The sequence below is a fragment of the Delphinus delphis genome, chromosome 2 (assembly GCF_949987515.2).
Source record: "Delphinus delphis chromosome 2, mDelDel1.2, whole genome shotgun sequence".
NCBI lineage: Eukaryota > Metazoa > Chordata > Mammalia > Artiodactyla > Delphinidae > Delphinus > Delphinus delphis.
This window is the reverse complement of record NC_082684.1, coordinates 143032006-143587061: the sequence shown is the minus strand read 5'-3', so window position 1 is coordinate 143587061 and position 555056 is coordinate 143032006. Positions and strand designations below refer to the sequence as shown.

Below are 555056 nucleotides of genomic sequence, written 5' to 3'. Positions count from 1 at the left end.
GCCTGTACAAGTGAGTAACTTTAGGCACTATTATTAATCATCAAAGCATAAGCATTTATGGAATAAAACTATTCTATAAATTCCATGAATAGATTATGACACACAACGCTGGCATTTCCTAGTTTTAAAGTTGATGAGGTCTGTGTCACTTTAGGTTGCTTTTCTCATTAACTAATTAGAGCAAAAAGAGAAAAACTGGATATTATAAAATAATACGCGCCAGTTAGGTAGTTTTTTTTATGGTTTATAATGCACTTTGACATGCAATAATCCCTTAATTTTTCTGCATTCTCTGAGGTAAATCTCTGCAAGCCTTAGAGAGATTAAATGGCTTGTCCGTGTTCACATAGCTGGTATGTGGCCGAACTGGTGCTCTTAGTTGCCCCTCACCAGCTCCTTAGTTGTGGCATGTGAACTCTTAGTTGCAGCATGCATGTGGGATCTAGTTCCCTGGCCAGGGATGGAACCCAGGCCCCCTGCATTAGGAGCAGAGTCTCCCAAACCCACCTCTGTCTCTATTACAAGTTGATTCATAGTCATAGAATATTAGAACTCAAAGGATCTTTAGAAATCTTCTGGCTCATTCCTCTCTCTCTCTCTCTCTCTCTTTTTCTCTCTCTTTAATAGATGAAGATTTTAAGATTTTTACCTAGGGACCCCACAATTAATTACTGACCAAATTGGCACTAAACCTCAGTTCTCATGCCAGTGTCTTTTCCACCCTGCTCCCACCTTCTGTGGACACTTGTAAAGAGGGGTTATATTAACCCAAAGCTAATGTTATATGTAAAATGAATGAGTTTTTGTCTTTAAAAAAAATCTTATAATGGAGTTATCTTACAATGGAGACCTGTACCTTCTGATCTGATGTACCGGAGGATACATCACCTGCCAAATTGCCAAGAATGTTTAACCTAAATCTCATCATGAGAAAACAATCAGACAAATCTGATTGTAGGACCTTGCACAAAATAACTGCTCTGGGGACTTCCCTGGTGGTGCAGTGGTTAAGACTCTGTGCTCCCAATGCAGGGGGCCCGGGTTCCATCCCTGGCCAGGGAACTAGATCCCACATGCATGCCACAACTAAGAGTTCACATGCCACAACTAAGGAGCTGGTGAGGGGCAACTAAGATCTGGTGCCACCAAATAAATAAATAAAAGTAATACCTAAAACAACAACAGCAACAACAAAAAACCTGCTCTGGACTCTTAAACAAAGCAGTGCAGGTGTCTGTTGGTATCAGTGCAGGATTGGTTCCAGCAACCCCTCAGATACCAAAATCTGCAGATGCTCAAGTCCCTTACATAAAACAGTGTAGCATTTGCATATTACCTATGTACGTCCTCCTGCATATTTAAAATCATCTCTAGATTACTTATAATACCGAATACAATGTAAATGCTATGTAAATAATTGTAAACACGATGCAAGCGCTATGTAAACAGTCACCAGTACGTGGCAAATTCAAGTTTTGCTTTTTGGAAATTTCTGGAATTGGGGGGAATATTTTTGATCCACAGTTGGTTGAATCCATGGATGGTTGAATGCATGGCTATGGAGGTTCCAACTATATCATGAAAGTAAAAGTAGTAGAGCAGTTCTACAATACAGATACATGATAACTAAGCTTTATGTGTGAATGTTGTTTGGAACCTGCATCAAAGAATGAAAAAGCGGCTTAAATGGACAATTGGGAAATTTGAGGCAATTGGGAAATGTGGCTTTGTATTAGATTGTGTTATGGTACCAATGTTAAATATCTGGAGTGTTATAGCATGGTTATGTAGAATGTCCTAGTTCTTAGGGGATATTTGCTGAGGTTCTTGAAGTGAAGTGTCATTCTGTCTGCAATATACTTTCAAATGGGAAAGAAAGGCAGAGAGCCCAACATGAGAAAGAGAAAGAGATGTGGCAATAAGTTAAAATAAAATAAGTGTGGCAAGATGTTAATAATTGGGGAGACAAATGTGACAAAATTAGGCAAAATTAACAATTAGGAAATCTAGATGAAAGACATAAGGTTGTTCACTGTATACAGTTTAAATTTTTTATAGGTTTGAAGTTATTCAAATTAAGTTGGGGGAAAATCCACACATAAATCTAATTTTTTGTAATAGAGAAAAAATAAAATGGACACACTATATTTTTTCACTTTTAATGTGTAGGATATTTAATTTTGTCATTTAACCTATGATTCTTGTTTTTTTGAATTATCTAAATAATCCACCTTTAAATGAATTTTTTTTGTACACTATTTTTTTCCTGTTTTCATCTTTTAGTGAAATATATTTAGGTGAAGAAACATGATGCACTTATTTCTACATCAAGAACACTCCTAGAAAATTGACAACTTTAAAAAAAAAATTATTGGAGTATAGTTGATTTACAATGTTGTGTTAGTTTCAGGTGTACAGCAAAGTGAATCTGTTATACATATACATGTATCCACTGATAACATATTTTATGTATAAAGCCTCTTGCCATTTACTGAGTACTTCTGCGCTCATTATTTTATTGTTTTTCAAATGTTAACATCAACTTTATTCATGTTCATCCAAAACAAGAAAGGTTCAAAATGACTTTCAAAATAGGAAAGTATGCAACCAATCTGTGCTACAACCACATGATGAGATACTATTTAATAATAACAAAAAATAACTTTCAAGCCACCTAAGACACAGAGTAAAGAAGCCACTCTGAATAAGTTTTCATATTATATGATCTGATTTATATTACATTCTGAAAAGGACAAAATTATACAGACGTTAAAAAGATCAGGGTTGACAGGGTTCCATGGGGGTCCAGGGTGCTGAATAGGTGGTGAATATATGATAACTTTTTTTTTAACATCTTTATTGGTATTGGAGTATAATTGCTTTACAATGTTGTCTTAGTTTCTGGTGTATGACGAAGTGAATCAGCTATACGTATATATATATCCCCATATACCCTCCCTCTTGCGTCTCCCTCCCACCCTCCCTATCCCACCCCTGTAGGTGGTCACAAAGCACTGAGCTGATCTCCCTGTGCTATGCAGCTGCTTCCCACTAGCTAGCTGTTTTACATTTGGTAGTGTATATATGTCAATGCTGCTCTCTCACTTCGTCCCAGCTTACCCTTCCCCCTCCCCACATCCTCAAGTCCATTCTCTGCATCTGCATCTTTATTCCTGTCCTCACCCTAGGTTCATCAGAACCTTTTTTTTTTTTTACATTCCATATATCCATATATATGTGTAAGCATACGGTATTTGTTTTTTTCTTTCTGACTTACTTCACTCTGTATGACAGACTCTAGGTCCATCCACCTCACTACAAATAATTCAGTTTCATTTCTTTTCATGGCTGAGTAATATTCCATTGTATATATGTGCCACATCTTCTTTATCCATTCATCTGTTGATGGACACTTAGGTTGCTTCCATGTCCTGGCTATTGTAAACAGAGCTGCAATGAACATTGTGGTACATGACTCCTTTTGAATTATGGTTTTCTCAGCATATATGCCCAGTAGTGGGATTGCTGAGTCATATGGTAGTTCTATCTTTAGTTTTTTAAGGAACCACCATACCATTCTCCATAGTGGCTGTATCAATTTACATTCCCACCAACAGTGCAAGAGGGTTCCCTTTTCTCCACACCCTCTCCAGCATTTATTGTTTGTAGATTTTTTGATGATGACTATTCTGACTGGTGTGAGATGATACCTCATTGTAGTTTTGATTTGCATTTCTCTAATGATTAGTGATGTTGAGCATCCTTTCATGTGTTTGTTGGCCATCTGTATATCTTCTTTGGAGAAATGTCTATTTAGGTCTTCTGCCCATATTTGGATTGGGTTGTTTGTTTTTTTGATATTGAGCTGCATGAGCTGCCCTTTGTCAGTTGCTTCATTTGCAAATATTTTCTCCCATTCTGAGGGCTGTCTTTTCGTCTTCTTTATGGTTTCCTTGCTGTGCAAAAGCTTTTAAGTTTCATTAGGTCCCATTTGTTTATTTTTGTTTTTATTTCCGTTTCTCTAGGAGGTGGGCCAAAAAGGATCTTGCTGTGATTGATGTCATACAGTGCTCTGCCTGTTTTCCTCTAAGAGTTTTATACTGTCTGGCCTTACATTTAGGTCTTTAATCCATTTGGAGTTTATTTTTGTGTATGGTGTTAGGGAGTGTTCTAATTTCATTCTTTTACATGTAGCTGTCCAGTTTTCCCAGCATCACTTATTGAAGAGGCTGTCTTTTCTCCATTGTATATTCTTGCCTCATTTATCAAAGATAAGGTGACCATATGTGCATGGGTTTATCTCTGGGCTTTCTATCCTGTTCCATTGATCTATATTTCTGTTTTTGTGCCAGTACCATACTGTCTTGATTACTGTAGCTTTGTAATATAGTCTGAAGTCTCAGGGCCTGATTCCTCCAGCTCCTTTTTTCATTCTCAAGATTGATTTGGCTGTTCAAGGTCTTTTGTGTTTCCATACAAATCATGAAATTTTTTGTTCTAGCTCTGTGAAAAATGCCATTGGTAGTTTGATAGAGACTGCATTGAATCTGTAGATTGCTTTGGGTAGTATAGTCATTTTCACAATGTTGATTCTTCCAATCCAAGAACATGGTATATCTCTCCATCTGTTTGTATCGTCTTTAATTTCTTTCATCAGTGTCTTATAGTTTTCTGCATACAGGCCTTTTTTTGCCTTAGGTAGGTTTATTCCTAGGTATTTTATTCTTTTTGTTGCAATGGTAAATGGGAGTGTTTCCTTAATTTTTCTTTCAGATTTTTCATCATTAGTGTATAGGGATGCAAGAGATTTCTGTGCATTAATTCTGTATCCTGCTACTTTACCAAATTCATCAATTACCTCTAGTAGTTCTCTAGTAGCACCTTTAGTATTTTCTATGTATAGTATCATGTCATCTGCAAACAGTGACAGCTTTACTTCTTCTTTTCCAATTTGGATTCCTTTTATTTCTTTTTCTTCTCTGATGGCTGTGGCTAAAACTTCCAAAACTATGTTGAATAATAGTGGTGAGAGTGGGCAACCTTGTCTTGTTCCTGACCTTAGAGAAAATGGCTTGAGTTTTTCACCACTGAGAACGATGTTGGCTGTGAGTTTGTCATATATGGCCTTTATTATGTTGAAGTAAGTTCCCTCTAGGCTTACATTCTGGAAAGTTTTTATCATAAATGGGTGTTGAATTTTGTTGAAATCTTTTTCTGCATCTATTGAGATGATCATATGGTTTTTATCCTTGAATTTGTTAATATGGTGTATCACATTGATTGATTTGCGTATATTGAAGAATCCTTGCATTCCTGGGATAAACCCACTTGATCGTGGTTTATGATCCTTAATGTGCTGTTGGATTCTATTTGCTAGTATTTGTTGAGGATTTTTGCATCTATGTTCATCAGTGATATTGGCCTGTAGTTTTCTCTGTTTGTGACATCTTTGTCTGGTTTTGGTATCAGGGTGATGGTGGCCTTGTAGAATGAGTTTGGGGGGGAGTGTTCCTCCCTCTGCTATATTTTGGAAGAGTTTGAGAAGTATAGGTGTTAGCTCTTCTCTAAAAGTTTGATAGAGTTTGCCTGTGAAGCCATTTGATCCTGGGCTTTTGTTTGTTGGAAGATTTTTTTTTTTTTTTTTTGTGGTACGCAGGCCTCTCACTGCTATGGCCTCTCCCACGGCAGAGCACAGGCTCTGGACACGCAGGCTCAGCGGCCATGGCTCACGGGCCCAGCCATTCCGTGGCATGTGGGATCTTCCCGGACCGGGGCACGAACCCGTGTCCCCTGCATCAGCAGGTGGACTCTCAACCACTGTGCCAGCAGGGAAGCCCCTGTGTTTCCTTATTTATTTTCATTTTGGATGATCTGTCCATTGGTAAAGTGGGGTGTTAAAGTCACCTACAATTACTGTGTTACTGTTGATTTCCCCTTTTATGGCTGTTAGCATTTGCCTTATGTATTGAGGTGCTCCTATGTTGGGTGCATAAATATTTACAACTGTTATATCTTCTTCTTGGATTGATCCCTGATCGTTATGTAGTGTCCTTCTTTGTCTCTTGTAATAGTCTTTATTTTAAAGTCTGTCTTGTCTGATATGAGAATTGCTACTCCAGCTTTCTTTTGATTGCCATTTGCATGGAATATCTTTTTCCATCCCCTCACTTTCAGTCTGTATGTGTCCCTAGGTCTGAATTGGGTCTCTTTTTTTTTTTTTTTTTTTTGCGGTACGCGGGCCTCTCACTGTTGTGGCCTCTCCTGTTGTGGAGCACAGGCTCCGGACGCACAGGCTCAGCGGCCATGGCTCACGGGCCCAGCCACTCCGCAGCACGTGCGATCTTCCTGGACTGGGGCACCCACCTGTGTCCCCTGCATTGGCAGGCGGACTCTCAACCACTGTGCTACCAGGGAAGCCCTGAATTGGGTCTTTTGTAGACAGCATATATATGGGTCTTATTTTTGCATCCATTCAGCCAGTCTATGTCTTTGGGTTGGAGCATTTAATCCATTTACATTTAAGGTAATTATCAATATGTATGTTCCTATTACCATATTCTTAATTGTTTTGGGTTTGTTTTTGTAGGTCTTTTCCTTCTCTTGTGTTTCTTGCCTAGAAAAGTTCCTTTAGCGTTCGTTGTAAATCTCGTGTGGTGGTGCTGAATTCTCTTAGCTTTTGCTTGTCTGTAAAGGTTTTAATTTCTCCGTCAAATCTGAATGAGATCCTTGTTGGGTAGAGTAATGTTGGTTGTAGGTTTTTCCCTTTCATCACTTTAACTATGTCCTGCCACTCTCTTCTGGCTTGCAGAGTTTCTGCTGAAAGATCAGCTGTTAACCTTATGGGGATTCTCTTGTATGTTATTTGTTGCTTTTCCCTTGCTGCTTTTAATATGTTTTCTTTGTATTTAATTTTTGATAGTTTGATTAATATATGTCTTGGTGTGTTTCTCCTTGGATTTATCCTGTTTGGGGCTTGCTGTGCTTCCTGGACTTGACTGACTATTTCCTTTCCCATGTTAGAGGAGTTTTCAACTCTAATCTCTTCAAATATTTTCTCAGACCCTTTCTTTTTCTCTTCTTCTTCTGGGACCCCTATAATTCGAATGTTGGTGCATTTAATGTTGTCCCAGAGGTCTCGGAGACTGTCCTCTATTCTTTTCACTCTTTTTTCTTTATTCTGCTCTGTGGTAGTTATTTCCACTATTTTATCTTCCAGGTCACTTATCTGTTCTTCTGCCTCAGTTTTTCTGCTATTGTTTCCTTCTAGAGAATTTTTAATTTCATTTATTGTTGTTGTCCATCACTGTTTGTTTGCTCTTTAGTTCTTCTAAGTCCTTGTTAAACATTTCTTGTATTTTCTCCATTCTATTTCCAAGATTTTGGATCATCTCTACTATCATTACTATGGATTCTTTTTCAGGTAGACTGCCTATTTCCTCTCCATTTGTTTGGTCTGGTGGGTTTTTACGTTGCTGCTTCATCTGCTGCATATTTCTGTGTCTTCTCATTTTGTTTAACTTACTGTGTTTGGGGTCTCCTTTTCACAGGCTGCAGGTTCATAGTTCCCATTGTTTTTGGTGTCTGCCCCCAATAGGTGAGGTTGGTTCAGTGTCTTGTGTAGGCTTCCTGGTGGAGGGGACTGGTGCCTGTGTTCTGGTGGATGGGACTGGATCTTGTCTTTCTGGTGGGCAGGGCCACCTCCGGTAGTGTGTTTTGGGGTGACTGTGAACTCAGAATGATTTTAGGCAGCCTCTCTGCTAATGGGTAGGGTTGTGTTCCTGTCTTGCTAGTTATTTGCCATGGGACGTCCAGCACTGGAGCTTGCTGGCCCTTGGGTGAAGCTGGGTCTTAGCGTGAGACAGCGTGAGACGGCGTGAGACGGCGATCTCTGGGAGAGCTCTCGCTGATTGATATTATGTGGGCCTGGGAGGTCTCTGTTGGTCCAATGTCCTAAACTCGGCTCTCCCACTTCAGAGGCTCAGTCCTGACACCAGGCCGGGGCACCAAGACCTTGGGGTCCTGGTTCCAACATGACTTGGAAAGCGGGTCCCCAGCTCATTTTCCTGGAAGGTCCCAATATTGAGTATTTAGTGTATTCACATCCCACTCAAAGGATCTCCATTTTCTCTGAGTTTGTGCTGGGATTTCTCCCCAGAAACATCCTTGAATCTCCCTGCTCAGCGCTCAGCTGGCTGAGGAAGCTTCTTACCCACAACGGTTGGTCCCAAGCCTCTGCAGTCGCTCCCTTAGACACGGAACTCATTATGTTAATTTGTTTTTTTATAAAAGCTCATCATTAAACAAATATCTATGGAATATTTACTACCTGCCAGGCATGCCAAGCTCTAGGAAGAAAATGATTACCTCATCTATATTGTTCACCATTTTGTGGGCTCCTAACACAGTGTAGAAACTCAATAAATACTGATTGCTTGAAGGAAAACAGACTGGCCTGCACTTGTGAGGCAAACTAAGACACAATCAATCTTAAAAGCACATGTAAAATTGCAAATGTAGCTAGGGGAATGAAGGAGAAATACACAGTGCTCTGAGAACCAATAATAGAAACATTTAACCCTTATAGGGATAGATAGAATGATCCTTATTTTAGGAAAGAGAAACCTGAGGTTCAAAAATGTCAATAAGTAGTCCAAGATCATAGAGTTAGTAAATGGAAGATCTAGGAGGATTCGAAACCTACTGCATTTTTAAAAATGTAACATCTTGTTTTCCATCAAAGTTTATTTGCATTCCCCAAAAGAGCTTTCTTCCTTTGTCCTAAAGCTAGGTCCCAATTTATACCATTCACTCCATTTTTCTGGAGACACCTTAGTCTCTTCTTACCATCTTCATGCCCAACATCTTTGTTCTTTACTCTTACTTTCAGGTAGGCTTTGAAATCTTTTATATCTTGAAATACCCTTGCTTGACCTCCATATTTACTGTTGGCAATAGTTCCATTATTGTATCCTTCTCCTAATGGAAAAGTGTATAGCTTCTGGTAATGACAGAGGAAGTAAATTAGATACGTGCTCCCTCTGAAGATAACAGAATGCTTGACCAAATACATAGTTCAAATCTTCTATGTACTTACTGATTTTCTTTCTGCTTGTTATATTGTTTACCGAGAGAGGTGGGTTAAAAATTTCCCACCAAGAATGTGGATTTGTTGATTTTCTTTGTAGAACTGTCAAATGTTAATTTATATATTTTAAGGCTTTGTTATTAGGTGCATACAAAAGTACAGTTGTTATATCTTCGTCATTATTAAATGAGCCTTTCATCTTTAGTGGGTTTTTCTCCCTTTAATACTATACCAGCTTTCTCTTGGTGAGTGTTTACAAAGTTTTGCCTTCAGCCTTTTTTGTGTGTTCCTTAAATGTGCTTTTCTAACTAGCATATGATTGGTTTTGGTTTTGTTTTTGTTTTAATCGAGGCTGATAATCATCTCTTTTACCTGAAATATTTAAAGCATTAACATTTAATGTAATTACTCTGAGATTTGGATGTTTGTCAGGGTTCTCCAGAGAAATACAACCAATAGGATATATATAGATAGAGACAGAGACAGAGATAGACATAGACATAGACATAGACATAAACATAGACATAGACATAGACATATATAGACTTGGCTCATATCGTTATGGAGGTTGAGAAGTCCCAAGATCTGCTATCTACAATCTGGACATGCATCTTCATGTCTGTTTTCAAAAAACGTATCCTACTTGGCCTTTGTTGGACTTCTTAAATCTATAGATCAAGAAGATTTCCTGATTTTACACCCAGGAAAACCATTGGCATAATTCCAATCCAAGTCCAAACACCTGAGAACCACTGGAGCCAGTGGTGTAAATCCAGGTCCACATGCAGGAGAAGACTGATGTCCCTGCTCAAACAGGCAGGCTTGATATGAGGGTTAGCCCTTAGATTTGTCTCTCCTCAAAGATAATATTAGGAGAATATTATTATGACCTTGGATTAGGAAAAAAAATATTTATAATGACACAAAAAGCACTAACTGCAAAGGAAAAGATTGATATATTTGACTACATTAAAATTAAGAATTTTGCTCATCAGAAGATACAATTGGGACTTCCCTGGTGACACAGTGGTTAAGAATCTACCTGCCAATTCAGGAGACACGGGTTCGAGCCCTGGTCTGGGAAGATCCCACAGGGCAAATAAGCCCATGTGCCACTACTGAGCCTATGCTCCGCAGCCCAGGAACCACAACTACTGAGCCTGCGTGCGACAACTACTGAAGCCCACGTGCTTAGAGCCTGTGCTCTGAAACAAGAGAAGTCACTGCGATGAGAAGCCCGCACACTGCAACAACCCCACTCGCCACACTAGAGAAAGCCCACGTGCAGCAACGAAGACCCAACACAACCATAAATAAATAAATAAATTTATTTATTCATTTAAAAAAACAGAAGATACAGTTAAGAGAGTTACAAAAATAATAGAGTTCCCATATACACTTCATCCAGTTTCTCTAGATGGTTACATCTTATGTAACTATACCACAATATCAGAATCAGGAAATTGATATTGGTACAATGCATGTGTATAATTCTACGCCATTTTGTCATACACAGGTTCATGTAACCACCACTACAATCAAGATGCAGAACTATTCCATTGCCACAAACATCTCCCTAGGGCTGCTACTTTAGTAGGACACCCACTCCTCTCCCCCACCCCCATCAAACCTAATCCCTGGCAACCACTTATCTATTCTTCATTTCTATAATTTATTTGAAGAATGTTACAGAAATAGAATCATTGAAATGGTCTTTTTTTTCTATACAGCATAAGTCCCTTGAGATCTAAGGTGTTGCATATATCAATAGTTTGTTCCTTTATTCTTTTATATTATTTAGATTTATTTTATTTAGTATTCCATTGTATGGAGGTACCACAGTTTGTTTACTCACTCATTTATTGAAAAAAAACCTTTTGGCCTTTAACTATCACAAATAAGCTGCTTTCTACGCTTATGTAAAGATTTGTGTGTAGATTCCAGTCATTTTCCTGGGACAGATGCCCAGGAGTGTGAATGCTGTGTCAAAAATGAAAAGTTAATATCCCTAATTTAAAAAGAGCATCAAAAACTAGAGGAGGAAAAGGTATGTGGTAAGTATGTTTCATTTTTTAATAAACTGTCACACTTTTCTGGTGTGGCTGTACCATTTCATATTCCCACTAGCAATTTGAGACAGCCAGCTCTTCCACATTCTTGCCAGTATTTGGTATTGTCACTTAAAAAATGTTAGCTGTTTTAATAGGTAGTAGTAATGTCTCATCAGAATTGGGGGTTTTTAATAACCAAAGTGAATCCATTTCTAACACCAGGATGAATTCCAAATGGATTAGATATTTATTTTTTATATAAATATATTTATTTATTTATTTTATTTTTGGATGCGTTGTGTCTTCATTGCTGTGAATGGGCTTTCTCTAATTGTGGCAAGTGGGGACTACTCTTCATTGCAGTGTGCGGGCTTCTCATTGCAGTGGTTTCTCTTGTTGTGGAGCACTGGCTCTAGGCGCACGGGCTCGGTAGTTGTGGCACGCAGGGTCTAGAGCGCAGGCTCAGTAGTTGTGGTGCATGGGCTTAGTTGCTCTGAGGCATGTGGGATCTTCCCGGACCAGGGATCGAACCCATGTCCCCTGCACTGGCAGGCAGGTTCTTAACCACTGCGCCACCAGGGAAGTCCCTGGATTAGATATTTAAATATGAGATGAAATCACACTAGTCCTGGAAGCGAGTGTTGGTGAATTCCCAGTTGCTGGCAACCACTGACCTAACTTCTGTCACATTGGTTTCCCTTTTCCAACTTGTCCTATGAATGGAATCATATACTATGAAACCTTTTAGTTTTGGCTTATTTTACATAGCTTAATGCTGTTGAGCTCCATCTGTGTTCTTGCATGTACTTCCTTCTGTTTAATGGCTGAGCAGGATTCCATTATGTGGTTGTACCATAATTTGTTTATCCATGCACCAATTGATGGGAATTTGAGTTGTTTTGAATATTATGAATAAAGCTGCTGCTATAAACATTCACACACAGGTATTTGTATAGACATATGTTTTCATTTTCCTTGAGTAGGTACCTAGAAATAGGTAATATGGTGATTGTATATTTAACTTCTGGAGAAACCACCAAACTGTTTTCCAGATATGCCATTTTCCATCCCCACCAGCAATATCTGAGGGTTTCAGTTGCTCTAAATTCTTATAAGCACTTAATATGCTCAGTTTTTTTAAATTTTAACCATTCTAGTAGATATGTAGTGTCATTTTATTGTCATTTTAATTTGCATTTCTCTAATGCCTAATAATTTTGCATACATTTTCATGTGCTTATTTGCCATCTGTATATATGGTGAAGTGTCTGTTCAAATCTTTTGCTCATTTTAAAAATTGGGTTCATTGGGACTTCCCTGGTTGTCCAGTAGTTAAGACTCCGTGTTTCCAATGCAAGGGGCTCGGGTTTGATCCCTGGCTGGGGAACTAAGATCCTGCGTGTGGAGCGGCCAAACAAATATAAAAATAAATAAATAAAATTAATAAAAATTGGGTTCATTGTCTTATTTTTTATTATGGTTTAAAGTTTTTTTAATAGTATGCATATAAGTCCTCTTTTATTTTTTTTTAATAATTTATTTATTTTTGGCTGTTTCGGGTCTTGCAGCACACGGGATCTTCATTGTGGCACGCGAGATCTTTTGTTGTGGCACGCAGGCTCTTCATCGCAGCGCACGGGCTTCTCTCTAGTTGCAACGCTTGGGCTCTGTAGTTTGAGGCATGCGGGCTCTCTAGCTGCAGCACGCGGGCTTAGTTGTCCCGCACCATGTGGGATCTTAGTTCCCAGATGAGGGATCGAACCAGAGTCCTGCATTGCAAGGTGGATTCTTTACCACTGGACTACCAGGGAAGTCCCATATAAGTCTTCTTTTATTTATTTATTTATTCATTCATTCATTCATTCATTCATTTAGGCTGCGTTGGGTCTTTGTTGCTGTGCATGGGCTTTCTCTAGTTGTGGCGAGCGGGGGCTACTGTTGGTTGCGGTGCCCAGGCTTCTCATTTCAGTGGCTTCTCTTGTTGCGGAGCACGGGCTCTAGGCCTGCGGGCTCAGTAGTTGTGGCTCATGGGCTTAGTTGCTCCGCGACATGTGAAATCTTCCCAGACCAGGGGTTGAACCCATGTCCCCTACATTGGCGGGCAGATTCTTTTTTTTTTTTTTAAGAAGATGTTGGGGCTAGGAGTTTATTAATTAATTAATTTATTTTTGCTGTGTTGGGTCTTCGTTTCTGTGCGAGGGCTTTCTCTAGTTGTGGCAAGCGGGGGCCACTCTTCATCGCAGTGCGTGGGCCTCTCACTATCGCGGCCTCTCTTGTTGCGGAGCACAGGCTCCAGACGTGCAGGCTCAGTAGTTGTGGCTCACGGGCCTAGTTGCTCCGCGGCATGTGGGATCCTCCCAGACCAGGGCTCGAACCCGTGTCCCCTGCATTAGCAGGCAGATTCTCAACCACTGCGCCACCAGGGAAGCCCCGGCAGGCAGATTCTTAACCACTGCGCCAGCAGGTAAGTCCCTAAGTCCTCTTTTAGATATATGACTTTCAGATATTTCCTCTTGTTCTCTAGCTTCTACCATAGTTTTATTAGGAGTATTTTCAAAGAACAGGACTTTTAAACTTTTAGGAAGTCCAGTCTGTCATTATTTTCATGATTAATGCTTTTACATCTTATCTAAAAAATAGTTGCCTAACCAAAGGACACAAAGATTTTACCTGATGTTTTCTTCTGAAAGTACTATAGTTTTAACTCTTAAGCTTCTGATCCATTGTGAGTTAATTTTTTTATATGGTGTGAGATAACAATCAAAGTTCATTTTATTACATTAATTGCCCCATTGAATTACCTTGGCAACATTATGGAAAATCAACTGAACATATATGTTTTGAACTATTACTGAACTCTCTTTGTGTTCCATTGAGCTGTGTATCTATCCTTACAGGATTGCCACATTGTCTTGATTATTGTTACCTTATAATAATAAGGTCCTTTACATCCAAACTGATCTATAGGTTTAACCCAGTTCCAACTAAAATCCCATACATTTTTGGTAGAAATTGGAAAACTGATTCTCAAAGTTATATGGAAATGTAAAGGACCTTGAAGAGCAAAACAATTTTCAAAAAGGGAACAAATTTGGGAACTCACACTATCTAATTTTAAGACTTATTATAATAATTTCTTAAAGAGCTATGGGAGGATCTCACTGTGGTATAGGTCTCCTCAGCTCCTTTCTCTTCATGAAACTCACCATGATAATCATTACAGGCATGTTTACTGTCACACGGTGTCCCTTTAATAATATTTCTTTCAGGTCTCAATGTAAGGAAAATTTCTTCTTCTGAGGCATATTACCTTATTGATACCTGTGAATCTTGTAACGGACTGCATTTTCCTATTGCTTTTGGCTGAAAGGAATCTAAAGCTAGGTTTGTGGCTCTTATCTGGAATTTGTCCAGGATTCTCCACTATGTATTTCTGCATAATTACCTCTGGCTAAATTTTCCTATCCTCATTTATTTTTCATTGTTTATCTAAAGTCTCATTCTATTTAGGTTTCTACCCTGATGTTACTTGTGTTCACGTTAAGCTCTTGAAAATACTATTAGAGAATAGGATTGGGAATGTTTAAACACGTAAGTAAATATAATAAAATATGGCTCATTTAAAGTAGCACTTATAGCAAGGCATTAGTGAGTATTTCACATTTTAAAAGTCATAGTTTCAAAATTTTAGATTGCATTTCTAAGTTCATTATCTCATTGTTAAGACAGGTTTTGTTGCATAAACCAAAGGTGAAGCAGTGGAAAATATGCTTCCTCCAACAACAAAAATATTTTTACTGTGAAGCATCTTGTCCCTGTGTACTGCTTCACACTTCATATTGGCCATGGGCAAGTAATTTAAACTGTCTTAGCTATAATTGTCTCATTTAAAATGTGAATAAAGCTGACTTCACTTAACGATTAGTTCAAGGCAATAGTACCTCTTAGATGAAAAAACCAGAATCAATTATTGCTACTAACTAAATTGATGTGGGATATTGGAAAGCTACTTGATCTCTCTAGGGTTTATTTTTCTCTAGTGGAAAATAGGATGACTCAACTAGATGATCCTTAAGACCCTTTACGACTCTTAATTGAATTATTCAACAAACATTCATACAAACGTGAGTAAAACAAAGGACTTAGACTTTAGAAGGTCACAGTAGAGTTAGAGATTATGGAAAATGACTTATACTCTCTGATTCTCTTTCCGTAAATCTGGCATGACAGCAAATGAAAAGTATTCAATCTCACTAGGGATCATGGAAATATAAACTAAAACTTTGGTGATAATGCCTAGCTGGAAGATTTAGAAATTGAATGAAATAATATACATATTACTGGAATACATATGTTATTTATATGGACTGGAATCACTGACATATAGATGCAGATCCAATTCTGTATATGTTGGGTTTGGGTGTTCCTGTGGGACACTCAAGTGGAGATGTAGAATAGGCAGTTGAATATATTATATCTGATGCTCAGAAGAAATATGTGGACAAAGATATAAAATTTTGAAATATCAGCTTATACATTGAAGTAGCATATAAAATTACTTAGGGAGAGAGTGACATACAGTGAGAACTAAACGGAAACCCCAGAGACTAAAACTTGAAGGCAGGTTACTTGGCTTTAAATTATGGTAAACTAAATAAATTTTACCTACCTTCTCACTGAATGTAACTTAAAAAGATAGATAAGCTATAAAGTCTTCTTAAAACTCATTAAAAAGGGAACTTCCCTGGTGGCAAAGTGTTTAAGACTCTGTGCTCCCAATGCAGGGGGCCTGGGTTTGATCCCTGGTCAGGGAACTAGATCCAACATACATGCCACAACTAAGAGTCCACGAGCCATGACTAAAGAGCCCGCCTGCTGCAACTAAGACCCAGCACAACCAAATAAAAAAGTAAATTAAAAAAAAATCATGAAACATTTAATATTATAGCAAATAATTACAAGGCAAGATATGGGAGAGGTTAGGGGTCCAAAGACATAAGCCATTTAGGAGCACTTTTTTTTTTTTTTTTAGAATCTAGGGGTAGGACAGGAATAAAGATGCAGACATAGAGAATGGACTTGAGGACACGGGGAGGGGGAAGGGTAAGCTGGGACGAAGTGAGAGATTGGCATGGACTTATATATACTACCAAATGTAAAATAGATAGCTAGTGGGAAGCAGCCACATAGCACAAGGGAGATCAGCTCAGTGCTTTGTGACCACCTAGAGGGGTGGGATAGGGAGGGTGGGAGGGAGACACAAGAGGGAGGAGATATGGGGATATATGTATATGTATAGCTGATTCACTTTGTCATACAGCAGAAAGTAACACAACATTGTAAAGCAATTATACTCCAATAAAGATGTTAAAAAATAAAATAAAATAGATAACTAGTGGGAAGCAGCTGCATAGCACAGGGAGATCAGCTCGGTGCTTTGTGACCACCTAGAGGGGTGGGATAGGGAGGGTGGGAGGGAGAAGTAAGAGGGAGGAGATATGGGGATATATGTATATGTATAGCTGATTCACTTTGCTATAAAGCAGAAACTAACACACCATTGTAAAGCAATTATACTCCAATAAAGATGTTTTAAAAAAATTGAAGTATAGTTGACACATCACATTACATTAGTTTCAGGAGCACTTTGGTCCTAGGTATGTACACCAATCCTAAGAAGGCAGATGAAAGACTAAGCTGCACTTATGGAAGCCTTGCTGGGCTGAAGGAATGAGGACTGGTAGATGGAGTTCACCAACTTTGTGCTAGGGCCATGACACGTCTATACTCTGGGGGAAAGGATATGGATTGCTGTCTCCCTTCACGTCATGTGGTGATGCAGCAAACCACACCTTGGTCTGGCACTGCTGACCACCTTGAGCATCTGGCCGATACATGCAAAACCCCTTTGTATGGGAACAGATCTAGGATGATGTCTGTAATAAAATTTCAAGCCCAGGATTCTGAATATAATTAAAGATAAAGAGGCACACAAAGAGACAAAAGATGCCATGAATTAGAACCAGCAGGAAAAACAAATAGCGGAAAAAGATTTACAGGGACTCTGGAAATTGGAATTATGAGGTGCAGATAAAAACAAAGCAAAACTAAACTAAACTAAAAAATCAAAACAAAATAAAACAAAACTATGATTATTGCATTCAAGGGATAAAATCAAACTTGAAAATTTTAGCAGGGAGCTGTAAACTATAAAAAAGTGACATAACAGATGTAGGGGGGAGAATGAAATCCAGAAGTGAAAATTTAATACCAAATTTTAAAAATTTTGATTAGTGGGTTAGTCACAGGTGAAGAGCAAATTAGGTGACTCAAATAAATTTCAGAAGAAACTATGCAGAATGAAGCAAGGAGAAATTAAAAAATAGGTAATACAGTATAAAGGGAGAGAGGTATATATCAGATACAGTGAGGAGACCTAACGTGTTCAACTGAAGTCCCAGAAGAAAAAGAGAAAGAATGGATCTGAGGCAATATTTTGAAGAGATGATCATTAATAATCTGATTCAAGAATCCCTACAAAGCCCAATAAAAATAAATCCTTAACTAAACACATAAAAATAAAACTTCAGCACATCAAGACGAGATAAAGGACTTCCCTGGTGGTGCAGTGGTTAAGAATCCGCCTGCCAATGCAGGGGACACGGGTTTGATCCCTGGTTCGGGAAGATTCCCACATGCCACGGAGCCACTAATCCCGTGCACCACAACTACTGAGCCTGCGCTCTAGGTCCCGCGAGCCACAACTACTGAGCCTGCGTGCTCCAGCTACTAAAGCCCACACGCCTAGAGCCCGTGCTCTGCTACAAGAGAAGCCACAGCAACTAGAGAAAGCCCATGCACTGCAACAAAGAGTAGCCCCTGCTCACCGAAACTAGAGAAAACCTGTGCGCAGCAGCAAAGTCCCAACGCAGCCAAAGGAAAAAAAGAAAAAAAAGAGAGATAAAAATCTTAAAACAGCCACACAAAAAAAAGATGTTAAGTTCGAACAAGCTACAGTTAAACCCAACACTGACATCTCAATGACAAGAGCTTCAGAAGGCAGTGAAATGTTACCTCTAAGGTGCTGTAAGAAAACAACTACCCCTCTAGATATAATTCAATAAAGAGGGTAAAATTAATACATTTTTGAGAAAAATAAGAGATATTGCCAACAGGAGATAAGCTTTAAAGAATATTCTGTAAGTGGTTCATCATGCAGAAAGAAAATCATCTTGCATGAAAGATCAGATGCAGAAATTGATAGAGACCAAAGAAAATGATAATTATGAGAATAAATCTAAATCACATTGACTGTGAAAGTAGGGGGTGTGAAGAAATAACAGTGTGGCATTTAAATGATATAGAATTACAATACTACATGACAAAAATATCACAAGTGATGTGTGTGCATGTTGGGGGTGTATGTGGTAAATGCTGTTACACCGTTTAGATTCTTCCCCAGGAGGATAATAAAGGTAACAATATTAGGTTTTTAAAAAATTTTATTTATTTATTTATTTATTTATTTTTGGCTGCATTGGGTCTTCGTTGCTGAACACAGGCTTTCTTTAGTTTTGGCGAGCGGGGGGCTACTCTTCGTTGTGGTGTGCGGGCTTCTCATTGCGGTGGCTTCTCTTGTTGCGGAGCATGGGCTCTAGGTGCGTGGGCTTCAGTAGTTGTGGCACGTGGGCTCAGTAGTTGTGGCTTGCGGGGTTAGTTGCTCTGCAGCACGTGGGATCTGCCTGGACCAGGGATTGAAACCGTGTCCCCTGCATTGGCAGGTGGATTCTTAACCACTGCACCACGAGGGAAGTCCCACAGTATTAGGTTTTATTAAGTAAATACGGTTTAGTTAAGGAATTTCTAAAGTAATCACTAAGAGAGTAAAACAGTGTGACCACAAAGAGATGCCACTTTACACCCACTAGGATGACTATAATAAAAAAGACAGACAATAACAAGTGTTGGCCAGGATATGGAGATACTGGAACCCTCATATTTTGCTAATAGGAATATAAAACTGTGCATCCACTATGGAAAATAGTTTGAGGAAAATGGTTCCTCAAAAAGCTAAGTGTGACGGTGTGACCCAACATTTCCACTCATAGAAATCATACACACCAAAAAGAATAGAAAACAGGGACTCAGACAGAGACTTGTACATGAGTGCTCATAACAGCATTATTCACAGTAGCCAAAAGGTAGAAACAACCTGAGTGTCACTCGAGAGATGAATGAATAAACAATTTTAGAACTTCAGAAATCTTCTTCAGTTTGGGAACTTTCTTATTACTTCTTTCATAATTTCTTCTCTCCATATTCTTTGTTCTCCCTTTCTGGAACTTCTACTGGATATTTTACCTCTAGGATTGGTCCTCTATAACTCTTACCTTTTCTCTCATATTCCTTTCCTTTTTTGTCTTACATCCTGGAATATTTTCTTGCTCTTGTCTTTCAAACTTTCTATTGAAGTTTAATTTCAGAAATCATCATTTTAATTTCCAAGCATTCTTTCTTGCTTTTTTCCTAGTATCCTTTTTCTGTTATAAGGATGCAGTGTCACTTTTTAAAAATTTCTGAGGATATTAGTGGGGTTAAAATATTTTCCCCTTCCCTATGTTAAATTATCTTTACTCTCTGCCGTTTCTTTTAATGTTAGGTTGGTCCCTTTCACATTACAAGTTTTCCTCAAATACCTGGCATATCTTGGTTTTCAATAAATATTTTAAAATTATGTAGTATAAAAACTAAATGTTTTAAAATTATGTAGTATAAGAACTAAATGTGTAAAAGGATGATGTCTACTGCCAGGCAGGTGTTGGCAGGTGGGACCTATTAGTATTCCAATTGAAGTATTGAGTGTGGGCTGTCACACCAGCCGTTCTAGATCTCAACTAGTTCAATCTGTTTGTTTTCTTTTCTTCTCCTTCTTCTTTTTTGTTTTTCCAGAACTCCCTGCCCTTGTTTTTAGCCTAGAACTTCAAATCCTAGATGCTATACATTCTTTATGTGGTGAAGAGAGGCGTGGAGAGGTTTGACCATGACACATACAGACTTACAATTAATCTTTTTAATTTCTAAATATTTTTCCTTGGCCTTCCTTGTCTTTGGCCTGAGTCTTTAGCCTCTGGTGTATTCTGCAAAGCGTATCAGCTTCCTAATTGGTACAGCCCCTCTGGTAGTATTTCATGGTGTAGCTTCTTCACTCTGCCTCAGCAGTCACCTGTTCTGTATCTCATTTCAGATATTTGGTGGAATAACTTGCTTGCTTATGACACGCTCCCACTCTCTTGTTGTTTTGGGTTTGTACCATTTTGATTCCTTTGTCATTTGTCGGGTGATGTCGGGCACGATAAGCACACATGACCAGTCTGCTATTCTTCTACTAGAAGGAAATACTTAGTTGAATAATTTTTCAGAGGGTATTTTCTGTATGAAGATTCTCTAAAATGTACAGCTTTGATGCTAGAACTTCAGATGTTCTGAAAATGAACTTAATGTTGAGGTGTTTAAACAATTTTGATTCAGTAGGTGGCACTCTTTCCTAGTTTAACTCAATCCTAAATTAGTGTTTGAAGGGTTCAGGGTAGAAACATTTTATTTATCCTTATAATCCAAATAAATACATTTTCAGAGTTTGGTTATCATCAACTTTGACCAATTTATATTTTCACAACTTAAAATTTTTGAGTTAAATTTCAAAGTAAACATCTAAAACTAAAATCTCCAATCTTTCCAGATTTCTGAAACAGTAGTGTTAATAGTGACTTATGCTCTATCAAAAGTTAAAAATAATTAAAATCTTATCAGAAGTCCTGAGTACTAATGGCATTCAGATTTAAGTTGTTAAATATTTTTAAAATTTCCTCTTATTACTTAGAGAGTTTCATTTCATTCTCTTTTCTTCTATATCCTTCCTTTTGAATATTCCCCGAGTATATCAGTATTTTAAATGTACTGATATAGTTGTACAATCTATAAACTAAACAAAACACAATCTCTGTTTACAATTCTGTAATCCAAAATCATTGTCAAGATACATGTTAAGCAATTAAATAAATACTAATATAGTTTAGGGAAACATTTAGTGCTTTTGGAAAACTTTACATAATCTATAAATAACAAGCTAGTACATAGAAACATCTTAACTTCCTGTTCTGAATTTGCAAATAATTTACCAGTCTGTAAATCACGCTTGAAACTGTAATATTCACAGCATTCACATAAATCTTATTAGGTCTGAAGCAAATCATGAAATGTTAGAGCTTTATGGGACTTTGGAGAGTATAAGACTAACTTTTTAATGATCTTAAACTTTTAAAGTTTTGTTTACTGCTTACAGAAGTGAACCCTTTAGAAATTATGGTTTTTAAAAACATTGCAGGGGGGCTTCCCTGGTGGCACAGTGGTTCAGAGTCCGCCTGCCGATGCAGGGGACGCGGGTTCGTGTCCCGGTCCGGGAAGATCCCACATGCCGTGGAGCAGCTGGGCCCGTGAGCCATGGCCGCTGAGCCTGCGCGTCCGGAGCCTGTGCTCCGCAACGGGAGAGGCCACAACAGTGAGAGGCCCGCGTACCGCAAAAAAAAAAAAAAAAAAAAAAAAAAAAAAACATTGCAGGGGACTTCCCTGGTGGTGCAGTGGTAAAGAATCCACCTTCCAGTGCAGGGGACCCGGGCTTGATCCCTGGTCAGGGAACTAGGATCCCACATACCACGGGGCAACTAAGCCCGTGCACCACAAGTACGGAGCCTGAGTGCCTCAACTAGAGAGCCCGTGTGCTGCAAACTACAGGCCCCACACGCTCTGGAGCCCATGCGCCACAACTGCAGAAGAGAAAACTGCATGCCACAACTAGAGAGAAGCCCTCACGCCGAAAGGAAAGATCCCGCGTGCCTCAGCAAAGATCCCGCGTGCCACAACTAAGACCCGATGCAGCCAAAAATAAAAATATAAATAAATCAATAAATAATAAACAAAAAATTTTTTAAAAAATTGCAAAAACATTCTAAAAAGATTAAAACAACTTATTGTAAAAGTTAATTGGTAAGCCTGTGACCAATTTTGACAAAGTGTATGAAAATACTAGTAATTAACAGACTAAACTATTCTTAAAACAGTTGTCAATCAATCTGGAAACCTCAGTGTGATGCTAGGCTTACATAACCATAGGTGAATGGTGGCTTTCTCTTTTATTTTTCTACAGTTTTATTTTAAAAATATACTTTCACAGGACCACGTGGCCTCAAGCATGCCCAGAATTTGGCCAGATAGCCAGAAATATTTCAGGATACTGGAAGTTTCAAATGCTTGTCTACCAAATTCCAGGCAGACTGTGTGTCTCCTTGTTAGTCCATAATTTTTGTTTTTCAAAAACTGAGCCACACGGATAGTATTAGTGCTTGACAATTCAAATATACCTTGAAGGTTATATTCCAAAGACAATCAGAGAAACTTTAAAAAGTGATATATATTCATGAAAGTTATCCTATCTTTTGATGTTATCATTCCACCAAAGAGCTCCTCAATTTTTCAAAATGATTTCATTGACTTCAAAGCAGTTTAGCAGTAGGAAATAAGTGCTGTGCCTAACGACTCCTCACTTTCTGCTTCTGTTTTTCTCTGTCACTCTCTGTACGTATAATAAAGATTGTAATCTTCAAGCTAAACACAGTCTCTGTTTGCAATCTTATAGTCTGAAATCAAATTATATATATAAAATTTTAATGAGGACCTGCCTTGCCTCAACTAAATCAGCAGTGTTGTGGAATCTATAAAATTTTCCTTTTAGTTTCAAGTTCCAGTGAGACCTTGGTACATCAATAAGAAAGTAAAATGTTGTGAATCACTAAGTGTTCTGACCAGTGCACTTCCTAGATCCTTTTAATTCTTCCCCAAACTTTTCATCTGAGGAAATATTTTAGTAAATATTTTCAACAAGTTCCCCAAATCCCTTCATTGCATCAAATCCCCAATCTTTGTTTCATTTTCTTCCAGAGCTCACAAAGCTGACCACATACGCATACTCTCACTTGCAAACATTATAGAGTTATAGTATTTATGCAATGGTTGGTGGGCATACAAGTCTTTCCCTATGACTTCAATAATTTGTAGAAAATTTCCTTTTTTCCCATTTATTGCAGGTGATCCATTAATACAGCTCAGTATTTCCATGTTTAGAACAAGCTCCTTAAATTCTTGTCTCCCAGATAGTTAGGCACTACTGGCCCACGTGTGCAGACTAATTTGGTAAACATTACTTTGCTGCAGTTCCCAGCAGGCAGAATTTGGTTTGGACTATATGTTGAATACCCCTGATCTTTTCACAGTAAGTAAAATTAATTTTTGGAAGAGTTCAAGTGATTTGATTAAGACTAAGAATTTCTGTTTTCTTAGTGCAGAATTAAGACTAGAACCCCAATCTTTTTTTTTAATTTTTAAATTTTTTTTTATATAGCAGGTTATTAGTTATCCATTTTTTACATACTAGTTTTTGTTGAAGTATAGTTGATTTGCAATGTTGTGTGTTAATTTCTGCTGTACAGAAAAGTGATTCAGTTTTTTATATATATATATATACACACATACATACACACACACACTCTTTTTCATATTCTTTTCCTTTATGGTTTATCACAGGATATTGATTGACTATAGTTCCCTGTGCTATACAGTAGGACCTTGTTATTTATCCATTCCATGTATAATAGTTTGCATCTGCTAATCCCAAACCCCCAATCCATCCCTCCGCCAACCCCGCACCCCCTTGGCAACCACAAGTCTGTAGAACCCCAATCTTCTTATTCAGTAAGTTCAGTAAATATTTTTGAGTGATATTTTTCTACTAAAGAGAGAAGGACATTATATATATATTTTTTTGATCTTAGTTTTTGGAACAGACAGGTATGTATATAAATAATTATAATGCTTCTAACAGAAGTATATACAAAGATTGAAGAGAGTACAAAAGTCAGAGTAATTATTAGGTCTTTTGTGGGAGTGGGAGGAGAGAGGTATGGAAATGCTTCAAGGAGGAGGGCTTTGAGGAATGGATGAGCGTTTGCTAAGCAGATGAAACAGGGGTTGGGGGGGAGGGCGAGGGTATTTGCACAGAAGGAATAGCAGGTGCAAAGCCAGGAAGATCTTGGAACAGTATACGTTTTCTAGAGAATGCAAGGAGTTTGAGAAGTCGGCTGAAGTCTAAGTGGGGGCAAGGAGTAGGATTGTAGAAAGAGGTGGTGTGAGATGGCTCTGGAGAATCTCGATTTTGAAGAGCTTTATTTGCCAAGCTAAGGATTTTGGATTTTATCCTGAAGGTGATGGAGGATCACTGAAGAATTTTAACTTAGTGTCTCAGTTTCTGCCATACTCTGGTAGTGGTTGAAGGTGGATTTGGTAGTGGTAGGGTGATGCTCGTAGAGTAGAAACATAGAAATCAGGAAACTATTGCGTGTAATTCAGATGAGAGATATCTCCCACCCCTATAATCTGCTATTATTCCCCTAAATACAACCCGTGGCACCTGTCCTTTCAGTCTCACCCCTTTTCTGCTCTGGGCTTCCTGGCTTTGATTTGTTGCCCATCTACTGTCTGCCCTGCCATCATGTTAGTAACTATTCTGATTTTTTTAAACCTACCTCTTCTCATTACTCTCCACCAAGCCATTTCCAAACCTGATGTCTTAGTAGATGGCCTTACCTCACATTTTACAGAGATATCAAGGCCATTCAATGAGCAAGCCTGAGTTTGTTTGCCCCCTGAAGCTAACAAACTTAATTCATTTATACAATCACTTCCTCCTTCTCCCCACCTGCTTCAGTGAAAGGACTAGCCCTTCTCCTATCTAACACTAATTCTTCCATCTGACCTTTGAATCCCATTTCCTCTGCTTCCATTGAGCATTTCTTTATTCCCATGATCATTCACCTCTCTTTCTCAGCGGGCTCTGTTCCCGTCAATATACCAATAGGATTCAAGTCTCTGCCTTTTAAAAATTCCATATCCTGCTTGATATGTGTCTTTCTTTTTCCATTTACTACCAATTTCATGACAAAGTACTGATCCTTGTGTAACTACACTGTTCCGTCCTCTCTAAACCAGGACTTAGTTGGAATATTGTTGGCATTTTGAGTCGGATAATTCTTTGCTGGGGGCGCTGTCCTGTGTAGGATATTTAGCAACAGCCCTTGCTTCAAGCTGCTAGATGCCAGTAACATCTACCTAGTTGTAATAACCAGAAATATCTCCAGACACTGTCAGATAACCCCTGGGGGTCAAAATCAACCCCAGTTGAGAACCTGTGTTCTAAAATGTAGACCAGTTGCCGAAACTGCTCCTACTCACAGATCTCCATACTGCCAAACATACCCTTCATTACTCACTTCATTATTGAAAACTTTTTTCTCACTGGTCCTGTTCGTTACCTGTTTCTCCCTTTGTTCTGGCCCATCCATATCCTTCTGGGACTCCTTTTCATTCTTCAACTCTTAAAATACCAGACTTCCCCAGGTATCTGTCTCCTCTCATTTACGCTCTGTGTGACCTCATCAAAACCATTGTTTTGGCTATCACATATAAGTTAATGAGTCCAAATCTCTGTCTTCAGCCCAGACCTCTCTCCTAAGCTTCAGACACATATGTTGAACAGCTTAACTGGAATCTCCACTTTGGATAAATGTTAGATATCTCAAACTCGACTTGCCCCCCAAAGAAGTAATACTTTCCTTTCTCTCAACCTCCTCCCTTATCCCATGCAATTGAAAGTCCCAAACCCTCAAAGTTGGGTTTTTCAAGCCTGTGTCTCTTTCCTGGATGGTGCCACCACCCAACCACTTACCATAAATCTGGAAGCCTCTGAGATTCTCCTCCTTCACCTCCTATAACCACTTAGTTATTCAATCTTTTTATCTTCTGTATCTGTCCCTTGCTTCTTACTCCCATTTCTACTACCCTCATCACTTTTTACCTGCAATTCCAACTGGTCTTTGCCCCTCTTCTCTTGCCCTTCTCCAATCTATCCTCTACTCTGCTTATATAATGGTGTCTCTAACAGTCAAATCTGATTTTTATTCCTCTGATTGATTTCCTTTAATAGCTTCTCATAGTTTTAAATATAAAATAGTTCAAATTCCTTATCCTAGCAAAAACCTTACTTAATATATTTCTATCTACTTTGCTTCCCTCATCCTTGCGCAGGCTCAGCGGCCATGGCTCACGGGCCCAGCCGCTCCGTGGCATGTGGGATCTTTCCGGACCGGGGCACGAACCCGTGTCCCCTGCATCAGCAGGCAGACTCTCAACCACTGCGCCACCAGGGAAGCTCTTCCCTCATCTTTTGATAGTTTCCTTGCATGACACATTCAGTCAATCCTAGTAAAGAATTTGTTTCATGCTGTTTCAACTAGAGGATTCTGTAGCTTAGCATGTGCTGATCTTTCTGCCTGCAATGCCCTCTCTATTTGCTTTATTTAACTGTCTTCATTCATGTTGCAAAATTTAAACATTAAATTTTGGTTTAATGTTTGACTACAGTGATTCATCTTCTCTTGGTTTGACTACAGTGTTTCATCTTCGTGTTCTCAGAACATGAGTGTATCGTCCTTTACTTTCCACATTACAGTGTAAATTGTGGGTTTGCTTTCTGGGTCTTGTAAAATATTTCAAGTAAAGCAGTGGTTATGTACCTAGTACTCACAATGTGCAGCACAATGTCTAGCACATAGTAAGTACTTGATAAATGAATAGTTCTAAATATACTAAAGACCTGGACTGGTGCAGAGTACAGAGAGGAATGGGTCGATTTTCAATATATGAGATATTTCACTGGCAGAATTGGAAGGACTTATTGACTAATTAGAGGTAGGGTGTGAGGAAGAGTTATCACAGATGACCATTATGTTCCTAGTTAGATAACTTGGTCCTATTGATTGAGACAGGGAAGACTGAGATGGATGGGGTTTAAACACCGTATATGTACATTCATTTATTTATTTTGGACACGATATGTTAGAAATGCCTGTGCCACATTAAAGTGGAAATGACATATACAGTAAACAGCCATATGTGTCTAGATCCCAGTCAATGCTGTCCAACAGAAGTATAATGTGAGTTGCAAATGTAATTTAAAATTTTCTGGTAGCCATATTTTAAAAAGTAAAAGAAATAGGTTAATTTAATTTTAATAGTATATTTTACTTAACCTTGGATTTGTTGACTGCACTATTAACATTTTGTGCCAGAGAATTCTTTGTTGTGTAGGGCTATCCTGTGAATTGTAGGATGTTTAGAGCATCCCTGGCCTCTTGTTAGTAGTTGCCAATAGCTCCCTCCTCACACAAGTTGTGACAACCAAAAATGTCTCCAGATATTGTTAAATGTCTCGGGGGGAGGAGACGGTACCAAATCACCCCTGTTTGAGAACCATCGATTCAACCCAATATAGCCAAATTATTATTTCAACATGTAATCAATATTAAAAGTTATTGAGATTTTAATAATTTTTTGTGTTGTATCTTTGAAATTGGATGTATAGATTTCACAGCACTTCTCAGTTTGTACTAGCCACATTTCAAGTGCTCAACAGCTACATGTGGCTAGTGTCTACCTTTTTGAAGAGCATAGGTCAAGAGCCTTAGAGAAATGGTTCGGTCTGGAAATACATGGCTTTATGAAGTCATAAGTTGATAACAGTTAAAACCATGGCAGTAGATAAGATAGTTGAGGAAGAATTTTTTATTTAGGTGAGAAAATAGGAGGATTGAGGAAAAATCCTAGTCCAGTGCTCTTCTGGTCTCCCCACACAATCTGCTACCCTTTCTTGTTTATTATCATTATCATTTTAAAATATTTTCTTCACTGAACAATATGGAGAACATGAACGAACAAAGGAAAGGGTATTGAGAAAGACAAGCTGATGACAAAGGGAGGGAATTAATGTTTATTGAACACTTAATTGGTAAGTAATGCTTGAAGCGTTATGTGAACTGTCTTAATTTCACAAGAACCCTTTGAGAGAAATGATGTTACCTCAGTTTATAGAGGAGGAAACTGAGGTTTTAAATATGCTTTCATTTTAACTAAAATGCTTTTTATTTTTAAATATGCTTTTATTTTAGTTTTTTAAATATGCTTTTATTTTATTTTTAAATATGCTTTTATTTTATTTTTTTAAATTGAGGTATAATTGATATTTTCTTTCTTTTCTTTTCTCCCTCTCTCTCTCCCTTCCTCCTTCTCTCCTATCCTTCCTTTCTGGAAACAGATTTACAAAGGTCTAATCAATTAGACACCTAGCTGTTAATTGGCATCACTGGGATTTTTTTTTTAATTTTTAGAATTCTTTTTCAAATTCTTTTCCCATTTAGATTACAGAATATTGAGCAAAGTTCCCTGTGCTATACAGTAGGTCTTTGTTGGTTATCTATTTTACACATAGCAGTGTGTACATGTCAATCCCAAACTCCCAGTCTATTCCCCACTCCCACCCCCCCACCCCCGCTTAACCATAAATTCATTCTCTAAGTCTGGCATCACTGAGATTTGAAAGGAAGTTTGACTGATTCCAAAGCCTACATCCTTTTCCCCTATATCCTCCTAATGCACGTAATGAAGCATTTGTTATCTACTGAGTTTTATAAAATAAGTAAGAAGGCGTATGTGATTGTACAGTTAGTTCCCAGGATACCTATCACCACTTTTGATCTGATTTCGGAAGCAAATTCACCTTAACGGCGAGGTACCATGATCTCCATGTCATTGGCAAGTATGATTTCAGTATCGTTTGCTGCGAAAGACACTAAACCACGATGTTTTTGTCTGTTACCTTAAGTACTGTCAATAATTCTGTGGTTAGTTGTAACTTTTAGTTATGAAAAAAATCAGCCAAGACGTACTCAGCATTTTGTTTAAATACTGACCGCATTTCACCAAGGAAAGTAAAATAAAGAGCTTTATGACGTCGTTCGGTTTCTCCAACAGACTGATCAAGCGAGTTCGAAGGGGAAGGTTCGGGGAACAGGGGGCGGCACGGTGAGAAACGAGAATCTGAGCAAGCGCAGAAACAAACAGATGTTAATGGAGGCGAGAAGGCTACTGCGCTCTCACTTTGCGAACTGTCGTAAAGGCCCCAGTGTCGTGCTCGCTCGGTAGAGGAGGGATTGGTTAGGCGGCGGCGGCCGGAGAGCAGCGGCAGTGGCGGCGACGGTGGCGAGGTGATCGGTCTGCGCAGCATAGAAACGCTCGCAGCTTCGGGAAAGGAGTTCCCGTGGGACCAAATTAGGCATTCTGAACCCAAGCCGGGTCAGCTGGGCCGATCCAGGCGCTGCCGCTCGTACAGTTTTGGTGGCGGTGACAGACGCTGCTCTTGACTGTAGGGGCCTATTAGGCCAACATCCGAGGCGCGGATCACTGACTCTCGACGCATCCTCTTCCCCCCTTACATCTCCTGTCTTCCTTCCTGGGCCAGTGATTCCCGGAGCCTGGGAAGAGGGTTGCTAATGATTAAGGTGAGGAGGGCGGGGGGGGGGGAGGGGATCGATTGGAGGCCGCGCGTGCGCGCAACGGGGGAGGGGCCGGGCTGGAGGGGAGAAAGAGGAAGGGCTGCGGCCGCGGAAGGCTGGGGTCGGCGACCGGCCGGTTATTGCTGGCTGCGTAGTGACTTAGGGTCTGGGTCTCCGCAGAAGATTTAATTGTGTTTGAGCAAAGCATTTGTCTACAGACACACCCACCCCCCTCAGTAAGGGGCTGTGGGTGAAGGGATTTCTTTCCCTTTTTCGACTCTCTCTAGAGTCTTAGGATGGGGGCTGAGGACTGAGGCGTGGGAGTGCGATTTGACAATGGAGTGATGAAGGTAACCCGCACCCGGGGTGTTGGAGGGCGCTAAGTCAGCCCTGACGGTTAGGGAGTTGCCTTCTTCTGTGATCAAGGAAACGTAGACCGCAGAACAGCTGAGATACAGACCCGTCAGATTTTTGTATAGAGTTGGCTGGTTGGTCATTAAAAAAGAAGCTTGATATTTTTGTTACTGTTTTTAGAGAATTTATCAGAGTCAGTAACAATGTTGTAGTTGGAAATATTTGTTCTATGCTGCAGAAATAGAGGTTTGTCTGTCACCATAGTTCTTACATAGGTTATAGTAGATCTTTACAGATAAGTTCTTAACGCACGTCTAAGTTTTAACGTTTAAAAAATGCCAGGAAGTATAGGGTATCCATTTAATTTGTTCATGTTTGTAGTGTGGGGTGATTCCATTGTATTGCATGCTTTCCTGTTTCTTGGTTTATGTGCAGTATGAATTTAGAACTCGCTGGGGTGGTAAAATGCCAGCTGACATAGACTTCATTTTATAGTTCATAAAGCTTTTTGAACCTGACTTAATCCAAACTTTATTTCATTTGGTGTTTTATGTTTAATTTTCTTGTTTTAGGGACCTCTTCAACCAAAAAGAACAGACTGGGGAAAAGATAAGCTAAGGTTCCATTTCCTTTCCCATTTTTGTTTTTTGTGTCATTGCTTTCAAATGTTAGTATGTGATTAAGGTATTACATAGAAGTTTTATAATACTGGTTTTACTTGGTTTTATTAGGGTGAAAAATCTACATTTTGATATTTCATTACTATATGTTTTTTAGTAAAAATTTTCATGTCAATGTGAACCAGGTTATTTTTTCATACAAAACAGTAGTGTTTGGTCGTGTTTGTGAGACAAAACAAGTAGGGTGAGAAAGAAACCCTTTCACTCTGAAAAGAATCTTAAATTGTTTTTTTTTTAAGCCTTGAATTATTTTACTTTTGTCCATTTCTTGTCATTTAACCTTGGACAAATGACATCTCTCTCCTGTGCATTTGTTTGCCTCTACAATTCAGAGGAGTATTCTAAGAACTGGTGAGGGTATTTATGAATTGGTCTGAACAATATTGTAGGGAAACTAGGAAGATTAGAGTTTCTCCTTGTACATCAGGGAAGCTGTATCTTGTGTGTATGGATCCTTCTGTCACTTTTTCCCTTTTGTTTGGTGTCTCTTGGTCACTTGCATATTAATTCTTTCACTAGAGTTGGTTTTTGACAAAAGATATAGTAAAAATAATTTCATTTTGGTGAAAAATGCATTGCAGTGGAGGTTATACCGTGACAAATTTCACTTCAGTACTCTATTTCTACAGATAATTGAAAAATAGCTATACTGATCTTTAAGATAAGAGATCAGCAATTTACTCATCTAAAGCAAAGGAATAGTCAGCAGATACTCCTAAATAGTTATTTTCACTTTAAAATTTAAAATGTGGAATAAAAACCTCATTGAATCAAACCAATTAAATTTTTTAGATGCTTCTTGTATTATTTTGTCAAAGAGGGGTTTCTGTAACATGCTTTACTTAGAGCGTAATTATATGTGCCCTTGTTTTGACATTTCCCCTGGTGGCTAGGATTTCAATAGGAAAAAAAAAAAGTGACAGTACTAAAAATGATGGTAAAGTATGTTATAACTTGACATTAACATTCTATGGGTGACATTATTATACATAAAGAGTGTAGGGCTAGAGACAGGAGATCTGGATTTTAAATCTAGCTTTGCTTGCTATTCATTAGATCTGTGACTTTGTGGATGATTATCCATCCGGGGCTTCAGATCTCTCTCAACTGTTAAATGAGAAGTGTGGGATAGGTAACTCTAGTTTTCTCTAGGTCCCAATTTTAATGGTTTGCATTTTTAGTTAGGTGTTTTTGGTATTAATCGTATTCATCATGATCCAGTCCCCAGAAAGAAATGCTATACTGAGAGTATTAATTCCTTCATGGTATGTATATATTAGAGACAGGGGGAAAAAAAGAAACAACAAATGATTGAGCCATGTTTGTTGTTCTAGATAATGCTTCTGTCCCATTGTACATATTACTCATGATTAGCTCTCATATGATACTAAAAAATGAAACTTTTACTCCTGGTAATGCTCTTTAAATCATCCTGGGTAATTTGCTTTCAGAAACCCATAATCATTGTTGAGTGAATTTCCAGAAATGCATTTGAATGCCTTACATCTCTGTTCTTTCTTTGCTGCATCCCATAGTGTTTTGGTAACAGCTGGCCCAAGTTTCTGCAGGTACTCAGTTTATTACCATGGCGTGAGCAGTGAGTGAGCTACAAATGTTTAAAAACAAATACTAAACTGAGCTTACATTTTAGATAGAGGTACTGCATTACTATTTAATCATTCTGCAAGTATTTATTGATTGTCTCATGTTCTTGGCATTATTCTTGGCCTTCAGTGAAGAAGGCACTGTGCCTTCATGCAGTGGATACTTTATTAGGGGAAACAATAAACAGAATAGCTTTATGTAGTGGTAAGTGCCATGAAGAAAATAGGGGCATGTAATGGAGAATGAATGAAAGTGGGGCTCTACTGTGCATTGAGAGGTTAGAAAGGGCCTCTTTTTAGAGGTAATACTTGATTTGCGATCAGTGATTAAAAAGAGTCAGCCATAGTGGCAATCTGGAGGAAGAGTGCTGCAGACAAAGCAAACGGTAAATACATTAGATTGGGTTTGATTCTGGAGAATCTACAATTGTGAATTAATTGTTTGGTTTGTCTGTTAGTGTTTTTCATAATTACTGATAGACAATTGTAAAAGGAAGGTTAAAAATATTTATGTGTAGTAACCAAATGTAATGTGTTGACATTGTTTAAATCCTGACTCAAACCAACTGTAGAAAGTAATTTTTGAAGCACTTTGGAGGAAATTTGAATGTGGATAGGTATTAGATGATTTCAAGGAATTATTGTTAGTTTTGTGAGGGATGCTAATGGCATTATGTTTATGTAAGAAAATGCCCATTTTTAGAGATGGAGACTGAAGAATGAGGAAGAGAAATTTGTTTGGTATTCGTTTAAAAATACTTCCGAGCAAAGAAAGGATGGGAGAGATGAGTTAGATGAAGCAAGTGTGGAATAATCCTGATAATTGTTGTGTTGGAGTGATAGGTATATGTGTAGTAATAATATTGTTCTCCTTTTGTGAGGTTTGAAAATGTTCTTACTTTAAAGTGCATTTAAAATAATTTATACCCTATTTAGATGTCTTCTCCTTTTTTTTCTCTTCCTCCCAGTTTTGATAAAATGTAGACTTTTGTTCCTCTTTCTAAACATTCATCATTTAGTCAACAAATATGAGTACTGTATTTCAGGCACTGTGTCAGTGCTTGAGTTAAAACAAAGAGCAGGACCTTAAGGCCTGCCTATCAGGAGCTTATGGTTTGCTGGATGAAGAGAGAGACCCTCAGTGTGGACTGTGTTAACATGAAATCATAGATTTCTGTGTTTTCCTGAGGGTACACAGGATCAGCATCTTAGTGTTTATGTGGTTACTAAACAAATATTTTTCTTGGGACATCCCTGGCGGTCCAGTGGTTAAGACTCTGTGCTCCCAATGCAGGGGGCACAGGTTCAATCCCTGGTTGGGGACCTGAGATCCTGCATGCTGCATGGTGTGGCCAAAGAAAAATTGTTTTTTTCTTTTTCTAGAGAATTGAGAGTTTAGGAAGTTCTGTATGCAGCTGTGTGCCAGTCTGAGTCACTGTTGTATTCATTTCCCTTATTCATATGTTCTATAGGGCATCGGAATAAATCACCTTTTTACTTTACCACCTTTTGACATCCCAGTTTGCCTTTATTTAAATTTTTTATTTTGAAATAATTTCAAACCTAAAGTTTAAAAAATGGTACTGAGAACTCTTCAATATCCTCTAGTCAGATTTGCCAGTTTTTAAAATTTTGTTGTATTTGCTTTAATGCTCTCTTCTGAGTCACTTCAAAGTAAATTGAATGTATTATGCCCAAGTCTCTAAATATTCACTGTGTATTGTATTCTTTTGCATTATCACAGTACAGTTACCAGATTCAGGAAATCTAACATTGATAATACTATATTATCTAATCTATCTAATCTATAGCCCCTATTCCAGGTTTGTCAGTTTGTCCCAGTAATAGCATTTGTTCCTTTGTAGCATTTTCCCCATAGGATCCAGGCCAGGATTGCAAATTGCATTTAGTTGTCATATCTCTTCAGTCTCCTTTCATCTGGAACAGTATCTTAGCCTTTCTCTTTCATTGTATTGACATTTTTGAAGAATACAGGCTATATATTTCATAGAGTATTCTCAATTTGGATTTGTCTGATGTTTCCTCGTAATTAGATTCAGGTTATGCATCCCCAGCGGGGGATTTTGTATCTTTCTCAGGGTATGATATTGAAGTACCTGTTATCGGTCTGCCCCTCATTGGTGATGTTAATTTTTAGTTACCTGGTCACGGTGTTGTCTGGTTTCTTCACAGGAACGTATAATTATTTTTCCCCTCTCACCTAATAAGCAGTCTGTGGGGATAACTTTGAGATAGAGCATATATCCTGCTTCTAATCAGATCTGTATTTTCATCAAATTTCCCTCCTGGATTTAACATCCATTGATGATTCTTGCCTGTGCTGATGTTTATATTGATGGTTGCAAAATGGTTATTTTCTGACTCCGTTTCTTTATGTCAATAGGCGTTCTGTTTTAGGGCAGAAGCATCCTTTTATCTATCTGTTATCAATATGGACTTATGTACTTCCTGTCTTACTCAATGGGTTATACTCCATTATTGCCTTTATTTATTTTGATGCTCAGATTGTCCCAGGTTTGTCCAGTGGGAGCCTTTCTACCCTGGATTCTGTGTCTTTTTGACATACTCTCATAATTTTTTTGGAGTATTTCCTCTCTTTTTGCACATCTCAGTCCTGGAATCAGCCATTCTCCAAGGAGCCCTGGGTCCTTACAGTGGGGAATCCAATTTGCTTTTGAGTTATCTATTTATATATAGAAATAATCTCTTCTTTTCTGGATCAGGACATCTTTTGAGAAACTAAATTTAAATTAGACTTTGATAATGGGTTTGTATTTCTCTGAAGATTTTGTTTATGAAGTAATTACATAAGATTTAGCAATTATATTTACCGTAAAGCAATTATTTTATTCTTTTCTTTTTCAAATACATAAGTTCTAATTTGATCTTAATCGTGATCAAATGAAATAGAAGAAGAAAAAGGGTTATTTTATTTTATGTTACCTTGTGTGTGTGTCTGTGTATGTATATGTGTGTGGGAAGGGTTTAACCACTTAACTGTTAAAAAATGACTTAAGTTTTATATACTTAACTGTTGTTTTTTTTATATTTTTTTTTTATTTTTGGCTGCATTGGGTCTTCATTGTTGCCCGCGGGCTTTCTCTAGTTGCGGCGAACGGGGGGCTACTGTTCGTTGCGGTGCACGGGTTTCTCTCTGCGGTGGCTTCTCTTTGTTTTAGAGCACGGGCTCCAGGCGCACAGGCTCTAGGTGCGCGGGCTTCAGTACTTGTGGCACTTGGGCTCCGTAGTTGTGGCTTGCAGGCTCTAGAGTGCAGGCTCAGTAGTTGTGGCTTGTGGGCTCTAGAGCACAGGCTCAGTAGTTGTGGCGCACGGGCTTAGTTGCTCCGCAAGTAAGTCCTCCTGGACCAGGGCTCAAACCTGTGTCCCCTGCATTGGCAGGCGATTCTTAACCAGTGCGCCACCAGGGAAGTCCCTACTTAACTGTTTTTAACTGAGTCATCAGACATTTTGGTTTGAGGAAATTGTTGCTTTTTAACTAGCTTTTTAAATGAAAATGTTTTTATTGTAATATAGAATGATATTTCATATAAGAGTGGGAACTCAAAGGCACATTATTCCAGGCAGTTACTGTTACATCTTGGTATGTTTCACAGCCATTGTCTCACCTTTGCATCGGTATTTGCTTTATTTGTCTTTTAAACTTAACTTTTAAGTATTTTTCCTGGCAGTATTTTGAATGATTTTTATTTTTGAACCAATTAACGTCTGTACATGGTTTAAAAATTAGTTCCAAATGGCTTATAGTGAAAAAAACAGCAGTCCCCTCTGCAACCCCTCCTAATCTCCTAGTTCCACTTCCTAAGTGGGAACACTTTCAGCTCTTAAAATTTTTTTTTCTTTTGGTATTTACCTTCATATTTCTAAATAATATGCTTATATATCTACTTAGCCACTTTAGATGTCAGTTTACATTTTTTGTTTTTTAAATAATTATTTAATTTTTAAGATAAAATACATATCAATACAAAGGATACTAAATTCACAGGGTACAAAGGGCATACAGGGAAAGATAAGTCTTCTTGCCATCCCTGTCTTCCCACCACCCAGTTCTTTTCCCCGGAGACATATTCCCTCTTCTTAGTTTATATGTATCTCCAGAGCAGTGGTTCTCTGTGGTCTGTGGAGTCTTGAGGGGGGTCTTCAAATGTTTCAAGTTATCTGTTGGTTTGAAACTATTTCATAATAATACTAACTTCTTCTTTGTTACTTAACTATGTTGACATTTGCACTGATGGTGCAAACACAGTGGTGGGTAAAACTACTGGCCCTGCAGTGCATATCAAGACAGTGGCAAAAATTGTACTAATAGTCATATTCTTCATCACTGTACATTAATGGTTGGGGAAAAAAACCTGGTTTCATTTAAGAATATCCTCCATGAAGCAGTAAAGCTTGTTAATTTTATTAATCTTGATCCTTGAGTACATGTTTTTTTAATATTTCATGTGACAAAATGAAAAGAATGTTATACGACACTTCTGCTGCATACCGAAGTATGATGCTTGTCTTGAAGAAAAATATTTGTGTGATTGAGTTGCGAGCCCAACTAGCAAACTAGTTGCTTTTTTCATGGAACACTATTTTTACTTGAAAGAATGACAAACTGTAGTTATTTAAACTTGGGTATTTGTACATATTTTCTCAAAAATAAATGAAGTGAGCCTGTCACTTCAGGGAAAACAACCAACAGAATTTATTGCCAGGATAAAATTAAGGCTTTCAAGCAGAAATTAGAATTTTGGAAAACATATCTGCCACTGTGATCTTGGCAACATCTCAGGACCTTGCTGATGAAATTGTTGGTGATATTAACAAATGTGATTTTTTTTTTAATTTGCTGTGTTATAATGAAATGTGTCATTGTTTGGAAGATGTGCATAACTCGGTGGACCAACTTTTTTCAAAAGATCAATGCATGATATTAACAGAATCATGCTGTGGGTATAAGGGCCTACTTAAGTGCAAGATAGATCAATAGATTTTTTTTTTTTGATCAATAGATTTTAAATGAAATGGTCTGGAAAGTTTCATTGATATGGTTTCAGAGTCCACCTTGCAACTAACCTTTACAGAATTACGCTTGTTAAGTTTTGGCTTAATATCAAAGAAGAATAATATCCACACTTATCTGAAAAGGTTATTAAAAATATTCCTTCTTTTATCAACCACATATTGGTGTGAAGCTGGATTTTCATTTTAGATTGACTACAGGAGCAAATATAAGAAATCGGGTTTCTCTATTAAAGAAATTTGCAAAAATGTACAGCAGTGCCACTCTTACTAATTTTTTTGGAAAAAATACATTCATAAATGTTACTTATTAGCATGGAGTGGATTTACCTTTGCTGATTTTAAATAAAAAATTTTAAAGCATTTACCAGCTTTCCTCTATAATATTATTACCAGTACATACAACCCACATAATAAAAGCCCTTTGAGTTCCTCAATTATTTTTTAAGAGTGAAAAGGGGTTCACAAGTCAAAAAGTTTAAAAACTGATGCTACAGCTGGTTAATCCAGAGGGTTAAGCAGTTTTAAGCATTACTTTTTGACTGCTTATGGAAAAGGAGTTCACACTTCTCTCTTTACCGTTTCTCCCAATATAGTTGTATCACAATTTTAGATTATTTTATTTTGTTTTGTTTTTCAAAAACATACTTCATATTTACTCTTTTATTATATAAATATCAGTTTAACCTTTTACTGTAAGAATATAAATGTTTTAAGAGAGGCTTTGTTATTCTTTATACCGATTCACAGTCAATTAATTGATAAAGGTCTCTGGGTTTCTTTAACTCCATGGTCTCGTATGTTGCATATTTTAAATAACAATTCAGCATATATTTACTGAATGCCAACTATGTGTTCAACACAGTAGTGATGAAAATCAAGTCTTGGCCTTAGTGGGAAAACAAGTAAATTTTACAGATGGTGATTATGGAAATAACTGGGCTGGGAAAAGAAGATGGGGGTAGGGTTAGCTTTTTAAGTATAAGGTGGTCAGGGATGGTCTCAAGGATAAGGAAAGATTTAAGCACAGACCCAAATGAAGCAGGTAGGAGAGCCTTATGGATATCCTGGGGACAAGCATTCCGAGCAGATTAAATAGCAATAGTATGCTTGGCCGGCAGAGGAATCAGCCAAGAAGCTGTTGCGGCTGGAGTGGAGTGGAGGAGAAAATGGTGGTGTCTTAGGACAAAGGTAGAAAGGGTTTATGTCCTTCATTTTTACGAAATGTTCTTTGTAGCTTTGATAACTACTTAGTCATTTTTTCCTCTGTTCTCTTTTTGGAATTGTTTGTGAAGTCAGATGATTGGATTTTGTTGCTGTTTTGTACTTGCTGTTAGTTCCTCTGTGTGTGTGTGTGTGTGTGCCCGTGCACATAGTTTTTAAAAAATGTTGGGCTTCCCTGGTGGCGCAGTGGTTGAGAGTCCGCCTGCCGATGCAGGGGACACGGGTTCGTGCCCCGGTCCGGGAAGATCCCACATGCCGCGGAGCGGCTGGGCCCGTGAACCATGGCCGCTGAGCTTGCGCGTCCGGAGCCTGTGCTCCGCAACGGGAGACGCCACAACAGTGAGAGGCCCGCGTACCGCAAACAAAACAAAACAAAACAAAAACAAAAAAATGCTTATTGTATGCCATCTCCTTTTCTTCCCACTCCCCTTCTTTCTGTTCTTTGTACGTGTTAGGCCTGTTCCTGCTACATGGTCTTTCCTTACTGTTTCCGCCTGCTAGGAATGGTGTTCTTCCAGAACTGCGTGGCTTGGTTGATTGGTGGCTGGTTCCTTCTCATGATTCGTGTCTTTAGTTTCTTAGCGAAGAGACTGTTGATGGTTAACCTTTACCATTTGTTTTATTTCCTTAAGAGCACATATTTCTAAAATTATCTTGATTGTTTGTCTACTCGTGTCTTGTTTGTCCTCATTTGCATGCAGTTTCCATGAGAGACTTTCTGCGTTCTGTTCACTGCTGATCCCAGTATCTAGAATGGTGCCCAGCTTGTAATGGGCTCTCAATAAATATTTATTGAATGACCACAATACATAAATAAATGGTAGCTAATGTATTATCAGTGATATTGTATCTTCTAAAATGTTAATAAACTACTGTAAAATTCATTTCTGTTACCTGGGTGTTGTTTCCAGATCCTGATCTGATTTCAGATGCTTGGGATAGAAAAAGTTTGGATAACCTGACTTGTAATTATCCTGCTAGAACTGAATAGATCTTTTCTGAAACCTTCTTCCTATACTTGCATTTATCCATTTTATTCCAGTGTGAGTGAATATTTTTCCTCATAGATGGCAGTTCTGGGTAGCAGTTCTAATACCTCGACTTACTTTTCAGTCATCTTCCTTTATCTTGAACAAGTTTCAGTTTAAAAGATTTTCTTCTTTTCTCTCCTATCATCTTCACTAACCCTCAGTTGCCTCTTTTTCAGTTGCCACTTTCTTCCCCAACAAGAAGAAGTCACAGTTTATGTATACTGAAACCAAAGTTCTGAAGATTACCCAAAAAGTATATGAGTAAATGTTTGTAGGCTAGACATGTATAGGAATCCACATTAAGGTTAGGATTACTATATTTATCTAGAATATGAAATTCTTGGAACAGGGTAGCATCTTAACTATCTTTTAAATTATTACCTTGAGCAGTGTCTGGTATCAAAAAACTAAAATAGGTTTATTGAGTAAAGTAGCTGACATTAGTATACTGGATAATAAATCCTTGGTTTCCCCAAACCAGTACCCTGGGATTGTTTAATAGCTTGCTGTTTTTGCTTTTTGCCACAAAGATTTTCACTTGCTGTCTGAATACACAGGTTCAAGGAAGACAAAAATGTCATTTGGTCCAAATAACCTTGGAAATCCCTAAAGTTGCCCATAAAATATATAGATATACAGTCTCTGAAAGTCCAACACATCCTATTTTTCCTTCAGTGTTGGAACAAATCACGTTTCATTGTTAAACACTAGATGAAGTTGTAGGCTATGTTTGTGATCCATGTTATGGGAAAAATAAATGGCTCTAAACATTAGAATCTGACAGCACAGCAAGATACTCATATCATGAGAGGCACATGGGAAGTAAGGCCAACTAGAAAGTAGTAAAATATTACCTTTTTGTGTTCATTTTGGGCATTCACTCATTGAGCAGAATAGCAGGCATAATCTACATGGTTTAAATTATTTTTTTTTCTTCATATAGTTGAATTTATATTAGTGTGCTCTCTATCCAGAGGTGTTCCCCTATCCAGTTTTCAGCCTTTACCTTCAGTCATTAAAGTGTCAGTAACTCTTCCTGGTTTTTCTCTTATGACTCTTTTTCTCATTCTTTAGAACATACTATTAATTAATATTCCCCAGGTTACATATTTTGACCTAGATCACGTACGTAGAGCAAAACCAACTTTTATCTAAGTACACTTGGACTTCATTCAGGGAGAAATTGTTCCCTTGGACACTTGTGCTCAGCATATTAGATCTTACATTCTCAAAGTAGCTGCCATCTTTTCTAATCTAGTTTTCTGTTTTATTTTGTTACCCCAACCTTTACTTTGGGGCTTTAACAACTCAGGGTTTTGGTCTGATCTGCAAGAGGAATTTGAGGTTCTCTTGAATAAGACTAACTTGAGGTGGGTGTACCTACAGAACTGAAGGCCTGCCAAAAACAAAAAAAAAAGGAAAAATTCATGGGGGCAGATTGTGGACTTTTTTGCCAAGATGATTTCTAAAAGCTAGTTGACTATTTAGCTTTAAAAACAGTAATAAAAGCCAGTATGTGCATACATTATTTTGCTTAAAAATTTATAACAACCTTTTGAGGTAAATATTTCCATTTTTCAGATGAGGAAATTTAGGCACAGGATGGTTAGTAACTTGATGAAGACTCACAGCAATGATGGAGTTGAAGGGATTTAAAGTTCATTAGGTTTTGAGTCACATGAGAAAGGAATTCCAAAATTCAGGGGCTTAATCTGAATTTCTGTAATACCTTTAATGAAAACAGTAAGCTGTTTTCTTATCTCCACTGGGCATGGCCTTTGTCAAAAGAGAGGGAAGGATGGTGATATTTTATTTGGATGGTGTGATTAAGAGGGACTTAATTTTTCTGTGCTTTTTCTCTGTATTCTAGATTTTCTGTAGTGAAGATTTTAAAAATCTATTGAAGTATAATTTATAAAAGGCACACATTTTACTGTACAGTTGAGTGAGTTTTGGCAAATATATACATCCATGTAACCAACACCCCAATCAGAACATAAAACATTCCATCACCCTAGAAAGTTCTTTCTTGCTCCTTTGCAATAAGTCATCCGTATCTCCTGTCCCGGGCAACCACTGATCTGATTTTTGACATCGTGGATTAGTTTTGTTTGTTGTAGAACCTTATATACATACAAATCATGTAATATTACTGTTTTGTGTCTGGCTTCTTCTGCTCATCAAATATTTTCTGTCTAGCATTTTTTTGTGAAAATTTGCAAACATATAAAAGTTGAAAGAATTGTACAGCAAGCACCCATTTCCCTATCACCTAGATTCTACAGTTACCAATTTGCTTTTTTGCCTTATCACATATCATTCCATCTATCCATTCCTCTAACCATTCATCAGCCAAGTTTATTGGTGTGTGTGGTGTTTTGTTTGTTTGGTTTTGTATTGCAAATTGTTGCAGACATCAGTGCATTTTACCCCTAAACAAATTCAGCTTCCATGTCATTAACTAGAGTTGGATACTTGTTTACAGTTCTTTGTTTTTGAAGTAAAATTACATACAGTGAAATGCACAAATCTTAAGTGTACCATTTAAGTTTTGCCAGATGTATACATTTGTGTAACCCAAATCCTTATGAAGAGGTAGAACATCACCATCACCTTGGAAAAGTTCCCTCATGTGCCTCCTGTTCAATTGTTTCCCCCTATCCTTTGTAGAACACAACCACTGTTTTGACTTTTTTTCATCTTAGACTAAATTTGCCTGATCTAGAACTTCATATAAATGGAATCAGTATAGATAGATGTTTCATATCTGATTTCCTTCCCTTAGCAGGATGTTTTTGAGAGTCATCTGTAATGTTACTTGTATCAGTAGTTCCTTCTTTGCTGTTGTTCTTGTTACTGTTTGGTATCCCATTGTACCTATATATCATAATTTGTTTATCTTTTCACTTGTTGGAGATTTGTTTTTCCCAGTTTTGGGTTCTTATGAGTAAAGCTTTGAACATTCACATACAAATCTTTTTGTATACCTGTATTTTCCAACCTAGGTGTGGAATTACTGGATCATAGGTTAGATGAATGTGTGACTGTACTAGCAGCTCCTAAGAGTTGTATGTGGAGTTCCAGTTGTGCCACATCCTTAACATTTGGTGGTTTTGGTCTTTTTAGTCTTTTAGCCTTTTATTGGGTATACAGTTGTATCTCACTGTGGTTTTAGTTTGCATTTCCCTGATAACTGAAAATATTGAGCATTTTTTCATGTACTTACTGGCCATTTGTATATGTTTAGAAAAATGTTAAAAATTATTTGCCTGTTTTTTGGGAGGTTGTCTTATTAAGATGTGAGAGTTTTACATATATTCTGGATTCAGATTGGGTGTGTATTTGTATATACATGTAAATTATATATATGTATATAATTTTCTCTGTTCTATGCTTGCTATCTTGCCTTTTTGTTTTCTTAATGGTATCTCTGAAGAATAGAAGGCTTTTATTTTTATAAAGTCTAGTTTATCAGTTAAAAAAAAATGTTTAGTCCTTTTTGTTTTCTATGAAATCTTTGCCCATGGTGTGATCACATAAATTTTCTGTTCATTTCTTTTTGAAGTTTTAGCTTTTGGGTTTAAGTCTGTGATCTGTTTCGAGTTACGTTTTGTATCTGGTGTAAGGTAGGGGTTGAGATTTTTCCCAGACAGCTCACTAGTTGTTCTACCACCATTTGTTGAAAAGACTTACTCCTTCCCTATTATCTTGGCACTGTTGTTGAAAATCATTTGATGATATGTGTGAGGCTATTTCTGGACTTTCCAGTCTATCTGTATGCCAATAGCACCCTGTTTTGTTACAGTTGGGCTTTAATGTAATCTTGCTATTTGTTTTCTATTTGTCCCATTTATTCTCTGTTCCTTTTTCCCCCCTTCTCTTGTCCCCTTTAGTCTTGAGTTTTTTTTAGTTTTTGTGTTTTGTTTTCTTGCATTACATTTTACTTCCACTATGGGCTTATTAGCTATACCTACTTGTTTTATTTTTTATCTTTGATGGTCTCTTTGGGTTTACACTATGCATATTTAACTTTTCACAGTCTGCCTTCAAGGAATAATAGACTATTTCATGTATAATGTAAGAAACAACAGTCTATTCTTTGCTCCCCTTCTGTGCTTTGTGTTATTATTGTCATACATTTTACTTTTACATGTTAGTAGTTTGGGGAGGATTTCTTTGTTCAAATTTTGGGGTGGTGGCTAGAGATCAATCCTTGTGAAGGTGAGTGTCTTTATGAGGAAGATGCTGGTAGAACTCACTTTTTTCCATTCCACTTTCACAGAAGTGACCAGATGGTGATGATTTATGAAAATGTCTTTTAAATTTGATAAATTCAGACCAGAAAACTTAGATATTTGAGGCTAAAAAAAAGATGGTTATATCATATATTCTTTTTGTAGAACTAGACCAAAATTAGAACTTGGAGCATTTGTAACTGAATATCTCTGAATATTACCCAGTTATTGACTTTAGGCAAATTATTCAGTGAAAAACATTAAAAAATTCCTCCCCTATGTTTTTAATCTGAATATAAGGTAAATTTAGTTGTTCTTTATATTAATTAAAGTTTTTGTTTTTAAATGACTTTGCTCATCTCATTCTAAGCTTTTATTTTCAGGTCTTGATTTTGTCATTCAGTTTATATGTAATCCTTTTTCAGCTTTGTGTCACTTGAGACTATGGTGAACATTCCATTTATGCCCTCATGTGAAATCATGGCTAAAAACAGATTTTGGAATGCACGTTGTAGGCTAATTTTTAATTATACAGCTCATTTTATGTTGCTGATTATTTGTATATTCCAGACAAGTTTTGGGATTGCTCTTTATTCTGTTTTAACTTCTAAGTGTATTGTAGCTTACAATTCTTCTCTACCTATTGGAAGGTAGTGAAGTTGAGACTGTGCTGCCTGATTAGAGTGGTAGGGAGCGAGCTTAGTGTTAAGGGTGGAAATGAAGGGAGAACATAGGGCTTTAGTTGTTGTGAAGTAGATTCCTCCATCTCATACTAAATTAAAACAAATTCTGGGGGAAATCTTGGAATTCTGTGGACCTTAGTCTATTCTTTCATATGCTGAAAAGTATCCCAAGAAGTTATCTTACTTTCTCCTTTTCTTCTTAACAGTAAGTTCTAGACAATTAGTTGTTTGAAGTGGAATGGCATATTTGAAGATTATATGTTGTCTCTCAGAAGATCATATGTTGTCTTTCAGATCACTGGTTTTTAAAATTTTGTAGGTGTACTTCATCATTAAATATGTGGTTCATTTAGAGAACGTCTGCCATGGAAATAGGGTAATCAAGTCTCGTTTCTTCCCATTTCACTATTTTTCCTTTTATTCTTCCTGGAAAACCTTCCTTGGTACAGCTTCCCCTTCAGAATTGAATTAAGTTCTACTCTGGTTTGTTTCAGTGCATACCTCTTTCATGATACTGTATTTTAACTATCTACTGATAGGTTTCTCTACCTGCTGGTCTGTAACTTCTTAAGGACAGGTCTGCGTCTTATTCATCTTTGTACTTGCAATATTTGGGACAGTCTAGCACTTAGGAAGTATTCATTGCATGGTATATTTGTTTGCTAGGGCTTCCATAACAAAATACCACATGCTGGGTGACTTAAACAACAAAAATCTATTTCATCACAGTTCTGGAGACAAGAGTCCAAGAACAAGTTGTGGGCAGGTTTGGTTTCTCCTGAGGCCTCTCTCCTTGGTTTGCAGATGGCCGCCTTCCTGTTGTATACTCACATGGTCTTTTCTCTGTGTCTCTCTGAGTGTCCAGATTTCCTCTTTTTATAAAGGACACCAGTCAGATTGGATTAGGGCCCACTCATATGACCTCATTTAACCTTAATTATTGCTTTGAAGGCCCTATATATAGTCACATTCTGAGGTACTGGGGGCTAAGGTTTCAACATATGAATTTTGAGGGGACACAATTCAGTCCATAGCACATGAATTTTTTGATTTGGCATACATTCCAGCTGAAGGGGATTTGTTATGGTCCAACACCAAACCAAGGTTGTCAAGGTTGGGACCAAAGATTTCCTAGTTTGTATAAGAACAAATGGCTTAATTCTAGTGTTTTGTCTTAATGTAGTTGTCGTACATGTTTAATGATTAAGACACTGTAGCCTTTAGTGCTTGGAAGTACTACTACTACTAAGTTTTCTTTCCTTCACTGTTTATATCACAAAAAAGTGATAAAACACACTCACACATGCATTCGGGCACATGAATGCTTTGTGTACATATTGGCTGTTAATGCATCTTTGCTGAACATTTTAACCCAAGAAATAAATTTTTTAAATTGAAGTACAGTTCATTTACAATGCTGTGTTAATTTCTGCTGTATGGTGAAGTGATTCAGTTGTACATATATATACATTCTTTTTTTAATTCTTTTCCATTATGGTTTGTCACAGGATATTGAATATAATTCCCTATGCTGTACAGTAGGACCTTGTCGTTTATCCATTCTATATATAATAGCTTACATCTGCTAACCCCAAACTCCCACTGCATCCCGACCCCACCCCCACCCCTTGGCTACCACAAGTCAGTTCTCTATGCCTGTGAATCTGTTTCTGTTTCGTAGATACGTTCATTTGTTTCATATTTTAGATTCCACATGTAAGTGATATCATATGGTGTTTGTCTTTCTCTTTCTGACTTACTTCACTTAGTATGATAATCTCTAGTTCTATCCATGTTGCTGCAAATGGCATGATTTCATTTTTTTAATGACTGAGTGGTATTCCATTGCATATATGTACCACATCTTCTTTATCCATTCATCTATCGATGGATATTTAGGTTGTTTCCATGCCTTGGCAATTGTGAATAGTGCTTCTATGAACATAGGGGTACATATATCTTTTGAATTATAGTTTTGTCCAGATATTTGTGGGCAGACTTCAGTAGTTGTGGCAGGTGGGCTTCAGTAGTTGTGGCTCACGGGCTCTAGAGCGCAGGCTCAGTAGTTGTGGCACACGGGCTTAGTTGCTTCGCGGCATGTGGGATCTTCCCAGACCAGGGATTGAACCCGTGTTCCCTGAATTGGCAGGTGGATTCTTAACCACTGCGCCACCAGGGAAGCCCCAGCATTTGTTAGTTGTAGACTTTTTAATGATAGCCAGTGTGAGGTGGTACCTCACTGTAATTTTGATTTGCATTTCTGCAATAATTAGTGATGTTGAGCCCAAGAAATACATTTTTATTTGCCAAATTCCCAGTGGTAGTTTGGAAAGGTGACATCATTCAATAATTTCTCTGTAGAAATTCCATGAATTATACATAATTTCCCAGTGTATACAGATACATGCCTTGCTATCCCAGTGGAGCTACCAGATAGTATTAGGTCCTTTCTTTTCCCTTGGTAGTTCCAGCCTTAGAGTCCCACTCCCTCCTCCCTTAGTAGTTCAGTGTAAGATTTTGGGGGATATTGTTGGCAGTAGTGAGGTAATGGTGAGATTGGAGAGCAGGGTAAGCTCCATTGTCTCTCATTTGTCTCCTCCCTTTCCTAGGAATGGGGGAAATTTGCAAATAATACCCTAGTGCCCCCCTTCCCCTTAAAAAAAAGTTTCTATTTTACAGTTTTTCGTTTACAGAAAAGTTGCAAAGGTAGTACACAGAATTCCCATAAATCTGTCACCGTTTCTCCTATTGTTAACATCTTAGCTATTGTACATCTATCATAACTAAGAAACCAACATTAGTACATTACTTGATTGTAGTCTCCTGTGCTCTCACAGTTTTTCTTTCCTTGTTTGTCATGACTTTAACAGTTTTGAGGAGTGCTTATCAGGTGTTTTGTAGAATGTCCCTCAGTTTGGGTTTGTCTAATATTTTTCTCATTGGTTTCACTCGGGTTGTGGATTCCGGGAAGAATACCACAGAGGTGAAGTGCCCTTGTTAGCATCATGACTTATGATTGATGATATTAATCCTTGATCACCTGGTCAATGTAGGGTTTGCCAGCTTTCGCCACAGTAAAGTTCCTGTCCTTTCCTGTTAGTCTTTTTTTTTTTTTTTTGGAAGCAAGTCATTAAAGGGGGACAAATTGTTCAAAGTTCCACCTTCTGGAAGGGATGTATCTACAATAATCAATTGGAATTCTTCTGTCTTTTCACTCCCACTTATTTATTTAATCATTTGTTTATATCAGTGTGGACTAAATGGGTATTTATTTCATACTTTGAGTTTGAATTCAGTACTGTTATTTATTTTGTTGCCACAACTGTTCTAGCTTTGGCCATTAGGAGCTCTTGCAGGTTGGCTCCAGTGTCCCTTTGACATGCCCCTGTTCTTTTGTGTTTTGTGTCCTTTACTTTTTGGTACTGTAAGATGCTTCAGGCTCATCTGTTTTTCTTGCCACAGTTCTAGTATCAGCCATTCCTCCAAGGAGCCCTGATTCCTTTTGTTGAAGAATGATATTAAAAATCAGGATCTGGGTGCTGGGTCCTAGTTCCCTTTTCTTGACTCAATTCCTGTGCACAGTGTGGAAAGTCTGAATATTTGGATGAATGGTAGAGTGGTTATAGCATCACACATTTGTATCATAGTACTTGATAGTATCTGTGTTTGTTGACTTTGTCTTCTGCTGTGGAGTCCTAAAAGCAGATTTTTAAAAGTACTTCTAAGTGTTTAAAAAAAGAAAAGTTAAAGTCAGAAAGCTTTAAGGAATGTATGCTTGTTTTAGGGCAGGCAAATGGGGAAGAGTCATTAGGTTCTTCTGTTTTATTCTGAATTTCAGAAGAGATGAACTCTCTTTGGATGCAGAAAGGAAGGGTGTCATCAGGAAACCTTCCATGGACAAAGAAGTGTGTTTGAGAACTTCTGCTAACAGGAATTCCAGGCTTCCTTGAGCCTGTTCCTCTCCATTATTATCATCATCATTATTGCTGTCATCATCAATAATATTATTTTGCCATAACTGCTGTTATTCCAGCCTTACCTTTCTTTTCCATAATGCTGAAATTTTTTGTTTTTAAACATACAAGTCATTTACAAATGATTTGTAGACTGTCAGGGCAGGTAAAAGATTAGGGAGGTTGGAGCCTCTTTCCAATTGCTTTTGCTGGAGTTTGGTTGCAAGTAATGGAAATTGGAGCTTTTAATCTATTACTGCCTTGAAACTTTACTAAGTATTTTAGAAAATGAATGGATCTGGATCAAGGAAAGAGTTTGTTGTTGAATTCTCTTGGAAAACCTGATTTGAAATAGCAACTGTAGCTCTAAGAAAAGGTTTTAGTCAAAGAATAGCAGAGTTCATCTTTGTCATAACAGTCGAAGAAAGAGCCAGTGATATTCACAAGGTTTTCTGAACTTAATTTCTAATTTTTTAAAAATTCTATAGTTCAGCCTTTGTCCTCCTACTTATATTTAGCAATTTAGATCTGACACCCGCTAGGGACCAGAGTTTTTAAATAACAAATCTGAATCTCTCTCCTTTTTTTTTTTTTCCTATTTGGTTATTTCACTTTATAAATTTCTCAAAAAAAAAAAGAATAAAAGTAAGTAAAACATTATAGGTAGAATTCACATATGTTTTCCTTCTTGTCAGTTTGAGTAAACTTTGCATATTAGGAATATAGTTTCATATTTTGCAGGTATTTTGTATATTTTATTCTTTTACCATTTTTGTGAATTTATATGCGTTTTTTTGTACCATCGACATTGTCATCTTATTTGTACATTTTCAATAAAAATTGAGATAATATTGTTAGTCACAATTGATGTGTTACCATGTTAACCCATGGTAAGCAACTAAAAATTTTTAACCATATTATTATAAATATGTCTAAAACATGCTGTATGCTTGTTTATTTTACTGAGAACAGTCTGTCCCCTGGATGGCTCAGAATCATGATTCTGAACATCAGCTTTTATTCTTTGCTTATTACAGTGTTGCCCTCAGAATCTGTTTACATAAATAATGTTATTTAATCTAGGCAAACTGCTGACTTTTTAGTCATTGGGACAAGTGGCTTAGTTCTTCTATCTTTTAATTATTAGGTGCTGCCACCAGTATTCCATCTGTTATACCTGTAATCAGACAACTAAGCTTATTACTATTAAATATAAAATAATAGTCTCTGAGTATTGAATTGCATGTGGCCTTTCTGACAATTATTTTGAACCTTCGTAGAATCATTTTCCTTTAGGCTCTGTTCCCAAGAGTTGAAGTTGTTGGAAATCTGACTTCCAGATAAATGGAGTATTTATTACTGCCTTACAGAAAGAGAAAAGGGGAGTTATTTCAACAACATGATAAAACCTGAAGAGTATTTTATGCAAGGGAATTATAAGTTACTTAATTATGAAAGATACCATATTTTAACATGAGTATGTTTTTGGGTGGGAGTACGAAGGTTTTTTTTTGTTTCTTGTTTTTTTCATTTAGGGGGTATAAAGTTTAAGGCCAAGTGTGGTACCAGGAAGAAACAGCATTCATTCCAAAATGGCATAATTCTGTAGTGTTCTGCAGTTTGTGGTTCTAGCTCACTTGTTGAGCAGTGCTCTGAAAAAATGTAGACAGCTTCAGGGTCATATTTTGGTGTTTTGGCTCAAGTTTGGTTGATTCTGGGGATGCAGCCCTTGATTTGGTAAACAAGTTCTCCTTCCTTCACACCACCCTCCAACCCTAAAACCACCTTTTGCCCCCACTGCTGCAAAGCCTTCTCCCTGGTCTCTCTGCTTTCTCTCCAGCCTCTTGCTGTTAGCGCCACCTTCAATCTAAACTGTGTTAAGTAGAAACATTATCCCTCACTTTTTGATGATTTGACTCTAGCTTAGTCTCTCCCACTAAAAAACAAAACCAAAAAAACCCCCACACCCCAAACATCAGAGTACTTTGATACTGTCATTCTTTGCCATGTCTCAGCATTGTTTGAAATGAAGGATTTTCTCTGCCTGCCATCACCTTCTGCATACTTCATGGTTTGACTTAGATGTCACCTTCTATATGAATCCTTTACCAGAGACACCACATGCTTTCTCCTTTGTGTTCTATAGAGAGTGCTTTTATTTATATCATTATTCATAGCATTCTGTATTTTGGGTCTTTTATGTTCTTTTTGTCGTACTAAATTATGAACTTCTTGAAAGATAAGGCCCTATATCTTATTTATATCTCTGCCCACAGATCCACAAAGCCCTCATAGGTAGTGATTCTTGTGTGTCCAGTTTAAGTTGGTTATTGCATTTGCCTTTGACATAGGCTTGTAGTTATTCCAGAACTAATTGAATAACTAGGCATATACTGTATCAGTCAGAAATTTTCATCTTGACTTTTTCAGCCCACCATCATTTGGTTCCACCCTACCTATTTCAAATAGTCTTTCCTGCTTCTCACAAGGATGTGCTCACTGCTTCGTTGAGGTTGTGACTCTTTGTGACTTCAAAGAGTCTTGCATAAGCCACGATTTTTATTTTTGTATTTTTGATTTGATTTCTCCTTACTACTTTAGCATCATTCAACATATGTGACTGTTTATTCGTAAGTAAAAGACCAAATCACTTAAAATTATTAACAAAAATTAGTTCATAATGTTAAATGTACTCTGGTAAAGATGTCAGATCTTATTTAGCAGTATGGTTTAATTCTACATTTAGCTCTTGCAGATTATTAAATTTTGATAAGAAATTAGGCAAGTTAAAGCAGATATCTTTCCACATATAAAATAAAAATATTGTCTTTATGTTGGCCTCTATCACTTTAAAAAAGAAAGAACTCTCAATTCACTTCAAATTTGTGAATTTGAAGCTTTTTGAAAGTTGGCAGATTGATCATTTGAAAAACTATCAAGAACAAAAGATTGTGGAGGTTTGTTTTCCTTGAACATTTTTTTGAGTTTTTATGGGCACTTTTCACTTAACTATAATAATTATTGTACTTTCATTGGTAAAGATTATTTGATGATAGATTATTACTTTCTAAGCATGAAAATTTCTTCATACAGATAAGTTCAGAAACAACGTGCCTAGGTAGACTAGTATCAGTAACTAAAAAGCATAATCAGCTCTCAAATTTGACAACTTCATTCAGATTTGCTAACAATTAGATGCTATCAGTTTCTGCCCTATTCTCTCATTAAGCTGTCCAGGACTGGTGGTCATTTCTGGTCACTAAGGAGGAATTTTATGCTTAGCCAAGGTTCTCATAAAAATCATACTATCATATATTTGATTTATATAGTAATCTGCTACTAACAAAGTTGTGTCCTAGTCCAGAGGAAAAATAAAATATATTCAGTTATTTTTTTTTTACTCCTTTAACAACTTCTTGTACTTTGATTTCAGAAGTGGCAAATGATCATTTTATAAAAAATTCAAACCATGCAGAAATTTGTAACACTAAAGATAAATGCTCCTAACCCAGTGCTCTAAGTCTCCACCTTACAGTTTCAGTCCCAAACTAAGTATATATTTTTCTGTATTTTCCCCATGCATTATAACACTTATTTGCAACCTGCTTTAAAAAAATTATCAGTTTGTACAGAGCCTACCTCATTTTTTTTTTTTTTTTTGCGGTACGCGGGCCTCTCACTGTTGTGGCCTCTCCCGTTGCGGAGCACAGGCTCCGGACGCGCAGGCTCAGCGGCCATGGCTCACAGGCCTAGCTGTTCTGCGGCATGTGGGATCTTCCTGGACCGGGGCACGAAGCCGTGTCCCCTGCATCAACCACTGCGCCACCAGGGAAGCCCGCCTACCTCATTTTTAAAGGCTGCATAGCAGCTTATTTTATGCATATACCCTGAATTTTTAATTGAAGTATAGTTTATTTACCATATTTTATTGGTTTCAGGTGTATTGGTTTCATAGTGGTTCAATATTTTTATAGGTTATACTGCAGGTAAAGTTATTATAAAATAATGGCCATATTTCCCTGTGTTGTACAATATATCCTTGTAGCTTGTTTATTTTATATGTAGTAGTTTGTGCCTCTTAATCCCCTACTCCTATCTTGCCCCCCTTCCTTCATTCTCCCCACTGGTAACCAGTAGTTTGTTCTCTATATCTGTGAGTCTATTTCTGTTTTATTATATTCATTCATTTGTTTTATTTTTTAGATTCCACATATAAGTGATAACAAGATGTACCTAATTTTATCTTTGTTATAAAAATTAATGCTTGATTTTAAAAAAGGAAAAAAAAAGTTTGAATTCAAATTTTCCCTTTCACTTCTACCCTCCTCAGTTATACATATAACTGTATAGTTGTTATTTTTAATTAAATGTTGAAATGTTTCAAAATTATTTGAAATTTTCAGTGAACAAAATGATGAGAAACTGAATGTAAACAGTATGAATTTTTTTTATTTTTATTTATTTTTTTTTAACAGTATGAATTTGAATTAATCTTTACATATATGTCTTTAGACTATTAAAAAATATATGATGTTTTTAAAGGCCCAAGATGTCTATGGTGATGGTATTTATGTTTTATATTTTAAAAATTTGTATATTCTAATTTGTAACAGAGCCAATTTGGAGTGTTTGCTCATTCAGAAATGAAGTGTCTCCCCACTTACGAGGATTGTGTTGTACAGTTTTGTAGTTTTTCGGATATAAGCCTTTTTTGGTTGATTCTTTCATATTTTCATGATAGAATATATTTTATATAATAATTAGCAATATCTTTATATTTCATGTTGTAATATAAATTCCAAAGTCCAGGCCAGAAATGTTAGCTATTTGTGCATTGTACCCTATAATTTGTAATACTGCCTTACTAACTAGTTGAAACTGACTGCCAGATACTCTTCAGGCTTGCCAGGATAGATACACCCTTCATTTTGCTACTGGCCATGATAATAACACAATCATGACTAGAGCAGTAGACTCTCTATAATATATTGAACTCCACCCAGTTTGTACTCATAGGAGACCTAAATAGATGCTAGCTGTGTTTTTCTTTGATGACTAATACTTAGGGATTTTAGAGTACTTTAAACAAGACGAACAAGAAAATCATTAAGTTCATTGAGTAATAGAAACCTATTATTAGACAGATATTTAATTTCTCTTTTTCCAAAAGTATAATGTCTAGTATTAGAAATGGGGCAGCTGAAACATCCAGCTCCCCAAACTAATCCTCCATAGTAAAGGAGAGTCTAGAATTATTTGCTTTCATACGTTTTGTGCGAAAGAATCTTAGGCCTTTATTTCTGTACTTTAAGGTTCTGCAGGAACAGTCGAGTTTATGCCCTTCTTTGACTCTGAGGACTTCATTTATTTCTAGGTATAAGGGAAGGCCTTAAACATTGTATGCCTTATATGTGTAACTGTAGAAAAGGAATTAGTAACAGCCATTGTGCCAGGCACTCTGATAGGTACTCTCATTTAACTGTTAAAGCACTTTTACGAGGTAGATACTGTTATTGTCCCAATTTTATAGAGGGGAAACAGTGTTAGTTTAAGTAATATGCCCTAGGTTACACAGATAGTCAGGGGTAGAGACTTGAACCCAGATTTTTTTAGTACACAAATGAATAACACTTACCTTTGCTTGACTATTTACTCCTTTTTGTCAGTGATCCCACTTAAATGTGGATAATCACCTTCCCTTTCACTCGGTATCCTTTGAGTGTTTTTTTTTCCGTAATATTTTCCCAAAGTCCTTAGATTCACTATAGCTTTTTTGATTATTATTGTACTGTCTTTATTTTCTAGCTTCCTAGAATATTTTGGAGATAGAAGATTTCTTTTTTTGAAGTCTTCCTCTTGGTGGTTTGGTTAATCAGCTAGTTCTCTACTCTAAGTCATTTGAGGTCAAGTTTGTACTGGGATGGTGGGGCACAAAAATTCTACATTCACAGAGTAAGCCTTCGATGAAATAATCAACCCATGGGAACTCTAAATGTAAACTGGGTGCTTTCTGTGCTTCTTTGTTCCTTTTTACCCTTTCAGGGGAGATAGTGATCCTGGGCAGACCTCTCATAAGGCAACTTCAAGAGTCTGATAGTTCTAAACTCCATTGTACTGTACCTTCATTCCTTTTAATACCATGAGTAATAATGTCCAGAGCAACATGGAATGGAGGCTGGATATCCCATGTCCACTTCCTCTCAAGTCATTGTCTCTATGGATATCTGTTTAGGTTAAGGAGTAGAGTAAACATCTCTGGATTTAGGTCTCAATCCTTTCACTCTCCATATGAATCCTTCTTAGTTCACTAACTTTGAAATGCAACCTTAAGACTGGCCTGTGACTCTAGCAAATAATAGGATACTCCCTTTTATATCAACACGGAGCCCTCCAGTGAGACTCCCTGTCCTTCCCTTTCTCTACTCAGAGGGTTTCAAGATTTTACTTGGAAAAGTAAGGAGAAATTCTGAGCTGCTTAACATAAAACTATGAACTACAGTATGCTAGAGGACTATAGATAACAGAATTTTTGAAGGTGAAGAGAATTGGAATGCTAGTTTCCCTTGTTTTATAGTTGAAGAAAATTTCCCATTAATTTTTGCATAATTGACAGGATAGTAGTTGTTTCTTATAGGTCCTGTGTGTCTCTTGTTAAATTTGATACTAGGTATCAAATCTTTTCACCTCTATAGTGAGTGGTATATTTTTGTTATTCTGTAATATTTTCTAACTAGCTACTGTTTATTTAAAGGAAAGTCATTGATTTTGGAGTATTATTTTGGTAAACATACATGTACCTGTCCTGTCTTACTGTTTCCAGTGGTTTTCCTGTTCTCATCTGTTAATGTCATTTGCAAATAATGATAAAAAAATCACTTCCTTTTTAAAATTTATGTCCATTCTCTTGTTTGAATGACTTGACTAGTCTTTCCAGAACAGTGTTATATAATGATGAAAACCATTTTTTCTTCTTGATTTTAGTGAGAATTCCTATAGTGTTTCACCATTAACTATCAGTTGTTTTTCTTTTTTCTTTTTTTTCCCCCTGAGTTGTGCAGGGCAAATAAAACATGTGTATGACTGAATCCAGCCAATTCTCTGGTTTGAAGATTTATTTATTTATTAAAAATTTATTATTTATTTATTTATTTGGCTGTGCTGGGCCTTAGTTGCAGCATGTGGGCTCCTTAGTTGCAGCATGCAGGGTCTTTAGTTGCAGCATGTGAGATCTTTTAGTTGCAGCATGCGGGATCTAGTTCCCTCACCAGGGATTGAACCTGGGCCCCCTGCGTTGGGAGTGCGGGGTCTTAACCACTGGACTGCCAGGGAAGTCCCTGAAGATTTATTTTTTAACCTTGGACCTTGATGCCCTCAGAGACATTAAAAGTGGTCTCTGCAGACTTTCTGGAAGATGCAACCAGTATTTAATACTGTTTAACACTATTTAATACTTACTATACATTGAGAAGCAGCAATGTAGATCAGGTTTGCCAATTTTATAGAGAAGAAAAATCTCTTATTTCCCTACTGTTCCCTTTTGAGATCAGTTTCTCTACTTTAAGGGCTTATTGGACTCCCAAATATAAGATAAATGTCTTCTGTCGTTCTAGAGCTTCTGTAACTGAAAATTGGGCCATGGTAAATGTTCAAGAAGTCTTAGACATAATTACTACATAATTTTGTTATTACTATTATTCTCATTCTTCATATTCTCCTCTTTCCTATCTAAGTGATTGGTATCATCATATTCTTAGTTACCCAAGCAAAAAATACAGCAGTCATTTTTTACTTTTATCCATGCATTCTTTTACTGATTAATCCAATTTAAAAATATTCATTGAGTGCCTACTATGTGCCAGTCACCTGTTTGGTTTTTTTTAACATCTTTATTGGAGTATAATTGCTTTACAATGTTGTGTTAGTTTCTGCTATATAACAAAGTGAATCAGCTGTACGTATACATATGTTCCCATATCTCTTCCCTCTTGCGTCTCCCTCCCACCCTCCCTATCCCACCCCTCTAGGTGGTCACAAAGCACTGAGGTGATCTCCCTGTGTTATGCAGCTGCTTCCCAGTCACCTGTTTTAATTAGTACAAGTCAGGCAGTGAATAGGACAGACAAGGTTTCTGCTTTCTTTGAACTTCCATTCTAGTCAGGGAACTTGTACAATGTACAGTAAATAATGATATAATTTCATTTAATTGGCAAGTCAATTACTTTACAGAAATCAGGATGTGATATAGAGTGGTGGGGAAAAGAGATTGGTTCTTTTGGATTTTTTTTTTTTTTTTTTTCCGGTACGCGGGCCTCTCACTGCTGTGGCCTCTCCCGTTGCGGAGCACAGGCTCCGGACGCACAGGCCCAGCGGCCATGGCTCACGGGCCCAGCCTCTCCGCGGCATGTGGGATCCTCCCGGACCAGGGCACGAACCTGTGTCCCCTGCATCGGCAGGCGGACTCTCAACCACTGCGCCACCAGGGAAGCCCGAGATTGGTTCTTTAAATGAAGTGTGTGTTAGTCCAGGTCCTTTGAGAAACAGATACCACAACAGGATTAAATGTGTAGGGATTTTTGTGTGTGTGTGGTGGTAAATTACACATAATATAAAATTTACTATTTTAACCATTTTTAAGTATATGGTTTGGCATTAAATACATTCACATTGCTGTACAACCATCATCACCATCCATGTGCAGAACTTTTTTGTACTCTCCAACCGAAACTCTACCCATGTAACACTAACTCCCCTTACCCCTCCCCCTAGTCCCTGGCAACCACCGTTCTACTTTCTGTCTTTATGAATTTGACTACTCTATGTACCTTATATAAGTGGACTCATACTATTTGACCTTTTGTGACTGGCTTATTTCACTTAATGTCCTCAAGTTCCGTTCATGTTGTAGCATGTGTCAGAATTTCCTTTTTTTTTAAACTTTTTGTTTTTAGAGCAGTTTTAGGTTTACAGCAAAATTGAAAGGAAGGTTTAGAGATTCCTCTTATACTTTCTGCCCCCACGTATGCATAGCCTTCCCCATTATCAATATGTCATCAAAAGATACTTTTCTTTTTTTTAACCAAGGATGAACCTAAATTGACCCATCGTAATCACTCAAAGGTTCATGGTTTACCTTAGGGTTCACTCTTGGTGTTGTACCTTCTGTGGGTTTAGACAAATGTATAATGGCATATAGTCATCATCATAATATCGGAGTATTTTCACTGCCCGAAAAATCCTCTGTGGTCTACCTATTCATTGTTCCCCCTCCCCCAGCCCCTGCCCTGCAACCACTGATCTGCAACCACTGATTTTCTCCATAGTTTTACCTTTTCCAGAATGTTAAATAGTTGAAATCATACACAATGTAGCCTTTTCAGGTTGGCTTCTTTCACTTAATAATAATGCATTTAAGGTACTTCCATGTCTTTTCATCACTTGATAACTTCTTTCTTTTTAGCACTGAATAATATTCAGTTGTCTGGATAAACCACAGTTTATCCATTAACCTCCTGAAGGACATCTTGGTTCCAAGTTTTGCCAATTATGAATAAAGCTGCTGTAAACATATGTGTGCAGGTTTTTCTGTGGATTCCTTCCTAAATTTCTAAAGCTGAATATTCCGTTGTATGTGTACCACGTTTTGTTTATCCATTCATCTGTCATTGGACACGTAGGATGCTTCCACCTTTTGGCTGTTGTGAATAATGCTGCTATGAACGTGTGTGCGGAAATATCTGTTCAAGTCCCTGCTTTCTTTTAGGTATATACCAGAAATGGAATTGCTAGATCCTACACTAATTCTGTGTTAATTGTTTTAGGAATTGCCATACCCTTTTCCAGAGCTACTGCACCATTTTATGTTCCCACCATTGTAAGGGTTCCAGTTTTTGTGCATCCTTACTGACACTTGCTATTTTGGGTTTTTTTGATGATAGCCTTCCTAATGGGTGAAGTGTGTCTCATATTTTTGACTTACACTTCCGTAATGGTTAGTGAACTCATTGAGCATATTTTCATGTGCTTATCGGCACATGTGCTTATTTCACGTGCTTATTGTATATCTTCTTTGGAAAAATGACTGTTCAAGTCCTTAGTTAATTTTTAATTGGGTCATTTGTTTTTTGTTGTTGTTGAGTTCCAGGAGTTCTTTATATATTCTTCATACCAATCCCTTATCTGATGTATGATTTACAAACATTTTCTCCTATTCTGTAGATTGCCTTTTCACTCTGTTGGTACTGTTCTTTCTTACTAATGGAATTTTCATTATTCGGAATATGTAAAGTATACTGTCTATATTATCTAGCTATAAGTAGTGGTTTTTATAAAGTATAAATATAAATATATAATAGGAAAGTATTCTGTCAGGCAATTGATTTAATATTCTTAAACTGGCACAAAGTAAAATAAATATCAGTGAAAGAGAAAAGGTTTAAAACATGCCTGTGGCACAAGTATTAATTTTTTCCATGTAATTATATGAAAGAAGATAAACAGCAAACATATTTCTAGTTCATTTTCTGAAAACCTCTAAAACTTTTGTAGAAGATTCAAAATTATCTTATACATTTCTTTTAAAATCTTGTTCCTTTAGAGTTCTGTAAAATTAATTATTTAAAAAATTCAAAATTTAAACTATTGTGTAAATCATAAAAAAGTATATTTACCTTTGGTAGTGAAGGTTCATACTAATAATAGTGACTGTTTCTAAACTGTATTACAGTTTAGAAGTACAGTTCCTGAAAGTTGTATTGGTAATCTTAATGGGTTTTTACCGCCCTTATTAAGCTTATACCCTCATATAAGCTTAATTTATAATGTAAATTGCCAAATCCTAACCCTAATTTTTAGTTCTGAAAGTTAGCCTTTCTAGCTGTCGTGCTTTTTTTTTTTTTTTTTTTTTTTTTTTTGCCGTATGCGGGCCTCTCACTGCTGTGGCCTCTCCCATTGCGGAGCACAGGCTCCGGACGCGCAGGCTCAGCGGCCATGGCTCACGGGCCCAGCCGCTCCGCGGCATATGGGATCTTCCCGGACCGGGGCACGAACCCGTGTCCCCTGCATCGGCAGGCGGACTCTCAACCACTGCGCCACCAGCGAAGCCCGCTGTTGTGCTTTTTTTCATGCAAGATTTACTAGTTGTGTATCCTAAACTATTGTCTGTCAGGAGTAAATGGTATGCTGCTGTTATAGCAATAAAATGATTGGATCAAACCAGTACGAAGAGGGACTAGTGTTATGGTTTTCAGTATTGAAACACTGTATAATATCAAACCATTCATAATGTGGCCAAGGAGATAGCTATATCTAGTGCAAACTTGCCTCCTTTGTAAATTAGGTCAGCCAGTAATTTTTACAGAAATAAAAGACTAAGGCTTCCCTGGTGGCGCAGTGGTTGAGTCTGCCTGCCGATGCAGGGGACGTGGGTTCGTGCCCGGGTCCGGGAGGATCCCACATGCAGCAGAGTGGCTTGGGCCCGTGAGCCATGGCCGCTGGGCCTGCGCGTCCGGAGCCTGTGCTCCGCAACGGGAGAGGCCACAGTAGTGAGAAGCCCGCGTACCGCAAAAAAAAAAAAAAAGTAAATAAATAAAATAAAAAAAAAAAAAGAAAGAAAAGACTACATCATGATTTTATCAAATAGCAAATAGTTCAGAACATTCTTTATTGATCCTTTGTGTTAATCTTGTTGCTTTTTTAGTTAAAAAAATATAGTATTGGTATTTATTTCTTTACATGACCTTGCTTCTCTTCTTTTTCTTAGTTCAAGATAGAGCATACATTTGTACTCCCTTGGTGGGAACATCTCAGGTTATAAGGGATGTTAATATTGCATCTAAGGACTGCATGACAATGCAGAGAACAGTTACTGGTATACAAATGCACATACCACACACCACATTATACACCACCATTCTCCCTTTTTCCCTCCCTGCCTTGAATGGGGCAGACAGAATTTACCAAAAACCAGAGCAGAGTTAACCATAAAGAGTTCATTATTTTGGCTTTGGGGCATAAACTGATGGAAAAGAAATTGAGTTCAGTAAATTATGCTATGAATCACTTCTTTGTAAATTCACTTATATATTCCTGGTCTCATAATTTATCTGTTCTTTTGGCAAGTTTTTATTGCCTCTCAGGATCTCCATTACCAAGGCCCAGAGGGTGACTTAGTAATTAAGGATGAGGAGTGTAAGACACTTTTTTTCTGCAGCATATGAAGACTGTTTCCTCAGAGATCCAACTCAGCACAGCTCCTGGGAGACATGACTTCTAGAAGAACCCCAGATTTTTTCAAATGACATATTTTTGATGTGAATCAAAAGAGGGGTTCATAATTATCTGATGCCCAGATAATTATGATACTTTACGTCTTGACTTTTTGGCAACAGCTTTATCGAGATATAATTCACATACCATACAAGTCTCTCTTTAAGTGTACTGAACTCAGTGGTTTTCGTAATATTCACTGAGTTGAACAACCATCAAAGGAATCTTAAAATATGTGGGTTTTTTGACCTTTTTTTAACTTAGCATAGTGTTTTTGAGGTTCGTTTCATGTTGTAACATGAATCAGTACTTCATTTCTTTTGATTACTGAGTATTAATCCATTTTGTGGATTTATTTTTTCATCAGTTGATGGACATTTATGTTGTTTACACTTTTTGGCTCTTACTAGTGGCTCTAATGGTGTTATGAATATTTGTGTATAAATTTTTGCATGGATGTATGTTTTTATTTCTCTTGGGTGTATACCTTGGAGTGGAGTGCTGGATCATATGATAACTCTGTGTTTAATCTTTTGAGGAACTGCCAAACTACTTTCCCAAAGTGTATACACCATTTTACATTCCCACCAGCAATGTATGAGGGTTCCATTTTCTTTACTTCCTTGCCAGCACTTGCTGTTATCTGTATTTTTTATTAAAGCTATCCTAGTGGGACCAGCTTAAATCTTGAATCACATATACCTGTGCCTTATCGTTGTGGCCTGTTTTTTCTTGCATTTAATTATGGTGATCCTTGTGTGACTGGCCACCTCTTACAGTTTCTCATTGCTCTACCCACGTGTTCACCCATCTTTTTGTTCCTCCTTTACTGTGGATCCAGACAGGGCTTGATGACTGATCTTGGATACACCACCACCTGCCCTTGAAGAAGATAGAGGTTTTGATAGCTTCGTATAGAAATAGGTTGTTTCATTTTTTAATTACTGTCATCTGTTCATCTATTTGATAATAGTTATATACTAAAATATATACCTGTGAAGTTGTTTATTCCTGTAACTGTCATTTGTGGAGAAGAAAAAACTTGCTACTAAATATCTATCTTTTTTTCCTCTCTTTTTCGGAAGTGGTTTACAAAGTGCACGTTAAGTACAAAACTATGGTGTTAGAAGTTAAGTTAATGGTTACAACTCTTGGTGGGTGGAGTGACTGGAAGGGGATTTCTGGAGTGCTGGTTATCTTATGTTTCTTGATCTTGGAGCTAGTTACATAGATGTGTGAGAATTCACCGAGCTATAGACTTAGAGTACATGTGTCTTTGTTATACACTTCAATAAAAACTTAAGTTTAAATTGTTAACATTGTTTAAATCATTTTTAGCACTAGTAAAGGTTTTCATTTGTCATATTAACTACCTTTTAAATAAGTATATTCCATTTTGAGTCATTATATTTACTACCTTAAATTATCACCATTCTTATATGTACATTGAGTTGATGTAGATGCTATAATTTCAAGTCCCCTTGTTCAGCTGCTCATAATTTCAGAGATTTAATGATTTAGATTCTTAGATTAGCTGTAGAAAGTTTGATTTTATGCTCTGCTGTGTTGCTTTAACTGAATGATCTTCAGCAGTTCAGTTTTGGCTCTGGTCATTCGGTATGTATCTAAAACTTTATGAAATGCCGTAGTTGTGCCTACTGTCTATTGGTGAGTTCAGGTTCTCGTTAGAGACTAGAGTGCTATGAAGGAAAGAACCATGAAAGAGAAGCTATATTTATATTAGTTCGTTGTTTATAGTAATATATCTAACATAGTAACCATATAGATGTACAGAAAGTATTTGATGTAATTATCACTTTAAAATGTGATACCAGGAGAAAACCAGTGTTGATTAATCAAAGCCTTTTGAATTCTAATCCTTTTATCTATTTTTACTATAATAGGTTTTAGAGAAATTGTTTGATTTTGACAGATATGTTATGCTGCTGAAGTTAGGAAGATACACAGTAAGATCAGTTTTTTGGTTAATAGAAGTTTTGAAGTAGGCTTATGTTCTGTAATCTTTATTTCTAAAAATTGGGTTTAGGGGTAAGAGGTATCAGAGAAAATTGACTCGTTACAGCCATTTTATATTCTGATGAGGAAAAGGCAATTCTGCCCTATTACAGGGATATTTTCAGTGGAATCTGAGAACTGTTTAAACAGTATAATAAAACACATTAACCATCTTTTTAATATCTTATTGTGTCTTCTAGGCCTTCCTTAAAGTTTCCCATGTCTCAATGGACTCCTGAATATAACAAGCTCTATACCTTAAAAGTGGATATGAAGAGTGAGATTCCTTCTGATGCACCAAAGACACAGGAGAGTCTGAAAGGGATCCTCTTGCATCCAGAGCCCATTGGGGCAGCCAGAAGTTTTCCTGCAGGAGTTGAGATGATTAATAGTAAAGTGGGGAATGAATTCTCACATTTGTGTGATGATTCTCAAAAACAAGAGAAGGACATGAATGGTAACCAACAAGAGCAAGAAAAAAGTGTTGTTGTGAGGAAAAAACGCAAAAGCCAGCAGGCTGGCCCTTCATACATGCAAAATTGTGCTAAAGAGAACCAGGGAATATTAGGATTGAGACAACACCTAGAAACACCAAGTGATGAAGATAACGATTCCTCTTTTAGTGATTGTCTTTCTTCTCCTTCATCTAGTCTACATTTTGGAGACTCTGATACTGTGACTTCAGATGAGGATAAAGAAGTCTCTGTAAGACATTCCCAGGCAATTTTGAGTGCTAAAAGTAGAACTCATAGTGCACGGTCCCATAAGTGGCCTCGGACTGAGACAGAATCTGTTTCAGGATTGTTAATGAAAAGACCCTGTTTTCATAGCAGTTCATTAAGGAGACTTCCATGCAGAAAGAGATTCGTGAAAAATAATTCCTCCCAGAGGACACAGAAACAAAAAGAGAGGATATTAATGCAGAGGAAAAAACGAGAAGTATTAGCCCGAAGAAAATATGCATTGCTCCCCAGTTCTAGTAGTTCTAGTGAGAATGACCTCAGCAGTGAATCCTCTTCCAGCTCATCAACTGAAGGAGAAGATTTGTTTGTTTCTACCAGTGAAAACCACCAAAACAATCCAACTGTTCCCTCAGGTAAAAATTTTGTTTCTTAAGTTTCAGAATAGCATGGAAGCCATTGCATTGTGTTTGTGCTTATTTTCTTCTACATTTTAGTGATTTCATTGTATTTAGAAGGAATATGAGGCTCTATTAACTTTAATTTTTAAGCCATATAGATAAATTACCAACTGTAGTATTAAACCATGACCCCAATTCTAAGATACAAATTTTAAAAATTTCTAAAATTTTAAATAGAAAATTAAAAAATTTTCTATTTTTCTGGCAAAAATAAAGCAAGAGGTTTTATTGGGGTTTTTTTTTGGAAAAAGTTTTTATTTTATACATAATCAGATTATATTTTGTGAGTTGTTGATTTATGGTACAGTTTTTTTTCCCATAGTGCTTCCTTATTACGTTTAGCTTTTATGAGTGCCTTTTCAGATAGCTATGTGATAGATTTCTTTCACATTCAACTACAGTAAGAACAATTCTAGTCACTAAAAAAAGACGCTTATTTTTCCTTTAAGTACTCTATTCTTCCTGTTTACTCTTCCTTTATCATGTTCTTTATAACGGAAAAATAATTTCAAGCATTTGAGAGGTAGCTTTTATTCTAATACTGGAACACAAACTTTTAGTCCTGAGGGTGCTCAGTAGAGCCTATGATTAATCAGTTAAAAATGAATCGATAGATGACTAGCTTGAGTGCGCCCCTCACCACAGTAAATGTTATATTTAACTAGAATAAGTTCATGTACAGTCTCTGAAGTGTATAAATGTTATATTTAACTAGAATAAGTTCATGTACAGTCTCTGAAGTGTATGTTCCATATAAACCATTTTTACAGTTTGTTGTAATTTAAGGTAATTTGATGAAGTGAGCATTGAGTGAAGTCTGAACTGAGGTAAAAGATTAATTTCTTGTGAAAGTGTAAGGAAAGTGGGGTTGGGAGAGCTTTTTAAACGGCTAAGATAATGGTTTCCAATTACTGACACAGCGCTTTCCTAGTCTTTGCCTGATGTCCTGCCTGTTGAGGACAAAGCCTACTTACTAGTCTCCTGTGCAGATATGCCATTTCTCCCTCTTCTCTCCTTCTATATGGGTCCCTTCCTTTTCCAAGGCACCCTTTCCTCTTCCACGTTTATTTTTCTATTCTTGCCAGAACCCTGAAATCAGCAACTTTGTTCTTAATTTTAGTCTTAGCTATGGTTAGTTCATTTTTTTATAACCTACCCAAGTATTTGTTTTAAAAAGAGTTAATTGAGATCACCTGCAGCTGAAAGGCGGTTACAGCAACCATTCCCTGAGAAAGAGGGAGGTGAGAATAGGCATTGTCTTGCTTAATGTCACATTTCACATTTTTCTCAGGTAATTAGAATGTGAAGACTCCAGTTTTGGGAGTAGGAGCAGCAGAGTCCAATTTCTGCTTGAAATTAATGAGGCAGGATGGTTGGTGATGTAAAGCAGAAGTTCTAAGGACCTGGTATTTGTAGGAAGCATGAGAATAGAGTAAATGTAGGCCAGAATCTTTGTTTTTATCTAGGAAGAAAGGAGTTCATATATCCTCAAGTAGTCAAGATAAATGCGAACTCTGTAATTCATTTTAAAATCTTGTTTAGTACTAATTGTAGCACGTGGGTTTTTTAACTGTCTCTCTTGGAAGAATTACATTATTTTCAGACATTATCCATGTTTGTCTCTGAAACACAAATCCAAAAGTTGAAGCCAAGTACTCCTGATGTTTTCTGGTTCCTAGATCAGTGTTTTAAACTAGATTTTTTTTTTTTTAAACATCTTTATTGGAGTATAGTTGCTTTACAAGGGTGTGTTAGTTTCTGCTTTATAACAAAGTGAATCAGCTATACATATACATATATCCCCATATATCCTCCCTCTTGCGTCTCCCTCCCACCCTCCCTATAAACTAGTTTTTAATAATAAAACATTTAAAAAATATTTTAAAAAACCACACACACAAAAATAAAAGTCAGATGTCTTAAAAGTAAGTTACTAATTTATTTGCATATATAAAATGTTGAATAAATGTCAATTTAGAAATATTGCTTATTGGTACCCAGATTTTCTGATAACAGTTTTATTCACACAGGCACCTTAGACTTTGGTGACTTGGTAATTGCTAGAACCACTTTTTAAGTCATTAGACGGTTTTTGTTTTGTTTTGTTTTGTTTCGTTTTTGCCGTACGCGGGCCTTTCACTGCTGTGGCCTCTCCTGTTGCGGAGCACAGGCTCCGGACGCGCAGGCTCAGCGGCCATGGCTTACGGGCCCAGCCGCTCCGCGGCATGTGGGATCTTCCCGGAGCGGCGCACGAACCCGTGTCCCCTGCATCGTCAAGCGGACCCTCAACCGCTGTGCCACCAGGGAAGCCCATCTCTCACTTTTTTTTTTAGTGGAGAATTCAGAACAATTTCTGACATCATACCATTTAACTTGTTTTATATACTACATATTTCCTGCAAACTGGTGGATCTAAAAGCTTGCTTAGATTTAGCAACTCTTCCTTGGTGGTGCTGTGTACTTTCTGTTGCATCGCATGTTAAAATTGATTAGAGGTTTCAGATGGTGTCATCCTGATCCTTCCAGTATAAAGTTCCCCATCAACATTTCATGTAATACTTTCAGCAGCTTTGATGATCTTGCCTAGATCCATTATTTCATTAGGGGTTGCAAAATGCTGTCTTTCTATCATTCTGTTACATTTATTAACGGAGGTTATTTCATAAGGAAGAATTCTCCCTGCATCAGCTAATTGTTTACTCTGAAATGAAGGTGATACAGTAAATGTAAGATGAATGCTTGAGTCTTTACCTTCATTTACCACTTTTCAGAATAAACTTTAGCAATATTCAGAGAGGTTTTTCATTTTCAATTATCATTTTGAACTCATGAATTTTAGCATAGTTGATGTGTTGCAGTCTTTTTATTCTTTTTGATGTTCAGATACTTTCATCTTTGGCCAGTGGGAGCATCTTCAAGTTGGTTTGTGTCCTTTTTGTTTGTTTGTTTTTTTAAAATTTTATTTATTTTTGGCTGTGTTGGGTCTTCGTTGCTGCATGCGTGCTTTCTCTAGTTGCGGCGAGCGGGGGCTACTCTTCGTTGCTGTGCGTGGACTTCTCATTGTGGTGGCTTCTCTTGTTACGGAGCATGGACTCTAGGTGCGCGGGCTTCAGTAGTTGCAGCACGTGGGCTCAGTAGCTGTGGCTCGCAGGCTCTAGAACGCAGGCTCAGTAGTTGTGGCACATGGGCTCAGTTGCTTCACAGCATGTGGGATCTTCCCAGAACAGGGCTCGAACCCGTGTCCCCTGCATTGGCAGGCGGGTTCTTAACCACTGCATCACAAGGGAAGTCCCTGGTTTGTGTCCTTTTGATGCCACTCCAGTAGTCTTTGATAACTTCATTACTCTCTGATGTAACAAGATAGTCCAGATTCATCCTTTACATTTCCTGTTCCAAACCTGGAACCAGTCATTCCAAGCACTCCTGATTTCCTTTTATTCAGAAGTGATAGTTAGAAGCTATCCACTGGGAACGAAAGTGCTCATTGTTCTACTGGGTTATCATTGCTTTTTGTCTTTCTTAATGGACAGAGTTCGGAATGTAAAGATTTTAGAAAGATAAATCGTTAATTCATATGACTATTTCCATTGAAAATTTAAGATTAGGGTTTTTATGTAAGCTTCTGTTTTATTTTTGGATCTCTTTACTATCACATTGAAAATCTGGATTCTTAACACTATTAATCACTTTTTTATTCTATACAAACTATAAATACGTAGACATAAGTGAACACTCATAAAGGAATGTAAATGAAAATCTCTACAATTATTATTAACAGTAATTCTATTGAATATAATAAAAGATTTTTCTGTGTGGTTCCTTTTTTGCCCTTGGCTGGTTTTCTGTGTGGTTATGCCACCAATTTAATATGCATTTAGGATCATTTGTGGTTGTTGCAAAGGATTTTGTTTTGTTTTTTAAGAGATTTGTAAAAATTGTTTAGTTTTGCTTTTTAATTATGTGAAATATTTACCTGGTTCCAAAGTCAAAACTTTTAAACAAGATATATTCATTGAGGTCTAGTTTTCTACCTCTGCCCTCTCTTCCTATCTTTTTCTCCCTAATAGATAATCATTTTTCACTAGTTTCTGTTTTAGTTTGTTGTTCCATTTTTTTTCTCCTCAAAAATATTAGGGCTTCCCTGGTGGCACAGTGATTAAGAATCCGCCTGCCAGTGCAGGGGACATGGGTTCAAGCCCTGGTCTGGGAAGATCCCACATGCTGCGGAGCAACTTAGCCCGTGCGCCACAACTACTGAGCCTGCGTGCCACAACTACTGAGCCTGTGTGCCACAACTACTGAGCCTGTGTGCCACAATTACTGAAACCCGCGCACCAAGAGCCGAGCTCTGCAACAAGTGAAGCCACTGCAATGAGAAGCACATGCACCATAACGAAGAGTAGCGCCCGCTCGCCGCAACTAGAGAAAGCCCGCGCGTAGCAACAAAGACCCAACACAGACAAAAGTAAAATAAATAAAATATATTTATTTAAAAAAACTATCAAATATATGTGTGTGTGTGTGTATATATATATATATATATATATATATACACATATGCACACACATACATACATCCTCCCCTTATCTTACTCAAAATATAGCTCTTTCTTTCACTTAACGATGTATACAGTCGTTAGAGTATAGAGATATAATAGAGGAATAAAAGTTTATATATGATGAGATATAAAGGGTATATAGGCTTTCATCCCTCTATTCATTCTTTTTCACTCCTCTTTTATTTTTTCCACAGGTCCACAGTACTCCATTGTATAGTTATACCCTAATTTGTTCTAGTCCCCTATCGATGAACAGTTTGCAGACTTTTACTATTATGAATAGCATTGCAGTGAATAACTTTTTGTATATGTCATTTAATAGTTTTTGCCATTGTGTCTTTGGGATAGAATTATAGGAGGGAATTGTTGAGTCAAAGATAAAAGAGTATGTTATTTTAAAAATATGGCCAGATTTCTCTGAGAGGATCGTAACCATTTTGGGTCCATCAGCAGTGTGTGAAAGTGCCTATTTTCCCAAAGCCTTTCCAGCAGAATTAGTTGTCAGATTTTAATTTTTGGCCCATCTGAGAGGCAAGAAATAGTATGTCAGTACATTTTTAATTTGTATTTTTTATGACTAATGTTTGTGTGTCTTTTCATGTATTTAAAGGTCATTTGCATTTCTTGTGATCAATCTATTCATTTCATTTGCCTGTTTTTCTGTCAGAATGTTGGTCTTCATTCTTGCATTCATTTTTAGAAGTTTTTTTTATATATTAGAGGTATACATCCTATATAACACATTTTCCTCAAATTGGTCATTAGTTTTGTTTTTTGTTTTTTTTTTTTTTTGCTGTACGCGGGCCTCTCACGGTTGTGGCCTCTCCCGTTGCAAAGCACAGGCTCCGGACGCGCAGGCTTAGCGGCCATGGCTCACGGGCCCAGCCGCTCCGCGGCATGTGGGATCTTCCCGGACCGGGGCACGAACCCGTGTCCCCTGCATCGGCAGGCGGACTCTTAACCACTGCGCCACCAGGGAAGCCCGGTCATTAGTTTTTTGACTCTGCAATACTTCTTTACCTTGCCAAAATTTTTTTGAATTAGTCACATTTATTGACCTTTACTGTTTCTGGGTTTTTGAATCATAATTAGGAAAGTTTTTCCCACTCCAAGTTTAAAAGGAAACTAACCCATTTCCCCGCTAGCCCTTGTATTGTTTACCTTTTTTTTTTTAAACGTATAAAGCACAGATCTATTTGATGTTTGTCCTCATGTACAGTGTGAAGAATGGATCCTTTTTGTCTCATGTGGCTATCCAGTTATCCCAAACAAATCATTAAAAACTTTCCTATTGACTTGAGTTGCCACCCTTGTCATATGTTAAATTTCCATAAGTATTTGGATCTATTTATGGAGCTTTCATACTGTTCCATTAGTTGGTCTGCCTGTCCACTCACTGGAAGCACACTGTTTTAATTATAGACTCTTTCATGTTTTCCTGGTTATTCTTGCCTGTTTATTCTTCCAAGTGAACTTATAATCAACTTTTTATCTGAGGATGGTGCTAGTGGGGAGACACATGATGATATTTTTATTGGGATTGTATTTGTAGGCTAAATTAGGGTGATCTGACATCTTTGGGATTTTGGGTATTCCTCTTCCAGCGTATGGAATGTCTTTTCATTTACTGAAATCTAGTTTTGTATCTTTTTTTTAAAAATAAATTTATTTTATTTATTTATTTATTTTTGGCTGTCTTGGGTCTTCATTGCTGTGCACGGGCTTTCTCTAGTTGCAGCGAACGGGGGCCACTCTTCGTTGCAGTGTGTGGGCTTCTCATTGCAGTGGCTTCTCTTGTGGAGCATGGGCTCTAGGCGCACAGGCTTCAGTAGTTGTGGCACGTGGGCTCAGTAGTTGTGGCTCATGGGCTCTACAGCACAGGCTCAGTAGTTGTGGCGCACGGGCTTAGTTGCTCCACGGCATGTGGGATCTTCCCGGACCAGGGATTGAACCCGTGTCCTCTGCATTGGCAGGCGGATTCTCAACCACTGTGCCACCAGGGAAGCCCCCTAGTTTTGTATCTTGCAGGGAATGTTTTACAGGTGGGTTTTTTTTGGTTTTTTTTTTAACAGCTTCATTGAGGTATAATTTACCTACCATAAAATTCATCCATTTTAAGTTTACAATTCAGTGATTTTTAGTAAATTCAGAGCTGTGCAGCCATTACTGCAGTACAGTTTCAGAACATTTCCATTAATCCCCAAAGATCCTGGATCCCTGTTTGTTTATAGTTAATCCCTGTCCTGCCCTCACTTCCGCATACAGCCTCTAATCTGTTGCTGTCTGTATAGACTCGCTTTTTCTGGACATTTCATATAAATGAAATCATACAATATGTGGTCTTTTGTGTCTGGCTTCTTTCACTTAGCATAGTGTTTTTGAGGTTCATCCATGTCGTAGCAGATATCAGTACTTAGTTTCATTTCATTTCATTTCATTTTAATTTAATTCTATTCTGTTCTACTTATTTTATTATTTAGTTCCTTTATAGTATTCCATTGTATGGATTTGTTTACCATTAGTCAGGTGATAGACATTTAATTGTTTTTAGTATTTGACCATTGTGAATAATGCTGTTATGAACCTTTGCGTACAGATTCTTTGTATATGTATATGTTTTCGTTTCTGTTGGATAGATACCCAACAGAAGAGTCCCAAAGAAGAGTCAAAGCTGTTAAAACTTCAGTAACTTTTGTGACTGCAAAAGACAGGCGCAGTAGCGTAACAGGAAGATTTGATAGTAATTAGCACCAACTTGTTGAGTAGTTACGGCGTGGTGATATACTTCATGTAAAGAGCCTGAGTTTAGAATTGAAATTAGGTGTTAATTCCAAGTGTTGCTCACGTTTGCTTGACAAGTCGTTTAAACTTTCTAAGTTTCAGTTTCTTCATGGAGCTAGACATGCAGAATATTATACATGGGACAAAGTATGTGCTCACATATTGCAAGCTATTCTTGTTATTGGCATCATACCAGACTTAAGGCACAGGGGGACCAGAATAATCAGTGATTTTGGGGGGTTCTTGAAGACCTCTGTCAGAGAAACCATTGTTTTTGTTACCATTGTTACACTACCCAGGTTATTACATTTTATTTTTCTCATGATGTATTAATACATTATTGACAGGGGGATTTTTGCCGAAACTACATCTCCAGTCAAAAATATGTTAAAAAGTACAAGCAAAATAAGTACAAGCAAAATAAGTAATCTTAAAAGAAATAGCTAAATCACCTGCGGTCCCATCACTCTTAGCTGCACTCAAGTCTCTCATCCTTTAATATTTCTACATGCAAATGACATGAAAATGAAATTGGCCCAATAAGTGACCTATTGTCTTGATTTTTTAAAAGCTGTATTAAGGTTAACTTCATAATTTTAGGAATATTTCCTTTAAATTGTGTTTTAAATAATAGTCATTCTAAAGATGCCCAAATCTTGCCTAATTGTGATTATTATTTAGTTACATAATTTTTATGTATTATGTTCAAGTTATGCTTATAAAGATTCTTTTTAGAAAAATGTTGAAGCAATAAGAGTAACAGTGCCTAAATGAGTTATTTATATAACTTTTAGTTATACAATCTCTGTGTTCATAAAAAATTATATAAATTGAATTTTAATGCATTAGCAAAGCTAGCTTTGTATCATTTGTCATTGGAACTTCAAAATGTTACATTTATATTTGACTTTGCATAACTGTGTAAAAGGTGTTTAATAATGTTAGGTGATTTTTTTTTTTAACAGACTTGTAAAGAAATTTCATGTATACATATATGGAGAAAAATCACTAATAAAGCTGATATATAGATGTAGCTTTTCTCCAGGTAAAGTGGTAATGTCCAGTTGGTGGGTTAAAATAAGAGAGGTTTTTTTTTAAAAAAAAAATCCACGGTCTTTTATTTTTATATATAATGCTTTTAGTTTTAAATATATGATTGCCTGTGTATGCTTACCTTAAGCTGCATCGTGTATGTGATTACGAAGAATTAGAAATGTAATTTGGAAATTGAATCGATAATATTATTTTAAATAGCCACTGAGTGCTGCTATTTTGTTTTTCTCTGCCTATATTTATGCTGTTAAAAATACATTTGACCTGAACATGTGTATGTGTGTAATCTTTAGAACTTAGAAACTACTTTAAAAAATTTGCACATAATTTTTAAATCTTAATTTTTTTCTATTTAATGGATAGAGCAATTTGTAAGTATTCCAAAATAGAAATATTACGGAATTTTTTTTTTTTTTTTTTTTTTTTTTTTTTTTTTTTTGCGGTACGCGGGCCTTTCACTGTTGTGACCTCTCCCGTTGCGGAGCACAGGCTCCGGACGCGCAGGCTCAGCGGCCATGGCTTACGGGCCCAGCCGCTCCGCGGCACGTGGGATCCTCCCGGATCAGGGCACGAACCCGTGTCTCCTGCACCGGCAGGCGGACCCTCAACCACTGCGCCACCAGGGAAGCCCTGGAATATTTTTAAAATAACTATTTCTCTAATCAGATCATCTTTTATTGCCTCTGTGATTTACCAGTGCCTTCCTTGTTATCCTCTTTGGAGTATCAGAGAGCATGTTATAGATCTTTGTCATGGGCTTGTAACCTCCTCCAGATAGTGGCCAACTTTTGAAGTAGTGCAGATATTTGATGATGTAGAGGTATATTAGAGATGAAATTCCAGGTTGTCTAGGAATGGTGCCTCGGGTGAAGGAATGTAGACTGCGTAAATTCCACAGTGAGAAGAAAGTTGAGCCATTTGTTGTCATTGTGCTAAGCAAGAGTTCTGTAAGAGTTGGATAAAAATGAATATATGGTATCAATGGAATGCCACCGTACTAGTAGAAAATGTAATGAAGAAAGGGAGCATGTTTACAAGAGCAGCAAAGAGAATAAAGAGTGTAAGAATAATCTCAATAGGAGTATATTTAGCTTCTTTGAAGAAAATTATGTAGCTTTATAGAGAGTTACAATTATAATCAAACCAAACCCTCACTTTTTCTACAGGTTTATAAATATGATATTGGACAGATATGTTCTTGGATGAAAGTATGTATATTATAGAGATATCAGGGCTTTGTTAGTGATGCTTAATGCCAATCCAGTCCAAATCTCAAGAATTTTTCTCTCCCCTTGATTTTATAATCCTGAAGAATAATTAGAAAAACCTGAATCTACTAAGTATCAAAATAGAATTATTCCAGTCTTTTCAACAAATAGTGTTGGGACAGTTATGGATCTACATGCTAAAAAGGTGAATTTAGACCTTTTATATCATGTCAGACACAGAAATCAACCAAATGGATCACAGACTTAAATGTAAGAGCTAAATTATATAACTTCTAGAAGAAACATACAAATTCTTAGTCACCTTTGGTTATGCAGAGATTTCTTTAAAAGCTCACCAAAAACATGATCCATTAAAGAAATAGCTGATTTGGGCTTCATCAAAATGAAAGACTTTTATGTTTCATAAGACACCATTAAGAAAATGAAAAGAATATATACTACTATATATACTACTATACATGCAGTAGAACAGCTATAATAAAAAAGAGATGGTAACAGTTAGTGGCGAAGATGTAGAGAAAATGGAGCCCCATTTTCCTGGTGGGAATGTAAAACTGAACAGTCACTTAGGAAAACAATTTGGCACTTCATTAAAATGCTAAACATAAATTTACCATAGTATTTAGAAATTACATTCCTAAGTATTTACCGAAGAAAAATGAAACATGTATGCCTGAAGTACATGTATTTATTTGTAATAGCCAAAAGTGAGAAAAATTCAGATGTCCATCAACAGAAGAATGGATGAACAAACTGTGATGTATTCATATTATAGGATACTGCCCAGCAGTAAAAAAGAATGAACTATTGATACACACAACATGAATGAATCGCAAAATAAGTACACTCAGTGAAATAAGCCAGATATGAAAGGATATGTAATGTATTACTCCATTTATATTGAACTCTTGAAAATACAGATCAGTCCATAATGACAGAAAGCATGTTAGTTGTTGTAGGGATGTAGGGATGGGGTTAGAGGGACAATGATTGACTGAAATAGGGCATGTGGGATCTTTTTAGGGTGTTGGAAGTGTTCTAAAACTGGATTGAGATGATGTCTGTGCTCCATAAACACACTAAAATCAGTGAAATGTACACTTAAAGTGGGTGAAATTTTAAGCTCTCAATATTCTTATTATGGGAAAATTCTTCTCGCAAGATATTACTTGTAAACTGTTGTCTGATCTTTACATTGACAGGTGATAGCAATGAAGAGAGAAGAATGTTTAAAAAAAGACATTTTAGCTCTAGATTTGTGGAAAATATAGCAAGAGAAGAAATGGAGCATAACTTTTCTTTTTTGTTGTTGTTTAACCATCTTGACCATTTTAAAGTATGCAGTTCAGTAGTTTTAAGAATATTCACGTTGTTGTGAAACAGATCTCCAGAACTTTTTCTTCTTGCAATCTGAAACTCCATACGCATTAAACAACTCCCTTTTCCTTCCGCCTCACAGCTCTGGTAACCACCATTCCACTTTCTCTAGGACTTTGACTACTTTAGATGCCTCACATAAGTGAAATCATACAGTGTTATTTTGTGACTGGGTTATTTCACTGAGCAGGGCCAGATTCTATTTATAATCTTATCTAATGCCATAAGTAACAATTCTAGGTGATGTAAATATTAAGGAAACACATTGCACCAAATATAGTATGTACCATCTTCTAGATGAGTGAGCACTTTCCGAACTTGGAATACTTTAGAAAAGAACACGTACAAAAAAATTACAGATTTTGTAGCACAAAACTGAAAAGCTACTGTGTTTTTCTTAAAAGAATACCATATTACATAAATTAAAAAACCTTGAAGAAAACTTACAGAGAGTGTGGTGTCTTCATTTTAGATATCAAAGGGTTGATATCTTATAGAATGTGAATATCTTACATAAGATCTTAAATCAGTACTTTTAGATATTACAGTATTAATATCTTTATATAAGATTATACAAATTCTTCTGGAAACTACTAAAAGTTTGTAAAGAACAAACAAAAATCATAAGAGGAAACAAATGTGCAAATTAAGAGAGTAAGTACTGTTTTCACTTTGCATAGTGAGCTCTGGTTTTAAAAACTTTGATTTGACAGATGAATTTTACTTTTGTAATGAATTTCAGTCTTCAAAGTCAAAATAAAAATTTTGTCTTTAAGTTAGCTGACAGGCATATGCTCTTTATTTTTTTAATTGAAGTATAGTTGATTTACAACGTTGTGTTAATTTCTGCAAAGTGATTCAGTTATATATATATATATATATACACATTCTTTTTTTGTATTCAGTTAAACATATATATACAAAGTGATTCAGTTATACATATATATATATATATATATATATATATATACATCCTTTTTTTTATTTTTTGTATTCTCTTCCATTGTGGTTTATCATAGGATACTGAATATGGTTCCTTGTGCTGTATAGTAGGACCTTGTTGTTTATCCCATATGCCCTTTAAATGTTTTTTCTTTTTGTTTCCAGGAAATATTGATGAAGATGTTGTGGTGATAGAAGCTTCCTCCACTCCCCAGATCACTGCCAATGAAGAAATTAATGTTACCTCAACTGACAGTGAAGTGGAGATAGTAACAGTTGGGGAAAGCTATCGGTAAGATTTTAATTCCTGGTTGTATATTTGAAGTTTTAGATGTAAATGTTTAGACCCATTTGTGCTGCAGATATTTGCATTTTTTTACTTTTTTTTTCTTTACCTAGTTTTAGTGTGTGTATACCAACCAGATTAGTGGTTGTCAAACCAGACTGTGTTAGACTCATCTGGGAAGATGATAAAATATATATTGTTGCCTGGATCATAGCCCAGACCAGCTGAACCAGAATCTTAGGAATCAGTATTTTTTTAAGCACCCCAAGTATACAGTGAGTGTTGAGTCATTGCTCTAGATAAACATCAGTTTTACTTGGTGTTTTATAAAATTGAATTTGTTTTATGATTCAGAAAGTTCACAAACTCCTCTGAAATTTAGATGTGAATAGTACATAAGTATTGGGAATGATATTGGCATCTCATTAATACCAGTGATGTTTATGCTATTATGGTAGGACAACTTAGTATAAAACATAGTTTTTGGATTTTTTTGTCCTTCACTCAGTAATTTTATATAAGCCCTGTAGTAAAAAATGAATGATATATCCTCATTTGTTTTGATAAATAACTGGAAATGACATTGCCCTTTTGAGAATCACTTTGACAGAAAAAAAAAAAGAGAGAGAGAGACCCTAACACAATTCATTTTGTGCTTTAGATGATTACAAATACTGGTAAAGGAAGCAGTGAAGTACTCCTCTCTTTCGTCTGATACACCAAACTGTGGATGAATCTTAATTTTTGTGTTGGAATGAATTTAGAAATGCATTTGCTTATTGTATTTTAATTTGTTATTGATTTAAGAAAAAAGCATTCTTATTTTGGAAGCATGTTACAATCATACCTAGAATGTGCTTCTTTACTTGCCACTTTCCCATTGGAGTACTACTTCTAATGGCATGGAAGAGAGCACTCTATAATATATCCCTGTTTAAGTTTTAAATGATTTTCCCAGACTCTGAGGAAAATTGATACTCCACAGTACGTGCCACAGTTATTCTGTGACTGTCCATAGTGGTTGGTACAACGCTGACTCAGTTTTTATGAGCTATAACAATTGTTGAAACTAAGGACCTGTTTTTTCGTGGAACTGGAGAGCTTTCTTTTCATGTAGACGCTTAAATGTTCAAGCAGATGCGTTTACATAGTGATAGTGCTCTTGAAAAAGACACACAGTGCTCATTAGCCATATTTATTTTCCTTATGGTTACCTAGAATATTAACTTTGTCACTTTAGCTGGCTCTTGGCCCTTCCTGTTCAAGAGAGAATGTATCTGTGTTTCAGATCCCTTTGTGTCAAGATTTGACAGTTGCCACTAATTATAGGGGCGACTAAGGCCTCTGTGAAACTGTTCCTCATACATCAAGTTTTTAGCTGGTACTTTACTCAGCATTATATTTGGAGTTAGGACATCCTGTGAAGTTTTCACAGAAGTGCTGCATAGTGGACGTGGAAGTTTCTGCAGCTGTTAACAGCTTCTAAGAAATAATAGACTACTCAGTCTCTCATCAAATACTCTTGGTTTCTCAAGAATTTTAAATGGTGATCATTCTTATCTAAAACCATTTCAGCTTGAAATATTTGTTTACCTTCATGCCTTAATCTATACAATTCTTGCTGGAATACACGGTCTTTTTTTTAAAACTCTGTCTCAGGATTTAACCTCTGTACTCCTGTTACTTGAAAACTTAATTTTAGAATTTGAACTTCTTTCTAAACTTTTAGGCTCTGTAATTGCTGAGGCCATTGTCAGCTCAGTTTGAACTTCGGAGTTCTCTTCTGAGTGGTCAAGCTTATACGATGACTGCATGTTAGTGCATCTGGCTCACTCTTTCCATACATAGTGACAATAAGCTTATAGGCAGTTTTACATTCAGTCTGGGCAGGAGAAAAAACCAACTTAGTAAGCCCCATCTTTCTAAAACATATTTATCTTTTTCTCCTTGAAGCCTGAGGACTGCATATTCTACATACTATCCCTCTGTACCCTTAGTCCAGATCATTACAGTGAATCCTTTAAGAATTTTTTAAAATAAAATATATGCTGTAAGTAATTTAGTACAATACACATAATTAAAAGATGATAAAAGCATTCGGTGTTGAGGGTTTGTGATTATATGCCTTTAAAGCCTAAAACAGCTCAAACGATGATGTTTCTTATAGTAAACTAGCTACAACTATCCGTACCTCTCCTGATGGCAAGAACTCTCTCCGGTGCTTTGAATCTCTTTTAGACAGTCCCAGAAACTTAGCTTGGTTTGGGACTCCCAAAGCCATGCTTTGCAGATCCAATCTAAACTAAACATAGAAGATCATGTGAATGTTAAATGTTTAGGGTGTTGATATTTTTGTTATTATACCTATGGTGAATAATTTTAGGTATTAACATAAAATGTAAATAATTGATTATAACCCAGGTGAATATTCAAAGTAAACATAGAAAAGGGAGCAGCATTCTTGAAACAGAATCCTGTATTTTACACCAGTGATTGGTCTAACATATCATTTTTCATTTTCTGAGGTCAGTTGATTGGTGAACATTTGTTGAACATTTAATTCAGCAGATGTTTATTGAGTGCTAGACATTATGCTAGTCAGAATTTTAAATTCTATTATGATTATTCCTCTGGAGAATTCTTTTTATTTTAATTTATTTAATTTATTTATTTTTGGCTGCGTTGGGTCTTCATTGCTGTACACGGGCTTTCTCTAGTTGCGGCGAGCGGGGGCTACTCTTCATTGCGGTGCGCAGGCTTCTCATTGCGGTGGCTTCTCTTGTTGCGGGCTTCAGTAGTTGTGGTGCATGGGCTTCAGTAGTTGTGGCGCACGGGCTTAGTTGCTCTTCGGCATGTGGGATCTTCCCAGACCAGGGCTTGAACCCTTGTCCCCTGCATTGGCAGGCAGATACTTAACCACTGCGCCACCAGGGAAGCCCCTCTGGAGAATTCTTGAATGAAGAATTTCACAACTTAGTTTGTAAGAAAGGCTTATGATTTCTTAGGTAACTAAAAATTTTGTTATTTAAGGTCTCGTTCAACCCTTGGACACAATAGATCTCACTGGAGCCAAGGTTCAAGTTCTCATACAAGTCGGCCACAGGAGCCACGGAACCGCAGTAGGATTTCTACTGTTATACAGCCCTTGAGGCAGAATGCGGCAGAAGTTGTGGACCTTACTGTTGATGAAGATGGTAAGTTGGAGTACTAGCAGTGTAGAATTATGAATAAGATTTGCTAAAATGAAGTATCTTTTTTTTTTTTTTTAAAATGAAGTATCTTAATATGCTAGAAACTTCTATTGCTGCTTAATGGTAATATATATTAAATTACAGGGAAGTTGCCAGGTATCCTAATGTTATTTTTCAATTAATATAATAACCTCAGTTTGTAAGTTGTGTCTAAAAATTCTCTCTGATTATTACTTCATTGCTTGGTAGTTATTTTCTTAGAAAAAAATTATTTTTACAAGAGGTAGTTTGATCTATCCTCAGACTTATGTGTTATTGATACTTTCATTTATAATATTGTTATCATACTTTAACTTTGCTATGAAAAATAGAAACAGCACTTTAAAAATACAGAACAGGAAAGCAATATAACTGAGTTTAAATGGTTAATACTGGTTATTTGAAATGTTCAGTTTTCTTTTAAAAGTTGTGTTATCCTTCAGTGTAATAATATGGTTACCTTATGTGCTGCTCAGCTTTAGTGTTTTGTTTTGGCTTACAGCTGCACCCAAGTAACTGAGGAAATAAAGGTAGAGTTGGAAAACAGAGGTTAGGGAAAGTGGTAGCAAGTATGAATATATGAAGACATATGTGAATTTTCCCTCATAGTGACAATGGTCTTCAGATAGTAATAGTTACATCTTAAAAGGAAATGGTCAATCATAATTTCCTTAAGGAGACAGTAAGCCATATATGAATTTGTTAATTTTGGCAGTTAGCTATAAATTGGAAAAGATACATTAGCTAGGTAGGAAGAGTTAGGGGCCTTGTGCAATCAGCTCTCATATCGGCTGTTTGCAGTTTGGATGATCATAACTTTCAGAGTAGCAGTACTTTAGAATTAAGATGTTTATTAAGGGCTAATTTATTCCCATTGTCTACATTTCATTTAACAATGTCTTGGTTTTTATTTTTTTTATGATTTTTTTTTTTGCGGTATGCGGGCCTCTCACTGTTGTGGCCTCTCCCGTTGCGGAGCACAGGCTCCGGACGCGCAGGCTCAGCGGCCATGGCTCACGGGCCCAGCCGCTCCGCGGCATGTGGGATCTTCCCAGACCAGGGCACGAACCCGCGTCCCCTGCATCGGCAGACGGACTCTCAACCACTGTGCCACCAGGGAAGCCCTCAGTTTTTATTTTGAAGCACCATAAATTATCTGTAAGGCAGTGGTTAATACAATAGGGATTAATTAAAGATTACTCAATTAAATATTAATGGCTCTTTTGGAAACTTTTTGTGTGTTGTCCCATGTGACACCTGCCATCCAGTAAAGTAACAAAAGGTGACAGAGTAGCCTTTTAACCCACTAGAATTTAGTTCAAACAGAATACTTTTACTTTTAGGTTAAAAGTATTCCAGTGATCAGCAGATGCCCCCTTCTCCCTACTGGTTTCTTTTAGTGGAAGGCTTCTATCTTATTAAAAATAAATTCAAAACTTAAGTTTATCAGTTAGACCAGTGGTTCTTACCTACTGGCCATTTTGTGCCCCTAGAGACATTTGGCAATATCTACAGACACTTTTGGTTCTCACAGTTGGGGGAGAGTGCTATTAACATCTAATGGGTAGAGGCTGGGGTTGCTGCTAAACATCCTACAGTGCAAAGGACAGTCCACCCCGACCCCCCTCCGCCTCCAACAAAGAATTATTCAGCCACTGTCAATACCAATAAGACTGAGAAACTGAGATAAACTATTTGCAAATCAACAGAGGTTCCTCCCTCCCCCTTTTACGTTTAGGCAAATATATTTCTTTAAGCATCTGAAGTACAGGGTCCCATATAGACTAACAGGTACTATTTGTGTTTCAGGAATCAGCGGACCTCACTTCATTGTATAGAATAGTTGTCCTCTCATTGTATATCACATTTAAAGAGTGATATAATTCAGGTCTAATTATTGTGACTATGCTTTGCACAGATTTATTCCCATTATTCTTAATTTTTAAACAATCATTTAACAATTAGGGTCTAAAGTATAACTCATTCATAAGTTAAGGTCTGCCTGAAATTTCTTTTAATTTCTACTATAAAAACTTTAATTTTTATTAGGAAGTACTGATGAATATTAATATTGGCAAAAAATTTGGGGGAAAAACATACAAAAAGGCATGTAAGAAATTAAAATGGTTATTAAAAATCATAGCTAATGTTTATTGAATGACTACTGCTTGTAAAGCATCATATAAAGTGCTTTATATGTGTGATCTCTGTTCATCCTAACAACAGTTCTATGAAGAAAATTCTGTACTTTCCTAGTTCTACAGGTGGGGAAATAGAGAGTGGTTAAGTAATTTATCCTAGATCATACTGTCAGTGATGAAATCAGAATTGCTATCCAAGCTGTGTGACTCTAGAATCCATAATGTAACCAGAAAGTACAATTTGTATACTGTTCTAACAGCCTGTGACAATGTGTATGGACATAGCAGAGGGACTTTTACTTTGCCTCTTTTCTTTGTGATCAGAAAACTTACATGGTCATTACCCAAAAAAACTATATTAGTCCTTTGAATTATTAGAATATACATATATGTGTTGGGTTTTTAAAAATGCAATAACATGTCATTTTAATGTTGCAGTTTAACTTTATGAAAACTTTTTTTAACTGTATATTGTACTTATTAGAGGATTCATATTTTGTTTTAATAATTATCATAAAAATGTTAGCTTTTATTAAAATATAACCCATTACCTAATTTGCTTTGAAATGCTAATAAACATTTTCTATATTGTAGAACCTACTGTAGTACCAACCACTTCCACGAGAATGGAATCACAAACCACAAGCGCTTCCATTAACAATTCAAATCCATCTACCTCTGAGCAGCCCTCTGATACTGCTTCAGCTGTCACTAGTAGCCAACCCTCCGCAGTGTCAGAGACTTCACCTATGCTTGCAAGCAATAGTATGAGTGGTACTTCTACAGGAGGTATGTAAAAAAAGAAAAAGAAAAGACAAGAAGAGCGGGGAGGGGACTCTTTGTTAGAAAAAGGATTGTTGTTTTTAAGATTTTAGCTGTGTTAGCAAGAGTGTATTCTTAGAATAAGCATCATATGTGAACAAAGTGGTCTTTATTAGAATTAGACTACGACTTCATATTTGAGTCTGTGTGCTATGTTACTGGAGTGTTATAGCTCAACTGAAAGAGATGGGGGAGAATTGAATGGCTGACACCAAAAATACAAGCAACAAAAGAAAAACATAAATAAACAGGACTTGATCAAATTTAAAATTTTTGTACATCAAAGGAAATTATAAGAAAGTGAAAAGATAGCCTACAGAATGGGAGAAAAATATTTAAAAATCATATATTGGATAAGGGTCTAGTATCCAGAATATATAAAGAACTTGCACAACTCAACAATAAAAAGAAAAGCAGCCCAGTTTTAAAATGGGCAAAGAATTTACATAGGCATTTTTCCAAAGAAGAAGGTCATTTGTACAAATGACCAAGAAGCACATGAAAACGTTATTAGGGAAAAGCAAATCAAAACCAGAATGAAATTCCACTTTACTCTCACCAGGATATCTATAATTAAACAAAACAAAAACAAAGAACAGGAAATCAGAAGATAAGCAGGGTTAACAAGGATATAGAGAAATTGGAACCTTTATTTATTTTTCTTTTTATAAATTTATTTATTTTATTTATTGTTGGCTGCGTTGGGTCTTCATTGCTGCAGGCGGGCTTTCTCTAGTTGCGGCAAGCAGGGGCTACTCTTCGTTGCTGTGCACGGGCTTCTCAGTGCGGTAGCTTCTCTCATTGCAGAGCACGGGCTCTAGGTACGCGGGCTTCAGTAGTTGTGGCACGTGTCAGTAGTTGTGGCTTGCGGGCTCTAGAGCGCAGGCTCAGTAGTTGTGGTGCACGGGCTCATTTGCTCTGCAGCATGTGGGATCTTCCTGGACCAGGGCTCAAACCCATGTCCCCCGCACTGGCAGGTGGATTCTTAACCGCTGAGCCACCAGGGAAGCCCCTGGAACCTTTATTAATATCTGGTGGGAATGTAAAATGGTGCAGCCACTGTAGAAAACACTTTGACAGTTCCTCAAAAAGTGAAACATAGAGTTAGCAGCATATGGCCCACAAGTCCACTCCTAGATCCGTATCCAAAAGAATTGAAAATAGGAATGGGAGTTTTAAAAATTTTGATGATGTCATTTTCCCAATATTTTGTGTTGTTGTTTATTCTTTTGGTGTCACATCTAAGAAACCATTGCTTAACCAAAGTTCTCAAAGATTTACTCCTCTGTTTTCTTTTAAGAGTTTTATAGTTTTAACTCTTATCTCAGATTAACTGGGTCTTAAAGTAGTCTTTTTTCCGCTCTTTGGCACAGAGATAGGAACTTGCTGTTTAGTAACAGAGACATCATAGACCCTATAGCTTGTAGATTGACTATATCACCAATAATATCACCATTAATAACAAAACCACCATATATTTTCTATCTTTTTTTGGCTTTTAATAATATATTTAATTCCTATAATATCCCTGTAACTTACCTTGAGCAGATTGGAAAACTGCTTGTGTCTGGTTTAGATCTCCCTTCCCTGGAAACTTGAGGCAAAGGAGACTTGAGGCAAACTTGAGGAAACAAGGAGATTTCTCAGGGGTGTCTTTGAAAAAAAAAAATGTAGGCAGAAGTGAAACGGGCTTTTATTTCGTTTATTGAGTGCACTGTCTTTCCTGGTAGCTTTATGTACCCTATGCTTATCTAGATGTTATGTGAAACAGTCCCAACTTTATTTCAAGACAGTCTCAAAGCTTTTATTTATGTACTTATTTTTTAACACGCTTGTTTAGTTAGGATTCACATTTAATCTATTAGGTAGTAACTTCACTGCCTGAATGGCCTTCTCATGATATTATTCTATCTTTTAATGACCACCCTTGGGATAGACTTGCTCATGTTGTATTTCTCTAGACTAGGAGAACCTTGTTCCAGGCCAGATTGTTCCTCTATATGAATCTGATAGAAGCACATACAGATATTCAGATTACATTAGGGGCGTTCAATTCTGCTGGCTTTATTTCCTTCCAAGACTGTAGAACATCATTCACCTGTTTTCTTCACATCCTGTCATTACTTTGCACCTTCTTGTATATTTCCAACCTTGAATCACTTGAGCCATGTAGCTTCTCTCTTATCCAGGTTCCTAAATGGGACTGGTAAAAATCATAGAACCATGCAGATTGATGCCTCATCAATTTATGGTATCTAATCTTGGGCTTTTGGTAATAAGTTGTCATAGTGTGATAAATCCCAATCGGTTCTCTTTCCTTCCCCTCAGTGTCTATTCCAAAATTCTCTTATTCTTCTTAAGACTCTGATTTCTGGGGGTAGGGGGGATAAAAAAAATAAATGAAGGTTCTCAAGCATGAATACTTGTAACTTCCAGTCCCTTTAATAAAAACTTTTGTGTATTTATACCTATCCATATCTCCTAACTCCTGGTCTCTTAACTCCTTCTTATAGTTTCCAGTCTCTTTATCTATGCTCCACCTCCTGTCCTTTCTTGTGTCCTTGACCTTGCTTTATCAGTTATCTTCCCTGTGTCTTCAGCATCTTTGTTGGTTCCATCCCCTTCATACACGCACGTGTACATTTGTGTTAAGTCTATGTATACCTAAGTGGATCTTCTTCACCTTAAACTCCTTCATTTAACTTTAACTCTGACTCCTTTCAGAACAAACAAACATGATGTTTAAAAATCTGGCAGTAATTTTCTTCTCATCTTATTTTCTTCCAGGACTCTATTTTCATCCCTTCTTTCACTCGTCCATCTCATAACTGTAGGTGTTTTCACCTACCACCAGTATGCCGATGACTCACCGTATTGCTTCCAGAACACTCTCCTTGTTTTAAACTTTCATATCCAACCGCCTCTCCTCTGGACCATTCTGCAGTCACCTCAAACTCAACATGCCCCAATCAGCTTATCATCTGTCTGACTTCTCAATGTTCTTAGCTTTATGCGTATATGCTATCTTATATATTCATTTATTCAGCAAGTATTTATTGATTGCATACTATGTATCAGGCACTGTTCTAGACACCGGGAACACAACATAAACAGAGCTAACAATTGTAGTGGATAATAATAGCTAACATCTGTTGAACTCATAATATTGGTCAATAATTTATTTATATTAACTCTGATTTTTGTAATAACCTATGAGGCAGATTCTATTATTATTTTCATTTTACAGGTAAAGTAACTTGTCTAAGGTTATATGATAGTGGAGCAAGAATTCAAACCTACAAAGTCTGACTTGGATCTTGTAATCTTCCTTTATGCCAGGATTTCTCAACCTTGGCACTATTGTCTTTGGGCTGGACAGTTCTTGTGTGTGTGGGGGGGCGGGGGCTTGTCCTGTGCATTGCAGGATATTAGCAGCATTATTATTATATTTTTAGTTAATCTTTATTAGAGTATAGATGCTTTAATGTTGTGTTAGTTTCTGCTGTACAGCAAAGTGAACCAGCTATATGTACACATATATCCCCTCTTTCTTGGATTTCCTTCCCATTTAGGTCACCACAGAGCATTGAGTAGAATTCCCTGTGCTGTACAGTAGGTTCTCATTAGTTAACTCTTTTATACATAGTAGTGTATATATGTCAATCCCAATCTCCCAATTCATCCCACCCCCCTTCCCCCCCACCCCGGCCCGCGTAGCCATAGCAGCATTCTTGGCTTCTCCCTACTAATAACCAGTAGCACTACTTCCCCTCCAGCTGTGACACCAAAAGTATCCCCAGGTGTTGCCAGATATTCCCTGGGGGGCAGTGTTGCTCTATACTGTACCTAGAACCTAGTGCTTCTGTTATAATACTGGTTGATTTCTGTTTTAAATTTTCTCCGTACTTGATGATGAGCTCCTTGAGGACCAAAGATCAAGTCTTTCTCTTTTTCAGCACTAAGCTGCAACCATGCAGGCATGCCTCTTTTCCCTGTGCGGTTAGCTTAAATTTAGCAAGTGCTTATTGAACCACCTACATTGTGCAGGCATGTTTCTAGTTCTAGAGATAAAACAACAAAGGCAGACAATATCCATTCGTTATTTTAAAGGCCAGGACTTTCATTTTTCAGTATCTTTGTAGATCCTTAACCATGTCATTATTATGTATAAGACTTGCCAAATAAATGAATAAATGCATGAGTACATCTCAGTAATCCTCCTAGAATTACAATAAAAGTATTTTAACCAGCTTGGTGTCACTGGGCTGTGGAGTTAATTCTTCTGGTGTAGATTTTCGATTATCTATTTTTAGTGGCCACTCAGCGGCCTAATTTTAATAAAAAAGGCAGTGTTTTATTTACTCAATCAGATGTCTTTGTATTTCACCTCTACTCTGTGGCAATTTTCTTTGGTCAGTAACTCTTGAACAAGAGGAGATTCAGTTGTCTTTACTTTGGATTGCTACCTTGTTTGAGCAACAAAGAGCTTCTGAACTGTAGGAAAATAGACATTAATTTAATTGGAAGCCAAAACTGTACCATAAGAAGTAGAGCTATAAGGTCAGTCCTCTTTTAGGGGCCATACTGTTAATCATATAACCCCTTAAATATGTGTTCAGCCTTAAGGATATTAAAGTCATTGTGCTTCCTCTTCACTCACTCTGAGTTTTGTATGTGAAATAATTGAAGACCAAGAGGGCAGATCGTTTCCAAACAGGTTAAGTGTCATATCTGTTACTTCAGTCATGGCCCTAGCGGTCCCTAGATCTCTTGCTCTGGTTACAGACTCATCTCCTGAGTCTTAGAGTTACACATAATCCTCAAATAATTGGGTTTGTAAAATTAACGTGTCATAGTTGGCAGGAATCATGAAGGTCATTTAGTCCATCCACTGAATGGATTTAGTGTCCCAAAGGTTTTCGATTTTCTTTTCTGAAGTAACACACAATAAATGACATTTACTTGTGTAACACTTTGACGTGGGGGCTGAGATATAACCCTGAAAATGTTGTAGGAAGTAAAGTTCCTATAATAATGATATTGTTGTAAATCTTACAGCCTTTGGGAAATAGCTACTTAATGTTTGATTCAACATAGCGAAGATAGGCTGCTGATCATGGTCAGTTCCAGGTATGCCAGTTGTGACTCTGTCCAGGTTACTCAAGAAATTTGGAATGCAAATGAATGAAAGTGATTTAATTATAGAACTGACTTTGAATCTGCTGTCACTTATGTTTTAAAAGTGAACAGCTTTTTGACTTTCACTGTTTTTTGATACAAATTATTTGTAATATTTAACCTCTCAACTGATGATAACAAGGTAGTACTAATTCCAGGAGGCTATTAGAGATTAGTAAGAATTTGTAATTTTTTTCCATCCAAGTTTACAGACTCCTGAATTCTAGTTCTGAGGTTAAGAACCTTTACAAAAGGGTTCAGGAAATTAGCCCAAGTAGGCCAGAGTAGGAACTTGGGGTGGGGGGAACCAATATACATAGATTTAGAATAGAGATACTGCCTAACAGGGTTTAGATCACAGACTTTGCCCATAAGAGAATCAGCAAAAGCAGGATAGGACATGAATGGGAGGGCAGACCCAGGAGAATTACAGGGAGGTGTACTGCAGTCAGACCCATCAGTCAGAGCCTGAAGCATCCCTACCCAGATTCATTTATGTGAGTCTATAAATTCCCTTTATTGTTTAAGCCAGTTTCGGTTGGATTTTTGTATTATTTGTAAAGAACCAGAAGATTCCTAATTTTGGTACATTGGCCCAGAAGAGAATAGCTGTGTACTGTGAGCCAAATAGGAGCAGGGTATCCCTGGTATTGGTTACTTTAGAAAAAAGGCTAGAACAGTGGTACTCCAGAATCCTAAGGATTCTGAAGAGATGCCTCATGAGTCACGTGGGGGTGGGGGAAGGGAAGGACAGGGATTTGGGTTTTCCACTCTTCTAATTTTTATTTTTAAGTAAAAAAATTTATCTCCATTTTTATCTGTTTTATCTAATTTCCACATAACATGTAGTTTGAGGAAGGGGTGCTTTTTTTTAGAGGAGTTTGAAACACTAGGATAAACCTTCTGGGGACACTTTCTGCTGTTCTTTTGGCATGGAAGAACATACCTTCAAAATAACTCTGGGCATGTGACAGGGCATAATCAGGACTCAGATATTTCATACCTAGAGGATTATTATCTTTTCTAACAACAACCATGCAAGGCAATTATTGCTACATTTAATAGGTGAGAAAGGGGTTAAATAACTTTCCTAAGGTCACATTGCTCCAGATTAGACAGGCTCAGGATTAGAACTCAGGCCCATCTGACTCCATGTTTTTTCCCACTGTTCCACCTTGAGTCACTAGATCATTATAAGAGACCTTTAATTTTCAACATAGTAGAGTCTTATTTATGTTCTATTGGGTCTGAGTTTAGAGACCAGAAGAAGGGAAAAGACATTGGAAGTTAGTGAGACTTAGCCAGATATGCTCTGAGTTGGGTGGTTATGTCTTTTTTTTTTAAAAAATAAATAAATTTATTTATTTATTTATTTATTTTTGGCTGTGTTGGGTCTTCATTGCTGCGCGTGGGCTTTCTCGAGTTGCAGCGAGCGGGGGCTACTCTTCGTTGCGGTGCGCGGGCTTCTCAGTGCGGTGGCTTCTCTTGTTGCGGAGCATGGGCTCTAAGCACCCGGGCTTCAGTAGTTGTGGCATGCGGGCTCAGTAGTTGTGGCTCGCGGGCTCTAGAGCGCAGGCTCAGTAGTTGTGGCTCACGGGATTAGTTGCTCCGCGGCGTGTGGGATCTTCCCGGACCAGGGCTCAAACCCGTGTCCCCTGCATTGGCAGACAGATTCTCAACCACTGTGCCACCAGGGAAGCCCGTGTAGTTATGTCTTAAGAGGATAAGATTTTAAGAAGTACATAGTAGTCTTCATTATATAGGAATGATTTACAGTATTGGAGGCTCATGGAGCTCAGGAGAACCTTAGCTTTGTTGCATATAATGGAAAGACTCCTATGTTATTTTAGAGTTTTTAAAATACAATTTAGGGCTTCCCTGGTGGCACAGTGGTTGAGAGTCCGCCTGCCGATGCAGGGGACACGGGTTCGTGCCCCGGTCCGGGAAGATCCCACATGCCGCGGAGCAGCTGGGCCCGTGAGCCATGGCCGCTGAGCCTGCACGTCCAGAGCCTGTGCTCCGCAATGGGGGAGGCCACAACAGTGAGAGGCCCGCATACTGCAAAAAAAAAGAACAAAAAAAACCCTAATAATTTATAATGACCTAGGAAAAGGTGATCTATTGCCATATTTAAACATCATGGTAAATATAAGCCTCCTAAAGCTTGCCTGAAAATCCCAGTGAAGATCACTGCCTGAAATTACAGGATATGCGTGTTAAGAATGTGACTGTATCACATTGTTATTTACAGATATTTGAATTCAGTAATCACTTCTTAATTATTTACTTATTTATACACATTTATACACATATATGAAGTATACACTTTCTTTTACACAATGATATTTGATCATTTGGTTCTATGCATTTTTTCGTTTCAAGATGACTCAAGGAGAACTGCACCTAGTGCTATAACGGAAACTGGCCCTCCTGCGATGCCAAGGTTACCTTCCTGCTGTCCCCAGCACTCGCCATGTGGAGGGTCGTCTCAGAGTCACCATGCGTTAGGACATCCACATGCAAGTTGCTTTCAGCAGCATGGCCACCATTTTCAGCATCATCACCACCACCATCATACTCCCCACCCAGCTGTCCCAGTGTCTCCCTCCTTTGGTGATCCTACTTGCCCTGTGGAAAGACCTCCACAAGTACAGGCACCTTGTGGAGCAAATAGTAGTTCTGGTACCAGCTACCATGACCAGGTATGTGGAATTTGATGAGTTCATCTTGAGTTTTTAAAATTGTGGTTCCTTCAGGAGAAAAAAACAAACCCTAATGATAAATTTTATATGCTAAATAAGTCATTCTTGTTGCCCCTGCAAGAGTGGCCTAATTTAATGATGTGTGATTTTTTTAAATTAAGTATTTAAGATTTTCTCATGTAAATTATTGCAACTAATTGAGGGGGCCAGGGATGTAGAAAATTGGATGTGATACTAATTTTTATTCTGGAATGTTTTTAGGTGTTTTTAGTTAAATGTAGGTGGATCTAAACTTTTGGGATTTTATTTCAAACAAAGTGTTGAAACTGCAGTGTCAACCTAATTCATGAGAAATTCGGGAATTCTCCCAATTTTTTCCTCCTCTACCCTACCTCCTATTCTGGAGCCTGCCTATAATCTCCACTCATCTAGAAATAAACAGCCGTCTCAGATGCAGACCTGTGACATAGTTTCTCAGGAGCAGATGAGGTTTTTAGTTTGTGGGAAATTGAAATGTCAGCAAAAATTATAAGAAATTTTTTGCTAATTAAGTAAATTAGTTGATGTTATTAGTGAGTGCTTGATACGTCAAATAATATTAAATTAATATTGGTGGCCACATGGAGTAAATAAAGTGAGGTGTTATGTGCTATTTTAACTTTTGCTCCATTGTCTCTGTGTATAATCGTGACATAAACCTTGGTGGTGCATGCTTTAAAAATCAAAACATGTAATTTAAAACTGTAAGTGACACGTGCTAAAAAATGTGCCAGAAAAAAGTCAAAAAGAAATTCAGAGCAGCTCCTTTACTGTACCCTCTGACCTTTCCTAAAGTACTTGCTTCATCTTTTAAATTTTCGCTGGTTATCTCTTCTGGTTCTGACAAATTAAAAGTAATTAAGAAAGTGGGGTGTTCCCTTAAGAAGAAAAAACTAGCTGCTGATACCAAAAGGAAATTTGAAAGGGTTTAGTAAGAAATATTATTAAAGAGATTTTAGATGATGTTTTGGTTCTGATAACAGTTCTAAGTATTAACATCTATGGATTGTCTAGACCTGTTCTACCTCTTGGGAATGAGGAAGCAACCTGAGTGAGTTAATTAGAGGAAGAATCTCTTTTGTGTAAAATATAGATGTAACCTACTCACCTATATCTAAGTAGAGGTATTTGGACTGTACACAAAGCTTGAGAAGAATCAGCAGGATCAGGCATTCAGTGGTTATAATGGGTATGAAGGTAAACAAAGAATGAGGTTTTGGAAATATGAACGCTTTGAGATTGATGTAGCTATTTGTAGGACTCTGAAATTAGCCACATGCTCATGAGGTAGCCTCGTATAGTCTCTGTTTGAGATCTGTGTGGACACAGCAAGAAGTTGAGGAGAGGCAGACTGATCTGAGGGTTTATAATTGTGTGGATGTCTTATGATTGAGTGTCAGACTGTAGATAGGCAGAGAAAGATTGGGGAGGATTAGGCTTGACGAGAGGAGTTGCAGTAATCACTTGACTCTGTACTACTCCTTTTGATGTAGCTTTCTCTTTTGAGAGAATAGTTTACTTAGTGCTATGCACTAGTTACGAGCTGTGTAAAGTAATATTTGCCATTTCTGTGCCATTTTGCTTACCCTCCCTTTTCCTTCTATAATAATAATTGAATGAACTGTTGGAATTGTGAGGAAGAGGGTTCTCTGTGTTGATTTTTCCCCTTTTCTTTTTATTCTCTACTTTTAACTTTACCCTCGGTTCCTTCTAGGAGGACCTTCACCCTACTTAACTCACTCTCTGGGAGTGTTCTTAATCACTGACTGGAGAAGAAGATAGGAAATTTGCTCACCTTCATAGTATGTTGATATTCCAGTCCATTTGCCAAATTTTAGCCTAAATAGGAAAATACGGAAAGGATTTGAACCATAAGTAATAATTCACAGTCTTAAAATATTACTCTTAAACTTTATTTATTCAAATTGGGAGCATATATTGTATTTGCCAACTTAAAAGAAAGAGCCCAGACGTTTACTTAATTGATTGTAGACACATAATATAGAAGAGGAAAGTAGCTCTTTCTTTTCACCTTCCTACAGCTTCTCCTGTACCATCCTCCTCCTTCCCTTTTAGTATCCAGAGTTTCTCATGTTTCTGTTATCCTCTGAGCTGGGAGGCCATTGAAAGTACAAAGACAACTCTGTCTCTAAAAAAATAATAATAATAAAATAAAATAAATTTTTAAAAAGTACAAAGACCACTATGGTTCCTCACTGGACTGGGTGACCTGGGCCTCTAATAAATGCATTACCCTAGCTTTCCTCACCTCTAGCCCCTCAGCTTTCAGTATTGAACAATTCCTGCATGTGATTCCATATATAACATCTTTATTTCCTTTAATCATATTTTAAAAATTACAGCTGTACTGAACACTAAGCAAAGACTTGTATTTAAAATACTTAAGAATATAAAGAAGCAATTCTGTTTCTGTAATCTGCTCTAGAGTAGAAGGTAAAGTGTTTTACTAAGCACTTTTCAAAGTGCTCAGGGGAAAAAACTTAATTACTTTTGAGTAGAGATGGAATCTAGACTCTTTGATTTTCCAACTTGGTAAATGGGCCTTCCCTAAAATTATATTCCTAATAAAAGTAATCATGGTTTTAATCTTTTTTTTTTTTTTTAAGAGAAAAAAGTTATGAGGAAAAGCTAGCTAATGGTTTAGCTTGAATAATCTTAGGCCCTTTGTTATCTTGGATAATGTTTGCACTATTAAGAGTTTCAGTTGAATGCTTGCTGTGTACAGTTTAAAAACGGAACAAATTTTTACCTGGAGCCTTAAATGTTTTCAGTGGTATGATTATATGTTTTGTAAAGGAGTCCTAAATTACCAATCAGAATTTTGGGGTAAAGGAGGATATGGAAGTATGATTTAAAACTTTCTTTCTCTCTTAAAATCTAGATAATGGAAGAGAAACAGATCTTAAAATAATATATTAATTAACTTTTGTTCATCTTACAGCATGATCTCATGCTTGATTATTTAAAATTGATTATAGATTTTAAGTGTATAAGCACTACAATTTTTACAGTCCAAGATGCACACAGTATCTTCTTGGTGCTCAGTAGGTCTTCACACTCAAAATTTTTAGCAGTTTTAAATTCATAGATTCTATTTTTCTAGATTGCATTAGGAGTACTTTTATAATATAACATGAAACAATGTTTTGACCAAATTTTAGAAAGATAAAACATAGTTCCTCTTTATACAGCAGGCATTGCCAGTAGACCTGAGCAGCAGTGGTATCAGAAGTCATGGAAGTGGTGGTTTTCATGGAGCATCTGCCTTTGACCCCTGCTGTCCTGTTTCCTCTTCCCGAGCTGCAATCTTTGGCCACCAGGCTGCTGCTGCTGCCGCCCCGAGCCAGCCATTATCAGTAGATGGTTACGGATCCAGCGTGGTTGCACAGCCCCAGCCCCAGCCCCCTCCACAAGCCTCGCTGTCATCTTGCCGACATTACATGCCGCCTCCTTGTAAGTATGAATTTAACAGGCAAAGAGCTTAGAGGCACATAGATGAAGCATCGTCCTCTCCTCATGAAATAACCTTTCAGTAATACTAGTTTATAAATTTTTAGTACCTCCTTGGCCTACGAGTGGAGTGTATTTTTCCTATTTCATTTACCTCACGTACCCAAAACAGTCTTCTAAGGCAAAAAGGGCAGATGTTGTTGTAAAAGGTCTGGGAAAATAATAAAAAGTATATTTTGTCTGTTTGACATACTAACATTTACGTTTTAATTAATATCTATGAACTCGTACATTGAATGGCACCTTAGATTCCTATAAAAGGAAATTTTAAGGAATTAGATTTATCCTTTAGGAGTAAAAGGAAATTTGTAAGTTTAGTAGTCATTTCTACACATAGGAAAGTAAACTTTGATTAATAATTCTGAAGCTTAACTGAGGCACAAGAGAAAATTCCTTGACAGAAAGCTTTGCCAGTTGCAGAAAGGTTTCTGTACTCATTTGATGCAAGCAATTAAAATAGAATCAGACATGGCTTTTCTAAAGAAATTGAAATCTATGAGATACCATAAGAAATGAGAAATACCGTTAGGCTGTGTAACATATATTTATTGCTCTGTTAAATCATAGGTTAATAATCAGATGGAAGCTAATTAAGTACTTTGATTTAAAAGAAACACTGAAAATTCATGCCAGGGGTAAACCAGAAAGTTGGCAAGGAAATTTGCTTTTGTTTTGATTACATACAAGGGATAATTTTCAATTATATATCTTCTTAGATCTCTTCTTCCAGTCCTATAATTTTTAAAATCTGGGTCCTGCAGACACAGCTGGAGTCAACCCAGAATTTGTACAATGAAATCTGGTGATATATCGCTTTTCAAGAATGCAACTTCAAAGTATAAGGTAGAAAAAAGGTTTTGAAACGAGTTAGTTTTTGCAAAGCATTGACCAGTGGGCAAATTCTGTGTGTGAACACTGGTATGATATACAGGCTGTTCTGTAATACTTGCTGATATTCATCTTTAATTGATTATCTTTTATTGAGAACTCAAAATGTGTGGTTTTCTCCCCCTCCCCTTTAAAAATAATATACTGAAGCAATTTATAAGTGTATCCATTCATCTTTCATGTCCTAGTAAAAAATGTTTTAGACTTAAACTGGTTTTACTTTTATCATAAAAGTAACTGGTGTACATCCTAAGAAATTCAAACTGCAGAATGATATAAAACGAGAAGTTAAAAGCCCTCTCCTTTCTTCCCACTAATGCTAATATACCTCAGAGGTACCAACTGTTTATAGTTTATTATAAAACGTTTTGGAAATTTTCTTTCTCCACACATTATTATGACATATCTCTCCTTTTTTAAAAAAATGGGATTATATCAAACATAGTATTTGCCTCTTGCTTTTTCATTTGTGGTTTTTTTAAAATTCAACAATACGTCTTAGATTTTTTTTCATATTAGAATATAAAAATCTAGCTCATTTTTTTAATACCTCATAATATTCCATTGTATATTAAATTAGTCCTCTGTTGATGGACACTTAAATTGTTTGTAGTTTGTTAGTCTATCTGTAGGGTAACTTCCTGGGAGTGAGATTGCTGGGTTAAAGTGACATGCTGAACTTTAAAGAAGCAAGATCAAGAACGTTTTTTGTTTGTTTGTTTTTAGTGGCAAGAACACATAAAATAGAGAAGAAGGGAAATGGTCTGTGGGAAGGCAGAATATGTCACCTTTATACAGTTTTGTTTAGATAAACAGTGTATTATAATGATGGCTGAATTTTTCACCACACACAAAAACTGGCAACTATGTGAGGTGATGGATATGTTAATTAAACATCGTGGTAATCATTTCATGTGGTATACATGTGTCAAATTATATTATACACTTTGAATATATTGTTGTATTTGTTAATTATACATCAGTAAGGTTGAAAAAAATAAAATGAAGAGTTAAATAAACTGATTCATTCCAAAACAAGACTTTAAAATTCTGTTATATTTGTGAATATTCTTTCTTGTATAATGATTATAGAAGTAGAAAACCTTGACATGAAACTGGGAAAAATGCTCTAAATTTGAGGAAGGATAGTTAACAATGATAAAACTTAGTGACTTCCTTTTTGATGACCAAGGAGTACTGAGCTTTATGACTTCTTAGCGTAAAGCATTGATTTGAAAATATAACTTTTAGAAAATCAGTTTAAAAATATGTCACCACTTACATTGAGCTTAGTGAAAGTTTCCTTTAAATATTGTGACTATTTAGTGACTATTTCCTTTAAATAACAATACATACTAGCAAGGTTTCCTTTGAAGTATGGCTGAATGAGTGCATGGTTACCTAACTTTCACCACTGATGCATGAATCAAAGCAATTAAAAATTGAAGGCAGCCTTTCTGTAATGAAACTAGAGAATTGCTGTAGCTTCACACCAGGCTACCAAGAAAAATCTTACAAATAAAATGAAATTAGAGCTAAAATCCACAGAGGAGACATACTTATTTTTAGACCTCAAACAGATGCATATCCCTCAGAGTAAGAGAGATATGTATTCCTCTGAGGGACCTTTCAACAGTCACTCTGCAACATAAAGATTCAGGATGAAGAAATGGGCGAAACCATCTTTATAAAGGCTGATTTCCGTGGCAAGTTCCTGGCAAATATACCCCCTTCTTCTTAATGTAGTACTGGAAAAGTGGCATGGGGCAGGAGGAGAAGTGCACTAATGGAAGTATATGTTTGCAGTTGTGCCTAGGACTCGCAAGTTGCTTTCCTCTTTCTAGTGCTCTATAACCAGTAAATGACAAAGGAAAACAAGATTTATGTATTTATAAGTATATAATTTATACATTTGATTATACAAAAGCAAAATACTTGAGTATGGATGGCAGAGTAAAATTGACAGGAGACAATTTGGAAAAATGTTTATACTACCTTTTTATGACAAAGCTTGCATGTATACAAGGAATACTTATAAATCAACAAGAAAAAGGTGAATAATAGGCTAAGAATATGAATAGATAATTCTGGGAAGAAATGTAAGTGGTAAATAAATACATAATTTTTTTCTGGTTAGCATTTAAAAAATTTAGTGATAGTGTAATTAGGCAGGAGCTGTCGTGTACTGCTGATGGTAATTAATTATGTAAACTTTGGGAAGGGTGTTATGTCAACCAGTATCTGAATTTAAATTATTCTCTCAGACTCAGAACTGCTTATAGGAATTTATGCTACAGAAACTCTCTGTGAGCAGTGTGTGTGTGTGTGTGTGTGTGTGTGTGCGCGCGTGCACATGCGTGCGTGTACACACGCGTGTACGTGCATGTACGAAAGAGCACAAGGGGAATCATACAGATGTTTATTGCAGCTTTGGATTACTTCCAGTTTTTATCAGTGGTGATTTCTTCAATAAATTTTGGTGCATTCCTATAGTGGAATGCTGTGAAGCTGTGAATGAAGTAAAGCTATATATATTGACATGAGAAGATACCTATGATTACTCAAAGAAGAAAGCAAGATGCCAAACAGGACTAAGCAGACTCAAGCATCGATAAAGTATTCATAAAAATTAAATATGTGCTAATATGTCTGTAAAATATAATAGGAATGTATTATGCCAATATATGCTCAACTGTATGGTGCCTGTGCTTTTCTTACAGATGCTTCTTTGACAAGACCACTTCATCATCAAACCTCTGCCTGCCCCCACTCTCACGGAAACCCTCCTCCTCAGACTCAGCCTCCGCCTCAAGTGGATTATGTTATTCCTCATCCTGTACATGCTTTCCATTCTCAAATATCTTCTCATGCAACATCTCACCCCGTGGCACCTCCACCTCCAACGCATTTAGCCAGTACTGCTGCACCAGTCCCTCAGCATCTTCCTCCCACACACCAGCCAATTTCACACCATATTCCAGCCACAGCACCTACAGCACAGAGACTGCATCCTCATGAAGTGATGCAGAGGATGGAAGTTCAAAGAAGGAGAATGATGCAGCATCCAACGTATGTTTTATGTTTTTAAAAAAATAATCACACTTTATTCTTTTGCCTTCTATTTCCATTGGTCTTTAAACCTGTAAGGTCTTTAGAAGTGATGTAGCTATCCTCAATTAATAGTGATGTGACTTAATCCTCCGTTCACTGGGAAATTAATTCTTTACTAACCAGAATGTTCCTCCATCTCATCCTGAGTTGTAGGTGCTGACAAAAAACAATCTATATCAGGTTATTTAGTAAAATCAAAGCCCTTTCAGGATATAACCCAAGGTCATTTATTTTTGCAAGCTGATCTTTGTTTCTTCAGTAGTCCATACTAAAGATTAATGTTAAAATTGGTGATCCTGAGTAACAAGATGTAAAGTTATTAAAGATTGAATTTGATTTATTTTATGTTACCAACCAGAGGGAAGAAGGGTGTTAGTAGAAGTTTTCAACAGCTGACATTGAAAAACTAGTCTTATTAACTTAGTTTATTTATAAATTTAAATATTAAGATATCCCCCCCCAAAAAAAAGATATTCCCCAAACATTATGAAAAGACTATAATTGAACTTTTTGTTTTCTTTTGAAAATTCAGGATCTGATATTCTAATTTAGGGCAGCGTACTTTGTTGGTCTTATTCTGCCTGCCTGTTTTGGTAAATAAAGGTTTGCAGGAAAACAGCTACACTTGTTCATCTGTGTATTGTCTGTAGCTTCTTTCACACTACAGAAACTAAATTGAATAGTTGCAACAGAGACCATGTAGCCTATAGAGCGAACAGTATTAACTATTTGGCCCTTCCAGAATGTTTGCAAAACTCTTGATCTAATCAATAATCTGGCACTTGTGTAACTTCTTTCTTTAGTTATATAATTTAAGGTTATATTCAGAATCTCTGGCTGTTTCTGCCATTCTAATATAGTGACCCTTTATATAGAAAGTTGCCAATTTCATATTCATATCTTCCAGTATCTAGAAAATTAAGATTAAACATGCAAAATCTGTAAATGTGTTCGAAACTAATAGTAAGAATTAGACTATAAAAAATGAATCCCTGGAGCTGTTTTTTCTTAAGTGCCATTTGTTTAGAACTTTATGACTATTTGCATTTGTAAATTTGACAGACTTTAGACTGGAAAGAGAAAATATAATTAGCTGGGATGACAAAGTGTGAATGGAGGTAATGTCAGTTCCCTGGATGGGTTGACATGTGTGTTTGAAAAAAATGCACAAGGTTAAAATTTTTTTCTTAGAAGTTTTATCCATTAAAATGGATGAATATTATTACAGTATAAAGGTGAAGCAAAATAAAATAGTTTCCATTTTTCTGCTTTATATGTTTATATAAAATAACTTCTTTGTGCCTGTAGCATATGCTGGAATATTAATTTTAAAAAGTTTATTTAGTTCCTATTATTCTATTTAAAATACTTGCTGTAAAGCAGGTATGCAAGATAATGTTAAAACTGCCTTTTTCCTTGGGTGATATTCAGATTGGAGGCATTGTAATAAATGAGCAGTGAGAATTTGTGGGATTATGGTTTCTTGATTTATTATTAATCATTAAATTATTTTATATTACATTTTTATAACTTATAGAATTAATTTCAAGACTAATCTGTAGATGTTTGTAATAGTAATACTATATTATTTTTTCTACACTAAGAAATAACCAATTATTCAATTATTTCCAGTGGTCTTTTTGTGTTCTGTGTTTCCAGGCGGGCACATGAACGCCCCCCACCCCATCCACATAGGATGCATCCAAACTATGGTCATGGGCATCATATTCATGTGCCTCAGACTATGTCCTCACATCCTCGACAGGCTCCAGAGAGATCTGCCTGGTCAGTATCTTGTTTATTTCAAAGCTATGCTCAGTTTCTTGTGGTGGAAACCTGGAAGAGATACTTTGTAGTGGAATGCCTAGAGAAGGGTAGTGTGGAGAAACTGAATTCCAGCTTATCTGTGAAGCACTGCCTCTGGGTGAGTCCTAAGAGACCTGGAGAGGAAAGAGTAGCAGCTTGAGTTCTGGGGCAGGGAGTGTGTCAAACAGGAGTAGAGCTTTTTGTTGTTGTTGTTTTTCAGGGATCTAGCGTCAAAAGTTAACTCCCTAAACTTTTCATAAGTTCTTTATCCACCGCCCCCCACCTTTGTACTCACATTTGCTGTACCACCCTTAACCCCTGCTGTTGACAGGGGAAATCCAGCCAGCATCCTCTAGGCTTGTGTTCTTTCCTAGAGAAATGGAAGCAGATTTGCATTAATTTTCTTTCTGGATCTGTTATCTGTGGGCAGTCATTGAGATCTTGATCCACAATGACTTTTGAGACAAAACATAAAATGAAAATAAATAAAAGAAGATTTGGCATTTACCAAATTTTACTCTTTCTAAAATTTTGTTTACCCTTGCTTTATAAGGTAATTGTCCTTGATGCCAACAATCCAGAGGCACTATCCAACAAATGGAAGACCTGGGAGCACATTCATATAAACCAAAAAAGCAACCTCTATTCTATATGCTCCTCAAGAAGAATCAGACTTTTAGATTGGAAGGAACCTTAGGGGCCATTCATTGTATTCCCTTCCTTTGTGAGATGTGAAGCTGAATGCAAGTGCTTCGCTCCTCACGCTCACAAAATTGGATCTTTGAATGTTAATTCCTAAAGTGAATTTGAAATTATTAGTTATATCCTTTGGGCTAAATTATCTTTTTTTCTCAGCTAAGTAAGATAAGAATCTTCAGATTACTTTAAAAAATGTAAACATCATCCCCCATTTCTGTTGATAATAAAGACACTGTAAAGATGTCTAAAATTTAAACTGTTCTCCTCTTTTGTCAGGGAACTGGGAATTGAAGCTGGAGTGACTGCAGCTACTTATACACCTGGAGCATTGCATCCTCACTTGGCCCATTACCATGCACCACCTCGACTTCATCACTTGCAATTAGGAGCTCTTCCTTTAATGGTAAAATAGGAACCTTTCAAAATTCTGACATAGTTGCCTTCGAAAACTGTTCTTCCTTTTCTAAATTAAATATTTTATTGGAAATATTTTTAATGTATTAGTTGTTAATAGGTGTTTCAGTAGAAGTTGAGAATTATTATTAGATTGAAACTGTGCTATAAGAAGGTATTAGATATATTAAAATATGTGTTTGTATTTGCATTGTAAAATATATTCTTCTTAATGTAAAAAATGACAAATTTTTTTCTTTTTATGTGAAGATGACAATCTTGATCTACTCTCCCTAGGACATGGGCTTTATTTTGTTGTAAGTGGTAATGGGTCTGTTCTAATGCATTCATACTTTATTTTCTGATCAGCAGGACTGTATTAATTCTCTGTATCTGATTTGAACAGATTCAGATTTTGTTGATCCATTTTGAGTTCTAAAGAACAAATTTCGCAAAAATTGAGTTTGCTCTTCACATAATACATATTGTGTGGTACAGAGAAGTGAGTAGTTTTGTCTTGTAGGGGTAGAGGCACTGCAGAGAAGGTTGCCAAGACACTTTATTATACATGCAACTTCTAAGCAGGCTTTGGAAGAATTGAGAATGGTACTCTTACAGTGGCTACAGCATGTAAAGAGCTTTCAAATAGCATAAGCACAAGGAAATCCAAGTAAGTTGGTATTTCTAGATCTTAGGGGTGAGGGTCATTCAGCAATGAAGTATCTGCCCTGCTAAGAAACTAGGACTCAGGAACCATTGAAAGGGGAATGTCTTGATCATATTTATGTTGTTAGAGTGATTTAATCAGATTGTAGTTAAATAGACCCCCTCTTTAGTTGTCTGTAAAATAGATTTCATGGTAGGAGAAGGATACTGGTTAGGACATTATAGTAGAAGAGATAAAAGTTGGTGAATGCCTGAACAAGGACAGTGGGAGTTGACATAAAAATGATGGGATACATTTGAGTAATATTTAGGATGACTTCCAGATTTCTAGCTTTGGTTATTAGGTATATGGTGTTGCCATTCACTAAGTTGGAGAATATTAGATGAGGGTTTAGGGAAGGGGTTATTAGGTGAGTTAGGTTTTGGACATACTGAATCTGAGATAATATGTGTATCAAGGTGGGATGTCCAGTAGGAAGTTAGGTTTATGGTCTGGATCTCCAAACAATAAACTGGTATCTGAGTTAAAGATGGGTTGTGATCTGTCAGTGTACAATATATATGTGTCACATATCTGTCATATTACATGAATCCATGGAAGAGGATTAGATTTCCAGGAAAATCTAATCTAATTTGTCAGACTGACAAGAGATTGACAAAAACCTTGGAGAATAATAATACTATATTTAAATGATAATACTGTACTTCAAACAAAGAATTCCAAGAATTGGCTAGAGAAGTTGAGGATAAATAAAGTTAGAATTATGTCAAAATAATATGGTCAGTAGCGTTTCATCACAAAAAAGTAAAGTTTGAAAAATGTTGAATGCATTTGGCATGGGAGTGGTTATTGGCGGCTTTTGTCAGAGTGATTTCAGTAGTGGTGAGGGATGGAGATGGGGTGCCTCTTAGATTACAGTAAGGAAGGTTAAAAAATGTGGAGACTGTGAATATAAACTACTTGCTTTATAAACTTGGCTGTGAAGGGAAAGTGGGAAATAGGGTTGGCATTTGTTCCAGGTTTAGAGAGGTAATTTAGGTTTGGAGAAACTTGAAGGTAATTTTAGGTTTAGGACAGAACAACATTAGCATTAGGGAGGGCTTGTTTGAAGATGTCGCGGAAAAGGGGTGGGTAGCAGCTAATTAAGGATGACCCAGGGTCGGGGAATAGGAGAAGAGGGGAGCAGGTGATAGAGCTGACCTTTGAGTAGGAGAAAGAGGAAGTTTACCCCTAAAAGCTAGAGAAAGGAGGCTAGGGAGGGTTACAGGAGACGTGCAGCTTTAAGTAGTTTGGAAGGCAGGAGTTCGTTTCTGATTTTTTTCATTTTCCTTGGAGATGTGTAGGAAGTTAGATTATCTGCTTAAAGCTGGATACTATTGATCTTGATTATGAGGAAAATTGCAGATATTTAAATACTAGGCTATTTTAAGGGTAAAAGTTATTGCTTATTTTAAATTCTTTTCCATGTGTGAATTGTCTTTTAAAGCTGTAAAACCTGCTAGAAGTATGTTACGATTCAGCAGAAGCTGATTAAAAAATAATTTTGGAGATTTATTTATAAAAATGGAAGGTTGGTGCTCTGTCTCAGAATCTCCGTTTCCTAACACTACGGTCAACTCTTGTTATTCATGGTAGTTATGTTGTGTAGATTTGCTGTGAACGCTGACTAAGGAGATGTTGAACTATTGGGGTGGCCAAAAAGTTCGTTTGGGTTTTTCCATACAATGTTACAGAAAACCCCGAACGAACTTTTTGGCTAACCCAATATTATTCCTAAGGGTAAATACAGCCCTAGGTTATTGCAAGCTTCTAGTCACAACAACCAGTCAATGCATTATGTTGCTTTAATGTGTTTTTCTGTTTAGAGACACCTTATTTGACATATACTGTTGATTCATTAACATTGATCTCATGGCCAGCAACACCATAACTCATGCCTGAATGAAGCTTATCTACACATATTTTCTGCATAAAGCACATCACAACCTTTTTGCACTAGGAACACTAGCCAACAATTAAGCATTTTGTTTGGGAGCCATTTTAAACAAAAAAATGATCTATAAATAGCACAAAAATGTGAAAAACATTGCACTAAGTAGATTGCAAAAAAGACACTTGTTTCCAGTGTAAGAGCTGAAACAACTTGGCAGGGTCTTCTTCCTCTAGGCTGGGAACACGTATTGGGCAAGTCAAATTTTTTGCTGCTCTGTGCAGGTCCATGAATGACTGTGAGAGCATGACTATTGATTCTGGAGTTACAAATAAATTCTCTCAAGTAGGTGAGTTCACAACAAAGACATCCATGAATAATAAGGATTGACCATGCCTAACAAAAAAATTAGAAAACACTGTTAAAAGTTTCACTAACAGAGCCAAACCAAAAAAAGGAGCCAAGGGTACCTTTGACTATTTGGGAGTTAGAGGAAGGGGAGTAAAACTTTTATGTTGAAGTTAAGTTTTATGCATTTCTGTTTCTTAATACTGTTCAATAAAGCTCTCTGAAATTGATCAGATCTTATAAAATTTTAGCCTTTATACGTTTAGGCTACTAAGAACATCGTTCTTAGGTTTGAGTATTCTTTGTGCAAAATAAATCAAGTAGAAGAGAATTGTTGTCTCGTGGAACTGCTGTTCCCTTTTTTTTTCCTTCTGATGACGGTTTGAGTTATTATAAAAGAGATCATTTTTGAAGAGGAACCTGTTAACAGAATGCTTTTTTGGAGCTATAAATACTTATTGAAGTTGATTTTTGTGAGAAGCTGGATGGAGAGAATTGAGTGTCTGAATTATTCAATGGTAGCAGCAGAACTTGAGCCTATTCTTAATTGATTTAGCCTATCTCTTCTACTAAAATAGGTTCCTGACATGGCAGGCTATCCTCACATTCGTTACATTTCATCAGGCTTGGATGGAACATCATTCAGAGGTCCTTTCAGGGGCAATTTTGAGGTATGTAATAAAATTAATGAAGATATTTGCCACAGTATCCGTAATGCAGAGAGAGAATATATGTAATATTAATATTTACAACTGTATAGGATTGCTGCAGTGGCTGGGGATCAGAAAGCAGTAAAATACCTGAATTTCTGATATTGCTTCTAGGGATTATTATAGAAAAGTTTATAAGTGATATTAATTTTAGTGTCAGAAATTACCCAAGTATTTGAAGAAGAGTAAATGAAAATATCTAATACAGAAGAATGTAAAAATTTATTGAATTAATATAAATATCAGATAAAGAACCATACTATTAAATGTGGGAGAAAAACCTTAATGCTTTTTTTCAAAAACAAATGCAGTAGACTTACGTGCTTTATTGAACCCATGTGATGTTTGTAATACATTAGAATTGAGCAGTAACATTTTCTATATAAATCTACCTTTTGCAATATATCTTGGAAATCAGTACTATCATTTTTTGGACCAATTCATTGTTTTCGATAGCTCTTATATTGTACTGTGTGGATGAATATAATTTAACCATTCTCCTAGAAAATCATTTAGGTTTTTCTAATATTTTCCTACTACAATCGATGCCTAATGCTTTTTGACTAAGCTTAATTTTTAGAGAAGCATTGCTGTAGAAAAATAAACCTAAGTAATTCAGTTTTTTGGTAAATATCTTCTTGTTTGAGTTTTCAGGAAGAACAAGTCATTTGAATATGATGTAAAGTTTTTTGGTTTTTTAAAAAATTTATTTATTTTTGGCTGCATTGGGTCTTTGTTGCGGCGCGTGGGGGCTACTCTTCGTTGCGGAGCATGGGCTGTAGGGCACACAGGCTTCAGTAGTTGCGGCACACGGGCTTAGTTCCTCTGCGGCATGTGGGATCTTCCTGGACCAGGGCTCGAACCCCTGTCCCCTGCATTGGCAGGCGGATTCTTAACCACTGCACCACCAGGGAAGTCCCTGATGTAAAGTTTTGTTTCTTCATGTCAGTTTGGAAGTTGGAGTCTTTGGGACTTAGAACTATTGTTTGACCTGTTTCCCTATTTTACTACAATGATTTCATCTTCTACATGCATGCACACATGCTTACTGATGTACATAGTACCATGCGGTAATATGCTGCCCTAGTCTGCAAGGATGACTTTGCCATACCACTTCAGTTGGCTGAGAAAAGAATTATAAACAGTCATTTGCCTTACTGTATATATGGCTTTTTGAATACTCTATTTACATTGCAGGTTTATAAATATGGAACTTCATTGCTTTTACAGTATTGACAGTGCTGTTCAAGGAATAATCATCCTGACTTTTAATACTAGTTATTCTTCACCTTCAGGAACTTATTCATTTGGAAGAAAGACTAGGAAATGTCAATCGTGGAGCATCCCAGGGGACAATTGAAAGATGTACATATCCACATAAATACAAAAAAGTAAGAATTTATTTTATGAAACATCTACATTATTATTGAAATGCATAACATTTAATATTATGGACTTCCTTTGAGTTTGTGGAGTCTAGCAACTACATTTTTTTTTTTTTTTTTTTTTTGTGGTACGCGGGCCTCTCACTGTTGTGGCCTCTCCCGTTGCGGAGCACAGGCTCCGGACGCACAGGCTCAGCGGCCATGGCTCACGGGCCCAGCCGCTCCGCGGCATGTGGGATCCTCCCGGACCGGGGCATGAACCCACATCCCCTGCATCGGCAGGCGGACTGTCAACCACTGCGCCACCAGGGAAGCCCTACATTTTTTATTATTAAAACAATACATGCATGTAGTTAAAAAATTGAAAGTATAAAAATATATACTCTGAAGTCTGTTACCCTACTGATCCTAGTTTTCCTTCCCAGAAGAAAAATCATGCTTAAACATTTCTTAGGTATTCTTCCACATATTTTTAATAATATGCATATGTATATATTTTTCTTTCACTTTTAAAAATAAAGGGGATAATATACACACATTTTTGCACATTTTCTTTTCATTCTGTATCAGCACCTACAGATGATCCATATTCTTTTTAATCACTTATACAGAATTCCATCATACAGTAGTACCATAATTTAACTAGTCAGTTATTTTGATGGACATTTAATTGACCTACATTTCTTATATTCTACCCTTATATTCCTTATGTAGTATTACATCTAGAAGTTATGGACTAGGCATGTTAAATAAATTGCTTTCAACAGACAACAGTGTTCTATGCTATAGAGACTAATAAAGTGTGAAATTTCTGTTCATTGTATTGTTCATCCTTTTTCTAAGAGTATTAATGAGGTATTACCATTAAAGTCCTTTCAACTGTTTAAGCTAAATACTATAATTAGCATTAATTTTTTGAATGTTACTTGAAATGTTCATTAGCCAAATAAAGTTTATTTGGCTGTGCTCATGATAGGACAAAAATAGTATATAGTATTCTAATTGTGGATTAAAAATGATAAATTTCAAGCTAATGAATTTCTATTACTTTTAATTTTGCTTTTGATGCTGGTTATTTAAGGGTCTTACAAGAACACTTAGTTGATAATAGTCACTTAATTCATCCTTTAATTCATGACAGTTTTGCCTGGGAAATAAGTTGTGGGTGAATGTGTGGTTTTGTTTTGTTTTGTTTTTCAAATAAACACAGACTTTACTCAGTTGTTCAATAATGTCATCTCTACTAATAAGGTAACAACTGATTGGTTCTCACAGAGGAAACTGCACTGCAAACAAGATGGGGAAGAAGGGACTGAGGAAGACACAGAGGAAAAATGTACTATCTGTTTGTCTATTTTAGAGGAAGGTGAAGATGTGAGGTAACTAGACACTAATTATCTAAAATCCATTGTCAAAACTGTACAAGATTTCATTTGAAAGTAGACCAGAACCCAAATAAAGATTACTCCTGGCATACCCTGTTACCAGTCTCTGACATGTAGAATTGCCTTCTTATAGTGAGTGAAATAAAAAAGATTAAAGTCTCTGTATTAACAGCAAAGGGGTGTGGATGGGAAATATACTACCTGTTTTGGGGCCACACCAAGACTTGGCCAGGGAAATTTTGTGGTCAAAAATGTCTTCTTTAAATCTTGCAGGAAGGAGAATTTGAGAGGTGAGAGGCTTTGGAGGCCAAGACAGATATACTAATGTATTCTCCAGAGCTTTAAGAGGGGGATCCAGATTAGCTCCATGCAGTTTGTTTTACAGCATCTTTTATAAAGTAATCTTGTTCTAAAATTTCCTCTCAGTTTGTAGACTGTTTTCTTCTTGCAACTTTGTGATTTAGGAAATGTTATTATGCTAAATATTAATTTTAGACTTCTCTTTTTATAATCTCTTAAGTTAATTGTTTTGTTCCTAGTCTGGTTTTTTCTAATGTAACATAATCCCATATGAAACAAGTTCTATAACATATATAAAAACTGTATAGTAGTTTTGTTGCCCTAGTTTATAAGGAAAACTTTATCGTATTTCTTCAGTTGGCTAAGAGAGAGAAAAATTGTTATAAAAAGTTGTCTACTATACCACATATAAGGTTATTTGAACACTGTATTTCCAGTGAAGATTTATAAATATGGATGATAATTGTTTTTACAATATTGACAATACTGTGCAAGGAATAATTGGAACACCTCTTTTTAGCTATTTTTACAAAATATTAGGAAGTCTGAAATGTATGACAACTCTTAACGGGGGTGGAAGTTGAAATGGACACTTAAGTCAGTAACTTGTATCCTACTGTTACACTTAGATTTAACGTTACCCTGTTATTGCACGGAAGCTTTCTTTATTTCTCAATTTCCAATTGGTAGTGTAGTGTACTAAAGTAAACGTCTCTTTTTAACCTAATTTTAAAAGAGTAGCGTAGAATTAAGTGGATATAACATGAAAACAATATTATTAACCTTTAATCAATCAGGTACTTAAATTTAATATGTAAAGATCCTGTAGACAGAAAATAATATTGCATATTAAGACATTCCTTAATCAGTATGATATGGCTGCTGTATATTTACAACATAATTTCTAAGGCTTTTGAGAGAGAATTAAATGAGATTTTTTTGAAAGTGCTTCACAAATACAATGATTTGATATTTAAAAATGTACTTACAGTATTATGTTACAGGAAACATATTGCCAACTCCAGTGCATTGGCAGCTCATGTAGAGAAGCAAAGCTGGAATAATTGCTAATGTAATTGTTGTTCTTAAAATTCCTGAGATTTTACGTAATTTGATTCCATACCTGTGACAGTTAATTATCTTGGTCATTTATACATTATATTGCCCAGAGTATTAACTTAATGTAGGTGTAACTCTTGAGTACGGAGGGGTGGGTTTTTTTTTGTTTTTTTAACACAAGAGAAAAATGTTTAGTAACTTCAGAACATTACTGAATTATTACATGTATCATTTGTTTAAAAATAAATGCCACTACACTTGTCATAAAATTAATTTTTGCTTTTTGTTTTGTTTGCCTATAATAGACGCCTTCCCTGTATGCACCTTTTCCACCAAGTGTGTGTTGACCAGTGGTTGATTACCAATAAGAAGTGCCCCATATGCAGAGTGGACATTGAGGCCCAGCTGCCAAGTGAAAGTTGACACCATGTTTCAGAACTCTTACCCTCCCTCTCATTCCCACCCTCCTGGTACTGCAGTCTACCAAAGATGGCATGACTTACCTGCGCAGATTTGGAAGCCGTGAACTTAGAGTGCTGGCTCTGCTATATGGTACAACTAATGCTAGACCTACAGTTTATGTATACAGTTGATTTTGATGTATTTATAAAAGCTTTTTTTTTTCTAGATTTGACATTTTTCCTGTATCATTTTACTGTATTTTTGCATGGTTCCCTGTATTGCATTTCTTTGCACATATTATGGGCTTGTGACCCTAAACTTGCAGGCAAGATTAGCTGCTTTAGTAAGTAGAATTTCGTGGTCTTTTTGTTTTTTACATAGTACCAGGTCTTGAGAATTACGAATTTTTTTTATCCATTACTAACGTTTAATTTAATCAATCATGTACTTTAGTTTAATGTATAAAGATCCTCTAGAAAATGATAATATTGTGTATTAAGACATTCCTTAATTAGGACAAAATGGCTGCTGTATATTTACAATATGGAGTTCTGAATTAAATACCATTCTTGATACTGGGAACAGAATACAAACCATTTTCAATCAGATGCAGATGGTATTCACATCACCAGAGTGATCAATAGAAATTTTCTTGGTGTATCCTTTTCCTTTCAGCACAATGCAGATAGAGTTGAATATTGATATCATACATTTAGACTGCTGTTCTGATTGTATTTATCTTTTTCCTACATTGTTTAGAACTTTATTTCCCAGATTCAATTTTTGCTGCTGTGAAACAGCTCTGATGAACACTAAATAGTAATTTCAATTAGCTGGATTGTACATACTTGCAGATTTAACAAAATTTTAGGGAAATTGGAGAAGACATGTAGAATTTTGTTCAGTCTTCTGCTAAGCACGTATATTAAAGATATCTGCTTACATTGATTTTTGTAAACACATTTAGTCAGGATTTAGAATTGCAGTCATCGGCAGGTATCTGTGCATTCATAGAACTTCTAAAGGTCCCAGGATCACTTTTAGAGGGATTTTTATTAGTTTAAAGATAAATAAAGTCAGCTGAATCTACATGTCTCTTGTTTTATTTCTCTTTAAACTTGAAAACAGTAAATCTGCAGATACTGTGAGGCACAAATTAATACTGTCAACCTACTGTTGCTCTGGTTTTAGACTCCCACTTCATACATTACCAAGAGTCGATCACTGATTTAAAAATTTTAATTTCTATAGTTAAGATTTACTGCATAATATAGAATATTAAAGTTAAGTTAATGTACTAACATTTCTCCTTTGGAGAAAGTTTTAATCCACTTAAGGATGTGTATTATCAAGATACTTTCATATACAGGATAGCCTAATTTTATTTGTCTAAATATGCTTAATATGCCCCAGATTGCAAATGCATCAGTCAGTAACATCACTGTCTGTATGTGGAAGACATGTTCCCATGGGTCATATGTGAAGATGTCGATAAGCTTGCATTAAGCCACCTGCTTTGTAAGTGGATTGATTAATAAATAACTTATATTTCTATTGTCTTTGTGTTTCATAATTCATTTTTATAAAACTGTTTACACTGAACATCTTGGAATTCAAAACAGTGATCTCGCTCAAGTTGACATTTGCATAATTTGATGTTTGTATTCATTCAGTTATGGCTACTTGCCCTTGTTTTGTATTAGTAAATGTTACACCGTAGTGATTGGCAGTATCAGCATGCTTCAACATAGTATGTGTAGAGATGGAGGATGGACTATGGTTTATAAGTTTGGATATAAAATAATATATTTAAAAAGAATACTAGGGACTTCCCTGGTGGTACAGTGGTTAAGAATCAGCCTGCCAGTGCAGGGGACACGGGTTCGACCCCTGGTCCGGGAAGATCCCACATGCCGACGGGCAACTAAGCCCATGCGCCACAACTACTGAGTCTGCGCTCTAGAGCCCACAAGCCACAATTACTGAGCCCGCGTGCTGCAATTACTGAAGCCCGTGCGCCTAGAGCTCGTGCTCCACAACAAAAGAAGCCACCTCAATGAGAAGCCCACGCACCGCAATGAAGACCCAATGCAGCCCCCCCAAAAAATTATAATAATAATTTAAAAATTAAAAAAAAAGAATACTAGATGATTAAGCTGCAGTTGTAGAAGGGTTGTGGGAGGAGTGGCAAGACAGAATGAGAGAGAGAAAAAGAGAGAGAGAGACTTTGTTTGCCATCTTACTAGGGACAAGAGCTAGTAGCCCGTCTTCAGGTAGCCTGTGATGGATGTAGGACTTTACCACTGGAAAACCCAGGGTCTGTGCCAAGGGTTAAGATGGGGAGAATTCTATACGATGGAGGCCGCCTTCATGCTCCCCAAAACACAAATACAGATAGATTTCTCTCTTTTTTAAATATTATATCAGATTTAGATGCACAACTACCTATTGACCTGTTTAATGATTGCTACTGATTTTTTTAAAATCTAAAGTATCATTACTTTAAAATTTATTTTATGCAAGTATTTGTAGCATATACCTGAATTGTTAATGCAGGAGCTTCTTAAGCTACTGCAATTAATTACAGAAAAATGTGATTAGTAATGAACCAAGTGAGAAAGAAAATAATTTTTAGTATTTTAACTTTCTGTGCCTTGTTTTGGTGTCTTCCATATCCTGCTACATCTTATGTCAAAACGAAAATTTCAGTGATAGCTATCCAAATACTTTAAAAACTCTTTTGTCAGCAAATCCTTATGTTCATCGTTGTTAATATGCAAGTGATAAACTGATATTTGAAACATTTTTTTTAATCTGGTGACTTTGTTTAAGCTGCTAGCACATTTCATCATTTGAACCGTAACTATTTGACAGAAAACTAGCTCTGTTTTAAAAATGCTATTTGTAATACAAATTAAAATGTAAACGCTGTAGACATTTTATGATTAGTTTTTCATAATTAGTTTTTCATAAATGGGAATAGCTTAATTTTGTAGAAAATGCATCCTGAATTTTTTTTTAACATCTTTATTGGAGTATAATTGCCTTACAATGGTGTGTTAGTTTCTGCTTTATAACAAAGTGAATCAGTTATACATATACATATGTCCCCATATCTCTGATTTTTTAAAATTTTTATTTTATATTGGAGTATAGTTGATTTACAATGTTGTTAGTTTCAGGTATACAGCAGAGTGATTCGGTTATACATAGACATGGATCTATTCTTTTTCAAATTCTTTTCCCATTTTGGTTATTACTGCATCCTGATTTTTAAAAAATTAATTAGTTTATTTTTGGCTGTATTGGGTCTTCGTTGCTACGCGCGTGGGCTTTCTTTAGTTGCGGTGAGCGGGGGCTACTCTTCGCTGCGGTGTGCGGGCTTCTCATTGCGGTGGCTTCTCTTGTTGCAGAACGTGAGCTCTAGGCGCGTGGGCTTCAGAAGTTGTGGCACTCAGGCTTCAGTAGTTGTGGCTCGCGGGCTCTAGAGTGCAGGCTTAGTTGTGGCGCACGGGCTTAGCTGCTCCGCGGCATGTGGGACCTTCCCGGACCAGGGTTCGAACGCGTGTCCCCTGCACTGGCACCCCTGCATTGGCAGGAGGGTTCTTAACCACTGTGCCACCGGGGAAGTCCTGCATCCTGATTTCTAATTTAACTTCCAAAACCTCTGGCAACAGTAAATTTTCTTGCTTATTCAAGACTTGACATGTCACAATATTGGATATAGCAATATTGAAATATTTTCTCTCAGTTATAGATTTCACTCATTTCCTTGAATTAAGGGTTATGTCCAAAACAGCTATTTCTTTCTAAGAATATTTTCTTTCTCTCTCCTCTGTATTCTATACAGATTCACAGGCCACACAGTTGATCTTTTGGAGTTTTGAAAAGAATATAGTCTGGTGTCAGACAGACTTGGGCTTAGAATTGTTTACCTCTAAAAAACTTAAGCTTTCTGAGCTTCATCTTTCTTATCTGTAACAGAAATAGTTTGTTATTAGAATTAAATGAGATGAGTGTGAAGAGCTTTGCATATAGCACATACTTAAGAAGATACGTTCTCCCAGTGCTTGCTCATCCCACCCCACCGCCCAAATACCCTTGCCCTTGCTGACAAATGGTAGCATAGCAAGATGCTGAACCATAGATCAGTGTTTGCTGTAATCTTTACTCTTACCCAGTCCAAGCAACGGATTACTAGATAAGAATGAACAATCCTCTTCAGCCCTTCAAATTTTTCTTCTACCAGAGGGATGAAAGATTCCCAGCACATGTTCCTTTGCTTTGAAGACACATCAGGCACAGTTACCCGTAAAAACTGTCCAATGCTGTGTTTTAGGCAGCTGCTGCCAATAGATCAGACGTGGCACAGGATATGAAACCATTTGCCTCTCTGAGCTAAAATAAAATATTACGGAGAGATTAACAGCTAGAATTTCTCCATCTCTCCTAATTTTCCTTCCCATCAAATTGTGTTATGCAGGGATCTGGTGCCCGTTAAGGATTAATTAAGCACACTGCTGAGCTGCCTTTGTTATTGTATTAGCTGCTTCTAGGCTTATTCTTAGAGAGACCAAGAGTGTGTGGAAGGTGTAGGTTGCCAGGAGAAGCTTTTGATTGGCCCAGAGAAATTGCATGTCTCCTTTAATCCTTTATCATCGCTACCGAGAATGGTTAGATTCACTAAATACTAATTTTCATTGTGTGCTACGCTGAGTCAGTTTTGCTTTAGGTGGTGATATACAGTATGTGTGCAGGGCCGGGGGTGGGGAGCTTTGGAGAGTAAACTTCTACAGATTGTTATTGATATGTTGTGTTACAGAAAGGAAGAGTTTGGCTTCTGCCATTGCCTGTGTAGCTGGTAGCACAGCTCAAGATACTCAGATTTCCAATCTGGCCCATAATATGGGATGCTCCAAACTTGTTATCCTAAGGATTCTGTTTTTTAGATTCTCAAGAAGAGTTTTCGACAAGGGAATTGGAAGAGATATGGTAAGTCTTCCAGCTTGGCTTTAAAAAGGAATGGATATCTTTATTGAACTGCTATCTAGACTACCGTACTGTTAGTATTTGCTCAGAGAATAAGCTGTGGTGTACCTGGGTTCCTAGAACTTTGTTGTTAGCCACACACACCCCAAACCCCAAAGGTTTGTATTACCTATTGTTTGGTGACCCTAAAACTTAGTGGCTTAGACATCAAACATCTTAGTTTCTGTGGGTCAGGAATTTGGGAGCAGCTTAGCTTGGTGCTTCTGGCTTAGGGAGTCTCATGAAGTTACAGTCAAGGTGATAGCTGGGGCTGCAGTCATCTCTCGTCATTACTGGGTCTGGAAGATGTGTTTCCAAGATGGCTCACTCACATGGCTGTTGATAGGAGACTTCAGTTCCTTATTGGCTGTTGGCCAAGAGACCCCACTTCCTTGTTATGTGGGACTCAGATGTCTTCACAACAGGGTAGCTGGCTTCCCCAGAGCAAATGACCACAGAGAGAGAGCAAGTAGGAAGCCACAGTGATATTTTTCATCTAGTCACAGAAGGTATACTCTCATTCTTGCCACATTGTATTCATTAGAAACAAGTCACTAAATATAGCCTATATTCAAGAGGAGTTGATTGGGTTCCAACATTTGAAGAAAGGTATAGCAAGAATTTGTGTACACATTTTAAAAACACCACAGTTAGTAACTGTCTTATCCCCTATGTCGAGACCCAGTCTCTAGACATCTTGGACTTCTGTGGCCAAAGATTCTATCAGACTGGTTTCAGTCCTTCCCAGGGCTCTCCATTACATCTGATCCATGGTTCAGCACTAAATCAACTGTGCCCTCAGGAGGTAACCAAATGCCAAAATATCTGGAAATGGCTCAGGCATTCAAGTTGCCCGTGTGAAAAATTTTCCAAGAATAATTTTTTTTTTTTTTTGGCTGTGCCACACAGCATGTGGGATCTTAGCTCCCCAACCAGGGTTCGAACCCATGGCCCCCTGCATTGGAAGCACAGAGTCTTAACCACTGGACCACAAAGGAAGTCCCAGAATAATGTTTTTGAGGTTCACAGTTTACAAATAATTATAAATCCTAGCTACTGTGCTATGTTTTCCTAAGCCATGACACCATAGGAAACAGTAAGATACAAGACTTGCAGCAGGGATATCCCTGGTGGTGCAGTGGTTAAGAATCCGCCTGCCAATGCAGGGGACATGGGTTCAATCCCTGGTCCGGGAAGATCCCACGTGCTGCGGAGCAACTAAGCCTGTGAGCCACAACTACTGAGCCCATGTGCTGCAACTACTGAAGCCCACGTGCCTAGAGCCCATGCTGCACAACAAGAGAAACCACCACAGTGAGAAGCCCGCGCACCACAGCGAAGAGTAACCCCCCTCGCCACAACTAGAGAAAGCCTGCATGCAGCAACGAAGACCTGATAACAGCAAAAAAACAAAACAAAACAGACTTCCAGCAAACAAAAAAACCTTATTTGGTGCAAGGATTGAGAATACTCCCAGGTAAGTATATCTGTTACCTATTATGTAACAAACCACACCAAATCTTAGTGACTTAGACACAATATGTATTTGGTCATCACTGTACAATATGGGCAGGGCTGGGCAGGAACTGCTCATATCTCAGTGTGGTGTGACCACTGGGTTCTTCATGTGACTGTATTGAGTTGGGAGCTCTACTGGCATGGAATGCCAGTGTGGCCTCCCTTAGATGTCTGATGCTTTAGCTGGGATGGCTGGGACAGCTGAAGACTCACTGGGCATCTCTCTCTCTTTTTTTTTTTTTTTAATTAATTTATTTTTGGCTGTGTTGGGTTTTCGTTGCTGCGTGCAGGCTTTCTCTAGTTGTGGCGAGGGGGGCTACTCTTCATTGCGGTGCGCGGGCTTCTCATTGCAGTGGCTTTTCTTGTTGTGGAGCATGGGCCCTAGGCACGCGGGCTTCAGTAGTTGTGGCACGTGGGCTCAGTAGTTGTGGCTCACGGGCTTAGTTGCTCCGTGGCATGTGGGATCTTCCCGTACCAGGGCTCGAACCTGTGTCCCCTGCATTGGCAGGCAGATTCTTAACCATGGCACCACCAGGAAAGTCCCTGGGCTTTTCTCTTGATGTGGTTTCTCTAGTGAGGGAGAGCTAGACTTCTTTACATGGTGACTCAGAGCTCTAAGAAAGAAGAAACTGCCAGGCTTCCTAAGACCTAGGCCTGGAACTGGCACAGTGTCATTTTTGCCATATTCTGTGAGTCAAAGCAAGACTAGCCCAGATTCAAGGGGAGGGGAAAAAGACTATACCTATTAATAGAAGTAGCAGCAGCAAAAAAAAAATTGTGACCATCTTTAATTAATCACCGTAAGGTAAAACAAGTGCCATTGCTGTGTTATAATTCCTAGTACAAACTTCCTGAACACATTTTTCCCCCCAAGCCAAAGTTTAGCATATGGAGAAGTCATGTGTGCAAATGGTTTGTTTTCTCAAGTGTAATCATCAGAGGAGGAATCAGTGGTGGAGGAACTTTGACTTCCCCACACTGATGTTTGAGAAAAAGAAACTTATGTGATGGAGATATTTTTGTTCCTTTGACTGCCATATCTTTGTGTAATTTAGAAATTCTTTCTGCAGTGTTCTTTTTTTTTCTTAACTTTTTTTAAAATTTAATTTATTTTTTGGCCGTGTTGGGTCTCCATTGCTGCGTGCGGGCTTTCTCTAGTTGTGGCTAGCAGGGGCTACTCTTCGTTCCAATGCGTGGGCTTCTCATTGCAGTGACTTCTCTTGTTGCGGAGCATGGGCCCTAGGCATGCGGGCTTCAGTAGTTGTGGCTCGTGGGCTCTAGAGCTCAGGCTCAGTAGTTGTGGTACACAGGCTTAGTTGCTCCACGGCATGTGGGATCTTCCCAGACCAGGGCTCGAACCTGTGTCCCCTGCATTCGCAGGCAGATTCTTAACCACTGCACCACCAGGGAAGTCCTGCAGTGTCCTTGATAGATGGTTATTGTGAAAGTTAATTTAATGTGTCGATTTGACTGCACCATTGAGTGCCCAGACGTTTGGTGAAACATTATTCTGGGTCTATTTCGGGGGGTGTTTTCTAGATGAGATCAAGATTTGAATCTGTAGTCTGTGTAAAGCAATCTCCTTAATGTAGGTGGGCCTCATCCAATCAGTTGAAGGCCTGAATAGAACGAAAAGACTCTCTTCTCCTCCTCCCACACCCCATGAGTAAGGGAGAATTTCTCCTCTTCACTGCTTTCAAGTTGGGACATTGTTTTTCCCTCTGAGTGTCTCTGCACTCAGACTGAGACATGGGCTCTTCCTGGGTTGCTAGCCTACCAGCCTTGGACTGGAACTACACCCTTGGCTCTTCTGAGTCTCCAGCTTGCAGACTGGAGATTGTAGGACTTGTTAGCTTCCACAATTGTGTGGGCCAATTCCCTATGTATCTGTCTATCTCTGAAGAACCCTGACTAATCCAATTATGCCCATGGTTATATTCTTCCAGGGATGATGAGGTCACAACTTACTGAAGAAGTACATTTCTTTTGTAAACAGTTAAAATCATTAATTCTTAAAAAAAAATAATTCTGTTCCTTTGGTAGATGTTCCTATAAGTCATAGGGTCCTATTCTGTATTTTGGAGCAATGTAAAAATAAGTCTGGTTTCTTGCTATATGCTAGCTCTTCAGATACTATAGGACAGCCATCTTGATTTATTTGTGTCTTCTCAAAGTGGAATATCCTTAGAACCCTTTTGTTTAGACTGGATCTTAAGCCTCTTACCTATTCTTGTCACCATTTTCTGGATATTTCTAGTTTATAAACATTCCTCAAAATATGATACCTGTAAGTAATCATCACTCTGGCTGTGGCCTGAGCATTAAAAAGTATGGCATTAACCTGAACTCACTCATGCTAATGAGTTAGGTCTTGGAATGGTGGTATTTTCCAAGGGTGCACACGTTTCCTAAAGGAAAGGTGTGGAAATGGAAAGAATAAGAACAAATTGAAAAAGGAATACAAACTGAAGGGAAATGAGACACAGTCTGCACCCTACCGTCTGCGTGAGAGTGGGATTGGCTGTCATGTCCCGGTAGGCCTGCACACCCCACAGGCACAGTTTAGCCCAGAATGGGGGCAGTTACTGAAAAGCCAGCTTGATACGCCAGTTGGGACATTCTCTGCATTCTGTAGCTCCTCAAGTTTCCACCAAAGCTGATTAGGATATGATACAAAAATTAAGAGTGTCTTACAATGTTTATCTGGTATAACAGAGAACAGGAAATGCATGAATAATCCAACAGCATAATATTAAAACTCTTGAGTCCATGGTCTATTATCCTCAACAGAACTTTTACTTTTTTACTCACTTTCTAAGGATGAGTAAATTATATTGTTATCCTTTCATGGACCTTATATTTTAAGCACCACGAGGGCAGGGACCTAGTTTTTAATGCCCTCTTGCTTATACAAGGCATTTAGTAGATTAAAAGAACAAAACAAAAACCAAAAATAACTTGAATAATCTGCAAGCTTGAGGTCCAGATTTTAGAGACTCATTTTGAGTGGAGGCTCATGAAGGTACTAGAAAGGTCTTTCTTTCTACCTCTGTGGGTCTCCCTGCTACTGAGCAGACTTACAGGCCCTAGACTGGGACATACCCATGCACCCTGCCCAGCCAGCAACAGATAACCAGGTTACCTTCATGGGATAGATAACGGTTACATATTGGTCAAGGTGAAAGTAGTAGGTCAAGATGGATGCAAGCAAGGCAGAGAAAGAAGTCTTTCTTTTTGTAAGAAAAGTGACCTGCCCCTACCCCCAAAGAAATTAGCATTGAAAGTTACTTATTTGGGGTAACATTTGAAAGAAAATTTTAACCTAACCACTCAAAACTTTTAAGTTACCTTGCAGTTTTTTCCCCTTGTCATCCATATTTAGTCATTTATCAAGGTTCTGTCATTTCTCCAGTAATTCCTCTCATACCTGTTTCCATTTTTTTGTTCTCTACACTCATCCAAGTCAGATTTTTGTTACGTCTCACCTGGGAAAACTTTTTCCATAGTCCATTCTTCGTGCTGCCTCCAGGGGTCAGCTTTCTAAAACAAAGTTCTAACCAAGTCATTATCCTTAAAAACGTTCCGTGATTCCTCATTTTCGGGATCTTTTTCAGCTTTATCTTTAACATTCCTATAATCCAGATGCCTCAGACTGCTTTGTTTTTCCACAGATTTATTCTCATTGTTTCTACTTGAATGCCTTTGCCATCTCTGCTTGCCAAAATCTAACCCTTCCTTTAAAAGCTCAAATGTCCACTTCCTAGTAAGCCTTCCTTCACCTATCCCTATTTTGAATTAATCATATTATTTGTGCTCAATATTTTATAGGTTCTGCCTCTTAAAATACTTTTGTTCCTATTTGTCTCTCCTTCCTCGTTTTGAACTTGAGGGCATGGCTTGCACTTTATCCTTCTCTCTGTTCCCTGCAGTGCCTTGCAAACACTGACATTTTAATTTTAATATGGCAAATTTATCTTCTAGGTAGTTAAGAGAGAAAAGAAATCAGGAAGAGGCAGGCAGTTAGGGTAGGGGACAGAAATGGGATAAGAGCAACTGAGGGAGAGAACATGGTAGTAATTAGGAAGATAGCTGGGTTCTGATAAAAATCAGCTGGTGAAAATCGTAATTTGTTTATTGTCTCATTCACAATTAATGATATATAAATTAAATTGGGCCCTTTATGCTTCCACTGTGATCTGGAACAACAGCTGCTGAAAGTCACCAAGAACAGAAATAGAAAAGCATTCTTCAAGGATATAGAAACCATGACCATGAGCTGAGCTTTTGGACTTTTATGATAATCTAGTACATAACCCACATAAATCCTAATAAAAATTCAACAATAACTAAGCACTTTATTTGTTCTAGGCACAGAACCAACACCCCTGCCCTCCTGTAGCTTATAATCTAGCATGTTTGATCAAATGAAGCAGCTCCCTGGGTTGAGCTTGAGATGGTCCCAGTGCCTGTTTATGGCACTTCTAGGAGAGCTGTGAGGTTTCCAGCTCTGACCTGACCCAGGACAGTTTTTGCCTCCTGAAGTTCTTGAGTTCTGCATCAACAGTGGCTATCTGACTGTGAAATTTCCCACTGGGGGAAGGTCCTGGAAGTCTGAGGGAAAGAATCCCAGGAACAGGAGAAAAAGGTGGGTAGCTGAATAAGAAATTAGAAGTGAGGAAGGTCTGACAAACAGCAGTCAAATCTCTGGTGATTCAGAAAGATAGTCCTGACCGCCAAGAGTGTAAGACTCTACCCCAGACTGAGGAATCTTGGTGTCAGAAAAGAAGAGTTCCCGTTTGGCACTCCAGGACCTAAACATTTGTGTAGGAATCTCAGAATCTGTCTCTCTGACTTTCTGTCTCAGACGTCCTTTCGTGGGGTTGGAAGACACTAGGCAACACCTACCTTGAAGTCCAATAACTCCTGCCAAACCAAGCCACTCACCTTGTCTCCAGTCATGCTGGTCGAATATTGGTCTGTGCTTTTGCTTGGGGTGCTCTCTATGCCCACAATATTCTCCCTTCACTCCATATCCGCCCCATATGCATACCTTTTTGAAGCAGTACTTGACCAAGAAATGAGAATAAAGTGTATTGATCATGTAGAATTTTACCATAATGTAAAGGGCCATTGGCCTTCAGGAAATTTATCCTTGGTTAATTTTCTATTTGATTCCCTTTGATGACTGTTTCACACTTTTCCCACTCTTTCTGCCAAATGTAGAGAGGACAATGGTAAATACGGTGGAAAGAGCACAGGCTTTGCAATCAGACTTGAGTACCAACTCTAGCTCTGAAACCTATGAGGACTGTGATTGCAGCCAAGACATAGAACTGTTCTGAGCCTTAGTTTCTTCATCTGTTAGATTGAGATAACACATGACATGTTAATTAGACTCATTGTGGTGATCATTTTGCAATATATACAATGTTAAATAATTAGGTTGTACACCTGAAACTAATATGTATCAATTATACCTCAATTTAAAAAATGACCCCAGGGCTTCCCTGGTGGTGCAGTGGTTGAGAGTCCGCCTGCCGATGCAGGGGTCGCGGGTTCGTGCCCCGGTCCAGGAAGATCCCACATGCTGCGGAGCGGCTAGGCCCGTGAGCCATGGCTGCTGAGCCTGCGCGTCCGGAGCCTGTGCTCCACAATGGGAGAGGCCACAACGGTGAGAGGCCTGCATACCGCAAAAAAAAAAAAAAAAAAAGACCCAGAAAAACTGGGATAATACTATCAATAAAGATTATGAGGACTCTATGAGAAAGTTTATTTAAATTAGAATATAGGAAGAGTGATCAATAAATGTTACCTAAGACAGGAGGGAACAAGAAATAAAAATATAGAAGGACTACAATGCATTGAACAAGAGATTGAATCAAAAAGTTTATTTGTAACGTTCTAGGTTAGTTGCAGTGAGGGATAAACCATAAGAAATAGTACTTCTATTTTAAATGAAAACATAATATGTCTAATATGGATTAAATTTCAGGTTTAACCATGTCAAATCAGTTAATAAGAGCACTTTACCATTCTTAACATTTCTGTTTACAAAGACCTGAGAGGTGGTAAGGATTGTTTTATAGTTGTAGCTTTTGATAACACCACCAATATTATAACAATAAAGCAAAAATATAATTATACTCACAACCCCAGTGCACAAAACATCTATTGGGTTGGCCAAAAGGTTCGGTTTTTTCTGTAAGATGGCTGTAGTAGCACTTAGTTGTCTTTAACTTCATTCATAATAATTTTGTTAGATTGTATGTGACATCTATCATATCCACGTGCATTTGAAAAAAGACATCAAATTTGGTGTATTTTTGTGTAGCCATTTTAATATTGAAGACGGAAGAAAAAAAGCAACATTTTCAGCATATTATGCTTTATTATTTCAAGAAAGTTAAAAATGCAACCGAAATGCAAAAAAAGATTTGTGTAGTGTATGGAGAAGTGCTGTGACTGATCGAACGTGTCAAAAGTGGTTTGCGGGGCTGAGCCCGGCGCGCCGCGCTTGAGCGGCCGTTCCTCCGCCAACGAGTGGCGAGGGCGCGGGGAGCGCGGACTCCGGGCGTGCCGGCCATGGCTCCCTGGGCGGGGGCCGAACTCTTGGCGCTGAATCCGCTGCGTGCCGTGTGGCTTACGCTGGCCGCGGCCTTCCTGCTGACCCTACTGCTGCAGTTCGTGCCGTCTGGCCTGCTTCCGGGCTGCACGCTCTTCCAGGACCTGATCTGCTATGGAAAAACCAAGGAAGGGGGGCCGTCGCGACCGGCCGCCTGTCGGGCCTTTGATGTCCCCAAGAGGTATTTTTCTCACTTCTATATCATCTCAGTGCTGTGGAATGGCTTCCTGCTTTGGAGCCTTACTCAGTCTCTGTTTGTGGGAGCACCTTTTCCAAACTGGCTTCATCATTTACTCAGAATTCCTGGGGCTGCGCAATTCCGAGGGGTTGAGCTCGTGCTGTCTGCGTTCTTAGTACTAGTGTTTCTGTGGCTACACAGCCTATGAAGACTCTTCGAGTGCTTCTATGTCAGTGTCTTCTCCAATGCCGTGATTCACGTCGTGCAGTACTGTTTTGGACTTGTCTGCTATGTCCTTGTCGGCCTAACTGTGTTGAGCCAAGTGCCAATGGACGGCAGGAATGTCTATGTGATAGGGAAAAATCTCTTGATGCAAGCTCGGCGGTTCCATATCCTCGGAATGATGATGTTCATCTGGTCGTCTGTCCATCAGTATAAGTGTCATGTCATTCTCGGCAATCTCAGGAAAAATAAAGCAGGAGTGGTCATTCACTGTAACCACCGAATCCCTTTTGGAGACTGGTTTGAATACGTTTCTTCCCCTAACTACTTGGCAGAGCTGATGATCTACATTTCCACGGCTGTCACCTTTGGTTTCCACAACTTAACTTGGTGGCTTGTGGTAACATATGTCTTCTTCAACCAGGCCCTGTCTGCTTTCCTCAGCCACAAATTCTACAAAAGCAAATTCGTCTCCTACCCGAAGCACAGGAAAGCTTTCCTACCATTTCTGTTTTAAGATAATCTCAGTTATGAGGAATGCACACCAGGTGACAGTTCCAATTCCCAAGGACAACGAAGTCTAGAGACCAAAGTGCAATTTCTGTAGAACTGTTTAAAACTCTCTGGTCCATTTCTGTTACCAGAGGTCTTCAGTGCATGAGCAAAGCAATACCACTCAAGAAAATGAGTCTTGGGACTTCCTTGGCAGTCCAATGGTTAAGGCTCCACACTTCCACTGCAGGGGGCATGGGTTCGATCCCTGGTTGGGGAACTAAGATCTCACTTGCTGCTCAGCGTGGCAAAATAAATAAAATTTTTTTAAACAATGGAAGAAATTGAGTCTTCAGGGAAGAAATACTTCTGGCAGACCTGGGAGTGCTATGTCTGCTTTCTAAGATGCTTTATAAAAGCAACCAAATGCTAAAAAGTAGATGAGACTTTTCCAAGCTGCTTCAGAAACAGACTAATCAAGAATATACAAACAGCTTCAAACAAACACACACACAGTGGAAGAGATAAGGTCATCTGTGGCTTTGTTTTTGCTACAGACAAATTAACTAGACTACACAGTAAGCAATATAGAAGATGCTCAGTAACTGCTTGTTGCAGATCAGTCAAAGCTGAATAGCCTTTGAAAATAACAACAATGTATAATTTCACACCAATGGATTCTGGGAAAAGTGAGTTGATTGAAGTTAGCTTATACTTATTACCACAAAGATTTCCAGCTATGTAACCATCAATAGTCATTTCCCCCTCAAATCATAGCCTAACAAAGTTTGAAACCTTATTTTATTTAATATTTTTTTGACATCCCTTTCTAGGGAGTACCTTAAAAGTGTAAGCATCTGAAATAAAATATTTTTATATTTATGCATAAAAAAAGTGGTTTGCGAAGTTTGGTGCTGGAGATTTCTTGCTGGATTATGCTCTTTGGTCGGGTAGACCAGTTGAAGTCAATAGCAATCAAATCGAGACATTAATTGAGAACAATCAACGTTATACCATGTGGGAGATAGCAGACATACTCAAAATATACAAATCAAGCGTTGAAAATCATTTGCATATGTTCATCGATTTGATGTTTGGGTTAAGGGAAAAAAACCTTCTTGACCGCATTTCCACATGTGATTCTCTACTTAAATGTAATGAAAATGTTCCGTTTTTAAAACAAAATGTGACGGGTGATGAGAAGTGGATACCGTACAGGGACTTCCCTGGTGGCGCAGTGGTTAAGAATCCACCTGCCAATGCAGGGGACACGGGTTCGGGCCCTGATCTGGGAAGATCCCACATGCTGCGGAGCAACTAAGCCCGTGAGCCACAACTACTGAGCCCACGTGCCGCAACTACTGAAGCCCACGCACCTAGAGCCTGAGCTCTGCAACATGAGAAGCCACCGCAATGAGGAGCCTGTGCACCGCAACGAAGAGTAGCTCCCACTCGCCACAACTAGAGAAAGCCCACGTGCAGCAACGAAGACCAAACGCAGCCATAAATAAATAAATAAATTAATTAATTAAAAAAAAAAGTGGATACCGTACAATAATGTGGAATGGAAGAGATCATGGGCAAGTGAAATGAACCACCACCAACCACACCAAAGGCCGGTGTTCATCCAAAGAAGGTGATGGTGTGTATATGGTCAGATTGGAAGGGAGTCCTCTATCATGAGCTCCTTCCAGAAAACCAAACGATTAATTCCAACAAGTACTGCTTCCAGTTAGACCAATCGAAAGCAGCACTCGATGAAAAGCATCCAGAATTAGTCAACAGAAAACGCAGAATCTTCCATCAGGATAATGCAAGACTGCATGTTTCTTTGATGACCAGGCAAAAACTGTTAACAGATTGGCTGGGAAGTTCTGATTCATCCACTGTATTCACCAGAATTGCACCTTCAGATTTCCATTTATTTTGGTCTTTACAATATTCTCTTAATGGAAAAAATTTCAACTGCCTGGAAGACTGTAAAAGGCACCTGGAACAGTTCTTTGCTCAAAAAGATAACACGTTTTGGGAAGATGGAATTACGAAGTTGCCTGAAAAATGGCAGAAGATAGTGGAACAAAGGGGTGAATACGTTGTTCAATAAAGTTCTAGGTGAAAATGAAAAAAGTGTCTTTTATTTTTACTTAAAAACCAGGCACTTTTTGGCCAACCCAATACTTTCCCTTCCCAATACTTCTTCACTGAATATCTAATTTTTAGTTATAGGACAATGGATACACTAACATCTTCCCATGCCACGTAGTAGCTGCAATTATTTGTTTTACTAAAGAGCAGGTTTAGAAATGTTAGATCAAGGGAAGGAATTTAATTCAGATCACTTCATTTAAGGGTCATTAGTACCCCAGTAACAGAGAGAGAAACCATTTTTTAGAGTAGAGCAGGATGGGAAAACTTGCTCAAATTGTTAGATGGAGCCTATCATCAGAAGTCATTTCACTACCTTTACTGTGGGCCTTGGACCCTTTCCTTTCCTCTCTCCTTTCCCATTCCTCTCACTTTGTCTTTCCTCTTTTCTGGTCTTAACGCGAGCCTCTCACCCTGCTGCCCAAGGCTGGATCACACTTGTCTTTCTCATTTTAAAATCTTTTGCTCATCATAAGATAATTTATTCGACGAATATTTATTGAGCCCGATCACAACCCACACGAAACAATGTGCTAGGTGCCGGCAACACAATGGAGAGCTTACATGAATCACGAGTCACACAAATTGCATTTATCATTTTTTTCCCCCTCTCCTAGGAATCTTAGCTTCTGAATAAACACCACAATTTCCATTCCTTAAGCACACGTTTGAGTCTCAACCACCTAACACAGTGCAGCCCTAAACCAACCAGAGGCGCCTGTTCCCCAACCCAGGCAGGCCAACCCTACCTAAACTCGAACGCGAAATTTCCGGAAGAGAAATAATGGTCAGAAATGGCATTTCCAGGGTGTTCCTTAGTACCAACTTCCGCCCACCCAGTACAAACGTAGACATCCGTAATCCGTAGACATCCGTTGACATCCTCGTCAAAATTCAGACAAGGCGTCCTACGTCTGCTTTCCCAACGAGGTATTTCATTTTTGTTTATTTTAGGGCCGAGATTTTTAAAAAGACAGTAGGCAGGAAAAATACCGGTTGTTATGACAACCAAACGGGTCTGGATAATTCAGCCAATCAGCCTACGGGAATGTCTCCTACTTAGCCAATGGGAAGAGGGCGCCGTACGTAGGGCCGCCCAATGGGGGCGCGAGCGGCGCGGTATTTGAATCCTGGAACTCGGCGACTTCACGAAGATTCCCAGCGGTGCGGGCTCGGAGGGCAGTCCTAACGGCGCCGGGGAAGCTAGTGCTCTCTGTTTCCAGTCCGCGTCCCTCCCTGGGCCGGGCTGCCACTCTTGCCTGTCCCGTCCCTCATGGCGCTGCTCCGACGCCCGACGGTGAGTGGGCCGGCGACCCCCAGCGCAGGCCTGGGCCCCGGCCGCGCAGCGCCCTCGGCCGCCTCGCTTCTCTCTCTCCTCTGCTCCGAGCTTCTTCGTCCCAACCTGCGCCGCTTTCCCCTTCTTGCGGGCGGCCCGGGCCCTGCGGCCTGTCCTATCCGCTCCGGCCGGCTTCTCCCCGCCTCGCTTCCGCTCCTCCGGGTCCCGGCTCCTGGCCTGGCCGTCCCTGCGCTGGGGTGGGGGAAGTGTGGGAAAGCGCCTCGGGGGTGGCAGTTGTCAAGTGAGCCCCCGGAGCACTGGGCCTAGGACGCGGCGAGCGATCCCCGAGGGCGCTTTGTTGTTAGAGAGTTACAGCTTCTTGAGGTTTCCTTCCTCTCTTCTCAAACTCCTTGCCAGCTAAGGGATCCGTGGTGAGGGTAGGGAGATGGACTGAAGAAATTCCGCAGCCTGTGAAGTGTTCTAATGTTTGATCAAGCAACAGCTGTGGTTGTTTTTCAGGTGTTTTCACTTCTCTTTTATTAGTTTCCTATTTATTTCTGCACACGAAGTGTTACAAGGCTAAGTTCACTAATGTATGCGTTTGTCCCTTTAAAAAAGTAATTTCTTTACTCAAGTGCAATAGAGATTTTGCATATAATTTGGAGCAATATGGCAGACTGAGAGAAGGGTCCAAATTCATTTATTTCGTCTTTGCAAAAAACAAAGTGTTAATGGTATTTTGGATTTTTTTCTGTGGGTTTGAATTGTACCTGGATCTACTTTTTTCTTTGCTGAAAAATAGAGGGCACTGACACACCTGAGCTCCATTCTCCTGGCTGTAGGGTTGTTAAAAGCTGGGGATTTCCCCTTCCAGATGGCTTAATTTAGATTACCAGGCTTCAACCCATAAGAATTGAACTTTGAAACACTTTTTAAACATCTCAGGAACTGCTGGAAAAATTGAACAGTGTGACTTTTGAGAATCCTAATAATAATAAGTTGATTACACTCGGTATTTAATTGTAACCCTTTTATGAATCTGAGTCAAATTGATAAGTAATTTTTGTCTAATCTATCTCATCGGGTGCTTTCATAGTCAAATTCTGTCTATTCAGGTAAGGCTTGAGTTTTTCCCTGCCCCTCTGTCTATCCTGGTAGGTCCATTCAAACCCCCTGTTGGGAAATTTTTTAAGATTAAGACCTCCCCCCCCCCCAATTTTCAGGGATAGTACATGCTGTTTTTTTTCTCATGAAATGTTTATCACATATAATCAAATAAACTTTTTTGTGTGAATTGTTTTTACTAACAAGTTTTGTTTCTAAGGACATTCTGTCTAAAGCAGGTTAAGGTCAACTAACAATTTTTTTTTTTTCCGTATGTGGGCCTCTCACTGCCGTGGCCTCTCCCATTGCGGAGCACAGGTTCCAGACGCGCAGGCTCAGCGGCCATGGCTCACGGGCCCAGCCGCTCCGCGGGATGTGGGATCTTCCTGGACCCGGGCACGAACCCGTGTCCCCTGCATTGGCAGGCGGACTCTCAACCACTGCGCCACCAGGGAAGCCCAACTAACAATTTTTATTTCATACAATTCAAACTTTCAATTTGAGATAAAACTATTTTACCCACGAAAACTATTTTCTTTCTAAATATTCCTAATAAAATAGAGAGTACATGCTATGGCACCCTCATGGCTAAAAAGCTGTATCTCTAAAGATCTTGTCTACCTGAGTACTTCTTATTTCTAGCATGGCATAAGAATCAAAGCTAGTTTAGGTTTTAAACATCTGGTTTTTAAACAGCTTTTTTTTTTTTTTAAAGCAGAAACCACACTTTAAAAAAAATTTTTTTTATTTAGTTTATTTATTTATTTTCGGCTGCGTTGGGTCTTCATTGCTGTGCGTGGCATTTCTCTAGTTGTGCCGAGCGGGGGCTACTCTTCATTGCGGTGCGCAGGCTTCTCGTTGCGGTGGCTTCTCTTGTTGTGGAGCACGGGCTCTAGGCGCGCAGGCTTCAGTAGTTGTGCTCCGTGGGCTCTAGAGCGCAGGCTCGGTAGTTGTGGCGCATGGGCTTAGTTGCTCCGCGGCATGTGGGATCTTCCCGGACCAGGGCTCGGACCCGTGTCCCCTGCATTGGCAGGCGGATTCTTAACCACTGTGCCACCTGGGAAGCCCAAAACAGCTTTTTAGTATTGTGTCTTAATTGCACTTGTTACTCTTCTCTGTCAAGGAAATTTTTTAAATAGATGCCATTAATATCCAGGGATCTCTGACAAATGATGTGGGTACCATATGAGAAATGATCACTTATCTGTGAAGCTCTTAGTGGGATTTTTTAAAAATAGATAAGGTGGAGTGATTTGCCTAATTTAGAGTGATGTTATAAATCACAAATAGCATTTTTAGACTTCCTAAAATGTACCTTTTCCCTCTCGCAGATAGATCTCAGCATATTCACCTTTCCTGAATCAATTCTGACACTAGCAAAGTATTGTAAATGATCTCAACTCTTCAGTAATTTTTTTCCTTTTTTTTTTTAGGTGTCCACTGATTTGGAGAATACTGACACGGGAGTTAATTCTAAACCTAAAAGCCATGTGACTATCAGGCGGGCAGTTTTAGAAGAAATTGGAAATCGAGTTACAATCAGAGCCACACAAGTAACTAAGGTAACAACTGTGAGAACTGTACCTGCACACCCTAGGCTGATTCTGTAGAGCACTGAGGGGCAACACTGGCCCTCTTGCCCTATTCACATTTCTTTTCCCTTTTAGAAAGCTCAGAACACTAAAGTACCTGTTCCACCCACCAAAACAACAAATGTCAACAAGCACCTGAAACCTACTGCTTCTGTGAAACCAGTGCAGATGGAAGTGTTGGCTCCAAAGGTAGGAAGTTCTGAATTTACAAACATACTTAACGAAGTAGGCTGTTTGGGGCTAGGATATAAGGGTACCTTTACTGTCAGTGCAACTTTTTTTTTTTTTTTTTTTTTTTTTTTTTGCGGTACGCGGGCCTCTCACTGTTGTGGTCTCTCCCGTTGCGGAGCACAGGCTCCGGACGCGCAGGCTCAGCGGCCATGGCTCCCGGGCCCAGCGGCTCCGCGGCATGTGGGATCTTCCTGGATTGGGGCATGAACCCGTGTCCCCTGCATCGGCAGGCGGACTCTCAACCACTGCGCCACCAGGGAAGCCCCTCAGTGCAACTTTTGAAGAACAGTGATAGCTAGAGCTCTACTTTAAAACAACAGTGTAGAAAATGAACATACACATCTTTTCAGTGATGGTACCTTAATATAATATTATGACCTTGAATAACAAAGTTAACTACCTTAATACCCAAATAAATTTAGTGATCTCAGAGGAAAATTTGGTAGGTTTTATTAAAATAACTCACTATAAGAATGAACTTGTCCATGAAGATGGTGGAAGCTTACAATTCTGAGACCTTCACTCATGGAAGAACAAAGTAATGCCAAACTTCTGTGTTGATAGATTGTAGTCTCCGTGACTGGGTAGCTCAACTGAAGTTAGAATGCTAATGGACCCACTGGCCTGTTCATCTTCCACCATGTTCTAGTTCATGCATGCTCTCATTCATAGATTACACACATTCATATAATTACAATGAAGCAAGCACTGTTGTAGGTGCTGAGAATACAACAATGACCACTTCACACTTTCTAGCTCAAAATATTTATATATTATTGTATGTTTGAAATTAAAAACATTGAATATGTTTGAGAAACAGGTGAGTACTTACTATACACATCCAATTGTGTTAAGGCTGATAAAGAGACATCTTGCCTTGAGGAGACTTATCCAGAAGGGGCATCTGTACCCGAAAATTAGATATATAATCCGAGGGCATGCTGCTAGGTGCCCATGGGCAATGGATGACTGAATGCAGGGTGCATCTAAAGGAGGGAGAGAATCTTGAGGGATGGAGTGGTCTGGGGAAACTTCCTGGAGTAAGTGGGATTTTTAAGGATAGGAAGAAGCTGATAGGAAGGGGCACCTTTTGGGGGAACAAAGCAGCAATAGGAATCAAGGCACCAAAAAGGGAATAGGCCTATAAATTATGTCCTTTGGGGCAAAGAGTCAGCAAGTCTAAATTGGGTCAGATGGTTTGTGTGAGGAAACAGGAAAAAAGTTGGGAAGAAGGTTGCAGCTGGATTTGAAGGCCTTGGAATTTGGATTTTATCCCATTAGGCAGTGAGGAACCTGTGGAATGTTTTGAGGAGGAGAGACCTGATGTAAGCAGTGCAGGGTGGCCATGGAAGGGACGTTAATTAGGTGGTACTGCAGTTTTCTAAGCAAGGGCTGATGGATGTCTTGAACGAGCCCATATCTCCCCTAAGTGGACATCCACATACCAGTATCTATACGGGTGCTAAGAAACAACCTCAAATGTGTTGGGATGTACCAGAACTCCTTTCAGACACATCATCCTGTATTCAGAAGGAATTCTTTGGCTATGTTGCTTGGAGTGGAGGAGTGAGAAGCTTAAGCACTTGAGTATTTAAGGAACCATTTATGGAATAAATTAATAAAATATAGGAAATTCAGGAGATTGAGGTAGCTTTGGGGAAGGTGTCTCATTTGGATTTAGACTTGTTGAGGTAACAGAGAGACAGCCAATGGGAAATGCATTTGGAAATGGGCCAGCAATATCTGAAGGAGAGGGCTCCAGCCATTCACAGGTATTTGCAGAAGCTTATTATCATGCAATTTTTGGAGAAAACTTTTTTGCTGACTCATGAGGCTTTGGCAGACTGAGTAGTTTGAAGGAAGGAAGAAGGCTTTTTACTAGCCTCTTGTTTGGTGGGTACTGGGGAAACAAGGTGAGTGAACCACTGACTGTCCCCAGGAAGCTCCCAGTCAAGTCGAGAATGTCAGAGTGAAAGCATGCACTATAATACCCTGTAGCAGAGGTAGATGCAAGCTTAGGAGATGTACTGGGGAGTGGCAGCTAGAAATTCTGATGAGGTTTTAGATTTACAGATTTGATTGAAACACTAAATTTGGTGATAGTCATTATTCAACTATAAGAATCTTTTATGGGCTAACTTTCCCTAAAACAAAAACTATATATAAAAGAAAACGAGCACAATTATTCATATTTAAAAAAAAATAGGGTGCCTTTTATTTTTAATTACACAAGAAACATGCATAAATAAGCAAGACAATACAGAAATAGAGTACATAGAATAAAGGGTCAGTTCATTTTAACTATTCTCCCTACCCCCAAAATTCCACTCCACTGCATTCCCTAAAGCCAATCATGGTAACTGATTTTGCCTTTCCACAACTGAGTATGCTTTTGTACACACGTGTACACAGTCATTGCTATAAATCATGAACTGTCTGTTTGGAATCAACAGTTTTTCTTGGAGTCCTTCCTCATTGCACTTAACTGACATTGTTTATCTATTATAAATTTAGTAAATAAAGGAATTTTGTGTTTTACCAAAACTTGTGTAAATACCTATATATTTGCATATTCATATTAATCCGTTCTCTTAACAGACCCGACTCATTAAATGTTGGTGCTAGGAGAACTTTAGTAGCCTTTACTCACAGTCTACCCATCCTTTACCAAAGAGCAGGTTCTCAAGTTCAGCAAAATCTGACAGCTTTATTGTTTTTATTACTACTTTTCAGTTGTCTCTGACAATCCACAGGGCTCATTCATTAATCTAATTTGAAGGTTTTTGTTCTAGAACCACTTTTGTAGTGGGTAACTAGCTGATGCATTTTTTTACCTTTGCATGCAGCAGACTCTGGACAGGATTGCACAGTTGGCCCACAGGGCTTAGACTATAATCTGTACAGGAAAGCGGGATCTTAGAAAGGATTTCAGAATAATTAGATTATGTTGGAGTCCAAAAGGAATGCTTTCAATAAGTTCTAAATTAAGGCCCAGAGCAATTATTCTTGTCTCATCCTGGTGGCCTTGGATATGGCTAAACTCAGATATACTTCTGCGTAGACACAGGTAAACATTTCAAGCTGCTAAGGCAGTCTGAAGCACATGAAGATAACCTCTGCCTTCTTAGGCTTTCTGGTACTGATTGCCCTCCCTGGGGATAGTGATGATGCTTATTCTTAAAAAAGGTAAGCTTAAACTGAAGCTACATGGGCTTATTAAAATGCACATCTGATTCTAATTACTCTTGCTCAGTTTCTTCAGTGGGGTCACTTACATTCAAATAAAATCTAAACTCCTTAGCTAAGTTTTGCTCACCTTCCCAGCCCATTTCTGTCACCTCACGCACTACCTTCTGCCGTCCCAAATCAACATGCAGTTCCCAGACTTGCCTTTTTTTTAAAGATGTCACTTTTTTTTGTTGTTGTTGTTGGGGATAGGAGTTTATTAATTAATTAATTTATTTTTGCTGTGTTGGGTCTTCGTTTCTGTGCAAGGGCTTTCTCTAGTTGTGGCAAGTGGGGCCCACTTCATCGCAGTGCGCGGGTCTCACTATCACGGCCTCTCTTGTTGCAGAGCACAGGCTCCAGACGCGCAGGCTCAGTAGTTGTGGCCCACGGGCCCAGTTGCTCCGCGGCATGTGGGATCTTCCCAGACCAGGGCTCGAACCTGTGTCCCCTGCATTGGCAGGCAGATTGTCAACCACTGCGCCACCAGGGAAGCCCCCAGACTTGCCTTTATTTCTTGGCTTCCCCTGGGATTTTGTGCTTGTGTACCTTTGCCTACTCATTTTCCTTGAGGTCCTATCGTCTCTGGTAACCTCACTACGTTTCTCCCTGGTACCCCAGGTAGCTCTTCTTATTCCTTCTAACAGTTCTTAAATTCTTGAGTAGATGAGGTATACCTGTATACCTCTTGCTCACCTAGCCCTTCCTCAGTTTAAGACCTTTGGTTTAAGAGGGAAGGGCATGTTTTGAATTGCTACCTATCTATCTATCTATCTATCTATATATAGTTACTGTTTTCTTCTTCTCTAAGACTGGAAACTATAATCATTGAGCTTTAATGTAAATTAAAATTGTTTATTATACTGCCTTCTCTTTCCTTCTGTATTTTATTACTTTAATACATATTCTTATAGCCTTGCAGTCCTAGGCTATACTTTGAGAAGTACCTCTTATTCTTTAAAAAAGTAATTGTTTATGCTTCATTACTAAATGCTTGTTTAAACTTCATAAAATTTTAATTTGTGTGATTTTTATAAATAATCACCCAGTCAGCATAAGAAAATAAAGTACTGGGTGTATACTTGCTCAGTCTTTGCTTCCTCCTTCTGTTTTATTCATAGGCTGGAATGTGCTTTCCTGCTTTTGTGTTGCCAATTTCTCAATTTAGAATAAATTGGTTCATGAGAAGAAAACATTACACTTGCACAAGAGGCTACTGCTAAAGTGAACTATCAGCTCTAGGAATCTCTGAACCCAGGTGTCTAACTTTCTTTCACTCAGTAAATATTTGCCGTGTCAGGGATGACATAGGTATTTGAGATACCTTAGTGGACAAAATCAGTTTGAATAAATGTAAGGTTATAAAGCTTACATTCTGGTAGAGGTAGACAGAAAATAATACACATCATATATAAATAAACTCTATAGTATATTAGGAGGTTATCGATTCTTTGGGGAAAAACACAGTAAAAGAGATGAAACATATGTGTGGGGGGAATAGAAGGCAGATGGTAATTTTAAATAGGACAGACCTAATTGAGAAGATAACACTTAAGCAAAACTTGAAGAAGGTGAGGAAATAATCCATGTGGATACAGGGACAAGAGGCTTCTGGGAAGAGGGAGACTGCTTGAGGTGAGGGAGACCTGCCCAGGAGGCTGGAGAGAAGCAAACCCGGGCCCCCTGCACTGGGAGCGTGGAGTCTTAACCACTGTGCCACCAGGGAAGTCCCCTAGAGTGTTTTTTTTAACATTTTTATTGGAGTATAATTGCTTTACAATGGTGTGTTAGTTTCTGCTTTATAACAAAGTGAATTAGTTATACATATATCCCCATATCTCCTCCCTCTTGCATCTCCCTCCCTCCCACCCCCTAGAGTGGTTTTAAACAGGGGAGTATATCTCCAAAAACTTCATCCCCTACATCTTGAATTATTCACCTCTTACTCTGAAATGTATTTGTTTTGGCTTTATCATTTATAAAAATGCATATGATACTTTTAAACCAGTTGGCCCTGCTTGTATTTGTGATCAAGGCTACTCCCAAGGTAGTGATACATACACTTTCATTTGTGGGTGTAGGGTCCCTCTCCCACACCTGTGGATATCTCCATGAAGGAAGAGAACCTCTGCCAAGCTTTCTCTGATGCCTTGCTCTGCAAAATTGAGGATATTGATACTGAAGACTGGGAGAACCCTCAGCTCTGCAGCGACTATGTTAAGGATATCTATCAGTATCTAAGGCAGCTTGAGGTGAGTGGGCCTTTGTGTTTTGGTTGTACAGCAGTGTGGAATTTACCACATAGCTGGGAAGGAAATGAGGTCAGCTTTTTTTCTTAACTTATTTTTTTTTAATTTATTTTATTTAATTAATTAATTTATTTTTGGCTGCATTGGGCCTGCTGTGCACGGGCTTTCTCTAGTTGCAGCAAGCGGGGGCTACTCTTCGTTGCAGTGCGCGGGCTTCTCATTGCAGTGGCTTCTCTTGTTGCAGAGCATGGGCTCTAGGTGTGTGGGCTTCAGTAGTTGTGGCACGCGGGCTCAGTAGTTGTGGCTCGCGGGCTCTAGAGCACAGGCTCAGTAGTTGTGGCTCACGGGCTTAGTTGCTTCGCGGCATGTGGGATCTTCCTGGACCAGGGCTCAAACCTGTGTCCCATGCACTGGGAGGTGGATTCTTAGCCACTGCGCCGCCAGGGAGGTCCCTAAAACTTATTTTTCATTGAAGTATAGTTGAATTACAATGTTGTGTTAATTACTGCTGTATAGCAAAGTGACTCAGTTATAGATATATGTATTCTTTTTGATACTCTTTTACATTATGGTTTATCACAGGATATTGAATATAGTTCCTTGTGCTACAGTAGGACCTTGTTGTTTATCGAGGTCTGCTTTTTAAACTTTTAACTCCACCTACAGGTTCTACAATCCATAAATCCACATTTTTTAGATGGAAGAGAGATAAACGGACGCATGCGTGCCATCCTGGTGGATTGGCTGGTGCAAGTCCACTCCAAGTTTAGGCTGCTGCAGGAAACTCTGTACATGTGCGTCGCCATCATGGACCGATTTTTACAGGTAAGGGACTTCGTGCAGCTCAGTGAACTTTGCATTTATGCACTGCCAAGGTGTGGTGCCTCTGAAGAAAAAACCAAAAGCCAATTAGATGCCAAAGAACTTCAAGTGCTAGAAAAGGAAGTAGTCCAAGTGTGTCAAACCTCTGGTGATGCTGACCAATGCTGGGCATTTCTGTTAGGTCAGCCTGCTGAAAAGTGCTCAGGGGAGATGCTGCCTTGCCGCAATCATTCATCGGAGGAGATAAACCATCAGATGGTCTGAAAGTCCATCTGAAGCCTGTGGTGCCTTTGGAGGCTGGTTCTCCAGGCCCACTTGCACAGTTTCCATAGTTCAGTACTCTTTGGTGTTAAGCTTCCTCATCTGAAAAATGAGAGTTTGGCTAGAGGACTTAACAGTTTCCAGCCGGCTGTGGCATTGAATCGGTGTAGAAGAGGCAGGAGGCAGACTTTTTACAAGGGGTTGGAGGTATGTGTGGGGAGTGTACTCAGTGTGAGGTCTAAAGTAAAGAGGGAGGTAAGAAATTAAGCCGAGAAGTGTAGTGATCATCAAAATATTTCTCAACTGGTAATGTAAGAACACTGAGCAGTTAGAAGAAATGCCAGACATTAACCACTGGTGCGTTGTCTACCAAATGGGTAGCCCTTCAGATAAGGCTTTATGTATTTAAAGTCAACATTTATAATACAGGTGTAGGTCAAGCCCAAACCATACAGTAATAATTGTGTTGATAAGACTGACCCTGAGATACTGCAAAATGCTAAGTAATCAGAGTCATTAGTTTTTTGTTTTGTTTTGTTTTGTCTTTGTGGTACGCGGGCCTCTCACTACTGTGGCCTCTCCCGTTGCGGAGCACAGGCTCCGGATGCGCAGGCTCAGCAGCCGTGGCTCACGGGCCCAGCCGCTCCGCGGCATGTGGGATGTTCCCGGACCGGGGCACGAACCCGTGTCCCCTGCATCGGCAGGCGAACTCTCAACCACCGTGCCACCAGGGAAGCCCGAGTCAGTGGTTTTTATTATACAATCCTCACTGGATACGAAAGCACTGTTATATTTTTGGTAGATTTTCAATATTGAGAGTTGAAGCAAAAAAACACAAATTCCTAGTTTAAAAAGAAAAGAAAGTTAAGGGAAACACTTATCCTCTAGGCTGAGATTTTCTCTGACCCTGAAGCATCTTTGGAAGGTTCTTCAGGCTGAATAATGAGTGTACTTTTAGTGAGGATTAAGGAGACACTTAAGGTACTTCCTCAGCCCTAGTCATCCATTAAATTCCTGCTTTTTTGCTTGGCCTCATCCTGATTCAGACCATGCTGAGTGCCATATTGGGGCTTCCCCAGACACTCAAGCCAGGATGATGGGGGTGGAGCAGTGCCTGGGAGCTTGGTTGTCAGTCAGCAATTGACTGATCTTGGGCTGATGTCTGCATCTTTTCTCAGTCCATCTATTTCTAAGTGGGGTAAAAAATATGTACTTCCTAGGTTTTTTGTGAGGATTCGATGAGATGATTGTTTGAATCTTAGCACTGTGCCTGGCACATAGCAAGCACTCCATGATAGACGGCACCTGCGAGCCATGGTGGTGCCTGTGATCAACACTCAGCTTCCTGTGCCCTTAAGAGGGGTGTGAGCAGAGACAACGTGCTCTTCTTCAGGACTTGGTTTCCTCTTACTTTCTTCCACCCAGAGCCCCCATCCTCTTGTTAGTTAAGACTTTTGACACACTCTTCTTCAATTAGGTTCAGCCAGTCTCTCGTAAGAAGCTTCAACTGGTTGGGATTACAGCTCTGCTCTTGGCTTCCAAGTATGAGGAGATGTTTTCTCCAAATATTGAAGACTTCGTTTACATCACAGACAATGCTTACACCAGTTCTCAGATTCGAGAAATGGAAACTCTAATTTTGAAGGAACTGAAATTTGAGTTGGGTCGACCTTTACCACTACATTTCTTAAGGCGGGCATCAAAAGCCGGAGAGGTAAGTGCCTCCAATTCCATAGGAGACTTTATTTTGCTGTTTGTTGTCTCATCCCAGAAACACTGACCCAATTAAAGGAAAACTCATGAATTTATAGGGTGCATCTTTTAGATAAGTCCTAACACTTATCAGTTCTTTTATTTTTAATTTTTTATTAAAGTAGAGTTACAGTGTTGTGTTAAATACTGCTGTACAGCAAAGTGACTTTTTTTTTTGAGCCCTATTTCTTTTTTTTAATTATTTTTAAAAATTGAAGTGTAGTTGATTTACAGTGTATTAGTTTCTGGTGTACAGCAAAGTGACTCAGTTATACATACATATATACATTCTTCTTCATATTCTTTTCCATGATGATTTATTACAGGATATTGAATATAGTTCCCTGTGCTATACAGTAGGACCTTGTTGTTTATCATTCTACATGTAATAATTTGCATCTGCTAGTCTCAAACTCCCAATACTTCCCTCCCCCCTCCCCCTCCCCCTTGGCAACCACAAGTCTCTACTCTATGTCTGTGAGTCTGTTTCTGTTTTATAGATAAGTTCATTTGTGTCACGTTTTAGATTCCACATGTAAGTGGTATCATATGTTTGTCTTTCTGACTTACTTTGCTTAGTATGATAATATCTAGGTCCATCCATGTAGCTGCAAATTGCATTATTTCATTCTTTTTTATGGCCGAGTAATATTCCATTGTATATATGTACCACATCTTCTTTATCCATTCATCTGTTGATGGACATTTAGGTTGTTTCCATGTCTTGGTAATTGTAAATAGTTGAGCTCTATTTCTTAAGGGAAGAGAGTTAAGGGGCTGAACATTGACATATGAATTCGTTTCTGAGGGCTGCCATAACACAGTACCCCAAACTGGGTGGCTTACAATAGAAATATATTGTTTCTCAGTTCTGGAGGCTAAAATCTGAAATCAAGGTCTTGGCAGTGCTGGTTCCTTTTGAGGGCTGTGAAAGAAGGATCTGTTCTAGGCCCTGGGCCTTTTCACATGGTCTTCTCCTCATGTGTCTCTTTCTCTTCACGTGGCATTTTTTTTTTTTTTTTTTTTACATCTTAATTGGAGCATAATTGCTTTACAATGGTGTGTTAGTTTCTGCTTTATAACAAAGTGAATCAGTTATACATATACATATGTTCCCATATCTCTAGATGCAAGAGGGAAGAGATATGGGAACTTATCAGTTCTTAAAAGACTTCATGTTCTGTGTTTGTAACATACTGTGGAATAGAGCAGTGCCTGGGAAGGAAAAGTGAGTGAAGTGGATTTGAGTTCCTAGATCTTTGTTTTTTAGAGTTTCTAGATCTTCACCCAGAATTTTGCAAGAGAGTCATAACAGCCATGCTTCTTACCATCTGTTCTTTCATAGGTTGATGTTGAACAGCACACTTTAGCCAAATACTTGATGGAACTGACTCTCACTGACTACGACATGGTGCATTATCACCCTTCTAAGGTGGCAGCAGCCGCTTCCTGCCTGTCCCAGAAGGTTCTAGGCCATGGAAAATGGGTAAGTGTTGAATTTAAGAAGAAATTAATTAGCTGTATTTTAGGGACTCTAGACACAAAAGGCGTTAGCATTTGTCACACACTATCCTTGAAGCAGTTGCTAAAAGGCCACAGGCTTAAAAGAGCTGCTTGGAATGATGCAGGCGTAACCTAGGTGACAACACCATGGTACGCAAACATATTACAGAGTCGTAAAGAATGAGGAAGGCCACTAAGAACTGATACGCTAAGATTTCTGGGATATTTTGTTAAGTGAAACAAGCAAGTTGTCAAGCACATAAGACAAAACAGGGCCAAGGCCTGACCTGGTTTACCCGGTAAAGATGAAATGAGCCACTTTGAGGTTCATAAAATTAGCCAGGGATGTCACCTGCCTGGGTTCTTGTTTCACACACCAAAAAGGATAACAGTGAAACAAAAGGGGCCACTGGCTGCAGTGCGAGTCAGAGGATCGCTTCTGTGGATGGGCCCATTCTGCACTGCCACTAAGCAGTTTTAGAGTCTGTATCTGTAGCCCACAAGCAGCAGAGCAAACACCCCAGCAGAGCCCAGGAGGTGATAAGGAGTGGTCTCATTACAGCCTCCTACCCAGAAGAGATAGGGAAGTGAGTGGGAGACGGCTTGGAGGCGGCCCCCTCGCCTGCTACCCCATCATGTTCCAGGAGGATCACAAAGCACTTTGCCAGGACAGATCAATGTGGTTCAGGCCTTTGTCTGCATGGCCTATGTGGTGGATATGTGTAAGAATGCCAGGGCATCGTGGTGGACCTTTTCCTCTACACAGTATGTAGAGTTTACATTTTATGTAAGAAAGAATGGGAGTAAGAGAGAGAGGATATGTATCTGTGCTTATGTATTTGCTAATTTTTCAAAAAATACAAGAAGAATAGACCAGAAACTAATGAAGATGGATACCTCAGGGTAGGTATCAGGGTAGAAGGTTGAGGATAGGAGCAGAACTTCTGGTTGTAATTTTTTATTAACTTGTATACAGTGTAATGTAACTTTGACTTTTGAACAATATGAATGTTCTATGCAAACCCGAAACTGGAATTAAGCAAAAACAATGTCACTATATATTCAAAGTGGTAACAGATCAGAGGGAAGAATTAATTCCCGTAACTATTGAACACAGCACTCCGACTGTGCATTTTTAGTGGGATGTGAAATTAAAACAAAGGACCAAAAAAGGTAACATACTTAAAGTTTACTTAAGAGGTTTACTAGTCTGTTTCTAGGTTAATAGTGGTCTGTTATTATAATCCTGGAACTATTTTTATTGTAGGATAAAGCAAAGATTCGTGTATTAAGGACTAAAATTTTCACTGTAAGAAGATAAAATATTGTTAACAATTAAAAACAAAGGAAAACCCTATAATAGTCAGTCTGTTTTAGAAAGATCAATAAATTCATAATGAAAGGCCCAGAAACAATGACAACCCAGTAGCAATGAAGATACCTAGTGCTCACATCTTGCATACTCAGTGCCATGACATACTCGGAACTAGGGCTCCTTCAAGAAATAGCTGATTTCAGGGCTGTGGCAGGGGAAGTACAAGATGAGCCTAGATCAGTTTGTAACAGGTAGCAAGCAAATTCTCAGAGATCAATGGGGTCACATCAAAAGGACATAGAAACTGGCTTGAAAGGGCTCCTTCTGACTAAAGTTGAGCATTAAAAAGAATTGTGACAGTAATAGATTATAATGCATTAAAAAATGCATGAGCCCATAATGATAAGAAAGGAAGGTAGGGAGGGAGGGACTTAAAAAAAAATCAGTAGAATGCCAGCTAATTAAAGTAGAAACAGTGGTAGAGATAGAAATCCACTATTTTTAAACCCCTAGTGTAACAATTGATTCAAGCAAGGATCGTCAATTGATGCTTATAGCATTAAGTAAAATAACTTGGGCAAACAAGATTCACATTGTTCTCAAAATATCACCCCACAGATGTGTAGTATTTTTTGTGGTACGCGGGCCTCTCACTGTTGGTGGCCTCTCCCGTTGCGGAGCACAGGCTCCGGACGCGCAGGCTCAGCGGCCATGGCTCACGGGCCCATTCGCTCCGCGGCATCCTCCCGGACCGGGGCACGAACCCACGTCCCCTTGCATCGGCAGGCGGACCTTCAACCACTGTGCCACCAGGGAAGCCCGATGTGTAGTATTTCTGAAGAAAAACTGTATCTTTGTGATGGAGACGTCTGGCGGTTACTACCTTGACCCAGTGATTGAGCTTGGTATCACCAGTGGTGAGACTACCTGACTTTACCTGCCTTCTGGTGGAAGTAGGCAGAATAGGAAGTATGCATTATCGCCTAAATAGAATTCATGTCCAAAATGTTGGACATGAATCCAGTCATCATGAAACACAGACAAATCCAGAATGAGACGTTCTCAAAGTAACTGACCTGGATCCTTCAAAAAAATCAATGTCATTTAAAGCCAAGAAAATGGGAGTTTTAAAGACTAAAGACAACAACAACCAAATGTACTGTCTGTACCTTGATTGGACCCTGGATGTAAAAAGAAAAATCTATAAAAGATATTTTTGCAACAATTGCAGAAATTTGAATATTGACTATATATTAGATGATATTATGGAACTGTTGATGTTTCTTATGTGATAAAGGTATTGTAGCTAGGGAGGAAAATACTTTTTAGGAGATGCTTTAGGAGAAACATTTAGAAGTGATGTGTCATGGCGTCTGCAACTCACTTTCAAATGGTCCAGATGTTTGATGGCTTCAAAAATCTCACACAACTTTTGCTGAACCATTTGAAAGCGAGTTGCAGACACCATGAGTGAGAGAGAAAAAGAGAAAGAGGAGAGAAAAAGTGGCAAAATATTAAGAACTGATGAATCTGCACAAAGAATATACAGATGTTCATTATCTTATTCTTTCAGTTTTTCTATAGATTTGAAAATTTTTGATATAAAAATTGAAGGCAAAAAGGCCACTGGTAACATCTATGGCACATGCTCTTGGTACCAATGGCTTATTTTCGCCAAATTACTCTAAGAGGTGCTTCCTTGGCCCTAAACCTATTAACTATAGGCCTCCCTGTTTCCTGGCAATTGATTTCAAAATACCAGTGGTTGTGCATTACATCAGGATTCACTCCTGCTTAGTTCTTTTTTCCTTTAAACTGTTTTAGGATTAAGGTTATATCGTGGTTTATTTTCCCAATTATATTATGCATTTGAAAGGGGTGTGTTTTAGCTTTTAGAATTTTATCACAAATCTGAAATAAAGTCAGGTTACATATCTTCATACAAAGTAAGTCATGTTGTCAATCAACAGCTGTCCTTTTGCTTGAATTTTGGTCTCTGGGAGGCTGGGCCACGAGGCTGGGTGTAGATGCTTCTCTGAGTGCTCTGTGTTCTCTAGTGCTTAACTACACAGGGCCCGACAGGAGAGTGCTGCTGGGAGGTCTTCGTTCTTCTGGGTTTGGTAGCTTAGATTGCTGCTTACGGGCCAGTTTATTTCTTAATCCTGAACCCCTTTCCCTGACCGACAATACAGATGTCTGTGCTCTCGAGCTCCCTACCAGCCACTGCCAGGCAGGGCTTTAACGAGGGGACTGAGATGTGCTAGACCCCGATCTCTGTAAACCCTTTGTTGGGTTTGTTTATACTCTGCCTCACTTTCCTTCCCCTTTCAGTGTGGTGACAGAGGCAAGCATGAAAGCTTTGTTACTTGAAGTACCCTACTTACATATACAACCTTCTTTAAAACATCATTATTTGGGACCCTCTCCATTTGATTTAGCTGAGAGCTATGTAACGTCTTAATTTAGTCCTGCTCCGAGCCAGAGTCATCCTGCATTTACTGGCTGCTTTGCTGGTACCATGGTAGTGGTTGGGGCTGAGACTGACTTTCCAGCAGGTAAGAATATTTTTTATAGCTTTTACGTAAGTAATGTCAGCATGTGTAAGATGTGCTCTCCTAAAGAAGTGGAGGCTTTATCTTGCTTCTTCTGTTTGCGTTGTGTTCCAGAACTTAAAGCAGCAGTATTACACTGGATACACAGAGAACGAAGTATTGGAAGTCATGCAGCACATGGCCAAAAATGTAGTGAAAGTAAATGAAAAGTTAACGAAATTCATCGTAAGTACTCTTTCCTAAGCTGTTCAAAGCGCTGGATTATGGGTTTGGGGTATGAGAGGATGTATGTGTGTTTGCATTTTCATGTAAATATTTTGGCATGTGTGAGAGTCTGTTTTAGCACAAACTCTTTATATTTTTCTAGTACAGCTGGGGATGGAGCATACGCACAAATCCCAAGAACTGACTTTCTTTAAAATAAGGTAGACAGGCTCGCTATGTCCAGGCCCAAGCAGCTGTTCAATGTATTATCCATGCTTGACCCGGCATCCTGGGTAGGGTGCACAGCAAGCAGGGAAGGCTGGCCGGCATGCAGGAGTCCAGCTTAAGTGGCCCTGTGGAAGGCTTGGGTGTTCGGGTGACATCATTCAGGGCCTTTGTCCAGCACCTTTTAGGACAATGACTGAGAGGCACCTGAACAGCCAGCATGGTGAAGCAGTCCATTCAGGAAGCATCCTGGCAGCTTGGAGTCTGTCTCTGTGTGGCCGACCTGAGAGGAGAAACCAGAGGAGAGGGTGTGCTGTCCTGTGCTTGTGTGAGGCCAAATATCAGAGCTCACCACGGGTCTGACAGAGAGCAAGGCATTTGTACCAAGTGTCCTCACGGCCTGATTTGCTTCCTTACTTGTAGTTTCAGCATTATTTAGCACACCGTGGAAGTGTCATGTTTTCAGTCCTGAGAGTATCATCTGGGATCTAAGCACTAGTTGCCACTCACTTTTATGGCCAGTTACTGCTCCCAGTGCTGGCAAATCCGTTATGTCCTGATGGCACTTAGGTATGATAAACACAGCTCCCACCTCCCACCCCTCTGGGAGCTCATGAGAGAAAGCCTGCTCTTTGGACCTTGAAACCATCACCTGTGCTACCAGCTGGGTTTTATCCACCACTAGGCATGGCAGGAAATTGTCAAGCACAACACATCATGCCCTAGAGCACTTGCTGGCTTCAGTGATTTGGCATCATCATACCCTTTGAAGACTGTGGGTCTGGCCCTTTGATACTTGTAAATTAGACTAGGAATAAGGTGTGAGTTTGGGGGTGGCGGGGCGGTGGTGCTCCTGATGTGTGCTTAATCACAGATGACTTCTGCAGGCCATCAAGAATAAGTATGCCAGCAGCAAACTCCTGAAGATCAGCACGACTCCCCAGCTGAACTCAAAAACCATCCAAGAGCTTGCCTCACCTCTGCTGGGACGGTCCTAGGCTGCCGAGGCCCTCAGGGAAGAGTGCTTCGTCTGTGCACTTTGTCTTGCTGATTTGGAACTCCTGACTTTATATATAGTCCTCTGGTCTATTTCATGAAACCTTTTCTCAGACTGATTTTCTAAATGTATATTGAGGAAAAATAAAGCTGTTGATTTTCTTAAGGTATCCTATGTGTGTGTATTTGGGTATTCTATACTGAAGAAATCAATAGAAGCTTGTTTGACTGATTTCTTTTTGAGCTATTATGATTGTAATATGTAAATTATTGCCCTGATGGCTTGGGGAAAGACCTTACCATTCTCGGAGAAAACTACAACTTGGCTTCAGTGAACGCTCACCCATTCCTAAAGATTGGTTCATTATATAAAATTTAAAATGGGAGGATAACCATGACATTCCCTTTCTAGAACCTGCATTAACTATTTTCTAATTCCTATACAGGAACACCTGGCCCACAAGGTTGATGGCTTCCAGAAGTAACCCTCATAATGTGTTTCACTCCAAGGCATGGTTGAGACCAGGAATAGCAGTGCTAAGGGGCCACAGCTGGAAAAAGGAAGCAGGCCTGTGACATCCTGTTAAAGGTGAAACTTGGAATGCTTTTTCCTGTTGTTCTAAGTACGTTATGGTTTATTTTATTTTTTGAATTTTATTTATTTTTTTATACAGCAGGTTCTTATTAGTTATCCATTTAATACATATTAGTGTATATATGTCAATCCCAATTCATCACACCAACATTATGGTTTATTTTAATTTTTTTGGTGGGCATTAGAAAACTGTTAAATGTAATCAAAGAGGGAATGCATTCTCAGTCTCCAACCACTAACCTAAAAAAAAAAAACCACACAAAAAAACCATGAAATAAATGAGTCTCTTAGAGCAACGACTGCCCAAACTACTAGTTCAACAAGAAGTTAACTGGTTTTTTGAGGGAAAGGAGTTAGTCAGATACATTTGGGAAACGCTGCAAACTCATGTAAGATTTATAAAGGCTGAGCAGCTTTGCAGTAAACTCATTTAATGCAGTGTTTCCCCAACCTAGAGTGTGGTAAAAGCTGCCTTCTACGCGACTGAGGTCCCCAGGTGCCTGGCTCTGTGACTCGGCTGTGGCGTGTGACTGCCCCATCCCGGGAGGAGAGCCTGGCTCCAGTGAGGCCTGGGCAGGCCAGGGCTGCCTGACTAGTAAAACTTTTAAGTTTCGAGCATGGAGAGGAACTGGGTGTCTTTATATGTTAAATCCTAGTATAAAGTCTTATAAATATCCCTTGTTGAGTTAGTGAAGCTTGTTCCCATGGCAGCCTTAGACCAACTTAGTCACAAGTGTGAATGGTAACGAAGTGAGAGCATGAGAGGGAGCTTTCCTGGCTCTGAAAAGCAGTTATTTCCCAGGGACGCTTGAGCTCCAACTTCTCATCAAGAAAGGATGGGTTTTGCAGGCATATTCCAAAGACATTTTATAGCTTCTTTATTACATGTTTTGCTTAGTTAAATATGAAATACCCTGACTCAGGAAATTCATACTTCCAGGATGTCATTAATAAAAAAGACCTTTAAGATACTTATCTGCCAAGCAGGCACCTAAACTAATGTGTTATAAATGTGAAATAAGTTGTGAAAGTAGAAATCATAGTATCATAAAAACACTGAAATTAGAAAATGAGACGACGTAACCCCAGTATTTGAAGAGCACCAACTCTAAAGCTGGGTTGCTTGGGTTTAAGTCTACTTAGCAGCTGTGTGACCTCTGTGCTTGTTTCTATGTCTGTAAAATGGGGCTAAGAGCGTCTGCCTCAGAGTGTTGTACTCAAGTATGTTAAGCACAGTATCTGGAGGTGCTTGAATGCTAGTGGCTATTGTTTTAAGGAGGTTGATGGTCTTGGGAAGAGATGGACTCTGGGCATTCAAAGATGCATCAGAATTCTTTTTTGTTTTTTTAAATTTTATTGAAGTATGGTTGATTTACAATGTTGTGTTAATTTCTGCTGTACGGCAAAGTGATTCAGTTATACATATATACATTCTTTTTTTAATATTCTTTTCCATTATGGTTTATAAGATACTGAATATAGTTCTTTGTGCTATACAGTAGGACCTTGTTTATCTATCCATTCCATATATAATAGCTTACATCTGCTTAATCCCAACCTCACTCCATCCCTCCCCCAACCCCCTCCCCCTTGGCAACCACAAGTCTGTTCTCTATGTCTGTGAGTCTGTTTCTGTTTCATAGATAGGTTCATTTGTGTCATATTTTAGATTCCACATATAAGTGATATCATATGGTATTTGTCTTTCTGACTTCACTTAGTATGATAATCTCTAGTTGCATCCATGTTGCTGCAAATGGCAGTATTTCGTTCTTTTTTATGGCCGAGTAGTATTCCATTGTATATATGTACCACATCTTCTTTAACATCTGTCTGTGAACATTTAGGTTGTTTCCACAGTGCTGCTATGAACATACGGGTGCATGTATCTTTTTGAACTATGGTTTTCTCTGGATATATGCATAGGAGTGGGATTGTTGGATCATATGGCAACTCTAGTTTTCTAAGGAACCTCCATACTGTTTTCCATAGTGGCTGCACCAATTTACATTCCCACCAACAGTGTAGAAGGGTTCCCTTTTCTCCATACCCTCTCCAGCATTTGTTATTTGTAGAGTTTTTAATGATGGCCATTCTGACTGGTGTGAGGTGGTACTTCATTATAGTTTTGATTTGCATTTCTCTAATAACTAGCAGTGTTGAGCATCTTTTCATGTGCCTGTTGGCCATCTGTATATCTTCTTTGGAGGAATGTCTATTAAGGTCTGCCCATTTTTTGATTGGGCTGTTATTTTGTTGAGTTGTATGAGGTGTTTGTATATTTTGGAAATTAAGCCCTGTTGGTCACATCATTTACAAATATTCTGTAGGTTGTCTTTTTTTTTTTTTTTAATGGTTTCTTTTGCTGTGCAAAAGCTCGTAAGTTTGATTAGGTCCCATTTGTTTATTTTTGCTTTTATTTCTATTGCCTTGGGAGACTGACCTAAGAAAACACTGGTACGATTTATGTCAGAGAATGTTTTGCCTATGTTCTCTTCTAGGAGTTTTACGGTGTCATGTCTTATGTTTAAGTCTTTAAGCCACTTTGAGTTTATTTTTATATATGGTGAGAGGGTGTGTTATAACTTCATTGATTTGCATGTGGCTGTCCAACTTTCCCAACACCACTTGCTGAAGAGACTGTCTTTTTCCCATTGTCTATTCTTGCCTCCTTTGTCGAAGATTAATTGACCGTGTGGGTTTATTTCTGGGCTCTCTATTCTGTTCCATTGATCCTTATATCTGTTTTTGTGCCAATCCATGCTGTTTTGATTACTGTAGCTTTGTAGTATTTTCTGAAGTGTTAGACATAGCTCTGGCCCATCAAAAGAGTTTACCAATTTATAGCTATTGAGTCATATTTGTGCGGTTTTTCTTCTGTTTTTAGGTTTTTGCTCTTTGAGAGAAAGATATTGGAAGTTTAAAGGTTGACAATTAGACTGTCAAACTCCTTAATATTTGTTGAGTTGAAGAAAAGATTAAAAACATGGGCCTTTGGGTCAATCAGGGTTCAAATGGTGGCTGGTCTGGTTGACAGCTGTGTGACCTTGGGTGAGGTAGTGAACCGTCCTGCACCTTCTCATTTGCAAAGTGGAGATTTTAGACTAGAACAGGCTGGTTAGCAGCATAGGTCCCGTACAGTAGACAGGAAAGGGATCAAGATGAGCTGGGAGGAGTAAAAGTGAGTTCCTAAATTCAGAAGGAACTGTGAAGATCAGCCAGGCGTCAGGAGACAAAACGAGGGAAAGGGGACAACAACGCAGAGTGGCTCCTATTCTTTTGTCTACAGAGGTGAGGGGTTCAGTGAAATTGTTAGGCTCTCCACCAGAGATGCACCATGCATGCTCTGCTCCTGAACCCAGACTCTATCCCCACTTGCCAATGAAACTGCCCAGAAAACCACCTGTCCTAGAGGCAGGGCCAGCCCAGGTCTGCCCAGCTCCACTCAGGTCTGGGGGAGTTGTGGAGTCACAAGTGAGAGGATTTGGATTGTGCACATGCCCTGCTCTGCAGCGAGCTGTTGGAGACTCTGAGTTCTGTGGCTGCACAGCCATGTTGTCTCTCATTTGTTCTTGTGAGCATCTCTGCCTGGAAGGAGCCATGGCTGAGAGGGAGCTCTCAGCCCTGGGCAACCTGCTCTGTGCAGTGACTGTCTCCAGCAAGAGGCTCCCAACCCCCCTTGCATCTGAGGCCATGTGACTAGGTTCTGGCCAGCAGAATATGAGTGGACATGGTGTGTGCGCTTTGGAGGGAACATCCTTTAAAAAGGAAACTGCACTCCTCACCCTTTTCTGCCTTCCTAAGGTGGACTTGGTAATAATGGTGACGGGTCATGTGTGATCAGGTGGGTGTGGGTGGTCTGCACCCCCACTCGTGGGGGAGCAAGCTCATAGGGAAAGCTCAGCTTTGCCCTCTCCATGGGTGAGTCTCGCTTGCCTGAGCACTGTGGAGAGATGGCCCTTCACATAACGTTTTCAGAAAACCAGGCGCTCGGGCTTCCCTAGTGGCGCAGTGGTTAAGAATCCGCCTGCCAATGCAGAGAACACGGGTTCGAGCCCTGGTCGGGGAAGATCCCACATGCCGTGGAGCAACTAAGCCTGTGAGCCACAACTACTGAGCCTGTGTGTCACAACTACTGAAGCCCGCATGCCTAGACCCTGTGCTCCGCAACAAGAGAAGCCACTGCAATGAGAAGCCTGCGCACCGCAACCAAGAGTAGCCTCTACTTGCTGCAACTAGAGAAAGCCTGCATGCAGCAACAAAGACCCAACGCAGCCAAAAGTAAAAAACCGCCCAAAAACCAGGTGCTCTCCCTGCATGCAGCATCCTCCATTTATTAGCACTTACCCCCTCTGTGGTCCTTAAAATGTGGCCAGTTTTAAGAAGTCCATGAGGTCAAAACCCTTTTCATGATAATACTAGCATGTTATTTGCTTTTTTTTTTTTTTTGCGGTACGCGGGCCTCTACTGTTGTGGCCTCTCCCACTGCGGAGCCCAGGCTCTGGATGCGCAGGCTCAGCAGCCATGGCCCACGGCCCCAGCCGCTCCGCAGCATGTGGGATCTTCCCAGACCGGGGCACGAACCCGTGTCCCCTGCATCGGCAGGTAGACTCTCAACCACTGCGCCACCAGGGAAGCCCTGTTATTTGCTTTTTTCATTCTTCATTGTCAGTAGTTGACGGTGGAATCTTCCCGAGGCAATATGACATGTGATAAGAATGTGTGTGTTCGTTGGTGTTTTGAAATTTTCTCAGTTGAATTTCTAATATGGTAAATACTGATAGCTATAACCCACAAAAGCAGAATTCTTGGAGGTCTTCAATAATATGGAAGAGTGTAAAGGGTTTGGGAACTGCTGGTCCAGCAAGTTTGAACACCTCTGGCCTAGGGTCCAAGTTCAAGCCTGCTCATGTGGTTCTTGGTTACTTTATTATTTACTTATGTATTGCTCCAAATTAGGTTTTTTTTTAATTTTTATTTTTTTATACAGCAGGCTCTTATTAGTTATCTATTTTATACATGTTAGTGTATACATGTCAATCCCAATCTCCTAATTCATCCGACCACCACCCCCACCCCCACCTGCATTCCCCCCATGGTGTCCATACATTTGTTCTCTACATCTGTGTCTCTATTTCTGCCCTGCAAACTGGTTCATCTGTACCATTTTTCTAGATTCCACATATATGCGTTAATATACGATATTTGTTTTTCTCTTTCTGACTTACTTCACTGGTATGACAGTCTCTAGGTCCATCCACATCTCTACAAATGACCCAATTTCGTTCCTTTTTATGGCTGAGTAATATTCCATTGTATATATGTACCACATATTCTTTATCCATTCATCTGACAATGGGCATTTAGGTTGCTTCCATGACCTGGCTATTGTAAATAGTGCTGCAATGAACATTGGGGTGCATGTGTCTTTTTGAATTATGGTTTTCTCTGGGTATATGCCCACTAGTGGGATTGCTGGGTCATATGATAATTCCATTTTTAGTTTTTTAAGGAACCTCCATACTGTTCTCCATAGTGGCTGTATCAATTTACATTCCCACCAACAGTGCAAGAGGGTTCCCTTTTCTCCACACCCTCTCCAGCATTTGTTGTTTGTAGATTTTCTGATGATGCCCATTCTAACTGGTGTGAGGTGATACCTCATTGTACTTTTGATTTGCATTTGTCTAATAATTAGTGATGTTGAGCAGCTTTTCATGTGCTTCTTGGCCATCTGTATGTCTTCTTTGGAGAAATGTCTATTTAGGTCTTCTGCCATTTTTGGATTGGGTTGTTTGTTTTTTTAATATTGAACTGCATGAGCTGTTTATACATTTTGGAGATTAATCCTTTGTCCGTTGATTCGTTTGCAAATATTTTCTCCCATTCTGAGGGTTGTTTGTCTTGTTTGTAGTTTTGTCTTGTTTGTAGTTTGTCTTGTTTGTAGTTTCCTTAGCTCTTAAGTCTCATTAGGTCCCATTTGTTTATTTTTATTTCCATTACTCTAGGAGGTGGATCAAAAAAGATCTTGCTGTGGTTTGTGTCAAAGAGTGTTCTTCCTGTGTTTTCCTCTAAGAGTTTTATAGTGTCTGGTCTTACATTTAGGTCTCTAATCCATTTTGAGTTTATTTTTGTGTATGGTGTTAGGGAGTGTTCTAATTTTATTCTTTTACAGTAGCTGTCCAGTTTTCCCAGCACCACTTATTGAAGAGACTGTCTTTTCTCCATTGTATATCCTTGCCTCCTTCGTCATAGATTAGTTGACCATAGGTGCGTGGGTTTATCTCTGGGCTTTCTATACTGTTCCATTGATCTATATTTCTGTTTTTGTGCCTGCACCATATTGTCTTGATTACTGTAGCTTTGCAGTATAGTCTGAAGTCAGGGAGTCTGATTCCTCCAGCTCTGTTTTTTTCCCTCAAAACTGCTTTGGCTATTTGGGGTCTTTTGTGTCTCCACACAAATTTTAAGATTTTTTGTTCTAGTTCTGTAAAAAAAAAAAAAAAAAAAAAAAAAATGCCATTGCTAATTTGATAGGGATTGCATTGAATCTGTAGATTGCTTTGGGTAGTATAGTCATTTTCACAATATTGAGTCTTCCAGTCTAAGAACATGATATATCTCTCCATCTGTTTGTATCATCTTTAGTTTCTTTCATCAGCATCTTATAGTTTTCTGCATACAGGTCTTTTGTCTCCCTAGGTAGATTTATTCCTAGGTATTTTATTCTTTTTGTTGCAGTGGTAAATGGGAGTGTTTCCTTAATTTCTCTTTCAGATTTTTCATCATTAGTGTATAGGACTTCAAGAGATTTCTGTGCATTAATTTCGTATCTTACAACTTTACCAGATTCATTGATTAGCTCTAGTAGTTTTCTGGTGGCATCTTTACGATTCTCTATGTATAGTATCATGTCATCTGCAAAGAGTGACAGCTTTACTTTTTCTTTTCCGATTTGGATTCCTTTTCTTTCTTTTTCTTCTCTGATTGCCGTGGCTAGGACTTCCAAAACTATGTTGAATAAAAGTGGTGAGAGTGGACATCCTTGTCTTGTTCCTGATCTTAGAGGAAATGCTTTGTTTTTCACCATTGAGAATGTTTGCTGTGGGTTTCTCATATATGGCCTTTATTATGTTGAGGTAGGTTCCCTCTATGCCTACTGTCTGCAGAATTTTTATCATAAATGGGTATTGAATTTTGTGAAAAGCTTTTTCTGCATCTATTGAGATGATCATATGGTTTTTATCCTTCAATCTGCTAATACGGTGTATCACATTGATTGATTTGCATATATTGAAGAATCATTGCATGCCTGGGATAAATCCCACTTGATCATGGTCTGTAATCTTTTTAATGTGTTGTTGGATTGTTTGCTAGTATTTTGTTGAGGATTTTTGCATCTATATTCATCAGTGATATTGGTCTGTAATTTTCTTTTTTTTTTTTTTTTTTTTGGTACGCGGGCCTCTCACTGTTGTGGCCTCTCCCGCCGCGGAGCACAGGCTCCGGATGCGCAAGCTCAGCAGCCATGGCTCACGGGCCCAGCTACTCCACGGCACGTGGGATCTTCCAGGACTGGGGCACGAACCTGTGTACCGTGCATCGGCAGGCAGACTCCCAACCACTGTGCCACCAGGGAAGCCCCTGTAATTTTCCTTTTTGTAGTATCTTTTTCTGGTTTTGGTATCAGGGTGATGGTGACCTCATAGAATGAGTTTGAGAGTGTTCCTTCCTCTGCAATTTTTTGTAAGAGTTTGAGAAGGATGGGTGTTAGCTCTTCTCTAAATGTTTGATAGAATTCACCTGTGAAGCCGTCTTGTCCTGGGCTTTTGTTTGTTGGAAGATTTTTAATCACAGTTTCAATCTCATTACTTGTGATTTGTCTGTTCATATTTTCTATTTCTTCCTGGTTCAGTCTTGGAAGGTTATACCTTTCTAAGAAATTGTCCATTTCTTCCAGGTTGTCCATTTTATTGGCATAGAGTTGCCTGTAGCAGTCTCTTAGGATGCTTTGTGTTTGTGGAGTGTCTGTTGTAACTTCTTTTTCATTTCTAATTTTATTGATTTGAGTCCTCTCCCTCTTTTTCTTGATGAGTCTGGCTAATGGTTTATCAATTTTGTTTATCTTCTCAAAGAACCAGCTTTTAGTTTTATTGATCTTTGCTATTGTGTTCTTTGTTTCTATTTCATTTATTTCTGCTCTGCTCTTTATGATTTCTTTCCTTCTTTTAACTTTGGGGTTTGTTCTTCTTTCTCTAGTTCCTTTAGGTGTAATGTTAGATTGTTTATTTGAGATATTTCTCGTTTCTTGAGGTAGACTTGTATTGCTATAAACTTCACATAAGTTTTGGATTGTCGTGTTTTCATTGTCAGCTGTCTCTAGGTATTTTTTAATTTCCTCTTTGTTTTCTTCAGTGATCTCTTGCTTATTTAGTAACATATTGTTTAGCCTCCATGTGTTTGTGTTTTTTACGTTCTTCTCCCTGTATTTCATTTCTCATTTCGTAGTGTTGTGGTCAGAAAAGATGCTTGATATGATTTCAGTTTTCTTAAATTTACTGAGGCTTGATTTGTGACCCAAGATGTGATCTATCCTGGAGAATGTTCCGTGCGCACTTGAGAAGAAAATGTAATCTGCTGTTTTCTGATGGAATATCCTATAAATATCAATTAAATCTATCTGGTCTATTGTGTCACTTAAAGCTTGTGTTTCCTTATTTTCTGTTTGGATGATTTGTCCATTGGTGTGAGTTGTAAAAGTCCCCCCCTATTACTGTGTTACTGTCGATTTCCTCTTTTATAGCTGTTAGCAGTTGCCTTATATATTGAGGTGGTCCTATGTTGGGTGCATATATATTAATAATTGTTTTATCTTGGATTGATCCCTTGATCATTTTGTAGTGTCCTTCCTTGTCTCTTGTAACATTCTTTAAAGTCTATTTTATCTGATATGAGTATTGCTACTCCAGCTTTCTTTTTATTTCCATTTGCATGGAATATCTTTTTCCATCCCCTCACTTTCAGTCTGTATGTGTCCCTAGGTCTGAAGTAGGTTTCTTGTAGACAGCATATATATGGGTCTTGTTTTTGTATCGATTGAGCAAGCCTGTGTCTTTTCGTTGGAGCATTTAATCCATTCACGTTTAAGGCAGTTATCGATATGTATGTTCCCATGACCATTTTCTTAATTGTTTTGGGTTTGTTTTTGTAAGTCCTTTTTTCTCTGTGTTTCCCAGTTAGAGAAGTTCCTTTAGCATTTGTTGTAGAGCTGGTTTGCTGGTGCTGAATTCTCTTAGCTTTTGCTTGTCTGTAAAGCTTTTGATTTCTGCATCGAATCTGAATGAGATCCTTGCTGGGTAGAGTAACCTTGGTTGTAGGTTCTTCCCTTTCTTCACTTTAAGTACATCATGCCACTCCCTTCTGGCTTGTAGAGTTTCTGCTGAGAAATCAGCTGTTAGCCTTATGGGAGTTCCCTTATATGTTATTTGTCGTTTTCCCCTTGCTGCTTTCAACGATTTTTCTTTGTCTTTAATTTTTGCCAATTTGATTACTATGTTTGCCAATTTGATTACTATGTTTCTCCTTGCGTTTATCCTGTATGGGACTCTCTGGGGACTCTCTGAGCTTCCTGGACTTGGGTGGCTATTTCCTTTCCCATGTTAGGGAAGTTTTTGACAATCTCTTCAAATATTTTCTCGAGTCCTTTCTCTCTCTCTTCTCCTTCCGGGGCCCCTGTAATGCGAATGTTGTTGCATTTAATGTTGTCCCAGAGGTCTCTTAGGCTGTCTTCATTTCTTTTCATTCTTTTTTGTTTACTCTGTTCCACGGCAGTGAATTCCACCATTCTGTCTTCCAGCCCACTTATCCGTTCTTCTGCCTCAGTTATTCTGCTATTGATTCCTTCTAGTGTAGTTTTCATTTCAGTTATTGTATTGTTCATCTCTGTTTGTTTGTTCTTTAATTCTTCTAGGTCTTTGTTAAACATTTCTTGCATCTTCTTGATCTTTGCCTCCATTCTTTTCCCGAGGTCCTGGATCATTTTCACTATCATTATTCTGAATTCTTTTTCTGGTAGGTTGCCTATCTCCATTTCATTTAGTTGTTTTTCTGGGGTTTTATCTTGTTCCTTCATCTGGTACATAGCCCTCTGCCTTTTCATCTTCTCTGTGTTTCTGTGAATGTGGTTTTTGTTCCACAGGCTGCTAGCGTTGTAGGGTCTCCTGCAGAGGCGGGGGGTGGCTGTGTCTCATCGTGAGGACAAGGACACTGGCAGCAGAAGTTCTGGGAAGTACTCCTTGGCGTGAGCCCTCCCAGTGTCTGCCATTAGCCCCACCAAAGAGCCCAGGTAGGCTGCAGTGTTGGGTCGCCTCAGGCCAAACAACCAACTCTTGGTTACTTCTTTAAACCGTCAGTTGAAGGAATCTGTCACATTTTTACAATGCAGTTTCTACTGCTATACATGTGTGTTGTGTGCATACACATGCCCCTTCTCCTAAACAGGATGGCAAGTTCTAGAAGGCTGGGATGGCCCTTGATCCTCTTTATGTTGCCCCTGGTTAAGTGATTCCTGAACTAATTTCTTGTCTGTTTAACTGATCAGTGAACAAAATGGCAGGCATGGCTGGATCCAGAAATGAGAGGAAACCAATGTTTAAGTCTTCTTCACCTATACACATCAATTCAGTCACCTATTCGGGCAACATCTGTTAAGCACTTACTTGAGCACGGCCCTGGGTGAGCCACGTGGGAGCTGGGACAGGGGCTCATGGTAACGCAGGAATGTGGTTTGGGCGGTCCTGCCCGTGAGAAAGCAGCCTGCACCTTGAGTCTGCTCAAGGGGAGTCCATGATGCTCCTCAGCTGAATTCTGGTTCTGTCTCCTTCCTCCAACTCTCAGTGAGCCCAGGAATGTGAAATTGAAAGTCCCTTGTAAAATATAGAGACTGTTAGTGTCCACAGAATTACCTTTCCATATGTCATCACATTATGGCTTTAGTTTCCTCTCTGTTAGGTGGTCACCAAATGGAACTGAAATGTACTTTAAACTATGTTTATTGTTAGCAAGTGAAGTTTGCTCTCTGTAGTTGAAGTAAAACAGAATTATTTACTTTGCCCCAAATTCAGATGTATTTTCCCCCTAATATGTAATCCCTGATAATTTTTTTCCTATGGACTTGGGGATCCTGAAATGGCAAGAGGTGTGTGCGGTCAAATCCTACTTTCCCAGGAGCTTAAGAATGGCTGAGGGCAACTGGGAGGAGAGGTTAAGAAGTGATGGTACCCCTATGACCATTTCCTTATTGATGGATATGACAGTGTTTCCAACTTTTCACTACTACTGCAGTAAACACTGCCTTGGTGTGCTAGGGCTGCCTTAATTAAGTACTGCAGACTGGGTGGCTTACCAGCAGAAATTTACTGCCTTGCCATTGCAGAGGGTGGAAGTCCAACATGCAGGTGTTGGCAGGAACGGTTTCCTCTGAGGGCTTTGAGGATCTGTTCCAAGCCCCCTCCCTTGGCTTGCAGGTGGCTGACTCTTCACCTCGTCTTCTTCTCTGTGTGTTGATTGATCTGTGTCCAAATCTCTTTTTATCAGGATACCAGTTGTACTGGATTAGGGCCCTCACTAATGACCCCATTTTAACTTGATTACCTCTGTAAAGACCCTATGTCCAAGTAAGGTGCTAGGGGTTAGGACTTCAACATACCTTCTCTTGTGGCAGGGGACACAATCCAAGCCAGACAGACGTCATGAAAGAACAAGGTGGTTCACTGATTCCTTTATTTATTTAGGAGGTAGGGGGAGGAGACACAGGGTTGGGGGCCAGCAGGGGAAAATTACCTACAGGAGAGGGTTGGGAAGGGTTTGCAGGGATTGAGCTAGAAAGCAGTAACACTGATTCTATAGTTGAAAAGGAGTAGTGCACAACTGTAAGTACCTGGTGTGAGTTTTGTAATAAATCCTATCTTATGAATAAGTACAGTGGAATACTACTTAGTACATTCATACATGTTTCTATCATCTTGAGATTTTTTATATATACAGTATATGATCTGTTTTTATAAATGTACAGCTCGAAAAAAGAGATCCTTCTTGTAATAGGTACAGCATTAAACACAAAAACCAACATGGGCCAGCCACATTCCAACTGAAGACCCAGAGAAAGCCTGGCCGGCAGCCCAGCCTCAGCCCCTGCAGCCCAGCAACGTGTAAACCAGCACCCACTGCACCTGCGGGCCCTTGACATTTGCACGGGAAGTGCCTGCTCACGCCAAGCCCCACCTGCAGAGAGTGGGTCTTCCCTGAGGGAAGGTGGCCGAGGAATGTGTACATCAGGTAATGAAAAGAGGGATAAAAGAAATGTGCTCTTCAACTAAAGGCACTTGTCAGTGGCTGCGTACAGCCATTCCCTGGGCCTGGTGAGTGAGCAGGTGCTATTTTGTTAGAGTCAGCAAGGTCTGAGTGGACCTCACCTGTCCTCTCACCAGGTTTAAATAGAATAAATAAATCTGAGTGGGTGCTTGGTTTGCCCTCTGGGGTTCCTGTGAATAGGCTACCTTTTAGGATCATTTATGGAGTGACACTCCCTGTCCCCAGCCCAGCTTTTGGAAGTCCTCCATGGGCAAGATGCCAGAATAGCTCCAGGCCTTGCAGAAGCAATTGCTCGCTATGGATCAGAAGGAGAGCCCCCAAATGTCCCCTCCCCTGTCTGTGCCTGAAGTTCCTTCATCCTGTGCATCAGAGTCTGTGCGCCTCAGATCTTGGTCACGTAGTTGTTGGGGAACAGGCCCTGCTTGCCTCGTAGCCGCCCGGTCCACCAGCCAGAAGGATCTGCAGGGACACAGATGGTGGAGGTGACAGTGAGCAAGGCTTTCTGCCCAGGCCAGATGCACTCTGCTCGTGTGGGTGCATCCCACGGGCAAAGGGGATGTTCTTTCCCTTCTTAATTTTAATGAAAATTAGACATGCAGATGTGCCACTCAGGCCCCGTTCCAGAAGAAGCCGCTGCCCAGATGTGAGGTTTTGCTGCCAGTCTCCAGCTCTCGGCCCTGTGGGATCTGCCCTGCCTTTGAGACATTGCTTCTCTTGGGGCCTAAGCCTTCCAGCCTCCCCTGCGAGCAGTCCCAGCTCTGGAGCAGCTGCTGGCCCAGCAGACTGTGAGGTCACCTTGTGGTAAGATGGCTCTAACCCTGCTTCCCCCCTTTTCTTTCACAGTGGCTATTCCCCCACTGCATCTTTCACACTCCTCACTCCACCTCACAGCCTTTCTGGAAGAAGTGATCTGCAACACTTCACCGTAATTACTTCCCAGCTTAATCCCAGTCCCTTCAGCAGTAATTTGGTATGTATTTTTCTGTGATTATAAACACACACATTCATTTTAAACAGGCCATTCTATACCTTACTATTCTGCATTTTGCTTTTCAGTACTCAATATATCTTTCCATGACTCATTTTTTAAACAGCTGCACTGCATACCAAATTTTATATAACATTCCCTTATTGATGGACATTTGTTCCCCAATTTTTCATTGTTCATGCAAAAAATGTCTTTATGCCCACATGCAAGTAGTTCTATAGGATAGACTCTTGGATCAAAGAATATGCACCTTCTAGTATCCTTTGTAAGAAAATCTAATTTATTTTTTGTAATAGGTAATACTTTCATGTGTACTTGCAAAAGTACAAAAGGATAAACAGTGAAAACAGCTACCCAGATCCCTTCTTTGAGGGCAAGCAGTATTACCTATTTCTTGCACTTTCTTCCAGAGATATTTCATGTCTATAAAGGCATTTATTCAAACAAACAAACAAAAAAACCTCTTTTGTATACAAGTGATAGCATCCTACATGTTCTGTACTTTTTAAACCTTAATAATACATACTACAGATCATTTCATATCTGTATATAAAGAGCTTCTGTATTCTATAGCTGCTTATATGCCACTGTTCATACCATTTGCCTATTTTTCTATTGGTTGCTGGTCTCTTATCTTGTTGATTAGGAGTTCTTTATATACTAGTGAATCTGTCACATGAGTTACAAATACCCCTCTTCCAATTTTAATTAAATTTTTATGACGTTTTAATATTTGAGCAGTTGAATCAGATGATGATTTTACAGCTTCTTAGTTTTCTATCACTTTTAGAAATCCTTTCCCACACCGACAGTATTAAAAAAGAAAACTCTTCGATACTTACTTCTAGGACTTTTATGTTTCTTTTATGCATGTAAGTATTAATTTATTTGGGACTTATCTTGGGGGAAGGGGTTAATATATAAATCCAAAGTAATCATTTTGATATGGGAATTTTACAATTTTGATAAATACTGTTAAATTTCCTTCCCCAAAGTCTATTCCAGCAGTAGTGAAAGGAGGTACCTATTTCCCTGACTAACCAAAGATATTACACTCTACACTTTATTTGCAATGACAAAATCCAGAAAGTTCTGAAAATTAAGTTTTCTGTAACTCATTTCATGGGAAAACTTGACCTGAACTGACATGGGCTTGTTTATGATGTCTCTTTCCACTGCATGCTTAGGTTCCACAGCAGAAATACTGAGGCTGATCTAAGCTGTTTCCCTGGGACCCGCAAGGGGTGTTACATACTATAAAAAAGCTCCCATCTCTGATTTCTGAAACTCAGTTAGCTCGAAGGATTTGGATTAGGGAATGTGAACTCTCACTTTTTTTTTTTTTTGGCCTCATCTTGCAGCTTGCAGGATCTTAGTTCCCAGACCAGGGATTGAACCTGGGGCCCGGGCAGTGAAAGCGCTGACTCCTAACCACTGGACCGCCAGGGAAGTCCCTCTCATATTTTAATCTTTGCTGATATCACAGGTGAAATGCTTTGCTTTGCACTTCCCTGATGGTTAAGGAGGCTCTGCTGTGCACTGATTGCCTCAATAGCCTTTGTCCACTTTGGGGCTGGGTTATTTGTATTATTTACATAGAAGAGCTATTTATATATGTAAAACATTTTTGCCTAGTCTGTTTTCCATAATTTAACTTTGCTCCCAGTGCTATTCACCATATAGGTTTTAATTTAGCCTTTTTTTTTTTTTTGCGGTACGTGGGCCTCTCGCTGTTGTGGTCTCTCCCATTGCGGAGCACAGGCTCCGGACGCGCAGGCTCAGCGGCCATGGCTCACGGGCCCAGCCGCTCCACGGCATGTGGGATCTTCCCGGACCGGGGCATGAACCTGTGTCCCCTGCATCAGCAGGTGGACTCTCAACCACTGCGCCACCAGGGAAGCCCAATTTAGCCTTTTTATGAGGTTAAATCCCGTATGGTTTTTGAGTTTGACATCTTCCATAGGAAGATTTTTCTCACCCAAAGATTAATATTCTAGGTTTCCTTCTAAGACTTTTGTAATTTAATTATATAGTTTTAGATCTTTAATTTATCTGATATTTATTTTGTTTATGAGGCAGAGATCAAACTTTATTTTCCTTTCAAAATGGAAAGTAATTGTCTATCCTTTCCCCTGATTTCAAATGCCACATTTATCATCTATTAAATACCTATGCAAACAAGGGTCTGCTTCTGAATGCTATTCTATCCTTTGTATCTATGTCAATTCCTGCACTCACACCACACTGTTTAAATTACAGCAATAATTTATAGCATGTTTTGATAACTTTTAGGACTCTACATTTTACACAAATATATGTTTTAATTATATCCAGTACGTTATTTCTAGAAAATTTTGAAAATATTGAGAAGTGAAAAGAAAGTAATACTTAAAGTTCAACACTTAAGGAGACCACTTTAACATTTTCTATTTTTAAAAATGTCTTTTTAGAAAACATTTTTCTATTCCATGTGTTTTATATTTTTACAAAAATGAGACTAGTCCACAGTCGCTAACCTTTTTCCTTTTCTCCATGAAGATTTTTCCATTTCAATAATGTATATACTTTTGCATCATTATCTTTAACATAAAAATTTTTGCATCAAAGTTCACTGAAGGGATATAGCAAAGCTTATTAAACTAATCCCCATCACTGGATATTAGGTCACTTCCCATATTTTTGCTGAACAAAGCTGGTGATAAAAATCCTGTTTGTATTACTAAGAGTTTATTTCAATACTTTTTTTATTCCAACTTTTGAAGGATACTAAATGACTTAAAATATTAACACCTGTAGAAAACCAGATGGCTAAAGGAGATAAAAAGAGCACCCAGAGAACATTTAGAAGGAGGTTGGTCTGGGGACCTGGAATTCTCCTGGGAGTGAGCCCAGGTGATTCCTAGAACTGCCCTTGGCTACCTCTTCCCGAAAGCTAGCCCTGCCATGGACCACTGTCCACTCAGGTTGTCCTTGCTCTGCTCATACACCTTGGATGGCTCTACTCTCTCCTGACAACTTGTCTTGAGCCTGACACCCAGGGCCTCTAGGACCAGGCCACTCTGGCTTCATCTCATCCCCCATGACATCTCCTCAGGGGTTCTGCACCTGGGTTGAGTGTCGGCTCATTTTCCTAAAAGGACCCACTCTTTCTGGCCTCCATGGCTCCTCTCTCCGTCAGTCTTCCCATCCCTCACCGCAAATGCCATGTCATTCATGGGGCTTTTTCTAACATCCTAAATTAAGAGTCATCTTTGTTTTTTAATGCTTCCATAAGGAATAATGTTTGCTTATATGTATATTATATTCTAACTTATCTTTACCAAATTAATAAAGTATTCAGCCAAGCCCACAGACCACTTTTATAATAGATGTTACAAGTTGTCTCCCTAGCTTCCATTCCATCTACCTTCATTAGGAGGAAGCCATGAAATCTGGGTGGGAGAGGCCTAACTCCCGTTACCTCGGGCAGTCCCTGCCAGGTCTAACCCACTTGGGGTACAGCCTTTGCCTTGCTACAGAGATTGATTCAGGGATGGGCACATGACCAGTTTGGTCCAATCTGAGGGATAGCTGGGACTTTTGTCCAATGGCTAAGAGAAGTTTCAGAGGTAAAGCGGATTTCAGAGATGGTTTGATCTGTTGGCCTGGAACTGATGCAGCCTTTTTGCTACCATGAGGAAAAACAGCCTGAGGAGGGAACAGATACAAAGAAGAGGGCAGAGCTGAAAGAAGTGTTTTTTAAAAATGAAGCTGGAGTCTTGATCAGCCTGAAACCTGACCTACCTCTGCAAGTTTCAGTGAGAGGAGCCCATAAATTCCTTTCACATTTATACTAGATTTTATAGAAATATAACCATATGCTTTTTGGAGGCTGTCCCAGCCAGCCATGCACTTACCTTCTTTGATAATATCGATAATGTCATTGGCATTGAAGCTGAGTTCGTCTGTGTCCTGAGCATCATAGGCATACAGAGCCTTGCACTGTGGCACCTGAGGCTTGGGCTTGGGCTGGGGCTTGGGTCTGCCCCCTGCTGGGGGAGGCCGGCTGGTTGTTTGTCTCCGGACCCTGTGGAAAGAGTGGAGGCAGGTGAGAAGGGACCCAACAGGAGGCAGCAGCACCACATGGTAGTTTGGAGCATGGGGCCAGCACTGGCCAGCTCAAGTTCAAGTCCAGCCCTATCCTTAGATGGACATGTCACTTCCTAAACTTTCCCGGAGAGTAAAGCACCCTCCCTGACAAGGTCATTGCAAAAGCATGTAGCTAGCTCTTCATAAACATTAGCCTCTGTTGCTGTGTCCCCAGCATAGAAGGAAATGTGAAAAAGACACATATTCCTACCAAAGTTTATAAAACATATTTATACATCTAAATGATAATAAATAGTCATGTACCTATCCCCCTCCCTCAACTGTGGAAACAGAACTTTACCATAGAAGCCTGCAGGTGCCTCTCCTCAACTGAAATCCCTCCCAGAATGAACCCCTAGCTTGCATTTTGTATTAATAATTCTGCTTTGCTTTGTAGTTTTACCACGCACATAAGTATCCCTAAACGATACTTCTAGTTTGTCTGTTTTTTAACTATATGAAATGAATCACATGCTACTATCACTTGCTCCATTTTTTTTTTCCAGCCACACTGCGTGGCTCTTGGGATCTTAGTTCCCTGACTAGGGATTGAACCCGGGCCACGACACTGAAAGCACTGAGTCCTAACCACTGGACTGCCAGGGAATCCCCCTCACTCACTCCATTTTTGAGATGAACACTGTTGATGCATGTAGTTTGATTCATTCATTCTCATTGCTTTATACTTACTATTCCATTGCATGAATAGGTCACAATTTACTTATCCATTCCATTGTTGATGACCATTTGGGATGATTCCAATTTCATTACACAAAAATGCTGCTATGAATGTTCTTGTGCAAAAGTTTATCCAAAGTAATTTCTCAACATCAGCACTATGGACACTTTGGGCGGATAGATAATCCTTTGCTGCGGAGGCTGTCCTGTGCACTGTAGGGTGTTAAGCAACATCCCTCGCCTTTACCCCTGGGATGCCAGTAGCACCTCCTCTCCCTGGTCATGATCATCAAAAATATCTCCAACTTGAGACCCTAATCCAGGTCTTCTAGCTTTAAATGTATTCTTTCTACAACCTGTGTAACCTCCAGTCACCATTCATACATACATTGTCTCAAAGGCATGTAACTCTAGGTTGGTCCTAGTTACTGAGATCTTTAAACATATCTGGAACAACCATTTATTAAATATGTTCATGAAAAGCATTTAGAGAATGCATTTAGGAAATAGAAATATAGCAAACAGTCCCCCTCCCCCTTAGCTTAAGGACTAACCAAAGTGAAGCCTACATTCGTTCGCTTACGAAAGAAACTTAAGATTTCTTCTAAGAGGGCCTGGGCTGAGCTCAACGTTGTGGGGCTGGCTGTTAGGTCTGGCTGGGCCTGTTAACACCTGTGGGAGGAGGGAGGAAAAGGGAGGGTATTTCCTGGGGCTTGAGCTCTGGAAGGAAAAAACACACCCAGTTTTGAGCTGTGCTCTGAAGAGGCCAGAGCCTCACTGTCCTTGCTGAGCTCCTGTGACAGCAGATGCTGCTGATGAGCAAGTCGGATCACGAGGGGGTTGGCTGGGGGTGAGGGGTTACTGGCTGCTAGCTGTCCCCAGCAGGGGTGGGGGGTTCCCTGAGTAGGAGGGAGCAAACCCCAAGGTAACTCAGGCTCCACTCTTCTCAGATCAACCCCGCCCCCACCTTCCCACCCCCACCAGACGCTTTCTTTCATCGAAGAGGAAAGGCATTGTATAGTTCATTAGCATGACATCATTTCCTTCCTAGTCTATTGGAAATCCCCATTCCCTGCTTGGGAAGTGCTTGCTTCTCTGAAAGCTGGCTGGACAAGCAGGTTTTTAATTAAGCAACCTATATATTAGGGATGTGTCAGCATTTGGTTAATAAGAGCCATTAGCCTGGATACCAGAAGTCATCTATTTCCCAGTAACAAGGAATGGAGGAGGGGCTGGGGCTGTGGCGTGTGCATTAGAACACCCTGGGAGGGAGGAAGCCTCCACTCTGGCAGTTCCAGGGAACAGGGTTGGGAGGGTACGTGCACATATGCACACGTGTGTGTGCAGGCTTACGTGTGTGCACACACATACACTCACCAAATATTCACAGATGAAGAGTTGGCCTCTCTTATGTCCAGGGGAGAATACAGGTTGATGGGGTGTCTGGAGCCCAAGAGTGTTGGGACTTAGGTGCATTCTTCGGGCAGGGGGGCCTCTTAGCATGGAGGCAAAGCTGGATGACCCTCTGAAAACAAGGGCCATCCTGCCTGCAGCCTTCCCGGGAGTCTCCCCGCTCGCTCCTCTGCCCATCTGCCTCCATCTTTGATGGAGGTCACCCAGTTCCTCCCCCTTCATGTCTTTCCTGCCTTCCTTTCGAGGAAAGGAAGCAACGAAAGCAACTAAAGTTGCTTCCTTTCGAGGCTCCCTGAACATCACCCCAGCTCAGCATTTATTAGTTTACCTCACCCTCCACTGAAAATCCTTCTAACAGCTTCTCTCTGCTCTTGGCCTACAAAGTCCCTGTCAGGTGTGGCAGTGCTGGCTCCCAGCCTCCCATCCTGCTGCAGGCCACACTGGCATCTTCCTACCTGTCTTCATGGAAGTCTGACCCCTGGTTGGGGTTAGGACCCCGTCCACATACTCCTAGCCTACATCATATTTGCTGGTGACAAACATACTTTCCCCCTAAGATCAGGAACAAAACACAGGTGTTAGCTCACCACTTCTGTTCAATACCCACTGGAAGCTCTAGCCAGAGCCATTAGTCAAGGAAAATAAAAGTCATACAGATTAGAAGTAAAAATACCTCTATTTGCAGATGAGATGATCTTGCACATAGAAAATCCTAAGGAATACACTTTAAAAAAAAAACTATTAGAATAAAAAGATTCAGCAAGATTACAGAACACAAGATCAATATATAAAAATTATCTGGCGACTTCCCTGGTGGCACGGTGGTTAAGAATCCTCCTGCCAATGCAGGGTACACGGGTTCAATCCCTGGTCCGAGAAGATCCCACATGCTGAGGAGAAACTAAGCCTGTGCGCCACAACTACTGAGCCCACACGCCACAACTACTGAAGTCCACGTGCTCTAGGGCCTGCATGCCACAACTACTGAGCCTGTGTGCTGCAACTACTGAAGCCTGCGCGCCTAGAGCCCATGCTCCGCAACAAGGAGAAGCCAGTGCAATGAGAAGCCCGCGCACCACAACCAAGAGTAGCCTCCACTCGCTCCAACTAGAGAAAGCCCATGTGCAGCAACGAAGACCCAACACAGCCAAAATATAAATGATAAAAAAAAACAGCTCTATTTCTAATGCACTAGCAATGAACAATTCAGAAATGCAATTGAGAAAACAATTTCATTTACGATACACAAAGAATATAATACTTAGGAGTAAAGTTAACAAAAGAAGGATGATCCTATTTATATGAAATGTCCGGAAAAGGCTTATCTATACTGACAGAAAGTAGATTAGTGGTTGCCTAGGGCTGGGGGATGGGGGAATGACTGCTAAGGGGAAGAAGGGTTCTTTTTGGGATAACGAAAATCTTCCTAAGTTAGATTATGATGATGGTTGCACAACTCTGTGACTATACTAAAAGCTGTCGAATTGTACTTTTTTTTGGCCGTGCCGCCAGGCACGTGGGATCTTAGTTCCCCAACACGAGATCGAACTCGTGCCCCCTGCAGTGGAAGTGCAGGGCCTTAACCACTGGACCGCGAGGGAAGTCCCTCTTGAACCGTATTGTAATTTGAATGGGTTGATTTTATGGTATGTAAATTATATCTCAAAAAAGCTGCTTTAAAAAAAAGAAAGTAAATCGCATGGGCCTCTTTGGGCTCTGAAGTGCACTCCTGATACCCAGAGTGAGCTCAGCCAGCCTGTACGCAAGCAGCTGCTGAGTGTCCCACCCAGGATACGGGACATAGTGGAGGAGAGGATGGAGGTGAGGGGACCATTTAAACACCTGTGTGAACACAGCCGCTTCACGGTCTTTGATCCTAAGGCATCAGAGCCTACTTCCTCAGTAAAACCAATCAAAGTAAAACCTCAGGGATTACTGGGGGATTTGGGTTCCCATGTACAGTAAACTCTTGGCAACAGCTGGCTTGATTGTCCCTGGACAACTGCTACCATGCAGTGTAAAGTCATCTGGTCATTTATCCCTTGGCTGAATGGAGCTCAGAGCACTCCACAGTTGGGAGAGGGGAGATTCCAGGTAGCTTCGAGATGGGGCGTTGTTTGCTGGGGAGCAGAGTGTGGACTGGGGGACTGTGTTTGATGGGGAATGGACGTGGAGGTGGAGAACAGCTCTGCATTTTGCATCAGGAAAGGGGCTGCTTAGGCAATCCCGAGGTAACCACTGTCTGGCTTTTTCCTTTTTAAATGTCCTCTGTAACCAGGAAAGGGTACAACTGCTCCAGTAGGGCAGCACCTTCGCAAAGTGAGCCAGTTACAGCAAAGCCCTCCTTCTCACTGGTCACTCCTGCCTCATTCTCACATCCAAGCATGTCCTCTCTTCTTGTGAGTGTTGACAGAGGGGGCGTGGTCTGGGAACCCCTGCCTGGAGCTCTGCGCAAGGTACCGTGCTGGGCATTTTCAGATGTTGCCTCATTTAATCTCACAACAATTCCCACGAAATGACTGACCTAGGTTCCTGGAATTTCTTGCTGGCTTCATCAGGGGATGGCACGATGCATACGCAGCAGGCTCCCAGAGCTCCAGCCACACTGACCTTTCTGGCCCCATGGTCTGGCCATGCTCCCCACCCCCTGACCACCGCTGCTAACTCCTGCTCAGCCTTTGGGTCTTGTTTCACCCCGGGCAGCATCCTCTGGTAGCCTGCACCTGCTAAGAGCAGGGGATCAATGCAGTGGGACAGGGGCCTGTACCAGCTGACTCCCTGGCAGGGCAGTAGATTCCATGCGGGTGGCTGTTCTCACCACTGTAGACCCTGGACCTGGCGCCAGGCCCAGGAAGACTGTGTGGCCTCAATCTGCATGTTCTGAGGGAGTAGCAGAAGGGACAGTGGCTTAAGAGTCAGAGTCAGTGCACTGGGTTTGAGGCCCAGTTCTGACACCGGCTGGCATGTGACTTGGGGCCATCACTTCACCTGTTTAGGGATCAGTGTCTTCACGGGGTAAAAAGAGGGAATTCCGGCAACGGCCCAGGCCCTTCTTCTAATTCTAAGAAGGCTTTACAGAGTGCTCGCAACAAGATCCCTACGGTCAGGTGTACCATGGGACACAGGAAGCCTGCCCCGATGGGGCGATCACTCTCTCCATTCACCATACTGTGGATCTGGAAAGCACCACAGGAATCGGTCTGCGAGAACAGCCATTTTCCCAGCTCTGTTCGACAGACTCAGCCTTCCTTCAACCCAGACAATCCCCTTCCACCACTAGGTGGCGATCCTGTGCAGTCAATAATGAGGAGAGAGGATGGCTTTCTACCACCAGCTGCCAGAAATTATCAAGGTCGTTTAGGTGCTGGTTGACTCCACTTACAGCCATGAAAAAGGGATTGAGATTTTCTTACACAGCAAACAAGATCCCCGTGCCCAGGGAGCAGGAACTGGCTCAGCCCAGCCTGTGAGAGAGGGTTGTTACGCTTTCAGGAGTTTTGTGGTCAGTTGTTAAACAGAGTCATTATTAAAGATGAAATTGAACACATTTAACTGAATAAATTATATTAAAAGCAAAGGCAACAAATACTCATAATCTGACCCTACCTAATTATCTTACCACATTTTACATCTCTCCATGCTCTTGAAGTTATGAACATCTGCTGCCTACCTGTGGTGGGAACACAGTAGGACAGTGGGAGACTGTACATCTCCCCCCAGCTCTGGGACCAGGGGTAGTCACCCTGGTAGCTTGAAATCAGCCACAGTGAGCAGAAACTGACAAATGTTACAGCTCTCGCCTTTTCATCCCCAGAGAGCTAGCCGTTCACAGCACACCACTTGCTGTCCCTCCACCACCCTCATGATAACTCACTTTCACTCATCTAAAAGTGCTTTGCCTAGATTTATTTTGTAATGGATATGCAGGATTTAGATCATTTTGGTAGTGCTTACATTTTATGATATTTGTATTCCAAATAAACCTCACAAGATTGAAAACTGTTATAAAAGCAACTATTTCATTGGGATAATGGGGGCAGGAGTAAGAATTTCAGACTCACAAAGACAAAGTTATTTTTCCTACTGCCACTGGTATACAGTTATAAAACTCTGCATCACAGAGCAAATCCAGCTGTTTCATTATATGTAACTCTGGCACAGTGTAATTTAGTTTTCCTGTTACTATGTGACCCGTCGTTTTCAGGGTAATCTGTACAGTTGGCCCTTCACATCCATGGGTTCTGCATCCCAGATACAGATTTAACCAACTGAGATTGGAAAATATTCAGAAAAAGAATTCCAGAAAGCTCTAAAAAGCAAAAGTAGAATTTGCTGGGCAGGGCAACTGTTTACCTAACATTTACATTGTATTCAGTATTATAAGTAACCTAGAGATGATTTATAGTACACAGGAGGATGTGCATAGGTTATATGCAAATACTATGCCATATTATATAAGGGACTTGAGCATGAACGGATTTTTCTATCTGGCGTGTGTGTGTGTGTGTGTGAACCAATCCCCCGTGGATACCAAGGGACTGTACACATTTACCACTTTATTGTGTCTATTCTTCATTAAGAAGAGAAACGCATGAAGAAGCTCGGCTACAGCACCTTGCTTTTACAGCAGGTCTTTTTCTGAGTAGGGAATTAAACATCTAATGGCAGTCACATTATAACCCACACCACAAAGTTTCCTGAGTAGTCAAGCACATTATACCCAGTTTGCTTTGTGAAAACCTGCACTGCTAGAAAAGCCCCGTTTTAGTGCCTGGGAAGACCAAGTGGTGCCTTCGCCCTGAGACATCGGGATGCCGACCGACCTCTGAGCCCTCGTGGACAGCTGCCTAGTCTCTCAAGAGGCCAGAAGCCCACAAGAACACAAAACGCCAAGTGACATCAATGACAACGAAGCGCTGTAAAGTCAGGTATTGTTCATTCGCTCTGTTCCTGGGATGTAGGTTGTTATAGTGATTGGAGCAAACGAGGTTTAACTAGAAAAAGACTGTGGAATAGTAAAGCAGGAGAAGGAGTTTTGGACTTTATTTAGTTATTGAAATGCAGCTAGTGTCTGTTGCAATATTACCTCTCAGCTCTCTGTTCTGCTGTTGCTCTGAGCCCACAGAGAGCAGGCATGGCTATTAGATGTGTGTGTGTCAGGGAAGCGGGACGGGGAGAGGGTGTCTCCCTGACTCGTCCCCTTGTCTTGGCTTCGCTAGGCTGCCCATTCCCCCCCGCCCCCCCATTAAAGCCAGCAATGCCTGAAGCTTAGCCCCTCATGGCGTCTAGAGCTCTATGCAGGCCAGAGGTTTGAGCTCTTGAGGGTAAAGCCACTGGGCCAGGGGACACCCACTTCTCAATCCTGGTAGAATATTAATATTTCCCTGCAAGACCAAACCACATGACTAACAGTCATAAAATAAATATAAATAAACTTTCAAGTTGCATTGTGCTTCATAGTTTACAAAGCCCTTATTTAACCTTCCTGACACCCCGATTGGGTTTTACATTTCTGATTATTCGCTCTATTATACAGTATAGGTGAGGAAACCAAGGTGTAGGAGGATTAAGTGACATACACGAGGGTGTCAGCTGGTAATTAGTGAAACAATCCATGTGGCCGGCACGTGGCACACAGCAGGCACATGGTTCAGTAAATATTCAATGCATGAATCAATGAAGGAAGGAACAAATGACCCGGGACTCATACCCAGTCCTTGCAAGTGTGAATCTGTGCTCTCTGCACATGGCCAGGCCACCTTCTCCACCTTCTGTGAACTTCTCTGCAGTCTCCACACCTCTGGGACACCCGGGTATGCCTCATCTATGACAGGGTGAGCTGGGATTAAGCTTTCAAATATCATGTCTTTGTTCTGCAGATGTGAAATTTATGTCTTGAAATTCCAAGAAGGAAAATAATGGCATTTTATTTCACTGGCTCTTTAAAATGTGCTGTGTTCCAAAAGGTTGAATCTATAAACATGACTGGAAATTTGGGAACGGATGCCAGGAATTCCTAAGCTTCGTGTCTGCCTGGGCCAGGGCATGGCTGCTGCTCCTGCAGATTATGGGTTAAGAAATATTGCTGTTGGACACTTGTTGGAAATTTTAAGCTCCTTGAAAAATATGGCTCCATTAGGAGAATCCTGTCAAGAGACACACAGGCAGCATTTAAATTTTTCTATCGATCCTTCTTTTGTGGCATGGCCAGAAGCCCTACCGCTGAGCACTTTCAATATTTTTCTGTTTCTCCAACTTCTAGTTGGATTAATCTCTGGAGTACCTTGAAATTTCCTGAAGTTGTCCTCCCATGAAATGGACCACAGGATTAAAAAGGCCAACAGAAAAAAACATTTCCAGTCTGGGTTTTAATGCCTCCAGTAATGAACTGGAGGCAGACTATGTACATCTCAGTCATAGGAGGGAAAATATAAAGCACACTTGATTGGCAAATCAAGTGTTGCTGTGAAGCCAGAGCAAAGGCTGATGAGTGAACTATTTATACGGATTCTTGCTTTACCTGTTCTCTTTCCCTGAGACTCAGGAAGATCGTGAACCTGAATCAGACTGTTCAAAAGGTATGTTAAGGGACTACAAGATTATGATTCCTTCTACGTCTTAGTTTTCCTGGTCAATGGTAATAATGATGATGACAACAAACATGGCATGGCAAGGGAAAAGAATCCAGCTGGGGTGGTAATTAATTTAGTGAAGGCTTCATGTTCTCTCCAAAAGCAAACACAAAAAACCCAAAAAGCATAAAACCCAAACCGACTGAACCCGAAATAAACTGACAAAGACGTTCCTGAATTAACTTGAGGTGCTAATTACACCATTTGATTTTATCCACATTGCACGATCCAAAAGAGATGACTGCTTATGCTAAATATGTCTGTAAAGAAAAGTGCACTGAGGGTGGGAGAGGGAAAGATGAACCCAGGAGTTGAAAGTCCAAGGAGACTTGGTGGTAATCTCCCTTTTATAGGTTGGTAAATTCAAGGGCACTGTTTGGGACTGTAATGTAAACAGGAACTTCCGTCTCTGTGGAAAGGTACAAGCTCGGGACCCCAAAGGTCCCTGTTTGCTCCAGCAACGTCCCACGGAATAAATGCAATTCATGTTTTCTTGGCAAAGAAGAACCGTTGAATGTAGGTAACCACGAGGCCCCTGAAATGCTCGTCTAAAGTCTCTGGCCACATTAGAAATTATTTTAACTTTGACTTTATGTGTTTTAGAAAATAAATACAAAGAAAAAGCTCAGCCTTTTGATCAGAGTATGATTTCTTAAGGAATATCTGCATCACAGCAGATTTAAGTGTACAAAGAGGAGGCTGGCTGGGATTCTTGTAGCTACAGGACTCAGTGTGCCTCATACGAGTTTTACACACAAGTTTTACATACAGAAAGATCATACTGCCTAGTAGACGGTTCTGAAGGTTCCCTCTCCTTCCAGCCCCACAGCCACTGCCAAAATAGCATCACGTATGCCTGATCTTTAGGCCTAAAGGTGGCAAAGGGTGTGATAAGACTTAAATAGGGAACAGCGCAGCTGAGGGCTGGAAGGGAGCAGCCTCGGGTAAGACACAATGTTCCTAAATTGCCTGCCTTTTGGCTGACAGATGCTCCCAGCTGGCTGGTGTGCAAGTCTGTAACTTGCAAAGCAGGCTGGAAAGATGGTTTTGCTTGCCAAAACCAAAGCAAGTAGGAAGCTAGCAGACAGAGCTAAGAGATTTGGTGCATTTTGCTGACTGGTTTTAATCCCCTGCCTAGTTCGGGAAATCAGACTGGGCCCAGGAAGTCTTGTCTGATTATTTTAGTTTCTTCCGTCCATTTGAATAGTATAGGCCTGGGTTAGGGAGTAAGGCTCCAGTTGCCTCAACAGCACCCTTCCAATTCACCTTCCTACAAAACTTCCCTGGTTTCATCAAAATGACTTGACAAGTGGTTTTCAAAATGTGCTCCCCGGGTCAGCAGCACCACCATCCTTTCAGAACTTGGTAGAAATGTAAATTCTTGGCCCCTACCCTGGTCCTATCGAATCAGAAATACTGGAAGTGGGCCAGGAGGTTCTCCAGGTGATTCTGGTGTACATTAAAGTAGGAGAACTTCCTCTTTAGACCAAGCCAATCAGGTAAACCATGATCATTAAAACTGGTGGGACAGAGCTACTTATGCAAGAGTTGGGGGAGCACAGAGGGGATCTAATAGAAAGTGGCAGCCACTCTACTGATGCCATTTGTATAAAACCAAGGTGCTTTCCTCTCTGTAGCCCAAAGGAGGTAAGACTTGCTAGGGGAAAAGGAACACCAGGAAAGAACCTGGTGACGTCCGGAAAAGTTCCTAAGAGCTCTGCGGTCTTTGAGAAGGCCTGGAAGTGAATGGGTGGCTGCCCACCCAGAGGAAGGAGCTGTTGCCTCTCACCCGGCACTGCCCTATTTTGTACACAAGTCTCCTGATCACACTTGAAAGTTCTTCATTCTATAGATACGGTGAGAATAGAAAACGGAGGTGGGCAGGAGGGAGGGGAAGAGTGGGCTGCAGTAACCCCACGATCGGGTTAGGCAGAGAGAACTACTGAGAATCATGCAGAGTCGGAAGATTCCTCAAAAGTCACGAGCTCATCCACCACGAGATAACAATTGCTTCATCACCACCATCATCGTCATCGAGCTACAGCTGACTGAGTAGCCTCCTACATGCCTGGAACCATGGTAGGTGTCTTATGCAGATTTTCTCTAGTCGTCCCCCCACCCCCAGCAACCCTGCAAGCTTGGTGGCATTACCTCAGTGTACAGATAAACAAAATGAAACTCAAAGAGGGTTAGGAGCAGGTCCAATATTAGACAGGTAACAGGGGCTGAAACAGGATTCTCATCCTTATCTGGTATGTGACACCATCGCTCTATAATACTCCAGCCTGGTGATTTCCATCCAGCCCGTCCCTGAATACTTCCAGGGACAAGGTGCTCCTTACATCCTAGGGTAGTTCATCTTTGGGCTACTGGAATGTTCTTTTGTTTACTGGTGCCAAAATCTACCCCCCAGCAGAGTTCACTCACTTGTCTTGCAGTTGGCCCTAGTGATATGCCTGGTGACTCCACAGGACCCAGCAAACCCACTTCCTACACTGATAACTCTGAATATCTACACAGAGTTCCAGGAATCTTTACTTCCTTCAACTAAAAAGCCTTGGTTTCTTTTCTTCCCCTCTTCATTTTCTGTTATAGAAAGGCAGAGAGGGTCTCATTTTAAAGCCCTGAAGATTTGTCCTCATAACCAAACATCTGCATCTATAGAATGCTGGGATGGTATTCTTTATGTATCTAATGACTCTTTGAGCTGTTGTGTTTACGCAACTTCAGGCACAGATATAAATCGAAACCCCCATTATTCCTCAACCATCCCAGAGAGCAAAAAAGGTCACAGAGCGATCAGATCTCAGGGTGGAAGGGGACCCCTCTTGTGATGTTTCCGAGATAAGGCCTCTCTGGGGAATGAAGTGTGTGGGATCAACTTGCCTGTACTTTTAGAAAATGGCAACCGAGGGCTTCACAGCCTTGGGGCTGGATGACAACACACGTGGGTGGAAAACCAACCTTGAGAATCATGCGTGGATGGCCCCCCAAATCCTTGAGCCTTGGTGTGGCTGGTGGAGATGGAGGTCGTGAGTTTCACCCATGGGAGGTGGGGCTCTTACCCTGCAGCACCCTGGTCTGGGACCTTGAGGAAATCCAAGCTCTCCGGCGTCTGTGACACTCGGTCTGAGCCAACGGACTGTTGTCGCGGTAAGGGTGGGCGAGCCATAGAAGGGCACAGGCTCCTCTGAGTGGACCTCTGGTTTCCAGCAGCGTGGGGATGCAGCACAAACTGGTTTTTAACGACTCCATTCTGATGGTAGCCTAGAAAGTGGGAAAGAGGAGAAAACAAAGCAGAAAATTTCTGATCCTATGCTAAAGGCTCTCCAAATTGTTTTCCACCCGTTAGCCAAGAGTGAGTTACTTAGCTTTGCCAGGCCTCAGTTTCCCCTTCTGAAATAAGGGAGGGCATGACTTCTCATATTTTGCGAGGCATAGAGCCCAAGACATTGTACACTGCCCGGCCAGTGCCTGCAACATAGCAGACGCTCATGCGTGCTTGTTGATCCTGACTTTAGAACCACCAAAAATGTTCCGGGGTTTCGAAGCCAACGGTCAAAGAAAGGTAAGCCTGCAGCTAGTTGGGAGGCACATTCTTGGGTCTAAAAAAAATGATGACGTTGTGATTCAGGAGGGCTGGCAGCCAGCTGTTTAAACAGCTGGACATCCATTTTCAAGGGGTCAGTCTGGGGTGTCCTCTGCAGGAGCTGTGGGAGGTGAAGGGAGCACCCCACACAGGCAGGGGAGATGTGGCCGTTGGTTGGATTAATCTGGAGAGAGCAAGCTGTCTTAGCCAAACTGTTCCTGGTCAAGATCGCATTATCTGGTAAATAACAGACTGGTGCTGGGCTCCAAACCGTGCGCCCTGGCTGAAAGCGGCACTGTCATTCCCAGCTATGTATGAAGAAGCCCTTATCTCTTCTCTCACTGACAGATTTGGGGAAGAGTGAAGGGGAACAAGGCTCCCCAAGGCACGCTTTTGGTAAAGCCACCGTAAAGCAAACCTCTTCCATGCGAATTAAGAGAAGAACTCTTTGGTACCAGTGGGATGACCCTTAGTTTATAAGGCAACTCGGGGTTCAGGTTTGGCTCTGCCTCTGATAGCTGTGTTGACCTTGAGCGAGATACTTGACCTTTCAGAGTGTCAATTTCTTCATGAAAGAGACAAGGAGCTTGCGGAGACCCCACATGCTGCCAAGGTTGCCAAGGACAGCAGAAGGGCATCCAGAGTGGGACGTGTTCCAGGGCCATGATACTCAAAAGGGGTCCCATAGATGGACTGCTCCGTGCCACTCGTGACCCACCCACCATCAATAAGCTCAGAAATTAAGAGCAAGCATTTAGAAACGTTCACAGCAGTTTCACAGACATATCTCATGTCTGTTGAATCTAGTAAGAAATTTTGGCTTACATTTTGAATGCTTTTAAAATTCCACTCTTCTAGTAACTTTTATTATATCTTACAAAAGAATAGTTCGTGATGGATTAAAAATTAAGTTAAAAACCCCCCCAAAACCCAAAACAAAACAAAACGAAACCCCAAGCCCTTGATCCTTCATCATAGATAGTATGAGAAGTACTGATGTAAGGGATTGGGGTCCAATCGCCTCCTTTTATTGATGAAGGAACTGTCACACACAGAGGTTGGGAGCTGTGCTCAAGGTCAGGTATTTGGTCTGAGCCGACTGTGGCCAACACAGCTGAGGCAAATGAGCTTTCCAGGTGGTCTGGCCAGGATTTTGCACGGGCGGCTGGCGCATAAGTAGTAACAAAACACTACACTGGTTCTCTTAGGTTCTTTTGTGCTTGGATTTTCTTCAAGGATAAAGGCAGAGGGGAGGAAAGACAGCTGGGCCAGGCAGGATGGGGACTCCAAAAGAGATGAGAATTAGTTTCTCACTGATAGGCATGGTTGTCCATACTTCAGCACGCCAACTGTGAGACTCCAGAGCAGGAGACAAAAGAAATGCTTTTTACTGCTTATTTTGGACACTGCTACAAATTAGTTTCCTTGTCTGGGATGATCTGAGTCAAGTGTGGTCCCAAGATGACCCTTTTCAGACCTACAATCCTAAACTTATTAACATCAAACACTCTGGGGACAGTTCCTCATGAACTGAATCGTGAGTGATGGAAAAACATTTTGTGAGTTTTGAGAGTACTCTTCCAATACTAAACAGATTCTTTGAAGGGCAAAACCTCTTACATGTATTTGGGTTTGGATTTTGACTTGCATGCTCTATTTTTATCATTTAAAAAAATGAGAAAAATGAAACATACGATCTAAACATTTTTCTGAATCCATTTTGTATTCTCCCAGATATTACTTTATTTCTTGGAGCAGTTCTCGTAGATTCTATCTGATTAAGAATAGACTTTCTATTTATTCACTCAGCTGTTAACTAGTTGCAAAGTATTGTCATGGTATTGGGCTGGAGGTGAGTAGTGGTGGGGTTAGACCTTGCAAACTCCAATTTCCATAGAGGCAGTGTCCTACACCTTAAAAGCTGACGACATTCTGGTCGTCATGGACAAGGAGCTCCATTTCCTCTTACTGATGTACAAAGCCTTTCCTAAGGGAGGTAACACTGCCAGGTAAGGAAATGCAAACCGCTGACTCAGCCACCGTGCACTCTCAGGAGCTCATCCATGCCTCCCCTGGATTTTGGGGTCACAGGTAGGGCCACTGTGTTGGGAGGAGTACCTCTGGCAATGAAATGGCTCACGGCTGGCTAATATGTGGGCACTTACTGGCTAATGCGTTTCTTCCTCAAGGTATTTTACACATCTGGGTCTAGTCTATGGCCCATGCTTGGCTTACCTGGTGGCGGAGGGGCAGCTCTCATTGGGTAGTTGGCATTGTGAGTCCCGCTGGAATAACCTCTGCTTTGAACGGTGTTCCTTCGGGTAGGACCTGAAATAAACCAGCAAGACAAAGTTAAGATCGGCGGCTACTGGCTGGTTTTATGGCTCCCGATGGTCTTCTGCTTATGGAGAACTTTTGAGAAGTTTGGAACGCAGGTCTCCGTCGGATCTGCAGGAGGCTGGTTGCAGTGGAGACGGCTGTTTGAGGGAAGAATTGTCCTCGCAGCTATTGGATGGGAGGGGCTGGAGGACATGTGATGGAGGGAGGGATTTGAAATGTCAGAGCCAGTAGCTTTACAAAGAGGTGTTATTAATAAGCTTACAAAGGGGTTTCTATTGTTGTAGACTTTGCAAAGGGACAGAGGAGACGTCTGAATGTTCGCACTCATGCTCTGACCACAGCACCGCAGAAGCCGAGGCTGTCTGCTGCACATCGTGGTCACTGACGTGAAGGACACCGCAGCTCCAGCACCTCTGCTTTAGTCCAGAGCCTTTCTCGCCAGAGTTTGCGTTCTACAGTCTTCTAAGTAAACACAGAGACCCTGAAGGGTAGAAGCAGACTGATACCCTGGACACAGACGTGCAAGTGTTAGAAAACAAGCAGGGCCAAATGGAGCTTCATGTGGGCCGGAATTAGGGCTGGGGCGGCCGGGCCACTGGGGGCCAGACGAGATCTCTGCAGAGACTATGTGTTGGAAAGGAACACAGTAAACAAGGTCTCGAGTGGGACATGAAGGAGCTTCAGGACATGAAGCTGATTAAACCAGCGGGAAGAGGGGTGCAGAGGGAATTCCTAGTAAAGAGAAGAGCAGGAAGTGATAAGGCATGACAGCATAACGCAGAGGAGCTGGGTCTCAGGTCCTGGGACAAGGGGAGGAGGCCAGGTTAGGGTGTCCCCCTTCCTGCCCCCTTTTCCCCATGAAGATATAATAAAACACCGTATTAGACAACGTTTCACTTTGAGGCCTGCTGAGAGCGTTGCTCATACACATCTTGCTGGTTATCTGCAGCTCTCCTTTGCCGTGCTCTGTGCCCTGGGTTCTGAGCCCAATGGAGTGCTAGGCCTCTGCATTCCAGTTGGGTTTGGTCAGTGGGAGGCACCGGCAGGAGACTGGGGTGCCAGAGGAGAGAGCGGCTGGCGTATCTCTTCCTTTTTTTCCCCAGATTGAAGTAGAGTTGATTTATGGTTTCTGGTGTACAGCAAAGTGACTCTGATATACATACATTCTTTTTCAGATTCTTTTCTGGGATCTCCTCTACCTACATCCTTAGAGTAACAGTGGGATCCTGCTGTTCTCTGCCCGAGTCCCAACTTTGTTCCCTTAGCCCTGCCAACACCCCTGCAAAGAGTCCTTTTATGTAAAAGTCTCTTAAAAAAATCCCACCTAAATGTGCTGTCTTCTGGAAATACCAACTGATACACAGATATATACCAACCTTTTCTGAGTGGCTATTTCTCTGTACTGTATTAGTGAGTTACATAGTACGTGCCAATGTGCGCCTTGTAGACAGATGTCATAAAGGCCTATTTTATACCTGTCATACTCTTTTTTTTTTTTTTTTTGGCCGTGTGGCTTGCGGGATCTTACTTCCCCAACCAGGGATCAAACCCAGGCCCCGGCAGTGAAAGCACCAAGTCCTAACCACTGGACCACCAGGGAATTCCCGACCTGGCATACTCTTCATCGACCGTACACATGGGCTGCATTCTGTAAAGATATCTACATTATATGAGTACATAGCATATGTAATTACTCTAAATTATAAATATAAATTATATATAATTTATATAATATAAATTATATTTTAATATAAATATATTTTACTCTGCCTTATAAATATAATTTTATAAATATCATAAATAGAAAAAGAATCAAAGGCCAGTAAAGAAGTCAGACTGTGCTGTGAGTTACTGCATGTATGTCTTCTACTGAAGCAATTGACAGCAAAGGAGGGCGGTATTAAATGTGATGCACAGTAACAGAGCAAAACCGTGTAGGGAGCTGGTAAATATGGTCAGTTTCTTTCAAATTGACAGAAAAGGGCTTCCCTGGTGGTGCAGAGGTTAAGAATCTGCCTGCCAATGCAGGGGACACGGGTTCGAGCCCTGGTCTGGGAAGATCCCACATGCCACGGAGCAACTAAGCCTGTGCGCCACAACTACTGAGCCCGCATGCCACAACTACTGAAGCCCACGCGCCTAGACCCTGTGCTCCGCAACAAGAGAAGCCACCACAATGAGAAGCCCGCGCACCGCAACAAAGAGTAGCCCCCACTCGCCGCAATTAGAGAAAAACCCTGCGTGCAGCAACGAAGACCCAATGCAGCCAAAAATAAATAAATAAATTTATTTAAAAAATAAATAAAATTGACAGAAAGGATGAGGTTTGTATTGTCGACAAGATCGGACTGGAAATGGCTGGGAAATGTAAAGCCAGCAAACTGATTTGTTTTAAACGCAATTCATGCTGTAATGCCAGGAATACTACACATAACTACAAAATCATTCAGAAAGGTTTAACCTGCCCATTTGCCTTGATGTTGGTTTAGTCTGAAATGTTTCAATCTGAAGCAAACCCCAGCCACAGGAAGCAGTCAAAGTACTGGTTCTTTGCCCTGCAGATCTGGGCAGTGTTATGAGCATTTGGTAGGAAAAGAGTTTGGCTCAGGGAAAGATGAGGGAGGGCCAGGCGGGAAGCCCAGAAGCCTAGCAGTGGTCCCGCCTGTGGGGCCCATGAACACTTACGGGAGTTCCTGGGCAGCCCGGGTCCGATGCTGACCTGCAGCACTTTGTTGCTGGGCTTGAGGATGGCCAGGTCACCGAAGCCTTGGTGGAATTGCACTTGCCGGGAGCCCCCTGCACTCCAGGGACCCCAGTTCTCCTTTTTCAACTTGATTTCAAGCCTGCGACAAGCATATTTGTTGGAATTAACAAGTCGGGATGGAGCAGTGAGAAAGTGCGGCTCATAGACCCCAGCATGGCGTTGTGCTGCTGGGCAAACGTGCTATAGAAACAAGGCAAGCCTGGATCATCGGAACAGGCACCGGGCCCGGCGGCCAGGCATGACAGTCCGTGGGTTTCCTCGACAGAGGCAGAGCATTCGGGGTCCAGCCCCTGGGAGACACCAGTTGGTGAGGGAGGTACCCCAGTACAGGCGCTTTGTCACTCTGTCAAGTGGATACAGGTGGGACTGCCCCGGGAACAGAAAGAAAGGCCAGTCACCAGGCCACACCCGCTGCGGTATGTCACTGTGTTTCTCTCTGATTGCCCAGGTCTGTGTTTGTGGAGGACCGAGAGATGCCAGACACAGAGAGCTCACATCTTTGCACAGAATGTGGCTGCTAGTTAAGTTCTATTCCTCCACCCTCACCCCTACCCCAGGGAGGAAAACGACAACATTTCCCTTCCCAAATAAAAGGGAAATTGACTCACAACTGCAGAACTCCTCGGCCAGTTTTCATTTTCCACATTGCCTATATGCCTACATAATGCAATTTCATAGTTTGCTTTTTTTTTACCTTATATTTTTTCATGTTGTAAGACAGAAAGATCATAATTGCAAGTAGCCGACTATTCTATCGAGTGGCTTGGCTATATTCTTCCTTTTTTTGAGTTATTCCCTTATCACAAATTCCCAGACAAAAATAATTGCCCCCTGTACTCATGGCCAAATTGTTCTTTGGAAAAGCTGTAATGAATTCATTCTGTTTCCAGTATCTGTTTCACTGTAACCACAGCAGCATGAGTTATGGAAAGGTCCCCTCCTTACGGGATTAAGGCTTTACTTTGGCCTCTTCCTTGTGAGTAGGAAGACTGGAGGATATCCCCATTTTATAGATGGGGAAATTATGAAGGAAGAAAAAGCCAAATAACTCACTCAGCAAACGTGAGATTAGAAGTTCAACACTCCGCCAGTGTCTGGTCCACGAGACAATGTTATTAAAGCAAATGAAGGTGAGAGCCCAGACACAAGACACCAGCCATCCACAGCCCCCGAGTCTCCAAATGCCCCAGCAACACGCTGTATTACGCATTGATCTTGGGAACTTAAGTTCCACTCCAATCACTTTCTTCTGCTTCAGCCTTACACTACTTCTGCCTGCTCTGCTAAATAAAATATTCTTTTATTGGTGATATATAAAATCTGCCTTTTCCTGGCCTCACGTTGGTGACCTTTGTTCAGAGGATAAGAGACACCATGCAATGAAGTCCTTATCTCACAGAAATGCAAAAGTGACGTTTTCAAAGCCTGTGGCAACCATCCAGACTGTCTTCTGCAGGCCCTAAGTGTCCACGGGGGAAGCCAAGACACCCAGGGCTCCTCAGAGGCACCCAAGCCAGTCAGACCCCATCCCCCCACCCCATAGGCCTCCCCTCCTCTCAGCCTGGACCTCAACAGTGAGATCAAGGCCCCAGATCCCAACTTACGTGTTGCTAAATTTCAGAGGTAGTTGCTTCTGGGTTTTTTCCTCATAACGCTTTGCTAAGAGGCTCAAGAACTCAGTTTTAAAGACGGATTCAAGCAAACTGTCATATTCTTGCTCATGAAGAATAAAAAGGTCATCCTGCATAGTACTGCAAAGAGATTGGAAAGACTTAATGAAAGTTGTAGTTTTGTTTATTCCATGAATTTTTCCACTCCTTTTTTTTTTTTTTTTTTCTTTTTTTGCGGTACGCGGGCCTCTCACTGTTGTGGCCTCTCCCGTGCGGAGCACAGGCTCCGGACGCGCAGGCTCAGCGGCCATGGCTCATGGGCCCAGCCGCTCCACGGCACGCGGGATCTTCCCGGACCAGGGCAGGAACCCGTGTCCCCTGCATCGGCAGGCGGACTCTCAACCACTGCGCCACCAGGGAAGCCCCTCCACTCCTTTTTTAATCCTGTAAAATAGCACTAAATTTCCACTGTCTTTCTCTCTGTAATAACTGAAAATCTTTAAAACAGAATGACGTGCAAAAATAAAGTCACTAAAATCTGCTTTTAAAAGAAGTTTATAGCCCACCAAAAGCATAAGTGAAATATTCTCTCACATGACTTTTAAAATCAGGAATTTAAGGACAATTTGTCTGTATATGTAAAAAAAAAGTTTGTTTTCAAACATCCCTACATCACAACCATGCTACCTGCACTAGGATTTGTCGTGATGAAGACCCTGACAACCAGTGGTTTAATCTCTGTCACTCAAGAGCATGTGTAAAAGCAATTCAGGGCCAACATAACAGTTCTACAGTGCCTGGGAGCCAGGCGTCTACTCCTCCTCTTTACAGGTACGACCAGGAAGTTGTACAAGTCATTTCTGCTCACACCCCATTGGCCAGCACTGTGTCACTTGGTTACACCTAGGTGAAGGGAGCCTGGGAAATGTAGTCTCTGGGTGGGCTGCCAGCTATTCACATGGAAAGGAGAGAATGGGCATTACAGGACAGCTCACAATCTCCACTATACCTCCTTGTTCACAAACTTTTCCAAACTTGGAATTGGAATCTTTTCTTAAAAGTGTGAGAATAATATACCTCAGAAGGTGTGGCCACAAAGCTCCTATCATCTGCCTGTTTCTAGGCAGATGAAAAGTCTGGAATTGTCTTAATCACTTCAGTGACAGCAATTCAAAACTCCAAAAGGCACTTCTGTAAAAGTTGCTCACAACAGCTCTGCCAAGTCATTTGAAATTAAAGAAATAAAGTCCCAGCATCTAAGAAGGTCTATACCTTCTAAGCATCTAAGAAGGTTTAGACCATCTAAAGCAGAGGTCTAAGAAGACCTCTGCTTTAGGAAGGAGGGTGTACAACGGGGAAGAGGCAGAAAAGAAGCACCACTTTTCGGTGTGTGCGGTGGAGTGAAACTCCCATTTCAGCTGCCTGACTCATGTCTGGGCATGTCTGTTTGCCTGGCTGTACTTTAGGCGGTAGAGTGATTATTCAACAGGGTTATTAAATGAGTCCAACACAGGAAACCTTGAGTAGTTTAATGTGCTCAGATGTATTAGAAGTTTCATGATCATAAAGAAATAAAGCAAGCAGGGCAAAACATCAAGGTCAATTATCAGTGTGAGTCTGGAAATGAGAAGAGGCTGTTTGGATACTTTGACTTCAACCATCAGATTCAAAAACCCCTCCCTTTGGTGACCTGAGTCAGAGAGTTAGGAAATCATCTTTGCCCAGGCCAGAGTTTCAACTCATTCCCCTCTCCTCAGCCCAGGTTCCCAGATCTGAAAACAAAGCTTTTACATTTGTTTTTTTTTCTAAAAACTCAGACTTATGTTTGGACTTCACCCCCGTCTTATTCATATGCTCAACCTGCAATTCCTTACAGACGACTGGCATAGTAGGCCTTGTTGAAAGATGCTTTCCTAGTCCCTGGTTTGGCTGACTACTCGTTCTTTCTCCTCTCGCCTTTGTGGCTCACTGTTGTACTGCTGACAACACGAGAAAATCTTATTTCACTCCCTTAACCAAGATCTTCTTCACAAAAATATTAGTTACAAAACGCTGGGTAAACTCTTTTTTTTTTTAAAGCTGAAAAGGCAGTTTCAGGTAGGACAGCCCCTGCCTTTATTTCAGCCTTTTAAAAAAATGTTTCCTGCTTATGAAATAGATGCTCCTTTTAGTAAACTGAAAACTACAAAGGTTAAAAAAAAAGAAGAAAATAAACCTTATCCGGAATTCTACCATCCAGAGACACCAGTGGCACCAGCCGGGGATCCTACATTAATCTCTCTGAGGAAGTGCAGATATACGTGGTGTCAGGCCTCCTGGGAGAAGCTTCACCCAACCCCAGGGGAAAGGCTCACTGCCATCTTTTGTGTCCCAGGAGTATCCCGGATAACAGTCTCTCAACACTTGTAAGCTGTGTGCCCCGTGTTTACTCAGGGCCCTGCTCCTCCTTCCAGGACGGGATGGAGCTCCTTAAGGCAGGGACTGTGTCTCGTTCACCTTCAGATCCAGAGCTGAACACAAGGTAGGTGATCAGTCCAAAAACAGAGAAATTCCAGGTTTCCAAAAGCTCAAAAGCCACAGCAAGGCAAGATTTCAGGAATGCGTCAGGTCAGCTGAACAAGAAGTGAAGCAGCCTGTTCTTCTCGCCAGAGGTTTAGGGCAATCAGGCGATGAAACAGTCTAGGCAAGAATGTCATGCCCAGGGCAGCTGAAGCCTCTGTCTAAAGCCCCCTCTTCCAGGCTGATTTCCCCAGTATGTACAAGTACTGGAAAATCTACCGAACCAGACAGGCAGCCCCACAGCTCTCGGTCTTAGGTCTCTGGGGGTCAGCTGTCAGGACGAGGCGGATTAGAGGCTTCAGAGAGAACCCCACATAGGAGATTTTATAATTCCAATCTCATCACGTACAACAGGAAGGCAAAGAACATGGGCTATTGAAGTTTGTGGCCACCCTGCCAGCAAATTGAGTTTTTCAAGTAAGAGCAAGGCCAGGTCAGTATACGGTTCTTGGATAAGAAGCAGCTCTTGAAGGATCCTTCAAAAATGCATTCTGGGCCTTCTGTCAGCAGAATCCCCAAAGCCTTGGAAATCCGATGTCTCACCTGCATATCAGTGGGTCACCTCCTGATCGTCTCACCACGTCTTCAACCGAGGCAGAAATGCAGGTGTCAGTGTTTTGGTCTAACTTTTGTTTAGATAAGGATTTTCCTGGCCCTTTGAGTAACTGGAGTCTTTGTAGCTCTCTGAGCCATTGGGTCTAATCTATTTTTTTTCTTGTAGGTTAAAAAAACATTTTTCTTAAAATTTCAATTATAATTCAACTAGATATATTACCATTTATAAGAAGATAAAGACTTCTTGGGCTTTCCTGGTGGCACACTGGTTGGGAGTCCGCCTGCCAATGCACGGGACAAGGGTGCAAGCCCTGGTCCAGGAAGATCCCACATGCCGCGGAGCAACCAAACCTGTGCGCCACAACTACTGAGCCCGTGCGCCTAGAGCCTACGCTCCGCAACGAGAAGCCACTGCAATGAAAAGCCCACACACCGCAACAAAGAGTAGCCCCTGCTCTCCTCAACTACAGAAAGTCTGCATGCAGCAATGAAGGCCCAATGCAGCCAAAAAAAAAAAAAAAACACCAAAAAATCAAAAAGGTAAAGACTTCTAAAACTATGATGTCTATTGAAGGATTAGGAAAAACTTTTTATTATGAAAAATTTCAAATATCTAAAAAAGCAGAATGAACTTCCACATGTCAGGTTTCAACAATGATCAAGCCACAGACAATCAAATCTATCTACAGTCTCATTCCCCCCACTTCCACACACCAGCTAGGTTACTGTAGAGCAGAGTATAAATATTATTTTATCCTTAAATATTTCAGTCTGTATCTCTAAAAGATAAAGCTTCCTTAAATAAAAATAACCACAATACCATTATCACACATAAAGAAATGAACAATAAATCCTTCATATCAAATAGTTAGATATGTTCATAGTTCCCCAAATTGTCCTGTAAGTTTTTTTGTATGGTTGGTTTGTTTGAATAGGGAGCTGTGAGCCAATTTGGCTTTACCAGTAGTTGTAAGAGTTAGGGACGGGCTGAAAGATGAAGCTTGTAGGACACTTTGATAGTCTGAACTAGAAGAATCCATTAGGTGGTCATTCCAGCCAACAGTCAAGAAGTAAGCCTCCTAAAGTGTTCAAAACACATTACAACTTTCTTCCCGAAGAGATAGACAACTGTTAAAATTTTTCTCTATGCCAATACTGAAATACATTGAGAACACACACACACACACACACACACACACACACGTTCTCCTGGTACCACAATCCATTTCTACTCTGGATTCCATTTCACTACTCAATCCATTTCACACTCCACAACCCCATGTGGTTGCATTCCTAACTTGGTTTAGATGACTAGCCTAACCCAACGGCTGAAGGAAATGGGGGAACGGTATTAATCTTCGCAAGCTGGGGCTTAGTAACTATAACATGCAGATATAACAAGTTTAAATGACACAGGCTCTTTTTTTCCCCTAGATCCAGAACAAATTTCAGGCTAAGTACCTCATTTTATTCCATCCTCTAACAAGGAAAGGCCACAAGGAAGCAAATGTCCAGGATACTAAAGAGAAATGCAGAAATACTAAAGAAATAATAGTATTTCTCTTTAGAAATACTAAAGAAGCAGAAAAAGAATCTGATTTTACTATGAGACACTGTATCCCCAGAGGCTAAGAGAGGAGGAAAAAAAAAAAAAAAAAAAAAAGACAGAAGGAACAAACTTGAGTGTGAATATCCCAAACCTTGATAAGCCTCAAAGACTTGATCAATAAGATATTAGGTGTCAAAGTGCTCGATACCAATGTAGGCCTATGATGATCAGGCACTCCTTGATGGTATGAAGGCTGCAGACAGACGTGGGCAATAATAATAGAAAGAACAACGATCATTCTCAGAGTAATCAGCACATGTGCCCCAAAGCTGTGACTCCTGGGCTTATAGCCACGGCTACGGCCAAGTGTGCACAGCACGTTTCAGCTCACCCAGCTTAGCCCAGGTATAGCTGGTCCCCATGCAAGAAAAAAAGAGAAGCTTCCAGTTGGGTTCCTTGGACCAGCAAAGGCAGCCTCAGGGCCCAGCTAGCCAGGAGACTGTGGCCAGCAGGTCGTGGCCCATGAGCTGAATTCTCAGAAAGACCCTCACCCGAGGGACACAGACAAGATTCTCAGAAAAACCCGACAGTGCCTAGGGCATTTCTGTGAAATCCATGGCACTGAGACCCACCTGAGGTGGGGCTGCAAAAGGCTGCTGATGGACTCACCTGCTTAGTTCTACCACATTCTGAACTGAAGGGTTTACTCTTAACCTCACTGCACTGCCTAGCCCTTTATCAGGAAAATTGGGAACAGATAGAATCAGAAACCACAGTGACACAGGCCAGAATGGACACAACTTAAAATCTGCTTTGGATTATCACACTGGAGCCAGGATTTCTCACCTGGTAAATCAGACGCCTGAGCACACAAAACCCCTGCTTTTTCCTAAGAGCAGCAGTTCTGTCTTCTGTGTGGGATAAGTGTTCCAAATTCCAGGAAGACATGTTTGCAAGTAACCAGAACACCTCTGCTTTGAATGCAATGGCAGCCCGGGGCTTGCCCTGAGAGAGGCAGTGGTATCCTCAGGAGGGCCAGGGACGTGACTCAAGGAGGAAGCTACTGGGCTCAAAGGGGCCTTTCTTTCTCTTTTCTTAGCCTTCTGTGGACGGAGAGGATTTCCTCTCATCAGAGGGAACTTAGTCTGGGAGTTAGCAGGGGACTTAGGGACGTCTCAGCATGCATAGAAGCCCCTCTGCCAAAAGAAAGCCACAGTGCTGACAGGAAGAGCAAGGGCCCCTACCTGTGAACCTGGAGTTAAAGGGAGCATTTGGCAATGACTCCAGGGCTACAGATTATGGAGACCAATTTGTACCCCCCACCCCGGGTATTAATAGGCATAAAGGGCTCCAAGGAGTCCAAAGAAACTTCCCACCTAGGACAGTCAGAGGTCACAGCAAACGAAAACGCAGTACTGATGACCTAATGTCCACCTGTGCTTGGGCCTCTCCTGGTGAAACGGGTTAGGTCTTCAACAGGGGCGAGGTGGGCTTGGGGGCAGGGCTCGGAACACTGGCCCTACTTCGATAACAGCAATTGTGCTGGTTGTTTCCCATACTACATTTATTTCTCAAATTTTATGGGAACAAAGGATCTGGGTATCCCTTGATCAGAGGAGCAGATCAGAAGGCAAATTTTCTCGTCATCTTGGGACTCCCTGAGAGCCATGAAGATGAGCTCTTCTTTGGGAAGAAGAGGAAACTGGGTTCGCTTCATCATGATTTTTACAACTGGGGAGCCTGACTGGGCCTTTCTCTAGGCTGTGTTTGGAACAGCGGTTGGTGATGTTGAGGAGGGACAGGGCTCCCCTGCCCCCAGCGCTGGCCACTCACCTGAGGGACACAGACAAGATCCTCTCCATCTCGATTCTCCGCTTCAGCACCTCCTTCACAAGGCCTTTGTCTGGACCCTGCTTGACCTTTTCTCGTCCAATTAAGTACAAGCATTTTGGAGTAAGAAGCAAGTCTCGCTTTACGCTCTGTAAGGAGAGGTGTTTGAAAAAGTGTCAGAGTGACAATAGTCCACACAAAGGGCATTTGTGACCAGGTGAAGGGACGCTGCTTTAGGTAGTGAACTTTCACTACCATCGGATGGCCATTCCATTTATCATCTAAGTCCCTCGAGAGCAAGAGGGGACACTGTTCACGATTCTTAGGTTGACATATGTAAAACTGCTGATACCTGACTCTCTTTGACTTACAAAAATGGCAGACCATCAGGTAACACCTAAGGTATCAGGGCTAACAAACACATAGGACCACCCTACCAATGATCTGCTACAGAATGTTTCTCTCTCAGGGATCCGTGCATATATAAATTTTGTGAGCCCATGAAATGTTTACTTTTTAAAATTGATAAATTTTCATTTCAATGACAATCCTTAAAAATCTAATATAAACATACTGTATTACACTCAAACACTACTTAGAGACGTAAGCACTCATGTTTGCATTCACATCTGCCACCAGAGCAGCTGGTACCATACTTGGGTTGTAAGGAATGATTGGGTTTTGGCAAAACAACATCATCCTTCTTGTGAAATTAATATTGTTGTTTTTTTTTTTTCCCTGACCAAAAAAACAAACAAGAACCAACACACATAACAAGCTCTTAATGGGCCCATAAGCTATTGTGGCTTCATATTTCACTATTAGGGTCAAGATTTTATCAGGCAAAAGAAAATGTCTATGGAAAGAGGTAAAAAAAAAAAAAAAAAAATCAGCTGGCCCCCAGTGGCTCTGTGAAAGCCCTGCATAGTCATTTGCTCAGGGAAAATGGGAAAGAACACTTCACTTTATATTCTGAATCTCTGGATCCAATGAGCCTACTCCTATCAATTTATTCTAAAAGCATCAGAAGACAAATGCACAAAGACATGTGAAAGGATGCTCACTGCATCCTTTTATTTACCATGGTTTAAAAAAAAAAAAAAGCCCACTGAGAACAGATTAATGAGAAACTGGTTAAAAATATAGTGAAGTGGGCTTCCCTGGTGGCGCAGTGGTTGAGAGTCCGCCTGCTGATGCAGGGGACATGGGTTCGTGCCCCGGTCCGGGAAGATCCCACATGCCGCGGAGCGGCTGGGCCCGTGAGCCACGGCCGCTGAGCCTGCGCGTCTGCAGCCTGTGCTCCGCAACGGGAGAGGCCACAACAGTGAGAGGCCCGCGTACCGCAAAACAACAACAACAACAACAAAAAAAAATAGTGAAGCAACTGTTGAATGGGATACTATGCAGCTTAACAAAATAATTTATATTGACACATCTATTAATATGGAAAGTTCTCCGTGGCATATTTTAAGAGCAAAACAACCTAGGACATAAACCAGCATGTAAGGTAGATCTCATTTTTGTAAAACTAAATATACAAATGTATGCCTGCAAAAAAAGTTCTAACGGATACACACAAAATGTTAACAGTGATTGTTTCTGGGTACAGGTGGCTACTTTTCTTTTGGCTTATCTGCATTTTCTAAATTTGTCTACGATGAGCATGTTGTTTTGGTAATCAGAAAAGCAAAATTACGAGTTATTTTTAAAACTAAGGAATCTGTTTGGTGACTCTCAGAGGTGGGCAGTCAGTGTGTACCTTGAACCTCCTGTCATACTTGGTCACCGTGTCTGCAAAATCAATCTTCTCTCTCTTGCCCACAAACTGCTGGAGTTCCGGGTGCTCTTCCATCCCTATGTAGTCCCCGATGAAGTTCCTGTTAATACTGTTTCTCCTCCTCTCCTTCTTGTTCAACAGGAGGTCAGAGGCTGCAATTCCCAAAAGGGCAGAGAAGGGGGAAGGATCAGTCCCCGAGAAGGAGGAAAATGCTCAGTGTGGAAAGACACAGAGGAACTCGAAACGAATGCAAGGTTTTAACACACGACATTATATGCAAAGTAAAATGAACTTGTAATTCGTCTAAGTTCAAAAGTATTCTTAGATTTGGTAAATTCATGAAACAAAATGACTACAGTACCCTCTTCTCTCATTTGGACATATTTCTTCCGGGCCACAAATTTCCTCCACGATTTCTGTATCACTCGAGCATACCCATCGTACTTTCGCTCTCTCATTTCTTCTAGAAGAAAGAGCTGTGAATATAGAGAAGACCGATGTGAGCCAATTCACAGGACCTGAACATCACTTTTTTGGGTATTTCAGGGACACTCCGTTTGGCCGAGGACATAATGGGGAGCAACTTCTCAGACTCATAAACAAAGGTGAAAAAATGTGTTTATGATCATTATAGCTTTTATATATACATAGTGTTTTAATATAATATATATTATAATACTATAATATATTCTCTTAACAAAAAACATAGTGGAAAATAGCTGGATCTGAGTGTATTCACTTGCACCTTAATGACGGTGTCTGCCCTGCCTTGTTCATAACCTCTGTGAGACTCAAATGAGTGATTCAGCACTTGTCTACTTATTTCCCACCTCGATCCAAAGAGGATATTAAGTGGCTTGATCAAATGAGCTCGTGGAGGCAGTTGTCTAGTGCTGCCTATAGCCTCTTACTAGAATTTTCCAGCTTTTGCAAGAGCAGAGGCTGTGCTGCAGTGGAAAGAGGGCTGCCCTCCTCTTGGGTCCACGGAAGTATAGACTTCCTGCCTCACAGAAATCTCCAACGAGTCACTGGGGCAGGGATAGCAACTAGTGACTGGAGCTGGACTTAAGATGTGTTAGCTAGGACTTAGATTCACCAAGAGGGGCTGGAGACTGTTTCAGTGAAGGGCTCATATCAGACACTGGCAGGTGTTGAGACTCAGGCCACCTTAACGATGAATACTGATTTCCGCACCCCACTCAACAAAGCTCTGGAATAATGAAGATGACAGCAAGCAGCTGTAATGAACCGAGTGCCCACTACAGGTCAGGAATCATTCTAGATGCTTTACACACATTCTTTCATTCAACCACTCAACAACTACATGAAACACATATTTGTGTTATCTCCATTTTACAGATGAGAACACTGGAACTAAGATTGGGTGGGGCTGGAAAGTGAACCAAGGTCTCTGGACGTACAAGTCTTTCTCTGTAAACCTGCATCTAATCAACTCGTAAAATGGTGGGAAACTCTCATTCACCTAGAAAGTGGTTTACATGACTCTCTAGGAACAAAAATAAAACGGACCAATAAAAACCCAAAGTAATGATGATGAATGTCATTGTTAAAATGTTCCAGAAATAAACAAGTGAACTTGGTTTGAAGGCAGCTGGGCTTGATTTGTTGTCTCTTGTTTGTCTGGGTCTGTACCCTGGAGCCACATCGATCTCCCCCTGACATTCAGCTTCTCCTTCTCACATCCCCAGCTGTGTCAAAACCACATCTCAAACTCCAAATACCAAGAGAGGGGCACTTCATTCCACAGCCATCAGTGCCATATACAATATGCACAAGGAACATAGTTACAAAACAAAAGACTTTTAACAACTGGACAGAATGTTTAAAATCTGAGCCCCGCCGTCGGTCGCCTGGAAGATTATCTGTTGGTGTTTCTTATCTTGTGTGTTGGGTTGCTGGGTAAGTCTTGTTTTCTTCTTCTTTCCCAGAACTATTTTGGGAGTGTCATAGAAAATACACTTGTGACTCAGAAAGGATGAAGACGCAACCAGTTCCCAGCTTCCTATAGACTAGTTCAAAGATTATCTGGTTTTTAGGTTCTTTCCGAAAGCCATACGGGTTAGAAATCAGGGAGGTTCAAGAAGAAAAAGAGAGAGAGGGAGAGACAGAGAGGAAAAAAAAAAAGCAAAAATCATGGACACATGTAACAAATAAACTAAACCAAACCAAACCCTCTGGTGCCCGATGTCTAATGTGGGTTCTTAAAAGCAAATGGGTTACTTTGTAAATTCAGCACATTTACTATAAAAATCAAGGCGAGATCACAGGGTAGATTTTTTTTTTTTTTTTTTTTTTTGCGGTATGTGGGCCTCTCACTGTTGTGGCCTCCCCCATCGCGGAGCACAGGCTCCGGACGCGCAGGCTCAGCGGCCATGGCTCACGGGCCCAGCCGCTCCGCGGCATGTGGGATCTTCCCGGACCGGGGCACGAACCCATGCCCCCTGCATCGGCAGGCAGACTCTCAACCACTGCGCCACCACGGAAGCCCCACAGGGTAGATTTTTAAAAACCATTTTTCTGTTTTTGGCCTCACCATGCGGCAGGCAGGATCTCAGTTCCCCAACTAGGGATCGAACCCGTGCCCCCTGCAGTGGAAGTGTGGAGTCTTCACCATTGGACTGCCAGGGAAGTCCCTAAAAACCAATTTTTGTAAAAGTATTTGCAATGTCAGGGCTAGATGTGGATGGATGAGTGATGGCGGTGGGGAGAGAGTAGTGATGATGGGATTTGTGTGCGTGTGTAAAAAGATGGGGGAGAGGACAGGCAAGCGATGGTAAAAAGCAATTGGGAGGAAGACACGGAGAAGAAAAACCAAAAATAAATCTTGATTTCTGAAGTAAAATCTCAAAGCTCAACTGAATCAGAAAAAGAAGTGTGAAAAATATTGAGGCTGTTTTTGTGAAAATTTAGCAAGTCAAAAAAGTAAAAGTGGGTATAAAACAACAGAAGAGTTCTCCATTGTACCAGTAAATCACTCCATCCTGTTTTAGAAAGAACAGGAACTGTTCTGTGGGTTGCTTAATGGTGTATGACACAACATTTTCATTTTATAATTGGAAATGAAATTACTGTGAAGCTACAAATAACTCAGAGTGGAAAATGCTACCACAAACTTTTCATAAATGGGTTCTATCGATGTGTGCCACTTATTTATTTAACACCCTTTCCGGTTCATAAAGCCATTCAGTCACAACCATTAGCATTTTTGATCTAGGGCTGATCCTGTGAGGCAGGCAGAACATCAATCAGCCATGGGGCCCGTTGTAAAGGAGAAAACTCGCTGCGAGACCAGAATTTGCCTAGAGTCAAGTGTTTCCATTATGACCAACGCTGCAAGTTCTCATGGTATTTCCCCTTGATATGGTGACTAATTTCGCCAAATTCACCAAAGACTCCTGAAACGGAGTCTTGTGATTATTACAGGAACCTCAAGAAATGGTGATGCCCAGCCTCGGTTAGTTCCAGCAGTTTATCCAACTTAAAAAGGAGTATCTGGGCTTCCCTGGTGGCGCAGCGGTTGACAGTCCGCCTGCCGATGCAGGGGACACAGGTTCGTGCCCCGGTCCGGGAGGATCCCACATGCCGCGGAGCGGCTGGGCCCGTGAGCCATGGCCGCTGAGCCTGCGCAACCGGAGCCTGTGCTCCGCAACGGGAGAGGCCGCAGCAGTGAGAGGTCCGCGTACCGAAAAGCATCTTGATTAGTTGCTAATAAAACTCTTTAAAAAAAAAAGGAGTATCTCTGGGACTTCCCTGGTGGTCCACTGGTGAGGACTCCATGCTTCCACCGCAGGGGGCACGGGTTTCACCCCTGGTCGGGGAACTAATAACCCGCATGCCACCCAATGCAGCCCCCCCAAAAAAAGTGTCTTCATTCCACAGCCCCAGAGCTATGGGGCAGAAGAACTGAGGGGCTGGGTTGGGTTCCTGTTCAAACTGAGAACTTCCTGTGGACGGACATTCATCAGGCTCAGAGTGACCACACCCTCATCAGGAAGATTAAGAAGTTCCACTAAATTAATCTGTGGAGGTCTGGTAAGTTTGCAAATTGTTAAACTTGTAGGTTTGAATTCCTTACTGGTAAATATCCCTGTCCTTTAAGCCCAGAGATTTCTCCTTCTACCTATTGGTCCCCTGAAAGTCCTTTCCTGGCTTCCTCATGGTCTTCAAAATACAGTTCTGGGAATTGTCCCTCCGAGGCTCTTCCCCCTTTAAGGAGGAAGCCTGGGCCTGTGTGACACAACCTGCTTGGTGTCACCCAGGTGAGGACGTAGGTTCACCCAAGCCTCCTTTGTGGGCAAAGAAGGACCTATTAGCTTAGGCACTACGGGACACTAAAAAGAACTACTGGGCTCTTCCTATGAGCCGCTTTCCTCATAAGGCTCTGACTGCACAAAAGCACACAAAACACTCCCTGACCTTAAGGTGATGACGTCTAGAGTGGGAGAGAGACTTTAAGTAAGAAAAGAAAACAGCTTTGTAACCATGCTGAGGGCTCTGGGGTGTGGAGAGTGGCCTATGCTTAGACTGGGAGCAGTGGAAAGCCTTCTCTGAAGAGCCCACATTTAAGGCATGAACAGCAGGATGAGGAAAAGAAGCCAGCCAGCCACGGGGAGGGGGCCGACAGGGGCTGCGGGGAGAGGGGTGGCCCTGAGGAAACTCACAGACTCGGGGGCTTTGACGAACACTTTGCTCTTCCCGAGCTGGAACTGGTCACTGTCCATGTTGACGGACTGCAGCAAGTGGAGGACACCTTGTTTCTCGTCCCCTCTCCACGAAGGCCAGGTGGCTTTGGTCAGAATGGCGTACCTGTAAGGACGATGAGGGAGAGGAAGATCAGACTCAGCCTGGACCACCCCCCAAAGGCACTCGGTGCTGGTAGGGTCCTGGCCATCCCCTCACCTCCCTTCCAGGGCTCAGGGATGGACCTCGACAACTGCAAAAATCCACTGGGTCCGGACTGCCCATTTCAGAGCTGCCTCCTAACTCCTTCCTTATCTGACCATTTCCACGCCAAGGCCCTGGAGAAAATCTGCTTTTCCTTTCTACCACTGTCTAAAAATAGCATTCCTGAAGGTCACCAATGACACTTTTCCAGCGAAATCAAACGGTCTTTTCTCGATACCAATTTCCCCTGATTTCTCAGGAGTACTTAACAGTCAATGTGAAGAGTTTTACAAAGCTTCCCGTAAGCAGCTGTTATGATTACGGTGATCAACTTTCATCTTTGGAGCTCTCCGCATCTCGAGTCAGGAGGCCCTGGTGACCGGGTCCTTGGCTATTCTCCAATCTCATCTCCCTACCGTCCTCTGGCTCACCACATTCCTGGGAGGATGGCCTCTCCTTCATGCACATTCAACAGTTTCCCTCCTCAGAGCCTTCACCCAGGCGGTTCCCTCTACCAGGTGTGCTGTTCTCCAAACTCCTCAGGTGGCCGGCTCCCACTCAGGGGGTGCTCCCCTTCAGTGACACTTCAAGAGAGGCCTTTGGGGTAGACCCAGGCGAAAATTGTCCCCCTGCTATTCTCTCTCATCGAAAATAATATTTTTCCTTAAGAGCAGGTATCATAATTCATAATGACAGTCATGTTTGCACCTATTTGGTTAATTTATGCCACCCCCATGGGGACAAGAGCTCTGTAAATGGGTGCTCACCCTGCACATCTGGCACCTCACACCATGCCAGGAACACGGCAGTAAGAACTAACATGAAGGGCTCCAACGCTATAGGGCGCGTTCTGCATCAGGTGCTCTTCTTGGTGTGTTAGATCCTTGATCTCATTCTATTCCTACAGCAACCTCATCCAGTTGGTCTTTCCATTTTGCAAAGCAGGAAACACAGGCAACTAGAGACCCACTCAAGGCTACTTAGCTAGTAGGTGTCACAGCTGGGATGTGAACCCCAAGCTGTTTCTTTCATGACGGCACTACATACAAGGCATGGATTGGTATACAGGGAAATATTCCCTTTGAAGATGATACAGTCTACTACCCATGTCTATGTTAGAAACATCATAATTACGTAAGAAGCTAATCTAATGGAGGAGACAGAAGCACATTACAAAACGTCAAATACGGAAGGTACCAAAGACTTGAGGTGGAAGGAAGGGAAAGAAGGATGGAGGGAGGGAGGGAGGAAGAAGGGGAAATCAGAGGAGAGTGTGGGTGAGAAATTGGAGGGCGTGGCCTATGGGCAGACACATCTCGAACACAGGCAATGAATGGGCCCCAGGCCTCTGAAGAAGCCAGCATCCTCCTTTGTTCCCAGAAGCTACTAAGAGCTCCTAGACTGACTTATGGCATCCAAGGGAGAAGGGAGGCGTGACAAGAAGAGTGGCTCTGCCTTCAGGGTCCAGGGCTCCCTAAGAGGACAGAGTCAGTGCTCATCACACCCTTAGGTCTAGCTGGCTGGGACTAAGGTGATTCTAGGGACCCTCTCTGGTCCTCCGAAATATCCACATCTTGCCTGATAACACAAATTTCCTGGAGAAGCAAATCCTTTTATTCACTAATTAGCGATAAAAAGCTTAAAAATGAAAATGCCTGGCTGAAGCCACACATTAGCAGGAATACATTTCACATGTGGCATAATGAAGTCAGTTATACAAATTGAGTCACATAAAAATGACCGATAGCAGGGTTGCCATTGGGGGGGACGTGGTGAAGAGGTAGGAATGTACTGGCAATATAAATGGATGAGGGAGAAAGTTCATGCAGGGTATGGGTGAGAAAGAAAAGACCAGACTCCCAAGGTGACAAGTTTCTAAGAGTACAAGTTTGCCTGGCTTGATCTAATCAAATCAAAATTATAAACCAAAAGTATGCTTATTGTGCAACCTCAAATAGGTAGCTCTTTGCAATTCACATTTTCCCCCCTATGAAAATAATGCTGTATTCCTCAGTTGTTTTTTTGGGTTTTTTTCTTTTTTCTTTTTTTAATAGTAAGGAACTTGTTTTGAAGAGACTTTTTCTTCTTCCTTTTCCTGACAAGGCCGCTGAGAGTTTGGGTCTGGGTAAGACATGGGAATTGCCTGGCATTTCCAGAGCGCTTTGACAATGGACCACTTGTGGTAGTCCCCCTGGCTTTCAGGAAGCTTGATGGTATCCTCCTTACTTCCTATTGTACTTCACTGGAGAGACCAGGGCATAATTCTAGTACAATGTTCTCCCACTATGTAAGTACACCCAGTTCACTCGTCTTTCTCCAGGATATACTGGTGGGAATGGGTTGCACGAGGCAATGGTGCACTGCCTAATAGGTTGCCTGTGGTAATTCTGGAGAGATGAGGATAATAGCTTATACTCCCTTCATCAAGTATTTTCAGTTTAAGACCAAAATTTCATCTCAAGACCTTTGCACTGGCTGTTCTCTCTGCCTAGAACTCCCTTTCCTGCCCCTAGCCTGGAAGGCTCCTTGTAAGCCTTCTTACAGATGACCAATCCAATGGTTCCTTCTCAGACAAAACGCAGCCCAGCAGACCTCTAGCTGCCGGCACTTGGATTTAAGGATGTTTCTGACCCCCAAGGACACTAAAATCCTGGCAGCCAGCAGGACACTCGCTACACTCCATACCTGAGATAATAAAGGTATAGGATGTTTTAATTACTCACAGGGGATCACAGGATGAGACAGTGACTGGTAGATTCTGGACAAATCCTGTTACATCCCCAGACTCATACACCTTATGGAAAACAGCACTGTCTCTGGAAAAATATTCCTTGCCCACTGACAGATATATGGCCTTGTAGCCATTTTTGAGTGGGAGGCTAAACGTGTACTTTTTATCGAGAAACAAATTTTCCTTCCAAACTTCATTTTTATTATCCTCCCACAGTACTCTCAAATCAAAAGAAATAAGACAACATCAAAAGAGCCTCCTTTTTATAAGACAGGGCTGCCTGTTTGTCTCTTCTGAAGGGAAAAGCCCACAGCAGGAGAGCTAAGAAGGGAGGCATCCAAGGACAAAATCATTTCAGTGAAAGTCTCTCAACACAAAGGGCATAACAGATATGCAATAAGTGCTTACTCTGTGTAAGACACAGAAGAAAGTACCACCCGTGGAGCCATGCAGCTAGCCTGGCACTTGAGAGAGGTCCATATATTATAACCAGGTCATTTCACAGCTCATTTAAGGAGCTGCAGCAAACAAGTAACACAGCCCGCTCAGGGCACCCTGACATTCCTGCCGGGAGAGGAAAGCGTGGACTTCCCGCTCCCCCCAGTGCAGTAGAGCTCACAGTAATGCTTAAGGAAGTCAGGTTTGTCGGTTTGTTTTTCAATAATATGGAAGGAAGGAGGTCTTTCAGAACTGGTTTCTCAAAAACAAACAAAACAAGGTCAGATTAAAAAAAAATCTGATGAGTTTTCAATAGTAATGCCAATTAGAGAGAATCTGCAAATATCGCATAAAGAATTTTTAAGTACAGAAAAAATACTGAAGGAGGATAAAACTATAAACATTTTGGACTTGTTGAGGGCAGGCCTTTCTAAATTAGGGCGAGATGGAGGAAATACTTTTATTTCACTATTTTCTGAATTTAGTTTTTTTTCCTCTTAATTAAAAAGGGGTATTTTCAAAGAAATGTAGTTTTACAAAAATTTTAATGATTATCTAAGCCATGGTTCTCAACTAGCTTTGCCCCCCGGGGGACATTAGGCAATGTCTGGATACAGTTTTGGGTGTCACAACTCGGGGAAGATGGGGATGGGGGTGGGATAAGGGGTTGGCACTACTGGCATCTAGCAGGTAGAGGCCAAGGAGGTTGCTAAGCATCCTGCAGGGTACAGGACGGCTGTCACGATGAGGACTCATCCGGCCCAAAATATCAATAGCTGAGGTTGAGAAATCCTGTTCTAAACTAGTGTCACCCATCTGCTTAAAGAAGAGCAGAGTCTTTGATAATTAACATTTCAGTTGTTTGTCGGCAAATGGATGCGAGCGTTCCAAATTTACTTTCTCACTTTCCTAAAGACATCTTTTCCTATTGCTCTGCTTACGCTAGAGGTGTAGTGGGCCCTTTAATTCAGAGAGCTGTGTCAGTGAATTTTATTCCTAGTCTAATCAGCCTCCAAAATTATCAGCAATCTTGAATGTGTGAGGACAGAATCAGTGAAGCTTTATTGTATGGAAGGACCCACGCTTTTGCTAAGCCTCTTCTGACCTTCCACACGTGATGACCCACACTGATGAGCAGCAGGTCAGCCATCCCAATCGCATGGCAGAAGAAACAACATCCCCAAAGGGAAAGCTACTTCATTAGAAGTACTGGATTTCAAAGACAGCAATTAAGCTCTTCTCCATCCTACAACCTCTTCGTTACATACAATTTGAATTAAATAAAAATTTCTTACATCCTGGTCCTGTACCATATACCAGGAAGACATAATTATTTTCTGATGAAAATACTAAATATGGCTTCCTTCTTTCATAAAGGAAATTAAATAGATGTAGAAAATCAGTGTAACTTCACTAATTTAGAGTCATTAGAGAAGTTCGAATCCTAATATTTTAAGGACATTAAATTTTATCCTTTTTAAAAGCAATGCAAAATAAGAACAATTTAGTACAGATCCCGCCAAATGCACTTTAATGGAAATATAAAAATCAGTTTAACTTTATATTTGGACTGTACAAAAAATCTGAGGTTAAATACTTTAAGCTTGTAAACATTTTCCTAAAATTGTCTTCATACTATTAATTTGCTCAGTCAACTTAAATCTCTGTCCATCCCCATGTCACAATTACCATGAACTTCTGAACTGATCTGTCACTCTAAACAGACAGAATACTTGTGGCTACTGATTTACTTACAATAAATAATGCTAAAAAGAACTGTATTACAACTTAACACTAAAAAGACAAATAATTTAAAAATGACCAAAGGGGATGTAAAATGGTACAGCCACTCTGTAAAACAATCTAGCAGTCCGTCAGAAAGGTTAAGCATAGTTACCATTTGACCCAGCAATTCCATTTTCAGTTATGCCCCGAAGAGAAATAAAAACAAATGTCCACATAAAAACATGTACGTGAACACTGGTAGCAGCATTATTCGTCATTCAAGAGAGCCAAAAGGTGATGTCCATCAGCTGATGGATGAACTAAGAAGAATGTGGTATATTGGAACATTGGCGCAAGGGAAAATTATTTGGCAACGAGGAGGAATAAAGTGCAGGTACATGCTACAGGATGATCCTTGAAAACATTATGTGAAGTAAAAGAAGCCAGAAACAAAAGACACATATTACATGATTCTATTTATAAGTCATGCTCAGAATAGGCAGAGAAAGAAGGGTCTGCTTAGGGCCAGGGGTGAGGGCCGAAGAGGGGGCTGATGACTCGGGAAGGGAGATTTTTCTTTTTGAAAATGTTCTGAAATTAATCGTGGTGATGAATGCACAACTCTGTAAATATATTAAAAGCCAATGAATTGTATACTTTAAATGGGTGAATTGTATGCTATGTGAATTATAGCTCAATAAACTTGTTTAAAACAAAAAAAGGGTCCAGAGTCACCCGTTCATTACCTCTGTAGGAATTTCTGGAAGACGCGCCGATAGGCATAGCCAGCTCTCCTCACTCGAATGTTCTCTTTTAGGCCCAGATACTCTACTTGATGCTTTACCCTGTAAAGGAGAGAATGGAGCCAGGACATTACTGGATAATCGTTTCACTCTGTTCTCCCACCCACCGTTCCCCCCAGACTCCCAATTCCACACTGCAGGGAAGCATATTAAAAAAAGATTATAATTTATAGTGTTCAGAGTCTAAGCTGGCCCTCAGGGTGTGTAATATTAATACGTATCTGGTTAACTGAAAGGGTAGAAATCTGATTCAAGAAAATAATTTTCCTTTCTCCCATCCTCCAAATCCCAAACTCACCACCAGCCTTTTCTCTACTAAGGAAAATATACATGAGGTTGCCAGTAAGAGATATCTGCTCATTTTAAGTATTTTTCACAAATACTGGCTTCACCCCAAGCTTTGAGGCAGGGAATGCATCACCCATTGATTCCTTTCCCGTGAATCACATGGAAAACAATGTGCCTCATGTGAAAACATTGTTTCATTCATTATAACTTCCATCACTAGGAAACCTTCTTATACAAATTTTTGTCAACAAGACAACTAGTTCAACATATTCTGTTATGTTGAAAATGTCATGCTTGGGACTTCCCTCGTGGTGCAGTGGTTAAGAATCCGCCTGCCAATGCAGGGGACACGGGTTCGAGCCCTGGTCCGGGAGGATCCCACATGCTGCGGAGCAACTAAGCCCATGTGCCACAATTACTCAAGCCCTTGCGCCTAGAGCCTGTGCTCCGCAATAAGAGAAGCCACCACAGTGAGAAGCCCATGCACCGCAACGAAGAGTAGCTCCCACTCACTGCAACTAGAGAAAGCCTGTGCACAGCAACGAAGATCCAATGCAGCCAAAAATAAACAAACAAATAAATAAATGTCCTGCTTTTTGCATATTCTTGGAGTGCTGTCAACTCCTCAGTAAACATCAACCAGGCTGGAAATGCCCGCTGTTTCCCTGGGTATACCATCTCCTTCCCTCAGTAGGAGCCCTCTTTCAAGACTGTCCTCAGAAGGTCATGGCCTGAGAACTCTACTAGGACAGTTATTTAGAATCCAGGGCAGGCAACTTTGCCAAAGCCAAACAAAGACATATTTTCAACAGGAAAAGAAAAATAAACTACACGCCATAAACTTGTGGAATGAGTAACCCTGTCCACCAAGAACTTCAATTGACCCTGTGATCCCTGACAACGAAGCACACTGCCCTTTCATGGACCCCGACATTCCACGCTCACGGATGAAGTGAGACCATCTGTCACACAGTAAACTTGAACCGAGATGAGGGGGCAGATCCCAGGAAGCCATCCTACTAGAAATACAAATCAACACTTGACCAAGGAATACCTTAGACTTTGTAAAACCAGTTTACATGAGCTTATATTAGGAAGTTCCTCACTGCAATTCAAATAAGGGGTGTAATTTAAAAAAAAAAAAAAAGGGAAAACACTCTGGGGGAAATTCTATGAAAATTTACTGAATAAAATGTAGCACTTTCTTCATTTCTCCAGCTTCTGATACTCCAGTGAATCAGTTTGGATTTTATGAGAAGGTAGCATCAGGGCTGAGGAACTTCCAACCAGTAGCTACTGCAAGATTTCCACATTAGAGTGACAATCAACAGAGCTGGATGCGTGGAGCAGGGGAGAGTGTGCCAGGGAGGTTTTGCATTTGGAGGGCAAGCGAGATGTTTTCATTCACAATTATGTTTGCTGGGATGGGAAGCTGGAGAGAGTTTGAAGTAGGGGGAAGGGAAGCGGGAAAAAGTTTGAAGTAGGGGGAAGGGTGGGCTAAAGCACCCCTTAGCAATACCTCTGCTTCCTAGACTCTTGTAATTTATTATTATTTTTTTAATAAATTTATTTATTTATTTTTGGCTGCACTGGGTCTTCGTTGCTGCATGCGGGCTTTCTCTAGTTGCAGTGAGCGGGGGCTACTCTTCATTGTGGTGCACGGGCTTCTCATTGCGGTGGCTTCTCTTGCTGTGGAGCATGGGCTCTAGGCGTGCAGGCTCAGTAGTTGTGGCGCACGGGCTTAGTTGCTCCGCGGCATGTGGGATCTTCCCGGACCAGGGCTCGAACCCGTGTCCCCTCCATTAGCAGGCGGATTCTTAACCACTGTGCCACCAGGGAAGCCCTCGTAATTTATTTCTGACGTTGCCTGTGACACCACCCTTCCACTCTGTGGGTAAAACGAAAAAGAGTCCAGAGTCACCATGCACGAGATGTGAGTGTGGCGTGTGAGGGGGTGAGTGTAGGAGTGACGTAGAGACAGCCGGAGGCAACAGATGTGGGAGAGTTCATTCTGTCAGACTGAAGGAGTCCCACTCTGGATTGACCCTCTAATTTAAAGAGGAAGGAACTGAGGACTCAGGAGATTAAGCGTTTCACTCAAACTAGTTAGTGATAGGCCAGCATCAAGATACAGTTCTTCCAAATCCTAGTCTAGCCCTTTGCTCTAGATCAGCTGTTCTCCAACTATGGGGCCCAGACCATCATCACCAGCATCACTTGGAGGCCCAGAAGCTGACTCAGGAACTCTGGGAATGGGACCCAGCGATAAGCCTTCCAGGGGATACTCTGACATTCAAGTTTGAGAACTAGTGTTGTAAGGTAAGAAGCCCCAGACATTTTCTGTCTGTTATCCTCTTGATATCAAAAGAGAAAGTGAGTGACACAGTTCAAAAAAGCAGAGGGCAATTTAAGCACATCCAGGGGAATGACCATGAAGGGGAAGTGTCGGATTCCACATCCAGCTCCTTCAGAGGGAATGGCTGGAGGAGCTGAGCGATGAGCCTGCCGAAGAGAAGATCCCAGGGAAACATGGTGACTGCCTTGAACTAGGAGAAAAGCGGTCACACGGGAAAGTCCCAAGAATGATTCTTATGGCCGATTAGAGGTGACAGTAAAACCGATTTAGAGAAGGACTGGAGAGCTTGCTAATGGCAAGAGGCAACCCAGTGTGAACTGGTGACTTAGGAGTGGGCTGATCAGAGTCTGAACATCATCAATGGATAATATTGTAAGAGGAATCTCAGACTCCCTTAAATGGAAACATTTGAGCAGTTCAATAGACAAGATGCCTTAGAAACACACATCTACTGATGAGACTAGTCAGAATATTGTGGAATGACCAAATGGAAGGCTGCTGCATCCCAACAGCACCTTAACCTGAGAAAAAAAGACTCAGGCTGCACCATAAGGTGTGAAGATGCAAAGAAGGACGTGCAGACAGCAAATGCTTGAGCTTGGGCATTTTCCTTCCTGTTTGTCTTTTCCTCCCCGTAAAGGATCAAGCATTGTCTGCCTGCCGTGGGTGAGAAAGGATCTTGCTGGTAGAATGGGAAGTGGACCCATCCATGTCTCTCAGAAGAGGTAATGGGCAGTTAGGAATTTTTTTTAAAAACAAATTTATTTATTTTTCTAGTCATTTATTTTTGGCTGTGTTGGGTCTTCCCTGCTGCACGCGGGCTTTCTCTAGTTGCAGCGAGCGGGGGCTACTCTTTGTTGCGGTGCGCGGGCTTCTCTTGTTGCTGAGCACGGCTCTAGGCACACTGGCTTCAGTAGTTGTGGCACGTGGGCTCATTAGTTGTGTCTTGCGGGCTCTAGAGCACACGCTCAGTAGTTGTGGCGCACAGGCTTAGTTGCTCCACAGCTTCACGGACCAGGATCTTCATGGACCAGGGATCGAACCCGTGTCCCCTGCATTGGCAGGTGGATTCTTTTTTTTTTTTTTTTTTTGTGGCACGCGGGCCTCTCACTGTTGTGGCCTCTCCCGTTGCGGACCACAGGCTCCGGACGCGCAGGCTCAGCGGCCATGGCTCACGGGCCCAGCCGCTCCGCGGCATGTGGGATCTTCCCGGACCGGGGCACGAACCCGTGTCCCCTGCACCAGCAGGTGGACTCTCAACCACTGCGCCACCAGGGAAGCCCCCGACAGATTGTTTTTAACCAGCTCTTTGGAACTTCACTTCAACCCTGAGCTAAGCATTCCAGGCCACATCCTGCGTGTGCTGATGAGCTGAGTGCATTAAAAATGTCTACACAGAGCCTCAAACTAATTTGAAAACCATCCTGACTCTGCTGTATTAAGGTTTGCTTTCTTTTTTCCATCTGTCCCCAGACTAGCCAAGATCAACATAAATCGCTAATTCTGAACTGAAGGGCACTGCTAACATTTCAGGAAAAAACAAGGAGGGGAAAAATATATCTACATAGGCTTCTTCCTGAAAAAGTTAAGACACAGAACACATTGGAAGGCAATTGAAACTGCTCCTGCCTCGGGCATAGGAGGGTCCAGCTTGAGCAGAGGGGAAAACGGGGTGGGACCATGCAGGTTGGCCTTGACCTCCTGTCTATGTCTTCACCATACCTGCTTTCCTCCCAGTCCTTGGGCTTCTTGGTTTCATTGGGTTTGATGCAGCGAATGTAGTGAGGTGTACATTTCATCAGGGTGCTCACAAGGTCATTGGCTTGTTTCTAGAAAGGAAGAGTAACATCATTTAGAAACATGGAACTTGCCCTAAAGCAGACCAACTTTCAAAGGAGACCTGTGTGCAGATGTACAGCTAGAAATTCATCCTCATGACAGTTTGTTCACTAGGCTTAACTCGGGCCTACTACACTTTCTTAAAGCTCTACTCACTGTTATGGTGATTTGAACACTCTCAAGTGGGTTTGAAATTAGATTTTTGAAAACGATGAGGTATTTTTAGTATAGTTAATAAAATAAGACAAAAAAACCCCACCCCCAAACCCAGTAAATCCTCCCATATAATTCTTTTTAGGAGAAACAGGGAAGCATGCCAACTGTTAACAAATTTAGTTAATTTTATATTGACTGACGGCCTTTGCAAATACATTTTTCTCATAAACTCTGAGGGGAAGGGAGGTGCACAAACGTATTTGCAAGGATAGATCATCAAAATCCCCTGTACTCTTTTCAGGCAATCTAACCAATGAAGAATCACCTTATTAACATGATGGAAATTCACAATTAAAAAGTGGGAGATACATAAAAATCTCAGAATTCATAAATCTTTTATAGGGCATTTCATTCACCTTCCTCCTCAGCATGTCCTTTTCCAAACCTGCTGACTCACAGCCCTTTCAGTGTGGCAGGAAACGTACTCTTGCACGAACTAAAATATTCAATGTAAAATCAGCTCTTACTACCTGTGCATCGGGTACCCACGATGGAACTGGGTTCAAGAAGAAAAAGCCACATAAATAAAGCTGAACTTGCTTATGAGGTATTTCAAATCATGAGTGCCACAAATGTTGTTTGAAGAAACAGGAGCAGAGCCCACATCAGCACTCCCAGCACCACACAGCTGAGCATACCCTATGGATCCAATCATGGGGCACACATGCAACCTCTCATTCTAAGCAAATCAGCACAAAGAGAGAAAACCTCTAAAAGAAAATAGAGGAAAGGGATCTCCAAAGCCAGAAAACCATTACAAAGTCAGCAGAAGGGATCTGCCTGCAGTAGTCAACCCTCTCTCAATTAGGACTTTTCTGTTTTCATGGGTTTGGGAAATCTGAAACCCTTGAGAAAAACTCTTGGGTATATTCAAAGCAAAAGTTCTCTGTTTAGATGTGCAGAATATGGCATTCTTTGCAATGCTTGGAAGTCAGGGCAAAGGTGCCGAGGTTGTATGATCAAAGCAAAGCTCTACGATAAAAATGTAAATTGACTCTCGTCTTCCTTGTTGATGAGAGAGAGATTGTACTTGAGAACAAATTTAATGATCTTTGCAACACGTAAGATGAAGCTGGGGAGGGACTGGTTATAATAAAGCTTTACTTTTTAAGTTCCCAAACTCTTAATTTTTATTTTTAATTTTTACGTATAACTTAGCAGACTCTTTAGTCCTAAGCATTTAGGAGCATACCTTTTCAACTTAGCATAAGAAAACACAGGGGGCAAGTTCGACTTAAGTTTATATGACACTTGACATACTTCTTTCTATTGAGCTATTCAATAGCTCAAAATAGTAACGGCTAACAAGTACTGAATATGCTTCATGGGCTAGACACATGGATTTTCTTATTTATGCCTCAGAATTTTAAGAGGTAGCTTCTTACAATTATCATTCCCATTTTTTAGATGAGAAAACAGGGCCTTAAACAAATAAAGTATTACTCAAGATGATATAACTAGTAAGCAGAAGTAAGGCTAGAACCCAAGTCTGTGAGCTACCAAGTTTTTTTCTTAACCACAATGCCATCCTCCTCCTTAAGGAAGATATGGGATAATTTAGTGTGATAACAAAAGGAATTAACTGGGTGAGTTAGGATTAGAGAGAAGCCTTTAGGTTTTGGAATAATCATTTTGAGCAAACAGGAATATATCTCAAAATTATCCTGTATTTAGCTATGGGTCAACTTTAAATGCCCCCTGAAGTGGTTGGGAAGCAGCAGGTTGGATTTACTCTGGCTCCAGACAAGAAGAGGCCATGAGTTAGAACAGAAAGCTACCAAAGGCACTTGCCCTACAAGGGCAGAGGCTTGCCTACAGAGGCTTGTCTACTTGCCTACAGTAGCAGGCATTAAAATATGCAGACAGGGGCTTCCCTGGTGGCGCAGTGGTTGAGAGTCCGCCTGCCGATGCAGGGGACACGGGCTTGTGCCCCGGTCCGGGAAGATCCCGTGTGCCACGGAGCGGCTGGGCCCATGAGCCATGGCCGCTGAGCCTGCGCATCCGGAGCCTGTGCTCCCCAACGGGAGAGGACACAACAGTGAGAGGCCCGCGTACCGCAAAAAAAAAAAAAAGAAAAAAAAAAAGTGCAGACAGGACAGTGAGAAAGGCTTAGGGTGACAGCTCCCCATTCTACCCTCCACATAGATTGTTAGCAAGCCTGAATTGGGATCCTGGCTCTGCTCTTTGCGAGCTATGTTGCAAATCACTAACTTTCTTTGGGCCCCAGTTTCCCCATCTGTAAACTAAGTAGATTGAACTAGAAGACCTCTAATTTAATCTGAAGGGTGGAATAGATGTTCAATGTCTACGAGTCCAGTTACCTCACGGCACTCGCGTCTCTCATCATATCTGCTCCTGTAGAGGCCCAGTCTCACTTAGATACAGCTGTAGCCCCGTCCACTTTGCCAGCTCTGAGCTCCATTCCCTCAATCGTTGGCTCTAATTTCAAAACCGGTCCCTTTTAGCCACAACAATGTAGAATTTAGGAAAGCCTCAAAAATGACATGTTATTAAGGAAAGAATACTCTTATTTAAAAACAAAGATAGTGGGAGTTCTCACCAAGCAAATATTCTATTAATTAAATCCTACAGAACAGTTTTAAATTTTAAGGAATTAGAATACAATAAGATTCCCAACACTAAAACTACCTTGAACATAAATTTAATTTTTCTTCCAAGGAACTCAGGATCCCTTTAAACGTTTAACCTCAGGGATATCATTAAGATGATACTTAGTTACTATATATAAAATAACCAACAAGGTCCTACTGTATAGCACAGGAAACTATACTCAATATCTTGTAATCACCTATAATGGAAAAGAACTTAAAAAAGAATACATACATATATATGTATAACTGAATCATTTTGTTGGACACCTGAAACACATTGTAAGTCAACCATACTTCAATAAAAATTAAAAAAGAAAAAGATGATACTTAGCATCTGCAAAACATTGTAGACATGAAAGGTGTAAGAGATTGGGCCACGGCTATACATCTCTAAGAGGTGACTCGGGAGACATAAAACAGGGAGAATCTCATTCCTACATGGAGGCAGAGTGTCAGACAGGCAGAGGTCACACAGCTCACCAAGAGGATACCACTGGTGAGAATATGCACAGTACGGTCTCCCTAGATGAGCTGGCTGACTTCAGGCTGACCTCCCCAGACCATAGCAGTCCTGAACATTTTGAGTACACCCGGAAGGTGGCTATTTTGAGCATAATACTAGACGAGAATATGAAGGGGTCAAGTCTTCCAAGGAGGAGAAAAATGCTCCTAACACCACCCTGCTTTTTATAGGGAATAAGTTGGACTGAGAATCCAGACCACTTGAACGTGAGTCACTGCAGCCTTGAGGATCTGGGCCCCTTGGATCTGAATGTGACAGTCTTGTGACTAGATTTTCCAGCCTGGAGCTAATCCTGATCCAGGACCTAGAAGTTAAAGCTTGAGTCAGAGCTCCGTGCAGATGTCAATTATCTGGGGCCTCGTGAGAACCGCATCTCCTCCCTGCCGTCAACTCTCTGCCCCAGTGAACTCAATCCAGACACTGTCCCAGGACTACTGTAGGTCTCAAGTTCCTTGAACATGACTGTCCTTAACCCCAGAGGACTCTACCCTCCAACTCAAAACCCTACCCTCTAGCGTGCGCCTGACTTCCTGCACAAAACCTGAAGCTCCTCCGGATGGAAGCGTCTCGTGGCTGTGATGTTCCCTTTATTTCACGCAGGGCTTATGCCCTCAGAGGCTGGGAAGACAGGCTTCCATAGGTGCAGCACTCGGAGAAGAAAACGCTCGTGAACAAAACAGGCAGCAGCAACTGTGGTGTTCACGGGGCCGGGGTTATCGGAGGGCACTGTGAGAAGGACATGTAGGATCTGGACACACAGAGCCACACAGGGGGATGGACAGTCAGAACAAGCACATCAAGTGTCCACTGAGAATTAGGCAGAGATGAAGAAGCGTGGCAGAGAGGGAGGGGACAGATGGAGTATATGGAACAGGAAAGCATACACGGTTTGGGCTTATTATGTTTCAGGCAGTGTGTGCCTTAGAGGGACGATGGAAATTAATCACCACAGTACCCCCCTGAGATAGGTACTGAAATCTCTAAGGCAAAAGAGGCACTGAGAGTTTAGGTAACTTGCTGGCGATCACATGGTGAGGGATTTGAACACAGGTGACGAGCCCCAGAGCCCTACGTACTCTTAATCACTCAATGATTCCATTGATTATAAAGACAGGGTGGTATTTAATTGGTATGATTCTTTAAAAAACTGTATTTAATATACACTCTACTATATATAAAATAGATAATCAACAAGGACCTACTGTATAGCACAGGGAACTCTACTCAGTACTCTGTAATAACCTACACAGGAAAAGAAACTGAAAAAGAATGGATATGTGTATATGTATAACTGAATCACTTTGCTGTACACCTGAAACGAACTCAACATTATAAATCAACTATAATATAAAATAAAAATTAAAAAAATATAATAAAAATATAAAATAAGAAACTGTTTTTAACTGGTATAATTAAATAAGAAAACGTTTAGTGACTGTTTTTCAAAAAATTACATGATGGAGTGTGTTTGACACAACCTCTAAATTCAGAGAGTAATCAGGGACAACCGATTTCACCACACAGTGCCTCCGATAATTCAATGCACTCTCCATGAGAGGCTCTCAAGAAACACTAAGAATTCCTCTGACTTTGAGACACTGTGAAGCCCAGATGCCTGTAATTCACAGAAAGGAGGGCCCACAAGACCCAGGGCGGAAGGTGCATGAATTCCCCATATAAGACCCAGTAGAATTTCAGGTTCGTAAAGTTCCGTAATTGGCAAGTTCTGGGGTCTGGTCTGGAAAAGCATCATCAAAATCCAAAATGTGGCTCTTGATCATAAAATCTCTCTGACAGTTTAATGTGAATTCTCCTAGATTCAGTATAAAGCCACTTCCTCTTAGAAAGTAACTGATTATCATCTGCTGACTATTAAGCTATGAGGTACTTTAATACCCATTTGGGGTTTCAGTACAGCCAAGTCCAATTCACCTGCATCCTGTAACCCGTTCTCAAGCAGCAACGTTACTTCTGGCCATCGTCTGTAACGAATCTGTGACATCTCCCTGACCGCATCCCGGCCCGGGGGTGTAGTTCCTGACGCCTAGAAAACCCTACCTCTTAATAGGCATCCATAAATTTCCCTATTAAAATAGAACAAACCTTTATTTTGCTTCCAGCAGTAGTTGGGCGTCCTTTCTTGTCAGCCTGCAGATTTTCCGGAAATAAAGACTTTATAAAAGGTCTGGAAAAGGAGAAAGAGAATGCATTAGCAATCAGTAAGTACCTTGGGGGCTGGAAAGCCTGCTTCCATAGAGAATGGAGACAGTCGTCCAGAAGCACAGAACCTTGGATACAGAATGGCCATCTGACTCAAGCCATCAAGCTGTGACCCGGGAGAAAAAAAGCAGTGGACACAAGAAACGTAGAGAGAGAATTCTAAGACAGAAGCATCTTGGAGTCTAGACCTGAAAACTAAAATTTTAAACTCTGCCTTTCAAATTTCCCCACCCACTAGAACTGAGATACACCTTGGCAACAGGACACAACAGAGGGGGGTCAGTGTGGGTTTTCTGAGTTAAGTAAGATAGACCAGAATGCAGGGATTTCTATGAATTGTCCAGATCCAATGCAGATTCTGCTTCGCTCCAAAGCAGGGTTTCTCAGTCTCGGTGCTACTGATATTTGGGATTGGATAATTCTGTGCTGGGGCCTGGGGCTGCTTTACACACTCTAGGATGTTTCACAGATCAGTGGCCTCTGCCCACAAGATGTCAATAGGGCACTGTATCCACCCTCCCTTCCCTCAAGCAAAAAACCTAGACAAAATGTGTTTTGAGTATGAACAATTTTAAGTGCAGCTAATCCACTAATGCTTTGCCTGCTGAATATGCAACTTCATTAGTAGTTGTAACTGAGCTACAGCTGTTGACAGGCCTGCCTCAAAAGGCACAGGGCAGGGACAATGTCTTAGTCACCTTAGTGTCCCTGGTGTCTGGAACAGAGCCTAGTACACTGTAGGTGCTCAATAAATATTTGCGGATTGAATGAATGAATGAATGAATGATGTGATCCATGTAAATTAGGAATCTGCCACTCAAAGGAAATTCCCCCTAAATGACTTATTGGGCATCACGGATTTTCTAGGAAGTCTCCACAGCATTCTACTTTCATAACCTCACCAGACACAATTATAGATTTTTTACAGCACATGTGTTTACCAAACAACAGACCATGTCTACATGACAGGAGTTTTACATGGAAGTGTCAATAGCTCTTGAATTTTGCAGTAATTTTAATAATTAAAAAAACCTCTGAAAGCATGCCTGCACCTGATTTTCATAAACTCCAAAAGCCAGGACTTGTGGCTTACCTGACTTTTTAAGAGCAAATAGATTTTACGTTTTGAGAGAAGAATCTCCGAAGTGAGGGGTGTGAGTGCCACGAAAGTGCAGGCCTGGGGAGATGAGGGCCAGGGAGGAGTGGAGGCTGGAGGGAGGGGAAGAGGGTTAAATGGAGCAGAACTTCGAACCACGGACCAAAAAGGAAACTCAGTTTTGCCTTCATTGAAGTCAGGCCTTTTCTAGAAAATTATCAGGCTTGCAGCTGTTGATCAAAGAAGTTAACCTTGATATCATGATAGTTGAAGTAACAGAGACTAAAATGGCAACTATTACTTGGAGACAGCTCTAAAACTTGTAAAATCTGGAAGACTGTGCAATATTGTACTTGCCAGGCATGGACAGGCCTGATCATGTAAATGACATCTCACATCACTACCCAGGACCACGGGGGACCTTTGCACGGAAGAGGCAAGGAAAGGACATGGCAAAGCTGGCCCTGGGAGCTCCAGCAGCTTGCAAGGCGGATGCCCCCACTGCGCTATGCTTTTAGCTTAGTCAGGGTCTTGGGGGTTAAAATGGATCTCTGAGTGCCCCTCCCTGAGTTCTTGAGCCATTTCCCAAGGGCTTCAGCAATTCAGGTTAACTTCGGTTTAGCTAAGCTATTAGCATTTTCAAAAACAGAGGGAGAATTCTTGGGATGATGTCCCGAGGGCAAAGTGTCACAGAGCCAGACTGTCTCACTCTTAGACAGTCAGGCACAGCCATCCCAACCCAACTCCAGAACGGGCACTTCTCCCTGATAAAACCATTGAAAATGATGAAACTGGGGGCCCTGAAGGGCATGCAGACAGCACTTAGCATGTGGGGTGGGAAGTATCAGGGGTACAAGGGAGAGACTAAGACCGGGGGGGAAAAAGCTGTTTTGAGAAGCTGAATTGTCTAATGATAACCCAGACCCAACAGCACAAGGAAACGTAACGCCGACCATTCGAATGTCACACGTTTGTTCTAATATTGAAAATCTGGTCAAACCTCTATCCCGTGTCGGATAAGGCAAACACACTTACAGCTCACTGCTCTGCATAAGCTCGATCAGATCCATAAACAGCACGTCACGGTTCCGCTCACAAAAGCCATCCATGTCATAGGATACCTGGCCAAGAATGGAAAGATATCGAATTTTACCCTTTAAGTATTTCATTGAACAAAACGTCCAAGCTGGCATGGCTGTCCTCCAGAGAGTGTGTGTATTTCCAGATATAACAATTGGGCTTTCATCCCGATCTGTCACATTAAGGCTGTGCGTGTTTTAACTTGTTAGATGACTTCAGCTGGTGATGGCCTGGAGATGCTGACGGATGGTCTCTGGCTGCTTACACGATCCAAACGATACATGACCAGGACCCCAGCTCTCATGATTACATAGCCCTTCTTCAATGGGTCTATAGGGGTATGTAAATAATACACTTAATTCTTCCTCTAAATTTTAGGTAAGATGGAGTAATATAAAACACTCTGTGCTCACTAACGGACTGCAGTGGGCCATGTCATCTGAGGCTTTGCGATCTCTCCTACAAATGGTGTCAGAGTTAGATCAGTTTAGTTGAAGTCTCATGCTCAAGGACCCTCCTTAGTTAATAAGAGACTTATTGGGATGAAGGGTGAGACCAATGAATTTCCACAGTACTAGGAAGTCCCCAGATATCATGACATCAATTTACTTATCTGTGTATCACCAGTACCCACACAAAGCTTGGTACCCAGTAGCACCCAGTAATCACGCATTTTATGAGAACCCCAAAGGGAGCCTCTGGTCCTTATGTATACTCCCAGGGAGGATGGGCAAGTAAAAAATGCAAGCTTGTGATTGCATGAGAGGTGAGAAAAAATCTCATTCCTTCAGCAGTTAATATGTAGGTTGGGGCTTCCCTGGTGGCGCAGTGGTTGAGAGTCTGCCTGCTAATGCAGGGGACACGGGTTCGAGCCCTGGTCTGGGAGAATCCCGCATGCCGCAGAGCAACTAAGCCCATGAGTCATAACTACTGAGCCTGCGCTCTGCAACAAGACAGGCCGCAATAGTGAGAGACCCGCGCACCGCGATGAAGAGTGGCCCCCGCTTGCCACAACTAGAGAAAGTCCTCGCACAGAAACGAAGACCCAACACAGCAAAAATAAATAAATAAATAAACTCCTACCCCCAACATCTTTAAAAAAAAAAAAAAAATATATATATATATATATATATATAGGTTGATTCATGGTTATGTTATATTAAGGGTGATTCATGCTAAAAAATAACACAGTGGTGTATACGCACTATCTTTTGTTTGTCTCTCCAAATATTTCATGGGTCCCATGTTGTTGAATGAATGAATGATGGATGAATAAAACACACTGAGGCACATAAAACTCTATGGACATTGCTTTCAGTCGCCTCGTGAGAAAATAGATTACAGACCCAAAGGCTTAATACAGATAGACATTGAAAAGGATGGCTTCCCCTTTCCTGCTGAAGCCCTGCTCCCTGGCCATACCTTCCCAGCGTAATGGTGAATAATGAAGCCTTGGTTCCAGCTGTTGAAGTGCTCATGGTTCCCAATCTGCATCTGAAGTTTCTGGAGCAGCGTCTGATCCGCTCCCTCACCCACCGCGTGCATCGTGGCACATACATCATCCAGGATGCTCATGATCCCAGGGGGGTTCTGATGGGACCAAGAGAGCAAAGTCCCAACTCAGTGACTGTTTTAAAATATATACTGTTTATCAGGTCTTTCCTTAAGCAAGGAAACCGCTCCCTAGATTTAAGATACCATCTTGAAAGTCAATCTTTCCCTTTGAGGGAGAATGCTATTAATACTCCCAAATGGGAGTCACCACTTAGATCTAACGATGGGGGAAAGTCCATTTTCAAAAAAAAAAGAGAATAGTTTAACTCCCTGAAGTTTTATTCAAAGCCATAAACAGAAAGATCATTATCTGCTCACTCCTATTTGTACTAGGTTGATTTTTTAAACCCGAAAGATAAAAACATTTTCCTTGGACCCTAATTCATTTCTTAATGTTCGCTTTCAGCCTGTTACCCATATAGACATGGTTAATACAGCTACACACTGGACACATTCTATCATGTATTACTTTTTCTGCATAGCACTAGTTTATAAATAATCCTGCTGTTTTACACAGTCTTTATACTTATGATTTTGATGGCTATATTTCCCTACTCTTCTATGCTATCGTTTATTTAAGGACTGAGTTCTCTATGGATGTTTTCACTGTTTCCAGTTGGGACTTTTATTAAAAAAACAGAACACAACAGTACTGTACAGATCTCTCTCTATACCCTTTTATTTCCTTTTGAATCATTTCTAGGGCTAAAGTCCTAGAAGTTGTATAAATGGTCTAGGAGGCAGGGTCAAGTTTATATCTCTTCATATGCTATGCCATCAACATAAGCCATAACCGTCTTCTCTTAAGATTCAGTAACAACCTCCGTTCGTAAATTGGCAATGTACTCATACACATGTGCATATTAACTACAAGAGTAAAACTCTATTTTCACACATATACCCATAAGCAAAATAAACGTAATCGCTACAACTCTCTGCAAATCAGAGCCGTCACTTTGCTTATTCTAATACAATGACAGAGAGAACAAAAACTCACGTAGTGTAAACCTGTAAGCCGTGAAGAGACACACCAGACCGATACTTACAACTTTGTTCTCGATGAGGTCACACACGATTTTGTTATTAAAGTAATCGATGGGTGTCCATCTGATGCCTTCTTGAACATATTCTTCCTGTAGAACAGAAAGTGGGAATTCACAGTATTACCCAGCGGAGACCAGCTGGAGCTCTGCACATGATGGATACCACAGGCACAGGAATCATGAGGAAAGAAAAACCTGAATGCCCTTCAATAAAAACTTGCAATCTTAATTTTTTCTAAGAGGAAGAGGAAAGGGGCATTTCATAGCTTGGTCATTTTTATGTTTGGTTGGAACCATATGGAATTGATCCCATACAACTGTTTTTGACTTTAAAATGGCTTAACCTGTAGGTCCAGTTATAGAACAATCTTTTTGAACTCAACATGGAACAGAAGTACAGATTAGCATCTAGGTACTTAAAGGGAAGGCCCCTCATTGGCCCCTCATTCAGGTCTCATTACACTTGATGAACACCATCACACTCTCCTGGTTTTCCTCCTTCCTCAGCAGTCTGGCTTTGTTAGCTTCCTTTGCTGGCTCTTTCTTTTTATCCAGATCCTTATACTGATGGAGACTTTCAGGGCTCAATCTCCCAGCCTTGTTTCCTCCACTCTCGTTCTCTAGGTAATTCCAATCAACTCCCTGGCTTAAAATAACACCTATAGCCTAATGACACCTGAATTCATTTCTCTAGTCTAGACTTCCCCACTGAGTTCCAGATTCATATATTGATGTATTTCATATACTGGAATTTCCACCCAGAGGTATAACAGGCCTCTCAAACCTACCAGGTTCTGGCCCTCCATCCCTCCACTGTCTCCAACCAACTGCTCTCATCTTACCCTTCAGTAAACAGTCTCCCCATTGGCCCTGTTATTCAAGCTACAGAGGTAGGAATCATCCCTGACTCCTTTTCCCTTTGGTAATTATACTGAGCGACTCAGGCTGACTCACTCTCCAAAACATATGCCAGCTCTGACCACGTCACCACGGAACCACCTCTACTGCTGCCATCACTGTCTACTCACCCCCTTTCTTGCCCAGTCTCAGGCAGGAGGCTCCTAACCGGTTTTGAAACTTCCACTCCTGTTTGCCCTCCCCCTGCCCCACCCTACCTGTAGGTCTATAGAGCCAGAGCCACCTGGTCAAAAACAAACACAAATCAGCTCGCGTCACTCTCTAGTCAAAATTCTCCAATGGCCTCCCATCGTACTACTCTAAAATCTGCCACCCCCTACAAAGTTCCTCTGTGATCTAGCCTCCGCCTTCTTCTCCCACCTCAGTCCCTACCATGTCCTCCCTTAGGGTTTTGCTCTAGCTACACTGATGGGCTGGAAGAATCCCAGGGCAGAGGTTTCTGTGAAAACCATTGGTCACTGGGGTTCCTAAGCAGAGGCACGAACACGTCCACGAATAAACATTCCTCAAACAGCCCTTGATATGTGTAATGGGTTGAATGTGTCCCCCAAGATTTTGTGTCCACCTAGAACCTCAAAATGTGAGGAAATAGGATGTCTGTAGGTATAATTAGCTAGGAATCTCGTAAATAAAATTATCGTAGATTTAGGGTGATCCCTAAAGCCAATGACTGGCGCCTTTATAAGAGAAAAGAATGAGATTTGGATGCAGACAGAAGGTCATGTGAAGACACAGGCAGAGACTGAAGTTATGCTGCCACAAGACAAGGAATGCCAGGAGCCACCACAAGCTAGAAAAGGCAAGGAAGGATTTTCTCCTAGAGCCCTTGGAACGAGTGTTACCCTAGTGACAGTCTGATTTTGAATTCTGGCCTCCTGACCTGGGAGAGAAAAAAATTTTATTGTTTTAAGCAATCCAGTTTGTGGTACCTTATTACAGCGACCCAAGAAATCGACCAACAGTAGGTACCAGGATAAAAGGGAACCTGCCCTGGACTTTCAGAAGGTAGTATAAGCAACACAAGTTACCTCAAGTCCAAATTTAAATACCAGCTTTGTTAAAGACACATTTATTTTTATGTTAGGTTGGGAGCAGAGCAAATCTGAGAAAACCAAGTTTTCCTTTGGAACACAGTATATGCCACAGACAGCTGGGGTTGGAATAGGCTTCCATTTCTACTTGGTCAATGAGTCAGAGAGTAGTAAAAACAGCCAGTCCTAAGTCCAACTTCACAGCATCATTTACTTAAAGAAGAAAGAAAAGGTAGCAGATGGTGTTTATACTTCAGACTAAAATGTCACAGTGGCATATGGTATTTCTGCCTGACTCTATTAAGTACATTTCCTAATACAAGACTAAAATCTGAATCTATTACCAAAAGAGAGAAATCTATACCCTTTAAAACAAAACAAATTAGAAATAGAACAAGATGAAGGAAGGGGGACTGCTCACCTGTTCTGCCTTTAATGTGAGTTCAATAAAAATCTGCTGTAATTTTTCATTAACAAAATTGATACAAAACTGTTCAAAGCCATTTTTCTGGGAAAAAAAAAGGAAAATGTTACTTTCATGTAATTGTTTCTGCAAAATCATTTTAAAGTCATTTGTTGAGTGATTTAGTGAAAAGCTTAACAGAAATGTTGGCGGCATCAGTAGAAAGCAGCATAGTTTATATTTAGGAGAAACTAATTTGGTAAAAGTACATGAAGAACTCAGAGGCAAAAATGAGCCATGATGGTTTTTCTTCCATGGCCTAGAATTATTTCTTTCAAGCCAGGTAAAAAGTATCTCCTTTCGTAGTCTCCAACTACTCAAACTGGTCTTACCTGAAATATTTCAAAGCCATAGATGTCTAGGACACCAATGTTGTATTCCTCGTGGTCCTTCTCCATCGCTTTGTTGATGGACTAGAAGAAAGTAACCAGCATGGTAAGTAATTCCTTTTACATTCATATTAGAAATGGGCATGCATGGGGGGAAGGGAAGTAGCTACCCCCGGTTACTAGAAATAGAGGACGACAAAAAGACAGGTGAATTGCCCCTTAAAAAAAGGTCTCAGTGCAATGTCAAGTACTTTGGGAAACCACCAGAATCTAATAAAAACTAGTCTGGTAGGAAAAAAAAGTTTGCTTAATGATGAAAACCACTCATTTCTGGCAGAGCTAGTTTCTCTCAAGAAGTCTTAAGATTTAGAAGAAAATATCATCTTGGGTGATTGAAGTCAAACCTATTTCACAAAAAGAACCAATATTGCAAGATTTGTAAATATTATTTCCATTGACCCCGTTCAGTACAGGCATACTTCAGAGATACTGCAGGTTTGCCTCCAGACCACTGCAATAAAGCAAATGTCACAAAAAAGTGAGTCACAGCATATCCCTGGGTTTCCCAGTGCATATAAAAATTATGTTTACACTATACTGCAGTCTATTAAGTGTGCAATAGCATTACATCTAAAAAAAAGTACATACTTTCATCGAAAAGTACTTTATTGCTAAAAAATGCTATCTTCTGAGCCTTTAGCAAGTCACAGTAGTAACATCAAAGATCACAGAACACCATCACAAATATAATAATGAAAAAGTTTGAAATATTGCGAGAGTTACCAAAACGTGACACAGAGACACGAAATGTTGTAGGAAAAATGGTACCGGCAGACTTGTTCAACAGAGTTGCCACAAACCTTCAATTTGTAAAAAAACACAGTATCTGCAAAGCGCAATAAAATGAGGGATGCCCTGCAGTCAATTAATGATCACCTAGCATAATACGGCAGGAATGTCAAGAAGACAGTCTCTATTCTCAGAGGCAACTATGGACAGTAATACCATAAATTAGTATTAAAGGGAAGGTAATCAAAGCAGCTTACACATATTCAACAATCACCTGTGCCAGGCTTCGCCAAGGGCTTCTCAAGTGCTGTTTCATTTAATTCTCACTACAATTCTCTTAACAACAGTGATAACATCATAAAGCATAAGATCACACTGGACAAGAGGAAGGGTCTGGAATTAAATTTAAGTAGTATGATGACTATATCTGTGTTCTTGACCACTGTGAGGAGAGACGTGTAATCAATGGAACAGACAATGATAGGAGGGTAGGTGGAGGTGAGAGGGGGTTGGTGAGGACTGCAGGGGAGGGAGGAATGTAGGAGGAAAATTCCTGGGGGTGGTGAACAACCGGATGAATTTTTAAGTACCAGAGGTGTTTTCCAGGTGAAGAAGAGGACACTCATCTTTTATGAGTCAATGGGTAATGATACACAGCACTTAGCTCAGTGCCTGGCAAACAGTCAGGGCTTAGTAAATGTCAGCTCCAATTAGTATCGCTTATCTATCTCATTATACCACACAAAAAATCAAGGGAGGACAGAAAGGAAATAAGGTGGCAAGGCCAGCACCGGAAGGTGCACTGAACAGAGACAAGAGCTGTGGGTTCTAATCCCAGTTCGGCACTACCCTCTTGCTGAATGGCCTTGGGTGAAACCACCAACACTCAGGGCTAAGATTCCCTTCTCAGTAAAAATGAGGGGCCTGGACAAGGTAAAAGAATGACTAATGTTTCGTTATGACCCTGACCTTCCCAAGCAATCTTACCCTTAAAATAACCACAAGTAGTACACAGAATAATTACCCTATCCTGCCCCGACTTACTCAGACCTAAACACACCAAGCATACTTTAAGCCTTATAGATGTTGCTGCCTGGACTCAAACACAGACTTTTTGGATCTAATGGCCAGGCTGCTGTCCCTTGACTAGGGTCCCCCTGGGGTCCTTTCTGGCTTGAATATATAAAAGGCAGAGGAATGAAATAGCTGGAGCACTGCCGAATTACCTGGGCTCAATTCCTAGGTTTATCACTTAATAGTGGTGTGCCCTTGGGGAAGTTCCTTAACCTCTCTGTGCCTGTTAGCTTATCCGTAAGATAGAGAGAATAATACCTAAGTCACAGGGTTGTTGTAAAAAGTAAGTTATTTTTTTCTAAACTACTTAGAACAGGATCTGCCACATACTAAGTGCTATATAAGTGCTTGCTATTATTATTCTACCATTTAGAAGCTACAGTGATTAACAGACTGCCACTGGCAGTTCCACACTGCTGAGAGACTAATTTTCACAATCTATAAGTGGTACACATGTATAAATATGTATTTATATGAATATGTATAGATAATATCTATACGGTCATGCCATCATTTAAAAAATATATGGCAGTTTAAAAAATATATCCAAAAAGTCTCTGATACTCTTCCCCCCCCCCAAAAGTGGACCCTAATTCCCCTCTCCTTAACTGTGGACTGTACTTAGTCACTTGCTTCTAATGAACAGAAGATGGCACAGTGGCAATATCTGAGGACATTAAAAGCTTCGTGGCTTCCTCCTTGCTCTCTCTTAGACTATTCACTCTGGGGGAAACCAACTATCATGTTGGGAGGATACTCTAGCAGCCCAGAAAAGAGGCTCACGTAGCAAGGAACTGAGGCATCTTGCCCACAGCCATATGAGTGCACCATCTTGCAACCAGGTTCTCCACCCTTAGTCAAGCCTTGTAGTTTTTTCTTTTTATGGCTGCATTGGGTCTTCGTTGCTGTGCATGGGCTTTCTCTAGTTGCGGCGAGCAGAAGCTACTCTTCACCGCGGTGTGCGGGCTTCTCATTGTGGTGGCTTCTCTTCTCTAGAGCACGGGTTCTAGGCAAGTGGGCTTCAGTAGTGGCTTGCGGGCTCTAGAGCGCAGGCTCAGTAGTTGTGGCGAATGGGCTTAGTGGCTCTGTGGCATATGGGATCTTCCCGGACCAGGAATCAAACCCGTGTCCCCTGCATCGGCAGGCGGACTCTCAACCACTGCGCCACCAGGGAAGTCCAAGCCTTGTAGTTCTAATCAGCATCTTGACTGCACTCTCATCCTTGAATCAGAACCACCAAACTAAGTCACTTCCAAATACCTGACCCACAGAAACTATGAAAGAATACATGCTTACTGTTTTAAGCCCCTAAGTTTGGGGTGAATTTGTAACATAGCAGTAGATGACAAGTACAACATTCTAAACCTTTAGACTCAAGGATTCATGACCATGGGTCTCCTCTTTTTCTGGCCTGTAGTCCTGGCTTTACTAAATATTTTGTCCACAAGAGGCTGTTACCATATTAGGAGTCTTGCTGGACAATGCTAGAAGTAGAAGTGGAAAAGTAAAAAATGATCCCAGGGTGAGGATAAAAAGTGGAGGAGCAAAGTAACGGTTATAAGGAATGAGACAAAACACGGAAACAAAGCTCTGAGAAGTTTCACTCTTTACGTGATGCTAAAATACGAAGCATCAACAATGCCGAGCTGTGTTTACTTACATCTACCAAGAAATCGAAGACCCTGGAGTGCAGGGCCTTGGCGAGCGCGTCCCTGGTGTAACACGCCTGCTCCACGTTGAGGGTCACGTGGATTGACTCCGACTTGCCTCCCCACTTGCTGTCCATCTGCCGGCTCGTTAGCTTTTCTTTCAATCGGTCCTGGTTGATCCCCAGGAGATAGGCAGGAAAAGCCAAAACTATACAAAACAAAATAAAACATGACTGTCTTTCAGAATTTTAACAAGGCATCTCACAAATACATGGATGGCCCCCAAGAACTTTCACTTAATGAACACTGCTTATCAGCATTCCCACACACATCCATCCACTTCGTTTTTCCCAATTGTTCTATTACATGAGTCAATTCCTATGATGACTGAGACTTCCAATAATACAAATCAGGATCCAAGAAGGGTGGCAAACCAATCCCCCCTATTGAGATCACTGCCACATGCCTAAAATGGACATCTTTCCAAGCTTGCAGCAAGACAGCCCGGAAGGAACTAAATCAAGAAACATTTCCTTGGCTCCATAAAATTGTTTTGCTTCCTTTTTGGTGCAGTGTTTTCATAGCATCATCATTCCCAAACAGCTTGAAGCACCTGACACCATCAAGCTCAGAAAGATAGCAAATCACATGGTTATTGAGTGCTCACCATGTGTAGGGTTACTAAAGAGAGAGGACAGGATATAAAGTATTTAAGAAATCTTAAAGACAATCTAGATGAGGCAAAGGTAGTTTAGCAAATAAAGAAGCCTACAGAAAGCTGAGTATGTGGCACAGACAGACAATAAAGTCCTGGAGGAATTTAGAACAGGAAGATATTACTGTTTGCCGGGATGGTCAAGGAAGATGTGGGATTTGGGGGGTGGCGGCTCAAAGGATGAACAGGACTTGTACAGATGCAGAGGAAGAAAGAAGAGGGAGACAGGGGAGTGGAATGTGCAAAGGCAAGGAGGCAAGAATGTGGGAGACACAGCTGAGGTGTGTAGCACTAGCTGGAGATGAAAGTCAAGGGAGGTGATTAAAAGATTAGGATGGGGCTTCCCTGGTGGCGCAATGGTTGAGAGTCCGCCTGCCGATGCAGGGAACACGGGTTCGTGTCCCGGTCCGGGAGGATCCCACATGCCGCGGAGCGGCTGGGCCCATGAGCCATGGCCGCTGAGCCTGCACGTCCGGAGCCTGTGCTCCGCAACGGGAGAGGCCACAACAGTGAGAGGCCCGTGTACCGCAAAAAAAAAAAAAAAAAAAGATTAGGATGAATTCCAATGGTGGAGGGCCTGAATGGTAGGGGATATTTGGGTAGGAGTCAAAGGAGGCCTGGATGACTTCTAGAGAGGGGTGTTACCTGATTTCCCTGGGGTGGTGTACAGAGTGATGGAGGGGATCGGTGGTATTCATATCTCAGAACACCCATCCAATCCTAAGGACATGTAGTTGGCATAGTTTGCGGTCAGTTCGAATTGAAAAGGTGAGGTTCTCATGGGTCAGCAAATTGTTTCAGGTCAAGAAACTCACCAAGAGGGGGGCTAGTGATATAAACAGATTTTTCTTGACTTTTGGTCAAAATACTCTAATGTGAATAAATGACAAGAATGACATTCCTGCACATGAAAGAATGCTCAGATTTTTTTCCCAGTATGAATGGAAGATGTTCATGGACACAAATCAAAATTTTGAACTTGGATATGAGTTTTCTTTTTCTGCATAAAGCTGTACCAAAATTCTCTGATAAAGGGATTTTATTTATGAAAGACCTTATGATAATGCTCAAAAATCATAAGGCTCCCAATAAAGGATAATCTGTTTGAATTTCACAGACGGTGTTTGAATGTAACAGGCTGACATTTCTCAGTATATACCTTCCAATGAGATTACGTCAGTGAATGCATTCTGAAAAAGTGTAATGCCAGAACAAGGTATTTATTAACTATAGGACTCTTCCACAGAAACACTGACAAGTAGAGGACTTCCTTTTTCAAAGGGCCTGTGAACAAAGTTAAATGCACTCATTTGCCAATGGCCATTTTTTTCACTTTAGTTTTACTGTTGACACATATGTTTAGGAATCTGGATGTGTCCTCTAACGAAAGAAAATCACCTTGCACAGAACGAGGACAGAAGACGCCCATAAATCACACTGGACATACGCAGCTCTGCAGCGAAACTCAAGAGACATTGATCAAAGTGTCTGACATCGAGGAGGCCTTCATTAAGGGGAAACTATAATGTTGGTTATTATCACTCTCACCAGGCAGATAGCATGTAGATTAAATATGGGCTTCTCCCAAGCCCCCAATCATGCTAAAGTAGGCATATGGTTAAAACGGTTGGTAGAAAAGTTTATGCTATTACCTTTATGACCACAGCTAAAGAAATAAAGCAATACAGACTAAGTTCTTGGGTCCTTGAGACAAAACAGACAGGGCTAACAAGGAAACATGATACTCCTTCCATGCCTCCTACCTCTTCTACAGAAAAGAAGACGGCACAAGTGAAGGATCACAGGCACTTGAAAAACAAGGCATGGAGTCTGGCCAAGAATCAGAGCCACAGGCTTAGGGAAACAGCTAAGAAGTCTAGAGAGGAAATCTAGTACCTGCTTTCCAAAAAATCCATGCCATGTCTTTCAGGTACTAGCTTTTATGTCCTCTTGTCTTCTTCAGTGACTGCCCTGGTGCTGAAATTATAGGGCTACTCATATTGACTTCCTTCGGGCTGTGAATTTCCACAAGAGTGTGTGCTAGGGTGGCTGGATAGGAGCGGCAGTATGGAAGGTCGGAGGCTGGGGGAGTGGCGTCAGGAGGAGGGCAAGGAGAAGGCGCTGATTAATTAAAAATGCTGATGTAACTCTGGTAGAGTTAAAGAGTTAAGCAAAACATAAAAGAACCTGCTAGAAAGTAATGTTTTAGCACATTTTGATAATGAGGATAGATTTCTATTACTGCACTCAAGTGTAAAGCAAAGTTGGATTTAATTTTTCCATTTAAGTATAGGGACGTATAGGGAAGATAGAGAAACCGAAAAGATGTAGCAAAGCAAAAGTCCCTGTTACAAATATAAAAGAAACGGCAAGGGGCTTCCCTGGTGGCGCAGTGGTTGAGAGTCCGCCTGCCGATGCAGAGGACACGGGTTCGTGCCCCGGTCCGGTAAGATCCTACATGCCACAGAGCAGCTGGGCCCGTGAGCCATGGCCGCTGAGCCTGCGCGCCCGGAGCCTGTGCTCCGCAATGGGAGAGGCCACAACAGTGAGAGGCCCGCGCACCACAAAGAAAAAAAAAAAAAAAGAAACAGCAAGGTAAATGTGGTGTATCAGTCTTGGGTGTTGAGGTTCTGTGCTTTCTAACCCGTTAATAACGGGTCAATTTATTTATAGCACTGTCAATTTATTCCCGTGGTTATTTAAGTAGTATTTTTATTTCCTTCAACCAAGTTCTTAGGTTAATTTGTATTTAATATCTTGCTTCAGTAGGCCAGCTGTGATGGGAGTCTTAGCAATTTTTTCTACCATACAAGAGCTAAGGAAAGTCTGCTTTCTTCCTTTATAAAAACATAGGCTAGCCCTTCCCTCTATAAATCTATTCCGTATATAAACTCGAATATGAGAAAGACGACACAAACCAGGTTATTCATTTTAAGTAATTAGAAGTGCAAAAGATGTGAAACCATCTTTATGTCAATCGACAGATGATTGGTTCAATACATTGCAGTATAGCCCAGCAACAGAATGCTAATGCAGCTATAAGAAGGATGACGCTTCTTAATGAATTGATACAGAATAAGCTCCAATATATAATGTGAAGTGAAAAAGCAACTGTAGAACGTGTTATACGCTCCCATTAACATACAAGAGTGGGGAAAAAAGAACAGACATGAGTAGTTTCTCAGGAACACAATATTCCCTTGAAAGGAGTACAAGAGATTGGAAACAGTGTTTCTCTCGGGGGAGGGAACTAAGTCGACTAGCAAAGGGGTAGATGTGATAACTCTGATCGTGTACCCCCTGAACCGTGTTAAGGTATTACCAACTGAAAGAAAACAAAATGATTGGGAGGAGGCCACTTTTCTTTGTTAGACCTCTTTGGCTTCAAGCATAGTCTTTTCTGATCTCCGTCCCTGCACCACTTCCTATCAGGGGATTTCATAGTCAGTTGCCAATCCTGGGCTTTACCCAGTTGGCTGAGGAGGCTACTTCCTCTGGACACTCATGTGCAACGAACCACTTCGTGGCTCAAGCACCCAGGGAAATGCTTGCTGTGTCAGAGTCATGACATTTTTCTCCAGCCTACAGAGGCAGTAAAGGATGGCACGAACCAAGAAGGCAAGAGAATTCCAGTCTATGTCCACAGAAAACTACCCAGAAATTGGAGAGATCCATGTTGAAAGGCAAGTGTTCATCACCCTCCTGGACACATACATGCATTTGTTAAATGGGAAGGATAAGGTACATGAAGTCTAGAAACACAGTTATTATTATTATTAGGTTGTGTTTCTAGACCCTATGGACACCCTGTGTATTTATTGTTTTCCACCCCACTCCCTTCCCTGGTAAACATAATTCACGTTTCTCTTTATCAGACAGACATCAAAAGTTGGCAGAACTTCCCTCTTTTTTCACCAAAGAAAACAAAAATATAAAAAAGAACCTTATTTGGAATGGAAAGAGCCTTACTGCACTGTCAGCAATGAGTAGGATACTATTTATTACCAGGCATCTAAATTTACCATCTTTGAAGAATGCTGAGAAAGGAAGAAACGTCTCCCTGGGTGGTTAAAGGATGTGTGGGTTCTGAGAGCAGCCTGGAAAGCCAACTGATGCCTACGAGGCTAAAGTCACATGCCACGGCGGCTGTGGCACAGCGAAGCACACAGAACGAGTAACGTGCCTCTTTTGCACCTCATTTCTTCTCAAAGAGTAAAAGTGATCATTCAGGTCTTCAGGCTCTGACTGCTACAGAGAGGACATTAAAGGCCGTCACCAGCAATACCAACACAACAGTCAGGGTCCATTTTTTTTTTTTCCTGTTTTCAGAAGCCCGGTCTAATGCAACCCATGGGGCAACTTATACACATGAGTTTTTCTTATTTATATATAGCCTGTGATGCTCTTTAGAACCTTTAGGTGAGTATCAACCCTAAAGAGCAGTTACAGAAAAGATTTTTAGTAGGAGACAAATCTTACTAATCTTCATTGAAGTATCACTTTATTTTTAAACCTATATGTGAGGTTCTGCCAGACTTCCCCAAAGTTAATCATAAACTGAAACAATCTCATCAATGGTCCATAGTGTGAGTGTACAGAAGAGGCACAGACTCCCGTGAGGCCGTTAAGCTCTGCCACAGCAGGACACCTACGGGTTCTCAGCCTCTCTCACCAAAAAACCCAGAGCAAAGGAAAGTGGTGTGTAACTTCTGATCGGAACTAAGCAACTGCGTCCCCTCATTTGGCAACTGGGTGCCCACACCACTCACACTCTTCACTCTCCACGGCCGCGTAGTTGCCAACTTCCTTGAAGCTGATGTTTCCCAGGTGGAGAATTCCCGCCACTATCTGCAGCACCAGCGTCTGCTCCTCCGCGAAGATCCCAATCACGTTCATCGCGTGCTGGAAAAGAAGAGAGAAGCGATCCAGACAAGTGTGTCCCCAGCTATAGAAGCACATCAGAAAGACGCCAAACCGCGTGTGCAGTTACACTTGGCTTAGTCTGCGATGGCAGCAGGAAGCCCCTGACATTTTCACTGACCAACTCCCCCTCACACATTCAAGTCTCAACATGGTGCTGGAAAGGCAGTTCCGTCCTTACACAGAGAACGTGTAATCCTCCAGGAATAAGGGCGAGAGAGCTCTGGAGGAAACACACTCAGATGGAGCGGCAGCTGCACGGTCAACAAGTCTGTTTTCGTCCCTTAGTTTTCTCCTTGTTGCCACTCCTCTCCCTCCAAGGGCACCAGTGCCCCTTTTCCAGCCACTCTCAATACTCATAGATCTTCCTCTTCACTGGCAGGGCTGAGAATAAATTGTACTTGCAAAAGGATCGTGATGAAAAAATCTCCAGGAAGATCAAATAAAAGCATCATTAGAAAAGCCTTGTTTCTGAGGTCCATTAAATTCAATAAAAGGAGCTGAGATGCCTGAGTCTTAGATACCAATATCCTAAGAGAACTGTACTCTAGGACCAATGCAGGCCTATTTGCATTTTTTTCTCCCAGCTCCTCTGAGACCGTGTGGCCCCTCGATGCCATCTTCCTCCCTGGCACCCGGGACACACGAGCACAAAGGTCAGCTTCCCCTCAACTGTACCTCCAACTGCCAGTTCTCCCACTTGGTTCTGGATCTGGGCTGAGGGATGAGGCAGGCTGGTACCCGACTCAAAGGGCAGTGGTGATGCAGTTCTTTGAGGCTAAATGGGTCAACAGCCCACCTTCAGAAAGTTCTAGATTGACTTAGTAAGTCGTTTCCCCAAGGATGTGAACCCTCAATAATCTACCTGGATTTATACCTTATACCATAAAACACATAAATTGTGAAAAGAATGGAGTAGAGGCTCTCCTTCTGACCTATAAATACAGAGGGGAAGAGAAAGCGGGTGGAGAAGAGACTGAAGGTGTTCTAAGATTTCTAAACCTGATTAAGGTCATAAGAGCAGTTTTTGCTTTGCCTTTGTAAGGAAACAGTTCAACAACTGTATAAGCTGTTGGCAAACAGGTATGGTAAATGCATTACCCACAATAGTTTTTATCTGTTAATCAGAGCACCTGCAGCAGGTAATGATGAATTTTTTTTTTTTTTTACCCATTTAAAATCATTAAGTAGTCCTCCAGCAACTGGGCACATGGCTATTTAAGGGTGTTTACAAGTGTGTTTCAGAAAATAGAGTGCTTCCAGCAGCATGAGGTGGGAATATCGGGCTGTTCTTTGCTTTGCTAACCTCCCCTGCCCTTTCTGCCATAGGCAATGCCCGGTCTGAAGAGCTGCCCCGCGCCAGCACTTACCAGAGTTTCCTGAAACTCCTTCCTGTCGTCAATGCCATCCACCGTGAAGGACCCCGAGAGGCTCAGGTAGTAATAATAATCCATGGTGGTGATGCCCAGGCCGTGCTTCTGCTCTGCGGAGGCGCCCTCGATGAGCTGGAGCAAGAGAAAGTGGCGTGTGCGTGGAGTGGCCCAGAAAGCAACCGAATGTACCGCACGGTTCCTGTCACCACCAGCCCCGGAGCCCAGGCGATGAGACTTTCTATCCCTGCTTCCCAAACGGATGGGTGGTCCGGTCGCAAAAATGTGGAGGGGCTTCAGCATATCTGCTCTCTGTGTAGTAGCCCCAAATCATCTTTGCAAATTCTAATTCTTAACTCTGATTAGACCTGCAAGAGCTGAGAATTTTCCCTTGTCCGATAACGGGAACTGCACGGTCACACTGGTGAGATCCCTTGGAAAAGTGGAAAGCAAGCCAGATTACAATGACTTTGTTCCTGCTCAACTTGCACATGGCTTTTTAAAGTGCAGCTGGACCCTCCCTGCTTCTCACTGCAGGGTGCATATTCAAGAACAGCCTCAGGTCCCCCATGCTGGTGCCCTGTCCCTTGGCTTTCTGGTCTATCTCTGGTATTTGCCTTAGCTGTGAGCAAGACCCTTTTAGGTGTGCTGGAAAACGTTCAACTACCCATTCTTGAGCTGGGGGTGGGGACTACAGCTGTGGTTTGCTGACTTTCATGGTGTGAATCCTCCTACCATGACCAAACTACCAACAAATGTCCCTGAAGGGAGAGATGCGAACAGCCCATGCAAGCCAGTGCCAGCCACCACTGGCTCCCAGGTGGCAGGAGTTAGCCCCCATCCACACTCCTCCATCCTGGTCAAGTTCCTCATGTCATCCCGGCTCCACACCCTTAAAATAGGGAACCTCATCTCCATGACCGAGAAGCTCTAGGTCATTTGACGACATCAGGTTCCCTGAGCTTTTTCCCCTAAATCCTCAAAATCTTTTTGCACCACTCTCTTTCCTTTCTTCCTTCTGGCTGTTTTTTTCTTTTTTGGGGGGGCGGGGGTGGGGGTGGGGGTGGGCGGGGTGTCTAAGGAAGAACTTCCCCCACCTCTTTCTCAGTCTCCTCCCCATAGTATGTAGCTCCCTGAATCTTCAAACACCCCTTTCTTTAATTCTCTGCCATCTACAAACACATGCTGAGCTTTGCCTCCTCTAGAAGCTTTTCCTTGCCCCTCTCCCTGAGATCCTTCAAGCTACAGAACCTACCTCCTCATCTGGCTTCTTTCTTGCCATCGCCATTCTGATGAAATAACCCTCATGGCTACTTTCCAGTGGCTGAGGCCACCAGGCCTTTCTTGATTCCCAGGCCCTTGCCCCATCCTTCCCCGCAAAGCTCTGAACATGGGATCCTGGCCCACACTCCCCTCCACCGAGCTCCCTCTGGCTTTGGTGACACTGCACAATCTTGACTTTCATCCTCTGACTACTTCCCTGGTTCCTCAATGCCTCCTCATCCTCTAGGTGGTCCCCAGGTCCCCAAGTCCTATATGGGCATGGTTTTCTCTCCACACTCACTCCCACAGGAGTCTCCCCTATTTCACAGCTTCGACTTTTACTTCTATGTCAGAATCTGGAACTCTGTCTTCTCCTGATCTCATCACATCCCCAGTCACTAACCTGGGGATTTCCAACCTGTAGGAAGAGGAATCTGGAGGGGCGTGGGGCTGCCATTTATTAAAAGGTGTCTGGGAAATAATTATGAACTTCTGTCTGGTGCTCAATAAATAATACAGTATGTGTGTAACGCATGAAATTACTTTTCAAACATCTGTACATGTTGCTTTGACTGATTTAATTAAAAACATTACTGAATTAACAGAAGCATTTGGTCATTTATGTACGCTTTCAACCAACAGATGCCAACCAGAAGAATTATTTGCCATCACCTAACATGTCTATGTAATTGAAAAGACTGAATGTGAGCTACCAACACAGCTTAACTGCCTTCCAATCCAATGAGCTTCGAATTATAACAAAAAATAAATTAAAAAACCACTGCAGGCCAACTCTTCAAAGAAAATCTAACGTGGATCCCGATATATGAAGTATTAATACATAAATCCATACATTAAAAAATTGTGTATGGGGGGGCTTCCCTGGTGGCGCAGTGGTTGAGAGTCCACCTGCCGATGCAGGGGACACGGGTTCGTGCCTCGGTCCAGGAAGATCCCACATGCTGCGGAGTGGCTGGGCCCGTGAGCCATGGCCGCTGAGCCTGCGCGTCCGGAGCCTGTGCTCCGCAACGGGAGAGGCCACAGCAGTGAGAGGCCCGTGTACCGCAAAAAAAAAAAAAAAAAAAAAAATTGTGTATGGTATCATTAAATTTTTTAAATACTTAAAAACATTTTAAAAATAGTCAAGGCAAATGACTGCTGAAGCCTGGAACACAAGTTCAAAGCAGCCGGCGTACTGTTCTAGCACCAAATTCTCCATGGCTTCTGAGAGTCTTAGCCAAAACTTTTTGACCTGGCATGAAAGAGCCCAAGTCTATTTCAAGCCTTTTGTCCAACAGTTCACCTTTTGGAGACCTCTGCCCTTGCAGACCAGCTGGGGCCTGATTCATACATTAGCCTACTCCTCCCCCGTCCCCCCTCTCCCTCCCACCCCTGCTTTGTTCAGGCCACCTGACTTGCCTGAGTCAATGTCCCCTTGATGCTATCCTGTGCCTCCTTAACGGCTCTCCTTACCATCCCAGCCAAGTCTCCTCTTGTGAATTCCTATTTGGCAAAGAATAAAACATTCCTACTTTTGTTCTGAAGTGTGCCGACACTTTCCTGATTATTTCACTCTAGGGAAATTTTTGTCTTCTCATCCCAACTAGAACTTATTGTCCTTGCAGGTAAGGGCATTCTCACAATTCTTTTGCACACGGACATACACAACCTACGGCAATAAAGACTCCTGGGCCTGCCAGACTAGACTGTCTAAACCTGAGGACTGAGAGAAGAAAATTTTAAATGTGGAGAAGGAATAAGGAAGTAGGCAAGAAATAATATAAAGGAAAACCTGGTAAAATATGTGAAAATTCCGCTCTCCGGGGTTCCTCATCACCACCCTAGATTTTTCCAGAAGGAAGTTGGAGATCTTTCCACCATCTGGTTCCCCACCGGGACTGAACTGGATTTCAAAGTATTTTCCCTGCAAGAAAATTAGGGATTTCCTTCAATGGTTGGTGAACAAAAACATGATGTTCCACACAGGCTTTGGATATAGCATATAATTCAAGGAAATTCATTAATGAAAGATATGTGCTGAATTACTCCCAGTTCTGGTCTAGACTTCCTCACCATTTCCTATCAGACAATACCCCATGCCTTTGTCCAATCACACAATCCTGTATTGAGAGAGAGAATCTATCATTCTAACCTGACTAAATAAGGATACGCTCACTATATCCCTTCCCATTTTCCCCCAGTAGGTGCTTGCCTGCTAAACCGGAAGCTGTGAAGAATAGGACAGAAAGTCACATGGTCCCCTTGATCTAACAAGAGTGAACTCTATCTGCCTCTTTCAGAGGAAGCAAATTTTCCCTTGGGCAGACTTACTTTAACGGCTTTGAGCAAAAGCAATCCCCTTTTACCTCTGGAGCATCTAATATGCTTACGTAAAATAAAAACACTTGGTTATAAGTCCTTTCCAGCTAGTTATGGGTGTGGGGCTTTTTGCTACTGTTGTTAATACTTCCTTTTAAATTACTGCTAATAGGGAACAAAAGAGAAAGAACCCTGGAGAGTAGCTGAAAAAGGTGTCCAGATTGTTAAGTAAATGATTTTTTTTCCCCCACTACAATCTAGTTTCTCTCCAGTCCTCAGAAAGGTCCAAGAGGGCAAGTATAAATGAAGAAAAAGATGAAAATGTGGGTTTTAGGGAGTGGTGTGGCCTAGGGTCAGACTGGAGAGCATGCCCAGCCTAACTGCATTCACATTTAATATTTTTAAAACGTGTATGCTGATGAAACCCCCCCATCTCAGGGCTGAAGCCTGCCAAGCAGCAAGTCTCCACCTAGAACCATAAACTCACTAAGGAGAAGAAAAGCCTGCTGCGTGTTTTTCCTGCTGCCGACAGCACCTAGTACCTGCTGTGTTCCTGCTAAGGTATTCGCCAATTCCAGGTATCAAAAAGGCTACAAAGGAAAGCCACCATCTAACTGTCTATCTGTTTTACTCTGCTGACTCCTTCCTCTCCCAAAAATAAACCCCAAAATAAACATCCAGAAGCACCACAAACCGCAGCTATCCCGAATTACGGTGGTTCACGAGAAAAGTCTGCTAACAAGACCCCTCTGCTTCCTACCGTGGCCGTCCTTCGCCATCTTTCCCTTTGGCCACGTTCTGAAGGGAATAATTCAGTGCCCATCTGTGTACAACCCTACCACCCCACTGCCATTCCCCGTCAACCTGGGGATGGAAATGAAACAAAACAGGACATCAAATCCAGGAAGGGCAGATGTGGTAAACGGCAAACTCTCAAGTCCTTCTGGAAATGGTTCACAACCTTGGCTACATGTTAGAAAGACCTGCGGAGCCTTTAAGAAATGCTGCCCTAGGGGAACTTCCCTGGTGGCGCAGCGGATAAGACTCTGCACTCCCAAAGCAGGGGGCCCGGGTCCGATCCTTGGTCAGGGAACTAGATCCCACATGCATGCCACAACTAAGAGTTCACATGCTGCAACTACGAGTTCGCATGCTACAACTAAGGAGCCCACGTACTGCAACTAAGGAGCCAGCAAGCCATGACTAAGGAGCCTGCCTGCTGCAACTAAGACCCAGCGCAACCAAATAAATAAATATTAAAATTAACTTAAATTTTAAAAAAGAAAGAAAGGAAAAGAAGTGCTTCCTGATGCCACCCCAGACAAGTAAGTCAGTCGCTAGGGACTGGCACCCAGACAGGAGTAGCTGTAAAAAGCCTGGGTGTTTTTTATATGTGGCCAAGTTTGAGAATCACTGTTCTAATGTAACAGAAATGCTTATACACAACTCAAAATTGTAATATAAAAGGCAAAATCCCTTAGGAGAGAGCAAAAAGTTTAGTTTTGTTGTAAAGCAGCCTGGGGGAAAGAGGAAACTGTATAAAGAAGGATATGATATTTCCATTACTAAATGAAAAGAAACCTCAACTCTTGGTAATGTTCTATTTCTTAAGTTAGGTACTGGGTACCCCAATGTTCATTGTATTATTTTAAAATAGTATTTGAAATATTTCATAATGTAGTTCTTAAAACTTGGAAAGATTTATAAGTGGAAATAGATGAATTTTTATAATTCACACTACATATCCATTTTAAGTGAAATTACCCATAATCCCACCCCGATGCCACTTCTACCTCCTACTAATCACTGTAATAGGATATTCAAACGTGGATTTGCAGACACCTTAATTATGCTTTATATAAATGTGCATCTTAAAATAAATAGGACCATATTATAGATATTGTTTTGTAACCTTTTAAAAAAGATTTAACATTATGGATCTCTTTTAAAATAAATCATTATTAACAGGAAACGTGGATATTATACCCTAAAAGTATTGTTGGGTCAAAGACAATGAGTCTTTTAAACTTTGATAAGAATTGCCAAATCGCTCTCCTGGGAGGTGTCAGTCTTCAACCAATAGCGTCTTTTCTCCTTAATGTTTCATGATCTGAGAGACAGAAAATGATATATGGTTTTAATTTACATTTCTCTTATGATTAATGAGAACATCTTTTGATGCCCCACCAGACTCCACTACGTGTGTGCACGTGTGCACGAGAGAGAGAACTGCCTTTCCGTACAGTTCTCCCATCTTTCCATCAGGGTTGTACGAAATTCTGTAATCAGGAAAATAATAAATGCTGGGTATTTTTGTTTTGCTTTACAAAAACTGACTGCTGTAGCCTCCTTGTCCAAGGATAAAAAATAATTTATATTGGAAATATCAAGGAAAATATTGATACGGTTATCCTCCTGCTCTCTAAGGAAGGCAAAAGAAGGGGGATGGGTAGCTAGAGAGTTCAATTTGGTCAAGTCCATCTTTCCAAGGCAGATTGAGATGGACAACTGGCATTGAGCAGAAACATGAGAGATGAACAGATGAGTAGTTTGCAAAATATTAAACAGCGAGGAAAGCGAGGATAATTCTGACAGATAAAACTCACCAGGGAGCTCAACAATTACTGCATGAGAACTGAGCAAGAATTCTCTTGGAAAGGGAAGCTTCCTTCCAAAACAGAAGGGTAAAAAAGAAACCGTTTTTCTCCAAAATTCTCACTTATTTATTTTAAAATGGTCCAGAATCCACCTCACAGATGGCTCCCTAAATGCTTTACTGCCAGACATAATCTATGGTTGAGATAAGATACAAAATCTACATAAATCAGAGCTACCGAGCACACATTCATTTCTTTGTAAATGTGGCTTTTTGTCAAGGGGCGTATATTCACATTCGTCCTTGCCAGCCTTCTAATTTACCCCCTCGGGAGACACTCAGAAAAACGTCTCAATAGGCATGCAGGCATTCGCCTGATATTTTCATTCCCTTGGGTAAGTGGGCCAGTTAGGAGGAATCTGTAGGCTAAGTCCAGTCACTTTTAGATGTCACTATGTCCCATGAACATGCAAAAAACGCACACACAAAGCCAAGAGGGGTGGGGTAAGCGGCCGGCTCCCTCTGGCTGACAGGGAGGAGGAAGTTTCCTTCCAGGGTGCCGGATCAAAGTGCTTCCTTCAGGGTCCACAGACCAAGTTCTATGAAGCAAAGCAAGGCGACAAGACCTGGGATCTAGTCTCCTCAGTTCTTTGTCAGGCAAAGAAGGCTTTTTCTCCAGGGCCCAAAGCAATCTCCTCCAAGACCAAAGCGGACACTTCCATTTTCCTTAGGAAGGCACTTCAAATTGAGAACTGGTTTCAAAAATTATCCATCCCCAAGGCCCCAAAATAACTTGAGTCAAAGGGCAAATTGAAGCCTGGCAGCTCGCCGCTAGAGAAAATGAGGAAAAGATTGAAAAGGCGGCCTCCTGATGATCTGTGAAAACCCCCTATTTCCTCGGGACCACAGGACTTAAATCAGGAATGTCAACATCATCAATCAGGTGACATTCTCTATCACAGGAAAGAAACTCACAAATCGGCTGGAGTTGTTGTTCCGGACCGTCTTGGCATTCCCGAAGGCCTCCAGCAGCGGGTTGGACTGTAGGATGATGTCCTTGACGTGCTGTCACAGCAAAAAGACCACAGGTTAGGAAGATGCGAACACCTACTCCACGATGTAAAGCCAGACTTTCCGAAGGACCTGGTTTCTGAATGCGGTGAAGGTGAGAGGCCTCAAATCCAGGTCCCTGGGATTTCTGGAGGATTTACTCTTTCCTCTTGACAGAACTAACCCTGTTTTTGTGGTCATGCCTTCCAGCTCCCTTGTCTTGACGCAGGATTCTGTGGGGCCAGGGTGCCACCGTAAATCAGGATCTGCAAACGTTCCCAGACTGGGTTTCCAGATCGGATGCTGCACCTTCATCCCGTGCTCCCTGTGTACGGGGCACCAAGGCAGGACGGGGCATCTCCTTCGGTTCTGACTGGAGGCTTTACTGTCATTACTCCTGTTCTACTCAACTTCTCTCCCCCCCTACTGCATCCCGCACTCCCTCTCTTCACTGCAAGTGAGAGGCACCTTGAGGGAAATGAAACAGTTTCTCCTCCCCAAACAAAGCTGCGGACACAGTCTTAAGCTTCCCGAACTTTCATGTGTGTGAATCACCTGGGAATCTCATTACAATGCAGATGCCGATTCAGTAGGTCTGAGGTGGGGCCCGAGAGTCTGCATTTCGAACCAGCTCCCCGGTGCTGCGGGTTTTGCCAGTTCTTTCCCACTTGAGCAACAAGGGCCGACACTGGATTGTGTGGAACAATTCCTGGCCTACTGGAGGGGAAGAATTTGGTTTTCATACACCCCAATTTGATGTCAGACTGAAAAGTACAGAACACCCCATGGGCAAAGACAGCTCAACAGATAGGAGTTGATGTTGGAGAGGATTTTGAACAAGTGAGTCATTCCTTGTACTTCTAATTATTCACATGCTATGGTTAAACATGTTCCAGAAATAACAAGTCTCTGGCTTGTGCTCTTTAGCTACTGACTAATTTCAAGCCAAGAGCTCTGTATCCTTGTCCTCATAGGAAAACAGGAAGAGAAAAATCAACATGAAACGTCTGCAGTCTGGCCACTAGGTCATCGCCTGCAGCAAACAGGACTAGATGAAGGCACTAACTACTAACTATGTAACAGCCAAAGTGCTCCTCTGCCACCGCCTGGACATTGAGAAGAGGACTGAGAACTGGAATTCCATCAACCAGGCACACGTCGTTAGCAATGGAAGGAAGAGTAAATCATGGATGGTCCCACCATGAAGTTGGTTTCAAAGCTTAGAAAGATACTTCTAAGCATCCTTCTCCTTTAAAAACTCATGGATTTATACAAAATTTGCTTTTCTTTGAAAAATTAATTTTGACTTTGTGGGTCTTCATTAATCTTTCATACTTGTTGTCTGATGGCCAGGCCTGCCTACACCATTTATCAACACTCAACTTCTTGTAGGGACAGAACAAAAGAAAGACCCTTCCTTATCTCTTTCCTTCTTTAATTATTGTCTTTGTAACTGGGAATCTTTATGCATGTATCCATCCATCCCTCCATCAACTATCAAGATGTCCAACAGAATTCTGTGGCATGTGGTAAGCATATAGGGGGAAAAGAGAAAGAGTGAATTAAAGGAGCAGCCCATACACAAAAGAGCATCCTGGATTCCTGGCTCCATGTCCATCTTCTACGGATAGGGCATGGACTTCTACGGATAGGTGGACTGTACCATATCAACCTAAGTCCTAGGGCTGTACCCACTGTCCAACATGGAAGCTGCTGAGCCCATGCAACATGGCCAGTCCCAACCGAGATGTGCTGTAAGTGTAGAACACACACTGGATTCCAAAGATTTAGGACACAAAGGAATGTAAGATAGCTCATTAATTGATTAGTAATTAGATGCTGAAATAATATGGGGATATATTGGGTTAAATAAAATATATTTTAAAAGTGAATTTCATATGCTTTTACTTTTTTTTTACTGTAACTATTCAATTTTAAATTATGCATGTGACATGCACCATCTTTCTACTGGATGGTGCTGCTCTAGCTCTTCCTTTCATTTGGTAGAGGAGGCCACTCTAAGGCCCTTTTACTCTGTGTAAGGAATACTGGCCTCCGCCTTAAGCTTTCTGATCCCCCAGGACAGGATGGAGCACTATTGATTTAGCAGACAGAGCCATAATAAACAATTTCGATGTGTCTTTTTTTTTTTTTTTTTTGCGGTACGCGGGCCTCCCACCGCCGCGGCCTCTCCCGCTGCGGAGCACAGGCTCCAGACGCGCAGGCTCCGCGGCACGTGGGATCCCCCCGGACCGGGGCACGAACCCGTGTCCCCCGCATCGGCAGGCGGACTCCCAACCACTGCGCCAGCAGGGAAGCCCTCGATGTGTCTTTAGTCTACAGCTGACTACGGCAATAACATCACATTAAATGATTCTAACTAAAAACTTAATCTTTTGGGTGAAATCTACCTTGCATCATGATTTCTAATAATAATAATAATAAAAGTTCCCAGCAGTCTGTGCCAGTGATGAGCACTGTGAGTTTGGGCAGCCCCCTGTGGACCTTAGCCCCCATAGCCATCCTCCACTACTCTCTGGGGGTGGGGGTGGGGGGCTTCACCAGTCCTGCTGATGCTGATTCCTCTACCACAACGAGCAAAACTCAAGACAGAAAAGGCTGCATCTACTGCTTTCTTCATGCTGTCCTCTTGAACCTGCCCCTTCTCTGCCCATACTATAATCCCCCCCTTTTCTTTCTCCCTCTCCTGTGTCCTCGTTCTCTGGGTTTCCCCCCTTTCCTAATGTTTCCTGCTAATGCTCTAATCCTTCCTCCTTCCTTTCCTTTCTCCATTTTAAAATCTTTGTAAATTTTTTGAATTGGAGATTTATTCACATCGTTCAGAAAATGAAAGGTTCGCAGCCACTCTCACTTTCTAAGACAGACCGCATTCTGCCTATGGAATGTATTCTCTCTCTAAATAAATCCATCTCTTACCTATCAAAAAAATAAAGTAACATAAAAAATAAAAGGTTTGCGAGGTTCTACATGGACAGATGCCCCTCCCCCAGTCTCCCAGTTTCCTCCCCGGAGAAATCACTATTATCAATTTCTTATGTATCGCTCTAGAGCTATGCTATACACATGCAAACAAATGTAAATATTATAAATATATGTTCTCCTTTTTCTCAAGTGGTAGCACATTATAGGCAATGTTCTGAACTTCGCTTTTTGCAATTCATGATATAGCTTGAAGATCAGTCCCCATCAGTACCTGAAGCTTCATTTTTTATGGCTGTCTAATATTCTAGTCTATTATGAACCATAAATTATTTCCCCATAAATTATATCACCAACTGATGAGCATCTGCCTCCAGTCTTCTCCATCATCAGAAAATGTCACATCAAAGATCTTTACACATGTTATCATTTTGTATACATTTCAGGACACCTAAAGGTTAAATTCTCCCAAGCAGAATTGATGAGTCAAAGGGTGTATGCTTATAGATTTGAAAAATATTGCCGAAATGCCCTCCACAGCAGTGTACTAGTTCATGTTCCTACCAGTAATGTGTTAGAGAGTCTACGCCCCTATGTTTTTACCAGCAGTGTTTAAAATACTACAAAATTGTTGCCATTTTGACAGTTAAGAAATAGTTTTTCAATGTAATTTTAATTTGCATTTCTCTTATTATCACGGGGGTGCGCATATGTTCATGTTTTAAGAGTCATTTATATTTCCTTTTCTATGAGATGGCTCTCGTGCCCTTTGTCTGTTTTACTTCTGGATTTGTGACCTTTTCATCGATTGTATATAATACTCATTACATATTAGGCATCTCCAGCCCATAACATGCTGTTTCTCTGCATATTTCAAGTTTCTTGGTTATAAAACCAACGTCTTCCCTGTGGAAGAAAAATTCTTTTTTAAACAGCAAATGGAGCCTCTTACTTTCACACAGCGCAAAGTCTCACAATGGGCCCTAGCACCAGCTCACCTGGACTTTGGGGCCTCCTCCAGACACCCTGGAGATGTAGCTCATGATGTATTTGGCAGCCACGGTCTTTCCAGCACCACTTTCACCACTAAGGAAAGAAAGACAAAAATACCCACCTGTGAAGTGGCTCATGACCAGCTCCCTTTCCTCTGAAAAGACCCCCTCAAAACAAAACCCAAAACAAAAGGAAACAGGCAGAAAGGAATTCAGTAAAAAATGCACAATACTGGTTGAGAAAGTTAAATCACAGCAGGATCAGGTTACCTCCCTGACTTGTATGATCACTATTAACATGGTGTGTGGGCCAGTGTTCTGATAACCATCACTGTGTACGGGACAGACAATTCAGCATTCTAAATGCCCAATAATAGGAGGAAGCATGAACAGGAACATTACGGAACATCAGAAGGACAGACTAGACAGATTACAACTGACAGGAAGATTGTAAACACTGCGGGAGAAAAGCACACGAAGTAGTGTTATGTGAAATAGATCAGATTCAGATTATATGTAAAACAGGGTTAAAAAACTGTAAAGAAAAAAAAGCACATAAGAAAAATATTAGCAGAGGTTTTGGTAAAGGAAAAGATACTGTGGGAGACTTCTTTCAGTTCATTATTTTCCAAACTTTTAGTAATCACATGTCTCTTCTCTCATTAAAAAAAAGAAAAAGTAGGCACTCTCTGGTTTCAAACCAGCCTTGAACTGATGCAAGCAACTTTATTTTAGAAGTTCTAAAATTAAATGATGAGGTAATATTAATCACATCCTGCATAACAAAGACTACTTCCGTTTGGTGGCCTTACTGCATAGGGAAAGCCTTTTGTTAAAATACCGTATAGTCAGATCTTCAAAATTCCCGTTTCTTCCCCCAAAATCCCCTTGAACTGATGGCGACCTCAATTCAAAACATGCTTAAGTCAGTCAGATTTCTCATCTCTCCATTGGTAGCCTTTGTACTTCCATGATAGAATTAGATGAAAGGAATCCATTATCATGAAAAATCATGGTGAAATTTAACATGAAAAATTCAGGCTGCTGTGAGTTCCTAAGACACTATTTTTGTTTGCTATCGGTGATCAAGAATTTTGGGGTACAGAGCAAATATTCTGTGAACACCCAACCTAATGAACTGTTACCAATTGCTTAGGTACTCAAGAAAAGAGCAAACACTTGCTTAGGGTCCAACCAAGCCAGGTGGCCCCCATCCCCAAAAGGAAACTGAAATAAATTTGGAAATAATTTGCTCTTTCGAAACAAAACAAAACGAGGATTAGAGTCACCACCATAGCAAAAGTCAGAACTCTGTTGAATTTCTTTGAACTAATATGTTATATGCTTAATTAGAGAGATTATAGGGAAGAATGAGGGAACCATCCTCTGTGAGGACTTCTAAAGGTCTGACTCCATCTGTGCAACTCATTCAGCATCCTAGTACTCAGCTCCTGACCTCCAGGTCACACGAATACAGAAACCAAACTGGTATTTCATAAGATATGGCGGAAAGTAGAAAACTAATGAGCCTGGGATGACGTGTCACACTGATTACAGAGCCATGCTTTCTCACAGGCACAAGTAGGTATAATAAATATTTCAGCTCCATGAGGAAGTTATCTGTTCAAATGGTCCATGTAATCAGAAGATTTATACCCTAGATCCAAGGTCAAAACATGCACTCTCACTCATTTGAAGCATAGGTTTGTTAACAATGAAACTCCATTTTATAATGTTGTAAATCACGTGAACATTCAAGAATACTGGAAAGTCCAAGAGTACAATGGTACAACCAGCCTATATAATATTACACAGACATTTAAAATAATTAGAAAACTATGTGGCAACATAAAAACAGTGCAATTAAGGCTAAGTGGCAACATAAGCAGAAGACACTGTACCTATAACGTGATTACAACTATGTAAAAATAATGTATGGACAAGAACAGAAATGCAACAAGGAAAAAGAAACAGTTCTGACTTGTTGGGGGGCTGATATCTGGACGATTCTTGTTTCTTTTGATGTGATTTCTCTTAAGGTTTAAAGTTTTGAGAGAGACAATTACCCATACAGTTCATATTTTTAAAAAATATGGGACTTCCCTGGTGGTCCAGTGGTTAAGACTCTGTGCTTCCACGGCAGGGGGCATGTGTTCGATCCCTGGTTGGGGTAGTTCCACATGCTGTGCAGTGTGGCCAAGGATAAAAATAAAAAAAGAGGAACAGAAAAAAAACAGAAAACAAAAAAGCCCCCAGCATTTCCAGAAAAAGTGGAATCGCACATCATAATGATAATCAACAGGATTAATTTCTTTAGATTATTACTATGTCATGAGTACACAACTTTCGTATTTAGAATTCCTTAGAGAAAGCTGTGTGTAAAAGAGAAAAGGAAAAAAAACAATAAATCCTATTAGAATTACTAAATGAAAGTATAATAATGTCCCCACTGTGTCTTTGGTTAGTAGTATGATTAGACATAAAATATTTTGTGTCTTTTGTTGAAAGAAAAAAAAAGGAAGAATAATGGAAAGTAACTCATTTCATATATTAAAATAAGTATGCCAGGTACATTAATAGGACATCTACATTCTCAGTAACACTGATATTTTTCAGAAGATTTAAAATAATTAGCTATGGCTGAACTTTGATCGGAATTTTCATTTCTTGGATTCAATTTACAGATGCTTAAAAAGAAATTTTATTGATCAGAGGCCGGTAATTTGCTCAGAATACGGTACAAGAATGGAGTGCTCCGTAATTACTTGAAGCTTACAGTATACATAACCATAATTACATTGGCCCTTTCAGGGAAAAAACTGTTTCTTCCCCTGGACTAAAACCCATGTTAAAAGAATGTGAAGGTATCAGACAGATTATACAGCATATGTGAAATTATTTGCTTTGCATCTCACAGCAATTAGAGCAATTTGCTTTGTTTATGGTTATAAGGTCTTTCTTAAGTGCCTTCACTTGACTACTAAAGTGGACCAAAAAATACTCTAGAAATGTATGTGCCTTAAAATTAGAAAAATGTCCCAGTGGTCCCTAAGTCCAGCAGCCTATCAGAATCCTCAAAGTACTTAAAAAATGCCCATGTCTGGGCCTGTCTTCAGACCTGCTGAATCCTGGTCTCCAAGGACAGGGCCTAGAAATAAGGATTTCTAACAAACTCCCTAGTTCTCATATAGCTGGCTGGGAACCAGCTAAACGAATGTAAAACGCAGTCAAGACAGATTTCATAGGAAACGTCAATTCAAATAGGAAATAATGTAATGTTTCTGACTGCATTCACTATACAAATGGAAACATATGCTACAATTTCAAAGAAATGGAAAGAATGTTGGGGGGTGGGGTGGGGGTGGAGCTATTTACAATGATACATTAATAATTGGATTCAAAGACTATAATTGTTTTTCTTAGTCTGAAGGTTATTCCACACTTAAAAATCAATAGTGTTTTCAATTCAGTTCAACTGATTCTAGCAAATGTAAAAATATCTTAGTCGTATTTGGGGGTGGGTATCCCAGAGAATAGGTAGAGTCGACCATTCCTCCTATCTCCCCCTTGCTAGTCTCAAAATCTCTCTGCTGGTTCTGACCACACTAGCTGTTGTTCCCTTGTAACTGTTCAAGTTAATGTAATTGAAATGCTGCTCTGCCTACTTTACATTTATTTGCACTTTAGAAAGGATAAAAATTTAAAACAAAAATTGTATGTGCATTTGCTTACCCAGCATGCACTGTCTAAGTGCCTCCTCGTGCCAAGGGCGAGGCTGGGATGAAATGTGTCTCCTGCCCTGGAGGGCATGTGCACCAACACTGTGATAACACCTTGGAGATATGGGTACAGTTTTAGGGATTCCTGAATTTGTATTAGGAAAAGATTCCTAAAGAAATGCACAAGCTAAGTCAAGTCACACTACTTACATTTCAACGAGACAGATAAAGTTAGCCAGGTAGGGGAATGAGGGTGTGTGCGTGTGTATGTGTGTGTGCGTGTGTACATGCACACGCACAGGCAAGCATCAGAGGGCGGCATTCCTGCCCAGAGTGAATGATTGATAAGACAATGAAGTTATGAAAATTCCCACTGGGTCCTACTCTCTTAGACCTGACTTTTTTCTTTTCTTATATAGGGACATATTCGTATTAAACTTGACTCTTATTTCAGAAGGTATAACCCAAGGGTAAAAAACACAGAGATTGTTTAAAAACTTTTTTCTAATTCTACAGTTATAAAAGATAAACATATTGGTGACTGAAAAAGAGTCCAGATGAGAAATAACATCAATTCCAAAGGAGATTTGAAAGCAAACTAAAATTTTGCAGATGTATTGACTGTAGCATGTGTCCGCTGGGTGGGTAAGGCATGTCAAGGATTGCTCTAAGGGCTTCAATCATGTGATCTGGATAATAGCCCTGTGAGGTAGGGACTATTCTTATTCCCATTATTTGATGAAAAAGGCTAAGCAGCTTGCTCAGGGACACAGAGCTAGTGAATGGCATCACTAGGAAAGGACCTGAGATAGTTTAAATCAGAAGCCTGAGCTATACTGCTTCAGATGAAGGTCTATATTTAGATAGTCAATTAAAATCAACAAAGTGTCCTAAAGAACTCCATGAATAGCACAGTTCATAGTATAATCAAACTTTTAGTTACTGAGTTTTTACTGATACACACCCCTTGAAGCAAGGCTTCTGCCAAAACACTTATTATCTCACACACAGTCGGAGCTAACAAATAATAATAGCCTGCATCACTGTGCTCACAAGACAAGATGCAACCGGGAAGGAGAAACACATCAAACAAGATTCTGGACAGACTTCTCCAAAGACTCAATTCACACACACCCTTCCTGGCAGCCCTACTGGATCTGGGAAAGAAATAAGTCTGAAGTGAAGCATCTCTGTTGCCCATCCGAAGGGTTCCAGGGCTGAGAGAAAGGGGTGATCTGTCAGAGCCTGTGATGACACTGAAAAGTAGAGCCTCAAGTACATGCAACGGCTGGAAGTATAAAATACAAAATCAGACAGACATGCCAACACGACTGAGTAAATGATAAAAATTCATTAACATAATGAGGAAAGTGAGATAAGACAACTGTTACTTCTTCCAAATGAATTAGTATTGTCAGGCAGACACAATTATCACCTATGGTCTGCCAAGAAAGTGGCCCCGGGGCAATGCTCACGTTGGCCCAGCCTGATGCAATAGGAAAAACCCAATGTTTAGTCTGAACACCAAGTTTCAGCCCCAGCTCAGCTACTTATTAGCTCTGCAATTCCTTTTACTGTTACTACCAGGTATTTTACATCACTCCTTAACCGTTAAAAACAATTTTTTATATGTATTTCCTCATTCAATAGCTTTCCTTTAAGGTATTAATCCCCATTTTGCAGATGAAGTGACCGAGGTTTGCAGAAGTCGCACACTTTCGACAGAACAGAATAACAAGTCTACCCCGTGACTCAACCCCAGAGATCTTTCCACCGTACCCCATGACCATGGGCAGTAACAGGTTACTAACCAGAAAACCTGACACCTGCTGGCTCAAAGCAGCAGAGAAAAGTGGAGAGAGTGTACTAGGGGAGCCAGGCAGCCCTGGCTTGAGGCATGGCTTTGCCACATTTCAAATGTGAGACGTTTAACATGTTTCATTACCTCTCTGAGACTCGGTTCTCTGATCTGCAAAAAGGGGGGTTGTAATACCTAGTTTACTAGGTTGTAAATGATATAAGTAAAAGATGCTGAGATGCAAAGCAAATACTTAAAAAGGGGTTATTATTATGATTATAGATAATATATTAATTAGCTAATGAGTCAGGCTTCCTGAATAACACTCTTTGACGAAGCCTGGTCAGGGAACTTGGGGTAGAAGGGCACATTTGAGCCCCCAGCTCTTCAAATCCACAGCCAGAGGGCAGGCCTCATGCAGACCCCACCGTCAGGGGTGTGAGCTAACTGGGCCTCCCAAAGCCAGGCCAGAGGGACAGGGAGCCTCAAAGGATGCTGGTGCTGGGATAAACAAGAAATTGGGTGGACCGAAAGAAACAGAAAAGAGTTCCAATGCTAATAATAAAAGGCTCCTGAAATACATCAAAGACAGGAAGTCAGCTTGAGAATCCATGAGACACTTGACAGTGCTGAGGCAGAGAGCAGAGATAAGACATAAGCCAAATATTAGAAGTGATCTGATTTTTAACATTATTTAAATCTTTAATCTTTACTCCTGCAAATCTTAGGGATCCCAAACCCAAAATGTCTCTTGAAGAAGATAGTTCAGAAATCTTAGATCCAATAGTGACAACTATCTCCTTTTCCTCTATGAAAATTCTCATATTCACTCAGTCACCAAATCTTTTGATGCGCCTTCAAAAGATCTCTCACGTCTTTATCTCTAAAAAAAATATTTATTTGGCACATATTCAGGATACAACCTACCAAGACTTTGCAAATGTTGTATACACTAAGAACAGAACACCCTACTTTTCAGAAAAGCAACTGCTTAAGAATATTTCGAGCAAAAAAGATCAGAAACTGGATCAAATGTGATGCTCTCAAATCAACATCACGTTTTTTTAAACGCGCTAGGACAGCAAGAACGGATGCAGGCCAAAAGTGGAATTCACTTTTGATGGCAGCAATAAAACTTCCACATAAATGTTCTCTAAGACCCTGTAAGTCTTTCCAGAGGTCAGCTGGCAAGGGCTGCAGAAATGCCTCTGGCCACAGCGCCATGGTCCGGTCTGGTGATACAGAGATGGTAGAGAATATGAGAAAAACTTGCCGTTTCTCCTTCCCCTCTTACCACACCATGATTATTTTATTCAGTAAATTTACATAGATGTCTCTGATAGGTCCAAAGGTACCACATATGCAATTCTAAAACACAAATCCAAATTCTGGATTCCGGAGCACAGAAAACTATTGAGTTAAGCAGATCTGGGTTGCTCATTTACTGGGCTCATGGGTGGATACCTGTGTCTTCAGGTGCTCATCATTGTCAATGATACTAATGTAGCTACAACTGTTGTGTCTTTCTCTTGGCACTGCCTGGAGTCCACATTCACTTCCTATTCCTTTAATTCCTTCAGAGGCTTATGGAATGTCACACATCAGTTTCCTCTTTGCCTTTCCAACTCCGGTCAGGCCCTCAAAACCTCACTACATATCTGATTTGCTCAAGATCCCATCACTTTTCTACCCCTAGACTCGTCTTTGTGAACCAGCCTTCCGTGGTATCGTGTCTCTGCTCAGAGACCTGCAAGACATCACCAAGGCCTGAAGGTTTATCTGCAGATCACCCAGCCTGGGAATGAGGATTTCAGGAGGCTTAGTCTTGGTGCTCAACTAGAACAAATTGGGGGGCTTGAAAAAAGATATTGGATGCCCTGAGTCCACCATAAATCAGTTGAAAGAGAATTTTGAGAAGGGTAGCCTAGATGTCTTTATAGGCTCTGAGCGAACAGCGCAATTCAGGAATGGGAGATATTTATCCCTGGAAAGTTAAATTAGTGAACGCAAGGCACAGTGGATGAAATTGGCATCAACGGCAGCCACTCTCCCTGACCTGTCTGCCAGTGAGCTCTTGGGGAAGACTTGGGAAACATTAAGGCAAATCCTGGCTGTTTATTCCTGATAGAACTTAACCTACTGCATGGTAGGGGCTGACAGGACAAAGGGTAGGTTAATACAAAGGGGTTGGCCTACACGGAGTCAGGACAGGAAAAATCAACAGCAGACACGATGGGTTTTCCCCAAGTAAACAGACTACTGAGGGGCAGCCTACTGTCTCCAGATAAAAGTGGGGGCCATGACGTGACGACATTAGCCACTGTGATCATCCCTCGGCTCGGAATCCAACCCTCTAATGGTAATCCAGCAACCCTCACGGACTGTGTTCCAGGGAAATAATCAACAGAGCAGTCCACCACAAGCAGAATTCTCCTTATAAAATCATGAACTGGGGTCTAATTCACACTCACTTGTGAGTCTGGTTGGCCAGTCAGTCAACCTGAGGCTGCTCAACTCCAGCTATTTTGACAAATCAAGTCTGTACATGTTTGCAAAACTCAGGACCAACAACTGATCAACAACAAAGGAGGCAAGAATATACAATGGAGAAAGGACAGCCTCTTCAATAAGTGGTGCTGGGAAAACTGGACAGCTACATGTAAAAGGATGAAACTAGAACACTCCCTAACACCACACACAAAAATAAACTCAAAATGGATTAAAGACCTAAACTTAAGACCAGATACTATAAAACTCCCAGAGGAAAACATAGGCAGAACACTCTCTGACATAAATCGCAGCAATATTTTTTGGATCCGTCTCCTAAAGCAAAGGAAAGAAAAGCAAAAATAAACAAATGGGATCTAATTAAGCTTAAGAGCTTTTGCACAGCAAAGGAAACCGCTGACAAAATGAAAGACAACCTACTGAATGGGAGAAAATATTTGCAAATGAAATGACCAATAAGGGGTTAATATCCAACATATATAAACAGCTCATAGAATTCAACATCAAAGAAATAAACAACCTGATAAAAAATGGGCAGAAGAACTGAACATTTTTCCAAAGAGGAAATGCAGATGGCCAACAGGCACATGAAAAGATGCTCAACATCACTAATTACCAGAGAAATGCAAATCAAAACCACAATGAGATATCCCCTCACACATGTCAGAATGGCCATCACCGAAAAGAACACAACTAACAAATGTTGGCGAGGATGTGGAGAAAAGGGAACCCTCATACACTGCTGGTGGGAATATAGATTGGTGCAACCACTGTGGAAAAAAGTATGGAAGTTTTTCAAAAAACTAAAAATAGAACTACTCTAATAGAATGACCCAGCAATTTCACTCTTGGGTATATATCTGAAAAAAATAAAAACACCAATTGGAAAAGACACATGTACTCCAATGTTCATTGCAGCATTACTTACAATTGCCAAGACACGGAAGCAACCTAAGTGTCCATCAACAGATGAATGGATAAAGAAGATGTAGTATATATACACAATGCAATATTCTTCAGCCATAAAAAAGAAATTTTGCCTTTGCAGCAGCATGGATGGACTTGGAGGGCATTATGCTAAGTGACACAAGTCAGACAGAGAAATACAAATACAAATGACATCACTTATATGTGGAATCTAATAAATACAACAAACTAGTGAATGTAACATAAAAGAAACAGACTCACAGAGAGAACAAACTAGTGGTTATCAGTGGGAGGTGGGGAGGGGCAAGATAGTGGTGGGAGATTAAGGAGTACAAACTAATATGTATAAAGTAAGCTACAAGGATATATGGGACAACACAGGGAATATAGCCAATATTTTATAGTAACTATAAAGGGAGTATATACTTTAAAAATTGTGAATCACTATATTATACACCTGTGCATATTACCGTACATCAGCTATACTTCAATTAAAAAAACAAACTCAGGGCCAAGGCTTGGATGGAGGTCTGCACTTGAGAAAGCCGCTTGTCTTCTTCCTTGATTTCTTTCTTTTTAAATTCAATTTGTTACACTGATTTCTATCCAGAAATAATCAGCTGCCAGTCCATCCTGTCACTGCATCCACCTCTTCAGAAAACGTAAGATTGGGATGGAACTGATAAGATTGCTTCTATGTGCTGCATTATCCCATCTAAGCGTACACATTTCATGGTCATCACTTCGTAATGTACAGCTATATCGAATCATTATGTTGTACATCTAGATCTAACATAGTCCTGTAGGTCAACCAAACTTCAATTTTAAAAAAACCATAAATTTTTTTTCTTATATTAATATAATTTTCTTTTTAAAAACTTCTTTAAATGTATTTGACCTTCATTTCAGTTTCTTCTATAGCATGATTTAAAATGCATAAAATATGTATTATCCTGGAAATCCCAAATATATTTCTCTCTAAAGCTAAATGCTTTAAACAAAAAATATTTATATACATTATTAATAAAATGTTTAACAAACCAGATACAAAAATTTAATAATTAATTTTAAAATTAAAAATAGATAAATAAAAGATAAACCATATGCATTTCATCATGTAGATGAGGTCATATACCAGGGAAAATAGAAAGTGAAAGTCTAAAAGAACACCAGAGGATTAGATCATCATTAATTTTTAATTTCCTAATTAAAGGATACTAAAAATTCCTAGTCTCTCCAGCTACGGCAGAAGCCCTTTGCACAAGGAGCAGACTTTTCTTCCAGCCCCCAGGAAAATTGGTATTGTTTGTTTTCTGTTCACAAGTGCATTCAGGTAGGCAGCACTGGACTCAGCCCTAGCTGAATGAGCACCCAGCTCTCCCATGTCAGTAGCTGCAAACTTGGGCTTCTCTACCCAGAACAGCATTTCCCTGCCTTCCCTTCCCTCAAGCACTATTTGGAAGAGTTCCAAAACCCCCAAAGCAGGCGAGACCTCAGAGGTCATCTGGTCAATCAGTTCACTCCTAAGTGAAGACACGAGGCCCAGATGAGTGTTAGGTTTGCTGCCCAGGATCACAGAGCTGGTGAGAGTGAACCACAGCACAGCAGATAGCAAATCTACTTTCTCAAAGCAGATGAAGCACAGCTCTTGGGTAGTAAAGAAATTTGTCTGGGGTCTTTGGGAACTGGCCAGTAATTTATGATTAAGAGCTTTGGAAAGCCGTGTCTAAGTTCTGACCCAGGGAGAAAATGGAGGCTACAGATATTGGACCAAATCTTCAGGACGGCTGGAGACTACTGGTCAGTCATGCAGGAAGTTTGTGATTGAGCCCAAATAAAATCTCTGGACAGCAAAGGCTTGGGTGAACTTCCTAGTTGGCAATACTGTCAACTCCCACACCACGAATGGAAGGAGGAAACACCATCCATGACTCCACGGGGAGAGGATGCCCAGAAGCATCACACGTGGACCTCTCCCAGACCTTGCCCTTGTGTCTCTACTCTTTTCTGGTCCTGCTTTGTATCCTTTTGCTCTAATAAAATGGTAACCATAGGGTACAGTGCTTTCATGAGGTTTGTGAGCCATTCTAGTAAATTACTGAAATTGAGGGGTTGGTGGGAACCCTGGAACTTGCAGCTGGTGTCTTGTGGAGGACTGTGCCTTTCACGTGTGAAGTCTGGCTTGACTTAGGGTGGTTAGTGTCAGAAGTCAAAGCAGCTCCCTGTTCCACCATCTCCTATATTAAAGCACAGACACTGCAATAGAAATCCCTGGAGCAGGGCCTTCAAGTCTTTGCCGCCTGAACACTGGAAAAAAAGATCCTACAAGTGGGCATGTGTCCTGCTTCAGGGCAAGTGTCCTGCTTCAGGGCAAGTGTACCCTGCACGACAGACTGAGGGGATCCAAGAGAGGGAAAGGGTTGGGCTACGAAATAAAGAAGTAGCTCCAAACGGGAGAAGCTCATGCAACAAGACCATTCCCTTCCTCCTCATCTCACTAGGGGCCCAGGAGGAAGGAAAAAGGGCAAGGGAATATGATAGAAAACTCATCCTATCCTCTCTCATTTAATTCAAGTCAAGAAAACACCTCCCACCTCTCTATTGGCCAGTGACCTCCACTTGGGGTCAAACAGAAGCATTTCCGATTCAGCAACCAAACTCAACACCCAGTGTTCCTTCCAGAACCTGCAGCTAATTAAATATTTAGATCTAACTTCCAATTTACAGAAGACTGAAGGAACTAGAGTAACGAGACCATGAGGAAGCAACTGGACCAATCTAAAAGGTGTCTATAGGAAAAGTGGGTTGGTCTCTTGAACCAAGTCAACGGAAAAAAAAAATAATGGGAGAGGGGAACTGTGGTAGGATTAAAAAAATGACTCATAACCAAATGCAGCCAGTGTTCCTTGATTTACATAAACTGGCAAGAAAGGACATGTGTGCCACAATCACAGAAATTTACATAGAGACTGCTTATCTTTAGATGATATTAAGTTAGTATTAATTATTTAGTTGTGATAATGGTATTGGGGCTAAGTTAGAAAACGTTATTTTCTACACATGCATAGAGAAACATTTAGAGGTAAGATGTCATGAAGTCTGTATCTTGAAATGCTTCAATGTTTTTGTTTTATAGTTTTGACTTTGGAGCCCTGTAATGATTTACACAATTATATAACAAAATTAAAATTTACAAAATTTAAACTCCTAAAACCCAAAATGAAATGAATGAATCAACTGTAGTTCAAGTTGGCATGTTAATGACACAGAAAAGAATTAATTTAAGGGACTTTTAAAACCCAATATTTTGACTGTACATCCTAAGGACCAGAAAGAACAAAAAAATTTTAAGTGAATTCAGTATTGCTACGAATAATGTTGGTATTGTCACCTTCAAGCATTAACAGAATTACTTTATTTGCTTTATCCCATTATTTACTATGTAATATATATTATTTATGTATAAGTATACGTATATATACTTATTTATAGTTTTATGCACCTACACATTATAGAGCAAGTAACGGTAATAATGTCATCAGAAATCGAGGTTTTCAACGTAAGAAAAATGCAGATACAAATATAAAAACCAAAGAAGTAAAAACCCTATCATCTTAAAAATGAACTGGGGGATTTCCCTGGCAGTCCAGTGGTTAAGACTCTGCAATTCCACTGCAGGGGGGAACAGGTTCGATCCCTGGTCTGGGAAACAAGATATCACATGCTGCGGGGCGAAAAAATTACAAAAAAAAAAAAAAAGAACTGGACATTATCAGTACGGACTCATGTTTCATTTTTTTCTTAAAAAGTTCATATTCCTTGCCTTTGTTCTCTGAAAAGCATAAGAAGCACTGTTAACAGAGCAGTGAGCACTCTTAGTGACTAGACTGATGGGCTCTAAATACTATTTCCCATTAAAATGAACCAGGGCTTTTTGATGAAATGGCTGGTTCCAAGGCTTGGCAGAAAAGGTACAAGATGAGCCTGGAACATCTTTTTTTTTAATTTTTTTATCATCTTTATTGCAGTATAATTGCTTTACAGTGGTCTGTTAGTTTCTGCTATATAACAAACAGAGTGAGCTATACATATATACGTATATGTAGAGTGAGTCAGCTATATGTATACATATATCCCCATTCGCCCTCGACTCGTGTCTCCCTCCCACCCCTCTAGGTGGCCACAAAGCACCGATCTGATCGTGCTGTGCTATGCGGCTGCTTCCCACTAGCTATCTATTTTACATTTCATAGTGTATATATGTCCATGCCAATCTCTCACTTCGTCCCAGCCACTCTCTCACTTCGTCCCAGCTTACCCTTCCCCCACCCCATGTCCTCAAGTCCATTCTCTACGTGTGCCTTTATTCCTGTCCTGCCCCTAGGATCTTCAGAATCATTTTATTTTTTTAGACTCCATATATATGTGTTAACATACAGTATTTGTTTTTCCCTTTCTGACTTACTTCACTCTGTATGACAGTCTCTAGGTCCATCCACCTCACTACAAATAACTCAATTTCATTTCTTTTTACGGCTGAGTAATATTCCATTATATACATGTGCCACGTCTTCTTTATCCATTCATCTGTCGATGGGCACTTAAGTTGCTTCCATGTCCTGGCTATTGTAAACAGAGCTGCAATGAACATTGTGCTACGTGATACTTTTTGAATCATGGTTTTCTCAGGGTATATGCCCAGGAGTGGGATTGCTGGGTCATGTGGTAGTTCTACTTTTAGTCTTTTAAGGAACCTCCATACTGTTCTCCATAGTGGCTGTATCAATTACATTCCCCCCAACAGTACAAGAGGGTTCCCTTTTCTCCACACCCTCTCCAGCATTTATTGTTTGTAGATTTTTTGAAGATGTCCATTCTGACTGCTGTGAGGTGATACTTCATTGTAGTTTTGATTTGCATTTCTCTAATGGTTAGTGATGTTGAGCATCCTTTCATGTGTTTGTTGGCAATCTGTATATCTTCTTTGGAGAAACGTCTATTTAGGTCTTCCGCCCATTGTTGGATTGGGTTGTTTGATTCACACTGAGCTGCTTGCACATTTTGGAGATTCACCCTTCGTCACTTGCTTTGTTTGCAAATATTTTCCCCAATTCTGAGAGTTGTCTTTTCGTCTTGCTTATGCTTTCTTTTGCTGTGTAAAGCTTTTAAGTTTCACTAAGTCCCATTTGTTTATTTTTGTTTTTACTTCGATTTCTCTAGGAGTTGGGTCAAAAAAGACCTTGCTTTGATTTATGTCAGAGTGTTCTTCCTATGTTTTCCTCTAAGAGATTTATAGTGTCTGGCCTTACATTTGGGTCTTTAATCCATTTTGAGTTTATTTTTGTGTATGGTGTTAGGGAGTGTTCTAATTTCATTATTTTACATGTAGCTGCCCAGTTTTCCCAGCACCATTTAATTGAAAAGGCTGTCTTTCCTCCACTGTATATTCTTGCCTACTTTATTAAACATAAGGTGACCATACGTGCGTAGATTTATCTCTGGGCTTTCTATCCTGTTCTATTGATCTATATTTCTGTTTTTGTGCCAGTACCATACTGTCTTTTTTTTTTTTTTTTTTTTTTTGCAGTATGTGGGCCTCTCACTTTTGTGGCCTCTCCTGCCGCGGAGCACAGGCCCCAGATGCGCAGGCCCAACGGCCATGGCTCATGGGCCCAGTCGCTCCGCGGCACAAACCCATGTCCCCTGAATCGGCAGGTGGACTCTCAACCACTGGGCCACCAGGAAAGCCCCATACTGTCTTGATTACTGTAGCTTTGTAGTACAGTCTGAACTCAGGGAGCCTGATTCCTCCAGCTCTGTTTTTTTTTTTTCTCAACATTGCTTTGACTATTTGGGTGTCTTTTGTGAAAGATTGTGAAATTTTTTGTTCTAGTTCTGTGAAAAATACCATTGGTGGTTTGATAGGGATTGTATTGAATCTGTAGATTGCTTTGGGTAGTATAGTCATTTTCACAATGTTGATTCTTCCAATCCAAGAACATGGTATATCTCTCCATCTGTCTGTATCGTCTTTAATTTCTTTCATCAGTGTCTTATAGTTTTCTGCATACAGGTCTTTTGTCTCCTTAGGTAGGTTTATTCCTAGGTATTTTATTCTTTTTGTTGCAATGGTAAATGGAAGTGTTTCCTTAATTTCTCTTTCAGATTTTTCATCATTAGTGTATAGGAATGCAAGAAATTGCTGTGCGTTAATTTTGTATCCTGCTACTTTACCAAATTCACTAATTAGCTCTAGCAGTTTTCTGGTAGCATCTTTAGGATTCTCTATGTATAGTATCATGTCATCTGCAAACAGTGACAGCTTTACTTCTTCTTTTCCGATATGGATTCCTTTTATTTCTTTTTCTTCTCTGACTGCTGTAGCTAAAACTTCCAAAACATGTTGAATAAGAGTGGTGAGAGTGGGCAACCTTGTCTTGCTCCTGATCTTTGTGGAAATGTTTTCCGTTTTTCACCATTGAGAATGATGTTTGCTGTGGGTCTGTCACATATGTCCTTTACTATGTTGAGGTAAGTCCCCTCTATGCCTACATTCTGAAGGGTTATCATAAATGGGTGTTGAATTTTGTTGAAAGCTTCTTCTGCATCTATTGAGATGATCAAATGGTTTTTATCCTTCAATTTCTTAATATGGTATATCACATTGATTGATTTGCATATATTGAAGAATTCTTGCATTCCTGGGATAAACCCCACTTGATCACGGTTTGTGATCCTTTTAATGTGCTGTTGGATTCTGTTTGCCAGTATTCTGTTGAGGATTTTTGCATCTATGTTTATCAGTGATATCAGCCTGTAGTTTTCTTTTTGGGGGACATCTTTGTCTGGTTTTGGCATCAGGGTGATGGTGGCCTCATAGAATGAGTTTGGGAGTGTTCCTCCCTCTGCTATATTTTGGAAGAGTTTGAGAAGGGTAGGTGTTAGCCCCTCTCTAAATGTTAGAATTCACCTGTGAAACCATCTGGTCCTGGGCTTTTGTTTGTTGGAAGATTTTTAATCACAGTTTCAATTTCATTACTTGTGATTGGTCTGTTTATAGTTTCTATTTCTTCCTGGTTCAGGCTCGGAAGGTTGTGCTTTTCTAAGAACTTATCCATTTCTTCCAGGTTGTCCATTTTATTGTCATATAGTTGCTTGTAAGTAATCCCTCATGATCCTTTGTATTTCTGTAATGTCAGTTGTTACTTCTCCTTTTTCATTTTTAATTCTATTGAGTCTTCTCCCTTTTTTCCTTGATGAGTCTGGCTAATGGTTTATCAATTTTGTTTATCTTCTCAAAGAACCAGCTTTTAGTTTTATTGATCTTTGCTATTGATTCCTTCATTTCTTTTTCATTTATTTCTGATCTGATCTTTATGATTTCTTTCCTTCTGCTAACTTTGGGGTTCTTTTGCTCTTATTTCTCTAATTGCTTTAGGTGTAAGGTCAGGTTGTTTATTTGAGATGCTTCTTGTTTCTTGAGGTAGGAATTTATTGCTATAAACTTCCCTCTTAGAACTGCTTTTGCTGCATCCCATAGGCTTTGGGTTGTCGTGTTTTCATTGTCATTTATTTCTAGGTATTTTTTGATTTCCTCAGTGATCCCTTGGTTATTTAGTAGTGTATTGTTTAGCTTCCATGTGTATTTTTTACAGTTTTTTCCCCAGTAATTGATATCTAGTCTCATAGCATTGTAGTAGGAAAAGATACTTGACACAATTTCAATTTTCTTAAACTTACGAAGGCTTGATTTGTGACCCAAGATATGATCTATCCTGGTGAATGTTCCATGAGCACCTGAGATGAAAGTGTATTCTGATGTTTTTGGATGGAATGACCTACAAATATTAATGAAGTCCCTCTTGTTTAATGTCATTTAAAGCTTGTGTTTCCCTATTTTTACTTTGGATGATCTGTCCATTGGTGAAAGTGGGGTGTTCAAGTCCCCTACTATGATTGTGTTACTGTCAATTTCCCCTTTTATGGCTGTTAGAATTTGCCTTATGTACTGAGGTGCTCCTATGTTGGGTGCATAAATATTTACAACTGTTATACCTTCTTCTTGGATTGATCCCTTGATCATTATGTAGTATCCTTCCTTGTCTCTTGTAATAGTCTTTATTTAAAAGTCTATTTTATCTGATATGAGAATTGCTACTTCAGCTTTCCTTTGATCTCCATTTGCATGGAATATCTTTTTCCATCCCCTCACTTTCAATCTGTACGTGTCCCTAGGTCTGAAGTGGGTCTCTTGTAGACAGCATATATACGGGTCTTGTTTTTGTATCCATTCAGCCAGTCTATGTCTTTCGGTTGGAGCATTTAATCCATTTACATTTAAGGTAGTTATCAATATGTATGTTCCTATTACCATTTTCTTAACTGTTTTGGGTTTGTTATTGTAGGTCTTTTCCTTCTCTTGTGTTTCCTGCCTAGAGAAGTTCCTTTAGCATTTGTTGTAAAGCTGGTTTAGTGGTGCTGAATTCTCTTAGCTTTTGCTTGTCTGTAAAGGGTTTAATTTTTCCGTCGAATCTGAATGAGATCCTTGCTGGGTAGAGTAATCTTGGTTGGAGGTTTTTCCCTTTCATAACTTTAAATATGTCCTGCCACTCCCTTCTGGCTTGCAGAGTTTCTGCTGAGAAATCAGCTGTTAACCATATGGGGATTCCCTTGTATGTTATTTGTTGCTTCTCCCTTGCTACTTTTAATATTTTTCATTGTATTTAATTTTTGATAGTTTGATTATTATGTGTCTTGGCTTGTTTCTCCTTCGATTTATCCTGTATGGGACTCTCTGCACTTCCTGGACTTGATTGACTATTTCCTTTCCCATATTAGGGAAGTTTCAACTATAATCTCTTCAAAGATTTTCTCAGTCCCTTTTTTTTTTTTTTTTTTTTTTGGCGGTATGCAGGCTTCTCACTGTTGTGGCCTCTCCTGTTGCAGAGCACAGGCTCTGGACACGCAGGCCCGGTGGCCAAGGCTCACAGGTCCAACCGCTCCGCGGCATGTGGGATCTTCCCAGACCGGGGCACGAACCCATGTCCCCTGCATCGGCAGGTGGACTCTCAACCACTGTGCCACCAGGGAAGCCCTCAGTCCCTTTCTTTTACTTGTCTTCTTCTGGGACCCCTATAATTAGAATGTTGGTGCATTTAATGTTGTCCCAGAGGTCTCTGAGACTGTCCTTAATTCTTTTCATTCTTTTTTCTTCTCTGTGGTAGTTATTTCCACTTTTTTATCTTCCAGGTCACTTATCTGTTCTTCTGCCTCAGTTATTCTGCTATTAATTCCTTCTAGAGAATTTTTCATTTTATTTATTGTGTTGTTCATCGTTGTTTGTTTGCTCTTTAGTTCTTCTAGGTCCTTGTTAAATGTTTCTTGTGTTTTCTCCATTCTATTTCCGAGATTTTGGATCATTGTTACTATCATTACTCTGAATTCTTTTTCAGGTACACTGCCTATTTCCTCTTCATTGGTTTGGTCTGGTGGGGTTTTACCTTGCTCCTTTATCTGCTGTGTGTTTCTCTGTCTTCTCATTTTGCTTAACTTACTGTGTTTGGGGTCTCCTTTTCACAGGCTGCAGGTTCGTAGTTCCCTTTGTTTTTGGTGTCTTCTCCCAGTGCGTAATGTTGATTTAGTGGGTTGTGTAGGCTTCCTGGTGGAGGGGACTGGTGTCTGTGTTCTGGTGGATGAGGCTGGATCTTGTCTTTCTGGTGGACAGGACCACAACCGGTGGTGTATTTTGGGGTGTCTGTGAAGTTATTATGATTTTAGGCAGCCTCTCTGCTAATGGGTGGGGTTGTACTCCTGTCTTGCTAGTTGTTTGGCATGGGGTGTCCAGCACTGAAGCTTGCTGGTTGTTGGGTGGAGCTGAGTCTTAGCATTGAGAAGAAGATCTCTGGGAGAGCTCTCGCCAACTGATATTACGAGGGGCCAGGAGGTCTCTGGAGGAGTGATGTCCTAAACTCGGCTCTCCCACCTCAGAGGCTCAGGCCTGACACCCAGCAGGAGCACCAAGACCCTGTTAGCCACACGGCTTTTGGGAAGTCTGAGGTCTTCTGCCAGCGTTCAGTAGGTATTCTATAGGAGTTGTTCCACATGTAGATGTACTTCTGATGTATCTGTGGGGAGGAAGGTGATCTCCACATCTTATTCCTGTGCCATCTTGAAGGTCCTCCTGTTGCTCTACTTTTTATACTGTATTATTCATCTTTTATTTAGTTTTTTGATTTTTGAACAAATTTTGAACTTGATATTTTTAGATAATTTAAAAGGCATTAACATATCTGCATTGCCCATTATTCCTATCACAATCACATACAGGTACCATCTGTACCTATAAATGGAGTTATGTGTTTTTTAGCCTGATTTCCTTATCCCTACTTTATAGGAACATATTTCTTTATAAATCTTGTATATTCCATATATAAGATATGAAAGGGTTTAACAAGGCTTCTTTGTAGATTTATTTCATCAATTCCTTATCTAAAGCTTCATTTATTTACTCTTCTCTGGGCACATTTCCCAATGGCAAACGTCCTTTGAACAACACACTTCATCAATGCCCTGAGACAGCTTTAGCAGGTCCAGTCTCAGTCCTGTAGACGTTTCCGAATCCCAGGGTAATAGTCACTTGCAGTGTTCAGGTAGGGATCCTTGCCACGGCAGCCAGGAAAAGGCCCTGACCTTTGACCCGGCCTCCATTCAGGCTCTCTTACTCCCTCCTGGCTGCCCTGCCCCACTCCTCGGCTGGAGCCTGGAACATCTTAAATAAGGAAACTATCACAGACTACTGGAGTCATGTCAAAGGGACAAAGAAGCCAATACAAAGGGCCTTCACTGGCCAAAGGTAGGACTATTTGAGCCTAAATGAAAACTGCAGTGTTGTTCAACAGGTAAGGTATTTAAAATCTACCAGTGTAGAATGATATTGAAAACAAAAACATTTTACTTTGCTGCTAGGGTATCAACTCATTGCTTGAAAAATTAGTAAATAAAGACAACAAATCAAGCTTTTTAATCTAATGTTCCCGTATAGATTGTATTTTATGGTAAACAAATAAAAATTCCAACTAATAAATTAATGTAGAAGGGATCATAGAATTAGAAAATGATTCTTTTTCAACCATCAAGTAAATGATGATTGTGAAATGAGAATTTATAATGGATTGACCCACTGGAAATCCGAACATCACACAAAGACAGACCAACAGGCATTACGTGCACAGCATCAATAATGGAGCATTTTTTTGCCAAATAATTGAACCTGAACCTGATCAAGCTGTTAGATCTGTCAATTTACAGGAATAGAGAGGACAGTGCAAAGTCACGGTACACAATTAGCTAACACCAGACTACAGAAAATTCTGCAGGACGAACCTTTTTCTTTAACAAATAAATACTAAGAAAACAAAAAGAACAAGAGAGAAGTGTTAACGACAGACTTGAGAGACACACAACCAGGACAAAGTGTGAGCGTTTGGAACCTAAATAAAAATGAATCAACTGTAGAAAAGAATTTATAAGACAGTCATGGAACTGGAACACTGATAATATTAGACGACATTGAAAGAATTATTCTTTTTTTTCAGGTGTGATAAGAATGATATTTTCGAGGTACACGCTAAATTATTGACAAATGAAATGATTTTCTCCCTAGGATTTGCTTTAAATAATCAAGTGGGCCAGGGTGGGAGGACTAGGTGAAACAGGATTGGCCACTATATTATTATATTGTACACTATTAATAGTTGTACAAGCTGGATGACAGATACACAGGTGCTTATTATAATTCTCTTTCTAATTTCGTGTTTGTAAATATCCATAAAACCTTTTTTTTTCATTTTTGAAAAATGAAGGACTAAAAAATTAAGTAACTAAAGAAGATGAACGCAAATATGACAAAATGTCAAAAACTGTCAAGTTCTAAGTGATGGAAATACAGACGCTTACGTTTTCTGTATGTTTGAAAATGTTCGTAATGGTAAACAAAATCGTAAAAGCACTTCAATCCAGCAAAGACTCAGCGCTAGGTCAGGTTACAAGGATTGCGAAGTGTAGTTACAGACACCCAATGCTGGCATTGACCAGTAATGCCCTCAGAAAATTAAAAGCAAATGATAAAAAACCAAAAATGTTCAAACTCGAACTATTGGACTGGCCAAAAAGTTCGTTCAGGATTTTCTGTGTTATGGAAAAACCCAAATGAACTTTCTGACCAAACCAATATTAAACTATTAAGGAAAAAGAAGGACCTAGAGGAAAATACTCCAGCTGACAAAACAGTGACACATGCTTACTATACTTGCAACATAAAGGATCTCCAATTCAGAGTAAAGCCACAATACAATCAAATGGGAGAGGAGGTGTCTTATGATTTTATTTCAAGGCCTGATGACAATCAGAGAAAGATCCAGCTAGAACCATGTGCCCTAAGGCCTTAATACCTTAAGTGACAGGGGTATAAAAAGCAACCTCACAGAAGCTCAAACCTTTTATGAACTGTAGTTATAAAACAAACCAAGGCAAAGCTAACAGGCTGCTAGCTACTCGGATACATTAACCAGTCTCCGGAATGAGCAACTACGGCAAAAGCATTGCTCCGTGACAGAATCCTAAGTACAGCATGGTCTCATGTTCCCTGGACCTAAGAAGGCTCTTTTCCATACCTGATGATGACACACTGGTTCTCTCTGTCAATGATCATGTTTCTGTACATATTATCTGCAAGAGCATAGATATGTGGTGGGTTTTCATACTGTGCCTGGAAAAGAAGAAAAAAAAAAACCAAAAAAACCATGGTCAGTTAGAGCAACACATTACATTTCTTTTCTTGGCCTTGGAAATGAATACACCACTGTATAGTTCCAGCCTTAAAGGTTGCATAATACAAGAATCATAAACTTGCTAAGGTCATGAGGAGGTACACCTAAAGCAATGAAGATGGAATTTGGAAGGACTCTTCTGTAGGCCTATGTATGATTCAGCCTTCAGACATAACCATTGTCTTCAGAGACTCCGATACCACACCCTTCCACCCAGCACACCTCTGTAGACCACATTCCATTTCTAAGTGTTTCTGAAGACATTTGGGCAACAGGTCTTAAGAGGACCTTACTAAAAACCTGGATCTGACTGGTATTAATTCAGAAATTCTAGTTTTTTTTTTTTTCTAAGAGGTAAGTTGAAGATCCTGGGACCCCACAGGAAATTAAGTGAGACTATATGAAAATAAGGAAAAAACTTAAAAACTTTCCATTAGAAGAAGGCAGGAGGTGTGGTTCTTTAAAGAGATAAACAGATTTGACCAGTTTGTCCCATCTCAGTATGGAAAAACAAAAAATCCTACCACACCAAGATAGCGGGTTTGTGCTTTTATCTCATGGGATATCTTAGCTATACATAAATATAAATCCACCAATAAATTCACTGCGTCAGGACGACTGCAGCCCTGCTTCCTTCAGTTTCTTGGCACCACTTCCACCACTTCCTCAAAAATCACTAAAAAGAATAATACTTCATATGGTGGAAAGCTGGAGGAAGAACACGCCTTAAATTTAAGACTATCTACCATAAAAGAGTGAAAAGAAAGCCAAGTCCAGAGGGAGAAGACATTCAGGCTCTGTCTTGCCCTTCTCTGGTTCGCATCTCTAGAGTGGGGATAATAACGTCCATGGTACACATCTCACAAGGTAACTGAGATGAAGGATGGGAAAGTAATTAGAAAACGTAAGTAAAATGCAGCGGTAAAGCAGAATCTACTTAATCCAGCTTTGAGCCTTGTTACACAACGAGTTACTACAGTGTAAGGGGCCTGGCCCAGAAATTGCCACTCACTGCAAGCCCTGGTGGATCAGAGTGGAGCGACAAGGGGTGAGAGACTGCTCGACGCCTGCACAAATGGTAAGCACGGGTGTTTCCAGTGCCCACGGCTCCCCACATGTGAGCGGGGGGCTCAGAAAGGAAACTGCTCATGAGGGTCTAGATTATTCCTGGGACTGATGGACTGAATAATTCTATACAGGGACAAAAATAATGTCATTCCTGCCTTCACCTCACAGTGAGAAGGGATGCGTAGACGGCACTGCAGGATCAGAGTCTTAAATTGTCTTCTTCCAGCCCAGACTGCTCAAATTATTATCTTTAATACCTCTTTGAAAACAGGGAAACAGGAAAAGAAAAGAGGATGAGGCACTTCTCTGGTGGTCCAGTGGTTAAGACTCCCAGCTTCCACTGCAGTGGGCACGGGTTCAATCCCTGGTTGGGGAACTAAGATCCTTCATGCTGTGCTGCGTGGCCAGGAAAAAAAAAAAAAAAAAAAGGATGGAAAATAGAAGGAAATGGAGTAGAGAGAAAGCTGTGAGCAGTGGAGGAAAAGGAGTGGGCAAGCCATTGCCCAATAAGGCTTCAAAGTCACTTAGCTAGTTATACTTGACCTCTGCACGTCACTTTTTAGTTTTCAAATTGGTTTCCCATCTATGGACTCATGGTACTTCTCAGCTACTCATGAGAATTATAGGGTAAGCATTTCCTCTACCTGATCTTCCCTTACGCTTGAAAGAAAGTCACTGAGACCTGACTTCAACTCCCAGCTTCAACACTCAATATATTCAAGTACTTTACCTCTCTGAGCACCAGTTTCCTCATCTGTGAAATGGGGATGAAGAGTAATCCGTAGTCAGCATACAGGGCTGATTTATTATGGTTGCAAGTGTAACACAGTACCTGGCACTAAGTAAATACCAATTTTACAACACTAGCAGTTAAAAATAAATATATATTAAAAACTCCTAGGGCATATCTTTAAAGAGAACTCTTCAAAAAGATGAATGGTCTGAAAGGGACTCACGTAGCAAGGCTTCACAGAGAAATGGGAAGAAACAACACGAATACACAGCACTTCCACCCACCCCGCTTTGGCTGTCATTGAGGACGCCAAGCCGGCTCCGTGCCTGCTGCCCCGGGGCCCTGCTGATCAGGGCGCCAGGGCAGGGCCCAGCCTCTACTGACAGTGTTTCCCTTGTGCTGGGCTTCCATAAAGGCAGCATTATCAAAGGTCTTTCGCGTGGCAGCCTCCTTCGGCTCCAGCTACCAGCACCATTCATCTGGCAACAACGGGGTGGGCTCTTGCTCTGGGTAAATTGCCTTCCACTTCAACTGATGAATTTGTGTGGGCTCCCTTTTGTTTGTTTTCCAGGGGTCAGGATTAATGAACGCTCTTGTGCTTCTGCTGGAAAGGAAAGAGGGAAGGAAAAAGATGCAGAGATGGGGAGGCCTGGGGAAGTGATGAGCCCTGGGATGAAATATATTAATTAGGATTATGGATTCTATTTTGATCACACAACTGAAATGGCTATGGAGCTCGGTCTGAATAGAGATCAGGGTCACATTAATAAATGAAGTAATAAAAGATTCATTTTTCATGTTCCACTCATAGCCACAGCTTAAGTGATTTGCAGAGAAAAGTTCCCGTTGTCCTATTTATTTTTTTTTTACCGAGTAGTGTTTTTTTTTAGTCCTTAGAATTTTGTGACATATGTGGAAGGAGGAAGATGCCTGAAGCTGTAAGTCTTACATCCTGTTTAACTAATTTTGTATATAATGTTCCAATAATAATACTCCTATGCTTTTTTGAGCTGTACTCTGAAGAGCAGCACATTATTAAAAATCAAACAATGTCACCTACTTGCGTTTCCCCAATAAATAATTCATAATAAGAAAATGCAAATGTATTGCAAACTTCAATTGCCCATGCATCATAAAAGCCCCCAAACACTACAGTAATTTAAGTGGCATGTAACTTACCGCTCCTTGGTACATTTCAATTTCCTTTTCCCCAAAATATGGCATCTGCTTGAAAGGGTTGACTGAGATTAATACAGATCCTATATATGTCTGAGTTTAAATCCAGTTAAGGTCTATCATTAATCTTCATAGCTACACATTTTTTGAATTAAGCAACCAGATGTTATCAAGAATTCATAATGATTGTCCCAAGGAAAAGCTCACGTTTGTCTTCTAAAAGATTACAAATAAAGACAAAAGCAATTACCAACTAGCTCAGGTTTTGTTCTCCAGGAAGAGTAATTAACTTAATTACCGAAGTGTTACTAAAAGAAATCGTTATTTTAAGTGAATTGAAGCACATTCTTTCAAGACTGATGACATGCACAGCTAGGAAAAAACGAAACAAGTGACCAAGGAGTAAAAAGAGCAAATATTTTTTCCTTGGAAATTTCATGTCTCTTAGGTACACTAAAAACATAGTCATTTACCTGTTTAACAAGTAGAGGGATATAAGATGAACTGAACAGTCCTGCTCTTTTTTTTTTTTTTTTTAATTTATTTTTGGCTGCGTTGGGTCTTTGTTGCTACACACGGGCTTTCTCTAGTTGCGGCGAATGGGGGCTACTCTTCGTTGCAGTGCGTGGGCTTATTGCGGTGGCTTCTCTTGCTGCAGAGCATGGGCTCTAGGCACGCGGGCTTCAGTAGTTGTGGCACGTGGGCTCAGTAGCTGTGGCTCGCGGGCTCTAGAGCGCAGGCTCAGTAGTTGTGGTGCACGGGCTTCACTGCTCCGGGGCATGTGGGATCTTCCCGGACCAGGGAGTGAACCCATGTCTGCTGCATTGGCAGGCGGATTCTCAACCACTGCGCCACCAGGGAAGCCCCAGTCCTGCTCTTTCGAATCTCTGGAGAACTGAGTTGTTTCCATAAGTGGTATTCAGAGCAGAAAATTACAAACCCACATAGATCAGGTTTAGGGAAGAAGGTTTTATTTCTGTGTGGGAAATCCCAGAAGGCCCCGCAGAAGACAATGTGTTACATATGCCCCCAAAATGAAGTGTTATCATAACATACAAAATATTTCCATTTATCATTCAACAATCAACTAGTTTGAACTGGATGTCTACAACATGCCAGGCATTGTTACAGATGCAGAGATACAGCAGTGAACAAAATGGACAGAAGAGATAAAACTCCCTGCCTAGAGCCCGTGCTCCGCAACAAGAGAAGCCACCGCAATGAGAAGCACGTGCACTGCAACAAAGGGTGGCCCCCACTCGCCGCAACTAGAGAAAACCCATGCGCAGCAATGAAGACCCAATGCAGTGCAAAATAAATAAATTTAAAAAAAAAAGAAAGAATGTAAAGCTATGAGATTTCCTCCTCCAAGGGTACATTTATATATTCACATATTAGGACCTGAGTGTCAAATAGAGCAGCACAGGGAATCTGGTCAGATTGCCTAGCTCCCCACACCCAGTTCTATTCTACTCTGACCTTGAGTCACATCTCTAAGCGGTGGTTATTGGACGATGGGGTAAATAGGACCTACTTGATAGGCTTGTTATGAGAATTAAATGAAACAGTGTAAAATGCTCAGCACAATGTTTGATATGTAGTAGAGGCAATGTCCTTAATTCATACACTTCAGGATGCTCATTCTGTCACGTTAACATCTCTGGGATGCAGTGCTGGTATTATTATTGAACACAAATGAGCCAAGTGTGGAACGGATCATATAATATTTAAAAATTAATACTTATACATGAAAGTGAGAAGAGGGTATGACTGGGTTGCAATTTTGCTTGCTTTCTCACTGAACAGAAAGATCTTCAGAATTGAAAGGGCTGAACATGAAACAGTAGTAGACAAGATGGGGTCCATTTTCACTGCACATCCAGATACACCCAGCACTGCTCTGGGGTCAGGCCATGGCACTAAGAGAAAATGCAGATGAGACAGTGAATCATAACCGAAAATCACTACAGAGTCACAGACGAAGGGCCAAGAGCAAACGTATTTCCAAGTGCCAACGTCAGAGGAGGCCAACCACACGTCAGTGGGCTATTTTTTTTGAGGTAAAACTTAGAACAGATAAATTTACTGTTAGAATTATTAAGCAGGTCAGAAGTGTTCATAGTGTTACAGCCAAGACTAAGTGTTGATGATAAAAACACTGATCGAACACATACATGTATACATGGCACTAATCTAAGCTCCTAATGACAATCCTGTTACTATTTTTTTCTTTTTTTTTGCGGTACGCGGGCCTCTCACTGTTGTGGCCTCTCCCGTTGCGGAGCACAGGCTCCGGACGCGCAGGCTCAGCGGCCATGGCTCACGGGCCCGGCCGCTCCGCGGCATGTGGGATCTTCCCGGACCGGGGCACGAACCCGTGTCCCCTGCATCGGCAGGCGGACCCTCAACTGCTGTGCCACCAGGGAAGTCCCCTGTTACTATTTTAATCCTATTTTACTAGGAGGAAACTGAGGCATAGAGAAATCTTCAACATTCAAGAAGTACAGCACTGCTACGACTATATTCATTTCAGAAGTAGATGTCTATGCCTACATACATCCCCAAATAGGATCTTTCCATGGAGGATGGTGCTCCTTCCTTAGTTGTAAAGGGGCTGCTGTGAATGTCACCTGTCCTAGATGAACCAATCCCTGCACTCAGAGAATAAAGAGCTGCCAGAGATCCCAAGCCAAAGGAATCACCAACCCAACCTTGTTCCCCAATAAATAAATCTAGATTGGGTTGTGTAAGAGCTCCTATAGGAACCAACATTTAAAAATATTTCTTTATTTATTTTCGGCTGTGTTGGGTCTTCGTTGCTGCACGTGGGTTTTCTCTAGTTGCAGCGAGCAGGGGCTTCTCTTGTTGCAGAGCATGGGCTCTAGGTGCACAGGCTTCAGTAGTTGTGGCTCACGGGCTCTAGAGCACAGGCTCAGTAGTTGTGGCGCACGGGCTTAGTTGCTCCGTGGCATGTGGGATCTTCCTGGACCAGGGCTCGAACCCGTGTCCCCTGCAATAGCAGGTGATTCTTAACCACTCTGCCACCTGGGATGGTCAGGAACCAACATTTTTTTACTGTTAATAGTCTGCTATGTGAAAAGACATCTTGTAAAGTCTTGATTTTCAATAAGTAGTCTACATAAACCCTGGCAAGGAGACATTCAAAGAAAAAAACCTCTTTTGGAATATTCTAGGCCAATCCTGAATCCATGACTCAGATTGGAAGAGGGATCCAGTAAGGCTCTCGCGGGCGGTATTATTTGGGAGGACTCCTGAAAAATAAAGTTTGGTTTGAAATGAATAACGCTGTTCCTATCTAGCTACAAATTTACTTAAATCAGAATGGAGACAAGAGAATTTGATTTGGAAGTTAAAGGAAACAAATATGTTTTTCCCACCTGCTTGGGTCTGCAGAGACCTCAGCTACCTCCCTGACAGCACAGGTCATCTACTGGGTTGGGCCACTTCTCCAGGTAACTCTAATACTCACTCCCGCTCCCTGCTGCATAATTCAGGTGTGCCTTTGGAAACATCTGTTCCGTCATTGTCTCTACCCACACGACCTTTAGCTGGAAAGGTGTGGCCCAAGGTTAATTCTCAAATTGTATGCAGATACACAACGTTATGATTAAAAATTAAAAAAAAACGGAAATAAGATAAATGCCATCTTATTTAACAGCATATGCAAGACAGAAGGCAGCTAATAGATCTTTCATTGATTGTTTCCCAATTACTACTCTGTGGATCCTTGTACTTTCATCAATCTGCAGCAAGAATGACAAAAAGAGAAACAGTGCCCTGAATTTTTTATAAAGCCCAATGTATTCAGTATAAAGGACCATCCTTTATTCTTACACTATTTCCTTTCTACTTTTTGGGTGTTAAAATAGTCTTTCTTTTATGAAATGTGATGGTAGTGCAGCTCCTGTAAAGTTGTTTTTAATGGTCTTATAAGGCAAGGTTAAGAGTTTAATGTTTTTTTTTAAAAAAAAAAAAAATTTAAATAGCCAGTGAATTCCCCCAAACTGCCCACACTGATGTAGTCGACCTGCCCGGACTCATCACTGAGGTGGTGCAGGGAGGTGAGGTGATTTGCGTGAAGTCACATATGTGGAGACGACAGAGCTGGAACTTGAGCCCCTGGCTCCGGACACCAGACTCATGTTCATCTCACTGCAGTGGCTGCCCCCCAACATGAACTGATGGCCAAGGGTCAAACCTCATTCAAATCAATGGCGCTGCCCTGAGCTCCGGTTGCTCTGGCGCAAGTGTCTTAACTCCTAATTCAAGGGCTGAAAATGCCAAGCACACTTGAGCATGTGGTCTTTGAGGAAAAACAAGTTTGGAGAAAGTTGGACCAAATGAGCATGGAGTGCTTTGTACAGGAACTATTTTTGTCGGCCAAGTGGCTATAAATGATATCTCACCAAGCAGAGGGAAAATACTGCAAGGTTTCCCTCCTATATTTTAGAATGTAATTGTAAGAAGTGTGGAAACACTCAAGAAAAATAGATAGTAAATGAAACCTCCCTGGTCTTAGGATAAATAGCTGAAAAAAATGGGGTTTTGTTGGTTAACAGTGTTCGCATTTTCCAAGTAGATTTTTTTTCTAATGTGGAACAAAGAAATGTTCAGTCAGCCTGAATGCATTAACAATTGATTGTTCCAAATGCTGACCTTCAGTACGAAACAATGTGCTGCTATTAGATGTAGAATAGGTAAAATGACCATTTTTATAACTTAACCTAAAGGCGAATCTCTTCTCGTCTTAACTATTAAGCTTAGGAGAGAGAGGGGGAAAAACTCATTCAAAATAATGCTACTCTATCATAACATTCCCTTGGCATTGAACTTATAAAGGAGGCTTCTATCACTTATCAGAGGAAAAGATTCACAGTTAGACCCTTGGTATTATTTCGTAAACATCCAACAGAGCCATCAAGCTTCCTCAAAGCTGAAAGCTGCTCTGTGCTATTGCCGGAAAGCATGCTGATGCCGAGTTTCTCATTTACTGAGTGGGCAGAGGTTTCTACAACACGAAGTCTATTAGTGGTCAACTAACTCATTTCCTTGGAAGAACACACGATTAGTCAGTCATTGATTCAAAGACATTAATTCAAAGGCTGGGAATCAGCCCCCTCTGTGTGAGTCACTTTAAAATTCTGCTGTCTGAATATAAAAAGCGAGTCATCATAGTCAACAAACTTTCAATGAACATCTACTATAATGCACCATGCCAAGAATTATGCAGGAAACTAAGAAATAAACAAGGCAGGATGATGCCACTTTGTGGCTAAAATTAACAAGAAAGCACATGTATGTATAGGTATGTTTATATGTGAGTAAATTGAAAAATATACAACAGGTTAATAGGAACAAACCTTATATGGTGGGATAGCAGGGGATTTTAATGTTCTCCTTTCTAGTTAACTGCATTTTGTAAATCGTGTTAAATGAACACATATTGCTTTAAAGTGCTTTTTAAACTTTGCTTTTTAAAAGGTATAGAAGACATAGTCCCTGTTCTTAGGAGTTTCTAGTGTTTTAGGGGTAAACGCGATCTGTACGGAGAAAAGTGAGTCTGTCTAGGTTGATGATGGGCTGGCTGCTGATAACCACTGACATATTTTTCTTTTCTTACCCAGATGATCAAAAACCATGCCTATAGGGCTTCCCTAGTGGTGCAGTAGTTAAGAATCTGCCTGCCAACGCAGGGGACACGAGTTCAAGCCCTGGGCCGGGAAGATCCCACATACTGTGGAGCAACTAAGCCCGTGCGCCACAACTACTGAGCCTGCGCTCTAGAGCCTGCGAGCCACAGCTACTGAGCCCGTGTGCCACAACTACTGAAGCCCGTGCACCTAGAGCCCGTGCTCCGCAGCAAGAGAAGCCACCGCGATGAGAAGCCCGTACACCGCAACGAAGAGTAGCTCCCGCTCGCTGCAACCAGAGAAAGCCCGCGTGTAGCAACGAAGATTCAACGCAGCCAAAATTAAATAAAATAAAATTTTTTAAAAGAACAAACCATGCCTATGTAAATAATGTAATAAACTGAGTCCACGTTCTAAGAACATTCCAATGAATAATGAGTTCAACTACATCCACCGGAAATGAGTCTTCTATGGGCTTGTCGATAAACCAATCCTCCATTGAAAAGCTTCTATGGGGCTTCCCTGGTGGCGCAGTGGCTAAGAATCCGCCTGCCAATGCAGTGGACACGGGTTTGAGCCCTGGTCCGGGAAATTCCTACATGCCACAGAGCAGCTAAGCCCGTGCACCACAACTAATGAGCCTGTACTCTAGAGCTCTCGAGCCACAACTACTGAGCCTGAGTGCCACAACTACTGAAGCCCGTGCGCCTAGAGCCCGTGCTCCACAACAAGAGAAGCCACCGCTGTGAGAAACCTGCGCACCGCAACGAAGAGTAGCCCCCACTCGCGGCAACTAGAGAAAAGCCTGTGTGCGGCAACGAAGACCCAACGCATCCAAAAATAAAATAAATAAAATAAAATTAATTAAAAATTAAGAAAAAATAAAATAAACAAATAAAAGCTTCTATGGTAAAATGCATTTGAATGTCCAATAAGCAACTTTATCATTGAAGTTTTGGAACATAATTCAGAAATACGGGAGGGGGTTTCCCTGGTGGCGCAGTGGTTGAGAGTCCGCCTGCCGATGCAGGGGACACGTGTTTGTGCCCCAGTCCGGGAAGATCCCACATGCCGCGGAGCGGCTGGGCCCGTGAGCCATGGCTGCTGAGCCTGCGCGTCCGGAGCCTGTGCTCCGCAACAGGAGAGGCCACAACAGTGAGAGGCCCGTGTACTGCAAAAAAGAAAAGAAATATGGGAGGAACGTATACACTTGCCTTAGTGTACGATAATAATAACTAATGCTTACTTTGTACTCACTGCATTCATTATTTCATTTTACCCTACAACAGCCTCATGTGGGAGGTTTTATCATCACTCCCATTTTACAGGTGAGGAAATCAAGGAACACAGATCACAAAACTTGTGTAAGGTCACCAAGCTCACGCAGATTAAAGCTTGAAGCCAGTCTGTCCAGATTCATCCCAACTCTTCCTGATCCGTCATCGGCCAGTTTCCGTGTGCCTTAGGTCTTGCACATAAAAGTGATTAAAATCTTTTAATAGATGATAAGCCCAGATAAAGTGAGCATATTTCAATTTTTTGACCAAATAAAATGAGAACTTACAACCGAATAAAACTGCTTTCATACAATTAAAGGAAGCTCTGTGCAGGTATCTAGGAGTCAACAAATGTTTTCTGCAAAGGATGAGAGAATAGTCTAGGCTTTGCGCATCATAGGGTCTGTTGCAAATACTCAATTCTGCCACAGTAGCATAAAAGCAGCCACAGACGGTAAGTAACCCAACAAGCATGGCTACGTTCCAATAAAATCCTGTGGTGGGTGGGATTCTGTGTTTAGGCAGTGGGCTTCCACACCTGATCAAGATGCTATTATAACGTGGCTAATGAATCCAAATCTATCTATTAATGCTTAAAAGCAGAGGTTTAGGGATTTAACTACCCAGATATTTGGAAAAACTTCCTGTGGTAAACAAGAAACAGCACAGTATTGGTTAGAACCCTCCAAGTGCCTTGGAATAATGTCTATTAGTATTAACCCCTGGTGAGTTGAACTCCCTCCTCACCAATGATAGAATAGGCAGTCCCTGCAGAAGTACTGCTGCATTGCTATGGGTGCTTTTACCTAAGAGTCAAAGGAGTGGTGTAAATAATAAACAGAAGCTACGAATGGGAAAACTTTACCTTCCCAAGGTTTGGGGGTTAAAATCTAAAATGTATGTTATGATAGTTGCAAAGACTCCACGTTGAATGATCATCCAGAACGCCATACCTTCAGAAGCCACCAAGAGCATCACGGTTAAACTTTCTGGTACTACTACATAGATTTTCACAGACCCTTGCTTATCTATAACCAACTCCACAATAATTCTATTAAAAGAACTTTACATAGTTGCACCAAACAGAACTCCTGGATCCTGTAGGAACTTAAGCAACTATCACAGTTCTCTGTTTATAATGAAGTCAACACACATTTGAATCAAATTTCCATTCTGAATTTTTTAAAGTCCTACCAAAAAAAATGGTATCTGGCAAGCTAAAACTGAAACATAAAGAACTCAAGAATATCAGACATTTTCAACAGTTCATCGTCACTTCTCTCTCATGTTTCTTTTCATGAACATAAGAATGCAGAAAAACTGGCAAAATGGCATATTTTTTTGCATGAGGCAATCTTTTTTAAACCTTTTAAGTCCGGACTTAACTGTCTCTGCTTTGTAATCAGGGAGCGCTATCGACAGAATTCTGCAGACCAGGACATTCTCTAGGAAGAGCACAGGTTTTAGACACCACGTGCGTGGCTAGAGCACTTCAAAGGTACAGTGCCATTGACTGAAATAGAGGAATACTGGCTGCATCTTTTTTTTTTCTGGCCACACGGCGCGGCATGTGGGATCTTAGTTCCCTGACCAGGAATGGAACCCGTGCCCCCTGCAGTGGAAGCACGGAGTCTTAACCGCCAGGGAAGTCCCTGGCTCCATCCTGCTTTTGTGAAATGCCAGGGGAAAACTTTGGCACCATCTCTGCCCTTCCTACAGCCTGAACCAAGGGACAGAAAGTACAAAACCACATTCTGCAATGGTGAAAATGACTTGAGCATATAGTGTCAGTTCAGAATTTCAGATGGATCTCTTATACTAGGACGGACATGTCATCTCACTTAGAAATGTCCAAAGAAACCAATAAAGGATACAAAAATGTAGTCGTCCATGTATCTCTTCTTTAGATTCTCCACGATGGCATTCTCTGTGATCTTGGAGAGCAACACCATGTCATCCACGCCACTGTGCTTGACATTGTGGCTCTGCCAGTGGTACCGGTAGGCACCTTTGCTTCCCTGCAAACAGAGAACACACACAATTATGAGGATGGTTTCTTTTCTCCTGGAGGAAAAACAAAGTGTCACTGAGTTCCCAAATAGTCCTTATATCAAATGAGAATGAGCAAAGCAAACAAAGATCTTGCTATCAACAGATCTGGATTCAGATTTCCGCTTTGCCACCTAAGCGAAGTGGGGAAAAGTGATCTAAGCTTTTGTGTCACTTAGGCTTTTGTCTCTGTAAAGATGGGAGAAATAAGACCCAGTTCATAGAGTTGCGGTAAGGATTAAATAAAACGACATGTAAAGCACCAAGCGGTATCCAGAGTACAGCACAGTAAATGATCAACGGGCTTGGATAATTCCTTCAACCTTATTGTTTTGTAGAATTGACTGGTAAAATAAGCAATGAAACAGAAACGTTCTAGACTTGGCTTGCAAATTATATGACGGAACTCAGAAGTGGAAAGAATATGTATCCCACAATGGCTAGGTCCCACTGTCATCATTTCTCAAGCCATCTGAACTGCTTTCCATCCATGAACTTCCCACTGTCGATGTAATACTGGCCTTCCACATTCAAAAGATAAGCTACATTTTTTACCCTGATCACTGCTATATTAACAAGGAAATGGACAGGACGGCCTCAACACGCTCACAGAACACGCTACGCACAGAAGAACCTCGTCTGATCTCACAGCTTCCTTGGACAGGTAGAGCCCTTGTCTGCTTACTGGATTTACAACTTAACACCACGGGTGGCCTCTGAGCATCCTGTGGCCCGCAGGGCTTCCTATCACTTGGCATTTCTGCAGTGGGATCCCCCATGGGTTGGACTACGTGCCAAGTTCTGGAGCTAAGGGCAGATGGGAGCCCCATTGTGGCTGCATTTGGGGAGCTCATGGTCTCCTGAAGGACGTGAGAGATAGCCACCAAATGATTCATCATTTGTGCGTCAGCAACAGTCAACACGTAAACGCAGGTAAAATGGGTGTTCCAGCAGTGGGTGGAGACTCCTTTGTCCCAGGAGAGACAGAAATCACTTCCTGGAGAAGGTGCCATGTGAAGTGGACGTAAAATATTTTGAATTTGCCAGACAAGACTAGACAAGGAAGGATATTCATTATAATTTACACTCACGGTGCAAAAAAAAAAAAAAGCCAATACACATGAAATAATGACAAATAATACATGGCAAGATATTAGAAGACTCTCCCTTCCCTTCAAGCTCTCCATGCATCCTACTGGACATGTCACACACTGGACAAGCATGGTGGGCATTGAATCAAGCAAGACTGGCTCCTCTCCCTCCTCAGGAGTTTACTTTTTTTTTTTGCGGTACGCGGGCCTCTCACTGTTGTGGCCTCTCCCGTTGCGGAGCACAGGCTCCGGACGCGCAGGCTCAGCGGCCATGGCTCACGGGCCCAGCCACTCCGCGGCATGTGGGATCTTCCCAGACCGGGGCACGAACCCGTGTCCCCTGCATCGGCAGGCGGACTCTCAACCACTGTGCCACCAGGGAAGCCCAGGAGTTTACTTTTGAGAGGAGTTTGGATAAAGGAGAAAAAATTTCTGAATTAGGGTATCTAGAAAGGCCACCTGCTCAAACGTCAAAACTAGGATGAGAAAAGGCAATAGGCTCTTTGAGAGAAGGGGAAGGTGGAAGGAAACAAGATAAATAACATTTTAAATTTCACTTTAAAAAACTGTTTAATGCTTTCCCTGCAGGAGACACGTGCCCTTTGAAATGGCAAAATCTAAGAAGCTCTGGGAAAGCAATTATTAAAAAACCAGCCAAGGAAGGGGCCACCATTGGAAAAGCATAGTGCGATGGGTTCAACCTCCAGAAAGGAGCCACCCTTTCTGGAAAGCTTGCCACCCAGGCTGCCTTACAGAGGGAAACGGTTTATATGATAAATTGGACTTTCTCAGAACCACACGCAGCATCAGTTCCTCAATCAGTTCCAAAATTACCTCAAACCTCACCACTCCCTATTCTTGAGGCAAAGCAGAAAGCACTGGCCACAGCATGACTCACTGGATCTCAATGGAAGAGTTGGGAGATCTCAATCTCCACCTTCTATTTCCAACCAGATAAAGATTCCTGGAGACTCCTCCCCTCCTCCACCCTCCCTGCTTTCCCAGCTTGAATACTCTTTCTGGGCACCTGCAAAAATTACTCTGCATAGAAAACTAGGGTCCTGGAGTAACTAGCCAGTAGGTGTGTGCGTTTGTTTCTTTTTTACCCCAATAAATATCTACCTACTTAAAAGAGGGCAAAAATATTATTTTCTCTTTAAAAATGTAAGCAGTTGAACAAAACAGAAGGGCTACTAATAAGCTGTTATTTAACATGTGCAAAGGACAAGAAATGTAGGGGCTCCGTGTCATAGTGTATGTGTTTGTACTGATCCACAGAAATGCCTTCTCAAGGTAACCCAAGTCCATCTTGGTGCCCAATCCAACTGTCTTTTCTCTCTCTCACTGCAGTGTGATACATTACTGTCTGTCCCATCTCAAAGGTAGTGTCTTCTTCCTAACAGCAGTTACTCCCCAGTGCAACAGGGCTCCTCGTGGAGTGCATTGATTCTCATCGTCTCAAATATCCCTCTGCACAAAAAAGTCCCCGGCTGGGTCTCCAGACTTCTATCTACAAGAGGGTAAGGAACCAATAGGATACCTGACAGTTACTATAAGCAAGGCAATGAGCCATTTGATTTGAGGCAATTGCTTTTTTGCTCTTCCAAACAACCCTATGAGAGAGGGGTTAACATTCCCATGCTACATGCAATGAAACAGACGCCCCAAGCAGTAAGTAGCAAAGGCAAGATGCGAACCAAAGTCTCTATGATTATGAACTCATTCAAACATCACGGGTTCTTCACACTTTCTCCCTAGTGACTTACTGGATATTTCCACATGTTATGTTTAAATGGCAACAGAATGCCATTTATCTGAATTCATCACTAAAAAGACAAACAGTTGGAGGGTCCTCCGTATCCACGGGTTCTGCATCCGCGGATTCCCAACCGTACATCGCAGATAAGAAGGGCTGACTGTATGATGCCATTTTATATAAGGGACTTGAGCATCCAGGGATTTTGGTATCCACAGCGGTCCTGGAACCAATCCCCTGTGGATACAAAGGGAAGACTATACAATTTTTGTTAATGGCCACCTTCTCTTAGCATCAAAGACTAAAACACTGGAGCTATTTTTCACCTGACATATTTCCTATAACCAATTTGGTCACAAATCTCTCTCTCTCCCCCACTTCCTCCCAGGCTATTATAGTTATATATGGGAACTCATTCAATCTTCACAATCATCTCCTATACTATGTATTATCTCTATGTTACTGATTTAAAAAAAAAAAAAAGTAAATCGCCCAAGGTCTTCTAATTGCAGTTCCTGTCTTTAGTGACCCCCACCCTTACTATGCTTTTCTCCTCCCCCTTCTCCATCCCCCCTGCCCTGCCCCCCGAAATTCAAATGCAGTAAAGGGAAGGAGGGAAAATAGCTAGGGATGCTGGGAGCACCTTAGAGCCTTTCAGGGAAGGCTGACCCGTCCTTGGCAATCCACAGAACCCACCCATAGGCAGATGAAAGCTGGGACAGGGCTGGGCTGGGCAGTTCTAGCGGAGGGTGAGAACCGGATCCGGGAAGCTGGAAATGAAACAAGGATGCATAGGCTTTCATCCCAACCCACGGAAGCTTCGAAGTTCCCCACAGTGAAAAAGAACAACTGTTTAATGTTTTTCTATAGGGGACCACAGTGTTTGATCATAGTGTGACTTTCCCAGAAGCCTTCCTTGGAACATAGCCACTGACAGAGAATAAGTGGGGAACACAGTGGGAAACGGTTATCACCTTACAACCCTAGACCAGGGTCCCCAACCCCCGGGGGGGGGCAGCAGACCAGTAAGGGGTCGCACAGCAGGAGGTGAGCAGCAGGTGACCGAGCGAAGCTTCGTATGCTGCTCCCCATGCTTGCATTACCACCTGACCCATCTCCCCCAGCATCCCCCTCCCCAGCATCCCCCACCCCTCCCCATCCCCTCCCCCATCTCCATCCCCCTCCCCGTCCCCTCCATCCCCACCCCCCCCACCCCTACCCTTCCCCATCCTCCCCCCCCCTTGGAAAAATTGTCTTGCACGGAAACCGGTCCCTGGTGCCAAAAAGGTTGGGGACCGCTGCCCTAGACAATGTCCTCAGAAGCTGAAAGTTGCCTTCAGACCACAAACTACTGTCCTAGAATTGTGTGGACAAGAATGGTGTTCCTGGGGCAAATAACCTGGACTTCTTTACTTCTTCCTCCTGCCCCTGACTGGGAGGGTAGGGGCAGGATGGGCTGCCACGCCTGCTGGGAAGACGACCCGAGGGACGGAGACTTCCCCATCTGTGTGAGGACGTACATTTTCCTCAGATGACAGAAGTCCAGTTTACCAGGCTAGCACCTCAGTGAGACTCCACTTCCTTCTTTTCTGTGGGCTTTTTGGATGGGGTAACTCCTTTTAGTTTCCCCACCAAAAAATGGTAACATTTTAAACAAGTAGGGGCACTCAGCGAGGTATTTCATTTCCCAACAGTTCTTGGTAAGTGAAGCGACGCCGTACAAAGGACGGAAAATGGCTGCTAATGTGCCAGCTAAGAAATGATAATAATAATAATAACAATGATAATGATGATGATGATAAAAAGTTACTCTTAGCCCTGACAATGATTACAAATTACGAAAGAGATACTTCTCACTAGGTAAACATTGAGTGCAGACTTTCTCTGGTCCACAGTTACTTCCTAATGATGAAACAGTTGATTAAAAAGCATGGATTCACGTGCAAGTTCTAAAACGTCGGGTATGCGCACATCGATTTAACGGCCCCCGTGTACCCCTCACAATGAAGGGGTGGCACCAAGACACAGGAGTACCTCACGCTGGGGAAGAACCCGGTCACTGATTTTATTTTATTTATTTATTTATTTATTTGCGGCACGCGGGGCTCTCACTGTTGTGGCCTCTCCCGTTGCGGAGCAACAGGCTCCGGACGCGCAGGCCCAGCGGCCATGGCTCACGGGCCCAGCCGCTCCGCGGCATGTGGGATCTTCCCGGACCGGGGCACGAACCCGTGTCCCCTGCCTCGGCAGGCGGACTCTCAACCACTGCGCCACCAGGGAAGCCCCCGGTCACTGATTTTAAAAGCAGAAGCGTCATGAACTGGTGTGTGTTTAGCAGGGTGGGGACTAGGGTGAGCAAAGGGGAGTCAGCGCAGGAAAGCAGGCACTGTTGTCTCCTGAAAGCCAACCTCCACTCCCACGGAGAGGGCCCCAGGGCAGTCCTGCCCACAGCCAGGGCTCTGCACATACTCTCACTAGTGTCTCTGAGCATTTTCCTTCCTTGGTTCATCCCGGAGAGAGGAGACGACCATATACTGGGTAACTACACTTCTTCATACGTCCTTCAGACGCCCAGGAAAGGGAGGCCATCAAATGTGCTGGGTAAACACAACAGGCTCAGTGTTGGGCAGGGCCTGGGGAAGGAGTGGCCATAAACGCCCTTACCCTCTTGTAGAAAGAATACACAGCACAGTATCTTTAGAGAGTCATGTGGAAATAGGGATCAAAACTTCAGTCACCAGGGCTTCCCTGGTGGCACAGTGGTTGAGAGTCCGCCTGCCGATGCAGGGGACACGGGTTTGTGCCCCGGTCCGGGAAGATCCCACATGCCGCGGAGCGGCTGGACCCATGAGCCATGGCCACTGAGCCTGCGCATCCGGAGCCTGTGCTCCGCAACAGGAGAGGCCACAAGTGAGAGGCCCGTGTACCGCAAAAAAAACAAAAACAAAACACACTTCAGTCACAGGACTTCCCTGGTGGTCCAGTGGTTAAGACTCCGAGCTCCCAAGGCAGGGGGCCCAGGTTTGATTCCTGCTCAGGGAACTAGATCCCACATGCTGCAACTACGACCCTGCACAGCCAAATAAATAAATAAATAAATATTAAAAAAAAAAAAAAAAAAGAACTTCAGTCACACAGACCAATATGGAAACTGTTAACTAAACTAAATAAAAATAAAATGCATACCCTCCTTGATCCAGCCATTTTATTTTTAGGAATTTACCTCAAGATCTACCAAGGATGCCAAGATGTATGTAGAAGGTTGCTCACTGTAACAAAGTCTGTAATGAGGAAAACTGGACATATGGATTAGAGACCGATTAGAACATGGCACTCCCTGCAGGTGTTCCACACGGTCATTGAAAGCAATCTGCCTGTGCTGACTTGGAAGATCTTCAAGATCCCCAGTTTCATGAAAATAGCAGTCAATACGTGGATTTAGTATTCAAGGACTGCTCTTGCCTAAACTTTTTAAAACATATGTGCTGGGACTTCCCTGGCAGTCCAGTGGTTAAGACTTTGCCTTCCAATGCAGGGGGTGCGGGTTCGATCCCTGGTTGGGGAGCTAAGATCCCACATGCCTCACGGCCAAAAAACCAAAACATAAAACAGAAGCAATATTGTAATAAATTCAATAAAAGACTTTAAAAAAAAAAAAGGACATCAAAAAAAATCTTTAGGGCTTCCCTGGTGGCACAGTGGTTGAGAATCTGCCTGCCAATGCAGGGGACACGGGTTTGAGCCCTGGTCCAGGAAGATCCCACATGCCGTGGAGCAACTAAGCCTGCGCACCACAACTACTGAGCCTGTGCTCTAGAGCCCGCGAGCCGCAACTACTGAGCCCACGTGCCACAACTACTGAAGCCCGCCCGCCTAGAGCTCACGCTCCACAGCAAGAGAAGCCACCGTAGTGAGAAGCCCAAGCACCGCAATAGAGAGTAGGCCCCGCTCGCCACAACTAGAGAAAGCCATGTGCAGCAACGAAGACCCAAAGCAGCCAAAAATAAATAAATAAATTTTATTAAAAAAAAAAAACTTTAAAAAAATAAAAGACGTGTTATAATTGTTTTCTTGAAAGATACACAAGGTTCCATTGGGGAGAAGGCCTGGGGTTTGGGGAGAAAGGTGACTTTTACTCTCCATTTTAAACTTTGCTGCACAGTTTACTTTTTTATTGCTGTTTTAAACCATATGAATGTGTTAGAAAAATTTAAAAATAAACAGAAATGTTGAATATGATGCCAATACTATCAAGCATTTTCTGGGGGTGATGATTTCCGGAAAACCTGGGACTCAAATGTCCTCAATGTTGTAAGCGTATCACCGCAAAAGGCAGATAGACCATATTCTTATTGTCAACAATGGACAATGGGCAATGCTCTGGCCTGACGAGCTGAGCTTGTTTTTTAATGAGATTTTCTGTCCCAGTGAGTCATAACAGGAAAGGCTTGGAACTATCTGTTAGACGTTCATCTTTTAATCGACAGTCTGGGTATTCTACCTTTCGCACTTCTGCTGTTTGCCTGGAATGAAACACTTCCATTGCAAACGATGGGGAAAAAAAAAAAATCAACCATAAATATTTGTTTGTCTATGTGCCAGGCATAGTAAGCCAGCATTGGGCTTGCAATGTGTTTCAACTTTATGGAACTTAGACCCCCCGCTATTTTGGTGGTATGAAGATGGATGCCTGAAGCAAGCATTTGTGGGTGCTGAACTGCAGTGAACAGAGTGCAAGGAAGGGGTGTTTCTGGAAGAGGTGGAGGGTAGGAGTGGGAGTGGGCAGTCAGGAGCCCACAAACACCCCTATTCCCCTCAACCTTTAAGGTAAATGGAACTGACTTTTACTGAAACCATAAATATACACCGAAGCTTTACATCTCATTGAATTCTCACAACACCTGCAAGACATGAATATTACAATTGCAGTGTCACTATTTTACAAACGGGTAAAGTGAGGCCTGGGATTATACTGTACCAAGTTGCCTCTGCTCGGAGGGGCTGGGGATGGAAAAGTACATGGGGGGCTGGCACACGAAGTAGGAGCACAGGAGGCTCAGTGAATGTAGAGGATGCGTTTATTGGTCTCAGTCACGTAGGTACATATGACCTGATCAAAAGTTGAATATTTGTGTAGCATTTCCATATACATGGCCTCAGTTAATCCCTGGGACAAAGGGCCAGCGCCGAGACTTGTCATCAGGACTTCTGGCTTTCTTTTCTTTGCTCTTTCTGCTACAGCACAGCTCACTTCCGATACCATTATCAAGGCCAAGTGTAGACACTGGCTGTGCTCCGCAACAAGAGAAGCCACCGCAGTGAGAGGTCCGCGCACTGCAACGAAGAGTAGCCCCCCGCTTGCTGCAACTAGAGAAAGCCCGAGCACAGCAACAAAGACCCAAAGCAGCCAAAAATAAAATGAATAAATTTATTTAAAAAAAAATAATAATGAAGATAAACGATTTAAAGTACACGACATGGTGTCAGACACACTGACCTTACCGTGCACCTTGCTGCCATATCCCACACGTGGGGACCCGCTACCCCTCTCTACTGGGCCCATTTCCACCAATTTCAAGTCTAGTCATAGAGAATTTAAATGACTTCTATTTCCCAGACGTATTTTTCTCTGCCGTGGAAAAAACTCACCTGGCAAGACTAGATCCCCCTTTCGGTAGCAGATGAGAGGCTAGGTTTCGTTTTCACAAGTAGAAAGTACTCTGAATTCATGTCCCAAATCCCCTGCACTTTCCATCAGGGGTCCCCAGGGCCCTCCCTCTAGTCCTCTTGCCTCAGAAAACAGCCACACGTGGGACATTTTATCGGTCCCCTGGGTGAGGGCTTGTCCTGAGGCTGACGAGGAAACTCTCTCTTGGGCACCTGCAATTTATTCTTTCTCTCTAGGGAAGCACTTTCTGCAAGTATTATCAGCCCTGTTCTATCGTTCTTCCTCTCAATCTTTAGGAAATCTAGGGTAGTGGCTCTCTCCCCAGGGGAGAATATTCTTCTTGTACAACAGCTAATTCTCATTACATACCAGCACTGTTTGCAACAGTTTTTTTTTTTTTTTTTTGCGGTGCGCGGGCCTCTCACTGCTGTGGCCTCTCCCATTGAGAAGCACAGGCTCCGGACGCGCAGGCTCAGCGGCCATGGCTCACGGGTCCGCGGCATGTGGGATCTCCCCGGACCGGGGCACAAACCCGTGTCCCCTGCATCGGCAGGCGGACTCTCAACCACTGCGCCACCAGGGAAGCCCTGTTCGCAACATTTTATACATGAAAATTTATTTAATCCTCACAACCTTACCAGGCAGGAAAAATGAAGCACAGAGAAGTTAACTAACTTGCCCAACCCCAGAAGCTGGGCTTCAAATTGAGGCCGATTGGCTCTCAAATCTTTGCACTTAATCATTATACCCATTGCGTCTTGTGATAAGCAAGTGGATGTGGGAAACAGCAATAATGCTAGAGATAATAGTAATTGCTTTATTGCATGTTTAGTAATTGCCACGTATCAACTTTTTTTATCCGCACAACAGCGTGAAGCAGATACTTTTATTATTGGTACATAGGGTACCGTGTGCAAAGCCCAGCATCTAGGAGCCCACAGAGCAAGCAGTCTGGCCCTACATGGCCTTGGGAGCACATCTACTCCCTGCCGAGTCCCCAGCCTGCAGGGCAGTGTCTGGCCCACGGTCGTGGCTCAATCAGTACTGGTTGGGCCGATGAATTCCCAGTGGCTTTGGCTCATCTCAGAACCAGGTGTATGTCACTGTGACAGCTGTCAGTGGGGTAAATGGGGGTCCTGGGCCCAGAGTCTGCCCCAAGGAAAAAAGAAGTTTCTAAAGCTTTCCTAATGCCCCCAGCCCAGAAGATCAAACGGAAGAGATGTTGCCCTGAAAGACAATTCTCCTTCTCTTCACTGTCCACTGTCAGACAGGTAAGGAAAACAGGCTAATTTTGACCACAGGGTGAGGACATTTCAAGCTACAAGATAAAATGAATCAAATGGTTGAAATCCCATTATATGACAAATGCTCATTTTACTTCTGCCTCTATTTATATTTTAATCAAACAAATGACGAAGAGTCACACTAACGTCAGCCTCTGTCTTTTCAGCTGCAGCTCTGCTAGTTTGACAACATGTCAAGCATTTATCAGTCCCTTCAGGGACCTCCCTGTCGTCACTCCTGTTTTCAAGTACAAAGGTTGGGGAACACCATTCTTCTTGCTAATCCAGCAGTTTATTACAATCAACAGACTTGGGTTCAAGTATAAGCTCTGTGACCTTGGCAAGGTCAGTTTCATGGAATTTAATTCTTCACAATTCAGGTAGTCTATTAAATTTATATGTAAATGTGATTTAGTTTTTTGCACCTCTACTGATAGGACTTTCATGAATAGATTCATAAACCAAGAAAACAAAATCCTATCAGACTATGTGTCATAATTTTTGGTTTGAAAAGTACAGTCCCTGAAGCAATGGTAGCTGTTCAGTAAATTTTTTTAATTGAATTAAGAAGCCAAAGTAATGATGCAGACCAGCTGGAAACACCGGGACTGATGGTTCTTATTCATGTTATTAACTGAAATGGAAAGAGAAACAGGGAGATAATAGAGCAATTCCTTGTCACTTAAAATGAACTATTCCTCTGTACTATGGAAGAAATTCTAACTTAAACACCATTCTGTGGAAAAGAAAAATATGTAAAGACTTAGCAGACTGCAGCAGAATTGATATCAACCTAATTAAAAAGTCTTCCAGGACTATCATTCACAGCATCTTCCTGCACTGATTACAAAACGTGTATTATTTATGTCACGCAAAATGTTGGAGGTATGACAACACAAGAGAATCAACTCATTTGATGTTTTTTTAAGTTTAATTTTACTTTTTCTGAAAAATGAACTGTTTGGGCATATCTGAAGGAGAAAACTCAGGATGTGTGCTTCAGAATGTGATAGGTGGGGAGAAGGGAGTGTGATCAGGGGTCTGATCAGGGGTGTCTTGGGGGAACGGGCAGCCTTTGTCGTGGATTAGCCATGGGGGATACTAAGTCCAGGATAGAAGCCGAGTGCAGGGGCGAGGGGCGTCCCCCAAGCACCACAGTCACTAGCCAACGACGAACAAAGAAATACAGAACTGAGAAATGCCTTCAGCACCTTCCCCTGGTTTGGGCGTGGGCACAGCTAGACTCTTTGCTTGCTTGATCTGGCCTGAGCTGCAGCACAGTGACGCCACGTTCCTCTAGGGGCAAAATGCAGCCATAAGGCGTTTGTCCAGGAGCTTTTAGGGTACAAACCAGACATGTTCACCAGATCCAGAGAGATCTGGGGCCACAGAGAGGCTGGCTGTCAGGGAGGCAGAGAGGAGGGTTCTGTGGGCACATCTCAGGGGGAGAAGCCACCAGAGCACCCCTAAATGGCACTGCGGGTCGGTGTCCCCAAGAGTCCTGCAGGCTCAGGACAGCTCCACGTGCGAAGATAAACACTGGGTCCAACCTCTCACCCCTTTTATCACCTGGTGGAGGACACAGGACCCACCGAGCCATTTCTTCTCATGACCCAAACCTTCACACTTCAGCAAGTATGTCTCCTGTTATCAGCTTCTCTCTCAGAAACCACAGCTGAACTGCGGAAGGCCAGTACCAACTAAAAAGGAAGCCTGAGGCTTCCCTGGTGGTGCAGTGGTTGAGAGTCCGCCTGCCGATGCAGGGGACATGTGTTCATGCCCCGGTCCGGGAAGATTCCACGTGCCGCGGAGCGGCTTGGCCCGTGAGCCATGGCCGCTGAGCCTGCGCGTCTGGAGCCTGTGCGTCCGGAGCCTGTGCTCCACAACGGGAGAGCCCAGAGCAGTGAGAGGTCCGCGTATTGTAAGTAAGTAAGTAAAGTAAGTAAGTAAGTAAGTAAGTAAGTAAATAAATAAATAAATAAATAAATAAAATAAAAAGGAAGCCTGTCATGAACTACAGTAAGGACCACTTGAGTCACGGACTGATGCCTTACAGGCAAAAAAGGGAAGGGGTTGAAACAAACTACAAAGGAAGAGGGGTAAGGAAGGGGCATAATACTTCTACGTTTACATTCTGAATCCGAACATGTTATAGCTGGAAGGGGCCTTGCCTATTCATCAACCAGTCCAAAGCTCTTACTGTACAGACGCGGAGTCTGAGGCCCAGAGAAGCTGTACGTGTCCATGGTGCAAGCTACTTGGCAGCAGAACCAGGACTAGAACTCGAGTTTTCCAGCTCCCAGTCCAGCCCTGGGTGGCCCTCTACCGCCAGCCCCTCCCCAGCAAGCCTGTATGTAGCAAAGGTTTTGATCACCCACAAAAGTTCTGGGAAAAACAATCAAATGAGTCTAGGCATTTAAATATTTTAAATTATTCAAATAAACATTATCATTTGTGAACCACGACCTTCTGGCAATCAGACTGCATAAAGGCACTGGTGTCCATCCAAATAGTAAATATTTGAAGAGCTTAATTTCTTCCTAGGTTTTAATAGTAAGATAAATGTAGGGCTTCCCTGGCGGCGCAGTGGTTGAGAATCTGCCTGCCAATGCAGGGGACACGGGTTCGAGCCCTGGTCTGGGAAGATCCCACATGCCGCAGAGCAACTAGGCCCGTGAGCTACAACTACTGAGCCTGCGTGTCTGGAGCCTGTGCTCCGCAACAAGGGAGGCCGTGACAGTGAGAGGCTCGCGCACCGCGATGAAGAGTGGCCCCCGCTCGCCGCAACTAGAGAAAGCCCTCGCACAGAAACTAAGACCCAACACAGCTAAAAATAAATAAATAAATTACATTAAAAAAAAAGATAAATGTAAATAGAAGTTTTAATATCTGCTTTCTAGTGGGTTATCTTGTATGCAAAGGTGCATGGAGTCGGCACTTTGGGGACCACTTTCCTAATACCCCTTGCCTTCTACCCAAGACACAGGCCTCTGTTTAAGGAGGAAAGAAAAGTCAAAGCATTGGCTTAAAAATCGGAAACAAGTGGGTAAAGGAGAAAGGCAATCTCCAGAAAACGTGGGGAAATGCCCACAGAAATTGGAAAGCTGTAATCTAACTAGAGATCTCTGTAGAATTCCATGTGCTCCTTCCAGTAGTAACTTTCGTCTGCCAGAATCACTAAAATTGAAAACAAAACACAAGTTAACCATATCTGATGTGATTATGAGGCCAGGGTGGGTCACACCAGCTTAAAGTTCACAACTCCATAGAAAATCCAAGAAAAGTTTCTGTGATTGTTACCCACTGCTCATTGTGTTCTGTGAAATATAGTACAGCATCAAAAAGGCAACCCACGTCACCTAGAGGTGTGGCCCACAGTGGTCAGGGAACAAGGAACGAGCACTGCTTCTCCTGACACCTACTATGTGCCAAGCACTCTGTTAGGTGCTTTGTTTCATTTGTTTTCAAAGGAATTGTAGAATTGGGGAGGTACCATGATCCCCGTGTAACAGATGAAAAACTTGGCCAAAGAGAGTCATGGAGTCCAGATCTGTACTGGTGGGTTTGGAAACCCACAGCACCTTCCGTGAAGGCCATGGAAGACAAACAAAATGGACTCCCCACTCTGTGAAAGTGGGTCAAGGGAGTCGTTCTCTGACAGCAAGGTTCCAAATGCAGTGCCTGGAACTGCCTTTTAGGTCCCACGTGGCAAGATGGATGAAGTATTAACCCCGGCTCGGGAACAGAGATTGCTGCTCTCAACAGGGGCGGTTTAGGCACAGGGAGGATTGACTCCTGCAAAGATAACTGGTGTCGTGAGAGGCCTCAGTGAAGTGGAGAGGCCAAAGGGTTGGAGCCACCCTGTGACACTGGGCCTCTGCCTTCAAAGGACTCAACGGCCAATTTCAAGGCCAGAGCCCCACACCCTGGTCTTCAGTAAGGGCAGGCTTCTCATTCAAAATTCTTTTGGGACCAGATAGATGATGGTTTTCCTTTGTGGCAAAGGTGCCTCTCAACACAATAAAGACACTCAGGTTAAAAATAACCTCACAGGGCTTCCCTGGTGGCGCAGTGGTTGAGAGTCTGCCTGCCGATGCAGGGGACATGGGTTCATGCCCCGGTCAGGGAGGATCCCACATGCCGCGGAGCGGGCTCGCTGAGCCTATGCTCTGCGATGGGAGAGGCCACAACAGTGAGAGGCCCACGTACTGCAAAAAAAATAATAATAACCTCACAGAAATTCTCGCTCAGCCAAAATGATCCCAGCTAGGGATCCGCTGGAGGAACCTGTTACAGAGCTTCCAAAGCCAAACCACAGCCGCTCCCAGCCCTGCAAAGAGCGGGTAACAAACTCTGGTCTTCCTTGTACTAGGGACGGGAATGAGCGTCAAGAGGGCTGGAATTGACACACAAATGATCCCAAAGCAGTAATAACAGAAATCACTTTATGCAAGAACCGAGACAAACCGAGGCTGCTCTCAGTGTTAGGTAGAGAAGAGTGTGCCCACCCAGTTAGATAGAAAACAGCGTGCTCACTTTGGGGCAGGACAGTGAATAGAAAATCAATGTCAACATCACCGCCTCACAAAGAGGGCTGTGCTCAAAACCTGCCAGCAAGACCACAAGTGGATTTGCAAAAACATTTGCATGGCTTCTGGTTGCAGAAATGCTGCAAGGATTCGTGCTACAGTCTGCTCCCAAGTGCACAGAAGTTCCTTTCTACCCGAACCCTGAGACCCAAAATATGAGGAAACGTAGCGCCAGCGGTTCTAATGTTCTCCCTGGCTGTGACCCCTTCTCTTCCTGGGAGTTGGGCCAAAAGCACAGTATTACTTACTGATCAAATAACCAACACCCAAAGATACCTGGGAGTGACCACGCATCAATTAAGGTTCACTGGAATCAAAAGCAAAATGGAGTCACCATTTGCTTGATGGAGGTTGGCTGGGTTTAAGGTACAGAAGTATCTTAGCTTTGCACTTAGAAGAAAAGCTCATTTCAATTTCTTTTTTTTTTAAATTGGGTGCAGCAAGAAGAGTACAAGGTTAGAAAAGAGACAAAGAGCTTGAGATCCTGAGAAAGATAAAAGGCAAATGATTTAAATTAAACATACGGGAAACATTAAAGAAGGGAAGGGCATGAAACAACCCTAGAGATATAAACATACAACAAAGAAAAGTTGTTTGATCATGGGGTAAGCCGTGTGAATAAATAAAATACCGTAAATGCACTAAAGGAAAAAAAAAATTAAAGAAGAAAAAAGTTTCTTTCCAACCTCCATTCTAAAGAAACCACAGTTCTTTTGCTTGGTACAACTACTGCTCACATGCTTAACAGCTAAATTCAGCTTTGAAAACCCTCTGTAACATTCTCTAGTTTTTTTTTTTAAAAATGTAAGTGAACCAGTCATTTACTATCAGAGGATAAATTCTGTTTAGTGGGTGGGTTTGTTTTGAGTAGCTGTGAATAAGGGCAAGGGTGATTTTATTTTTTTTTCCTGTCATTTAAATTTTCTCCCTTAAAAAAAAAAAAAAACAACTGTGGCTGTCTTACAGGCAAATCGATCGAAGAGTGGTTTGAATATTTTTGAACAAACCCCGTCTGTGTTTCCCTTGTCTCTAAATCAAAAGCCCATACCACCTTTTCTCAAAGGTATTTCTGTAGCACTTTCTGGCTGAGTTTGTACACCCCTATAGAATTGTTACTATTATTTAAACTTCCATGAAATGCACTTCAACTGGCAGGCATGTGCGTCGTGAAATTAAAAGTGTGTTACGGGAGAAACAAACCTTAAGTTGGGCACAAGGATGAACAACGATGTGCAATGCTACAGATGGCGGCGGGAGCCTGAAACAATGTATAGTTCCCTTCTATTCTGTTTTGCCCCATTGTGTTCTGAATAGACCAAATCACTGCCCAGCTTCGGGGCCCCACCACTGAAAGGCCCCATTGTAAGTGATATGCTTTCCAGAGCAGAGTGAAGGTTGCTGTAGTAACCTTCCCCATGAATTTCCTGACCAGGGTGATGAAAATCGCAACTAAATTGTGACAGGACTACAGTTACAGACAAGACGGCACATGAACAGGGGCCTCCCCATTTAGGGGGTCTTTTTTCAATCTGAACATAACCCACTACCTGCTGCTTAAATCATCCACATAGCCAAAGAAGGGACTGAATTTCTAGAAGCCAGAGCTTGAGGAGTGAACCTGTACAGTATCTTCCCCTAGACTGGGGGGGGGGGGGGGAATGGGAGTTTGCAGACCAAGGGGAGTTTGGGGTCCCACAGTTCATGACTTGTTTCAGCCACCATGTTTGCTGAGTTGAGAATGCACTTTTCTAGAGTTGAGCAGGGGCTGCACGGGCACCCATGGTCCAAATAGCACAAGCAAAGAATAAACCCGCACACCGTTGGGAGAAAACAGTTCAGGATTCGGCATATAAAGAGTGCCCCTTTTATATGAAGAAAAGGCAGTCACCCCAATTTCCTAGATGGAACATTAAACCAGAATGAAAATCCCTGTCCAGTGAGCTCTACTGAGGGCTCACTATGTACCAAGCAACATTCTAAGGTCTTTACATGTATTAAATCATTTAATGGTGTCAGCAAACCTATAAGGCCAGCATTATTGTTAATCCCCATTTTAAGGACGAGGAAGCCCTGGCAGAAAGAAGTTACATCCTTTGCCCCAGATCAACACCAGTGAACAAATATTCTGCTTCCAGAATCTACACTCGTAATCCCTTCTTTTTTGTAGTTGTTGTTTGTTTTTGTTTTTTGTGGTACACGGGCCTCTCACTGTTGTGGCCTCTCCCGTTGCGGAGCACAGGCTCCGGACGCGCAGGCTCAGCGGCCATGGCTCAGGGGCCCAGCCGCTCCGTGGCATGTGGGATCTTCCCGGACCGGGGCACAAACCCGTGTCCCCTGCATCGGCAGGCGGACTCTCAGCCACCGCGCCACCAGGGAAGCCCCGTAATCCCTTCTTCATTGAGCTTTTTCCACATAGGCACTGGGCATTTGGATCTGGAGTTCTGGAGCTTAGCAGCAAGAAATGGGCCAGGAGTCCACCATTGGCTACTGCAAGTTCTCATCACGGGCACGAGCAGGATTGTGCAGAACAGGGAGCCAACAGTAGGTAAGAAAACTGAGGATGGGAAGCATTTCATCTGTTTGTTCATTCATTCATTCATTCCAATAGTTATGTGCCTACCAGGAGTCAAGCGCTATTCTAAGCACTGGGGTATAATGCCTGCAGACCATACAGACAAGACTTTGGCTCTCATCAAGCTTACTTTCTCATTGGTGAGGCAGAAAACCAACAGATGGAACAGAGAGACAGGAAAAAGAGAGGCGGCCACAGGAAAGCCAGAAGGGCAAGCTGAGCACTTGGGACAAGAAACAGACAGCCAAGATGGACTGCCCATCAGAGGGCGCAGCCCAGGTCACACAGAAAAACTGTCCTTCTTCCAAAGGGCACGGGCCCAAACTACTTTAGTCAGATCCTCATCCAGTAAGAGAACCAACACCACCTCTTATTTGTATATTGCTTCCAGTGTCTCGCTACTTCGCCATTCATCATCCCATGTGAGCCCTAAAGCGACTCAGCAAGGCAGGCAGTGAGCAGGAATAATTATCTCCATTTTACAGTGTGGACAGGCTGCCAGAACTTCCCTGATACTTTAGAGGACCCCAAAGGAATGGTGGAGATGCGGGGAGGACTGAAAAGCTAATTTGTGGTTGCGCTCACAGCTTTGGGGAATGTCCCTCTGTTTATCTGTCTAGCATGATAATGGCTATGTCATTTATTGCTGGGTTATTATTAAGCCAGGCTGTGAGTCGCTCTGTGTGCTGGATCTCGCCTACTTAGAAAGAAAGAGGGGGCAGGAGGAGGGAACCAGAAGCAGAGGCAGAGCCAGGCTGCTTTTAACCGGGAGACAGCGGGGGTAGGGACAAACAGCTCTTTAAAAACACAATTTCTAAGCATACTTAAAGGTAGAAATTCCAGCCTAAGAGCCTCTTTGCTTGGTAACGCACCACCCTTAAGAAAGGGCAAAATTATCAAGACGTAGTAGAACAGGAGACGTCAGGCTGCGGATGAAGGCCTACTCCGTGCCAACTTCTAAGTAAGACGAGGAATTACAGTAATTCAACCCACAGCCACTTCCCATTTTAACTGATGTTTCCTGTTTTCTATGCTAGGCATCATAAGAATATTCAGAACCAGACCCGGAGTTCACAGGCCATCCCTTCACTGGGGTACATTCTTTTCTGTTCACTCATCGCATTATGGGCGACTTTACAACCCAAAACAGATCTGTTTTCCTACTGACCTCAATTTGCGGCCACCATTACTGTTGCTGAGAGAATTCTTGGCTCTCTGGGGCTGAGATGCGGAGAAGAACAATCTCACCTAGCAGTTCCCTGGGCCTGCTGCCCTTGAAATAAGAGTCTGGACCTGTTGGTTGGTGACTCTGCAGGAATCATCCACATCCGGCCATTTGACTTAGGAGTAAGGGTGAGGGGGCAGGAGGCGGCCAGAGGTCTCTTTCCAGCCCTTTCAGCTGATTGCTGACCCATCCCAGGGTAGATGAAACAACTGAGCATTTTGTTCAATTTGTTTTTGATGGTAGGATAATGAAAGGATGGTTTTTAAAAACCTTTTATTTTGAAATAATCTCAACATTTCAGAAAAGTTTTAAAAAATTCTTATACTCTACCCATTTGTAACATTTTGTCACATTCGCTTCCCCTCTGTCCCTCTCTCTGTCTCTGTGTCTGTGTGTGTATATATAGGTTTTTTTTAATCTAAACCATTTAAAAATAGGTTGTATACATCATGCCCTTTTATTCCTTAATACTTCAGTATGTATTTCCTAAAAAGGGAATTTTCTTATATAACCAGAGTAAACAACTTCAGGAAATGTCACATTAATACTTTTTATCCAAGTCAATATTCCAATTTCATCAATTACCCCAATAATGTCCTTTGACAAGATTTTTTTTTTCCTGGTGCAAGATCACATATTGCATTTAGTTTTTGTGCTTGTTTAGTTTCCTTTAATTTCTAACAGCTTTTTAGCTTTCCTTTGTCTTTTACGATGTTGGCATTTTAAAGAATTCGGGCCAGTTATTTTATAGAATCTCTCTCAGTTTGGGTTTGTGTGATGTTTCCTCATAATAGATTCAGCTTTTGCATGTTGGGCTAGAACTCGAGTCAAGGGATTTTGTGTCCTTCTCAGGGTATCACATCTGGAGGTACATCATGTTTGTGGGTGGTATTCATTTTTATCATTTCATTAAGTACTGTCCCATTTCTCCACTACATAATTTCTGTTTTTTTTATTCCTATTGTAACTGCTAAGCAATTTGTGGGGAGATAAAAATTTGAGACTATGTACCTATTCTGCACCTCATCAAACTCTGACAACCAGCTGTGACAGAATTAAAATTTTAAGCCCAGTTATTTGGCGCTCAGGGAGAACGCATTATTCTCAGAAGCTGTGTGTTTCAGACAGACAAGGGCTATGGAGCATCTCTGTGGGCTTCTCAGAGATGTGGTAGCTGGTTTCCTCACACCTGCTGGGTTCCAGATAGGCTGAGGGGGTAGGGGGCTGCCTTCCTCATCTGTGACACCAAGTTCCACCTCCACAGGGTGTGAAATAATGCACTCCTAGAAGTTGAACTGAAAACCAGAAGTATGAGTAAGGGTGATTCTTTTTTTTTTTTCAGGGTGATTCTTAATGGCCCAGACAGCCCCGTAGAAAGATGCATACACGGAAATCAGGTCTGTCCATATGCAAAGCTGTTATGTGTGGGACGTTTGTCTCTGGTTCCCTCCATCAAGGTGCCTGTGAGCCTCATTCCCCACGCCAATCTCGTCCCTCCTCTCTACTTTAGCTGCAGTGCTGCTGAATGAGTATCTATTTAAAAGGTGGACATGAAGTCGGTCCTTTTGGACCAGAGAGCTTAAAGCCAGGTGGGGACAAGTGGATCAAGGGCAAAGAACAACGTGGTGAAAAGGATGAAATCCAACTGAGCAGCTCAAAGAGGCTGCCCACAATTGTTCTTGAGCCACAAAGAGGGAGGACCTTCTTTATGCCCTACCTTCCATTCCAGCCATTCTCGTTCCCACGAGGGAGTCTGCCACCACCTGAGATCGCCAACATTTTCTTTTGGCTAAAAATGATTGTGTAAAAATATTACCTCATAGGACTTTATTATACAAGAGCTACCAGTAGATGGCCACTTCCACAACCAGAGTGGCTGGGACAGAACCTTAGAAAGAAGCCCGAACTGTCTCTACAGCAAATTAGCACAGAAAGGAAGACCAGGGAGCTTATTCGGCAACCGAAGATTCTCTTGCCCTGTCAATATTACACAAGCCTGGAGCCCCTTCCTGAAATATATTTGTAGGCTAGTGATTTTTTTTTTTTTTTTTTGCGATACGCGGGCCTCTCACTGTTGTGGCTTCTCCCATTGCAGAGCACAGGCTCCAGACGCACAGGCTCAGTGAGCCCGCTCCGCGGCACGTGGGATCCTCCCGGACCGGGGCACGAACACGTGTCCCCTGCATCGGCAGGCGGACTCTCAACCACTGCGCCACCAGGGAAGCCCCTAGGCTAGTGATTTTTAATAACGACTGCTGAAACACCATTAGAAAAATTAAAGTTTTTAGGTAAAAAGTTTACATTTAAGAATTTTCTGGGACTTCCCTGGTGGCACAGTGAATAAGACTCCACGCTCCCAACACAGGGGGCCCAGGTTCGATCCCTGGTCAGGGAACTAGATCCCACACGCATGCTGCAACAAAGAGTTTGCATGCCACAACTAAGGAGCCCTGGAGCCACAACTAAGGAGCCTTGGAGCTGCAAGTAAGACCCAGTGCAACCAAATACATAAATAAATATCTTTAAAAAAAGAATTTTCTTCTCTTAATTAGAGTAATGGACTATAAAGTATACTCCAAAATTCCTAAAGATTCATAAACATAAATGAGAATTGGCATCGATAATAGTAATTTCAGGGGTGGGTTCGTGCCCCGGTCCGGGAGGATCCCGCGTGCTGCGGAGCAGCTGGGCCCATGAGCCATGGCCTCTAAGCCTGTGGTCTGGAGCCTGTGCTCTGCAACGGGGGAGGCCACAGCGGTGAGAGGCCCGTGTACCTCAAAAAAAAAAAAACCACGTGTGCTGGGGCAAAGTGAGAATAGCATTGACATATATACACTACCAAATGTAAAACAGTTAGCTAGTGGGAAGCAGCCACATAGCTCAGGGAGATCAGCTCAGTGCTCTAAGACGACCTAGAGGGGTGGGATAGGGAGGGTGGGAGGGAGACGCAAGAGGGAGGAGATATGGGGAAATATGTACACATGTATGCATATGGTTGATTCACTTTGGTGTACAACAGAAACTAACACAGTATTGTGAAGCAATTATACTCCAATAAAGATCTATTAAAAAAACAAACAAAAAACACCTCTGCTAGGTACTGTGCCAGGCCCTGGGGATATACTGATTTTATTATTTTTTTAAGACAGAAAGGTTTACCAATTAATTACCTAAATATGCAGTGGTAGTTCCAGTGTGAAGAATGAATTTTGTTGCCATAATGTTCAATTCTTTCATTACGTAAAAATACTGAATGCGCTGGTGACTACTAAAAAAAAGAATGAAAATGCACTTCACACCTAGTTGTGATATATTACCCCTGCCTGCCAGGTAAGCTGAGAAGACAGAAATCATTGATCTTCGCAGACAACTGAATTCTAACCTGATGACCCCATTTCCAGAACTCTGTAGTTAATTTCGTTTTAGAAACACCAGCCCAAACTGTCAGACAACAATCAGCTATAATCATCATTTATGCCATTTAAAGGAAGTTGACTACATTTTCTCTAAAAATTGTTCTCTTCCACCTGAAACACTGCTTATAAAAAAATCTTAATGCCCAGCGGTAAGACTCAGCAATTTGGTGTGAGGTATACGATACTATCTCCCACCTGGCATAAGGTTTTAAATATCCTAACTGGAATCTCTAAATCTTTAATGTAAGAGCTTTGCCACATATACTTTGTTGCCACTGAGAAGCTGAAAAGGCATTTGAGCAACTGTTTCCTACAGATCAATTAGCTACAATATAATTTATCATCAAGTAAAGCCCAGGCATTAAATGCCTGGGCTTTGGGTCCCCTTGAATCTCTCCTAGATAATCTAGGGCAGCTCTTCCCAACCAGTAGGTCTGGACAAGGGTCCCCTTGAATCTTTCCTAGATAATCTAGGGCAGCTCTTCCCAACCAGTAGGTCTGACAAGACCAGTCCTTGGAGGAAGGCTGAGGGTGGACTGGGCTTTCCTGTTCTCAGGGCTCTGTCCGCCCTGCCCACACCGAAGGCCATCCTCTTTCCTAACTCTTTATGGGCAAAAGACACCACCAAAAGTTTAAACCATTTAACAGTCTCCACCACCACTCTCACTCACCCATCCTTCCCACCCACCCCTCTCTCTGACTTAATCACAGGAGGAAGTGAATCTATCTCTGATGCTGTCACAGTTTTTAAAATCTGGAAGTGGGTCACATGATGTAAAAGGAAGTTGACGCTGGTTGAAGGCAATAAGGTAGCTGGCAGATCTAGAAACCCGTGATGGCTTACTAGCTATAAGCCTTCCAAGGTTCTAATTTAAAAAGAAATTCCAAAAATGCTCACCTTGGGTTGGAGGTATGGTTATGAAGAATGTGGGTAGGCTGTTTTGAAGGGCTCATAGACTAACTCTAAGGGAACATTCAAATGATAAAATCACAATCATAACAAGAGTAACAGAAATAACAAACTCTTTGAGAGGGCTTATTTTATACTTTTTTTTTCTCTTTACATTTTAGCAATGACAGCATATAAATCCTCAGAATTTGTTTAAAATGTCTCCTTGGGACTTCCCTGGAGGTCCAGTGCTTAAGACTCTGCACTTCCAATGCAGGGGGCGCAGGTTTGATCCCTGGTCGAGGAACTAAGAGATTCTACATGCCATGGACAGTGTGGCCAAATATATATATATATATATACACACACACACATATATATGTATATATACACATATATATATACACATATATATGTGTGTGTATATATGCATATATATATATATCCTCAATTAAGGACCTACATTAGTTAATGTACACAACAGCCCAGGAAGCATTCTCTTTGGAGGAAAATGTGGACTCCAAATTACTATGTATATGGACATTTGAGCACTTAAAAATAAGTTCCCCATTTATATTATGACAACTTGGCAGTCACTAGAGTTTACCTTCTCTTTCCTCTGAAATGTCCTCGTTCCTAGGAAATCTTATCCCCCTCGGCTGCAATCTTGAAGGCTACCCTTCATTTGTGATGCACTCATGCCCCTCAGAGATTTAACAGGAGCCTGGAAATTGGGTGAAAGCACTTGGGACCCTCAGCGGTGTCTTCAGGGCTAATGCTGGAGGCTATCATTTATAACTGAGAAGATGCTCTTGGATGCTGGAAGGAATAAAGCGAGTAACGACCACTCTCAGCACTGGGGCCAACTGTATTATCACTGAGTCCATATTCTGCCGTGACTTGGCAGAGGGCAAAAGCCAGGACTGGGAGCTGGAAGAACGGACTCACATTTCCTCTTTGGCCACTTCTGGCTGGGTGGCCTGGGGGATTTACTTAAACTCCCTTGTTCCCACCCTCTCAGGGTTGTTCGTGAGGGATCAGTGAGATAAGAGAGAATCAGGGGTACCATTTAATCGATTAACTTCTCCCGAATTTACACCCTCACACTAATTATGAATACTTTGCAAAATGTACCTTCCCCCCATCCTCAAACCTGTTTCTAAAATAGTGCAAAGAACACCTAAAAAAAAGGGTAATGCTTCCACTGGAGGGAATGAGGATGGGATGTGGCTCAAACCTCAGGCAGGTCCCGGGCAGGATGAGCATCGACGTGGGGAAAGGTGAAGCAGAAACAGGTTAGAAACAGTACACCTTGAAGTGAACAGAAACCATCGGCCAATGAGGAGATCAGTTAGCTAGTGAAGTTAGATTTAGGAGGTATCCAGATAGCTAAGGCGCTTTGCTAAATGTCTGCAGAGAGCGGTCAACCCCAAATATAGCTTCTATATGATTAACAGAGACAGGCATCTGTCACCTTGATATGGCAGCATGCTACGAAAGCACGCTGACAAGGCAAGAGCAGCGGGGTAGTGTGTAGGGGTGGAAAAGGCCAGTGCTTACAGGTCGGACCACTTGAGCTGGGCGACCACAGAAGCCACTTAAGGCCACTTGGTCTCACTTTCCTCATCCACGAAAACAGCGTCACAACCAAACTCAAAGGACCATTAAGAGAAACGTGCTAAACCTGGGACCCATCTCGAGGGCTGGGTTTGACATGCTGTCTTGACATTAATTAGATGTAAATACAACTGATTCTCTGACTTGACTGTGAGTGCCATGTGGACGGGGAAATCTGTCCCCTTTTCTCTGCATCCCCAGAGTCCACCTAGCACAGTGCTTGGCACCCCTCAGGGTTTGGGCTTGACTGATCTTATTAAATTTATAATAGAACAACGAGATGTAAAGTGCATTATAAACTGCATATACAAGGTCTGTACATATGTAAAGATAAGGTATTGAAGGCAAATAAGACTTTTGGCAATTCAAATATAAAAATGGTGTGGGAAGGTAAGGACCGGTCAAGGTATCTCCACTTCTGCCCAAGAGAAAATGACACTGTGGCCAGGGCACCTATGACTTTAGTCTGCTACCCTAGAGCATCTCTAGGGTGGAGAAAGGAAATGCTCTCAGCAGTTGTCTGGTGAGACTAGCCCTTAGCATCACTCCAAGCTACCTACCATATTAACTGATTCGCACATAAAAGAAAATGTGACACCCTGGTTGGTTTTTCTAGAAACCAGCTTAACAGGTAAGCTCCGTGCTGCACAGAAAGCCTTCAATTTCAGATTCCAATCAAGTCTAAATCTGACTGGTAGAAGCAGCTGCCACCTTGATGAAATCCATTGTCCGAAACACAAAAGCGAGAGGCTACGGTGCCTTCTAGATTTCCCCTTGGAGTAAGCAGTGTAACCCACAGCTGGGTTATGTCTCCAAGTACTGACACCGAGGCACAAACGTCTCCTTTAATTTGGCCCTCTACAGACCTTGCAAGAGTGGTGGCACCATTTATCATACACGCAACTGGCACGAAGTCAGCACTCTAATGCAGCCTGTTATACGAAAGCAGCCCCGCAGGCTCTCTCCCAATAAAATACGACCACCAGGAATATAATGGTTCCCTTCCTGAATATATGGCACTGCGCAGCTAAGAGTTTTCACATACATTATCCTACTGGAGTGATGGCTGAAGTCCAGTCAGTCCTCCACATCCGCAGATTCCACATCCACAGATTCAACCAGCTGCAGACCAAAAATACTGGGGAAAAAAAATTCCAGAAAGTCCCAAAAAGCAAACTTGAATTTGCCACATGCTGACCTCTATTTACATAGCATTTACACTGTACTAGGTATTATAAGTAATCTAAAGATGATTTGAGGTACATGGGAGGATGTACTAGGTTATATGCAAATACTATGCTATTTTAAATAAAGGAACTTGAGCATCAGAGGATATTGGTATCTGCAGAGGTCCTGGAACCAGTCCCCCAAGAGACAACTGCAGTTGTAAGGCAAGCATCTCTATTTCCATTTTCTAAATGAGGAAAGTAATGGTCAGGTACTTGGCCAAGGTCACATATAAAGCAAAAGGCAGAGTGGATTCCTACTCCACTGCTTCAGGTAGCCTCTTTTCATCTCTTCACAAAACTGGGGTGACAGTGACCCTGAGAAATAGTGAGCTGAAATATTTCTTAGTTCTAGAGTTTTCCTTTAGACTTCTGAAGCCCAGTGAAAATTTTACAAGGGCTGTTAAGAGAAAGGGCTGGGACTTCCCTGGTGGCGCAGTGGTTAAGAATCCGCCTGCTAATGCAGGCGGATTTGAGCCCTGGTCTGGGAAGATCCCACATGACGCGGAGCAACTAAGGCTGTGCGCCACAACTACTGAGCCTGCGAGCCACAACTACTGAGCCCACAGGCCACAACTACTGAAGCCTGCACGCTTAGAGCCCGTGCTCCGCAACAAGAGAAGCCACCGCGATGAGAAGCCCGCACACTGCAACGAAGAGTAGCCCCCGCTCACCAAAACTAGAGAAAGCCCGCGCACGGCAGCGAAGACCCAACGCAGCCAAAAATAAATAATAAATTTTTTTTAAAAAGGGGCTCTCTTCTAACTACTCAGGTATGACACAAAATAAATCATAATGTGACTTTTGCCTTTTTCATTTTCTCTACTCAAATGACAGTTGTTATCTTTTCAGAAAAGATTTCCTCTCAAGAGGGCTCTGTTGAAACTGCCCTGGTTTGGGTAGAAATGGCCAGGGATCCAGCTCCCAGTCCGTAAGTACAGATAAGTGGCGACTATGAATGCAAAATTACTTACTCATGTAAATTAAGTTATAAACTGAGCTAATCATTGACCTTGGCTCAAATCGAATTTTAGAAAAATAGAATTCGTCATTAAATGCCTTCCTTAGATTTGTAATGTGCTCTGTAATTTTACAAAGCACCTTCACAGCCTTGTGAAGTTGATATTACTATCCTCAGTTTATAGATCAGGAAACTGAAGCTTTCAGAGGTTAAGAAACTGGCCCCAGGTTGCGGTCAAGTCTCCTTTAAACGAACACAGATTTTCCAAATGTACAGGACAGTATCACCCCTTCCACAGAACCTATTCCAGGATCCTCTTTGGTTGGGTGGTTTTTAGGGAGGTCTAAGGAAACAAGGGTTTGCTCTAGATTGGACGCTGTCAGAAAGCGTGGCAATTCTATGATTGAGTGTCTCAATAAATGTTATCTACAGGGAGCGCTGACTGGAGGACAGAGAAGACCATAAAATGGTAAAGAAGCAGCGGCTACTCCTACTAGCATGGGAGAAGATGTCTGGTGGGTATCGTGGGGTGTACGGGAACTGTTTTAGTCTGTGCTTAGACGAAGTTCCGCTGCGGCCTTGCTTGGCCTCACTTGACCATGGTTTCAGAAGGAGCCTTGTTTGGGGCCAGGGGTGTGAGCACCAGGCCGGCTCCAACAGCACCGAGGTCTAGTTGTGTCAGGACAGAGGAGGTCAGCACTTGCTTCTTCATTCTCAAACAGCTGCCTCTGAGCAGCCTTCACATCGAACAGAAAGTCAAAAAGGTCATTCAATAATAATTTAATTCAAACGAAACCTTTTCTTAGTGAAACCAAAAATATCATCAGCACTAAACTGCCCCAGGAACTCCCTGACAGATTGGATAAGCCTTGAGTCACAATCTTCTTGCACTAACTTGTCTCTCTTCCTCCCTTACCATCGGCTCCTGGGCAGACAGGAAGCTGAACGGTGGGAGCACCTGCGCATTGCTCCCCAGCGTCTGTGCTTCCCTTCCTTGAGTGACACAATCTCTGGCTTTTAGTTGGGCACATAGCTACTCACAATAAAGAATTCATTCCCAGATTCTTGTGCGTCTAGGTGTGGCCGGGTGACGGAAGTGGAAGGGGTGTGTGCAAGTCTTAGGATGCGTCATAAAGAAGGGAGGGGGCGTGACCCCCTTACCCGCCTTGCTCCAAATTGGCAGGTGGTGGCCATAGCCCAGAAGGACCAGTGCCACACCCTGGGGGTGGCAGAGCAGAAATGGAAGGGAGCCTGCAACCCAGACAACTGCAGGGCTCCACACCAACCCTGCACTGTCTACATCCAGAATGTTAAATGGGAGAGAAATAAACACTCACACCTGTAACAAACAACAAAGCCCACGTGTAACTGCATCTGCATAGTCTCGGGTGGGACTGTTTTCCCCCCATTTAAATGTAATAAAATTAAACTTAATTCCAGAAGTTCTTCTAGAGCGCCAGCCTACAGAATCTGTTTATAATAATGGTGTATATTGGTATGCGTTTTTTGTTGTTGCTATGCTTACTAATTATTTTATCAGTGTATTTATGGCTTACCTAATTACACAGTATATTTCTTATTTTTACCTTTTTGTCTCACTCCCAATAAACCAGAGCCCTTTGATAGGGGCATAAAAGATACTGCACAAACATCTGGGGTTTTTTGTTTTGTTTTTTTTTTTTTTTTGCGGTACGCGGGCCTCTCACTGTTGTGGCCTCTCCCGTTGCGGAGCAACAGGCTCCGGACGCGCAGGCTCAGCGGCCATGGCTCACGGGCCCAGCCGCTCCGCGGCATGTGGGATCCTCCCGGACCTGGGCACGAACCCGTGTCCCCTGCATCGGCAGGCGGACTCTCAACCACTGCGCCACCAGGGAAGCCCCAAATATCTGTTTCAATGAATCTTTAAAGACTCTGTCACGTAATCTTATTTTAACTTCTAGTACTTCATCTATTCACTTCTCATCCTCCTGGGAGATATTCACATTTATGGAGGGACGAAAATACATACACCTCAGTGAAACTGCAAACTGCTATGCAACTGCTCCCCAGGTTGGCAAAACCTCAAATATTAAATTTGTGAGTGGCAAGATTTTAAAGACATAAAAATGCCTTTGTTTGTAAAAGGCCTCAAAGGACTGTTTTCACTGTTGATTCATCATATCCCTCACATTTGTAAGACCATTTGCAATTTCGAAAGTGATTTCATACTCATCATCTCACAGTCCTCATAGGCAGGCTGGATATTAGTAATTTACATGTAACAAACAAGGAGTTAGATGTTCTAAGAGGGTGAGTTACTTGCTGAAGAAGCCATCCAACCAAAAATCCCTGTGGATGGCCCTTTGGGTGGCAGTAAGCTTTCTGGTACCTGTTATCTATGCACCTTGAGCTAACACCTCTGTGGGAGGGATTCTGACACGGAACCTCTGATCAGGGATTTGGGGATGGGATGTGAGCAAGTAGAAGGGCACTGGGGAAGCAATGCTGTCAGGGAAACACAGGAGAGCACAGAGACAGAAGGCTGAAGGGGCAGGCCTGACTAGATCAACGTTCCCAGTTTTATGTAGCTGGAAATGTAGGCCACTGCTTTCTAACTGCAGAGTGAAACTAAGTCCAAGTGGACGTTGCCCAGGGGCGCTGCCGGGATGACCTGGGTGGTGGCAGCGCTCCAGCATCCTGGGTAGCACTCGAGCCTGGTTAGCCAACCAGATCCGCCAGCAACTGCATTAATACCTTGGGTGCCAGAAGGATGAGGCTCTGCGGAGTTGTTTTCTATTGGAAGAACAAGCAGGTAACAGCAGCTGGGACTGACCACAGTGGGAAAGGGACAGAGATAGCAGCAGACTCTGTCTCTCAAATTCGATCTACGTTCATCCCGATTATAATTCTGACATTTCCTTCTCGCCTTCACCCTCAGGGTTTGCTTCGATTACTCCCAAACCCCTCATCTAGCCCTTCGGATGACAATGCAATTTCTCGTTGATTCCAGTGAGTTTAAACAAACCCTCTACAGGAATTTGTTTATAATTTCTCTATTTTTTAATTTATTTACGTTTTATTTCCAGTGGGATAGAATGGCAAAGAGCTCTGGCCCCAAGAGTCAGAAAACCTGGAAGAAGAAAAAGAAAGGAGATGGAAAAGGAGGGGAAAGGGAATGAATATGTATTGTGCACCAGCTGAGCCAGGCACTGTACACACATTGTCTGATGTTCATCCTCACAATGATCCTACAAGAACGGGGTTGTTGGTTCACTGCTGATGAGAAAACGGAGCTTTGAGAAATTGAGCGTCTTGTGCAAACGCTAACCCCCACTCCCAGAAAAAAATCCAAAAGGACTGAAATTCAGTTCTTCTGCCCTGTCACGGGATTTTCCATTGTTCCAAGGTTGTGAAAACCAGATCAGGTAAGAGATGCAAAAGCCAGCTACTAAAGGGTTAAGAGGACATTATGAGGATGATGCCAGGACCTGGCAGCTTATGTTCACAAAGAACATGTGAGTCTCCCTCGAGGTCAGCCAGTGGCCCAGTCTCAGCCTGGGGGCGGGGCGGGGCCTGGAATGGACCTGAATGAAGGGCCTGGAGGGCTGTGTCAGAAGTCCACTTAGGGCTTCCCTGATGGCGCAGTGGTTAAGAATCCGCCTGCCAACGCAGGAGACACAGGTTCGAGCCCTGGTCTGGCAGGATCCCACATGCCACGGAGCGACTAAGCCCGCGTGCCACAACTACCGAGCCTGCGCTCTAGAGCCCGCGAGCCAAAACTATTGAGCCCGCGTGCCACAACTACTGAAGCCCACACACCTAGAGCCCATGCTCAGCAACAAGAGAAGCCACTGCTATGAGAAGCCCGCACACCACAACAAAGAGTAGCCCCTGCTCAGCACAACTGGAGAAAGCCCGCGCGCAGCAACAAAGACCCAATGCAGCCAAAAATAAAAATAAATAAATTAAAAAAAAAAAAAAAAGAAGTCCACTTAGGTGAGTGGATGCCATGCCCTGAGACAACTACACACCATTTAGAGGAAACTTCTCAGAAGGCTGTGGGCCAAAATTTTCTTTTTTCCCCATTTTTCCTTAAAAAATCTTTAATCCCCATGGATTTCCAAGGTTGCTCTTCACTTTCTTCCATATCATTTCCAGTTTATTATTCTCCTTTCCAGCACAATCAAGCATCTTTTGAGTTAACTGATGAGAGACAAAGAAAGAAAAACTTGTCTCTAAGGCCTTGTTTATCCTACCCCCCAAAATAACACATACATATATAATACACAGATAGATATTACATCCCTGTACACACACACTGACTCTCACATCTTCCAACAGGCTGGTAACAAGCCTTGAGTCCCTCCTCCCCCGACATCCAATCCTACTGGTTCTACCTCAGACCCGTTCCTCCACTCTGCCCACTGCTGTCTATTCTCACAGCCACAACTTACTCGAGGTCTCACTATTTCTCACCTGCAAGAGCACCCTAACTGCTCTTTTCGGTCAGTTCCCCACCTGCTGCTGCTTGGTCCTGTGCACCCACCCTGCATGATTACTTAAGTGAGCTGTTGGTATAACAGCAGTTTCCTAACCCTCCCCGAGAGCACATTACACAGGTGAGTTAACTAGTGGACCCATTCCAGCAGCAAGTCCACTGCTTCCTTGAGCCCTAAAGCAATAAGGTGTAGCAAATAAGTGTCTGCTGTGGGTTGAACTGTGTCCTCCTCCGAAAACAGGGTACGTTCAAGTCCTAAAACCCCCAGTACTTGTAATGTGACCTGACTTGGAAAAAGGGGTTTTGTAGATGTAATCAAATTAAAAGGAGGTCACTAGGGGGGACTTAATCCAGTATGACTGATGTCCTTATAAGAAGAGGAGAAGAGACAGAGACATAGCGAGAAGGCCATGTGACGACAGAGGCAGAGATTGGAGTGATGGAACAGATCCTCCCCTAGAGCCTTCAGGAAGAGCGTGATCTGATCAAATTTGGATTCTCGCCCCCGAAAGTGGGAGAGTAAGCTTCTGTTGTCTTAGGCCACCCAGTTTTTGATAATCTGTTACAGCAGCCCTAGGAAACTAAAACAGTATCTAAAGAAAGGTGGGAAGAGTTGACCATCAAGAAAGAAGCCTTCAAATCAGAACAACTCTACTTCGCAAGTTTGCCCCTGCTAGTTTCTTACCTTCTCCATAAGAAGCCAGGGGCCCCCACATTATGGTTACAAAGAACAAACCTGATTACCTCATTCCCTTTCTTGTTAAAACACCCCTCCATTTTCTATATGACAAACTCCAAGCCCCTAATAGCCATGTAAAGGCTTCAGAATCTGGTCCCAACCCATTTCTCCAGCACATCACCAACATCCCCTCCTGTCGACAATCCTCCTAGCACGCTGACCTCCAGCCATCACACTGCCCTGGAGTCCAGGGACTGATTCTCATGCACACTTGACAACAGGCACAGTGATGACAACCGTCCTGGGTGCCCACCGGCCGGAACCAGCCCATAACATCCTTTCTCTGAAGACCGAAGTTCACGCAGTGCTGAATCAGGCAGAAGGATCTGTGGCTCTGAGGACAGAAATCACAGGGGTTACCATATCAGAAGCAAAATGTGGTGGGTTTATCAGGCAGTATCAGTTGGCCGTATATGCAGCATTCTATTTCCTCTGAATTCACGTTGAGCGTTCACCAATCAGTAAGTTACTGAGTCATGTACAATGTGCTTAGCCCTGTGCAAGTGCAAGGACACACTGAAGAGTATATGAGGCATAGTCGCATTCACTCATCAAATGTGTTCGGTCTCGATGGGGAAAGGACTACCGTGCAACATGCTCGTGATGCAGGCAGCAGAGTCGATTCTATGGCTTATTCCAGAAACTGGAAGAGTTCAGAGAAGGGAAATGACAAGTGTGAAGCGAGTAGTCAGGAAAGAGTAGGTGAAGGAACGGGAACTTAGGCTGGGCCTGGCAGATGCACAGGACTTGGTTGGCCAATCGGAGGAAGGGGGCTTTCCAGGGACAGCACAAATAAGGTACGGAAGCAGAAGAAGCAAGTCATCACTACTGCTAGGGACAGCTAGTGCTCAAAGCACCATTCTTTTTTTTTTTTTTAAGATACATTTTACCTTTGGAATTATTAATTGATCTGTAGGATGCTACTGTGATGCTTTTAATTTTTTTATTTATGTATTTTTTTGGCTGTACTGCGATGCTTGCGGGATCTTAGTTCCCTAACCAGGGATCGAACCCAGGCCCTCGGCAGTGAAAGGGCCAAGTTCTAACCACTGGACCACCAAGGAATTCCCCAAAGCACCATTCTTCCTCCCATTGGCTGTCAAGTAACCCTTTATTATTTTTCTTTGCAGTTCTTAACTAGCTGGGCATTCCACTGCACCACTGTTGATGTCATCTATGATGTCGTGAGGGTGGCGGCCATGGACACTGCAGCCCACAGACTGGGTGGTCCCCAGCATCTCTTTAATGGTGAGAGTTCTCTAGCTAAAGATCGATGCCGCATCTGTCAGGCAATGTTGATAATCTCATCAAAAGTGATGTTTCCACTGTGTTTAATGTTTTTCTGCTTCTTTTTGTCTCCTGACGGTTCCTTGAGGGCTTTGATGATCAGGGCAGAGGCAGAAGATACCACCTCAATCTGGGCCTGTCTGTTCTGAATTGTCAGTTTCACTGTAATCCTCATACCCTTCCAATCACCAGTTGCCTTGGCGATGTCATCACCAATGTTGTTTGGAGACAGACCCAGGGGGCCGATCTTGGGGGCCAGGGTAGACGTGGCACCAACTTCCCCACCAGTGCACCTCAGCTACACGACTTTGATCTCATTGGGGTCAAACTTAGGTGGCACGGTAGAGACAGCTGGTGTCGGATGAACCCGGATTCGGGACGACCAAAGAAAGTCAAAGCACCATTCTTGATTAGTTTAGTTCACAGAAAGAGCCTCCAGACAGCAACATCGGCAACACCTGGAAACTTATTAGAAATCAAAGTCCTGGCGCCACCCCAGACCTACTGAATGAGATGCTCTGGGGGTGAGAGTGGGACCGGCAATTGGTGTTTTTATGAATTCTCCAAGTGATGCTGATGCAGGCTCAAGTTTTTGAGAACCACTGCTCTAAGGAGAAGACATGTTACAAATAAGCTTATAATATCTGTTCCTACAGAAGAAACTTTCAAATCATCTCTAACTGGAATTCATTTCATTCTTGATATAAGCTCAATGGTGGTCCAGCAACACGTACCCAGCACCAAGGCAGAGACAGTGTGTGCACACGTGAGTGTGTGTGTACACACAGACCAAATCAGTTGTCCGTCGGGAAGTTACTGTTAATATAACATCTGAGAAAGATCTAAAAAAATTAATTATTTAAGGAAGCAACACAGGACTGACGTGACAGTCCTGTGGGACAGGAAATTCTATATACTGAAGATAAAGAAAGTGATTTGACCGTGGTTACTTAGAACCCAGAAATAATAATAGGAATATACTAGATACAACTGCTTCCCTCGTCATCCCACCATCCTTCTGCGATCATCTGGTGATCAGTTCTCTTATTTCCGTACACTGGAGGTGAGATCTGCACACTCTTTTGTGTTTTAACCTTCTGTACTTCAGGGCCGCTGTCAATTCCCTATTTTCACCACTCCTGCCAAATGGAGATTGGGTTTGTTTTGATTTGTGTTGGGTCTACAGCTCCTCGTTAAGTAAACTAGGACTCCGTGTCTGGGCAATGCACTCAAGAAGAGAAAAATAGAAGGAATCAAAGTGAATTGTAGGGAGGGAAGGAGGGGGAAGTTCCCTGGAAGTCTAAAAGTAGGAAGCAAGGATGGTATTTTTGGCTTGGAACTTTCTGTACCACATGAAATTATGAGAATGACTTAATTGTTCCTGTGCATTTGAAACCGGAGAGACCATAATGGCTGGGTTACACCCAGACGGACTGGAACAGGACTTAGACAGGGTGGCCTCCTGCCAACGAAACCTGCTCTGCAGACATGAGTGACTGAGTCGTTCATGTTTTCAGGGTTGAGCTGTCTGCTGACCGCTGGCTTTGCTCTTCTCCCTTAATCTCCCCGGAGTAGACAGGGTGCTGTGTTACAGAGGGCTGCTATTTCAGGGGTAACCGGAGGGGCAGTGGGCTCCAGAAAGCCTGGGTTCTATCTAGTGGCTTTGTGCACTGAGGCAACTACATTTACTTCTCTCTGTTTCCTCATTTGCTGAATTAGAAGGGCAAACTATGTGCCTTGGCTCTTTCATAGAACGCTGGAGGAGAGAATAAAATGAGGGAATAGGTACAAAGAACATCCTTTGGAAAGTTAAGATTGTTATGCTATTGAGAGTTACTCCTGGACTCTCTCTTTTTTTTTTTTTACTTTTTTTTAAAAAATCTTTATTGGGGTACCATTGCTTTACAATGGTGTGTCAGTCTCTGCTCTATAACAAAGTGAATCGGTTACACATATACATATGTTCCCATATCTCCTCCCTCTTGCGTCTGTCTCCCTCCCTCCCACCCTCCCTATCCCACCCCTCCAGGTGGTCACAAAGCACCGAGCTGATATCCCTGTGCTATGCGGCTGCTTCTCACTAGCTATCCACCTTACGTTTGATAGTGTATATATGCCTGGACTCTCTTGTTTTCACGTAGCATCTTTTGCAACCCTCTTCTTACGATGGACACCTATTGGGTTGCCTGTCCTGCTCCCTTTTCTGCAGGAGGTGGCAGTCATGATGGTCAATGCCACCTTGCCACCTGACCACAGGAAGAGACCCCTGAGCCAAGTGAGACCAATCAGATTCTCATGCCCAGAAATTGATAACAGAGACGCTTAGGGGTGGAGCTGCCATTGGCTCAGGCTCATTACACAAACCCAGTAGCTCTCATGAGGCCATTTCCCTCCCCAGCGGGCACTGGGCAACCTCTGGATTCGTTTTTGCTTGTCACACTGAGGAAGGGATACTATTACCATGTAGTGGATGGAGCCCGGGGATGCTGCTAAACATTCCCCAACATGCAGGACAGCCCCTCACAACAAAGAATTATCTGGTCCAAAATATCAGCAGTATCAAGGACGAGAAACCCTGCACCAGAGGGGTGACTGCAAGGCAAATGCCTACAGGGTCCAGGCAGATAATAAAGGGCTGATGCAGGCAGTGCGGAAGCTGAGCTGACTGGAGCGTCTGAAGAAGAGGACAGCCCCTATGCCGCTCCAGCCAAATGTCACCCCAGGAAATGAGGACTCAAGGTTGCCAGATCCGATGTATCTAGTGAAGCTGGAAATTCAGATTTTCATGTGAAATCTGATTTTTAAACTCTGGTGTAATTTTTTTCTTTTTTTTTTTAATGTATGGGCCAAATAAACACATCTTCAGGTCCCATGGAGGCTAGGGGGTCAGCAGTTTGTAACCTCTGATCTGAAGGAAGATCCAAAGTCTCCCTCACAACTCCCTGAAGCTATACAGCTCCTCCCCTTACTTCCTTGGATGTTGTAAGGAAGCCCAGGATGTTACACGTATCCCCCCAAAGCTTTAACTAGTACACACCCCTGCACCTCTCTCTCCCTCCCTCACTTCTGCTACATTTTTGACCTGATGTGCCATTTCCACCCAGAGAAGAATTTACATCTCTCAGGGTTGAAAGGAACCTTAGGAAAAAATCTAGTCCTGACCTGCCAAGAAGAATATCTGGCCAGTTACTTAACCTCTTCATGCCTCAGTTTCCTCATCTGTCAAAGGCAGATGATAATGAAACTTCATTGGCTGTTAGGAAGATTGAATGACTTCATATATCGCCTCAGCCTCCTTGAATCCTTTGCCTGTGGAAATAATGCTCCAATGCTACTGCTGCTGTTAATAAAAGTAATAAAACTAGCACACCTTAGGTCAAGATTACATTTGTCTGAACCTTAGCATAAAAACTCACACAGGGTGGAACTTGAGCATGAAATCAGACTTCCCCAGGACAAATAAGCCATGTCTCATCAGTTACTGAGACATTCTTGGAACACTGTGTGGACCCTAAAGAATGTGTTTTATGTTGATGCATGGAGGGCCAACAAGTCCTAGGGTGATTTGGCTCATGGTGATTCTGAGAAGCGGCAAGAACACAAGAGGGAAAGTGAGCAAAGAGAGGGCAGCAACCTATCTAACCTGCACTTGCAAAAAAAGGAAAAACAAAAGTATACAAGAAATTCTTGGGCTAGAGTGCAACAATCTCTCACTATCTGAAGAATTTAGTGAATGCAGGTTTATGGCAAATCTAACCTGTCACAGGGCTGTGGCATTCTTTGCAGCAGCCAAGTCATTGCGGCCTGAATGCTTTCCAAGGCTACTTGACCCTCATAAAAATCCCTGACAGTGGAGTGGGTACCATTTTTTCCCTCTGCCTGTGAAAAACTTCCTTGACAGCACCCATTACAAAGAGAACAGGGTCTGCTCTCCAGACTGGAGGCCAAAATGTTAATTAACTTATACCTGAGTCTGCCAAAAAAAAAAAAAAAAATGTGGGTAGTACTCTCTCTTTCCAGCAGTATTAGAGCAAGAAAGAAAGAAATGGAATGGAAGTGAATAAACTCCACAAAGAATTCTGATGTTAAGACCAAATGATTACATATGCTTTTTCACACTTGTCCGTCCTACTTTATTTCTGATCACTTTCTACCAAATAAACTGGTCTTTCAATGACGAAGTTCATTTCATCATGTGTAGATCGGATACCGGTTCTATTGCCTTCCATTGCACATTTCACAAAGGATTTATGAGTTTTTCTGGGTTCATTATTTCTATGAAAGCACTGTGCTATGTAAGTAAGGTATCATACAAAGCAAATAATGCACATTAAAAATTGAAACTATGGGCTTCCCTGGTGGCGCAGCGGTTGGGCGTCCGCCTGCCGATGCAGGGGACACGGGTTCGTGCCCCGGTCCGGGAGGATCCCACATGCCGCGGAGCGGCTGGGCCCGTGAGCCATAGCCGCTGAGCCTGTGCGTCCGGAGCCTGTGCTCCGCAGGGGGGAGAGGCCACAACATTGAGAGGCCCGCGTACTGGAAAAAAAAAAAAAATTGAAACTATACTAGGAAAATAAATCTGGATTCAGTTCAAGCACTTGTGAAAGTTGATATTAAGAGATCACTCATATATGCTAATAACTAACTTCCCATGACTTTGTCAATAGCAAAACCCCCCAGATAACCTCAGTAGCCCGAGAGTATTCTACAGCATTGAGTTGCGTTCTTGCTAGGAGTGGTTTCCTCCACAGGCAGAGAAGAAAGTGCATCTGATATTTGCAATTTGGAAACGTCAAAAGGGGCATTATAGTTTCCAATCTTGCTCGCCATCCATCTATTCGATAAATATTTATTGAGTTCCTATTATGTGCCAGACACTTTGCTATGAGTTGGGAGATGGAGATGGACACGACAGGTACTTTTTCTCTTCCTCTTGGGACTTACAGTCCAATGAGGCATAAAGACAGACTAACAAGCACTTCTAATAGTTTCATGAGAGTCATGTATGGTAAGACATATTCTTCTCATCTTCCTCCCTAAAGAAACCTGGAAGGAGGGGGATGAGAGAATTTAATCTGATATGAATCATGTAAACAGTCCAGGTTCTTGGGGCGAACTCTCAACTCGCCATCTCCAAGGTAAACCAACAGAGGAAATAATTTGTGAAGAGAGCAGCCACACAGACCTTCAAGAGAAGGGGAGACGGAAGTGAGGGACAGCTTTGGGAAAACAAATTGTCTGGCTTGTAAGGAGTCCAGGAGTGCAAAAGAAGAGTCATGAGAGAAGTACCAGGAAAGAAAGCTGGCGGGACACCAGGGAAGGCCTGGGACAACTGGCGTCAGGGACCTTTCCAAGTCCTGTACGTGGGTAACTAACGCAATCTTTATGATAACCCTATGAGGTAGGTAACGTTATCATCACTCCCATTCTACAAATGAAGCAACTCGGAGACAGAGGTCGCGAAATTTGCCCAAGGTTGTTAGTAAGTCCTGGAGCCAGGATTCAAGCACACCCAGCCTGGCCCGAGAACCTCTGTTCCATGTTCCATGTGTGCTGAAGACTTTAGACATGCCTTAGTAGGAACTGGGAAGTCACAGAGGGTTCTTAAGCAAGGTACTATGTGACTAAAGCACTGATTCAGGAATTCATGTAGTCACTGAACACGGAATGAACTGGGGGGGGGGGGTGGGGGAGGGTAACTGGCATTTAATGAATGCCTCAGGTGTACCCAGACCTCCTCAGACTTATAATATTATCAAATTACCCAACCATCACTCTGGAAGAGACAGATGCCCATTTCACGGATACTGGACCTAAGTCTCAAAATGCCCATTCACTCCAATAGTGGTGGAATCAGATTTTGAACTCAAGTGAGGCTACCATGAAAGTCCCTGCGGTTACAACCACACTGTCCTACAAAGCTGAGGCAAGGAAACCAGGTGGTAGATTTTTATAATTGTCAAAATGAGTGGTCGTGAGAATTAGAGGAAGGGGTGGGTAGAAGACTTAATAACTAATTAGACACTGAAATCAAGGGAAAGACTGAAGGAAAAAAAAAAAGGAAATGACATCAGTATTTCAGGATTCTGAGACTGGAACACTTGTGGTACCATTCACAGAAATGAAGGAATTCAAAGTAGTAAGATGTTTCCGCTTTACTCCAGTTTGGGAGGTAGGGGATAGAAGAAGGAGCTGACCAGAAGAGTGACTGAGAATACTAACACTTATTGAGCACTTACTAATTACCAGGCACTGTACAACGGGAGTTACACGCACCAACTAATTTCTCACAAAACTCTGAGATAAAGTGCTGTGAGAAGTAAATTAGTTTATTATCCCCATTTTAAAGACGAGAAAAATTAACAAGCTACCCAAGATCACGCAGTAAACTGTAGAGCTGAACTTGCAACTGAACTTGAAATAAACCCATAAATTAACTTCATGTCTGACAGGAACTGGATACTTCCTATAAACCTCAGAGGAGCTAGAAGACATTATAATGGGTTAGAAAGACTTTCATGGCTGGGTGAATCTAGAGAAGCAGAACCAGTATGAATGGATAAATGTCACACACAAAAAATAAATTTCAGCTTGAACATCAAGTTTCTGTGGTAACCTGTATTTATTCTCATTTCAAAAGAAAATAAATGGATTATGTAAAATTCCTTTAAAAGAGAAAAACAAAAGAAACACAATTGCCCTGACATTTCTAATAAGTTTAGCTGTTCAGAAATAAGCAGGCTCCCTTCTGAGACATCATATATTCAAGAACACAGTCAGAAATTGTCAGAAGGATTTCTGGACAAGGGAAAGCTGGGACATAAGGGCACCAAGATAGATCTCTCTTAACGTCCTGCCTTTTTTCCTTCACTGGTCACTTCTCAATGTTACCCTTCTCCCTGGATGACGCTACTGGACTCCTCTGAGAAAAGGTGGCCTTAGTGCCAGCTTTATAGCTTAAGAAACTGTCACAGTGAAGCTGTATTTCTTTAAATCTTTTCTTAAAAAATATTTATTTATTTATTCTGGCTGTGCTGGGTCTTAGTTGCGGCACACTGGATCTTCGTTGGGGCATGTGGGCTCTCAGTTGCAGCACGTGGGCTTTCAGTTGCGGCATGCATGTGGGATCTAGTTCCCCGATCGGGGATCGAACCCAGGCCCCCTGCATTGGGAGTGTGGTGTCTCACTCACTGGACCACCAGGGAAGTCCCAGTGAAGCTGTATCGATACCTACAAATGGTTTTGACAATTGTGACCTTACGAGCTATTTTTTAGTTTTGAAAAGTGAAATTAAAAGAAAAAAGAAACCCACAGCACTTTTAGACATAAAAGCCCAAGCTTTTTGTGGTTAAACAATCCCGACCATTTGAGAGAACAGTCAAATGTTTTTCAAGTTCAAAGTGCTTACCTAGCATGGTTTATAAGGAAGCCAAGAGAGTCGGTGATGGGCTGAAAGGAAAGTGTCCTGCTTACCTGGCTATTTTAACAACCTAAGTAGCTCTGTCAGAACGAAAGTGAAATCTAATCAAGTCCTGACCCAGATTTTATTGATTCTAAGAAGCACATTGGTGGGGAGGGGGGAGCAGGGGAAGCACAATGTTTTGTTTTTGTATTTTAACACAGCTGAAATCAGACTGTATCTTACAACTGATGACATGTCTCTTTTTACTTAACAGCATTTTTCTTTCCTAGATATACATTTTAAATGGTGCGTCTTAAAAATCAATGACAACAGGGGCTTCCCTGGTGGCGCAGTGGTTAAGAATCCGCCTGCCAATGCAGGGGACACGGGTTCGAGCCCTGGTCCGGGAAGATCCCACATGCCACGAAGCAACTAAGCCCGTGTGCCACAACTACTGAGCCTGCGCTCTAGAGCCCGTGAGCCACAACTACTGAACCCGCGTTTCAAGAGCCCGTGCTCCGCATCAAGAGAAGTCACCGCAATGAGAAGCCCGCGCGCCACAACGAAGACCCAACACGGCTAAAAAATAAATAAATAAATAGTTGTTTAAAAAAAAGAAAAAATATCAACGGCAACAGAAAATGGAAATAAGGTTGACAGAAAAGAAACATCAGTTTTTTAAAAAAATAAACAGATGGAGACTTAGTTTTGATGAAATGTGCTCATTTCTGAACACGATACATAAACAGTTTCAATTTGAGAATTTAAATTCCTACTGAAGAATTAAGGGTGAAAAAAGAAAAAAAAAAGAATTAATGGTGATATGACGCTGGGCTGTGTGCACTGCAGCAGCACTGGTGTGGGCTGTGGGCCCTAGGTGGGGAGGGGGCCTTGAGGTTAAGGGAAAGTAGCAGACTTGGGGTCTGGCTGGCCCACAAGAGCATCTGGGGGTTGTCACCTTCTATTATTACTAAAGCTTTCAGGGCTCTGCTGTTCCGAGTTCGGAGCTACAAAGAGCCTTCTGTGTGCTCACGGAGACTTCTCTGACCCCAGGACCCCCTCCTTGCTGCCTGGAGACAGAGGAAACTTCCAAAAGCAGGATGAAAACAGAATCCTAGAGACATCTGAGGTTCAAGACCTAAAGGGGAGGGGGAGGGAATCTCCCCTTGTCTCACCTGTACATTTGCATGAAGTGGGGCATCCTTCCACGTGGCCTCGGTCCTAGAGGGCAGGACCCACTTTGGCCACAAATTATAAATAGAAGAAGGCTTAGATGGGAGATGGTGAGGTAACTAGATTTTCTGAGGTCAAAGAACATGGCACAAAGTCAGACAAGTACATATATCTATGGGGACAACGAGGCAGAGTATCTAACATCGAACTACTAGAAAACCCAGTCTTTACTAAGCAGTGTCCCTAGTCTGTGGACACACAAAAGGCAAGTGTTGGTCAAATCAGTTAAATCCTGAGTCGTATAAGACAGAATAGTTTGTTTTAGAAAATCAGGCTGTCTTGTTTGGGGAATTGGGCAGATTTGGGGGGGCGGTCAGGAGAGTTGGAGAATCTGGGTTGGTTCAAGGTGAGAAAAGTGGGGGAAGGAGCATCTCAGAGATGCTGATACACAGAGCTCCCCAAGTTCAAGGTGAATGTTCTTCTCCCTGAATCCCAGGTAGGAGAGAGCTGTGTCCTGTTTATTCCTATCTGAGTACCTCACACAGAGCAGAGCCTCAGAATTACTGGTTGAATGAATGCCTAAGTGCTACACCTACTTTGGTCAGACTGTTGAGTAAACTTTTGGAATAAGGAGTCTTATGTCCTAAAGATGTTAAAAGACTCCTAAGGGCCTTACTTCTATCAGGGAGTAAAGAAGGCCTTGAGGAGAAACTCAACTGCAAGTTACAAATTTAAAATAATAGTTGAATTTGTTTTTAGTTTTAGCATTCTAAGGCTTTTTGCAAAGATATGACTTTAACCTGGGGAACTATCTTCCCTTCAGCAGGGTTTCACAATCTAAACTAATTCAATTTTTCTTTTCTATTAGGGGAGAAAAAAAATCTCCCAATTACATAACCAGGGATTTTGTGGAAATGATCGAAGCTTGACAGAAGGCCTTAAATTCCTGTAGTGAGTCCCAGTCAGCAGGGTGTGAGATCAGCTGACCAGCACACAGCTCCGAGATAAATTGTTAGTGGAGATGATTTACCATTTCAACTCAGGATTTCCTAGAGTATGATAGTGCGATCTAATAATACTTCCTTTAGAAAGTAAGAACTGGGATCTCCCTGGCGGTCCAGTGGTTAAGACTCTGCACTTCCAATGCAGGGGACGCGGGTTCGAACCCTGGTCAGGGAACTAAGATCCCACATGCCATGTGGCACAGGCAAAAAAACCAAAACAAAACAAAGCACTAAAATGTACATGTCCAATCACTTTGTAAGCTTTTTAAAATGAAAGCATATTAATAGTCATTTTTAAAAGTAATCTAGAATTTCCTCCTTATTTTTTGGTAAATTAATTCAATTAGTTAAAATTAAACAAGTATTTGCTTCTTAAACAGATCAAGGCTGGGGAAAAGCTGCTGAGTGTGGAAGCTTGGTGCCTGTTTTCACTGCATCTGTCGTGACCCTATATTAGCTTAGGCAGGTCTTTGGACTCTGAGTATCTGGCCTTGATCTTCTCGTCTGTCAAATGGGGGACATGGATTGACCCTCACAGCCCTTTCCAGCTCTGACCTCTGTGACCAGGGCTGTCCAGCGAATCAGAATGTGGAGGCATCAAGAACCTTCTCAAAGCACAACAATCAGAACTTTCAAAGTAATGGGAAGAAAAGAGTCATCACACATTCTAAATGGTTTTGGATACTTTAAAGACCAAACTCTAATCAAACTCAAAGGTTTGGTTCCTCTTCTACTGGGTACATTTTTTTCATTATCAAGTGCTTATATGGAAAAAAGAAAAACCCAGACAGCTATGTATTTCTCTCAATACACAAATAATTCTCACTTCCTCTGGAAAATTGCACAGTAGGATTAGTTGGGTGGTCAGCCTGAACCCACCTTCCAATTTAAAATCACAAGATGTTTTTCAATGTCACATCAACTGGTGATATCTGTTGGTTTTTAAATAATACTCTGACTCCTACACAATGGGTTTACATTTTTATGGTTTTATCTTTCTGCTTTTGTCTATGGACCTTGCTTTTGTGTTAAAATATGCACTGCTGGGAATTCCCTAGTGGTCCAGTGGTTAGGACTCGGCTCTTTCACTGCCGAGGACTTGGGTTCAATCCCTGGTCAGGGAACTAAGATCCTGCAAGCCACATGGCGTGGCCAAGAAAAAAACAAACAAAACAACTGATCAATAATAAGAAAAATATGCATTGCTACTTGCAATCTTTATAGCTATGCTTTAATTAAAGATGTGATCGCTACATAAACTCCTCCCTTTGTCAATAAAGTAGAAAGGACACTGGAAAATGACTCAAAAGCATCCAGTTCAGAGTCCAACTCTTACTGGTTGAGTGGCCCAGATCCCATCCACCACCCAGAGAAGTAAAAACGGTTTGTAAAACCGGAACTACCATGGCCATGATGGTGTCGTCTCCCTTTTGGGGGGAAGCTATTTTCCCACTTGACTCTTATCATGGAGCACACCGCTCTAAGCAGGAATCCCCATTCTGGTCCTCCACCTTGTAGGGGACAAGGCTCTGCCACTTGTCCCCAGGCACCCAATACAAGTGCAGTCCCAGGTCACCACTCGGCACTGCTAAACTCAATGTCTGTTTACCTATGCCATTTTGTACATTTTTTTAAGGAAAGCTAGTCTAAATACTACTTTATATATTGGCACATTGCAAGCATTATATAAATACTTGCATTTATCTACCTTAAAAACAGTACAGGGCTTCCCTGGTGGCGCAGTGGTTAAGAATCCGCCTGCCAATGCAGAGGACATGGGTTCGAGCCCTGGTCCGGGAAGATCCCACATGCCGCGGAGCAACTAAGCCCGTGCGCCACAACTACTGAGCCTGTGCTCTAGAGCCCGCGAGCCACAACTACACAGCCCGTGTGCCACAACTACTGAAGCCCGCACGCCTAGAGCCCGTGCTCCACAACAAGAGAAGCCACTGCAGTGAGAAGAAGCCCGCGCACCACAATGAAGAGTAGCCCCCCGTCGCTGCAGCTAGAGAAAGCCCACGTGCAGCAACAAAGACCCAACCCAGCCAAAAATAAATAAATAAATTTATTAAAACCCCCCAAAGAACAGTACACTCTGTGGAGAGTTCAGGAGGGCAAGTATGGAGGCAGAGAGACCAATTAGGAATATTCTATACCATTCTAGGTGAGAAATGGTGGTCTATGAACTAGGGTGGCAGCTATGGAGTGATACAGAGCTGTCAGATTTGCTGTCTCTTTATAAGTAGAAGATGTGTTGATGGCTGGATGTCGGGGGTGAGGGAAAGAGTGAAGTCAGGGAAAAGCTGGGTTGGGCTGCCATTTCCAGATACATCCTGGGCCAGTGAGCAAAGGAATATTAGCCACAGGGACAGCCCCTTCCCCGTCCCTCCCCAGCACTATGGGAGCTGTCTCGACAGAGAAGGAGGGGGGCCCAAGAGTACGGGTAGGAGTGCGGGAGCTCACCCCTTGCTGAAAGGAGACAGAGGAGAAGGCAAAGCCTCCCGGAGGTTCCTACCTCTGAAGGAGATGGAGAGGGGTGGTGGGGCTCAGGTGCTGGTGGGCTGGTACCAGCAGGAGCAGCTGCGATGGTGACAGTTCTAATTCTAACACACTACACCCAGCGGACACAGGGCCAGGTGACAGAGGTAGCAACAGACAGGGTGAGAGAAAGTTCACCCATGGGTGTTAACCAGACACTAAAAGGCCTTGTGGAATTCGGCCTTTGCTCAAACCAAAGATAAGAAGTAGGAGCAGAGCGGTGCATTTTCTTGCATTGGGGAAGTGGCTTCAACTTGGATCGTGGCTACTTCCCGGAGTGTGGCGTGGAAGAGAGATTCTGTGGGAGGCAAGAGAACTTGATCCCATTCCCAGACTCAAACCGTCAAGACTTTAAGCTCTGGAACGCACCTGCACTGGGTTGGCGACTGACCAGACACTGAACCAAAGGAGTGTCGGGAAGGGTGTCAGAAACTTCATTTTACAACCTCTGTGAACCCCCAGATGTGGTGCTGTTTTTGGTATCTCTCCAATCCACAGAACATGAAGTAGCATTATGGTTACTATCTTATGAAGACAGATCATGGGAACTGAAAGGACACACACACGTTTCAGCTGTCCAGAGATCAGCCTGATCAAAACACAGATGTTTTGAACCATGTGGAGAGGAAATCTGACCACTTGACAAACCTTCTCAACATGGCGGTTCCCTGGCGAAAGGACTTCGCTAGACCTCCATACATTGGGCAATCCACAATGGACTCCAGTATGGAGTTTACAGCGCCTACAGGGTTAAGCAGTTAGGGTATGTGAATATCCAAGAAATGGGGAAAGGAGTAGATACCGGGGTTGTTTATGACTGTCTATTCTCAAAACAAAGGCAGAGCTATAGTACCCACTTAAATTCTGTAAGAGGGCACTATTATTACAGATGAAGAAACTAGCTCAGAGAGATTAAGCAACTTTGCACATAATTAACCAGGGCAGATCAGGATCTGAACCCAGCACTCTGCTGACACCACAGCTGCTTCATAAAGGTTCCTGTCATCAGCAGATGGTAAGGAGGGACTCAAAATGAAATGTTGAGTCTGAGGCTAACGGAAGTAATAATAAGTATGAGAATACTATCAATAATGACTGTCATAACTAACATTTACTGAGTGCTCAGTATTAATTTATTCATCAAATATTTATTGAGCTCCTACTGTGTGCCACGCACTGCTATGGGCACTGGAATACAGCTTCCCCAAGGAGCTTCCTCCACATTCTAGTGGAGGAAACCTCATGCCAGGTCCCACAAGTTATTCCTTTTCATCCTCAAGCAACACTGTGATGTACATACTGTCATAACCTCCATTCACAATGAGGGAACCAGAGAGGTTAAGTGACTTACCCACTGTTCCAAAGCTAGGAAGTGATGTGGAGCCAGGGGCAGAACTCCCTAGAATCTTAGGACCAACCCAGTTCATTAGATGTCCCAACAGCAAACCTAAACGTGCACTATTGGAAGAAAATGGACCAAAGAATATAAATATCTGGGGTAGCTCCAAACCAAAAGAGATTTTGACATCTGTTCAAAAGAGCTGCAGAAACACTTTGAAGGACATTCTCGGATGTCTGCAAATCAGAGGGAGGAGGAAGCCCACCCAAACTTTCCCACAATTTCGTGTTCCTTCCAAGTTCATGGCCTCACATGACTCAATATGGAAACTGCCAGCTATCAAACACTAGGCAGGCCTCCTTCCTTATAACCCAGGCTTTTTGATTCTCTCTTAAGGTCTTTAAAAGAGCAAACCACGGCCATTCCCACTTCCCAGAACGCTCTACTGATTACAGCGCGAGATCAAATCCAGCACAGACAGGGAGGACGGGCATTTCAAACATGTAACACTGGAACGCAGATTAATAATTTACTAATGACTCTAAACAAATATTGTTCATGGTGGGGAAAAACCCTCCCATTTAAACGGGAACTTGGTCAGAATACCTCAGTACTTTTAAAAAGAAAACTGTAAAATAACCGTCTTAGAATTCAATATTTATTAATGCTGATGGTTCGTTTTTGAAGAATTAATCATTCCCAGCTTCAATGTTCTGCTTCAGCAGAAAGTTCACTTTATTCTGCATGCGGATTCCTGTACTCTCTGCCCAAATAAATTAATACATATGCCAGAGTCTGGGGCTGCGATCAATGAAAAACCACAGTAAATTCCTAAGCAGTAACAGATATTCCACATGGCTTGAAATGGTTGCAGGAGAATTTTTTTTTAAGGTTAAGAATCAAAGTACTGTAATTGAAGATCTTACAAATTAAGCAGCGGTGGCTTCTTTCTCAAGGTATCTGATGTTGACTCCAAGGATCATTTAAAGTGAACCTCCCCTCTTGCAGCCCTTCCTTGCTCTCCCTTTTACAAGTTTCTCACTGAACAGCATATAGTTGGCATTAGGTCCATGGCATTAATTTAAAATGACAATGCACTGTGAAATCTGCTAGACTAAGCGTGTAGAAAAGTAAATACTTGAGAAAGTATCTGAGAAAAAGTAAATGCTTGAAAAAAGTAAATATTCCTAAAGTCTGTGGCCAGGCCTTAGACATTTCAATCTACAGTGGACCCCTGAACAACTCGGGGGTTAGGGGTGCTGACCCCTGCACAGTCGAGATTCCACCTATAACTTCTGACTCCCCCAAAACTTAACTGGGAATAGCCTACTGTTGAGTGGAAGCCTTACCTGTAATATAAATGGACTAACATTGGCTACAAAATTATTACAGTAGTGCAGCTTGTTCTACATTTAATTTTGTGCAGTTATGATTGAATAAGGCGTCTTTACCTTTCTCTCAAGGGCAAATGGCACAATGTATGGTCTGTAAGTGTCTGTGTGCATAAGTTTTGATAAATTTTAACTTTTTATAATAGATTTGTGTATATTTTACTGAAATAAATGATAAAATAGACTAGTATTTACATATATTTTATGCCTTCATGACATACCTTTTTCTTAATTTTTTCAATATTTGTGGGCTGTGTGGCTAATCTGCAAATTTTTTCAAAATGTCAAAAATCTCCAAAAAATTTGCCAGTATATGTATTGAAACTATATGTATTTCACGTATAAGTGAAACCATGCAGTTCAAACCTGTGTTGTTCAAGGGTCAAATATACCGTGTAAAGAACTAAATATGGTGATAACACAGTCTTTTGTAGGTAAATTCCTAAACGAACTTTGAAAAATCTATCTTTGGGCTTCCCCGGTGGCGCAGTGGTTGAGAGTCCGCCTGCCGATGCAGGGGACACGGGTTCGTGTACCGGTCCGGGAAGATCCCACATGCCGCGGAGCGGCTGGGCCCGTGAGCCATGGCCGCTGAGCCTGCGCGTCCGGAGCCTGTGATCCGCAACGGGAGAGGCCACAACGGTGAGAGGCCCACGTACCGCAAAAAAAAAAATCTATCTTCAAGTTTAGGGTATTTACAAATTAATACCCCAAATTAATAAATGCATTCATTTAATACTATAAGTGCATCTGTCCTATCTTTATGGGAATGATGTAGAACAGGGGTCAGCAAACTACAGCCTGTGGGTCAAATGGCCCACTGCTTGTTTTTGTAAATAAAGTTTTATTAGAACACAGCCACACACATTCATGTATGTATTCTCTATGGCTGATTTCATTACAATGGCAGAGCTGAGAAGCTGTGACAGAGGCCGTATGGTCCACTAAGATATTTACTAGCTGGCTCTTTACAGAAGTTTGTTGACTGATGTAGAAGGACCAACTGAAGAAAATGCCAAAAGGTATGAGTGCATCCTTGCATAGTCCACCGTTGTGTTCACTATATTGGAGAAGCGCTGTGAGGAGACTGAAATATCTGGAGAAGTGGCAAGCCTTTTACATCACAACCACCTTTCTTTTCATACTCCAATCTACAACTAATAGAAGCACATTCCTGAGCTAAAGGAAGAACACTGATATGTGTAATTAGAGGTCAGCAACATGTCAGAACGTTTTAGAACCCAGTAATCGCCCCATGTTTTAGGAAGAGATGGAGGAGGTGGTACAATATACACAAATGGCAAGAAAAAGATGGAACAGACTTCCTCTTCGTTGGATCGCAATCAATTTGATTGTCAATGTCAGCACCAAGTTGTTTCTTAATGGGAAACTGTAGAGACGCATCATTCCCCTATCCCCTAAACACTGAACTGAAAAGAAATTTGAGTCCCGAATTATCAACACGTCATATTTTTCACAATTTGAAATTCAGATTGTCAATAGCACATCCCTAAAAAATTTAAATAATCCCGTTAGAGCTATACCTGGTGGTCATTTTCATCTTGATGAGTTATTTTAATCCAAATGCTTTCCTCTTTACATGTAGCTAGTTCCAAATTTACAACTCTAATTTTACGGCCTGATTTCACTAGTTGCAGCTCCATTTTATTACTGAAGGATAGGGGTGATGCTCAAAAGAGGTGGAAGGAAACACAAAGGCTAATTTTAAAGTAAGGATAAAACAGGGCTAATTCACATGGAACGAAGCTAAAAGCTCTCTTTCTTAGCCTAGAATCTAAGCCCTTGATAAAAAACTGACTTATGAATACAAATTAATTTAAAATTAAAAAGTGCCCAGCAATTTTGCAGTACTTAAGCTTTTACCTCCTTTACCATTTTGAGCCCTCAAACAACCCTGTGACTGGAAGGAGACATTATTTCCATTTTGCAGATGAGGAACTGTGTTCTCAGACAGGTTAAATCAACTGCCTCAAAGTCACGGGTAAAGAATTCAAAGTCTCCTAATTGCTTCTACTTCTGCTGTGAGACAGAGTGTGTGATAGGATTACAATGTCCAAGAATGCAGCTAATTTAGTGGAAAGGAATTCTGGGCTTTTCTATAGCTCTTACAAACACATTTACCTTCTCAAAATTATAAGTAAACTCAAGGGGTTTCCCTGGTGGCGCAGTGGTTAAGACTCCGCGCTCCCAATACAGGGGGCCCGGGTTCGATCCCCGGTCAGGGAACTAGATCCCACACTCATGCCGCAACTAAGAGTTCACATGCCACAACTAAGGAGCCCGCAAGCCACAACTAAGGAGCCCCCCTGCTGCAACTAAGATCCAGCACAACCAAATAAATAAATTTGGGGGGGGGGAAGTAAACTCAATCTTCCCATTATGACTCACAGTTAGACCCGAGTGAGTGAGCACATTGATCCAGGACTGCCATTATTTGGTCATCACTGGGGAGGTGATGTTCATCCTCATTAGGATACAGATGGACCTGAACGGCACCAGTAGTCTAGTTACAGGTATTTCTAGTTGTAGTAGTCCCTGTCCTGTAAATCCACAGCAGAACTGTCATTATCCTGTCTAATGATAAAGCCACGTAAACTAAACTTCCCCATCACTTATGTTTTACCACAGAATGGAAGAGATTTCAGGAATTGACTTTGTCGGCATTCTACGGAATGCAGCCAATTTGATTGTCAAGAATAGCTCCATATTATTTTTTAATCCGGTATTTCCCATTATGTAGACAAACCTAACCATATCTCTCTACCCACCTCAGTTGTACCCTAAAAAGGAGCTAAGCTGGGCAGAGATATGAGTCCCCATTTCTTCCTCCCTTTCCATGATGACTTGGTGGTCTTCTTTATCTGGACTGGCCATACATACTAACCTCAACAACCTAAGTACAAATCTACAAAGAAATGTCACATTTCTTTCAAATTCCGAAATCCTCTTTTCCTATTCCACCTTGCCTTACAAGTTTCTGCTTTAACGATCCAGTTGCATCACTATCTCCTTTCTAATATAGCACATCCGTGTACCAATTTTCTACACTAAGACTTCCTGCTACCACCTCCACCCCATCACACACATTAGACCAACTGCCCATTGGTGGCGTGTCCTTCTTCCTCTGAGCAATCTGGTCTCCCACTTCCTTCTAGAGGTACTCTCTTCTTGTCTTAATGTCAGCCTCTAGTTTTCTTACTTTTTTTTTTCTTTATTCCTATAATGTTAGTAGCTGAAAGCTGAACCGCAAGAATGAGTTCAGTAAATACCTTTTGAGCTTCCACTGTGTATCTCAGTAAACACTTTGGAACCAGTATATCCTCATAGGAAAGGGTTACTTTTTCTTCCTCCAAAAGCCCCTGGATATATGCCTAAGGTAATGGGGAAAAGTATAAAAGGTAAGAGACTTCCTGACTCAAGAGATCAATTCTGTATAGTGGAAAATATAAAATATAAGGACTCTCTTGTCCTCAAAATTTTTGTGAGCTTACGAGCAGTTACTTTTTAGTTACTTGTAATTATCCTCCAATAAGTCCAAAATGTTACCTTATTTTCATAACTCTGTACTAGTTTATGCCCATGGTGAGCATGTAAATTGGCAAAACCTTTCTAGAAGTCAATTATGGAGCTTCTAAAAAAAGTGTCATAGGCATGACTCAAAAAGTGTCAAATCCTGCCTCATAGAATCTATTTGACAGGAATACTAGCAGAAGTGTTTAACAAAAATGGAAATTATCCTAATGTCCACCAATACTGGGTATCTCTGAGGAGCAGAGAACAGCATCAACAAGGGGACAAAGTGGTGGCTGACGGTGACATCCAAGACACAACACAAGAGGTGCTAGGATGGAGAAAGGATGCCCTCAGTCCATCCACATCATAAGTAAATGACAACCATGTAATAACTGGAGTCCGGTGAGATTTTCCCTATACTTTTCGGCCTTTGAAAACCAACGAATCAGAAAAAACTACACGAAATGCAATTGACTGTGTGAATTGCTTATTCTTGCAGCTGCTCCCAGAATGTCTTTCCTATGTGGTTTCCCCATTTATGCCATTCATTCATTTATTCAGTCAACAAACTCAGCTCCTACTCTACACCAGGCGCTGCACTAAGTTCTGGAGAAAAAAGCAGTAAACAAGACAGACCCTCTGCCTCCCTCGGGCCCATAGTGTGGCAGGACCGTAAGACCCAAATGGACGCCGGGGGCAAGGGGACCTCGACACACCCTCACACTGCTCCCTTCTGTTAGTTCCTCTTGCCCATTCTCCTGATGGACAATATCATTTCAAATTAGAATAAGTAATCAATGTCTCGGAGCCAAACCAACATCAATAGAATGCTTTGTTCTTCAAAGTATGACGTTTCAGATGATTTCTGAGATGCAACAGGAAACTGCTACCAACTGTCAACATTCTCCATTACGGTAACGGCATTTTTTTTCCATTGGTCACAAAGTGGCAAAGCTGCTTCAGGCCCAAAGCAGAATCAGATGGTAGCAATAAAACCGCCACCAACTTCATCCAAATATTCTCCAAAGCCCGTCGCATCTCTGTGAGTTGACTACACAGAAATCACTTCGCAGAGGCAGCAGCCCTTCTGCCAGGTCTTTCGGCCCAGTTTCGGCCCAGTTGGCAGGGTCAAAAACAGTAGGGCATCTGAGAGAAACTTGCCAACTCTTTGACTTATCAGGTTGGCACAAATATCTCCATCACTTTGCTCCATCCACCCATACATATCATCTACAGGTGACACTTTCAGAAACCTGGAAGGAAATTACTAAGTGGACAAAGGAAGGTTATTTGCAAAAAAAAAACAAAAAAAAAAACCACAAAAAACACACACACATCCACCAACACTTCCTTGCTGTGAATATTGCTGCTGAGGATGTCTTAACACATTTATTAGTATAAAGACTTAACCATTTTTCATATCTCTTATAAGAAAAATGTAATACAGTCAAAGAGAATATTCACACCCAAACGGGTCAAAATATGAAAGGAAAAAAACAAAGGCATTCACGTGGGACACAAGCCTACCCAGAATAATCTTTATTCATTCCTTGCATGGCTCATGGCTTTATACTTCTGTTAATAAACAAAGTACAAATTTGATATTAAAATTAAAAAAGAAAGAAGAAGATGGGGCACAACTTGGTGGTTGTTCGTACTCTTCTCAATATGTACTAAGGGGGAAGACTGTCAAAGAGTCTGTTGAAATTATGGATACTTGAAACCATTTTCAGACACCTCACTGGCCAGCACAGGCTGCTGCAGGTTGAGATGAGATCTGCCCAAATACCACCAGAATACAAGATTTTAGGAATTGTGAAAGAAGCAAGTGATGATTCCATGGCCACATCAGGAGAGCATGTTTTTTGCATCAACAGATCTGCATTGCATATGAATAATTAAAAACCCACTTGGTTCTGCAAGTGGGCTGCTTTTCTACGGCAGTCCCATGCACATGCCACATGATGATAAGGGCTGGAAAAGTAGACGACACCTGGCCAGGATTGCTTCCGAATCTCTTTGAAGTCCAGCACCTGTTTTTCCTGGCTACTTAGAGGCTAGGATGGACTTGCACTTAAAACTGTATTACACTCCATGCCCCAGGGAACAACCACTGCTCAACAACCTGAGTATTTATTTACTCATAAACTTTGGCAGGTACTACGGGGGAAAAAACTAATAAATTTGAATAACTCCCCTTGAGAATGGTGGGAGAAAACTTTCATCATTTGAAACTGGGCGTGTCCTTAATTTATGTGGAGGAATGTTACAAGGGCCATTCAGAATATATGCAGTGCTGTCTGCTCGCATGCTTCCAATGTCTTCTCAGGTGATAATCTCCTAGTTCTGTGGTGTGTAAATCTCTCTGCAGACACAAAAGGATCAGTCTTGCAGTGACTCCTATTTACTACTCCTCTTCCCAACTACACCTAGCAAATACCAAAAGCAAAAGAAAATCTTGAAGCTTTTCCTGGATTAAAAAAAAAAAACAATGTTTACTTAGGTCCTTTTTTAAAAATTTTATTTATTTTTGGCTGTGTTGGGTCTTCGTTGCTGCACGCGGACTTTCTCTAGTTGTGGCGAGCGGAGGCTACTCTCCGTTACGGTGCACGGGCTTCTCATTGCGGTGGCTTCTCTTGTTGCGGAGCACGGACTCTAGGCACACGGACTTCAGTAGTTGTGGCTCGCAGGCTTCTGTAGTTGTGGCGCATGGGCTCAGTAGTTGCGGCATATGGGCTTAGTTGCTCCGCGGCATGTGGGATCTTCCCAGACCAGGGATCAAACCCATGTCCCCCGCACTGGCAGGCACCAGGGAAGTCCCTACTTATGTCCTTTTAAATCTAGATGTAGGAATGTCATGACAAGTGCCTTTTATTATTAAAATATGTGTCTTTACTAGGACTTGAATTTTGGACACAAGTTTGGACCCTCTGGAAAATTCTCTGGTACCTCCAGTAATTAATATAGCATATTCCTAAGAACACTATTGTTTTAAAGCAAATCCATGCTTATAAAATCCTTACAATTATTAAATTTTTTACAGCTTATGATATACTTCCAGACACTTTGATTTGATTGTTATAACTCTAGGAAATGATTATTATGAATATTATGAACATTTCCACTTTACAGATGTGAAAACTGAGGAAATTCCTCTAAAATTACAAGAGCCAGGGTCCATACTACAAATTTCCATTGAATAGTTTTGAAGTGTAACCAAATCGAGTTTACTAGAGATATGAAAATAAAACAAAGGCAAGCAGTTATGATGAAACCAACTTCATTTGGCAAAGGGTTGTGTCACCCATACCTACAAATGGTGAGCTTGATTTTTCTAAACATGAACATCCATCAGATACAATTTTTATAATATAACGCACATGGTTTTATTCTGCTCTACTATTTCACATTTGGCAGAAAACAGAGCTTCAGCCTGCAGTACCAGACTTAAAAGAACATCAAACTACCATAATCTAAAATATCTTCCTCATAAAATTCTTAGAGAACAAGGTAAAACCTAAGCTTAGAAACATCTTCACTTAAGTAATGAGGCAAATAAATCACTTACAACACACTCCTTCCATTTCCCCATCCGTGATGTGGGTAATGTGGTTAGATTACGCTAGTTTTTTCCCTCCTACTCAACAGAGAAATGTCACCCAAGAGTGTAAATTAATCAAACAAAATCCTTCTGAAGGAAGTACAGCTTTGCGGTACTTGCAGATTCAGCTACTAGGTGTAGCTAAGGCGGCCTCATAGCAACAATTGCATTGTGAGACAAAGTAAATGGAATGAAGTTTGAAAAAACAAATTAATAGATGATTTAGGAGTTTGGTAGCCTCTTCTATTTACATCCGAATTTCTGTTTTCACTAACAGGGATATTTAACAGCAGCCACGTAAACTAGGTCAGTGTGGAAACTTTCCTTTTTCTTCAAAGAGGAGTTGAAACGTACTCGGCACACAGTACATTCCTGACTCCCAGATCTGGGCCAAGCAAACTTTTCCAACCTGTCCATCAGTGAGAGGACTGTATTATCAATCCATGAAGGCACATTGTCTGCTGAATTATGAAGTGGGAACTGGGAAACAGAAAATTGTTTCCTCTGTGTTTTCACAACGCCTCCCCCTAAGCTCATTCCATAAGACACTGAGTCAACTCTGCTCCCCAAGTTGTGCTCAGCTCCCACCTGGCCTGCTGACCGGGGAAAGACAGTAGGGGAGTTTCAACCCCCTCTAACCTGTAATCACTTCCCACTGGTAGGAGGGGCAAGGTCCCCCCCAAAACCCTGTGGCTACAAATTTAGGATGCCAGGGGAAAAACCATGCATACAGGACCAAAGCCAGGAGTGAAGCTATGAAAATCTCATCAACATTTTTTTTCCAGTTATCCTATTATTCAGCACTGTGCGGTTCTCCTTTATACTGTCTCTCTGTTGAAACTGTCACTATGTTCATCCGTTCTCCTCTGTGGGGTGATCATCTTTTATGATCGGTACCTTGAACTCTTTTTTTTTTTTTTTTTTTTGCGGTACGCGGGCCTCTCACTGCTGTGGCCTCTCCCGTTGCGGAGCACAGGCTCCAGAAGCGCAGGCTCAGCGGCCATGGCTCACGGGCCCAGCCGCTCCGCGGCATGTGGGATCCTCCCAGACTGGGGCACGAACCTGTGTCCCCTGCATCGGCAGGCGGACTCCCAACCACTGCGCCACCAGGGAAGCCCACCTTGAACTCTTAATTGGGTAGATAGATTGCTTATCTCCACTTCTGTCCAGTTCCTTTTCTGAGGTGTCATCTTGTCTCCTTGTCTGAAACATATTGCTGTCTCATTTTGCCCAGTTCTCGGTATTATTTCTCTGTGGTAGGTCAGTCAGCTGTGTTTCCTCATCTTGGAGAAGTGGCCTTATGTAGGAGACCTCCTCTGGGGCCCAGCAGCACACTCTCCTCTGGTCACCAGAGCCATATGCACTTGCAGTGCTCCCTGCTTGGACTGTGTGGGTCCTTCTGTTGTAGCAGAGCAACTACTGTGGGTGCACTGTTGGCAGGGCTGGCCCCTGGCCAGCTGGCTGCAAGGCCCTGGGATATGATTGGCCGGGGGGGGGGGGGGGGGGGGCGGCGGTCCTCAGGGCAACAACCACATTTTAAAATAGACACTTAAATAATAAAGACAGCACCCTACTTTTAAAATGCCAATGACATTATATACATCTTGAAGTAGCAATAATGAGTATTACACTCAACTTCCATTTTATCGCTTCTTGCTAGACTGAAATCTTTCAAGGTCTTCCTCTCCAGTGGGCCTAATGATTGGTTGTGAATTAACTGTGCTCCAAAGTAGATTTTATGTGTAATAAGAGACATTGGTTCCCCTGTGACTGATTCTCTAACCAAATGTTCAATTGACTTTCTGGTTCCCAAGTGGAGCCAGAGACAGAAAGTAACTTGGTTACTTGTGGTGGAAAATCTTTGACAAGACCCATTCTGTGCTGTGGATATTTCTCAAGTTGTCCAGCCTTCCTTTGACCTCCAGGCCAACGCCTCTCCCAGCAGACACTGAAGGGTGGGTCTAGGGACTTTAGGCTCCCTTCCCAGGCGTTCCTTATTTTGATTCATCTATTTTTCTCTTCGGCTCTCCAGGCAACTTCCTGGTCAATGTCCAGAGGTTTTTTTCCCCCCTAAATATGTTCACCTGGACAAAGCTGCAATTTGAATGTAGAGCAACCCAAATCAAAATATGCATAATGGAATTCAGTGTATGGAACTTACATTAGTTGAGTGGGAATAAATGTTTGGACTTGCAAAGTATCTTTCTTCAAAGGAAAAAGAGGTCATTGCTGTATTCTTCGGAATGAGGAGAGCTCCAAACTCAGCGCCAAGGATACACAGAGGTGAGCACAAAAGCCTGAGGTGCAAGGCGGAAGTACAGGGGTAGATGGACAGGGCAAAGCTGAAAGGTGAAAAAGGAGGCTTTCCCTGCCTTCACACCTCACTCATCAAAGGCTTTCTCTATTAAGAATTTTAAAAAATCTAGCCTAACATTGAAATTAAGGAAAGCAAATCTTTCACATGAAACCTGTTTCAGTGAGGTGTTCCCTGAAATGCTATGTTCTTATTACATTTTCTCTAGATAGTTTAATTTCTGTGGACCTTTGGAGGGAAGAGGAAAATTGCCAAGATGGGAAAAGGTCAGGCTTGGGGTGGGTCTCTATGACCTCAACTCAATGCCTTTTTACTGTGTTGCATCAAATGACAGAGTGAATATCATATTTACAATCATCTTTGCAAATAACTGTCCTTTTCCTACTTCTTCTTCTAATTTACTTGGATATTTTAAATTAAAATTAAAACTAACTTTATGATGTTTAATTTTTATTTGGGGATAAAAATCAAGGTGGTATTTCAGAAAAGTCTTAAAAGAACATATTTAGATTCACTAAATACAAGCAGCCCTGAGAGTAGCCAGTTAATAGGCAAGAAGAATCAATGGACACTAAAGGACCAAGAACACAAACTAGAATGTGACTTCTATCAATTCATTTATTTTCATATTGAAGAGCTATGACCACAGCTTACAAAATAATTTGAAGCAATTTATTTGGGGGGAAAAAAGAAATTTCTAAAATGCCTAACTTTTTGTGACGAAAAGAAGGAAAATCAAGAAAACAGAGGCCTGACTGTACTACCACGGCAATCTACAGATTCAATGCAATCCCTATCAAAATACTACTGGCATTTTTCACAGAGCTAGAACAAATAATCTTAAACTTTGTATGGAAACCCAAAAGATTCTGAATAGCCAAAGCAATCTTGAGACAGAAGAGCAGAGTTGGGGGTATCATGCTCCCTGACTTCAGACTATATTACAAAGCTACAGTAATCAAGACAGTACAGTACTGGCACAAAAACAGAAACATAGATCAATGGAACAGGATAGAAAGCCCAGAGATAAACCCACACACATATGGTCACCTTATCTTTGATAAAGGAGGCAAGAATATACAATGGAAAAAAGACAGCCTCTTCAATAAGTGGTGCTGGGAAAACTGGACAGCAACATGTAAGAGTATAAAATTAGAACATTTTCTCACACCATATACAAACATAAACTCAAAATTGATTAAAGGCTTAAATGTAAGAACAGAAAATATAAAACTCCTAGAAGAAATTACAGGCAGAACACTCTGACATAAATCATAGAAAATTTTTGGATCTGTCTCCTAAGGCAAAGGAAAAAGCAAAAATAAACAAATGGACTTGAGGACATGGGAAAAGGGAAGGGTAAGCTGGGACGAAGTGAGAGAGTAAGTAGCATGGACATATATACACTACCAAATGTAAAATAGATAGCTAGTGGGAAGCAGCTGCATAGCACAAGGAGATCAGCTCAGTGCTTTGTGTCCTCCTAGAGGGGTGGGATAGGGAGGGTGGGAGGGAGACACAAGAGGGAGGAGATATGGGGATATATGTATATGTATAGCTGAGTCACTTTGTTATACAGCAGAAATTAACACACCATCTTAAAGCAACTATACTCCAATAAAGATGTTAAAAAAAGACTAAAAAAATAAACAAATGGGCCCTAATTAAACTTAAAAGCTTTTGCACAGCAAAAAAAAAACTGTCAACAAAATGCAAAGACATCTTACTGAAAAGGAGGAAAAAATATTGGGTTGGCCAAAAAGTTCTTTCGGGTTTTTCTGTAAGATGTTACGGAAAAACCCGAAAGAACTTTTTGGCCAACCCAATATTTGCAAATGATATGACCAATAAGCGGTTAATATCCAAAATATAAACAGCTCATACAACTCAATACCGAAAGAGCAAGCAACGCGATTAAAAAATGGGAAGACGTGAATAGACATTTTTCCAAAGAAGATATACAGATGTCCAACAGGCACATGAAAAGATGCTCAACATTGCTAATTATCAGAGAAATGCAAATTAAAATCACAATGAGCTATCACCACACACCTGTCAGAATTGGCTATCACCAAAAAGACCACAAATAACAAATGTTAGAGAGGATGTGGAGAAAAAGGAACCCTAGTACACTGTTGGTGGGAATGTAAATTGGTGCAGCCACTATGGAAAACAGTACAGAGGGTCCTCAAAAAACAAAAAATAGTATGGAGGGTCCTCAAAAAAACAGAACTACCACATGATCCAGTAATTCTACTCCTGGGTATTTATCCCAAGAAAATGAACACATTAATTCAAAAAGATATATGCACCCCGATGTTCAGACAGCATTATTTACAATAGCCAAGATATGGAAGCAACCTAAGTGTCCATCAACAAATAAATAGGGACTTCCCTGGTGGCTCAGTGGTTAAGAATCCACCTGCCAATGCAGGGGACACGGGTTCGAGCCCTGGTCCAGGAAGATCCCACATGCCACAGAGCAACTAAGCCCGTGTGCCACAACTACTGAGCCTGCACTCTAGAGCCCACGCACCACAACTACTGAGCCCACATGCCACAACTACTGAAGCCTGTGCACCTGGAGCCCGTGCTCCACAACAAGAGAAGACACTGCAATGAGAAGCCTGGCGCACTGCAACAAAGAGTAGCCCCCACTCGCCGCAACTAGAGAAAGCCTGCACGCAGCAACGAAGACCCAACGCAGCCAAAAATAAACAAATAAAATAAATTTAGAAAAAAAAAGACAAAGAAGATGTGGTATATACATGGAATACTGCTCAGCCGTAAAAAAAAAAAAAAAAGAATAAAATTTGTTCATTTGCAACAACATAGATGGACCTGGAGGGTATCATCCTTAGTCAGATAAATCAGAGAAAGACAAATACTGTATGTTATCACTTATATGTGGAATCTAAAAAATAAAAGAAATGAATGAATATAACAAAACAGACTCACAGACACAGAGAACAAACTAGTGGTTACCAGAGGAGAGAGGGAAGGGGGAGGGGCAAGTTAGGGGTAGGGGTCCAAGAGATACAAATTAACTATGTATAAAATAAGCAAGCTACCAGGATACATTGTACAGACAGGGAATATAGCCAATACTTTATAGTAACTTCAAATGGAGTATGATCTATAAAAATTTTGAATCACTATTTTGTACACCTGAAACTAATATTATATTGTAAATCAACTATACCTCAATTAATTTTTTTAATTCAAAAATTAAAAATAAATTTTTTTTAAAAGGCTTAATTAATCAAGTGGACAGAAGAGTCACTTCTCCCCCACGGAGAGGGGAGTTTAGAAGCCACAGTGTATTATTAAATGTGTTTTAGCCTATTGGAAGCGCTGTCCCTAAAGCAGTCAGGGAGTGGTGCACGGAATCATTGATCAAAAGTGCAGTATTTATTTGGACTTGAAAAAAAACCTAAGCAAAGCATAGAACTTTGCAAAAGAAAAGTAACATAAAAAAGCAAAAGTAAACAGAACCAGATTTGACCCTCAGCACACACTATGTAGTCTCCCTGGGCCCCAGCTTTCTCTTCTGAACAACCGAAACAATAGAATCTCCTTCAGATGACAGATGTGAGGGTTTGCTTTTTTTTAATTTTACAGGACTATAGTTGATTAACAATGTTGTGTTAGTTTCAGGCGTACAGCAAAGTGATTCAATTATACATATATTCATTCTTTTTCAGATTCTTTTCTCACATAAAATGTGAAGTTAAAGAAGATAATCCACACAGAACCCCTGGTGGGCAGAGGCACTCCCTCACCTACTGCTAATTCCCACCCTTCCTGAGAGGGGCACAATTCTGACTTCGCAGAGTCAAGAACAACCTTTCTTACAGGTGCACCAAACTGTGCCCTTAAATACGTAAAGCATCAGGCCACTCTTACCTGTTTTCTCACCTAAAAGATGGTAGGCCTGATCTAGATGTCTCCAAAGTCTCTTCCACCTCAAAAATTCTAAAGTGGATGGCATTTATATTCATGAGCAAAATGTCTCTAGTTTTCTTTAGTGCCATCCTTGTCCAGCGTTTTTAATTGAGATGTATTAACCCCACAGAAGAAAATTCAGAATCGTTTTCTCTGCTCTGAAACTTTCTTGGAAAAACTGTGTATCCCTTAAAAGTGTTACAGAACTCACCAGTAAAACCATCTTGACACCTAAATTCACTTCAGTATAGACCCACAGTATAGAAATATACTCAAGGATAGAACCAAAGATCCTAAATAAAATATAAGTTCCAGGAATTCCTAGCCATTTCTATTTTAGGAAGTCTCTAATTGTTATTTTCTCCTCCCATTCATTTTCCCAGTAATAACAAACAGGTTGTCTGTTTCATGGACCAAATTTTATTTTTAATACATACATAGTTTTTGTAATGATTTCCTAACCTTTCCTTTTCTATTTTTAAATTCCTGAAATATATCCCAGCATTTAATCAATGATGTTTAAAATATATTTTCTATCCCTTACAATATTATAATATTATATTATATTAGCTTCAGGTGCACAACATAGTGATTCAGTATTTTTATAGATTATATTCTCCTAATCTTTTCTTTAAAAAGAAAATCAACATTCAAAAAAATCTCACATCTACTTATTTCATGGCAGCAGAATATAACGTAAAAATACGAAGACTAAAAAAGTAATTTTTTAGGTACACAGAATACTTATTCCATGTACATGAAACTCTTGATCCCACCAGTTGTTAGAATGCAATTGTTTAAGCATAAATCTTTAGCTTTTATTCTTAATATCAGAAAACAGGATTGCCGTTAACTACTTTTTATACCCCCTGCGATACAAGATATCGAGGAAAAACAGGGAACGGCAAAGAGAGAGGTACCAGGAATGGGACATTATTAATTATTAATAATGGGACGCTATTTTCCCATGCCCTCACTTGGGGAATGGAGGGGTATTTAGCCTGTGGATGCTAAGAACAGATAGCGCCATTCACCAAGTACCAGAATCCCAAGGCTTTCTATGTGTTATTCATGGTTCAGACAAATATCTGGATTAAACAGTGATCTTACAGCTTCCTCTTCTCTCACATAAAACTTCCTTTAAGGCCAAGACAACAATCTTGGGTTAGAAGGACCAGGTTTTTTCCAACAATGGCACTGTTTATTTTCTGGAAGTCTCTCAAATGTAGCTAAAACACATGGAGTTAGTACCTCCTAACACATCTGAGTATCACTTTATAGTTTGCAAAACATTTTTATATAGTTAGTTCTTAGAATTATTTGATTCCTGGAGTCACTCTTTTTTCCTACTGAGATTCTTAGCAAAAGCCTGGCTCCCACCTCTGAATCCCTCATTCTGCTAAGCAGAGTTACAACACTTCTCTCCTCTTTTCACTTTTAACTGTGCCTTCTAGACCTTTAAGAAGAGAAGGTGCATCACTGAACATCTGGCCACTCTCAGGGATCTATTGAGAAGTACACTGCAGGGTGTGTCCTGCTACCAATACATCTGGTCCGGCTTCTTCTGCCCCTTCTGCACCCGTGGGCCACACATCTGCCATGAGTCTTCAGAATGATAACCTCAGGGTCCAAGTCACTCTATTCATGAAGAAACGAAACTAGGAAAAGAGTATACTAGGACATTGGTGGGCGGTATTTTCACTTTTTTTTAACCAAGAAAATGTACATTTATTAAAAAATGGAATAAACCAAATGCCACAATCCCTACATACTCAAGTAAATGAGATTCTTATTTTAATTCTGTGGGTTGTGACATGATAGCCATTAAATTATAAGAAAAAATATGAAAAAAATGATTAATATTTTCAAAAAACAAGGTTATAGAAAAGATACCATTCAAATTAGGAGCAAAAGTTACAAAATACCAGTAATATGCTTAATAAAAAATGTGAAAGAACCATGTATGAAAAAACGCAGGATTTATTGAAGGTCCTAAAAGAAGAACTGATGGAGATGGTCACTATGTAGATAAAAAGACATGGCTGTGGGTTTCCCTGGTGGCGCAGTGGTTGAGAGTCCGCCTGCCGATGCAGGGGACACGGGTTCGTGCCCCGGTCCGGGAAGATCCCACATGCCGCGGAGCGGCTGGGCCCGTGAGCCATGGCCGCTGAGCCTGTGCGTCCGGAGCCTGTGCTCCGCAACTGGAGAGGCCACAACAGTGAGAGGCCCGCGTACCGCAAAAAAAAAAAAAAAGACATAGCTGTAAAAATGTTCACCTTCCCAAATTGCTCCATAGAGCCTATAAAACTGCTATCTAAGTTCTAAAGAGATTCTCTTTTGGAAATGTGACGTGTTGATCCTAAATTTTATCTGAAAGAGTAACTGAAGATGAATTGCCAAGAACTCATTTAAGAAGGAATATAATTAGGGAAGTCTTGCCCAAACAAATATAAAAACATACTCTAAAACTAGAGTAATTACACAGTCTAGTATTGGTAACTGGTTCAAGAATAGAGAAAAGCATCAAAGGAACGGAAGATGCCAGAAACAAAACACGCATGTGAATTTAACATAGGATAGAGGTGGCACTGTGGAACAGAGCGTGAAGATCGCATTACATAACAAATTTTTAGAACCATTAAATACCCATTTGGAAAAAGTTAGACTGGTGTCATCCCTCACACCAGAGAAATAAATTTCAGACGATAAAAGGAGCTCAACTTTGAAAATATAGAAACATTCTAGAGAAAATACGCACATGATTATATAATTTGGGGGTAAGAAAGACAATCTAGTAAAGAACTCCCCCCTCCCCACAAAAAAGACCCAGTGCTTATGATACCAGACCCCCAGCATTTTTCACAGAGCTGTAGATCAGCCACTGGGAAAGCGTGATCACCTGGAACTCCTGTGAAAACTAGATTCCTAACCCTCATCCCAAACCTGCTGAATTATCTCCCCAGGTGGATGGGATACCCCCCCCCCATGTGTCTGAGACCTCTGGTCTAGGGTACAACACCAAAGCAGGGAGGGGGCAGGAGGCCTCAGGTTACAAGGCATTCACCAGGCTACCACAGCCTCGCCATCCCTGAAGGCCCCCAGGTGCTGTGCACACAGCCATTCCTCTTTTGTAAAGTCCCCTGGGGGCTAGTTTTTTTTTTTTTTTTTTTTTTTTTGACAGAAGTCAGCTGTATTAAACAAATACATCCCTCCCCCTTTCCCCACCGAAAAAAAAAAAAAAAAAAAACCCAAATCTCGTAAGTTCAGTCGTTTGCTGCAAAAATACATCCTGGTCAGTTTGCTTTAGATGTTGCACCAATTTATGGCATAATCATCAATTCTTAAGTATCCACTCAGTGGCTCTCAACACTGGCTGCTTTAGAGTCACCCAGGAAGCCTTGAAAAGTAATACAGTGTGTTTGAGTCCCACCTCCAGGAACCCCGATTTCAACTGGTCTAGGATTGACATGTTTTAAAAAGCTCCACAGGTGCTTCTAAACTAGACTGCGATCACTGGCCCAGAAACAACCCCTGCTCTCTGGAGTTCCACACCTTAATGAGACACAGAATCCTGACTGTTCTAACACAAGGTAAAACACGCTGCATGAGATAAGAGCATTCCAGACACGGTGCCATGGACTTACGGCAGAGGGGTGAGTCTGTCTGGGAAGGCTTGTTTAAGGGGATGGGATTTTGTTGAGACTAGACCTGGAAAGTTATCTAAGACCTGGGCATGGAGAGGGGGCACCCAGGCAGAGGAGGAAAAAAAGGATCATTAGAAGCTTTATTTTGGTTAGTAACTAATTACTTCATTTTCCCTCCATAACTTCTCATATGAACATCTTATACTATATATATATATATACATTTATGTACACATACACACATGTATATACATCTATATGCCTCCCTTATTTCTTGCAATTATTGATATAATCTTCCAACTAAGAAGATTTTGTCATGTGTACGAAATGGATATAATCGTATGTTCACCATGCTTCTAGACAAGGCTGTGCTTCCTCCATCTAGCCCAGGGATAAGGCAGAAAAGGATGTCTTTCCCCCACCCCAGTAATGCAACAATCAGCCATGTACAAAAGGGTAAACTGAACTCACTCTATTCAGGAAATTCAAATGCAGTAAGCCTACTTGAAATTACCCAGCCAATTACAGAGGAGGGTGATGACATTTTGCCAAGAATTTTTCAAACAGGCAAGCTGCCCTGTCCAAATTCAACAAATACGTTATTAATTCACTTCATTCTGTGATCTCTCTTCTCTACCATTTGTCCCTCCTCAAACCAGTAGATGTGAAAGTTTGAAGTTGGGCAGAGCAAGTAGAGATGTGTCTGTTTTCCTGAAACATTTCTAACCTTACTTAACTGATTCCAATTTGGACGTATTTCCTTAAAGGCAACGTGTAACTCAAAGACAATTTGTTAAGAGACTGGAGATAAATGGTATGGTTTCCCTAAATTTTAGTGAGCCAAGACTTGAACAAGTTTGTTAGAAAAATATTAAGGTACTAACTGTATTGGGGACAGTTGTCTCCAACTTTGGCGGGAGACAGGACAGTCAGGAGGAGGGGTATCTAGTATAGACCTGCAGCCTTGATAGGGTTGTGATACTTTACATACTCTCAGTGACTGGACTCAAAGCATGTTATAATGTTGTTGGTGGTTTTTGTTTTTTTTTTAATTGAAGTATAGTTCATTTACAATATTGTGTTAGTTTCAGGTGTTACATATATACGTGTGTATCTACACTTTTTTTCCAGTTCATTATTGTTTATTACAAGATATTGAATATAGTTCCCTGCACTATACAGAACATCCTTATTTTATATATGGTAGTGTGCATCTGTTAATCCCATACTCCCAGTTTATCCCCCTGCAATGTTCTTATTAATACTCAATGTATCACCACTAGAAAAGAAGAATGAAAACTATTCTTACTTCCTTTTTAAAAAAATTAAATTGAAGTACAAAGAGTTAAATAATTTGTTCTACTCAGGGCCAGGAAACAACGGGGGGGGGGGGGGGGGGGGGAGAAAAACGTCTTTCCTGATCGCCAGGCAGGCTCCTGCCTCCCTCTCAGGGTGGAACAAATCCACTGCGGCTGCCCGAGGTGTCTCCTGGGTCACCTTCACACCCTCACTGGAGGACACACTGAGACAAGGTGGCATTAAGTAGAATCACACTTGTAGAAGAATGGAAACTGGAGTTCTACGGACTGAGCAGAAGGAAAAGAAGGGAGATAAAATTCAAAAGGACAAAGTTTATAGCATCCGGAACTAGGCGAGATATAGTCCCTGCCCCCAGGGACTACAGGCATTCTGGGTGGGGGGAGGGAATGCCTGGTCCACAAGCAACAATACTCAACACAAGTGCTGTGGAAAAGCTGTGAATGACCAGGGAATGAGGAGGGCAGACAGGAACATGGAGAGGCCGAAGGGAAAGATGGTAAATTCTGAGGAGTATAAAGCAATAGAAATCATTTCTGATCTCCAGGGGCTTATAGTCTCTCTGGGCGGTATGACTCATACACACAGATAGCAATGCAAGATTACATATAATTAAGCACCAAATAAATAACTCCAAGACATGGGCTAGGTTGTGAAGAAGGAAGGATCTTAGTGAGCTAAATCAAAGGTTTTCCAGGAAATGAGACTTTATTTGGGCCTCAGAGGATTTTGATAAATGACAAGAGAGGGAAGTCCATTCATGGCAGATGGCCTGACCAAGGAGTGTATTCTAGCCAGGCTATAAAATATGGACATGAGAATCAGCTCATCATTCATTCAATCAATCTTTACGAGCACCTACAGTATGCAGGCACTCTGCTAGGAGCTAATAGTGCAGACTAGGCATTCTGGCTGCCCTTATCGACTTGACATATTCCAGAAGCACTACTGGAAAATACGAGTTGGCCAGAGGCAGCCTGGAATAGATTTGGGACAGCACTGCATGTTGGGCTAAAGCCTATTCTCAGTAAGAGCTGAGAATTTTTGAGTAAGAGCGACAGGTGCAAAGCTCTGTTTACCAGGAGGGTGATTCTGGCAATGTTGTTTATGTGAATTATGGGGGAACAGTGAAGACCGCTTAAGAGACTCTTGTGACGGTCCCAGAGTAAGACAATGCAGATTCAAACTAGGGCGACAGCTGTGAAAAGGCAGGCAGAGCAGTGTGAAGACGTACTTGGCGGGGCTTGGGAACCAACAGGAATCTGGGAGGCAGAAGGACAACAGACAAGGACCCTGATGTCTCCAGCCTAGACGTCTGGGGGAATTCTGAAAGTAAAACCAGTTAGGTGGCAAAGGTTAGGCGTTACTTTCTCCAGCCCCAGGAATGGAATGTTCTGGAGGCTGGGCTCTCTTCAACACGTTTCTCTTTTCGTGCTATCGATACTCCCCAGTCTGGATCTCTTTCTTTCTTCCCCAGCCTGATAAAATCTGCTCTCAAGCAGCTTTATTTTTTTTGAATTTTATTTCATTTATTTTTTTATACAGCAGGTTCTTATTAGTCATCAATTTTATGCACATCAGCGTAGCCTTAGAAGACTGGGTAGTCTAGTTCACAGTGGCTTGTCATTCACAGACAAATGCAGTAGGTCAGAGGGATCAGTAAGGGTAGAAACCTCAGCATCAACGGCAGCTCCGGAGGAGACCGTTCTGGGTGGAGAGTTTTCCAGGCATGCAGTAGACAACCACCATCCCCATGCATCTACTTCAGGACAGCTGACTCTGGAACTGTCTAGGAGAAACCTTTCCCTCAATCCCACCCCTGAGCATTGCCCTGTCATTTTTGCTTCAGCAGGATAATTAGAGATGATTGACTACATTCCTGAAATCTCAGGGCGTTTAACTGCATCCCTGTCCTTGGAAAATGATATCCTGGAGGAAAACCATCAGAATTTCCCGGGGGGCGTGTTTAGAGTCATGTTACCTTGCTTGGGCTACAGTGTTCCCGTGCATTATTCCTTTGCAATCACCTAGAAATGTTGCTAAAATACAGATGCAGAATCAGTAGGTTGGGAGGCGGAGGGTGCTGAAGTTCTGCAGGGCTAATAATATCCCAGGTGATGCCCATGCTGCCAGTTCATGGACTCACAACTTGAGTATGTGTCTAGGAATAGACAGCTCCTCTCCAAAGCAGATCTTAGATTCAGGTGATCTTGAACTTAAATCCCTCCTCTGACACTTTTCAGATGGATGGCCTTTAGCAGGTTACCTCACTCATGTATTGTTTCCCCTTCTGTAAACCAAGAAAAATAACACCTACCTCAAAAGAGATACAAATGCTGGACGACCAGAACGGGTCCTCAACAATTGTTAATCCCAATAGCAGATTCCCTTCTCTTCAATGGTGGGGATAACTGTTAAATTCACAGAAGCATACCTACCCGCCCCCAAATGCTAAGGTCTCCAGAGGGAATTACTGAGAATGCAAAGCACAAAACACCCTCAGAAACTCGAGAAGCCATAGAAAATTCTTTAAAAAAAAAAAAAAATCTATTTATTTATTTACTTGGCTGCACCAGGTCTTAGTTGTGGCACGCGGGATCTTCATTGCCGCGTGTGGGATCTTTTGTTGTGGCATGTGAACTCTTAGTTATGGCATGTGGGATCTAGTTCCCTGACCAGGGATCGAACCCGGGTCCCCTGCATTCGGAGCGCAGAGTCTTAGCCACTGGACCACCAAGGAAGTCCCTAGAAAATTCTTTATCATCATGTAATCCTGCATAACTACAAACACGTCTCCAAATAGCATTATTTTGTATTTGTCCGAGTGATTTATAACATTAAGATCTATTACACGATTTCCCAGCTCTGAAATTCCCAAACCCCAGTTTGCAGGGAAAGAAAGCATTTCTTTTCTATGGAGGCCAGTTCACCTAGATTTAACCAACACCAGTGTATTTAAGCTTCTTCAACATTCAAATTTCCCTTTTCCAAAAGTCAGATTCCACCCAGCATGGACGATTACTCCCCTAATGCATTATAAAGCTGTTTGATCCAAAATGTCATTTACACCGAACTTAGAAAAATGCATTTACTACATGAACCAGTATAGTTTTACACTTGGAATTCTTTTTTCATAGGTGAAGAGGCAAACCTTCTCTACATTTCTACATTTTGGAAAGCAAACCACAGCTCTGTAAATGCATAGTTTTGTCAAGCTAAATATCAACATTCCCTTGCATGCATTAATCTTTTAACCCCAAAACTAAAGTATGCGAGCCAAGGGAACATAATTACATAAATACCAGGCTCCGAAATTATCTACAGTTTGTTGTACATATATAGCGTATAATTTTTTTTTTTTTTAATCCTCTCCCTTTTTCTCACTTTCTCCACCCCACACCCAGAGAAACTCCTATTTAGAGAAAAGCCACACCTATCGCTAGGGACTGACCAACCTTTTAAAAAAACATTGAGAGCAAACATTGAGCCATTCTAACCCCAAGGAAATGCCAAGGCCCTGGAATGAAGGCATTCTAACTCCTGATGCAAATGAGGCTACTGGAATTTGTGAGGAGCAAAACAAACAAAACAATTAAGCCATTAGCATGTCTCCTTGGAGACAATCTGGCCTTTGGAGGAAAGCAAAACCAGATCCCACTTAGGCAGGTGAGTGGTGAGTTTGATTATGGAAAAACGAAAGCATTATACACTGCTTTCAACCAGGACAGATGAAAACTTTGTCAGGAAATTTTACATTCTGAAGGTCCACACAGCTGAACAGGAAAAACCTTCTCATCCTATCTGCTGATCTAGTAGTGATTTTTTACATCACCAAAACCTGCCCAACCTCTCCCCTGCCACAGTGAAGAATAGTCCTAAACAGAGGTCACAGGTCACACCCCATTTGCGATGGTTCCATTTGGAGTTGGGAACCTTTCCTCAGAAAGGACCCTGGTGCATCTTGTTCCCATTTCTGCCTGCAAAGAGCTGCACCAGCCCTTGAGGAGACAAGTTGGGACTGGTTGTGTGGCCTTAGGCAATCACCTAGCCTCTTCTGATCTCAGTGGAAGGAAGGCTGGAATAAAGGGAGACAGAGTCAGGTATAGAAGCCCTCCCAGCCCACCCAGCTTCCGGCTCAGTCTGGCTTCTGCAGGAGCAGAGCCCAACTAGTTAACAAACGGAAGCCCTACTGGTTTTATCTGAGGGGGGCTATTTTTATCTTTGAAAACGTTTCCAGTTTATAATTAATCAATCATCTACTTTAAATCACCGGTTCTCATCAATTCATTGGCGGCTGCGTTGATACAACCATTCAGCCCTCTGTACAATTTCCGTCTAGTGGGAAGTTTGGTTCAATTCAACAAATTTGCTGATTCTACCACGTGCCAGATGTCATGTCAGGTGATGGAAATACAAAAAATGAGCATGACGTAGTGGCCCCTTAAGGAGTTTACGGCCCAGCAGGACAGAACAATAAACATATTTATTGAAATAATATCACTCTAAAACATCCCGTTGGTATGAGGGCCCCAACTTACCTTGCCTGTCTCATCTCTGGCGTTCCTGGTCTACAAGCCACTCAAATCTCCTCACTCAAAATGCTCTAACTGGTGATCATACTACGTATCCTCCCAGACCCCATGAGTTACCTGGACTTCTCCCCTTCTTTCCCGCCTCACCTGGGAGGCCACTTCTTCTATACTCCGGAAAGCTTAGAATACCTCACCCGTCCACCTGGAGCTGAGCATAGAAAACGTATACACTCCACAAAGCTCAAAAGATGCCAATCTGCCCATTTTGTTAGCTGATGAGTTCCAGTACAAAGATTTCATTTGGACAGTTTGAATTTACCAGTATTTGGTTGCCCTGTGAGTTTTAAAACATATGAATTCAACCTGTCCTCCAAAACCACATGCAATTAAAAAAAGCATACTGTCTGCTTCAAAATCCCATTTCAATTCTTTCTTCCATCTATTATCTCTGCCTATTCCTTAAACATCCACCCTTGGGAAAATCACTGGTAACCTATACAATAGATGCCATTTTCTGGGAGAACTATTTTCACAGACTCTGAAAGAGTTGCGGGGGAAGGCTGTCTGCCCTGTTTTCAACGTTATAGCTGGTTGACGAGTGAAGAAAGGCATGGTGATGGGCAAAATGACTCCCCTGCCTTCTGTGAACGAGCGGCTCGGCTTTCAGGTGCCCTTTGAAGCATCGCTATGCTTCTTCCCCTTTCTGTCTTCACCGTTCCATCTTCCAAAGGACATGCTGAGTGAAGTGAGGAGTGACACTTGCATCAGACAGCTTCAGTATTCCCAGTAAAATCAAAGCTCCAGTGACATTTGAATCACAGGGCGCTTTCACAGATTCGCTCTTCCCCTGTTTCATTCCATTAGCTGAGCGACTAAGAGCCTGTTTACTGGCATGCATTTTAAGAGTGCTTCACTGCGTTGGCAGCTCTGCACTCTACTTTTGTCCCTCGAGATGAAGGCCTAGGGAGCATTAACGAATGTATAACTCACAGCAGAAGGAAATGCAAGCATTTCTCCTCTCATACTACGTTTAAAAATAGTACTGGATACATCTAGTATGGCAAGTCCCAAAATGGGGGTGGGACACAAAGATGAATACGAAACAACTCTACCTGAAAAGTAACTGATCAGAAGGGAAGATAAAAGGCCGGTAAACAATCAAGAGATCTTTGCAGATCAAGAGTTCCGAGGTTTTGAAGTTAACTTCCAACTAGGAGACTCAAGAAGGTGGAAGTGGGGCTTCCCTGGTGGCCCAGTGGTTGAGAGTCCGCCTGCCGATGCAGGGGACACGGGTTCGTGCCCCGGTCCGGGAAAATCCCACATGCCGCGGAGCGGCCGGGCCCGTGAGCCATGGCCGCTGAGCCTGCGCGTCCAGAGCCTGTGCTCCGCAATGGGAGAGGCCACAACAGTGAGAGGCCTGCGTAGCGCAAAAAAAAAAAAAAAAAGAGGGTGGAAGTGGGGCCGACCTCAAAGGAGAATTGGATCATCCGGATGCGGAAGGGGAGGGAATTGACGGCTGCCAGACATCAGCCAAAGAAAGGTGAGATTATCCAAGCCTGCAAGGGGCACAGCAAGTAGTGGAACTTGGCCAGGTGACCTTGGCGAAAGACACGGCAAAAAAAGGCGGGTTGAAGCCCTGCTGCACGGGTGGAATGCACAGGACTCAGCAGGTGGTGGGATCTTGCTATTCATTACATCTTATATTTAGAGTATATAAAATATACCTTTGCCAACGGACGCTTAAATACAACTGCTGCAAAAACTGAAGACTCGGATTCACAGCCCCAAACAAAGATGACAGTGCCTTATTGTTGCTGTAGAGCAGACACTGCCCGACTCCCCACTGGTTGCAGAGGTGCCAAGCGGGGCTACTTGGAGGAGGAGAAAGAGGGTTCCAAGATGGGAGGAGAGTGCTCCCCTTCTTTTAGGAAGCCTTAATGATGCATGCTCACTTGTAAGCAGGTGCAAACTATATATTTCCTGCCTTCTCCAACCCTCCTCCTCACCCCTCCCGAGTCTAGAAGGGCAAGAGCCTTGTAGGGGAGAGCAGGAGGCAGGACAGATGTAGAATCTGGTTGGGGGTTGGGGCTTGGGGGCAGGGGAGAAAAAGAGCTGGAAGGAAGAGGCTACCACTACACTACACTCCAAGCCCTAGTCCTACAGAATAGAAACAGAGCACAGAACTGTGCTCCAGAGTCCAGTTATTAGAGTCCAGCAATTTCCTTATGTGTCCTCAATTAGTTATTAATTTTATAATGAATAATAATGAATCCTCATGAGAGAAATGAGTTTTCAATTATTTACATAAACGTCAAACCATTATGTCCTTGACTTATATTTGAAGTCTGCATTAGACGTATTTCTCTTCGTGATCACAGGAGAATATAAAAATCTAATAAATGTGAGACCAATGCTGTGACTCTAGTTTTTTTTTTTTTTTTTTTTGCGGTACGCGGGCCTCTCACTGTTGTGGCCTCTCCCGCTGCAGAGCACAGGCTCCGGACGCGCAGGCTCAGCGGCCATGGCTCACGGGCCCAGCCGCTCCGCGGCATGTGGGATCCTCCTGGACCGGGGCATGAACCCGTGTCCCCTGCATCGTCAGGCGGACTCTCAACCACTGCACCACCAGGGAAGCCCGTGACTCTAGTTTTATGCTTTATAACCATTCTGAAAAATTAAGTCAGTTGTCAACAATTAATACTGACCCTTGCCTCAAGGTAACTTGTATTGGTTTAGTATCTCTGGTAATCTTACAAAGAATTATTTTAACTCAGTACTTCCAACTTCCCTTCTCTCTAAAGCTTTATTATATTTGCTTTTCAAACATTTCCAGTAAAAGCACGTTTAGGACCAGGTTAGGATCCCTGGACAAAAGACTTGTACTCTAAGGCCACTTCTCCTACTAATTTGCCAGGCGACCTTGGTCAGGCTACTTAAATTCTCTGGACCTTAGAGAGTCATTTGGGGAGGCCATGGACCACTTCAGGGAGTTAGGATTCTTCTCCCCAGGGAAAAATGCACACATGGACACAGACACAAACTTCAGCATATAATTTCATAGGCCACGCCCCCCCACCAAGTAGTCTCTGAGACATTTCTCATCTTGACATTCTATGTTTAAAGGTATCTGATCATTGAAAGAAACAAGTGTTATTTGCACAGCCATCACCATGATACAGGTATGTATGAGAAGGAATGAAGAGACGAATAAGCATGAACTGGCCCTGCCAATTATACCTAAAGAGAGTGCCTGAGTAGAGCTAGGACTGTAGGCTGGGGAGCCACCTCAGCCCTGCACACCAAAACTATGGGTGCCGACATACTCCTGTGTATCACTGCCAGATACTCCTGTGGATGAGATCAGGCCAAGCTTTAAGGAGTCTCCCCAGTTACTGGAGATGTCTACCTTATTCTGTAAAAACAAAGCCTGTAATATTAAAAATCAAAGGGAAGCTACCTACTTTGGTTCTCTGAGATACACCCCTTCCTCCAACCCAAGAAGTAGACAGTGCCAAGAGCTGAGAGCTGAGTTTTGCTTTATTTAAATGCCAGTGTAGGGCTTCCCTGGTGACGCAGTGGTTAAGAATCCTCCTGCCAAGGCAGGGAACACAGGTTCGAGCCCTGGTCTGGGAAGATCTCACACACGCGGAGCAGCTAAGCCCGTGTGCCACAACTACTGAGCCTGCACTCTAGAGCGCGCAAGTCACAACTACTGAGCCCGCTGCACCACAACTACTGAAGCCTGTGCACCTAGAGCCCATGCTCCGCAACAAGGGAAGCCACCGCAAGGAGAAGCCACTGCAAGGAGAAGCCCGCGCACCACAGTAAAGAGTCGCCCCGGCTCGCCGCAACTAGAGAAAGCCTGCGCAGCAAAACGAAAACCCAATGTAGCCAAAAATAAATAAAATAAATAAATCTTAAAAAATTTATAAAAATAAATTAATACCAATGTAATACAGAGATGGTTAGAATGAAATGATAGCTAGGATTTGCTTCAAAATAAACCAAGAGAAGGTGAGAATAGAAGAAACAAGATTGAAATAATTATATGCCAAAAAATTAAGAGAACCTAGGAGAAAGAGATGAATTCCTATAAATATACAACCTACCAAGATTGAATCATGAAGAAACAAAATTTGAACAGACCAATTACTAGTAAAGAGATTAAATCTGTAATCCAAAACCTCCTAACAAAGAAAAATCCAAGACCAGATGGCTTTCCTGGTGAATTCTACCAAATATTTAAGGAAGAATTAATACCAAACTTTCTCAAATTCTTCCCAAAAATAGAAGAGGAAGGAACACTTCCACACTCATTTTATAAGGCTAGCATTACCCCAGCACCAAAACCAGACAAGGACACAACATGAGAAGAAAATTACAGGCCGATATCCCTGATGAACACAGACACAAGAATCCTCAACAAATACTAGCAAATTGAATTCAGTAATACATGAAAAGGGAATTCCCTGGCGGTCCAGTGGTTAGGACTCCACACTTTCACCCTTCTGGGAACTAAGATTCTGCAAGCTGTGCGGCACAGCAAATAAATAAATAATGCACGAAAAGATCATACATCACGATCAACTGGGATTTATTCCAGGGATGCAAGGATGGTTCAACATCTGTAAATCAATGTGATACACCACACTAACAAAATGGAGAAAATAAGATTGGCCATGAGTTATCAATTGCTGAAGTCCAGCAATGAGTTTTCTCCCCATTTGTGTAGTTTAAATTTTTCCATTTAAAAAGAGGAGAAAGAGAAAATCAAAGGGAAAGATCCACAGATGAATGAATTTTTTTTGAGACCTAGGCCCAAAGCTAGGTTAATCCTACTCTGTTCACATCCTGTTGAAGAGCCTGTGGCTCACAGAATATGGAAGTGACACCAGTATGGATTCTTCTGGGAACGATAATACAATCCACAACACATGACTTTCATTCAAGACAAAAAAAGTATTTTTGTGTGTGTGAAGAATGCCTTTCTCCACATGGACAGCTCAGGGCTGGCCAGAAAGGCAGAATTAGTCAGTGAACAGCACTGTCCTGACCTGTTCCAAACAGTATTGCTCCACTGTTATATCCAACAGGCCATCCAGTCCAGTCTGGTTTGGCATGATTCACTGCTCTGGAAGCTTGGACTTAATCGTGAAATGTTTATTTTTACAAACTCCCTTCAACAGAAAACAAAAGAGTTTTTTCTTCTTGTTTTTAGCTTCTGCTTTTACTTTTTTCCAGCAAAAATAGCAATTGAAAAATCATACTGAGGCTCCGTAATACAAAAGAACTACAAGTTTTAATTCCTCGTACTTTGGGAAAACAGCAGCAGATGTATCAGGAGCAGTGGGGGCTTCCGTCATACACAGGGGTTCAGAGGGCCATCCGGGAAAACTAGATTTGCGGTAAATCTATTCCTGCCTCAATGTATTCACCCAACTAGACACGATGAAAGAAAAGGTGGAGGGTAGGAACTGTATCTGAGCCCCAGGGCAGTCCTCGCCCACATTAACCCTGACGGTAGCTATGTGACTTGCTTTGGCCAATGAGACAGTATCAACCAGGATGCAAGCAGAGGTTAAAAAAATGCTTGTGCACTATGGCTTGCTTTCTCTTTTGCAGTTCTTGGGAACCCTGTGACCACTGCTGTGTTAACAAACCAGGACTAGCCTATTGTGAAAGCGATAGGTGGCCAAGCCATCTCCACTGCCCCAACTGAACCTGGGCCAACTAACCAGCACGTGAGTGAGGCCGTCTCAGCTCATCCATCCCCAGCCTAGCCACCAGCCAACCACAAGGACCTGACGAGCCAGCCCAGCCCAGAACTTCCCAGCCAATGCACAAAATCATGAAAAATAATAAAATCTTTACTATTTAAACCACCAAGTTTGGGGTGGTTAATTATATCAAAACTTAATAGTAAGGTAAGAAAAGGTAAGAAAGGAAAAGGTAAGAAAGATGCTTAACAGATGCTGAACATCCTGGGACATAATCCCTAACGGAACTTTACATAACTCAGTGGGACTTACTATTGATTTGATTGTATGTCAACTGTCACTAAAACAACCGGACAGGGACTTCCCTTGTGGCACAGTGGATAAGAATCCGCCTGCCAACGCAGGGGGCACGGGTTCGATCCCTGGACTGGGAAAATCCCACATACCACGGAGCAACTAAGCCTTTGCACCACAACTACTGAGCCTGTGCTCTAGAGCCCACCAGCCACAACTACTGAGCCCACACACCACAACTCCTGAAGCACACGTGCCTAGAGCCCGTGCTCCGCAACAAGAGAAGCCACCTCAAGGAGAAGCCCGCGCACCGCAATGAAGAGTAGCCCCCGCTCTCCACAACTAGAGAAAGCCCACGAGCAGCAACAAAGACCCAACGCAACCAGAAATAAAATTAAATCTTAAAAAAAAAAAACAAAAAAAAAACCTGACATAGACCCAAAATTGCATACTCCTTAATATTCACCTCAAGACAAGGTTTGCTACAACTCTGCGAATGATACTGTGTGGGCTTTGGAGGTTTATGAACCTCCTAAAATTAAATGAAGAATTGTGTTTATGTGGGGTTTTTTTCTTCTTAATTGTAAAAAGATGTTAAAACTATGGGGGAATAATATAAATATTTATGCCCATACTGCCCAGAATTAATGATACTATTTTCTATATTTGCTTTAGATTTTAATAAAGCAAATAAAACATTCTTAATAATGTTACAGTTAGTCCACTGACCTCCGTCCTCTCCTTTCCTCTTTCCCCCTTCAGCAGCTTGAATTTGGTATCTTTCTAGTCCATCAATTTATTTTTTTAAAAGAACATATACATAAATATATACATATAGGAGTATATATATCCCCGAACAATACAGATAGCCTTGTTTTGTGTTTTGACATTTTTCTTAAATGATTTTACATGTATCTTTCTACAACTTGCTTCTTCACCGCATACTACCTTTGTGAGATCTATCCATATTGATTCCCTATTATCAATAAGTCACAGACATTTATGCATTTCTTTCCTAATGGACATTTAGATTGTTCCTGTCTTTCTGTTTGGTTTTCTTGTTTTCCTTGTTATTACAAACGCTGTCAGGAAACAGGTCAATAGCTTCAGAGGGCCTCGGGGCACCCCCAAATATTAGGAATCTCTGACAATCTGATGGGAGAAAGGAGAACTACCATCATTTTGCAGACATATTTCTGCATTTGAGCATTCCCAAATCTTGAAGGCGCCATCTTTCTCATACTATGAAGTAGCTTAATAGATGCTTCTACATTTAAATCCAAAATTTCCTGTAACAAAGGTCCGTATCTAATTGGGACACTAAAACAACCGTAATTTTTTTGTTATTGAAAATTTTTTAGAATCAGACAACGATACTGTCCAAATCGTTCTGTTACAAAGTAATATTGTGCTAACTTGCCGTCAACATCAAAAGCTGGTCACACCAATTAAATTACTAAGAGACTAATGATACGCTATCCTAATTTTTGTTTGTTTTCTGTCATGTATATAAGGACTTGAGGGCTACATTTCTTGTAGTTACCTTGTTTCCCTTATTTTCTACTTTTTAAACTAACTGAGATCAGAGAGCTTTCTAGCATGACTTTCTTTTACTTTTATGCTTGATCCCAGTGTGATATCATCTAGTCCCCAAATGTTGCGACATGCAAACATCCCCAAACAAGGAAATTAAAAAGCCCAGACTTTAAACCAGATTAAAAAAAAAAAAAATCACCCTTGTTTTCCCTCAGCGGTATGTAAAATAATGAAGTGTTATACAGATATCTGGACCCAGAAATTTCAAATTCAGAAATAATGTACACAATTGCTTTTGAAAGAGCATAAAGTTAGCAGACCTGGTTCATTACATACAAGTTGTATGGCCCTGAACAATTCTCTTGCCCTCACTACACTTTGGTTTTCTTACCTATAAAATGGCAGCAAAAACCATCATTTGTACAAGAATGAGACGAAATCACCTATAAGAAAGCCCTTTGTTATTTCCTAGTCTGTGAGCACCTCATAAGCAGAGGCGGGGCTTAATTCATCTTTGATTTTCTAGCGGTTGCCACTGTATTTCGTAAGAATTCCTGCCTATCAGGCATGTACGCTAACCTCCTTGGCAACTGCCGTGTCTTCTCCACTTTGGGGTTCAGAGCTCCTCGTCTCCAACCATTTGGGTCCTCTGACAGGGGAACTCATCGTTGCCGAGTTGCAGTCAGAGGCCTGAGCACCCACTGTTGTCACACATTTGAGTTCCAGTATCATGATCCTGGGAGAACACCAACAGTACCCACCTCAGGTCAGGACCGGGGAGTGTGGAGTGTACACCAAGCCAGCCGGTCCTGGCTTCAGACTTTACACCAGAGACAGGGCTCCATGTATCAGCAGGACAGGAGGCTGAGCAGCCCAGCACTGCTGAGGGCAGTTCTAACGGGGGCAGGAAGGAACAGTCACTGGTGCATCTGGAGGACAGTTCTCCATACAGTTAGGACTCAAGTTGGGTAATCGGGTTACATGGGATGATCATACCACCACCAAAGTACGATAAATATGTTTACCAAGGAAAAGAGTTTACAAAATACATGGGGAAATACAGAACACAAATTGTATATTAGCCCCATAATTACAGCTACATAAAAATGATGTGCGTTTCGATAGTTTGGAAGGAAACCCAAAGACATGAAAAAAATTAGCACTACGGTAATGGTATTATGGTGAATTCCCCTAAATTTATTTTTTATAATCTTTTAAAGTTGATACAGTAACGCATCAAAAATAATTCACAACCTTCCATCTCCAAGCAGGCTTTTTTTTTTTTTTTTTTTTTCCAAGCAGGCTTTTTTTGAAGGGCCCCAGAAAGAAAACTACCTGGGTCGTGCCTAGACTCTAACCCACCACCGTGGTTTGGTGGGAAAAGCCTTATTAAACTGGGATCAGAAAACCTGGATTCTGGCACCAGATCAGTCAAAACCTAGCTCTGAGACTTTCGAAGCCATTTAACCCCTCTAGATCTTTCTATGAAGTCAAGCCAAAGGATTTAGGATAGACTCTTAAATTCTCTTCTGGGCTTTCTACAATGTAGTGTATGTTTTACTTTCTACAATGCAGTGTATGATTTCAAAGTCCCATGAATGAATTTTTAACAAACACATCAGAACTCAAAACACCTAAGACAGGGTGGCCTCCTTCAGAGCAGTTCTTAGAGGACGGATTCCTGGAAGAACCACCTCCTTTTTGGTCCCCAGGGCCTAGGTTACACGATACTGCCCATGTTCAGGACCAATTTCTTCCCCCTTTGAGGCAGAATGTAACTTCAGGAAACAGCTGAGAGGGACCTTATACAAAGTCTGGTGAGTAAGATGGGTGATCAGCTGCACACTAGCATTTTAAGTCATAAAGGAAGTCAAAAAATTTTCTTAAATGGCCATTCGTAAGTGCCCTGAACAACATTAATGACAGTGTTCCCATGGTGGCAATTCAGAAAGGAGGGCTGACTTCACCTGCATATACGGTGTCGAAGCCATTGTCCCTATTTTTAGGGACGACTCTTATAGTTTTACTTCTCTGAAGTAAAGCTGTCGTAAAGATACGTAAAAAAAAAGACTTCACTAATATGCCTCCAAACCTTTCATCTCTGCCAAAATAAATTTTGAAGTTGAAATTCAAAACACAATTTGTTTACCATTGTTACAGAATGTGCTTACAAGGCCAAGCTGTTTATTTTTAATACCTTTGGCATTTAACCTTTAACCCCTTATTTGTTCTGTAAATATTAAGTCCCAGCACGGTAAAAAAAAAAATTAAAATCTCACCACGGAGAAACCCATTTTAATCACATACTGATAAAAACACAAGTTGCTGCATCTTTGTTTAAAAAATAGTAGATGACTCAAACTTGGAAAATTACGAATGTACGTAATTTCTCTAGGATCCATAATGAAGCTTTACATGTGTATAGAGGTTTCAAAATATTTCTGCTTTTTTGAAGCTGATGAAAAGAGCTTTCACAAGTTCTTACCAAGTAATGAGACCCAGTCCTCTCCTCATAGGAGAGAGGTCTCACATGAGCTCATAACATTAACACTGAAGGGCAAAAGGTTGTATTCCAAGTCATGTTTACAAAAAAGCTCATTATCTAGCCCCAAGGAGAACCCCTGAAACAGACCTCAAATTCATGAGATGCAACAGGGAAAGGAGTAATCAAAGAGGTCCACCATACAATATGGAGGTTGGGGGAGAGGGGGAGTACCTTCCCACTGGAGGGAGTTAAAGGGTTAAGAAAAAGAGACGTTCAAGCTGAAACTAACACACCATTGTAAAGCAATTATACTCCAATAAAGATGTTAAAAAAAAAAAAAGAGAAGTTCAATTTACAGGCTCACCACTCCCAGCACTACCTGCACAGGTGTTGAGCTAGCTCCAAACGGTGGCAGCTGGATGCATACCGCCCCTGTTTAATAGCTTAGCGAGTCCGTGGGCTGGAAACACCAGGCAACTCCCTCTCTTAAGGGAAACGCAGTGGGAAGGTGTGCATGTGTCAGTAAAAATCGAATGCCCTCACTGGGTATGTGGCTAAAGTTTAGACTTCCTGCTGGCGAGCGAATGCAAGGAAGCACAGTGGTTCGCAGGACACCACTTTGAGATTTACAACAGGGTCGCTGCAAACAGCTGACCTGTTTGGCCTCTCAGCGATGATCAGCACCCTTTTAAAAATTGGCAGCTCTGGCCTAAAAATCTAGATTTTCAGCTTCTCCTGAAAAAGCAGACAATTTGGTAATGTGGTCAATGTCATCACAGCCTAAGGTCAAGTAATGATGGCTCTTTTGATGGGCACATGTTCTATATTTACTCTCCAGAGGCCAGTCTCACCCCATCAAAAATTGTATCCTGGTCTCTGTAGACATTTGAGTTTGCAACCACTAACAAAGCTGAAATCCCCAGCAAAACTGAGGAGGAAGTGGCTTTCAGCTTCTGCAACTGTCTGCTTCCTCTGCTTCTCCATCCCCTCCATCCATGGCCCCACTGGGCTTCCCTCCTTGCCCTGGGCTGCCAAACATTTCCTACTAGGCAGGCCCACCCACAGTGGTCCCAAGACAATGCCCTGGATTCCACTCTTGCCCTAACCCTCTACCTCTATCAAAACTTTTCTGGACTTCATCCCATTCCTTTCTGTTTTGGTTCTGTGTTGTGTTGTTTTGGCCGGGAGACTACTCACTAGAAATCTGATAAACTAATCAGCGGGAATGGACTAGGTTACCTTCGCAGAAAACATGTTTGAAATGGATTCCAGACTTTCTAAATACGTGCCATGCCTTCACCCAAAGGAACTTACCTACCTTGTAGTCAGCTGCATCAGATTTCTAAGTTCGTAAGCCTATTCCTGTGTACTATCTGCAATTTACTCACAAGTAATATGCAAGTAAGGAGACGGGGACACCTCTTGAACATATTCTGAGGTGATGGTCAAGTCACATGTACTCAAATATGTCAGTATATCTCAGTCACAAAAGCCTTATGAATCATAGTTTCTAGCTCCAAAGTATACAGCAGAGCTATACACATGGGTTCCAGTCCATTAGACAGTCCAAACTGGTCACGGCCACAGAAGTAGAACTTCCTTTGTGGCTGATGATAAAGCCACGTTCTACAAAGGAAACCTTAGATGTGTATTATTATTGATTAAAGTCAAAGGAGATTGTTGTACCCTCCTGACCAATGTATACTAAATTATAGAGACAGGCAGAGATTTTTTTGGTGTTTTCCTTTCTTTTTCTTTTTTGGTCCTTCAAGTCTAAGAAAAAAAAGAAAGACATTGCTATTGCCTGGTAGTATTCTTGGTTCTCCAAAGACGGAGAAAAATGTCCCAAAGTGAGTTTTCAGGAGGAAATATAAGGTAAACTGTAAGCTGTACACTTTGTTCATGAGTCAGAAGATGGCAATCTTCCTTATGAATCACAAATGAGTGAGCCTTGGTAGGGCCTTTAGTACAGGTGGAGAGCCTTCCTAATCTGCTACCAGATTTCCTAAGATATCTCACAGAGAGCGAGAGACAGAGAAATCCACAGTACAGGTGCCAAGGGCCTGATGAATTATATTCTCCAGGCTAACCCTGAGCCACACCCACTGGAGGCATTGCCCCTTCTCTTCCTGTTCTAAGCAGCTGAGGGATGCAGCTGGGCAGACGCAGACAGATGTGAAACACAAAATGAAGCCTCATTTGGCTGGAAGGGGATCTTCCATAAATAGTAAATACTATAATAACTGAGATTTCTGACTATTTAAGCTGCTGATGCTCTGTTCTAAGGCAACTTCACACATCTAATGCACAGACTTAATTTTTCAAGCCAGCGAAGAAATGATTCATTTAATTTTTGCCAAATTACTCTAGATCCAGTAGATGGAGTGATGGCGCAGCTCCTATTTCAGGACAGCCAGCTGTTTCAACTTTTCTGTCAGGGAATCGGGGCCTCAGCAACTGTATCTGATGCACTGATAGTCTCCTGGAGGCCCACAATACGGCCATCTGTGCTGTTGGCAGGGAACATCGATAGGTAAGTCATACCCCTGTCCTTCAATAGACACCCTACACACTCTGGAAACAGCTCTTCCTTAGAACATGCCTCTTCTGCACCCACTTCACAAACCATCTACTTCAACAGCAATGGACCGAATTGAGCGTCCAGTTTCTGAGGTCCCCAGAAAAGTCATGCTACACTACTTTTTAGTCTCTCCAGCATGAAAAATGAGTGAACGAAGGGAAAGTTAATTTTCTCAAGGTACCACTCAACTATTTAAATTCAGCAAGATTTTTTAAACTCTTGACATACAACACATTTTTTTTTTTTTAGAAATACTGAACCATGGGAAACAATTCTAGCAATTATAAAGTATTAAGATTCACATTGCTTAAGTTCAGGTAGCCAGTTAGGCAGTGGCCCCATTTAGGTAGCTCCACCCAAACACACAGTGTAAGTGAATGGTTCTCTTTAGGGGTTCCAAAAATAATATGGGGTGGACTGACTTCTTAAACCCTAAAACTGAAAGGGAAATTTTATTTACAGATAAAGTGTCCTCTTCGGTAGACACAAGGGTGACATAACTTTGGACTAGGTGAAAAGAAAAAGCTTTGGTCAAGGATGCCCTTTTAAAGATTTTGGCTTGTTTGTTTTTAATCATTCTTTTGAATAAACACAGCACTGGATCAAGGGCTGCTTTTGAGTTTTGTGTGTAGGTTCCTATGGGCCTTTCCTAATTTCCCTCAGACTCCTACAGGATAGAGATTTTTAAATTAGTGCTGTACCGGTTATCACTGTGACTTGGCACCCCTTTCACAGTCACTAAAAAACAACAAAAACCAATCAGAAGCGGACCAGTTCATCCACCTAAGCCGGATTATTTGAAAAGAAGCAAGTGTGGAAACTATGAAGCCTTGTAGTAGAACTTTTTCCCCCTTCTGATGGACTGCCAATCTCTTCAAAATAGAGCCCTTGCTTTTGTGCTTAGGAAAGAAAAGTACACCACCCCAAAGCCCAAGGGATGCGGCTAAGGTTATTGGGGGCGGGGTAGCCGAGGCCGGGAGGTCGGGGTGGAGGAAAAGTCAGAAACGAGTCAGAGAGAGAGCCAGACACTTCCATCAATACCCAAAGCGCCAAAGGAAAAAGAACAAAAAACTCGACTTCCTCCCATGCGTACCGTTCGCTGTACACCCGGAAAGTGCCAGCCACCTCGCACTTGGGGCAAGTGGAGGAGGGTGGTGTTTACTCGGCCTTTTTGGTGCAAAGACCCTCCGGGCCGGCGCCCAGCGGAGCCCAGGCCGGCCTGGCTCCCGGCAGCCCCGGCTCCCGGCAGCCCCGCGACACCCTCGCCCGCAGCCGCCAGTCCACCGCCAGGTGCTCGCCCTACCTGGCGCCCCACTGCCTTTGTGAGGCCGCGCCGCCCCCGCCGGCGCGCGGATGCCAGGGGGACAGCTGCGGCGCTGCCGGGCGGCCGGGGGAGGAGCAGTGGTCCGCGGCGCCGGTGCAGCGGGCGGGGAGCGCGCGCACTGAGGGGCGCAGGCGGCCGCTCCCACCTTCCCAGCGGGAGGGAATTGATACCCCCCGGCGGGCCGTGCCCCTGAACGCGGATCTCCCCGCACTCCGGCTTCCGACAGCTGGCAGCCATAGCCACCCCGGCCACGAAAAGTTTGGCGACGCCGAAAGTGACTTGAAAGAAAGTTTTCCTTGGCCCCTCACTCCGTCTCCCCCAGCCCCGGTTGAGCGAAAGCTGCAGGAAATAAGGGCTCGCGACGTGCCGACTCCCGCGTCCAGCTTCTCCACCCCTGGCCTCGGCAGCGCACCCAAGGTGGGTGCCCCGCGCCCGGGCTTCCCGCCCCATCCCTGGGTCAGGCGTCCCGGGACGCCGCGCGGCCAACTCACCATGGTGACTCGCGCCGCGGTCGCGCCTCTGCCGGGTCCGGCTGCCGGGGAGCTGGGGCTGGAACGCAGTCTCCTGGGCGAACTTCAAAAGTTGGTTCCCTTCGCCAAAAACAGGCTCTCGACACCCAAGCACTCACAGGAACCAATGGGAACCCTGGGGGGACTCCATCCAGGCGGGATCGGCGGCGGTAGGTGAGGGCGAGCAGGAGGCGGCTTAGCAGGCGGGGCGCATATTGCGGAGGGCAGGGGTCCACCCGGACCGGGCGCTCGCCGCCCGCCTAGGTGAGAGCAATGCTCTCCGCGCGTCCGACTAGCTGCCCTGCCTGGCTCCTCTTCCTTCGGCCACCTTCTCCGTTCTCCTCTGGCTGAGCCTCGGCTCGGGCAGGGCAATCTGTCCATAAATGGAGAATTCAGCTCAGGCCTGACCAATCAGGGTTTGTTTTCATAGCGTCACTCCTCAGGGAAACCGTAGTAGCCAACAAGCTTGGAGCTGCTGGAGTTTCCAAAGCCCTCTGGATCCTGTAGTCCTCCTCCACGCCAGCCTCCAAAGAGCGCTGCTGACCCAGCTAGCTCCCGGTGGCATGACTTGAACTGGTAAGAAGAAAACCACTCTGTGAAAGAGAGGTAAACTTCTAAATCTTTTTTCTTTTAAACGCGAAAGTTAGAGTAAGTGTAGCTGAAGTGGTATGATTTTTCCCATAACTTTTTTTTTTAAAGAAGGAAATATTTTATCAGCATAAAAGATCAGAGTCGTGGCAGCAGCCCAAAGGAAATCCTTTTTCTTTCCAACGTCTGGATTGTGAGGAAAGTCAAAAATATCGTTTCCCCCACCCTTTCTTTTACCTGAATTTCCTTGGAAAACAAAGGAAGGCTTTTTGAGGGGGAGGCGGGAAGGGGGAATTTTGATGGTGAAGAAGTTGCACGTGCAGCGAGGCCAAGGACGGGGGAGAGAGGCATGGGAAGAATGCGCCATCCAATCTCAGTCAACACAAATCTGTCGAGAGCAATTAGCATTACAATCAAGAAATCAGGTGGGCTGTGAGGAGAAGATTGGAGTGGGGGCGGGGAAGCAGAATCCTGAAATAAAGGTAGAGGGTCTGATATTATTGTTTTCAGAGTTCAGGAAGTAAACTTGGTTGGTTATAACAGGATGGTCCTCTCTGGATCTGTGGTAGGTAAGACTTGAAAACTTCAGGGCACAGAAAAACTATGAAGCATAATGATTTACTGTGATTTGCTTTATGGACTTTGGTGGTAGCCCTTCACTTGAATAAAGGATCCTGGAGTTGGAATGGATGTTAAAAATGCACTTGTCTAGGGCTTCCCTGGTGGCGCAGTGGTTGAGAATCTGCCTGCCGATGCAGGGGACACGGGTTCTGGGCCCCGGTCCGGGAAGATCCAACATGCCGCGGAGCGGCTGGGCCCGTGAGCCATGGCCGCTGAGCCTGCGCGTCCGGAGCCTGTGCTCCGCAACGCGAGAGACCACAGCAATGAGAGGCCCGCTTACCGAAAAAAAAAAAAAAAAATGCTCTTGTCTAGAATGGGTAAACAAAATGTAGTGTATTCATAGAATGGAATATTATTCGGCCTTTAAAAAGGAAGGAAGTACTAACACATGCTACAACATGAACCTTGAAAATATTAAGTGAAAGAATCCAGAAAAAAAGATCCCATATTTTATGATTCCATTTATATGAAAATAGAGAATGGGGACATCCATAGAGACAGAAATTGGTAAATTATTGATTGCCAAGGGCTGGGGGAGGGGAGGATGGGAGTAGTTGCTAATAGGTGTGTGTTTTCTTATTGGTGAAAATAGTCTGGAATTAGATGGTGGTGATGGTTGCACAACTTTGTGAATATACTAAAAACCACTGAACTGTACATTTTAAAAGGGTGAATCTTACAGTATGTGAATTATATCTGCAACTTAAAAACTGAAAGAAAATCATGTTGACCAACTTTTTTTTAAAAAAAACATGTTGACCAAATTCTCGTAGTAATCATCCACCCAGTTAGGCAAATAAATGTAATTGATTGCCTACCATAGGTCATCATGGCCACTGTGAATACTGTGGTCTCTGCCTTCACCAAGCTTACAATTTTAGAAGGAGGGAAACAAAAGATAGATTTTAAAACAATAAATAATTACAGGAAAGATACACACACAATAAAAAGTAACAGTAGTTTTGTGCAGGGAACTGCCATATTTGGAGCTATAGGTGAGGTAATTCATCTGGTAGCATTCTGTAGCACAGACTGGACAGGAAACCATAAGACATCTGTTGAACACTCATTATGAACTAGGTCCACACAGGCGTGATCATTGGCTAAATACATTCAGCTGTGATACATTAGTCTCAGGTGAGTCTGATTCCATGTCTCAGAGGTATGTCAGCTTCAAAATTCAATAGGCATTTTAAGAACTAGTGGAACAGGGAATTCCCTGGCGGTCCAATAGTTAGGACTTAGTGCTTTCACTGCCTGTACCAGGTTCAAGCCCTGGTGGAGGAACTAGGGTCACAGTGAAAGAAAAACAACTAATGAACAGATGTTACCAAAAGGGAAATCTGAGCTTACCAGTTACACGAAAAACACTGCTTAGGTTGGAATTGACACGTTGCTTCAACCACCATCCTGTCCATGCAACCCTGATTAGTAATCAGACTGAGATGGGCTTTGAGGGATACAAGCAAAGATGTAGCTGTTTTCCCCAAGGTTAACCTAAGGATATGCAACACTGAAAATCTCTTAATAATCCATCACCAACCTATCAGTCTTGGATTTATCTAAAACTACCTTGACACTCTCTGTCAGTTGTATTAGCATTTGAGATTTTTTTTTAAGTGCTTACTTTTATTTGCCCTAATAATCTCTTTCCAGTTTCCAGAAGTATTCCCAGCTCTAGTAGGTGGGACTTTGATGAAGATGTCTGCTTGTGTTCATTTTTCATGATTTTGTAATATTCCTTTCCAGATTAACTATAAATATATAGATTAATGCCTACGTCTAGGCAGTACTTAAAATATGAGATTTCATGCACATAAACCTGAATTTGTAGCCTGGCTTTTCCACTTAACTGGCTGTTAAGATCTTAATTTCTCTGAGTTTCAGTGCCCTTATCTATAAAATAGGTTGATGTAAGTCTGAAATGAAATGTGTGCAAAGATGGTCAACAAATTTTGGTTCCTTTTTCCTTTCCCTTCCGATTAGGGATTCAGACCTAGATCCCTGGGTGAGATCAGATGGTCCTTGGCCCTCTGAGTTGCATGCCAACTCCTGGAGGCTGTTTGTGTGTGCCCTTTTCTTCAGGGAGAGTTAATAGCTTTCATCAAATCCTCAAAGATTCGGTAACTGCCAGAACATTAGGACCCACAGCTCTTTTTTTTTTTTTTTTTTTTCTTTTTTGCAGTATGCGGGCCTCTCACTGTTGTGGCCTCTCCCGTTGCGGAGCACAGGCTCCGGACGCGCAGGCTCAGCGGCCATGGCTCACGGGCCCAGCCGCTCTGCGGCATGTGGGATCTTCCCGGACCGGGGCACAAACCCGTGTCCCCTGCATTGGCAGACGAACCCTCAACCACTGCGCCACCAGGGAAGCCCGGACCCACAGCTCTTGATCATATTAGTTATGCGTCTCTGGATCTTTGTCTCTATTATTGTGTTTTTCTTGAGTCATAGGGATCAGAACTGAGTCTGATACTAAAAGCACAGAAGTTCTTGGATTCTCAAAGCAAAACCCACTAATTCACAGTTTGAGCATAGAATACAGTGTGTGATGACGTGGAAGAGCCTATAATTTCATGAAGAATCCCTTCAAGCCCTCCCCTGCTCCATCCCCATCTTAAGAAGGTACCTTGTCAGTTTTCGCTGGGGTGACCATACCTCCTGGTCTGGTCAGGGGGAGCCCAGTTTATGCCTTTATCTCAATGAAATGATAAAGTGCACCCCTCTTGCATTCCCAACAGGCCTAGTTTGAATGATAAACCATGGTCACCATAGATTTTTGGCCAAGTTGCACCCCCTAAAAAAATCCTCACTTTTTAAAATGAAAGTTTTTCCAATTTTCTTGACTTCACCTATTTTGCAGAGGACTCAATATCTTACCAGATATTTATTCTTATGATCTCAAGATCAGAGTAGCAATGAAGGGAAAGCAACTTTCAAAATTGTAAAACTCATTCTAGACACATGATGGAGCTAGTCAGATGAGACTTTATACAGAAGTTGGCATGATTAACTGCATTTTATCTGGGGCGGAATGAAAAGGAATGAAAGAAAAACTCAAGATGAATACAAAGCTCAAATCCCCATATGAATCCATCAGTGAAAAAAAAATCACTGCTCATGTATTTTGGAAAATAATTAGTAAGAAGATAATATAGGGCAATGAAACGAGTTTCCACGTCAGTACCATGAAAGAACATCAGAATGCGTTCACCACAGTACAATTAAAGAAAAATTTGTTAATGGAAAAATGAGGGCAGAAATCTTTAACGAGACACTAATGAAAGAGAGGCTGGCGTCACATCAATGTGAGATGTCCTGGGTAATCGCTGTTTCTACCATAACAGGCATCATTTATTAGGTTCAGTAGGTAACAGATACTGAGCTAAGTGCTTACTGTGCAATATCTTATTCCATCTTCCATACAACCCTATTAACTTTGTTTGCAGTTAAGAAACTAAGTTGAGAGAGTTTGAAGTAACTTGCCCAAGATAACACTCAGCTACCATGCATCAAATCTATATATATGTCTGACTCTGAAGCCCAAGCTTTTACCCTCTAAGCAGTGACTCTGTAGTAGGAATGCCCATTAGAAAAAATTTCCCCTTATGCAGGCCCAGTATGAATGGGAGCACACCTTAGGAGCCTGTCCAAACCAGGATCCTGGAAAAATTCTTGCTATTTATTTAATTTTATAAAAAATTGGTGTATAGTTGATTTACAATGTTGTGTTAGTTTCTGGTGTACGGCAAAGTGATTCAGTTATATATATATATTCTTTTTCAGATCCTTTTCCATTATAGGTATGATAAGATACTGAATATAATTCCCTGTGCTATACAGTATGTCCTTGTGGTTTATCTATTTTATGTATAGTAGTGTGTATCTGTTCATCCCAAACTCCTAATTCATCCCTCCCTTCCTTTCCCCTCTGGTAACTATGAGTTTGTTTTCTAAAAAAATTCTTGCCTTTTTAAGAATTACTATGATGATAAATTATGAATTTGTATAGAGAGTTTAAGTCAACTTCAAACATTCTTTGTTCTTCTAATATGTTAATATTCATTTGTGAAAAGGATATTGCTGAGAATTTCAACAGTGGGATAATGTGATATGATGCTACTTTTTTAATATAAATTAATTTATTTATCTTTTTCTTTTTGGCTGCGTTGGGTCTTCGTTGCTGCGCACGGGCTTTCTCTAGTTACGGCAGCTTCACGTTGCGGAACGTGGGCTCTAGGCACGCGGGCTTCCTTAGCTGTGGAATGTGGACTCAGTAGTTGTAGCTCGCAGGGTCTAGAGCACAGGCTTAGTAGCTGTGGCGCACGGGCCCAGTTGCTCCACGGCATGTGGGATCTTCCCAGACCAGGGCTCGAACCCGTGTCCCCTGCATTGGCAGGTGGATTCTTAACCACTGCGCCACCAGAGAAGTCCCTGATGCTACTTCTGATTAATATAACTTTTTTGCTATAACAATTATTTTACCAAAATAAAAGAATAGGAATCACTTAAACATATGTTTAGATTGACAGCTTACTAAGTGCACGTTTATATAAACTTATGATTATATTTTCTCTGATACAAGCCAATCTTTTTTTTTTTCTTTTCTTTTAAAATTTATTTATTTATTTTTGCTGTGTTGGGTCTTCGTTTCTGTGCGAGGGCTTTCTCTAGTTGTGGCAAGCGGGGGCCACTCTTCATCGCGGTGCGCGGGCCTCTCACTATCGCGGCCTCTCTTGTTGCGGAGCACACGCTCCAGACACGCAGGCTCAGTAGTTGTGGCTCACGGGCCTAGTTGCTCCGCGGCATGTGGGATCCTCCCAGACCAGGGCTCGAACCTGTGTCCCCTGCATTAGCAGGCAGATTCTCAACCACTGCGCCACCCAGGAAGCCCCAACCAATCTTTTCTTTCTTTCTTCCAGTGTCAATTTGATTTTTACATTCAGAAGATAAGCCCTGACCTTTCTCCAGATTTAAAAATGATTAAATAATGAGTAATACTAGCTATGGTGTCCCATGATCTATCAAGGAGTGAGGCAATCTACAGAAGGGAGCTTTGCTGATAACTGAATCTCCTGGATCAATAATGTGACCACAGCCTGGTTTTCTTTCTTCTTCCCCCTTACTGTCAACTTATGCTGTCTTATTGGATTTTGTGTATTCTTTTAAGTCATCTTTAATCTTTGCTGGAACAAGGCAAGGCATGTATGAATAAATATATACATTTAACAAACTAAAAAAATAACACATAACTGTGTGAGCCTTCCCTTGTTTAAGCACTGAAACTTTTTTTTTAACTTAGAGGAAAATTTTTCTCCATGCTTCATTGCCTTTTGAAAATATGCTGAACATCAAGCAGCCTGTGCTTGAAGACTCAAGGTCATCACTATAAATATCAATTATCGCACAGGGTTATACTGAACTGAGGTCCTTGGGGACTATTGAATGGAACCACCATTTGCCACTATACTTTATGGCCCTGGACTGCTGTACTTGTACAGTTATACAATTTTTTTCTTTAGATTTTATATCCTCCATTGTTAGAGACTTTTTTTCTCCTGCTATTCCAGTCTAGACTCCTTTAGTAATAAGGAGAAAAAAAAAAGAAAAAAGAACGCACATGGGTTGTTTTGTGAGAAAAATATTTTAAAGGTATGTATGCCCCAGAGCCCAGCGAAAAAAACAACACAAAGGAAGATAGGGCTATATACGCTCTCTGTCCTTTTCTGGCTTCCTGGCTTCTCTGCAAGGATGGATGTTCTTCTCTGTCTCTTCAAGCTTCTCTCACTTACTCATAGTTGCTCCTCCTTCCATAATTTCAGCTTGCAAAGTGTCTTTAGTTTGTCGTGGTCCTGACTCAGGCCCCCAAACCACCTTTTAGCTGTACTGCCCACAACTTACTGGAAATTTCCCCCTTAGTCTCTGGATTCAAGTCCCAGAGAAAGAAAGGGAGGGAAACGAAGAGAGAGTCTGACTCAACCAGCTCAACCTTTCAAACTATACCACCAGGTCATAGGTCAGTGGAAAGCCTATGTAAGGCTCTGCTTGAACAAGGTATCTGTATAGTCACATTCCAAGCAAACGTTGTCGCAAGGGTAGTGTTCTAGAGCTACTGCACTATTAACAGAAGATGGTAAATGGGGACAGTCTCTGAGGAGGGGATACTCCAACTTAGGGGTACGCAGCCATTTGCCAATGGCGACTGTCTGCTACTTTAATTTATACACAGTTGTCTTGGTGAGGCCAGGAGGGAAGTTTCATTCACCTCTTCAACAGAAAAAATTGCATAGGTTTTGCAACAATCATCATCATTTCAACTTTATTGTCATACACCTATAAATGTATTTATATACTTAAGATGTGACATATGTTTTGCATTTATTATCATGCACTTAGAAATGTGTGTTTATGGGCTTCCCTGGTGGTGCAGTGGTTGAGGGTCTGCCTGCCGATGCAGGGGACGCGGGTTCGTGCCCCGGTCTGGGAAGATCCCACATGCCGTGGAGCAGCTGGGCCCGTGAGCCATGGCCGCTGAGCCTGTGCATCCGGAGCCTGTGCTCCACAACGGGAGAGGCCACAACAGTGAGAGGCCCGCGTACAGCAAAAAAAAAAAAAAAAAAAAAAAAGAAATGTGTGTTTATGCATGCTTATAACTATTTGTATATACACATAGATGAGTGTGTGTTTAAGATGACATTTTTCAAGATATTGTTACAACTTGGGGGGATTTGTTTTTCTTAATAGACTTTATCCTTTAGAGTGGTTTTAGGGTCACAGCAAAATTGAGGGGAAAGTACAGACTTCCCATACACCTGCCCCCATCATGCATAGCCTCCCCCATTATCAACAGGGGGGTTTACTTTGAATAGAGTGCTTCTTGGTGTGGGTGTCTGCATGTTGCAGCATGGTTTCCAAACCACTATTCTTTTCACTCACCACCACAGCAAACGTTTGCTGAGCATTGTTGTAGGCGCTGGAGAACTGTAAGACAAGTCACCTGTCCCCCTGGGATTCACATCTTTCCATGTACATCAAAAACATACACAACAATGGGAATTCCCTGCTGGTCCAGTGGTTAGGACTCTGTGCTTCCACCTCGTGGGGCACAGGTTCGATCCCTGGGCAGGGAACTAAGATCCTGCAAGTTGCATGGCACGGCCAAGAAAAAAAACAAACAAAAAAAACCATACACAACAACACAAGGGCTTCCTACTTCAATACACAACATACTCCCCAAAATACACACCATGTTAGATGTATCAAATTCAAAAACAGATTTGTGTTTTTTAAGGAGAGAGTTCTATTTCCAGAGAGCTAAAATACAGTCTAAAATTCCTAATTGTGCCTTTTCTCTTAGATACACTCTTAAGCTGCAATTCCAAAATTTGGTAGATGTTCTTTAAATTTGAGCTCTCCATCCCAGCTGAGCAGAGTTGACCAGTTAAAGTCTAAAGGCAGCTTTCCAATATGGGTCAGGCTGTTTACCTCCCTATGGATCGGGAATAGTTTTCTTTATCTGTAAAAACAGAAGTAATGACACCTCCACCATTTATTTCAACTAAGTCATGTGAAGTGATGAGAATGGTGACTAAGGCCTGTAGAGAGTTCTCAGTATGAGTCGTCATTATTGAGGCTAAAGATTTACCAGCTAATTATTTCCTTCTGTGTCTCAATTGTTCTAAGTTGATGAGAACTATACTTCTGTTGACTGGTGTTTGCATTGATATTTTCCCCGTATTTCACTAATTTTGATAAAGCAACAAGGCTAAATGCAACTTAGTAGGAACACAGTTGAATAAATGCTGTGAGACTGAGAAAGATGTTGGCATGGAAGGAACTGAACTGGGAGCTGAGCCTGAAGGAAGCAACCACATGAGATCCATCAAAATATTCCTTTGTTACCTGGCTTATTGCCTGGTGCCATATAGGAGAGATGGGTCAGGTACATTAATGTACAGTGTCCTTATTTGTGCAGAAGTGAATGGACAGAGGTCAAGGGCACCAGGAGATGGCCTTTCCCTTTTACTCTATTAAATTCCTGGAAATCCCAGAATAAAGCCAAATGTGTTAAAGTTGATGATAGCTTCCCATAAAAGGATGCTTCAGTAAGGTATTGGTAACAAATGAATTACATATTTGACCGAGAATGTGATTCTAAAAGCAGCTATGACCATTATAAAGCCTGTGTAATTTTAGCACAGTTTTGCTCCAAATGGTATAAAATGGATATAAACGTGCGCTTTTGTTATAGAAAGGACCTCAGTGGATTGAAAAGCATATTATAACACATGAAAATACCATGCAGCGATCATAAATTCTAGCTATATAAATTTGCCCTAAAATAGCATGCCAGCTCTAATAACTATTACTTAAACATTTCATTAGGAGTACTTTCTTAATTTCTTTCCAGTTTAAAAACTGGGAGTGGGTATAAGAGTGGTGCCAGGGAAGGGGATGCTTAGGAATAATTTATAAAGTAATGGTTTTTTCTTGGTTAATTTCCTTATAAAGCTAAGTTATTTAAACTGTAAGCACCCGGCAGAAAAAAAGGGGGGGGGGGAAGCAGCTAACAGAATAAAAAGTGGTTGAATAGATAAATAAAAACCAAAAGAAAAATAACCAGACTCCCAATTTTTTTTGCAGTACATGATCATTGGTTTTAAATTACAAAAGAAATACACACTTCATATTATAAAATAAAGCATGTGAATTCAGAGTTTGTAAAATAAAAAGTGAAAGTCTACTCACCCACACTCTCTCCTACAAGATTTTAAATGTGAGAAAATGGTGATTCCATTGGTAGAAAATGAGGCTGCAGAAAATGGTGATTCCACTGGTAGTGGAGAGGAGGCTCCAGTGTCAGTGAATTCCAAGTTAGACGTGTTCAGTTGGAGCTAACAGAGATCTCTGGGAGAGATCTCTAGGTATCTCTGAGAGAGACTGGTTGAACCTCAGGGGAGATGTCGGGTCTGACATTTTCTGTGCCTTTGCGGTCTTCATCTAATTGTCCTCTTGTTGCTTTTCATACCAAACCATTCTTTCCTAAACCTTCTCTCTCTGTTGGCACAGCTGTGGGGAAACAGGTTTCTTCTATATTTTTGATGAGAGTATAAACAGTTAGAAACCCTATGGAGAGCAACTTGGCACTATCTAGGAACATTACAAAATTGTCCAGTCTCCGACCCAGCCATTCTGCTTTTGGGAATTTATACAAAGATGTACATACCCAATGCAAATTAACATATGTCTACAAAGCATCCTTGGTGTAGCAAAAGATTGGAAACAACCCAAATGACCATCATTTGTGGAACTGGTGAAATATATTAGGAGACAACATGTAATAGATTTTTTAAAATTTTAAAAGGCTTTTAAAACGGGATGAGGAATTTCTCTCTGAACTGATATGGAATGATTTCCAAGACGCACTGATAAGTTACAATGAAAAGAGCAAAGTACAGAATAGTATGTATATCAAGAATCATATGTATATCAAGCTACCTTTTGTGTAAGAAAACAGGGATGGGGAAATAATAGGTTTGTGTTTATGTCTGCATGAAGAAACTGTGGAAAAAGCATGAGAAACTTACAGAAGTGTTTGTAAGATGTGGGAGCAGGGGCAGGGAAAAGACTGCTGGATACGATTTATATTGCTTGATTTGTTCGTTTCTTTTGGGGAGGGGTACATTTTGGTTTTTATTTTATTTTTATTTTTAAAACATTTTATTGAAGTATAGTTGAATTACAAAGTTGTGTTTATTTCTGCTGTACAGCAAAATGACTCAGTTATACATATATACAATCTTTTTCATCTTCTTTTTCACGATAGTTTATCACAGGATATTGAATATAGTTCCCTGTGCTATACAGTACAACCTTGCTGTTTATCCATCCTATATATACTAGTTTGCATCTGCTAATCCCAAACTCCCAATGCTTCCTTCCTCCACCCCTGCCCTTGGTAACCACAAGTGTGTTCTCTATGTCTGTGAGTCTCTTTCTTTTTCATAGATATGTTCATTTGTGTCATATTTTAGATTCCACACGTCAGTGATATCATATGGTATTTGTGTTTCTCAATCTGACTTACTTCACTTAGCATGATAATCTCTAGGTCCATCCATGTTGCTGCAAACGGCATTATTTCATTCATTTTTATGGCTGAGTAATATTCCATTGTGTGTGTATGCATGGGTGTGGAGATATATATATATATATCTCACATCTTCTTTATTCATTCATCTGTCAATGGACATTTAGGTTTTTTCCATATCTTGGCTGTTGTAAATAGTGCTGCTATGAACATAGGGGTGCATGTGTCTTTTTGAATTATAGTTTTGCCTGGATATATGCCCAGGAGTGGGATTGCTGGATCGTATGGCAACTCTATTTTTAGTTTTTTGAGGAATCTCCGTACTGTTTTCCATAATGGCTGTACCAATTTACATTCCCACTGACAGTGTGAGAGGGTTCCCTTTCCTTCACACCCTTGCTAACATTTATTATTTCTGGACCTTTTAATGCTGGCCTATATTGCTTGATTTTTGAACCGCTGTAAACATGTTACTCGGAAACGTTTTAAAATATTATCAAGCAAAATACATTGTTCCATATGGCAGAATAATACAAAGGCTAAATAGGGATCATGCAAACAAATATTTTGAAAATATAGAAGGGCTTCCTGGAGTGGTGACATTTCAGCTGGCTGCCCTTAAATATTGATTTCGAAAGATGGCGAATTAGCGTAGGATCTTCTTGGTTTTAGGATCTGCATAAGCAAAAGCCTAGGGGTATGAAAGTTTATAGAGTTGACTGGAAATGTTTCTCCCCAGGACATTTTCTCAAACTCATTGAGAAAATAATGAGCTGAGAGTCCATTTTTGTCTCTTTGGAACTGGGGCAAAATGAATTTGGATTCCCAGTCTTTGCTCAATGGAAAATGCAACTTACAATGCTTCTTATATACTGTTGATATCCCATCCTCAGATCTGTCAGATCTCATCCACTGCTCATCTTTGAGAAAAGTCACCAAGTAAATATGAAGTTACTTATGCCACAAAAATTGAATCCCAATCCATTTTATGGCGAGACTTAGCAGAAAATTCAAATGATTAAACGTGATTTTTAACCTCTTTAACCTTAATCATAAATAGGTCTCTTGTGATTAAGGGACTCAGGTTTGTGTAATAATTTAAGTGTTGAAGTCATAATAACATGTGCCTTAGTTGTGTTTCTTACCTTTACATCTCTTTGTTTGTATCTTGCTATCCTTTCCACTGAACATGGATCATGGAAGAGCAGCTGAAGATTAGAGTAGATGATTCCTGATGACAGGATAAAGGAAAATCAACTTTGTTTACACCAAACCTCATAAAGTTGCTCAGTAATCCTAAAATGACTCATTTTAGTACTTTAAAATCACATTAATCCAGTTGCCTTGAGTACAGTGCTTTAGGGAACTGGATCCAATTATGTTAAAATCAATCTCACTCTATCTCTCTCTTTCTCTCTCCCTTTCTCTCTCCCTCTCTCTCTCCCTCCCCCTCTCCCCCCCCTTCCTCCCTCTCTCTCTCTGTCACACACACACACACCACCTATACAAGGAACAAAAAATAAAGCCTTGAAGGAAATAGAACAAACGTTTACATTGATGGGATTCAGATGGCAGTACCATGGATGATTTTTCTTTTCCTTTAACTTTTTATATATTTCCCAAATTTTATTTCAGGAGCATTTTCACTTTCACTTGTATAGTGAAAACAGAAAAGAAAACAACCAAAGCACATACTTAAAAGCAGAGAGTGTGGTGGACCAGGGCCAAGCACACTGCTCAGCCCTCTCTTAGTTCATCTTCCAGGAAACCCTGAATGCGCCTGTGGCCACCGCCCCCGGGTTCAGTCTCAGCTATATGGTCGTCACATAGGTCCTTTAAAGCCTTCACACAGTCAGCTCTGGGGAAAGAGAAACTTTTACTTAGTTAACCCGAATGGGCCCTCTGTAGCTCCTGTTGTCCCTCCAAGATCATCTTCAGGCCAGACTCGGCACTGGGTCCCCTCCCTCGGTCACCCTTCTCCAAAACAAAGAAACAAATCCAAATCCCTAAACAGTCTCGAATAATGGAGAGTTCACTGACTTTTCTTACGGAAAGTTAGGCAAGTTCCTCAGAACATATAGAAAATTTCCCTAAAAATACCTGTATATATACCTCTAATCTTTCTTCAAAATCTCTCTCCTAGGGACAGTGGTTAAGACTCCAAGCTTCCACTGCAGGGGGCACGGGTTTGATCCCTGGTCGGGGAACTAAGATCCCTCATGCCTTGTGGCACGGCCAAAACAAAAAACAAAAAAAAGTCTCTCTCCAGCAGTCAGTCGCTTCATCCCCTTTTCCCCCCAAGTTGCCTCCTGGGGCCTGCTGTGACGTTGTTCTCAGCCGGCACACGCGCTGCCTGGTAAAAAGAAAATAGGGTTGTCGTCCAAATATGGACACCTCATCTTTTTCAGGCATGTCTCCAAGGCTCCTGGTTCAGTTAGATTGATGTAATGGTCCCTAGAACTAGATAAAACATATACTCTTAATGCCCTAAGCAACACAAACATGGAAACTAATACAGGGTTTGTCCAAAACATGTGGCCATAAGGATGAATCCTTAACTCAATGGCCTGTATGATCTAACCACTAACCACTCTTAGGAGCTAAAATAGGGCAGTTTGAAGAGTAGGACAGATGCGAGGCTGTTTAGCATGTGGGTTCAGCTGGACCACTGAGCTGTGTGGGCTGTGAAGGCTTCTCTCCCAGAAGGTAGCCGGCTGGGGCGTGGGGTGTGGTAGGCCCCAAGACAAGAGCACAAATGGAGGCCCACAAACCATATGTCTAAATATTATAAATCAAGCGAACAAATCATTAAATAAAATATGTTCTGTCCTCCTACCTTGACAAAAATACCTCAGGCAACCTGGAAGTCCAGGTTTGAATTTAGAATTCTTGGACTCCTTAGAGTTCCTTGCCGGAATTCTGGGGTTCCATGTGTTTTTCAGAAAACGGGGTTGCCGAACAGTCCACTCATAACTGACAATCTTTTTACGTCCTCCCCTAGATGGTTTGGGGAAATTCAAGGTCAGGGTCACTATTAACTGCTAGTGCTGCTAGGGGGTAGGGAGTGGGTTTCATGACTTCTAAATGTTATTTGTGCCACCGCAGTCCCCTCTGCTTGAACAGGGTATTGGGAGAGCTCAGTGGACCATGGTCCACCCTGACCCCTTGGTGCCCTTTGGCCAGCTTCTGACATGAAGCAAAGTGCCCCTCTGTTCCCTGCCGCTTTCTGCACTGTTGGGATGAGCACCAAGGGGAGGACCTTTAAAGGCAGAGCATTATCGGCAGGAATTGTTAGTTTCCCTGTTTGGTCACAGATAACCTTTCCTGATACCTAGGCTGGGAGGCAGAGGGGGAATATGAGGAGGGTAGTTAAAGATGACCAAGGACTGGAGAAGGGCCACCATGCCTTCTATCGCTGCACCTGTGGTTCAGGTGCAGTCAGTTCTGTTGGGGGCGTGGGGACGAACTGTATCACCCTGCAGTCTTCTGACCCTCCTCAAGTGGTGTAGACCCAACCGTGAGACAGGGCAGCTCTGCAGGCCAGGAATTCAGAACTTCGGATCTGGAAGGGATGTGGGAGGGCCTTAGAAGCTGAGCTGATACCCTGGAGCCGGATGTGCTGTGTAGTCCCTTCTATCCCCCTGACGCAGGCTGGAGGGAGGCAGGTGTGCTATGAAACTGCAGAAGGTATTAAGCTTCTCTTCCCCCAGTTTAGCTACTAGGCTCTGAAAGACTCTGCCATGAAGGCTAGTTCCATGTGATCTTATCCAGGAATGGTGTAAGGACTGGACACAAAAATTCTAGAGAGGGGTTCATAAACACATAAGGCATTATATCAAGACCTACTCTGCAGGAGACAGTATTTTAGGGTAGGGCAGTTGGTGAGATGGAAAGTCCATAACATCTTACCTTTCTCTGAAGTTTATTCCTGTCATCCCCACCAAAAACCATACTTGGAAGTCAGTACACTATCCTGATTTTGAGCGAAATAGCATTAACTTGATACTTACTCTGCCACCTGCATTTTCATTTCAAAAGTACAGTTACTGGGAAATGCCATTGGGAGTTTGGAAAGAGAAATGATGTAACTCCTGAATATTACGGGTTGACCAAAATGGAGCCCAGGAGGCCAGGTTTGCACCGGGTTCTCATAATACCATCATTAGGAAGCCTACCTTAAATCTGGCAAATTTTGTGTTTTCAGGCCTTGAAAATATATTTCTTCCAAGTTTCATCCAAATTACTCCCAGGAGCTGACACATAACCAGAAAAACAGCTTCAGCAAAAACTATCTCAATCTTACCTCCAGGAACACTTGGTTTTTGCTGAGCATAGTTTTAGAGAAACTTCCAGCCAGTCAAATAGGCAAGTCTGGCCTCACACCAATATGGCAAATCTGGTTTCTGTCCAGTGGTGCTGGTGCCACAGATCCTCTTGGGGAGATGTGCCAGCCACATTGCCTCCGTGCACGTTCAAGGTTGAGCGCGAAACTTCTACCCTTTCCCTTTCTCCTCATCAGCTATGGGAAAAGGAGAGCCCTGCTACATTGGTTATAGTGTGATCCCTGGAGCCAGGTAGGCGGAAGGTTGTTAAACAGAGTAATACAAGCACAATCAGTTGCAGGGGGAAAGAAGGTTTCATGTAACGGAAGGGAGAGAAGTCATTTTATTTGAGTTCCTGCGGCATTATTATTTTGATTTTCTTTTTTTTTTTTCATGAATTTTCTGATGACTGTTCATAAACAGATATTGCCAAGTTGGACTCTCTGACCCCTGTGCTAGGGGCTAAACTTGCATAAATCCTCGTGGCCATCCTCTGGGGAGTGAGGCTACTTTGTGGAGGGAGTCCTTTGGCTGGAGCCCTGAACAAGAGATTCTTGATCCAAGCTGGAGCATGTGACTGTGCTTTTGGAGCTGGAAAAGGAGAATCAGATGGACTGTTATGTGGCAAATTAATTAGTCATTTAAATTAATGAACATTTGCCTTCTGATAAGAGTTATTGTTGAAGCTTCTGCTGGCTTAAGAAGGTCCCAAAATACAGCATAATTAGGACCTCAACCTATAAGATTATCACATTGGTCCAGACATTTGGACATTATTCTACTGATAATCTGCAATTATTTTTATTTCAGATTTCTAAGATAGTGTCCAGGTTTTGTACTTCTACCTAGCTCTTGGCCATTATTACTTTTGCTTATACTTTAAAGCCTTTATCAGTAACAGGTGAGCCAGTTAAAGCAGAAACCCTTGGTGTAACGGTGTGAAACACCATCACATTGTATTTGACCTCTGTAAGGCTCTGGGGGAAAAAGGTGAACTAATCAGTATAGCCTCACTGCCAGAGTCTGCTAAAGAGTATATCACCAAATGCTTATTAATGGTGCTACAGATGAGCTGATCTACGCAGATACACTCACTCCGCTGATCTTACTGAAATCCATCCTGACAATCTGTTTCTGCAGCTAGTGATGGAGACACAAACGCTGGCTGTCAGGATTTTCCAGATTGCTTTCAATATTCCAAATGTCAAACCGTCAGAGTTTTTTAAATTACTTTTGATTTGCCAAGTAGCACAACATCAGGACATGGAGAGTAGGAGATGCCAGTTATAAGACATTGTGTGTGTGCTTTTTGCCTTGGTGTCTCAGGTAGAAGGGGCTGTTCACTCTGGTGTGGAATTTTGTACTAGTAGTTTAGTGAGAAATTTCCTGCACCTGGAAGTCTGTTCTCTACACAGCCAGAATAATCTTCTATACATCACATCACCTGTCTCCCCTGTCCCCAAACACTCCAAATGGCTTCCCATCACATCTAGAATTAAATCCATGTTTCCTGTGGCCAGTGAGGCCAACAGGTGTGGGCCCTGACCACCACCCTGAACTCATCTCCTACCACCGTGACTTCCTCTCACTCCACTCTAGCTACACTGCTTTCTTTCTGCTTCTTGAACGCATAGAACTCACACCTGCCCCAGGGCCTTTGCACATTCTCTTTCTTCAGCCAGGAATGCCCTTCTTCCAGATCTTTGCTTCTTTGGGTCTCTCAAGCTTTTGCTAAATTGTCACTTCCTCAGAGAGGTCTTCCTGATCACCTGATCTAAACCAGCCACCTTGCCTCCTGCCTACCCTACCCTTGTTAGCACTCATGTATAGATCATTTCATTTCCTGCTCACCGTCTGTGTCTCCCACTAGAAGATAAGGTCTCTGAGGGCAAGAACCTTGTCTAGCATAGCCCCGAGCATATAGCAGGAGTTTGGTAGATGTATGTTGAATAAACAAATGAGCAGGTCAGCCTGCCAAGAACAGACTGAGAATGGGAAATGTGAAGGTGTGCGTTGTGCGACTATATGCCTCTCACGCAAGAATGACGACTACTTCATTCTGGTCATCCTTGTCCCTGGACACTTTAGAATAAAGTGTCCTCCACATGCAAGGAAAGAACAAGCCCTCCCAGCTGGTCTTGGAACCACGCACCTTCCTCCCACACTGCCTCTTTCTAGACGCAAATCCCAGTTATCCTATTTTGATCCCAGCGGTCAAATCAGATTTGACTTTTCTGGGGTCATCTAGGCATCTCTCAGGAGATAACGACCCTTGTGCACATCTTGTTGCCCAGATCACATCTCCCTTAGAGCATCTCAGGGCAGTCAGCTTGGGACAGTCACCAAGGATCCCAGAGCATCTGATCTATGTGCCTGGTGACAAATCTCATTCCTCTTCCTTTCACAACTTGACCCAGGACGAGGTGAAAGAATGTCCAGGGATGCCTGGAAAGGGAGTGTGCAACTGTGGAACCATTGGACACAGAGGCATTGGTGTGCCTAAGAGGCTGGAAACAGTGTTACAGCAGATCTTTCCAGATCACTCTCATTAAAATATCCAGGGTGAACTTCCCTCCAAAGTAAGAAGCGATTAACACTCACACCTCCCTGTAGGCTATCCCCACATTCCTAGTTCTGGAATAAAATATAATATTCAAGAAGCAGTGGCTTTGTGCCAGCTGCGGAGCTGAATGCTTTCTGGGAGTTATCCCATTTAATTGGTGTTCTGCTTTAGAGATATGCATTGTCATCTCCCATTTTACACGTGGGGAGATTGTGGCTGAGGGATGGGAAGTACTTTTCTCCAACTCACATGGTTTGCAAATAGCCAGGACTATAGTGTAGTTACTAACTAACCACTGTGTTATTTGGCACTCCAATTTACACCAGTTAGTTACCTACACTACCTTTTTTTTTAAACAGCTTTATTGAGGCATAATTTATGTATCATAAAATTCTGCCGTTGTAAGTTTGAGATTCAATGCAACCGTCACCACACTCCAGTTTCAGAACATTTCCACTGCCCCAGATATTTCCTCATGACCATTTTCAGGTAATCCCCCTCCTACCCTCAGCCCTAGACAGCTGCTGATCTATTTTCAGTCTCTACAAACTTGCTTTTCTAGATACTTTGTATAAATGAAATCATCCTGCGTTATCTTTTATGGAAAACTGCATTTGTTTTGTGAAGACTGTTTATTAGTTCTCAACATTCAGTTCAGAGGTGTGTTGTGGATGAACACAAGAAGGAAGGTATTGTACCTCCAGTTCTGCGGGAGGCCTGGAGGGAAAGTGTGTTTGTTAACTGTTCCTGGCTTCTGAGGAAACAGACCTGCTGGAAGCAGAAAACCAAAGTGGGGGAATCATACATGTTGATTTTTCTGTTCTTTTATTTCTAGAAACATGGGGAATCGATATTCATTCACGAACTTCTACTCAAAATAGTTTCAGGAATGGTTCTATTTTAAATAAAATACAGAGAGTGAAATGAAGCCCTACAAATCTCATTGAAAAAACGTAATCCAGACGGCGCACCAGCCAGGCTCCTACCCAGTGAGGAAGCTCCTCCCTGAAAGTGGAAGCGAGGAAGACAATAGCAGAGTTAACCCCTTTCATTCCCACCCCAAATCCACCCACTATGGCCATAAAAACTTGCAATATTTCTTCTTGCTCCAGACCCTGGGTCTCTCTAGGTATCTTGCTCTACTGCTTCTGGACCCTCCGTCACTCCTGAGATGTCTTTCTCTGGGGCAAAGGCCTAAGTTCCTCTCCAAGGTGGAGAGACAGACGAGGGAGCTGAACCCCTTCTTTCCTCCTGTTCCTCTGAATGAAATTCCCATTCCACCCAGAGAGAGAACAAAGCCCCTGCTTCGCGACCATGCGGTCTGTTCCAACCCCTCTCATACCCATTTCTCTTCTCACTAGGAACAAATTCTCTCCACAGGTGGAAAGGCAGCACATGGGCTCATGAAGCCCCTGGGGTAAGGCTATATATATATACATATATATATATGTATATATATACTGACACATATATATATGGTATTCAACATCTTATAATAACCTATAATGGGAAAGAATCTGAAAAAGAATATATATATATATATACATGTTATAAGATATTGAATATAGTTTCCTGCACTAGACAGTAGGTCCTTGTTGTTTATCTATTTTATATATAGTAGGGTGTATCTGTTATTCCTGAACTCCTAATTTATCCCTCTCCCCCGCACCTGTCCCCTTCAGTAACCATAAGTTTGTCTTCTATGTCTGTGAGTCGATTTCTGTTTTGTAAATAAGTTCATTTGTATCATTTTTTTAGATTCCACATATAAGTGATAGATGGTGTTCGTCTTTCTCTGTCTGACTCACCTCACTTAGTATGATAATCTCTAGGTCCATCCATGGTGCAGCAAATAAGCAAGACAGTTTTAAGTTTTATTCATAGGCTTCTCTGGTGCAGGAGCTCTGGGGAGACTGGCTAGAAGCCTAACAACAACAACAATAACAATAATAATAGCTAGCATTTATTAAGCACCACTCTGTGTCATGCTCTGTATATCTCACCTGTTTTTTCTCATATAATGCTTAGAATAAGTCTCTTAGATCAGTAGTATTATTTGCCCCATTTTATGGAAAACTATTAGTATGATTAGTACAGATATTATTAGCATAGAAATTATACAGAATTATTATTATTAAATTATTAGTAGCACAGACTTATTATATGTGTATTATTAGTACAGAAATCATTAAAGTGTAGAAATTCTTAGTACAGAAAATAGTATCAGTACTATTATTATAGTGCTGAAATCATTAATTGTTACTGTAGGTGGGGGATTCCCTGGCAGTCCAGTGGTTAGGACTCGGCGCTTTCACTGCTGTGGCCCCAGGTTCAATCCCTGGTCAGGGAACTAAGATCCCACAAGACACACAGTGCGGCAAAAAAAAAAAAAAAATTATTACTGTGGACATAAATTAGTGCAAAAATAATATCATACTATTATTAGTATAGAAATCATTAGTGCAGAAAATAGTATCAGGTACTATTATCATCAGCCCCATTGTTTTAGGTAACTGAGGCTTGGAGAGGTTAAGCAAACTGACCTAAGGTTACAGAGTTGGCAGTGGAGCTACCTGAATGCACTCAGCTCTTAACCGTAGCAATGCTCTCCCCCATTTCCAGCTCCCCGCCCAGGGAAGGGGGTGAGTGTGGGGAGGGCGGGGAGGATCTGAGCTGGGACTTCAAGAAACAATCACAGTGACTGAAGGAGAAAGAACTCCACGTACTTTCTGGTAACCCAGAAGCGGCTGTGAAATGGGTAACTAATTAACCTGAGAAATGTTCCCACATCTTGTGTTGGGAAGAAAGAAACCATTTTGAAAGTTAGAAATGAGTTGGAACAACGTTGCATTTAAACTAAGCTGAAGCAACAGGTGTTTCTTGAGTGTAGATCTTACACTGGGCTCTTCGTTTTGCTTTTGGGTTATGTTGAATTATAGGGGCTTCTAGGGCTCTGCTGCATGTGTGAGCCCAGATCTCAGCCCCACAGGTCAGAGAAGGGTGTGGACAGAGCACAGAACACTGGCTGGTATTTGCTTTGGGAAGAGTCACTGGGGCAGGGGACACATGGGGAGGGAGTGGTTCTTTCTATGTGAAGTTGTGGGGATCCCAGAGCTGGACTCGGAGACCTGGAAGGAGAAGCAGGATGAACCTCATCAGAAACAAAGTGTTATGTATGAATCTTCCCATAGAGACCACAGGCGTTCCCACTAAGAATTCAGCTGGAAGCAAGGCTAGGGGAAGGAAATTACTCTGAGTATTAATGAGAATTTCTATAGCAGTCCTCAAACAACAGATTCAACACAGCTGCACCACTTCTCCTTCAGAGCCGGGCAGAGACACAGGTGTAGACAAAGTTTACATCCCTCTACTTCCCTCCACCAGAAGAATAAAGTGCTTTGTCTGTATTTCTCCTAGGTCCATGTCTCTGGGTGGAATCTACTGCTGCCCTTGCTTGAGTGGGTAGGAGAAAAATGAGGGAGAAGAGACTATCCTGGGAAAGAGAAAGGGGGAGAATGGGATAGAGTGAGATAGGAGGGGAATGGTGAGGGGAAGGGCTTCCCATTCATGGGCTGGTTGCCCAGATGTGTACACGGATCCAGCTTTCTGCTCCCCCCGAGTGTGGAGACGATGCTGGAGAGAGTCAGGGCACATGAGTGGAAAGGGGACTGTGATTTGTAAGCTGCAGAGGAAAGGTTGGAAGTTTGGGACAGATGGTGTAGCATTTGCGATGGTGAAGGAAATTCAGGAGTTTTGTTGGGAACGGAAAGACTTGCTGGAGCATCATGGGTCTGAGAAGCAGTTTGAGGTCATTTGTTTTTGTTTTTTGTTTTTTTTCACATTGCCATACGCCCATTTATTTGAAATTCTAGAACAAGCAAAATTAACCCACGATGAGGGCAGGGATTGACTGGGAAGGGAGTGAGTACCCTTTCAGGCATGGTAGTAATATTCTATATCTTCATAGGGTTTGAATCATACTGATACATGCATTTGTCAAAACCTAGTGAACGTACACTTGAAAAAGTATATATTTCAATATATGTAAATTATATACAAAAATCTATTAACAAATATTGGACTCTAGTTAATGACAGTCATCCTGAAGTGTTTCGGAGGAAGTTTATGGATGTCTGCAACTTACTTTGAGATGAATTAAGAATAAGATGGATTAATGGATGGATGGAGGGATGGATGGAAAGATAGATATGTGATACATCAAGTTTAGTAAAGTGTTAATGAATCAGTGTTGCTGTGCATTTGAAAATTTTCATAATAAAATGTTGGGAAAAATTAGCAAAAAAAAAAACCAGTAAGAAGCTATGTGTGAGCTTAACACACACATACCCCTGTAGGCTAGATCAGGCTCATGGGCACCACTTTCAAGACTTTTGCTCTGTCCCATCATGCGTCCCCATCACCACATTACACTTACTCTGCAAGTTGATTATAAGGGGATGGTTCCTGCAGTCAAGCTCTGTGTTCTGCTCTCCACCTTGCATGGGGCTTGATAGATCGGGCACGGTTCAGTGAGTGAAGGTATGAGAAAATCCATCACCTGATGACATCATTAACATTTCTTCAACATGACCTGCCTGAGATAGAAGTGAGCCTGGCCTCCTTCTCATCAATCAAGGGGAAAGTTATGGGTTATTTGTGAAGGGGAAGCTGTCTCTTGCAGTCAGAATTCCTGTTCCTACCCTGGAGGCTGGTTTCCGGACCAGTCAAAAGACAGTTCCCAAGGAACAGCTTTGCAGTCAGTACCCTTCCCTGCACTTTCTCTGCTGCCATCTGCTATGGAGCGGCCCGAGCAGGTCTCTTGGCATTAGGGGTGAGAGAATAGAGGGATGCCCTCAGCAGAGTTGCCTCAGGCCTTTCTGGACTTCCCTTTCTTGCATTAAAATTAGTCTTGAACCCATTGAGAAAGGTCTTTTCTGAACATTTGGTGGAGAGAAAAATCAATCAAAAATTTTAAAGTGAGAAAAATCAATTGAACACACTTACCCTGTGTTTTAACCCTATTACCTTGAGTGAGGCCAGACGCGGATCGTGAAAGCAACCGGAAAGAGTGTTAAAGTTTTGTCATACTCGCAGCTCCTTGGGGAGAAACAGTGAGCCGTGCAGGGCCACTTGGGGGAAACACTGGGGCCAGTCCCAGGCAAAGGAGAAAGTGGAACCATGGGCAAGCACCTTAGTGTGGATTCTGTGAGAAGGAACAGGCAAAATGGGGTAGGAAGGCTTAGCACTGGCTGACTTGAGTAACTTCAGCAAGCTCTGGGCCATGGGGGCTGTGGTCCCTGGTTGTATGGTACCCGGTCCTGTAGTGACCAGTGTGATATACAGCAGCCTGGAGCATGAGAACCTGATAGGGCATGTGGTTGGGGTGTGGGCTTAATTGACAGCTCGGGAAGGGGAAGTGACTGGGCTCTAGGCAGGCCCTCAAAACTGGGTTAAGTCCGCATGTGAATAAACTGTATTACATCCTGTGAACCTAGGAATGCAAACGTCGTTTCCTTATTTTAGGGGACGTATAAAGCTGGGAACATATAAAAGTCTCTCTACTTAAGCCTAAATTGGAAGAGTTCTAAGCCACTACCTGCTCTTCCTTATGTGCATTCAAGAGTTCTTGTTTAAGCCACTGATAGACGGCCATCTTCATTTCTCAGGAAAGGGCCTGGAAACATACTGGCTTGGGAAGCCACAGCTTCCTCCCAGGTGATCTTGTCATCCTTAGAGTCGGTTGACGGGAGTCAAGCTGTCCCGAGGCTCTGATAGGTAGAACAGTGGCTCTCCCAAAGACGTCTACATCTTGATCCCAGAACTTGCGGATGTGTTGCCTTACATGGCAAAGGACAATGAAGGTTGCAGGTGCAATTAAGGTAGCTAATCTTGAGATGGGGCCAATCTAATCACATGAGTCCTGAAAAGTGAAAGAGGGAGGCAGAGAGAAGACCAGAGAGATGCCATGTGAAAAAGACTCAACCCATTGTTGCTGTCTTTGAAGATGGAGGAAGGGGCCACAAGCCAAGGGATGCGGGCTGCCCCTAGAAGCTGGAAAAGTCAGGGAAGGGAGCCTTTTTCGAAAGCCTCCAAAAAGGAATGCAGCCCTGCCAGCACCTCGATTTGTGAAATCTATATTGGACCTCTGACCTAGGACTGTAAGATAATAATCGGTGCCGTGATAAGCCACCCAATTCATGGTAATTTTTTAATGGTAGCAACAGGAAAAGTAGAGAGACTGAGAGGGGTTTAGGTGTCCTTAACTGACAGAGTCACTACCCCTTCAGAACCACTCTCCTGTCCTTCTTGTTACTAAACACACTCGATACCAAAGACTTGTTTTCAAGCAGAAATAGACTTATAAAGGGACATTCCATAGCTTACAGAATCTCTAGGAGGGCCACAGAACAGGCTCTGGAGCGCACAGTCAGGAACAATGCCCAACCATACCATGGGGCTGCTTTTCTAAAACATATTTTAAAAATCTATTTATTTACTTTGAGTCAGAGAGAGAAAAACAAATGCCATATGCTAACACATATATATGGACTCTAAAACAAAAAAAAATCGTTCTGAAGAACCTAGGGGCAGGACAGGAATAAAGACACAGACGTAGAGAATGGACTTGAGGACACGGGGAGGGGGAAGGGTAAGCTGGGACGAAGTGAGAGAGTGGCATGGACATATATACACTACCAAATGTAAAATAGACAGCTAGTGGGAAGCAGCCGCATGGCACAGGGAGATCAGATCGGTGCTTTGTGACCACCTAGATGTGTAGGATAGGGAGGGTGGGAGGGAGACTATATGTATACATATATCCCGATATCTCTTCCCTCTAAGACAAGAGGGAGGAGATATGGGGATATATGTATACATATAGCTGATTCACTTTGTTATAAAGCAGAAACTAACACACCACTGTAAAGGAATTATACTCTAATAAAGAGGTCTAAAAAAAAAGTTAATTTGAACACATGGATGTGGCCTTTTGGAATTCCATACATTAAATCTGAAACGTAATTTTCTGATATAAGGTCAAGGTAAAAAGCTAATCAGACAGGGGCTTCCCCTGGTGGCGCAGTGGTTGAGAGTCCGCCTGCTGGTACAGGGGAAGCGGGATCGTGCCCTGGTCCGGGAGGATCCCATGTGCTGCGGAGCGGCTGGGCCCGTGAGCCTTGGCCGCTGAGCCTGCGCGTCCGGAGCCTGTGCTCAGCGGCAGGAGAGGCCACAGCAGTGAGAGGCCAGCGTACCGCAAAAAAAAAAAAAAAAAAAAAAAAGCTAATCAGACAAACTGAAGGATTTTTTTAAAAATATAGCATACGTTTTCTTAAAAACAAAGTAAACCAACACATGAGCTATAAAAAAAAATCTATTTATTTACTTTGAAAAGACAGGTAAAGGAAAAACAGCAATAATGTGTGCTCTAATAAGACAGTGGGCCACCCGGGCTCAGTCCTGCTGGGGACCGTCTGGGAAATTGTATAACACGTTTCACAGTTGTCTCACCAGAGGACAGGGGGTGACTGGGGCTTTTTCCCACTGCCTCCTGTCTCCCATTTGTTGAGCGTTGACCCTGAGGAAGTCAGTGGTTTCAGGTTCCAGACTGTGTCTAGGCATCAGTGTTAGTAAACTCCTTTGAGCTGGAGAGAGCTCTCCAGCAGGGAAGCAGAGCGGTACACCATTTGAGATGTAAGGTCTTCAGCACAGCAGAAACTATGACCCACAGGGGTGTGTGAACTCAAACATGGGCTGAGGAGATGCGGTGTGGGACATCAATATCACCTGCTACAACCCCTCCTAAGATTAACTGCTAACATCTTGCCACCCCTTTCCACCTTTCTATACGTACACACAAACAGCAAATACATGCTGTTTATCGTGTGCAGGGCACTGTCATCTATTAAGTCCTCCGTCTTCATAATGACCCTGTCAGGTACATTTCAAAGAGCTGTAGTGCTTAGAGGATATTGGAATCATTCCAAAGTGTGTTGGAACAGTTCAATTTTAAAATGTTATTGTGCCAGAAATTACATCTTTTGCAACGATTTGAATTTATGGTGAAAATTTTTAGATGTTAACTTTAAACTGTATATGGGGGTGCGTAGTTTTTCAAAATTCTTTCTGTGGGTTAGCAGCTGAAGAGTTTGTAAATCACTGTCCTAGACTTCTGTAGGTGTGTCTTCCCAGGTGATGTGCACAGAACCACTAAAATGGTTAATAGGGGCGGGGGGGTGTGTGGTGAAGCAGTTAGAGGAGCTTCTGTCATTACCCTTAAAGAATCCTGGGAAATAAAGGAAAATCAAAACTGGAGACTATAGATAAAAAGTGAGTTCAGCTCGCTGCAGATCCAAAGGATGAATGCTGAGCTCTCCAGCATCCTGATTCAGTGCCCCTCCCCTCCCAGAGTCTGTGGATGCTGAGTCAGTGGCTCCAATGCCATCCCAACCTGTCATCTCCCCTTTCATATTGACTTGATTTTCTTAATGTCACCTCCTCAAGTTCTAAGTGTTAAACTTACTCTATGATCAACATAGCAATAGGAAAAAAAAAAAAAAGACTCATTCTGCTTCACTAGGAAGGCATTAAGCCTTTCTATTCTAGGAACCAAATGAATATTCGAGTGTAAACTTCATGGTACATTGAAGATACAACACGAGCTGGGAGGTAGTTCTAAGACTGGGCTTATGGACCAGCTTCAGAGGTGAGGCAATGAACAGTGGCAACAGAAAACCTACCTGATGTAGGAAAGAGATGCCTTGTAACTTACCCAAACTGATTTTCACAACCAATCAAATTCATTAGCTGTAACTCAATGTTTCCCCTTTCAGAAAACAATATTCTCTAATTCACAGGGATAAGCACGGTAGTTCTATGGTCTCTCTGGAATCTAGTCTCTCCAAGAGTGAGTTAAGAAAGCTTAGAAAGGTTGTTAGAATTTAGTCTGATCAATAACCCAAAAGTGCTGCTCAAGACCGGTATAACAACCAGTTCAGTTCACTTTTTCAGCTATTTTTCCTCTCAGTCTTGTTCGTGCTAACAATAGGCATGGTAGGAAAAACTTGAATGAATAACTTCTTACTCTGATTCCTTTTTTAAACCTGGTAACGTAGGGGTAAGAGCTTGGGCTTTGAAGCCAGATGAGCATGAGTTTACATTTGGGCTCCATCACTTATTAGTTGTGAAGCTTGACTAGTGCAGAGTGGCAGTGATGTTTCCTCCTCACAGGGCTGGGGCAAGGAATCAGCAAGGCCATATGGACAAGGAGCCCAAGACACTGGTGTACAGTAAACGGTGGCCAGTATTATCGGGATCATCACTCTCCTTTCGATTTGTAATTTGACTTCTGGATAGACTGACTGCAGGAAAAAACCTTACGTAGAAGACTGATACAACCCTTTTGGCTATTTTTTCTTCAGTTATAAAATCAGGAATTGATATTCTGATTTTAAATCACTACTGATAATTTGGTTACTGAAATCATTTCATCCGTTGGATTACTATTTGGATGTAAAACATTTACAAACACCATCTCATATAATTTGCCTAAAAACCTATGAGCCAACCAAAACGAATACTGTTATTCTTTTTCCCATTTAGGGAAGTAAAAAGTCAGATTAAGAGATACTAAATAACTCACCTTTACTCTCCTTTTTTCCTCTCTAGGAACTACTCTAATCCTACTTCTATATACTAAAATGCCACACATTCATCAGAGCCCATTTTAAGCTTTCCTTTCCTCTTTTCAGAGGAAAAGAACTCATTCTTTCCTGACCTTCTCTAGCGCTCAGAGTGTGAACTATATAATTTAGCACTATAATACTCTTTCATTTCTTCCCAATGGCTTCTTGGGTTTTTTGTTTGTTTGTGTGTGTGTAGGTTTGTTTGTTTGTTTTGGTATGTCTTTTTTATTTTAACTCTGGCCAGCAAGACAAGAAACCTCTCAAGGCTAGGAATCATGCAACTTAAATATACTTTGGGTCTCACTCCCCAGTTCCCTTTCCCCTTCACACTCCCCAGCCCAGAGCTGGACTCAGAGCAAGTGCCTGATGTATCCTCGATTGATTCACAGAGAGTTTACCTGAAATGATGATCTAGAGAATCCATTGCAAGAGAAAAATGGAGAATCACTCCTTGGGGACTGCCATCTAAGAAGCAGGACAAAAATGTTTCTGCTGGGAAATTGAAATGCAAAAAGCAAATACACGCAGGACACACATCACTTCTCTGCAGCTTCTAGCGCTGATTCTAGCAATCCCCTTCATATCCCTCTAAGTTTATATGACCAGAACGTGCCTTTAGTCACAGTGTCCCCCAGTCATGGCACTGTGACCATGTGTAGGTGGGGTCGTCCTTCTGTGACTTTATGACACTCTGTTCTCCCTTCTGCAGTGATGATAATCAACTTCATTGTCTAGTAAAAAAATTAAACAACTCTTAACTGAGGGAAGCTAAATAGCAACTGATATTTTTGGAGACTCTCAAATTAGGACAGCTGAGTTTAATGGAAAAATAAACAAGTGTCGTACTGAATATCTGTTGCATATTGTTGCATGCTAAATGTCAGCCTAGAGAGAATTTTCCCATTTGTTTGTTCCTTTTTATCACGTCTTCCTGTTTGTTTACGAGTTGTTTTATAATCAAATAGATATTCCTTATAAATTCCAAATGGCAAGACATGACTAGGGTTCTTTTAGAAGACAAAATTCCAGATTTTTCCCAATGGTTCTAATGACCAGCCTTCCTACCTCCTGAACCAGTTTCTTATCCAGTGAAAAAACAAGGCTCTTGAAGTCTACCGGATTCTGGTGGGGTCATGTTCACCAGGCAAATGCTTCTCGGTACTTAAGGTTCATATGAATCAACTGGAAATCTTGTTAAAATGCAGATTCAGTTTCATAGATCTGCTGAGAGACCTGTGAATCTGCATTCGAACACAGAAGTGATGCTGGTGCGCCTGGTCCACAGACCACACTTTGGTTTTTTTGTTTGCTTTTGTTTTCACTTTTTTTTTTTTTTTTTTTTTTTTTGCGTTACGCGGGCCTCTCACTGTTGTGGCCTCTCCCGTTGCGGAGCACAGGCTCCGGACGCGCAGGCTCAGCGGCCATGGCTCACGGGCCCAGCCGCTCCGCAGCATGTGGGATCCTCCCGGACCAGGGCACGAACCCATGTCCCCTGCATCGGCAGGCGGACTCTCAACCACTGCGCCACCAGGGAAGCCCCACTTTTTATTTTATATTGGAGTATAGCTGATTAACAATGTTGTGTTGGTTTCAGGTGTTCAACAAAGTGATTCAGTTATACATATACATGTATCTGTTCTTTTTCAAATTCTTTTCCCATTTAGGTTGTTACATAATATTGAGCTTCCCTGTGCTATATAGTAGTTCCTTGTTGATTATCCATTTTAAATATAGCAGTATGTACATGTCAATCGCAAACTCCCTATTCCTCCCCCACCACCTACCCCCCAGTAACTATAAGTTTGTTCTCTAAGTCAGTGAATCTGTTTTTGTTTTGTAAATAAGTTCATTTGTATTATTATTTTTTTTAGATTCTACATATACATGATGTCGTATGATATTTCTATTCATTTGTCTGCCTTACTTCACTCAGTATGACAATCTGAAGGACAGACCACACTTTGGGTAGCAATGTTCTAGGTAGAACTGGGTCTCTTGAAAACTTGATCAAAGGTTCTTGTGCGGAAGCAGATGTGGTCCCTATCACTGGAGGTCAGAAAAGTCCTTAAGTTTTAGGTGATCCTACTTTGAAAGAAGAACAAGGTGAGGAAAACCTGAGTTTCTGAAGGAAAATGGTTAAATTCGGGACTTCCCTGGGGGTCCAGTGGTTAAGCCTTTGCTTTCCATTGCAGGAGGTGCAGGTTCCGTCCCTGCTCAGGGAACTAAGGTCCCACATGCCTCGCGGCCAAAAAACCAAAACATAAAACAGAAACAATATTGTAACAAATTCAATAAAGACTTTAAAAAATGGTCCAGATCAAAAGAAGATCTTTTAAAAAAAAAAAAAGAAAATGGGTAGCTTCTTCTTAGGATATAGTAGGAAACAGCTACTGGCTGGGAGCTCTCCCTGGTGCTGCTTGAGACTTCTCCCAAGTCTCCTTTCCTCACAGGATCTCCTCCTGAATTTTAGCTCTTTTGTCTAAAATATCAATCTAAATCCTTGTTTGAAAACGTGCCCTTCTTGGACTTTGATGCTTGACTATCCCTCGTATTTATTTCTGGCCAATACCTGGAGCCTTTGGTCCTGCCTAGGAAAAAGTATTGAGGTCTTTAAGCTCTTTCCTTGAAGACATATTTTCTAAACCACCAAACCCTGATTATCTATCTCCTTTCTATCTATCTGTCTATCTATCTATCCATCCATCCATCCATCGATCTATCATCTATCTTTGCTTAAATTTGATGTTCTTGACCAAGAAAGGAAAAGAAAGTGCATTGTGGCCATAGTTTCATAAACAAAATAAGGTAGAGGCACACAGTATATGCCTTGCACATAGCAGATGTTCAATGCATACTTTTTATGCCTGTAAAATTCATGAAAATACAATTAAGCATTTTCAAGTATACAATTCCTGTATTAAAGTATACAGTATACATCTACATTCATGCTTTGTGCAAACACCAACTCTATCTAGTGCCCATAACATTTAATGCATACCTTTTGAAAGCTATATGAAAACAAAGATTATTTGGGTGATTCAGAAGAAATTTGTCATTTATTGAATTCATTAGGCAATTTATTGACTCTTAAAATTGTGAATATCTTAACTACATTAATATTTTTTCATTTTGGTTTCTATTCGTCTATGTGGTAATGATAATATCAGCTATTATTTATGGAATGCCTACTCCATGCCAGATACTTTACGTATATTTTCTTATTTAAGCCTCAGAACAACTTAATGAAATAGGTATTATTATTAATAATATTGATTGAAAAGAACAGTAAAGCTCAGAGATTTTAATTAACCTGCCCAAGGCCATACAGCTACCAAGTGGCAGAGCTGAGGCTTAATCCAAGCCAGTCCGACTCAAGGACTTGATCTCTTAATCACAATGAAATGATACCTCATATGGACACAGACTTATTATCTATGACAAGTGTGGATTATGAAGAAAGTTAAAGTGTCAGCAAGCAAAAAACTAGATACATGTAAACTCAAGATTAAATGCTTGGAAACGAGGACTGAGAAAAAGCTAACGAAACAACAGAAATCTCATAGAACTGTTCAAAATTAGGGAGTTTTTGCTGGAAGTTTTTCATATAGTTTAAGTGACTTGTATTTAATTATTCAACTGTCAGGATTTTAAAATCATGATTCTCTTGCATCACTGGTTTCTCTCTATTTACTGGATCACTGCATCAGAAAGGAAACTTGTTCCAACGTCTTCTATTTTAAAAAACAAACTGAAAAACCTTTCTGGTTACCTTCCCATTTTTCTCCTCCTCTTTATGGCAGGACTCCTTGAAAGCATTGTCTACGGGCATCACTTCTTCATTCATTTCCCATCTTTTCGTCAACCTGCTCAAACAGATTCCATCCCCCCCACTCCACTGAAACAGCCCTCATCAAGGTCACCAGTGGCCTCCATGTTGCCAAATCCATCGCTCTCTTTTGGGGCCTTAACTTCTGAAACTTCAGCAGCCTTTGACCCCACTGACCTCCTTGAAAGTCTTCTTTGCCTGCTGCCGCACCATACTCTCCTGACTCTTGTTCATCTGCATAGGCTCCCTTTCTGGGTTCTTTTTGTTTGTTTGTTTGTTTTTGTTTTTTTGCGGTACGCGGGCCTCTCACTGTTGTGGCCTCTCCCGTTGCGGAGCACAGGCTCCTGACGCGCAGGCTCAGCGGCCATGGCTCACGGGCCCAGCCGCTCCGCGGCACGCGGGATCCTCCCGGACCGGGGCACGAACCCGTGTCCCCTGCATCGGCAGGCGGACTCTCAACCACTGCGTTACCAGGGAAGCCCCCTTTCTGGGTTCTTGATTCTTGATTCCGGAATCTGGTTCCTTTTTCTCTGCCCCAGGGCTTGGTTCCAGGACGCACGCAATTCCCCATCTGCCCGTCTTCCCTAGATGATCTCATCCAGTCCCTTGACTTTAAGTACCTCCTATATGCTAATGCTAATCAAACAATATCTTCTGCTCAAACTCTCCCCCAGAGTTCAAACTCATAGTTCCAGCTGCCAGCTTGATAGTTCCTCTTAGAGGTCTAATAGACATCTCATACTTAACATGTCTAAAACTGAACTCTTCATTTCTGCCCCTAAACTTGATCCTCCCGAAGAATTCTCCACCTTATAAATGGCATCATAATTTACCCAGTTGCTCAGGTTGAAAAAACAGCAACCACCTTGATTTTTCTCTCCTCCATCCCTAACTAATTCATGACAAGTTTGCTTAACTCTACCTTTACATTATATCCAAAATCAGTCCAGTTCTATCCCTATCTCCCCTGCAACCATTGTAATCCAAGCCATAATCATACCAATTACGTCATCATTACAATACACCCAATAGCTTAAAACTAGTTTCTCTGCTTTCTCTTATGCCCTCCTGTAACTCATTTTCAGGACAGCCACCAGACCAAATCAGATCAGGTTATTCCCCTGCTTAAAACTGTCTTTTGAGTCTCATCTCAAAAAGAACCCAAGCTCTTTACTGCAGTTTTCAAGCTCCTATGCACACTGCCCTCTGAGTCCATCTAGTACCCCACTCTCTTCCTCTCTTTCTGAGCTTAAGCCACACCAGCCTCCTCTTAGCCCCAAGTATGCCAAGCCCCTTCTCGACTGGCTGTTTCTTCTGCCTGAAATTCTCTTCCCCTAGATCTTTACATAGCTGACTTTAGATCATCTAGGTGTCAGTCAAACACCACCTTCTTATAGAAGTCCATGGTAGCCATCCTTTCTAAACTAGCCAACATGCTCCACATTGATCACTGTCCCATGGCTCTTTTTATTTTCTCCATGAGGATCATCACTATCTAAAATTGCTTTGCTTGCTCATTATCTCCCCACTTAAAATATAAGCTTCCGGGGCTTCCCTGGTGGCGCAGCGGTTGAGAATCTGCCTGCCAATGCAGGGGACACGGGTTCGAGCCCTGGTCTGGGAAGATCCCACATGCCGTGGGGCAACTGGGCGCGTGAGCCACAACTACTGAGCCTGCGCGTCTGGAGCTTGTGCTCTGCAACAAGAGAGGCCGCGACAGTGAGAGGCCCGCACACCACGATGAAGAGTGGCCCCCGCTTGCCACAGCTAGAGAAAGCCCTCGCACAGAAACGAAGACCCAACACAGCCAAAAATAAATAAAATTTAAAAAAATAATAAAAATTAAAAAATATATATATAAGCTTCGGGAATTCCCTGGCAGTCCAGTGGTTAGGACTCCGTGCTTCCGCTGCATGGGGTGCAGGTTCGATCCCTGGTCTGGAACTAAGATCCAGCATGCCGTGTGGCATGGCCAAAAAAAAAAAAAAAAAAAGTTAAAAAAAATATAAGCTTCATGAGGGCATCGATTATGCATGACTACTGTATCCCCTATGCCCAAAATAGTGCCTTTCACAGTCTAGGTTCCCAATAGATGAGGAAATGGAGGCTGAAAAAAATTAAATGATGTGTCCAAAATCATCCTGTTAGTAAGAGATGAAGCCAAAATTTGAACCCAAATCTGAAAATTTCGCTCTGAATCTTGAAGTCCTTCTGTTACATGATAATGCATGTAATATATGTTCAGCAGGCAATGATTTTGATTATCTGAGTAATGGAAAATAGTCCCCTGGCTTTTTGTTATTCGTAAAGCTTATAAAAAGCTAACTAAAATGATTTTTTTCTTTTTCCTTGCTCTGAAACATTATTATATTTACACACACACACACACCCCCATACCTTAAATGAATATTCTATGTATCTGGAAAATGATTTTGTATTAATCAAATAGGCCTTATCTTGACGGTTCTATTTTTTTTTTTTTTTTTTTTGTGGTATGCGGCCCTCTCACTGTTGTGGCCTCTCCCATTGCGGAGCACAGGCTCCGGACACGCAGGCTCAGCGGCCATGGCTCACGGGCCCAGCCGCTCTGCGGCATGTGGGATCTACCGGACTGGGGCACGAACCCGTGTCCCCTGCATCGGCAGGCGGACTCTCAACCACTGCGCCACCAGGGAAGCCCGACTGTTCTATTTTTAATGGGCTAAAACTGATAGGAAAAGCCATATACTGATTTTTTTGTCAGAAAATTATTAACATAAATTTGGAACAATTTACTATGCAGTCAATGGGTTTATGCTCTTTTGAACAAAATTTGTTTTTAAATTAGAGTCTTACATCCTCTATAAAAGGTTTCATAATGCCATTCTCAAAGGGAAGAATTGTGGTTTGCTAACAACACATCTTGAAAGTACCTGAAATAGAAATACAGAAATTATGTCCTAGGAAGAAAGGCAGTAATAAGACTCTTAAGTAAATAAACTGAGGATTTTCAAAATAATAGGTACATATATTTTTTAAATACTCTATGATTTTCTCCTCATAACTCGAGTTTTCTTTTAATTTTTTTTTGCATCAGAGAAATACATGTATCAATACTTAGTATATAAAGTCAAAGATGTTTATACTGATGTTTCTTGATCTTTCACTGTTAATTATTATCTATTGACTTTCTACTGTGGAAGATGAGAATTTAGCTTTCTTAAATGCCTCAGTCTACCTTCTGCCACATACACTTTTCCTCCAATCTCCCCAATATGGTGAGGTAACAATTTTTGATTAAGCTGATAATCAATGTTTACATTATGTCTATTGTTCACAGCTGAGCTATGTATGATTGCAGACAACTTTTTTCTTTTCTTAGTATTAACGATTGCCTTTTTTGGCCATTGGTTTAGTTCTTTTTGTACCTCTCACTAATTCATCTACAGACATTTTTTTAAAAAAACACTTTAAAATTAATTAATTTTTGGCTACATTGGGTGTTCGTTGCTGCGCACAGGCTTTCTCTAGTTGTGACGAGCGGGGGCTCAGTAGTTGTGGCTTATGGGCTCTAGAGCACAGGCTCAGTAATTGTGGCACATGGGCTTAGTTGCTCCGCAGGATGTGGGATTTTCCCGGACTAGGACTCGAACCCGTGTCCCCTGCATTGGCAGGCGGATTCTTAACCACTGTGACACCAGGGAAGTCCCATCTACAGACTTTTTGATAGAAGTATAACTCCTTTCACTGTGGTACAAACATATTAGATAATCCGTTTCTCTCTCTCTTTTTTTCTCTCTAATTTCTTGGAAGTATCCTTCCTGTGGTGCTCTACTTCTTGCTTTAGTCTGTACTGGTTGCTCTCCATAAGACTTGTTGGACATCAGTCCTGCTATTACTTTTATCATATTCCTAAGAATTCTCTTTACTGTTATCTTGGAGTAGATCTTCCACTTCCTGGGTCCATGTCTCTTTCTTTTTAGCTTACTTTCTTATGCAGTTTACATTTCTCAGTAAAATCCTGAGAAAGTGTACATTTTTGGGAAGTAGAATATATAAAAATGTCTTTATTTTTCCCTCAGACTCAATGGATAGTTTAGCTGGATGTAGAATTCTATAATAGAAATAATCTCTCAGAATTTTACAGGTACTGATCTTGTTTCCAGTATTACTATTGAGAAGTCTGATGTCATTCTGACTCCTGATTCTTTGTCTGTGATATACTTACAGTCTGGAAGATTTTAGGATCTTCTCTTTATCTTTAGTGTTCAGAAATTTCAAAAAGAACTGCCTTGGTATGAGTTTTTTTTAATTCACTGTGCCAGGTACTTGGTGGTTCTATTCAATCTAGATCATCATGTCCTACAGTTATAAGAAATTTTCTTGTGTAGTTTCTGCAACGTTAGAGGGCTTACTATGGGCAGTCTTATTGGTTGGCGTGTCATCCAATACTGCTCATAAAAATGCTTGTGTTGAAGTCTTTTTAAAGCTTGATTTATAATTTTCTCTCTTTCAGTATAACAAAAGGCAAGCTGATATCTCTTGTGAAAAATTTTCTACAGATATTATTATTTTCTCCCCTTGGAAAAAGAGTAGACTCTTCCTTGGAAAAAGAAATGTCAAACTTATTGTGTTAAGATTAGATACTGTGTATGCTTGTGTTTTATTTTTTTTAATAAATTTATTGTTTGTTTATTTATTTATTTACTTTTGGCTGCATTGGGTCTTCGTTGCCGTGAGAGGGCTTTCTCTAGTTGCGGCAAATGGGGGCTACTCTTCGTTGTGGTGCGCAGGCTTCTCACTGTGGTGGCTTCTCTTGTTGCAGAGCACAGGCTCTAGGCGCACGGGCTTCAGTAGTTGTGGCGCACGGGCTTAGTTGCTCCGCGGCACGTGGGATCTTCCCGGACCACGGCTCGATCCCCTGTCCCCTGCATTGGCAGGCGGATTCTTAACCATTGCGCCACCAGGGAAGCCCCTTGTGTTTTAAATTTATAATGAATTAGCAAGACTTTTGTATTTGTCACTAAGACCTATCCAAAAAAGACCTATCCAACTTTTGAGTACTGAAATTACCGAAATAAAACAAAATAGTCAAACCAATATTCATTATTTGCTCACTCTTCTGACTGGATTTGGGAGAAAATAAGCCGGGAAAAGCTCAGCCCTGACTTCTGATGTAAGAGACTTGGGCAGAGATGCTAGTCAGGAATGGGCCACATCTACTCCTGGTGCTAAGAACAGGGTAGGCAGGTGGAGGAAAGAATCTTAGAGGGCAGAACCCAGGTCAGGTGGTGGCAGGAGTAGGGAAGTAAAAGTCTTCCTTGTTCTGGTGATGCTTTGAAATCCCACCCTATGGTTCAGAAGAATAAACCAAACAGCTGAAAGCAGGGGCCAGATGACTGTCTGGTGTTGGTGGTGGCAGTGGTAATCATTGACTCCTCAGCCATCGCTGGCTATATTCCTCCTCAGAGATGTCCATGGGGAGCAGAATGACTTCAACTGGCAGTGGGAGGAAGGACGATGGGCTAGTGATGCCATCTGCACCTTTGCCACAGCACCAAGTATTATGCACAGGCCTCTTTCCCTTTTCAAGGGCCTGGGTGGGTGCTTAATTTGGCTGAATCATATAGGTGGAGCAGGAAGGATGCAGATAAATAAGGCAGAAGCAGTAGTGTGACAATCTCACTCGTTGTTCTTAGAGGAGAACTTGGAATTTGTGTTAGATGCAGCCAAAAATGATCGGGATATTAGGCGCTGTACATCCGTTTGACTAGGACATTGATAACTTCATGCAATGGAAAGAAATGGTTTGGGGTGTGGCTGACACCAAAAGGATACGCAGAATTGTTTCAAGACAAGCAACATCAGTAATTGTGTGAGGAGCAAGTCAACCAGATTAATTACCAACTTCTGTCTGCATATGTAAGATAAAATAGTCGAGCCAATATTCATTAGACCTTCACTCTTCTGATTGGGTCCTGGGAGAAAATAGTAATAATAAAATTTATATGATATGAAATATAATAAATAATATTAAAATAGTAACTAAAGTGCCCTAAAGTTTTTTTTTACATGAGTTAGTGCCTTTGATCTCCATTAGAATCCAGTGAAGTAGGCACTGCATTACTGCCATCTTACAGGTGATGCAACTGAGTCAAAGAGACGTTAAGTAACTGGCCTAAACACATACCAGTAGTGTTTAGGAACGTCACAGCGTGAATCCTCCTTAAAAAGAAAAAAAGAATGTGTCACATTTACAATTTATGATTCTAAGGGGAAGAGAAAGTTACCTCCTGAGTCTATCGTGATGAAAACCTATTACATGACTATGGGGGGGTGGGAGGCGGCTACAGCTCCTGGTAGAAAGTCCTACAGCTCATTCACATGACCTTGGGAAATCTGCTATATGTACATGAAAACAATTAAAGTGTATCCAAATGCTGGAGAGGAAACAAAGAGGGTTACACTTGGTATTTCTCCTGTAAGAACAACTGCATGATATTAATTTTAAGTGCAGAATATGTATTGCCTATTAATCAGGACTTTAAAAAGTAGCACTCCGTATACCTTTTGCTAGCAAGCATGCACTCATAAAGCACTTGCTTCTGTTTTATTATTTAAGAAGATGCTCAAATCCCAAAATATTTTTGGCTCTGTGTATTTCAAACTAAAGATTCTTTTATCAGGTTCGTTTAGAAAATTATACTAAATCTTCACTCTTTGCCAATGTAGACTTGGGTGAAGGTGTAAGAAATCAGATAGAGTGTTAAAATTAATTTGTACTCCCCAAAATAAAATTGTTTGTATGTTACTCTTCATATTCTTTTTTTTTTTTTTTTTTGCGGTATGCGGGCCTCTCACCGCTGCGGCCTCTCCCGCTGCGGAGCAACAGGCTCCAGACGCGCAGGCCCAGCATCCATGGCTCACGGGCCCAGCCGCTCCACGGCATGTGGGATCCACGGCATGTGGGATCTTCCCAGACCAGAGCACGAACCCGTGTCCCCTGCATCGGCAGGCGGACGCCCAACCACTGCGCCACCAAGGAAGCCCTCTTCATATTCTTTGATATGTACAATACTTGGGGGAACAAAAGGGGAACTGAAGCAACGTCTATTCACATCTCACTATGCCACGCATATTATGTACTGAAGTTTACGATGCATTTTTTTTTTTTTTTTTTTGCGGTATGCGGGCCTCTCACTGTTGTGGCCTCTCCCGTTGTGGAGCACAGGCTCCGGACGCGCAGGCTCAGCAGCCATGGCTCACGGGCCCAGCCACTGCGCGGCATGTGGGATCTTACCGGACCGGGGCAGGACCCCGTGTCCCCTGCATCGGCAGGCGGACTCTCAACCACTGCGCCACCAGGGAAGCCCCTATGATGCATTTTTCCTTCCTGGTCTGATGTGATCATTGGGAGGCCATCCAGCATCTGGTTAAAACACAGGCAGTGGCATCTGAAGTGCCCAGGTTCAAAGTCCACCACACCACAAAAATAGCACTTAAAATTTATACACTACATGTCACTATTATTCTTACATGAAATCTAACTATGGCCAATAACATGAAAGATCGATGTTGTATTTCAAATATAAGAATATCAAATACCAACATCTGAAAATCCCACCCACTAATCAAGATTATCAACCATTCATTTATTGATCTACCAGCCCTATCAAATATCTTCTCATGATGAAATTTCTACTCCCTCTTAGAAATCTGCTTAATATTGCAAATCCCAACAGGAGGCTTTCTAGCTATACACTATACATCAGACACAGTAACTGCCTCTTCATCTGTGACGCATATCTGTCAAGGTGTGAGCTACAGATAAATTATCTGAAACTTACATGCAAACAAAGCCTCCCGTATTCTTTATCTGTGTATTCATTCTTTCTAGTGCCGTAAAGCTTCGGGACCTGGACAAGCCATAGCAATGTCTCTAAGCCTCAGTTTTACTCACGGATTTTTGCAAGGAATGCATTAAATACTATATGTAAAGCATTTAGCCCAGGGCCTGACACGTAAACACTGGCTATTATAGCATCACGGCCAGGGCCCAGGTGAGGTAAGGCACGTAAGTGCAAAATTTAAGGGGGTGCCCAAAAATCTCAGTAATGAAGATAAATAATATTTTAATGCAATACTTTAAAAATTGAAATTAGTGTCAAAAATCCATGAAGAACAAAATATCAAAAATTTCAATAAGGACAGTACTGATAGTCCTGATTTTTCCTTTGCTTCACGTCAATGTGGCTTGGAATGGCACAGTATAATGTATCATGTATGTTGTGTGTATCGTTATTTAGTGGGTATTGTCATTTCTTTTTTGTTGTTGACAGAAGTGAAAGTTGTCTCTTAATTCTTGTACCTGTGAGGATCACCGTCCAATAATGTACTTACTTGGCAGAGAAGCTAAAACAAGAGTGTCAGCTTACGTGGGGCTCCATTGTCTAAACTGTGGTGTCCTGACTGGTTAATACATGGTAAATAAACATGATTGTTTTCTCAGCTATACTGAACTGAGCTATTGTGGCATGAAACTTCAGAAGAGCTTAAAGACTATACAGTATATATATATACATTTTTTTTGGCCTATTTTCTGAAAATTGCTGGAAGGAAAATTTTTTCCAAAGTCAGTGTGCAGGAGTCTTAACGGCGCACGCACGTGAAGGAAGGAGGGAGCTAAAGTGATAGATTCCTGTGGCCTTTAAAATGATTGAATAACGATGGAAATGGATGCAAAGTGACTTCTCTACTGAAGCAGAAGATTCTTATTACCTTCCATTAACTCCGTTTAGTCTTCAGGAAGGGGCAGAGCGAGTGAAATACAGAAAACTGAAGAGAAGAAAACCTCACTTTGGAACTTTCTCCATGACTGTTCCTTAAGCCCTGTCTTTCTACTTGTTTTGATTCTGCTGTGAATTTATAAATAGTGAAGACCAAAGAAATAGAAGAAACATTTGAGAGCTTTATACCAAGAAATTTGCCTTGAGAGCTGCTACTCTTTTGAGGGAAAAAGCATATCAAGTTCCTGTCTGATTTTTTTTTTTTAAACAAGATTTCTTATGTCCTTAGATTTTGAAGGATAAGTCATATATAAATACATACCTGCACACTAGTTTTAGCAGCTGTGTAAGAATAATGAGATTTATAAACTAAGGGCTTTGTAATGTGGATGTTTTGCTACTAGAGTTGACTGCTCAGAAGATCTTTTATAGCTCTTCAGTGTTTTATTTTTGATCTATCACTTCAATGACATTATTTGTCCAAACAAAAGTCCATCTGTCTTTCTAAGCTACGACTTTTTATGAACAGTGTTTGCATTCAATGTGCAAATGTCCATGTATTATCTATTTAAGCAACATCATAGGGCCATCACTCAAGGAAGTTGAATGAGGTGAACATTAATATAGCTCTTTCCCCTTTCCCCTATTTTTTAAGTGTAACAAATACTTTTTACGTTCCCCTCCCCCTTCCCTTTTCCTCTTTCCCCTTTTGGAAACATGTCAGGATCTAGATAGTTTAAGATGAGCAACTGAGGGGACTGAGAAATTGATCCACACAGAGCCTGGCTTCTTTGTGTTTCATCATAAGGTGTGCTGCCGGCCAGCCTAATTTTAAGCACCCTTTTAACAAGAGAACCTCGTGGAAATCCAGCTGGCAGACTCAAGGAGTTCAGGAAACAGGACCACAGAGGTTACACTCTGGGATCCTGGCCATGAGGTTGGATGCCTCACCTTGTTGAAAAGAGACACTGGACCTAAATGGTGCAGCATGACTTTGTTCCTGCTTGACTAAATTTCTCAGCACCACAGTCAGCTAAGTCACCTACAGCCACCTTTGAAAAACACGGAGAGCACCTACCCTGAGGAGGTGGTAGACTTGGAGTAAGCCGTCGTCGACCTAATTCCTCTGATGGCTTTTTTTAACAATGGACCTCTACGAACGACAGGAGATTCCTGGCACCAGCCCTCCCTATTCCGCCATGATTCCGTGGACGCTGGTGTCTCTAAGGGAGCATATGCTGGAATCACAGGGAACCTATCTGGTTGGCACGGCTCTTCCCGAGGTCACGACGGCATGAGCCAGCATAGTGGGGTGGCACAGGGAACCATCACCACTGGAATGGCAGCTTCCACTCCCGGAAAGGCTGTGCCTTTCAGGAAAAGCCAGCTACAGAGATTAGGGCAGAGAAGAAAGATGATAAGGTGGAAGGGTTGCAGTTTGAAGAAGACGACTTTCCTTCTTTGAATCCAGAACCTGACAAACAGAGTCAGCCATGTAGACCTATGGGAACCCCTTCTGGACTGTGGGAAAACCCACCTAGTGCCAAGCAGCCCTCCAAAATGCTAGGCATCAAAAAAGTTTCCAAACAAGATCCTGCTGCTGCCTTCTCTGCTGCATTCACCTCACCAGGATCTCACCATGCAAATGGAAACGAATTGTCAACCGTGGTTCCAAGTGTCTATGAGAACCTGGTTCTTAATTATAAGGTTATTCTAGAACTTCTGGCCATAAACTCTTTGGATAAATCCTCCTTTATTCCAGATTTCACTCTCTAGTGGGTAGTATTATGTTAAGGCTCAGTTGTTTGCTGTTTCAACACAACTCAGGCTGCCTTCGCCCTGCTATGTACACCAGCAATTACCTAAGTTAAGACATAGATAACACCTCCTAAGTTAACACTACTACACTACTAGGAAGAGTCTTCCAATATTTTATGCTTCCCTGCTGGTTGTGCCCTAATTATAATTACTTTAAAAAAACCTTGTGAGATGGATAGATACCAACAAATCCATAAGCAAAACATAATATTTGAATTAGCTAACACATGAAGGGAAGTTATTAGCAAAAACAGATAAGTCAATTACAGTTTACTCAAAACATGTGAAAAATCCACTATTTTTACATATAAAAGAGGAAAACAAGGGATTTCCTTAATTCTAAGATGTTACTATTATCAACAAAGAAAACCACCAGAGAAAAGTCATAAAGAATAACACATATTTTATGAACTGATTATTAAGAGAATAATGTCCCACAGTCTGAACCCCACCTTTGTTCAATGTAAGATTTCTCTTATTTGATGAAAGATTTTTTAAAAGGAAATGGATATGGTGATGATGAAATTAGGGGCAGAATTTAGATTGAGTTAGTCAGTGCAAAATGATGTATTGTGCTCTCTGGTTCTTCATGACTCCAACAGCACATATAAATGCAAAGCATATTTTCTCCTATCTTGAAAATGTTTGCTTAGCACTAAAAACCTCTCTGTTGACCTTATTTCTCACCTTCCCTGCACTACCAAACTTCTCTAAAGAGTGACCCACACCTCCTCCTGCATTTCTCTGGCAGCCAGTCTTTTCTTAACCCACAGCAGTCCAATAACTCAAAAAATACGCATGAAAGGACTTCCCTGGTGGCGCAGTGGTTGAGAGTCCGCCTGCCGATGCAGGGGACACGGGTTTGTGCCCCGGTCTGGGAAGATCCCACATGCCGCGGAACGTCTGGGCCCGTGAGCCATGGCCGCTGAGCCTGCGTGTCCAGAGCCTGTGCTCCGCAATGGGAGAGTCCACAACAGTGAGAGGCCCACGTACAGCAAAAAAAAAAAAAAAAAAATCCATTTCCTGTAATGAGTCACAATCAAACAATTCTGGAAAAACAGATAGTTCTTTGAAATTTATCCTACAGAAATAGTTTGAGTTGGAAAAAAATTAAGGTAGGCTTAAATCATTGTGCACTGTGTCTCCTCAGGATTCAAAACATGTCACCTGAACAGGGGGGAAGACAAGGTCAGAAGTGGGAAGCCGTGGCTCTACTATACTGTGAAACTTCAGGATTCCTACTGAGGAATTCAGAGTTTGCAAGAGCTACAATTCTTTGTCTTCTTACTAATGAATCTTTTAAAATTTTGGATTCTGTTTATGCTAATTGATATGATTTTTTAAAAGGAAATTAAAGTCAGCCAGAATAAAATGGTGTGTGTATACGTAGCAAGGGCCCTCATTTACCAGGTCCTCTTCTCTACCCTTGAGAGTGATGGAGTCTTGTGGCAATTACAGCATAAAGTTATGCTTTGAAGGCCAGCAGAAGTACAGGAGGGAGTTTCCTCTGTTTTGCAGATGCTCCACTCTGAGGATTATAAGGATTGCTGCCATTCTCCTAGGAAGCCAGGAATGGGTGCCCTGCAGCTCTGAATCAAGGGGGAGTGGCAGAATGGAGCTGGGACCAGGGAAGAGAGTGGGATAGTAAGGGCGGGGGGTGGAAGAAATGAGCAGAGGGGACTTTCATGTGCCCATCTGAGATGTACACCTTATACTCTGGAAGGCAACCCAATGGGGACAGGCAAGAAGCATTCTGAACCTTTCTTGGGACTCTTGATGGTGGGCTCTGGGTTTGAATGAGTACTTTCCCGTAAGACCTGCACGTCTTTCCAGACATAGCAGAGACTTATGTATGTTTCAAATATATTTTCAGTGGGAGAAAGTCAGTGGGAAACTGAGTGATACTGTTATCAGGATGACGTAGGATTCAATTCCATATACGTTTACTGAGTGCGTACCATGTGCCAGGCAGTGGGAATCAAAGGGAAAAAAGGAAAGAATAATCACTGAGCTAAAGGGATGCTCCTAGGTCAGATTTCCACACCATAGTTCTCCAGGTCATGCACTCTCCTTATCACAATGTCAGTTTCATGCTGTCTGTGGTTATTTGATTGATGTGTTTCCGGCTGTAAGCTCTATGAGAGCAGAGATTCCTGTCTCTTTTTCTTTTTCACCATTGTGTATGCACAGTTCCTGGAGTTTGACAAGCATCCAATAAGCATTGTTCACTGAATGTTATGGATGCATTAGCCCTTTGTGGGGATAGTATCCCGTTTTATAGGTATGGAAACAGAATATCCAAGACCACATAGAAGTAACTGCTGGAGAGAGGACTCCAGAACAACTCAGCCTGACTCCACAGCCCAGGGTCTTTCTACCAAATTCCCCCTTTCCCTGGGTCGGAGAGGCTGTGGCTGGTGGAGGAGACGGATAGGAACACCCTTCCTGGGTAAATACTAGCGACACGAAAGAGGTATGAATCGGAGGTGGGCGTAGGTGGGGGTCCCCAACTCTGCTTAAATCCCGCCCACAGAGAGGAAGCAAATTTCTGAGTGGATCGGCGTGTGCATCCTGCTCAGAATGCACATTGAGAGGAAGGTGCGAAGAGTTAGGACGCCCTAGGAGGCGGGCGAGGCAGAAGGGAGGAGGAAGGGATGTGAAGAAGAGGGGTGGTAGCACTTCTTTCTTGCGTCGTGCCTGCTGCCATGAGACCGGATCCTTGGTCCCAGTGGCCGGTGTCAAGGGGATTCATTAGATGACACTTGGCCGCCTCGAGGGTTAGTTAGTGCCGCTGCACAGGTGGGGCGTCAACGCGCAAGCTGTTTCCCAGACGGTGGCCTCATAAAATAACTTCTCCTCGATTTGGAAGGGGATGGGGGTAGATAATAACGCTTTCTGTGGGAAAGAGGTTTGGTAAATAACGGATGTTAGGGCTCTGAAGAGAATTACAGGGCAGGCACCATGGCTATTATCTTAATCAGGCACCATTTCAACACCCCTCTCTTCAAGTCAACCAGCCCTACAAGAGGACTTATTTTCCAATAAGCGAAATCCCCGCCCGCCGACTCCGAGCGGCTGGGCTGCGAGCTGGGTGGGAAACAGCAGCGGGAGGAGAGGCTATTTTGGGTGTGGGAAAGCGGAGGGAGGAGGGGCGGCGCCGCGGGGCTGGGCGCGGGCGCGGGGAAAGCCTCCAGCTCGGGCTGCCACGGCAACCGCGTCCAGGCAACGCGCCCGGAAGCCGCTCGGGCGGCGCGCGGCTGCTCGCGCCCCCCGGGAGCCGCGAACCCGGCCGGGCCGCGCGCCGGGCCAGGCGGCAGGCGCGCGCTGATTGGACGGCGCTCCCCGCGGCGCGGGCCCGCAGCCGGGCGCCTAGCACAGCCAGCGCCAGCGGCCGCCGCACCCAGCCGCGCCGGCGAGGACATGGGCAGCCGCGGCGCGCCCGCCCCCCGCGCCGGTGAGTGCCGCGCCCCGGGCCCCCGCCCTGCCGTCTCCCGTCGCCCGAGGCGGGAGCTCCCCGGGCCAGCCGGTGACCTTGGGGCGGCCGCCGGGGGGCCGGGCTCGGGGGAGAGAGAGCTGACGCTCATGTGACCTGCTGCCGGCCGGAGGGTTTAACTGCATGCTGACGCGAAGGGATGAAGTTGGGCACCGAGCGCGACTGGCGTTGCATTTTTGCGGGGGCCGGGGGAGGTTGCATGCTAGCAAGCCAGCAGAAGCCCCGAGGGACTGTTTGGGGGAGCTGGGGTGGAGCACGGATTGCCAGGGGGCAGTGCCAAGTCAGCCGTCCCGTTACTCAGAGCAGAGTGACCTTGGGCGGGTTCACCTCTCTGCCCCCTCCCCACCCCTTTCTCATCTTTAAAAGGAGGGGCTCGGGTTCTTTGAAGTTCCAGGGTGCTGTTGTGCCGTCTTACGGTGAGCTGAGGAGGGGCCCCCAAGTACTGCAGGTACAGGACATACGAGGCTTAGCCTTGTTTCTCCTACCAGGGGTTTCCATTAATTGGCTCTCAAAGTGGTAAGATACGTTACCGTTTTGTGAAAGATTATGGAGAGAAAGCAGTGGCTGATGAGAGAGTGGCTTCTCCTGATGCCCAGGTTAAAGCCTCTTGAGTGCTCTAAAGTCATGCCCAAAATCAGGGTTAAGACTCCTGAGTTCTTCCCTGTAGTTAATCTAATAGGAAACTTTGTATTTGAACAGGTAGAATCCAAACCCAATAGTGGCAGAGGCAGCAGCAAATGAAGTGAGTCATTTCTTCAATATGCACGAGGTTGTGTGTGTGCGCGCGCGTGCGTGTGTGCCTGGCTGCGCTCACGCCCTCATCTTAAAGTCTGTGTATGTCAGTGTTAGAAATTATTTCATCGGAGTAAGCAGATTTGAACCTACAGAAGTGCAGCTCTCTCAGAAGCAGGGGCGAACACTTGCAGCTTGCTCTTTAAATGAGTTGGGTTTGTGAAAGTAAATATGTTCTTTACTGAGAAACATCCCTAGCGTTTACCCATTGGGGGATGTGGGGGGCGGGTGAGGGTAGCAGTGCTCCTGAGACTCAGTCATCTGTGTCACCTCTTCTGTTCTTAACACTGGCTGGGGCCCCTTTCTGTATTCTCAGTTCATAAATTCCCCTCTTCCTGGGAGAGCGAAGGGAGGGAATGTCCTGTCCCTCTCACAGGTTTGGGGTTGCCCCATCTGTCTTTCTGCTCCAAAGCAAACCTTGATATTCCTTCCAGTCTGATTTCATCTGTATAAAAATGTGGGTTGGGAAGACAGATTTTTCAGTGTTAATGAATAAGCTTCTGCAAGCTTGTTTACCCAAAGGTTTAATAATCTGTAATGGTTTACATATTAGAAATCTGATAGCGTTCAGACAGAAAAATCCTTACTGCCCAAGAATCCAGCCACTAAGCCCTACAGACCCTTTAATGAATCACACCTCATTACACTTGGATCCCTTAATAACAAACTGTTCAGCCTCCTGTCCTGCAGGCTGCTAACCTGTGTGTCTCCAACCTGCCTTGCAGTCTCTTGTTTCTTACATCCTGCAGCCACATGCCTTTGTTTTCATTTTGCTGTAGCTGAGTCCATCACCTGTCCGTCCCCTAGCTCCAGAGCCTGAGTGAACAACTTCCCTCAGAACAGCCCTCTCCCATCTCAACCGGTGCAGGGACTGGGCTTCCCCTTGCTTCTCAGTGCTGCCTCCAGACCATTAACCCATCCCTAACAGAGTCTTCGCGCAACACGTCATGCTGTCTGCTTGTGCCCTATACCCTCCTTATCTTCGGAATCAGCGCTTGCCAAACCTGGTGGCTCCTCAGAATCACCTGGAGCACTTTGAAAAACGCAGCTCTTTAGACTCTCCTAAACATACCACATTAGAATCATCAGGTGGGCAAGACCTAAACATTTTTATTTTAAAAACAAACCCAAAAAGAAGGAAACAGAAGGGGAGGGAAGATGGGGAGGGAAAAGAGAGTTCACCAGGTAATTCTGATGTACGCCCAGGTTTGGGAATCACTTCACTTGATGCTACAAAAAAATTAACAAACAAAGAAACAAACATGAACAACTAACTTGGTTCTGTTCTCTACCTTGTCTCTTGCTGGTGACTTTGGCATCACTGTTGAGGCTCTATTAATTCACTGATCTTGAAGTTCATCAAGGTCCTCAACATCAACTTTTATGGCCTTGGTTTCTACTTTACTTCAGCCACTCACTTCTTGAACTTGTTTAGTCATGGGAAGTTTTTCCACCTTCAAGATCTGGAACTTGGATGTCAGTTTGCTTCGCCGATTCTTTCCACTTAACTGAACCAGACTAACCGTCACTGAAGACTCTGGTCCCGTAATCACTTACTGTTCCAATCCCTTTATGTCTCTGTTAATCTATTTGGAGTGTATACGTTCCAGCCATTTCGGTTTTGTCCAGAATCCGAGAATCCTTTGTCTTAACATGTTGGACTTCTCATATTCCAGTCCTCAATCCAAAATCACCCTCATCATCTGCTTTTCCTTCTCCCAGTCTGCCAAGTTATCGCAAAGACCTTTGCACTGGTTCCACTGTAAACTTATGCTAGCTCTAATTTCACCTAGGTCTTACTTTTCTGTGAAAAAAGAAATCCATCTTTTATGAACTCCCAGCTGCATTCCATTAGAGGTTATGCCAGACTTTTCCATTCCTTCAACTTCCAGTCAGTTTCCTTTCTGGAGACAGCCTTTTTTCATTCACAAGATTAAGGATGTTTATATTGGAGTTTACTGCCTTCTGCTTTAATGTTAGTTCCCACTGTACCCTCCTCACCACCCCAAGCATTCTTTTTTACCCATCTTTGTCCTTCTTTATTTCCTCCCTCTGAGGAAAGAAATGTCTATCAGTCCCTTACCCAAGATTAACTCACATGTGTTGCACACTTTGTCTGGACTTTTCCCCTTCCTCCTTGCCTCTTTTGGGAACTTGCTCCATTTGTTATTCCCTTTCTCTAATTTCTTTGGTCCCTCCTTACTCTGCCCCAGCCCTCACTCCACCCTATATTCAAATCATCTTCTCATAATAAAAGAAATTGTGCTAGAGTCCCAGCTCCATCCAAGAGAACTGTCTGCAGTGATGGAAATGTTTTGTATCTGTGCTGTCCAACGTGGTGGTCACTAGCCGTATTGTCACTAGTAGCCATATAGTCACCAGTAGTCAGATGTGACTGCTGAGCACGTGAAATGTGGCAAGTGTGACCGAGCAACTAAATTTCTGATTTTTGTAAAATTTCAATTAAATTCAGTTGAAATAGTCACCTGGGGCTGATGGCTGCTGGACTGGGCAGCGCAGTGCTGCACCCTGCTCCTCTGTTGAACTGTCCTCAGGTTTCCCCGCCTTGGACTGCCCACTTACTCCTTCTGGCCTCAGCCCCACCTTTCTGTTGAAACTGCTGTCGCATAGGGCTCCAGCAGAGGTGTCCAGGTTGCAGAGCTGAGGCCTGTACCCTGTCTCCCTGCTCCTTGGTCTCTGCCCCGCATCTGGTGCCAGCGGGTACCCTTTTTCCCAGCCTCTCTCTTTCCGCGTCTCCTTGTCACTGGCTCTTCAGGGGCAACTCAGACCTCACTTATCTCCTTTCTCTTCCTGACTTCTGAATGGGAGGTTCAGTGGGATCCTGTCCTGGGCCTTTTTCTTACCTGGCCTCCTCCCTTCTCCCAGCATCAACCCCATCTCAGGGCCAACATTAGTCGCTAATGGACAGTTACCTTGTGCCTCACGGGGCACCGTGGTTCTCTTGTTATCATGTCCTTCAATCCTCGCTCCACGTCTGTGAGGCAGATAGCCTTATCGTTGCTGTTATGGAGTGAAGAAATTGAAGCAGAGAGAAATGAGAATAACTTAAGCAATTGTTACTACTGCTGGTTGTTAAGGAGCGAACTGAGAGAGCAGCCCTGGCAATCTGCCTTCGAGCTCTGCTTTTAACCAGGTTTTACTCAGCCCCCCCAGACGCCTTCAAACCTCCATTTCCAGCTTTCTGAATCCCATTCAGAATTTAATACCCAGAAGCCCAGCTCTTTTGTCTCTAAACAGCTCTTCATCCTAGCTTCCTTAATCTTTTTTCCCCTGTTAACTTTTTATTTTGAAATAATTCAGATTTACAGAAAAATTGCAAGAATCATTTAAATAATTTCTATATACTTTTCATCCAAATTCTATAAATAATAACTATTCACCACACTTGCTTTTTCTCTCTCACACATTCGCTGTCTTTTTCTACACACATACACAAGCACGCACACACACATACATGTGTTGTGATTTTTTTTGAACCTTCAGAGTAAGTTATGGACATGATGCCCCTTTACCTCCACCCTCAGATACTTTAGTGTATATTTCCTAAAAAATACAAGGGCATTTTCTTGCATAACGAACATCAAAATCAAAACATTGACATTGATTCTGTACTATTATCCAATCTACAGACCTTATTCAGGTGTCACCAAGAGTCCTAATAATGTTCTTTAGAGCGAAAGAAGGAAAAAAAATCTTAAAAAAAAAGCCTCTTCCTGGTCCAGGATCCAGGTCCAGGGTCTTGTACTCTGCTAGTTGTCTTGCCTCATTAACTTCTTTTATTCTGGGCAGTTCCTCAGTCATTCTTTGTCTTTCATAACCTTGCCACGTTGGCAGGGCGAGGCTGTTTATTTTGTAGAATACCCTTTAACTTGGGTTTGTCTGGAGTTTTCTCGGAGTAGGTCCAGGTTATCCATCATCAGAAAAGCATCCCACGGGGAGAGAGACATCACGTCCCTGTCGGTGCATCTGTCATGATTTTCGTGCTGTCATCATCCTCTCTGTGACCTGCTTTTGCTCTCTTGGGTTATTCTGACTTGTCTCCTCTTCACACTCCTACATCCAGTTGGCTGTTGAGTGTTGCGGCGCTCCCTGCGCAGCCTCCTTCAATTTGTCCCTTCCTTTCCATTCCTCCTGTCTCTCCTGTTGTGGATTCAAGGCCTCCGCGCATGGTCCTGGCAACTGTTGATCATGGCTTACCAGCAGGAATCCGTGTGTGCGGTAATTTTCACTGGTCAGTACTTCCTCTGCTCTGTCCTCCCCTCCACCCTTTCTCGAGCCATCCTGCATTTCCTTGACCCACCCCTTTGAATAGCCCACTCGAATGGCTGCTTCTCAAATGCATTTCCTGCTGGCCCAGTTCAAACTGATCCTGCCCCTGTCTGGAGGCCCTGCGTGGCTTGTGCCACCACTTGGCACCTACCAGCCTCTTCACTCTTGCATGGTGGCTCGTCTGTTCTAGTTCCCTATTGAATCGAAGCTCTTGAGTGCGGGAGCTGTGTCTTATTCAGCACTGCAGAGGCTCAGTGTATATTTGTCGACTGGACAAAATGACTTGATTAGAATCATTAAGCGAACGCGCAGGCTGACCTTAGAGTTGTCGGCTAGCGTGCCGTACGTGGTGGTAGGCGTGAGGCCCGTGCTTTACTCTGAGGGTCAGGTAGGTGTTGGTTCACAATAGGGCCTGTTAGCAAAACGATACGTAATTCAGAAAGGTATTTCCATGTTGTAAGTGGAATCAATGATTCCCCCCCCATGACATCTTAACTTTGTGTATATGTGTCAAGACAAAGAAAGGGCAGGTTGGATTTTTTAAAAAAAGAAGAGAGAGAAACCTAACAGCATATTAAAAAGTGGCCCATCTATTTCTTCACACTCCAAGTGAACAGCTGAATGTGTGAGGAGCAGTTTCTCAGGCTCACATCCTCCCTTCGAGCCCTCGAGCCACCTGTTCTCTCCTCTCCATTGTCACCCCGACTCTCTCTCTGCTCCCGTCAGCGCTGCCGCCCTTCCTCCATGCTCCCTTCACTGTTTCTCCTCTTCCTTGTTTCACTCTTTCTGCCTGTTCCTTTCTCTTAATAATTCTTCTATTTTCCTCCTTCTCCCTAGATTGATTCTTTTCTTTCTTGACTTCTTGGATGTGGTTTCATGTCCCACAGGTTTTTAACCTAAAAGCAGGTGAAAAAAGGATAAAACAATGGCTTTGTACTACTCGGTGGGCTTTTTTTGATTCCCCGCCTCTCCCCGCCACCGAGGGTCAGTAGATCTTGGTATTGTAAAAACGTAGTCATCAGTGATAATAAAATGGTTTATGTGATTACCTTTCTGCTACAGCAAGAGAGTTCCTGGGAACATGCTGATAAACATCAAAAGGGCTGAAGTTTTCAGTCTGTTAAGGCAAAATTGGTGCTTGAGGTCAGCAATCCGACCGCAGGGTGGTGAGTTGTTGAGGTTACTGGAACAGGAGTATTCCTCCTTGAGGTGTGCCTGCACTTGCTGGCTACGGTCAGCCTTTTTTCTCTCCTGAGAACGCTTTTGTGCCAATAACATCTCTGGACAAAGTAGCTGCAGAAGTGAAGGCAGGAGATTCTGCTGCTCAGCTGAGTGGGGCTGAAATAACAAGCGTGTTTACGTGGGAGAGAATGAGGGGGGTTGCTTTTGCATTATGGAATTCTTAAAATTGTTTAACCGGGAAGATGTTATTCAGAAACCCCTGGTGCCTTCAGCTTGTTTTTTGTTTATTTCAGATTTCTTTTTTTTTTCCCCCGTTTTTAATTATCTCTAGAAGAGCTCAGGAGGCCTCCCCTGCCCTCTCTAAAATAGTTATAATATTAATGTGCTGAACTCAAGTCGTTACTCCAGACAAAAGAGTCTCTCACAGACTCCTGTGTTCGACGGGGAAGTCCAGGCCCCTCCCGCCATGTATGAGGAAAAGGGCAGAGACAGGAGGCTGGATCTTTCTTTCCAGCCCAAATGCTTAGCTTTTCAGCCAAAGACTGGTGTCGGGTATGAACCCAAAAGTCACGACTAGCATTGTGTCCGCGTGAGTATACAGAGTCATGCCTTCCCCTCCTCTGTACTATCCTGGATGCATCGGGGGTGTAGGTAGTTTGGGAGGGAGAGAGTTTACGCAGGCTTTTCATAATACTTTTTCTGTTCTAGCTGGTGCATTCGGCAGATTCCTTTTTTAACATGTGGTAATGTGTCTTCTCTAATGCTAGAAAGAAAAGTTGCCAAATATAGCTGTGGATCATAATAAAACACCCTAAAGGTAATACGAACACACTTCTGGTGTGGGTGCGGGCATGGGTGAGCGCCCGTGCTCACTGCAGGGCAGCCTGGAGCAGAGCTCACGGCTGGAAGGCACCTTGAGTCAGCAATTGATATGTCATTTGGGCAGAGCCAGTCAGTAATTAAAATGATGGGCCTTACCAAAGTAGAACAAGCAAATGAACCAATGTTTACGAGCATCTGTGAAGGGGCACTGCACCCGTCTCAGGGGGGTTCCAGATCCACGTGGTGTGTAGTCCCTGCTGCCCGACCGCAGCTCAGCTGGGGAGACAGAACCCATGAAAAGTTCAAATTAACAATAGAAGATTTAAATAGCATTTCAAAATAGCTGTTATTAATAGATGGGAACAGAAACCAATCTGTTTTTGCAGGGATTCTCCTAAAAATGTTAGCATCGTTCCAAGCTGTGCAGAGTGGATTAGAGCAACATCGGTGGCCACTCCTTGAGTTCCAGGGGTCCCGATGATTTCAGTCCACTCGTGAATCCATCTGGACCTGTCGGAGGCCACGTGTATGTTGCAGATTTACAGGATCCCATCAGTGATGCAGCAGTCCCTGCCCTGACTGCAAGGCCACCGTAAATGATTTGAACATTTTGAAGTTCGTTTTCGTATGGGTCAGAAATACAGCCACCCTTCCCCTTTCTACCATCGACAGAGTTCCCCTGGTGAATGCACTCATGCGGAGCGGAAAGGACACAGGTCTTGCAAGGTGGATTGAAGGCCATTTCCACAAAAATGATTGGAAATAACTGCCTTGGGACCCTGTTGGTGGCGGGGTGGGGGAAGGACTCACTTTCCCTGGAGCCGAAGCTGTTTGGAATGCTGTGCTGGTGGTTCCCACTGATGGCAGCCCCGAGCCTGATAGAAGGGCAATCCAGGGCTCCACGGGGGCTTTAACGCGGGTCCTGGGCTCAAGCCTCCTTATGTACCCACAGGGAATGGGTACAAATTAGCAAACTGGGAGTTGTGCAGTCGATACAGAGTTTCAGTTTTGGAAGGTGAAAAAGTTCTGGAGATCTGTTGTACCACAATGTGCATGTAGTTAATACTATACTCTAAACTTAAAAATGTTTAAGGTGGTCCATTTTATGTTATATGTTTTTAACCACGGTAAAACAAAACTTAACAGCAAACTTACTTTAACTGAGCCATTGACTCTTTTACACCCAGAATGAGTCGTGTCTCTTTGGTTTTGAGAGCTAGAAATGGGCAATTTCTGCATTTTCTGTTTGTTTGTGTGTCTTTTCTCATTGGTTCATTCTTTTATGCAAGAAGTTTACACTTAAATTTTTGTCTTGAAAATAAAATACTCTTTGAAGTATTTTGAAAAGAAGGAAAAGTAGAATAGAAATGTACCCAGGGCCATTGTTTTATTTCTTTGCACTGTTTAAAAAAATATTATTATAATAGTACTTCTAGCACAGGAACCCCTGCCACACTGTCTCCAGGATGGCTGAGGGATTTCTGGGTTGCTGGGGTAATGTGCTATTGAAAAAATATATATATCAGACTGTGTCAGGTAAGCTTCATTTGCCGTTGACCTAATGCGTCCAGAGAGGGACGTTTTGTTGTGAAGATGCCCAACGTCGTAGAGGCTGTGTAAGGCCTTACAACATTCCTTCCTTTGGAGACTTACCCAAGATTTCCCTCAGATCCACCTCATAACCATAATGCCATCTACATCCCAAAGTATGCTAGCCCAATATATTTCTAGTAAGTGATCTCGGAGGGACAGCAGTGAGCGGTCCTGAGGAGAGATCTTAGTTCCCTGCCCAGCAATTGAACCTGGGTAGCCTGGATGAAAACCAGGAATCCTAGGTGCGAGTCCACCAGGGGCTAGAGGCTAGAAGCAAATTGGCCCTAGCTCTTTACCCCGTTTGAAAGCAAGAATGTTTCAAGGAGGCAAAAACTGTAAAAACAGGGTTTCCCTGGTGGCGCAGTGGTTGGGGGTTCGCCTGCCGATGCAGGGGACACGGGTTTGTGCCCCGGTCCGGGAGGATCCCACACGCCGCGGAGCGGCTGGGCCCGTGAGCCACGGCCGCTGAGCCTGCGCGTCCGGAGCCTGTGCTCCGCAGCGGGAGAGACCACAACAGTGAGAGGCCCGCGTACCGCAAAAAAAAAAAAAAACCCAAAAAAACCAAAAAAACTAAAAACAGGTACAAAGTGTATTATTAAAGACACAGTACAACGTATGGGAGAGCACACAGAGAAGCAGTTTGTTTATTTAAGACAGAAGCAAGGCAGAAATACACACCTGGAGGGGAGTGTGGGAGTCCCGGATGAGGAGTGCAGTGAAGAGGGGATTTAAATCACTTACAGGGGACAACCCTTCCGGTCTTTGTTTACATTTGGCCAATTATCTCGTTTCTTTTTTCACACCTGACTGGGCCTAGGACCCCCCCCCCAAGATGTGTGCGCAACTTTTTGCTAAGATGGATCCCTCCGCAGACGCCTGTGGGTGCATTCCACACTTACGATGGAGTGACACCCCCTCACTTTTTGACCCCCAAGGCGCCTTCCTGCGCATGTGCAGACAGGGAAGTTTTCCTTGACCTCAGGAGTGGGCACCTTATCTCTTTACTTTAGCAGAACTCAGCTTCTGCCACAAGCTTTGTCCTTGGAGTGTCTGGGTGAGAACAAAGCTTCAGTTTTACTCCACTTGACAGACACCAGCTGTCTGGCCCAGGGGCCCATCTATCTCCTGCCTCCTAAAGATGGCTCATCCCTTCTCCAAAATTCCGGCCAGATATAGGGAGAGGTGAACTGCCTCTTAAGAAGGAGACAGGGTGTGCTTATTTATGCTGTTTCATTTTCTTTGTACATAGTTAGGAGTCACTCCCCCAGTCTGAGCCCCGTTATTAATTTATGGAAAGTTCCTGCTATTACCAGTGGTTCTTCTTTGACCTTCTTATCAGTGCTTTGGCTTTTGAATTCGTCATCCCTGGCCTCAGTTGCACAGCCCTCTGCCTCCTCTTAGTACTGAAAACACATCATTTACGCAGATACCGGCTCTTCACACTATAGAACAATCTTAGCGATTTGACGCAAGGGTGGGGTAGGGAAGTAGCATAGAAGGTAGCCACAAGTCAAGGGAGCATGCGTTCCTGCAGAGAGGGGCCCCTGGTGGTCAGATGGGAGAAGAGTGAAGGCAGGTGAGGGTGGCCTATGCGCACAGAGGGGCTTGTCCTTGATAACTCATCCATCTCTGCTGGCCCAGGGTCGGGCAAGCTCCCCACCTTGGAGAGGAAGATGGCAGGGGTAGAACTTAAAAATTTGAAGGGTCCTCTAAGCTCATAAAATGTTTGCACCACCTAAATTGTGCCCCAGGGCAAAGCTCTGTTCCCAGGCCCTGGTTATGGTTCTATATAGTACGGAAAATCCAGTTTCAAATCTTGTTCTTAAAAAAAAAAAAAAAAAAGATAACATTATAGCTAGTAAATATTTTCTATGTTACTTCATACTCTTTGTAACCATTATTTTAAAGAGCTATTGGTATCCTTTTGAGTGGATGTTCCATGTTTTAACTACTCTTTTGTTGTTGGACATTTAACCAATAACCATTTATAGAAAGTGTTGACATCTAGATAAGGTCACATATTCAGTATGGAAAAAGGCGTGAAGGGTAGAGATTTGATGGACATTAGTTACTGTTGCCCTGTAATTCTAATTTGGTGGTCCTCAGAATGTACAGGGCAAGATTGAGTTCTGTGCATGTCCTGAGGGACTAACAGTTGGACTCCCTTCAAGCTCATGGTCTTTGCAGATTTGGGTTTTGTTTTTTTTTTGCGGTACGCAGGCCTCTCACTGCTGTGGCCTCTCCCATTGCGGAGCACAGGCTCCGGACGTGCAGGCTCAGCGGCCATGGCTCACGGGCCCAGCCGCTCCGCGGCATGTGGGATCTTCCCGGACCAGGGCACGAACCTTTGTCTCCTGCATCCGCAGGCGGACTCTCAACCACTGCGCCACCAGGAAAGGCCAGATTTGGGTTTTTTTAAGTGAGGGCAGGAAGAAGTAATTTTCTTTCTTTTTTGATGATATAATGAAAAATAAATGGAAGAAGTTAAACAGTATGCATTTAGTTGAAGCCCCCTGTAGTCCTCTGTCTCCCACTCAGAGATGAATATGACGTTGATTTGGTGTTTGTCATTTCTACATTCGTCTTTAGATGTTATAGATTTGGCATATTATTTGGCATATTTTAAACTTTTATGAAAATGTCATCATAGTGTCCATACCCTTCTTCAGCTTGCTTTTTTACTTAATGTATTTGTGAGAGTGGTTCGTGTTGGGACTTGTCATTCTAATCCAGTTATTTCCACAACTGTTTGTTCTTTCACTGCATGAATATATCACAGTTTATCCATCCATTTGCCTAATGATGGGTGTTCAGTACCCCCTCTCTGCCCACTTTTTTGCTCGTAGAAAACAGTGCTGCCTTAAGTACTCTTCTAAAGGTCTGCTGTGGACATGTGTGAGAAGCTTTCTGGGTATTTCTTAGCAGTGGAATTATTGGGTCATGAGGTTTGTTCATCTTCAGCTTTACTAGATATTGAGGATTACTTTCCAAAGTGGTGGTACTTCCCATTCCCACCTGGTGTTCCCATTGTCCCACATGTGCTCCCGTCTATACTCAGTCTGCCAATCTGATGGGATAAATTGGTATCTCTTGTGTTTTTATCTCTTGCAGCAAGTTAGATTTATTTTATAATTTTCTTCCACGGGCCAGAACAGAGCCAGTGTTAGGAAAGAAACTGTTAAAGTTCTTATTCTTTCTATAATATCCTTTTTTAAAAATTTTTTATTTTTAAATTTTATTTTTGGCTGCGTTGGGTCTTTGTTGCTGCGTGCGGGCTTTCTCTAGTTGCGGTGAGCAGGGGTTGCTCTTCATTGCATTGTGCGGGCTTCTCATTGTGGTGGCTTCTCTTGTTGTGGAGCACGGGCTCTAGGCGTGCGGGCTTCAGTAATTGTCGCATGCAGGCTCAGTAGTTGTGGCTTGCGGGCTGTAGAGAGGAGGCTCAGTAGTTGTGGTGCACAGGCTTCGTTGCTCTGCGGCATGTGGGATCTTCCCGGACCAGGGCTCCAACCTGTGTCCCCTGCATTAGCAGGCAGATTCTTAACCCCTGTGCCACCAGGGAAGTCCTTCTACAATATCCTTTTGAGATTTTTCTAACACAACCATTTAGATATCTATTAAATGACTTAAAAGTTAGATTATGAAATAAATATTCTCTTCCCAGTAATCAAAAGTATACCCTATATAATTTGGTGTCAGAGTCCCAGCTGACTGCACCTACCGACGGGGTCCAGGTGACTGCCCCTTGGCTGGTCTCTGCTGTATTCTGTCGGTTAGGAGCAAGTCCCAGGTCCCACCACACTCAGGGGAGGGGTTTACCCAGGTATGAATTCCCGGAGGTTAGGAGCATGGGGGCCACCTCTGCAGGAATCTGGCCTTCACAATAGGTCCCATGTTTCAGTGTCATGGTTTAAATACTCAGCACTGTTAGGACAGTCAGAGACGTTCAGATTTCAGAAGACTGACTTACCCAAGTGCAGTTCTCATCAGAGGTGTCACGTCAGAGTACTAATTCATGATGAGAAGGGAAGCTGGCAGGTAGCCTGGGGCTCGAGTTTGCTGATTCCTGTGTTTTCTCCTTTTGTGCACATCCACATGGGAAGCTAAATGATGTGCTTGGTGAGTGCGGGCTCAGGCAAGAGGAGTGACAGGATCATCTGAGTGGCCAGTGTCATTGAGCCCTGACAGCTTCATGCATCCCTGTCCATAATAGGGTTCTTCCTGCTACCCCAGTTTCTTAGGTTCTTGGAAACACTGATCAACTTTGCCTCTCCATACTCTGCTTTTACTAGACATGCTGTGTGTCCCATCTCCCTTTCTGGTTGCCCATTAAGTCTCTAGTTGGAATATAATTCAGTTGATTAAATTCAGCATTTTGAAATGACTTCATTGTAGTCATCTCTCCTTGAGATTCATTCATCCAGCAAACACTTATTGATCAGCTATGTGCCAGGTGCTTGCGACTGTGCTGTGGACAGTACAACTCCTCATGGAGCTCACAGTATAGAGCCGAAGACTGACAGTGAGCCAGTGAGCACAGGCGTGATGACTGCCTTGTTTCTGCTGGGAGTATTGGCGGTATCTTGGGTTGTTCTTACAGATCTGCTGATTTCATCCCTCCTTGATTCTTTAGGTTTCATTGTCAGTGTCTCACCTTAACTTCAGTTTTGAAAGTAGCTTGCAATCTGCCCCACTGACTTTTTATACCACCTGTGTCATTTTGTAGAACAAAGGAAAGAAAAGGAAAACGAGACCAAAAAGTTGAACTAAACCTGGACTATAAATAGTATTTCAGTGTAGATATCCATCAGTCAGGGGCTGCCTAACGAGTATGATAGGTCCATTTAATGGAATATTATGCAGGCATTAAAAATTGTGATATGTATCTTTACATATTGACAGAAAGATGTTCAGGATATAGTGTTATTTAGGAAATGCAGGGTACACATAGTATAGAGTAGGATTTCATTTTTTTTCATAAAGGAAAATTATATGTATCCTGAAGAGAGATCTTAAAACAAGGTAAATTGATGTACATATCAACACTCTCTGAGTGGTGATTTTCAATTTATTCTTCATACCTTTATGTAGAGCCTAAATTTTTAAATTATATTACTTTATTAATCACAAAAAGCATTTTTCAGTTTAAGGAAAGGTGTTTTTTAAAATGTTCCAAATTTCTTCATACAAAGTATGTGTGTTGCAATTTGTGTGTATGTGTGTGTGTGTGTGTGTGTGTGTGGCTTGTGCTGCGAGGCTTGTGAGGTCTTAGTTCCATGACCAGGGATCAAACTCGGGCCCTCGGCAGTGAGAGTGCAGAGTCCTAACCAGTGGACCGCCAGGGTATTCCCGCAAATTGTTTTTTTCATGTATGGGCTCTGGTTTCAAAAACACGAGTTACAGTAGCATGGCTTCAGTCCAGCTGTAACCTCAGCACACATCGGTGCCGGAGGGACAGCTTTGGCCAAATGAAAAGGTAATAGCAAGTACCTAATGATTTCCCCACTAACCCACCACAGTAAACAATATAATAGGGCTTTAAACAAATGAATACTATATTTGCTGAACCTTTTACATAAAGTTTTACTTTAGAAAACAGATCTATTTTCTGTCAGATGTGATGAAAGGACATTAAGCAGGGAAGAGAAAGGAACAGCCCTTTTTGGAAGCATATCCAGTGCCCCGAGGCCAGACTCTGTTCTGGACACCCCACCACCTCTCTATGGGTGATGCCTGCTGATGAAAAGGCCGGGGCCCTAGGCTCAGATCCCTGATCTCTTCCTTCCTGTGACATCGGGCCAGTTGCTGAACATTTCTAGGTCTCTGTTTCCTCTGGTTAAATGGAGGTGATAAGATCAGACCCTTCACGAATGATGGTGAGGATGAATTCCCTTAATGCCCACAACCATGCTGCATGAATGGGGTCATGGGGTCAGCACTCCAAAGAGGGAGCGGCTGTTAGTTCTGTGGTCCCCAACCCGACAAGCCCACTAGGATCTTAGTTATTGGGGAAGCCGGGCTTCAAATAAGGACCTTCCTGACCCCACCACCCATGTCTCCCACGATAGAAAAGTATGTTGGACTGTAGCTGTGGGAAGGGAGAGCGCAAAGGAGGGAAAGGAGAGATGGTAGGGGGAAGGAAAATGGACTGTGGAAAGAGAAAGTTAAGAAGAGGGAAAGAGCAAAAGAAGATGAATGGAGAGGGGTGAGTGGGAGGAAAAGAGAAAATCAAGCGAGAGGAGGCAGTGAGAGGGGAGGGAGAAGAGCTGAATAGCAATGGAGAGAAAGGAGTAAAGAGGCTCTGAGGGAACCCTCAGTCCCTCTTCCCTCCTGGGCCCCATCCTGTCCCTCCCAGGAGGGATTCCTGGTCCAGCATCTGCCACTGCAACCTCTCCCCTATTCTGACATGCTCTCGCCGCTGGCTGTTCACTGCCCTTGAGTTTCCCAACCCTGATCAGTCCTTGCTGCCCCAGGACAGAGTCCAAGCGTGAGCCTGGCCTCAGAGATCAGTTAAGGAACACTCCCACCTGTCTTCCTAGACACGCCTTCCACTGTTCTCCGCCCTCTCTCCTTTCACTCTATTTTTAACTGTAAGGAAATCAGCTTTTTTTTTTCCCCACCACCACATTACAACGACTTAATTCATAAATGCTTTGCCTATTTTTTAAATTCTGACACTCAGCAGAACACATCAGTGCTGTATTGTAATAGTAAACTGAAAAACTAAATTTTAATGTTTCCGTAAAAATTGTCATTTTAATTTGTTAAGTTCATGTATCATTTTACATTAAAATGATATACAGGTATTTCTATCCAGTGTCATCTTACTTACAAAAATAGAACAATTTATTGGGATTAATGTTTCCTTTTGTCATTAAATACTATATATGTATCTGAGAATATCTCAGAATCCTTATAATCAGAAATAAATGTTTTGGTTTAGATAATAGCATTTCCCTTTACTCTTCTTTTAACCTCCAAATTCTGTTGATGTATCGCATATTTTGGGCATTGTAATTTTACTTTCTCTTATTTCTTTCAATTCTTCTGTCTTTGCTCTACCTACCTGTCCCTTCCCCTGATTTCCCCAAGTTTTTAAACTCATAAACTGGAGATTGATATTATAACAGCAAAATATGGCACGAACAAAACAGTGTACGACCCAGACCTGCCTGATAGTGTTGCAGACCCACTTGTGGTGCTAGAGATGAGATTTATAAACATGCAAGAGCTGATGCCCTCAGGCAAGGGAGCCAGAATTAATAGGAAGATCTGGAAACAATTTTTGATAAGTCACTTAATCCAGTGACATTTATTTTTCATCCTTATTCATTAGGAATATAGATCCCTTTGTTCTGGCAAAGAATCATGATACTAACCGACCAAGAGACCTAACAGATAAACACTTGCCCACCCACCACACTCATGAAAAGGGCACCAATTCCAGACAGACGTCAGTGTGTGTTGTGGACTCATGCCATGTGACATTTTCTCTCGCAGAGTGGATAGTGCTTGGTTTGTTACAGGGAGGTGTGTTATTGAAAAGCAATCTCAGACAATGAGTGGTGGGTAGACTCCTTTTTCAGGAAGGGGATGTAGCTGGGCTTCTGTAGCTCAGGCAGGATAATTCCAGGTGGATGAAATGACTTTCAGAAGAAGGCATTGCAAAGGTCTCCATTCATTCCCAGGTATTATATTGAGTGACTAATGTTTGGGATTCGGTCTCCGTAGAGAACTATACTTTTAACTAAACCGTATTCTCTGATGCCTTTATTGCTGCAATTTCTGATACTGGAACGCTAATCATGCTCTCATTGTGTGGATTCTTTTTCTAAAAAAAATATTTATTTATTTATTTTTGGCTGTCTTGGGTCTTCGTTTCTGTGTGAGGGCTTTCTCTAGTTGCAGTGAGCGGGGACCACTCTTCATCGCGGTGCGCGGGCCTTTCACTGTCGCGGCCTCTCTTGTTGCGGAGCACAGGCTCCAGACGCGGAGGCTCAGTAGTTGTGGCTCACGGGCCCAGTTGCTCCGCGGCATGTGGGATCTTCCCGGACCAGGACTCAAACCCGTGTCCCCTGCATTAGCAGGCAGATTCTCAACCACTGCGCCACCAGGGAAGTCCATTGTGTGGATTCGCGTAGGTCAGCTCTGTGTCCGTTAGGATTTGAAACGTGCCCTGAAGGAGCATATAAGTTAGTAGGGGAGACAGACTATTAAACACCTAAGAATAATAGGACATAGTGAGTAGTATAAAACACACAGAATAAAGAGCTAAAGGATACACACGAGGGAGCCATTTTATTGAATTGAAGGGTTGGTGGGGCCTTACAGGATTAGTACGAGTTTTCTCGGCAGGCAGAGGTGGGAAGAGCATTTCTGATAGAGCACACAGGCAAAGGTATGATGGCAGCAACGTGCTGCAGGACGGTGGTAGGTGGGGCGGCTTTGGGGAAGGTTAGAGTTAACTGGGCTCTGGTATGGAGTGGCCAGGGATGAGGCTGAAGAAGGGGTTAGGCTGGGGTGTGTTGAGAGTAAAGGAAGTAGAGGGAATCCCGGAGTGTGGCACAGAGAAAGTATGGCACGACCTCTCTGTTCTCTACTTTGGGAACTCCTACTCATTCTCATCAGTCCTTCCCTGAGCTAGTTGCTACCCAGGAAAAAAACAAAGCCCTCTCCCTTTTTCCTCCCCATTTTTTTTTTTTAATGTTAAAATTTTTTTTTCTACATTGAGGTATAATTGACATATAGCATTATATTAGTCTCAGGTATACAACATAACGACTCTGTATTTGTATATATTACAAAATGATCACCACCATAAGTCTGGTTGACGTCGGTCAGCACAATGGTTACAAAATTTTTTGTGTGTATGATGAGAACTTTTAATATTTACTTTCTTAGGATCTTTCAAATATGCAATACAGTATTATTAACTATAGACATCATGCTGACATTACATTCCTATGGCTTATTTATTTTATAGCTGCAAGTCTGTTCCTTTGACCCCCTTCACCTATTTTGCCCACTTCCCAGTGCCTGGCTCTGGCAACGATCATTCCATTTTCTGTATCTATAAGTTTGGTGGGGTTTTTGTGTGTTTGTTTTGTTTTTTAAGATTTAAAGTAAGATCATACAGTTGCAAATGACAAGATTTTATTCTTTTTTCTGGCTGAATAGTATTCCACTGTGCATGTGTGTATGTATTTGCGTGTGCGTGGGTGTGTATCTGTGTGTACATCTCACATTATCTATTCATCACACTTAGGTAGTGTCCATATCTTGGCTATTTTAAATAATGCTGCAGTGGACATAAGGGTGAATACAACTTTTTGAGTTAGTGTTTTCTCCCCATGCGTTTCTGTTCATATGATTAGTTAGCCAGTTATCCCAGTGTTTCCTGGTTGGTGGGGATGTCTACCTTTCTCTGTAGGCTGTGAAGCCCTTGAGGGAGGGGATTTTTATCTTACCTGTTTAGGTTGTCTACATAATAGATGCAAAATGTCTCTTAGGTTGGGTTATTCTATAGATTAACACTCCAGCTAAGTTATTTTACAACTTCAGAATTGTAAAGATTCTGTGATTCTAAATATTAACATCTTTCACACTGGCTTAATTTTTGTAGTCTAAATGGCAAAAATTATTATCTTTAATACTGAAGAACTCCTTTGGCATTGTAGATTGTTTGGCCTGAATCACTTTTTTTCTTAAATGCATTTTGTTTAAATTCAAACTTCTTTGTCTAGAAAAGTAAATGTTCACATTTTGAAACTCTAAAAATAACATACTGGATAGATGATGCCAAAACAATGGTTTCAATCAGAAATGCTTTTTGAATCCAACATCTAAATGAGAACTAGTTACTGAATCAGATCACAGTTACTAGGCATTGTTTTAAGGCAATTAACAACAGTATTGAGAAACCTAAGTAATGAAATTTTTTTGAATTTTATTTTATTTATTTTTATACAGCAGGTTCTTATTAGTTATCCATTTTATACACATCAGTGTATACATGTCAATCTGAATCTCCCAGTTCATCCTACCCCCCCATCGCCCCCGCTTTCCCCCCTTGGTGTCCATACATTTGTTCTCTACATCTGTGTCTCTATTTGTGCCTTACAAACTGGTTCATCTGTACCATTTTTCTAGATTCCACATAGATGTGTTAAATATACGGTATTTGTTTTTCTCTTTCTGACTTACTTCACTCTGTGTGACAGTCTCTGGGTCCATCCACGTCTCTACAAATGACCCAATTTCATTCCTTTTTATGGCTGAATAATATTTCATTGTATATATGTACCATATCTTCTTTATCCATTCGTCTGTTGATGGGCATTTAGGTTGCTTCCATGACCTGGCTATTGTAAATAGTGCTGCAGTGAACATTGGGGTGCATGTGTCTTTTTGAATTATGGTTTTTTCTGGGTATATGCCCAGGAGTGGGATTGCTGGGTCATATAGTAATTCTATTTTTAGTTTTTTAAGGAACCTCCATACTGCTCTCCATACTAATGGCTGTATCAATTTACATTCCCACCAACAGTGCAAGAGGGTTCCCTTTTCTCCACACCCTCTCCAGCATTTGTTTGTTGTCTGTAAATTTTCTGATGATGCCCATTCTAACCGGTGTGAGGTGATACCTCATTGTAGTTTTGATTTGCACTTCTCTAATAATTAGTGATGTTCAGCGTCTTTTCATGTACCTCTTGGCCATCTGTATGTCTTCTTTGGAGAATTGTCTACTTAGGTCTTCTGCCCATTTTTGGATTGGGTTGTTTGTTTTTTTAATATTGAGCTGCATGAGTTATTTATATATTTGGGAGATTAATCCTTTGTCCGTTGATTTGTTTGCAAATATTTTCTCCCATTTTGAGGGTTGTCTTTTCGTTTTGTTTATGGTTTCCATTGCTGTGCAAAAGCTTTTAAGTTTCATTAGGTCCCATTTGTTTATTTTTGTTTTTATTTCCATTACTCTAGCAGGTATGTCAAAAAAGATCTTGCTGTGATTTATGTCAAAGATTGTCCTTCCTATGTTTTCCTCTGAGAGTTTTATAGTGTCCCATCTTACATTTAGATTTCTAACCCATTTTGAGTTTATTTTTGTATATGGTGTTAGGGAGTGTTCTAATTTCATTCTTTTACATGTAGCTGTCCAGTTTTCCCAGCACCACTTATTGAAGAGACTGTCTTTTCTCTATTGTATATCCTTGCCTTCTTTGTCATAGATTAGTTCACCATAGGTGCGTGGGTTTGTCTCTGGGCTTTCTATACTGTTCCATTGATCTGTATTTCTGTTTTTGTGCCAGTACCATATTGTCTTGATTACTGTAGCTTTGTAGTATAGTCTGAAGTCGGGGAGTCTGGTTCCTCCAGCTCTGTTGTTTTCTCTCAAGATTGCTTTGGCTATTTGGGGTCTTTTGTGTCTCCATACAAATTTTATGATTTTTTTGTTCTAGTTCTGTAAAATATGCCATTGCTAATTTGATAGGGATTGCATTGAATCTGTAGATTGCTTTGGGTAGTATAGTCATTTTCACAGTATTGATTCTTGCAATCCAAGAACATGGTATTTCTCTCCATCTGTTTTGTGTCATCTTTGATTTCTTTCATCAGTGTCTTATGGTTTTCTGAGTACAGCTCTTTTACCTCCTTAATTATGTTTATTCCTAGGTATTTTATTCTTTTTGTTGCAGTGGTGAATGGGATTGTTTCCTTAATTTCTCTTTCTGATCTTTCATCGTTAGTGTATAGGGATGCAAGAGATTTCTGTGCATTAATTTTGTGTCCCACAACTTTACCAAATTCATTGATTAACTCTAGCAGTTTTCTGGTGGCATCTTTAGGATTCTCTATGTATAGTATCATGTCGTCTGCAAACAGTGACAGTTTTACTTCTTCTTTTCCAATTTGTATTCTTTTTATTTCTTTTTCTTCTCTGATTGCTGTGGCTAGGACTTCCAAAACTATGTTGAGTAAGAGTGGTGAGAGTGGACATCCTTGTCTTGTTCCTGATCTTAGAGGAAATAGTTTCAGTTTTTCACCATTGAGAATGATGTTTCCTGTGGGTTTATCGTCTGTGGCCTTTGTTATGTTGAGGTAGGTTCCCTCTATGCCCACTTTCTGGAGAGTTTTTATCATAAATGGGTGTTGAATTTTGTCAAAAGTTTTTTCTGCATCTATTGAGATGACCATATGGTTTTTATCCTTCAGTTTGTTAAATGGTGTATCACATCGATTGATTTGCATATATTGAAGGATCCTTGCATCCCTGGGATAAATCCCACTTGATCATGGTGTATGATCCTTTTAATGTGTTGTTGGATTCTGTTTGCTAGTATTTTGTTGAGGATTTTTGCATCTATATTCATCAGTGATATTGGTCTGTAATTTTCTTTTTTTGTAGTACCTTTGTCTGGTTTTGGTATCAGGGTGATGGTGGCCCTGTAGAACGAGTTTGGGAGTGTTCCTTCCTGTGCAGTTTTTGGGAAGAGTTTGAGAAGGATGGGTGTTAGCGCTTCTCTAAATGTTTGATACAATTCACCTTTGAAGCTATCTGGTCCTGGACTTCTGTTTGTTGGAAGATTTTTTTGTGTGTGTGTGTTTTTTTTTTTTTTTTTTTGTAGTATGCGGGCCTGTCACTGTTGTGGCCTCTACAGTTGCGGAGTATAGGCTCCAGACGCGCAGGCTCAGCGGCCATGGCTCATGGGCCTAGCCGCTCCGTGGCATGTGGGATCTTCCCGGACCGGGGCACGAACCCATGTCCCCTGCATCAGCAGGCGGACTGTCAACCACTGCACCACGAGGGAAGCCCTGTTGGACGATTTTTAATCACAATTTCAATTTCATTGTTTGTGATTGGTCTGTTTATATTTTCTGTTTCTTCCTGGTTCAGTCTTGGAAGGTTATACCTTTCTACGAATTTGTCCATTTCTTCCAGGTTGTCCATTTTATTGGCATAGAATTGCTTGTAGTAGTCTCTTTTGATGCTTTGTATTTCTGCGGTGTCTGTTGTAACTTCTCCTTTTTCATTTCTAATTTTATTGATTTGAGTCCTCTCCCTCTTTTTCTTGATGAGTCTGACTAAAGGTTAATCAATTTTGTTTATCTTCTCAAAGAACCAGCTTTTAGTCTTATTGATATTTGCTATTGTTTTCTTTGTTTCTATTTCATTTATTTCTGCTCTGATCTTTATGATTTCTTTTCTTCTGCTAACTTTGGGTTTTGTTTGTTCTTCTTTCTCTGGTTTCTTTAGGTGTAAGGTTAGATTTTTTATTTGAGATTTTTCTTGTTTCTTGAGATAGGATTGTATTGCTACAAACTCCCCTCTTAGAACTGCTTTCGCTGAATCCCATCAGTTTTAGATCGTTGTGTTTTCATTGTCATTTGCCTCTAGGTATTTTTTGATTTCCTCTTTGATTTCTTCAGTGAACTCTTGGTTATTTAGTAATGTATTGTTTAGCCTCCATGTGTTTGTGTTTTTTACATTTTTTCCCTGTAATTTATTTCTAATCTCATTGCATTGTGGTTGGAAAAGATATGATTGATATGATTTCAATCAAATCAAGGAAGTCATTGATATGATTTCAGTTTTCTTAAATTTACCAAGGCTTGATTTGTGACCCAAGATGTGATCTGTTCTGGAGAATGTTCTGTGTGCACTTGAGAAGAAAGTGTAATCTGCTGTTTTGGGGTGGAATGTCCTATAAATGTCAATTAAATGTATCTGGTCTATTGTGTCATTTAAAGCTTGTGTTTCCTTATTAATTTTCTGTTTGGATGATCTGTCCATTGGTGCCAGTGTGGTGTTAATGTCCCCCACTGTTACTGTGTTGCTGTCAATTTCTTCTTTTATAGCTGTTAGCATTTGCCTTATGTGTTGAGGTGCTCCTGTGTTGGGTGCATATATATTTATAATTGTTATATTTTCTTCTTGGATTGATCCCTTGATCATTATGTAGTGTCCTTCCTTGTTTCTTGTAACATGCTTTATTTTAAAGTCTATTTTATCTGGTATGAGTATTGCTACTCCAGCTCTCTTTTGATTTCCATTTGCATGGAATATCTTTTTCTGTCCCCTCACTTTCAGTCTGTATGTGTCCCTAGGTCTGAAGTGGGTCGCTTGTAGACAGCATATATATGGGTCTTGTTTTTGTATTGATTGAGCAAGCCTGTGTCTTTTGGTTGGAGCCTTTAATCCATTCACGTTTAAGGTAATTATCCATATGTATGTTCCTATGACCATTTTCTTAATTGTTTTGGGTTTGTTTTTATAGGTTCTTTTCTTCTCTTGTGTTTCCCACTTAGAGAAGTTCCTTTAGCATTTGTTGTAGAGCTGGTTTGGTGGTGCTGAATTCTCCTAGCTTTTGCTTGTCTGTAAAGCTTTTGATTTCTCCGTTGAATCTGAATGAGATCCTTGCTGGGTAGAGTAATCTTGGTTGTAGGTTCTTCCCTTTTATCACTTTAAGTATATCGTGCCACTCCCTTCTGGCTTATAGAGTTTCTGCTGAGAAATCAGCTGTTAACCTTATTGGAGTTCCCTTGTATGTTATTTGTCATTTTTCCTTTGTTGCTTTTAATAATTTTTCTTTGTCTTTAGTTTTTGTCAATTTGATTACTATGTGTCTTGGCATGTTTCTCCTTGGGTTTATCCTGCCTGGGACTCTGTGCTTCCTGGACTTGGGTGGCTGTTTCCTTTCCCATGTTAGGCAAGTTTTCAACTATAATCTCTTCAGATATCTTCTCGTGTCCTTTCTCTCTCTCTTCTCCTTCTGGCACCCCTATAATGTGAATGTTGGTGTCTGCATTTCTTTTCATTCTTTTTTCTTATTCTGTTCTGCGGCAGTGAATTCTGTCATTCTGTCTTCCAGGTCACTTATCTGTTATTCTGCCTCAGTTATTCTGCTGTTGATTCCTTCTACTGTGTTTTTCATTTCAGTTATTGTATTGTTCATCTCTGTTTGTTTGTTCTTTAATTTTTCTTGGTGTTTGTTAAACATTTCTTGCATCTTCTTGATCTTTGCCTCCATTCTTTTTCCGAGGTCCTGGATCATCTTCACTGTCATTATTCTGAATTCTTTTTCTGGAAGGTCTCCTATCTCCACTTCATTTAGCTGTTTTTCTGGGGTTTTATCTTGCTCCTTCATCTGGTACATAGTCCTCTGCCTTTTCATTTTGTCTATTGTTCTGTGAATGTGGTTTTCTTTCCACAGGCTGCAGGACTGTAGTTCTTCTTGCTTCTGCTGTCTGCCCTCTGGTGGATGAGGCTATCTAAGAGGCCTGTGCAAGCTTCCTGATGGGAGGGACTGGTGGTGGGTAGAGCTGGGTGTTGCTCTGATGGGCAGAGCTCAGTAAAACTTTAATCCACTTGTCTGCTGATGGGTGGGGCTGAGTTCCCTCCCTGTTGGTTGTTTGGCCTGAGGCGACCCAGCACTGGAGCCTGCAGGCTCTTTGGTGGGGCTAATGGCGGACTCCAGGAGGGCTCACGCCAAGGAGTACTTCCCAGAACTTCTGCTGCCAGTGTCCTTGTCCCCGTGGTGAGCCACAGCCGCCCCCCGCCTCTGCAGGAGACCCTCCAACACTAGCAGGTAGGTCTGGTTCAGTCTCCTGTGGGGTCACTGCTCCTTCCCCCTGGGTCCTGTTGCGCACACTACTTTGTGTGTGACCTTCAAGAGTGGAGTCTGTTTCCCCCTGTCCTGTCAAAGCCCTGCAATCAAATCCCAGTCGCCTTCAAAGTCTGATTTTCTGGTAATTCCTCCTCCTGTTGCTGGACTCCCAGTTTGAGAAGCCTGTCGTGGGGCTCAGAACCTTCACTCCAGTTGGTGGACTTCTGTGGTATAAATGTTCTCCAGTTTGTGAGTCACCCACCCAGCGGTTATGGGATTTGATTTTACTGTGATTGCGCCTCTCCTACTGTCTCACTGCGGCTTCTCCTTTGTCTTTGGATGTGGGATATCTTTTTTGGTGAGTTCCAGTGTCTTCCTGTCGATGACTGTTCAGCAGTTAGTTGTGATTCTGGTGCTCTTGCAAGAGGGAGTGAGCGCACGTCCTTCTACTCCGCCATCTTGAACCAATCTCCAGTAATGAGACATTTTTAAAACCATCCGATTTTGTTCAGATTTCTAATGCATTGTGATGATCAACTCTTCCTTATATATGCCTGATGTAATATGAATGATTATATCTTATAACACAGTTTCAAGGTTTTATTTATTTATTTATTTTTAATGTCTTTATTGGAGTATAATTGCTTTCACTTTGAAGGTTTTAATGAAGAGTATCATTCTCATTCTCTTAGTGGATAGCTAAGTTCCCCCAAATCAGATCCCGTTGATCATGCATTGTTTTGTTAAGATTAATGTTTAAATAATGCTCTTCATTTGCTACGGAATTTGCTAAATTTGCTGAGATCAAATTTCCTAACGTAGTTTCCTGTACATTCCTGTGGAGAAGTACAGGACTGACTAAGCCTATTGAAGAAACTATGTTGTTTCTTTAAAAGTGGTTTCTCAAGCTTGAGATGCAGATATGGGGTGAGAAAACTTAAGGAAACTCCATTTGACAGTCCTTGTTGATCTATCTAGCAGAAGCATTTTGATGTTTGACTCTTTTCTCCTTATTTAGAGACATCTTCTGTTTCTATTGTATATAAGATATAAGGTATTTAATAATATAATTGATCAGCATGGCAGCATAATTTTTGATCCCCTTAGTAAATTAATAATAAGCTTTAGAGGTCATTTAAGTTGTAGCTATAAACCGTTAAATAATTTAATGCTTATTTTTTCAACAGATGTGAACTATTAAAAAGAAAATGGCCCAACGGAGTACTGTATTTCCTTCTCTTGTCACCGAGGAAAGGTATAATATATGGAAAATATGCATCTAAGGTATACTTTTTCTTTCCACCAATTCCATGAGGGCTGTTAGTGGGTGTGATCATTATAAAAGAAGCCTTGTGGCTGTTACATTATCCAACAATGACTTTTTTCGAGGGCAAGAGTAGGATACTGTGGACTATTCAGTGACCCTGACAGGTGGCGATTTCACAGTAGCCCTTCAGTACAGTTGCACTTCTGGTCAACAGTGAAACGTACCTCTGGAGGTTTGGGGGCTGATACCCCTGCTCACCCTTTTATTTATTCATTAAAAAAAAATTTATTTGTTTGGTTGCACTGGGTCTCAGTTGCGGCCGGTGGGCTCGTTAGTTGAGGCACACGAACTCAGTTGCAGCGTGCATGTGGGATTGAGTTCCCTGACCAGGGATTGAACTTGGGCCCCCTGCATTGGGAGCGCAGAGTCTTAACCACTGCGCCACTAGGGAAGTCCCCCTGCTAACCCTTTTATTTATTTTTATTTTTTAAAATAAATAAATTTATTTATTTATTTATGGCTGTGTTGGGTCTTTGTTCTGCTCATGGGCTTTCTCTAGTTGCGGCGAGCGGGGGCTACTCTTCGTTGCAGCGCGTGGGCTTCTCATTGTGGTGGCTTCTCTTGTTGTGGAGCACAGGCTCCAGGCGCGCGAGCTTCAGTGGCTCTGGCACGCAGGCTCAGTAGTTGTGGCTCGTGGGCTCTAGAGCGCAGGCTCAGTAGTTGTGTGACACAGGCTTAGTTGCTCCGTGGCAGGTGGGATCTTCCTGGACCATGGCTCACACCTGTGTCCCCTGCATTGGCAGGTGGAATCTTAACCACTGTGCCACCAGGGAAGTCCCTGCTAACCCTTTTAAATCAGAAGTGGCGTGTCCATAGGCCAGAATTGGCTCATAGAAGTACATTGTTTGGCCTGGATCATCTTAAATACTTTTTTAATGAATTGTTAACATTTTAAGAAATCAGGTGACTTCACATACAAGCCTACATTTCCTGCCTCTTGTTGAAATATCACATGACCTGGAAAAATGGATCTGCATTCCCAGATGGTCACTCATGGGTGGAGCAGAATCGTGGCTCCCTTTAGTTGAGGAACGCCCTGTCAGTTCTGCAAAGTCCCCACCACTCCCTAGTGTATTCTCTGTGGTATGCTTCCCTCATTTATGTCCCCTGCCTGACCCTTGTAAGCATTTGAGTTTGTAGCCACTGCTTTAGAGGGAGGGAGGAGAAGGGCAGGTCCAGCAATTTTGTTAATAAGCTTTGATCTTCCAGCCTCTTGCTTTGGGAGGTCATGGAGCCCGCTACCAGCGCACTTAACTCTCTGGGGACCATTGTTTAAAGTTGCTGCCTGGCTCACCAAGAAAACTCTTTGCGAGTAGAAACCCTGCCTCAAATCCCCTTTAGCTTGTAGGGATAGATAATTTGCCTCTCCTTTTCTGGGAAGTCTTGAATCTGGCTTGAAAAATGACTGTTTCCCAATTGACAACCCTAATAATGTGGGGCTCCCTTCCGTAGGCGAGTTAGAACGATGCCCCGACACAGCCAGTCCCTGACCATGGCACCCTACTCATCCGTAAGCCTAGTGGAGCAACTGGAAGACAGGATCCTCTGCCACGAGAAAACCACGGCCGCCCTCGTGGAGCATGCCTTCCGGATCAAAGACGACATCGTCAACAGCTTGCAGAAAATGCAAAACAAAGGGGGAGGCGACCGCTTGGCCAGGCTTTTCTTGGAGGAGCACATCAGAAACATAACTGCCATAGTGAAGCAACTGAATCGGGATATCGAGGTAAGGCGTGTGGAAGTCAGGTGGGCTGCGTTCCTTTCCACGGACCTGTTCCATGTCTGATGCCTTCCTCCCAAGCAGTACCGTGTTCAGACCAAAGCTGTCTGTCTTGTCTAGTCTTAAGGATTGCCAAGGAAACAGCTTGAACAAATATATTAAATGTATTCCAGTATTGGATAGCGGTTACTGTCAGTGTTATTTGTGTTTAATCTCAATGTACCTTGCTGATTACTAAATCACTTTTGTTTTGTTCGGCTCTCAAGGGAAAGAGAGAGAACCAGTCAAATAGTTTCCCTGTAATACCCTTCGTGTAGCTGAAGACAGCTATTAAATCAATTACTAGGTCAGCCTTTGCTGCTTCAGAGTAAATGTTTCTAGGTCATAATGATTATAAATAATACAGTTTATTACTCAATCTAGGGATGTGAATCGCTTCTCGGACTCCCTTTTATTGCTTTATTTTTCCCTAAAGTGAACCCAATAAAAAGCCAATATTGTCTATTTTTAGAGTTTGTAAATATACTGCTTTTTATTGAGCAGTCGCAGGGACCACAGAATTTAATTCAGAAAGCTTAAGATCATTTAGGGCCTGCGCTAACATCACTGAATAATGTCAGTATCCTACATGTGTAGTTTGAAAATGTATGAATAAAAGATATATGACTAGATTAAGGAAAATCTTTATTTCACATCATGGAGATTTTTTTTTTTTTTTTTTTGGCTGTGCCACGCAGCTTGTGGGATGTTAGTTCCCCATCCAGGGATTGAACCCGCTCCCTCAGCAGTGAAAGCGTGGAGTCCTAACCACTGGACCACCAGAGAATTCCCTGGATATTGTATTTTAGTTATGCTTCCTGAAATGAATTATTTCCAATGTCAGATTTGGAATTATTTCCAATGTCAGATTTGTATTTATTTATTTTAATAGCTTTATTGAGGTATAACTTAAAAGCCACAAAAATCCACCCATTGTAAGTGTACAATTTGTGCAACCATCAACACAGTTCAGTTGTAAAACCTTTCAATCACTCTGCAAATTTATATAAGCCTGTTTGCCGATAATCCCTCCTTCCACCCCAGACCCAGGCAACCACTAATCTGCCTTCTGTCTCTATAAGTAATTTGTCTTTTCTGAACATTTTTTATAAATGGAATCTTACAATCTGAAGTCTTTTGCATCCGGCTTCTTGCACTTAGCATGATATTTTTGAGGTTCAGCCATGTTCTGGCATGTATCAATATCTCATTTATATCTATGTCCCAGTAGTATCCTGTTGTGTGGATATGCAGCATTCCTTTTATCCATTTATTAGTTGATGGACATTTGGGTTGTTTCCAGTTTTTAGCTATTGTGAATAAAGCTGCTGTGAACATGTGTACATGTCTTTGTGTGGAGATATATTTTCATTTCTCTTGGGTAAATTGCTAGGCGTGGACTTGCTGAGTCTTGCAGTAAGCTTGTGTTTAACTTTTTAAAACATAGCCAAACAATTTTCCAAAGTGGCTATACCATTTTACAATCCTACCAGCAATGTGTGAGGGTTCCAGTTTCTCCACATCCTCACCAACACTTGCTGTTATCTGTCTTTCTGATTATAGTCATTGTAGTGGATGTGTAGTGGTATTTCATTGCACTATTAATTTGCATTTCCCTAATGACTAATGATATTGAGCACTTTTTCATGTCCTTATCAGTCATTTGTGTGTCTTCTTTGGTGAAGTGTCTACTCGAGTCTTCTGCCCATTGTTAAAAATTATTTTTTTATTGTGTGTGAGATATTTATCACTTTAACCATTTTAAAGTGTGCAGTTCATTGACATTAATTACATTCACAGTGCTGTATGCAACCATCACCACTATCGGTTTTCAAAACTTTTCGATTGTCCCAAACAGAAACTCTGTTCCCACTAAACAATAATTCCCCATTCCACTCTCACCTCAAGCCCCAGGTGACCTCTGTTCTACTTTCTGTCTCTATGAATTTCCCTATTCTAGGTTTATCACATAAGTGCAATCACACAATATTTGCCCTTTTGTGTCTGGGTCATTTCACTTAGCATAATGTTTTCAAGATTTATCCATGTTGTAGCATGTGTCAGAATCCATTTTTTTTAATTTAGTATGTTATTTTTTATAAATTTATTTATTTAGTTTTGGCTGCGTTGGGTCTTCATTGCTGCACGCGGGTTTTCTCTAGTTGCGGTGAGCGGGGGCTACTCTTCGTTGCGGTGCGCGGGCTTCTCATTGTAGTGGCTTCTCTTGTTGCGGAGCATGGGCTCTAGGTGCACGGGCTTCAGTAGTTGTGGCACATGGGCTCAGTAGTTGTGGCTCACGGGCTCTAGAGCACGGGCTCAGTAGTTGTGGCGCACGAGCTTAGTTGCTCCGCGGCATGTTGGGATCTTCCCAGACCAGGACTCGAACCCGTGTTCCCTGCATTAGCAGGTGGATTCTTAACCACTGTGCCACCAGGGAAGTCCCAGAATCCATTTTTAAATTAGGTTATTTGTCTTGTTATTGAGTTGTAAATTTTCTTTATATAGTCTAAATACAGGTCCCTTATCAGATATGTGATTTGCAAAATATTTTCTCCCATTCTTTGGCTTGTATTTTCATTCTTCCAATGGTGTCTTTTGAAGCACAAACTTTACAAATTTTAATGAAGTCCAGCTTATCAGGTTCTTTTATGGTTTATATTTTTGGTGTTGTGTCTTAAGAACTGTTTGCTTAACCCAAGGTCACAAGGCTTTTCTGCTCTGTTTACTTCAAAAGTTAATTTTAGTTTTTACCTTTAGGTTTATGATCCATTTTGAGTTAATTTTCATGTATGAAGTGAGATTAAAGATCTAAGTTAGATTTTCCTTGAATATCATATGAAAAAAATTTATCATTTTCCCATTTGTCCCTTTGTTAAAAAAGAATGGATCATAAAATTTAAGGGTTAATTTCTAAATTCCTTTGATCTTTATGGCTTTCCTATGGTAATACCACATTGCCTTAATTTCTAGCTTTAGAGAAATCATGATTTCAAATCATTTTGAAATCATGTAGTGTAAGTCCTCCAACTTTGCTCTTTTTTTCAAAATTGTTTCAGCTATTCTAGGTCCTTTGCATTTTCATATAGATTTTAGGATTAGCTCGTCAGTTTCTATAAAAGCCTGCTGAGATTTTGACAGAGACTGCTTTGAATGAAATCAATTTGGGGAGAATTTCTATCTTAATTTTGAGTCTTTGATTGTTTCAAAGAATCAATTCTTGGTTTTATTATCTTTTCCTATTTGCTTTTTTGTTTTATATTTCATTGCTCTCAATTCTATATTGTTTCCTTTTTCTCTGCTTGCTTTAGTTTGTTTTTCTTTTTCTAGTTTCTTAACGTGGAAACTTAGGGAATTGGTTTGAGATCTTTCTTCTTTTCTGATAGTGGTGTTTAAAGCCATAATGTGTCCTCTAAGCACTGCTTTGGCTGCTTCCATGAGTTTTGGTATGTTGTGTTTTTGTTTTCATTCAGTTCAAAATATTAAAGTTTCCCTTGTGGTTTCCTTTTTTGGTGCATGTGTTACTTAGAAGTGTGTTATTTAATTTCCAGATGTTTGGGGTTTCCCCAAACTTATTTCTGTTGTGAATCTCTAATTTAATTTCACGTGGGCAGAGCACATACTTTGTATATTTTTAATCTCTTTAAATTTATTGAGACTCTTTTTCAGTTATTGAAATATCCAGTTTTTATTGTTGAATTGTCTATTGCTCCTTTCAGTTCTGTCAGTTACACTTCATGTATTTTGGGGCTTTGTTGTTACGTGTGTATACATTTATAATGTGTATATTTTCCTGAGGTAGTGATTCTTCTGTCATTATAAGATGGCTCTCTTTATCTCTAGTAATATTTCTTGTCTTAAAGTCTATTTTGTCTGATATTAATATAGCTATTCTGGCTCTTTTATGGCTGCTGTTTGCATAGTTGATTTCCTTTTTTGATGATTCTCACTCACCTTATACCTAAGTGAGGTCCTGGTGTACCACATGATTAACAGTTTTCACTGTCCTTTCAGATTACCGCATACACTTTACTAAGGACAGAGATTTACTCAGAGTTGTACTCTAATTGAAGTACATTTGTCTTCAGGGTTCTAAAATTTCTGGTCTATCCTTCTTTTGATGTTTAAAGAAAAGGACCATATGTTTGTTATAAGGGGATGTCATGGATCTTTGTTGCTTTGGAGACTGATGGCATCCATTCCAATTTCTTTGGGTCATAGCAATTTTATTTCCCTTCGGAGCTTGAAATCTGTGCAGAGTGTTCCAATGACAGGAGTGCCATCCCTGTCAGCTGTACCTGTAGGATGCTGGGCAGTGGTTCCTGCTGCCTGGACCCTAGGAAATACCTTTTCTTTTCTCTTTTTTTTTTTTTTTGATGTGGACCAATTTCAAAGTCTTTATTGAATTTGTTACAATATTTTATGTTTTGGTTTTTTTGGCCATGAGGCATGTGGGATCTTAGCTCCCCAACCAGGGATCAAACCCATACCCGCTGCATTGGAAGGCAAAGTCTTAACCACTGGACCGCCAGGGAAGTCCCAGAAATACCTTTCGTGTCTTTTTCTCAGTCTGGATCCCCAGCTACCCTGTTGATTGTGTGCACTTCTCCCCTATATCCTTCCAATAAATTCCAGATTTTCCAACTAAGTTAGCCAGAGTCAGGTTCAATTGCCGGCAGCCAAAGAACTCTAATGGTATCCAGGGGGCATAGAACGCTGAAGAGATTGCTGTAGATAATTTACTTGTTTTTGGAAGATGGTGTCTATATTTAGAATGATCTTTCCAGTTTTATATTTGAGTGCTAAAGCAATTTTATCCCAGAGGCTGAATAACTTGGCAACCCCAAGTTGACACCTTCACAAAATTAAAAAAACCCAACTTAAACATTTCAGTTTTGAAAAGAGAGATATATTAGGGGGCTGATAGCCCTGCTGCACTCAAATCTAGAGAGGGCGATAGATAAAATCAAAGTGATTGGGGATAAATAATGATTCTCAGATTCCTGTTCCCTCCACCAGTGGCAAGAAATGGGTCACAAAAAAATGCAAACACCCCTATGTCTCATGTTAGAAGGTAGTGTGACCTCCCCATTTCTCTATGAGTACTCTGCTGGGTTCTCTTTGTTTATGTGGGTGGCGGACAGACCAGAGACTGGAGACAATCTATTCCACATTACTGTCCTCAGGTCAAAGCAGAGAGTGTAACTCTACCCTTAGAAAGCTCTGGACTGAATTTTTTCTGTCCCCGTAAGAGGGGATAGTGCTTTAGCTGCAGCTGTGGGATCTGGGGAATAACTTTCCCTTTGTACTAATCCAACCATCAGAACCATTTAAAATATATAATTTACAACCTCAGCTGAGCCCTCAGAGCTGTTGAAAGTTCCTTCATTCTAGGAAGCCCTCGCTACCAGTTCCCTCCCTGGCCCCAGTTCTTTTTCCCTTAATGTATCCTGGGCACCCAGCACTTGATGCTGTTACCGTAGTATTTACTGAATAGGACTGACATTGTTTCTTTGCAAGTCTGTATCCCCTGATAGAATGGGAGCCCTTCAAAAAAGAAAAGGGTGGGATAGGGAGGGTGGGAGGGAGACGCAAGAGGGAGGGGATATGGAGATATAGGTATACATATAAGCTGATACACTTTGTTATACAGCAGAAACTAACACACCATTGTAAAGCAATTATACTCTAATAAAGATGTTTAAAAAAAAAGAAAGGAGCTTTGTCTTACTCATCTTCACATTGTCCAGCACAATGTTTAGAGCAAAATGCCATGAATGCTTGTTAAGTGAATAAATGCCTATTTCAGACTGAAGCCCATTGCAGATCTTACGGTAGCAAACAGAACTAGAAGAGACTCTGAGGTCACTTGTGCAAACTGCATCCTTTTCAGATGACGCATCCTAGGCCCAGGGAAGTGAAGAGACTTCTCTGAGATCTCAAGGCCAGTAAGTGGCAGTGCTGAGACAAAACCCAGACTGTTAAACTCCAGAGATAAGCTCCTTTCACTTTTCTGCTTTGCCTCTTGGAAGCTCCTCTAGAACCCCGATCTTAGGTAACCAACTCTCAAATGTGACAGGCAGTGCTTTTCAGTCATTCTTTGCTTTCTGAGTATTTCTACTCCCTCAGGAAGAATTTCTTCATGAAACTAGGTAATTAAAGCTTTAGTTCTCACTGAGTTCTCCCCTGCCCCCTCATTCCTTTGGTGTGAGTTCATTGAACTGCTTAGATAATTACAGTTAATAGCAAACATACCTAGGAATCCAAAGTCATTAGTCATTGAGGCTTTTGCTAATTATTTTTCTTTAAGATGTGTTTTTAACACGATTTTTCAGTAATGTGTATTTAAGACGATTTTTAAATAATTTAAAATGCAGTGAGTTTTTCCATCTGAAACACATTTTATGTAATGATTATTCTTCCCTTAACCAGACAGCACTCTTCCATTTACATATATTTTTGGAGTGTGCAGTTTGCAAATGAATAGATGATTTCCGTTGTAGAGAGGGAAGTCTGAGTAAAATCTAATTCTGGAAAAAAATTTACTTTGCATATATGAGCATTTACTTTTTTGTAGCTGGTAATAATTATATATCATTATAAAGTAACAGAAGAAAGTTTGGAAATTTAATAGACTTTTTTATGAAACACTAATTACGTAGTTTTATATGTATTGTGAGCCTAAGCATGTTTACCCAAACATAACCAAAATTAGGATGCTTAATGAGACATCAGAATTGTCACATTGTAGCCAAACTGTTAAAATGAAATCATGGTGTAGATTAAAAGTACTAAGCGGAAGTCTTTATATATAAGCAATATAAAATTAGGAGGGTGGATGTTATGCAAAGGCAATATGCATATTTAAAGCAAAGAGATGTGAAGATACTCAAATTGTATTTAAATGATATGAAAGGTGTATTTTTTGTCTATAGATTCTTAATGAATTTCTTCTGTAAATTGCCTGGTTTTTAGGTCATTTTCATGACTGGTTTACACTGGTTTTTCAGTTCACTCAGTAAAATTTTACTGGGTATTTGTTTTGTAAAAATCTGTCCCTGCAGGTGATTTTGTATTAGAAAACTAAAGCTGAAACCATTCTTGACAGGTACAGCTCAGTCGAGGCTCCTGATAGAGCTAGTCTCCTGATAGAGCTAGTCGAATTGAGATATGTTAATACTGTATCTTGGTAAATTTGCCTCAATAAGTCTTTATGGTTATCACGTGGCTCTGTACACGGTTATATACAGGAAGAAAAGTAAAATACGTTGTCAGACCACTAGCCTATGTGATCCTCAAGAACTAGAGCTGAGTCTTACTTTTTCCATTTCTAGCACCTACACAGTATAGTGTCTAGCACATTGTAGGAGCTCAAGACGTCTTTCATAATCAAAGGCTCTGGGGTCCTTGATTCTTCGAGAATCCTGTAGTTATTGCCCATATTCTGTCAGCAGATTCCAGTGTCAAAACAGATGACTCTGTGGGCTAGTGTCTAGTAGGTGCTTGATAAATGTTGAATGAAAGAATCTATTGTTTTAATACATCCCGACTCATTGTCTCTATTGGCAGTTTGCCTTGCTATGTGGAGTATGTTATCAATTATTTATTCCTCAGAAACTTTCCACAGATTATCATCATCATTATAAATTCAAAAGAGGTGATGTAGTCAACTATGAATTATACACGTCTGGATTATCCATACCGCCTTTGATTTAAGCTCATATCAGCCCCTGGGAGCCGAATCCTGGTAAGCAGTCCATGGCTCTTTTGTGGGGTAAGCTTTCCCTTTCATGCCAGTTTGATGGCTTAGGGAAGTGGTTGGGACCCCCATGTCCCCTTGGGGCTTTCAGCATGTCTTTGGCCAGGGTCTGCTACCCGGCTGATTAGAATCTGCAGACCTACTCTTGGTTTCCATGTGCTCAGGCTTCATGATGTCCGGCTGGCTTGGGGTGTTGGCTTTGACTTAGGTGGGAAATGGGAAAAATGTATCAAACCCTCATCTAATTGACTAGATTACACATAATTTCCTAGCTTAATAATTTGCAAATGGGCTACTGAAGAGTTTGCTGAACTCAAGTGATATGTGCAGAGTTGGGCCTTATTGGCAAGTCACAGCAGAGGTGTGGACCATAACGTTAATGTATAGTTGGACGGACAGACGGGACCTTGGTTCAGTGTGAATCTAGGCCTGTCAACGAGGAGAGAATCTTAGCTATTGGACCTCATATAGTTACCTGAAAAGGGAATTTCAGCCTGCAGCTGCATGATCTTGTCCCACTGGAACAGGTATATTAGCAGAGGGACTTCGATGATTATCGTGTGTATTAGTCCGAGACCGCCAAAGACATAGAACCAATAAATAGGATATATTTACTATAAGGTATTGGCTCACATGATTATGGAGACTGAGGAGTTCCACCATCTGCCATCTGCCATCTGGAGAACAGGAAAGCCGGTGGTGTAATTCCAAGGCCTGAGAGCCAGAGAACCAATAGTGTAGATTCCACTCCAGGTCTGAAGACCCGAGACCCAGGAGCGCTGAGGGCTGGAGAAGATCAGTGTCCCAGCTTAGTCAGGCAGAAAGCGAATTCCACCTTGCTTCCCCTTTTATTTTTTTTCTATTATGACACTCAGTGTATTGGATGATGCCTCCCCACATTGGGGAGGGCCTTCTGCTTTTAACTAAGTTCACCGATTCAAATGCTAATCTCTTCTGGAAACACTCTCACAGACACACCCAGGAATAATGTTTATCCAGCTGTCTGGGGATCCCATGGCATATCATTAACTACGATTAATGATCCAATTTTTTTTTTTTTTCTTTTAACTCTACCTGCTAGACTTGGCTTGTCATGTGGCTTGACTCTAGGGGGAGAAGGTAGTGAATGGAGTTTGAATATTTGTTTAGTTCTGAATATTTGATAGAAGTTTTTCCAAAGTAAATTAACAAGTTGGTGTTTAGGTGTCTGCCCTGTCTCTAATACATTTTAGCTTGTCTGACTCCATCTTTGAGGGCCTGAGCAGCTCCAGCCACCAGCTAGATAAGAGTCTCTGAGCCTTCAGTGTAGATGATCAAATCCTGGAACATGGAGCTAAAATAATTGACAAATTACTCAGCTACCTGCTGGGAGCCAGGCCTTATTTAGAGGCACTGGGGCTAAAGCAGCAACCCAGGCATGCAAGGCCCTTGCTTTCAGGCCTGCTGTACATTCTGGTGGGGCTTATAGGAGTAAACCCTAAGTAGCCGAGGTAATTTCAGCCTAAGTCCAGGGCTCTGGTGAGATAATACGATGGAGAGTGATCGTGGGGCTATTTTAGGAAGGGTGATGGGGGTCTAAGGTGACATGTGAACTGAGACTGGGGTGACAGAAGGACCAGCCAAGCCGAGGTGGTGGTGTCGGGGCAGGAGACACACAGAGAAGAGAACATACCAGAGAAAAGGCTCGGCAGCTTCCAAGGCCATAAGACAGAAGAAGCTCGGCCTGTTGGAGGAGCAGAAAGAGGACCAATGGAACTGTAGTGTCATTGGTGGTGGTGGTGGGGGGGGGTGATGGGAAGCCATTATTTAATTTTAAGCAAAAGAATTTAGAGAATTCCTTCATATGCTTGGTGCTGAGGATACACGAGTGAATAAACCAGATTAAAAACCCTTGCCCTCGCGTTGCTTATGGACTGATTTGTGTGTCAGAAAGATCACTCTGGCTGCTGCCTGGAGAAGGGAATGTAGGGAAGCAAGAACAGAGGCAGGGAGACAGGCTGGGGGTGTCCAGAGCGGCTTGGATTAGGGTGTCAGGGTGGAGATGGGGAAAGGTGGATGGATTCAGGATCTGTCTTGGAGGTCAAGCTGATAGGACTTCCTGCATGTTGGCGTTAGAGAGACTTCTGTTTAGGACTTGGCAAGCATTAGGGACCCATTGAATATCCAGGTGGAATGCCAAGAAGGCAGTTGATATATGAGGCTGGAACTCTGGGGCGTTTGAAGTGCTAGTGTGAAGATTAAAAATCTATGTAAGAAGATGCTGTCTTATAAGGCCCCCTGTCCTACTGTAATTGGGCCCTTCTCCATGTGATATTGGAGTCGCACTTTCATTTTCAAATCCTCACAAATCCAGGAAGAGTTGAAGAAGGAGAAGCATGGAGGGCTGTTTCTTCTTGGTCATCCCTAGGCACCCCTAGCCTGTCTGGGTGGTGAGGTCCCCGGGTGTGGGTCCTCATCACCTTTGCATAAACGGCATGATAGAATGCTATGAGGCTCACACAGTGGTGCCATTTCCTGCTGCCTCTGGGAAGGAATCTTACTTAAAGATAGGCCCTATATTAGAAAAAATAAATGAAGACCCGGGACATCACTTTTTCAAGGGGGCCGGCCTCTTCTCTCTGCTCATGTGGGTTTAGGCCACGCACTTTCCACCCTGTAGTCACAACTGCTTCAGCTGAGCTTCCTGAAGGCAGGCCTGGTGCACAGCACATAGTAGGCCTACAGAAAAGAGTTTCTTGAATTGAATTGGCAGTAATGGAGAGTTGATGATATACTTTGGGTTGTAACCTTTTTAAAGTAAACATATCATGATGATATATCGTCCCAAAATGACAAATTAGGAAATGTTTCTGGCTTTACGGAGGGATTGTTTTTCTAAGGCTTCATCATAGAATTCCTTTAATAGTAACCTCTCTGATCTCTCTGTGCTATATGTATATGTATATGTATAGCTGATTCACTTTGTTATAAAGCAGAAATTAACACACCATTGTAAAGCAATTGTACTCCAATAAAGATGTTAAAAAATAAGTAAATAAAATAAAGTGACATCCTTCAGATTAAAAAAAAAAAGTAACCTCTCTAATGCCTTCTCTTTTCACATAACTTTTCAGTAATGTGAATATTGTGTTAAGTTCAGACACAATTCTTTTCTGTATTACTCAAAGAAAGCACTTCTAATTTTATATCTTATTCATCTCCATAAGAATTCTGAAAGATAAATGGGCTTTTCTTGTTTCTAAGCAGTAAAACACACATACATATGCATACTTTTTTTTCTGGCTTTAAAAATAGTGTAAGCCCATTGTGGAAAATACAAAAAAGAGGAATCAACCATAATCTAACCCTAGAGATAAGCAAGTCATTAATATTCTAGTATTATTTTTTATGTACCTTATACAGAGCTGGGATCACGCTGTGTATTTATTTTGTACCCTTTCTTTTTGCTTACTATTAAATTGTACATATTTTCTCTTGTTTTTAAAAGCTCCTCATGAACCTCCTACTGGTGCATAATAATGTACCATGCAGATAGCTTGTAAAATACTTGGTATTGCATCACACTATGAAGGCATCTTTGTGCATTCATTTTTGTCATTCATCTTATTATTTGCTTTATGATTAATTTCAAGAACTAGAGTTACAGGGTCAAAGGTTATGAACATTATGAATATATTTTGAAGGATCATACTCTGGAAAAGTTGTATTGTGAAGGGCCAACTGTGCATTTTCAATTTTTGATATGCATTTTAATATTATAAATTTAAAGTATTTCCTTCTTTAATACATGGAAATGGTGTGATTTTAAAAGTTTTTTTGTCTAAATTTTTTTAAAATTATTTTATTTATTTTTGGCTGTGTTGGGTCTTCATTACTGCGTGCAGGCTTTCTCTAGTTGCGGCGAGCGGGGGCTACTGTTCATTGTGATGCGCAGGCTTCTCATTGCGGTGGCTTCTCGTTGCGGAGCACAGGCTCTAGGCGTGTGGGCTTCAGTAGTTGTGGCACACGGGCTCAGTAGTTGTGGCTTGCGGGCTCTAGAGTGCAGACTCATTAGTTGTGGCACACGGGCTTAGTTGCTCTGCGGCATGTGGGATCTTCCCAGACCAGGGCTCGAACCCGTGTCTCCTGCGTTGGCAGGTGGATTCTTAACCACTGCGCCGCCAGCAAGGACTAAAAGTTTTAATAATAGACTTTATTTGTTTAGAGCCTCTTAAGGTTCACAGCAAAACTGAGCAGAAAGAGCAGGGTTCCCATATACATACTCCCAGTCCCCACAAAGGTACAGCCTTCCCCACTATCCTTATCTGCAGCACAGTGGTGCATTATAATGGTATGGTTTTTATTTCCTGTTTCTTTGCTTGTAGAAAGGTTGAACTTTTTTTAAAATTTTATCTTTTTTCAATGGTTATTTTCCACTTATCGTTTTATTTTTTTAATTTATGTATTTTTTGATATGGACCTTTTTTTTTTTTTTTTTTTGCGGTACGGGGGCCTCTCACTGTTGTGGCCTTTCCCATTGCGGAGCACAGGCTCCAGATGCACAGGCTCAGCGGCCATGGCTCACGGGCCTAGCCACTCCGCAGCATGTGGGATCCTCCCGGACCAGGGCACGAACCCGTGTCTCCTGCATCGGCAGGCGGACTCTCAACCACTGCGCCACCAGGGAAGCCCCTGATGTGGACCATTTTTAAAGTCTTTATTGAATTTGTTACAATATTGCTTCTGTTTTTAATGTCTTTTTTTTTTTTTTTTTTTTTTGGCTGCACTGGGTCTTTGTTGCTGCGTGCAGGCTTTCTCTAGTTGCGGTGAGCGGGGCTACTCTTTGTTGCAGTACACAGGCTTCTCATTGTGGTGGCTTCTTTTGTTGCGGAGCACAGGCTCTAGGCGCACGGCCTTCAATAGTTGTGGCTCGAGGGTTCTAGAGCGCAGGCTCAGTAGTTGTGGCGCACGGGCTTAGTTGCTCCGTGGCATGTGGGATCTTCCCGGGCCAGGGCTCAAACCTGTGTCCCCTGCATTGGCAGGCGGGTTCTTAACCACTGCGCCACCAGGCAAGTCCTATTGCTTCTGTTTTATGTTTTGGTTTTTTGGCCATGAGGCATGTGGGATATTAGCCAAACCTGACCAGGTGATCGAACCCACAACCTCTGCATTAGAAGGCGAAGTCTTAACCACTGAACCACCAGGGAAGTCCCAGAAAGGTTGAACCTTCAAAAAAATGTGTTGTTTAATTATTTTTAGCACCTGTTTGGTGAATTGCTCTTCATGGTCTTTGCTTAGTGATTTTTTTGACTGAGAAACAACTCAGATGAAATGATTGGTTGGAGCCTTTGTCATTTCTCCAGTGTCTAATGCAGTGTTTCTCCAGGAGTGGTCTGTGGACCATGACCATCTGCATTTCTGGGCCCGTTCCCTCACTTTGATTCCCTGGGAGTAGGGCCCAGGAACCTGTGTGTTTAACAAGCCACTTGGGGATCCTTACACACCCCAAAGGTGGATGAGAACCCACGGTCTTAAGCCTTATTATAAACAAAGATTTGAAGCATTATGTATAAAAAAATAAGTATTACTTTCTATTAACTGTGACAAATAAGCGTTATTTCCTATTAAAAGAGAAAGAGCTCCCCTTTGCCTTCTCATCAGTGGGAGTGTCAGAACCAGATTAGTCAGATCTCAAGTTTTCTTGCAAGAGTGTGTTCCAATGACTAACGTTTTATCATTCACAGGTGATTGTAACTGGTTTGCATTCTTCTATTCTGTTGAGCAGGTTCATTCAGAAAAAGCTGGAAACTACAGCAAATAACAGATAGGTCTAGCAGTTCCAAATTCCTTCCAGTGAAATTTTTTTACTGTCACTGTCAGTATCACTCCGTCAATGGTGACTCCAGCCAGGTTTCCAATAAGGAAAACACAGAATCCTCACATTCCTCATTTCTGCTTTTTACAAGGAAGTTTGAAAATCCTAAAAAACTGTATATAAGTGTACTATTCTGCATATATGTTATACTTAAAAAATAGTTGATAGTGGAACTTCCCTGGCCATCCAGTGGTTAAGACTCCACGCTTCCACTGCAGGGGGCACGGGTTCGATCCCTGGTTGGGGAACTAAGGTCCTACATGCTGCACAGCGTGGCCGATAAATAAATAAATAAAATTTAAAAATATAGTTGATAGAAGGGAGCACAAAAACGATTTATGCAAGCATAAATCTATCGTCTAATAGGGCTTCCCCATTCAATTGCAAATTGGACTGCAAATTGACAGTATACCGGAAATCATCAAACTTCTAGAAATGGTAACAAGTAGCTACACGTGAATGTATCTTTAAACCTCTAGATTGGTGCAGGAGGTGATAGGAAGGTAGTGGCTTAGTGTGCCTTCTTCCCTATTCCCAGTTCCAGTGCCAGCTTCCTGAACAGCTGGGATGGGCAGGCAGGAAGGCCTGGAGGAGCCAGCAGAGACCTTGCTGGGGAGAGCCTGGGAGACAGGTCCTTGATGCCATGGTTTAGGAGTAAGAGAGAGAAGGCCGGTCTCACTGGCCTTGTGCACCATGTGTCTGAGCTGGTCTCCTGTCCTTAACGAGGTGGAGGCAGGCGAGGAGGGGCTGTAGAGATGGGCTGTGTCCCTGCTGGCTCCAGGCTGGGAGGGCTGCAGAGAGAAGGACACAGAGATGCTTCCTCCCGGCACCTCACCTGGATCCTGGCTCTGTGCTCTCATCGGCTGCACCTCCAGCTCATAAGCTCCTTCCATTACACCTAGGACTACCTACTTAATCTCACTCCAATGAGCGGAGAACAAAAAGAAACATCACACTTAAGTGGGCCCAGAAGCCAGAGGGAGGAAGAATAAGCACAGCCCTTAGAACAGACCCAAATGAAATAGGAAACAGGTGGCCCTTGCATGAAAAATAATTAGGGTATGTTATGGCCTGAATGTTTGTGTCCCCTCCCCCAAATTCATGTTTGAAGCTCTAACCCACAGTGTGATGGTATTCAGAGGTGGGGCCTTTGGGTGGTGACTAGGTTTAGGATGAGGTCATGGGGGTGGGCCCTTATGATGGGATTAGTGCTCTTACAAGAAGAGAAAGAGAGACCAGAACTTCCTCTTTCTGGCACGTGAGAACATGGTGAGAAGGCAACAGTCTGCAAGCTAGGAAGAGAGCCCTCATAGGACACGACCATGCTGGCACCTGGATCTTAGAGTTCCTAGCCTTCAGAACTGCAAGAAAGAAACGTTTTTTGTTTATGAGTCACTCAGTCTGTGGTGTTTTGTTACAATAGCTCCAACTGAGTAATAAGACAGAGTGCTTAAGGAGATCCAGGTACAACGTAAAATTTCTTCCTTGAACTTAAATTTTTAAAAGTCAGTAGATGATCTAGAGGCAAGGATGGTTACTTTTATGAATTGAATTAGTTACCCACAAGACAAAGTAGAAGAAGTGCTGAAACATCAGTGCCAGATACAAAGAGAGGGAAACCATGGGGGAAAAGATACAAGACTTAGAGGACAGACCAGGACACCCAGCGTGTGAATAATAGGAATTCCAGAAGGAGACAAAGAAACAGAGGGAAAAGAAAAACCAGTAATTACATAGAAGAAGAAAATTTACCCAAGTTGAAAATAAATCTGAGACTACAGTTTGAAGTGTTCAATGAGTTCTAGGTAGAATCGAATTTTTAAAAAAAAATCCACAATTAGGTACATTCTGATAAAAATCCTGAACTCTAAAGATGGAAAACAAGCATCTAGGCATAAGGAGCCAAGGTGCTTTCAGAGGAAAAAGCATCAGACTTCCTGTCAGCTTCAAAGTTCACTGGGAGAGAAGGCCTTTAGGTCAAGAATTTCATACCCTTTCAGTTTATCACCCACCCTTCAGAGCCAGGGAGGACGATATGAGACACGGCAGGGATCCAGAGAGTCTTTCATCCAAGTGCCTAGTCTGAGGAAAATGCTAGAGGAAGGACTCTAACCAACACACAGAGACTATGCACAGAGACCCTAAGATAGGGGAAAATGAAAAGGAGAAGCACAAAGGTAATTGGTGATCCTTAGAAAAAGACCTGTCATTTCATGTAAATGGATATAGATAAATGCCTGGGACTGGGTAACAGAGTGCTAAAAAAAGAAGAAGAAGAAAAAGATAATTGAAAAAGAAGGCCCTTCTACAAGCAAAATTCTAATTGTATCCCAACTAGAAGTATTGAGTTATTTTAGCAACGCCTAGTTGGTGTGGGGAAAAGCAAGACGGGGAGAAAAGTAAAAATCCTTCCACATAAATCATCTGGGGTTGAAGGATGAAGGAGCGTGGGTGTGAACGTGCTAAATAACTGTCTCTTGTGGAGGAGAGGGGTGCTGTGCAGGGATAGAGCCTGGAGTAGGTGCATACATGGTTATAAATGTTGGGAAAGGGGAGGTAGCCATTCATGGACTAGCAATGGCCAGAACATTCCCCAGTTAACAAGGGGAGAAAAGGCAATGAACGGTAACCTGATTAAACCAGTCAAAATAGGGAAAAGGAGAAGGGAAACAACAACAAAAAGCACCGTAAATTGTAACTCTAAAGTGAGATGTAACAACAGCGTCCTACTGTGTAGCACAGGGAACTATATTCAATATTCTGTGACAAACCATAATGGGAAAGAATATGAAAAAGAATATATATTTCTATATATAAAGAATATATATATATCTATAGATACATATATAGATATATATAATGTATAGCTGAGTCACTTTGCTGCACAGAAGAAATTAACACAACATTGTGAATCAACAATACTTCAATAAAATTTAAAAAAAAGAAAGTGAGATGGAAGGACGAATGAAAATATAAGGCAGCATAATGTCATGGTTGAGAGCACAGTCTGTGGGGCCAAGCTCCTGGTGCAAATCCCAGCTCCCTCAGGCATTGCCTGTGGCTTTGGGCAAGTTACTTGATCACATAGAGATTTCACCACCTGTGAAATGGGGATAATAATAGTCCCTCCTTCATAGCGTTTTGTGAGAATTAAACCAGTTATCATACCTATAGCACTTAGAACAGTGTCTGGTGTATAGTTAGACCAAGCAGATATTTGCTTTATTATTTATAAAGTATAGTAGCAATGTTAATAGTAGGTACGATGAAACTTAATATTACAAGCACTAAATCAGATTAAAAAGTTATTATGTAATGGCTATGGCCACTTTGATCATAAATCTGTATGTCCAAATAAAATGGCAGGTAAATATGTAAAGTAAACAGCATTAAAAATGTAAGCAGACCTTGATGAAAGTATCTTACAGTGTAAGAATTCATAACACCTCTTCATCGTTGGAGTGATCTAGTAGACAAAAATAAATAAATAAGTCAGCGAACTCAATCTAATATGCAATATTGAACCTTGAATAGTTTTTTGCATGAAACTTTTGAAAAATCAGTCATGTGCCACAAAGCAAACCACAACACATTCAAAAAATTAAATATATTACAGATCGTATTTTTGATCATAAGCCAGTACAGTTAGAAATAAATAGTAAAAATGATAGAAAAAAATCTCCTTGAAAATGAAGAAATACAATTCTAAGTAATCTTTAGATACCTAGATATCCTTAGACCAAAGAGGAATTCAAAACTGAAATTAAAACAATAAAAAAGAAAACACTTCACACACAACCCGTGGACACAGAAAATACTGTACTAAAATGAAAATGTCGGGGCTTCCCTGGTGGCGCAGTGGTTGAGAGTCCGCCTGCCGATGCAGGGGACACGGGTTCGTGCCCCGGTCTGGGGAGATCCCACATGCCGCGGAGCGGCTGGGCCCGTGAGCTGTGGCCGCTGAGCCTGCACGTCCAGAGCCTGTGCTCCGCAACGGGAGAGGCCACAACAGTGAGAGGCCCGCGTACCGCAAAAAAGAAAAAAAAAAAAAAAAAAAAGAGAAAATGTCTTCATTATTAAGGAAGAAATAGTTAAAGGAACTTGGTACTCATCTTTTAAAATAACAACAAAAAAAAAACAAAACAAAGAAAGCAAAAGAGAATAGATACTCAAGTTGACATCAGGCAAATCGGAAATTTTTTTTAAAATGGCTGAAAGGGAAACCATACGAGAAATCAAAAGCTTTCTCTTTGAAAAGAAGGAGGAACTTCCCTGGTGGCGCAGTGGTTAAGAACCCACCTGCCAGTGCAGGGGACATGGATTCAAGCCCTGGTATGGGAAGATCCCACATGCCGTGGAGCAACTAAGCCTGTGCACCACAACTACTGAGCCTGTGTGCCACAACTGCTGAAGCCCGCACACCTAAAGCCCGTGCTCCACAACAAGAGAAGCCACCACACTGTTGGTGAGAAGCAACCACACGGTGGCCTGCGTACTACAACGAAGAGTAGCCCCTACTCGCTGCAACTAGAGAAAGCCTGTGAGCAGCAACGAAGACCCAATGCGGCCAGATAAATAAATAAATACATTTATTTAAAAAAAAAAGGAGAGAGTGTGGTAATGGGGTGGCAGGAGTGTGGAGGACAGAATACAGGGAGAGGAGGAGGGAGGGGGAAAGGAGGCGCTGAGCAAAAGGATAAGGAAATGTTCAAAGAAACGTCTGATGCGAACTTTTGCTTTTGAGGGGTCTCCTGTAACCTAGGACTTGGGTTTTCATATCTGTCTGTCTGTCCTTAGTGCTTCTGTCTCAGATTCTTTGCTGGTTTGGCAGGCAGCATTGCAGCATGGTTATGAGCTTGGATTCTCGAGCCAGGCTGCCTGGGTCAGTCCCAGCTAGCCACTTGCTCCCCAGGTGATGTTGGGTTTATCAGTTCAGCTGTCGGTGCCTCACTTCCTGGTCTATAGCACAGGTCTCCTGAGAGTACCTCCCTCACAGGGCGCTGTGTGGATTTGTGCATGTCAGCGTGTATCGCAGCCCTGGGCTCCTCCCAGGACATGCTCAATACACGCCACGGATGCCTTCTTCATCTCCATCTTTCCTTTGCAGACTTCCCAGGATGGGTGCTCTACCAGTTCATGCTTTTGTGTTGGGTCATTCCATCTTCCAGTAGTTCTGCTTTCATTTAATGTCTTTTCTCTGAGACACATTCTACCATTCCAGTGCTGTATAAATGTTGTTACGAATAGGTACTAGAAAGAATCATTAGCATTTGCTGTATTTACCATGTACTAGGCATTGTGCTAAGTGCTTTGTATGCATTATCTTATGTAATGTTCCCATAAAGTGGCCTTAAGAGTATAATCACCATTACTATCAACAGATGAGGAAAAGGAAGCTCAGAAAACTTGAGACACTTTCCCAGGATCACACAGCTGGAGCTACTGGAATTTGGACCTCTTTGCCTGATGCCCCTCTTCCCCGCCTTTTTCTTGATTTATTATTTCACAGATTTAGGGATCGTTCGCCTAAAACAATGACTATTAAAAAGCACCCTGGCGCGGGGTAAGACCTCTGAACTGTGCTCCACGAGTCCAGGCTTCTAGTCTCAGCTTTGCCTCTTCCTGCAGCGGGACCTCCATCAAGTCACCTGACATCTGAGTCTCAGTGTTTTTACTGGTAAATGCAGGGCCTTGGTCCAAGTGTCATCTCTGAGGTCTCTCTTCTAAGCCCCTGGTTCTCCATGTATATCAGGTGACTATTACAAAGGAGCCTCTTCTGAAAGGAGTTGAACATTCTTGTTTTTACCAAAAGCATAACATGCTTCTGTGGCGGCATGTGAATTCCCGGATGACTCCGTTAGTGTTTTTGTGTGTTGCTCAGGTACTCCAGGAGCAGATCCGCGCCCGGGACAACATTAGCTATGGAACAAATTCTGCCTTAAAGACTCTGGAGATGCGGCAACTCTCCGGCCTGGGAGATCTCCGGGGACGAGTGGCCAGGTAGGTGGTCAGATGTTTGCACCTCTATGTATCAGGAGCGAGTTTTCATCAACTCCATTTTAGTGGGGAATATCTTCATGGAGCCCCAAAGCAAATCCTTTGCTTCTTCTAGTACATCCTCTCCTTTGCCCATAAAATGTAGCAGTGGCAGTTAGACCTTGTTTTGAGCAGCCCTGATTTCTTGCGCTTCTGTATTTGGAGCTGTCTGTGCAGGAGTCGATGAGGGGAGGGCTCAGTTGACCTGAGTAATTTGCTAGGTTAATGTTATGTTTACTGAGCCCAATAATACACAGTTGGGACGTATAGTTTGTGTGTCTTTTTAAAATTTCCCTTTTCTTGTCATTCATTTTTATTTTATTTTCTGAAAGTATTGGTCCGTGGTAGATTGTACATTCGAAAAAGAGATCTTCCCCCTCAGGTAGGAGGAAGAGTGCTGTTCTAGGCACTCACTACTGAAAGGGTGCCCCATGGACCAGTAGCGTCCCTGTCACCTGGGAGCTTGCTGGAGGTGCACAATCTCCAAAGCGTTTGCAGGCCTCTTCTGCCCTCTCTTGCCGTCAAGGGTCAAGCAGGAGTGTACACAGGAGCTGTGGAGATAATACGGGGTTCAAATCATCCTGAGGCGAGAGTGAAAGTGGCCTGCAAAGGGTGGGAGGGGGAAAAGGGGACCACAGGATCCAAGGCCTCTTTGGGATGTTAGGGGGTATTTGTGCAGACAACACATGAAGAGCCCTGAATATTTGGCCTGTGTATTGGGGTCCACTGGATGAACATCTGTCTCACAGCAGAGGGCTCCTGCTTCTACTCTTGTGTGATTTTCTGTCCTCAGCTGGGTGAACTCCAGTCTCAGTATGGCCCTTGGTGAGAGATACCCCGTTGACCCCCTTACCTCTCTCTACCCTCGCACTGTACCTTTCAGCAGTAATCCACTGCTTGCTGTTCCCTGAATGGGCCATGCTCTCCTATATCTGTGCCTTTGCACATGCTGTTCTTGTACCTAGCATACCTTTTCCCTTTCTTTTCTAACTTCTAGTCAGCCTTTAAAGTTCAGCCTCCTCCAGGAAGTCTTCCCAGGTACCCCACTCTCTGTTCTATTGAGTCTCTCTGTTGTCTTGGGGTGGAGTACCGCATCTTTTATTTTTGTACCTTCAGTGCATAGAACAGTCTCTGGAAAACAGTAGGTACTCAATAAATGTTTGTTTGGATGAATTAATGATTTGGAAAATCACTGTAATTAGACTCAGAAAACTTGAATCTTTTCTGTGGAGATCAGCTGAAACGAAACCCCAGCTCTGTTACACCTCTCAGAACTGTGAGGAGTTGAGGAGCTTCAGAGCTACAAGGCAGAGTAAGAACTTCAGGAGAACTTTGGAAATTTTCGTAGTCACTTGAGTTGCAGATGAAGATTAAGCGAGGCGATATATGTAAGAGGCTTAGTGTGTGCATGGGATGGAGTGAATATAGAGCAAATGGGACCTATTATTGTCTCAGGAGCAGCTGCAGTGAAATTATCCTCATAATACTGGTTCTAATTACAAAATTTTGAAATACTTTCAGGAATTTTACATTTTTCTTCTGCAGTTTCTTACTAACTTCTCTACCCAGCTTGTTCTTTCTCTGTAAACAAATGCTTTTACTCCGAAACAATTAAAAAAAAATGTTGGAAGCTCCACATATTTTTGCTTTGTTTTGTGGCTATATTCATCTTTTTCCTGGAACGCTAATGAGACTTTGTTGAAACAAACTCATGTGAAATAAAAATTCCTTGGCGAAGTTTCGGTTTTCTTGCATTGATTATATCATGGTGTTGAAAGGGTATGATCTTTTACAGTGATAGTCTGAAATGAGTAGGCTGCAATGTTATTTCAGGTTTTATCTTATAGTGTTCATGGATCCATTGGTGAAGTAATTGATAGGAAACAGGTCCTGATTCCTCCGTGGAGATCCAGCTGGAAAGGGCAAAGGCAAATTATCTATGGAGGTGACAGACACCCCTCCCCCTCTAAGCAGAACACACCCTAAACAGGACTGTCTCAGAGAGTTTCCTACGCCTCCCTAACGCAGAGCTCAGAGTTTAGCTTTCCTGTGCCTAACGAGACATTTGGTCCATTATTTGGCTTATCATCTTCATTTGTCCAAGGCTCAGTGGCTTCATCCACTTTCCTCTATGAGGTCTGTTTGGATGGTGTCAGAGCCTTAGAGGAGAAATACCTGTGTACTGAGGCAGGTGTGCAAGTTCCCTCAGGGTAAGCAAGTCCCGGTGTAAAGAAAAAAATAGGTACATTGGATATCGTCAAGTTAAAAGTTTTTGGCCATGATAAATAATGCTGTTTTGAACATTCACGTACAAGTTTGTATGGTCATATGTTTTCATTTCTCTTGGATGTGTATTCCTAGGAGTATAGTTGTTGAGTAATATGGTAACCCTGTATTTTACCCTTTGAGGAACAGAACAGCCAGACTGTTTTCCAAAGTGGCTGCACCATTTTATGTTGCCAGCAGCAGCGTACGAGGCTCTGGTTTCTACACATCCTCTTCCACGCGTGTTATATGTCTTTTTGATTATAGCCAAGCTAGTGAGTGTGAAGTGGCATCTTACTGTGGTTTTGATTTGCATTTCCCTAATAACTAAAGGTGGTGAACATCATTTAATGTACTTATTGGTCATCTGTATATTTTCTTTGGAGAACTGTTTATTCAGATCCTTTGCCCCTTCTCAAATTGAGGGGTTTTTTTCCTTAATTATTGAGTTGTAGTAGTTCTTTATATAGTCTAGATACAATTCTCTTGTCAGATAGCTGATTTGAAAAAAATTTCCCCCATTCTAAGGGTTTTCTTTTTATGTTCTTGATTGGGTCTGCTTGGTTCTTTAAAAACAAAAATTCTGTCTCTTTATTGGTATTCTCTGCTTGATGAGACATTGTCAGTATCTCTTCCTTTACTTTTTTTTTTTTTTTTTTGTGGTACGCGGGCCTCTCACTGCTGTGGCCTTTCCCGTCGCGGAGCACAGACTCCGGACGCGCAGGCTCAGCGGCCATGGCTCACGGGCCCAGCCGCTCCGCGGCATGTGGGATCCTCCTGGACCAGGGCACGAACCTGTGTCCCCTGCATTGGCAGGCGGACTCTCAACCACTGCGCCACCAGGGAAGCCCCTCTTCCTTTACTTTTTAAAGCAAGTTTCCTTCATTTCTTTAATCATCTATATTTATGATGGCTGCCTTGACGTTTTTGTCTTTTAAATTTGACCTCTGTGCTCTCTCACAGGCAGTTTCTTTTGCCTGCTTTTTCCCCTATGTTTATTTCACATTTTCCTGTATCTTTGTATGTCTTACAACTTTTGTTGAAAACTGGATGTTTGAAAAATCTACAAACAATAAATGCTGGAGAGGGTGTGGAGAAAAGGGAACCCTCTTGCACTGCTGGTGGGAATGTAAATTGATACAGCCACTATGGAGAACAGTGTGGAGGTTCCTTAAAAAACTAAAAATAGAACTCCCATACGACCCAGCAATCCCACTACTGGGTATATACCCTGAGAAAACTGTAATTCAAAAAGAGTCATGTACCAAAATGTTCATTCCAGCTCTATTTACAATAGCCAGGACATGGAAGCAACCAAAGTGTCCATCAACAGATGAATGGTTAAAGAAGATGTGGCATATATATACAATGGAATATTACTCAGCCATAAAAAGAAATGAAATTGAGTTATTTGTAGTGAGGTGGATGGACCTAGAGTCTGTCATACAGAGTGAAGTAAGTCAGAAAGAGAAAAACAAATACCGTGTGCTAACACATATATATGGAATCTAAGGAAAAAAAAAAAAAAGGTCATGAAGAACCTAGGGGCAAGATGGGAATAAAGACACAGACCTACTAGAGAATGGAGTTCTCTAGTAGGTCTGTGTATCCCCAATATAATTCTTTTTTTAAAAATTGACGAATAGCTGATTTACAATATCATGCTACTTTTAGGTGTACAGTACAGTGATATATATATATATATATATATATATATATATATATATTCTTTTTCAGATTCTTTTTCCCTTATAGGTTATTACAAAATATTCAGTATAATTCCCTGTGCTATATAGTAGGTCCTTGTTGGTTATCTCTTTTATATATAGTAGTGTGTATATGTCATGTTCTGCTGTTTTTGACAATGTCCTGGGATGTAAATTTCTATGTAGTCTGATTCAATTAAATTATTGCCAGCACTTAAGGGCTTCATGATGTATACATACAATAATTATATATATAATAATTATTATTATATGGAAGATGAGCAACTTAATGTTTTAAGTGTCATTGCCATTTTTTTTTCAATTTACATTAGCTTTATTGCTGTTGCTTGAAAGAGATCAAGCTGGAACTAGAGATATTTCCTACGAATGTCATTCACTACAATTTAATAACTAGCAGAAAGCAAAACAAAGAAACCCCCAAAACCCAAAGCACTCTATCAGTGGTTATGCAGGGATGGGCACCTAGGAATTTAAGTTGATATAGTTGTAAGATGTGTTTCTATATCATGGAACTTCTTGCTAATGCCAATATTTTGTTAGGCCATGGATAACACCCATGTTGGAGGCTTAGCTTATGATACAGTAGTCCCAAGGGAATACATTCCAAGACTCCCAGTGGATGCCTGAAACCAAGGATAGCACTGAACCCTATATATACTATGTTTTTTCCTATACACACATCCCTATGATAAAGTTTAATTTATAAAGTAAGAGATTAACAATAATTAATAATAAAATAGAAAATTATAACAATTTACTATAACGAATGTTATGTGAATGTGGTCTCTCTCTCAAAATATCTTATTGCACTGTATTCACCTATGTAAGGTTGCAAGATTATAAAATGCCGATGTGAAGAGATAAAGTAAGGTGAATGACGTAGGCATTATGTAAGTGTCATTGCCTTTTCAGTGCCATACGCCACCATCTCATAAGCTGTAGGAGAAGATCTGCCTAAGCATGGTGCCCAAGTCATGTCTGTTGCTAGACCTTCGGGTCTCTGTTCTGGACTTCTGACCACCTCCCTGCCATTATTGATCAGATAGCCAAGTGATAGAGTCATTCTGCCACCTGATGGCCACAACCAAGAACTGTACCTGGGAGATAACAGCTGCCCAAAGACCCGAAAAGGGAAAATTTGCAATGAGTGCATTATTGGTTCATCTATAATATAACTTCAGGATGAAACAGGACAACTGGTCAGATTCATTGCAAATTCTTGTTTAACTAAAGCACCTGAGTCACACACGCAGCTATATTCGAGCCCCAAGGCTGCCTTTTATGAGTGTGTTTCTAGAAAAGAGAAGAATGATGTCTTTGATTCACTACTAGCTGAGAGAGTAATATTGCTTATCCTTTTTTCTTATATATATATATATATATATATATATATATATATATTTGAAATAATTTTAAACTTATAGAAAACTTGCAAGATTTACCAATTGTTAGCATTTTACTTACTCTATCATTATTACAAGTAACTTACTCTATTATTCTTTTTAAAAGAAATTTTTTCCTGAAACATTTGAGAATACGTTGTTATTAACCTAAGAAAACCACAGTTGATTTCACTGTGTATATTTCCTGACGGGAGGCTTTGGTATCACACCCTGTGTCCCTCCCTGCATTCCCTGCCTACCCTGCCCTCGTACTTATAAAGGAACAGAAATGGTATATGCTTGTGATAAACAGTCAGAAATACTATGAAATACATGAAGTAGAAGAATGGAGGCTCACCAGCTCCTAGCTCTGTTTTACTTCTTAGAGGTAATTAATGTTAACAGTTTGGTATCTGTCCTTTTAGACTTTTCTCATACATAATTATAAGATAATTTATCACTACAGTAATGTAATGATTTGCGGTGTAATAATCACCTAACAGTGGGATTTTAATTTTACGAAGTATTCTACATGCTATTCTGCCACTTGTTAGTACATAACAATATACTGTGGGCTTCCTTCGAGTGTGCACACAAATCTGGCGTACTTTTTAATTGGATAGAGAGTATTCTGCTATATGTATGTACCATATTTGAACGTATTTAGCCACTCCTGTGTTAATGGAAATTTATGTAGTAGTATTTGTGTTTCCAAGTGAGACAAAATATGAAAGCCAAGCTATAGCTAGTGCACATGTGTGAGCCATGAGCTTCGGGATCCTTCTGAGACCTTTTCAAGTAACTTCTTCAAACACAGTCTGTCCCTCGAACAGCTTTGTAAAGATGGTGAACTGGTCTGATGTAGTGATACCTGACAGTTTCTAGCCAATAGTCTTCTATTTGGATTGGAAAATAATGCCTTTCTATAATGTGTTAAAACCTCAGATTTCCCCAAATACGATTTAAATAATGTTTTGCTTAAAACTTGTGAACTCAAAATTTAAAAGAAGGGTATTTGGTGGTGTTTTTAACCAGCATTTGTGGAGTGGGGATGATTTGTGAGGAGTAAATGAACTAATATAGGTCATGTATCTTGTACAGTGCATGGTATGTAGTACTATTCCTTAGAGTCATTCATCTGCAAATATTTATTGAGCCCCTACTACATGCAAGGCACTGTGCTAGGCACTAGGGTTTTAGTGATGAAAAAAGCGGTTGTCCTTCTTCCTTAAATGCAGCTTATATTCTTTCTAGCAGGAGAGAGAGACATTAAATGAATTATTGCAAAATAATTATTTTATTTCACTTATGATTCTGATTTGTAGATTTGGGGGGGTTCTGTAGAAATGATATCATCTACAAATAATGACAATTTAATTTCTTCTTTTCTGATCCTCATATCCTTAGTCTCTTTTTCTTGTCATCTTGTACAGGCTAAAATGTTCAATACAGTTAAGTAGAAATTGTGGTCGTGGGCATCTTTCTCTGGTTTTCAGCTTTAATGAGAATACCTCCAGAGGTTTTCCACTTTTGGATGATAATCAAACATGGATTTATCAGATTCAGGATGTTTTCTTACATTCCAAATTTACTAAGAATCTTTATAATTTGCATTGAGTTTTCTCAAATGTTTTTTGCATCTGTTCAAGTCATCAGATAATTTTTCTCTCTTAATCTGTTAATGTAAATTTAGCAAGGTGGCTATATATGTTAATGTACAAAGGTCAGTTTCTTTACTGTAAACCAATAGCAAACAACTAGAAAACATACTTAAAATGAAGATTCCATTTAAAATAAAATCAGAGAATGTGTAATAACTAGGCATAGATCTAACAAAAATTATTCAAGACTTCTTGAAAAATTTTTTAAATTTGATTAAGAAATAATAAGAGGGGCTTCCCTGGTGGCACAGTGGTTGAGAATCTGCCTGACAATGCAGGGGACACAGGTTCGATCCCTGGTCTGGGAAGATCCCACATGCTGTGGAGCAACTAAGCCCGTGCGCCACAGCTACTGAACCTGCGTGGCACAGCTACTGAAGCCCACGCGCCTAGAGCCCGTGCTCCGCAACAAGAGAAGCCACCACAGTGAGAAGCCCGCACACCGCAATGAAGAGTAGCCCCTGCGCGCCGCAACTAGAGAAAGCCTGTGTGCAGCAACAAAGACCCAACGCAGCCAAAAATAAATAAATAAATTTATTAAAGAAAAAGAAATAATAAGAAAACATTAGTAAATAGAAATGGGTATTATATTCAAGGGTAGGAAATCTTAATATCTTTAAAAGTATCAGTTTTCACAAATTAATCTTTAGAATCAATAGAATTCCGATTAGAATTCAGAGTTTTACAGAGAAACTTGATAAGATGATCCTAATGTTTATATGTCAGGGTTAAGAGTAAAAATTATCCAGGACACTTCTGAAGATGACCAAGGAGGGGAGAATTGCCCTACCAGATGATAGCAAGACTTGTTATGAAACTACAGTAATTAAGATGTTGTTGGCTTAGGGATAGAGAAACTGAACAATGGAATAGGATAGAAAGTCCAGAAATCGAACCACACATGTCTGGGACTTTGGTATATGTGATAGATGGCACAGCAGATCAGTGGAGAAAGGAGGGATTGTTCTGTAAATGGGGCTAGAAAATTTATTATCCTTATCAAAAAAGATCCTTTGTTTCCTGCCTCACACCAGATACAAAATCCACTCCAGATGAGTAAATGCTAAACATAAGACTTAAAACTTTTAATAGAAGTATATAGATGGATATATTTTAGGCCAGCAGTCCCCAACCTTTTTGGCACCAGGGACCAGTTTTGTGGAAGACAGTTTTTCCACGGACCGGGGCAGAGGGGATGCGGTTTGGGGATGATTCAAGCACATTACATTTATTGTGCACTTTATTTCTATTATTATTACATTGTAATGTATAATGAAATAATTATACAACTCACCATAATGCGGAATCAGTGGGAGCCCTGAGTTTGTTTTCCGGCAACTAGATGGTCCCATCTGGGGATGATGGGAGACAGTGACACCCGAAGTGTATTGCTTATGTCTAGTCTACTCCGTAATCTTGTTTCGGTTGCTGTCACTGCAGAAAACTCTGCAGGATGTTGGAAATGGAAGCAGGCTTTTCAGTGCTTTTGTGGCACTCTCAGGCTATTCCACTTTCACCTTAATCCAGATCATATGAAGTTGTCTCAGACATACTTTTAAGGCCACCGTCATTTGCAGTCTTAAGAAGTTGATCCTCTTCTAGCATGGACAAAGTCGCTTCACCTGGCTTATTCACAAATGGGTCGCGGATCCATTCCTTCCCAGTTTGGGGGTCTTTTGTGCTTGAGAGGTAATGCTCACACTCTTCTGAAAGCTGAGATAGGTGATCATGCACCAGCTGGGAGAAAGAAGGCCCTGGCTCAGTCTCTTTCAAAATCTCTGCTAATGTTTGAAACATGTCAAAAATCCTAACATTCACTCATCGCCCCCATAATTCCAGTTTGGCTTTGAATGCAGCCACCTTATCTGCCGACTTGAACACAGTTGTGGTTCTCCCCTGAAGTGACAGATTGAGTTCGCTGAGCAGGTTGAATATTTCTCGTAAGTAAGCAAGCTTTTTTTGTTTTTTGTGGGTTTTTTTTTTTGCGGTACGCAGGCCTCTCACTGCTGTGGCCTCTCCCGTTGCGGAGCACAGGCTCCGGACGCGCAGGCTCAGCGGCCATGGCTCACGGGCCCAGCCGCTCTGCGGCATGTGGGATCTTCCCAGACCGGGGCACGAACCCGTGTCCCCTGCATCGGGAGGCAGACTCTCAACAACTGTGCCACCAGGGAAGCCCACAAGTAAGCAAGTTTTGTGACCCATTCTGTGTCACTGAAATGTGCTGCCACTGGTGACTGTTTTTCTAAAATCTCTGGAGCGGCTCTCGTAACTCAAAAACTCTGGCCAGTGACCTACCTTTAGAAAGCCATCTCACTTCTGTGTATAAGAGAATACCTCTGTGCTCTACGTCCATCTCCTCATGGAGCTGCGCGAACAGACGTGAGTTAAGGGCATGTATTTTAACGTGGTTGATAATTTTAATCACATCCTGCAAAACGTTGTTAAGTTCAGGTGACATTTTTTGGGTAGCCAGCATTTCTCTATGGGTGACACAGTGTGTGGACTCACATTCGGAAGTGACCTCTTTGACCTGAGTAGTGAAACCAGAAAGCTGTCCGGTCATGGCAGCTGCTCCGTCCATGCATATACTGACACAAAATGACCAATTCAGTTTTCCTGATATGTAATCATTCAAAGACCCTAATAGTTCTGCAGCTGTGGTGTTGGTTGGCAACAAAAGTGCACATAACATATCCTCATGCACATCCTCCTGAAAGATGTATCGCACAAAAACAAGCATTGTTGCCTTGTTGTCAACTTTGGTAGACTCGTCAACCTGGATTGCATACCATGGTGACTCATTAATCCTCTCTAACAGTTGTGCCTTAGTATCCTCTGCTGTTTCATCAGTTCATCTAGTTATGGTGCTAGCCGAAAGAGGAACATGTGCCACCTTTTGAACTGCAGCCTCTCCTGAAAGTTCATGACAAATGTCCGTAGCAGCAGACAGGATCATCTCTTCACCAACAGTAAGGGGCTTCTTAGCTTTAGCAATGCAGACACATTTCATGCTCTCAGTGCAGACGCATTTGATGAAGCGGTGGCCTTCAATACTTGCTTCTGTTCTTCGTGTTCATGTGTTTTTCTTTTGAAAAACTCCAAAGCCTTGTCTTTTAATGCAGGGTGCTTGGTCTCCCCGTGGAGAAGCAGTTTTGAAGGTTTCGTGCCTTTGTTGGATAGCCGGTTGCCACATATTATACAAAGCGGGCTTGGAGAATGTGAATCACCTGTTGCAATGAACCCCTAATTTAAGTAGGACTCTTGGTATTTTCTTTTAAATGCAGCTTTCTTTTTGTTGGCAGTCTTAGAGGCTTCTGCTGTCTCATCATTGGGTCTTTTCAAAGAAGCTCTCCAGCAGCGTTTGTTTATTACTCGTTTTGGCTAGGGTTAGCTTGTGGGCTTACCCAAACTGTGACTGAGATAAGTGCACAGCGTGGGAAAGAGGCGTGGATGGAAGTGGTAAATAAAATAATGGGCGGGCCACGCATGGACTAAAATAAGTGTTGGATTCTGACTTAAAGCCTGCCACCAGATGCAGCTCTACAATTGAAGTACATCAACTCACTTGCCACTGTAAATCCTGCCACCAGATGCAGCTTAATTGTCACTTACCATTCAGTAATAGGGTTTTTTTTTTCATAAATTTATTTATTTTTGGCTGGGTTGGGTCTTCGTTGATGCGCGCAGGCTTCCTCTAGTTGCGGCGAGCGGGGGCTACTCTATTTGTCGTGCGTGGGCTTCTCATTGCTGTGGCTTCTCTTGTTGCGGAGCACAGGCTCTAGGCCCGCGGGCTCAGTAGTTGTGGCCCACGGGCTTAGTTGCTCCACATGGGCTTAGTTACTCTGGGACATGTAGGATCTTCCCGGACCACGGCTCGAACCCGTGTCACCTGCATTAGCAGGTGGACTCCTAACTGCTGCGCCACCAGGGAAGCCAGTAATAGGGTTTTTTTTTTTAACATCTTTATTGGAGTATAATTGCTTTACAATGGTGTGTTAGTTTCTGCTTAATAATAAAGTGAATCAGTTATACATATACATATGTCCCCACATCTCTTCCCTCTTGCGTCTCCCTCCCTCCCACCCTCCCTATCCCACCCCTCTAGGTGGTCACAAAGCACCGAGCTGATCTCCCTGTGCTATGCGGCTGCTTCCCACTAGCTATCTTTTTTACGTTTGGTAGTGTATATATGTCCACGCCTCTCTCTCACTTTGTCACAGCTCACCCTTCCCCCTCCCCATATCCTCAAGTCCATTCTCTAGTAGGTCTGTGTCTTTATTCCTGTCTTACCCCTAGTTCTTCGTGACATTTTTTTTTTCTTAAATTCCATATATATGTGTTAGCATACGGTATTTGTCTCTGTCTTTCTGACTTACTTCACTCTGTATGACAGACTCTAGGTCTCTCCACCTCAAGTCATAGAGTTTTGATATGAGTCTACAAGCAGTTGATTTATTATGGTCTCTGTGCAGTCAAACCTCTCTGCTAATGATAACCTGTATTTGCAGCCACTCCCCAGCATTAGCATCACCGCCTCAGCTCCATCTCAGATCATCAGGCATTAGATTCTCATAAGGAGTGCGCAGCCTAGATCCCTCCCATGCGCAGTTCACAGTAGGGTTCGCGCTCCTATGAGAATCTAATGCCGCTGCTGATCTGACAGGAGGCGGAGCTTAGGCAGTAATGCAAGCGATGCGGAGCGGCTGTAAATACAGATGAAGCTTCACTCGCTCGCCTGCCGCTCACCTCCTGCTGTGCAGCCCGGTTCCTAACAGGCCATGGACCGGTACTGGTCTGTGGCCCGGGGGTTGGGGGACCCCTGTTTTAGACCTTTAGGTAGCAGAGGATTTCTTCTTGATATAAAAGGCATTGATGGATTTGATTATTTTAAAAGTTAAAACGTTGCTCATCATTCTTAAAGAAGAAAATAAGAAGTTACAAATTGAGGAAGATATTGGATGGTAAAAGGTTAGTGTCAAGAATATATAAAGACCTCATACAAGTTAATAAGAATAATGCCAACAACCCAATATAACAGTGGGTAAGAGACATGAACTGATATCTTAGCAAAGAAGAAACACATATGGCCGATAAACCTGTGAAGAGATTCAACATCACTGGTTAATGTTGAAATGAAAATTTAAAAACATAACAATGTATGCTTTTTTACACCCAGTTGATTGGCATCTGAAATATCTGACAATGCCAAGCATTAGAGAGGGTGTAGGTGCCTAGGATCTCTTACCCATTGCTCGTAGGAGTATAAATTAGTGGGGTCTGATAGTACCTCCCAGTGTTGAACATACACATAGTCTGTGATCCATCAGTTTCTGCCTGAGATACATGGTTGTACTTGTACCACAGGAGAGCATGTTCATAGCAGCATTGTTCACAATAGCAAAATCCCAGAATAACCCAAAGTGCCCAGCAGTGGGAGTATGGACAAATAAATCGTAACAAACAGTAGAATGTTATTCTGTAGTTAAAATGAAGAACTACAGTGGCGTGTAACAATATAGTTGAATCTTAGCAATAAGTGAAAACAGTAAGTATCAAAATATTACATATGACATAATGGCTTTTTAAAAGTTGAATTCAACTAATGCACACATAACATACTTTCAAGAAATATATATATATGTATGTATATATGTATATATACACACACATGCATACGTGTGTGTATGTGTGCAATATAGTCTTAAAAGGAGAACAAGGGAATGATGACAGGATTCAGAATAGGAGCAGTTATTAAAAAGTAATTAACTGGGGCTTCCCTGGTGGCGCAGTGGTTGAGAGTCCGCCTGCCGATGCAGGGGACGCGGGTTCATGCCCCGGTCTGGGAAGATCCCACATGCCGCGGAGCGGCTAGGCCTGTGAGCCATGGCCGCTGAGCCTGCGCGTCCGGAGCCTGTGCTCCGCGACGGGAGAGGCCACAACAGTGAGAGGCCCGCATACAGCAAATAATAATAATAATAATAATAATAATAATAATAATTAACTGAATGAAGTGAGCCATGCATGGACTAATGATGAGAACGTGTCATGAAACAAGGATTAAGAGATTAATGATAATAAATAGTAATAATAATAAATGTTTATTATAAGAAGTTCAGTAAAAGAGAAATATGGGGCATCCTGAAAGTGTGTACTTGCTGTACCCGATCTACTCTGGGGGCTCCAGGAAGGCTTCCATAAGGAAGTGACTTGTGTGCTTAGCTTGAGGGATGAATAGTAACTAAGCAGGTGAAAAGGGCAGGGAAGAACACTGCAGACGGAGAGAACAGCCTGCATCAAGGCCTTGAAGTGGGAAGGAGTGACATAAGTTCAAAGCCCTGAAGTGTAATCAGTGTGGCTGAGGGCAGAGGAAAAACGGGGACAGAATATAGGAGATGATGCAGGGAGGTAAGTGGGTTGGGACCAACTCTTTCTGAGCGTTTTAAAGGATTTTTGTTTTATCCTAAAACAGGAAATTGTTCAAGGAATTTATACAGAATTTAATTAGTTTGATTTTTCTTTGCTCACACTTTTGTTTCTTTGGGGTTAATTCCTAGATTGAAAGGTACATAGAAATATATTCATGTTTCAAGATTTGGGGTATATACTGCCAAGTTGCCCTCAAGAAAGCTTATAAAATATACCTTTCCACCTACAGTGTGTGATATAGCATGATTGTACAAATGCCAGCATTGAGCATTAAACATTAAAAAAGATTTCCAGTATAGAAGGATAGTGACATAAGTGTTGCTTTGTGTCTATTTTATTATGAACATTGAAATTTAGAAAGTGCATATATGCAGTTTGTCAGATTGTGTTTTAAAATATTAAAAAATATTTTAGTCAATATTAAACATTTTTTTTTCCTAATACTTCTTTTTTCTGTTACTTCCAAAAAGGACTATAGCATTTTAGCCAAATGATTAAGCTAAACAAGAGAAAATGTGATTCAATACCAAGTAAGGACTCAAGAAGTTTGGAATAATTGAACTGGTAGCTTACTTTCTTCAGAGTCTACAAAACAATACATTTTCCAAAAATTTTCTCAGTTTGCTCACTGTTGTTTCTTACATCCTACTCCTTCTCTCTGGGTGTTCTTTTCTTCGTACTGAAGTCTATTATTTAATGACTTTTTCAGTATGGCTGTGTGGGTGATACATTTTTTAATCTTTGTATGTCTAAAACTGTCTTTATTTTGTACTTATTCTTGCATGATAGGTTGTTTCCGCTCAATCCTTAGAAGCTGTTTCTCCAACATCTTATGATATTTTTTGTCTTCTGATATCTACTATGTTCTGATATCACTTGTGTGCTGTCAATCTTACAGTCAGTCAAAAAAGTCATTTTGTCTTTAGTCTCTGGTAGGTTTTAAAATCTTTATCATGGGTTATCTGAATTTCACCATGCTCTATTTTTACTTATGCCACTTTGTATTCATTGAATACTTTAAAACACATGTCTTTTTTCAGTTTTAGAAAGTTGTCAGCACTCACACCTCAAATATTGCTTTTTTGCCATTCTCTCCATTTTTTCTTTTGGGACTTCTCAACCTCCCTTTGACTTACGTTAGCATCTCCTTATTTGTCCTCCATCTTTCTTAACTATTTTTTCATGTTTTGAATCTCTGTCTGTCTTTGCTGCATTCTGAGTGAGCTCCTTGCTACTATCTTCTAATTCACTGATTTTATCTTCAATCATGTCCAGTCATGTTTGTCAGCTCTATTAAGAAAACTGTTTAGCTTATTTCTAGGATTTCTCATTTTTTTCTCTTAACCCCTTATTCTTTTTTCATCTTTGCTTTTTAAAAATAGTTTAGAGTTCTCTTGATGGATGTGAATCTATCTTTGATTGTGGAGTACTTTAAACATTTGTATTTTAAGCTCATCTCATCCCAGGCCATACATGTGAGTTGAAGGAAACTGGCAGTAGGAAGAGTAGAGGCCACAGGAGTCTGGGCTCCTGTAATTTACTTATGCCTTTAGGACTGTTAAGCCTGACGTCTGTATATCCCTTTCCCTCCAAGACGGAGTGCTGCCCATATGCCCACTTCTATGGCTTGGTGTTCATGATGGGCTGCCCAGATTGCATGGTCACTCAGTGACTCCTGCTTAGGCATGCAGTCTCTACTGGAGCCCAGTAGCAAGCTGGCTGCTCCTTCTCAAAGCAGGAATGATTGTGTTGGAACAGGGCATGACTTTGCTCTCAATTCTTAGGGGGTCATTCTGTGACTCTGCTGTTAGCGTTTGACAGAGGCTTCATAACCCAGCTTATCTGCCGCAAATACTTTGGGCACCTTTGGAACTGCCAAGTTGTAAGGCTCAAGGGCAGAGCAGCTGGGACCAGCTGTAGAGCCTTCTGCTCTGGACCACACTTAAAGCATACAGCCTTACAGGTGGTTTGGTAAAAGGTTAGGAATAGTACTTTCAAATGTGGTAGAAGTTGCCTCCAAAATCCAAAGAGGCCCCGAACCTGGGAGGGCGGAAGTGGTACTACAGAGCGACAGACCACATCTGGCTCACTGTGTAAGCTTGTTGTAATTGGGCTCTCACTGCATATTCAGTTTTGTACTCGTGAGCCTTGTAGAGGCTTTGTTGCTTTGATGGTTACATCTCTAGTCTTATTAAGCAACATCCCTGTGGTTTAACTTAAAAACCGTAATGAGAGCAGCTCTCCGCATTCATTCAGAACTCTGTTAAAAGGCATGATTCATAGTGCAGTTTCTTCGAGTGTGGTCGTGCACTTTATAGTGTGTAAGGATGCTGTAGCGCGTGTTTGAAGACTTTGATAAGAATTATCTTTGTCGTTTGCCCGGATAGATGTGACGCCAGCATAGCCAGACTCTCTGCTGAGCACAAAACGACCTACGAGGGGCTCCAGCACTTGAACAAAGAGCAGCAGGCTGCCAAGCTGATCTTGGAAACGAAAATCAAAGATGCGGAGGGACAGGTATGACCTGTTTCAGGTACCTTTGTGAAAGTGAGTATTTGTTCTTATCGAAGAATAACGTGGTGTTGATTATTTCCTGCCTGAGAAACTAGGTAGGGCACCCAGCATAAGCATCCCTTTTCTTCTTCCTCCTTCTGTTTCACTGGAGTGGCCCTTTGTGAGTATGTGACCAAAATGCCAAGATTTTTCAGTACAGGCCTAATTTTAAAGATTCTTTCCCCTCCTTCTTCAAACAATTAACATGTTCCAAAACTTCTAAATTATATCTCCAAAACTATCTCTTACACAGGTAAGTGATCAAAGCATTGTTTTACAGGGCACTCATCCCAGTTGGGGCTCAGGAAATAGATACTTTATTCATGAGACTTATGGACTGCCTCATCACATAGTTTGTATGTGGGAAAAGATTAAAACAAAGCTAGAGAGTAGGCTGGCTAATAAATTTCAGAGTATTCCACCTTGCAATTCACAGATTAATTTCTCAAAGCAAAACTCTTGGCATTTCAGTTTTTTTTTGGCTTCTTAGAAGTTCCCCTTTGCCATAATGGGGCCTATCTTCTAGGACTTTCCCTACAGTGTCGGCCTTACTTGCTATTCTTCATTTAAAGAGAGACTGTTCAGTAAAATGGAGTATCTAGTCAATTTACTGGGTTAAACATACTTGTGTGCTAGCTACCTCTGATAAGGATCTAAAGCTACTTATGTAAAAAATAGTTATTATAAAACCTTGAAAAAAAGAATAAAATGAAATAAGTCCAATAATTTTCTCTAAAGAAATGTGAGGACAGAATTATTAGATCAGAAAATAGATGCTAAGGAAATACTAAGCTTTCTAGTAGCCAAACCGAGTAAAAAACATATAGAAATCCATAAAAAGAGACATAATTTTTCTTTGTTTCGGATCTGATAAATACCTATTCTGTGAATCTCGAATTAAGGAACATCGAACATCAGAATTTTTGCAAAAAATAAAGGCATTTCACAAAGGGCTAGTTTTATATTATTCAGTACATTTTAGTAAAAAGACAAGGAAAATGGATAGGTAGTGGGAGAAAGGAGTGAGAGGAGTTATAGTTTAAAAATTATATATTCTGGTAACTTAACTTGATACGTAGGTAAATCTGGGACCTTGATGGAATCTGTAAGTGATAAGAATTCCATTCTGTGATTAGCAACCACACTAATGGTAGAAATTCCAAGGTAAAAATGACTTACATTTTATGCCAGCAGGGGGAAGTAGTGCTCCTGGGCAGAAGCTGGGCTTGCTCATCAGAGACCTGTAGTTAAAGTGCTCAGTGCATGATGAATATTTTGGCAGTGCTACTGGTCTGATTTTTTTTTTTTTTTTTTTTGGCTGTGCCACGCAGCTTGTGGGATTTCAGTTCCCTGACCAGAGAATGAAACTGGGCCACGGCAGTGAAAGCCCAGAATCCTAACCACTAGACCACCAGGGAACTCCTCTGGTCTTGATTTATTTATTTATTTATTTTCGGTATGCGGGCCTCTCACTGTTGTGGCCTCTCCCATTGCGGAGCACAGGCTCCGGATGCGCAGGCTCAGCGGCCATGGCTCACGGGCCCAGCCGCTCCGCGGCATGTGGGATCTTCCCGGACCGGGGCACGAACCCGTGTCCCCTGCATCGGCAGGCGGACTCTCAACCACTGCGCCACCAGGGAAGCCCCTGGTCTTGATTTTTGATGGGTGTGTATAAAAGAAAATGGAAGTGGAGAGATGAGGCGATCTCCTAAATGAATTTATGAAATTAGATTGAATTTAATGCCATTGACGAGAATACAGCTCACTAATGTTTTCTGAAATTACTTCTGAAAAGGTTTGATATGACCTTTACAAGCGAAGTTTCTTTTCCAGATTTCTCAGCTTTTGAACAGAGTGGACTTGTCGATATCCGAGCAAAGCACCAAACTGAAGATGTCCCACAGAGACAGTAACCACCAGCTTCAGCTTTTGGACAATAAGTGAGTAATCAACTTAGAAACATCTGTTTTTGGTGGAAGCTCTTCATGAGCTTTTACTCAATACTGTAATTTTTTCCCTTTTGGTTTTCATTTATTGCACAAGCAAAGTGAAAACCATAATGGAAGTTCACGGGAAAATTTCCTTGTAGCCTGTTGCCACTTTACCTTCCTAATTATTGTTTTTAGTGATTGGATAATAACCCATCTGTTTATCCAACATATATTTCTTGAATATGGCCTAGGTGCTGAGGATCCAGTAATGAAGAAAAACAGGCTCTGTTCTTATCCTTGCGGAGTTGATAGTCTAGCGAGCTGATGAGTATTAATCGAATAATGACCTAAATATAGCACACTAAATATGGTGCATGCTATATTATCCCTAATGGTGATAAGTGCTTTGAAGGAAAGATACGTGCTTGTGGTACGCTGAATAATGGTTCCTCCAAATATCGCCACGTTCTAATCCCTGTGAATATTATATGGCAAACAGGGACTTCGCAAATGTGATTAGATTAAAGATCTTAAGATGAGTAGATGATACAATGTTATCTATGTAAACCCGATGTAATAGTCCCTAGAGTCCCTATAAGAGGGAGGCAGGAGGGGAATCAGGAGAGAAGGCCATGTGACAACAGAAGCGGAGATTGGAGTGTGATGTGCTATGAAGGTGGGGGAGGGGGCCATCAGCCATGGAAGACAGGCGGCCACTAGGGGCTTAAAAAGGGAAGGAAACTGTTCTCCCCTCAGAGCCTCCAGAAGGGACCACCTCTGCTGCAGTGAAAACTGATTTCAGACTTCTGGCCTTCAGAACCAAAAAGGAATGACTGTGTTGTTTTAAGCCACCATGTGTGTGGTGACGTGTCACAGTAGCCGTGGGAAGCTAATAGGGTGGTGCTGTGAGAATGAGTAACAGAAGTCTGGTTGTGGGACCTTCCGGAGGAGGCGATGTTGGGAGTGAGAGCTGAAGCACGAATGGCATTCACGAGGAAAAGAGTGAGGTGAAGACACAGGAGATGGAATAGCCCGTCGCAGGAGGAATGTGACATGAGGCAAACTGCAGGGTGCAGAGGGGGCTGAACAGAGCGTGCTGGTGGGGAATGAGGCTGGAGAGGAGGTGGGCCAGCATGCAGGGCCCTGTAGACCGTGTTCAGGACATCTTGTTTCTTTCCCTGGAGCAATAAGGAGCTGTTGGAGGATTTTAAGCAGATAGGGTGATATAGTCAGATGTATATGTTAGTTTTTTAAAATGGCCTTGATCGCAGTTGGAAGATGGATCACAGGGGCTGAAGCAGAGATGGGGATGTCGGCTGTGGGGGGGCATTGGTGCAGGCATCTAGGTGAGAGAGGTCTGCACCTAGGGGCTGCTGAGCTGTCTAGTTAAGGACCGTCTGATGTGTTATACTTTGCATTGTGTTTTAGTGACACTTTAAACTGGACTTGCCCCCACTGAAACTCATCTGCTGCTCTTCTGCTCAATCACAGAACCATACACTTTTCCCTGTCATGAATCTTCATGAGCTTGGCATTTTCCTGCCAAAGCAGAGCCAGTAGTGACCATAGATGTGTATGTGTGTGTGTGTTTGTGTATTTGACTTATTATATTTTTTTAAAGATGACTTCAGTATGGAACTTGTTAGAGGCTTGTGGAAGTTTTAAATTTATTATTCTCCTGGTTCTTGTATCTCATTCTCTCCATGCTTAATGCCATTTTAGGGTTATGGCTGATTTAACAGGAATTCTCTTGTGAAAACCATGTTTCCTTTCCTCTAATTATCTGTATTTATATCATTACTGAGTTATGTCACTCTTTCTCATACATTCTGCAGTCTTGCCAAGTACAGAAAGATCTCCCATCCCCTTCCTTCCATCGCACAGGAAGAAAGTAAACATCTTAGTATTTTCTCTTCCTCAGTAGATATTATTAGCAGTCATGAACATCTTTCTTTTTCTTCCTACAATTTAAAGTCCAGAAGTCTAGACACAAAGGCTGTTCACAGAGGTAAGGGGACCAAGCCTGGGGCCTGTGTAAGGTAGAAGGACAGATTAGAGTCCCAAAAGGTAAAACCCTGGTTGGATGAACTAGGAGAAAAAAAAAAAATATTCCACAGAGACATCACAAGGAAACTTTCCTGTCGAAATCTTGATTCTGGGTAGAAGGGTAGAAGGCATTCCTTGAAAATTCAGGACCACAGTACAACTTCTACGTGGATTTAGAGCTAGAATTCACGTTACCCAAGCACCTTGAAGAAACCAGAGTAAGTAATTTATCTTAGAATGATCTTGATTTGGTAGTGGCCCGAGATGCCTGGCAGAAACAAATACAAATACTCAGTCTTCAAGTCTTCCCACAGACATGAAACTCTAAGGAACATGAATGTACAGTCAGAAACTGTAGGCCAGGGGAGCTAAGATCCCACATGTCTCGCGGCCAAAAAACCAAAACATAAAACAGAAGCCAAAATATTGCCAAATTCAGTAAAGACTTTAAAAATGGTCCACATCAGAAATTGTAGGCCAACACAAGGGAAAAAAATCACATAAGTAATAGAGTGAGAAGAAACAACAATAAGCAGAATCAGACTTCTAAATACTGCATATGTAGGAATTCTTGGATAAAGTGATGTGTGTGTATATACGTATGTATGTGTACGTGTGGGTATTCACACACGTACACATTTTTGAAGGTACAGCTAAGGAATAAAAGCTTACCAAAAATGAACAGTCAGGGGAATTCCCTGGCTGTCCAGTGGTTAGGGCTCTGTGCTCTCACTGCTGAGGGCCTGGGTTCAAGCCCTGGTCGGGGAACTAAAATCCCACCAGTGACATGGTGTGGCCAGAAAAAAACCCAACAGAATTGACCAACAGCCAAATTGAGCTTCTAGAAAATATAATCATTGAAAATAAAGTGTAACTTCTTGCCTCCCCTGACCAGGGAGCCTGAACAGTGACCCAGATGGCCTTGGAGTCCAGCTTATAACCCCAGAAGTGGAGCCCAGCCCATGGCCCCCCTTGACTGCCGAGCAGAGCCTTGGGCTTTGCCCAAGCAAGGAACCCAACCAACAACCCCTCCTAAAAGCAGAACATACCCAGTGACCTTCCCTGACTAGGGAGCCCAGAGAGCAACCCCACTCAACCACAGAGCACAGCCTGCAGCTCCACCTGACTGCAGGGTACAGCGGGTGGCCCTGCCTGACCAGGGATCCCGGCCAGTGACCTTACTCATCAGGGGTGCACAACCAGCAGCCTGCCCAGTTGTGGAGCCTCAGGCCCCATCATGGAGTCATCAACCAGCACCAGCACTATGCTAGGGAACACAGTGACCCCACCAGACCAGAGGGAACTGCAGAGTCCAGCTGGTGGCTCCATTTGACTGTGCGACCCAGCTAGCAGCCCTGCCTTCCCTGGGAGCCCAGCCAGTAGGATCACCTGACCATAGAGCCCAGCGAGCAGTCCCCCACCACTCACACCTCAGCCCTTCCCAACTAGAGACCTAACAGACATATATAGAGCACTCCATCCAACAGCTGCAGAATATACATTCTTCTTAAGTGCACACAGAACATTCTCAGGATCATATGTTAGGTGACAAAACAAGTCTTAACAAATTAAAGAAGAGTGAAATCATGTTAAGTCCCTTTTCAAACCAAAATGGTATGAAACTAAAAATTAATGACAAGAGTAAATTTGGAAAATTCACACATATGTGAAAATTAAAGAACACACCCCTGAACAACCAGTGGGTCAAAGAAGATCAAAAGGGAAATTCGAAAAATCTTGAAACAAATGAAAATGGAAACACAACATACCAAAACTTATGGGATGCCACAAAGGCAGTTCTATGAAGAAAAAAGAAAGACCTTGAGTAAACAACCTACCTTTATACCTCAAGGAATTAGAAAAAGAAGAATAAACTAAGCCCAAAGATAGCAGAAGGAAGGAAATGATAAAGATTAGGCCAGAAATAAATGAAATAGAGAATAGGAAATAACAGAAAAACAACTGGGGGGAAAACCAGTAAAACTAATTGTTAGCCAAATAGACAAAACTTTAGCTAGACTAACCCAGACAAAAAGAAAGAGGACTCAAATAAATAAAATTATAAATGAAAGAGGAGATACTCTAACTGGTAACACAGAAATACAGAGGATCATAAGAGACTACTATGCACAATCATATGCCAACAAATTGGATAACTTAGAAGACATGAATAAATTCCTGAAACAACCTACTAAGACTGAATCATGAAGAAATAGAAAATCTGAACAGACCAATGATGAGAAAGAAGATCAAATCAGTAATCAAAAACCTCTCAACAAAGAAAAGTCCAGGACCAGATAGCTTTGTGAGTGAGTTCTAACAAACATTTAAAGAAGAATTAATGCCAGTCATCCTCAAACTCTTCCAAAAAGTTGGAGAGAACCCTTCCAAACTCATTGTATGAGACCAGCATTACTCTGATACCAAAACCAGATAGACATTACAAGAAAAGAAAATTACTGGCCAATATCCCTGATGAACATAGATGCAAAAATCTCAAAATGCTAAGAAACCAATTCAACAGCACATTAAAAGAATCATACACCATGATCAACTGGGATTTATCCCTGGGATGCAAGGATGTTTCAGTGTACACAAACCAATCAGTGTGATACATCACATTAACAGAATGAAGGATAAAAATCATTCGATCATCTCAATAGATGTGGAAAAGGCATTTGACAAAATTCAACATCATAATAAAGACTCTCAACAATTTGGGTATAGATAGAATGTATCTCAACATAATAAAGTCCACACATGACAAGCCCACAGCTAATCTAATACTCAACGATGAAATTTTGAAAGCTTTTTCTCTCAGATCAGAAACAAGACAAGGATGCCCACTCTCACCAGTTCTGTTCAACATAGTGCTGGAACTCTTGGCCAGAGCAATTAGGCAAGAAAAAGAAATGAAAGGCATTCAAATCAGAAAAGAAGAAGCAAAATTATCCCTGCTTGCAGATGATATGATCTTATAGAGAAAACTCTAAGGACTCCATCAAAGAACTATTAGAATAAATGAATTCAGTAAAGCTGCTGTGCTCCATGGTCAGTCTCCCAGGTTAGGTGGGGCTCCATAGTTGGGCAGGACTGCTGGCTTGCCTTCCTGCCCAGGTAAGGCTGAGAAGCTTTGTTTTTGATGATATGACCAGGAAGTTTACTTATCACTTCCTCGTGTGTCCCATTGCCTGGCTTAGCCATAGGGCCACACGTAGCTGCCAGGGAGACTGAGAAGTGTAGTTTTGACTAGGTAGCCGTGGATCCAGTTCACATTTGAGGGTTTCTTAATAGGGAAGAAGAGGAGAACAGATACTGCAGAGAACTGGGGGCTTCTACCACAGTGGGTGTTCATTTTATTATTATTATTAAGTCACATATATCCTTGTGTACTTTTATTACTTTCATAATAAAAATAAAAGGGGAGGCAGCAAATGTGGGGTGTTATTTTAAGGTATGTGGAAAGGGAGAGTTATATAGGAATAGAAGTTGGGGGTTGTTTTTTTTTTAATCTTCTGTTTGGTTTAAATTAAGAAATATATCTGTATGGGGCAAGAGCAATTTGGAGAACATTAGAGAGCTAGAGAGCCAGGCTCCAGTCCTGGGAGATAAGAGGGAGAAGCAGGAAGAGTCCAGGGCAAGAGGGGAGCCTGGAGGGGAGCCAGGCTACTGTGTCCTTTGAGCCAAGAGCACCCTGGAACCTCTGAACTGCAAAGATTAGTACGTAGCGTGGCTCTCTGTCACTGTGTGACACCTTGGTGTCCACACTGTCAGCTCTGTACGGGTGGGAGTATTATTAGGTGCTTTTCTGTTATATCCTCCTTCTCTCCTCCCTTCCCAATGTAGCGCTAAGTGCAATTCTAAGAAAAAGGTAAGCATGTAATTCTGAGTGAGCTGAATTTAAAGCTGATATATTTCTGAGAGATTTGATAGTCAGAGACTGAGACTGTTTGATGTCATATTAAAATGGTTTTATGACTAACTTGCTCACTTCCTTATTTTAGATTTAAAGGTACAATTGAGGAACTCAGTAACCAGATTTTATCTGCACGGAATTGGTTGCAACAGGAACAAGAGCGGATGGAAAAAGAACTTTTACAGAAAATCGATCAGCTTTCCTTTGTTGTTAAGGAAAACAGTGTAGGTGTTGATGTTCAGCCATAAACATAGTAAAGTTATTCGGTGGGACCTGCAATGTTTGAATAATACCTCGTAACTTATCATTGATTTATTTAGCACCACATTAAGCTGTTACAGTTGTCTCTTGCCTTAGAATCTCTTTCCATGGTTCATATTGACTCTTTGTGTTTGTTATAGAGAGACAGAGCACTTTGACTTGTTTTGGTTAACAAAGACCAAGTAGAAATTTTCAGTGCTTTCAGCTAAGACGAAGCCAAATCCAGACCTTCATGAACCAAATTGTCCACCTGCATTTACAATTACATACTTCATTTAGTTTGTTTTAATTCTGCGATCTGGTAGAAACAGTGTTGACTAGATTTCTCCCTCCAGGCCCCTCCATCAAACTATAAACCCAGTATGAGGCGTCACAGTGCAAGATCTAAACAGAATCCAGTTTTCTTTTCCATGTTCCTTCTCATTTTACCCCGCTCTCCTGCAGAACTAAGGTTTGCAGAACTACTCAAAAATCATATCAAGGAAGCCTTGCATATATAGTATTCAATATCAGTACTTGGCAAGCAGTTGTTTTTTGGTTTGGTTATCTAGCCTGACCATCTCCCTCTCCCTTCTCTTTTCTTTCACTGCTTCCTCCCCTTGGACTTGGACGGAGCATAAGTGACTGGTGTAGATTGCATCTCTGGCTCTGCTCTCTCTCGATGCTGAGCTGTTGAATTGCAGACTGTGCACTGAACACGTCAAGAGAGTTTTGTTATGCTGTAGCCCCCTTACAGCTTGATGTTTGTAGTCTTGGCCTCTAAAGCTTGCCTGCAGACCCAGATTCTCATAAGAACCAAGCATAGTGGAGAGGAAAGGAAAGAAAATATTCTGTTTCAAATATTTCTTTACATGTCTCCATATTTTTATCAGATCTCCTGATTTACCTAGATTCGTAATAATACATTTGTAGGCTTCTAGGTCTTTGGAGCACTATTTTTACATCTAGATAGGCTTAATAACTAACAATAAACTCCAGGATAATGGTGACTTTAATATGATAGAAGCTTATCTATCTTTCACATAAAAGAAGTCTGGGTGTAGGAATCACAGGGCTAATGTGGTAGCTTGTCAGTCCTCAGTGACCCATGATCTTTCTGGTTTAACTCTCTGCCAGTCCTAGAGAGTGACCCTTGTACTCATAGTTCAAGATGGCCGCTAGAGCTCCAGCCATCACCTCTTAGTTCCAAGAACAGAAGAAAGAAAGAAGAGGCAAGGATATGCCTCAGCTATTTTTTAACTTTTCCTGGAAGTTGCCACATACGTTTGTACTTATATCTCATTAGCCAGAACTCAATCATAGGGCCACAGCAAACTCAGGAGACAATAGAAAAGGTAGTCTTTACTCTGGGTGACCTTATAGCCAGCTGAAAATCAGGGCTCTGTTATGGAAGAGGGGGAGAATGGATACTGGGGTGAGCACCAAGCAACCTTTGCAATTCTGTTCCCTGCAGATTGTTCTTAAATGGTATTATGACTGATGCGAATGCATCGGACTCTTTGGAGTAATCGAGTGCCATTCTTATCGTGGATCTCAGGGAGCCAGTGAAAGGGACATGGAGAAGAAGCTCAGCCAGATGTCAGCCAGACTGGACAGAATAGAAGAGAGTCAAAAGAAGAATCTGGAGGTGCAGAGGACAAAACAAGAAGAGGAGAAGGTGCACGGGCGAATCAGCAAGCTTGAGTTACAGATGACCGAGGACATGAAGGAAATGAAAGCAGAAGTTGATGCGGGTAGGCCAAAAAGAAAACGGTTCTCTGGGTCATTTTCTGTTTGATCTAAAATCCAGTGAATTAATATTACCCTACAACTACCACCAACCTGGCTGATGAAGTGTCCTTAGGTGATTTTCTAAGTAGCTGTGGTATATTGAACGAAAATGTTGCTTCGTAGCCAAGGACGTGAAGACAGACCTCGAGAGACAGGCAAACAAGCCTAAAATCGCTTAGCTTGGAACTGATGTACATTTTCTTTAGTGCCACCTGCAGATTCTTTTCTGATCCAAGCCGAGGTCAATATGCCTCAGAAATAAGCATATATCTTTTTTTTTTTAGGCTTAAATACTTTATTCTGTATTTACTAAATGTGTCTCCCATGCTTATTTGATCCATTATATAATCTAGCAACAAAGAACTAGAGAATATATAGGGAGTAAGACAAAATGAAATCTTAACAAAATTAAAGAGGATATTTTTATTCTTTAAGATTAAATACTATTAAAACTAAAATGCATTGTTTTCTTCTCTGTTAAAAGCATTTTATATGTATCTATATAAAGCATATATCTTTGAGGGGCCTTTGAAGGCTTATTTTATACGGCTGGCAATGTCCCACCATGGCAATGAATGATTCTCCTTTGCTCAAAAGTCCACAGGGCCCATTCCTCCACACTTGTTTAGAAGACAGTGTTAGAGATGATTTTAAGTTCTGAAGTGCTGCCAGGTAAAGGAGGGATTCGATTTATCCTCTGAACTCAGGAATACAGAACTGGGACCAATAACTGGAAGTTACCTGAAGACAGACTTTAACACAGTATGAAGCAGAAGCATCTACAGTTAACGGTCCTAGAAAGACACGGGTGCTTTGTGAGTCTCAGAGCTCTTTACTGAAAGTATTTAAGTGAAGACTTGTTGACCATGGTCAGGAAAGAGAAGACAGACGGGTAGTGTGGGAAGGGGAACTATATTATCTCCTGATTCCTTCCAGTTTTCTGGTTCTGTGAATTTTCTTCATGGAATTGTTCTATTTTGGCCACATGGAAATAAAAGTAGTTAGTTATCCCAAGAATAATTTTGTTGTAACCACCACAAGGTTACTATTTTACTTAAGGAGAAGCTGCCATTAAATTTATGAATTTTAGAACTCGTGAAGATAAAAATGAATTTTCTTTCTTGGTCTTTTGGGTAGAATATGGTAGATGAATATTTTATTGATGGTTAACTTTGCATCATTTGCTGAGTGGATTTATTGTCAGCTATCCAACCTATCACTGAGGTTGTGAATAGTTAGTACCTAATACGAAGCATAGGAGCCTTTTAAAAATCAAAAATATTGACTTTTTCTTGTTACAAAAACAAACTTCTTAGTGGAAAATCATAAAGCACAAAAAAACCCACAAAAAAACCCTCCTATTACCCAGAGTTCTTTTTTATGTATATTACCTTTCTATACATACAGGATATATATATATATGCTTTTCCAAATACAGGCTCATGCAATACATGCTGAATTGTAACCTACTCTTTTATTTAGTAATATGTTGTATCTTTTCATTCAGTAAGGACATTATTTTTTTAAAAACTCGCTCATTTTTTATTATTAATATTATTATTATTATTATTATGGCTGCACCACGTGGCTTGCGGGATCTTTAGTTCCCTGACCAGGATTGAACCCAGGCCCTCGGCAGCGAAAGTACTGAATCCTAACCACTGGACCACCAGGGAATTCCCAACAAAATTATTTTTAATAAGGAGTTTTTATACTTCTTTTTCATGAATTGTTACATAAAGAAAATTTTCTGAGAGAAAACTCTAAATATGCTAATGAAGACAAGATGTTTTTGACACTTATTTTAAAAACCAATAGGGGACTTCCCTGGTGGAGCAGTGGTTAAGAATCCACCTGCCAATGCAGGGGACATGGATGGGTTCGATGCCTGGTCCAGGAAGATCCCACATGCCGCGGAGCAACTAAGCCCGTGCGCCACAACTACTGAGCCTGCACTCTAGAGCCCGTAAGCCACAACTACTGAGCCCGTGAGCCACAACAACTGAAGCCCGTTGCACCTAGAGCCAATGCTCTGCAACAAGAGAAGCCATTGCAATGAGAAGCCTGTGCACCGCAACGAACAGTAGCCCCTGCTCACCGCAACTAGAGAAAGCCCATGCGCGGCAACGAAGACCCAAAGAAGCCAAAAATAAATAAATTAATTAATTTTTTAAAAACCAACACGAATATAGAATAATACAAAATTACCTTTTGACTGGGAATTTTTTCTATTTTTAGCTTTTTATTTTGAAATAATTTCAAATTTAGTAAAACCATTAAGACTAGTCCAAAAACTATACATCTTTCACTTAGATTCACCAATTGTTAACACTTTTGAAATTTGCTTAATGTGTGAGTGTGTGTATGAATATAATTTTTTTTCCTAAATCTTTTGGGAGTAAGTTGCAGAAGCCAGAATACCTTTTTACCCCTATATTATTTCAATGTATATACCCTAAGAACAAGGACATTCTCTTAAGTAACTATGGTACAGTGTAATATTGATGAAACATTTTTCTTTTCTTTTTTTTTAAGGAATTTTGCCTTTTTAAAAAAAATTTTATTTATTTATTTATTTATTTTTGCTGCGTTGGGTCTTTGTTTCTGTGCAAGGGCTTTCTCTAGTTGCGGCAAGCAGGGGCCACTCCTCATTGCGGTGCGCGGGCCTCTCACTATCGCGGGCCTCTCACTATCGCGGCCTCTCTTGTTGCGGAGCAGAGGCTCCAGACGCGCAGGCTCAGTCGTTGTGGCTCACGGGGCTAGTTGCTCCGCGGCATGTGGGATCTTCCCAGACCGGGGCTCGAACCTGTGTCCCCTGCATCGGCAGGCAGATTCTCAACCACTGCGCCACCAGGGAAGCCCCGATGAAACATTTTTCAATACTCAATTTTCAAGTTTCACCATTGTTTCCTTTACAGCAGACCTTCCCCAATCCAGGTTCTAATCCAGAATCACATATCATATTTAGTTACCATGTTTCTTTATTTAGTCTCCTTTAATCTAGGTCAGTTCCACAGTAGTGTTGTCATCATTAAAGAGCACAAGCCAGCACTTTGTGGAGGGTCCCACAGTTTGGATCTGTTTCCTTCCTTTTAATGAGATTCAGGGTGTGCATTCTGAACAGAAATGCCACAGAAGTGATGTGTCCTTCCCAGGGTTTTCTTATCGAGGATACATGATGTTGGTTCCTCCCAGTGTTGGTGAAGTTAGCTTTGATCTCTTGGTTAAAGTGGTGTCTGTCAGATTTCTCCGCTGTAATATTTCCTTTTTCCCTTTGTATCTATCTGTAGGGAGATACTCTGAAACTAGGTAACTATCCTGTTTCCCATCAAACTATTATTCTAGTAGTTTTAGTATCTATTGATATCTTTTGCCCAGATCAATTATTACTATCTGCTGTAGATTTGGTCCAGGCTTGTTTTTTAATATTGACTCCTATGACATTTACCTCTTCTTAAAGGGTTTACAGCCATCTATGAAAGCATAGGATCCCTCAGGCAAGTTCTCGAAGCCAAGATGAAGCTGGACAAGGACCAGCTACAGAAGCAAATCCAACAGATGCAGAAGCCGGAAGCTCCAATGTGAAGGGACTTGGGACATGGACCTCAAAGGTGGTTTTGCCAGTGGGGCCGGGAACTGGATACCTCTGTAGCCAGGCTGTACCTGCATTCAGGATTGTTCTATTCATGGCGTGCATGTGCCGAGAAATGTGTTTTCATGGTTCTAAATGTTTACCTGGAGTCTTGAAAACACTCTCTTTAAAAGTATTACGTACCGTTTTTACCACTTTATTCCACTTCTCTAAATTCAATGGAATATCCTGCCCTCCCCGGATTTTGAAAGGCTTTTATCCCTTTCGTTTTATGAATGAGAAAAGACTTAACAATTTTCCTTCGATGCTTGATGCTCTAGCCAAGACTTTACTCTTGAAAAATGTCGTGGTGATTTTTTTAAATTAAGAAGATAATGAATTATCACAGGAATGTGTTGTTCCTCACCCTAATTAAGAGAATGTCCTGATAGATTAGAATTCAACCCTTGAGTCCATATTTGGATTTTATTATTGTTGTCTGTGCATTTCTTATATTGGTATTTTCTTGTAAATCTGTCTTTTGTAGGGGGAGGGGATTTAACATTTGGAAAAAACCCTACCATTTATGCAGTGAAAATAGTTTAAAAATTGATAACTGCCATATAGATTACTAATTAAAATGGAAACTTACGACAATTATCTAGATAATGCAAGGCACAATTATCTCCATCGACCACCTAGTTATACCAGGTTTTAATATTGAAAACCTTTTTCAGTTATCCACCGCCTGTATAGTGATAGCCATATATTCAATAACGGAATGGCGGTTAATAGCCTGTTTATTACACAATTAGTTGTTCATTAATCGTAATGGGATGTGAAAATTTTTCAGGCTCTTTGATCTCCTCTCTAAATTTTTCCAAAATTGACACAAAGTGCTAGGGTTTATATACACTTATTGTAACTATATTCTTGTGCCTTGGTTTTATCACGTCAGTGCACTCTACCCTATAACAGTTTTGCGGACAAAATAGAAGGCACGATAATACATCAGAATTACGATGTAAAAATGGGATCCTATGTATTTTTTAAATGCTCTTAAGAATTTTATCACTGTTAAGATGTTAATCATTCACTATCAGTAACGGAACAGATATTCATACTTTTGTATGGCCAGAGAATCAAATTGGTATTGCATTTATAACAATGTTAAGAAACATTCATTTTGAGCAACTTCGTAGATGATGGGTGTTTTATTTTCAATCGCTATATTTGATTAGTCATTGAAAATGGGCGCCAGTGCTATTCGTTCACCTGTGTCTGTAAAAGCTAGTAGTGAGACACATGCCATTCTAAACTACGAGGGTGGCCAGGAAAAAGAAAAGAGGGATACTTTGAAAAATTGAAAAACTTTTTTTTTGTTTGCCTAGGACTCAGGAAAATTAAAGCATTTTCTATTTTAGAAGAAATCGTAACTGAAATCTCTAACTGGCTATTACTGTTCACCCATAGAAATTATGCTGCTGAAGTACATAATAGTTTACCCTCAATGGCTTGACAAATTTTTTTTTTAACTTGGACCTGAGAAGTCACGTAAGGAATATGTCATCCAACATATATTTCCTTATTTTGTCACCAATCTTTGCATCTCTATATAGGAAGACTATGTCCACTTAGTGAAAAAACAAAAAGGTTAATGCTCTTCCGCAATCAGAAAGTGAGTTTCTTTTTGTGATAGAGTAGCCATGTTTAGTACAGTTCTCCTGGCTTCAGCACAAACCGCAGCACCGAGAGCCATGGCCCCTCCAGCGTCTCTCTCCTCTGCGGGCCCCGAGGAGGAAGAGTCAGCACGTGTCACACCTGGGAAGAGGGGGACAGAGGACACCAGCTGGACGCAGGTCAAGGGGTGACGTGAGTGGGTGATGCTTCTAATGCTGCCACCACCACGTCACGAGTTCTGGCGGGGGTTCTCCACCCTGGCTGCAAGTTGGAATCACCTGGGCAGTTCAAAAAGCTACCAGCGCCCAGACTGCGCCCCCAGACCAACTAAGTCAGAACCTCTGGGAGGGGATGCAGGCGGCCGCACACGTCAGAGGCCCCTGGGTGACTCACGTGTTGTGAGCCCCGAGCTCCAACGTCCTCTTATCACCAAAGTTTAAATGAGAATCAGCTTCCCTGTAGTTTCCTTTATCAGAAATTTGCAATAAAAAGAATAAAACTTCCAAATCAGTGTGGCGTATGATTTTTAAACTTTTAGACTTTTAGTGTGAGGTGAAATTTAATTAGGTAAAATACCATAGGAAATCTCCTCTTACTTTTCTGGGGAAACCTTTTGGTGGTTGAAATAAAGTGCTCTGCGTCCTGGCAGACCTGCTGGTAAGTGGAAAGTCCTGGGGAGCTGCTCCATCCTTGGGTCTCCAGCTACGGGTGTCTTCTCGGCTCTGGAATAACCACAGCTAGCAGTTTCTAGCGTGTGCTGTGTGCCCACGCTATGACCTTGGTGGATGTTCACTCATTTCATTATAACAACAACGAGTTGAGTTAAATACTGTTTGTTTCCCCATTTTACAGATGAGAAAACTGAGTCATGTAAAGGTGAAGCAGCTTGCCCCAAATCCTGCAGCGGGTAAGTGGGAGGCATGATCAAACCTGGCAGCTTACTTCCACAGTCTGGGCACCTACCCTACCCTACCCTACCTCTAAAGATAACAGCCTTGCCTAACTTTTTTTTTTTTTTGGCCACGCCGTGCTGCATGCGGGATCTTAGTTCCCCGACCAGGGATCAAACCCGAGTCCCCTGCATTGGGAGCACAGAGTCCTAACCACTGGACCACCAGGGAAGTCCCCAGCCTTGCTTCCCACATAACTCGGACTTGCCAGGCCACTGACTCCAGCCCCATCTCTGCATGACCTTACGGTTCTGCCATCTGAGTCCCTGTGCATTTTAATGCCCCAATTCCAAATATCAAAGAGAGGCAATCTTATTAGCTTTGCTTGGGTCAGATGTCTTCCTCTGGTTGGATCAGTGAAGGTGAGGTAGTTGATGCCACAGGACTGTAGGATCGTAGGCATTTCATCCCCTGTCCTTGGCTGTCCGAGGTAGTGGACTGTGGCTCTGTGCATTGGGAGATGGGTTGTGTTGGGTGAGTACAGAGCAGAATAGAAAGACAGCGCCCTCTGAATTGTGGTCATCCCACTAGGCTTTCAGCCTGAAAAAAAAAAAAATCACAAACCACTCAGGACATCCTGGAAACTCAATGGTAACTCTGTGGAGTTTTTCTGTCACTGCTGTGTGACCTTGGGTAGTTCTTAACCTCTCTGAGTGTCATTTTCTTATCTGCAGAATAGAGATTAAAATAATTTAAAAGAGGGAGCTGGTTCATCGTTTTCAAAATACTGAAGTAATTTATGCAATACGTATTAGGTATCAGATGGTGAAAAATGGGGCCTGGGGAGGGCAGAAAATATATGGGGGGTCCATGTTTCGGTCCAAAGTGTCCCAGTATCTGCGGGGACTGTGTATGGGCAGTGATTAACCTCCGAAGAAAGTGATAGCCCAGCCTGAGACAGAGAAGAGCAGTAGAGCCCGTATGAAGAAATAAGCAGATGGGACCATCATGGAGATAATCCCTGAATGAGGGGAAGGGCTGGGTAGATCCTCAAGCTAGTTGGTCTCATCTGTGGAGCAGGTGTGGCTTCCCCAGGAGCATTGAGAGGGTTGTGATGGGTGGGATCAGAGCTGGGGAAGGACAGACTCCACATCAGGAAGGGTAAAGATAGATACGGAGGTTGAGGATGCAGAGCCCGGAGCTCAAGTTGGGAATTGAGATGCAGAACCGTGGGGGCTGAACCCAAATGGCTGGCTGGCATTTGAGGCCTTTTTATATATAGACTGGAAGACTCAGTGTGTGGCTGGGCTGGATGACAAAAGGTGTGCATCAGAAGCAGACAATCGTCAGCGCTGTGCTAAGGAAAAACTGCCAGGTGAATTCGGTATCCCTTCGAATAGCGGCAGTACCGTAGAATTACACGTAGGATAATGTGCAGAAGGTTGTGTTTCTCGTGCTGAATTTTGGGTCCAGTTAATGTCAAAAACATTTTTTGTCATCCGTAGAAATCGAGAGTTAAAGGACTTTTCTAGGTATCCTTTTATATAGGTACTTGCACTGCAGATCCACCTATTAGAGTCAGAATACTGGCTGTGGTAGGCAGTATGGAACATGTCTCCCAATGATCCCTGCCTGCTGGCATTCACCCCTTGTGCGATCCCCTCCCCTGGAGTATGGCCTGGACTTGTTAACGCACTTCTCATGAATAGAATATGGCAGACGTGGTGGCTTGTCACTCCTGAGATTAGGTTGTAAAAGGATTCCCCCCGACCCCCGTCTTACCCCTTGTGCTGTGGAGGCAAGCTGTCCTGTTGTAAGTAGCCTCGTGGACAGGGCCGTGTGGTATAGTCAAGAACTGAGGCCTTCAGTCCAATAGCCTGAAATGAGCCGACACTTTCCAGCCATCATGTGAGTGAACGGAAGTGAATCCCCTCACCCCAAAGAAACGAAAGCAGGAACTTGGACAGTTGTATACCTGTGTTCATAGCAACATTGTTTACAACAGTCAAAAGGTGGAAGCAGCCCAAGTGTCCACTGATGGTTGAATAGATATGCAAAGCATTGTGTATGCATACAGTGGAATACTATTCAGCCATAAAAAGGAAGGCACTTCTGACACATGCTACTACATGGACATTATGCTAAGTGCAGTAAACCAGTCACAAAAGGACAAATATTCTATGATCCCACTTGTATGAGGTACGTAGAGAAGTCAGATTCATAGGGACAGAGAGTAGCACGATAGTTGCCAGGGGCTGAGGGGTGCTGTGGGGAAGAGGGAGTTAATATCTAATCCACAGGGAGTTTCAAGTGGGGAAGGTGTAAAAGTTCTGGAGATGGATGGTGGTGACGGTTGCACAACAGTGTGCATGTACTGAATGCCGTAGAACTGTACATTTAAAAGTGGTTAAAATAGCAGATTTTACATATAGCTTACCACAATAATAATGTAGAAAAAAAGAACCAAAGAAGTGGAATTAATTAGGAGTGGATTATTTTTATTGATTAAAGTTAAGGTGGAAAAGCGGGGTTGTCCTAGCAGTGCGAAGAAAATAATGCAAGTCCTATTATCAGCTGGGAGGGACGTGGCAATTAAGAGTTATTTGCGGGCCTCAGGCGTTGGTATAAGATAAGTTAGTGGTTTTGAGAATTAGGTCTTTAGAATAAAATCCAGTGAGGAATGGTATTCCTGTCAGTGCTAGGCTTCCAGTAATGAAGGCTGTTACAGTAGAAGGTACTGCTTTAAATAGGCCTTCTGTTTTTCAAGTGTCTTGTTCATCATTTAGGCTGTGAATAATAGAGCACCTAAAACAATATGGCCTTAAAAAAGGCGTGTGTGCAGATGTGGAGGAATGCTAGATAAGGCTGGTTAATACCAATTGTTGCCATTATAAGGCCTAACTGGCTTGAAGGAGAAAAAGCGACAGTTTTTGTTTGTTTGGTTTTGGGTTTTTTTTGTGGTACGCTGGGCCTCTCACTGTTGTGGCCTCTCCCGTTGCGGAGCACAGGCTCCGGACGTGCAGGCTTAGTGGCCATGGCTCAGGGGCCCAGCCGCTCCGCGGCATGTGGGATCCTCCCAGACCGGGGCACGAACCCGTGTCCCGTGCATCGGCAGGCGGACTCTCAACCACTGCGCCACCAGGGAAGCCCCGACAGTTTTTTTTAATATCATCTTGGGTAAGGGCGCATATTGCTGCAAATAGTGTAGTAACAGCCCCTAAGCATAATGCTATTGTTTGGATGAATTTATTATTTTCTGTTAAAGGATAAAAGCGGATAAGTAGGAAAATACCTGCTACAACCATTGCACTTGAGTGGAGTAAGGCTGAAACGGGGGTAGGGCCCTCCCCTCTGCTGCTGAGGGAAGTCGTGGGTGAAGACCAAATTGGGCGGATTTTCCAGTTTCGGCTAACACGAGTCCTATTAGAGGTAGGTTTGAGTGGCCTAGGTCGAGTATGAAGATTTGTTGCAGATCTCATGCGTTTGAGTTAAATAGAAATCACGCTATTACTCTAATAAATCCAATGTCTCCGATAAGGTTACATAGAATTGCTTGGAGAGCAGCTGTATTTGCCTGCTCACCCATACCATCATCCGATAAGAAGAAAAGATATAATTCCGACCCCTCTCATCCAATAAAAAGTTGAAAAGAAGTTGTTCACAGTGACAAGAATGAATATTGTGATAAGAAAGAGGAGTAGATATTTAAAGAATCGGTTAACATTAGAATCTGAGTGTATATATCATATTGAAAATTCTATAATAAACCATCTTCTAAATAATGCTACTGGTACAAATGTTATTGAGAAATAGTCTGTTCTGAAGCTAAGTGATAATTTAAGGGTTTGGATGGTAATTCATCGTCCGTTTGAGATAATTATTTCTGGGCCTGTATGGATGAATATTATTGTTAGAATTAAGCTAGTAACAAAAGCATATGAGATAGGGGTTTTTACATATGGTGGGTATTTGTGGCTTTTGTAAATGTTGGTGTTTGTTATTATCATTGGTATTGTTAATATGAAGAGTGTGACTAACGGGAAAGAGGAGAATAAGTTTATTACTTTTATTTGGAGTTGCACCCACCCGAGTCAAGACTTCAGTTGAGACGGCAGCCCTGGCAGTTTTACTACAATCTCATGAGAGGCGGTGAGCCAGAAATACCCAGCTAAGCCACATGCACATTTTTGACCCACAGAAACTGTGAGGTAATAAAATACATGTTGTTTGAAGTCACTACATTTGGGGGTAATTTGTCATATACGGTAATTAACACACCAGCACTGGGGAATCTTGACAGAATTTTTTTGTGGAAATGCCTGATGTTATGTTACAAATTACATTGTCCACTATATAATCCTATTTAATACACTTTCTGAGCAGGAAATGACCTTAAAAACATATCGAATGACATATATACCTTATCACATTTAATCTTTGTAATTACCCTATTTGGTATGTACTATTATTTCCATTTTGTGAGGGAGCAGATTATGGAAGGTCATACAGCTAATTCATGGAGGAGCAGGGATGTGAATGCATATCTATCCTTCTCTAAAGCCCAGGCTGACATTTTGCTCCAAGATAAGCCAACACCAAGACATAACGTGATTGGTTTAATAATCCCAAAGCTGATTGGAATCAGAATCCTCTCTGGATCAGTGGTCTCAGCGTGTTCCCAGACCAGCAACATTGGCATCACCTGGGAAGTTGTTAGAACTATAAACTCTTGGGCCCCACCCCAGACCCACTGGATCAGAAACTCTTGAGATGGGCTCAGCAACCTACTTTAACAAGTCCTGCAGATGATTCCAATGCAAGTGGAATTTGAGAATCACTGAGCTAGAGCTGCACTATAATACAATAGCCATTGGTCACGTCGACCATTTAAATTTAAATTAATCCAAATTAAATAAATTTAAAAATTCAGTTGCTCAGTTGCACTAGCCATATTTCACATGCCCAATAGCCACATGTGGTTAGTGGCTACAGTATTGTCCTGTGCAGATGTAGAACATTTCTATTGTCACAGAAAGTTCTGTTAGACAGCCCTGATCTACAGCAATAATTTCCTCACCTTTTCAACTGACAGCTCTGTCCACAACTCTGTACCTTCGTGGTCAGCCTAGAACGAGATTTGGACCCGGAACTTTCCTCCAGCCTCACCCCTACAATGTTATGTCAGTTGTCCCTAACAGAGATGATTTCCCAGGTCCTTATAAGGTTTTGTCTCATCTGCCAGTCCTGATCAGTAGATATTGCTGCCTGGACTGAGTTGAGAAGGATTCGAAGGCTGGTGCCAGGCCCAAGGGGAGGGGCCAAGGTGTGTGAACCAAGGGCCAGCTGCAGATTCTCACCAGGACATCCCAGGCGTGGAGGATGCCCAGCAAGGGGTTGCCAGCCAGGGGACTTGAGTGATTCTTTTTTTTTTAAACATCTTTATTGGAGTATAATTGCTTTACAATGGTGTGTTAGTTTCTGCTTTATAACAAAGTGAATCAGTTATACATATACATATGTTCCCATATCTCTTCCCTCTTGTGTCTGCCTCCCTCCCACCCTCCCTATCCCACCCCTCTAGGTGGTCACAAAGCACCGAGCTGATCTCCCTGTGCTGTGCGGCTGCTTCCCACTAGCTGTCTATTTTACATTTGGTAGCGTATATATGACTTGAGTGATTCTGATGCCGCCTAGGGAGACGGATCCAGCAGGCCTGGATTAGAGTGAGCCCAAGTGGAAAATATAAAGGGACACCAAATACTCTGTAATTAAGATAAATAGTATGTCAATGCAGTACTTTTTAAAAATCAAAATTAATGCCACAAAATGCACAATGAACAAAATACCAAACCTCCACAAACCATGCTGTGTGGAGCTATTTTGGACCTGAGGCAAAAAGAAAAATGTGTGCCCTATATACATGTTTTATGTAATTTTATTTAAATTTTTGACATTTGTGCATCATGAGATTTTTTTGGTTAATTTAGATTTTTAGAAATATTGCACAAAAATACTATTTATTGGGCTTCCCTGGTGGCGCAGTGGTTGGGAGTCCGCCTGCCGATGCAGGGGATACGGGTTCGTGCCCCGGTCCGGGAGGATCCCACATGCCGCAGAGCAGCTGGGCCCGTGAGCCATGGCCGCTGAGCCTGTGTGTCCGGAGCCTGTGCTCCGCAGCGGGAGAGGCCACAACAGTGAGAGGCCCGCGTCCCACAAAAAAAAACAAAAAAAAAACTATTTATTTTGACGGCTGAGGGTTTTGGCTGCTCTTCTCTTTATACTTAGCATTTGAGATGAGAGCTCACTCACCTCATTCTAATCTCGGCCCTGCCCAGAGATCTAGAAATTTGGAGCTAAATCCAGTTCTCAATTATTGTTATTAGCTTATCTCAGGCATGTCTGATTGCTTTAGGTGGTTTCTGGTCTGTTTTTATCCCTAATTGTCATGCTTTGTTTAATCTTCAAACTTGTGACCCAGTGTTTCTTGGTGGTAGGTTGGGACACAAAGAAAACAAAGCTCTGACCTTTCTGAGACTCAGAGGAGGATGGCAGGGGAGCGGGATGGAGAGGAGTGAAAATGCTTGCATGGTCTCGTCACTCGCTGCTGTCATCATAGAGAGAGCTCTGCCGCGCCACTTGGCCAGCCCTTGGGATTCACTGTCCTTTGCTGCCCCTATGTGGAGGGAATAGAAACTTCTAGGGAATCTTTTTTAAAAAATTGTGGTACAGTTGATTTACAATATTATAGTAGTTTCAGGTGTACAATATAGTAATTCACAATTTTTAAAGATTATACTCCATTTATAGTTATAAAATATTGGCTATATTCCCCGTGCTGTACAATATATCCTTGTAGTTTATTTATTTTATACATAATAGTTTGTACTTCTTAATCCCCCACCCGAATCCTGCCCCTCTCCCCTGCCCCATAACCACTAGTTTGTTCTCTAAATCTGTGAGTCTGTTTCTGCTTTGTTATATTCACTAATCTGTTTTATTTTTTAGATTCCACATATAGGGAATATGTTTCAATAGGAAGAACCCAGAACGAAGGAATGCCTCTGTGGAAGAGCCCTTGGAGATCCTTGAACTCCACTCTCATTTTCTAGAACAGGAAACCAGAGAAATTAAAAGTGGGCTTTGCAGGTGAGGACGCGTGACAGTATGATAGACAAGCTGTACCCATAATAGTGACTTGGCACCAGCTGTGCACGGGCTGGGACGTGGCAATGAACAAAACAGACCAAAATGTCTGCCTTCATAATTTTTGGCTACGTTGGGTCTTTGTTGCTGAGCACGGGCTTCTCTCTGGTAGTGGCCAGCGGGGGCTACTCTTCGTTGCGTGCGCGGGTGTCTCATTGCGGTGGCTTCTCTTGTTGCGGAGCACGGGCTCTAGACGTGTGAGGTTCAGTAGTTGTGGCACACGGGCTTAGTTGCTTCGCGGCATGTGGGATCTTCCTGGACCAGGGCTCGAACCCGTGTCCCCTGCATTGGCAGGCGGATTCTTATCCACTGCGCCACCAAGGAAGCCCCTGGCTGCCTTTATAGAGTTTCAAGTCTAGTGTGAGGTGGGGGTAGGGAGAGAAAATCAACAGACAAGTAAATCTCAAGCCTGTCAGTTGATGGGAAGTGCTTGGGAAGAAAATAAAGCAGGGGCTGGGGGAAGGGAGGTGCCAGTCGCAGGAGGATGGCCAGGGAAGGCCTTGCTGAGATGTTAAGGTCTGATGGAGATAAGGGAGGAACCAGGCAGCTACCTGGGGGAAGAATTTACCTACATCTTCTTATTTTTATAAAATAACCCTATTTATAGTTCAGACATTCCATATCCATGGAGCTGCTAATATGTTGTCCTTTTGGCTAAACAGTTAGCAGCTTTTCTCCCCCTGCTTTTATGAGCTCCGGATGCCTCATTGTCCCCTATTTGGCTTCTCAGTTTCCATACCCTGGATGACCAATTCTCTGTAGTAAATTCCCTGTGTGAAATACCTAGGGAGGTTTCTGTCTTTCTGAATGGACCCCGGCTGACATAATGAGTAAATTGCACCTGGGATTATCACTTGCTCTGCCCCATCACACACATGCTTTTCCTCCAGTGCCATGTAGATCTTTGTGATGGAAGGAATGTTCACATATTGAGGTATGGGTAAGTCATCCTGGCTTATACGTGATCTGGCTTGAATTCCTGTTAATGAGAGCGGCCTGTCTTTATGGCCTGTTTATCATGCATTGTGCATCTGCTTTAACCATTAAGAGAAGAATGCATTATCCCAAAGTAAAGTATGTCCATTGTGAAGATAGGGATAAATGCCTCTCCCCACCCCTTCATAGCCCCCAGCTAAGTACTCCTTCGAAGATAAGCTTCCCTTCCCAGATACCGAGGTCCTGCTGACTCGCTCTGTATGTGCTAATCTGCCTCATTTGAAAGCTTGATGGAATGTACCTCTGTCATATTTGACGTTCTTTGATTCTGACAAGATACAAAACTGTACTGAAAACCACGCTTCTCCAGAGGGCTTGCTTTCTTGGAAAGCAAGCTGCGCTCCCGGGCTGTAATCCTCCGTCTGGCTGGACGCAGCTGTCTTCTGTTCCTGTTATAGATCGTTGATTATTTGCACCGACATTTGGAATTCCCAGGTTTGTGCTTGCCGATAAGCCAACAGCACCTCTGTTAGCTAAGGTTTTGTGAGTGTGCCCCACGTTGTGCTAGGCACTGATCTCTGTATCTGCCAAGAAGTCTGCACAGAGCAGCCCCTTTACCCCTGCCCCAGGCCCCTGCTGGTCTATTAGCAGCTCCCAGACCCTCAGGCGCGCACTCTAGAGTCTGGCCAGGAACTCGTATGTCCAACAGCTGCCGTGCTGCTGCCCAAACCGGGATGGACAGGGCCACACACTGAGTTTCTTAAGTAAGACCTCAGCTTGTCCACTCTCTGCACAATGTTCTTAGCATCCTCAAACCCATCTGGACATTTGGACCAGTTTTCCACCTCTGGGTTTCACCCCAAGAGGGAGAAAAGGGAGGGCATGTTTGTCAGCTGTCCTCTCTCCTCCTCATACCCCACTGGATGAAAGAGCAGGCTGGGTGTCCTATTTGTGCTTCCTGTCTGGACTGGCCCCCCACCCTGCCTTGTCCTCATTCCAAGCCCCTGCTGGTAGAAGGGGGTTCTTTCTGCACCATGGAGGCAGGTTTGGTTTATGACCAAGTCCATAGCTGTTGCTCCTACTAGGAAAAGAAATTTAGAAGGTTCTTTCCCTTGTGACGAAGCCTGGCTTTTGAGATGTGTCTAGTTGTGGACATGTATAGCTATTCTGGGTTTCAAAACTGAATGTGGACTACTTTCTCTTGGCATTCCTGCTGTCACCATCCCAGTTCCCTCTTCAGCAAACAGATACTTCCATAGAATAGGGGACAGGTGGAAGGCAAGGTATGCAAATGACACAATTAGTCAATTAGTTTATTTCAAAATATTATCCCATTACATATACCTGAATATCCACCTCCTAGACTGTGATCTACTTAAAGGCATGGTCACGTTTCCCCAAATATCTCAAAATGTCTAAGAGAAGGCAGGTGCTAACCATGAAAAGATGTATGCATTAACTACTGTTTCAGGTTTCCTTATGTTGTCTTCCATTATCACAGCTCCTTGTAGGGCAGCTTCCTGCCCCAGACTAGTTAGAAACTCCAATAAATAGTTCCAGATGGGCTAAGGTCTTTGATGAATGAAAAGTAAAATGAATGACCTGTTTAATTAATGCATGTTTAAAAAACTAATCTTTCTAAAGGGTCTGTGCTTGGGGTAAAATTCCAAAAGGAAGGTAAAAACATTGGGGACCACTGCATTAGTCATTCACTGAGCACATGCTCTATGGAAAGTGACATTTTGCACATTATCTCGTTTACCTGTTATTTCTGGACACTGTGAAAAATAAGTTTTATGGCAGACCTGTCTTAAACAGGCATTCCGAAAGCCAGACGGTAAATTTCTCTGGCTTTATAAGACTCAGGAAGAAGAAATCATTTCAGCTTAGCCTCATTTTGGCTCTTTTTCAACTATAGAAACTAGAGAGCTATGAAGTCTATCATTAGATGGAGCAATAAGGTATATTTTTAAGAAGCAACAAAAAAAACCCCGACACCCCACCACCACCACCCCAACTTTCAAAGGATGTGTGCCCTTGGATAAAAAATATACATTTGTAAAGAGCCCTGTGAATGCATGTATGTCGATGAACGATACATTAATAACAACACCTCTAGACGTCTGGGTTTCATCATTCAGTGTAGGTAGGAATCCTCGAGGCGCTTATTCTAAATGTGTTTTTTTCAGGATCCACCCCATAGAAAATCTGCTTTAGTAGTTGTGGAGTTTTATCCCCATCCCTCAGGTGTGTCTGACTCAGTCCACAGACCACAACTTGAAAAGCCCTGCTCTGGATGACCTGATACACGTATAGGACTTTGTAATTTACAAAACACTTTTGCCTAAAATACTTAGCCCTCATAACACCCCTGAGTTACTATTATTATTCTCATTCTTAGATAAAGAAACCAAAGTTACTAATTTTAATTGAACACCTCCTATGTGCCAGACACTTTAAAATTGCATATGTCATTTAATTTAGACAACAACACAATGAGTAAGAAATTACCTTTTAAATCTTACGAATAGGGAAACTAAATCTCAGAGGAGTTTGGTCAAGGTTCTATAACCAGCGAAGCAAGGCTGAGCACCCACATTCTTTGATACCAAGTCGAATGCATTTCCTACTACCACCTATTAGATCCCTCAAGCTTCTGGAAAGGAATTCCTATGTCAGAGCCTTCCTTTGCACAGGTCCACTTAGGCCTGCATCTCACAGACCTGTAAAGCTGCAGAGGGGGAGAAAGGAACATGAGAAAGAGTTACCATTATAGCATCAGTGTGTAAAACTCATTCGTTTCAGCCTGAAAAAAAAAATCCCTCTTCCGTTTTCTCACTCCTCCTTCTGCCTTTCTCAGGTGTTTTCATGACACGTCCTTTTAGTAGTTTTCTGCTGCCAGTTGTAGGTAGTTGTAGGTAGCTTGGCCTTGGGCCTTTGAATAAAGCCTTGTGGGTGTTCATTATTCTCAGATTGAAAATACTTGGTGGTGGTAAGAAGTTCTTTCTTTACATGGTCATCCCCTCCCCACTACAGCCCTGAATCCCTCTTAAAATATAAATGTATTCTAATGCCTAGAAAATAGACCAGTAGCTAATAGGTAGTTAATAAGTATGGTTGAATGAATGATTATTACTGAACACGTATTGAAATGTAAGAGTGGATGGTGTTGTTTCTGTTTGAAGCGTCACCAAATAACACTGAATGTATGGAACACTCATTATCATAAACTTTACATTCAGGAGTCCTTCTGTGACTCGGCCACCTTCTAAATTATTCTAGAAATGTCGGTTTGGGTGACTGCCCACAGCTCTTTAAATGAAATGGTTCTGCACACTATCTTTTGCCCAGATGGCTTATGCCCCTGGTCACAGCTGATTGGACCAAGGTAGACACCCTATCAAAGACAGCCAATCGGAGGTGAGCTGTTGACTTCTAATATGATTTGGCGCAAAAGGCTGAGTTGGGTCTATAGTTATTTAAACTTGCATGCAATCCCTTCTGCCTGCTAGGGGATGAGGTGGTGAAGGAGGGTTGACATAAATTAGCTAATATCTGGGTTATGTGGATATTCATCCTACAGCTGCTTAGTGTACATTCTATCTCTTGGAAGGGACAGGGAGAGACACTTACAGAGATGGAGTGAGATACAGAGGCCCCTCATCTTCTAGGAAAGTGACAAGGCTCTCTGGTGTCAAGCAGGTGACTGTGCTTCAGGCTTTGGCCCCGAGGCTTCCGCAGACAAAAGCGAGGCAGCTGATAACACTGGGGAAGGAGCAAAAGGCAAGGAGTTGGAAGGTCTGTGTTTGTATCCTCACTACTGATTACAGGATGTGTGCCCTTGGATAAAACATATACATTTGTAAAGAGCCCTGTGAATACATGTCTGTCGATGAACGATACATTAATAACAACACCTCTAGACGTCTGGGTTTCATCATTTAGTGTAGGTAGGAATCCTCGAGGCGCTTATTCTAAATGTGTTTTTTTCAGGATCCACCCCATAGAAAATCTGCTTTAGTAGTTGTGGAGTCTTATCCCCCATCCCTCAGGTGTGTCTGACTCAGTCCACAGACCACAACTTGAAAAGCCCTGCTCTGGATGAAGGAACTAAAAGCAGGAGACAAGTCCATCTCAGTCAGTGAGCCTCCTTCTGGCTGCTCAGTCGACCATGGCCGCACTGCCTGGGTGCTGGAGCGTCTGTGTATTTCAGAGCCCCGTCACTTAAGGCACAAACGCCAGATTGAGATCGGGAAGGGTCTTCTCGCCTTCCTGAGCATTGCGTCTAGGTGGGAGAGAACGAACCTAGGAAGGAATACACCAACCAAACAGGAGAGGAGTTGGGTATTTCTCCAGAAACCAGACATGGTTTTCTCTCCATGGATGTGGTGTGGAGGCTTTATAGTTTGGGGGCTTAGCTGGCAAATGTGGGGGAAAAGGGGCCCAGGTGTCCGAAGGAGTATCTGCTGAAAGTGCAGAGGGGCAGAGAAGCAGCCCCAGGGCAGAGGGCTATGAGAGAGCCCTACAGCCTGAGCAGAGAGCTGGTTAGGGTTAGAGCTATGGAGAGAATTCACTCTCACTCAGAGATGGCTAAAGGAGGTTCAGTGCCAACCTAAGAAATTCCCTGTTTCATTCTACACGGTCCTGCCATCTGTCCCAAGATGGCCAACAATTTTTTTTTTTTTTTTTGAGAACAGGCTATCCCATGACATTTGCAATTGACCAGGCACTGAAAGAATTGCAGTATAGGAGTAGGGTCCAAATATGTGATCAGTTGAGATGATGGGCTGAATTTAACAGAATAATATGCAATAGAAAAGAAGCACATAAAATGATGGTTAACATCATTAGTCATCAAAATGTTTATAAAATCCACAATGAAATACTTCAATCCTACTAATATGGCTAGAATAAAAATGACAGACAATAACAAGTGTTGGTGAGGATGTGAAGAAATTTGGAACTCTTTTACACTGCTGGTGGGAATGTAAAATGGTGCAGCTGCTGTGGAAAACAGTCTGGCAGTTCCTCAAACGGTTAAATATAGAGTTACCACGTGACCCAGCAGTTCTACTTCTAGGTATAGATCCAAAAATATTGAAAACGCATGTTCACACAAAAATGTGTACAAGAATATCTTGTACAGGATTATTCATAATAGCCAAAAGGTGGAAACAGCCCAAATGTCCATCCACTGATGAATGGATATCCATACAATGGAATATTGTTTGGCCATAAAAAAGAATGGAATTTTGACACACAAAAGGACAAATAATATGATTCCACTTATATGAAATGGCCAGAGTAGGCAAATTTGTAGAGCTAGCAAGTAGATTGGTGGTTGTCAGGGGCTTGGGTGTGGGGAGAAGGAATGAGGTGTGATGGCCAATGGGAATGGGGTTTCTTTTTGGGGTGGTGAAATGTTCTGGAATTTGATGCTGGTGATACTCGGTAAATATATTTAAAAACTTAACTGAATTGTACACTTTAAAAGAGTGGAGTAAGCTGGGACAAAGTGAGAGAGTGGTAGTATATATATGGACATATACACATATACACATATTTTTACCAGATGTAAAATAGATAGCTAGTGGGAAGCAGCCGCATAGCACAGGGAGATCAGCTCGGTGCTTTGTGACCACCTAGAGGGGTGGGATAAGGAGGGCGGGAGGGAGGGAGACACAAGAGGGAAGAGATATGGGGATATATGTATATGTATAACTGATTCACTTTGTTATAAAGCAGAAACTAACACACCACTGTAAAGCAATTATACTCCAATAAAAATGTTAAAATAAAATAAAATAAAAAATAAAAGAGTGGTAGAGTAGATCTCAATAAAGCTGTCATTAAAAAAACACTCAAAGAAGAAATAAAAACTTCCTTCTGAAAAAGTAATAAGAATAAATGCATGGTCCTGCCTTTGGGTCCAAGAATTAAAGGGGCTGAAGTGGACGTCTCCTTTTGTCTGGCCAGCCTCTGCCTTCTTTAGGTGACAGTCTCTGATTTCTCTGGAGAATTAGCTTCCTTCTGATGGTTCTGTTGGGAGCATAAGTTACAGGGCCCCTGACCTGCCACGCAGGGAGCAAGTAACCCTGGCTGAACCAGATCAGACTGTGGCTTGTAAGTCTGAACCCTGAGCCGAGTGGCTCATGGAAGCTATTGGGACTGAATCCTTCCCAGGACGCCACCTGAAAGTTTCCCGCTGAGATCCCTGGGGCTGGTTCCATTCCTGTGCTTAGTTTTGGGCACGTCTCCTGAGACACTTCTTTTCTGCCTAGCTTAGCCAGAATTGGTTAAACTGGAGTTGCTTGTGAAGGGAAACCTCAGCAGATACGTTGAATCAATGTGGCATAGCAGCTGCACATGCAAAGTATCAGGAGTTTTAGCTTCAGTGTTAATAACTGCAATTAACCATGATCGGTCACTTGGTGGAGCTGGCACCGTGCTAAGAACTGTGCCTGCTTTTCATTTACTTCAACCCTCTCAACGACTTCACTTGGTAGGTACTGTCTTGGCTCCATTTTACCCACGGGGGAACGAGGCACAGAGAAATTAGGTACATTTTCTGAGATCACGCAGCTGATTAATGTTGGACTCTGGATTCGAATCCAGCTCTACCTGACTCCAGAATAGTGCTCGTAACCGCTGCTCTGTACTGCCTCAAAAGGCATCGGCATTGTTGTTACCGAAAGTGGGGTCCGGCTGCTCGCCGCTCAGAAGCCAATACCCGAGAGGCAAGGTTGTTGGAAAGAAAAGTTTGCTTTATTTCAGACGCCAGCAAATGGGGGGGAAGGCAGACTCATGTCCAAAGGCCAGCTGCCCCCTGACAATCCCCCTTGGGCAAGGGCTTTTAAAGGGGAGTCTCAGGGGTGTATAGGTGGAGGGAGGGGGTCCATGCAGAAACAGCACAGTCAGCTCTGACAGTCATCTTGAAATTAGTCATGCAGTGGTCTGATCAGCGTCATCTTGATTGTTTTAAGTATAGCTACTCTTTAGTTCCAGGGTCAGTTTGTTCCCATTTCCTTGAAGCCAGTTCTTGGAATTGTGGCAGCTTAAGTCATGGCTACAGTTTGGCTGTCATGTAGTTAACTTCTTCCACCTGGTGTGGGTTTCAGTATCTACAAAACAGCTCAAAGTATATGGCTCAGAATATTATCTATAGTGCTTGAGGCAGAACTAAAGGCGCTTGACTTTTCTTAATGATTAAACTATTATTATTTGGTCTTGTTTGACTGTTTTCCTTTGCTTCTGCATTTTCTCACTTCTCTGATTAAATTTATTTATTTATTTATTTTTTTGCGGTTCGCGGGCCTCTCACTGCTGTGGCCTCTCCCGTTGCGAAGCACAGGCTCCGGACGCGCAGGCTCAGCGGCCATGGCTCACGGGCCCAGCCGCTCCGCAGCATGTGGGATCCTCCCGGACCGGGGCACGAACCCGCGGCCCCTGAGTCGGCAGGCGGACTCTCAACCACTGCGCCACCAGGGAAGCCCTTAAATTTATTTTTTCACTAAAGTTTTTGTATACACAAAAGACAGGCAGGGGACACGGCGGTGGGGAGGACCATAGGGGTCCTGCTCTGTTTCACTGTGGAGGGTTGCCCTGAGCAAATGGAACCTCCGGCTGTGACCTGAGAAGTTCAAGGTGGCAGAGTACATCCTGCCTTTCCCTGTCAGTGGTCTCAAAGGTAGGGCCTGTGCCTTAAGACACTTGATGGCAGAGTTATCAACCCTCACTGCACATTACAACCACCCAGGAAGGTTTAAAACCGCTGATGCCTGGATCCCACCCTCTTGATGTAATTGGTCTGCGGGGCTGCTGGGCCATGGGATTGTTTTCCAGTTTCTCAGATCATTCTAATATGCAGCCATGGTTGCCAGCTTCTATTTTTTGAAAACTTGAAAGGCATACTATACACCTGTGGATCTTGTTAAAATGCAGATTCTGATTCTGGATGGGACCCAGGAGTCATATCTCTAACAAGCGCCAGGTGATTCCCAGTAGAAATGCCATCCCAGGTGGAAGTCTTCATACTCAAAGTGGTGACCAGCAACAACAGCACCACCTGGAGCTTTTTAGTAATTTAGACTCCTGGGCCCCGCCCAGACCTATGGAACCCAAGCAGGAATGCCAGGGAGAGCCCAGGTGATTTTCATGCACATTAAGGTGTGAGAAGCACGCTGGGCCTGGGGTGTATTTAAAGAAGAGCGAGGAGGCTAATGATGAGATTCAGAACTGAGGCGTCTGGGCAGGCGTGAACGGAATTGAGGATGTGTAGCCAGGAGGAGAGAAGAAAGAAGAGAAGGAGGCAGGTAGGTGTTTTGACCCTCGTAGAGGCTGTTTCAGGATGGAGGAGGGGACTGAGGGATGTGTCATCCAGAGGAAGACCTAGGAGGTCAGGGGGACTCATTCTGTCCAGCGGGGTTGGTTGGTTCGTTGGTTGGCTGCCCCTGGGGCTCTGGGGGTGACGCTTCTTGTCAAGGAGGTCACACTCGATTAATGATGGCGGAAGGAATTCAAGCGTTGTAAAGATTTGATGATTTCTAAGCTGTCTTGCTACTCTGAAATTGTGTCTGTGGAGTTGAAGAGGTTGGATTTGTCGGGTCACCTGGGGACCTAGTACCTGTGGAGCTGAGGTGAGATGTGTCAGAACTTGAGTTTGGGGTCCGGGTGAATGCAGTATTTCGGGGTGAAACTGATAAAAACCAACCTACTGTGAGGAGATGCCTACAAAACGGTGTCAGGGAGGAAGACATTTTCCTTTACCCCCAGGGTGCTTCAGGCTGGTCTAAGAATTAAATTGACATCGGGGAGATTAACGGGAGAAAAATCAAACAAAAGCTTAGTAGTGTGTGTATGTGGGAGAGACTCAGGAAAATTGAGTAGCTCGCCAAAATGGCTGAAACCCTCACCTTAAATACCATCTTCAGCTGAAGACACAAGAGGATGTTAAAGCTGGGGAGACTCAGTTATGGGCGGTGACCAGGAAAAGCACAGTAAACCAGGGTAAGGTTACTGTGTGGTTACCACAGTAAACCAGGGTAAGATTACTGTGTGGATTTTCCTGGGCGGTGACCAGGAAAAGCACAGTAAACCAGGGTAAGGTTACTGTGTGGAGACTCAGTTATGGGCGGTGACCAGGAAAAGCACAGTAAACCAGGGTAAGGTTACTGTGTGACCAGGAAAAGCACAGTAAACCAGGGTAAGGTTACAGTGCCTCTCCACTGATAAATTTCTAGAGATTAGGTCATCCTTTTCTTCCTGGTACAGAGAGGGAGTCGCCTGTAAAAATGGGGATTTCCCTTACGACTCTGTTTCTTGCAAAGGGGCAACTCCTATTTGGTTTTCAGAGCCCTTCCCACATTTGCTGTTTTTCAGAAAATGACCAGCTTAAAACAATATGCCAAAGAGACATACTTTAGGGTGGCAAATTCTGCTCCCCTACAGGGGAGACGTATTTTATACAAGAGCATGTGGGAGGAGACTCTGGACACCTCCAAATCCAGCAGGGGTGACCCCAAAGTCCTGAGGCCCCGTCTTGCTGTGCTCTGGTCTCTGAGGTCATGACGTGTGACCAGAAGACATGGGCTGGGAGGTGGGACCAGGGGTTGGGTTCACGTTGGAGGGGTGTTTATCTTGCACCAGCCAGAGAAGAGGATCTCAGATTGGGGTGGCCTGGTGCTTTAGGTAGAAACAGCTCTAGAAGGGAGAGGGGGAACCATGACGTCCTCGGGTGGAAGGACCGGACTCCCGTGGTTTCAAGCAGTGTGGGTTCACTGTGCCTGTGAATTGAGGACGAGAAGCCGAGCGGGGGCCACGCAGGGAGACCTGGGAAGGAGAGGTCTGGGCCCCCGGGCGGCTTCACAGGTGTTGGCAACTTGGCTTTCTGGATCTTATTTCTCGGGCTCTGTCTTTCCAATGGTTCAGTTCCCCTCTCTGCCCCAGTGTGTGCCTCGTGTCTGCCGGTGGGTCCGCAGCCTCTCTGTGGCTTCCACAACCTCGGGAGGCAGCTGGGAGAGAGGCCAAGAGCCCCAAAGGACAGAGGCTACAGAGGGTGGGGATCCTGTGTCCAGGCGCTTGTGGCCTGAGCCCTCGCTCTTCGCTCACCTGGACGAGACTTGAGGGCACTTTGCTTGCGTGTGAAACACCCAGGAAGACTCTACTCTCCCACAGAGGAACTTCCTTTATCTTTCTCGAAACCCGGAGCCCTCTTAGGCAAGCTTGCATTTTGTCTGTATTTGGTAGAGAGTGAGATTCAGAGAAACACTTACGCTAAGTGTGCAGGCCCCGGGGCGTTCTGTGTGTGGCGCTTTCCTGCCCTTCCTCAGGGCTTTCTCCTTGGTTGCAGGTATGCTGGGCAAGGGCAGTGCGTGGGGCGCCAGGTTGGGGGACATCCTGTGTGGTGATGGGGGTGGTGAAGGCCAGGGTCGCAGCAGGAACGTGCCGAGGACCTGCTTGGTCTTCCTTAGGAGCAAACCCATCAAGCCTCTGGTGGGTTTCTCGGGCCTTCCTCTCAGACGGGGGAGCTTCAGACTTCTGTAGCCAGCACTCGGGAAAGGCAGGTCAGACGGAAAAGCAGTCAGGTGCTGGGGGCCCTGCCTGGGACCCCGCCTTGGTCATCCTGGATCAGGGGGAGGCAAAGGGAACCTACAAACTGAGTGAGTCCCCATTCTGATCTGTGCCGTTCCTCCCGGTTAGAATCTCGTGGAATCCTCCTAAAACTCTCCATCTGGGGATGACACACTGCATCTCAGAGACATGCCTTGCCCGAGGTTCCCCACTACGAGGTGCAGCCCTGGGACGCCTGGGGGGCTTGTCCATCGCACACAGGTGCTCACAGAGGCTTGGGCCACCTCAGGCGGGGGAGGGGCTCTCCCTGCTCAGGTGTCTTAACTGCTAGGACACGTGGAAACCCTTTCAGACCAGAAGAAAGGGCTATTGTTCTCCAGGCCCTTATCCTACCTTCAGGAGCTCTCGCTTTTAATCACGTTTTAACTGATTATTATGATTCCAGGAAGCCAGCATTAGATTTCATTTACCTTCCTGTTTGGGCCCACCAGGAAGTAACCTTTGCTCAGAGCTGAGTGTTCCCTGGGCACCCCATCTTAGGAGGAAGTTGATGAAAGTTTTGTTGCATCTGCTGCTTGAATAGTTTCCACCCAACAGTTGGAGCCCCACTCCAGGGGGGTATTAGTCACCCTGTCTTGAGCTGAATCAGATTTTCTGTGGGCTTTGTCAGCTCACCTCTGTGAGGGGAGGAGTGGCTGTCTCCTTAGGTACCCATATTGGTCGGGCTCTGAAGTTCATGCTCTCAGCCCTGCTGACTGTTAAATCCCGTGGTTTGTCCTGAGCGAGCAACATGTCGGCTCTTTGCCAGAGATACCACCATAAAGTCTGCAAGAAACTGTACTTACGAGAAACTTCTTGAATAGACAGTTATTCAATTTTTCGAATTCAGGGGATGATTGCAATGGTCTGATCTTCTACTGCGTCCAGCATACAAAGCAGTCCTTCTCATACTTAAGTTAGGTAATGTCATTTTTCCACTCAAAACCCTCCAATGGCTTTTTCTGAAGTACCTACTGTGATCTACCAAGCCCTATGTTACTCGCCTTGCCTGCCTACCAACCATTTCTTCCCTCCCTTGAGGGCTTCTTGACTCACCCTGACTTTTTGCTCTGGTCACATTACCTTGTGTGCTGTTCATCCTACTATTTCCTCCCTACCTCAGGGCCTTTGCACTTGCTGTTCCCCTAGGTATCCACATAGCTTCCTCACTTCTTGCAGGTCATTACTCAAATGTGACCTTCTCACTGAGACCTTTCCTGGCTACTCCCTAGACTCTTCCTCCCTCCAGCACTCCCTTTGATATACCCATCTGATATACCGTATACTTTTACTTTATTGTGTATTGCCCATTCCTTTACTCTAGGATTTAAGCTTTCTGAGGCAGGATGTTATTTGTGCCTGCTTGCTTGCAGAGAACAGTATCAGGCAGTAAGGTGCTCAAATACCTGAGTGAGTAGAGGAATGACCATCTCCAACACAATGCCTTTAGAGGCCAGTTATGTAACAAAAGTATGAAACGACTGGAATAAAAACAAAGGTGGGTGGAGAGTTGAGACATGCACATCCCTGCTAACAGCATTAACTTAAACAACAGCAGTAACAATCACAAAACAGTTCCAGCGAGCTTCCCTGGTGGCGCAGTGGTTGAGAGTCCGCCTGCCGATGCAGGGGACACAGGTTCGTGCCCTGGTCCGGGAAGATCCCACATGCCACGGAGCGGCTGGGCCCGTGAGCCGTGGCCGCTGAGCCTGCGCGTCCGGAGCCTGTGCTCTGCAATGGGAGAGGCCACAACAGTGAGAGGCCTGCGGACCGCAAAAAAAAACCCCACAAAAAACAAAAAAACAGTCCCAGTTACACCAAGCCCATGTGTGTGCCGCTAGTTTGTGACTATGTCAGATGGGCTGGACTTCCCTAGAATTGCTGTCGGTGAATAGCCCTGAGGAGAGGTGCCCATGGTTTTCCTTGAGGGATCTTCTAAGAAGTAGTTTTGTGAAACTGTCATTTTGAACATTCTAAAGATAACGATGCATTGTTCATTACATTGTATCTGTAGAAGGAACTTTTTTTCTCCTATTGCTATCAGGTCAGGTATGTGTTTCTCAAACCATTTTATTTTTGAATCGGATAGACCCTAGGACTCATGTTACTGATAGTTGTTTTTCCAGGTAGAAAATTTAGAATTGAAACTGTAACCCTCTTAAAGGTGTGAGACGTCCTGACATACATTTTGTATCAGCCACGTTCCTGATTCCATATTATGTCCTGTCCCTTTTGTGCCTTTGCCTCATCTTTCTTTTTTTTTTTTTTTTTGCCGTACGCGGGCCTCTCACTGTTGTGGCCTCTCCCGCTGCAGAGCACAGGCTCCGGACGCGCAGCCTCAGCGGCCATGGCTCACGGGCCCAGCCGCTCCGCGGCATGTGGGATCTTCCCGGACCGGGGCACGAACCCATGTCCCCTGCGTCGGCAGGTGGACTCTCAACCACTGCGCCACCAGGGAAGCCCTGCCTCATCTTTCTTACTCAATCCTAATCCAATAAGAGAAGAAGTGAACTGAATACTTGCTCAGGCTTCTAGGAATAAACAACATCCAGAATAAGTAGAACAGTTTCCCTTTGTTTTCTTACTAATACCCTCTAACTCAAAGGTGTCACGTGCTATGATAGTCACTGGAAAGTGGGAGAGAAATACAACTGAGGGAGGGAAGGACAGGAGATGGAAGAGGCTTCAGAGAAGGTTGGAAATAAGTGGTGAGAGGAGCAGAATTCTCCAAGAATTAGATCGTCCCTCTTACTATACAAGATCAGACCTCGTGAAACACAAAGAGCATTCCCACAGTGGCCTGGCCAGCCATAGGTGCTTCGCACAGGTATATTGAAGGAAGTGCAGCTTCTTCTATTGGGAGGTTTGGGAATATCTAATGGTCTTGTCTCACATTCAGGTTGTGGACCCCTCTGGTTTCCTCATGACTCACAAGAGTGGGGGTCCCACCCGGCTGTGACTGACTATACCATCCCAAGAAGACTGTCACTCATTGACTTTTAGAGGTCCTCCCTTTGTTCATTTCTCAGAAACTTCATATTTGTGATCAGGACAAATAAAACTCCCATGCCTGAGCCTCTAGCTGGGTGAGCACAGCTACGAAACTGACAGCAATCCTGACGCTAGGGATACTACCCCCGTGACATGGTCAGAGGAGAGGTCATGATTGCTTTTTATCTGACTTTATCCAGGAAATGCCCCAGTATCTCCCAACCTCTGATGCGCTAATGCGTTTACTGTGAGTGCAGAGTAAGTGTTTAACTTTGCCTGTTTTTTCATTAGTATCATTAGTCTAATAATTGTGTTGATTCTGTTCATATGTTGCGAGAATGTTTCCTCATTTTCCTCCAGGAGGACTGTGCTCTGAATATTGCCTGATATCTGGAAGCCCTTTATGATGCTTAGCAACTGCATGACTCATGGCTGCCCATCAGCTGTTGTCAGTTTAAGAGAATGGTTCTATTATCTCCTCTAGCCAGTTTTCTTCCTGCTTTCATCACACACACACACACCCTTCCAATTTTAAAAGACTCCCCAAAGGTGGGTGTCCCACCTATCTACTCAAGTTCCTCTTTTCTTCTGGCAGGAAGCTCAACTCATTATTTGATCTTCCCATGGCCAGAATTAAGTAAAACATGATTTATCAAGCACCTTCTACGTGTCACATACTGTTCTAGGGAGCGGGGAGGTAGCAGTGAACAAAACAAACTCTCCTTCCTTCCTGGAGCGAACTTCGCGGTGAGGGGAGAGAGGCAGTAAATGAAATAGGTAAAAGACGTGACGGTAAGCGTTAGGGAGGTAAATAAACCAGGAAAGGGGGTCAGGGCATGTGTGTGCCCACGTGGAGGGACGTAACTTGGAAGTGAGGGTTCAGCGAAGCTTGTCCTCGGAAGGTGGCATTTGAGTCATGACTTGCAGGAGTGAGCCATCCAGGTAACCAGGGACAAGAGTACAGGTACTAGAATACAAGGAAGAATGGAGCCCCTGAGGAAGGGAGGTATTGGCAGGCCAGGAGCAGCGAAGAGACCCACGGCTGGAACCGTGGCCAGAGGTGTGGGAGGACTGGTCTGAAAACCTGAAGGGGTGCAGCCGATAACGAAGGGCGTAGTGAGGAATCTGGCTTTGGCTGATGTGAGAGCCATTAAAAGGTCGTGAGCAGAGCCGTGACATAATCTGGCTTGAGTTTTAGCTGTTCCTTATAACAGCTATGCGGAGAAGGGCAAGGGTCAAGGAAGCAGGGAGCCTGGTTAGATGGCGTCATGGCCTCAGGATGGTGACCCGGCGGGGGGGTGGATAAACCCTCAGCGGCTCACATAGCACCCTAAGATGGTGACTGGTCTCCTGTCTAAAACCATCAAAGTTCTAAAAGTTCTAAATCAGGTGATTCCTATTTAATCGTAGAACAGTGTTCAATAAATGGATATTTGGTTCTATTAAGAAGGATAAAAGGGGTATTGGAGGGCTTCCCTGGTGGCGCAGTGGTTAAGAATCCGCCTGCCAGTGCAGGGGACACGGGTTCGAGCCCTGGCCCGGGCAGATCCCACATGCCGCGGAGCAGCTAAGCCCGTGAGCCACAACTACTGAGCCTGCGCTTTAGAGCCCGTGAGCCACAGCTACTGAAGCCCGCGCACCGTGCTCCGCAATAAGAGAAGCCCATGCACCGCAACGAAGACGCAACGCAGCCAAAAATAAAAATAAAATTAATTTATTTAAAAAAAATGATAGTGGTGAGTTGTTTAAACTTTACAGAAAAGTTTTATACACACAGCTTCATTTAGTCTTTTTAACTAGCTCATGCGCCTTTTAAACTAGATACAATTGTCTATTTTAATTTAAATCATAAGAAAATTAGTACAAGATAAAATTCAGACAGAGCCCGATGGTTTGAAAATGAAAAATAAAGGCTTCCTTGCTCATGTCAGCCCTGTCTCCCTCAGACCATCTCAGCTTTTCAAGAGCCTAGAGAGGAATCATCTGGCACATAAAAGCAGGGAATTTATATCTCCCACCCAAACCAGATCAACCCAGCACAGTTTTCTGTGCCTTGAGTTTTTTCACTTAATAATCCATCTTCATGCCCTTTGCACATTCACACAGGGGATCTATCCCCGGTCTCAATGTCTGCGTAGGTTAGGTTCAGACCTTGGAGTTCTATTTTAAATAACGTGACAGGAAAATCTTGAGAGATGAGCAGAGTTAGTCGTTTTGTAAAACAGGAAACTCTGGTTCAGGGAGAGAAGGTGACTGGCCCCTTGTTTTGCAATGAGTGACAGAACTAAGCCTCAGGTGTTGGGTCAGTTCCTTGTGATTCCCACCGGCACCGAGAAAGCGCGTCCTCAGGAGTGAGAGGAATAGAAAGCAAATTGGCCTGTTAGAAATGGTGTGGGAGGGGCTCTTGGACTGTTCAGGAGCCACACAGGACAATCTCCTGCAGCCCTCTCCTCCTGCCCTCAGGTTCCTGTCAGTAAAGAATGGCTTTGATCCTTTGATGCAGCTGCTAAGGGCTTAATGGGGAAGCTCTTAAATCAGGGAAGCAATTAAGCTGTCAGGTGGGAGATCACCTAGTAGAGTAATTGCCACAGTCTCAGTGCTGAGCCACTTGCCTGTTTGCATTTCTCTCTGTGTCATTTCCTCTGCTGGGTGGGACGTATGCCTGTCAAAGAAGTTCTCTCCTGTTTTTATACCTTTTATATTTTCTTAAATTTATTTTATATTGGAGTATCATTGATTCACAGTGTTGTGTTAGTTTCAGGTGTATACCCGAAGTGATTCAGATATACGTATACAAGTATCTATTCTTCAAATTCTTCTCCCATTTAGCTTATTACAGAATATTGAGCAGAGTTCCCTTTGCTATACAGTTGGTCCTTGTTGGTTATCTGTTTTAAATGTAGCAGTGCGTACATGTCAATCCCAAACTTCCAATCTATCCCTGCCCCCCTTCCCCACCCAGTAATTCTAAGTTTGTTCTAAGTCTGTGAGTCTGTTTCTCTTTTGTAAATAAGTTCATCTGTATCATTTTTAAAGATTCTGCATATAAGTGATATTACATGATATTTGTCTTTCTTTGTCTAACTTACTTCACTTAGTATGATAATCTCTAGGCCCATCCATGTTGCTGCAAATGGCATTTCATTCTTTTTAAAGGCTGAGTAATATTCCATTGCTTCCATGTCTTGGCTATTGTAAACAGTGCTGCAGTGAACATTGGGGTGTGTGTATCCTTTCAAACCATGGTTTTCTCCAGATATATGCGCAGGGGTGGGGTTGCTGGATCACATGATAGCTCTGTTTTTAGTCTTTTAAGGAACCTCAATACTGTTCTCCATAGTGGTTGTACCAATTTACATTCTCACCAATAGTGTAGGAGGGTTCCCTTCTCTTCACCGTCTCCAGCACTGTTTGTAGACTTTTTGCTGATGGCCATTCTGACTGGTGTGAGGTGATACCTCATTGTAGTTTTGATTTGCACTTCTCTAATAATTAGCGATGTTGAGCGTGTTTCCATGTGCATCTTGGCCATCTGTATGCCTTCTTTGGAGAAATGTCTATTTAGGTCTTCTGCCCATTTTTTGATTGGGTTGTTTTTTTGATATTGAGCTGCATGAGTTGTTTGTATATTTTGGAGGTTAATCCCTGTCGGTTGCATTGTTTGCAAATATTTTCTCCGATTCTGTGGGTTCTTTTTTTTTTGTTTGGTTTGTGGTTTCCTTTGCTGTGCAAAAGTTTTTGAGTTTAACTGGGTCCCATTTGTTTATTTTGTTTTTATTTCCATTACTCTCAGAGACAAATTGAAAGATATTGCTGTGATTTATGTCAAATAGTGTTCTGCCTGTGTTTTCCTCTAAGAATTTTATAGTACCCAGTCTTGCATTTAGGTCTTTAATCCATTTTGAGTTTAATGGTATTAGAGAATGTTCTAATTCATTTTTTTTAATAAATTTATTTTAATTTTTGGCTGCATTGGGTAATTGTTGCTGCATGCGGGCTTTCTCTAGTTGCGATGAGCGGGGGCTACTCTTCGTTGTGGTGCACAGGCTTCTTACTGGGGTGGCTTCTCTTGTGGAGCATGGGCTCTAGGCACATGGGCTTCAATAGTTGTGGCCCACAGGCTCTATCTAGAGCACAGGCTCAGTAGTTGTGGCACACAGGCTTGGTTGCTTTGTGGCATGTGGGATCTTCCTGGACCAGGGCTCAAACCCATGTCCCCTGCATTGGCAGGTGGATTCTTAACCACTGCAACACCAGGGAAGTCCTCTAATTTCATTTTTTACATGTAGCTGTCCAGTTTTCCCAGCAGCATTTATTGAAGAGACTGTCTTTCCTCCATTGTATAGTGTTGCCTCCTTCGTCGTAGATTAAGTGACTGTAGGTGTGTGGGTTTATTTCTGGACTTTCTATCCTGTTTCATTGATCTATATTTCTGTTTTTGTGCCGGTACCATACTGTCTTGATGACTATAGTCTGAAGTCAGGGAGCCTGATTCCTCCAGCTGTTTTTTGTTGTTGTTGTTTCTTTGTTTCTTTTTCCCTCAAAATTGCTTTGCCTGTTTGGGGTCATTTGTGTCTCCATACAAATTTTAAGATTTTTACATTTTATATTTTCAAAATGGATGGATCCTTATTTCTTCTGATTATAAAGTTAGTGAATGTTCATTATAAAACACACACATACTACATATGAACATAAAATAGGAAAAATTTCCATGTAATTCTCCCAGTGCAGCAAAACACCGTTAATAATTTAGGTCAGTTTCTAATGCAGGTGTTTGGTGTGTGCCTGCATACATGTGTGTAAGTGAGTGTGTATGCTTCCTTTTTATGCAGATGAATTGTTACTCATATTCCCCTACACTTGTTTTCATTGACAACCTGTCCTGGCTCTTTTCCCATGTATCTCATTCCTTCTATGCTCTAAACCATTTTTTAAAGATTCCAAATGACTCTATTAAAATGGTTTAATGACTTCATAAGCTTTTATAGTCAAGAAGTACCATAAAGTATTCTTATTTTGGTGGCTTTCATTTTTTTACTCTTACAAATAGAATCCCAATACACATACACACATTTTAAATGCTCAGTTATTCAACTCATCAACAGTGAAAAAAACAGATCAGGCTTGTTGGCTAGAAGTGAGGTGAGCCAGGCTTCCTTTCTGGCTCCGCTATCTTGGAAGTATCCTTGATCTGCTGTGTAATGTTAGGCCAATCCCGTCCCTTCTCTGGATCCTTTTTTCTCCCCCAACTCCACAAAAAATTTCAAACTCAAAAGCAGAAAGTGTTTGTTGTGGAGCCCTTGCTACGTGTGTGGAGGCGTATCACTGAGCGCTCTGGGGAAACTGAGAACAGAACATGGACCTAGTCCCCCACAGCATTACACCCTGGTGACACGGCACATGCATGTGGTGGGTCAGGTGAATCGGGATCCTTCCCACCATTCTCCTACATTAAAGAAAGGCAGGGTCTTGATAACAATGGGGAAGGGGTGGCGATTCAGGAATAGCATAAACCAAACCACGGAGGTGGGGAAGTGGCAGGAACATGTGGGGACAGTGGGGAGCACAGTGGGCTGAGAAGTTCAGGTGGTTTAGTGATGAACTAGAAGGGCAGTTTGGTGATGGTAGGGCTTTGGATGTTAAGAAGAGGTATTTGGACTTGACTTGATCTAAAGCAATGAGCAGTCCTAGAAGATGAGGGGGGGCGGTGTTGGGAATTCATACAATTGCAAAGCCCATTTTGTGGCCAAGTAAAAGGAGTGTGTGTGTGTGTGTGTGTGTGTGTGTGTTGGCCCTGGGATCACACCTTAGAATGTAATTGCTAGATTGGCATGTAGCCCAACTCTTTGGTGTGAAAAGATAACAAAGACCCAGAGGGTGTGAGGGTCTTGCTCCAGGGTACACTTAGTGACAGGTGCAGGTGTGGACACAAGCCTGGGCTGTGTGACTGAGTGATGCTCCAGCCTCACTGTCAACCTGCTAAAGGCTTGTAACATAACGGCTTGGAAAGAAGCACTGCGCTTGGCATCTGGAGTTCAGGGTTCCACTTCCAGCTCTGCCCTGGCTGTCTAGACCCTCCTAGATTGGCAGTTTATATGTAGTTAAATTGAATCACTGGATTAGGGCATAAAGCTTTGTTCTTCTCCACCCACACAGTCTAAATCATAATTCTGTGTTTTGAGAAGCCCTTTTGTACATATTACCTTATTTAACTCTCTTTACATTATTTATTTATTTATTTTTTGGCTGCGTTGGGTCTTCGTTGCTGCGTACAGGCTTTCTCTAGTTGCGGTGAGCAAGGGCTACTCTTCATTGCGGTGTGCGGACTTCTCATTGTGGTGTCTTCTTCTGTTGTGGAGCATGGGCTCTAAGCGTGTAGACTTCAGTAGTTGTGGCCTGTGGGTTCTGGAGCGCAGGCTCAGTAGTTGTGGCGCACGGGCTTAGTTGCTCTGCAGCATGTGGGATCTTCCCGGACCAGGGCTCAAACCCATGTCCCCTGCACTGGCAGGCGGATTCTTAACCACTGCGCCACCAGGGAAGTCCTACATATCTTTTTGTAATGAGCTGCTTTGCCCGTTTTGTTAGGTTCATGTTGTACGTAGCTATAGTTTGTTCACTTTTACTGCTGGGTGCACTATTCCACTATGTAAATATGCTACAGTTTATATATTCTACTCTTGGTGAACATTTGGGTTGTTTCCTGTTTAGGGCTGTGATATTGTGGTATATAAGAAATACATTTTTGGTGTTTGTCTGTGGTTCCTGGCTCATTGTTCCCCAAATCCTTGAAATTTCCTGAGCGATAAGAGCAATGGGAACGATGTTTTGTTCTAATGATTGGTCTCTTGTCCTTAGTACCTTCTCCAAAGGCAGAATGGGTGTCTTGTTATTCATAACAAGCCCCTTTCTACCACAACTGGTTTTATGTAAATGAGGTGACTTTTGGAAAGCACCTTAAGAATAGGGGCTGGTTGCCAGGCAACTAATCATATATTGAGAGGGTTGGAATCTTCAGTCCCCCTTCCACTTCCCCTGTCCCATGACCTCCGAGGAGGGGTGAGAGGCTGAAGGTTGAATCAGTCACTAAAGGCCAATGACTTACTCAACAGTGACAACGTAGTGAAGCCTTCATAAAAACACAAAGTGAGGGGGTTTGGAGCTTCCAGGTTAGGAAACCAGAGAGTTTCCACGTGCCACCGTGCAGGGTTTAAAATTTCATGAGGACAGAAACTCCTTTGTTCAGGACTTCACTCTATGTACCTCTTCGTATGGCTGTTGATTTATATCCTTTAATATCCTTGGTAATAAACCAGTAATCTAGCGAGTAAACAGGTTTCCTGAGTTCTGTGAGCCCATATATAAATTGAACCCAAGGAAGGGGTTGTGGGAACTTCTGATGTATAGCCAGTTGGTCAGAAGCTAACCTGGGTTTGTGAGTGTCTTATGCAGTAGCGGGCTGTCTTGTGGCGCTCAGTCCTTAACCTGTGGAATCAGTTGCTCTCCCTGGGTAGACTGTGTCAGAATTGAGTTGAATGGTAGGACCCAGCTGGGGTCAGGGAATTGCTTGCTGGTGTGAGGAAAACCCTCCCCAAGCATTGAAATTGAGTGTGCAGAACTTACAGGGGCTATTGAAGGAAAGGCTCCTGAGAATATTTTTGTATCTGTATCTGGTGAACAGGCACACACATTTCTGATGGTTATATACGTAGGAGTAGAATTGCTGAGTCAGAGTGTGAATATCTTCAACTTCAGTAGATACTACCAAATTGTCTTCATAGTGGCTGTACCAGCTTATACTCCAACCAGCAGTGTAGGAAAGTTTGTTACTTCACATCCTCACTGACACTTGGTCTTGTGAGTCTTTAAAACTTAAAGCCAATCAGCAGGTCTGTAATGCTATTTAATGGTGGTTTTAATTGGTATTTTCCTGTCACTCCGTGAAGCTCAGCACGTTTTCCTGTTTATTGGCCATTTGGATGTCCTCGCTTGTAAATACCTGGTCTCTTACCGTTTTCTTCCTCTTAGTTTCTTGTCTTTTCTCATGGTGCAAAGAAATGTTTTGTTACATTGCAAATGTTATCTTCACCTTTGTGGCTAAGTCTTTACACTCTCAAGCCTGCTTTTTTCACTTGGTAACATATGCATATCATTCCACACCTTGCCCTTGAAAAATACGGTTGACCCTTGAACATCACAGGGATTAGGGATTCCCCCCTCCCCAATCAAAAATCTCCGTGCTGCTATCTGCCTCAAAAACGAAGGAATTGATAAATGATTCACTCAAGGGCAGGAAGCTGAAACAGTTTGGTTAGAATCGGGATTCAAACTCTAGTTCTTGTGATTCCACATGCTGCGATCTCTAATCAAACAAACTTTGCCCCACACTCAGTTGACTTGTGTGTTCATCTGTAAAAAGAAAATACAGGTATTATATTTATTGAAAAAAATTCACCTGTCAGTGGACCTGTGCAGTTCAAACTCATGTTGTCCAAGGGTCACTGTGTACCCTGAGGCTCTTTCCATTCTCAGGACATAAAAAACTCCCCCCTGCTTTTTATAGCTATAGTGTGTTCTTACAGTAATTTACCATAGTTGATTTCAGTTAACTTTAATTAGACCCTATTGATGGACACAGAAGTGTTTCTACTACTTGGCAACAATTTATTGCAAAAAATGCTTCAATAGGTCTTATCCTAATATATCTTTATGCATGCTGAAGTACTTCTGTAGGATAAGTTCCTAGAAGTAGCACTGCAGGTCAGAGTCGTTGCATTTTTTATGTTGATAATTAGTGTCACATGGCTCTCTGTAGAGAGAACTCCTTAGCTTCTGCACAGTCTTATCTGTGTGGTTCTGTCATATTTTAAGTTTTTCAAATCTAATAGGGAACAAATGGTGCCTTAATGTAGTTTTAAAAAAAAACTTTATTGTGCTATGACTGACCTAAAATACGGTGCAAATATTTAAAGTGTACAATTTAAGTTTTGCCAACATTTGTGAAACCATCACAACAATCAAGTGAATGAGTATGTCCATCATGCCCTAAACTTGTCTCCTGTCCCTTTTGTATACCCTTCCCTTTCCCTCCCCACTCCTCCCCTCCCTAAGCAATCAAAGATCGGTTTTCTGTCACTACAGATGGGCTGGCATTTTCTAATTTGTCCATTTACCTGTTGGACATAGGAGTTGTTTGCAGTTTATTTTTTTATTATTACAAAAACTATTGGGTTGGCCAAAAAGTTTGTTCAGGGTTTTCCGAAACATCGTACGGAAAACCCCGAAGGAACTTTTTGGCCAACCCGATATCATAAGCACTTGTGTACAAGTCATTGTATGGACATGTATTTCCCTTTCTTCTGGGTAAATACGTAGGAGTGAAATAGGTGGATTACATCATAGGCGTATAACTCTTTAAAGAAGCTGCCAATTGTTTTCTGAAGTACTTGTACTAAATATTTTTTCATTATCACCAGTTGTACTGTTTTTCATTCCTGTTGGGACTTCCAGTTTTTCCACGTTCTTAACAACACTTGATAGGACAAATCTTTTTAATTTTGGCCACTTTAATAGGAATATAGTGGTATCTTGGGGTTTTAATCTACATTTTCCTAATGATTAAGCATCTTAATGTGCTTTTTTGGTGAAGTGTCTGAATCTTTAGCCTATTTTTAAAGTAGGTGGTTTTCTTATTGCTGAGCTGAGAATTATTTTTTTCTAATGTTTTCTGAATACAAGTCCTTTCAAAATATCTTCGTAAATATTTCTCTCCAGCCTATGGCTTGCCTTTTCATTCTCTTAACAGTGTCTTGCAGGGAGCAGGAGTATTTAATTTTGAAGTCCAATTTATCATTTTTCTTTTATATATTGTGCTTTCAGTGTCCTACTGAAGAAATTTTTGCCTAACCCAAGGTCACAAAGATTTCCTATGATTTCCTCTAGACAGGATAGTTCTAGACTTTATATGATTTTGAGTTAGAGGTATGTGTCCAAACTCCTCCCCCTCCTCCCCCCTCCTCCCCCCTCCTCCCCCCTCCTCCCCCCCTCCTCCCCCCTCCTCCCCCCTCCTTCCTCTTTTTTTTTTTGTATATGGATATTCAATTGTTGGAAAGACTATCCTTCCCCAATGCACTGACTTTGCATATGTTGTTGTTGTCTTAAAGCAGTTCATATGTACATGGGTTTTTCTATTCTGTTCCATTGATCTATTTTTCTATCTTTATACTAATATTAAGCTGTTTTCAACACTGTAGCTTCATGATAAGTCTTGAAATCAGAGTGTTAAGCTCTTCAGTTTTTGTTCTTTTTCAAAGTTGTTTTGGCTAATTTGAGTCCTTTGCATGAATTTTAGAATCAACTTGATACTTTCTACCAAAAAGGCTGAGATTTAGATTGGGATTGATTGCAGTAAATCTATATATCAATTTGGAAAGCTAGTGTTAATTGTGCTTTTACCTTATTGCTGATAATCTTAGGACCTTTAAGATACTTTGAGTCCATTTACATCCCATCTGACTTATATGCTATTTTTAAAATAAATTTATTTACTTATGACTGCATTGGGTCTTCATTGCTGCGTGCGGGCTTTCTCTAGTTGTGGCGACTGGGGGCTACTCTTTGTTGTGGTGCACGGGCCTCTCACTGTGGTGGCTTCTCTTGTTGCGGAGCATGCGCTCTAGGTGCACAGGCTTCAGTAGTTGTGGCTCGTGAGCTCTAGAGCACAGGCTCAGTAGGTGTGGTGCACAGGCTTAGTTGCTCTGCGGCATGTGGGATCTTCCTGGGCCAGGGCTCAAACCCGTGTCCCCTGCATTGGCAGGCGGGTTCTTAACCACTGCGCCACCAGGGAAGCCCTTATATACTATTTTTGTCAAATATTTAAGTTCTAATTCATTTAAGACCCCACAAGACATAGCTGTTACCATTTTATATTCATTTATATATAGATTATATTCATTTAGATTTTATATTCATTTTGTTTATTGTTTTTGTTTTTCCTTGCTCCAGTCTTCATTTCTTTGCTTCTACCTGGGGCTGAATTCTCCAGCCTCAAGATGATTCTTTAATGTTTCCTTTAGAGCAGTGAGCCAGTAACATTCTTAGTGTTGGTCTAAAAACTTTTTTCCTTTCATTCTTTTTTTTAAAAAAATAAATTTATTTATTTTTGGCTGCTTGGTTCTTTATTGCTGTGCATGGCTTTCTCTATTTGCAGCGAGTGGGGGTTATTCTTCAGTGCGGTGTGTGGGCTTCTCATTGCGGCAGCTTCTCTTGTTGTGGAGCATGGGCTCTAGGCACGTGGGCTCAGTAGTTGTGGCTTGCGGGCTCTAGAGCTCAGGCTCAGTAGTTGTGGCGCATGGGCTTAGTTGCTCTGTGGCATGTGGGAGCCTCCCGGGCCAGGGCTCGAACTCATGTCCCCTGCATTGGCAGGCAGGTTCTTAACCACTGCATCACCAGGGAAGCCCTTCCTTTCATTCTTGAAGTATAATTTTACTGGTTATAGAATTTTAGGTTGGCAAATATTTTCTTTCAGAACCTTGGTGATATCTTTCCATTATTTCCTGGTTTCTATCACTTAGGTTCTATTGTGTTAGCTCTTAGTCTAATGGTTTGGAAAACAATAAGCTTTTTGTCTGTGGCTGCTTCTAGATATTAGGATTTTCTCTTTGCCTTTGGTTCTCAGCAGTATTCCTACCACACGTCTAGGAAAGGGTTTTTAAATTTTACTCTTCTAGTGGTTAATAAGGCTTCTTACATCTGTGGATTAATGTCTTCTATCAGGTTTGGAGGACTCTCAGGTAATACCTTGTTGAAGATCATTTCTATCCCTCTCCTTCTGCAACTACAATTAAACCTGAGAACTTTACACTGTATCCTTTATCTCTCTTACCTCTCACCTGCATTTTCTATCCTTTGACTCTGTGCTTCAATTTAGATACTTTCTTCAGAATGTGGGTGGTGGTCTGGAACCTGCATATACCAGCTTACAAGAACCTATTGTTAAATTTTGTATGAAGGAAATTTGTGAACTGGTTGGTAAACTATTGATAACTTGAAATGGGACATGATAGGTGTACTGATACCATGGAAATTGGCAAAAACTGTAAATTAGGTATTCCCTTATTAAGTTCTACTTGATTTCATAGCATTGTTAGTACACAAATCTGTTTATCAAAAAGGTGAGGAAATCAGATGTGGCCTGGTTTACTGAAAATTCTATTTTTATTTTTTTATTTTTTTTAGAAGATGTTGGGGATAGGAGTTTATTTATTTATTTATTTTTGCTGTGTTGGGTCATCATTTCTGTGCGAGGGCTTTCTCTAGTTGTGGCAAGCGGGGGCCAGTCTTCATCGCAGTATGCAGGTCTCTCACTATCGCGGCCTCTTGTTGCAGAGCACAGGCTCCAGACGCGCAGGCTCGGTAGTTGTGGCTCATGGGCCTAGTTGCTCCATGGCATGTGGGATCCTCCCAGACCAGGGCTCGAACCTGTGTCCCCTGCATCAGCAGGCAGACTCAACCACTGTGCCACCAGGGAAGCCCTGAAAATTCTATGTAATGGAGACTTTCTATGTTTACTACACATGGGTAATCTGTTTTTAAACAGTGAACCCAGAACTACAGAATGACATTATACTAAAATTAATGGCACATAATTTATTTTGCTTTGAGCTTGATTATGCCTCATAATGCTGATTAACAGCAGCTATTGTACAACCTATAGCTGAAAATGGTGTGGGAGATTGGGCTGAATGAGTTCTGACCTAATGAGATGCCTGAATTAAAAAAAAAAAACTATAGAAAAGTCCCTATTTCACCTTCTCATTTGTTGTATCTTACAAGAACAGAGGACATAGTTTGGCTGGGTGGGGGGGTGTGTGAGAAGGAATGTCACCTTTTATTTTCAATAAATGAAAATATGCCATGATACCCACATCATTGATACCAGATGAACTCCAGATTTCATGATAATAAACCTTGAACTCAGCAATTTCCTGTAACTTGGAAAATAACCATTGTTTTCTGTATTGGAAACATTTTAAATGAATATCTTAGGGTGGTAGCTTTTCCTGATTCAATGAAGACAGACATGGGATTTTTTCTACCACTTTTTTTCCCTCTAAGGATTCTGTCAGTTGTCAGTTGACTTAGGAAAAAGTGCCAACCTTATATAATACTATTTGTTAATGTATAAAAATCATTCTAATGTCACATGCCATTGTGCCATTATATGGTTCTGGGTTTTTTTGTTGTTTTTTTTAACTCTTTAGACATATGTGTGTACATAAGTACATTGGTATTCTTTTGTGGGTAAAAGTGTTTGCATGTCAAATGTACTAATTCTAAATTAATGGACAGTCACATATGATTATTCACCTAATGACAATTATTTTAAGTATCAAAAAGTCTAAGATGTTGAAACTGGTGGAGCCTTAAGATAGTTCTGAATCACTTTCAGCTACTAAGATAAGAACTCCGGTTGTCACGCCCAGCCCTCACCCGTGCTTGTAATCTCAATTTCTTTAGCACCTTTGTGAATTGAAAATATACTTTTAAGGGTATATTCCTTGAAATGTGTATACTTTCAAGGATAGTGAAAAGCATGGAGAGAGGGGTTACCCGCATTTTCTATTTAAAAACTCATAGATTTTGGTTTCATTAATTGACTTATATATAATGCTAGAAATTAAATGGCTTCTTTTGAAACTCACCTGGATCCTTAACATGGATGTTCAGTCCTGACTGACCATCTTTCAAAATCTTTCCAACTCAGCTAGTCTGAAAAGAACAGGCAATTTTTAGGGCGTCCCTGGTGGCGCAGTGGTTGAGAGTCCGCCTGCCGATGCAGGGGACACGGGTTCGTGCCCCGGTCCGCGAAGATCCCACATGCCGTGGAGCGGCTGGGCCCGTGAGCCATGGCCGCTGAGCCTGCACATCCGGAGCCTGTGCTCCGCAACGGGAGAGGCCACAACAGTGAGAGCCCCGCGTACCGCAAAAAAAAAAAAAAAAAAAGCAATTTTTAATGTTTGCATTGCTAAGCAGTCGTCTGTGTACTTAACAGATTTTTGTTTTAAAACTATCATGACCATAAAGAACGCCTCACTTTGTGGCTTTCCTAACACAAGCGGGTAATGTGAATCCAGCCATGAGAAACATCAGACAAACACAAGGTGAGGGATATTCTGCAAAATAACTAGCTCACATTCTTCCAACATATCAGTGTCGTTAAATACGAAGACTGAGGAAATGTTCAAGATGAAAGGAGATGAAAGAGCTGTGACAATAAAAGTCGGTGCATGATCCAGATTTTTTTTTGCTGAGGACTTAGGACTATTGGCAAAGTGTGAGTCAGGCCTATAGATTAGGTAACAGCGTTGGATCAGTGTTAATCTTCAGATTTTGGTCATTGCATTGGGGTACTTTAAGAGAATGTTCTTATTTTTTAGCGGTAAAAGGCACCATCTCACCAGTCACGTAACTGACTTTGAAATGGTTCAGGAAGCAAACAAAATATTAAATTTGGGGAATCTCATGAAGGGTGTAAGGGAGTTCTTTGTACTAAATTTTTTCAGTTTTTCTGTAAGTGAATTGTGTCAAAAGTTAAAAGAACACCTGCATAATATCAGTATAATGCCTTTGGAAGTTATTTTAGGACAGAATGAAGAATCCACTTAATTCTATTGTGAGGTGTCCCACAAATGTGGTGAGACGTGTCGCAACAGCTGTGCTGCACAGCCAAGTCTACACGTGCAGAGCAGTGACAGTTATCAGTGACACAACCTCAGTGACACAACCCACCCCCTTGCCTAATGCCTATTTGATGTAGGTTGTGAGAAAACAGTAAATACTGAACACTTTTGTTAAGCAATTTCTCTGTTACCCCATTTAATCTTCACGACACTTCTGCTTCTAGGAATATCTCAGTGTTCCTCATGGGTAGCATTGAGAGGACCTGGTGATACATTGGTATGAGGAAAAAGTGGATGCCAAGAATGACTCTTGGGTTTCTCTTAAAAGCCATGGGTACCCTTTACTGATGGGAGACCTGGAAGAGAGGCTGCTTTGGTTGAGAGAGGAGCTTGTAAATGGAGGGGAAATCAAGATGCTAATTTGAGACATTTTTAGAGTACGGTGAGACACCTGAGGGGAGAGGAATGCACAGATTGGAATTCCAAAGGAGAGGGCTGGGAGTTGAAGAAATTTGCCCCTCACCCAGTCACAGAACTTTTGGGTTGGATATAGGTGTGTGTCATGAAACAATGAGAAACCCTGGTAAATTTCAGTTCCACATGATGTGGGTTTTCAGGGATTCGGCACGAGGACTGAGGTTCTGGAGTGGCTGTGTGTGCTTACCTTGCATCCTTGGCTCTGTACTGAGGTGTATGATGCCTTTGGGGGACTTGAAGGGAGACCGCAGGGGCAAGACTTACTGCTCAGCAAGTTCCCAGCGTTGCCATTTTTCTGGACCTTGAATGCTGGAGTTACGAGTCATACACGGCAGGATCTTGGTCTATATCAGAAACAGAGGTCACTGAATATTGTCCCATAGTAAAGAACTGCTGAAAGATTTATCAGAAAGGATTAAAATCCTCAAAACGATTATGACTCTTAAGACCAATAAACAGCAATGATCTCTGCTCTCATCTCCTATTCTTGGTGCCTCTAATAAGTCAGTCAATACACTTGATAATTGAGCCTGGAATTTCCCAGGGGAAGATGGGACTGTGATGCATACACACACCCCCAATGGAAGACATGAAATATCAAAAATATTTTACTTAATTTGGATTAAATATCAAACAACTAAAAATGAGTAGAGCAAAAACTAAAGTGAAAAGGAGCTGACATATTCCTCACTCCCAGGTGTCATCCTTTAGAGCAAACCGAGTTTTACTTCCCCTCCTGGAGGTTTCAGGAGATCATGCATTTGCATTGTAATTCCAGATCTCATCTCCTGGGGGTGCGTTATTAAGAAAGGTCGTTCCTGTCTCCATTCTAAGAAACATGCAAGGCCGTATTACATGATGTGTTCCCCAACATTTCCCAGCCCCATCTTGGTAGGTAGTGCCATGTAACTGGTTGTGACCAATGAACTAATAAAGTAGTGGTTGAAGCATTTATGAACTGGTGTGGGACCCTACAGCTCTCCCTTCTCTGCCACAGAAATATCAACTTGATCTAACAGGTGATTATAGAATACTCTTCCCAATGACAGCATACTACACTGTTTAAGTACACATGGATTATTTAGTAAGAGAGACCATATTCTGGACCACACATAAAACAGCTCTCTATAAAAATTCAAGTATTACAAAGTGTGTTTTCTGGGCACAGTGAAATTGACCTAGAAGTCAATAATAGGGGGCTTCCCTGGTGGCGCAGTGGTTAAAAATCTGCCTGCCAATGCAGGGGAGATGGGTTCGATCCCTGGTCTGGGAAGATCCCACATGCCGCGGAGCAACTAAGCCCATGCACCACAACTACGGAGCCTGTGCTCTAGAACCTGCGAGCCACGACTACTGAGCCCACGTGCCCCAACTACTGAAGCCCGCACGCCTAGAGCTCGTGCTCCTCAACAAGAGAAGCCACTGCAGTGAGAAGCCCATGCACCACAATGAAGAGTAGCCCCTGCTCACCGCAAGTAGAGAAAGCCCACGTGCAGCAATGAAGACCCAACGCAGCCAAAAATAAATTAATTTTAAAAAGATCAATTTCGCCACAACCTCATAGTCCCTGCATTGCTGGAACCAGGAGGACAGCACCACCTCTGTGCTCTCCATTTCTGCTTTCAGACAGTGATTTGAGCACCCCTCTTAAGACACCACCAGTCAGCCGTTATTGCCTGCTGCTCATACTTCCAGGTCGCCTCCAGATGCCTTGAGCATCTTGGCCCTGGATCTCGGGCATGCCCGGTACTCAGTCCCTGATGGCCATCCGGGGTGTCCCCAGTGTCCAGATGAGTGACTCATCCATCTAGCGTGTGGCCCAACGTGTTTCTTCCTCTCCATGTTAGCAGCCTGCTTGGACAGGTCCCTTTGCAGAATCTCAAATCACAAACCCTGAAGCTGCTTTCTCTGAAGGTGACCTTTTACCTTTTCTACATCCTCCTTCCCCCTAGACCTGCTCTGCAATAGCATTTCAACTTCTGGCTCCTCAGTGCTTCCTTTTTCTCCCAATGCCTGAGCCCCTGCTGGCTTAGTTTATTTCCCTATCGAGGGTGGACCTAGTGTTCATTTTTCTGCTCTCATGAACTTCCTCTTTTCTTCTTAACCTTTTTTATTTAATACATTTATTTTATTTTATTTATTTTTGGCTGCTTTAGGTCTTTGTTGCTGTGTGCGGGCTTTCTCTAGTTGTGGCGAGCGGGGGCAACTCTTCATTGCAGTGTACGTGCTTCTCATTGCAGTGGCTTCTCTTGTTGCAGAGCACGGGCTCTAGGTGTGCGGGCTTCAGTAGTTGTGGCACGCGGGGTCAGTAGTCGTGGCTCATGGGCTCTAGAGTGCAGGCTCAGTAGTTGTGGCTCATGGGCCTAGTTGCTCCATGGCATGTGGGATCCTCCCAGACCAGGGCTCGAACCTGTGTCCCCTGCATCAGCAGGCAGACTCAACCACTGTGCCACCAGGGAAGCCCTGAAAATTCTATGTAATGGAGACTTTCTATGTTTACTACACATGGGTAATCTGTTTTTAAACAGTGAACCCAGAACTACAGAATGACATTATACTAAAATTAATGGCACATAATTTATTTTGCTTTGAGCTTGATTATGCCTCATAATGCTGATTAACAGCAGCTATTGTACAACCTATAGCTGAAAATGGTGTGGGAGATTGGGCTGAATGAGTTCTGACCTAATGAGATGCCTGAATTAAAAAAAAAAAACTATAGAAAAGTCCCTATTTCACCTTCTCATTTGTTGTATCTTACAAGAACAGAGGACAAAGTTTGGCTGGGTGGGGGGTGTGTGAGAAGGAATGTCACCTTTTATTTTCAATAAATGAAAATATGCCATGATACCCACATCATTGATACCAGATGAACTCCAGATTTCATGATAATAAACCTTGAACTCAGCAATTTCCTGTAACTTGGAAAATAACCATTGTTTTCTGTATTGGAAACATTTTAAATGAATATCTTAGGGTGGTAACTTTTCCTGATTCAATGAAGACAGACATGGGATTTTTTCTACCACTTTTTTTCCCTCTAAGGATTCTGTCAGTTGTCAGTTGACTTAGGAAAAAGTGCCAACCTTATATAATACTATTTGTTAATGTATAAAAATCATTCTAATGTCACATGCCATTGTGCCATTATATGGTTCTGGGTTTTTTTGTTGTTTTTTTTTAACTCTTTAGACATATGTGTGTACATAAGTACATTGGTATTCTTTTGTGGGTAAAAGTGTTTGCATGTCAAATGTACTAATTCTAAATTAATGGACAGTCACATATGATTATTCACCTAATGACAATTATTTTAAGTATCAAAAAGTCTAAGATGTTGAAACTGGTGGAGCCTTAAGATAGTTCTGAATCACTTTCAGCTACTAAGATAAGAACTCCGGTTGTCACGCCCAGCCCTCACCCGTGCTTGTAATCTCAATTTCTTTAGCACCTTTGTGAATTGAAAATATACTTTTAAGGGTATATTCCTTGAAATGTGTATACTTTCAAGGATAGTGAAAAGCATGGAGAGAGGGGTTACCCGCATTTTCTATTTAAAAACTCATAGATTTTGGTTTCATTAATTGACTTATATATAATGCTAGAAATTAAATGGCTTCTTTTGAAACTCACCTGGATCCTTAACATGGATGTTCAGTCCTGACTGACCATCTTTCAAAATCTTTCCAACTCAGCTAGTCTGAAAAGAACAGGCAATTTTTAGGGCGTCCCTGGTGGCGCAGTGGTTGAGAGTCCGCCTGCCGATGCAGGGGACACGGGTTCGTGCCCCGGTCCGCGAAGATCCCACATGCCGTGGAGCGGCTGGGCCCGTGAGCCATGGCCGCTGAGCCTGCACATCCGGAGCCTGTGCTCCGCAACGGGAGAGGCCACAACAGTGAGAGCCCCGCGTACCGCAAAAAAAAAAAAAAAAAAAAAGCAATTTTTAATGTTTGCATTGCTAAGCAGTCGTCTGTGTACTTAACAGATTTTTGTTTTAAAACTATCATGACCATAAAGAACGCCTCACTTTGTGGCTTTCCTAACACAAGCGGGTAATGTGAATCCAGCCATGAGAAACATCAGACAAACACAAGGTGAGGGATATTCTGCAAAATAACTAGCTCACATTCTTCCAACATATCAGTGTCGTTAAATACGAAGACTGAGGAAATGTTCAAGATGAAAGGAGATGAAAGAGCTGTGACAATAAAAGTCGGTGCATGATCCAGATTTTTTTTTGCTGAGGACTTAGGACTATTGGCAAAGTGTGAGTCAGGCCTATAGATTAGGTAACAGCGTTGGATCAGTGTTAATCTTCAGATTTTGGTCATTGCATTGGGGTACTTTAAGAGAATGTTCTTATTTTTTAGCGGTAAAAGGCACCATCTCACCAGTCACGTAACTGACTTTGAAATGGTTCAGGAAGCAAACAAAATATTAAATTTGGGGAATCTCATGAAGGGTGTAAGGGAGTTCTTTGTACTAAATTTTTTCAGTTTTTCTGTAAGTGAATTGTGTCAAAAGTTAAAAGAACACCTGCATAATATCAGTATAATGCCTTTGGAAGTTATTTTAGGACAGAATGAAGAATCCACTTAATTCTATTGTGAGGTGTCCCACAAATGTGGTGAGACGTGTCGCAACAGCTGTGCTGCACAGCCAAGTCTACACGTGCAGAGCAGTGACAGTTATCAGTGACACAACCTCAGTGACACAACCCACCCCCTTGCCTAATGCCTATTTGATGTAGGTTGTGAGAAAACAGTAAATACTGAACACTTTTGTTAAGCAATTTCTCTGTTACCCCATTTAATCTTCACGACACTTCTGCTTCTAGGAATATCTCAGTGTTCCTCATGGGTAGCATTGAGAGGACCTGGTGATACATTGGTATGAGGAAAAAGTGGATGCCAAGAATGACTCTTGGGTTTCTCTTAAAAGCCATGGGTACCCTTTACTGATGGGAGACCTGGAAGAGAGGCTGCTTTGGTTGAGAGAGGAGCTTGTAAATGGAGGGGAAATCAAGATGCTAATTTGAGACATTTTTAGAGTACGGTGAGACACCTGAGGGGAGAGGAATGCACAGATTGGAATTCCAAAGGAGAGGGCTGGGAGTTGAAGAAATTTGCCCCTCACCCAGTCACAGAACTTTTGGGTTGGATATAGGTGTGTGTCATGAAACAATGAGAAACCCTGGTAAATTTCAGTTCCACATGATGTGGGTTTTCAGGGATTCGGCACGAGGACTGAGGTTCTGGAGTGGCTGTGTGTGCTTACCTTGCATCCTTGGCTCTGTACTGAGGTGTATGATGCCTTTGGGGGACTTGAAGGGAGACCGCAGGGGCAAGACTTACTGCTCAGCAAGTTCCCAGCGTTGCCATTTTTCTGGACCTTGAATGCTGGAGTTACGAGTCATACACGGCAGGATCTTGGTCTATATCAGAAACAGAGGTCACTGAATATTGTCCCATAGTAAAGAACTGCTGAAAGATTTATCAGAAAGGATTAAAATCCTCAAAACGATTATGACTCTTAAGACCAATAAACAGCAATGATCTCTGCTCTCATCTCCTATTCTTGGTGCCTCTAATAAGTCAGTCAATACACTTGATAATTGAGCCTGGAATTTCCCAGGGGAAGATGGGACTGTGATGCATACACACACCCCCAATGGAAGACATGAAATATCAAAAATATTTTACTTAATTTGGATTAAATATCAAACAACTAAAAATGAGTAGAGCAAAAACTAAAGTGAAAAAGAGCTGACGTATTCCTCACTCCCAGGTGTCATCCTTTAGAGCAAACCGAGTTTTACTTCCCCTCCTGGAGGTTTCAGGAGATCATGCATTTGCATTGTAATTCCAGATCTCATCTCCTGGGGGTGCGTTATTAAGAAAGGTCGTTCCTGTCTCCATTCTAAGAAACATGCAAGGCCGTATTACATGATGTGTTCCCCAACATTTCCCAGCCCCATCTTGGTAGGTAGTGCCATGTAACTGGTTGTGACCAATGAACTAATAAAGTAGTGGTTGAAGCATTTATGAACTGGTGTGGGACCCTACAGCTCTCCCTTCTCTGCCACAGAAATATCAACTTGATCTAACAGGTGATGATAGAATACTCTTCCCAATGACAGCATACTACACTGTTTAAGTACACATGGATTATTTAGTAAGAGAGACCATATTCTGGACCACACATAAAACAGCTCTCTATAAAAATTCAAGTATTACAAAGTGTGTTTTCTGGGCACAGTGAAATTGACCTAGAAGTCAATAATAGGGGGCTTCCCTGGTGGCGCAGTGGTTAAGAATCTGCCTGCCAATGCAGGGGAGATGGGTTCGATCCCTGGTCTGGGAAGATCCCACATGCCGCGGAGCAACTAAGCCCATGCACCACAACTACGGAGCCTGTGCTCTAGAACCTGCGAGCCACGACTACTGAGCCCACGTGCCCCAACTACTGAAGCCCGCACGCCTAGAGCTCGTGCTCCTCAACAAGAGAAGCCACTGCAGTGAGAAGCCCATGCACCACAATGAAGAGTAGCCCCTGCTCACCACAATGAAGAGTAGCCCCTGCTCACCGCAAGTAGAGAAAGCCCACGTGCAGCAATGAAGACCCAACACAGCCAAAAATAAATTAATTTTAAAAAGATCAATTTCGCCACAACCTCATAGTCCCTGCATTGCTGGAACCAGGAGGACAGCACCACCTCTGTGCTCTCCATTTCTGCTTTCAGACAGTGATTTGAGCACCCCTCTTAAGACACCACCAGTCAGCCGTTATTGCCTGCTGCTCATACTTCCAGGTCGCCTCCAGATGCCTTGAGCATCTTGGCCCTGGATCTCGGGCATGCCCGGTACTCAGTCCCTGATGGCCATCCGGGGTGTCCCCAGTGTCCAGATGAGTGACTCATCCATCTAGCGTGTGGCCCAATGTGTTTCTTCCTCTCCATGTTAGCAGCCTGCTTGGACAGGTCCCTTTGCAGAATCTCAAATCACAAACCCTGAAGCTGCTTTCTCTGAAGGTGACCTTTTACCTTTTCTACATCCTCCTTCCCCCTAGACCTGCTCTGCAATAGCATTTCAACTTCTGGCTCCTCAGTGCTTCCTTTTTCTCCCAATGCCTGAGCCCCTGCTGGCTTAGTTTATTTCCCTATCGAGGGTGGACCTAGTGTTCATTTTTCTGCTCTCATGAACTTCCTCTTTTCTTCTTAACCTTTTTTATTTAATACATTTATTTTATTTTATTTATTTTTGGCTGCGTTAGGTCTTTGTTGCTGTGTGCGGGCTTTCTCTAGTTGTGGCGAGCGGGGGCAACTCTTCATTGCAGTGTACGTGCTTCTCATTGCAGTGGCTTCTCTTGTTGCAGAGCACAGGCTCTAGGCGCGCGGGCTTCAGTAGTTGTGGCACGCGGGCTCAGTAGTCGTGGCTCATGGGCTCTAGAGTGCAGGCTCAGTAGTTGTGGCACACGGGCTTAGCTGCTCGGCAGCATGCGGGATCTTCCCGGACCAGGGCTCGAACCCGTGTCCCCTGCATTGGCAGGCGGATTCTTAACCACTGCGCCACCAGGGAAGTCCCTTTTCTCACCCTTTAACTTTCTTTTTGCGAACCTAGTCAATTTCTCACCACAGGTAAGCCTAGTTGCAAATTTTCTGTGCGTGTGCACACAAGCTGATGAGAGAGTGCTGGCGAAAAAAAAACCCAAAAACAGAGAACCATGTTGCCTGACTTCACTACAGAGTCAGGTGATCACTCTTTAGCTGGCCCCCGAATGCTGTTTGGTTCTTTTCTTTACCCTTAGTTACTCTCTCTCATTCCCCCCTGGTGCTTGGAATATTCTCACTTGCAGCCTCATTCTTCCTTGTGCCGTCACTCACTGAGTGACCTAGCCTTCTACTTCTCTGAAAAGACTGTGTCATGAACCTTCCTGACCTTCAGTAAGAGGTCCCCACATCCCCATGCATTCTTTTCAACTCATGCCTTCATGTCTCAGAGGAGGAAATCATCCTTCCTCTTGCCCGAGACCGTCCTGTCCACCTGAGCACTCATGATCATCATCTGCTTCACCAATAATCATCCCTTCTTTATTGTATCTTAAATCCTAGTTCCCCGACCAGGGGTCTAAGCCCCCTTCCCCCAACAGTGGAAGCGTGGAGTCCTAACCACTGGACCGCCAGGGAAGTGCTCCCACACCCTTGAGTCTAACTTTAACTCAAGCGCCCCCATCCTTAAACACAAAACCTCTCTTTCTCTCCTTTCCCCCTCAGGGTACCTTTTCCCAGCACGGTGCTTGGACCTCTCTTTAGCATGTATTTCATGCCGACTTTCATTGTACTAAGCTGCTTCCTGGTTTCATAACTTGAATCTCCTATTTTAATTTCTCGAGAACATGTATTTTAAACAACTTTGTATATTTTATTTACCCCCTGCCCTGGACTAGATGATGGAAGTAGCATTTATCTTTCTCCAAGAATCACTGGCCCATTAAGCGTGGTCCTGATGTAAAACACTCAGGTCACTGTGCCCTGCTGGGACCTGCTACGGCTTGTTGTGAGACCTGGTCATGGTGTGACAGCAGGTAAGCACAGGGATAGGGGCAGGATAGCTTCATGTGTTGGTGGGAATTATTGCCGGAAATGGCAATCAAGTGCCACTTTAACCTGGAATCATCACAGGGCAGGAATGCTGTGAGGTGACCTGCTAACAGGTGGCAAACTGTTGGAATTTCTATACTGACTGCTTTCTATCATCAACTGGAGGAAAGAAGAATGAGTCATATTGTAGTAGTATTCGTTACAATGTTGGCGTCACGAGAGTTGTTTAGACAGCAGAATCTCTGTAGTGGGAATAATTCACGTTGGCACATTTGGCCTTTACATGCTTCAGGGAGACAGGTGTGTTGAGCTGGAAGGATATAAAAGAAAAAAAAAGAAAAACTGGGCATGTATTGCGTTCAAATCAAGAAATGTAAATGTCCTGGATAAACAGATCTTTTTATTGTGAAAATCAAATGAAACAATCCTGGTTCAACAGATGTTTATTTGAGTTCCTGTTACAGGCAGTGCACTGCTTTAGGCACTGGGGACACAGCAGAAGCAAAACAGGGTCCCTGCCCTTGTGGTCAGAGAAGGCCTGACTGAGGAGGGGACATTTGAGGAGAGACGTAAATGAAATGACAGATGTAGCAAGAGAGTATGTGGGACAAGGGTATCCAAAGAAAGGAATTGTATATGCAAAGGTCCTGAGACAGGAGGTGCTAGAACGTTTGTGGAATAGCAAGGAGGCTAGTGAGTGAGGAATAGAATGAGGAAGAGGAGAAATGTCGCAGATACAGCCAGAGATGGGCCAGCTGTGCCTATCGACCTGGCTAAGGACAACATGTGTGTTAAAGCACTTTAAAAGTCCCGGTTGCTGCTAAAAAGATTTAAGTAGAATTAACTTACTGACGTGTTTAATAAATTAATTAAAATAGAATTGATTTATTCTGTTTATGTTCCATATCCCCTGAAGTAAGACCGTTGCCCCACACCCTGTGTACCCACTGTGGGCTGGTCACAAGACACACCCCTGCAAATTTCAGCAGGACGTGGCAACCTCTAATTGTCATGTAGAAGAAGTCATTTATTATGGATGTTAATTGAACATATTCTCCCTGAGCTACTGTTGGTCACTTGACTTTGGTGTCTTGCCATACTGAAATGTTTAACTTCTAGGCTGTTAAACTCAGGAATTTAAAATTTTATTCACAGCTTCTGTTACCTGTCTTTTCTTTTAAAAAAGAAAATCACCTTTCCCTTTAAGCAATACCAATATTATCCTTTGTTTTTCTAACATATTTCTATTGAAACTAAGTTTTAATCGATTTGGATTTATTTTGTATATGGAATGAGGGATGGATCTAACTTTGTCTTCCAGATGGATGGCTAATTACTCCAGAGCTATTTATTAAATAAGTGTCTTGCTGGATATATTGACATGTATTATTCATAAGTGAAAAGTAGTGAAGTCTAGGTTTTCTTAAAGGTCAAGCTCGCTGCACACTAATAAATTAATTACTCCAGAGATACTTTGGAGAGCTTGCTAAATGCAAGGCCCTGAATGGTACAAACAGGGATAAGGCATGCTTCCCTCTGCTGAAGATGGGATACACACACTGAAGTGGCCCTTCCTCCTCACCTTCTTGGCTGATGGGGGCAATTTACTTGAGAACTCCAAGCCTCTATTTTCTCATCTGTAAAATGGGAATAACAACAACAGCACGTTCATAGGATTGCTATGGAAATAAATGAGTAAAACATTTAGCTATGTCTAAGCCATAAAAAGCACTAAAAAAGCGTTAGGTAGGTAACATTTAGAGCGGGTTTTATTAGCAAAGTAGTAGTCCCCGCAATACCCCTCCATATTTTCAAATTCTGAGAGCGCTCGGCACTCAATAATTTGTGGAATGACCAAATGAACCGTGGTTTCTCTGGAACCGCGTTTTACCCACTGCTGCTTCTCTAGCATCAGACCTTTCTTGAAAGGGAAGGAAAGAGTTGACTTAGATCTCAAAAAAAGAATCTGATTAATAGTAACCAACATCTATAGAGCATTTCTTTGTGTCCAGGTACTGGTTGTACTGCTCTTACGGTTTTACATATATTCATTTTTTATTGTAACTCTGTGAAGTAGAACTCATTTTTGATGAGGAAACCAAGGCACAGAGAAGTTATATGACACTTCTAAGTAAGTCATACTGCTAAGAAGTAGCAAAATTGGGATTTGAACCCAGGCATTCTGCACCTGTATCGGTGCCTGTAATTCAGCATTGGGCAAGCAGGGCATGCACTGCAGTGGCCCCTGTGTGGCGAGGTCTCTGAAACTCCCACAGTTGCTGCATCAGAAGCAGTGGCTCTTTCCTCACTGGATTTAGTTACTCCTAATACCAGACCTTCAGATGGTGTGTGAGTGGCTTCTTAGTGGTCCAGTGCCTTTATCTCAGCTTTGTAAGGCCACATACTGAAACTAACATGTGGCAGGAAATGTCAGTCTCCTTCACTTGGGGATATCAAGATCACTTCCATGTGGGAACACTTCCTTATCACCATCTTTACTCTTTTGGCAGAAGTAAATGTAATTTCAGATACCTGAAACGATACGAGTAAGTAACATGCTTCCCGTTTTATAGATTAAGAAGCTGAAGCTCAGATAAATTGCTCCCCAACAATTGATTAAATCCTATGACATTTTAGCCAGGGGAAAAATTACATTGGCAGGGCTTGAACTTGGACTTCGGAGGAAGGTTACAACGTGGACAGGAAGGGTAGCCCAGCAGGTCCAAGGCCGAGTATTGGGGTCCTTAGGCTGAATGACTTAGCATGGTCTAGTCTATTTTGGGGGGTGGGAGGGCGGGGATGGGGAAGAATTCCTGCAGCGTTGTGTGTGGGTAGCATCTGGGTGGGTGTTCTATAATTTATTATTTGACCAGGAGATGCCTGTACGTCTTACTCTTTCCTCTTGGACAACAGAAGGATGTTAGACCTATTACCCTATTTGCTCAAGGCTGTGAAGTGCAGCACCTTAGTTTGTCCAAAACTCTCAGCCAGACCTAAGCCCATGGGAGCTTAAACAAATAATTATTGTCTCAGAAACCTAGAAAATAGAAAAAAATAGAGACATTGTAATCTGTGAATGATCAAACTTAGCGTTTCCCTGCTGGTTGATTTTTTTTTTATTGCTTTAACACAATAAAATTCAAGAACAGCCAAAGAAAAATTGTATTTTAGAGGACAACGCCCCCATTCCTCTTAGCTACAAGCCCCTGGTCTCCACCTGACTATACAGACAAGCAGATGGCAAATACTCTCTGCCCAATAGGGACCCTTTGATTGAGGAAATGGGCTACAGGATGTCCTTGGGCTGGGACCTCATGCTGCCATTCAAATAATGTTTACAGAAAGGTCTTCATGGCGTGAGTAACTGCCTGGCATAAAAAACTAAGTGAAAAGAGCAGACTCCATGACTGTATGCGTACAGTGACTTTTTTGCATTAAAAAGAAGACTGGAGGTAGAGCAGTATGATTCTGTGTTGGGAGATGAAGGATGAAATTTTTTTTTTTTTTTTTTTTTTTTTTTTTTTTTTTTGCAGTATGTGGGCCTCTCACTGTTGTGGCCTCTCCCGTTGCGGAGCACAGGCTCCGGACGCACAGGCTCAGCGGCCATGGCTCACGGGCCCAGCCGCTCCGTGGCATGTGGGATCTTCCCGGACCGGGGCACGAACCCGTGTCCCCTGCATCGGCAGGCGGACTCTCAACCGCTGCGCCACCAGGGAAGCCCGAAATTTTTGTCCTTAACTGACCTTTCCAAGTTGTTACAATGAGTAGCTCTCTCCCTCCCCCTTTCCCCCTGCCACAACCCATCTATCTATATTTAGATATATTACCACACAGACTGGAGTTCTTGGACATTGAGTCTATCCCCAACCCTCACTGTAAAAGTTTAAGAATGTCATCCAAACCAGTCTAGCCTCCATGATCTTTAATTTGACTGTTTCCTTTTTTTTCTCTTTTTATTTAATACAATCCAAATTGGAGAAACTGCTCATTTTTTCCTGGAGTGTTTTGGTGTGCAACTTGTAAGTGAATTTCTAAAGGCTGCGTTGCAACCTAAAACTCATAAGTGATTCCTCGTACCCCTCAGCCTCCCGATCTCCAGAGCAGAACATTTATCTTGAATAATGTGAAGGACGCTTTCTCCACAAACCCGTTTGAAGTTCTCTCTTGAAAGAGAAAGCTATCTATGAAACGAGATTAACTTACATGCTAAATATTACAATTCCACTTTATACGGAAGGTAACATTTCAAAGCTACTTGCTTGAGAAGAAAGCAAAAGAAATCTTTTAAGTTGTGGAACAGAAACTAACACAGCATGAGAAGCCTGCATAATCTTGGGCAGAACATCAAAGAGATTTGTGAAGTGCTCTATTACCACCCCCCTCCTCCAGATAAAATAGGAACCACCACATGGCAAATTCCTTCCCTCTGTACTGAACCCACCTGAGTCACCCCCTCCATACTCCCTCCTGTCACGAGGTAGGAGCTGCTCGGGTCGTCAGAGTCAAAAAAACAGCAAAAGCAAAATCCCTCCTCAAGGGACATTTCGCTCCCCTCTCCACTTCCCAGCCAAGCTTTTTTACGGAGTTGTCTACACACACTCTCTCTATTTTTCTACCTTGCTTGGACCCCTTAACCCACTCCCAGTTAATCCACTGCTTCTGCTCTTCCTGAGATATCCCATAAACCTTTCAGACTTTTGTGACTTTCCAGCAGCATTTGGAATGCCCTCCTTGAAATGTCCACAGATGTGGACCATCTTCTGTGCACCTTTGCTCAGTAAGAGGCATTACCTTCCATCCAGATACCCAAGCTAGAAACTTGGGAGTCATTCTTGACTCTTCCCCCTCTCATACCTCATCGACCACAAAGTCCTGTCAATTCTGCCTCCTAACAAGCATCTCTAGAATCTGTTGTCCATTTTTTCCCACCTTCAGGTGAGGACAGGTCATGGTTGAGAGCATTGTTGGACTCTGGCTCTGTCCTCGCTGCTCTGCAGCCCAGGGGAAATGGCTCAGCTGCTCTCTGCCTCATTTCAAATGTAAAATGGAAATACTAGTAATAGCGCTTTCCTCATGGGCTTGCTGCGGAGGTAAGTGATCGATTTAATGTGTAACGTGCTTGGCGCCATGCCCAGCTCTGCGAGTGTGTTAGGCAAGTTCTCATAGTGTTGCTTTCCCAGGCGGTTTTATTTCACTGCCAGCTGGGCTAACATGCTCCTCCCTGGTCCTCCTGCTTCTAGTCTTACCCCGGTTTATACCCACCGCACCAACAGGTAGATGTTTCTACGGCTTGTACTGTGTCCCTCTCCCCTAGCTGCACCCCACAGTGGGGGAGGGGGCCGGAGGGGGGGAGGTAAAATTCTTACCTTAGCTTAAATGATTTTTCATGAGCAAGCCGCTTACTCACATCGTCAGCCTCACCTGCTGCTGTTGTCCCAAATTGATATCCGCAGCCTCCTACCATCTGTCCTCTTGGAAGCTCCCCTCTGTCTTCTCACCTTCAGAGATTTCTATGTGCTGTCCCTCTGTCTAGCAGACCCTTTCCTCCTTTCCATGGTCAACGCTTGGTTTCCAATGTCTCACCTAGGTCATTTCCCCTGGGAAAGCTTCCCAGACCTCCCCATTCTTCCAGGCGAAAGTCAGCTGGCCTATACAGCTCGTATGGGGAACCAGGTTCCTTGTCCCTCCAGGGAATGCCACCATCTCACCCCTGGACCATGTTACACCTGAAAGGATGAGGATAGAACAGATGTGTCCTGGACAGCTACTTTAGGGGTGATTTTGACCTTCTGGCTCTGTTTTTGTTGTCTTTTCATTTTTTGTACAACTTCTCAACAGGGCCAGATTATTTCTTTGCAATTAACTGGGTACTCCTTGGGGACCCACTCTTTTAGGAGAGGCTGTTTGGGATTCCCTCCCAGGCAGACATGCAGCAGCCAAGCCCATTTCTTGGTCTTGTGCTGCTGCAGAGGGTCCATTCACCAGCTGGCTTGGTGGTCAAGTCCGGGGCTGAAGCTCAGACAGCCTGGGGTTGTCTCTTTCTTCCGTCAGTTTCTTCAGCCCAAATCTCAGCTTGCCCTCGGGGTCGTCCTAGTCTAGCCCTTCCAGGTATTGGGGCAGATCTACTCAGCTGAGGTGGATTCCCTTTTCCATCCCTGAGTTAGAGTTTGTGTGCATTGGCTCAGTTGATGGAGGCCAGGCAGGGGGAAACTCAGGGCAGCCAAATGTAGATTTCAAGTCCAAGAGCTGTAATGGGGTCCATGCCACTCTATTTCAGAGTACCCTAGAACCACAGGGCCTGAAGCAGGTGCTCAGCCTCTGACGTGGTTAGGAGGCAACGTTGAGCACTGGAAGCAGCATTGGCAATGTCCCTGAGTCTCTGCTTGCTCTGAGGGCAGCACTCCCAGCTCAGAGCAGGCACGTTTATGATAGTCGCTGTGGAAAACAGGACAAGAGCATGGATCTGCTGATGCAAAAAGAGAGTGGGCTGGGACTTCCCTGGTGGCACAGTGGTTAAGAATCCGTCTACCAATGCAGGGGACACGGGTTCAAGCCCTGGTCTGGGAAGATCCCACATGCCGTGGAGCAACTAAACCCGTGCGCCACAACTACTGAACCTGAGCTCTAGAGCCCACGCACCACAACTACTGAAGCCCACGTGCCTAGAGCCTATGCTCCGCAACAAGAGAAGCCACCGCAATGAGAAGCCTGCACACCGCAATGAAGAGTATCCCCTGCTCGCTGCAACTAGAGAAAGCCCGTGCGCAGCAACAAAGACCCAGTGCAGCCAAAAATAAATAAATAAATGTATAAAAAAAAAGAGAGAGAGTGGGCAAGTAGGCGTCTCCTGGCCTGGTCCATTCCTTCTGAGGGTTGGGCCAGTACCCACTGGGGTTCGGGCTGGCAGCTGCAAGCACTATGGACAGGTCTCAGAGATGTTTCCAAGGAAGGAGGAGCAGCCAGAGTCAGGGCCCAGCCATGTTCTCTGCCCATCTCACTGCCACGCCCCTCCTCAATCCAGTAGCTAAATTAGGTAAAAATGTAAAACTTAACTGCTTTGCAGAAAGGTGTCCCCATTTATTCTATTGCCACGTAGTGCTTAAGAGTTTAACTTTCAAGGTGTGGCTACAAGCTATTTGGTTTATCAAAAGATTAACTCTTCAGTTATTGGCCCTTCTTTTAATAGGAAGAGAGAGAGCAAACAGCTTTATTGTTGCTTTTTCCCACCCCCCAATCTTAGAAAAGCTATTGGTGCTACTTAATCTTGCTTTATGGAGCTGAACACTTAACATAAGTTCTTGTCAGATCCAGTGACATGTAGAAATTTTCTTTTAATCAAGAGATCATTGACATATAACATTATATTAGTTTCAGGTGTACAACATGGATTCAATATATGTAATATTGAAAAATGATCATCACAGTCATCTAGTTGGCATCTCTTACCACACATAGTTATACAATTTTTCTTCTTGTGATGAGAACTTACAAGATTTATTCTCTTAGCGACTTTCAAATACACAATTCAGTATTATTAAGTATAGTCACCATGCTGTACATGGCATCCCCAGGCCTTATTTATTTTATAGTTGGCGCCCCTTCATCCATTTTTTGCACACCCCCCACTCCGTGTTTCTGATAACCACCAATCTGTTCTCTGTGTCTTTGGGTTTGGTTTTTGTTTGTTTTTAGATTCCACATGTAAGTGAGATCATACAGTATTTGTCTTTCTCAGTTTGCCAGTTTCAGTTAGCATAAATGCCTTCAAGGTCCATCCGTGTTGTCATAAATGCAAGATTTTCTTTTTATGGCTAAATAATATTCCATTGTGTGTATATCTCCGTTCATCCATCAGTGGACGTTTCGGTTGTTTGCCTGTCTTGTCTCTTGTAAATACTGCAGTAACATGGGATTGAAGTTGCCTTTTAAAGTTAGTGTTTCCTTTGGATGAATACCCAGAAGTGGAATTGCTGGATCCTATAGTGGATCTATTTTTAAATTTTTGAGGAACTTCCATACTGTTTTCCATAGTGGCTGCACCAATTGATATTCCCACCAACAAATGCACAAGGGTTCTCTTTTCTCTACATCCTCCCCAGTATTTGTTATTTGTAGATGTTGTTTTTAATTTTTATTTATTTATATTTTTGGCTGCCTTGGGTGTTTGTTGCTGCACGCGGGCTGTTCTTCGTTGCGGTTCCCGGGCTTTTCATTGTGGTGGCTTCTCTTGTTGCAGAGCACGGGCTCTAGGCGCGCGGGCTTCAGTAGTTGTGGCACTCGGGCTCAGTAGTTGTGGTTCGCGGGCTCTAGAGCGCAGGCTCAGTAGTTGTGGTGCATGGGCTTAGTTGCTCCACGGCATGTGGGATCATCCTGGACCAGGGCTCGAACCCGTGTCTCCTGCACTGGCAGGCGGATTCTTAACCACTGCGCCACCAGCGAAGTCCCTGGATATTTTGATAATAGTCATTCTCACAGGTTTGAGCTGATATCTCACTGTTGCTTTGATTTGCATTTCTCTAATAATTAGCAGTGTTGAGCATCTTTTTGTGTACTTGTTAGCCATCTTTATTTCTTCTTCAGAAAAATGTCTATTTGGAACTACTGCCTGATTTTAATCAGACTTACTTTTTGCTATTAAGTTGCATGAGTTCTTTATAATAATGGATATTAACACTTTTCAGATATATGATTTGTAAATATTTTCTCCCATTCTGTAGGCTGCTTTTTCATTTTCTTGGTTTCCCTTGATGTGCAGAAGCTTTTTAGTCTGATGTAGTCCTACTTTTAAATGATTGCTCTTGTTGCCTTTGCTTTTGGTGTTAAATCCAAAACATCACTGCCAAGATCAATGTCAAGGACCTTACTCCCTATGTTTTCTTCTAGAAGTTTTATTGTTTCAGGTCTTATGGTCAAGTCTTTAATCCATTTCGAGTTGATTTTTGTGTATGGTGTAAGACAGTGGTCCAGCGGCAGCAGGGGGAAAACATGGAAACTTTCTTCCTGCATGTACAAAGGGTGTGATATTAACCAAAGGTGACGGTGAAATTTCTCTATGTGCTCACTCTGGGTGAGGGTGGTCTGTGGTGAAACCTGGAAGTGAATTCCTGAATTCTGGTGCCCAGAATGGGCCCACCATGGGCCAGGAGGTGTGTTAGGGAGGGAGGAACTTGTCCCTTCCCTGGCAGTTGTACCTTACCCAGAGACATTTGGGAAAAAAGTTGCCTGGTCCCCAGTCCTTGGTCCCCGATCTCCAGTCCCCAGTCTCAGTCATGGCCCCAGGAGAGGGATGCACCCCAGGAGGATCAGGAGCAAGGCTGCGTGCCTGGGGGTCCGGCAACGGGTCCCCATCAACCCTGATCTCAATATATGTAATACTGAAAAATGATCATCACAGTCATCTCGTTGACATCTCTTACCACACACAGTTACACACTTTTTCTTCGCGTCCTGCTGACCCTACTGCTGGTTGTCATGTCTTCTTCTTCAGTTTCTTTCATCAACCTTATAATTTTCAGTGTGCAAGGTTTTCACCTCCTTGGTTAAATTTATTCTTAGGTATTTCATTCCTTTTGATGCAATTGTAAATGGGATTTAAAAAAATTTCTTTTTCCGATAGTTCGTTATTAGTGTATAGAAATGCAGCTGATTTTTGTATAGTGATTTTGTATCCTGCAACTTTACTGAATTTGTTTATTCTAACAGTTTTTTGGTGGTGTCTTTAGAGTTTTCTCATATATTATAATGTCACCTGCAAAGAGAGAAAGTTTTACTTTTTTGATTTGGTACCTTTTATTTCTTTTTCTTGTCTAATTGCTCTTGCTAGGACTACTAATACCGTATCAAATAAGTGGTGAGAGTTGGCATCTTTGTCTTGTTCCTGATCTTAGAGGAAAAGCTTTGAGCTTTTCCCTGTTGAGTGTGACGTTAGCCATTGGCTTGTCATACGTGGCCTTTATTATGTTGCAGTACATTCCTTCTATACCCAATTTATTGAGAGCTTTTTAAAATCATAAATGAATGCTGAATGTTGTCAAATGCCTTTCCTGCATCTGTTGAGATGATCATGTGATTTTTATCCTTTTGTTAGCGTGGTGTATCTCATTGATTGTTTTGTGGATGTTGAACCATACTTGCATCCCTGGAATAAATCCCACTTGATTACAGTGTATGATCCTTTTAAAGTATTGTGAAATTTGGTTCATTAATATTTGGTTGACGATTTTGCATCTGTGTTAATCAGGGATATTGGCCTGTAATTTTCTTTTCTTACAGTGACCTTATCAGATTTTGGTATACGGGTAATGCTGGCCTCGTAAAATGAGTTTGGGAGTGTTCCTTCCTCATCTATTTTTCGAAGAGTTTGGGAAGAACTGGTGTTAATTCTTCTTTGACTGTTTGGTAGAGTTCACCAGTGAAGTCATGTGGTCCTGGATCACATGACTGTTGGGAGGTTTTGGATTACTGATTCACTCTCCTTACTGGTAATTGGTCTGTTTAGATTTTCTATTTCTTCATGATTTAGTCTTGGTAGTTTGTATGTTTTTAGAAATTTATCCATTTGTTCTAGGTTGTCGAATTTGTTCGTGTATAATATAGTAGTCTTTTATGATCCTTTGTATTTCTCTGGTGTCAGTTGTAATGTCTCCTCTTACAGTAATCCTTTTATTACTTTCAATGCTGTGGGCAGAAGTATTTCATCTTGGAAATGGACATGAAAAATTTAACAGAATATCTAGAAAAGGAATCTTGTGAAACTTTGACTTACTTGCCATTGCTCTGGAGGTCACTCCTAAATTTGTTTGGCAGATTTTATGTCATGGGAAAAACAAGGGCAGTAGGGCCAGAAATCCCAAGATAGATTACAGGCGCCAGCCTTGAAAGCAGCATATCTGAGTTGGGTAAAACACAAGTAACCCAGATGTCTCAAACTTCTCCAGCTGGTAGGGGTCGCCTTCCCTTTTTACCCAAATAACACAATTCTCACCTCCATAACGGAGATAGAATTTCCCCTGGGTTCTCCTCCATGAGTATTGCAGAGACTGCCCAGATGCTACGAGCTTCTCTCCCTCTCTGTCCTGAGGTTGTGCTTATGTCAGCCATGATTCTTGCTTCAGACACTCCCTGGGATATTCTAGCCATCACTGAATAGCCTTTCCAAGCAGTTGCCATCCCTGCCCCCAAGCAAGGACGTAGGCTTTTCCCCTGATAAACAAAGCCTTGGGGATAACAGGAAGGGTCATTTGAAGGCTCATGCTCTCCCTTGACTCCTACTGGCTGTCTTGCTCCAGGAGCCTACTTGCTTTCTTTGATCCAGCGCCTTATCTTTCCTTTGCCCGGTAATGGTTCTGATACCAATTTCCAATGTGTGCGTTTTCCCTCACACCACCAAGAAGTTTTCAAACACCAGCTGGGTGTCCTACAATTGAACTCAATTTGACACTATCTGCCCGGAGATACAGTCATATCCCACAGGTTAAGGACTCAGTCTTACAAGATGTTCTCCCCTACATCGCCCTTCCACTTCAGACACCAATTGCAAGTCTAGGTTATCACCTGTGCTTCTGACCAACTGGCTTTAGATGGGAGATTCCAATGACCCACTTCTTGAGTTTAATTAATTTTCTAGAGTAGCTCACAGAACTCAAACATCTTACTTACTAGATTACTGGTTTATTATATAAGGATGGAACTCAGAAAGAGCGAGATGGAAGAGATGCATAGGGCAAGATACGGGGAAAGGGTTCCGAGCTTCCATGCCCTCTTCAGGTGTGCCATTTTCCCCAAATCTCCAGGTGTTCACCAACCCAGAAGCTCTCCGAACCCTGTCCTTCTGGGATTTTATGGAGGCTTTACTACATGGGCATGATTTGATTAACTCGTTGGCCACTGACAATCAATTCAGCCTCCACCTCCTCTCCCCTCCCCCAGAGGTCATGGCTGTGGGACTGAAAGTTCCAACTCTCTAATCTTATGGTTGGTGTTTCTGGCACCCAGCCCCCAACCTTCCAAAAGTCACTCCATTAACATAACAAGACACCTTTGCTGCTCTCAAAACTTAGAAAATGCTAAGGGTTTTAGGAGCCCAGTGCCAGAAAAGGCGATAAAGACCCAAGTATATATTTCTTATTATAAATCACAATCTCACCCCCAGGAAGGAGGAAATCCTCCCCTTCTGTCCTCAGCACCCCTTTGGATTTGTGGCTCTGTCTTCAAGGATGACACCCCTTCAGATTCAAGCCTCCTATTCTTGGGCAGGATCTGGCTGTTTCCTTTGCAGCTCCGAAATAGCCACGAAGTATTGCAGAATAAATGATTAACTTTAGCCCCAAAGTTTGCATGCTGCCTCTCCTTTAAACATAAGACTCCTGGCATTTTCGGCACAGTGGTCTCCCTGGCTTCTACCTATCAGACTGCCAGAATCGTTGGGTGCATCCGTCACCGTGTGGGTGCCTTGGGAGCTTGAGTCCTCTGGCGGAGGGTGCGGGGGGTCACCGTAAGTTCACTTGCATGAGGCTGAGGAGATGGGCTGACGGGAGTTCACCCAAGGAAAGAGAAGTTCAAGTACAGGGCTGTGGCTGGACATGGGGTAAGAGGAGGAGTGTGGCAGTTGAGAGTACAGCACCGGTACGCTGTGCCCGGGTCCAGTGCAGAGGATGAGGGAAAGAAACAACAACAGCAACGGTAACAACCAAACCAGAAGAGCTTATTCTTTTGGTTAGGCACACAGTCTCGAAGAGGCTGAGCTTGTATTAAGCCCAGTTTAATGCGGCGGGGCACATGGGTGAAGGAAGCAATGAATTCTTCGGGCTGTATCTTCAAGACCGCCTCAGAGTGTCAACAGGATCAGCTCTGTGACCTGTGCCATCGCCCAGGGCCCTGCACTGAGAAGGGCCCTGTGCTTTTGGTTTAATGCTCTCTGTCACTATTTTGAAATTCTTAATACTTTTTTTTTTCTTGGCAAGGGGCTCTGTCTTATCTAGGCCATGCAAATTATGTAGCCAGTCCTGGGTGTCACTAAGATGAGAGATGGTGCCGGCACCGTTACACTCCATTTGCCAGCTGTAGCTAAAATGAGCTGTCTTGGTGGAACGTTGGAGGCTCTGGCCTCAGACATCACCACAGGGTCCCCTGGCAGTCCTGGCTCAGCATATTGTCAGCTCAGCACTATCTTAAAGACATCCGCGACTTTCAAGGCGCAAGTAGCTTTAGGGGCGGTGAGCGACAGGAACTTGGCATGGGCAACAGTGCCATTAACAGGGGACACCAGCTACAATGGAAGCCATGAGGTTCTTGCAGATAGCTCTTCAGCCAGGGTACGGTTCAAAAGAGCGGTTGAAGAAAGGAGGATATGGCATCCCAGTGAGCACAGGACATACTCTCAGGGATGACTTTAAAGGGCAAAGGGTGGTGGTCCTGGTCCCCAAAGCTTGTGGGATTTGGAGCCAGAGACAGACTTCTAAAAATTTCATTTTTACCTCAAGACTGGTGCAGCCTGGGGAAACTGGTGTGATACATGAAAAGTGTAGATTCCAGTATAGATCTGTTCACCAAATTCTGCAACTGATCCTTACCAGACCCTAGAAAAGGGGAAACCTCCAACCCATTGCTATATTTGTAGTAGGGATAAACATAGTTCCAGACTCTAGGCCAAAACGAAGGAGTAATGACAGTTAATATCAGTTTATGCTCACGTGCCATTATTGTTTCAAAGTGTTTTCATAAACTTTGGCATAAATGAGCAAGAGAACAAGCCTATGAGGCAGGTCAGGTAGAGATGATGCCCACCGAGGCTGAAAACACCTGATGTGCACACTCTGACCCTGCAGGTAGAATGTGGGTGAGTCTGTGTTGTCGCCTCTCCAGACTGGCTAGGGAAGTGCTTTCTTTATTCAGGCAACCTGGAACCTGGAATAGAAACTGGGGTACAAAGAAGACATTGAGTAAATCCTTGCCAATTTCACTGAACTTGAAGTGAAACGATAACGTGTGGAATCTAGTCCCTAATTTTCTGGTTGAGACTTGATACAAAGAACTGTAGTGCTTCCTGGTTGTTGGGGAGTGAGGTCTTATTAAGAAAAACTATGTGAAACTGAGAAATGAGGCAAAGAGTGCTGCACGCCCTTTCAAAATCATATGAGTCACTAAAGCACTGTCTAACACACTTGCTAAGTCATCTGATTCTAAGAGATGAGAGTTTAGCCTGTTATTTGTGACTGATGAGGGCCCAGAGTCCATGAAATTAACGTTAACTTGTGGAGTTTTGTCTTGATTAGATGCAAATGATTTTGTCTGTTAGAAAAGATAACCTGAAAGCTTCCAGTTGATATATCTTGTACGACGTTAACCAGAAGGTTTATTTTGGCGTTCTGTTTTCCCTTAATTATATATTTACCAATCCTATCCTCCTTGGAACCAGCTGTAATATCCTGCTGATTCCCTTATTAATGAGTTAAGTATGTCTTTGACCTGTACTCACTATTAATTTATGTCATGGCTAAACTTCTTGAAATTTATACTTTGATAGTTCAAACCCATATTACTAAAATTTCACTTGGACTAACTTACATTTTGAATTTTTTTTATATTTTGGATTTTTTAAAATGCAACTACCTTAAAAGTATCAGATTTGGGCTTCCCTGGTGGCGCAGTGGTTGAGAGTCTGCCTGCCGATGCGGGGGACACGGGTTCGTGCCCCGGTCCGGGAGGATCCCACATGCCGCGGAGCGGCTGGGCCCGTGAGCCGTGGCCGCTGAGCCTGCACGTCCGGAGCCTGTGCTCCGCAACGGGAGAGGCCACAACAGTGAGAGGCCCGTGTACAGCAAAAAAAAAAAAAAAAAAAGTATCAGACTTGTCCATTACTATTCTATTCTTTGGTACATATAATTATAAATTCCAAGAAATAGTTGTTGAGAATTGTAATCACATCAGCATTGCATCAATAACATTGGATTTCATCATTTTTTGATAGTAAATGTACTCTAAAAAACCTTCATTATGAAGGATTTTGAGGACACAAAATGTGGACAGAATAGTGAAATGAACCTCCATGAACCCATCATACAACTTCAGTATTTGTTAACCCATTGTCCAGTCTTGTCCTATTCATACCTCCATTCACTATTAATTTGAAGCATTCCCAGATATGACACCATCTTATCTGTAAATATATTCTTAAATTAGGACATAAAAGCAAGACACAGTTTACTTATTTGAGTCGTTGTTTTGGGCTACCTCTATTGAAATTGCTTGTCAATAGATCAAATCTCAAATAATCACATACTAGGTTGGCTCAGATAAAGCTAAATGTCTTTCAGTTGACATAACATGAAAATATTTCTCTCACTGTCATTAGAAAACATTGCCTAGGAAAAATTTACTAATAGATGGATCTGATTTTGAAACTATACACATTATATATATATGTAACATGATCAAACGTGGTCATGTTGATTTAAATATTTTTGTTTTAAATTTTTAGGTAATAATAAGGGTAATAGTAGGAAAAAAAATAAAAAGAGGAACTTATCTGTAGTTTCTTAACTTACGAGATAGACTAGTATAAGGGAACTACTCTAGTAATACAGTTGACCTTTGAAAAACATGGGTTTGAACTGCGGGGTTGCACTTATATTTTTTCACTAAGTATATTGGAAAATTTTTTGGAGATGAGCAACAATTTGAAAAAGCTAGCAGGTGAATAGTGTAGCTTTCTCTTTCCCTTGGAGAAACAGTATGTCAGCCTGTCATCAAAGGTAAATGGTTTTTTAAAAAAAAGTAACACTCTTTCCAATACTGTTTTATGAATATCACGGTAATGCAGTGTGCCATAAAAATTGTATAATGATTTGTTTATTAGGGTGTAGGCTAGGCTATCGTGAAACAAGTGTACTGATTCTACTAGGCTACCATTAAGCAACCATACCGCTGCTGCTGTGTTATCAGTGCACCTGTAAGTAAATATGCATTTCTTTTTCACATTAGCGTTTCACTTTCGAGGTCTCATGTTAGTAATACGTATAACGTCTACCGTATTTTGTATCATATGAGGCAATATTGACGTAGGTACTGACAAACAGACGATTCATCTTGTAAACAGACAATGTAAACTTACATTATGGTACTGTAATTTTTGATACTGAATTTTCTCTTCCTTATGATTTTCTTTTTTTTTTTTTTTTTTGCTGTACGCGGGCTTCTCACTGCTGTGGCCTCTCCCGTTGCGGAGCACAGGCTCCGGACACGCAGGCTCAACGGCCATGGCTCACGGGCCCAGCCGCTCTGCGGCATGTGGGATCTTCCCAGACCGGGGCACGAACCCGTGTCCCCTGCGTCGGCAGGCGGACTCCCAACCACTGCGCCACCAGGGAAGTCCCCTTATGATTTTCTTAATATTTTCTTTTCACTAGTTTACTTTCTTGTAAGAATATACAAAATATATGTTAATTGTTTATATTATCAGTAAAGCTTCTGGTCAACAGTACGCTATTAGTAGTTAACTTTTGGGGGAGTCAAAAGTTATACGCAAATTTTCAACCACGAGGGTAGTAGCACTCCTAAACCCCGTATTGTTCGAGGGTCAACAGTGTAAGAGTAGTAAAGGAGTATCAGGGAGATACAGAACCAGATGGCATGGGGTCAAGTCCTGGTCCCACCACTAAGCAGCTGTGTAGCCTTTAACAATTTAACCTCTCTGGGTCCTCAGCCACAAAGCAGGGAAATGGTAGTACCTACCTTGTTAGGAGGTTGTTAAGAGGATTGAGTTATATTTCTAAAGCTCTTAGCCCAGGGCCTAGCGTGTGGCAAGCACCAAGTAAATATTAATAACAAAAGAGAGTGATGCTCATTTTTTCAGTTTCTCTTCCAGACCTCAGCCATACATGCAATTTACATTCTCATGATTATAGTGTGTGTACAGTTTTGTAATCTGTATTTTTTTCTATCTGTACTCTGTCTTTATTTTCTAATAACTATCATATGCACTACCCTATGTGTCTAATGAACTCTCACAATAATAATGTTAAGTAGTTTAATATTGCATGATGAAGTGGCCTGCTTTATTAACCTCTTCCTCCAGTATAGGTATTTAGGTTATTTCCAGTGTCTTGCCATTGTACAAAGGTTAGATCTTTGTGTAGGAGTGACAGAGAAAAATGAGGAGTTCCAGGAATGGGTAGGGGAAACCAAAAAGGAGGAAAAGGTTGTTGTTGGGGAATGTGGGAAAAGTGCTCCTAAGCTCCCATCCTCACCTCTGTAAAAATAGAAAAAGTTAGGTGCTCCAGAGATAGTAACAGAGGTCGATATGGCTAACAGGGGCCTTAGAGGCCACAGCCACTGAACCTGGAACCGGAAGATCCGTCTGAGTGCTGGGACCCCAGCCCACCAACGGTGTAGTACTCAGCCCCTCTGCATCCTGGTGGTCTCACCTCAGCCCAGGGATCCCAACCTGCCCCACAGGATTATGGGAACCTGGAGAGCAGCCAAAACACTGAACATGTGGAAGGGATTGTTCTCACCGTTGAAGCTGCCGTCTAGGTGGGGATGATAAATGACTTCAGGAACCATTGCATCGCTCCCGGGAGCAGTGGGGTGACAGGAGAGAGACAGGGATTGTGCCACCCCTGGAGTAATAGAGAACTGAAGCAGGGAGGCCCACGGCCAGCTCCTCTGACCCCTGACCCAGAGAGGCCCAGCTCCGTGGCTTTACCTGAGGCTGGCCAGGACCTGTGTCCCAACTCTGTCTACGAAACTACCTTTGGCATAAATTCTAGAAATGGCAAATCCCTGCTCCGAAACCTTTGGTTCCAGTCGTCCACTGTATGCACTGGCCTTGCCACACTCTGCGTGTTCTCGAATCAGGGAAGTGAGGTTGGTCAACCCTGGGGGTTCCCAGCCTGGACAAAAGAAGCCCTCACTGAGTATCACATTTTTTTCAAGCAGTGAAGGTTTTGTAGAAATTTGTGCAGAGTTCATATAACTCCGTAAGTGACTCCCTTTTCTCTTTCTATAGAAAATAATCTTGATACCATCAAATCAAATTCATGTGACGCTTCACCTTTGCCCTGGCCTGCTACCACGCACAGGAGAGAGACCTGGGGGAGGGAGGGGGAGGGTCCCGTGCCATTTCCCCCCTTCTGTTTCTCTCCCTCCTCCTCCTCTGCTTTTCTGTCCTCTTGGTAGAATCCTTACTGGGTTTTAAAAACTTTTTACATTGTAATGAAAATACATTCAAACTGCTTTTCTTTTTTAATAAAAAAAATATGTTCAGACTAACAAAAGTTGTAAAAATAGTACCAAAAAATCCCATATGTTTCACTCAATTTCCCTAAATGTTAACATTTCACTACTTTTGCTTTATTGTTTTTTCTCTCTGTCTCCCTCCCTTTCCCCAACTCCCTGGACACAAGAATACACTGTTTTTTGGTGTTCTTTTTTTTCTGTGCATAATTTGAGAGTAGGTTACATACTCATACCCCTGATCCCTATCCCTTAAGACTTACTTCACTGTGGTGGTTTTTTTTTTTTTTTTTTTTTTTTTCCGGTACGCGGGCCTCTCACCGTTGTGGCCTCTCCCGTTGCGGAGCACAGGCTCTGGACGCGCAGGCTCAGCGGCCATGGCTCACGGGCCCAGCCGCTCCGCGGCATGTGGGATCCTCCCGGACCGGGACACGAACCCGTGTCCCCTGCATCGGCAGGCGGACTCTCAACCACTGCGCCACCAGGGAAGCCCCACTGTGTATTTTGTAATAAGAATATCCTCTTCCATGACCACAGCACAGATAGCAAGTTCAGGAAATCTGACCTCCATACTGTAGTTTTATCTAATCTATAGTCCATACTCTAATTTTGTCAGTTTTTCCATTAGTGTTCTTTACAGAACATTTTTATTTATAGTGCATTTTTCTATGCAGTATTTTTCCTGTCCCAGTGCAGGATCATGTGTTACATTTTGCTGTCCAATCTCTTTAGGCTCCTTTAGTCTGGAATGCTTGCTCAGCCTTTCTTTAGCTTTCAAAACATTGACTTTTTTTTTTTTAAATGCAGGCTATTTATATTACAGAATGTTTCTCAATTTGGGAATGCCTGATGTTTCCTCCTCACTATAGTCAAGTCTGACTGGAACATTATGTAAGAGAGTGTGTGTCCTTCCCAGGATGTTGCATCTGGAAGCAAGTTATGTCTCTTTGCCCCTCACTGGTGGTGATAATTATCACCAGGTCCGGGTGTCAAGGTGTTGTCCAGTTTCTCCGCCGTGTTAATATGTTACCCCTTGCAATCGATAAATAATCTGTGTGGGCACTTTAAGATCCTGCAGATATCCAGTTCCTCTTCAAACTTTCTACCCTGTATTTAGAATCTGCCCTATATTTAGAATCCATTGATGATCCCTGCATAGACGAACCTTTAACATAATAGTTGCAAAATGATGATTTTCCCACTCTCCCACTCCCTGCACATTTATCAGCTGGTATTCTACTGTAGGGAAGGGTACTCCCTCCTCTCTCATTTGCCTGCTTGCCTGTGTGTCTGTCCATCCACCCATCCATCTACCCATCATCTGTTGATCTATTTTGTGAATATGAACCTATGGATTCCTATTTTATTCAATTTGTTATACTCTTACCGTTTATATATATATATATATATATATATATATATAAAATATTATTTGGCTACAATGGGTTTTAGTTGCAGCATGTGGGATCTTTCGTTGCGGCGTGCGGGCTTCTCTCTTGTTGTGGGGCATGGGCTCTAGAGCGTGGAGGCGCTCTAGTTGCAGCACGCAGGCTCAGTAGTTGTGGCGTGTAGGCTTACTTGCCCTGTGGCATGTGGGATCTTAGTTCCCTGACCCGGAATCGAACCTTCATCCCCTGCATTGGAAGGCGAATTCTTAACCACTGGATCACCAGGGAAATCCCTGTTCTAATATATTTTAATGCTCAATTGTTTGAGATAACTCCCTTCAAGTTGATTCCCGTATCCTTTTAACACACTTCCATTATGCTTTGGGAAATCCCTGTTCTAATATATTTTAATGCTCAATTGTTTGAGATAACTCCCTTCAAGTTGATTCCCGTATCCTTTTAACACACTTCCATTATGCTTTGCGCACTCTTTTACTTTCTGGCACAATAAGATATTCCAGTCTTATGTTGTGCCTTCCTTAACCCAGCCCTAGACTCATCCACTTCTCCAAGGAGCCCTGATTCCTTTTAGGGGAGAGTAACGTTTAGAAGCCAAGATCTGGGCACTAGGTGTGTTCATGGTTTGGGGGGTATCATTATTCCCAGACTCTGTCAGTGGATTGAGCTAAGGAAAATATGTATATACATAATGTTTGATTCATGATTTCTAAAATTACACAGATTCTAGAAACCGTGAGTTCACTTTGGTACTTTGAATTTTACCCCACGAGGGTTCTTCTTTTCCTTTTTTCATTCCACATTTATATTTCCCTTCTTCCACAGTGGGAACGCTGGCTGCCAACAGTGTCAACATATTTTTCATGTTGCTTATTTGCTCAGTCCTACAGTGTGCATAAAATAATTTTAGATTTTCACGCTCAACCACTGTGTAAAACAAGCTTCCTAGAAATAATTCAAGATCTGTTTGTAGTTCCTTTGTCTTTAGCCTAAAGGTACATAGTCAAAGTACTGCATTCAAAGTCATTTGGATCAGTTCTCCTCACCATCTTCATTGGTTATGTTACTCATTTGAAATACAATGGGGTTTATTTATTTCTATTTGTCTTTATTTTATTCCCCCCACCCTCATCTATTTAATTTTATTTTTTGAACATATGGAACATTATCATACTTCCAACAGTCAAAACTGTTCAAAAATACACACTCAGAGAAGTGTCCCTTTCTCCCATATACTTTCCGTCTTTTTCCTCTTCTGCCTTTCCTTTCAGGCTAGCCAATTTCATTACTTCTTCTATATTAAAAAAAAAAAATTAGATACATATATTTTTCCCTTTCCCTTTTTTTCTTACAAAGAAAAGGTAGTATTCAATATATGCTTTTTGTACATAGCTTTTTTCACTTGACTGTATATCCTGGAAATCATTCTATATTAGTTTAGGGAGGTCTTCCTCATTCCTTTTTACAGCTGCAGAATATTCCTTGTGTTGATGTACCACAGTACAAACATCTCCTATATTTGGCCACTTACATAGTAATTTGCAATTATAAATAATACTGTACTAAATAACTTTGTACATTTGTATTTTCAAATTATTGGGTATATAACTTCAGGGCAAATTCCTAATAGTGAAAATTGTTACATCAAAAGATAAATGTATATGTAATTTTGTTCGATACTGTCAAATTCCTCTCTCAAACAGATTACACCATTTTACATTCCCACCAGAAATATTTGAGAGGGTCTGTTTCCCCATAGACTCATCAACATATGTGTTATCAAGGTCTGGAGTTGTTAACTAGTATACTTCTGATGAGTGAAGTCAAATATCTTTTCACATATTTAAGGGCCATTTTTATAGCATTTGATTTTTCTGTTTGTGTCTTTTATCTTTCTATAAAATGTTTGGTCTCTTTTCCTTCTATTTAAAAATTTATATATTATGGATATTAGTCCTTTAATTGTGATACCTGTTGCAACTATTTCCTGCCAATTTATTTATCTTTTTACCTTGCTTTTCGTCTACTTTTTCTATGCAAAGCTTTTTATATTTATGTAGTTAAATGTATCAGTCTTTTATGGCGCATGGGTTTTGAGTCATTCATAGAAAGTCTTTCCCTATACCCAGATTATATAGGAATTTATTTATCTTCTACCATCTGAAAAGTTTCTTTACGATTAGATCTCATATTTTAAAATATTTTTATTGAGGTATAATTGATATATAGTAAACGGCTCATTCTTACATGTATCATTCTGTCAGGTTTGATGAATGGATATCAAGGCACAGAACACTTCCGTTGCCCTCTCTCTCTTCAAAGATGTCAGACCTGCTTTGTGGTCCAAAGGCTCTCCCTACCCAGTCTGCTTCCTTCCCCTTTATCCGTCACAGGCATTTCCCCCAACAAAGCTTATAGATATCTAATCTTGAATTGTTTCTGTTTCTTGGAGGAGTTGCACTGACAGAAATGACCAGTCCCAAAGGGGGACTTTGTGCTTGCATCCTCACAGCTCTGGGTCCTGCGGGGCTGGAGGTTCTGGTTCCTATTAGGGATGGACTCTTTTTGGGAGAAAAAGCCTATAATCTATACCAGTCACCAAGACCCTCTGAAGACCCTCTGAACTACTCGAGTTCAAGGACAGTAGGTGAGAAGAGGAGTCATCATCTTAGCAGGAGTGTTGACCCTGATCATTAGAAAGAGTCAAGGCTGCTTTACACAATAGGGGCAGATAGAAATATGTATAGAGACTGGGTGCTTCCCTTCCTTCATTGTAACATGAACCAACATAAGAAGGGTCTGATTACCAGAAGTGCAGACCCTAGAAAGTGAAGGTTTGTGTCACATCACCAATAAGACACCAAGGACTCTGAGGTCCTTGGTAGATAGATGAAGGTGAAGGAAATTTAGAGTAGACTGTAGATAAAGGACTGAGTGAGTACGAGGTCCATTGCTGAGATGGACCAAAGGGGGTCTAATTCATCCCGCCAATCTTCTCCTTTAAGTTTCCTCTCAGGAAGAGAGGCCCACAGGAACCTTGGAAGCTCGCTTCCTGAACAAGTTTGAGAAGTGGCTATGTATTGGCCAAGGAGCACCCCACTCAGATCACCTGTTAAGAGAAGCTGCCGGGAAGCATGGGTGCCGGCAGCCCCAGATGCTGCCTCGTGAATGTCGAAGCTGCACTTCTCCAAGGCTGCTCCCAACCTATGGGCTGCACACAGTGGGGGTATGTGTGCCCACAAATTCCTTCCAAGTACGGGACTCCTCCATCAGGCAACTTTGACTCCCCATCATCCTTGCCAAAAGTTTCTCAGAACCGTACGGTGGGCTGACGCTCTTCCTACATAATCCTTCCTTCTCTCTCCCTTTGACAATAGGACCTAGATTGCTGTTTGAAAGCACCCCCGTCCCCTTTATTCTTCACAGGCAACTTCCCCAATAATGATTGTCTTGCATGTACAATTCCATTTTAGTGTCAGCAGCTCAAAGGACCTGAACCAACACTTTGAGGTTCCTGAAACTGAGCAGTTGATTCTCTTCTGTATTTAAAATTTCCCCTCCCTAAGGGGATGTGGGGATATATGTATACGTATAGCTGATTCACTCTGTTATAAAGCAGAAACTAACACAACATTGTAAAGCAATTATACTCCAATAAAGATGTTTAAAAAAAAAATTCCCCTCCCTAGGGCTTGGAGGCGATATCATTTTTCATGTACTTTCTTTCCAAAGCATAGTTGTCCCTCTCTCCAATCTCCAAGAGGGTAATTATCTTCCTTCTGTGGTCTCTTCTATGATTCAGACAGAATCCTGGCCCATCCTTCTCACCTGTCCTCTAGACAAGCCCAAACAGGGCAGCAGCCCAGAGCTCACACAGAGACCACACACAAAGCAGTCACCTTATACCAGTCACGGAAACCACCTCGGAGGGCTCGGCTACTGAGTGGAAGGCTCACACTCATACACAGTTTGAAACATAAGCTCAGGAAAGCTGGTGTTCCCTAGAAATTAGGGTTCCTACATTATTCTTTCAGGAATCATTGAATTATACAGACTTCAGGGTCTATCTACCCCAGGTCTGTATACTTTGATTTACAAAGGGCCTACATTCTTGAACAGCTCTACAATATTATATATATATATACACACAAATAAATACTTACACACAAATATATATAATGGTTATATATGTAACTTATGTATAATTTACATAATTGCATAGAAAATATACACCCTGTATACAGTATACAATTACATCTTTATAGAAGTTTCACAAACATCCCTTTTCTCTTTTTTCTCTTTGTATCCTAACAGGACAGTATCAAAAACTGTGAAGTACAGTAATATGGTCTGTTCAAATCATGTATAACTAGAATAATAAAATAATCTTCCTTTATCTCTGCCCACAAACACATCTTCAGAAAGCATAAAGATATTGCACTAAAAATGTAATCACATTTTTATGGTCAAAATCTGAAAGTTTGGACTTTGAGGTTTTCAGGTGGAGGACATTATCCTAAATGAATTATGCCCATTTTGGAAAGCAAGGATCAAAGGAAAAGAACTAAAGCTGCTTTGTGTAATCGTGAGCTATTGGCTATATCTTGAGAGGAAGTTACCTTGCAAAGAATGAGTCAGCTGGGAGATGGATTCTCTTCCTCCTTTGGGATTTATACTCTATTGTCTCAGAACTATTATTTCTCCATGTTGTTCTGTGCTGGACTGCTGAGAGAGGAGAGTGGACTGTCTGAAAATGAAAACTGGAGAGTCTATTCTGAAGGGTTGGGGGTGATAATTGCCTTCACTGAAGTCCTGCTGAGCCACGAACCCCGTGAATCACACACACTGACTTGTGATTCCAGATTGAGACTCTGGAAAATGCAAGTGGAGGGCAGGGGATACTGCAGTAAAAACCAATCCGTACAGATAGGGGGCCTGGTTATTTTGGACAAAAGGCAGAGGCAATATGAGGTGCAAGAGATCCAAATTAGGACTTGGGGAGTGCTTTGAGAGAATTTTAACTTCCCGGATGCAAAGTTAGAATTACACCACTTATAGATTGAATTCCTTTGAGTTTCTTCCAAATCTTTCAGGAAAGCTGGATACACTCGGACAGTATTGTGTGGTGGTTGTTTCTTGGGGGACAGTGAAGTCAGCCTCCTTCCTGGTGCCTGAGGACGGGGAGTGCCATCTTCTCATGGAAAGTAAAGCTCTAGGCAGTGGCTGTGGGGACTGTCCACAGCAGAGCCAGGAGCAGGGCTGAAGAACCACTCACAGTTGGGGCGCTGCTCATGAGAGACACCAGGTGGAAACTCTGACTCTGATATTTACCAGGAAACAAGAGAACCCAATCTGGAGGCCATCATTAATGGTCTCCACAGGGTCAGAAACACCCATATGAGGCACATCAGCCTGTGTGAGCAAAAGAACGGCACTCTTTTTTCTTTTTTTTGCGGTACGCGGGCCTCTCACTGTTGGGCCTCTCCCGTTGCGGAGCACAGGCTCCGGACGCGCAGGCCCAGCGGCCATGGCTCACGGGCCCAGCCGCTCCGCGACACGCGGGATCCTCCCGGACCGGGGCACGAACCCGCGTCCCCTGCATCGGCAGGCGGACTCTCAACCACTGCGCCACCAGGGAAGCCCAAGAACGGCACTCTTTTTTTTTTTTTTTAAGAACGGCACTCTTGACCGTAGTACTCTGCACGACTTTGGGTGACAAAAAGTAGGTCAGCCTGTTCCATGGTTTGCTGTGGGACAGAAAGACTACAGACTCAGAATGTCACAGTACTCTGAGATTGCTTCTAAGAACTGCATGGTGGGAAGAATGGAGAGGAGTGATCATATACTTGGGCAACCACCACAGACTGGTTTCTTACCACATCAAAGTGACAGAACTTATTTTATTGACGATTATGACCTAAGATCCCTTCTGAGTGTTGTCTTGTGTCTGCAGAGAAGATCACATGACATCAAGGCAAGACAAAGGGACTTTGTGATACACCTTAAGGAAGGGAAAAGTGGATCCTGTAAGTCTAACTTTGGAAACTTCATAAGCGCTCTTTGAAAAAGCAGTTAACGTGTATTTGAAAAAGATTCCAGTGTTAGCCAAATACGTCATTAAGAATCAATTACGTTTTTAAAAGTTTATCTTGCTTTCTCTAGCCACTTACCACTCTGTGTTATTGTAGAGAGGCTGATTTCTTCAAAAAATAACAGAATGGGGCTTCCCTGGTGGCGCAGTGGTTGAGAGTCCGCCTGCCGATGCAGGAGACACGGGCTCGTGCCCCCGTCCGGGAAGATCCCACATGCCACGGAGCGGCTGGGCCCGTGAGCCATGGCCTCTGGGCCTGCGCGTCCGGAGCCTGTGCTCCGCGACGGGAGAGGCCGCAACAGTGAGAGGCCCGCATACCGCAAAATAAATAAATAAATTAAAAAAAATAAAAATAACAGAATGTATACTGTATTTATCTAGTATTAAGCATCAGAAATTAAAGGCAGAAACACATATCCTGAAGCTGTCAGTAACTCTTTGTGGTACTGAATTGAAAAACTAATCAAAATTTTAGGTAAAGTGAAGCTGTTAGTATAAGATTTTGTCCTTGGAATGTTAACAAATTGTCAGTTTTTTCATTTGACTGACGTGAATTAAATGCACACTGGACGAAAGAAGCTGAGCCAGGTCTTGCAGGAATATGTGAAATAGTTGGAGGTTAACAGGTCTTTCACACAAGACATATAAACCAGTGAACTTTAAAAAATCATATTTCATTCATTCTAAGATGCACATTCATTCCCA

General features: G+C 41.8%; 5 protein-coding genes, 1 non-coding gene and 3 pseudogenes across 10 annotated transcripts; 5 read left to right on the top strand and 4 right to left on the bottom strand.

The window, feature by feature from the left end:
• Nucleotides 1–29212: 29212 nt before the first annotated feature.
• RNF111 (ring finger protein 111) lies at nucleotides 29213–110374 on the top strand. Of its 2 annotated transcripts, XM_060005881.2 has the most exons (15): nucleotides 29213–29636; nucleotides 30557–30603; nucleotides 62927–63822; nucleotides 75974–76100; nucleotides 79125–79288; nucleotides 82060–82254; nucleotides 89848–90167; nucleotides 93419–93680; nucleotides 97346–97694; nucleotides 99396–99521; nucleotides 100518–100644; nucleotides 104158–104250; nucleotides 105585–105680; nucleotides 106926–107053; nucleotides 108724–110374. In XM_060005881.2, the coding sequence occupies exons 1-15, from the start codon at nucleotides 29628–29630 to the stop codon at nucleotides 108839–108841; spliced, it is 3057 nt and encodes a 1018-aa protein (XP_059861864.1). In that variant the 5' UTR covers nucleotides 29213–29627; the 3' UTR covers nucleotides 108842–110374. The 2 variants fall into 2 exon arrangements, with proteins under 2 accessions (XP_059861864.1, XP_059861865.1); XM_060005882.2 differs by lacking the exon at nucleotides 30557–30603 and having other exon boundaries at nucleotides 99369–99521.
• An 11446-nt stretch (nucleotides 110375–121820) lies between these two features.
• LOC132419852 (polyprenal reductase-like) lies at nucleotides 121821–122971 on the top strand. Its single transcript, XM_060003743.1, is given in 1 exon segment — nucleotides 121821–122971. A coding segment is annotated over 1 exon segment (957 nt). The 5' UTR covers nucleotides 121821–121948; the 3' UTR covers nucleotides 122906–122971.
• A 3225-nt stretch (nucleotides 122972–126196) lies between these two features.
• On the top strand, nucleotides 126197–144489 carry CCNB2 (cyclin B2). Its single transcript, XM_060003742.1, has 9 exons — nucleotides 126197–126322; nucleotides 128839–128967; nucleotides 129073–129186; nucleotides 134535–134705; nucleotides 135369–135527; nucleotides 137263–137499; nucleotides 138883–139023; nucleotides 143022–143132; nucleotides 144224–144489. The coding sequence occupies exons 1-9, from the start codon at nucleotides 126299–126301 to the stop codon at nucleotides 144332–144334; spliced, it is 1197 nt and encodes a 398-aa protein (XP_059859725.1). The 5' UTR covers nucleotides 126197–126298; the 3' UTR covers nucleotides 144335–144489.
• A 12207-nt stretch (nucleotides 144490–156696) lies between these two features.
• On the bottom strand, nucleotides 156697–358771 carry MYO1E (myosin IE). Its single transcript, XM_060005875.1, has 28 exons — nucleotides 358250–358771; nucleotides 273117–273260; nucleotides 264318–264407; nucleotides 261182–261276; nucleotides 239565–239652; nucleotides 235552–235641; nucleotides 231454–231585; nucleotides 228399–228533; nucleotides 226878–227010; nucleotides 221405–221601; nucleotides 217885–217965; nucleotides 217511–217597; nucleotides 215144–215230; nucleotides 213966–214133; nucleotides 212499–212584; nucleotides 210251–210332; nucleotides 204680–204786; nucleotides 200257–200355; nucleotides 194394–194538; nucleotides 190073–190187; nucleotides 189694–189863; nucleotides 187938–188083; nucleotides 181436–181582; nucleotides 179753–179910; nucleotides 176963–177055; nucleotides 174204–174405; nucleotides 162184–162353; nucleotides 156697–157758 (listed from the first exon to the last, which is right to left on the bottom strand). The coding sequence occupies exons 1-28, from the start codon at nucleotides 358250–358252 to the stop codon at nucleotides 157682–157684; spliced, it is 3327 nt and encodes a 1108-aa protein (XP_059861858.1). The 5' UTR covers nucleotides 358253–358771; the 3' UTR covers nucleotides 156697–157681.
• LOC132419850 (large ribosomal subunit protein uL11-like) lies at nucleotides 305359–306499 on the bottom strand (annotated as a pseudogene).
• On the bottom strand, nucleotides 341957–342029 carry TRNAR-CCG (transfer RNA arginine (anticodon CCG)). The gene has a single exon. It is a non-coding gene; the product is annotated as a tRNA-Arg (tRNA).
• A 70-nt stretch (nucleotides 358772–358841) lies between the features above and the next one.
• On the top strand, nucleotides 358842–482742 carry FAM81A (family with sequence similarity 81 member A). Of its 4 annotated transcripts, none has more exons than XM_060005879.1 (9): nucleotides 358842–358873; nucleotides 429502–429598; nucleotides 431094–431367; nucleotides 450892–451010; nucleotides 466895–467024; nucleotides 468894–469000; nucleotides 475042–475177; nucleotides 476752–476947; nucleotides 480445–482742. In XM_060005879.1, exons 2-9 carry the CDS (start codon nucleotides 429579–429581, stop codon nucleotides 480567–480569), a joined length of 1107 nt encoding a protein of 368 aa, XP_059861862.1. In that variant the 5' UTR covers nucleotides 358842–358873; nucleotides 429502–429578; the 3' UTR covers nucleotides 480570–482742. The 4 variants fall into 4 exon arrangements, with proteins under 4 accessions (XP_059861862.1, XP_059861859.1, XP_059861861.1 ...); XM_060005876.1 differs by lacking the exon at nucleotides 358842–358873 and adding an exon at nucleotides 403928–403994 and having other exon boundaries at nucleotides 429502–429569; XM_060005878.1 differs by lacking the exon at nucleotides 358842–358873 and adding an exon at nucleotides 403963–403994.
• LOC132418878 (vasculin-like protein 1 pseudogene) lies at nucleotides 399701–400498 on the top strand (annotated as a pseudogene).
• Nucleotides 482743–484903: 2161 nt separating the features above from the next.
• Nucleotides 484904–521762, bottom strand: LOC132418874 (NADH-ubiquinone oxidoreductase chain 5-like; annotated as a pseudogene).
• Nucleotides 521763–555056: the final 33294 nt, after the last annotated feature.

Excerpts from the sequence above, each read along its gene's own strand:
- RNF111 (XM_060005881.2), top strand. Across the intron at positions 90,168-93,418 it reads GTACCAGCTACCATGACCAG|CAGGCATTGCCAGTAGACCT; the intron begins GTATGTGGAATT and ends CTCTTTATACAG. Across the intron at positions 104,251-105,584 it reads CTTTCAGGGGCAATTTTGAG|GAACTTATTCATTTGGAAGA; the intron begins GTATGTAATAAA and ends CTTCACCTTCAG.
- CCNB2 (XM_060003742.1), top strand. The coding sequence starts at position 126,299 with ATGGCGCTGCTCCGACGCCCGACG. Across the intron at positions 128,968-129,072 it reads GAGCCACACAAGTAACTAAG|AAAGCTCAGAACACTAAAGT; the intron begins GTAACAACTGTG and ends TTTCCCTTTTAG. Across the intron at positions 137,500-138,882 it reads GGGCATCAAAAGCCGGAGAG|GTTGATGTTGAACAGCACAC; the intron begins GTAAGTGCCTCC and ends GTTCTTTCATAG.
- MYO1E (XM_060005875.1), bottom strand. Across the intron at positions 235,642-239,564 it reads GAGGAGGCCCCAAAGTCCAG|CACGTCAAGGACATCATCCT; the intron begins GTGAGCTGGTGC and ends TTGCTGTGACAG. Across the intron at positions 179,911-181,435 it reads CCTCTGAAATTTAGCAACAC|GCTTGAAATCAAGTTGAAAA; the intron begins GTAAGTTGGGAT and ends TGCTTGTCGCAG.
- FAM81A (XM_060005876.1), top strand. The coding sequence starts at position 429,523 with ATGGCCCAACGGAGTACTGTATTTCCTTCTCTTGTCACCGAGGAAAG. Across the intron at positions 469,001-475,041 it reads CTTCAGCTTTTGGACAATAA|ATTTAAAGGTACAATTGAGG; the intron begins GTGAGTAATCAA and ends TCCTTATTTTAG. Across the intron at positions 476,948-480,444 it reads GAAAGCAGAAGTTGATGCGG|GGTTTACAGCCATCTATGAA; the intron begins GTAGGCCAAAAA and ends CTCTTCTTAAAG.